The sequence below is a fragment of the Hermetia illucens genome, chromosome 3 (assembly GCF_905115235.1).
Source record: "Hermetia illucens chromosome 3, iHerIll2.2.curated.20191125, whole genome shotgun sequence".
In the NCBI taxonomy this organism is placed as follows: Eukaryota; Metazoa; Arthropoda; class Insecta; order Diptera; family Stratiomyidae; genus Hermetia; species Hermetia illucens.
The window spans coordinates 77,496,781-78,073,496 of NC_051851.1; the positions used below are offsets into that span (position 1 = coordinate 77,496,781).

A 576,716-nucleotide genomic window follows, 5' to 3' on the forward strand; every position below is an offset into this window, starting at 1 on the left:
AAGCGAATGGTAGCGGGTGGGAAGCTGCGAAAACCAGTAAAACCAACGAATTTCCCCGAGTCAAATACACGGTTGTGCAACTGTCGCATAAAACATTATCTGGAATGGTTAAACACCGGCGCCGCCGTTTTAATTAGAAAAGACTACGAATTTGAAGAAGTCGTCATGAATGATCCACCAGCGGCTTTAGTTCAAACCACCGATAATAGCCAGGCACCAGTAATGTTCGTTTACAGTAAATGCAGCTTCTAATTATGCAATCGGGACACGATTTAAAGGTCATGGGTAATCTTCTTAACTTGAATCACATCTCCTGGGGCGATACGGCAGATAATCGAAACGGAGTAACCCTGTTTAAACGGATCCAGCATCCTTTAAACCCGCTTGAGATGGTCTCATCAAATATAAATACAAGACCAGCTAACCAGTCCATCCCCAACTATTTTCTGCTGTCCTATGAAATTAGACATTCTTTGCAGGCGCTGCTATGTGAAATAATGCTAAGTCTGTATGTCTGACCACTTTGTGTTTCGAATAATCTGTCTTTTTCCTTCCAACTGCAAAACAACAATATCCTTTGCTTATACATTGGTTCAAATAAGATTTAACCTAGCGTTGAACCTGAAAAAAATCGTTAACGATACCATCAACACTACTACAGGCAGGATAAAAGTCGATGATGCAATAAACTACCGAACGAAATCATGATTCAGCTGAAAGTCAGGCAGATTTGGCGCAGAAATATCAACCGAATTTTCCATAAATATGAAAATATAGTCAGTGCTGACTATGAAATATTTATCTTCCACAATATGGTTGATAACTCTAATCCGAGAAATGGTTGGGAAATTATTCAAGGAATTCACTCGCCATCTGGGTCCAAATTGTTCCAACGCAAGGAAAATGAAAAGGGCAAAGGGTTTACGGGTAAAAACAAGTCCTGCAACTTATTCTTAGAGGGCCCATACACTGTAAAACAAATTGTGCAACGGAGGCTGTTGCGCAATAATTTGCTAATGTACGGGCGCGTTGCGCAAATGTTTGACGAATTTCAAACATGTTTGAAATCTTTTGCGCAACGCGTCGTGTAGTGTATGGGCATATTGTGCTCTGTTGCACAATATTTGTCAGGTGACGGCTGAAATATAATTTTCGAGAAGGCAGATTTTCAACCTCGTCCCCGGAGGGGGTGGAAAGTTTATGGAGGAGGAAGGGGATTGTGCCTCCTGTTCAAACCCGGTCAAAACTCAATGCGCCCATCGCGCTTATAAGGTTATGGCCATCCAAAGTGGGGTTCCTTTTACATTAGCATGGCCAACTTGAATTTTCAAACCTATCCCAATGAGGAGGACATAATGGGGAGGATAGGTAGAGGAAAGAAAGGTTTTCATCTTCTAACCCCGTTAAAGGGCAGCACAACGCAACGTTACGCATCGCTCCGTTGCGCAATTTGTTTGACAGTGTATGGGTCCTATTATTATCTGCGTTGACGATGGAAAGGCGTAAATTGATGCGAAATTCTTCGAGCCTTACTTCAATATTCCTTTACAACTTTCTATGTTTACCTCATGTCGCCGAAGATGAACACTGGGAAATTCATTGAAGCTCTTGGAACAACAAGAGTCACGCTGTAGTACACTTTGGACGGCGGTGGCGCTGCATTTGGCGTTATTGTAAATCAGTTATGAACTTGGTAATGTCAGTCCACCCTCCCGTTTACCACGGCTGTGTGGTAAACCTTCGGCGTTAATTGTCGACCTGTGAAGTGCCAGAAGTTCTGCCGTTTGGCACAACGTTTAAGCAATCGGGAGCAAGTATACACCACAATGACAAGGTACAGATCAGCTAAAGAGAGGATCCGTAGGAATTCGGTATTAAACCTATCATTCGAAAAATCGAAGTCCTGCCCTTTTCGCTTAATGCCGAACAGAATTGTGCGGAAACTATTCTCTACAAACCTCCCCCGAGGATTTACCACTTTTTAATATGATAGAGCTGGAATGGCAGTCCTTGTTATGAAAAATAATAAGGCGCCAGGATCCGACGGTATCTTGGCAGAAGTATAGAAACTGACATTTCACACCAGAAGGTGACCAGACAGGTCAGTTTAAGAGATGGGAGACCCACAGGGGATGCTACCATGGAGGTTGTTGATGCTGTTCGTCGGGGTGAGACACCAATCGTTGATCTCGGCAAGGAGTGCCCCTCGTAATGGCTGATGTGATGTCAGAAATACCTTTGACTCCATAAGATCGTGGATATGCTAGACATACTCGAAAGTAAATTCTACATGCCGGGTTACGAATATCGAGGAATTACTTGAGGAGTGCTTCCTCCCTAGGAGACGTCGGGGGTAACACAGGGATCTATCTCAGAATAGCGGATCGATGACTTCTTATGGTTTAAGCTTTGCACTAGAAACAACCAAAGCAGTCATCTTGATTAAAAAGAGAATTCCGAAACTGCGTCCCGTATTGATTAGGGATTACAGAGTCAAAATCAACGGTTAGATAAATTGAATCGACGCTTTATTTGAAGATGAGCTTTCTTGAACAAATAAAAGCAGTAGCGGACAAGAAGGTAGCTGAAGTTTCGGTCTTAAGTCGGCTATTGACAAAAGTTAGAGTTCCTTCCTCTAGCGGGAATCGTCTTCTTATGAGTGTAACATTGTCCATTCTAGTCTAATCCGTGGAGATCTGGGCTGATGGCCTTGGCAAGGAGGTGTATCGTATGCGGGTGGCCTTTGCCTGCAGTGCTGTTTCAGAACTGGGAGTGACCCGCAAAACCACGATTCCACCCGCATCGGGCGGCGGAAGGCACGGATCGCACCTTTTTTTCTTGTGGAAGGTGGAATGCGATTCGCCACCAGCCTAGATGCAATGGATGGGGGCTCTCTCCGAGGAACATTGTCAGGGAGGTGTTGAGGAGCACTGACAAATGGAGCCGTATTCCACATTATGTTCGGGTACTTATTCTCGCAAAGAATATTGAGCTCGACCGGTGAAGGGAACAGATAGCAGGGGACTTTTCAAACTAATAATGTTCTTCCTCTTCTCCCCTCCTTTTGGTGGAATGGATTCCTCAAGTTGAAGGCTCGCTAGGGCGAGAGGATGGTAGGGCTCGACCCAGGTAATGTGTTCAGACTAGTTCTTCGATGACAGGGAGATGTTTAGTTTGTAATCCGGCTACTTACCGACATATTCACCTATCCTGCTTAAAAAGGAAAACGAGGATATATGTACATATGGAAAAATTGGGAAATAAAACAGATACCTTGTAAACCAAAAATGATCCTCAGACATTTACCAGACATTGCCATTCGTAATTATTGCATTTTGTTCAATAATTTATTGAACAATTCCTTCTTTTCAGGACAATGGAACAAAGCCCGAGTATTCCCGATTTTAAAGAGAGGGAAGGATTCATCCAGCCCTTAAAGCTTCCGCCCAATCAGTTTGCTGCCTAACATCAGCAAGGTGTTTGTGGTTTTGGTATTGAAAGCCTTGAACGGGCATATCAAGAAGAAGGAATTTTTGCCGAACGCGCAATTCGGATTTCGATCTGGACATTCTGTTATTAACTGAGGTAACTGAGGTGCAAGTTGAACTTCAGAAGATGTTCAATGATATTAAGTTCTTCACGAACAGTTGGCGGATGAAAATCAATGCGCAAAAGTTTGAAACGATTCTGTTTCGAAATTCCTTGGCGTATGCCAGTAGGAACTTGAAAAGGAATTGGAGAGATTTCCACATTGTCGCGAACGATCATGCAGGGCATTCATGTCTCTTCGAAGACTCTTTTATGCTCCACATCTTAGCCGGAAGGTTAAGATTATTTGCTATCTTCCTTTGGTTAGGCCGGTGCTCACCTGCGGGTGTGCTATCTGGTTTAATTTGAGTGCTAGCCAAATGGAGAAAATAAGGATCTTTGAAAGGAAATGTCTGCGTGCTTGCACGGGGCTTAATAGGACTGCTTCGTCAAACTATGAGCACTATGTAACTAATGAAGTGATGTATGCTGCTGCTGCTGTGCCAAGAATCGACACAGTTATCGTCAGATTGATTCGGAATCATATAGTGTGATCTGCTTCGCATGGTGAGAACCTTTGGGTTTCGCAGCCGTTCTACCCAAATGACGGGTATTTTGAGAAAACTCTCACGACAGACTTCATTCCTCCCGAAGCGTTCGTGTATCTTGACAGGAATGGTCTAATTCTTGATTCTGCCGGTGGGGCTTTGTAAATATGTACATATTGAACGGGTGCTCATTTTGCCTCCAGTAGTAACTTATACATACATACGTTATTATTCTTTGTTTCTTTGTAAATATTAAAACTGTTATTATTACCTTTTCTAACTATGGATGTTATTGTAAAAAAATAAAAGAAAAAATATATAATATAAAATATATAATTATGATAGTTTTAAGCACAATAATTTAAGTTAAAAGTATCTTTTGAAGCGATAAAACATTTATTACTATTATTACTTTTATATTTCTTTATTTGCCACTAAGGCCAAGTGAATTCTGTCTGACCATTTCCCGACAACTTATTGTAAAATTAGATTTTTATTTCTTAATGTTTCTCGTCTCTGCCTGTAAATTGTTATTCGAAAACTTTGAGAGCCCACAGTGGCCATTAGAATTAAGTTATTTTTGTTATTTTAAAAGATTGTTTTTTATTGTTCATTTTTCCAATCTATATACTATTGTTACCTATTTCTTAAAAATAAAAATGTAAACAAAAATCGAAATTCTGAGCTCGGAAAATTGATTTGAATTTCAGATCGGCACATCGTAAAACTTTAGGCCCATCTCGGTATTACCTGAATTGGTAGTACATATAGTTGTCACTATTCCTAAAGTTAGATAGTTTTGAGCTAGAATACACCGATGACGTTAATGAAGGCTTGGAGTTTTCAAGTAAAAGTGCCTGCTTTCATATAACAGCCGAAAGAGAGTGCATTTTGTCCGGGAACAATCTCAACTTTATATTTGGGTTGAGATAGGTGCATTTCGACATTTGTGTTGGTTTTTGTCTTTAGTCAAACTCTGCCCACCTACCTCTCCAATTTCAGACCTCTTTGACCAACAGATATCCTTATCGTAGTCGAAGTATTCCAGGAATTTATTTCGGTAATATTGACTTCATATTTTGCCTGCATTAATGAAAAGTCGTTTTGATAAATTTCCTGATTTGCACGAAAGCATCTTGTTGAGAATAGACCATTGCTGATTCTAACCATGTGCATAGAAGTTAAATGGGATTTTGTGCATTATTAAAATAGAGTGGTGACCAGAATGCGAGTTTTGGGTCATCCCTAAAGAAATATGTATATGAAATCTGAGTTATTGGATATGATTTGTGGGCAAAATCATCGGATTCAATTTGAATCTTCAGTTGAGGTTCCAGCTCCAGACTGAATATTTGGTAAGTCGGTTTTAATTTATTATTAACTATACGTGGAAAGATTTCAAAGACTTCGAATTTGTACCTTTGTAAACCTATTTTGTCGATGGATGTAGGTTCGTTAGTGTATCTTAAATCTAAGTTGGTTAGTTAAATACGGGAGTAGGGCAAAGAGCAGGTTTTTTTTAATACATTGCACATTCCGAGTTACTACAAGGCTTAGCCTAGTGAGAAATTAATAAAGACCAGACAGAAACGAGACACTAAGCCATTCCGAAAAACCTTTGAAACCTCCGCATTTGAGTAGTTTGTGCGAAAAATATTTGTTTTGTGTACACAAAATCAAGTTGAGTGAACTGATTGCAAAAAGAAAATATTGCGCGTATGAGAATACCATCTCGAATCAAATAAAAGAAAACATTGCGTGTGTGCTGCGTCTGTGATCCCTCATGTGGGAAAAATTTATGCTTTTAAGATAAAGTTTTTAGTATTATCTAACACTTGGAATATAGATTTGGAGCTGGTGAACACAACTTATACATTAGGATTGATTTCAATTGAGTCATTGCATAATGTTGTTGAGAATGACTTTGCACTCTTGATATACATATAAACCGGAATGAAATTTTTGAATGGATGAGAAAAATAAACCACTCGTCCATGTCAGCGTTTCAGTAGGAAATGCAGAACTATATTGGAAATGTGAACTAGTATGGTCAAATATGTATATATTTCAGATGTTGAAGTCAATACACAGGTCTTGAAGAAATCATATGATTTCCATCTTAGATGCCGTGCCCGTTTAAGGTGAAATTGTAAAAAGAATTGATATCTTCTGTTCATCATTGTTCAGTTGCAAGATGTTAAGAGGGAGGGCATACCGTTGATCATATTAGGATATAAAAGGGAATATTCTGGTACACCTAATGTTTTAGCTACGATCGTACAAATGGAATCGTCAGGCACTGAAATGTCTTTATATAAGGGATGAACCAAATCTTGCATACTTGAAAAGGTAATCTTTCTGCTTTCCGCTTATTTTTATCAAATATGTTCACATAAGTTCAATTCAGGTCTTAGATATGAGTTACCGTCTGCCGCAGTAGCATCTCAAATTGATCCATTTGAAAATGCTTGATTTAATAAGGTTCGGACAATATAATATGCATCGCCGCCGAGGCGCTGCAACCCATTTCGGGTCTAGGCCTTCAGGATGTCTTTTATCCAACCATCTCCATCCATCGATCGCGTCCAATTTCGCAATCCTAGTAGTCATGCGCTCACTTTGTCAACAGAATCGACTTAGCGCTTTCGGGGGTTTGCCAGCGTCCTTCGTTTTTCTGCTCTTCCATCGAATACCCATGTCAGAGGTTCGTCCATACGTTGAACGTGGCCAGCTCTTTGCAACTTCTTTTATTAATTTGGAGACTTGGTCGTCAAACATTAGATACCACCATGGTTGCATTTGATTTGTCATTGATCGTTCCCCTGTCAAGGAAATACGGACCCCTGGAAACCACGGAAAAATATGAAAAAGTCATGAAATTGCCCTTATGAGCCACCTATTATTATTCTGTAAAGGGTAAGTCGTACTGCGTCCTTAAAGAATTATTGTGCTTCTTTTACTGGTAATAGTGCACCTATTAACTATAGTATCACAAGCAAGCCTATAACGGTTAAGAGTTTTAGTATATTCCCTACTTCCAAATTTTTAGACTTTGCATCTGGTGTTAAATGTTCTCCCAGGTGTCTCGACTCTGCACAAGTACGCACACTGTTCCCGAACGTGTATAGAGGTTTGAACACACTCCGCACAGAACCTGCAGGCAGTGTCCGTAGATATCTCTAACTTCTCTAGGTCATAGTTTAGTCGTCAGTGACCAGTGAGAATTCTCGTTGTGATTCGGCGGTTGCTTTTGGTGAGTTTTAAACAGTTCTTTGTACTCTTGGGTTCGAATCCTTCAATAAGCACCCTGGGCTGCTTCATTTCTAGCAGGATCGCCCAGTATAGATCCCTCAGCCTTTCCTCTTTATTTTTTAATGTCATAGGCGTGAACTCGTTTCCGATTTCACAGAAGGGTTCTAGCCTGTGTAGAGCCGTCCCTAGTCCCCTTTTGGCGAGTTCATCCGCTGCCTCATTGCCTTCCAACGTAACATGGCTTGGAACCCAGAGTATTCAGACCTTATTGTACGGATGGATTTTGTGTAACTTTCTGGCTTGTGTGCTGAGATCTGCTTCTTTCTACCCAAATCACCGCACCATAGGTAATAATTGCTTTAACTATTGGAGTGTATATCCAAAGTAGTATCTTCGGGGTGCAAGTCATCAGAGTCCATGAACCTTTCCAACCAGTGTTTCCGGCATTTTTGGTCTATCGTAATTTTCAAATATTTGACCTCTATTTCTCGTTTCACTTCCATATTATCTAACCTTATGGCTCTCATGTGATCAAGCTCACGTTTCCTAGTAAATGGTATTATGGCGGTATTGGCTAGATTGATATGCAGCCCCGCCTTCCTGCACCAGGCGCTAGTAATCTTTAATCCAATTCGGATTCTATCACATAGAGTATTTCCATATTTGCCCCTACAGATTAAAACACGTCAGCGTAAGTCTGGACCTGCATTCCATTATTTGTTAGCTCGTCCAGGAGTTCGTTCGCTACCATACTCCATATAGGCGATAGTACCCCGCCCTGTGGACAACTTCGAGTAGTATTCATGAAAAGAGAATTTGTACCTGTCGGTACTTCTATTTGCCTACTCTCTAACATTTTGACCATCCAGACAACCAGCATGTTGTATCTCTGTGCGCGATGTGCTATCGAATGTTCCTTCCCTGTCCAAAAACGCACACAGTGCTATCTCTTTTGTTTCTATGGCATCAGGTAATACATTCGTTAGCTGATACAGAGCACTTTCGACTGGCCGTCCTGTCCGGAAAGCATGTTGACACTGATGTTGGGGATTACGCTTTAGAACGTTAGTTCTAATATAGTTGTCTAAGACCTTCTCCACCGTTTTGAGTACGAACGATGTTAGGCAAATTGGTCTGAAAGGTTTAAGGTGAAAAGGATCCTTTTTACTTGCTTTCGGAATAAAGACTACGTTTGTGTGCTTCCATGCCTTTGGTATATATCCCAAGGCTTTGCTGCCCCTTATCACCCTTAGAAGAGGCTCGAAGATGATTTCTAGGCTCTCTAGATTAGTGCTGGGAAGATGCCATCTACTCCGGGTGATTTCAGTGGTGTACAAGTTTCCACCGCCCACCTTAGCTTAGCTTACGAGCTTACCTCTTTTGCTAGTTTTCACTTTTCCTTTTCTCCCCTTTTATTCGTTGTTGGGTTATCAGGCGGGATGTTGTCATTTTCCGCCATGGGGTAGAACCCCGGGAAATAAGTTCTGAGAAGCAGGTATACTCTGTCCTCCTCATTGTCGGTAAATGTCCCATCTTCCTTCTTCAGACAGACAGAAAACATTGCCCCGTCTTTGGCTACAACTTTGTAAAGCCTGGTTGTTTTTATGGTTTGTTCGATGCCTTCACAGAGTTTCCTGAAGCTGTTCCGTTTTGCTTCACTGATCGCGTTGCTATTCGTAGTCAGTGCATTTTTGTACCTTGGGCAGTCTCTAGTTTGTTTTGCCCGGTTGAAGAGTTTTCGTACATCTCTTTTCACTGTGGTTAGGTTCCCATTCCACCACCCTGGTGGATCCTTTGATGACTTAGCTGTCTAACCCGGACAGCTGGCCTCATATGCGTCAATGACGACTTTGTTGAGGTTTTACACCACTGTTTCTAGTTCCAGTTCGCTCCTGATGTCACTACCCCTTGAAGGTGAACCAAATTGTTGCTCTGGTGCTTTGCATAGGAATTCCAATCCATTCTTCTGGCATTCTGTATTATACTTTCTATTTAAGAGTCGCCCTCAATATCGAATCTGATTATTCTGTGATCAGACATAAAGGGCTCATCCGACACCTTCCAATTCCTAACCAGCCCATTAATCACAGTACTTCCTAGAGTTATATCTAGTACCTCTTGTCTGGTGCTGGTCACGAATGCTGCAGTGTTCCCTATGTTATATATTTCTAACTTATTGCTAAGAATGAATTCAAGAAAGTATTCACCACTTCGTTTGGTGCCGCTGCTTCCTCAGATTTCGTGATGCGAGTTGGCAGCGCAGTCGAGGAGAAGTGGTAACACCCTCCTCTCACAGTATATTACCAGTTTAACGACTAGCTCTGGTGGGACCTGGATGTCGTACCCTGGGAAGTAGCCGGATGCCATCCGAGTGCTCCCCTCGGCTTCCAGTGAAATTTTGATAGCCACAAGGTTCCTGGTCAGGAACTCTCAAAGACATATATATTTTAAATTACATTTGAGAATGATACAAGCTCTTGGTTTTTCGCAAAAAGAGTCCCAAATCGCCTGAATGCTTCTCCTTGCGAATCTGCCCCGGTACACCCTTGATTTCTAAGCCAGAACTAGTCCAATCTTCTCCATAGAGCTTCGCGTTGTAATTACCGCAGATGAGTTTTTGCATGATGAAAGTTTATCTGGGCTATCTTCGTGTTGCCCATTGGCTCTGTTATTGTTTGAAGCTCTTCTCTACTGTCGGAGTATCACTCTCTTTCTCCGACATGGCGCTTCTTGGGCTTATCCAGATTCCAGATTCTGCTTTTCACTGGACAGCGGGTCTACTTTCTTGACCGCCTCTCTGGGCTCAGAGATTCCTTCAGGGACCTCGGTGAGTTTTCCACCCGGCTTTTCTCTGTGCAAAGGTATGTTCATCATCATCAACGGCGCAACAACCGGTATCCGGTCTAGGCCTGCCTTAATAAGGAACTCCAGACATCCCGGTTTTGCGCCGAGATCCACCAATTCGATATCCCTAAAAGCTGTCTGGCGTCCTGACCTACGCCATCGTTCCATCTTAGGCAGGGTCTGCCTCATCTTCTTTTTCTACCATAGATATTGCCCTTATAGACTTTCCGGGTGAGATCATCCTCATCCATACGGATTAAGTGACCCGCCCACCGTAAGCTATTGAGCCGGATTTTATCCACAACCAGACGGTCATGGTATCGCTCATAGATTTCGTCATTGTGAATCGTCCATCCTCATGTAGGGGGCCAAAAATTCTTCGGGGGATTCTTCTCTCGAACACGGCCAACAGTTCGCAATTCTTCTTGCTAAGAACCCAAGTTTCCGAGGAATACATGAGGACTGGCAAGATCATAATCTTGTACAGTAAGAGCTTTGATGGTGAGACGTTTCGAGCGGGAACAGTCTTTGTAAACTGAAATAGGCTCTGTTGGCTGACAGCAACCGTGCGCGGATTTCATCATCGTAGCTGTTATCGGTTGTGATTTTCGACCCTAGATAAGAGAAATTGTCAACGGTCTCAAAGTTGTAGTCTCCTATCCTTATTCTTCTTCGTGTTTGACCAGTGCGGTTTGATGTTGTTGGTTGATTCGTCTTCGGTGCTGACATTGCCACCATATATTTTATCTTGCCTTCATTGATGTGCAGCCCAAGATCTCGCGCTAATCGCCGCCTGCTCGATCTGGATGAAGGCAGTTTTTACGTCTCGGGTCGTTCTTCCCATGAAGTCGATATCGTCAGCATAGGCCAGTAGTTGGGTGGACTTAAAGAGGATCGTACCTCTTGCATTTACCTCAGCATCACGGATCACTTTCTCGAGGGCCAGGTTAAAGAGGACGCATGATAACGAATCCCCTTGTCGTAGACCGTTGTTGATGTCGAATGCTCTTGAGGGTGATCCTGCTGCTTTTATCTGGCCTTGGTCAGGGTCAGCCTAGTCAGTCTTATTAGTTTCGTCGATATACCGAATTCTCTCATGGCCGTGGCGGCTTGGTGGCTTTAAAGTCGGTGAGCAGATGGTGCAACTGTTGTCCATATTCCAACAGTTTTTCCATCGCTTGCCGCAAAGAGAAAATCTGATCTGTTGCTGATTTGCCTGGAGTGAAGCCTCTTTGGTATGGGCACAGGTATGTTGCCAACATTATAATTGATATGATAACTCCGACGTTTGATTACTTCCAGGGATCGGTCATCCACTCCGATCGTGAGGAGTCTACCCGTGCCTGCCCTTTTGATTCTGAAGACTCTCCATAATTGTGTATGGAGATCCTCATTCTGAGTGATTAGGGGGCCCATGAGATCTTTCGTTTCTATTGTTGCAGCTTTCGGAAGAATCACTGTCATCACGTGTGCTCCTGGTATATCATCCCCAGCACATGTCGACAGTTCTGCTCCGTCCCAGTCTGACATTTTAGGAACTATGACCCTAAGCCATTCCGCAGTGCCCACCGTTGCGCAGCCCACCGGTGTGTGACCTAGTGGAAAGCATATCACAATGAATACAAGTTTCGCAGTCCACCCCTTGCACACTCGGCTGACGACAAGATTTCCGATCTGCCGAGTAAACATTTTTGACAGTGTAGCTAGTCGACTGACCCTGACCGCACTAACACAGCTAACCTACCCGGGTTCTCTCCCCTCTTGGATTCAGGTTTGGGTTTTTCGGGAACATTCACCTCATGGCGGCTAATCTCCGCTGCTCTCCGCTTTCTTGACTTCTCCTGCCTAACATCTGTTATATTGATTTCAGACGTGCTTTTGCGTGTCCCTACTTTTCGAACATTGGTCTCTGTTGTTTGTTGTCCTCGCAGTATACCTTGGATCTGCTACTTGACGTCCCTACTTGTTCCTTCTTCAGTGTAATCACCTGGTTCTCAATACATCAGAGATGTGCCTCCGTCTAGTTGACCAGCGTGTGTGCGGTACGGAGTTCTGTTTGTTTTGTTGCAGTTTTATTTGTTTTTATAATTTTACTCATTTGATTCCTGTGAGTATGGAGGTTAGAAGATCCACCGTGCCTTAGCCCACCTAAGCATGGTAAGGTCAAACTTACTCATTGAGGCAACCAGGTATCAGTGAGGCTACGTTCGAATACAGTCAGTTACCCTCGATTGCAAACTATTTAATGGGAACGGTTCGCATGACACCCTGGAGTGGGGAGATGTTTATCGACTCGGCAGCCTAGATCTGTAGCATTTTGTCAATGGTGGGATCACCTCATACAGGGTGCGGCTATCATGACTCACTAATGATCTTGGTAGACTTGGCTTGGAAAGCCTCAGAGGGAGCCTCAGAGGGGGATAGGTTGGCCCCAGGGAGCTATATTCCGCGTCAGTTCATCAGACTCCTATAGTGAAGTATATTGGAAACAGTGCGTGTAACACGACTAATGTCCTTCGAAAGTTGACACAATCCTGAATACATTGTCGCACGGGATAGACATCTGGAGATGAGTTCTTGAACTTGAAGAGATTGTCCTGGAGCTACATGGTGCAGAACTATAAGGAGAGGAGTTAGACTTCCTAGAAGGTTTCAAAGAGTTTTCCGCATATAGGTATCAGGAATAATGAAATGTAGTGTGGATTAATGATGTACATTTCAGTAATCAATCACATTGTCTTCCTTTTCTTCTCTTAACTGCGTTTGATACAAAGACTCCTGTCTTCGATAGTTGTCATTGACGTTGATGGTGTGCTTCTGCTTGATTTAATTTCGAGTGAAGCTCCAGTATGTAAACTTTTAGATAATTCTGCCATTTGCTAGAATCCATTTAACGTTAGATTAGTCAACTGATTGTGCTACACTTTAGGTCCATAATTAAACCGCGCAGCTAATAGTGCACAAAAGTGATAGACGATAGCAACAGCGAGTATGTGTGATTTGCAACTTTGAAAGTTGATTTTATCGGATCCGTGCGGGTATTTGGTATCACTTCTGATGCGTCCTCAAGTCTCCATGCGGAGTCCAGCGACAGCATTAGGAGCTTATCAATTTCGCCAACAGTGAGAATCTAGTTGGAAGCTTATAAAATGGCGTCGGCATCATTCCCTCACTTCTCCTTTTTCGCTTTAAGAATACTTTGAGTGTAACGTGAAATTTTGCTCCACTTGGTCTTATTCTGCAGCATGGTTTTGCTACCGATCTTCCGGAGAAGAAAAAAGTACGGAAGGCATCATCCTCGCAACAAATGCAGTCGAGCGACCGTGATTTCCCGATTGGGCACATGATTCTGAAAACCACGACTGCACGTCTTGGATGAGATGGGCGGTACATCTGCTCCTCCATTTGCTTTTCCCAAGATTGCTGCCATGCTTTGAGAGTGTGGGCTCCTGCTCGAAATAATTTTTCCAATTTATGGTTCATTTATTGAAAAAAAAAAACATGCTCAAGTAATTTTCTTAGTTGATTGTGCTGTCAATCTCCAATTGGGTGCTTTGAGTACAAGTTTAAGCACTTCGCTGGGAATACCATCCGGTTTTTTAAAGTTTTGTGTAAAATTTATATACAATATGTATTATATTGATTGACAAAAAAATTGATGGGAAGGTAGAAACTGTGAATCCTCACGAATACAGTGAGTTACACCGTTTTACAAAAGGAAAGTGTACATTTTTTTACTGAACATAGTCATATGTGGTATCGAATGAAAAGACTCAATTAATACTTTTCAAGATTTGTCCCAATTTTGACATTTAATTCAGAAGGGGGGAGGACGGGGCAGAAAACTGGTCATTTCTTTCATGGGCCCATTTTCAGAACCTACCTAAACGAAATCCGAAAGAGATCAGGAAACTGCTACTAACTGTTGCCCTGGCTCCGAAATACCCCCCATACCGATATCTGTTCAAATAAAGTTAATAATAGTATATTACTCTAATTCTTAATAATTGACTGCAAAATCCCCCTTGGCTTACTTTTAGAATCATGGATAGGCGATATAGGCTATAATATAGAGCATGATCCTACCAAGTTTGGTGAAAATCGCACGATTACTAACAAAGTTATATTAGGTCAAACTGCAAATTCTAAGCTATTGAATGTCAGTAGCACCCGAAAGTGAATATTCTGACATAATATATGTATATACACTACGTGTTAGGTACTAATGAAAAAAATGTCCACTTAAATGTTTTTATAAAAGAACTACACAAAGCTTTTCATATCTGAAACGTCCAGCTTCTGCTTTCTCGACTTGTTTTGCCTTTCATGGACAAGATCTCAGTTTCTTTACGCCGAAGAGTGAGGATTGCTTAGTATTCTCTTTCTCATGGATAACGACAGGTCGAATGGGATGAACAGGAAAAGGAACCTTTATGAGTTCTTCAATTCGCATTGATTCCATGGAATGGGGTGATCGATGACCGGCAATTTATACACGAGGCCTCATGGTTTGTTTTTAATGTTATTAACTAGCTCCTGCCAACCTGCTGTTGATTTTGTTGCGGAGTTTCCTTTTCATCTCCTTGTATTCTGCGGATCTAAGAAATACTACACCTTGTCCTTTTCTGCGCTTTGCATTCCGTGAAAGTCTGAGGCAGTTCCCTCGCAGACCTAGGATTTAAGCCCTCCACAAGCAAACACATTCCCGCTCCGGAATGTTCTTTTGGGCAGCGAACCATTGCAATCTGCGATGGGAAGGTTCATTGTCGAGTCCAATAACGGGCTAGTCGCAGCTTTTCTATTGGCGTCTTGGTTTTGAGGCTCGTTCAACCCTCTTGAAAAAGTTTCGGCAAATTTACCAACAACCATTTTCCCGACGCTCAACTTGGTAGTTACTCGCCGGACGTCAGAACATTTCAAGCGCCGCGGATTGTGCCCTCGAAGCCAGGGTGCCGAAATGTCGATATGCGATATTTCTAGGTTACTGTCTCTAAATTTTTATATTCCGAGAATCTGGTTGTGGCATGCCCCATTCGAGGGGTTTGGCGTTAAAGCTCTCCCTTCCATGTTTTAAATCTCGTCTTCCAAGTCGTGAGTCCACACTAAAAAGCGGATTTTGATTGGTACAACATGAGGTAAACGCTGCAAAACGTGATTCTCGCGCAACGAACCAAACGAAGCAGAAAATTTACGCTGTCCCCCCAGTGTTTCCTTTAATTAATTGTTTGCTTGTCGTTTCGTGGGCTGAGGGCACCGTGTTTTGTGCAGATAACGGCTGCTGCTAGCAATGCGTTTTCTCTTCAATTCCTTCGGCTATCTTCCACGAGTTTCGCTGGTGTGTAATAAGGTTGGCTAGTTCCTCCACTAGCTACGGAACGGAAGAATACTGCATATCGAGTAATGTTGTCTTTTCAAAGAACGCGGGCACGCGCAGAGACTTATCACGAACTCCGTCGAGCGGAGAAGCGACTTCACAGACGGAAAAAGGAAGCCTGGGAGAACCAACAAGTCTGTGAACTAGAAAAGAACAGGGAGCAACCGCACCAGGCGCAAAAGTTTTACCAACAAGTCAGCAGGAAGAAACCTTACACACCTCGATGTTCATCCTGCCGAGATAAACAGGGAAATTTGATTTCCGACAGAATTATTGGAGCGATGGGTTGAGTACTTTGATGAACTACTGAACAACCAGAACATCGGCGAGTTGGAGGTCCCGTCAACTGAAGACGATGGACAAATACTGCTACCAACAAGTGTAGAGGAAACAGTCCGTGTAATTCATCGGCTTAAAAATCATAAGTCGCCAGGAGCCGATGGAATTACAGCCGAATTGATTAAATATGGAGGCGACCAATTACACCAAGTGGTTCACCAACTGATGCTCAACGTATGGGACAGCGAACCAATGCCTGACGATTAGCAACGAGGCATTATCTGTCTCATACATAAAAAGGGAGATATCACACAGTGCAGCAATTATAGAGGTATCGCGTTGCTGAGTACCATCTATAAAATATTCTCCGCTATCTTGCTAGGCCGGATAGACCCATACGCCCAGAACATCATTGGCCATACCAAAGAGGTTTTCCTCCAGGCAAATCAGGAGCATAGCCAGGGTAATACTGTACACGGCCATGAGAGAGTTCGATATACCGACGAAATTGATAAGACTGACTAGGCTGACCCTGACCAATGTGCAAGGCCAGATAAAAGCAGCAGGATCACTCTCAAGACCATTCGACATCAACAACGGTCTACGACAAGGGGATGCCCTATCATGCGTCCTCTTTAACCTGGCCCTTGAGAAAGTGATCCGTGATGCTGATGTAAATGCGAGAGGCACCATCCTCTTCAAGTCCACCCAACTACTGGCCTACGCTGACGATATCGACATCGTGGGAAGAATAGTCTACTTTCATCCAGATCGAGCAGGCGGCGCGAGATCTCGAGCTGCACACTCATGAAGGCAAGACGAAGTACATGGTGGCAACGTTGGCGCCAAAATCAAAAGAACGAACAACATCGAATCGCACTGGTCAAACGAAAACAATGAAGATAAGAGACTACAACTTTGGGACCGTTGAAAATTTCTGTTATCTAGGATCGAAAATCACAATCGATAACAGCTATGACGATGAAATCCGCGCACGGTTGCTGACTACCAATAGAGCCTATTTCAGCTTACAAAAACTGTTTCGCTCGAAACGTCTCACCATAGGGTCGAAGCTTTTACTGTACAAGACTATGATCTTGCCAGTCCTCATGTATTCCTCGGAAACTTGGGTTCTTAGCAAGAAGAATTGTGAGCTCTTGACCGCGTTCGAGAATTTTTGGCCCCCTACATGAGGATGGACGATTACATAGCCTACATAACGACGAAATCTATGAGCGATACCATGACCGTCCGGTTGTGGATAAAATCCGGCTTAACAGGTTGCGGTGGGCGAGTCACTTAGTCCGTATGGATGAGGATGATCTAGCCCGGAAAGCCTATAAGGGTAGGTAGAAAAAGAAGACAGTGTAGATCATGCCTGAGATGGAGCGATAGCGTAAGTCAGGACGCCAGACAACTTTTAGGGATATCGAATTGGTGGACCTCGACACAGAACCGGGGTGTCTGGAGTTCCTTATTAAGGCAAGCGTAGACGGGACACCGATTGTTGCGCCGCTGATTATTCCATCCATTTTTGACATCCATGGAGATGCTTCGCTGGACGATGGTAGCAGCGTTCACTTTCCATAAGATGACCCCGCACTTTTTGAGTTGTTTTCCTCCTTTACCCTTATCTTTTTGATGAAGTTAATCCTTTCCGGTGTGATGACTAAGGAGTTAAGAAGATAATTTATTTCAACATCCAGTAACTAAGCCCACTGATAAGGCCTGCGAGCATTACCGGGTAGTTTTGGCTCTGGATCTTTTCGGAATAGTGAGCGGAGTTTAGATCTCCGCTTCAGGTGCTCTTCACCGATTTCGAGAAGGCTTTTGACACTATGAACAGGGAGTCCATCTGGAATGCTCTAACGCAGGCGGGGCATTCCCAAGAAACGAATAGTCATAATTAGGACAACATATGATTATGAGAAATGGCATGCTGCATTCAGATAAAATCTCTGAGAAATCTGAGATCCAAAGCGGCGTCCACCTGGGTTGTATCATGTTGTCGGCACTTTTTCTTCTTGGTATCGATTACGGTCTCTTTGCTGGTTTATCGGGAAGATGTGAAGGACTTCAGAGCGCCATGATATCTTCCCTCATCGAGGCATGGATTTTGACCAGAAGGCTCTGGGTTTGGAAAAGCAGTCAAACAGAGTCAAATTGAAGATAAATACCAACAAAACTAAGGGTCTTTGTCTGACTGGCCTTCACATCCCGCTTATCTGTACGTTAATCAATTTTTATATCCGAGAAGGTTATTCCTGCCGATGACGGCACTGAACTAGATGTCATTCGAAGCACGGTAGTGCTAGATCCTTCATCAACATCGAGTTTAGACTGTTCCCTGCTAATATTCTTTCTCTGTTTTCATATCGGAACCATACACGGAAAGTGACAATCATTCTTACTCGTAAGCTCTAAATCTTCGTGGATACTTGTCTTCATCCTGTTATCAGGGTATGATATAATTTTGAACGAAAAACTCCGTCGACGCAGGGGCTATAGTCGTGCTGATGAGAAAACGGAAATATCAGTGGAAAGGGTAAGAATTATATTGCTGGCTACGCCAAGTAATGGTATGTACTATTCCAGGATAGCTGCTATGTGGTGTATAGTACAGAACAGTGTATGAAGGGTACAGACATTTCGGGAAGTGCTGGAGCAAGCTGAAACACATTTCAACAAACCGTCAGCGAAGGCGCATAGTTGGGTTTGAAGCGCTGTAGCTCATGAGGGTATCCCTCAACCATATAAAATGTGGTTGAAAGATGCATGGATGTACTTTACATTAAAGAAAATTAGCTAAAATCAAGGATTTCTATTATAGTAAAAACATTCAGAGTTGACAGCAATAATTCATATCAATGATGCTGTTATTCAGAAGAAGTGTTTCTAAAAGTTCTAAGAACCGTAGTCATTCTTGATGTGCATTGAGAAATTAAAAGTGCTCAAAGTATTCTTGCTATGCACATTCTGCACTTTGTTATTGCATATTTGCGGCGATAATTCTTCAGCGTACAGAAGATAATATTCTGAACAGGCATTCATTTCAAAGAGTCACGCATTCACAGAAGAATCAGATGACGTCTTCCTACAGTTGAGACTTGAGACGGAAGCACATACTTGCTGGAGGTGGATGGGGCGCTGAAGGTGGATGGGGCGCTGAAGGTCATCATTAACGTATTCTACAAGGAGACATTCCAAGATAGGGGATGAAGATGGTAAATGGAAACGGAAGAAGGCTGTGTTCGCCAGTAAATTTTAAATGGTTCATTGTAGATTGCCGAAAATAGATTTTTCCATCTGTGAGCATTCATAATTTAACAAGTTTATCTTCTAGGAAAATTGAAATTGTCAACAAAACTCTTTTCACTGATGTATGATATACAACAATATATTTTTATAATTGTAGATCACATTTAGTCGTTACTCGTGCTCTAACATAGATGCTGGTAGTCACTTCAACATTTGCACAATACATTTGGCTTGACGACATCGTTCTTCTTCTCTCCCTAGGATACAAGAGCTAACATGACGAATAAATTATATTCATATCAGAAAACATTCCAAGTATTCCACAGACCAGGCATCATGGCACTTAAAAGCCGGCATGTGCCTGAAATTGTCCTGCTTACAGACAGATGTAAAGGGAGATATTATATAAAAACCGGAACTTTTATGATCTCTCGCAATCCTTGTTCCAACTCGTGACCTTGCCAGTTGGTCTCTTTGGTGCTAACAGGCCCTGCTGAGCCAGACAAAACTATTTCTCGCTTCTGCTTGCCATTTAGGACTACAACAGTTTAATAGGATTCTAGACTCGACAGTGCGAGACATACTTTCAGTCGCCTGTTTTTCGGGTGCCTTATTTCGGTCACTTCCATTCTTCCTGTTGGGACATACTACACACACTGATAATTTTATGTGGAGGGTATGACTTTTGGCTACTAAATTATTCCCTGAAAAAGGAAACCATATGGTCAAGTTTTGGGAAGTTAAGTACCCTTTTGGTATCGCATGTATCCTTTGCTCCGTCATGAATAGCACATATTCATCAATTTGCGTCACTATCTTTGCGGTATTGCTTTCCAGTCTTTTATATTTAATACGAGCATGTAAATTTGGCAGTAAATTTTTTTACCTCACAAGTTTTCGTTGTACATAATACTGGAACCAGACCAAATGACGTGTGAAATTAATCCCAATGCGAAATGATTATCACTACAAGGTTGTCATTAGGCAGAACCTCTTTACTGATGCATATGAGAGGAATGGTTCGTTGTTTAATCAGACAATTGCTAACTACATCGTTTCCTGACTTTCAAACCAAGAGCATGGGCTTTTCATAAATGAGTATTAATGTATGATCATCATCCTGAAGTAGATGGTCTTTATGGGTTTCATTTCTGTCATTGAGCGCCACATCGTACCCATTTTTGTGTGTAGGATCAAATGAAGGCAAAAGTCGTAAAAAAACTAGAACGACATTTGTTTCAAAGTTTGAAATGGTTCACTTAATATTCCTCCGTATTTAGGGTCGCTGATAAAAAACAAGACGTAGTTGGATCCTTATATTGCCGGGAAAGCATTTTCATAAAATTTTCATTGAGACATTTTGTGATTCGGAGTTTGCATGGTTTCAAATTGTTTTAGATGTTTCGTGGAAAGAGCCGGAAACAGTTCAATTTAAGAATATTTCAGCATTGAATTCAGGAAACCATGAATAAAGAATGATACTGATATCAAACATAGATTAAGTCAGCTCAGAAAATTGGGATAGATTTTAGCTGCACGCACTTGTACAATAATGAGCCTATTGTACTATTCGCTAGTGCATCTGATTTCATGACGTCTGGTAAAACAGAGACTGTACACAATCTGGAGTTGGCTCTACCACGGAATTTCCATCTTAAGTCTGAGGGAGCGCGGCAGTTACATATCAAATGTTTAGCTGCCCGATCTTTAGTCACATTGTGGATTCAGACCTTTAGTGGGCTAAACTGCGAACCTTTCAACATACAATGATGTTTAATTGTTCTGTCATATGCATCAGGATCGAGTTTGTGTGAGAGTGAGCACTCAGACCACTCATCCCGGCGGAAGTTTACAAACTGGTGTTCCGCCAACGGCCAGAATTGCTGATTGCGGCGTTCAAAGCTTGCTTGAAGGAGGGAATTTTTCCTCGTCGCTGGAAAGTACCCAGGCTCGTGCTGGTCAACAAGGGCAAAGAAGACCCGGAGCGCCCTTATGCATACCGACCGCTGTATATGCTTGACACGGCCGGGAAAGTTCTCGAGAAGCTCATCAGGAGTAGACTCGCTGAAGTGATCCGCGTTGCCGAGGACTTATCCCCAAGGCAGTTCGGGTTCAGAACTGGGAGATCCACAGTAGATGCTATTATGGAGGTCGTAGATAGCTTTGCGAGTGGCATTTGCTTATCGGACCGTCTCCGAACCGGCTGTGATGGTGATCGCGGAAGTGATCCCCGTTGCCCTCCTTGCTTAGGAACGCAAAGCTATCTACCGCCATAGGGGCGAGAACTTAAGAAAGGTTGCCCGTGAAGAACGTCAACGCACCGTCACCGAATGATAACTTTCTTGGCGGAATGAGCCAAGGAGCAGATGGACTGCGCGGCTCATCGACAGTTTAGACCCGTGGTTGAACCGAACGTACGGTGAGATTGATTACTTCGTTACCAAACTTCTAAGCGGACATCGGGGTTTCCAGTCTTACCTGCACAGGATTGGGAAGGCGTGATCTCCTGATTGTGTGTTCTGCAACGGAGTGGCGGACGACGCTGAACACACTTTTTCTCTTGCGAGAGGTGGGATGGCTTTCGTCAGCAGCTTTATGCGGACACTGGGGGACGACAGACGACAGGCGACAGACGACATTGTCTCCAGACAACATTGTCAGAGAGATGCTGAAAAGCGCTGGCAGCTGGAATCGTATTGCGCATTATGTTCAGGCTCTTCTTATTGCGAAGAAGATTAAACTCGACCGGCGGAGGGATCGGGCGGTATGGGATTCCCTGAACTGACAACGCCCTCCCTCCCCGCCCCTCCCGTTGGTGAAAAGAATTCCCTGACTTGAAGGCTTCCAAAGCCGGGAAGGCAGGAAGGCTAGCCCGAAGTAATGTGTGAAACGGTTCCAGGCTAGTTCTCTGATGACAGGGAGGTGTTTAGTTGGTAATCCGACAGCATACTGTTACGGTAGTCCAACACTCTGTGCGTAAACGCATTCACCTACCCTACTTCCAAAAAAAACTAAGACCTTAATGGTCCATTGACCCGGTGCGCCTCATCTAACGTAATTTGTTTACATACCGCAGGATTTCCGTTAGTGGATGTGATGCTGTTCGCAAAATATGATGGCTGATGTGTCCGTAGGAGTGTCTAGCGACATTTATTTTCTGCGACTTGTCCATATAGAAAGCCTCCTCCAACTTTTTGACACCAGTATAAGTCAATACACTGATACTCCAAATACTGAGAGCGGCTCCAATATGGAGAGATTGAACCCTCTCTTGCTGAGGTATCTGAGATTTTATTTTCTTTTACGTCAAATGATCAAGTACCCAGAGTTATTCCGCTTCCGCTCTTTTTCAGCATTACATCTCATTGCCTGGCCAGTTTTCGGAGTTGCGTGGATCTTAGAAATCAAGGAATAGAGAGCAGGTTTAGGTCTCGACGCTGGTTTGCGTGTTGGTTTTAGCGCCTTCTGGCTAATGTGGCGTTCAGTCAGACACTTCGGCAAGAATGACGTTAAGTTGATCAGTCTGTGTATAAATATTCATGCTTCCTTTTGCCGAGAGGTTGGCATGCAGGTCTAAAGCAAGGTTTTTATTTCGTAGAAGTCGCTCATGGTACTCTATATCATCCTTTAGTACCTTTGGATAAATGCTATCCGTCTAAGATTCAAAGGATAGTATAGTAACTTTGCGTTTCCACTGCTGCAATTATCTAGTTTCTGTTGCAATATTTTCATATTGAAAGGTTTGTTGAACCGCTTCAGGCTCTCCCTTTCCAATTCTAATGCCCTGTTCTCACGAATGGTGTACTTCCAACAGAGTCCGTATTGACTTTATTCTGGAATTTCTGAAGGTGTCATACGGTTTTCTATGAAAGTCTACCTGGGTCGGCTGATTTTCTTTAAGAACTCTGCACACCCTTGAAGTCTCTCTTTCGCCTTCCAGCTCCTCACAGTATGGTTTTAATCTCAAGTCTATTATAAGTCTCTTATATACTTATGAGAGTTCCTTTAGTTAGTTCATTCGTCTTGCTTTTACAAGCACTCTAAAAAGGTTCGGTTCAGAATTTCAAATTATGCTTCTATCGCTTAGGGAGCTACACTTTACTACGAATGAGTTTATTAAACTTTGTCTAAGAAAATCTTTAGATTCCGTCCTTGTATTGCAGTCTGTGCGCCCATAGCAGTCAAACTAAATTATAAGTTTGACACCAAGACTTCGTTTGACACCTGTCAGTCTAACTTATTCTAACATCTTTGAAGTACAAATTGTTAGCTTAATTACTTCACAATTCCTTGGCGCCGTGGACAGTGTGCACACCCTGCGTTCGGAGTCATGATAGCAATTGAATTGATGAGATCAAATGGCTTCTCTTCGCTAGGATTAGGTTTCTACCTCCTTAATAAATATATCATACTAAGCGCTCGCATCACAACCACCAAATTTATACATTTCGCCAATAGTAAGAATCTAGTTGGATGCCTATAAAATGGCGTAGACTACATCCGATCCCAATACTTCTCATTATGAGTTTGGGCTTAAGAATACATTGAAAGTATGTCCTGGTTTTCGTAAAAAACGACTAACAGGGATAGACATTTTTGAATTATTGTAGTAAGCTGCAAATATCGAAACTTTACTGCTACCGAAACGTCAACAATGCCATGGATAGGGACTAACTTTGGCTATCGAAAGTGGGCTACGATTGGTTTCAGGCCCTAGATAAAGGAAGACTGTGGAGAGCACTCCTCTCCCATTCGCGACAATGTTAAATTGTTACTAATGACTACCGCAGCGCATGTTCTCTCGACCTGGAGCCTGCTCCTGACAGACTTCTAAATGAATGATTTCGATCCAGGTTAAGTTGCATCACAATTGTACAATGTTATGCACCAACGAAGATGGAAAATATCTATGAGCAATTACAAGCAGTTCAAAACAGGCTACTTACTCGTAAAAGTGAAATTGTGGTCGCGCTGAGCTATGACAGTACCTTGCTCGTACATGTGATGCGGAAGCATGAAATTGGCGACCGTTACGACAATGGTGGGAGTTTTATGGATTTGCGCAGGATGCTTCATCGCCTAATTATTGGTGGTACATTTTTCGAATACAGACCTTGACATCGGGTCAGTTGGGTTTTAATTGACCGACACCGTACAACTGTTCAGACTGACTATTTTGCGATCGGCAGTAGATTTAGGAGCTTCCTCCTGGATGTTGGTAACAAGGAAGGCGCTGACATAGGCTTCGAAAGGAATCAACATCTGATGGTCGATGACGTTCGTTTGCGTGTTGCGTCCGCCACCCTCGCAGAGTTGGAGACAACAAAAATTGTTGTTAGAGGGGCATATGATGTCGCAAAATATCGTATGCAGCATTGAGGTAAAATCTCAGAGTATTTGAGGTTCAAAGCGAGTCCGCCGGGTCCTTCTTCTTTGCTTCGCCTAAAATCTTATCTTAACAACAAGATCAGGTTGGGGCTGCTCTGTACAAGTGTTGTTTCTGTGTTCTTACATGAGTAAAGACTTGGTCGGCGCACAGGACAGTTACCCGTAGACTATTTGATGAGACGATGGAAGTAGCTACGCCCAACTCATTCTCCCATGATAAGCTATGAGTGGATCACACCAGGAGTACTCCGCGCAGAACAGTAGAGGAGGAGCGCATGATTCTCCAGAAGTCGTGGAAGAAGTTGAAGCGCAATTTTGACGTAGTTGATACTACTTGATTCTGCATGTGCTACTGCTACATCTTTTAGCTCTTGCGTATGGTCTTCCACCATACGCAAGAGCTAAAAGATGTGTTCACATCACCAGCTTCTATTTCTCCCACTTTAGTAAGGATGGAAGAGTGGGTTGGCAGGCAAAATTTAACCTGATTAATGGCTGAAGTTTCCTTGCTCTCCTGTTTTTTTGGAAGATTTAGCCAATAATGCCACGGACAGATCGCCTGTTGTCGTGTTTCCAGTTTCTTTTATTTTGGAAATTTCCCTACTTCTCTTTACGGCTGCTGCGTCTTACACAAGTATGGAGCATGTCTTTCATAGCTTTGAAATCTATACCATCTTAGCATCTAGGAAGTACAAATTTTTAGCTTCCATATTGATGTTTTAACTCTTTTAGTATATTAGGGAACTACGTTAAGGTGTTATTCGAGAGGTAAGAAATCTGCGCCGTTTTCTTCAGTGCAGCCAGTAGGGCAAGTTTGGCATTTAAGACATCAGGTGAAGCAATAGACGCTGCGAGAATTATCCTCGTCAATCTTCTAGCAATTTAGACGCAATGTCTTTCTTGGAGTGGGAGGGAAAATGTGACTACCGACTTAGCATTGGTAGGACACCTGTATAGACCGCCGCTGGACTGATATATTGATTTTGTGTATTGAGAACTGGGTCTACCGAAAATATATCTGGTGCGACTCTGAATATTTGTTTTGCCACTACGTCCGGGGGTACACAGCGCGTGAAGTTCAATAGTTAGAATTATGATGGGAAGGAGGAGTTTCGGGAATGCAATGACGATATACCATTCCGCGATTTAAGTAATCGTATGGTGAAATTGAAGGGGTTTTGGACTAGTGTGATCGTCACAATCAAGCGGCTCTGTGCGGCTATCGGGGACTGATCAGTCGAAATGAAAGCCCACCCTATGCAATAGTGCTTCACAATGTTTTCACGGAACTAGAGGCAGGCGGAAAATGTCATGGGTACGAACTTCATACCGTACTGGATCCTGGCGCTTACCATTGTATTTTATGGTCTGTCTGCCTTCTATTTCGAAAGTGGAATTCTTCCAAAGGTGCTATCATATATGCTACTCATGTATGGGACTTTCAACACTTAAAATAATGCCCTCCTCCCTACGTAACCAGCGTAAAGTGTTGAGAGAGAGAGAACTTAGCTCTAACTATGTCTCCCTTCGATCAGAAATTGCAATTACATTATCGCCTTTCCCACCTTTTCTAGTGATGGGCTGACCAGTTTAAACATATGTATATGTTATATACGGGTATTGGGTGTGTATCGCGATTCCCCAAGATTTAGAATCATCTTTACCATGTTGGCATTGGGCGCCTTAATGCAAGCATACTGCAAATATTGTGTGAAGGTTATCCTAGCGTTACCATCACTGCATTACTCGTTTTGAAGTAATGATGTGCGGTTGCGATGCAAGCGATCCTTCTTTAAGGCTCTTTGTGATTGGCACCACTTCTGGTTTGTCCTCCGTGAGTAGAAGGCTTCTGACTTCCAGCTACTTTTTTATAGCAATGATTACCTCGGATGAATACAATTTAAAAATATAAGATATTTTACAATTACAAATGTCATCACTATGTCATATGTGACTTTACCATTTTCTACGAAATATTCAATAGCCAATCGTGCACTGTGAGATTTGCCAGCTTTAGGTAATAATATTGACCTTAGGCATTTCCATACCTAGGAAAGATTCCATCTACTAAGCGTGCCCCTAAACATTTCACAAATATCTCTGCTCTCTTAACAGTCTGCTTTGAGGCTTCGTATGGTATACGGTTAAGATTCGGCGCTCTTTTGTTTCCTAGTTCCTCGCCTGCTGTAAATTATTACCACGTTTAAGGGCCTGTGGACACTATCGCCGCGCTTGCCCCCTGAGGAACATGTAATTTGGGGACCTGCTTGAAATTGAATTCCTTCATTGCAACCCTGAGTTATTCCTTTTGCTTCGCTGTATAGCTCGCATCAGGGACATCTTTGTGGAAACACGGCTTCACCTACTGGTACGTTGTTTGAAGATCAGATAGTTCACTGTTCCACTGCAGTTTCGTATTGTACTGGGAAAAGCAAACGTCTTGCATACCGTCGCGGTGCACTCTTTGATATGGAAAGCTCTCTCCGAGGGTGCACCCATGGCTTGGTCTAACTACACCTCCACAAACGTTTCCTCCCCAATTGCTTTCGGAAATTGTTCTTCAAGTCGAAGACGGTTACCAAGTGAAGAGATAACGGAAGTCAGTTTCAAAACCGAACCAAACCCCCTCCCCTTTAAGTACCTAGATTGACCATTGTTAAACCCTTTGCACCATCAAGTTAACTAATTCCTCTCTTCTATTGCTTAGCACCAAAGTAACCGATAATAACTGTCGGTCTCTGTCTTTTCCCTTCCGAAACCAGCCTATCTAATATGTCCTCAAACGAAGCAAATTGCACGCTGCTCACCACATGCCCACGAAGTCATCCTGCATGCTAGATCGGCTATGTATACATTATTGCCAGGATTTCTAGGGGTTCCTTTATTATAAAGTAGCAAAAGTAGATCATGAGCGACCCTAAAGTGAATGCGGTCGATTTAAATCATTTTCACTTTCCCATTGCAGTTAACGCCTTTTTGAATTGAAGACAATTTCCAGCAGCAGGCCTGCTATACAGACTTTCTTTTCCATCGCACAGCATGCATTTGGGTTCATTTCCATATTCTTGGACAATGTGACTCTCTTCCCGTGTGCATCAGTCATATCGACCAATAGGCGCTCGAGAGCGAGAGAAAGAGAGTAAAACAAAATTGCGAAGAATAAAGAAATCGGTACTGCCGACGAGCGGGACGAAGAAGACTTCGCTAAATATTAGGCGGTTTTTAATGAATATAATAATAAAATAAAAAGTGTCTGGATAGCTGAGTGGTTAGAGCGCGAGGCTGTCGTACGGAAGGTCGCGGTTAAAATCTCACTGGTGGCAGTGGAATTTGTATCGTGATTTGACGTCGGATACCAGTCGACTCAGCTGTGAATGAGTACCTGGGTCAAATCAGGGTAATAATCTCGGGCGAGCGCAATGCGGACCACATTGCCTCCTAGTGTACCGTTACGGTCTTGAATGAAGTGCTCTAACACACTTCAAGGCCCCGATCCAACATGGATTGTTGCGCCAACGATTATTATTATTATTATAATAATAAACACTTTAAGAATCGGTAGAGTCTACAGACAGCGAAGTAGCAGCGGCTGCTACTAAAACCTTGAGTGATTTTGCCAGACTTCACTGGCGCTCACGAATGGCAATGCGGCTAGTGGTAAACTGGTGCCGTTGGTGTGGGCTAGCATTGAGCCCAGGCTTTCGGAGCTGGCCATCGATCATCTCCTGGACAGCACCCTTAATGTCAAAGGGAATCGTTCCTTTGCCTCTATTCCCCCCAGGTTGTTGGGCATCAGATCAAAGCTCCCTAAGAATTTCCAATCTCTGCACATTTAAAAAGTGATACAGGGATTGGGTCATACAGGGATTTATAATTCGGTCATCACGACTGGCACGAACCTGTCAGAACCTCAGAAGCATCAGCAGTTCTGAGAAGCAAAGGAATTCCTTAAAATTTTTTTAAAAATCCGGACAGTTCCTTGATGGAATCTCCTGGCGAGCTCAAACGCGTCAGAGCCCCTTTTGAAAATTATACTCTACCCGTCTGGGTCGGTAATCACTGAGCTTTTAAATTTACGGGTTCAAACGCCATAATGCCAGCTATGCTCCAAAAACCGCACAACAGGGTTGTTCCGTGGTGTGTAGAGATTTATCGAAGCGGTATTTCTCTCACAAACACGTTGCATTTCTAGAGACGTGTGTGCGTTTTCATTCCGAAACTGGATAGGCGTATTTGTCATCGCATTTGCCCTTACTATAAATGTCAATGCAGTGGGAGGTTTCATTTTGAATTTATTTCGTCTCGAAAATTCAGACATCCACACAAATTATAATACATAGCCAAGAAAGATAACAATAAAATGTGGCAATGGGAATTGTATAGCAATAAATTGCAGACGATCGTGGGAAGTTCATGCATAAGTGCATAGGCAAATGTAACCCGACCATTCTTACTATAAGCGTTGTTCTCAATTTTCCTGTGTGTCAGTTTTATTTTTCGTCCTGCAATTAAAAACATGTAGGTTTCTTTATTTAAAATTGGTATTCCCTAAAAAAATCTTTCAAATATTGAGAAGTGACACTATATTCGATGTTCTAATTCTATACAATTAAATCCTTTATGATTTGCTATAATGATGCCGATCTATAAAGGCTTTTCTTATTTTCATCTCTATTTCTTCTATTATACTCATAACTGAAACATTTTGTAAATGGAATTAAGTTCTAATCACTTTCGGGCCATACCATGCGTATGGACAATATTGAGGCAGATATGAAAATAATACCATTGTGGTTTTATTTGGATTAACTGAGAGTCCTGCTTAAGGCACCAACTGTTAATCAAATCAACGGGATGTTGTATATTTCTACACCCGCTGTGAGATCCCGATCAACACCAATCATAGCCACGTCATCAGTATAAGCTTGAGCGTGTATTGACAGTTCGCCTAGTAGTGAGTAGATCAGCATGCTACACAGAAGTGGCGATAGCATACATCCTTGGGGGGTAGCCGTTCGTTGGTTCTGCTGTTAGATAGCGATCGACACCCATGCGTTCTGGAGAGTTTCACAAAGTTTTTGGAAAGTTTGACAGTTAAGCGTAATCATCGCGTAATCACCCTTCAGAGTTGCATCCTCTACCTTCGAATCCTAAGGAGGAAGAGCAGACTTACAGGAGTTTCCACGCTGGAAACCATGTTGGTGCTCATTTAGTGAGTGCGGCTTAAACGTCTTCCCAAGAACGTAACACTCAATCAGTCGCTACAAATCTTTCAGGAAAAATGATGTCAAGCGGATTTGCCAGAAGTTCTTTAGATTTGGATAGTCATCCTTTCCAGGGGCTTCGGTATGAAAACTACCTTAACCTTGTGCCAAGAGGTAGGCACGTAGCTCAAAGCAAGACATACTGGAAAAATATTTCTTAGCAATCGCTCTAAGAGCTCTATAGCTTCCTTTAGCATTGCTGCATAGATGCCATCCATCCCAAGTGTTCAAAGAACAGTATGCCAGTTCTCACCTTTTTATTGGCAACAACTGCTTTCTCAGTTCACCTCGCTACACTTATGTGTTGAAAGGTTTGCGGGAATCGCCAACACTCCCCATTCCGCTTCTCTCACCAGTTCTCTCGAATGGTGTACTTCCAGAAGGGTTTGGAGGGTCGCTTCCTTGCATCCGATTTTTCTCTACATTACCATACCTTATGGTGCAGCCACGTCTATGTCCTCATTGCCAAAGTGCTTCCCCTTCTTCCGTAGTGATTTCCTCTGCTGCCAGCTTGGAGCTTTCCCAGGTTCACAGTGTCCGGGCCATTTGGCTCCATTTCCACATACCGGTGTTAAACCAGTAGCGTGTACGTCACCAGATTCCGTTTCTTCTGCTCTTCCTAGTAACGGTGGAGAAGAAAGTTCTGGCAGGATTCAGCCTGTAGTTTCTCCTCCTTAGTGGCTGAAGTTCCCCTCTACCGAGCCTTCCTCATCTATTTACAGGTAGATTTGCGCTGTAGTAACGACGGACGGAGGGGACATTGCCGGATTTCCAGTTGTCCCTAAGCTGAAAGTTGCCATACTTTCCTTTCTGACTGGTTTTACCATAGGCCCTAAATGCAAGAATTCCATTGAATCGGAAGGCATGGATTTTACAGATTTCTCGATAGGAGAACATGAATTTAGTGAGGCCTCTAAAATCCACGTCTCTACCGTGACCTGATTGCTCATGATCGCGGGTGAATTCGAAGTCTGCGATTTATTACCACACACACCGAGTTAAAACCCTTACCTTCCATATTCATGTTTTGGACACCTTTAGTGTAGTAGTAAACTACTACAGGCTGCCCACCACGACAAGGTGGTATCCCAGCAGATGCATGCTAGTGCAGTTAATATTGCAATAAGAGTTTGCGAGGTCTTCAACGAAATGTTCAAACTTAAGGAGATATACTCCCACCGAGAGGTAGTTCAGGGCTACAAATACAAAATGCATATCTTATACTTTCTCCGAGATGCAAGCATTTTTGCGTTTCTTTGCAAAAAAGCAGGTTTTTATTAAAATTCAGGCACGATTGGTGTAAATTAGAAATGTCCGGTACTTTTTAATCACCAACTGCATATCCAAAAATGTTAATAAATTTCCTATAAGACACTACCGTCCTTGGCCTCTCGAAGCTTAGGTATTCATTCTCCTTGGTCGCGTCTCTGCGGCCTTTAATTTCGGAAACTGAGTAGCTTGTCATTTGCTTTTTTCTTCCACCTGTTCTGGGGTTTTCTAGGAGGTCGTTTACTTTACATTCGGTTGTCATTCGTGCCTCTTCACCTTCTTTTATGCGCCAAGTGCTCATGAGGTGACCTACTCCTCGGTCAGACTGCGATGATCCATCAGACTGAGAATCTTGGCTTTATTGGCAATTCTCTTCGGTCTGACTCTACTTACCTTTCGAATTCCAATCCATTGGCCGAGGTCCTTGAAATCTTGAGAGAACAAACAGATGTAATTAGCGTAGTCGAGGTGTTTGAAGAAAATTGTTATCGTCCATTGAACTGCTCCTCATCCTCCAGACAAGGTAGTTTGAAGAATGTCCCCAATAGCAGGAAGAAGTAATATCGGTAACATGATGCAATCCTGGCAGACTCCGTTTTGGACTTCAAATCCTCTCCACGTGAAATTTTGTGTTATCATACGTTCGGATAGCACAAGGTCCCACATTGCTTCCTACAATATACTGTAGTGCACCGTTTCGGTCTTCAATGAAGTGCTCTAACACACTTCAAGGCCCTAATCCAACATGGATTGTTGCGCCAACTATTATTATTATATTTCGCGCTGTATTAATATTATGTTCACCGGAGTACCCCTCCTGCATTGAGCATATCGAATCCAGTCCTTGTTGTCGATGTCGAAACCTTCTGGGGGTCCAATTCATTTTTGAACACTTTGCATTTTCAAAACTGATGATCTGGTGGTCACTGTGTGTACATTCTTCGCAGACGTTCCGCTAACAAATGTGACAGCTATCACAGACCCCATTTCTCTCTTTCGGAAAGTATTGACTCATCTATTGTTTGCCAGATCAAGATTCAGACAAGAAAAAGCTTCGGGTAATACACGCCCTCTTCCATCGCTAGCTTCTCCACCATAGAAACTCCACTCATGTAATAGTTGCTACTAATTAGCAACTGTAGTTGGATATTTCACCTATTGTTGCTCCCGTGAAGCCGGTCTGGGGAATCTCTGTGGTTCCTTCTATATCCTCATGGGCCCATCACGACCTTTCCGCTCCAAACATCACTGCCTAGATTTTTGCTCTGCTTGTCGACAATGTCTACTTGTCTGTCCGTCACAAGTACGTTTCTTTGAAATGGCTGCACCGATTCGGGGGGAAGAAGGAAGTTGTGAAAGTTTACACATGTAGTGAATTACTCTCTACTACATCCTTCTACGTCCTCATACATGCAAAAGGGGGGCGTTTTTCTCATCAAATATGAAATGAAAGGTTTCGATTAGTATTTTACGAAGCTGGCGTGTTGGCGTGTTGGAAAGGCTGGGAGTGCGACGCTATTAAGTGATCATTTCTTTCACGGGCCCATTGTCAGAAATTATCCAATCGAAACTTCACACCGATATCTGGTCAAATAAACTTGATAATAATATATTGTTATGTTTTCGGGAAGTTGGTTAGAAATTCCCCTTAAGTTTATTCCAGCCGTGGAAATATAGACCATGGTGTGAGCCACCTTACACGGAAAATAACTTGTTACGAAGCCATAACAGGAGCCTCGGACTGGACTGATAAACACAACGACGAACCCGGCAACGACAAAGGAATTACGATTTGCGCATTTCCTCATGGACGTGCGCTTCCTGTACAGAGATGGAGCTGCTAAGCAGCTAGCCGATACCCTGTCCCAATGTAGGGCTGATATAACAGCGTTTTAGGAAATGCATTGGGCAGGGACCGGTTTCCTATACCATATTTTATAGCGGCCATCCAGTAAACCATGTGCTCGGAGTAGGTTTCTTAGTCAGACAAAAAATGAAACCAGCTGTTATCGGCTTTGAAAATATAAGCGAATGGCTATGGACTCTGCGTTTAGGGAGCAAATTCAGAAATATAAGCCTGATAAACGTTCACGCCCTATAGAAGGACTGCAGAGTCGGCAAAGGATACCTTCTACGAGGCAGTAGAACAAACCCTTAAAGCCTGTCCCAGGCATTATATCAAAATCATACTTGGAGATTTCAACAGTCAAGTAGGGACGGAGCCCGTATTCAGGCGATACGTCGGCTTCCATTGCTTACATAGGGATACCGGTAATAACGGACTCCGGTTTATTCAGTTAGCAGTATCGAACGAAATGGTTGTTAGAAGTACCTGATTTGGGCGGAAAGTAGTCCAGAAACATACGTAAGCCTCTCCAGACGGGACCACTTTCAACCAAATTCAGACAAAGAGGGAAATCTGAATTCCGGCAGAATGGGCGTATTGGAGCGGTGGGTTGAGTATTTTGATGAACTGCTCAACAACCAAAATATCGGCGAGTTGGACGTTCCGCCAACTGAAAACAACGGACAAATGTTGTCATCACCAAGTATAGAAAAAACAGTCCGATCCATCCATTGTTAGGAGCCGATGGAATTACAGCCGAATTGGTTAAATATGAAGGCGACAAACTACACGAAGTGGTTCATCAACCGATACTCAAGGTATGGGACAGCAAATCAATGCCTGACGACTAACAACGAGGTAGTATCTGTCCCATACATAAAAAGAAAAATATCACGCATTGCAGCAGTTATAGAGGTATCGGGTTGCTGAGTACCATCTATAAGATACTCTTCGCTGTCTTGCTAGGTCGGATAGACCCATACGCCGAGAATATCATTGGCCCATACCAAAGAGGCTTAACTCCAGATAAATCAGTAACAGATCAGACTTTCTCTCTGCGGCAAGCGATGGAGAAACGGTTGTAATATGGACATCGGTTGCATCATCTTTTCATCTACTTTTAAGCCGCCTATGACAGCACAGCCAGGGTAAAACTGTACACCGCCATGAAAGTCGATTTCCCAACGAAATCAATAAGACTTACTAAGTTGACTCTATCCAACGTGCGAGGCCACATAAAAGCAGCATGATCACTTTCGATACCATTCAACATCATCAACGGTCTAAGACAAGGAGATGCTCTTTCATACGTCCTCTTCAACCTGGCCCTGGAGAAAGTAATTCGCGATGCAGAGGTAAATGCGAGAGGCACTATATTCTTCAAGTCCACCCAACTACTGGCCTACGCTGACGATATTGCCATTATGGGAAGAACAACCCGAGATGTAGCGCCTACCTTCATCCAAATCGAGCAGGCGGCGCGAGATCTCGAGCTGGAAATTAATGAAGGCACGACGAGGTACACAGTGGCAACGTCAGCGCCAAAAATCAAAGCACGCACAACATCCAACTGCATTGGTCAAACGAAAATAATAACTTTGAGACCGTTGAAAATTTCTTCTATCTAGGATCGAAAATCACAACCGATAACAGCTATGACGATGAAATCCGCGCACGGTTGTTAGTAGCCATCAGAGATTATTTCAGCTTACAAAAACTGTTCCGGGAGAAACGTCTCACCATAGGGTCAATTTGATCTCGCTACTCCTTATATATTCCTCGGAAGCCTGGGTTCTTAGCAAAAAAAAAATTGCAAACGATTCCGTAGCCTACATAACGACGAAATCTACAAGCGATACCACGACCTGGTTTTAGGTCAAATCCGGTTTAACCTAATCCGTGTGGATGAGGATGATCCAGCCCGGATTGCCTATAAGGGCAATATCTATGGTGGAGAAAAAAGAAGACGAGGCAGACCTTGCCTGAGATGGAGCGATGGCGTAGTTCAAGACGCCAGATAGCTTTTAGGGATATCGAATTGGTGGACCTCTGCGCAAAACCGGGATAGCTGTGTCAAAACGGCTAGTCCACACCAGGGTGTTAGAACACATAAAGGAGGCCGGATCTGCTTAAAATAAAAATAATCCACACATAAAGCCCGCGGTTGGCGGACATATAATAGAGCAGGGAAACCATTTATCATTGGGCAACGCCATTATTTTGAAGGAACTGAACGACGTTAGAAAACTAGATTCCTACGACAGCCTCCACATCTCGAAAATTCCCCCATGTGGCCAGTGCCATTTGTTGTTGTTGTTTGTCTTTTTTGTGCCCACGTTGCCATGGTATACTCCCCCCTCCCCATATTAAAGTGCAACCCAAGATCTCATACCGCCTGCTCCATCTGGATGAAGGCAGTTTGCACATCTCTGGTTGTTCTTCTCATGGTGTCAATATCGTCAGCATAGGCCAGTAGTCGGGTGGACTTAAAGAATGAATGATAAGGAATCCCTTTGTCTTATACCGTTGTTGATGTTGAAAGCTCTTGAGAATGATTTTGTTGCTTTTATCTGGGATTGTAAATTGGTTAGAGTTAGACTAGTCAGTCTTATCAATTTATTTGGGATACTGATTTCTCTGATGGCCTGTTAACATTTTAGTCTGGTTATGCAAATCATAAGCGGCCTTCAAGTTGATAAAAGAATGGTGAAACTGATGGCCATATTCCAACAGTGTTTCCATCGTTTAACGCATAGAGAAACATCTGAAGTATGGTATGGCCCGTTGATGTTGCGGGCTATGGGATTATGCGGCGTAGCAAGATAGCGCAGGATATCTTATAGATGGTATTCAGTACCGTGGTACCTCTATAACTAATATACTGCATGACTTCCCCCTTTTTATATATGGGACAGATAATACCTGTTTGCCAGTCAGGCATTGACTCGATGTTCCACACCTTGAACACAAGCTGATGAAACGACTGGTGTAACTCCTCGCTTCCATGTTAAACTAATTCGGCTGTATTTCCATCGGTTCCTGGCGACTTACGATGTTTCAGTCGATTGATTTAAGAGGTTGTTTCTTCCATGCTTGGTGGTGGGAGCGTTTGTCCGTAGTCGGGTGCACGTCGACAAAAAGCGTCAACTATTTCGACCGCAATGTATTGGTGCCGAGAAGTCTTCCACCATTTGCCTACCGACGGCGTCAGTGATTCCGACGCAAAGGTTACGTCAAGAATGCTTACTTCGCAGCTTGGGGTTGACGATGTGCATCCGGTATGTAAAACTACGAGCCCGATTCTCGCCGCCATTTCCAGGGTTCGTTTCTCTCTAGAGCCTTGGTGAGGCGATTCACATTCAAAGGCATCCTCTAGCAAGATCCGCCCCTCCTTTCCAAAATCGTGTGCTCCACAGTGTCAAACCTGCGTCGAAATTCCGGAATTGTTTCATTTGGTATTAGGTGAACGCTGAAAAAACGTTACCACTAATCACCGAATCCAGATAAAGTCATCTATTCGGCTTTGGGCAAAAATCGGGAATTAGGTGCCGTCCCGAACCCGGATGGCAGCGGTACCAATAAGATGAGATGTCATGAACCTGGGTTCTTCTTCCGGTATTACTCGCTGATTAGCTCTGCATTAACTTTTACTTTAGCAGCCAACTGCGCTAGCAACTCATACGCAGTTGCATTTCAGTGCATGTTATTTTTTTGTAGGATGCAGATTATGCTAGCCGCATCCATAAGCCATTTCCTGATAAACCGTTCCTCTTCGGTTCTAGCAGATCCAATGGTTCTGTCATTCTACTGCGCGTAGGATAGGATAAAAAATACTTTTATTTCGAAGTAATAAAGCCACAACAGAAAAAACACGGAAATTAATTTCTACAACTAATAATTACGCTTATTTATGTATTTCCTGGTCACCTCATTTGCAGACAATGGGTATACTTTGATAAGTTTGTTAGAGATGTAAGAATTATTTTGGATTTGCTTTTTTTGTGATAACTTTAAAAACCAAACCATTTTTCAAATGGTTCAAATATCATTTTCAACCTTCTGTGCATACCATGTCTGGCCATTTTCACGCCGTACTGTATACAATCACTGCACCTGTATTTTTTCCAGGATTACACTTTACGTCAAAATGTCTCGTAAAAGACAGGAAGCGGAGATTGTTTGTATGCACAACTTGAGGATGCTTTTGGTCATGGATTTGCACTTGGAGTGCCTAAAGGCCTACTTTTACGGCTTGACTGGTTGGTCTCCAATATTTACTCAGGTACCACCACTGTAGAGGGGTGGGTCTCGTATACGTAGCTCGGTAACGGCGACACAGTGACAAGAACAAAAGCACGACAACCGACATAAAAACCAACAGGACTCGGATGTTGTTAGATCAATAACGCGTGACCTGTATTTCGCGAATATGGTTGATCCGGGAACTTACTCATCGTGTATGATTTATTTAGGGGATGTGTTAAGAATTTAACAAGTTGTCGATAGGCAGGAATGCGTTAAAAGGAAGGAACTTAGAATGCGAATGTATAGCGAGTTTCGCGGAATTTTAAACATTTCTTCTTCGCTTTTATGGCCGACTGAAGTCTCCGGCATGGTATCTTTGATCAGGTCCTTGTAGTGCAATTATTGCAATTGCACAATTGTGCCGATATCTCTGCCTTTTATTATTTGTGGAATATATATAACAGTACGTATCTGAGGTCGGACAACTTTAAGCATTACATTCTTCGGGGATTTTCGATATAAGCCTCCACTGACATGTAGCCCTACTATAACGTAAAGCATTTAGACCTGTGTCAACATTCAGGCTTCCGTGTTGTAAATCTACGAAAAAACATGAGGAACGTGCAAACACGATACACAAATCCTTTATACTTTTCCTTTGTCGAACATGCTCTCCGGATTTAGGTACACGTTCGAGCTATCTTGGGTTAAAAGCAATGTCGGATTTCCCGGCCAGGCTGGGTGGTTGATTTTTTTCGCTCCAGATTTATTCGGAACGATTTGTTGTTGAGTGGATATGTAGTGGGTACAATGTTTCGAATAAATAACTTGTTGAACGAATTCAGGTTGTCTCGTTTCTAGCTGAATGAACAAATTTGTCTTTTACGACTTCCATTAATTATGATGTTATTCTTCGCCGAATTCCAAGGGCTGGGTGAGATGGAGGTATCACCGCTGGTTGTAGTACATTACCAAAGTCGTTACTTCTAGAACTTTTACTTCTGGAATCTAATTATTTTTATTTATGCGTCATAGGTTTAATGTCTCTCCTTTGGTTTAACTACCCTAGCTAAAGCCTTTTCTACTGCCATACATAGAAACTTTGAAAGTTGTTCGAGTTCTTTAGCACATACTCGTATGCTTACCTATTGTATTCGCCAGGGATATTGAATTTGGGGAATGATCTCCTTCTCCAGCTTGCTGGTGGTTTGGGGTAGATGAAAGGGCATTCACCCTCCACTTTTATTGTCATATCTGCATACTATGATCTGTAGCAGCCAACACCAAGCTGCAGCCATTGGACGACAAATTCCAATTTAGGCTTATGCTTCCCCATTACATACCGTAGAGAGGTAGGTACTGCCGTTATAATCCACTCAAAGTATTCCTTGGTTGTCGTAAAAGGGGAATAAAATGAATAGAGATTTGTGGGCTGCAACTGTCGAGATTTATTTTGTTTCGAAAACGGTTTCTACGTCTCAGAATTGGACTGATATTTCGGCTACGACTTTCTGTCTCCGTCAACGGTTTATGATTGACTGTGGAATGAGTAAAGGCTTCTCGACAATGGCGTTGAAACTCACCAGAATGTTTACTTATGCCAACTTTAGCGATACAGGTTGAACATTTTGGGGTTAAGCGAGGTAAGTATGTGCCTTCCTCTTGTGATACTGTGCTATTGTAAATTGATAAGTCTGCTGTAAGTAAGCGTAAATTCGGTGTCAGCTCACCATTCTTGTTAGCTGTTGTGTGTTGCCCTGGGAACCGGTACTAAATAGAATAGTAACTATCAGATCCTGGTCTAGGATGAGGAAGATTTCAATAGTGCAGTGTTACTCACCAATGGAAACTTCTACCACAGAGGAGAAAGAGGTTTTCCATGAATAACTGAATGCAGCCCCGGAGAGATTTTCTAGAGGTGACATTGTCAAGGTGGTAACACCTTGCTCGTAAGTGCGGTAGAGAAACACTGTTTGAGGATCATAATGACAATGTTGAGAAGTTTGCAGTTTCCACCATTTCGCCCACTGGAAAACATTGATGAGCACTAAGCCTCCATTAAAAGGATTCTTTCTTGAAAGTGAGCGTCATAAGATGGAGGCGGAACTTCAACCGTAGAAAACGGAAGGCTTCTTTTGTCGCTGCGAGTGGTAACGAACGTGATCCGTTTGAGCTCCGGTGTCACAGTACATTTCGGAAAGTGCTGCGGAGCATACCTTGTGACAAAAGGGAATTCGTTATTGCGTTGATCAGTGAGGCAGAAATCGCCATAAATTATTATGATTTCGCTATTGTATACCGCGTCATGGAACATGGTCTAGTCAGCGATATTAACGATCGGCGACGAGCAACCTCAAAGGTTGATATTATTTTTAGTTTTCAATGTACGTATATATTTCGTGAGCAATTTACCCCCTTCATTAGTACAAAGCTTTGTATATACCATATCTACATTGAAAACTAAAAATTGTAGTTTGGAGGAAGCTAATTTTCTATCAATTTTAGGGTAGACTACAAATAAGAGACAAATATCTAATCTCTTAGAAACCGTCAAAGGTGGATGGAACACTACGGCTTTCAACCATATAACATCTGCTGAAGTTCCACCTTTTGTGGAGAAAATAGTAAGTCACAGTAACATACGTATACGGACTACTCTTGCAGCCAAAAATTGTAACGTTCTTCTACTTCTTCAGCATTTGTCCCGTTCACAAGGGGTCGGTTTGTTTTGATGAGTTGCGCATTTTGCTTGGTGATATGCTTAATTTGGGTAGAGTCGAGTTCTTCGCAAATCAAGTCATCGCTGTGGCGAACGAAAGTCCAATCATCCAGCCGAAAAGTTGCTGGGTTTCAAGGTCTTTTCGCGGAACTAATCATCACTGCTCCTGCTGTCTCTGCAGAACTGCTGTATCTACTTCCACAAACAGAGAGTGGAAGAAGAGAATGATCGGTCAGATTCTGAAAATGGGCATTCATCTTGCATGCGATGCCATGCTAGCGCAAAAGATATTGCTAATAATTATCCTTTAAGACATTAGAAAACACTTTAGACACTTCTTTATTAATTGGTTTCACACATGAACCGGGACAACCATTGAATTATTTTATGAGAACAAATTAGAATAAATTGAAGATTATTCCTTGTCAACTCTCTTCTTTCTCCTCGCTTTTAAGTTGAATAAACATGTATCGCGATCTAATTTTAAGGTAAAATAAATTGTTCTATTTTATCCGAATTCCTTTAATTGTAACGAACTAAGGGATATCGTACAATACACACTATTAAAAAGATTTCTTTTTTATTTCTTTACGTCATGCCGTCAAGTTATGGCACTCTGCTCTCCACTCCTGTGGCGAGATCTAAACTGAGTGGAGAGCACCAGTGGGTCATCTGTCCGCTCGCATTCGCAACATTCGAAATAAAATAAATTTCGAATGCCGCGAATCCTGCCGCGCTACAACACCTTGAGAACTTGACTTTTGTTCTGGATGATCTTGCATTGGTCACTTTAACAGCCTTCGGATCAATTTGGGGTCATATTTGGAGCTCGGCTGTCCGCTTAATCAGCTTTTCATCGTTTTCGAGAAAGCTTTCGGCGACGTAAATAGTTAAAAACTAAAAACTGACACGTGCTGCATCGAAAATTTTATAAGAAATTGAGGATCAAAGCGGAATCCGATAAATTTGCATCGTTCGGTCCCGGATGGCAGATTATGCTAATGACATCAGTATGCTTTCTTATGGAGCAATAGACTTTGGCTGAACGAGTCTGGATCTTGAAAAGGAGCCAGACAAAATAGGACTGAAGACAAACACCAGTCAAACTAAAATTTTCATCCTGGGTTAGGTTACCGCATTTCTTTGTGTGTCCTGGCCCACATTGATGTCATCCGCTATACTTGGTTTGAAATTTGGAACATTAACATCAAGTAGAGGTTGTTGGACAATAATGTTCTCTCTCTGCTGTTATATAGGAACAATACATGGAAAGTGACAATCACTGTAGCTGAAAGATTTCAAGATAGACCAGAGTGGCCGACGAGTGCATTTTCCTAGAAACATCCGGCATAGAACTGCAGAGGAGGAGTTTATGCTCCTTTGGAAGACGTGGTGAAAGCTGAAACGCGAACCGAACAACGGTGGCGGGTGTTGCCGCGATATGCTCCATTTGGGGATATTAGTCACTATTTATATTACTTATTATTTCTCACATTAGTTACATATAACCATTGAATTTCTTCCCATACAGAAATTGAATGAGCAGTGTCCCATTAAAGTCCCAGTAGAATGTTTCTTTTTAATAGACAATAAAAATATCTAAAGGCCCCGCGTTTTGTGAACCCATGCAGCTTTACCCTTCAGTGTAGAGAGTAGATCACCTGCCGCCAAATCCTTTCTCTAGTCCCACCATTGTGGAATAAAGCCACTGGTGAGCCAGGCTGCAAATTTTCCCATTTTAAAGAACGTTTCGTTCAATAACTCAATTTTTCACAGCAACTGCTGCCAGCTTGTAACGGGCTTATTATGGTGTTCCTATTTAGCTTGACTGTCGGAATAGTTTTGAAGGGTGTGGGATGTCGAGTTAGTTCTATAATTGGGTTTTCCGGAAAAAACCGCTGAGTTTGATCTCCTTTCCCTGACTGTTTTTTTGGAGAAGGTTATTAACATTGTAATAAAAAAAGAGTCATTTGTTGATCGTTCTTTTTATTTGGTGACTACGATATAGTATGTCTTATCACAGAGGAATATGGAAACGTTATGAATGACACATATCAGAGCTATCGGATGTTTGCCCCGAATAAGGCTCGACTGTACGATTCCCCGCGCCAATGATATCAGACCTATATGCGCCGTTAATCGCTTTTAGTTTCCTCTCTAAATGAAAGGGCATAGATTAAGGCCAACTTTGATTGCCCAGATGCTTCAGTGGTTAGAGCGTTGGGCTCTCGTAGCGGAAGGCCGCGGTTCAAATCTCATCGATGGCGGAGAGATTTAGCTAGGGATGAGTACCTGATTCAAATCAGGGTAATAATCACGGCCAAGCGCAATGTTGACCACATTGCCTCCTAAAGTGTACCGTTATGGTTTTGAATGAAGTGCTTTAATACACTTCAAGGCCCTGATCCAATTGGATTGTCGCGCCAACGATTATCTTAATGAGCACCACAGTCGACGTACTTCTCATGGCCCAGGCAATAAGATACTTATGTAGACAACAGACTCTTTGGATGTGTTCTAGTAGCTTAGTCCTGTTAGCAAAGTTTAGCCTCATAAATAACTCCAGTGAACCCGTTACGGTGAAAGTCTCCAGGTTTGCAGTTCCACACCATCAGACCAATATGCAAGATTTCTGATATTGTTCCTGGATATAAAGCTTCCACGTTAGTTAGGATTTAAAATATATTCGATAAATCATCTGCTGATGCATGCACATAGAGTGCGTCATCTAGAACCCATAACAAGGTGTGCCTTACTATAATAATGGAGAGGCATACTCTTCCCTTTGGGTGATTTCCAAGATATCTCACGTCAATAGACTTTCGTCCGACCACAATATGGATTTTCTCACCAGCATGTGAGGAATCCAATCGTCTACTAGCTGATCGATACCAGCTTACTGGGTCACAACTCGCTGCGAATGAGTTGTAGTTGATCGCTTTCGTTCGATAGCCATGAGTGCGCCTAAGGTTCTCTTTGGATATCACCTTCTCAGTTTTTGTCAAAAGTTCGCGAAACGTTTCTAGATTTGCCTTGTTATGAATGTATTATTGCTGTTAGTCCTTCCGGTAGAACGGCAGCTAAATTGGTCGCTCAGAACCTTTTTGTAGTAGTACAGGCGAGTTTGCCTGATTAACGAATAAGTACCACTTTCAAATCAAATCACATGGTGTTCTTCTCTGTTTTGTACAAATCTGAGTTCCATCCAGATATTTCTCCTCTTCTTTTGTGTATAGAATGTACAGCTTTCTTCGAAAGCTTTTCTCATAATAGCTACGATCATTTAGGTTGTCTTCCTAATTTGATCTCGTTCGCTCAACATTACTTTGTACTTCGTTCAATCTCTCCTCTGGGGACTTCGAATAGAGCCGTCCGAGGTGATGCCATTTCGATTACTTAATCAATGAGCTTGTGGTCTGAGAGCGTGATCTCGTTCAATATCTGCCACTCTCTTGCAGGAGCTGCGATGTCAGGGAATGCCACCGTATTATTGTTGACTTATCGGTCCTTGTCAAATATTCTTATTTTTTATCGTAGATGTAAGAACATCCCTCGCCGGTTATGGTGGGTGTTAACACTATTACCGAATGCGCTTGGTTTTGGTGTACTCAATAGCTCTCATGAAAATTTCACTGTAAGCTTTGTCTTTGTCGTAGGGGAAGTCAGCAATTTATTTAAAAAATATTACATCTCATCTATGGGTCACGCGTCGTCTTTACTGGCCTTAGGACATATATAACGAGGCAGTCTCAAGTCCGTAGTGGACCTGGCAGCTTGTTAGTTGGCGAACCTTGTTAACACCCTTTTCAGGAATGCCGATAGTAATAAAAGGTGATCTTCTCCCAAGGTGTGCCCTGGTGGTGACTTTATTTTAGACAACAAGTTCATCCAGCAGGGAAAGATTTTAAATGACGAGAGCACAGCCATCCTTTTCAGGATTAGTCACGCATTCTCACATTTGGCCTGAGCCAAATGTTCGTCGTTACGGTATACATTTGCCAACTCGAAACAAAGCTCGAGGTCTTGTGAAGATGGCGTCCTTACAACTAGGAGAGGTCTCTTCCTAAGCTATTCGTACCTCTCATTATCGTAACCTGGTGAATTATTGGTTGGTTTCGATAGTCGGAGTTGTTAACGAAGATTTAACCGTTGCTGGTCGAGCCTTCTTTGTTATCACTTGGGGTGACCAGTCAAATCGTCAAAAGGCCGGTGCTGCTTCGATATCTCGTTAGCTGCAGATGCATTGTACGATCTTTTCGAACATTCCAGGGTGCAAGGGAATCTCCCCTATCTCGCGAAGCCTACTTGTTACATAACCATTGCTATGGATAAATTCCGTTTCGGTCACCAACCCTGTTTTACTGTGGGAAATAATTACCTCTTTATTCTCATAAATTCCGTGGAAAGCTAACCTTCACTGTTCGAGTAAAACCCCATAGAGTGCTTGATATAACCTCAAAAAAAAAAAAAAAAAAATTGAAACTAGTTTGATGGTATTCCAGAAGTTTTCATCATCATTCAATGTGACATTATAGCTCTCTAAAGGTATATACGCCATTAGTTTTGAAGATGGCGCAGGAGTGGCTATCGAAACACAAAACTACGAAAAAATCGAGAAATTTGCAAACTAGGTCTCCTAAATTGCCCGATCTTTGTTAGAAAACAATAACAATGGTGTAATAATTTGGCAGCTTTGATCAGCAAGCAGAGAAAGGAACTTTCCGTAAAAGCTAAGTTTTCAAGTGTTATTTTTTATGGTTTCCATGATAATAATAATCATCGGCGCAACAGTCCATATTGGATCAGGGCCTTGTATGTTAGAGCACATCATTCACGACCGTAACGGTACACTACAGTCATCATAGATTTGGAGAGTCCAGTGCATTTCACGCTTCAAGTATGCTTCTAATGTTATCCTTAGGGCTCATTTTTCTCATACGTACAGTAACGCAGGCTTATAGTCGTTTGTTGATGTAATAGTTAGCTTTCTTGCTTTTCTTTCCTGATTTTAATTTCGGGAAGGTCGTAAAACAGACCTCATGTGTTGTCGATTTCAATTCCTCAATTTCGCGCCAGGGTAGATAGATATATCCACGCCAAGAAGATTTTATACAGGAGATTCAATTCCCAACGCATTATTAGATATTTTACGGTGCAGAAAAATCGTTGCGCATCTTCAACTGTCGATGGTAATTGCGGGCAATTCCGAGCATCGTCTGATGTTGAGAGAACTTGCATAGTTGTTCATGGCTTGTGACATGGGATGGGGAGACACACACGAAAAAATTATCTAAGGGCTTTCGACATACCCACACACCAAAAAATTAACTACATGGATCATAGGCCAGTTATTTACCCCTTTCCAGTTGGATTTGCTCCTCTTGTATATAGTTTTTTTGATCCACGCATTCAGTATTAAAGTTTATCATAGGCAGATGGGATCTTTTATTTTTGTTAACCCTCGAAATGGCTTTTTAAGATTTTGTTTAGAAGAACAACTTATTAAAATCGGTTTACTGTCTGTCTATCCATCTGTCTTTTCTTTTTGTTGAGGAAGCGAAAATCTTCAAAAGACTCTGGCCTGTGCACGCCAGAGTTTGGGATTTTTACCCACTAAAACCACCCCTTGGATTACAGCGATCATGGAATTGATCGCATCGCAGTCTTCCTGACAGGCTACCATTTTCCGGACAAAATTTTCCGGTGATAGCACTTTACCTAGGATTTCCTCTAGGTTCCTCCTTTCTTCCACTAACCTAGGACACAGGAAGTTTGAACAATCAGGCAAGGGGTCCAATTTAAACCTGTGCAGGTATTGACGGTATCCTCCATGGCCGGTGAGAAACTGGGTGAGATTATAATTGATCTCGCCATGCTTTCTCTTCAGTCACTCCCAAATGGAAGGGATCAACTTGTAAGTCCAACTGGTCTGACTGGTCCCATCGCTGTTGCCAGTTGGTTACGGATCTCTCCCTTTCGGCTTTTTTCACCTGAGATAAGGGAGAGATGGACCTGGTGTTATAAATGTTCATGATTTCGGTTGCCAGGATGTCAATCGGCATCATTCCCGATATGATGAACGCTGCATCGTCTGAGACGGTCCTGAAAGCAGAACACACCCTTAAGGATATTCTTCTGTAAACCGAACTCAGTTTATGTGTATTGCCTAAAACCTGCAGTGCTTTTCCCCAAACTGGGACTGCATACAGCATGATGGAGCTCACCACCCTCACCCTCCTACGTTCGATATCATCCTTGCCAGAGCCATAGTCGTGGTGGATGCTCTTTTACAAGTATGCTCTATGTACTGCTTAAAATTAAGTCCTCCGTCTATCATCACCCCCAAGTATTTGATGGCCGGCTTGATGAAAGTCCTGGGGGGGTTTAATGTGAGTACCTGCCGTGAGGGCATAATCCCACGGTCCTCTTCGGACATGGATTGAATTTGGGGCCACAATCAGAGCCCCACCATGCAAGCACAGCGGCCCTGGTTTATTCTGAGTGCAGGCTCAACATTCATACCAGTGGATGCGAGCCCTATCTAACACCTCTGCCGCAACTAAGGAGTACGGCACCCGAGTTGTACAGCGGAACTCCACGCTCGAGCTCCGAGGAGCTCTTCCCGCGATGTAGGCATAACCACAACCACCATGAAGCTCCCAATATGTGGCCAACCGCAAGTAACCGGGCCGAGAACACATCCTCCAGGAGTTCTCCTGGAGCATATGTTCTCAGAAGGCCATCCCGGTTCCTATGGTACCAGATCGCCTCCGGTGAGGCTTAGTGGCAGAGCCAGTTCAGATGAGTCCTTTGCAGACTCGGGTCTGATCGCCCTCCTCGAGTACGTGGGGACGGAACTTCCCAACGGGTTAACTGGATGCTTGGAAGTGATGATACGATTCCTGATTCTGATGCGGGCGTAATTTCTTTTGCGGCGCTTAGTGATGAGGACCGCTTCCGTCTTTTCCTCCGCGAGTGCCAGTCCAGCACTCTCGAACCAAGCTTTAACAACACTGATTGCTTCGCTGTAGTATAACTCAGCATCCTCGAGGTGCTTTGCGACCACAACCAGTGCTATATCATAAGCGTAACCCACCACCGTGGCCTTCTCCGGAACCGGAAGGTTGAGTACATCATTATACATGATGTACCACAGTAGTGGCCTCAGCACAGAGCCCTGTGGGACACCTGCGGAGACAACGTACTCTTTGGGTCCATCATCGGTATCATACCAGAGTGTCCGCTCTTTCAAGTAGCTATCGATAATAGCGGCGAGGTAGGTAGCAACACCAATCGTCGCCATCTGTCTGTCTTTTTTTTTTGTGAGGAGGTGGAAATCTTCAAAAGACACTGGTCTGGATACACCAGCGTGTGGGATTTTTACCCACTAAAACCATCATTTTCTCCTTTCCTCTGCCTTTCGCAATTTATCTTGAATAGATGCGATCATGGAGTTGACCGCATCCCAATTCTCTTTAAGTGCTAGTATTTTCGGCACCAGATTTTCTGGTACCAGCACCTCTCCTAGAGTCTCCTCTAGATTTCTCCTTTCTTCCACAAATCTCGGGCAGTGGAAGAATACATGCTCTGGGTCCTCTGGGACTCCATCGCAATTTGGACAGTCGAGTGAGGTCTCCGATTTAAACCTGTGAAGGTATTGGAGATATCCTCCATGTCCCGTGAGAAACTGGGTGAGATTATAATTAATCTCACCGTGTCGTCTCTCCAACCACTCCTTGATGGCAGGAACGAGCCTGTGAGTCCACCGACCCTTTCCCGAGCGTTCCCACCGCTCTTGCCATCTATTTATGGAACTCTCCCTCTCCGCGTTCTTCATCTGAGATAAGGGAGAGATTGGCTTCGCATGATGTATATTCGCCATCTCATCTGCCAAGATGTCAATCGGCATCATTCCAGAGATGACGAATGCTGCATCATCTGAGACAGTCCTGAAGGCAGAGCATACCCTCAAGGCTGTCCTCCTGTATACTGCACTCAGTTTGTTAGTGTTAACTGACATCTGCAATGCCTCCCTCCAAACTGGGGTCGCGTAGAGCATGATTGAGGTCACCCTGGCTATAAGCAACCTGGAGGTATGCCGTAGCCCTCCCACGTTCGGCATCATCCTCGCCAGGGCCATACTAGCAGTGAACGAACTATCGCAAACATACTCCACGTGTTGCTTATAACTGAGCTTCCTGTCTATCACCACCTCCAAGTATTTGATGATTCCCGATTCTTATACAGGCGTATTTTCTCTTCCGGCGCTTCGTGATGAGGACCGCTTCTGTTTTTCGTCCACCAGTGTCAGACCTGAGCTCTTTAGCCAACTTTTAACAGCACTGATTGCTTCGCTTGAGTATAACTCAGCATCTTCAAGATGCTTTGCGACAACAACCAGTGCAATGTCGTCAGCGTAACCCATCACTGAGACTTCCTCCGGAAGGGGAAGATTGAGTACATCGTTGTACATGATGTTCCACAGTAGTGGGTCCAATACGGAGCCCTGCGGGACACCCGCGGAAACGACGTACTCCTGCGGTCCGTCATCAGTGTCGTACCAGAGCATCCATTCAGTTAAATAACCATCGACAATTTCGGCGAGATAGGCGGGAATACCAACCAACCAATCACTTATTTTCGCCCACACAAAGCCACTGGCTGCCTGATTTGCAGTACATTGTATGGCCTGTCGACCACAAGCCCATATCGCCGCTCCACCAGTCGAATCTGTGACCCATACGCTACCGTGACGGTTTCTATACGGTTCACTTATGATTCTTCCATCTTAGATTCGAACGTGGTCTGCTCAAGCAAATCCTGAGCGACCCTGCAATGATTCAGGTTTATTTGAATAAACCTCATTTTCTCATTGCAGGGAGCGCCTTCCTAAATTCCGGACATTTGCCACTTCCGGCAATATGCCGGTTATCCTGTCCCTCTTTTACTTCGCACAATAGGCATTTGGGGACCCTATTGCACTCTCTGGCAATATGGCCTTTCTTCCCACACCTTCTGCATCGATCGGATCGATCAATGCTGCTGGTGCATACCTTGGCGAAGTGCCCAAACATGAGGCATTTAAAGCACCTCTTTAGTGAAGTTTGCTCCCTTAAACGGCAGACAACCCATCCAATCCGAACCCTTCCGGCAGCTAACAACATCTGCGCTGCCTCCGGTGGTACTCGTATGGTGGCGTTTGAGTGCCACCATAGGCTTTCCATAGACCGACAACAGACTCCTCTGTAAGTTCTTTCAACTTGAATTGCTCCTTCAGAGCAGTACAAATTTCTCCTTTCGATGTAACTTCATCGAGATCCTTACATTGTATATAGTTCTCATGTTTTTGGGCACGCACTGCGGCATTCTCCCCAAGTGAGTCTCCTTCACCGGAGTGCGAAAGTCATCAGTTTTGCCACCGCTGGATCTTTTCAGCTCGAACATAAGATCCCCTTTCTGGGTTCTTCGGATTCGGTTTACATTTCCGCTCAGATCTTTTAGGTCGGGATCAGCTTTGACCTTTTTGAGTATCTCCGCGTAGGACAGATTGCCCTTACTGGAGATAACAATCGCATCTGGACGAGTTCGCACTTTTGCTTTTCGTTTCGTTTTTTTGTTGGTAACTTTAGTCCATCCATCGTTTTCGTTCGTCTTGGGCTTCGCAACGCTGGTCGAGTTTCCTAGATTCGCTGTATGCTTTCCTCCTTCTGCGCTGTTGGTGTTGGTTTTCAGGATGTCCTGTCCGCCTTTTTTTCTCTTAGGCGCCTGCTGATTATTTATAGGGTCCCCCTCTTTTTCACGTACTCGCTTATTTCGCTGGGATTCGATGGTAGTACGGCTAGGCGTCACTTGGGTCGCTTGTGATACTGTTGACACAGCGGGGTTCGGCGTGTTCTTATTATGCTTTTCCTCCATCTGTGATCTATTATAGGGGACTCTAATAGCCCGCACCATATTCTTTATGGCTTGGTGCACGTTGTGCTTGTCCTTGATAAACTCGGACAGCTCAACTATTTTTGCCCCAAGCTGGGTGAAGGGTAATTCCTCCGGATCGGGACTCTGCTCCCTATAAGTCCCTGCAGGGTTACTCCTTTTACATGGTCCTTCACTTTTGGCCTGTACTTTATTCTTCATCGTTTTTGGCATTGGTGGAGATGTCAAAGTTGATGAGCTTCTTTTGAATGGAGCACCTCCTGCTGTCGAGCATCTTGAACATATGCGGTGGGTGTTGTCACGGTTTTTGTTGTCTAAAAAGCTGCTTTTCATCTTTGTTTGGTCTTGTTATTGGTGTTCTCGGTAAAGTCGTACTTCGCTTGAATACCTCCTTCTCCAGATCCAAATCACTTGTAGCATTATATGCCAAGGTGGCCAAGTTGTCCACCACCGAGGCACTGCGGTCGAGGGATATCGATGACCGGGACCCCGCTTGCTCACTCCCAAAAGCCGCCAGTACTGGGGTTCCGAGCCCCTGCACCGTAAGTTTACTCCTTCTCTCGTCATCCATGGTGGTTTTATGTTCTGGGTATCCTTCCCATAGCCATTTTGGTCCGCGCACCAGAGATGAGCAAACACTAGCCCAGGCACAGTCAGAAAAGAAAAGTGCATGAACACATATTTACACATCAATAGGTATGCTCCAATCCGCCAGCTGGGGTCGCGCCTGATGGGAGATCTGGCCACTCCTCACAGGGCCATCTGTCTGTCTGCCTGTCTGTTTGTCTGTCTGTCCGTCTGTCTGTCTGTCGGTCACACGCATTTTTCTCGAAGACTGTAGCAGCGATTGACACCAAAATTGGTGGAAAGGTAGGAACTGTGAACGCTCACGCATATAGTGAGTTACGTCCTTTTACGTCGAATTTAAGGAATTTACATGCAAAAAAGGGTTGTACTTTTTTTTCCTTCAAATATGTTATGTGGGGTATCAAATGAAAGGGATCGATTAGTACTTTCGGAAGCCGGTATTAGTTGTGACATTTGCTGGAGTGATGGGGAGTGCGGGTGCCGAAAGTGATCATTTCTTTAACGGACCCATTCTCAGAAATTACCGAACCAAAAAATCTGCAAAAATCATGAGGCTGCCACTATATTTTGCCTAGGCCCGAAATACCTTCTACACCGATATCTGTTCAAATAAAGTTAATAATATTATATTACTATAATTTTTAGTAATTGGCTGCAAAACCCCCTTAACTTCATTCTAGCATCATGAAATGAATGTCAATATCACCCGAAAGTGGATATTCTCATGTAACATATGCATGTATTACGTACTAGGTACAAATGGAATAAATGTACACTCAAATGTCTTCATATAAGAAATACACAAAACCGTTCGTACTTGAAGCATCCAGCTTCCGGTTTCTGGACTTGTTTGTTTATTGCTGACTTTATAGGTGCAGCGTGTCATGTGAAGATGAGTAGTACGCTGGTGGTGAGCACATGAATCCTCTTGCGGATGCGTTTTCGAACGCTAGGTTGACCAGCATCGTGGTGGGGTAACCTCCGTTTTCGGCTGAAGTGTTGGTGAAAGCCGTGGATCTTATCGTGGGACTCGGATAGACAACATAACTACTTTTGCCATTTAGTCCAATTTTGCTGGCGTTCGAATATGAAATATAAAACTGAAATCCTGATGTGAATGGTCGTTCCCACTTGGCACAACTTCAACATTCCTCACCGACTAGTTAAAGTTTTGTGGAAAATAAATACTTCTTGAAATCGTTCATTGTCTGTATGTCCGTTTGTCTGTTCGCAGTGTGAGTCTTTAACCCACTAAAATCACCTGTTTTCACTCGCTACGCTATCTACAAACATTACATATTGTGCGAGTTAACACCCTACCGGCTTACTGCAACAGTGACAAATGTTCCCTTTCTGCCGCTTTTTGATAGACGCTGCAACCTTCGATGTTAGTCCTGAATATAGCTTATGGTTGCACTGACTACATTGCATACATCTTGAGAATGATCGGTTCCACTTTTAAGGGTCTCCTCAAAGGAAATTTATGCTGTTTCCTCTTACTTGCAAATCTTAGGCGCACGAAGATTATGTGCTGCGGGACCTCATGTTTGGTTAGACATTTAGGGCTAAAGAGGAAATCGTTGTCTAAAACGATGTTAATACTGGCGGTATATACTATGTTCGGTACGTAACTTATTCAAGTGGTCATCTCTCTAAGGTCACATATTAGGAATCAGTGTAAGAATTAATCCGACTTTCCTACCTCACCCTGATTTTGTGCATTCTCTTGCCGTCGTCGCTTTTCAGTATTATGGTCACTGGACAACTTTCACCTCCTCTCAGCCAACTCGGGCAACTATGAATGCTGATTCGTCGGACGTTGTGCTGAATACGTTAGCAGCTTTAGTGAGATCAGATGATATGCGGCAGATGTCACCCACATGATAGCAGTCACTTCACAACGTCTTCAAGATATTTGTTTACTGTCACAACTGTAATGTTGGCCGAATAGCCAATAAGGGCAGTTTGTCGCGCGAGTATAATACTAAAGTCGTATACAGCGGTCCGGAGTAATGGGACCATCACCGACTTCTGAGGCACTCCGCCGGTTACTAAATATTCCACTGGGTGTACGTCGATATCATAGAGAAGCTTTCTATCCACGAAATAATCCCTAATGATTAACTGAATATTCGTAGACATTTTTAACTGGCTTAGGGATCTGATAACGTGCTGCCATGAGGAGGAGTTAAAAGTATTGCTCATATTGCAAGTGACGGTAGTACAATATCTTTTGGTATCGTCCTGTCACCATATGCCTACAATTTGGAGCAACTTGTAACATATAATACGCTCCAGCAGCTTTCTCATACTGCCCAGTGAACAAATCGATCCTACGGATTACCTTCCTCTCCGTTTCTTTGTTTGCTCTCACGGATTGACTTCTGCAACCCTCTTTCTGCTCTTCTCTGCGCAATCTTTTGCTCGCTCACTCACGATTTGGCATGCAGATACTTGATTTTGTCATTCCATTAGGGTTTGGGTAATTTGAGGGCATTATTTCTGTGCTTTGGAATAGACGAATCACGTTTTTGACAATTTGCTCAGCTTTTGCTTCCGGCGTACTTGTTGGTGTAGAATTTTCGTTCAATATCTCAGTGAATATTTCTACATCACACAGCTTCGAACTACGGTTTCGTTCGACATACACTATTTACTTGCTCTCCGTTACATCAAGCAGTATAGCTTGTATGTAGTTTTTCTTATCAACACACTGCTTATGAAGGTAATACACTCTCTACTCTATGCGTTGAAATCTTCCGTGATGACAATGGCTGATCGTGCACTTTGCGTAATATTCGCTCATATTTCACGCTTGCCCTGCTTGCCGGAGCGTGGTAATTATAAACATGAACTCTGTTCATTTGATTCTTACAAACTCATTACCTGGGGTTGTGGTTATGTCTTCCAACGGGTATCTTCCTATCGCCTAAATGGCACACCTTCCAGTTTCGTCAGCGGTCTATACCGTGTATTTTTTTCTCTCGACTTCTTGGACTAACTGGCCCAACAGATCGTGTGCACCCCGCAGTGATTGAGGTTTGTGTGAATAAACCTCGTTTGTGCTCCTTTTTTCCAACTTTCAGCAACTTGTTTTCCCCGACAGCAGACAAACCGTTTGTGTATTTCCGTATGCTTTTGGAAAGTTCTTTATTGCGTCGACTCCTCTTTGGAATTTGAAATTGCCGCACCAATTCCTGTAATCTAGTCGATGCCACTGCACTCCACAGTTATCTCGTTGGTAAATTTTTTCATCATGACTACCTTACCTGCATCGTTAGGTGTCAAGTTCTCGTCGTTGAGCGTCCTTCCTTCCTGCTTCTTCAGGATAACTTATCACCTCTGCATTTTTATGATTTTTGTGATACTGTCACTTTGGCCCTTTGGCGTCGATTTTTGCCCAAGAGGAGTCACTTCTGTTCACAACAATCGCATTCGGATGTAGCTTCTTTCGTTTTATCCATTACTTTGGCTCCACAATTGTCCAAGCAATTGCTTAGCCTTCCTGCGCTTTCATTTGTGAACTCGATCTAAAACCCAGATATTATATTCCTCTCTATATAGACCCGTTGCAGCTTCTACACTTTTTTGGGGGGCTTGGAGGCCATTACGCCATTATCCTTTGTCACTTCTCTGTTCCTCTTTATGCCTTTACAGTGTTCAACTTTGGGCTTGTGTGAGTAGCTCGCTCCATCCTTTCGGCAACAATATGTACCAGCCGCGATCGGGTGACCTTAAGAGTTTGTAACAGCACTACATTTGCTGTACATTAGGCCGTCAAATTCCGCTATAGTCCTTAGGCCTTATAGTCTCAGTGGACTACTTCAGATCACTACCTAAATATAGTGGTGGACGTTGTGCTTCGGCCCGACCAATTCAGGGTATTATGAATTGCGTATTCAGGGTAATGTGCATTTCGTTCAGGCAGTTTTCCACCCTGAGAATTCTTTTTTTTCTTCCATACTGTGCCCAGCAGAACCGTTCCCACTATCAATGCCTGGTCGACCACCCATCTCCACGAACCTAAGTGGTGAGCGTAGCATTTTATTTCTTCACTTAAAGGGATCCGAGTTCGTTACATCCTTTTTATCACCTACCTCTGGATTGCAAATGGCGTGTTTAATTCTGAACCCCACAGGGAAGGTTCATTTTAACCGAATAGTCAAAACCCTACCAGGGTCGCCGTATGGACTACCGTGGGAGAAAAATAGGGTTCCCGCTGACTTTGTGCGGGGATGAAGTTCGATTACAGGCATACAGATACTTACGGTATGTCTTGGACCCAATTACTGACAATCATACCAACGACTTTTCGTTTTCCTGTTCTGTGTGCCCTTTCCATAGCCATTTCTGAACACATTTCTGAAACATTGCGTATTTGCTTACATAAAAAATCCAGAAAACGTTTCATACCTGAACCGTTAAATTTCTGGCTTCTGGACTTTTCGTTCTTTATGTCGTTGCGAAAAACATCGCTGATCGAAAGAGAGCTGGCTGATTTACAGTGTGGATCCTCCTGCATTGACCGCATCAGCACCCTATAGATCATTTTGGAATAGTGCGTGGAGTTTAAGTCTTCGCTGCACCTGCTCTTCATCGATTTTAAGAAAGCATTCGATACTGTGAACAGGGAGTGAATTCGGCCTTCTCTACATAGGAGCCGTATTCCGGAGAAACTAATGGCTATTGTCAGAGCGATATATATTGACGCAAAATGTCGCGTGGTACACCGAGGTAAAATCTCGGATGATTTTGAGGTTCAAATCGTGCCCGCCAGGGTTGCATCTTGTCACCGATATTATTTTTTCTTGTTATCGGTGCTGTTCTTCAAGCTGCTTTTTCCGGAGGACGTGGGAGGTTTAATGGACCATAATATCTTTCATGAAATGCCTTGACTATGCTGATGACACCTGTTTGTTTTTTCACCGGGTCATAGATCTTGGCCAAATGGCTCTGGTTTTGGAAAGAGAGGCAAGTAGGGCTGGACTGAATAAAACCAAAATTCTCAATTTGACGGGTCTTCCCACTCTCCCTATCTACATTAAGGGTAGACAATCGAAAGCGCCGATCAATTTTTATATCTAGGAAGAGTGGTTTCTGCCTACGGTGGTACCGAACTGGATGTTGCCTGACGCATTAGTCGCGCTAGATTCACTTTTACTGCTTCGTTTAAAGTCACAACATCAAAGTCAAGTGTACCTGTGTTGCTATATGGGAGTAGCATATAAAAAGGGACCCCCATTGTTACTTAAAAGCTTCAAGGCTTCATCAACACCTATGTGGGACGTTTCGTCGGAGTATGCTGTTACAAACGAGGAACTTCGTCGCCGCACAGACCTGGCACCCGTACGCATTGTGATCGGAAGACGGAATTGGAAGTGGATAGGTCACACATTAAGAAGAGGCGACAATGCATTGTTGGCTATGCCATGAAGTTTAATCCAGTCTCCCAAGATGGTCGACGAATGGGTCGCCCCAAGGGCACTCGGCAATAGACAAAGAGTATAGGCGTTTCAGGAAATCGTAACCGCGAACGTATGGTTGACGCGCTATACCCCATCAAGGGGTAAATGGCAACCATATTATTGTGACTATATTGATAGCATTTTTGTAATTTTGATTTAAACATCAAACAACAAACATTGCGGCTAGAATTTTAGAAGGAACGAGTACGAGCTAAATTGATTTTTGTTAAACGTCATTCGTGTTATCGAAGTGCTAGAGAGAGAACTAGCTATCACAGCGACCTAGATCCAAATGTCAACCAGAACTTCGGTTTCGTTTATTGTTAATTGTGGATGGACTACAAGGGCGATATCTAACAATTTCTGGAAGTGGGCTTTAGTTTTACGCTTGTGGTCGAAAAACTCAATTGGTGATGTACACCTAGATTACATTTTCTTCAGTCGTGTGCCTGCGGACTGCAAGATGCGGGCTCGAAATCTATCACGTCGAAACCATCAAAAAAAAGGTACCCGAACTTCACACCGTGTTGCTAAATGGACGAGATAGCCATTTTGCTCCGGTATTTAGTAACTGGGTGTGACTCCTGATTGTAAGTTAAATTGGGGGCTAAACTAAAGCTTCTACTTCTGCAAGAGAATCTTGGTAAGAAAATGGGGTCTACGGCCTAGGATGATTCTCTCGATGTACAAAGTCGTGGTTCACCTCATCTTTACCTACAGTTTTATTGTGTGGCGACTTGCACTAAGTAGGGAATACCATAAAATCAAGTTTAATAGGATTCAGGGTTGCACTCAGTGGCGATATCCTCCTCTGGGTACCGAGTTATAGAAACGATGAGTGCACTGATGGGCTGATTAGACGGGGCTTTGTTATTGACAGTCCCTCGGTGAACACATCGGTATCCCGCAGACGACTGTGGAGATGGAACCTACTTGCACTACTTGACAGCAGCTGATTTCAAATGGTAAAGGCTCAACACCTGTGCCAAATTGAAGAGCGTTGGCCCTCCTCGATTTAGTTCCAATCGGGAGAACTTTTGAGTAAGAATTGTGCAAATACGTACAGAAATACGGCTATTTATACAGGGCATTCCCTTTCGGGTCGCACACTTGGCACCGTCTATAATATAATCCTTATCGCCGAAGTTGCAGAGAGGAAGGAGAAGTTCTTAGTTCTAGGAGGATCCAAGGTTGCAGCTCGTATCCTTTTTAAACCCTATGTGCTGGCTTTGAAGAGCTAGCCCGGCTGAATTCTACTTCCCTGCATCAAAATGGCCATTGATACTGCTTACCTCAATCGTGTCTGATGGAGACAAATTATTTAAAAACATTGAATGGAGGGGGATTGTTTACTTGTGATAAGGACAATTATGTTCTTTGCAGCCTTTAGAATTTTTTACTTCAAGTATCCTTATGGCTTTTCTGTTTCTGCTTTTAATGTCGGCTAACTTATAGTCTATACAAAAATTGATTCCCGTCAAAATAAGGAACTGGTGGTTCCATTTCGGAAGACAAATAAGTAACTGATTTGGCTGTGACTGGAACTATACAAAGCTCGTAGCATAGTCAATGAGGTGACAGAGTGCGAGTTTCTGATTTTCCAGGTTTTTTTGAAAAGGCGTTGATTATGAGTGGGCTCATGGAAACAGGGAATATCTATTACTTTTAGCCGTAAAAAAATCGAAGGGTAATTTACGTTAACTTGTTGCGCTGTTAGCCCCTTGTAGATCAACCAGCTAATAGATAGTATCAACCTTTCTGCTGAATATTCAACATCAATTCGATTCATTGTGAGTGGATAACTGAGTTGAAAATTTTCTATTTGACGAACAAATGAACTCAATGTATGTACGTTCTCGGTCCCATAACTCTACACCTTACTTCCGGAAAGGTTACGGTCTCTGTGCTGGCCATTTTATGCCGAGCATGTCGGAAGTATGAAGAACAACGAAAGTATAATGGGACAAGTTTCTGAATTGATTTTGCAATAACGCCTGTCTTTACTTCCCTTTGCTCGCTGGTCAAATATAACTACGTGCGAAGTACTTTCTGCAAGGAAAACACTAACTGGATGTCCTTAATACGAGGGCTTCAATGGAACAAGCTCTGAATACATACATATTTGCATTTCACCTGGTTACATTCGCTCTTTTCAAATCCCCAACCGTGTCCACTAGGCCAATGCACAAGACGGGAATCTTCTAATCCGGCCCGGATTCATATCCTCAATATTGGGGACTAGCACGGCTATGCGGTTAATATGGAATCCTTTTCATGAAACACTAGTAGAAACAAAGTAGCATAGGAGGAGGCTCGACATCAACAGTACCACGAGCACCACAGCTCTCGCCAGCAACAACAAAAGCAACAAACAACAATATGCATTGGACCTGCGCATTTCCAGCCGCTATTTTCCTCTGCAGTATTTTGCCTGCTTGAGTCATAAGATCCTCACAGTCTAGCTAAAATCTTCGGATATCCCGGACATAGTATGTGCAAAATTCCTTTACCCTAATTTTTTCCTGTCGTTCACAAAACGAATTTCGCATCTTTCAAATTTCATTTCAAAAGCACACGCGGAAGGATTTCTTTAAAAAAATAATTTCAAATATCAACCGCACTCCTTGGAAGGTTGGCTAGGCGTCCGCGTTTTAATTGAAACACTTAATTTCATTGTTTCTTTGTGCGATGACTTCACTGGGAAGAAAAAGTGTCAGTGCTGCAGTATAGCTGCATTTTAAATGACTCGGTAGCTATAATGATTTCCTGTAATTGCATTCCAACCCCTCCTCGTCCTGGCGTCTCGGTTTGAATGCAATCAGTGCTAATAAATTGTGGCGTGGCTGAACACGTGATGTTTCCCAAGTGCTGAATATCCACACATTTTATTGTTAACTTTGTTCTAGGATGATTTTTATGAGCAACTTTTTATTTGCTGCATGTTTCCAGCCTATGTTTCGTATTATTTCCTTTCCATTCTCGTACTTTTAACTTTTTATTTTGATTTTCAGTGCGTTCTCGATAGTGAAAGATAAATGCATCTCAAAGATGTGAAAAGTAAGTGATTCTGTGCGGAAGATATCTTCACTGTTGGAAAGAAAATTTCGTAAGTTATCGGTGAGTTGTCGAATATTTGTGTGAGTTGCGGAGCATCCTTCTTCGATAGTCTGATGTGAAGGAGTTCAGGATTTGTGTCTCCCGGCCGGAAATTTTGCCGAAGATAGTGGACGTAAGTTGATTCAATTAACTTCACCTAAACCCTAATTATATTTCAACGATGTTTGAAGGTTGCTAAAGCAAAGAAATATTACTGAAAGTTGTCCCTCAGGATATAAAGTTTTTTTTTTTCAATTAGGATGTGTAGGGACCACGGGGCCTTAAGGGATTGAATCCCGTAAAGTTCTACTAACGTGGGTAAGTGATTTAGATGTCCTGAAGAAGTGGCATAGATAATATGCCTCTCTCTTTTCTTTGGGATCTAGCCTAGATCGAGTGCAAAAAGATAGTATTTGCTTTTATATATTATTCCGATAAGTTTCTACCAATTCGAATTCGTCGTGCATCATTTCTCTTAATTCATCAGTTCAGATGAGACAGTCCTGCTGAAAGTAAACATGGAAAGCAACTGGTCCAAAACCAATAAGTTCGATGCTTTTCTCCGATATGCAGTTTTCCACCCATCAAAGTAGCACTGGTAGCCGGCAGGAGCATTGAACATTTAAATACAACAAACTGGGTCGAAGGAAAGATTTTGCATGAATATAATCCGACTTTGAATCGTCGTGAAATCCTTACTAAACTTTCTACATGGTCCATAATCATATAGCAGGCAGTGGTCTATCCATAATGCACCTAATCGGGCGGTGCTTTTTTTCGGAAATAAGATTATTTTTGATGACAAGAATTTCTGCTTATCTCATCAGCGAAATGGTGGACAGCGAGGTTATCGCTCATCAACTTAGCATAGTTTCTAAGTTGTAGCCCGCCACACTTTTTGGAATTCGCAGCTGTCATCCAGATCCTTAATTATTTGCGTTTATCGGTTTACCACTACGTTTCTATACCCAGCCAGACATGACTCAGTGAGTGTTTTATTTGCGCCTGTCCTGTTGGATTTAAATAGTATCTGTTGGGTAGATCAATATCTTTTACGCATTATTTATACATCCATCAAGGTCATGCTAGTCCTTTACACTCTCTGGTGTTTTTAGTCCTTACGTTGTCATTCATATTTCTCAGTTAGATCAACTTCTCATCTTAAGCGGGCTTCTTTGAGGGATCTATACAAAGCGATGATTCCCCCATTGTAGGCTTGCCATTTGTACAATATTAAATGTGATGATATTGAACCTGAAGCTTCTTTAACTGAATGGTATCGTCTTCTATAGATAGGATCTTAAGTCCCCGGTAAATACTGCAGTTCCCAATATACCACAGTGTGGAAGTAATTGTTCTCTGTATCTTAGACTGTACTTTGTTGAGAATTTCGATATTGGACGTGTGAGCAGAGCACAAAAGTTGTGCATTCTAGGTTTCGATTGGCTTTATTACTGCTTTGCACTCGTACATATATCAGTCTTTTGAACGTACCTCCACTACGTTTCTTCCAAGTAAACAGCCTCAATCTATTTTTATTCCTTGGACTGAGAAAAGGGTATGCTCAGTGTCGTCGGAAAAATCGAAAAAATGCGGCAAAAACGTAATAAAGAGTACTTTTATTTGAGCCTATCTAGGTTCAGGCAAAAGGAAAAGATTTTCACTTCTCCTGTTGTTGTATTTTGTGCCATACCTATGTATGCGAATACCAATATTGCCGGTACATTGTTTTAGGAGAAAGGATGTTGAAAATCGTACGTCTAAACATGATACGATGCAAACAAGTGGAATTTCGTTCTTAGCTTCCTAGAGTACTTTCCTGAATTCTTTTGTGGAGGAGATGTACCATGTATGAACCTGCAACTCGAGCAAATGCTACAGATATTGAAACAGGTTAAGGTTTACCGATTGGGGAGGCATATATAGTTGGCGTGGGACATTGTAAAATAACCATTCTCACATCAAGAAGGAAGTGTACTTAGCGATAAATACCACTCTATTGGCTCCGGTTGCTTTGAAGCCACAATTGATACCCGCGACCATGCTTGAGGTTTGTATGTATGTCGAAAGCAGCTCCCCATTGGTTTACCTATAAAATCCTGATTTTACTTTTACCGAACCACAGAAATGAATACCTAAAACTCAGAGGTTTTGATAACACCTTCTTTCACAGAGGCAGGTTGTTTTCGGGGATGAACGACTACCCACAATACTCCGTGTTTGCTTTGGAAGTGAACCAGTTCACCCGTGTTTGTTGTGACGTCTTCCAGTGTTGTGGCAGCTAAACGTAACAATTCAACTTTTCGATCATTTTGTCATTCCCCCAGAACGTGATATTGCCAAATATTAATATCATTTTTTCATGTTTAATTAAAACAGTACTGAAAATTTGAAAAATACTAAGGTACCACTGAATTTCAAGAGGTACTAAATTTAGTACCGTTAGTACTAAAAAGTCAAAATTGGATTAGTTAGCTTAACTGTGAGACATGGTCCATTTTTCAATATGAAGGTGACTCGTCTGCTGTTGAGAGAAAGTTTGTAGTGAGTAACAAACATAGTAGACGGCCGAGGATCCTATCTTGAGGTATCCTCGCTTTCACGTTGCATTGATCAGATGAGATTTGAAGATTTTATGGGTATTCGTAGGTAGCTTTTCTATGAATTTGTGGGTGAGACATTTACACCAGACTTTTTCAAACGCTTTTGCAACATTAAGGAATGCGGTTAAGGAGTTTTAGAGTTTTCATCTTGAAACCTAAGCGATGGACTTGTTGGGCAGTTCTGTGTTGTTGATAGCGCAACAACAGTTGCGCAGTTATTTGTAACAATTTCCAGTGTCTAGAAAATTAGCCAAAACGTAAAATACTATTGAATTAGCGTACCAGTTGTCAAAAGTCTTTTCCACCTCCATGTGGTTCTGCGAGAATCTTAATAACTTCCCAATTTTGAAACAAATCATTTGAAATATATTTTGAAAACTGAAAGTTTCTGTCCTTCCTCTACTAGCTGCGGGTTTGTTTGAAAAATGCTTTTCAAGTATTCAGAAAAGATGGACTTGATTCGGTCTTTTTCGTTAAAATGTGTCCAACAGTTTTGTGTTATTTGGAACGATAAAGAAAAGCGATAATTTCTTCTTCTTCTCTTTAAAGAGCCTGACATGGATGGAGCCGCAAGGCTTTCAAATCACCATCCATCGTTATTTCGACCGACTTTTTGGTCAATCCGCAATGACCTCGATGCTGCTGATATGCTCATTTCGGGACATCTTCGTCTCGAGGTGGCGTTTATATAGTCGGCTAACACTCCGAATCTATTTAGCGAAACAAGGAGAAGGAGAAGGCAGTGGGCAGTTCTGGAAACACCAACCGTTTCGAAAAAACTTGCGAAAAACTTCGTCTAGGTGCCAGATAAAGAGAGGGGATAGTAGCCGTCGAAAATTGTGGTGGGATCTCCCTATTACACTACACATATGGATGAGTTTTGCGTATAGTATATCGCGAAACTGCCAATGATATAGTACCTCATATGATTTCTAAAGAGAATCTAAGACTGTGGATGACTTTTCTATCATTGTGCCTCGCTCCTGTTCTAAAGTTTATCGGTTAGGCGACTCTCTGATACGAGGAAGATGTCGGATCCGATGTGAATTCATGTAAGAAGTGCATGCCGTTATTCGTTGCGTAATACCATTCGAGTTTTGGTGGCAGATTGTAGCAGAGTTCATTTTTTTGAGCAAAGGATTTGGTTTTGCAATAGTTCTTGCACCAACAAAGGGTTTTTTGATTTGATTCACTTCAATGTACATAATATAGTTGATAACGTGATGGTTATATCCAGTCTGCTTTGTCTTTTGGGCATTTAAATATTAGGTAATACTCTTGGAAGTAAATATTATAACTCCGTATACCAAAACACGTGACTGTTAAGGCATCCATTTGTTTCCCAACCTTACTCTCCGATATAGACGGTAAATTGTAAATCTTTACTTCGAATAGAGGCTACGGTATTCAAAGTTGAGGCCCTCTAGTGAGTGCACTTTCGAGATTTCAATGGAGTCATCTTTGGCTTCAATGCGCTTAATTGCTACTATAATTACTATACTATACTAAATAATAATAATCATTGGGGCAACAATCCATATCAGATCAGGGCCTTGAAGTGTTTTGGAGCACTTCATTCAAGACCGTAACGGTATACTACAGGATAGCCTATAGAAGGCATTGCGTTCGCTCGAGATTATTACCCTGATTTGACTCAGGTACCCATTCACAGCCGAGTCGACTGGTATCCGATATCCAGTCACGAAAACAAATCCCTCTGCTACCAGTGAGATTTGAACCGCAACCTTCCGCTACGACAGCTCAGCGCTCTAACCGCTTGACCCATCCGGACCATCTATACCAAAAGGTATTTTAAAAGGCGTACTAATTTTCCCTGCTAAATCAAATTCTGTCCTTAACTTTCCGATAGTTACCTTCATTATATACCTGGACTTTAATTTCGTCAACATTGACCTAAATTTCTGAGACTTTCACGGAAGCTGCAGTGTTCCAGTCAATAAATTATACAGACTGGAGCTAATACTGTTGTATAAGTGCCGCGCAGGCTGAGCCAGTTTAACATCCTAAGCAGAATATCCATTGTCTTTAACCCCTAACATCTTGAACGGGCTTTGCGAGTGCTTGATATTGTTAAAGCAATTTTCGCTACGTTTTCTTCCTTAGTAGGTTTCCATTTGAAGGTGGCTAAAATGAACTTATCTAATCCTGTCTAGATTTTTGATGAAGACTCGATATTATCCTCATTGTCAATCATTTCATGGATAATTAGGTTCTACAAATATTTCTCTTGTACTAACGTGGCTCTGATCAGGAATAAGATGTCGACGCACTTATTCTGCGAGAACCGTAGATGCATGGGTGATATTTATAACGTTATGCTACAAAAATGCATTTTATTATATAGATAGATTTTTTTGAAATGAAAGAAAGCGGACAAACTAGTCGGTATCTATGCCTTCACTGGAAAAGTTGTCAGGAAAGGTCATGGAATATTCCTGGGTTTAAGATGAAGAGTAAGTGCTTCGACCTTAACAAACAGAGTGTTTGTCGGTGCAAGGGTCGCAGTTAAAATAATCCTGAAATGAATGGGAAATCGACTCTCCAGTACACACAGATCACCTTCAAATGTATCAAGCCAGCGTTGTTTTGATGATCATTTTGGTCGATTACATGTTCATTTTTCCACGAGCGGTGCAATCCCAGATTGATCGCGAATATCTTCATTTCGGATGTGATTAAAGCATGTTACGCGACTGGTTCACCGCGACATCTTGATCTCCATTATCGCGAGGCGCGTTCCAGTATCTTTTATAGTCGGTTTACATTCTGAACCGTAGAGAGTGACGGTAAATTCACGATTTTAAACCTCCATTGATGCACCGACCACAAAGAACCCAGTTGCGGACTAGATTAGTTTGTGTGGCACCGAATTTTTCTAATTGGAACGGCCGTGATTTCTTGCCAAACGGTGGTCTACCCTTCTCAATAATCCGATTGAAGAACTTTATTTTTCACTTTCCAGGGCTTAGATGCGATGAGGTCAGATCCTGTTGCTTTTCCCGATTTCATTCGTTTGATGTGTTGCCAGGTGTCTTTTCACCCACACCATGAAAACCGCCCGCAATGACGATTTAGTCATCGGCATGCAGGTTATTTCCGTAGCCTACACAATGACGAAATCTATGAGCGATACCATCACCGTCCGGTTGTGGATAAAATCCGGCTCAATAGGTTATGGTGGGCGGGTTACTTAATCCGTATGGATGAGGATGATCCAGCCCGCAAAGTCTATAAGGGCAATATCTACGGTAGAAAAAGAAGACGAGGCAGACCATGCCTAAGATGGAGCGATGGCGTAGGTCAGGACGCCAGACAGCTTTTAGAGATATCGAATTGGTGGACCTCGGCGCAAAACCGGGATGTCTGGAGTTCCTTATTAAGGCAGGCCTAGACCGGATACCGGTTGTTGTGCCGTTAATGATGATGATGATGATGATGATGCAGGTTATAGGTCCTAGTTTTACTAAGTTGTCAGAATGCATTTTCGTGGCATCAGGTTAACTTTCTATGCGTATACGGGGAAGAAGTGAATAGTGCGATCTACTGGTATAATAGTGAGCTTCATCAGCCGGCCATCAAAATGCTCGATGTCATTAACGGCACCAAAGAAATCCTCAGATATGGCGATGCCAACACCACGTTGAGTGCGTGGGCTTCCAAAATAGAGAAACCTATATCCACTTTAACTGCGTTACGTTCTACGTCGCAGCTTTTGGTACTATGCCATGAAGTTTCTTGTAGGCGCAAATATCAATACACCTCTTCCGAAAAGTTGCTGCGAGCTCCTTCTTCATTCCAGTGAGGATACCAATATTTAGCGTGTAGTCACGTATTTCTTTGCTTCGGTCTAATTTACTTACGTCCTGAATCCTTGCTCGTTTCGATACAGGACTGGAGTTTGTTCTGCCGTGTCGATTGAGGTAAACGCCCTAGCATTTTCCCGGGGCTTTGTAATCAACACAATTATTTTTGTTTTGAATGATATTGAAACCATTTTATTGGGCGGCCTGAATCCGGATTTGTTACCAAGAGAGATCATATAGAATTCAGTGCAGTGAAGTAACTCCAACTATATTTATCTTTTTTCTGATCCTAGCGTTTTATTTTTGATTTACTAAAGGTTGTATAAGGTATGTTGCCTCAAACTGTCCTCCATTATCTAGGCTTGAGAACAGCATACTGTGTAAATAATATCGCGGAGTTATCAAGAAATAGTAATGTTTGCAATATGTCATCGTCATCAATAGCGCGGCAATCCGGTTCGGGTTTGGGCTTGCGAATATACTCTTACTGTTCACTTACTATTTCTTTTGATTGGTCTCAGTATTCGTCACTATATTAGTGGTTTGAATCCGTTTGGAAATTGTTCGCGTTTTACAGCCATATAGTAATAAATGTCATATGATGGTCGTGCAAATATGAGGCTTTTATAATGCTAATATTAATATTCTTCTGTTGTTACCATCCCCGTGATGTACTCCAAAGCCTGGTTAATGATCAGCAAGTTTTTTTGAAATCATTTTATTTTCAAGAAATAGGAAACAATAATATATAGATTGGAAACATGAATAAAAAAAACAATCTTTTAAACTAACAAAACTAACTTAAATCTCACGACCACTGTGGCCTCTCAAAATCAAAAATCTAATTTTACAAAAAGTTGTTGGGAAATGGTCAAAAATCCGACAAATTTCTCTTGGCCTTAGTGGCAAATAAAGACACATGAAAGTAATAATAATAATAAATGTTTAATAGTTTGAAAAGATACTTTTAATTTAAACTATTGTTCTTAAAACTCCCATAATTAAAACTATTTACTTAAAAAATATAAAATCAATAATTTATTCCAAACTAATACAGAAATGTTTTTAAAGTAAACTGAAAAAGACTAATTTAAACTTAAAGGCTAATAAAATTACAGACAATAAAACAATAGACCATTTAAATGAAAAAAACAATTTTTACGTTCGCCTTTCTTTTTGATGCCTTCATATTTTTCGTCGAGTCTGTTTGATTTTGTTTATTGACTTGCCATGGTTCAAACAAGATTTCGATATCCGGGAATTCCACTTTCAATCAATTAAAAGTCCTCAAACACTTTGTTCAGATATGGCAAAAAAAACCGCTAACTCTACTACTGATGGCAATGTCTTGTATTCTTTGGCGGTCAGTCGTAGATATCTATGTATCTCTATCACTGTTTTTGTTACTATCATCAAAATTACTCCTTTTCATCATATGCCCGAGCACAGTATTGTCAGAGTACATCTTGTCATTCATAAGTGTGTTAATCTGGACTGGGATCTCAAAATAAAGATCCTATCTCAAGGTGGTTCCCAGGTAATGTGAGCGAACTTTGCGGTAGTCGTTGTCAACAATCCGACACCGGATTGCCACTTTCAGACTTCAAAAGTACAGTGCCGCAAAAGGACGAGGCCACCTCAGAATGCTTACACTATATCGCCGGAAGTTTCCCTCAACTTAATGAGGCAAAAACATTCTGAAAAACCAGAAAAAATGAAAAGACGCCTATAGGTATTCTACGACAGTTGTTTGATAATTGCGTATGGCTACTAAGGCGGCCTCTGAGCGTTTCTTTTACATCCATATTTCTATATACCGTTCCGAGATCTTGATTAACAACTAGCACAGCGACGTCATTTTCATAACCTTGAGCGTATATTGGTAGATTTCGTAGTTCGCAGTGTAGTGAGTCGATCAACATACTCCACAGACTATGCCTTTCGTCGCTTCCGCTGTTAGGTAGCGATCAGCAGTATAGTACAGACCCACTTAGTTAAAGTTTCATCAACATCATGCTCTCTGGCGGCATCACAGAACTTTTGGAAAGGCGCACAGTCAAACGCTCCTTCAATGTCTGCGAAGAACCCCATCGCGTACTCGCTGTTCAGAGTTGCATCCTCTATCTGTGAAACTAAAGAGTGAAAAGCAGACTCACAGGACTTTCCACGTTGACCCGCATGTTGCTTTTCCTTTAGTGGCCAAATCATCCTTGTTAAGGACTCTGCGCAGCATGGAAATCTCTTTTCCACCTCCTAGTTCCTTACAGTATGCTCTAAAGGAGTCTCGTTTCAAACGTTTCACGAGCCTGTTATATTCACGCTATGAGTTCCCGGAAGTTTAACCTGTCTTCATTCTTATTACTTTCGCAAGCACGATTTAGAAGTCATCTGATTGATTTCCTGAGTCTTTGCAGTTCTTAGTTCCACTATGGAACCGTGCTACTGTTTTGGTTTCGGTAAATAGGACAAGCCTCTTCAAAGCATTTAAAAATGTTTCCAATTGATGTTCTACCGGCAATGGAGTCCTTAGTAGCTCCACTCTGGTGCTTAGGAGTTCATTGAACTTTGTTCAATCCATTTTCCTAGGATTCCGTCATATACTGTTCGCTTACAATAGTCAGATTAAATTCTAAGCAATGGTGATCTGAGAGTGAGGCTTCATATGGCCAGTCTCTAATCAACTATAAAAACTTTGAAGTGCAGATTGTTGGGTCAAGTACTTTACTCCTTCTTGGCCCCATGAATATAGGGGGCGCCTTACGTTTGCCGTCATCAGACCAGATGAAGTGATCAAGTCAAACAGTCTTCTCTTTGCAAAATTCGTACCTCAGCCAAGATCTGATTTCGCAAAGTCGCGGGTGGATTCGAAATTTGTACATTTTTACCACTTTATACCAGTTATAATCCGTTGATTCTATCTTCATGCGTTTTTGGATGCGGTTCACATGACTGGCCCGTTATTCCCCTAGCTATAACCAGCAGGGATGGCTTCTTCTGCAATCAAAATGTTTGCGGGGACCACCTCTCCCATACGGACGAAGAATATCCATTTTAATAATAATACTAATCTAATATTGTAGTTTCAGTAAAATCGTTCCACTGTGTTAAACAGATACTAGATATTATAGAGCTGCCTAAGGCAGTAAAGAGAGAACGTTGATGTTAGTGTTGACCATCAAGTTCAAAATATTTGAATTGATAAAGATCCTTGATATTTTGGTCGTTAATGCAAATAGGAAGAATTCGATACTGAGAACTGGCTTTATTGGAGTTTATATTTTGTCTAACTTTGCTTGCTTCAGTTTCAAATCCGTAGCGATGGTTTATGATTCGATGCGTGAGCAAACAAAAATCATCAGCATAGTTGATGTGCTTGAGGAAAGTCTTTCGCATCTTCCGAGCAAGGTGCGTGAATGTCACCGATTATTAGAAACATTATCGACGAGGGAATGTAATGTGGGGCTCCACTTGAACCTTGAATTTCCCGGAAATTTTCCTCGATGCAGAATGTGACATTTAACTCCATCATATGTCCTCTAATAATTGTTATGTCGAGAGCCGCAGCAGACGCGATACGTATATTCAGAAGATAATTCCTACATATATTGCTGATCGCGATTGGCCAATCTGATGTGGCATCATTGACGAAGGGGTGCAAGTCGCAGAAATCCGCAAACCTCTCACCAATGTGGTTACGGTCCCCCAGGACTGTGTTTCTCCATCACAAATTCGAGCAAGGTGTTATTAGAACTCATCTTGGGGTTCAGATCACCCAGCATAATCGCACTGTCCCTCTAGGAAGCCACTGTTGGATTGCATTGAGTTGCTGATGCTGAGAAGGAGGACGCTTTCTCCTTCTTCTGAGCATCGGAAGTCTCCTTTGATGCGTAACCGTGCACTGTCAAGATGTTCCCCATCCTGAACCAGAATATCACATCCTCTACGACAGGCGGGCCTAGCCGATATCCCGATAACGAATTCACGCTTTCTTCCCGCAGGTTTGTCAGACTACAATAGCAAAGTGCCGCAATAGGAAGGGAATTGTATCGCTGAAATTCTCGCTACAATTAAAGTCAGAGAGCATTCAGTTGAACTTTGACACTGTCGGTAAGAAGCCTTTGCATTTTCCAAATACAACTATAAATCGTTGACAAAGCCAGAAATTCGTTGCCGAAAGATGAGTCCAATTCACAGGCGTGATAGCCTTTTCTGAAACATACGAGATTTCGAGAGTTGCAGATTGCCAGGACGCAAGTCTCTATTCTTTTTAGTCGCCTTTGAAGACAACCAGGGAATACTTTGACTGAACTCTACAACCCCTCCAATTCACAGGGGGAGTCACTAATTGAGCGAGACACCGACTTCCTGCCTTAATGGAAATACCATTAGTCTGGGTGAGGTTGGTCCCGCCAACTCTTTGAGACACCAAACTGTTCATGGCCACTCCCTCCCCTTGCCCTCTTCTCTCAACCTCAATAACTAAAATTACTTACCTGAAAGAAAATCTTAATTTGTAATTACTAGTAGTTAATAATAGACTCCCAGCGTGAGATAATGACAAGGTGGAAAGGAAAACGCGGTGGCGTCATCAAGCGAGTAATTTGAATCTACGTGAAGGCATCCGGTTTAGTGTTTGTTACTTTTCAAGTAGTCAGTTTTTAACAGGAAAGTGGGAAATAGCTGCGTGAATGAATAATCCTTTAAGGCAGTAATGGTAGCAAGCTATATTGCAAATTCTGACATTTTTACCTGAACGACAATAAAACGTCTGTTTCTCAAAGATTCACAGGGTGTCAATAAATCGATTTGCAATGAGCGGCATTCGAAACTTGGGCACATTGAATATTCTGCGGTATATATTCTCTTCTGACTTGATTTGAATTTGAATAATCATAATCAACGGCGCAACAACCGGTATCCCGTCTAGGCCTGCCTTAATAAAAAATTCCTGACATCGCGGTTTTCGGTCGAGATCCACTAATTTGATATCCCTAAAAGCTATCTGGCGTCTTGCCTTATGCCATCGCTCCATCCTAGGCAGGGTCTGCCTCGTCTTCTTTTTCTACCATGCTCATACACTTTCAGGGCTGCATCATCCTCATCCATACGAATTAAATGATCCGCCCACCGTAATCTGCCGGATTTTATCCACAACCCGACGGTCGCAGTATCGCTCATAGATTTCGTCGTTATGTAGGCTACGGAATAGTCCATCCTCATGTATGGGGCCAAAAAATCTTCAGAGGATTCTTCTCTCGAACGCGGCCAAGAGTTCGCAATTTGTCTTGCTAAGAACCCAAGCCTCCGGGGAATACATGAGGACTGGCAAGATCATAGTCTTGTACAGTAAGAGTTTTGACCCTATGGTGAGACGTTTCGAGCGGAACGGTTTTTGTAAGCTGAAACAGGCTCTGTCGGCTGCCAACAACCGTGCGCGGATTTCATCATTGTAGCTGTTATCGGTTGTGATTTTCGACCCTAGATAGGAGAAATTATCAACGGTCTCAAAGTCGTAGTCTCCTATCTTTATTCGTCCCGTTTGACCAGTGCGGTTTGATGTTGCTTGGTTGGTTGGTTTTTGGTTCTAACGTTGCCACCATATACTTTGCCTTGCCTTCATTGATGTGCATCCCAAGATCTCTCGCCGCCTGCTCGATCTTAATGAAGGCAGTTTGCACGTCTCAGGTCGTTCTTCCCATGATGTCGATATTGTCAGCATAGGCCAGTAGTTGAGTGGACTTTAAGAGGATCGCACTTTCTCCAGGGCCAGGTTAAAGAGGACGCATGATAGGGCATCCCCATGTCGAAGACCGTTGTTGATGTCGAATGATCTTGAGAGTGATCCTGCTTTTATCTGGCCTCGCGCATTGATAAGGGTCAGCCTAGTCAATCTTATCAATTTCGTCGGGATACCGAATTCCCTAATGGCCGTGTACAGTTTTACCCTGGCTATGCTATCATAGGCGGCTTTAAAGTCGATGAATAGATGGTGCAACTGATGTCCATATTCCAACAGTTTTTCAGTCGCTTACCGTAGAGAGAAAATCTGATCTATTGCTGATTTGCCTGGAGTGAAGCCTCTTTGGTATGGGCCAATGATATTCTGGGCGTATGGAGCTATCGGGCCAACAAGATAGGGGAGAATACCTTATAGATGGTACTCAACAAGGTGATACTTCTATAATTGATGCACTGTGTGATATCTCCCTTTTTATGTATGAGACAGATAATGCCTCTTTGCCAATCGTCAGGCATTGATTCGCTGTCCCATACCTTGAGCATCGGTTGATGAACCACTTGGGGTAATTGGTTTCCTTTATATTTAACCAGTTCGGCTGTAATTCCATCAGCTCCTGGCGGGTTATGATTTTGAAGCCGATGAACTATTTCCTTTGTTTTGTTCCAAGTTGCTGGTGGCAGTATTTGTCCGTCGTCTTCAATTGGCGGGACCTCCAACTCGCCGATATTTCAGTCGTTGTATCAAAATATTCAATCAATCGCTCCAATATGCCCATTCATATCTTCCTCTTTGTCTCAGCATGGTGAACATCCATATTTATAAGGCTTCATTCTGCTGATTTGTTTGTAAAACTTCTGTCACTGATGCGGTTGCTCCCTGTACTTTTCGAGTTCACAGACCTTTTGGTTTTCCCGGGCTTCCTTTTTGCGTCTGTGAAGTCGCTTTTCCGTTCGACAGAGTTTGTGCTAAATCTCTACGCGTGCCCGTGTCCTTTGAGATTACAACATTACTCGGTATGTGGGTATTCTTGCGTTCCGTTGCTAGCTTACATTCGTCGTCAAGCCAGCCGTTCCGACTTTTTTTTGCGACTGGGGCCAAGTATATTTGTGGCCGTATCAATGATAACGTTCTTTAGGTGATTGTGAAGATCATTTGTAAATGCTTCATCTCCAGGATCTCTGTTGACTGTGGGTATTTTGGCATCCATTTCCATCTTATAGGTGTTCCGGAAGGCTGTGTTTTGAATGGTTTCAGTATTCATTCTCACCTGATTGTCAGAAGGGAGTCTGGGTGGTGTTGTTATTCGAGCTCGGAGCACCATGCCAACGAGATAGTGATCCTAGTCTACACTGGTACCCCTGTTCTGTATGTTCTGACATTCATCAAGGCTGATAGGTGGCGGCGTTCAATCAACACGTGGTCAATTTGGCTGAAAGTGGGCTCGTCTGGAGAGGCCCACGTATGTTTGGTGACCGCTTTCCGCGCAAGCCAGGTGCTTCCAACAGCCGTGTGACACTGTTAATTGAATAATCCGTAGTCCGTTATCATTTGTATTTTGATGTAAGCCAAGGGGGTCAACGTATTGCCTGAATATCCCTACTTGGTTGTTAAAATCCCCAAGTATAATTTTGATATCATATCTGGGACAGACTTCGAGGGTTCGTTCTACTGGTTCATAGAAGATATCCTTCTCCGACTCTGCAGCCTCCTCTGTAAGTGTGTGAACGTTTATGAGGCTTATGTTTCTAAACTTGCCTCGCAATCGCAGAGTGCATAGCCATTCGCTAGCTGCTTGGCAGGTACATCTCTGTACAGGGCACGCACGTGCTATGAGAAAATGCACAAATGGTTATTCCGTTGTCGTTGCCGGGTTCATCGTTGTGTTATCTGTCCCGTCCGAGGCTGCTATTGTGGCTTCGTAACAAGTTGTTTTCCGTTGTTGAATACACAAAGAACACAAAGAATCTAAATAAAGTGAAGTGCAATTGATTTTTCCCTGAAACAGGATGAATTATTTATTAGTATATATGTATTTCGAGCACAATTGTGCCCTTCTTCAGTCCCCGATCAATTAAGATATAATTCTTAATCTATGCTATTTGTTGTTGTCCGGTGTCACCCTTGCCACCTCTCTCAGAAGATTCGATTGCACGTTGCCCGCGTCGTGGTTCACCCTGTTCCCTTCTGGTTCCCTTAGGATCGCCAAGTTCTCTTACGCGTTCAACTTCCTTCCCTCCCCGCATTCCTTGATGACTTCTACGTTGTCCCACGTGATGCTATGTTTCTCTTGAATCATGTGCCGTGCTATCATTGATTTCAGCGTTGTGGTCTCCTGGCCTTTTCCGCTTCTCTCTCGTGCTCTTCCCAGCATACCGAAACCAGTCTTTCAGTTTGTCCTATGTAGCACTTCTCACAATCTGGGCATGTAACTTTGTATACCCCACTGGATTCATCTTTTAATCTGCGGTCTTTGGGGGATCTCAGCCTGTTTTTGAGTTGGTGAATTTTACTCGATGGCACCATGTCGATGATTAGCCTTTTCATCGTTTTTATCAGTTTCGAGGAAGCCGCAGAATGTATGAGCCCTACTCTTCATTTTCCTTCCAAGTTATTAACGAGGGATGTCATTGTCCTTATTTCTTGCCGTTTTGCCTTTTTCTACATGCGTTTCTCAATAATCGACCGTTGGAACCCGTGCAGTAACACAAAATATATTATTAATTAAGATTGGAGTTAAAGTTTAAAAAATGTTAACTCACATTGAAATGATCCTCACAATTGACTGCAAAGAAACTGGATCCCGTCGGACGATGGCGAGCCACTACATCCGAAAATCTCTTTTCGGAACAGCCAAAAAACTTACTGCGGGGTTTTATGAAGTTATTTGTGCTGCAAGGTACGAAAAAATATTTCATCGTTCCCCTAAGCATTTCACACCGGAAATTTATATTGACAGTTTTATATTTTTATGAATAACTGCCAGTTGCCGGGCTGCTGAAGTTTCTTGAATCGAGTTGTGACGTCGCACACGGGCTTTTCAGTCTGTTTGAATTTCGTTGAAATTTAAAGTGCTGATAATTTGAAACAAACAGTTTCTTTTTAAAAACAATCTTTGAAAGTTTTGTTAGATTACCCCATAGTTCCCGTCATTAGTGAAAATCTGGTGGGGAGTCTATTATAAAAATGTCCTAGTTGTAGACAACTAGAGCGTTTTTTCATAAAATTCCTTGCCAACCAATTGAAATGAAATTCTATAAGAGAGGTATTGAAAATATTCTGGATTTCAAATAAGAAACACTCACCAGAAATAAAAAATTCTGTATTTGAAATCAAAAATTTCCATTTGGCTTAATAAATTCTGAAGTTGCTTTGAAAAATTTTGAATTTGGTTGGGTAATTTCTGAATTTGACTTGTAAAATCTATATTTGAAAGGATGTCATTCAACAAATTGAAGGCTTTCATTATCCTCAGCTGGGATATCTAAGTATTCTAAAGCTTCTCCATATTTTTAATCTTGCGGGCGGGCTGGTCCTTCTTAAAGTAATGAGGTTCGGTTTTCAAATTATTTCTTCTGCACCATTCGATCTTAGATATAGATATAGAGATAGAGATAGAGTGTCACTACAGGTTGAGTTTAATATCCTCGCACTTTAACTCTAGTTCAATTGAACTGTGGCCCAATTGATTTGCGTGATTTGCCCCTTTTAAAGGACATATAAATATTTTCTTATATTTATATTGAATACGAAACCCTTACGTGTGTACATGTACGAAATAGTAGCCCACATGCGAATATTGCTCATGAATACCACCTGTGAATTATATGCTTGTTCCCACACTTATTGCCCTCCTTTTATCCTTTGCGACCACAAGCCCATGAGTGCATCCCTACGAAAAAAGGAAATTTATGACTTCCAAGAGCATGAATTATGAGTGAAAATGTGTTATAGAAAACCCATTTTTATATTGGATGAAAATTCCCATGATGACCCCGTCCTATCCATACCTTCCCAAGATAAAACTGGGTTCCAATATCCGGTGCCCATGTGTCAATTGGAACCATAGTGAGTGTTAGCTATCAATGATTACCATTGAAAAGTATAATATGAGGAAAAAAATCCAGGAAGGATTTGAATCGATTTCTATGAAGAGCTTACATTTCCGGTTTTCCATTTATTATCCGGTAATGATTTCGGATCTCTTGTGGATTTTGCTGGCTTTTCAGAAATTTTTTGGCTTGTTAATTATATGCCAATGCCAATGAGAACGTTGTAGTTTTCAGAAAAAGGGACCTTACTTTTTTGTATTAATAATAACCCCACTTAACCTTTTTTATTTCGCTCTCGACCCCAGGGTCGGCTTGGTTTTCTGAAGTAGAACGTGAGGCTACACACACAGCACTGTATTTTTGAATCATGATAGGTATTCTAACCGGAGTCATGATTTTTACTAGCTCTTAATAAGCTCCACCTTTAGGATAGAAAATTACAGCTCTTTATAATATCGAGTGTGATTTGCATACTTACCTTCTCAGAGAAGATATAATTTATGGAATCGTCCTTAAATTGCCCCGTCCAAGAAGAATTTGAATTTAATCTTTGATGACTTTGAATGCGGTCGGTGGAATTAATGTCACCAGTGAGGTGTATTACGCTCACCTTAATTGTAATATCTGATAATTCCTGAAGAGAAGGCTCGGAAGGCTCGGTAGACTCTCTCGAGATTAAGACTACTGGTCGACAATATATGTAAGTCGAGAGTATATTGTTTATAAGACATATTCTTCAATGATAGCATTCTATGCTCCGGTGGGGCGAAAAACATGGGTACATCTTATTAACTAAGGGCCGGGCTGTATGCAAATCTTATGAATAAAATAGATGAACAAAATTTTGCGCGTGAGTAGTACTGTTATAGATCTTAAAGGGGTGACTATTTATTTAAGCTAATTTTTCTTGTATTTATCTGTATTATCTCATTTTTGGTAATGATTTCGAGTGCTTTCCACCCATTTACCTAACATTTACCTAACCATATCTATCTTCAAATATTCTCGAACTAACTGGTTCTCCTTACGCGTAAACGCGATGTTAAGGCTGTAAGAAGGTGCTGAACCTTTTTGTTTCGCTACAAAATAAACAACAAGTTGGGAAACCAGGTATGAAAGGTTTTGTTTGCTTCTTCTGTAAGTATATTTGAACGTAGAACTATCCCATTTGTACGTAGCCCGTTATGTATATGCATTTAGCACGTCTGACTACCCACTTTAGTGTGATATTGATGTTTAGTTGAAGTAAATTTACACGGTAAAGTCAACTTTGAGCTATTGTAACTTTGTTACTAATAGTATGATTTTAATGAAACTTAAGGATAATATGCTTCGTATTATATTTTATACTACTACCAACTTTTATAACTCTGGGATAAACTTAAGGGGGATTGTACTCCCAAAAATATGGTAACTATTATTAACTTAATTTGAACAGGCATCGATATGGAGAGTATTTTGAGGCCTGGATACCACATAGAGGCAGCTTCATGAATTTTTCAGATTTTTCGATTGGGTAGTTTCTGAGAATGGGTCCGTTAAAGAAATTATCACTCTTCAACCCTCCCATTCCCCGCCTTTCTAACAAATCTCAAAACTAATACCAGCTTCGAAAAGTACTAATCGAAACCTTTCGTTTGATACCCCATATGACTATATTCGGTTGAAAAATTTTTTATACCCCCCTTTTACATGTATGCGGACCCCCTCCAAATCTCAACGTAGAAGCTTATCACTCTGCATGTCTGGGCGTCCACAGTTCCCACTTTCTCATCAAATTTCGTGTCAATCGGTATAGCCGTTTCTTAGAAAAGTGCGTGTGACTGACAGCCAGACATTGAATCGATTTTAATAAGGTTTCGTTTTGCAAACAAAACCTTAAAAATGGGTTTAATATAAATTACAAAATAATCCTTGCAGATCTAGCGACTGCCGTCAATGAGATACTAGATTTTAACCTCTTCCATGAATAACTAACTAAACCAAGTACACAATTACATGGTTTCGAAAAAAATGTGGAAAGTCCCCGCCAAAATTTAAAATACTAACCGAAACTTCACTTTTTTCCCAAGAATATGAAGCTGATGAAACACGCTATATCACTACTCCTCTTCTTCTTTGCCCGGCAGGGTAGAGGGATCGGCTTATCCAGAGTGGGTTCTCGGATGTTCCCATTTTGGATCATGTGTGTTATGTTTCTCATCTAACACATGTTCGTCTTCATTACCGCAAAGAAGAGATAATTCCTTTTAGTTCCGGCTTAGCTTTGGAACCATGACGACGGGGTACACGGCACTGTCGTAAATTTTGGATTTTGGAGCGCTCGTTGAAGTACCAACAATAAAGGGCGCCAAATGGCGTTGATGCGTGATGCAATTTCATTCCTTTGACCATCCGTCACCATTGGCTTTAGCTAGAGATACCGGAATCACTCAGTTCTGGGCAGGTCACTGCCTTGACAGTAGTAACGCCTGTTTCATTGTGGTCGGTCGTCAAATTCATTCAGAAGTAGGTGATCATAATGTGATCATTCTACTTTTTAATCGGTTGCTGGAGATTAGCTTTGTTATGAGATGCAAGGAAAGCACCATTTGCATAGAGCACTGTATAGGGCGCTGCACGTTGGATGTCCTATATCACAGTGTCCACAAAAGGAAGGAAGCGAGTGGTTAGAGGTCGCTTGCTTCATCAAGGTAGAGAAACGAAAAGCTTTCAGTATAAACACCATACTTCGAACTTTAATCCGCAGGGGACTCTTTCCGCCTCTTCCGAAAAGCAATTGCAATTCCTCTGTTTTCTAATAGATGTTTAGCGTGCAGACCGGGTTTATATGGCTGGGACTGAAGTACCTTTGGTTATTTCTCGATAGAAACAGAGCCCGCGTTGGCTAAGTATCTTGTTGATTATCTTGTTAACCATAAGGCATGCACTCACTCTACTGTTTTTACTCCCCACTTTAATTTTCAGAGGGAGTATGCTTTAGTTTCATTCGCATCACGTTTAATTCTGCGAGGCAAGCCCAAAGAGGAATACAAACACCATCCAATCTCTGACGCAACGAGACTGAGAGGTTCATACTCATGTCCTTCAACCTTGTCACTATTCATGCGTCAAGAACCCTTATTTTCACCTCGATAGGACGGAGACAAGCCTTAGCGTGTCGACTGAGGTGGACGCTCTAGTATATCTTCGAAGGTTGGTAATTGATATGATCCGTTTTTTTCACGTTGAATATGTTTTCCTTGTCGACCTGTCGAGGCACCTGTCACCAGAAGAGGTCAGGGAGGGTTTGGCATAATGAAGTAAATCCAACAATAGTCACTTCTTTCCGCAATCTCAGCCTTTCGTTTCAATTTTACAGCGAGTAGTATGTAGATTTTCTGCAACCATCCTTTTTTATCTGACTTCGTTCGTTGTAGTTTTACAAGTGCAAATAAGTTTTCAAGAAAGGGATCGTTGAGGCTAGATCCCCGCACGAAAATATTTGAAGTGGATAAAACTAGCCACTCTACGAATAGCTGGCTAAGGTTTACTTTCTTAGTTATTCCTTTGGTAACTAATGGTGTGCAAATGATATTTTCAGGTTTGAATAAAGCTTCCTGCTGATGAGATCATTTGTGAAGTTGAAATCTTTGGAATGCCTAGAATGCATTCATTTCAATCCACTAGAGCAAAATATAGAGTTATGTAGAGGAAAAATGTACTACAGAGCATAAATATTTTAATGTCTCGTAGCCAAAAAAGTTTTTCGCAGGTTGAGGGTTTAATTCGCTAGGTCAGAGGAAAATTCATCAGATGATGCCTCACCTTCATCATCATCATCAACGGCGCAACAACCGGTATCCGGTCTAGGCCAGCCTTAATAAGGTACTCCAGACACCCCGGTTTTGCGTCGAGGTCCACCAATTCGATATCCCTAAAAGCTGTCTGGCGTCCTGGCCTACGCCATCGCTCCATTTTAGGCAGGGTCTGCCTCGTTTTCTTTTTCTACCATAGATATTTCCTTTATAGGCTTTGCGGGCTGGATCATCCTCATCCATACAGATTAAGTGACCCGCCCATCTTAACCTATTGGGCCGGATTTTACCCACAATCGGACAGTTGTAGTATCGCTCATAGATTTCGTCGTTATGTAGGCTACGGAATCGTCCATCCTCATGTAGGGGGCCAAAAATTCTTCGGAGGATTCTACTCTCGAACGCGGCCAAGAGTTCGCAATTCTTCTTGCTAAGAACCCAAGCTTCCGAGGAATACATAAGAACTGGCAAGATCATAGTTTTGTACAGTAAGAGCTTTGACCCTATGGTGAGACGTTTCGAGCGGAACAGATTTTTTAATCTGAAATAGGCTCTGTTGGCTGACAGCAACCGTGCGCGGATTTCATCATCGTAACTATTATTGGTTGTGATTTTCGACCTTAGATTAACTATCATTATCAACGGTTTCAAAGTTGTATTCCCCGATCCTTATTCTTCCTGTTTGACCAGTGCGGTTTGATGTTGTTGGTTGGTTGGTTTTCGATGCTGACGTTGCCACCATATACTTTGTCTTGCCTTCATTGATGTGCAGCCCAAGATCCCGCGCCGCTTGCTCGATCTGAATGAAGGCAGTTTGTACGTCTTGGGTGGTTGTTCCCATGATGTCGATATCGTCAGCATAGGCCAGTAGTTGGGTGGACTTAAAGAGGATTGTACCTCTTGCATTTACCTCAGCATCACGGATCACTTTCTTCAGGGCCAGGTTAAAGAGGACGGATGATAGGGCATCCCCTTGTCGTAGACCGTTGTTGATGTCGAATGATCTTGAGAGTGATCCTGCTGCTTTTATCTGGCCTCGCACATTGGTCAGGATCAGCCTAGTCAGTCTTATTAATTTCGTCGAGATACCGAATTCTCACATGGCCGTGTACAGTTTTACCCTGGCTATGCTATCATAGGCGGCTTTAAAGTTGATGAATAGATGGTGCAACTGGTGTCCATATTCCAACAGTTTTTCCATCGCTTGCCGCAGAGAGAAAATCTGATCTGTTGCTGATTTACCTGGAGTGAAGCCTCTTTGCTATAGGTCAATGATGTTGTGGGCGTATGGGGCTATCCGGGCTAGCAAGATAGCGGAGAATATCTTACAGATGGTACTCAACAACGTGATATCTCGTTAATTGCTGCACTGTGTGATATCTCCCTTTTTATATATGAGACAGATAATGCCTCATTGCCAATCGTCAGGCATTGATTCGCTGTCCCATACCTTGAGCACAAGTTGATGAACCACTTGGTGTAACTGGTCGCCTCCATATTTAACCAATTCGGCTGTAATTCGGTCGGCTCCTGGCGACTTATGATTTTTTAGCCGATGAATTGCATGGACTGTTTCTCCTAAACTTAGTGGTGGCAGTATTTGTCCGTCGTCTTCAGTTGGCGGGACCTCCAACTCGCCGATGTTCTGGTTGTTCAGTAGCTCATCCAAGTACTCAACCCATCGCTCCAATATGCCCACTTTGTCGGAAATCAGATTTCCCTCTTTGTCTCGGCAGGATGAGCATCGAGGTGTATAAGGCTTCATCCTGCTGACTTGTTGGTAAAACTTCCGCCTTCTATGCCTGGTGCGGTTGCTCCCTGTACTTTTCTAGTTCACAGACTTGTTGGTTCTCCAAGGCTTCTTTTTTCCATCTGTGAAGTCGCTTCTCCGCTCGACGGAGTTCGTGATAAGTCTCTGCGCGTGCCCGCGTTCTTTGAGTATGCAACATTGGTATGCAGCATTCTTCCGTTTCGTTGCTAGCTAGCTAGGGTAACAAATTTTTTACTCTTAGGATGATTCTAAGGAGGGTTTTCCCGTAAATTTCTAAAATACCGTAATATGTTATTATCAACTTTATTTGCGCAGGTACCAGAATGGGATATATTTTGAGGCCTAGATTTTCTATAAGTCCACCATTATGAATTTTTTTTCAGATTTTTCGTTGGCGCTACTTCTTCTTTTTCTTCAGCCTTTGTCCTGTTTACAAGCGAGGTCGGCTCATCGTGATCTAGCTCTATGATCTAGCTCTATCAAATGCCTGATCTGGGTGCAATCACGAGGCTTTTAAATTCCCATCCAGCGTATCAAGCCACCGTTGTTTCGACCTGTTTTTTGCTCGTTGACCATCGACTTCGATGTTCAGACCAATCTTGGCAAGTGAATTCTCGTTAGCACGAATTGCGTGACCATACCATCGAAGACGCCTGTCTCGCATTTTTTCCACCATCGGTGCAACCCCATGACGATCGCGGATATCCTCATTTAAAGATTCCAGAATGTGGGCACGATTTTTGATAACGATATTGGGGGCTAACAGAATACTCTTTTTGTCTAAGTTGAGGGAGTATTTCAGCACTACGCGCTCAACATTGTGGGCCTGAGCGAACTGATGTTGTGAAAATCTAGAGAACATTCCCTCATCTTCTGCGGCACTATGCTGTTGTACTTTGAAAAGCCTAGCGTAGTAGCGCAAAACTTAGTTAAAGCTAGCAGCCGCCCCTTTGTGCGTTTGGGTATGTGTCAATCCATAAGCATCCTGGACTCTCTCCTCCATTCCTGATAGGTTCGTCAAATATAGTTCCCTCAGTCGTTCCTCTTCATTTTTTAATGATATAGTCAAGACGTCTTGATCGCCGCTAAGCTGTCGGTCAGAATAGCGATGTTTTGCCTCCTATAGTTCCTTTGAAGGTGGAAGTAGGCACATCTGTTTAGGGCGTGTATTTCCGCTTGGAATATGCTAATGCGCTTCCTTGAACCAATGACCCAGTCGTCCGCTCCCTCTGCTGCGAGGGATCCATCAGTCTACTGGGCAATTAGTTGATCGCTTAAGCCGTATGTTGCAGTTAAGGTCTGCCAGTTTGCCCTGTTACTCGAACGTATTTCAAAATTCTTATCGAAGAGAAACCTTGTTGTTGGTGGTATCAATAATTCGGAGTACAACCTAGAAAGAAAATCAATCTTCCCTCGATTTATGCAGCTTCTCGCCTCGCTGATACTCCCCGCCATCCTGAAGATTGTTCTACTCACCTACATCTATATGTGCAGAAAGAGAGGAGTTAATCCCAGAAGGATCTCTAAGGCATGTCCTCATTACCTCACTGATGCACATGCCAGTCTTTGGAGTTTGTGCAACTCCGTGGCTTGTGTGTTGAGTTCAGTTCTTTCTAACCAGATTTCCGCCCCATAGGTAATCATTGGCCTCACCATTGCAGTGTATATCCAAGGTAGTATCTTCGAGGTGCAACCCGATTTTTCCTGCTATGGACCTGCAAGTCATCAGAGCCTTTGTAGCTTTCCGACAAGTGTTTTCGACATGCGTTTTCTAGAATAATTTTTGGTCTAGTGTAATTCCCAAATATTTCACCTCTGTTTCTCGTTTCACTTCCTCGCCATGTAACCTTATTGTCTTCAGTGACCAAGCTTACGCGTCTTAGTGAAAGACGCTATGGTATTTTTGGCGTGATTGATACGCAGTCCTGTCTTCCTGCACTAGTAACCTTATCAAAACAATGTCGTCAGCGTAACCTTGCACTTGTATTCTGGTATTTGTTAGTTCGTCCAGGAATTCATCCACTACCATACTCCACGTAAGTGATGGTGAAGAAAGCCAGGATGTTTTTCACTCCCTTGAGGATTATCGTGTATCTCTTAGTGGGATGTGTTATCAAATGCTCCTTCGATATCCAAAAACGCAAACAAAACAGTTTCGCTTGATTGTCCTGTAAGCGTGTTGACATTGATATGGGGCATTACGCATTAGAACGTTAATTCTAATATAGTTGTATATTACCTTCCCCGCTGTTTTGAGTACGAACGATGGCTCTGCTGCTCCTTATCACCCTTAGAAGAGACTCTAAGATGATTTATAGGCCTCTCTGGAGTAGTGCTGGGAAAATACCACGGTTCCAAGGTTTCCAATGTTCACCTTACCCTATCTTCAGAGCGCGTTTCTTTTGCTAGTTTTCAGTTTTTCCTTTTTCCCCTTTTATGTGTCGTCGTGGTATCAGGCAGAATCTTGTTGCTCTCCGGCGTGGGGTAGGGCCCCGGGAAATGGGTTCTGAGTAGCAGGTGTGCTTTGTCGTTCTCATTCTCGGTAAATGGGCCATTCTCCTTCTTCAGACAGACAGAAGATATCGCCATGTCTTTGTCTATAGTTTTATATAGTCCTGATGCTTCTGTGGTTTGTTCGATTTTTTCTCAGAATTCCCTGAAGCTCTTTCGTTTTGCTTTGCTTATCGCGTTGCTGTATACCGTCAGTGTATTTTTGTACCTCTTCCAGTCCTTGTTTCGTTCGGTTGAAGAGTTTTCGCACCTTTGTTCTCATTCTGCCTAGGTTTTTGTTCCACCAAGGTACACCATTGAGGACTTAACTGTCTTAGCTGGACAGCTGGTCTCATACGCGTCAATGACGACTTTATTAGAGCCTCCCACCAGTGTTTTCTCCTGATATCACCGCCCCTTGAAAGTGAGCCATGAAAGTGCCAGGTGTGTTGCATAGGAGTATTAATCCGTTGTCCTTGGATTCCTTATTATTCTTTTTACTTCAGAGTTGCCCTCAATGCTGAATCTAATTATTCTGCGATCCAATACAGAATGCTCATTCGACACCCTCCACTTACTGACTAGTCCATTCATCAGAGTATTCCCTAAAGTTAGTTTAGCACCTCTTGTCTGGTGCTGGTCACGAATGTTATAATGTTCTCTATGTTTTATGTTTCTAAATTATATTATAGCTAATAATAAATACAGGAAGCTAACTCTCCTCTTCGATTGGTTTCGCTGCTTTCCCATATTTCGTGATGGATGTTGGCATCGCAGCTGACGAGACGTGGTAGCGTCCTCCTTTTACAGTGCGTGACAGTCAAGCGGCTTGATCATCTGGAGTCCGGATGTCGCCTCATAGGAAGTAGTCCGATACCACGACTGCCTCTTCTGAAGCTTCCCTCCGGCTTCCAGTGAGACTTGGACAGCCACAAGGTCTCCCGTCAGGAACTCTGGAGGACATATGTATTTAAAATTACGTTTAATGATGGTGGAAGCTTTTGGTTTTTTGCAACACCCTAGGGCTCCTGCCCTTGCAATTACTACAGATGCATCTCTTGTGATTCCGGGACCTCGGTAGGTACCAGTGCGATAAATGTAGCTCATGATTGATTGCTGCCTCCAACAACGCTCGGTTGATTTGGCGTCAAGGTTTCTTTTTTATCGTATACTCTCGCCACACACTTCCTACAAAGGTCCTGCGCAGACTAAAAGCGTTGCGGAAAGTAGCGCAGCGTATATTATTCAATAAAAGCGTAACCGCAATGGAGCGTAAAATTGGCAGATTGAGGACGTATAGGACAGTAGTGAAAAAGAATTCAATATGGCAAGCTTACTTGTTTAAAAGTTAAATTAAGACATCGTTAATTTTTGTTATACTTTCTTTAAAAAGAAAGTTTTTTGTCAAAAAGAAGAGAATCAACGTACTTGAGATTAATAAATTACGGAAAAAATGTGGAGAATTTCATCATTTATATCGAAAACTTCGAAGTTACTCAGATAAATTTTATGAATTTGCCAGAATATCTCCCGAAACGTTTGACGGAGATATTACAAAGCAGAGAGCAAACTTTCACGAACCAATTTCACGAGAAGAAAGATTTATTGTAACTTTAAGGCAGGCACATTTAATTTTCTGGCCCCCTACATGAGGATGGACGGTTCCGTAGCCTACATAACGACGAAATCTATGAGCGATACCATGACCGTCCGGTTCTGGATAAAATCCGGCCCAATAGGTTACGGTGGGCGGGTCACTTAATCCATATGGATGAGGATGATCCAGCCCGCAAAGCCTATAAAGGAAATATAATATCTATGGTAAAGAAAGAAGACCAGGCAGACCCTGCCTAAGATGGAGCGATGGCATAGGTTAGGACGCCAGACTGCTTTTAGGGATATCGAATTGGTGGCAGGCCTAGACCGGATATCGGTTGTTGCGCCGTTGATGATGATGATGACATTTAATTTTACATTATATAAATGCACACATAAATTAAAGTGACGATGTCAATATTTATGAAAATTTAAAACCCTGTCTGCAGAAAAAGCAGAATCATCAAAAGAAACTCAAGGAGAGGGTGATGGTGCAGGTGTTGAGATCTGTTCTGAGTGTTTCAGAATGACATTTTAGACCTCATCTCATATACGTTTTGTTCGGTTTACTGTCTGTCTGGTGTCACACACATTTTTTTGGAGACGGTTATAGTGATTGACACCAAATTTGGAAAGGTGGGTACTGTGAACGCTTGCGCATACGGTGAGTTAAATCCCTTTACGTTAAATTTAAGGGGGAGGAGGAGATCGGGTCTCCATACATGCAAAAGGGGGTTGTAATGTTTTTTTACCAGGTATAGTCATGTGGGGTATCACGTGAAAGGTATCAATTCGTACTTTCCGAAGCTTCGACATTTGTTGGCAAGGTGGGGAGTGCGGGGGCCAAAAGTGATCGTCTCTTTCACGGACCCATTCTCAGGAACTACTCAATTAAAAAATCTGAAAAAAATCCAGAGGCTGTCACTGTATAGTGCCTAGGCTCCAAAATACCATACATACCGATATCCTTTCAAATAAAGTTAATAATGGTACATTACTATAATTTTTAGTAAATAACTGTACAACCTCCCTTAAGTTCATCCTCGCACCACAAAATTGCAGTAATGGAGGCTTTCACATAGGGCATGATCCTACCAAGTTTGGTGGAAATCGCACTATTACTAAAAAAGTTATAATAGGTGTAAACACAAAACCTTATTAAAATCGGTTTACCGTCTGTCTGTCCGTCACATGCATTTTTCTCGGAGATGGTTATAGCGATTGACAAAGGTAGGAACTGTGAACGCTCACGCATAGTTAGGTCCTGTTACGTCGAATTTAAGGGGGGTCCCCATACATGCAAAATGGGGGTGTAAATTTTTTTTTTCATCTAATATGGTCATGTGGGGTATCAAATTAAAGGTCTTGATTAGTACTTTTCGAAGCTGGTCTTAGTTTTGACATTTGTTGGAAAGGTGGGGAGTGCGGGTGGTTGAAAGTGATCATTCTCAGAAATTATCCAACCGAAAAATCAGAAAAAAAATCAGGAGGCTGCCACTATATGGTGCCTGGGCCCCGAAACACCTTCCATACCGATATCTGTTCAAATAATATTAATAATAGTATGTTACTATAATTTTTATTAATTGGCTGCAAAACCCTCTTAAGTACATCCTAGCACCACGAGTGATGTAGGCTATAAGGTAGAGCATGATCTTACCAAGTTTGGTGGAAATCGCACTATTACTAACAAAGTTGTGTAATACGTCAAAGTTGTTGCTTCTTTGAAAATTGAAGACTATGATTGTCAATATCACCCGAAAGTGGATACTCTCACATAATATATGGATATATTACGTGCTACGTACTAAGAAATTCACAAAACCTGTCGTACCTGAAGCGTTCAGCTTCCGGTTTCCCGACTTGTTTATCTTCCAAACAGATCATCTCTAGTGCTCGTTAGCTGCCTTCCAACCTTTGGTATTCTTTTCCCAGTATCATTGCTGAAATTGTATTCCAGTTTTAATTTCAGAGTCGACAGGCTGATCGGTGGGTGATGAAAGTTCGCTTTGCGTTTACAAAATAGCTAGATCCTCAGAGTTGTCACCCAAAGGAACTCGCTTAGAGATATTTCCCTCTGTTTTTGAAGGCATTAATTGACTGATTAGTTGACATTAAGTAGCCATACATAAATTTTGCAGCAAGTGATGATGTTGATGTAGCAGAACCAGATTGTCTTTTCGGTTCTGTCTAAAGCATGCCGATATTGGTTCTTAACACTTCACTATCCATCTTCACTTCTAATCAAATCAATCACGACTGTCGGTTTCTATGAGCGTAAAAATTCAAACCAAGCGGTGGTTCAAATTACGCTCATCTGCGGTACGCTATGCTACGTTTGCGATATGCCCAGTTTGAAAGAAACGGTTGATTTCATAAAAACGCCCGCTTACGCTATGTTCTTAGTTTGTGCTCGTCTTTAGGGTAGCGTTTTGACCGCGGGGCGGCGAAGAATCGAGTTTCGTCTGAACGGGATTGTCGTTGGAACCAGTTCTTTTCCCTCCCATGTGCTTGATATCACTGTAGCCAAGGTTCCTCCTACTGAGGCACTGCAGTCGTTGGATGTGGACGGGCGGGAGCCTGCTTGCCGACTTGCAAAAGCGATGGTACTGAATTTCCAAAACCCTGCACCGTAACTTTATTTCCTTCCTGCTCTTCCATGTTTGGATTTATTTCTGAATATCCCTTCCATAGCCCATTTTTCTCCACGGGCGCGCTTTTGTTTCCACCTACCCGGCCTAGGTAAGAGTTCGCATTCACGTACATCCCCGGATGCGTGTTCAATTTTTTGCATCCTCCGAGCATTCCCTTGTCTGCGCCGAGGGACGTGCCTGATGGGAGATTTGGCAACTCCAGACAGGTTATGGAAAGCATATAAGCATAGCTGAAATGGGAAATTGCTGCCTATTGTAAGTGATTAGTGCTCAGATAAGGGTTGATTTTATTTTTCTTGGTGTACTTTCAATTTTTTTTTAAATTTCTCAAATCTATTTATTGAATCTATTTTAATTGTGATCTTCTTTGTGCTTGTTAAATAATATCCAGCTGTGGTCGTGCGTTCCTAGAATATATTCGTCGTTTCAACGGATGTTATAGAATACTAAACAAATCAAGCAGCCGTGCACCCAAAACTTTTTATCTATGCAAACCACAAGAATTTCCGAAAATTAATTGATGGAAGCAATAAAACGATACCTCGGGAACGGCATAATTTTTTCCAGATATCCAGCTGCCTAAATGATCTAATTCCTACCAGGTATCCGTTTCAGGGAGGCTGCACAATGTGCTTCAGATACAATTGTCTATATACACTCGTCCATATATCCTCACTTTGTGTTGAAATGGATATATGACCCCCATCTATGGATGTTCTCCAATTTCAAAAGTGTCAGTCACTTCAGTCGAATTTACCTGGTGGAAAGTTCGACCTAATATTTCACATGAACACATGAGGAATCGTTTTCACACAAACCCACACGTGTAGACCTCCCTATCATGTTGGGGGTGTGATTTCAGCCCGTGTTGGGCTCATGCATTTGATTGAATAGCAACATGTCATGTTATCGCTAAGAAAATTAAAGACTTAGGATCGGTCACGCAAACAGTAAGAGTAATTTGAATTTCAATGATTTGTGTAAGCTTTCGTTTTACAATTTGAATATTTAAAAGTATGTTTGTATGTTGGTATTTTGATGTAGGAATTGGTAGGTAATCAACATTTCCCGATAGCTTTCGGATATTCTGTTGTAAGATTGATAATAATTTCATCGTTTCTTGGTTCTACCGAAAAGCTGACGATTAATCTTTTCCAATCACCCCCTGTTGGACATTTCTTTAATTTACTGAATTCTTATGGATTCTGAATGGGCGCAAATTAGCCATTAGTAACAAAATGTAATCGTTTTTGTTTAAATTACTAGAAACTACGGCCCCTATACATCCATGCGTAGATTATTTATTCATTTGCCAGAGGAAAAATCCTTGTTTTGTACGAAAACTAATTTCTGATTCCTTACTACGTCCCCCAAACTTAATTGTGGGCTTTCGGAGTGATTGCGTGTGTACCCTGAAAAATTATTTGCGTTTGCCAATATTACTCCAACGTCGGCGTCATTTTATTTCAGTTTTTCGACCATAAAAAACAGGACTTGGCCCAGAAGAAATCGCGAAGTGGACAATCATTCCACTTCTTGTGACACTTTAGGCCAAGTGTAGTTTCACCAACTCTTCCCGGGCAAATAAACTTAGCAGGACAAACATTATTTCATACTTGATTTTTGGCTGAGTGCCAGGATCATTGATTGCTTGACTGTTTCAGTTTTTGTTGTACACACGCTAAGTGGAATTTAGGACAGATTTCGGCATGTATCATACAACATATAATATATCGGTGGAGTGTGGGCAGGCATAATGATCCTGGAAAGGAACGAGGACATTTGGGGAAGAGGGTAATTGTAATGGAACTTTGGAGAAGACGAGGCTCTATTTGGAATTGTTAATGAAAGCTTGAGGTGATTTGAATTTATTCAGGTGTGAGTACTCGCGAACATGAACAGTGGTAATGTTTATGTTTCGGGAAATTATGGCTCGGAGAAATATGCACCTTTAATGTTCACTGCCGTGGTAACTTGCGGTACGGAAAGTTTTGCTCCAAACCATTCCTGATAAACATTAACATCACTTCAGACCGTCGACGTTGCTGGGATAACATGCCAGATATCTCCATTATTGAATTCCCATACTCATTACTCTTTCCAGTTTCTGAACGCCAAAGACATATAAAGTACCCACATCAATCGTGTAAGCATCCTTGAAGAATTTTCTCAGAAGGCCATAGTTCATGTTCCAAGTTTTAATGGTGAATGATCTCATCAGAAGAGAATGGCCAAAGCAGCCACTGTGATATGCTCACTGAACTATCTACAAATGCAGCGAATATACATAAGTACAGGACCTTGCAGGGGTTGGAGAAGATAATTCGAAAAGGGTAGCAAGTGAATCTACTCTAGAAAGTTGTTGTTGAAGACATTATATAAAAACTTCACCATAGTTATCGACTTTGTGTCCTCTCGCTTTGATAGTGGTGGGAATGTCCTGAAATGGTTCTTATAGTTTGCCGCTGTGGCAATAATCAGTACGAAAATATTATTAGTTCGGAGCTTCTAGAAATATAAAATTTCATTAGATTGAAAGAAAGAACTTCATATGTTGGAAAGATTTTATTACTCCTTAATGGTGAGATATGGTGAAATGAGTAAGTAATGAATATTAATGTAACGAACCTAATAAATTAAAGATATCTCGGCTGCGGTTGAAAGAGGCTAGTTAAGTTACATTATGTGTTAATTGATGGGTTTGACCCGAATTGATGGAAGTGTGTAAAACAAAACCTTATTAAAATTACTTTAGTGTCTGTCTATCTGTCATACGCACTTTTCCCAGAAACGACTGCACCGATTGACCTGAAATTTTCTCGAAAAGTGGGAACTGTGAACCCCTGCGTATGCGGGGAAATACATTGCTGTACATTGAACTTAAAAGGGGATGTACATTTTTTTCACCGAATAGAGTCATGTGAGCTATCAAATGAAAGGCCTCGATTTCGAAGCAGATATTAGGCTTGACATTAGTTGCAAAGAGGGCAAGTGCACGTGTCCGCAAAAGGACAGCTACTTGAAACCATCGTTCTCAGAAAGAACCCAACCGAAAAATCTGAAAAAAATTGCGGTAGTCCCTTGCGGTATCTATATATATTCGATAAAGTTATTTGATACCATCCGACTCAGCTGTGAATGACTACCTGAGTGAAATCAAGGTAATAATCTCGGGCGAGCGCAATGCTGACCACATTGCCTCCTATAGGCTGCTGTAATCCTGCAGTGTACCGTTACGGTCTTGAATGAAGTGCTCTAACAAACTTCAAGGCCCTGATCCAATTGGATTGTTGCACCAACGATTTTTATTATTTTCGAGTTGTCACAATCTCGGCAGATGCCGGATTTGACTTAATACTAGCACTAAGTGCCAAGCATTTAGTCTCGAATGATTCTATCTACTTAAAAACTAAAGGGGCGCTGGTGGTGGTGGCCAGCGGAAGGTTAGTGGGAGAATTCGTTGAGAACTCCCCACAACATCGAGCACGTATGCAATGATGTACTTCTGCATGGTTTGAACCACAGTATGTGAGTTGAGCCGTGAGGAATTTAGGTACAATACAATACCTGTAGCTGACAATATTATGGGAACTACAACCACTCGCTCGTGACGCCAAATTTCTTTGAATTCCCGAGCCATTGGCACATAGTTTATTTTCTTCTCCATCACGTATTTGCGTTCAATGTTGCTATTGCGGTGGATAGCTACATTAATAATATATGCGGAGCGACCCGGACGTCAGGCTTGTTGTGTGATATGTTGCGACCAGTAAGAACTTGGCGGTCCCAATACATGCTATAAGCAAGTACTGCTTGCGGTTCATATAGGTAAACCGGACATGTTTCCGTAATCGACCCATGCTTGTATATACCTTACATGCACCACTATGGCATTATGCCTGGTGGTGTATTGGACCGGTGTCATAACAGTGCAGCCAGAAACGAACGTCTCTAACGCCGAACCACACATTCTGCACTGGTCGTTCTCCACCCGCTCTTTCATGCTGAGCTTTTTATAAACTCGGGTGGCGACCACGCCATCCTGAATGGCACACATGAATGCTTCCGTCCCAGCACACAGCTATCTGTTAGGAAAATGCAAATCGACGAATGGCTGCAAAGATAATTCACGTGTTTACCGTGCATTGCCTTCGACTTCCATTCATCAATCCGCTCTTGGTCCCAGTTCATCCGACTCAGAGGATTGAAAGATCGATCCTTCAAGTTAAGTGGATGCAGTTCACAGCCTGCCTTATAGACTGCCGCATGCAAGGGATTTGCCTGCTCTTTGATGAAAAAATAAACGCATACGCCACGTCAACCACGTCCCTACTTCCGATGTCACGAGACAGGTTCATCCGCTCCACAGCAGAGTTTGGATGATGCATTCGGAATTTGGACATTGTAGTCCGTATCTGCCGCTGGGGATCTTAGAAATCGGTCTTCGTCCACCGCAATATTCCAATTGCTTAAGCAAGCGAAGGGATAGCGAATGCATTCAATGCGCTTATTTTATTCTTCCCAAGAGATGCGATTTCAACACCAGCTTTACACGTCGCTGGAATTCGGACAGCAGAGCATCCTTCAGATCACTAACTCGAGCATGGGGCTTTGTCCGGCATGCGGCTTGTGATGACCTTTGCGAATGGCTTGGATTCGACACTTGTCTAATCCAAACTCCATCCGAATATCACGACTGAACGTTTCTACTATTCGTAACCCACTTTTAAGATGATCGTCAGTACTGGCATACAACTTGATGTCATCTAAGTACATTAAGTGTGTCAGCTCACACTTAGTACGTAGGCCGTATTTCATTGCGAAATCATGCCTCCTAGCATTATTCAGTAGCCATGAAAGGGGGTTCAGTGCCATACAAAACAAAGGGGACTCAACGAGTCCCCCTGGAAGATGCTTCTCCGTATACGGATAGGCTGTGAGGTATTAACACCGTCAGATGAAGGCACTGACAAGGTGGTATGCCACCCTTGCATGACTGTTGCCAAAAACTTTATTAGTTTCGGATGCGGAATGCGATACAGACGTAGGAAATCGAAAGCCTTGGCATAATCGATATAGCTACTAAAGAGGGTTGTTTGGTCTCTAGTTGCTTGTCCCTCAACTACCGAGTCGATAACGAGTCGCTTTTTGCAACCCCTTGACCCGACTCAGCAGCCCTGCTGCACCTCGAACGGAATGTTGTTAGCCTCGAGGTGCGCATTGATTCTTCCACTAATGGACGATATGAATTTGTTAAGGGTTCGTAAGCGAGTAATCGGTCTTGCATCCGCGGGGTCCTGCATTTTATCTTTTTTTAGGAAGAAGATAGGTAATTCCCGATGTGAGGAAGGGTGGAAATTCCTCCAGTCGATTAATGACCTGATTTATGCTATGTGGCAACCGACTATGTACGCTGGTAGATTTTTTTTTACCAGAAATTCTACACCCGATCCGGACCTGGACCCTTCCAGTTCTTTGAGCTGTTTATGGCTCGTCGAACTTCCTCTTCGGTAACACCAGTCAAATTCATGCAAGACGTATTGGCATGGCGGGTGTCTTCGGCGGTGATCCACTCAGCATGCTGGGCGGGTAACCCGCAAAGTCCACCCCAATATTCTCTCGGTTCCGTCACCAAAAACTGTACTGTCGGGACCCTCTGTCGTGCATTGTGGACACGTCTGGAGTGACTTCTGCCATACCACCGTAGCCGACTGCATATGACACAAAATTTCTGCTTCAGTGTGTCCAGAATTTCAACTACGGGTGTTTCACTGAGGATGGCATAGTTTCTGTAAATCTTCTGCACTATATTTCTCACCCGTCTGCTAGCGTTGCCAGTGCTGATCTGAAGCAGTCTACCAATGTCCTGCCTTAGTGAATCCACGGTGGATTTCGTTGGTCACTCAAACCAATAATGCGAAAGCGAATCTTCTAACGGTGCAATCTGACAGCCGTAAGTGCCCCGCAATACAAAAGTGATTCTAGTTGCAGGAGTGGCATATCGGAACACATCGGAGATGCAATCTCATCTTTGTTTTGAATTTCCCGGAGTTGCTGGAGATGCATAGAGCATGCATTCTTGCTGTGGTTTGACCCCGGGGCTGTATTTGATGCTAGTAGGGTAGGTAGGTATCAGTGGACGCTCCGAGGAGCCTAATTAGAGCACTTGTGTGCCATTTTGATGCCACAAACTCCGTGACTGCTCTTATGAGAGCAAGGGGACAGAGTAAAGTTGACTCAGATTTTCAGAGCCAGCCCGTAGTATTCACGAAGCAAAGCAGCTGTTTCACCCTGTTGCTAGTAATATTTTTAAGGTCCCTAAAGAATGGCTTATTTTGCGTCCGTAGTATGACTCTAGCTAAAGCTGGGCGATCGCAAAGGAAGTGCCTGAAGGTTTCCCCTCTTTTCCGCAACTGCGAATTGTAAGGTATGCCGAATCTGGGGCAGACCACCGTTATTTGTACGCATTTGCACGTGTCTGGCACAAGAACTCTCGCGATCGAGTTTTGTTTTAAGCGGGCCAAATCGTCTGAAATTCGTAGTTGTTAAGTAGTGCGAGTGGATTCCGCCCTTGATAGTCGCCAGCAGGACACAAACTGAACTCGCCGAAGGACTGCCAAGGGTAGAGTCTCGCCTGGCTAATCCGTCAACCCACTTATTCCCCTCTCTTTTCCTATAACCGGAGACCCAGAGGAGGGTGACCTTGAGCGTGCTACTCAGACTCTTCAGCGCGTTTCTGCCCTGGGCCACCAGCCTGCCAGAAGCCGTCACGGAGTACAAGGTCTTAATGACCGCTTGACTGTCGGTCAGAATCGATATGTTACGTTTGAGACACGGATCATGCGTCAGCCAACGGCAGGCATCCAGTATTGCCAGTACTCTCGCTTGGAAAACATTGGCGAAACCTGGAATACCAAACGACTCGGATAAACTGTATGTATTCGAGAAAACCTTCGCGCTGCCCCTACAGACCATCTTTGATCCGTCGCCGTACCTAGTCAGCTTCCTGAGGCAGTTCACGAGACTTTGGAAACGGTACCAAATGATTTTTCCAGAGCCTTCGTCCGTCTGTCGTCCCAATCTTACCAATTTGCGCACCGCAGAGTTTGCTCTTGGTAATTTGACCAAACTTCCTTCAATCGATCCTCCTGTAGTCTCTAAAAGGATTGGAGACCTTTGCGTAGGGATGTAGACTGGAGCGTTTCCAAACTTGATCTGAGAAGGATCACTGAACAGACACTGTCCAGCTCTCCACCGTTAGAATCCCATTGTCGGTGAGTAAGGTAATATCAAGGACCTCCTCTCAACCGTCACAGTTCTCCGAGCTATAAAAATGGAAGGTTGGTGTACTGCTCCTGGTTCACACCGCAATAATAATAAAAAAATTATAGAATGACTCACCGTTTCCGTTGATTTCCGAGCTGCCCAAAGCATATGTCTTCCATGAGCGTCGCAGTCAACCAGCAGGTTGTCTTTCGTTGTCGCGATTGCGGATGGGTCATGAGCCATGTAAGCTGAGGAGATATACTTCGCTCCGGTCTGCTCCAGTTTGATCACGGCTAAGTCGCTGCACCTCAAATCCGGACACAAGATAGTATGCAGGCTCTTCCTAGCGAGGATACATATGCTAAGTCTGTTCTGATCGGCATCTCTTGTGATGTGGAATAACTTATAATATTTGCTGACCACATTGCCTCCTAGTGTACCGTTACGGTCTTGAATGAAGTGCTCTAACACACTTCAAGGCCCTGATCCAATATGGATTGTTGTGCCAACGATTATTATTATTTGCTTTCGAGCCCTTCGATTATTCCGCCTCTTCTGTTTTAGGGCTCTTGTATTAGTGCCACAGTGCTACGCGGATGTTCGCCTGGGGTTTGTTCTCCTTGATAACATGGTGGTCTATGGGAATTTTGAGGTTTTGAAAGGGCTTGGATTGGTAATTAATTGGATTGGGATCTTTGGTAACCAGTTGCGAATGATTGGTCTCCTGGGGATCTCGTGGTGTGGGATGTCTTTGAGGTTTACGCCCTCACAGGCGTCACTGCTCTTAGCGGCGAACGAACCGAGAAAGTAGCTGGAGAATTTGTTCTGGTAGGCCATAAAGTGAAACCCACGGATCATCTGAGAGGAATCGAAGCAAGGGATGAATCCTCTCTGTACCCCTTTGCCGTCCAGGAAATGTTCAGTTACCATCTCTGACAGTCTAGCCATCTACCAGCACGTGAGTGTGTGTGTGTGTGTTTGAGGTGGAGGAGAGGCGAAGCTTCCGAGCACTCAGACTCTAGTCCATGGTACTCAGTTGCCCTGTCTAATATCCCGGATTCATTTACGAATCGCAGGATTTTCGTTATTGAATGTGATGCTACCCGCTGCAGTTGTAACACATCAGCACCAAAAATCTGATGTCTGATGCGTCCATAGGCGGGGCACCCACTTAGAAAATGTTCCGTCTTCATTACAGGATGGACACGTATCATCTTGGAGAATTCCTATTCTGTAAATATGCCCAGCAAGTGAATTATGACCTGCCCACAATATGTTACCTCTGCAATTCTTTCTACTTTCCGACAGGATAAATTTACCCTTATGTTTGTTTAGTTCTGACAGGAAAAGTTTGGTGCGTTTAACAGTTTGGTGCGTTTAAGGCTTAACTACCTGTATTTATGGCAAGCTTGTTCCCAGTATTTGATAGCGGCATTAGCCAATGCTACTGACACTCCAATTGCTGGTTCTGGTTCGAGTACGGGGGAAATTGAAACTTTTTTTACTTCCCTCTACATCACAATGACCGGGTTACCCAGAGATGTTTGTACCTAGAAACAGAGTTCAATCGATTTTACATTCCTGAGCGATTTTTGAAGTGATCAAAGGACTGTTCAGCGCCATCAATGCAGCTTGACTATCACTAGAGATTGCGATGCGTCTGCCCTTCAATCGCTCGTGAATCTTCTAGGTTACTGCCCTTAGGATCGGATAAACTTCAGCTTGAAAGACTGTCGTATACTGTCCCAACGGAAAAAGCCACTTCTCATTTTTATTTAAGAAGTAGATTCCTGCTCCAAAACCCCGTTCTCCTTTTGAGCTATTGGTGTAGAAAATATTACTATATCCTGGCACGCATTCTTCTGGTTCGTCTGAATTTTTACTTCGTTTCAAGATATATTCATGTCTTCTACCAAATAGATGGGGATCCGAGAATTAGAAGGCATTGCGAAAACTGGATCCAATGGTCTGTGCCCCAAGTCCATTGTTCACCCATAGATCTAATCGAATGAACTGCTTTCATTGCAATGCTCTGAATAAACAAATCCCAGGGCTGCAAATTGAGTAATGCATTTAGAGTTATGCCGGATATCATACTAATGGCACCGGTGATACTCAGACTCACACTTCTTTGCAGTGTGGCTAGTTTATAGTCAAAACAGTTTTATATGATCTTAACCTACCACACTGCACACTGATGCATAAATGTACATCGGCCTAGTAATAGCAACATATATCACACTACTTTGTCACAGCCGGGGTACCACAGGGATCGGTACTTGGTCCCCTGTTGTGGAATATCATGTATAATGGAGTGCTTGCTCTTCCCGTCCCAGAAGGGACTACGATTGTCGGCTTTGCTGATGACCTAGCTGTGGTTGTTGCAGCAAAACACCCAGAAGATGTGGAGGTTTACGCAACGGAAACAGTGAGAGCGGTAAAGTCCTGGCTAGAAAAGGCCGGACTGACCTTGGCGGACGCGAAAACGGAAGCGGTCTTGATAACGAAACGCAGGAAAAATAACACTGTAAAAGTGGAGGTCGGTGGACATACGGTCGTATCAAAGCCGGCTATCAAATACCTGGGGGTAATAATTGACACCAAATTGAGTTTTAGGGAACACCTAGAGTATGCTTGCCAAAAGGCAGCCAGTGCCACCACGGCACTTGCAAAAATGTTGCCAAATATTGGTGGACCGAAACATTGCCGGAGGTTGGTGCTAGCTGGAGTGGTGCGCTCCATCCTGCTCTACTCGTCGCCCGTGTGGGCAGAGGCGCTTGCAAACTCTCAGAGACGGAAGCAGGTGAACTCGGTTTACCGGCGGATGGCTTTGAGGATTTGCAGTGCTTTTAGAACCACATCAGATGAGGCAGTATTTGTGGTATTGGAGCTGCGGCGGACGTGTCTTTCTAAGATTTTCCACCTCCGTGTACGCACAAAAAAAAAAAAATATCCACACTACTACCTAAGGTCTAAGTCCCCATGTCGAGCCAAAGGGCCGCCTACACAGCCCATAAGCTGTGAGAGCTCGTTTCATCTTTACCTCTACATCCAAAGAAGCTTCTTATCTAAAATAACTCGCAGATATTTCACTTCTTCCGGGAGTTGAAGGGTTGTACCCTTCATCTCTGGAAGGCAAAGTCGATTCAGTTTTTTCCTTTTTGTAAATAATACCATTATAGCTTTATTTGGATTAACAGAAACTTTATGTGTGAGGTACCAATCAAATCAACGGTATATTGTGTATTTCCATTTACTGTTGCGAGATCTTGACCAACAACTAGCGAAGCCACGTCATCCGCATAAGCTTGAACGTGTATTGGCAAATTTTGCAGTTCGCATTGTGGTGAGTCGATCGACATACTCCACAGAAGTGGCGGTCGCATACCTCCTTGAGAGCAGCTTTTCGTCGCCTTCGTTGTATAGCGATCGATACCCATTGCAGCACACCGCAATCTTTGCATTAGCATAATAATAATAATAATAATCGTTGGCGCAACAATCCATATTGGATCAGGGCCTTGAAGTGTGTTAGAGCACTTCATTCAAGACCGTAACGGTACACTAGGAGGCAATGTGGTCAGCATTGCGCTCGCCCGAGATTATTACCCTGATTTGACTCAGGTACTCATTCACAGCTGAGTCGACTGGTATCCGACGTCAAATCACGATGCAAATTCCACTGCCACTAATGAGATTTGAACCGCGACCTTCCGTATGACAGCCTAGTGCTCTAACCACTGAGCTATCCGGACATTAGCATAGCTTAGCACTTAATTAAAGTTTTATCAACATCATGCTCTTTAGGCGACATCACAGAGCTTTTGGAAGGGTGCACATTTAAACGCTCCTTCAAAGTCTGCGAACACTCCCCGTATATGAATGATTCCTAGGTACGCCGCAAAGGAGTTTCGCAATTCGTGCTTCGTCAACCGGCTGCTCACCTATGGCTGAGGTTGTTTGGCGTCCGAGTCCTTGCACAATCTGCTCCGCCTGTGTTGCTGTTCGACCTGGTTTTGAGATCGATTACGTTTGTAAGCAGTGGGCTTCACCTTTAGCTCTTTTCCTATGCGCTTGTTATATTTTTCGATAATCGCCTAGTATATAGCGAGGTCCTTTTCATCCCAAGATTGCGAAGAATAGGTGAATATGGCCTTCTGGTTGTGATTCTCGAGCAGAACCCCAGTGGTGGTGACTGATATATTTGCGAGCCCTTTTACCGTCCGTTTTTAAAGGATTTGTTTAAAAACAACCTTATAAAAGTCGGTTTACTGTCCGGTTATAAAGATTAACACCAAATTCGGTGAAATGCTGGGAACTGTGAACGCTCTCGCATAAAATGAGTTACATCTTTTTTCATCAAATTTAAGGGGGGTCCTCATACGTACAAAGGAGGGGTAAGTTTTTTTCATTAAATGTAGGGGTAAGTTTTTTTCTTTAAATGTAGTCATGTGGGGTATCAAAAGAAAGACTTAGGTTAGTACTTTCCCAAGCCCGTTCTAATTTTGACATTCGATGGGGAAGTGGGGAGCGCGGGGGGTCGAAAGCGATGATTTCTTTAACGGACCCATTCTCAGAAACTATCCAGCTCAAAAATCTGAAAAAAATTCAGAGGCTGCCATTATATGAGGCCTAGGTTCTGAAATACCCTCCATGCCGGTATCTATTCAAATAATGTTAATAATAGTATATTACTATAATTTGTAGTAATTGGCTGCAAAGCCCCCTTAGACATTTCTAGAAATTTTGCAGAATATCATTTAGAGCATAATCCTACCAAGTTTGGTGGAAATCGCACTATTACAAACAAATTTGTCGTTTTTTTGCAAATTCGCGAAGGTGGATATTCTCTCCTAATATATACATACATTACGTGCTAGGTGCTAATGGGATAAATGCACACTCAAATGTGTTTATAAAAGAAATACACAGAACCTTTCATACCTGAAGCGTACAGCTTCCAGTCTCTCGGCTTGTTTATTTTTGTTTGCTGAGTTCATGTCTTGGTCCCAGGAGTAGTTCAAGAAATGTCCACTCTGGCTAGGCCAGCTACCAGGGCAAGGGTCGTATTTGAAAATAAAGTCGCCTAAGGTCACCTTGGAGCCTATTAGCACCTTTTCCAGTGCGGAGAGGACAATCCCCGGGCTGTTCTTTCAATTGAGAGCCCCGCCGGGTCAGTTTGTTGTTAACACATGAGCAGCAGGTAAGCAGATTCTCGTTAGTTGGATGAGCTTACCTTCAGCCCGGTCCTATATCCCCTTGGCCTGTCTGAAGATGGTTTCTAGCCGTTACTGCGATGGGGTCGTGTGGTGATCTGTCGAATTGTGCAACTTTAACCTGAAGCGTAATCAGGCCAGGCCGCCATATAGTAGCTTAACTCAAGATAGAATTTGTTTAGGTCGAAACATGAACACAGCTAAGTTAAAAGGCGGATTAAGTTTATTTTCTATGAACCGGAAATGCCTAGCCATATATACATTAGTTACCGATGGAGGAGGGAAGGAGTATATCTTCTAGGGTAGGTTAGGTTTCATGGACAATTTAAACTTTGCTCTCGCCAATAACACTTTTTTTTGTTGCGAAGTGGGGTTTGCACTTTGTTCAGTTAGAAAAAAATTACGATTAAGTTTCCTTTTAAGTGAGCTTGAGAAACGCCAAAGGAATATCCATTAACGAAAAAATTAACCTTGTCATACGTTTAGGCGTCTTTCATTTTTACAAAACTATAATAAAAATGTTTAAACGGTTTTTCAGAGAATTTATGGAGTTCAAACCTAGGATCATTCCACATTTTTCATTCTCGCAGAATCGGGGATATTAGGGAAAGAGGATGCTTAACGTTCGCTTTGATATCATTATCGTATCGAAAATCAGGAAAGCGTATATGAACATGCGGTAAAACATGTGGTGTAAGCGTACGGGTTATCCTTTGTTGTTTGATTATGTAAGGCATGAAAAGGCACTTTGCGTTGTGGCTCATCCTTTATACACACCATGTGGGATGTTAAAAGTCACGTTTCATTCAGAAGGATTCTAAAATCAACAGCACCATCATAAAAAGTTCTCTGTACATTGTGTCAAGGTAAGTTAAGTGAGTTTTTAAGGAAATGAAAGCCAAGGAATCGTTTACAGAACCATTAAGCGTCGCTTCATTTTCATTATTCACTTCAACCTCGAAGAGTCTTCATTCACTCATCAAAGAGTGGGAAGCATTTTTCTTCGGTTTCTAAGCCTTCGCTGACTTATTGAGGCTTTAAATGCATTCACCCTAAAAAGCTTATTGAATATTGTTGAAAGACCAAGAGAATATATTGGTACATAAAGGACGTTTGTACAAGGACTCTAGAAAGCAGCTGGGGTTGTATTTCTTCTCTAAAACAAATGATGATTCTTGTTTTCAAACAACCCTCCATTTTCTCTCGAAACAGTTCTCTGTAGGTTTATATGGCGTTTTCCAACGGCTATCTAAAGAGTAGTGGCGAAACCAAACAAGCAGCGTGTATGTGCGTAAAGAACATCCTGTGAAAAGAAACCACCCTGATGGTGTATATTAACAACATTAAAACATCATATAGGCCTTTAAGCTTATATAAACGATCTTTGTAGGTATGCGTAACACATTCAAGAATTCCTGTTGAAAAATAATTCATTGAATGCTAGATGGCAGGTGTATCCTTGGGGTGGTTTCACGTTCGCACGAGCACATATTTAGGCCATATAATTAAATAAAATAGCTAGGAGGGAAGATGGAGGGGCAGAGAGTTATATACTATACCAGTATTACGCTGTTATCGACAGATAATTTCTTTTTCCATATCCTTCCGAAACGAGTGAGCTGTATGGAAAAATAAAAGCAGTGAATATGTTGATGCGTTCATCCTTCGTAAGATAATATATGTGGGATGAATTTGATCAGTGTCATCATTACATACAGCTTTCCCTGTCTTGAGATTATTTAAGTAACCTATATCTAGAGTGATGAAGCCTATAATCAATAAAGGCTTCTGAAGGGCTCATTGGTATACTGAAACAGCGTCAACTCTACAAAGCTTGTGGATTTTGAGAAAAGTTGTTTTTTTGACATATTTTTAGTTTTTTTTTTTTCAAGAGAAATTAAATTAGTCTAGTTATAGTACGGAGGAGTAACATATTTCCACCCCCAAATTTAGTTGGCAATAGTAGGCAATTTCTTAGTAAGTGTTAAGAACCAGTTTCATAATAAGAAAATGCCAAATGTTACGATTAGTCTCAGGTTGGATTGACAACTTTGCGTCCATCCATTATCCTCTCAAATATCTATTCACACGGTCATTTTATTTTGATTTTCAAAATCATTTTTTTTAAAAAGAAATGCACAGTAATAATATAGATCGAAAAAAATGAATGAAAAAACAATCTTATAATCTAACAAAAAAAAATGGAATAAATATTATGGCCACTGTGGGCACTCAAAGTTTTTTTCTAATAAATAACAAACTATAATTGATATGACAAAATACATTACACTGAAAAATAATATGTAAGTTATCGGGAAATGGTCAAAAACCCGACAAAGTTAGCTTTGTCTTGTTGACGAACAAAAAAATTAAAAGAAATTCCCTAACCTACATCTGCACTTTACATCTTAAAAAAACTACTTCCGAAATTAAAATTTATTCTTAAGGCTAGTACAAAAATATATACAATCTATTTATCTTAAAGCTAATAAAATGAATGACATATATATTTAAACATATTCTTATATTTGACAATTTTTTTTTCTTTTTTGATGAACGAAATGAACACAATACAATATAATAAAATATATAATTCATAACGACCGGAGATGAAAGTAACACCCGTGTAATATTTATATTATTTACATAGTCCCACCCAGAAACAAATGGCAGAACTGAGCACGGCCGCCGCTAACCGGCATCCCGCAGCCACCAGTACCATTATTTCTCTTTTTCATTCCGCTTAATATCAATTGCTCTCGATCTCCAGTCGAATCCCGGAGCCCCCACAGTCAAGTTCGGGCGGTATTCTATCCTTTCGTCCGTAGCCCGCCTATGTATATGATACATAACCGGATCACCGGCAGAATCAAGAATTAGACCATTCATGTCAAGATACACGAACGCTTCGATAGGAATGGAGCCTACCGTGAGAGTTTTCTCGAAATATCCATCATTTGGGCAGAACGGCTGCGAAACCCAAGGGTTCTCGCCATGCGAAACAGATCGCACTATATGATTCCGAATAAATCTGATGATAACTGTGTCGATTCTCTGCATACATCACCTCATTAGTTACATAATGCTCATAGTTTGGCGAAGTCCTATTAACCCCCGTGTAAGCACGCAGACATTTCCTTTTAAAGATCCTTATTTTCTCAATTGGCTAGCACTCAAATTAAACCAGATAGGATACCCGTAGGTGAGCACCGGTCTAACCAAAGTAAGATAACAGATAATCTTAACCTTCCGGCAAAGATGTGGAGCATAAAAGAGTTTTCGAAGAGACATGAATGCTTTGCGAGCGCTTTCTAGTGCGACTTTAACGTGTTCGTTAAATTGTAGACGCTCGTCAAGACGCACACCCAGGTATCTGACGCACTTCTTATGAGGAATGCTCTCAGAACTATCCTCGCTCCCGACAATGTGGAAATCTCTACAATTCCTTTTCAAGTTCCTACTGGCGTACCCCAAGGAATTTCGAAACAGAATTCACACTTGATTGATTTTCATCCGCCAACCGTTCGTAAAGAACTTAATATCGCTACATTAACACTAACATTAACATCTTCTGAAGTTCAACTTGCACCTCAATTACCTTCTTGTGTGCCGTGTAGGCTATCAGATTGTCAGCAAAGGCAACCAACGACCTTTTAGGAGATTTATTAAACTCGAAAGACCTGAGTAACTCGACGGCAAATACTGCGAAAAGGGTAGGCACAGTCACTGCCCTTGCTGTAATCTATTCAGAACATGAAATTCTTTGCTAATAGTAAGATGTCCGTCTGTAATGACAAAGCACTTGCCATAAAGCATACTACACATCGTCGCTACGAGGTGGCTGGGAAACTCGTTCTTCAGGAACCTGAAAATCAGTCCATCCAACCAGACGGTATCAAAGGCCTTCTCCATGTCTATAAGGCAAGCGCCTACGCACTCATCATTGTTAATCCGCCAGCAAATATCAGGCGTTACCTTCGTTATTGCATGTATTGTCGAATGTCCAGATCGAAATCTGAATTGCGCATTCGACAATAATTCGTTCCTCTTGATATGCCCGTTCAAGGCTTTCAATACCAAAACCTCAAACACCTTGCTGATGTTAGCTTTCTTCCATTGCCCTAGATAGAAAGAATTGTTCAATAAATTATTGAACAAAATGCAATAATCACGAATGGCAATGTCTGGTAAATGCCTGAGGACCACGTTGGGAATGCCATTCATACTGGATGATCTCTTATTGTTTACCCTTCTAAATATGGAAGTTAGACATGAGACAAAGTAACCAAGCAGATTATCATTCGGTATGAGATCAGCTTGCAACGCAGAGCTAAACTGGAGAACTGTGGTGCCGTTCAGGCTATATTTGAAATTGTGGACATCTCGTTCTACAATTTCCGAAAGTGGCGTAGGCTCTAAGTCCGTTCTGGGCCGATGCACCGATTCAAAGTGCTCCCCATAAGTTCGAGTTTGAAAGCATCATCCATCACGATGTAATTGCCTTGCGCATCAGCAGTTATATTATTCTTGTCTATACCTGAGTCAATAAGGTGTTGTATCTCGCTACCACCAACTTTAATTCTCCGCACAGTTACACGTGACTTCTTCCGGAATAACATATTTACCTTTGTAAACATCTGAATCGCTTGGTGAAATACCCTTTAACTTCTCCCGCCATTGGGAGGTCACTTCATTTACGTAATATTGACGGATAAGATCCTGCGCGATCTTAAGAAGTGATTTGAACTCAACCAATATGGGATGATGATAGTCCCCATATCTCCGATAGATTTTGTTGACGCGAGTGAGCAGAAGGCTTTTCACTTTTTTGAGCCGTTTTCTGGCTGCAGTTTCATATCCTTCCATATTGGTGCGAGGTTTAATCTTAGGGACGACTTGTTCAATTGTATCCAGCGTCAAGTTCTCCAGCTTGAGAAGGTACTGAAGTATTTCCTCATTGCTCAAGTTCCTGTCACCTGGCGCAACTGTACTATTGTTTTCCCCATCAAGAGGTGGGCATTCCTCTCGATATCCCTAAATAAACTTCTCTCGGAATTTCTTCCAATCTGTTTGTTTAAAGTTCAGCCTGTGGACGCCACTGTCCAGCCGCAGAAGCCGAACTCTTCGTCTATCAAACAGAACTTCAATAACTCCTCCATGGCTGCAGAAGTATTTGAAGAAAGCTTCACTTTTTTCCTGGCTACCTTTGGAGACGGCGGGCCTGCCTCCCCAGCTATTAGCTGCTCCGTAAGCTTTCCATTTTTCTTGATTAATAATGACATTTGATTTTTAAGATCTTCGGATGTCTTCGCCAGCTCGCCATTTTTTCTTTCAAGGTTGCCTATCCCTTCTTTGGCTCTTTTGAGGTCTGGATCCTCCTCGTTACGGACTCCACGACCGATCCGAGTTCTCCTAGGTCCTATTGTTAGGTGGCCGGTCTAGTCCGCCATTCGTCGGTGGCTCGCCGCTCTTTCCCGTCAACAACACACAAGCCAAAAAAACGTTTTTCTCAAAATTTTTCGGGGAAAAGTAACTTAGATAACAAATTAAAAGTAAGCTGGTTTAAATTAAGTTTTAAATTATATTTATATATATTTGTGTAGATATCTTTTTATATTATTGATAAAATTTATTTTAATTTAAATTTTAAATTATTTTTAATAATAATATTAATTTGTGGACACGTCCGTTCTCTACAAATGTCAGCTTACTTCTCTATTCACACGGTCGTGCTGGCATCGTTTACAAACTTTTGTTAATCAGAAAACGTCTATCAAAGGAAGGAAGTATACAGATTTCTCTTTGAAAGAAACCTGTCCGAGGTACCTGCATACAAGGGAGATGTGATCCTCAAAGTACCGACAGTTTCATATATGTTGAGGCATACCTCAGAAGGAAAGTATAGAAAATAAGCGTTTTTACTCGATCCTCCCAGTATATCGAATGGAACCTGAACCCAACATTTAAGAAGAGCGAAATGCGTCCAATATTAACCTACGAATCATCGTAGGAAAGCCTCCTAAAAGAACTATCCCGGTGCAGTACTTGAATTGTAAAGAATTTAGTCGCATAAAACCATGCTGCAATCTACACAGTGTTTGTGAAGATCTGCACGCAACAACTAAATGCAATACGGAGGATGCCGCAATCGTGCTGGCCCACATAGCTAACTACATAGTTTGCTAGTCTATGTTGAAATTAAGCAAAAATCGCAACCGAAGCAACGAATTCAACGCGTCGAGGTAAACACCACTCCCATTTGTACATCTGCGATTGAAGGCTCTGAAGATATTGTTCGTCAAGGCTTGAGCTGTGTTAGCGTGTTGAAATCTGCATCTTAAACCCCAGCAAATACAAGCGCCCCATCCCACTGACCTATTCGATGAATCAGTGTATGGTGTCGATGCAAGAAATCATGCGTAATCAGACCCAGATCTAAAAGGTCCTTCTCAGAAACAAATTAAACAGCTATGGGAATGCAAACGGGGCCAGCTAGCCTAAACTGGAAATACGACACTTTCTGTTTGAAAAATAAATCGAAATAATGTTCATATCCGAAACGCATCTTACTCACAGAAGCAATTGTCAAATTGATGGGTATTGCTTCTACGATACTAAGCATTCGGAAAGGAAAGCCCATGGCGGTACCGAAATATTCATTAGATCGTACGTTAGGCTTTATCTTCTAGAAGATTTTTACAAAGACCTGAACTCGGAGATACTTTACTGGCTATCGCTGGGGAGTTTAAAGCTAAGCATACATATTGGGGATCCAGACTGATTACACTTATTGACTAACGAATGCACGAAAAAGCTATTTTCAGACTACTCGTCCGTAATGCAAGCGATACAACTAGTCGACTTTCCGTGAGTATATAAGCCTGCCAGCAACACTCCGTTGAAAACCAAAGGTAGAGTAAATAAATCTCTATTGAAAATCAAAAAAAAAAAAAAAATATTGGCGATGGCTGCACAGCCTTCTACCTTGTGACCATGTATTGCCAATCTTTCAAAAAATAGTACATCGCATTGCATACTACAGCTGGCCCAAGTATTATACAAAACAATTAATCGCAGTCAGTCAGTTGCTCCATGAAGTTCTCAAGGGGAACAGCAGTTGGGCAAGAAGTGATGGCGAATGGCAGTACTTATAAAATACCTAGGAAAGTTATGCCTCCCCTAGTTACAGCAGATATGGTCAAGCTGCTTGAGCCTTTAAGGAACAGGTGGACTCAAAGATAGCCCCCAAGGTAGTGATGTTGGATCGGCACTGTATCTCATCAATATCTCGGACCTACCAACTGATCCTGAACTGATTACTTCAACGTTTGCAGATGATACTGTCATTTGAAGTATCCACGGATCCTCAGATTCCATCAAAAATGTACCAATCCACCTAAAGCAAATTGAAAAGTGGTCTAACATATAAGGTGGAAAATTCGCCTGAGCGAAATCAAGTGTTACGTGACTTTCTTCTGAAAGAAAAAAACTGCGCTAAGGTCTGGAATGATTTCTCGGCAGAATGTTGTAAAGTACTGCGATATGCACCTGGATAGACGATTAACGTGGAGACAGCATATTTAGACGAAGAAAATGCAAATCCAGCTTAGAACAAAAAATATGTAATGGCTTCTAAATAAAAACTCTAAGTTGGGACTGGAGTGTAAACGCCTGCTCTACAAAGCTGCCATAATGCGCATTGTAGTCCCCGCGCTCCCTCCCTTTAAAAATAATTCTAGAACCGGCTTGGGAAAAAACTAGTGGAAATGTGGACACTTAACATCTCAACATTTGGTGAAAAAATCTCCCCTTTTAAAACTGTTGCCTGCAAGATCTCCGAGTACCTAAGCTTGTAGGCTTTTGTTATAATGGACATATCCGGTTCAGCTCTCTTTTGCGTCTTGATTATTGCTTTTGTCTCAAATTCAGTGCGGTTAAGAGTCTTTCCCGGATGAGTAGACAAATTTCCAGTCTGGGGAGATTGCTGCGCAATTTTCGGTAGTCCTTATCACCTTGAAGGCTTCCTTGGCAAAGAGATGTTATTTTTTTCCTCGCATAATCTGCAAACAGTGTCCGTAGATATCCTTAGCTTCCCCCGGTGGCCATTTCCCTTCCCTTTCTCTTCCCTTCCTCTTCATTCCTTAGTGTCAGCTCTATGAACTCTTTCATGATTCTAGAAAAGAGTTGTTGCTACTTTCAGCTCATCCGCTGCCTTATTGCGTTTTAACCCAATATTAGCTGGGAACCCAAAGTATCCAGAATTTAGAGTTTACCTCGTTAGACCTAAGTGCCTTAAAATCGGCCTGGTTCGGTCACAATCGCAATATTCTGCCCCCTATAGTTCCTTTGAAGGTTAAACTGGGGACACTCACATATAGCGTGTATTTTCGCATGATATGTACTGGTATGCTTAGCTATTGGGTGGAGTGTTTTTTTCTTAGACCAATAATCTCGTCTCCTCTATTGTATCCTGCCAGTATACTGGGTAATAAGTTGCTGATTTAAGGTATGTTATCTCCTGTCATCAGCAACTCGGGATATTGCCTGGAAAAAGAATATAAAACTCAGTCAGTTTTTAAAGCTCGCCCTTGTATACCACCTTGACGTGGTGGGGGAGCCTGTGGTAGTTTACTGCTATACTAGGGGGGTCCAAAAACACATGAAGATGGAAACAAAGGATTGTAACTCTCCAAGCGGTAAGAAGTCATACATTTTGAATCCATCTGTGACTTTGAGAAATCAGATCGTGGCCGTGATACCGATTTTGGAAGCCTCACCTGATTCATGTTCCCCCACACGGAAATTTATGGAAGACAGGCTTTCCGCTTCAGTGGAAAACCTACACCCGGTGTATTTAGCACGGTCAGTCAGAAAGGATAGTACAGCTACTCTCTTAATGGGAGCAACTGGAAACCTGTCTGCGGCCGGCATGCCGGTGACACTGTGGTCTAACTCTTCAAAAAAAGTGGGAGGAAGGCTCGGCAGAAGGAAACTTCAGCCACGAAGCAGAAGGGAATACAGATTTGCCCGTCAAAACCTTCACCTCTGCCTCTACCAAGAAAAGCGCAAGAGAGGCAAGCTGATGATGTGGATGCAACTTGTGAAATTCCGGTGTATGGAAACAGATTCATGCAGCCCAGGCACCATGAACCTGGGAGGGCTCCCAGCCGACGACACCGGAAGGCACTGCAAGAGAAATGAGAACATTGGCGTTGCTACACCACCAAGTGTAACGATGTCCAGAGAAGTTGGACGCAAGAAAGCGGAACTTTCGGTGGAAAAACTGAGATAGCGTATGCAGAATTAAGTAGCTTTTAACTCTTAATAGGTTGTGATGCAAACGCTCAGCATATTTCTTGGGGCAGTAGTAAATGCAATCGTAGAGGAGAGAAACTGTTTGATTTTATTACTTCTACTGGTCTGATGACCGCGTGTCTTCTGCGAAAACCGGGTGTTACTTTCACGAACTCCAGAGTTGAATCTATACAGAGTCTCTTGGAAGTACGCCACCCGGGTGAACAGGTCTCTGAAACGAGAGAAAGAGAATTTGCGGTTTCTGCAAACCCTTCAATACGATGGTGTTGCAAGGGGAATTGGGATACTGCGCGAGCGTTTGTTACCAATGAAAAGGCGAGAGCTGCTATGTTATTATTTGAACACTTCAAAGCACCTGGCGTCGATGGCATCTACCCAGCGATGCTAATGGAGGGTATAGAGCACTTAGAGTGACTTCTAAGAAATATTTTTCGTGGATATCTTGCTCTGGACTACGTGCCTTTCTCTTGGCATACTTAAGCCTGGAAAAGATGACTATTCCAATCCAAAGAACTTCAGGTAAATCAGCTTAATCATTTTTGCTGAAATGTCTGGAGAGATTAGTTGGGCGTCACATTCGTCCTAAGCTCGCAAATGGAAACCAACACGCTTACCACCGTGGAAAGTCCTGTGAGTCTATTCTTCACTCTTTGGTTTCGAAGATAGAGGATGCAGCTCTGAAAGACGAGTAAGCGATGGGGTGTTCGTTGACACTGAAAGGGCGTTTGGCTATGTGCCCTTCTAAAAGCTCTGTGATGTCGCCAGAGAGCATGGTGTTGACGAAACTTTGAGAGATTGCTGTGTGCTGAAGTGGGTGCCGATCGCTACCTAATAACGGAAGCGATGAAAACCTGCCTTCAAGGGGGTGTGCTACCGCCACCTCTGTGGAGTATGTTGATCGAGTCAATACTATGCGACTTGCAAAATCTGCCAATACATGCTCAAGCTTGTGCGGATGATGTGGTTGTGCTGGTTGTTGATCGAGATCTCGGAACAGTGTGTAGAAATATACAACATGCCGTTGATTTAATTGGCAGTTGGTACCTCAGGCATGGAGTTTCAGTAAATCCAAATAAAATCACAATGGTATTATTTACAAAATGTGAAAACTGAATAGTTTTTACCTTCGAGATATGAGGGGTGCAACCCTTCAACTCTCCGAAGAAGTGAAATATCTGGGAATTATTCTAGACAAGAGGCTTCTTTGGAACAAACATGTAGAGATAAAGATGAAACGAGTTCTCACAGCTTATAGGCTGTGTAGACGGACCTTTGCCTCGATATGGGGACTTAGACTTCAAGTAGTAATGTGAATATATGTTGCTATTACTAGGCCAACGTTCGTTTATGTATCCGTAGTGTGCTCGGTTAAGGTGAAACAAAAGTGTTTTCGCTGTAAACTAGCCACACTCTAAAGAACTGTGGACTTGGGTACCGGTGCCACTAGCACGACATCCGGCGCAACTCTGAATGTATTAAACATTTTGTAGCCCGTTGGATTTATTTATTCAGAGCACTGCAATGAGAGCAGTTCGTAGACTAATTTGGTTAGACCCATGGACAAACAATGGACATGGGGGCACAGATCATTGGAAGAATTATTGGGGGAATTGAATCCTGTTTTCTCAATGCCTTCTGATTCTTGGTTCCCCATATATCTGTTTGGTAGAAGATATGAAGTCATCTTGAATTGAAGAGAAAACTGGGACGAACCAGAAGAATGCGTGTCGGGATATATTGACATCTTCAACACGGATGGCCCAAAAACAGAGCAGAGTTTTAGAGCAGGAATATACCTCTCGAATAAAAGTGAGAGGCGGGTTTTTCCCTTGGGACAATATACAATGGTCTTTCAGGCTGAAGTTGATGCGACCTTAATGGCGGCAATCTGCATGATTGACAAGTGGTTAAAGGGCAGGCATATCGCAGTCTGTAGCGATGGTCAAGCTACTTTGATGGCGTTGAACAGTCTTCTGATCACTTTAAAAATTGTTTAGGAATGTAGAAATCGATTGAACTCTGTTTCTAGATTCAATATAGTGAAATTACTCTGGACACACGGTCATTGTAGTGTAGGGAGAAATGAAATCTCGAATGCTTTAACAAAAGAGAGTTTAATTTCCCTGGTACCCGGACCAGAACCAGCAATTGGGGTGTCAGTACAATTGGCCAATGCTGCTATCAAAAACTGGGAAGAAGCTTTCCATTAATGACAGGCTGAGCCTTAATGCTGCTAAACACACCAAATTTTTCCTGTCAGAACTAAACAAACATACTGCATTGTTTATCCTATCGAAAAGCAGGAAGACTTGTAGAAGTATTGTGAGCATTCTGACAAACCATAATTCACTAGCTGAGAATGGTCAGAATAGGAATTCTCCAAGATGATACGTGTTCATCCTTTAATGAGGAAGAGGAGTCCACGGAACATTTTCTATGTGAGTGCCCTCTCTGTGGGCACATCAGACATTAGATTTTTGGTGCTGGTGTGCTGTAACTGCAGCGGGTAGCTTCACATCCACTAACGGAAATCCTGTTTCCTGTTTAATGTTTATACCATGAACGCTCTAATGCATCAGGTACGACTTACAAATAGATGTGGTATCGTCAGTGTAATCATGGACCTCTATTCCAGTGTTTGTTGCTTCTCTTAGGAGCGGTTTGATGTGTTCATGACAATAGAATTGGTACTTAACAGTAGTTCTCCTTGAATTCCTTACTATTCTTTCTGTTTTAAATTTGTCTTTATGCCCTAGGTTTACGTTTGATATCTCTTGCGTGGCACCGATCATCAGTGTTGGCGTGTTCCTTATATTATTTGTTTCTAGCCTCTTGCTAAGGATAAATTCGAGAAGGTAGACACCTTCTTCGATTGGTATCGTTGCTTTTGAAAATCTCATTAAGGACGAAAGCATCACAGTCGAGGTGAAATGGTATCCTTGTTGCCTCTCGAATTCTTTCACCAACTTTCGGTGGAACTTTAACAGTAACGAGATCTCGAGTTAGGAAATCTGAAAGACACATATATTTTAAATTGGGCTTGAGAATGATGCTGCTCTTGGGTTTCCCTAAGAGGGGCAGACCATAAATGTGCCCCGGTACATCCAGGGTTCAAACCCAGCTGTCTTATTCTCCGTGCCTGTCCTGGTTTCTTACGTTTATCACTTGCCTACCATTAAATGTGATGAAAATAAACGTTGAAAATGAGATAAGGCACAAACGAACGAGATTTGTAATCGAAAGTAGTCAGATACCATTGCTTCCAAGGAACGTGTTCATGAGAATATATGGACACATGTATTTACGCAAAGGCAAACCTTTTCATATCGCCTCGAAAATTGAAAATATGATGTAAAAGTCTGCCGTAAACCAAGGCAGAAACAAGTCGAGGTGTGTTCGCATGCCGAGCCGATCCTATACTATGTTTTTAGTCAACTTCAAGATTCGTATTGGTGTTAAAGGGCAAGAAAACTATTGGTCAACTCTCCTCCCGAAAACTTGATATGATACTTACTGAAGGCCCTGGATATACCAATATACACTTTTGTTCAAAAATTTCAATTACTTGCATAAGAAAAGCTTTCCTTACAGTCTTTAACTTTGAAAAAGGATTTTTTTCTCCATAAATTATCATTTCCCTCCCAAAGACCAAAAAATCTCTCCCTTTCACAATGCAAAGCTGTAAATACCATGAAATGGCCTTCAGCTATTCAACAACCCCAAAAAAATAATTCTTCTTTGGATGAGAGACTTTGCAGAGGAGAACAATGAATGACGTGGTTTCCGCTTCATTCCTCTTGTAGTTTGTACTCCGACTCGATATTTGTAGAGACGAGGAGAATCATGGGATTCTCATTCGCAATCCCGAAAATCAATACGTTCCTAATCTATTCAGGAAACTTGTAGCAAGGATCGTTTTATGTTTTGCCATTAAAATTCCTCTCGTGTATTCCCACTTAAAATATCCTGAAAGACCTGAATGAAAACTTTGTCATCCAAATCGGTTTTATGATCACAGGGCGTCCCCGATACACATAAGAATAAAGAATAAGCAAAGACAATAAAACCGACAGAAAGTGAGAAATAAATTTCACATGTTTAAGTAATTGAATACGCAAGCGGAAGAGGATTTGTATTCGGCGGAAAACATAGGTTGCTTGGAAGTAATACAGAGGACACGTGTTTTTTTGTATTCAACATTTACTTAAGGATGCTTCCTGCTAAGCCGTGGAGGTTGTTAGCTTATGGAATTTAAATTGAATTTCGTCAAAACAACGGATCTATAGATAAACTTTTTGCAGTTGTAAGTGCTATCGTAATCGAATTATGCGAATTTACATTTCATGAAAAAAAAGATTCCAGTTGCGTAAATATTCATGAAATGGCTCAGAATGGAGGCTTTCCAAACTGAATACACTCGCATGTATCCATAATTTCAGGAATTTTCGGAATAATCCGGAAGGTTTTTGCTTTCAGAGAGGAAGTGAATTATGAATTCCCAAGTTATTCATGTGTAACTTATGTGAAAATGATGACAGCAAGAGTTGAAGGTAATATATCTGGATATAAAGTAGCGCCGGTTCACTCCCTGCTTTATTTATTGCTTAAAGTTCATTATTGATGAGATTTTGTTCCAGCACTTATAAGTTAAGGTACCATTGGTTTATAGACATGGTTTTCGTAACTTTACGATGTTCGATGAGGGTCCTCCTTAGAAGTATTCTCTGCTATTTTAGATAGTTGAACTGTTGATCTACCAGAGCCCTTAGATTTCGTTTTCGGACCAAGACCATAATATGATGAAAGCAAGAAAGTAATGTTCATTGAAGTGTTTTAAGGCGGGTATCAGATCATATTACGCTCATTATCCTGAGGAGTTTTGTCATCCGACTCTTAATTGTGTGATTATGTACTCCCCAGCTGGAAGTTATTGCCTACTCAACTGGAATCAGTTACTATGGGTCATGGTACACGTGTCTTATTTTTGTCGGAAAAAACAAAGGTTGGCTGAAAAGCGACTGATTTTTTGACTCTAAGATTGGTGTAACAATAACTGTCGCATATTTGAACTGCCACGGGTTAATAAAGATTGTGAATGTAGTTTCGCATAGGCCACGATAGTAACTGTCACATACTACCCATAACGCGTTTGACCTTTTTTACTTTCTTTACATTTTTCATTTTCTTTCCGAGATTTGTAAACCCTTTTCCCTTTTTGCCTATGAAAAGAGAAGCTTATAAAAAATAAATAACGTTGCCACCATATATTTTGTCTTGCCTTCATTGATGTGCAGCCCAAGATCTCGCGCCGATTGCCGCCTGCTCGATCTAGATGAAGGCAGTTGACGTACAGTCTCGGGGGGTTCTTCCCATGATCTCGATATCATCAGCATAAGCCAGTAGTTGGGTGGACTTAAAGAGGATCGTACCTCTTGCATTTACATCAGCATCACGGGTCACTTACTCGAGGGCCAGGTTAAAGAGGACGCATGATAGCGCATCCCCTTGTCGTAGAATGGTCTTGAGAGTGATCCTCCTGCTTTTATTTGGGTGCGCACATTGGTCAGGGTCAGCCCAGTCAGTCTTATTAGTTTCGTCGGGATACCGAATTATCTCATGGCCGTTTACAGTTTTACCCTGGCTGTGCTATCATAGGCGTTTAAATTCGATGAATAGATGGTGCAACTGTTGTCCATATTCCAACAGTTTTTCCATCGCTTGCCGCAAAGAGAAAATCTGATCTATTGCTGATTTGGCTGGAGTAAAGCCTATTTGGTATGGGCCAATGATGTTTTGGGCCACCAAAAAAAAAAAACATTAAATTATTAACCTAATTATCTATTAATTACCGCGGTAAGTTTTATTAATTTAGAGGGGCAATTACCGGAATCTGTATTTAATAACCGTGTCGCGTCTTCTCTCAGAATTTCTAGACTTTCCCAAGGGTCCAAGGTTGTCGTTCGGTTTGTATGCCTCAAGAGCTCAAGGTTATCGCGTTGAATGATATGGGCTTCTTCGACTATGTGCGCTGCTGGACGATTTTTGTTTCCGAACACAATTTACTGCTTCCCTAATGTGCTCATCAAATCTCGTCGTTATCAGGCGTTTCGTTTGTCCTATGTATATTTTATTGCAGTCGCTGCACGTTATTCGGTAAATCCCACTTTTTTCGTTCGCTCCCAAAGGATCCTTAACGTTTCCCAGTAAACTCCGCAAGGTGGATGATCGACTCGAGCCTACGATTTCCAGTTGGTACTTTTTTGCCCAATTCCTGATGTTGTTGAAAATACTTATTCGTCTGGTGGTTGCCTCCTTCTGCTGCGAAAATAGCGTTGTATAGGCATACCTATTGTGTTGCCTGACTTTCCTTCCAATCAATTTCTCAATGGTCTGAGAATTATACCCATTCTTAATAGCGGTCTCAATAATGTACTGTCGTTCTTTATTGAAACAGTATTTTGAAAGAGGGTATGTGATCAGTCGGTGAATCATGCAATTATAGGCAGCCATTTTTTGGGAAAATGTATGATGTGAAGTTACCAGTATCGTTCTCTGCGTTGCTGTAGGCTTACGGTATATCTCGAACTTAAGCGTTAGAGTTGACGACATTTAGATCCAGGAAAGGTAGAACCCCATCCCTTTCTACCTCTAGTGTAAACTCGATTTTATTATGAATCTTGTTTATAGAGGAGATGACCATGTCTATGTCGTCTCTTCTAACGATCGCAAATACGTCGTCTACATACCTAAACCAAACTTTAGGCATTATTCGCCTCGATTCAATTTCTTCTTCGATTGATGACATGAACCTTTCAGTGAGTAATGGCGAGAGGGGGTTCCCCATCGCTACTCCAGAAGTAGTTTTGTAGAATCCCGGAATGTAAAATAGTTTTCGTTCATGCAGAGCCTGGCAAGGTTAGCATAGATACGAACTTTTCTTCTCCATTCCGGGTCAGATCCAAACTGTTTCAGCCATCTCTCGAGTTCGAAAATTGACTCTTTTACTGGTGTGTTGGGAAACAATGCCTTTACATCAACCGACACCATCAACTCGTCATCACCCATCCTCTCAATGCGTTGCAGCTTCTCTATTAATTCATGGGAGTTAGCAACTGAGTACTTACTATTCGTCGTCCCCAGGTTCTGGCACTCATTAATCAACCACTTGGCTATGTTGTACGTCGGTGAGTTCGATTCCGCAATAATTTCTCGCATCTTATCTCCTTCCTTGTGGATCTTCGGCTGACATCTGATTCTTGGAACCGCAGGATTAGACATTCGGAGTCGCCCAATATTTGGGAATACCAACAGCCAACAGCAGCCAACTCCTCGTTTGACATCTCACTCACTAAAGATCCCATGCCACTTTTACGTGGCAAAGAGGTGTAGTGCTGTCACACTGGTAAACTTCCTCTGCCGTGGCCGAAGTTCGAAGACTCAAATTTGAAATTTCTAATTTGAATTATCAAACTTGGAATGCAGGCAAGAACAGGTTCCTCCTCTTGTAGATGAAATGGCTAGTCACTGTAACATGTGGATATGGATTGTTCCTCCAAACAGAAGAGAAATTATTTCGGCCATCAATGCACTCAAAGCAAGTAAAGCCGCTGGGCGTGATGGTCTCTCTGCGGAGTTATTTATCACTGAACCTGCAAATATCTTTCTTCAAACACCTCTACTAGGCTGATGACATCTGTTTGCCCTCTCACTGGGTTATGGACCTTGGCCAAATGCATGGTGGGGACATCATTTGTCTGTCCCCTTCATTTGATGACACCTCCAACTCGCCAGTCTTTTGGTTGTAGAACAGTTCATCAAAGTGCTCAATCCGTCGGTTAATATGCCCATTCTGTCGGAAATCATGTATATCTCTTTGTCTCAGCAAATAAGCATGGAGGTGTACAAGGTTTCATCCTGCTGACTTGTTGGTAAAACTTCCGCGCCTGGTGCGGTTGCCCTTAGTACTTTTCGAGTTCACAGACTTTTTGGTTCTTCTAGGCTTCCTTTTTCTTTCAGTGAAGTAGCTTCTCCACTCGACGAAGTTCGTGATATGTTTCTGCACGTACCCGCAGTTTTTGAGAGTGCAGCATTGCCCAGTATGTAGCATTCTTCCGTTCCATTCCTAGCTTACATTTATCGCCGAACCAGTTGTTCCAATTTTTTTTGCGACCAATGATAACATTCTTGAGGTAATTGTGAAGATCATTTTTTGATGCTTCAACTCTAGGTACTCTGTTAGCTGCGGTTTTTGTGACATCCATTGGGGGAGCCTGTTATGGGTGGTTTCAGTATTCACTCTCACTTAATTGTAAGAGAGGATTCGAAGCGGTATTGTTAATCGAGCTCGGTCCCTGTTCAGCGCATCCATTGTAACGTTGTTACATCGGCCATATATTGGGAAAGAGTATCGGCTAGCTATTCCTTTTCGGTAAAGGGAGCGTATGTTTCATGAAAAAATGCATAAATCGTTAATCCGTTTTTGTTGCCGTTGCTGTATTGTAAATCCAGTACGAGGTTCTCTCCGTGGCTCCGTAACTTTGGTGTTCCATGCAGGGTTGTCAGAGCTATCCAACCCCCTAACTGGTGGTACAATTTGTCCCGTTTTTAGGCACGGGAACTTGACTGCATCTTTCTCCGTTAGCAGTTTTACATTAAGAAAGAACTCCCAGTGATCACCGCGTGAAGGTGAAGATAGGGTTTGGTAGTATAGCTGTTGGTGTTGATTCAGTAGGTTTTTCACAGGTTCTACCCTCAATCGTGTGTACCACATCCACCTTTTGCCCTGGACCTATACTACCCTCGACCGCCACTTTTTAAATTGCTAGGTGGAATTGGTCACCTCCATTTCTAACCATTTCGATTGTAATTCCATCAGTTGCTGTTGTTTTATGGTTGTTAGTCGTTTAATTGCATGGACAATTTTCTCCATGATTGGTAGTAGCGGTCGACTTGTTGGTAAAGCTTCTTGTTCTTCTCCTGTTATACGAACTTCTTATTGGAGGTGATGTTATTGTTTTAGTTCAGAGTACCACGTTGACAATGTAGCGAATCGAGTCTATATTGTTCCCTTATATACAGATAAGCTCGATAGTGTTCGATTAATACGTGACGAATTTATTTGTTAATCCCTTTGGAGGCGTATTTAAGGAACATCTCGTGTAATACTGCCAGATGGAAAATCGGCAGTTCGTTACCCTTGTTACCTTTATATAAACCGTGGGTGCCTCCGTAATTTTGATGTCATACTCGAGAAAGACCCCGAGGGATTATTCCAGTGTTTCGTAAAAGCTGATGTTTTGAATTATGCTTTACAAGCGCAGAGTGTGTAGTCGTCCGTTAATGCTTTTAAAGCCGATAGCCGCAGGCTTCACTAAACTAAAACTCATTGAGAAACAACAACTGATCTTCGAAATATTGATATATAAAGAATAAAAAGTTTTATTTTCTAACTAACAAGTTTCAACTTTTGGCTGGCTTAGAAATTTATTCCCAGCAAATACTTTGGTGGTGCTTACCTTTCGGAAGGTTCATATGTCTTGCCAGCCCTGTGAATTGGGGCTTAAGAAAACACTCAAAATGCCCCTTCTTGTCGAAAGAGGCGACTAAAAGGGATGGATATATGTGGCTTAGCAAACCGCAAATTTCGAAACTTTACTGTTACTGAAACGTCAACAATGCCTCGGACAGGGACTGACCGTTGGCTATCGAAAACGGAAAATGATTGTTCCTAGAATGTTTTCACTCTCCTCGTTAACGGTATCGGCGTACCCAAGACACACCAATTTAGGAGAGGCTTCCTAGAGGTGACATTGTAGTAATGGGTGAAATGAATGCTATGGTGGATTGTGACTATAGCTTGTTTGGACATGCGACGCGGAAAGACCACCGTCTTGGTGATCGTAATGGCAATGCAGGCAGGTTTGTGGATTACTGCAACTTCCACCGCCTCGTCATTGCTGCTACATTATTCGTGCCTATAGCTTGGCATAACGTTTGTTGGGTTTCAATTGACCGAAACCCTACCAGCAGTCAGATTGGGCACATTTGCAATCAGCAGCAGATTTAGGAGGAATGGATCACAATCTGATGACTGTTTGCGTGCTGCAGGGTTGTAGATCTGCCACGCCCCAAGTTCAACATCAACCACTTGTATGATCCAGCTGTCACTCTCCCTTGGGAGGATTATTTTGCCGATTGGATGGCAGATACACTGTATAACCCGCCTAAGAATATCGACGAGCATTGGGCCACCATCAAAAATATTCTTTTCACGCATATTATTCCAGTTGTCGGTCACGTTATAAGGTCTGGTTGACTGCGAAATCGTTGAAACGAATTAATGTACGTTCTATTGATCACTGCGAGTGATGCTAGTGTTCCAACTAATACTGAACGAAATTCAGCGAGGTCCAACGTAAAGTGCGCTGTGATAAAAGGGAATTTGTTACTGCGCTGGCCAATGAAGTGAAAAAGGCAATCGAATGCAATGATGAAGTATGTATCGCATCACGAAAGAACATGCACGTGTTCGCAAATCCTTCGGCAGACTCCTCATCTACCATGGTGAGCAAGAGAAGAGATTAAAAAAACACTTCACTAGGGTTCCTAACCGGATCACATCTAGTGAAATTCCTCCTCTTGTACATGAAATGGCTAGTTACCATAGCATTCGGACCCGGGCTGTTCCTACAAACAGAAAAGAAAACATTTCGATCACCAATACATTCAAACGAGTAAAGCTGCTGAGTTTGGCCGCTTTCCCGCGGAATTAACATATTCATCGCAAGAGAGTTCAAGAGAATGGAAGAAAGGGAGGATCATTAAGTTTGCAAAGAAGGGCTTTCGTTTTGAGTGTGAATTGGAGGGCTACGATTGTCACAATGATAATAGTTACAACAATCCTGGAATGCATCAAAGAACATCTCGAAAGCTTGATTGACAGAAAACAGACTGATTTCTGCCTCGGATCCTCCTGCATTAGTTTCTTTCACCTGCCGATCATCAATTTCTGCAGTATCTGGAGTACTCTACGCAGAGGATCATTCCCGCGGAAAGGAATAGGGAACTAACAGATAGCTATTATCAGGATGGCATATAACGGAGCAAAATGCCATGTGCTACCCCGATATAAAATCTCGCAGCATTTCGAGGTCCAAAGCGGACTCCACCAGGGTTGCATCTTGCCACCGATATTATTTCTTCTTGTTATCAGTGACGCTCTTCATACACCTTTGTCTGGAAGACGTGGAGGGGTTCAATAGACTATGATATCTTTCCTGAAGCATCTCAACCATGCTGATGACATGTTTGCTCGTTCAGCGGATCATGGACTATGGCTAAATGACTCTGGATTTGGATAGGGAGGCAAGTAGGGTTGGACTGAGCGGCTAGCGGACCAATAAAACCGAGGTTCTCAGTCTGACGGGACATCGCACTGTCCTTATTTGCATTAATGGGCAAAGCATCGAAGTAGTCGATCTATTTGTGTACCTAGGAATCTTGGTTGGAAATGCAATTATTTCAACACCAAGATCAAGTTGTTATTGTTCTATGTTAGTGTTGTTTCCTGGGTTACTATATAGAAGTACCCCATGGAACGTGACGTCCCCTATCACTGGAAGGCGCCAAGACTTCGTCAACATCTCCTTGCCTCGTATCATCGGAGTACGCTGGCCTGATATTGTTATAAACGTGTTACAAACTATTACAATAACGTTCACAAAAAAGTTTGCATGTGGTGGCAACTCTTTCGGTGGACCAGTGAAGAACGTCAATGGTCGGCTTCTCATCCACGCTGACGAACAGCTGACGGTCCTTAACTGCACCACATGCGGTGAAGTTTCTCCTCTTGTGGATGAAATGCACTGTAGTAAACGGCTACGGGCTGTTGCACCTAGCAGAAGAGAAATAATATCGGTTATCAATGCACTCAAATAGAGTAAAGCCGCTGGGCTTGACGGTTTCCCTACAGAGTTATTTATTATTGCATTTACAGTTACAGCGGATTTGTCATTTCTACTCGTACGGAAATTTTGGGAATCCGGAGCCGTCCCCAGAGCACGCTGGCCTGACGCTATCTCAGACGAAGATCTTGGTTGGCGCACAAGCCTGGCACCCGCGGGCCGTGACCGGAAGGCCGAACTGACATGGATAAGCTACACATTAAGGAGGGATGGTAATTGCATTATGGGTTACGCCATGCAGTGGAATCCACTTCCCTAAGATGGCCGACGAGTTTGTCGCTCTAAAAGCACTTGGCGAAGAACAGTAGAAGAGGAGGGCAGGCGTCTCATGAAGTCCTGGGGTTTCGGGTAACCACGAGCGATGGCGGGTAGGTGTGGTTAACCATATATATGTATATATAAATTGTGATAACCTTTTTGCTGGATGTAATCTACCGTACAATGGCTTTAGGATCTTGTTTTGCCCAAAATAAAATTATATTTAGGCTCTCGTCTCCCGAATTTTCATACATTAACATTAAGTTTATCTAGTTTGATATTTTTATTCTAGTCCTGCCAATTCCGATAAGTTCAATTTAATTTTAGATTGATTAGAACATACAATTAATTATCTCATAAAGCGTGATCGTGAGTGGATGCAAACAAATAGTTTCGAAATTAAGTGAACAACAATTTACGTTGTTTTGTCTCTCGGTTCAGTGTTCATGAACTAAAGTCTAATGAATGTGTGTAATTCATAAATACTTATATAGGAAAATCTAAAACAAATTGTAGATTCTTTTAGCTATTGAGAGGAATGTGCGCATAGTTTGTATGGAAGCGTTGTCTAGATAATGAACAGAGCAGAGATTGCATGGCCAGTTCAGGCTTGTCTATTGGCATTATTTTAATTCCAGTTTTCGAGACTGTTGAACACAAATTGCAAACTCAGATCCCGTATTAGTTTAGATTGTGTTCTAAGTTCTGAAATGATTATTGTTGCTGTATTGAAGTGAAGTCGAATTGTTTTCATATATGTATATACATAACTTCCAATACTAGGCGCTGGCGAGTGGGGAACTCTGGTAAAAACAATTCACTGTCATTCCTCTGGTAAGTTTTTTGGCCTTATCTTTCCGCGAACAGAATCGGTAACACACAAGTTAATCCGAAACGACTAAGTAGCTTGATTTTTGGGCGATGTTAATTTTAGTCAGTTCTTCTGTCAAGATAGTTTAGTTATATTTTTCGTGAAGCTAACTTGAGAAATTACATTTTGGTTTTCTTTTGCGGAACCTATAGTTCCTATATATAATAGTTCCAACATTGCCAGCAAATTTCGTGTTAATAGGTGGAACGGTTCCCGAGAAGTGTATGTAGCAGCCTGACGGACCGACAAACAGGTAGTAAACCAACTTGAATGAGGTTTTGTCTTACCCAAAACTTTAAAAATTGCCAGTAATGATGTAGTCCCGAAGATTTTAGATTCTATTATCGCATGTAAAGGGAAGGCTTTTCAGTTCTTTTTATGACTGGAGTTTCTATCATGTTGTAATAGTTATCAGTGCCAAGACTGCTTAAATTAAGGAGGAAATAAACTACTCATTGCATTTTCTCGGGCATTCCTCCTGAGATCTCTGAACCGACCTTGATGAGTATTCTTTTTAATTATTTGGCTTAAAGTTTCACTCGTAACTATTGCTTTCTGTCTACCAAACTGAACTCATCAGTTTAGTGTCTGGCATCTGCTATTGTCGTACTAAAATCTCGCGGGATAAATACTCCTTTGCGATTTCTATCTTTCATCTAAATAAAAAGTGGACATAGTTGATCAAGTAGGTCCGCCAACACCTAAGGGTAACTCTAGTGAAGTGTTCCCTGGCACGGGTGTGTACGCTTTTGTGGTAGCTAGCCTAGGTAATGTGAGGCGGACTTTTTGTACAGTTCAGTCATCCCCATACCATTAACAAAATTCACACGTGCCTTTAAGCCGAAGCGAAGCGGGGGATCAGAACCTAGCATACAAAACGGGGTACACTGCAACAATTTACCAAAACGAAAGCGATGCTAACCGCGAAAATAAAAGAACAGTGCGCCTGGAATCGGAAAACTCGTGATCTGGAGGCGACTTAGCGCCCCTGCATATGCAAGGCCGATTAGTTGCTAATTAGTCCTCTATATTTATAATGTTCGTTATTAGTGTATGGATCATTATTATGTAGGAGAGACAACTAGAAACCATAAAAATCCCTTTAGTTGCTATATCGGTTATGCTAAAGCTTTTGATAGCGTCCCACACCCCTGGCTACGATGATATTGCATTAATCCGAATTTAATATCATCTTGAAGGGTTAGCGCGTGGAGACCATCAACTCAGAGCCCATCCGCATATGGAGAGGCATTTTGCAAAGAGATTCATTGAGCCCCTTTGGTTTTGTACCGAATTAAACTTCTGTATTCAAATTCCGAATGCATCTAAACTTGGACACTATGGACTTGCCCCGTGACATGACGTTGTGACACAACATCAACCTTCGCCAAGTTGATTTGGTGCACATTTATGGCATTTTTATCGCAAGGGGCAGGCGAGTACCTTGCATGCGGCTATTTGTAAGGCAGAGTGTGTTGACTCTCCTAAGGTTGAAGGATTGATCTTCTGAGTGGGATGAACTCAGACCAAAAGCGGATCGATAAATGAAATTCGAAGGTAAGTTAAACATGTGAATTGTCTCTGACAGCCATTTTTCGATCTCTATTTTTCGGACAGATGGGTGTGTCTGGGTTATTCTTTGCTGATTGTAGCCATTTATGGGCTCCGTTGCTTACTTAGATATATATATAATATATGTGTGTATGTGCCTTCTTCTTGACAACGGTATTCGTGAGATCGTTGAAAGAACCATGAATCAAGCCGGATTTGTCAAAAACTACTAATGGAGAAACACCGTGAGAAGCATCGCAATCTTTACATTGCATTTTTGTAGAAAAAGCGTTTGACCGTGTGTCATACAAACTCATCTGGTATGCTTTACGACAACACTTAATGCCAGAAGAACTAGTATGCTGTGTTCAATTGCTCTACCACAATCCGAAAAGTATGTGGGTGTATCAAAACCGCTTCGTGTCTCTGTTCAAGGTAGCGCCCTCTTACCATTCCTCTTTGTTTTTGTAATGGACATCGTTGCACGGGACCTCTAACGTCCAGCGCCCTATACACTGCTTTATGCAGATGATTTCCTAGCATTTAATAGCAAAAAGGGTCTCGAGTAACTTGTCCAAAAATGGAATGATTATCTCATGCAACACGGTCTCAGATTGAATCTAAATAAAAATAAATTTTTGACGACAGATCTCCATGAAACAGGAACAATCACTGTCAGCGGCAGTGACCTGTCCAGAACTGAGCGATTTAAATACCTCAGATCAACGCTATCAGCCAATGGAGAACTGCGCTGTGAAATGGGCACGAAGATGTTGCGTTGGACTAGTGGCGTGACACGTTTTGATCACATCTGAAATGAGGATATCCGCGACCGATATGGGGTTGCACTGATCGTGGAAAAATTGCGAGAGAGGCGTCTTTGATGGCATGGTCACGTGATTCGCGCTAACGAGAATTCACTTGCCAAGATCGGTCTGAACATCAAAGTCGATGGTAAGACCAAACGGCAGTCCTAAACAACGGGGGCTTGATACGCTTGATGGGGATTTAAAACTCTCGAGATTGCATCCAGATCAGGCATTTGATAGAGCCAAATGGCGAAACCAATCACGACGAGCCGACCCCGCTTGTGAACGGAACAAAGGCTGAAGAAAAAGAAGATGTAGCTTCCTAGCGCAAACCAAAGGCAACGCTTCCTTGAAAATATATCTAGGATGAATGGCAATGGATCTTACTGGAATTAGTGAGTGAATTATGCTTCTAAGTTCTTCTGTAGGAAGCTTAGTGGAAGCAAACACACGCGAGAGCCTCAGAAATTGATCCATGTTTGCTCTCTGTTGAAATAAAGTGGGAGGTTTCCGTACCGCTGAACATGTGCGACTATACTTTTACTCCATTTTGTCTTTGGTTTTTTAAAAATATTTGTTTGATCTGAGTCATTTATTCCAAGACACGACTGTATCCAAATGCTTCAAATCTCACTGGTGGCAGAGGGATTTTTTATCGCGACTGTATGTCCAATACCAGTCGACTTTGCTGCGAATGAGCACCTGAGTCAAATCAGGGTAATAATCTCGGGCGTATGGTCTTGAATGAAGGCCCTCAATCAATATGGGTTGTTCTCTATATATATTCTAACCTTATATTTATTCGTGTTTGATGATTAACTATTGCCTCGGAAGCAGCAGTTACATCTTTCTCCCATGATGTTTATTTTTGAGAGGTTCGGTTCAGTATGAACTGGCGTTTATTTTGCATTTCTGCATTACCGTGGTAGTCCAGTCATCATTTTCTTCAGTTCAGGAGCGAACAATTAGATGCATCCAGGAATTATCTTTTGGTAGGAGAAAGCAGCATGAAAGCTTTTTATTGCTACCGCAGAATGACATGTAATGTTAAAATGAAATGAAGTGTCATGAAAAGGGAATGCATTATTAATCTCTGATGCATCCGGCTGGGTTAAAGTGGGGGATGTTGCACCATCTCATTTTTAGCTGGACTATTATGGCGTCGGCGCAATATACGCGCAGGCATATTGCTGCATCGTTGCATACCGCTTTTCCGATATGAACTACGCCCAATGGTATTACTTACAGCATGTATTGGGACCGACCAGTTGTACTGATCAGCACATTCCACATAATAAGCTTGACTTGCTACTAGTTGACAAGATTGGTCGCTCTACGTAAGCTATTGCTGTTGCTATCCCCATAATAGCAACGCTAAACGGAAACACCCGGAGAAGAAGTGAACTATAACCTCCGAGATTTGCCTAGATATCCTAGAGTTTCCACAGCCTTATTTAAACCATGCAGAAGTACATCGTTCTATAAATGGTGTCTTGGTTGCCGGATCTCCCGGATAACTTATCACCAGTCAACTCTACTAAAGGATTGTGCGAGCCTTACTGCCTGGCATTTACTGATCGTTTAGGTAACATCCGGCATAACCCTAGATTATGATAACTCGAATATGAAATAATGGAGTATTAGCTGATTGCTGAGAAACGAAATAACAAATAAGGCCTTAAAAAGTGCAGTATTAATACATGGATTAAATTTATTAAGTAATTATGCAGGTGTTTCTCATATAATAATGTATCTGCATTCATCAAACAAACTTTGTTAGATTTCTTGCTCATTAAATGATGTAAATGTTGCCGTGAAGTTTTCCGAAGACTAGACTCCTTCTCGATAGCATGATGAAGCCTCCCTTTTGACCTTTCCCTTGCGAGCTTGCGTAATACCGCGCGATTTCAATACTGTGCACATCCCGAACCACGAGGACCTCTGTAACAGATCTGCAGGCATTATTCATCTCATATTCAAAATGTTCAAGCCTATAGCCAACAAGAACTTTATTATGTTCTCTATTTACAAGTGTTTGAAGTTCTCATCTGTTACTAAGCATTTTGCTTTGCACAATCGCTGAACATTCTCCCAGGACAAGTGAGGAAGTTCCGTTATTCTCCTCACTGAATCTACAAAAAGTTTCCGTAGTTATTCCTGGCTTCCCCAGGTAATGGTTTAATTAGCCGGAATGGAACATTCCCTTAGGCATTCCTCTTCGCTTTTCAGCGTAGTCGTCATAAAACCATATGCGACTAAGGGGAATAACTTTGAACCGTGAAGTGGTGTCTTTGCTTTTTTTCTGGCCAGCTGGCCCGCTGCTTCATTACCTTCTAACCCAATGCGACTTGGAGCTGATTAGAATAGACAGTTGGGTGCTGATTAGAATAGCAATTTTCTGTCTAGTATAATTCCTTTCAAGATTGAAGGAGGCACATGCATATATGGCGTATATGTCCGCCTGTAATACACTGTCCCATTGGTAAAAACTACGGTTTCCTTGGCCCAATGACCTCGGCGTTTGCACGCAAGCCGGTCTTTGAAGTTTCTTTAACTCTCTGGCTGTTGTGCTGAGCTGAGGTCTGTCTGCCTAACCTTTATTACTCGTTTCACCTCCCTGCCATATTATCTAATGGCTCACAGGTGGGCGAGCTTGCGCTTCATAATGAATGGATATAGATTGGCCTTGGTTTAGATTGTGTCAAATAGGGTATAGAATAGAACAGTGTGATCAGCGTAAACCTGGACCTGTATTCCAATATTTGTTAGCTTTCTTAATATTTCATCAACTATCACACTCCACATTACGGGGATAATACCCCACTCTTTGGACAACCTTGAATGTTCTCGATAATAGAATTGCCGATACTTCTATTTACCTATTCTCTAACATTTTGCCCATCAAAGAAGGCCAGGGTGTTTTCCACTTCCGTGCGAATTAGACCATCTCCTATCTTTATGTGCGACGTAATGTCGAAAGTTCTTCCAATGTCAATCAGGTGTATTGTGTAGGAACCCCAGTCTGTTCTCCTGAATTCTTAATTATTTTATCTACTTCCGAGTTGCCTTGAATGTCGAACCTGTTTATTCTGTGATTCGAAGTAGATGGCTCATCCGAAACCCTTCAATTCTTAACTAAGCCGGCCATCAGACTGTTTCCTAAAATTATGTCAGATATCTCTTGCCTGTTGAATGTTGGTCTGTTCCCTATGCTATGTATTTCTAACTTATCACTAAGGATACATTTAAGAATGTACTCACTTGTTTGATTGATGGTGCTGCTTCCCCTCATCTTATGGTGAGTGTTGTCATCGCAGTCAAGTAGAAATGGTAGTGTCTTCCTCTCGCAGAATGACTTATTCCGTTGGGGTTCGCATGTCGTTTCAGGGAAGTACCATAATGCCACAACTGTTCGCCCAGTTTTAGCGTCGTCTTCCAGTGAGATTCGAACAGTCATGGTATCTTCAATCATAAAGTCTGAAAGGCATAGATAATTCAGGTTCTTTAGAATGATGCAAGGTCTTGGTTTTTCACTAAAGGAAACTTAAATTACCTGCATACTTGCTCCTGGCAAACACCGAATCTGTTCCTGGTGCACCCAGGGTTTTTGAGTTCGCAGGATTGCAATAATATCCTTGCAACTTGTGCTGAAATTACTGTAGATGCAGTGTTTACATTGTATAAGTTTCCCTGGGCTATTTTAGTGCTGGTCATTGGCTCCTCCTCTGGCATGACACTTCCTTGCGTTTCACTGTACGACTTGAGCCCTAGAAAGTCTGGGTCGTCCAGCTTCTCCTCTTATGTGAGAAGCGTAGATGATTTCCCGTCTCAATCACTGCGGCTATATACATATCATATCATTCTCAGTTCATGTTGCCAGTTCCTTTCCATTCCAGCCTGGCGATTTAAGGCCTATAGTTCTAAGCCAGTCTACCGTGTCTTCTGTGGCGTAGTTTGCCAATATATGGTAAAACCTGGGTGAAAGCGTATGCCGGTGAGCACGAGCTCATAATTCCACCCGTCACACATCTCCATGCTGATGTGTTCCTAAATGACTTTCTGCTTCGAGTGAGTATTTGCTGCCGGAATACATTCGACTGTATGGTCAATGAAATGCTCTTCACCGCATTGGTTAGTTAATGGCCCGTCTCTTGGCTCCTATGTTCACCCCTAACCGACCTGGAATTTCCCCCTCTTGGACTCAGGTTTTGGTTTCTTCAGCCCATTCTTCCCTTTTAGACAAATCGCCGCTGCTCTACACTTTCTTTGCTTTGATGTCCCTTGTGATTCCAGGGCCTTTCTTCAGTTAAGCGTAGATACCGTTGAGCATCTACGCCGCTGTGATCTGATATGCTGACGTCACACGTATTTTTGCGAAACAAAGAGGAGGCGATAGATTGAACATTGTGACGTATCCTACATGACCAGTATTTATCAGTCCATCATGAATCAATCTATAAACAAGTCGGGAAACCGGAAGTTGGACGCTTCAGGTACGAAACGTTTTGTGTATTTCTTAGTATGTAGCACGCAATATATGCATATGTCCACTTTCGGGTGATATTGACATTGATAGTCTTCAATTTTCAAAGAAGCAACAACTTCGACGTATTATAAATTTGTTAGTAATAGTACGATTTCCATCAAACTTGGTATGATCATGCTCTACATTATAGCCTACATCACTTCAGAATTTCGTGCTGCTAGGATGAATTTAAGGGGGGTTTCCAGCCATTTACAAAAAATTATAGTAGTATACTATTATTAACTTTCTTTGAACAGATATCGGTATGAAAGGTATTTTGGAGCCAAGGTACCATATAGTGGCAGCCTCCTGATTTTTTTCAGATTTTTTGGTTTGGTAGTTTCTGAGAATGGCCCCCTTAAAGAAACGATCGCTTTCAACCCCCCGCACTCCCCACGTTTCCAAGAAATGTCAAAACTAAGACCGGCTTCAAAAAGTACTAATCGAGACCTTTAATTTGATACCCCACATGACTATATATGATGAAAAAAAATTGTACACCCTCCTTTTGCATATATGGGGACCCCCCCTTAAATTCAACGTAACAGGATGTAACTCATTGTATGTGTGAGCGTTCACAGTTCCCACCTTTCTACCAAATTTGGTGTCAATCACTATAACCGTCTCCGAGAAAAATGCGTGTGACGGACAGACAGACAGACAGACAGACACACGGTAAATCGATTTTAATAAGGTTTCGTGTTTACACAAAACCTTAAAAACGGACTCATGGAAAGACGTGTTTAGTATAAATAAGACGACAAAGAACAATTTTTGTTGCATACATTTTAACGTCCAACCATTCTGAAATAAAAGTTTCGCTCCAGCCAGATTGACAGATTTGATTTAACAATTTAAATATTCATTAGTCTGGTACATCAGTGTATCAGTCATTGACGCACACGATCAGTTTGCCATAATTTTGTCATTCTGACTGACTTCGAATTGATGAAATATGGATCATCTAGGCTAGGTCTATTAAGCATCCTATTTCACCTGATCACGAAAAAATGGTACGTGGTGCTGGTGTAAATGCGAGAGGCACTGTCCTCTATAAGTAAACCCAAATGATGGCGGAAGATGACGATATTGACATAAAAGGACGAACAACCCAAAATGTACCAACTACCTTGATCCAGATCGAGCAGGTGGCAGTCGGTGCGGTATTTTAGGCTACACATTACACATCAAATAGCAGTAGTTAACAGAGAATAATAAAGATAGGTGAACACACATTTGAAACCGTTGCTAATTTCTCCTATCATAATCGAAAATTACAACCAATAACAATTATGATGACGAAACCTGCACATGGTTGTCGACAGCCAACAGAGCCTATTTTAGTTTGTTAAAATAGTTCCAAACATGTCACCATAGGCTAGACGCTTTTACTGTGCAAAACTTGCCAGGTCTCCTAGTAAGAAAAATTATACACTGTTAACGTCGTCCGAGAAAAGAATCCTTCAAAGAATTTTCAGTCCCTGAGCATCAGTCCGGGAGCATATATATATTTTATAACAACGGAATTTATGTGTGATACAATCGGTTGTGGTATCATCGATAAAATCCGACTCAGTAGGTCAGCTAATCCCAATGGGTTATGATACACTCCAGAAAGTCCATAAGGGTAGTATCTGTGGTAAAAAAAAGACATGGCAGACCCTTCCTCAGATGGATCGATTACGTAGACCAGACAGCTTTTAGGGACACATTCGTGGACTTCGCCGCAAAACCGGGATGTTTGAAAGTCTTTAGTAAAGCAGGTCTTGGGACACCAATTGTTATTTTGTAAAGAGTGGTTTTGGTTTCCATTTGAGTGAGAATTGATAACTAATTTTTTTTTATTTCAGAGATTACTCCCTACTCCCTACCCTGAAATAAAGCTTCTTTAATTTGGCATTCATCACGTTTAACTTATCATTTTAGAAAATTGGAGCTGATTGGCTGCAACCTACGACAGGATAAACTGATGGCTCAATTAGCAGGCTGAGACCATTAAAAGATGCTGCACATTTGCCACTAACTCAAGGGAACCATGGTATTCAGTGAGGTATACCCATAAGACCAATCCAATTAGGCGATTTCGAGGAACTGTTTCGTAACCGAAATTGATATTTAATCACCGAAACTTGATTTCACTTCAATAAACGCCAACAAAACGATGGCAGAATGTTCGATTCACCATTCAAAATCATAACATATCAAAAGCGAAGTAACTCGATGAAAGCCAAAACAGGAATATCGATGCGGATGATTTCACCCACACACATTCACGTGGAGATCAATGAATTTCAAATACTTCAAAGCAATATCCACCCCGGGGATTTCCTCCCTCAATTGAGCAGTGAGGGCGGCTGGGCGTACAAAACGATGAAATATTCAATTTAAGTTTTACGTTTGCCGTGATTTGCATATACGAGCAGTTCTCCCAATAGCTTCCTGGGGGCGAGGTGATATGCCATCACCGTGCATCAAACCCACGGATTTCAACCGTAAAAATTTGAAATTTGAAGTCCTTATCAGATTATGCTTTGCTGCCATGAAAATAGAATGAGCTGTGCCATGTGCAGAAGATGCCTAAATAAAAAAGCTCAATTTCACCTGAGAGCGCAGCTCCTGCCATTACTGCCGGTGAATTTGTTTCACTGAAGTAATTTCGCTTACTTCAATTTTGTAGATAGCAGATATAACTCTCAGGTGGCACGACCGGCGCTATTGTATAGTTTCTTGTCGAAAATGTGCCAAAGATTTGCTTTGTTTTCGCGTACCAGCTCGTCTATCTCCACATTTATTTTGGATGGATGCACGTTGTTATGAGGCGCTCTTTTTCGTTCTGTTATTTCGGTTTTCACATTGCTTGCAGATTTTTTTATAGACTTTCTCCGAAATGTAATCTTGATTTGAAAACATCTGGCCTAGGAATGAATCGCTGCATGAATCCTGGAATGGGTGGATGTATCTCTAGATCCTATGGCTCTGACTAGTTTTATGATAACATTTGAGAAAGCCTATTCGTTGTTCAGACAGGCATTACCATTTTAGTGATTTCGAGATTGTTCCATTGAGATCGGTACCCAGAAAGGATTTTATTGAAAACTGTTTAGCTAATGCCCTGAAGGTGGCATATGTAAAACACACGGTCATCCTTTCGTCGACCTCAGTTTTTCAATTCCGCGTACTATTGGAATATGTTCCAAGATGACAGATAACAGGTAGACAACTTTCTACAAGTTGGGTTTTTAGTAACATTTCAGCGGACTTATGTGACAACAAGGCTTAACATTCATCGCCGCAAGGTTTTTTTAAAGGTTTTGTTAACAACTGGAACTGTGAACCACCATACATATAGTGAATTACATTGTTGCACGTAAAAGAAGGGTTACATTTTCTTTTAACTGAATATAACCTCGATTAGTACATTCCGAACTAGTTATTAATTTTGTCATTGGTTCCAAAGGGAGTCCGAAAATGGTCAATTACTGCAAGGACCCATTCTCAGAAACAGCCCAACCGAAAAATCTGAAAAAACTCGTGGTGGTTTGGGCACATGATATCTACCCTTCAAAATGTCGTCCATTCCATTATCTGCTCAAATTAAGTTACTAACAGTATATTACTACATTTTGAAAAGTTACTGTGAACCCCTTTAAGCTTATCCTAGACCCCTAAAAGTAGTGCAATAGTCTAGGTTTTAACACCAAGCGTCATACTGGAAAGTTTTGCCAGAATGCCCCCTACACGTCGGATTACCACTTCCTAAGAAATAAAATGCCAGTACCATATCGAATGGGATATCAGGTATATTTGGCGTGTATACACTACGAGCTATATCTAAATGGAACCATCCTGTACGCAAATATTCTTTTACAAAAAACGACAAAACCTTTCATACCTAAAGCGCCGAGTTTTCGGTTTCCGAATTATTTCAAAGCTTCAAAGATTATGGATAAAGGCTATATTAGTATATCTCATCCACTTTGACACTTAAGTATAAGTGTTTCGATGAATATGGGCCCCGGTAACGTCAGTTTCAGGGAGAGAGCCCCCTGCAAATCTTGAACACCGGAAAATTTCAGTCTCCGGAGAGGAGGCATGATAGGGCATCTCCTTGTCTTAGACCGTTCTCGATGTTGAATGGTCTCCAGACTAACCCTGCTGCTTTTATATGGCTTCACACATTGGTCAGGGTCAACCTAGCCAGTCTTATCACTTTCGTCGGAATATCGAATTCTCTCTCCTAGCAAGATAGCGGAGAATATCTTACAAATTAACTGCTACACTGTGTAATTTCCCCCTTTTTATGTATGGGGCAGATAATGCCTCGTTGCCAGTCGCCAAGCATTGATTGGCTGTCCCATACCTTGAGCACACATTGAGGAACCGCTTGATGTAATTGGTCGCTTCCATACTTAACCAATTCGCCGGTAATTCCATCGGCTCTTGGCGACTTATGATTTTTAAGCCGATGAATTGCACGTATTGTTTCTTCTATACTTGGTGGTGACAGTATTTGTCCGTCGTCTTCAGTTGGCGGGACCTCCAACTCGCCGATGTTCTGGTTGTTCAGTAGCTCATTAAAGTACTCAATCCATCGCTCCAATATGCCCATTCTGTTGGAAATCAGATTTCCCTCTTTGTCTCGGCAGGATGAGGATCGAGGTATATAAGGCTTCATCCTGCTGACATGTTTGTAAAACTTCTATCATTGGTGCGATTGCTCCTCGTATTTTCCGAGTTCACAGACCTGTTGGTTCTCCCAGGCTTCCTTTTTGCATCTGTGAAGTTGCTTTTCCCCTCGACAGATTTCGTGATAAATCTCTGTCCGTTCCCGCGTCCTTTGAGAATACAACATTACTCGGTATGTGGCATTTTTTCCTTCCGTTGCTAGTATCGAATCAACCGTTCCGAATTTTTTTTGCGACTGGGGCCAAGTATATTTGTAACCGTATTAATGATAACGTTTTCAGGTTATTTTGAAGATCATTTGTAAATGCTTCATCTTCAGGATTTCTATTGACCACGGTTATTATTTCTATTGACCACGGTTATCCATTTCGCCCTTATAGGTGTTGCGGAGGGCTGTGCTGTGGATGGCTTCAGTGTTAACTCTCACCTGATTGTCAGAGGGGATTCTAGTCGCTGTTGTTATTTGAAGCCGGGGCACCATACCAACGAGATAGTGATCCGAGTCTATATTGGTCCCCTTATATGTTCTGAATTTCATCTAGGCTGAGAGGTGGCGACATTCGATCAACACGTGGTCAATTTGGTTGAGAGTGGTCCCGTCTGGAGAGGCCCTCATTTGTTTGTGGACCGCTTTCCTCGCAAACCCGGTAATTCCAACTACCATTTGGTGTGACACTGCTAATTGAATAATCCGCAGTCCCTTATCATTGGTATCTTTATGTAAGGTATGGGAGCCAACGTATCACCTGAAAGCGGGTTCCGTCTCTGCTTTGCTGTGAAAATCTCCGAGTGAGATTTTGATATCATATGTGGGACAGGTTCGTTTTACTGCCTCGTAGAAGATATACTTCTCCGACTCTGCAGTCTCCTCTGTAGGGATGTGAATGTAAATGAGGCTTATATTTCTAAATTTACCCCCCAAGGGCAGAGTTTATAGCCGTTCGCTTATGTTTTCAAAGGCGATAACAGCAGGTTTCATGTTTTGACTGACTAAGAAACCTACTCCGAGCACATGGTTTACTGGATGGCCACTATAATATATGGTGTAGCGGCTCTTCTCCAGGAAAACGCTCCCTGTCCAATGGATCTCTTGTAAAGCAGTTACATCAACCCTATTTTGGGACCGGGTGTCGGCTAGTTGCTTAGCGGCGTACAGGGAGCGCACGTTTCATGAGAAAATGCGTAAATCGTTATTTCGTTTTCGTTGCGGAGAAAGTCGTCATTGTCAATCCCACCCGAAGCTGCTTTTGTGGCTTCGTAACAAGTTATTTCCATCTAGGTTTGTCAGCCCTACCTAACTCCCAACCTGGAGGGTCAGTTGGTAAAATTTCACCAATTTTTAAAGGCAGCAGACTCGCCTTCATCCTTTTCTATCTGCAGCTTTTCTTTAGGAAAGAGCTCCCAGGGGTCACCACTTAGAGCTGCAGATAGTAGAGCTGTTGGTATTGGTTCAACAGGTATTTTCTGAGTTTTTTGCTCCATCGCGGGTACTGAGCTACGTTTCGCTCTGGGGCCTATACTACCCTTTAACCACCAGGTTGCATAAACTTCGACATAATTTGTGTTGTGGTTGTGGGATATTTATTTGCTAGATGTATGAAGAAGAAATCAAAACCTTCCAGCTTGCGGTTTCCCAAGTTGTTTGTGTCTGCGCAGTTGTAAAATAGTTTACAATTCTCACTTTGAAGGAAAATCTAACGCATTTGGATTAATATCGACACAGTAGTTTCTAGAGCAAAACAGTAGTGTAAATTGAGTTCGGTTTTTACTCTATGTGTATGTATGACATCAGTTGCACTATCTTTTCATCCACTTTAAAGCCGGCTATGATAGCATAGCCAGAGTAAAACTGTACACGGCCATGAGAGAATTCGGTATCCGACGAAATTGATCAGACTGACTAGCCTGATCCTGACCAATGTGCGAGTCCAGATAAAATCAGCAGGATCACTCTCAAGACCAATCGACATCAATAACGGTCTACGACAAGAGGGTGCCCTATCATACGTCGTCTGCAACCTGACCCTGGAGAAAGTGATCCGTGATACTGAGCTAAATGAAAGAGGTACGATCCTCTTTAAGTCCACCCAACTACTGGCATATGCTGACGATATCGACATCATGGGAAGAACAACCCGAGACGTACAAATTGCCTTCATCCAGATCGAGCAGGCGGTAATCGGTGCGAGATCTTGGGCTGCACATCAATGAAGGTAAGGCAAAGTATTGGTGGTAACGTCAGCACCAAAAACCAACCAACCAACAACATCGAACCGCATTGGTCAAACGGCAAGAATAAAGATAGGATACTACAAGACCGTTGAAAATTTTTCCTATCTAGGGTCGAAAATCACAACCGATAACAGCTACGATGATGAAATTCGCGCACGGTTGTTGGCAGCCAACAGAGCCTATTTCGGTTTACAAAAACTGTTCTGCTCGAAACGTCTCACCATAGGGTCAAAGCTCTTAGTGTACAAGACAATGATCGTGCCAGTCCTCATGTACTCCTCGAAGACTTGGGTTCTTAGCAAGAAAAATTGTAACCTAGATAACGACGAAATCTATGAGCGAGACCATGGCTCAATAGGTTACGGTGGGCGGGTCACTTAATCCGTATGGATGAGGATGATCTCACCCGGAAAGTCTATAAGGGAAATATCTATGGTAGAAAAAGAAGACGATACAGACCCTGCCTGGGATGGAGTGGTGGCGTAGGTCAGGACGCCAGACAGCTTTTAGGGATATCGAATTGGTGGACCTCGGCGCAAAACCGGGATGTCTGGAGTTCCTTATTAAGGCAGGCTTAGACCGGGTACTGGTTGTTGCGCTGTTGATGATGATGATGATGTATGTACAAGTAGAGCTGCTGCGTAGTTAACGTTTCACACAATAGGAAATTTGCTGTGCTATTAATGTTACCCACTTGATTGGGTTTAGGAAGTTCATCTTATGTTATAGCCCCCGTAACAAAGCCACAGTTACTCACTGAGGCGACCAAGTATCATCGACCGGTATACCGGTGAGATACAGTCATTACCCATGACTGTAAACTATCTAATGTGCACGGGTTTTACAACACCCCGGATTAGAGGTATTTTCCGACTCCCCAGTCTAGTTCCGGCCCGTTGTCTTAAAAGTAGAGGCACTTCGCACAGGAAGTGGCTATCATCTTGCACTAGTAGTCTTTTAAGACGGGACGCTTGGCTCAAGCCTTCGAAGAGCGGCAAGTTTACTCCCCGATCTTGCAGTCCACTGCTTGATGTCCACACTTTAGTCAGTACCGAGGTGATACAAAAGAAAAATTGAAAATCCATTCATCATTTCATTAACTGAATAATTAAAATTAAATAGCTTTCGTCGTGGAAAAAACATTATAAGCCGATGTATTCAATCAAGTGGCGTCAGTTGCTAGTACACAACTGTGGGGATTAATGTCAAGCGACAGGCTTTTGTACATACGACCAAACGCTCCCACCCTTGCTTATCACGAATCTGCCATTCCCCTGCCTTTCCAAAACTAACCGATTAATTCCATTCAATTCGGTATTCAGTGAGCAACTCTCTGACGATTTTGTTGAATGAGTGAATTTCGCATCAATAATTAATTTTCCAGATAAAATTTCAATATTGCTTCGAAGTCAATGACCAGCTGGAATGACACAAATAGCGAAGTCGGCTTAACATCGAACAAAGTTGTTGAGACAATGGCGCCAAGTGCGTTTTTAGTGGCAACCTCCCAAAGGTAAAATGAAGCAAATAATACAGGTCAATTCTCGCTATTGGTAATATTTATATCCTCGATTCTGGGACATGCAATTCTGCTTTTTAATTGTTGCTACCCTTTTCCGAAGGACACCTTTTTTTAATTTTTTTCCGAACAAGTTGAGTCATTTCAAGACGTTTTCCAATCGACATTATTATATAGCGAGTGTTGTGGAAACGTCAACGGCTAATGTATGTAGCTTAGGCGCAGGAAGTGATTTAACCCTTTTTCCAGTTCCTAAATAATCGAATAAAGCTAGTTCCATGACGTTTTACATGTTCAATAGCGTTTGCAAATGTCTTCCGCTCCGGATTTTCCGTTTTATTTCAAACTTCGAACACATAAATGCGCCAAACACCGCTTTCATATCATCCCCTTTTTGTAACCCAAGAACTTTGATTTTACTTGACGGAAAGTTTTTTCGATTGCATTAATGATTTTGGCGGGGGGTTTTCCCGTCTGATGCGTAGATTTTCAATGGCACTTGTACGTTTTAAGGGTACCAGTGTTCAGTCGACTGGGGACTTAATGGAAATGGGAAATGTTATAAAAAGCTATGTCCAATAAATAGTCAAAAAAAAATCTCGAAAATTATCGATTAGTGAAAGGCATAAGTGCCATTCAAGTACGCTGGAAATCTTACATTTCACTCCCCGGAAATGAGCCAGATTTAGGAGAATAGTGCGGCCAAATTTTGCTGCTGAGAGTATAATGACTCTCCTTAAAAGCGTACACCTGACCTCTTTCTACAAACCACTACCCTTGAAGTGTGCAGTGCTCGGCAAATTCTCATTACCCCCATTTTAAGCTTTGCCAGTCATTCGATTCGATCCGTTTGCCTTTTTCGATTACAATCTCAATGTGTCCGTTAGCAAACACAAACCTAAGGAAAGACATTACTAACTGGCTCGTGTATGCAGACATAATTTAGGTAGATTTATTCCTTTACCTTTTTGGTTAAATGATTTATAAGGTGGGAAAATAGAAACAGCCGAAGGATTTGAAGAGGAATTTGATAGACTTTCGAGAATTCCACCAAATCTAGTCAATTTACTGATTGGAAATCGAAGATTTTTTTTGTTTTGAGAGATAAACTTACCTTAATCAAAATTAGGTACGATGGCCGAGATGGTTGAGTGTCAGCCTCTTGACTCCGGGTTCAAATCCTCATTGTATTAAGGATATAGGTATTTGTTCCGTTGTCGTAAGGTTTTTACTTTGAAAATATTAAGAGTGATGAGGATTGGTTAAAAAATAACGTACCAAATAAAAACGTAAGAAAGGAGTCTGCGAAAGTGCCCTATTCGTCAGAAACTATTATATAATTATGCTGATGATGGATTATGATCTCAACTCATGGACTGCTGCCTCTAGATGGACTTTATGAGGTGAAACTTAGGCGCACCTCTGATTTAGCTTCATTTCTTACTGTTTTCTAACCATCACCGGAATTATGTTCAAGATGAGGATGCTTTTATCATCCGCCCAAAACCACATATACCAGCGTTTTTAAGCTTTTGTGTCAAATTTCCAATTGCCCTATTTGTTGATGGCATCATAATGAAATTCATCAGTCTCCAATGAGCAGCCCCAAGTGGTGTAGTCTAAACTATTAACAAAAGTTGTTTTTCATTTTGCGATAGACTTTTTTCTCATCTACTGGCATAACAGATTATTTATTTATTTAATTAAAGAGAATATACAGAAAAGTAAATTCCTAATTACATATTGTCCTCAGAGGAAGGAACAAGTAAATGGCTTAACTTATGCTTAAAGCTATGGACCGGTGCTGTAGGACCGCCATAGTCCCGGGATCGGGGAGTGAAAGTAGATGTCGAGCTCCGTGAACGGTACTTCAGAAATGTCCGCACCACGTATACTATGAGAGGCGATCGGAGTTTGCAGAGCAGTCCATCAGGCAATTACCAAGTTTGAAAAGGGTACACATATCAAGGAAGATGCGACGTTGCTGCAGGAAAGGGAGATTGAGGATGCAGAGCCGTGACGGATAGTCTCCACCCAGGGAAGGTTCTTTTGGAAAAAGAGGATCCGGCTTAATTTACGTTGTACAGCGTCAAGAGGGCGGCAGTCACGGTTGCGGAAGAGGGACCAGGATACACATATTTGTGACAAGGGAGTTAAAAACTGTTAAGGAGGACTGGATTGAGGTAAAGTCGGAGGAGGAACGTAGGATAAAACTAAACATTTGGGAAACTCGGTTGATGATGTCAATGAAGTGTGCACGAAGTTTGTTATCCAAGATTGCACCCAGGTCTTGAAAGGAGGTGAGTAGTGGTGTTTTCCGCCAAAAGAGTAGGAAAAGGATTTAAGGGAGGATTTGAGTGAATAGCACATCCGGTGGCATTTGCTGTATTCAGCGTGTTAACCGAGTACCAATAGACCAAAGTATTAAGGTTGAACTGCGCGAGAGCTCATTCCAGTGGAGACGAAACAGAGGCAAATAATTTACGCTCGTCAGCGTACACCAAAGACGAACAGGTGAGAATGGAGTGGAGGTCATTGATAAAAGTCATGAATAGTAGGGGACCAAGTATGGCGCAGTGAGGAACACTAGAGGAGGAAGAGAAGGAACGGGATGGGTGTCCATGAAAAGAAACTCTGTATAGACGGTATAAGAAGTAGGACGAAAGCCAAGAGATGATTGAGGGGGGAAATTGAGTTGAGAGAGTTTGGAAAGGAGAACATTATGGTCAACGGTATCAAAAGCTTTGGCGAAATTGGCATAAATAAAATATGGCAGAGAAATAAGAACGAAGAAATACGCAGGACTGTTGTGAGGCAGCGGAATTAGCAAAGTTGATGGAAGAAGGAAAAGATGGGGTGAGTAACTGAAATGGTGAGTGTGGGACCAAAACGGTTTCAAGTTACCGCGGGCAAGCGTGGCCTTGACGCTTAGCAGGTATCTCGGGCCAAAAAGTTTTTGGAGGTGTTGAAATTCAGGGCAAAACAACTGTTCATATAAGAAGAGAGTAGAAGGGAAGAGTGGAAGAGGTTGTTGGAAGGAATAGGAACGCTTACTAGGCCAGTTGAGTATGGGGTGGTTAAAATATCCGTAGAGGAAGAAAGAGAGGGAAGGAAATTGGCAGTAACGAGTTCCGACAAGTTGTCAAACAATTCTTCGTACGAGCGGGAACGGCTAGCGTAGGGGACGTAGATATAAGATACAACAAGTCGGAATACCGGAAGCTCGCGCTTCGGGTATAAAGGTTTTGTGTTCATCTTATGTAAGAGACGCACATTTCTCTGTCCGTATATAGCTACAAATCCAACATAATCCTTCATATTTTTCCAAACTACGAGACATACGTACATATTAGAGCCATAGATATCACGCTCACCCTAAACAAACAAACTGCCTATTACCTGCTGTACACATATATGCACGTATCTAAATTTATCGTACCCATATTTCCGATTTACGTCTTATATCTATCTGAATTAGGCACTAGCCGCAAAGTTCATTAGCACGCATATATTATATACCTACATATACACATGTCTGGTTGACAAATAACTAAAAAACTAAAACAAAATAATTGTCTGCGACCCAATTCATAAGAATTCATTTCGTTGTGGAATTGACGAATTGATATGTGATGATGACGTCATGCGGGTTGTAGAGTGCACGAAATTCACAAAAAATTGTAAAGTTTCACCCCCAATAACTTTGTTAATAATAGTTGGATTTTCTTCAAACTTGACCAAACTGTGCATTATATTCTTCGTTACACTCATGCCAAATTTTGTATTTCTGAGATGAACATAAGGGGGGCTGCCGGGTAAATTTCTAAAATGCGGAAATATACTATTATTAACTTTATTTGTGCAGATATCGGAACCGGATATATTTTGAGGCCTAGATTTCGTATAGATGCACCACTGTGATTTTTTCCAGATTTTTCGGTTGGATAGGTTCTGAGAACGAGACCTATTACACTTTTTGTGGGTCATATTTTCAACCCTTACTCCCCTATGTTTCATCTAATATCAAATATTGAACCAGATTCGAAAAGTACTAGTTGAGACCTTTCATTTGATACCCTACTTGGCTACATTCTGTGAAAAAAAAATTTGCACCCTCCATTCACATGTACGGAGAGCCCCCCTTAAACTTAACGTAAGATGGCGCCACTTACTGCATGTAAAGGGATCACCAGATTACATACTCTCACCAATTTTCGTACCAATCGGTCTAGCCGTTTCCGAATAAATCGGGTGTGACAGACAGACAGACAGACAGACAGACAGACAGACAGACAGACAGACAGACGGACAGACGGACAGACAGACACCGTCACCATTCTAATAAGGTTTTGTTTCACACAAAACCTTAAAAAAACCGGTGGGAGTTAGAGGTAGGGACGGCATGTAAGGGCAACACAATCATACGGCGAGTCTGAAGAGGAAAAACGAGTTTGGCCCGAAGTTGACCTTTAATTGCAGTTAGGATACCACCATTGGGGTCGCCGGCACATGATGTGTCAGGGTTTAAAGCACCGGCGGGGAGTGGAGCGGCTGTTGATTGGGTGTCGTGGCGGTAACGATAAAGGATTTGCAATAGTTTTCTTATAATATTTCTGTAAGAACTAGTACTTTTATGTACGGACCGTTTAAATAATTTCTCTTTTGGTCCCTTTCCTTATATGAGCGGTTTAGTAAGAAAAATCTACTCTAAATTTAATATTGCCTCGCTGCTGCAAGATGTAGAAAGAGGTTTTCACACTAAGAAATGTGGATTTATCGATTGACAGCTTGAGGGTTGCCTCGTGTAGTTTCTGTGGGACTTTTTATCGCTCTTGGTATGCTCCTCCAGGGAACTAGAGAAGATGGTTCTGAGTACATCATCTAGATTAAGGAAGTTGATATCCTCCATGGTTGAATTTAACCAGGCGTCTGAGAATTCATCTTTCGAATCTTAACAACCTATAGATGATATTGTACCTAACTACACAAGACTGTCGATTTGTTCAAAGTTGCAATCATTTCGTGTCGCGTTTTATCAGTTTGGCGTCTTTTGAAGGGTTTGTGTAAACCAAAACCTTATTATTATCCGTCTGTCTGTATATCTGTCTTTTCCGTTTTTCTTTTTTGAGGAGCTGGAAATCTTCAGAAGATTTTTACCCACTGAAACCACCCCCAATTCTCCCATGCCCCGTGAAACTATCATAAGGTATCACATTACAGAACGTAGTCACCGTAGTCTATCTTGGTAAACTTTCTTCTTCACGTTGCATACGTAACCTTTCGTTCTTCCTTTTACGGATCTTGGACAACGGCAGAATACGTGTTCTGGGTGCTCTGGGACCCTATCGAAGTTTGAGTACACCACTTTAACTATCAGTTGCAGAGGGATAATGTGGGTGCTTTATCGCAAACATAATTCACGTGTTGCCTATAACACAACTTCGCGAACACTTTAGCCATCCCCTAATAGTACTATTATAATTACTTCACATTAGTAAAACTCAGCATCTTCGAGATGTTTCGCGACCACAACTGTGCTGATCCGTCACCGTGCCTTCCTCCTGGGCCGGAAGATTAAACATATCGTTGTACATGATGGTCCACAGTCACAGTAGTGGGCCAAGTACGGAGCCCTCTAGAGTCCATCCTCGGTGTCATACTTGAGCCTCTGTTCTTGAAAGTAGCTATCGACAATGGCAGCGCGGGAATACCAATTCTTACTATACATTCCCGTATTAAGTTGCAGGTGCTTTTCTCACGTCCAGGGTTAAAACGATGCAACATTTTCTAGTCCTACTTTTTCTATGAATTTTATTTTCGACCAAGCTAGTAACCAATTTGATGGTATCAAGTGCTGATTTGGCTCTATAGAACCTATACTATCAATGCGAAATGCCTTCTTGGCACTCGACAACCGGTAGCAATCAATTGTAGATAACATGATCTAGCCATATGATATGAGTCTGTAGGAGAATGGCTGACTTTCATGCCGAGGGAAGTAGCCCCTCGGACATGCACGTTTCAAATAACTTAGCAAACATTTCCAGTCTATATTTCGCCAATTCGCCATCCAGGCCCGGAGCTTTACTGTCGTATGTACTATTTTGGAAGCTGCTTTCAACCAGAGGTTGGGGCACGGGATCTGTGGCGATGAACGATTCTAAATCATGTCATTACGATTCTATGGGCATTCGCCCAGGAGTTTAGGTCCGCCTCCGAACGGAGATTCTTAAAACGTTCCCTCTTGTTTCGTTGGTGGTCAGCTTAGAGTTTTACGGGCTTCTTTATAGCTGTGATTTTTTCACCTCTAATCGATACTGCCGTCTGAGGGGTTCGCCTGGCATCGTGGTAGTATTCCACCAGTAGTTAGGGTCTTCTACAGGGGAATGAGCATTTCCTGAACATGGACGCGTCACATACTTTGGCGTTGCATATTGTCAGATGGAGATCCTTTTCTGTAGTGTGCTTGTTTTATTAGGTTGATCTAACCAAACTTCTATGAAGATCTGCTCATCCAAAGCTTTTGCAGACAAGCACGATCTCTTTCTCGGTATTGGTCATGATGGTTCTTTGGCCTGTGGCTCCCCCCATAGTTCGAAGAGGATTGGTTGGTGATCTCTGAAATATATCCAACTGCTCAAAAGAGTCTAATACTTAAGGGCCCAAACAAGGGCAATCTTCTCTTCCGTCAGAAACAAAATTGTCAAGTATTTCCTCGAATTCAGACAGTATCAGACTTATGAGACATGTAAACATGTACCCAACCTATTTTCGTCTACATAAAGCCGCTGACTACTTGATTCATAGTACACTGTATGGCTTGTCGACCGCACGCCCCCCCAACAGTCGAATTTACCACCGTGACGGTTTCTATAAAGTTCACTCATAATGACAATTTCGATCTTAGATTCATAAGTGGTCTGCTCAAGTGAATGCTAGGCGACCCTGAAAAGATTGTGGTTTATTTGAATTTCTTATTGTAGTCAGCACCTTCCGGAATTCCGGGCATCTACCACTTCTGGCATTATGCCGGCTTTCCCGTTCTTTCTTTGCTTCAGGGGTAATTTCGGATCCCTGTTGCACCTCCTGACAATATGGCCTTTTTCCCCACACTTCGCGTGTCTTAACATGAGGCGTTTAAAATATCTCATTAGGGAGATCTATTCTCTTACAGGACAGACTACCCATCTAATCCGAATTTTTTCGGCCGCCAGCATCTTCCGCGTTGCCACTACTGCTAATCACACTGTGGCCGTTTGAATACCCAAACTGACAATGGAGTCCCCGGCAAGTTTTTAACTTAAGGGAGATGCCCATATGGCCAAAATAACTGCATTGTACTGAGATCTAGCTTCTTCTGAAAGTTTATGTAAATGTTATCTACCTTTACATAGCTCCATGTTGACACATTGCCTAAAATTTACATTTGCGAACTAGTTCATTGAAAAAACTCCCGCCCATTGATTGAATATATTGGGAACAGTTTTGGGATCAGAAGTGCAGTAAACTCACCTGTCAAAGTCATTCAACCATAATCTCAACTACAGCCAGCCACTTGTAATATTTTCGCAAACACGCGAATTTCTCATCCAGAAAAATCGATTCCGGAGGGGATGTACTAGAGGAAGTGCTTTTACACAGAAGACAACATATCACCCCTGCAATTTTTTTTCCTTTTGTAGCGTAAAATAACTAGTGAAGCAACGTTTTATATTGTATTTATATCTGAAAATAAAATCACGACTATTTGTCACGCCTGATAAGGACGTTTCGGTAGACAGGAAGACTACTGGGTAATATTCAAATATTTTGCCTCTAAATGATCGATATCATTCGCTGTCATGTTCATGCAGTTTTCCCATGACGTGTAAGAAAATTTTTAGGTAATTTGAGGATTTACGACCGAATACCAAAATACTCTATGAATATGAAAATCCCTAATGACGCAATCTTCCCCCACCAGCTTCTGCACAATACTAAACTTAACAATAATAACGCCATCCAAAAGAAATTTGCCAGTCCAATGAGGTTTCCCTGCTAAGTAACACAGGAGCTGTACATTTCAGGTTATCCTCCCGCACGCTTTTATATATTATAACGCTACCCTCATACTGCTATGTATTAAGGGTATCGTGCGACTCTAACTGTCAGTGAGAAGTTTTGAAATTACCATAAATTACATACAGAAATTCCAGTAAATGCTGTTCGGAGCACATGGTATTATTTGCGGAATGGGAACCTCGCGACTGAAAAGAAGATATTATGCACCCTTGGAATAATAAAATGCCGCCCGGCATATATTAGCCTTTATGTATGCCGCAGAGAACAAAGTGGAGACCCGTGGAAGTAATAAAATTATTTGGTTGTTAGCGGTAGAGCCATCCTATGACACTTGTAAGCCACATGTGAGACGGTACAGGGCGCCAGCTCACCAAATACAGGTGTTAATGAAATGGTTAGTCCTGGCGTTGGGTCAATATATGTGTTCATTCTGCATGCAAAAAGGGAGCTAACATTATATATATGTTCGAATGTATATATTCTGGTACCATCGTCCTAGTAAAGTTACTAAGTGCCCCACGGTGGACGCTTTCAACGATTCCACGTAGTATATGTCGTGATTTAGCTTAATTACGGGCCAACGATGGAATTTATGGTAGGTTTGATTGTCATAAACATTAAGGGCAATCACATCTTCGTCCCCGGTGAAGCAAAGTATGATATCGTTACTCCAAGGGAGACGTTAGATCGATTGAGCAGAGTCCTGAGTGCGGATCTAAGTAGCTGGATTATACCCTAATTATAGCAATGGACCACCGGCCCGTTCAATGTCCAAGAGAGATTTGTACATTAGAGTTCATTTGTAAGCATTTGCTGTTTGACCATTATGTGGATGGATACTTGAAATTTTTCACGATATGACGCCCGTAAATATTGCAGTTAAGAAAGCTGATGGCATGAAGGACTAAAGACGGAAAAGTTCTCGTACGTGTTTAATATCGGAAAGTCAACAACTCGCTCATGCACAAGATTAACAAGTCAGTAACTGACCGCTTTGTACATCAGATATTTTAGGGTTTTCAGTTTTTTTTTACCTTTTTAATTTACAAAAAAAAATGTCGGTCTCCAAATCAGTTCTCCTCTTCTATATTTATTTGACTGAGCAAGGTACTAGGATGGTTCTTCAGCAGTTCTTCGGTCATTCTTTAGTCTTCCGTCTCTACTAGTTCGTAAAAAAACTGATGGAGACATTTGCTGAACATAACTAGTTTTACAAAAAAATTGTCTTTAAGGAGTCATCCCGTGCATCGGATTCACGGAATCGATTTTTTTTTGGCTTCAATTATGTCTAGATATAGTGTAGAATTCATGGGCAAAGTGTTTTTTCGATATTCGGAGTCGTTCGGAAATTATAGTGTTAAACATATGATAAGTCACATGCCAGATTTATGTCTATCGCCGTAATAAAGCTCATATTTATCGATCCGAATGACATGACTTCGCTAAAAGGACAAAAATTGAAGCCAAAGCGGTACATGTGTTTCTTCAAGAAACCTAAGGGTTATGGATTAGGTATAGCAGATTAATGGTCAATTAAGGTTTTATGGCTAAAAATCGCATTCTACTTTTTAAATGCGTTTTTCTCGAAACCACATAATGAAAATCGGCTGCCACCATAGCACAAAATCTATCCAACGAAATTCTTGGAAATTTTCAGTACTTATTGAGAACATATTTCTACGCTCTGCAAACTAGGATAATTGCGATTCGCTCAGTAGTTTTTTTTTATTCATTGAAAAAGCGGTGAAAAAACACCAAAATTCACAAAAAAAGTTTAACATCATCATCATCATCATCGGCGCAACAACCGGTATCCGGTCTAGGCCTGCCTTAACAAGGAACTCCAGACATCCCGGTTTTGCGCCGAGGTCCACCAATTCGATAAAAAAGTTTGACAGGCCACCAAAAATTTAGCTTTTGATATTTTTTAATAATCCTAGTTTGCGGACTGCAGTTAAGGAACGTGCAGGATGATTGAACCCAAAACTTTAAAAAAATAAAGCTTAGCTGGCCCTTGACAATCAGGGAGGCAAAACTACATTCCACCATAGATAATTGGCACAAATAATCCCGTCCGCCAGATACTTATACCTAATTATGGATCCCCGTTGACATCGACGAATCTTCCTATTTTTTCGGCTTCCCAACCGGTGTGGAACCATGAAGTCTCCCTTCTTATATCGTTTTGGACATTCTTCTTCAATGGTGTTGATCTAATTTTTATTCGGGACGTCTATCAAACAATAGAGACTTTTGCGAAGGACGAAAATTTAACCTCTTCTCGTGTCATGTCTGAATTTCCCGTTCCTTGATTCCATCGTCAAAATAAAGTTTGATTATTGCGTTTCATATTTTCATAATTCTGCAGGTCAGGCCAGCTTTTTCGAAATTATTTCTGAGTTGCTTTGGGATCCACCCCGTTATCCGACCCATCTTCTGACATATCCCATATTCTTTTACCTTTCCTTTTCTGATTGTTTATATTAACAGCTGTTACGTTCCTGATGCTTCTAATTTCTTTTTCAGAAAATTGTAAACAGTATATTTTTAACAAGACTTTGTTTGAACATATCTTCCAGACAAGTGAAAGGAGGTTCGTATCATCACGGTACACAAAAAGGCGAAGCTTCACTGGCTAAAAATTATAGCCTAATATCATTTCTTTTGTCTGTCTAAATGTTTGGAAAGTACAAGACGGCCTTTCGGTTTGTTTTGGACGTCTCATTGCGAGGGCGCAACGAAGAAGCATGTTTAAAAGAAGGTGGCTGACCATAACTAATTTCTTGGAGTTCACTAATTTGCCGCTAAGCCCCTGAGTAAAAGAAAAGACAATACTCTGCTCGCGAAGAACTTCTCCTCGCAATACTTTCCTCTCTCTAAAAATAAAAAAATCCAAACCATTTCCACTTTTACTAAATGTTTTTATTATCCGCAAATATTCGTATTTTCACGATTACTTGTCGTTTTCATCAGTGTTTGGGTTTGGAAGCACCACCGTTAAAGCACCGAGCACTGGTGATAAGTACGCCGAAATATGGATATTATAGTGTTATACGGTTGGTTGAGAACGCCTTTTTAATTTCGATCTCTTCTTAGAGATTTATCGCTGCCTGTTCCGTGACGTGAGAACGGCTTTCAACTCCGTGCATTAATTTGGACTGGCCCATAGGTACATCTCTTATTCCTCGATTTTCTAGATCGGTGGAAAACGCTAGTAAAATTTCAACTACAGTTGTCCGCGCTTCAATCTGGCTAGAATCTCACAATGATTCGTTTTCTCCACCACAGATATTCGCTAACTTGCCCAAAGGATAAAAAAAATGCACCTGTTATCGTATACACTACACTAGTGTCTCTGCGAATCCGTAGGTCTTCATCCGCACAGTGATATGCCTTACTTTTCATCAACGGAGCAGCCAGCGGTGTTCTGTCTAGGCCTGCTTTAGTCGAGAATGCAAATATCTCTTCCAGCTGCCTAGCATCTTGGCATTCGTCATTGCTTCATCTAAGGTATCGTAGATATCGTTCCTATAGACTAAGGAGAAAGAGCCCGTTACGAGAATTTGTTTCAATCTCCTGTCCTGTCTCTCTCCGTCTCCATCGGTAGGGTCACAGGCGTATATGCGAATAATAACTTGAAATTCGGCTAATAAGTGCGAAATTCGTTCGTTCGCTTGTATTTACCGATAGCAATAGTTTTCATACTTTGGTTGACTATAAAACCTTAAGGAATGTCCCGTCGGAAATGTTGGTTTGAAGGCAGGAGTGGTCGTGGATATATAACGTATCAGGAAAGCCCGACATTTATATCGCGGACCCTGTCATGGAATCGAACTTACAATCCGAGAATGACCGACTAGAGGGTTGCCCTGCAACTACATACAGGAGAACAGTGCCTCTCGCGAAGACCTGGTGTAAGCTAAAAGACATTTGAGAAAACTGGCAGCGATGACATATAAGCATAGTTGCCACGTTATTCCCAGTTTGCATTCATGTATGTATAATCTTGTTCTGCTAGCGAATCATACTACCTTATCTTGGAGGCGACTTAAACACCACACTCACTATTCTGTAATTATTAGCCAGCTTTTGTCCTCTATGATAAATAATTGCCTACTGAACCCGCACTTCCTAACGAACTGGAAATAATCTCAGATAATCCATACTTATAACAGGATGATCATCCTCCCATGATCATCGGAGAGTTTTAGACTCCTTTTGGCAATATCGCCGCCCAATGAATTCCACTATAGTTTAAATGACACTCTTTGCTCTCACACTCTTTCCAATTAATCGTTAATTTTTGAAACAGCCAGAAGTCTCAAGTTAGAAGTCAACAAGAGCTAATCTGTATGAATACCAACTCGGCTGGAACCCCAGAAGGCTTCTTCCTCTTCAAAAAAACCGTGCGGATCACTTTATCCAATTCTTCTTTGAAATGAACCCATTTCAACAAAAGTCAAGATTTGCCAATTTCTATCAATTTCAGCCAATCCTTATTCTCTACAGCAGTGATGACTATCTGCTTGGGAAGGTTTCGGCACAAGTCGAAATTCAGCACGCCCCTTCACCCAAAGAAAATGACAAATGCGATCCTTTTCCACCTTGTCGCTCGCAGTTCTATTCGATCCTTCTCCCAGAAAGCTCATACCGGGGGGATTATGAATATATGATTCAAAGGGAGGATTTTAGTAAAAAGGGTTCATTCAGGTTCTCTCAGGTTTAGAGCGCAAGTAAGATAACAGATTTCTAAGATATAATCTCGTTAGTGGATTAAAACATGTTAATTAGTTGGAATAGTAGTCTCATGTGTCCTAGTATAGCGAATGCTGAATTGCTGCACGTATTTTGGAATAAAATTTGCATGGAAGTCACACAGGTAGACGGTTAGATACACAGGCAGACAAAGATTAGAGAAAAAGGAATATTTCAAAGAAGTAAATTACTCCTAAGAACACTCATTGCAAAGCCGCACTCACGTTGGAGAGTACATCTTGATGACAATACCCCGATCTCTTCCGTTACCAAAGTTGGTGAAACATGGAGGGAAGCGTAGGTCGTAGAAATTCCCTTAACATGTAAGGCTGTACGCGACCATAGTGTCTCAGGGTGCAGGCACATTCTGGAGTCATAGATTACTCATTGAGGAAGCTATTGTCATACTTGGGAGCGTGGTGTCAACCGCAAATTCATGAAATGAGCGGAAGGAGAAATTTAAGGTCTGGTACGCGTAACCAGGCATTCGTTTGCCCTGATGGTTAAATCGGGCATTCGCAATGGACAGCACGGGGTCGAAACCGCCAATCGTGAAGCGATTCAATTTCTAGGCCACACTGCATCTAATGGGTAGCACTCAAACGAAATGGTCCGGACTTGCGAATGTATTGGAGAAACTTATGCGTATACACCATAGGCCCTAAACATCTAGCAGTATCTACCTGTGGTTTAGTGCCTATAATATGTATGGATAAGTTTCACCAATACATTCGCAAGTTCAGACCATTTAATGTGGATACTATTTATTAGATGTACTCTAGTGTAGACGTCATGATGACGAGGAGTATGACTTCGCCACGTTCAGCTGTTTTGCCGCGCTCTGCGGTGACTACCTGTAGCTTAGGCTGCGGATGAAGTGGACAGAGGCAATTAACTGCTCTATCATCCGCTCCTACTTTGAAATATTAACGGGGGGCAGATACAACATCTTATCGCCCCTTGTTGCACCAAAGAGCGTTTCCCGCAATACGAGCTCGTGACTATGCAGCGTGTTGCAGAGTAGGAACGCTTTATTACGCAGTGGTATAATCCTGGTTGCTATAAGGGAGTGAGTTAGGCTTGAGGTTATCGCTGAAACTAGTAACCAAGATCCGATAGGGGCACATCACGCCACACTGTGGGGAACAGATTTTTTATTCGGTAAAACGACGGAATAAGATCTCCGCTAGGTTCGGGAGGAAATCCAAAGAAAGAGTATAGAGTCACGGAAGTGGTTTATGCAAAGACCAGGATTTACCTGGCCTCAAGCATCTCCACAAATTAGTGATGAGATTGCATCCCGTGCTGACATGTCGCTACTGATACTACATTCGCTTGTGCATTGCAGATTTACTTTTATGTTATTGGTGTCAGCGACCGAAGAAATCCACTATAGTATATCGAGGGCAAAGGCAACTCTTCCCGCAGCGTGATCAGAACAGGTTACAGATTTAGTTTCTTTTCTGTAATCACAAATATGGCGTGGGTGCGTCAGTGAACTTATAGTTCAAGCTTAAGTTAGATCAAAGCTGTGCCAAACAAAACCTTTTTGTCTGCCTGTCCATCACACTCGATTTACTCGGAAATGGCTACACTTACTGTCACAAAATTTGGCAAGAACATATATGAGTCCCTATTCATGCAATGCGTGGGGTGATTTCACGTTGGGTTTTAAGGGGGCGGGGTACTCTCCCAATACATGCGAAAGGAGTTTTTTTTGTAATAGAATATGGTCATGTTGGATATCAAATGAAAGGATTCAATTAGAACGCTTGGAACCTTGTCATATTTTTAATACCGGGTGGTATATACGGGAGTATGAGCACAAAATGTCTTTTCTAAAAAATGTAACAGGTTTCGTTCTCAAAAATCTGAAAATATTCGGTAATGTATCTATAGATGAAATCAAGGCTCAAAATACATCCCATTCCGACATTTGCTCAAATAAAGTTAATAATGGCATATTACTATATTTTAGAAATTTACCCGAAAAATACGTGTATAGAAGATTGCTCACATAAGATAAGAATTTTCTGTGTATGCAGCCGATTACGGCGGGACACCGAAAGTCATTTCAGACGTGTTCAGAACACATTATACGCGGAGCACCAGCGAAGATTTTTCAAATCATCCCAACAGAGCAGTCAGATAGTGCAGTTTCTGGTGACGGAAGCAAAAGAATACTGGGATGAACTTTGAGAGTTACCGGCCCAGTATACTGAGCATAATGAGTATGTTACTTCTGAAAGCATATGCCAAACCCCTATCCCGGGTATGAATTCTGCCGATGTTACGGGGAGGGGGCAAGTTTTAGAAGCCATAAACAACTCCCAGAACTGAAGTGACCATAGTCTGAATTGGGTGCAGCATTTCTGGTACTAGAACCTTATCAAGGTCGTTATCTATCTAGGTAGTTACTACCTTTTAAAGGACAAGTAAAAAGGACACCGTGCGACCACGATTACTTGTTCGCCAACCTTCCACAAGTTCATAACGTCCGTGAGTAGTGGCATGGCCAAGGCGCAACTTGGGACTAACAAGATTCTGTCTGAGGTGCAGAAGGACTGCCGATATGGATGATTAATTTCGGTTTGATTTCATATGGTACTGAACCCCTTTTTTGGCTCCTGAATGATGTTTGAGAGCATGGTTGTGCAATTTAATGTGGCCTAAGTGTGAGATGACGCACTTAATGTATTTAGATAAATCAACTTGTACGCTGATACATGATAGTCACCTATGATACTCGGATTGAATTGTGTTATCCGCGCGACAGACTAGAGACTCTGTAAGGAACTCATGTTCGAGTTGTTGATCCAAAAAGGTTCTTTGCTATCCGAATCCATGCAACCTGCAATACTGCTGCTGAAATCGCATCAAGGAGGAGTAAAATAAGTATTGTGTTCGCTATGCCTTCACTAAACGTGACCGAAAACCGATCTGCAAAATGTCCAGCGGCGTATATGTGTGCGGAAATATTTATGTGCGCTAAGCAGGACGGCATAGTCGCTATTCGTGCCTATAAAAAGCTTATGATAATAGAGTGGGGGAGAACGGCCAATGCAGAATGTGTGGCTCGGCTTTAGAGACGTTGACCCATCTGACTTCTGGCTGCACTATTATGGCGCCGATGCAATATATGGACAGGGATAACGCAAGTTGGTTTATCAGAAGCTTGCATACAAGCATGGGTTGATGATGGATTCTGGCTTACCGAAATAAGCCGCAGGTGGTATTCGATAGTTCTACGTACTGCATTTGCAAACAACAAACCTGACTACTGTTAGGTGACGAGTCGGGTCGTTCCGCGTATATTATTGATGTTATTATCCCTCCTAACAACAATGTTGAATGGAAAAACGTGGACAAGATGGGTGAACTATGAGCGACTTGCTCGAAAAATCGAAGAAATGTAGAGTATCAAGAAGGTGGTTGCAGTTCCCATAAGATTATCAGCTGCTGGTATCGTAACCAAATCTCACACGGCTTTCCTGGGTGTCGTGGAACTCTCACACAGTCTGATTCAAACTATGCGGAGGTTTCGGGTTTTCCCATTGACTTACCATCGCGCACATCCACCCAGAACTCCTAGACAGGATCATCCCAGTTTAACTGTTTGCCGCTTAGTGTTAATTAGCACTAGATAAATTCCGGCTACATCCGTAATCGTGACAACTAAGAAGAAATAATTGAATTGTCTTTTAAGAATTTAAGTCTGGTTTAACATTTTTCTTCCGATGCAAATACTTTAATTCTAGACGTTGCTTCTTTACATGTAACGGGCTACTTCTTGAAAGGGTCGACACCTGTTGTATAAGCTGTTGGAGGACTGGTGAAGAAGACAGAGAACTTTGCTGGTTGCGTTCGCTTATACTGCCTCAGAATCGATTGTGACACTGATCACGGGGGTGACCTCGTCGCCATCTTTATAAGTACAAAGTGCAGCACTCAAGAGAGCTAGTAGCGAAATATACTGAATGAATAAAAACTGTCATAGGAAAACAAGTCGCGAGGTGGACTGCATGGTTTATCTGAAACTTAGGTCCGAAGTTGGACTGATAGGACGGTGAGATTGATTATTGACTTATCATGTTTCCGAGCGTGCATAGAGGCTTTCAGTCTTACCCGAACAAGATTGGTAAGGCACGGTCCCTTAACTCTTCTGCGATCACACCTTTTTTCTTGAGGAATGTGAGATGGGAATTACCGGCAGCTCTGTCCGAACTTCTCTCTCTGGCAGCATTTTCAGAGAGAAATTACGAAACGTTGACAGTTGGACCCATATTGTACATGTTCGAGTTCATCCTCTAGCGAAGAAAAGGGGGAATCGGAAGGCAAATAGTTCTTTGAGCTAAAAAATTCCCTTCCTCATCTTTCCTTTTGTTGGCGAAAATAATTAACTGAGTTGAAGGCTCTCTGAGAGAGTAAAGCTTTATGGCTAACCTGAAGTAATATGCATGAAATGATTTGGGGCGTGTTCTTTGATGATGGGAGGTATCAGCCTGGTGATCCAATGACTTACCCTTACGGTACCCCAACTCCCAGTCCGCAAACCATACGTACCGTCAACGTATTAGGTTGTTGCAAATGAAATGACCGTTTTAGTACAAAAATTTGAAACGACTGTAGAGTTTACACAAATTTATTTATTTAATCAAAATAGGTGCCAGTCGATTCAAAACACTTCTCCCAGCGGGATTCAAGAGCATGTATGCCAGTTTCGTAGAAGTCCAACTGCCGGGTGTTGATAAATTCTCGAAGGCAATTTTGACAGCCCCTTCGTTCCTAAATTGTTTTTACGCCAAAAAATGATCCAAATGCTTAAAAAGGTGGTAGTCGGTTGGCGAAAAGTCCGGTGAATATGGTGGATGAGGCAGAGTCTCATACTGCAATTCGTTCAACTTTTGAACCGTTGTTCTGGATTCATGAGGTCGTGCATTGTCGTGAAGGAGTATCGCACCATCTCTGTTGACTAATCTCGGTCGTTGAATACTCAATTTTGAGTGGATTTCCTCGAGTTGGGCAGTGTATTTCTGTGCATTTATCGTTTCTGTAGGTGCCAAAAAAGAATAGTGGATAACTCCAGCTATAGAGCACCAAACAGTCACCATTACCTTCTTCGGATGGAGGCTCGATATCGACATATGCTTCGGTTTCTCATCAGCATCTAGCCATTGTGCTTTCGGTGACGATTGTCGTATAATATCCACTTTTCATCACATGTCACTATTCTGAGCAAAAGGGGATCGCTTCTGTTGCGGGTGAATAAAGAACTGCAAATTTCCATTTGAAGAGCCATGTTTTGCTCCGTAAGGGCATCCAGAACCCATTTGTCGAGCTTTTTCACCTTTCCAAGTTGTGTCAAGTGCCGGGAAACTGTCGAATAGTGTACGCCCCGTTTCTCTGCAATGTCTTTCACAGACTAACGTGTGTCGGATTCGACTAGCAAACGCAGCTCGTCGTTGCTAATCGATGGTCCTGGATGTCCATGTGGCCCAATTTGAAGGTTTACGTCGCCTGACCGGCATTTTTCGAACTACCGGCGTGTGGTTCGTTCGCTAACCGTTTCAGCTCCGAATGCGCTGTTGATGTTCCTGGCCGCCTCCGCTGCTTTAAGACCGAGTTTGAACTCATACAGAAAAAGTATACGTTCTTAGCTCTTTTCCCTCCTTTTTTTCTTTTTATTTACTGTTATCACAACGATGGTCAAAACTGAAATGACTCCTTAATTAAATGTAGGAGTATTTATACTTCATTATCCGACACCAACACCGCCAACTGGTAGTGATTTGATACAGCAAACTCGCCACTAACTTCACTTGATTGCCAAATCGGCCATTTCATGTGCAACAACCTAATACTTACAAATGTATTTTCTGCTTCTCATTTAATATTACAAATAGAGATTTCCCATATTCTATTCACGTAACTTTTCTAAATATACCGCGTGCAAACTACGATGTCTTTTAAATAACTTGTTCTGCCGCTATGCACCGCACGCAAAGGTAATTTAATCTTCAAACACAGTCACTTACACCTTCGAACTATCAACTTCCGCTTATCAGGAACTATCGGTGGATACAGGTCACCGCTACCCACGCTGCATATTGAATTATCAATCATTACATCGTTAGAGCTTCCATCACGCGCCATTCCTGTAAATCGATCACTTATCAGATTTCCTTCGATTTTGACGATGGGGGACATTATTCAAAGGTATCAGAGTGAATACACTTGCATCGTGGGAACTTTTAATAAGTGTCATCCCTCGGCGGAGTGTGTACGCTAAGTACACAGTTCTGAAGTGCTCTCGCTTCCAGATAAAAATAAAAGTGGCTTCACGTCATCTCACAACTCACTTAAAAAATCATAAATCATCTGAAGATAAGGAGGAGAAAATGAAGGTAATAATGGGGCTGGAAAGCCTAGGAAACATTTTGACGTATCATAAAAGGGTGCAAGGAAAGGCATTTATTATATAATTAACTCGTCACGTTCGAATTCCATCAAGCGGCAGTCGATTCGAAATCAGGCACATTCAGGCTCAGGTATTCAAGCGAACCCAATCTTTTCACTTTCTAGCTCCAAAGTTTCGAGTGATGATGAAATGATTTGCGTACACATAATATGGCTCCCTATTTTTTCCAACCCAAACCCTCTAATGCGGCTGGGCTCCGAAGTGTATAGAAGAAGGCCGGAAAGTGTGTAGGCAGTGGGGGATTTAGTAAATCCGCCCTCATGTATTTTAGATTACCTTTAAATTACTTGAAAAGAAACACAAACTCAAACTGTATTTCGAGCAAATGATTGTTGAATAATTTAAAAGTAATTTGGAGTTGATGTTGTTGTTATTTTGAGTGTTTTGGGTAATTCACACAATTTGCTGTTAATGTAGGTTCTGTTGCGCTTTTGGGCGAAAGAAAAGCTGAGGGTGGTTTTCCTTGATAAATTGAAATACATTCACTGAGACGTTTGGAATTCGATTAAGGTTTTGTTATTTAAGGATATTGAAAATTGGAGGACCGTTTCATGAATTCAAAGTCTTGAATTGATTTCGAAATACATTTTAAATTTCAGTTAAGAAGGGTCACCGATTTGCAACAAAACTGCCTTTTTATGGTGACCTCAAAACTGAACTGCTTCGTTTCGGTAAAAGTTGAAATATCAACTCCATCCCTGGAAAGGTGAGGATTTTCAGAAGGGGAGGGGGTATTTCTCTGATCTGCAATGACGATGAAATCTTGTAGTGGCCACCCCCGTAAAAAATAATGCTCCCCAAAGTGGGTTTTTTTAGATATCATCATAGTCAAGTTTGAATTTTCAACCCTGCGGGAGTGAGAATGGAGAGGATGTGAGGGAGAAGGGGAATGTCACCCCTCTCTAACAGCGACAAAGAATTGCAGCGGCCACTCTCTGTTCAAAGGTTGTAGCGCCACAAAATCAGACGTTTTATGTTATAAGGGTGGAATTTAACTCAGCTGCAACCCCGTAAGGGCAAAGAAGGGCAAGAACTTTTTAAGGGGTGCGACCATCACAGTTTTTAAAGGGGTTTTGCGAGAGGGATTTATCAATTTTCCTTTCTTACCCCCAGAGTAATCCCACCCCACTATCATGATTTGAAAGAAGTTCAACTTTGGGCCGCCATGGCCTCTTAATAGGGAAGGGGGTATTGATGGCCACAATTCGAAAAAGTGGATCTCCTCTTCTTTCCAAATATTCTCCGCATCTACTCCCATCACGGGGTATGGTTTAAAATTAAACCTTTGCTTAAATTTCTCTTACTTCGTTTCTAGTTCCTTTCTTAGGGAGAGGGCATAACCGTGGGGGTATTCCCTCCGGCATGCAGTTTTCTCCTGGCCTCAAATAGCGATTTTTTTTAACTTTAATCAAATATATTCTTAGATGGCTTGGGATTATAAGCGAAGAAAAACTATCTATCTACATTTATCTGCACGTGTGGAACTATCACAAATGAATTGTAAACGAAAGGAGTAATCCATAGATCCAAAATGTAAGGATAAAATAGGGAAAAATATCCAGGAGTATATGTAAGAGAAATATGAATATATGTAGTCTGTATTTGAGTATTTTGCCAAAAATTTGAAAAGACAATCAAACGAATGAGTCAATACGACCTGATAAGACTGTAGTTGACCTCAGGAAGGTGAAGAACTCTGGTTCAGTGAAGTATTTAATCGCGTTATTGAGGAGGGTGGAACATTAATTAATTGACAAGAAAACATAACCCTTCATTATGGAAGAAGAGAGGCAATCCGGCAAATTTTTCAAATTCTCCACATTGTTATAATGTACCATAAAGAATCTTGAGGGCATTCTGACAGCCGCATTCGCGACATCCTTCAAATTATCGTGAACCAAGCTGAGTGCCTCTGGAACTTTGAAGCTACTGATATCATTCAAGCTTACCTATGCAGTAGTCAAGGAGAGACACCGTTTACATTGGATTTCTAGATTAATAGAAGGAATTTCGTCGTGTGCCATACAAACCCATTTCGATATGCGTTTTGGTAACACCTGGTACCAAAAAAAATCGTACGCTGGGTTAAATTGCTTTGCCATAATCCCAAGAGTGAAAGTCGAGGTACGGCAGGTTTATCAAAACCCCTCCCTTTCTCTATTGGTGTTCATTGGGGAAAGCGACCTTTATTCACTTTTTTTTCTTATTGTTATGGACACTGCCACACGGGATATCCAACGTCTAGCGTCAAGCACTGGTCCATTCAGATGACGCTTTCCTGGCATCTCTTAACAAAGTTGATCTTAAACGACTCGTCTAAAAATGGAATGATCGCCTCATTCTTAAGTTGAATGTGAACAACTAGAATTTGTGGCGACTAAATCTAATGAAACAGCACTATCACTGCCAGTGGCAGCGACCTACTGAGGACTGAGACAATTGAGTATCTCAGATCTGCAAATTTCGCGTGCCGCTATCCCAGCGGCCAAGGAAAATGAACTCCACGTCCCGTTAATGGAGACAAAGATGTTACGTTCGAAATGAAAACATCTTCGATCGATGTGGGGTTACACTCGAATTGCGAAAGAGACATTTTCGATGGTACGCCCATATAATTCGTGCTGATTAGAAGTCACTAGCTAAGAGTGGTTTGAACGTAAAAATCGATGGACCTAAAGGTACACAGTAATGGCTTGATACGGTCCAAGCCTATAACCAAGAAAAGTGACAGATCCAATGTAAACGAGCTGCCTCTGCCTCTGGCTTACAAAAGGTACAAAGAGAAGAAGAAGAAACTTTTTCTCAGACCACCGTGTCACCAGCAGTTACAGAAATCTAGCAATTTTCAAAATAGCAGGACGTCGGCATAGGTTCGACATTGAACTTGAATTGAAGTTGTAGATCGAGTGGAATTTTAAAAGGCGAATAATAAAAATATGTCGGTTCGAACAGGTGCGTGAAGTCAGGGGATCATAGCTTTATTCGATACTTCTTTTGGCTCGGCTATCGATGAAGCGCGAAAACCCGAATGAAAATGATCCGTTATGTCGTATATGTCTTATCTTAGCTCACGGATTCTTTGTGTGTTCAGGAAATAGAAGGTAGATACACCAAACACAAAAGGAACGTCATAAAAATTCCTACACTGAAGTAACCTCTACAGATTTTGCAAGTCTTATTTAGAATTTTTCAAACCAATTCAGAATTTTTCAAACTAACTTCTGAAATTTCTAAACTGATTTCAGACTTTTCCCAGTCAATTTCAGAATTCTCCATTTCAAATTTAGACATTTCCATTTCAGAATTTTTTCAATATTTTACTATCAAGTTTTATATCAACTTTTTACTACTGGATAAGGAAGAAGAACCCCAACCCATATATTTTCTACATAACATAATCCCTTTAATCCGCTATTTTCTTCGTGACCTCTCGATATAAAATTGTGTATTTGTGACTGTAATTAATTGCGCCGTTTTCTGTAAAACCACATTAATGTCCACTGACAACCGAGAGGACTTCTTAAGTAATAAGAAGTGTAAATTATGGCGTTGTTCTTGGACGGGTCTAAATTGAACCATTTTATTCTCAAACTGCCACTGGGCTCGACGGTCTCCTCACAGAGTTATTTATCTCTGCATCTGTAGTTACTACAGATTTGCTACTTACGGTCGTACGGAAATCTTGGGAATCCGAGACCTTTCCCAGAGAGTTGGATGGTTGTCAATATCCCGAAAAAGGGAACTCGTTTTGACTGTGACAATTGAAGAAGGAGATAATAGCTAAAATAATCCTGGAACGGCTGGTTTCCGCTCGGAATCCTCCTGCATTGACCACATTAACACCCTACGGATCATTTTGAAACAGTGCGCAAAGTTTAGATTTTCGCTGCACCTGGTCTTCATCGATTTCGAGACAGCTTTCGACAGCGTGAACAGGGAGTGTATTTGGAGTGTTCCATCTGACGATTCCTCGCACTCTCCCTATTTTCATTAATGAGCAGAGCATCGAAGGCGTCAATCAATTTCTATATCTAGGAAGTCTGATTTCTGCTGATGGTGGTAACGGATGGGATGTTGCCTGACGCATTAACAGTGCTAGATTCGCTTTCGCAGCCCTGTCTAAAATCTAGAGATGCAGTTATCTCAACACCAAGATCATGCTGAGACTGTTCTATGCTAGTGTTTTTTCTGTGCGGCTATATGGGGGTAGCACATGCAAAGTAAACTTCACTGTTACCCAAACGCTCCAAGCTTTCGCCAATACCTGTATACTGGCCTAACACTACCTCAAATGAACAACTTGGTCGGTGCGCAGGCTTGCCACTGCAACACACTGTAATCGAAAGATGGAAGTGTCAGTGGATAGGTCACAATTTAGGGTGGGGCGATAATTGCATTGCGAGCTATGCTATGCATTGGAATCGATTCTCCCAAAATGGCCGACGAGTGGTTCGCCCCAAGGGCACTTAGCGCAGAACGATAGAGGGGAAGTGCGAGCGTCTCGCGGAGTCGTGGGCGAAGCTGAAACGCATTTCAGTGCTGTACCCCGGCAACGGATGATAGGTAACCATATATAAACTAGATATCAGTTTGTTTCGTTATTTTCTTGCCCCAACCTGCTGAAGACACCCATTTGAATGTACACTTCATTTCTACTACCATGTAATATAATTTCCTTTATTATTCCAATCATCCCATTTTAAAGGATTTTTCTTTGAAACTCTACTCATTCACCTTAAAATCGTACGCAACTCTCTTTCTAGTAGTTTTATAATAATATAATGTGTAAATGACCATTAACCTTTTTTCTGTTGTAATTAACCTTGGCACGCTTCCCTCAGCTTCTTGGGCGTCCTTCTCTTTGTCTGGCTTTAAATTTGGTATCTCGAGTATGTTTGGAGGCAACATCAGGAGAAATGAGAGGGAACTAATTTATTTTAGCTAGCAAATATGTAGAAAAATAGGAAAAGAAAGATAAATAACCAAGGTAAAATGGTAAGGTTGTATTTTCGTCGAAGCAAATCGACTCCTCAATGCGTTTAAAAAGCGTAGCGTAGCGTAGCAGGTATTCATTATCCCCGTTCCAAAAACATTTGTTCCCAAGAGCTTCGGTCTGAAGACGTTTGAGCAGGATGTAATTACTAGTTTCCCGCATCTTTGTTCACAGCCATTTTCTAGGCTTTTCCCTCTTGAGGCTCTGTGATGGGTTGTACAGTTTTACTGAGTTCAGCTATCAGTACGAAGATATTTTGGTCCTAAAACGGAGGCTAACTTGGTAGCAAAAATTACTCAATCAGTTTTTTTCTCGACTATTGCTGGATCCGTAGCCATCACGAGGTGATTATTTGCTTCAAATCTTTTTGACTCCTCCTTACAAGCTTTGCTTATGGTACATTTTACCGCCCACGAGTAATCTTTATTTCTGGTTAGGTTGTGAAAGTGAGAAAGCAAATAATAATAATAATAATCGTTGGCGCAACAATCCATGTTGGATCAGGGCCTTGAAGTGTGTTAGAGCACTTCATTCAAGACCGTAACGGTACACTAGGAGGCAATGTGGTCAGCATTGCGCTCGCCCGAGATTATGACCCTGATTTGACTCAGGTACTCATTCACAGCTGAGTCGACTGGTATCCGACGTCAAATCACGATGCAAATTCCACTGCCACCAGTGAGATTTGAACCGCGACCTTCCGTACGACAGCCTTGCGCTCTAACCACTCAGCTATCCGGACACTAGCAAAGCAAATGTTGTCGGCAATTGGTTGGAGCCACCTATAAACTTCGCTCTGAAATGAGGTTGAGTTTTCTGGCAAGTATAAAAATCACATGAAGAGGAGTGGATTAGGCCCAGGCACTTTCTGAATTGTGCAGCAGTTAGCAAAGAGGGTTTCCTGGATATATAGGTTTTCTTCTTTATTTTGAACTTCGATATAGTAGCATATTTTATGATGGGCGTTATCACAGTTTGTTTGATACGGAGCCTCTTCCTAGGTAGCAGTCCCAAGGTATGTCCTATTCAGAAATTGAAGATTCTAGTCGCTCTTGTGACTTTTTAAACAACCATGACAGTATGATCTTTGAAGGTTGTGACCATCAATTAAGTTTAGGGCGGCCAATTTTTTCTTAAAAGCTATGGTTTGGGACTTTTCCAGATTGAAAGTTAATTTGAGACTTTTGTACTATCCTGCAAACCGGGTAACTTGATGTCTTAAGGATTTGTCTATCACCTTTATTTCATACATATGCTACTCTGATCCAAAAGTGATCAGCATTTTGCATTTTGCTGCTGTGTTAAGATCTGGAATGTAAAGACAGACACAAATCAAAAAGTATGGGATTTAGGACACGATCTTGAATCATTGAATGTGTTGAGAGGTAACACTGTTTCTACCTGGTGCTCTACGCTTTTGTGGGACAGCGTTCAACTCTGAAATTTTGAACGGTTATTATTATTCTGTTAAGGGAAAGTCGCACCGCGTCCTTGAAGAACTATTGTTACTGCACAAAAAGAAAATGACTACTAGTGCATGTAGTTATTTGTTGCTTTCGTAGTCCTAATCTTTACTACTGTTGCCCATCCCCAGAAAGGATCTAAATTTTTTGATTGACGACCAAAACCTTTTGACACCATCCTCATGACATAGGGGATTGTAAATTTCTCTCCATAGTTCACTTTTCGCTTCCTTTACGCTCTTTATCTGTTTCTTACTCGTCAGAGCAAAAGTATTGTTGGCAGTGTTTATTTTTTCTCTAAGGGTCTTATAGGTTGCCTGTTTGGCTCTCAAATTTTTTGTTATTTATCTCTTAAGTATAGTTAGTGATCTTGGTTCGGGTACATCGGGTTCGTTGAGAATTTTGAAAATTGACCTTATTGTTTATGATACTGTGATACAATAACATATGATGAATGGTCTAAGACAGGAGAAGAGGTGATAGAGTGTGCGAGCTTACCAAGAATGGAGCAGCCTAGGCTGCTTATGGGAGGACAAGAACCCAAGCGCAATATTCACTGTCACTGCCGACTAAACTATCGCCTGGCGAAGTTAGGCATAACTATGGACACTGCCTGCAGGTTCTAGGCGGGGTGTGTCCAAACCTACATACACGTTCTAGGACAATGTTCGGCAATAGTGCAAAGTAGGTCGAGGCACCTGGGCGAATACTTGATAACAGATGTCAAGTTGAAATACTTGGAAGTAGAGAGTATATTAAAATTCCTGATGGTTATAGGCTTGCTTGGCATATTTAGATAATAACCAGTAAACAAGTCGGGAAACCGGAAGCTGGGCGCTTTAGGTATGAAATGTTTTGTTTGCTTTTTCTGTGAGTATATTTAAGTGTAGAACTATTAAATTTGTATGTAGCCCGTTATGTATTTGCAATTAGCATGTCCGACTACCCACTTCAATGTGATATTGATATTTAGTTGCAGTAAATTTACAGGGGAGCGTCAACTTTGAGCTACTGTTTCTTTATTACTAATAGTATGATTTTGATCAAACTTGGGGATAATATGCTTCTTATATTTTATAGTACTACCAACTTTCATAACTCTGAGGTAAGCTTAAGAGGGATTTTACTCAATTTCCCTAAAAATATGGAAATATACTATTATTAACTTAGTTTGAACAGATATCGATATGGAGAGTATTTTTAGGCCTGGACACCATATAGAGGCAGCTTCGTGAATTTTTTCAGATTTTTCGGTTGGGTAGTTTCTGAGAATGGGTCCGTTAAAGAAATCATCACTTTAGACGCCTTCCCGTCTCCGACTTTCTAACAAATCTCAAAACTAAGACCGGCTTCGAAAAGTACTAATCGAGACCTTTTATTTGATACCCCAGATGACTACATTCGGTGAAAAAAATTTACATCCCCCTTTTACATGTATGGGGCCCCCCCCTCCTAAATTCCACCTAGAAGGATATCACTCTCTGCATGTCTGGGGGTCTACAGTTCCCACCTTCTCACCAAATTTCGTGTCAATCGGTATAGCCGTTTCTGAGAAAAGTGCTTGTGACAGACAGACAGACAGACAGACATTGAACCGATTTTAATAAGGTTTTGTTTTGCAAACAAAACCTTAAAAAGGCGCAATAGTTCTTTAAGGGAACAGTCAAACTTCCCTTAACAGAATAATAATAAGTACGATCCCAGACAGAAGAGAACAGTTGATGGTCAGCTGTACGATCGGAGGTTGTTGGGAAATAGACGATGGCCAACAGAAATGGAGAATGGATTGGTCAGTATAGACTGTATGGGCATCTTTTCTATCCTTCAAAGACCTCGCGGCAAACGTAGCAAATTCTAGCAAATTAGTGACAGTTGAGCACTTCCACCAAGAAAGCTTTCAATTCTTGCAAAATACTGATATACTGAAATACTGAATTCTTGATAAGAGTTTTAGTGGACGACTTCAAGGTTACAAACTTTGTCTGATCTTCAGCACCAAAAAAATTACCCAATCGCATACGAGACTGGTATTTTGCACACAGGGTATCACGGTTATCAGCGGTAAACCAAATAGGGTATCTCCAAACAGAGGAGCAAGAGCTGAGAACAAAAGAAGGAACAAGTTACCATCTAAACATCTGTATCCAGTATTGTTTCGCCCTTTATGTTAATAGGCTACTTATCCGAAGAAATATTCTCTTTTCTTTTCTATGCTGACTAGTATCAACTTTCCTTTGGAGAGGTGGGCGTTCATTTTTTAAGGTTTTGTGTTATACAAAACCTTATTAAAATCGGTCTACTGTCTGTCCGTCACACGCTTTTTTCTCGGAGCCTGTAGCGATTGACACTAAATTTGATGGAAAGGTGGGAACTGTGAACTCTCACGCATACAGTAAGTTACATCCTTTTACGTTGAATTTAAGAGGAGGGGAGGGGTACATTTTTTTTTCACCAAATATAGTCATCATAGGTATCATAGGTATCAAATGGAAGGTGTCGATTAGCACTTTCCGAAGTTCATTAATAATATGTATAAACTGAGCCTGAGGAGCATGGCACCTAATTCATGATTTTATTTTCAGTCCAAGTCTTTTTGAAGGATTTCGAAACGAAGCATTATTCTATTATCAAGAAAAGAGCAAGCCGACAATTTCTCTGTTTTGCGTTGCACTGTTTTCGGGAATGTCGCAGTCACCTGCTACCATTAGGCCATAGTGGCTGATGATGAATTCTTTTTTGCGAAGGTTTGTATCAAATTCATATCCCTCGGGCTATCGTTTCACTGTAGCATCTTTCGCGGTTAGGTCATAATGGTTTATATTTTCTCAAAGCTTTACAAATCTGCAATTATTGGATTTATGCAGTTTCGAATGACATATTTGTTTGGCTTCTCCCCGGGACATCTAGCTTTTTCCTCGCCCTTCTTCTATTCTGAGGGGTTTTCTTATTGTTATTTACGAATTCTTCACAGTCACCCACAAATGAGTAATTTTGAGATTTTTGCTACTTTTGCTATCTTCTTCGCACGAAACCAGAAAAATCTGGAAAAAATCATGATGAAATAGTTCGAAATTTATTTTTTAGCTAATGTTAAATAAAAGGGACAGACATACCCCACATCAATCCCTAGTCGAATCTCCTTAAGAATAGTATAATACGTTACCATATTTTGGAAATTTATTGGGAAATTTGGTGAAAACGCTGTTATAATTAATAAAGTTATAACGGGTTACAATGGTAATTTTCATGTGAATTTACTGTATACTAGGATATTGCATACATATTGCCAGTATCACTTAAGATAGTTTGACCACCTATGAGCCGGTATAGATATATTACGGGAGTTGTTAGTTGTTTGCTGCATACAAATAGAATAGTCGTTTTCCGATCTTCGTCCTGTTTGCATTTATTTCTGGCATGAAAAGTTAACTAACTAACGTTTCTCGCATGCTAATTGGGAATCTATTTTGAATCCATTTGCTCCTCAACTAATGCGTGTTAAATAGTACTTTTAGTCTATTTATCGAAATCACGCAGTACGCAAGATAAAAATCAATTGATAGGCGAAAGTTTTAATCAAAAGAGTTTTCCCTTAAACAATCTACTACCCATGTATTCCTCATCCCGCATCTTATTATTATTCAATCGTCTTTAGCATTGAAAACTTTTCTTGTCTTAACCGGAAACCCAGGGAAACACCAGGAGCGATTTCCGAGCAAAGTTCAATGTACAACAACGAGAAGTTTGCCGTTCAGGAAGGGTTTTACGATTGTGACTTGTGGAAGACATCATCCTTTATGTGTGACCTAGTTCGGAACTCCTTGTGAGGATATGTCACCCATAAAGACCTTTTAGATGTGCTTGGTTCACTGAATCATTTTTCCTTGGAGAATAATAATTTTTTTGAAGAGTTTTCTTAACATGTGTATGTCGGCGCATGGGGCGGTTTTTAATGAAAATACTTGTCTTTTTTTTCTATGTACCTTTGAAATATTCATGACACGGAAAAATGCGATTCGTGGGGAAATGAGCATCTTCCGTGCAGACGAATCCTGGAGTGTTCCATTTTAAAGCAATCTATTCAACGTTTTTATATTGAAATGCCGAGAGATAGCGAATTTGAAATTGTAGGCAATTTATTCTTTGAATTGAAATGTAAGCTTGGGATCATTGTAATTATCTCTTGGTATTTTTAAATGAGTTAGAGGTAGTACCAGGTAACGGTACCAGGAGGGGACTTTTAGAACAACCTGCAGAGCTACACAAAAATTAAATTGTAAATTGAGTTCCGTTGGCAATGAGAAAGTTTGTTGATCGCTCGGTTGTTTGTCATTCAATATTATTTTTGCTTTTTTCTTGAAGAATATTTATATACTTTCCTATTCCGAACGTTTTATTTTTTCTTTCTACGAATAATTTAGTTATTTAATCCCTTTCTGAAGAGATATCGTATTCCTAGTTCTTTTTATTATTATTTTCAGCATATTTGATTCGCTATACGATAATATGATTCGGTAGTTTTTCTATGAATATTATTTTTAGTTAATTCGTTATTTTTATTTGGCTTCACTTTCTTTTTCTTCATTATTTCGGACATTTCCGCTTATCATATTTTCTCTATTCCCGGTTGTCACAATCTCCGCAATTGCCAGATTTTACCTAATATTAGCAAATGTTAAGGTCGTGTCATCCGACCTACTTAAAAATATATAAGGACCTTGATGGGGGTGGCCGGTGTTGGTTATTGGGAAAATCCGTCGAGAACTGCCAGCAACATCAAGCACGTCCGCCGAACGATGTTTCTGATGGTACGTGAAAGTCTCGCCTAAGATGGAGCGATGGCGTAGGTCAGGACGGCAGACAGCTTTTAGGGATATCGAAGTGGTGGACCTCGGCGCAAAACCAGGATGTCTGGAGTTTCTTATTAAGGCAAGCCTAGACCAGATACCGATTGTTGCCCCGTTGATGCTGATGATGATGTGAAAGTCTCAGGATATCAAGGGAACGCGTAAGGGATTTAGGTACAATAACTGTAGTGGACAATATTATGGTAACCACCCTCTCGAGGTGCCAGATCTCTTTGATTCCCCTAGGCAGTGGCTCATAGTTCAACTGCTTCTCCATGTATTTCCGTTCAATTTTGCTATTATGGGGGGTAATAACATAAATAATATACGCGGAGCGACCCGTCTTATCACCTAACAGGACTTCAGGTTTGTTTCTTGTATATGGCGATAAGTTGTGGTTTGTAATACATGTCGCAAGCAGAACTATCGAGTACAACCTGGGTAAGATACCTGAAGAGACTGATTGAGCGTGGGAAGGCACTTAGGTCGCACCGACTAAATGAAAACCGTTCTTCTTTCTTTGGCTTCAAAGTATCCTCTATGCAACTCTGAAGGGCGGGAACGGGATGGGGGTGTTCGTGGATATTGAAGGTTTGACTATGCGCCCTCGCAAAAACTTCGGCAGGCATGTTATTGATGATACTTTAATTAAGTGGATCTATGCTATGCTAACATAGAGATTGCTGTGTGCTGAAGTGGGTATCGATCGCCACCTAACAGCTGAAGCAACGAAAGGCTGTCCCCAAGGAGGTGTGGTATCGCCACTTCTGCTGAGTATGCTGATCGACTCATTACTGGGCAAACTGCAAAAAAATTTCCAGTATACACTCAAGCTTATGCTGATAACGTGGTTATGTGGTAAAACACTTTAACTTTATTTTTCTTTAGGTATAATTGAAATTTAGTACTTGATTTAATATATTTAAAACTACCAATTTGTTGAGAGGAGCCCTTCTCTCTCGGGCTTGTTCTGCCCCTAATTGACAGCGAAAAACAATTTTCACTGTTTTTCGATGTCATGGCCGTCACGATTCACACTTGCGGGCATCTGAAATGCAAGCTGCACGTTCCACCACAGCTGTGCTTGCTGTTGATCTGTGTGTGTATAGTGTGTAGGAATGTACAACGTCCGATGGCATGGACTTTCAGTTAATCCAAATGAAACCACTCTGGTATTATTCACAAAAAGGAGAAAATTGGATAGACGTTGCCTCCCAGAAATGAGGGGTACAAACCCTTCAATTCTTCAAAGAAGTGAAATATCTGGGAGTCACTCTACATAGAAAGCATTTTTGGAACAAAGATGTAAAGAAGAAGTTGAAACGGGCTCTCACAACTTATGGGCTGTGCAGACGAACCTTTGCCTCAACTCTGGCCCCATGGGGTAATGTGGATATACGTTTCGCTTATGCATCCCAGGGTGTAGTGGACTAAGATGGAATAAAAAAGTCGTCACATTAAACTAGTCACTGCAAAGAACTGTGTGTCCGGGTATTCCCGGTGCCATGAGCACGACATTTGACGCAACTCTAAATGCATTACTGCCCCTGGGTATATGTATTCAAAGCATTGCAATGAACACATCTCATAGACTAGTCGATTAGATCTATGGGGAAACAACGGACTTGGCGGCTCAGAGCATTGGAAAAGTTACTGACAGAACTGAATCCAGATTTTACAATGCCTTGTAATTCTCGGGTCCCCCAACATCTGTTTAGTAGAAGATATGAAGTTTTCTTGAAACGAGGATAAAACTGGTACATGCCAAAATAATACATCTGAGAATATAATGATGCCTTCTACTCCGATCGCTCAAAAACAGAACAGGGTTCTGGAGCCGGAGTCTATCTCTCGAATAAAATTGAGTAATGAACGTCTCCCTTGGGACAATGTGCAACGGTTTTCTAAGGTGAAGGTTATGCGATCCTAAAGGCGGCAACCTGAAAGATTGATGAACAGCATCGTAATCTGTAGCGATAGTCACGTTGCACTGTTGGTTTTGATCACTTCAAAAATCGTTCAGGAATGTAGAAATCGATTGAACTCTGTTCAGTTATTGTCGTGTAGAGGAAAATGAAATCTCGGATGCTTTAGCAAAAAGAAAGGGGTTCAATTTCTCCCGTACCTGGATCAGAACCAGCAATTGGAGTACCAGTAGCATTGGCTAATGCTACTATCAAAAACCGGAAACAAGCTTCCCACAATGGCAGGTGGCAGAGCTTAAATGCTGCTAGATGCACCAAATTTTTCCTGTCAAAACCTAACGTGCATATCGAAAAATTGATCCCGTGGAAAAGCAGGATGACTTACAGAAGTATGGTAGGCGTTCTGAGAGGCCATTATTCACTGCTTGGACCTACGTTCAGAATAGGAATTGTACAAGATAATACACGTCCCTTTTGTAATCAGAAATCACCGCCTATGGACGCATCAGATATCAGATCTTTGTTGCTGATGTGATCCAGTTGCAACGGGTAGCATCACATCCATTACCGGAATTCGTGCAACAAATAAACGAATTAGGGATATTTCGTTAGATGGGGGAGTCAAGTACAATGGGTCACCAGGGTCTGAGTGCCGCCACCACAAACACACACCTGTGGTTCTTATTGGCAAACTGGACATGTTCCCGTGATGAGCACATGCTTGTATGCAAGGTTTCGGTGGATCGCTCTACATAATGCTTTATGCTGGTCCATGTTGCACGCTATTTCCATAACAATGAAGCCAATGAGATCGTCCAACATCTTTAGAGATTAACTACACATTCTCCCCTGGTCATTCTCCACCCGCTCTTCCTTTATGAAGTTTTGTAAGCCCTGATGGCGACCATGACGCTCTGAATGGCACACATAATCTTGCTTGAAAATTCCTCCGGCAAACTAATGACCGTATATTGTTATATTGCTAAATTTTTGTGCCAGCATGTTGTCACCCGATGAACCATGAATTTGTCACCCGATGACCAGGACCATGAACGCTTCAGTTTCTCTAGTTGGGTAGTGGCTCATCGAACCTCCTCATCAGTAACACCCTTAAAATTAATGTCAGGCGTAGTAGCATGGCGGGCGCCTTCAGTGGTAATCCACTCAGCATGCTGAGTGGGTAGCCCCTGTAGTGACTTTCATCATACCATTGCAACCCATTGTATACTACAGAAAGTTTCTGCTTTAGTGTGTCCAGAATTTCCACTGCGGGTGTCTCACTGGGAATAGCATAGTTCCAGTAAACCTTCTGCATTTTGTTCTTCACCCTTCTGCTGGCATTGGCAGCGTGGATTTGAATCATCGCAACAATGGTGGGTCTCTTCGGTCACTCAAACCAATAACGCAGAAGCAAATCTTCGGACAGTGCAATTCGACAGCCTCAACTGTACCACAATACGCAAGTAATTGTAGTTGCAGTAGCGACGGAATTCTCGGAGTTTTTGGGCTTGGGAATATCTGGCCAATGCAAAGGATCCATTACGTACAAATTTTTGAAATTCGACCCGAATCCCAGCAAAGACTTCAGCCGGACGGTGAAGCAAAGTGCTTCAGCTGGTACTTAACGAGCCACGTGGTGTCGTTGATGCCGACCCTCTGCCCCATCGGTTTTTCGTCACTAGCTTCCGCGATGACCTCAAGCCGAGCAGGCTCCCTAATGGCGGCCGGTATTGTATTACTGCGAGTAGTAAGGTACGTTGTTCTACGAATCTTTGGTGCACCAAGGAGCGGTATCTGTCCCGCTATTATTATTTCATGGTAGGAGCGGATGATAGTGAAGTTCATTTCCTTAGTTTACTTGATCCACTGCCTACGTGAATTTGGTGGAAACGTTGCCACAAATTGTGGTGAAACAGCTGCAGTAGACAGAGCTATGCTCTTGGTGATCGTTTGTGCCTAGACGTCAATCTGCATTACGATTAACCGCGACGCGTGCTGTTCGCTATGGGATTCCGACAGTCACCAAGTCAGATGACCCCCGCCGACTATCCATACTTATTTATTAATATTTTCATGATTATAATTTTTCCCTTTGGGTTTATGTTCCGCTTTCCTTTTTGTTGGATTAGAATTTGAAAACTTATTCCACTCGTCCTAACTCGTCCAACATTTTCCCATTGGAGTGTGATGTCAGACATAATTAGACTAAACGCCGAGGTTATTGGATAATATCACACAGATACCAATTTAGAGCAAAAATAGAGTTGCGTAACCTTTAAGGTTGAAAACCACAGTGAACAGTTACATCTCCCCTTATTAGAAATGGTCAGATTAGAAGGGAAAACATTTGCCAGGTTCTTATTGAAAAACGAGGGCCTGTGACGCCCTCGACGTGCAGTGATGCCAGAATAAGGCGAAATTTCGTTTTCAATATAGTTGACAGAAACCTCTATGTAGAAGCCTGTTAACTACGCTGATGAGTCATTGCTGTTGGTTGTTAGTAACGTGCTGCAAACTCTTCTTCCACTGTTCTATAACATACCTCGTAGTTCTAGGGTTATTTACTCATCGGTCATTTTGGAATTCTAGGCTATATTGTTCTGCATAACCCGCGATGCAGTTTTTGCAATTTCTCAATGTGTAACCCATCTACTGCAATTTTCACCTCCCGATCAAGATGTTCACGGATATCTGACCTGTGCGACGACTGAGCTCGTCTTTTGACATTGTTTCAGGCCAATTTATAGAGGATATTGCTGTTGTTTACATGCCAAAATTACCGTTCAAAATATATTGTGTGCCGCTCGCATGGGCTTCCGAAATATTGCGTCATTTGTCTCTCCGTTTTATCTCTGCTTCTTTGTGTTATTTCTATAATTGGAACACCCGGATAACATAGTAGCAGTAACGGCTGGGCAACAAGAACCGACCATTTTCACTCACACTGAGGTCTAGCTGTTTGGTTTGTTCGACACCTTCAGATCAAGGCAGCGGCAAAATTTTGTAAAATTTGAGTAACCGTACATAATTTCATTTCAATTTGAAATGGGCCTGGATGGGTTTCTATAGACGTCGAGAATTTTCATCTGACTGTTCGTATTTACTTTAATAATTGTTGAAATTACGTAAGAGTGTATTAGAGGCAAAGGTCTCGAATTTGTATCTCAATGCAAAAGCTCTTGTAAAGTGCTTTCTAGAAGTATCATCATCAATGGCGCAACAACCGGTATTCGGTCTAGGCTTGCCTTAATAAGGAACTCCAGACACCCCGGTTTTGCGCCGAGGTCCACCAATTCGATATCCCTAAAAGCTATCTGGCGTCCTGATCTACGCCATCGCTTTATCTCAGACAGGGTCTGTCTCGTTTTCTTTCTCTACCATAGATATTGCCCTTATAGACTTTCCGGGCTGGATCGTCCTCATCCCTACGGATTAAGTGACCCGCCTACTGCAACCTGTTGAGCCGGATTTTATCCACTACCAGACGGTCGTGGCATCGCTCATAGATTTCATCGTTATGTGGGCTATGGAATCACCCATCCTCATGTAGGGGGCCCATAATTCTTCGGAGGATTCTTCTCTCGAACGCGGCCAACAGTTCGCAATTTTTTTTTGCTAAGAACCCAAGTCTCCGAAGAATGCATAAGGACTGGCAAGATCATTGTCTTGTATAGTAACAGCTTTGACCCTATGGTGAGATGTTTTGAGCGAAGCAATTTGTGTAAGCTGAAATAGTCTTTGTTGGCTGCCAACAACCGTGCACGGATTTCATCATCATAGCTGTTATCGGTTGTGATTTTCGACCCTAGATAGGAGAAATTGTCAACGGTCTCAAAGTTGTAGTCTCATGTCTTTATTGTTTTCCTTTGACCAGTGCGATTCGATGTTGTTCGTTCTTTTGGTTTTGGCGCTGACTGTACTTCGTCTTGCCTTCATTAATATACAGCCCAAGATCTCGCGCCGCCTAGATGAAGGTAGACTCGGGTCGTTCTCCCCATGATCTCGATATGGTCAGCGCAGGCCAGTAGTAGGGTTAACTTGAAGAGGATGGTGCCACTTGCACATCAGAATCGCGAATCACTTTCTCCAGGGCTAGGTTGAAGAGGACGTATAATAGGGCATCCCCTTGTCGTAAACCGTTATTGATGTTGAATGGTTTCGAGAGTGATTCTCCTGCTTACCCTGGCTATGCTGTCATAGGCGGCTTTAAAGTCGATGAAAAGATGGTACTGCTAATGTCCATATTCCAACAGTTTTTCGATCGCTTGCCGCAGAGAGAAAACCTGATCTTTTGCTGATTTGCCTGCAGTGAAGCCTCTTTGATATGGACCAATGATGTTCTGAGCGTATGGGGCTATTCGGCCTAGCAAGATAGTAGAGAATATTTTATAGATGGTACTCAACAACGTGATACCTCTATAATTGCTGCCCTGTGTGATATCTCCCTTTTTATATAGGAAACAGATAATGCCTCGTTGTCAATCGTCAGGCATTGATTCGCTGTCCCGTACCTTGAACACAAGTTAATGAACCATTTGGTGTAACTGGTCGCTTCCATATTTAACCAATTTGGCTGTAATTCTATTGGCTCCTGGCGACTTATGGTTTTAAGCCTATGAATTGCACGGACTCTTTCTTCTATGCTTGGTGGCGGCAGCATTTGTCCATCATCTTCCGTTGGCGGGACCTCCAACTCGCTGATATTTTGGTTGCTCAGTAGTTAATCAAGATACTCAACCCATCGCTCCAATATGCCCATTTTGTCGGAAATCAAATGTCGACGTGTATAAGGTTTCATCCTGCTGACTTGGTAAAACTTGCTCGCCTGCTGCGGTCGCTCCTTGTACTTTTCTAGTTCACAGACTTGTTGGTTCTCCCAGGCTTCCTTTTTGGGTCTGTGAGGTCGCTTCTCCGCTCGACGGAGTTCGTGATAAGTCTCTGTGCGTGCCTGCGTTCTTTGAGAATGCGACATTACTCGGTATGTGGCATTCTTCCGTTCCGTAGCTAGCTCACATTCATCGCCAAACCACCCGTTCCGACTTTTCTTACAGCTGGTGCCAAGTATCTTTGTAACTGTATCAATGATAACGTTCTCCATGTGATCGTATCGCCTGAATACGGGGTCCGTCCCTAGTTGACTGATGAAATGTCCAAGTATGATTTTGATATTATACTTGAGACAGGCAGGTTCCGCTCAACTGCCTCGTAGAAGGGTATTCTTCTCTGACTCTCCAGTCTCCTCTGTAGGGGCATGAACCTTTATAAGGCTTACACTTCTAAACTGGCCTCGCAAACGCAGAGTACATAGCCTTTCGCTTATATTTTCAAAGCCGATAACAGCAGGTTTCTTTTTTTTCTGACTAAGAAACCTACTCCGAGCACGTGGTTTACTGGATGACCGCTATAACATATGGTGTAGCGGCTCTTCTCCAGAAAACCGGTCCCTGTCCATCGCATCTCTTGCAACGCTGTTACATCAGCCTTATATTAGGACAGAGTATCGGCTAGCTACTCAGCAGCATTCGGTCCGTACAGGGAGCGCATGTTCCATGAGAAAATGCAAAATCGTTGATCCGTTGTCGTTGCCGGGTTCGTCGTTGTAAAGTTCATACATTCCGAGACTCCTGTTGTGGCTTCGTAACTTCGGGTTTCCGTGTAGGGTTGTCAGCCCTACCCAACCCCCAACCTGGAGGACCAGTTGGTTCATTTTGTTCCGTTTTTTTATGCGCGGGAGACCCGCCTTCATCCTTCTCCGTCTGCAATTTTTCATGAAGAAAAAACTCCAAGCGATCACCACGTGGAGGTGGAGATAGGGTTTGGTAGTAGAGCTGTTGGTGTTGGTTCACCAAGCGTTTCCCAGATTTTATGCTTCATCGTGGGTACCAATCCACGACGTTTCGTTCTTGGACCTATACTACCCTTTCTAGAAGTATGCAGAATCTAAAAAGAGATTCTAGCACACTTAACGCCTGGCCTCCTGGTTTCTACTTTCGGCCTTAACCTCCCCGAAATTTCCTGTTCCTTAGTTTCGGATTTGGATCTATTGGGAACATTGCAATATTGATGATCTGTGCCGTTCCTCTATTATTCGATTCCGCTGTTGAAGACTTAGGTTTATCCTGGGCCTTCTCATGCGTCTCTTCTAGTTCCAGGTTTTTCTCCTGACAGTGCAGCTACTACTTAGTGCCTGACCTATTGAACGGTGGTTGCTCTCTGACATCAGCTATATTAACCTCAGACGTACTTTTGGTGATTCCTCCCTTTTAATATAGGACCTTACTTGGTTGTGATTTTCGCACCACCGTACCCCTAGTAAGGCAAAATTAAATTTGCTGATCGGGGCGAGTAGATATCAGCCAAGTTCCTTTCCAATATCAACAGTTATTCACGACTCCAAACTATCGAATGGGCATGGTTCTTATAACATCTCTCTGCATGTCGAGGGACATTTTGATGGAAGTTCATGTAGGTATGAGTAAAGGTAAACCTCCCTAAGCATTTTTCACTTTCCTATATGCGATTAACTTTCATCTTTGTTCTTGTGATCCACAAAATATTAAATTTCACCCCATTGCCGATTTTATAGTATGAAAGAGAAGCATAACTTGGTATGCTGACATTTTTAACATTCTCTTGGATCATTTCAATGGAAATTAACGAAATGTCTTTTGTTTCTTTCAGTACAGAACGATAACTATTACAAAACGGAGGAAGAAACGTCGACCGAAAACGAAAGCGACGAAGAATGGATGAAGATTTGGACAAAAAAATATGAAATTCGCTGGGGCTCAACAGCCCCACAGAGCCGATTCAAGCTTTTGGAATGACTCTTTTGGTGGCCATACTATTATCGACAATTACAGTACCAATAGCAACAACAGTACTTCTAGCAATAGAAACTCAGACACTAGCAGATGCAAAATCAATTGTCCAGCTCAGAACGCAAACATTACTTACACCAAAACTAAACAAGATAAAATCGGGACAGAGCAGGCCGGATTATGTGGAAGAGATGAGAGAAATGAAATTCACGGCAATTTCGAGTGCATCGAAGAAGGATCGGGAATTAAAGTCGGGGGGAATACTGCATTTGACATGATTCGATCCATCCCCGCCGTTGTCCTTGAGAGGATGCGAGTTCAACAATCATTACCATTACAATCATCGAAGTTGCTTTCATTACTGCATGAGCGTCGACAATTCCGTTTACTGTCATGTTACTTTACAATCTTATTGATTTTATTATGCGTGTTTACAAATCGTGCTTTATGCGATGAAATCGAAAATGGATCTAGCCTGGGACCAGAGTTTACAACCCTGGCGTTGGCGGTGCAGCCCACGGTGCCACCGTTTGGTAAGTGAAATGTTTCTTTGTTAACCACTTGACAAAACATTCTACTGGCTTAAAATCACTCATATGCATGTACATATATTCCTTTTCAATCTCTACAAAAACCATCGAAATATGCCCGTGCATATCCAACTCAAACCTGATAGACTCTCTAAAATACGAGTGCTTAAGCATTTATCCTAAAAGACCGTATTCTGTCAAATGCTAAGCACCAATATTGTGAGTAGTTACATATCAAACTTATCCTCACAAGGTCGCTTTGAACAAAAAAGGATACATACAAATCTGGATACAAAACTGTCTGAATCTAAGCATTAAAGCTTTTGGGGGTAATGTTGTCCATATGCAACCTCTTCTTTGGGAAGGAACGCTTGCACACAAATGTACATATGCATATCAATATAAAATCTGTTTTACTTACAACTCTACATACATATGTGTGGATATATTATATAATATTTCTGTGTGTATATATTCTGTAATACTTTTACTTCCCTTTCCACGAAAAGACCCCTGTTTGCTAAACTTCAAGAGGATGTGGGTGTGTGGGCTGAATGGTTACTTTGAATGAATTTTTAATGTTTCATTTCTGCTAGGTAAAGATAAAGTCAACTCATGCAGATTCGAAAATGTCAGCTCCAGCTTCGCCGGGAAACTGGAATTTGTGGACCACATGGCCATCTTGATAAAGCGAAGTAGCCTTGAAGATGTGGGTTCTTTGAAAACATCAAAGCTTAGTGCGTGTGGATATTTTAAAGCAGATGTTCTCATTGGAGTATGCGTTTCCATATTTTTTAATAATATTTAAAATATATCTTCAAATCTCTGAAAAACAGATAATTCTCATTCTCAACAGGAAGTTCTTCTGCTGTCTACTGCCCTCCTCTTGTTGTTTATATGTTTGAGGTTGGTGTGTACTCGATCTTAATTTGTAAACCTCGGAAAAACTGAGTAACCACTTTGCGTAACACAAAATCTTAATGAAATCAATTTACTGCTTGTCTGCCCTTTTTCGTAGATGAATCATTAAGATACAGACCCATAAGCTTACAGCATATGTGATTTTTATTTGCGAAAACCAGAAACTTCGTCATCTTCTACGCGGAATTTGGAAATGTGTTGCGTTGTGGGGCAGACTTATTTTTTGATATCCCTCCGATTCTAGCTATCTCTTGCCTATTCCGGTTCCTCAGGCTATAGTAAGTGCGCCTCACTATGTGGTTTCCAGTTTTCCTGATACAAAACAAATTCAATAAGATGAGAAGATATTTAATCTTCTCATTGTGAGCATTAGGCGTGTATCACGCATACGCGTCACTGTTTCCATCACTAGCGAAGAAATGCGCTCACTCCAGGTATTACAGTGACGCAGTCCTCCTCCTCTTTTCTGCGCCATGTGTTTCTAGCGCAACCCAGCCCTCCGCCGATCTGAAATAGTGAATTCCGTTGCATGTCACAGCCAACAATGAACACTGCCTTTTCTTAAAGTGTGACCTATCTCTTGCCACTTTAGCCCTCTAATTAATAGATTTACCGGTACCTGGCTCGTATTCCATTGAAACGGTGTTAAGGAAAACTTGGAGATGTTGAGTAACAATGGTGATCACTTTCCAATTGTTGCTCCTATGTAATAGTACTTGTTGATGATGTTGGTGTTGAGGTATCTGCATTTGCAATTTCAGGATAAAATAGCGAAGACGGATCTAGCGCTGTTAATACGTCGCGTGACATCAATTTAGGTACCACCGCCGGCAGAAACAACGATACTAACATAGACAAATTGGTGAACTTCATCGACAATCAGCTCGCTAATGCAGTGCGAGTGCGATGACCAGCGAGACTGAGAACTTTGGTTTTGTTGCTGTTTATTTTGTCTGACTTTGCTTGTTTCTCCTTCTAAATTCAAAGCTATTTGACCAAGATCCACCACCCGGTGAAAAAGCAAGCAGTTGTCATTATCACAGTAGAGCTTCAGCAAAGTCGTTATGGTTCATTGAATTCCTCCTCGTCCTCCGAATAAGTCTCTATGTACCTTGTTATATTACCGATAACAAGAAGGAATATGGGAATGCAACCCTCTTGGACTTCGCCTTGGACTTGAAATTCCTCAGAAATTTTATCTCGATGCAACACGCGTCATTTTGCGCCCTCATCTCTCGTCCTAATATTAGCTATTAGTTTCTCCCCTTCTCTCTCCTTCTGCGTAGAACGTTTCAGATGCACTCCAAATTATGACTGTCAAAAGCCTGGTCGAAGTAAATGAAGACCTAGTGAAGATCGAGACACTTGCGATCATCTGTAAGTTATTTCGTGATGCTGATCTGAAATCATTGCTATCTGCGGCATTCTCTGCTTCCCTGACTAGCGGGATATTTGATTCATATGTGTCGCGACGCACACTATCTTTGACTTCTCGAGATTTTCCTCAGTATCGCAGCTTGGGACGTGGCCGGCAATCTCTTTAGCGTCACATAGAAAAGCCCTTTAAATGACGGGCCAATGCTCAACAATATTTTCCGGCAAGACGTTCAGAATGTCTGTCGTCCGGTCGGCAAGATAGTTTCCCTTATTGTTGGATAACAGTCGGGTCCCATAAGGGAGAAAACGCAAACGCGACATGCAAGCGAAGGCAAGCGTCCAATTGCTCGTAGAAAACCTTGTTGTCCTCTGCCCTGGATGTCTCCATTGGGGTGTAACACAGCACTATGTATTGAGATGTTTCTCATTCTGTATCGGAATCTCAAAATTAATATTCCGTCGATGCCGACATAAAGGCGCGTCTAGTGGGTAGCGTGGATAGACTTCTAGAATATAGTAGCACTGCGCCGCGAAAAAGAGTAGTCCCACCATCTTAACTGCCGAATTTTCAGGGTGTATCGCTGAAATTCTCTCTAAAGTTGGAGCAAGCTAGCATTCTGCGAATTTTATCACAAACTGCAGACCAGCACAGAAATTCGTAGTCGAGAGATCAATCCGATTCCGAGTCGTGATAACCATTTCCGAAGCATGATCAATTTTGAGAGTTGCAGTTTGCTAGGCCAAAAGTGATAAGGCCGCCCACTACGCTAGGCAAGGAATACTTTCCTCTGCTTCGACGTTCATTTCAATTATCAGGGCTAGATTTTCGATAAGAGATACGCATTATTTACTCGCCCAGAACTTTTACCGCATCATCCGGAGCGTACCGTATCGTTCGAAGTGGCCCTGTAGATGTAATACTTTGTTTGTGCTGCGCTTCTGTAAACCACACATTTCAAATCCCTTTGGAAATGAGTAACATTATAGAGCGTTACCTGCTGCAACATTTGGTATAATCCATACCACGAACATGCTGGCACTGAATGCCAAAACGCAGACATATTATAAAGGCTTCTTGAAGTTAAGTCTATCATCTCTTATGTGTCACTACTTAATAGTAACGCCTTCATTGCTATGGCGTCGGTAATTATGGTGGGCTTCGTAGAATGAAGAACCGTCACGAAAACCTTATATAATACATAGACTCTTAGTACTGTCGCTTCAATACAAAACCTTGTGGGGTAACTGTGGAAACAATGCACTTTTTTTCTGGCCTTTTAGACGAATACGTTTACCGTCTCTGAGACAATTCCTCAATATCCGCAGGAGATAGGCTGACATGGATAAAGGATTATATAGGTGCCCATCCTACGGAATTGAAAGGTTTTCTGACATCGAGGTCCCCATTCATTATTTATCGCGCTGTGGAGTCTCCTTCCAGACATTCTCTGTTATTCTGGTATACGCCTCCTTTCGGTCGTAAGAGCATGTGCCAAGTGGCGGAGCTTATGACACTTCTTCGGCTAATTAGCAATTTCTACCACCAATAAACAGAGTACTTGTCACGTCTTGGTGGCTCCGGTGCATTCAAAGTCCGCAGGCTGTTGTATAAGTTCACCACCATGTTAGCTTCCGTTGCATTTCCCCAAAGTGTCGTTCAGCGCAGCTTTGCCGCTTCGAAAAGCTTTGATCGATCTCGTGCTCTATTGCTCACTTTTGCGATGTTTTACGCCCAGAAAGGGTGACTGAATGGTGGACGCCGAAGAATAGCATCGGTCTATTCTAATGCGATGTATTAAGCATAAACTCGCCATTGTTTTCCAAGCGGAAATACTAGCGATAGCTGAGGCATGATACAACATAACCATTCTGACCGATAGCGAAAAGGCCACTTAGGCCTTGTACTTAGCGGCGACATCCTCCAGGCTGGTGGGGCAGTGCAGAAACGCACTGAATAGTCTGTGCGGCACACTCAAGGTCATCCTCCTCTGGGTACCCCGTCATAACAACATAGTCTCTCCCACTAATGACAGTCAAGGATGGAATCTTCTCATACTATTTAGCAGCCGCAGACATCAAATGGCGAAGTCTCACCGCCTGTGCCAAATCAAGGAAGATTTGGCGCGCCGATAACAAAACCGGATCGCGAGAGCTTTTGTCCCAGACGCGTGCAAATTATTAATAATAATAATCGTTGGCACAACAATCCATATTGGATCAGGGCCTTGAAGTGTGTTAGAGCACTTCATTCAAGACCCTAACGACGACAGCCTTGTGCTCTAACCACTCAGCTATCCGGACAAATTACTACAGCGAGGTAATTCTCCTTCCTCAAATTTGGGTCGTCAAACTTCCGCCACTGAAGGGAAATTTATCATTGTGCCTGGACTGCGCCGCTTTTTCACGCAACAAGTCATGTCATTTTCAAGTGGGAAGAGGAGGAACAGGAAAGGCAATAGTGAAGACATCAGTACCAGCATGCAGCTTGATTTCATCTGTACACATCAAGTGTGCCTTCTGTATGCGGATGGACTCTGTTGGTGAGTGAGGTGTTAATATCCTCAGATGGATACACTGATGAGGTAGTACGCCACGCTCCAATGACGGTCGCCAAAAAATTTTTAAAGCTGCAGATTAATGCGACGCAGACGTAGAACATCGATTAGCCAGGTGTGCGGGATACTGTCAAAAGACATCAAGGCAATCGATGTAGCAAATAAAGAGGTAGATAATCTTAGTTTTTCACATTCTGAAAGAATTACCTCCCCCGTGGAGGAGATAGTCCAGTACTGTTTGGTCGCTTTTGAAACGATATTTTTTTGTAGTAACACCAAATTGAATTCGGTAGAGGCGGAATTTCTAACTGTGATCTGTGTCCCTTAAGTGGCATTTTAAAGTGGGATTGTTTTAATATAAGAAGGGTAAGGTTTAATTTTGAACTCCGGTCTCGAATGGTACAAGGAAGAGTATGAAAAGAAAAGTTGGAGGTTGGCTTTCCTTATTGTCTTACGCTGATACGGATTCGAAGAAACTATTAACTGAGTTGTAGCCTCCGGTCAAGGGACACCCCACAAACTCACAATGTATTTATAAGTACATTTTCAACCTAGGAATCAATGTTATAATAAATCACATATACAGAAACCTGTGAACTCAGATTAGAAGCGAACGCTCCGCAAACGAAGATTGCAAGCAAACACAGTATTTACGGAACCAAGGCAATAAAAATGCAGAATAAAATATTTGTTATGATTTTTTTGTACACTTAAAATTTCTATGAAGAAAAGGATAATTATTGTGGACACAGTTTTTATACTTTTGTCCATTCACCACCTTTGCTTTGTATATATTATATTTGTATTACATATATATTCCCTATAGAAAGTGTGTAATGTAACAGAACGAAAAAGGGAAAGGAAAATGAATCATGATACCATGAATAGAAATTAGATCGCTCTAGCCCTCCCCTGGAAAGCGTCAGTCCTCTCGTTTATTTAGGGTTCCCCTCATTATGTTTGAAACGACAGGGTGTAAAGATTTAGGTTCTGGTGGGCCGCCGCAGGGGCTCCATAGCATCTGCCCCCATAAAGACGAAAGGAACACTGCGACCACTCGTCGTATAGGTGTCAGAAATAGTTCAGGGCTAGTCCTTCCTTGATCTTCCCGCGCGCGTTAGTTTTTTCGAGATTTTGTCTCCCTTGGCAATTTAGCTCCTTTTGTGAAGAAATTTCCGGTGGTTTCAACCCTTCTCTAGACTACACGTTTATAATAGACTAGTTTACCTCGGGTGGGTTTAGTTTTTTCTTTACCCCGGCATTCATCTCGCCGCCATTTGAGTTAGTTGTGCAGTCGGTATTCACGAGTGGCAAACCGGTTAGTATAGTTTGGTTGGTTGATAGCTTGGTGATCGTGTTGGTGCTAAGGTGATGCAACGCTAGGCTCTAACTGTAAAAAAATGCATATAAGACTACGGCAGTCTGCGCGCGCACTGGCCTGTAGGGCACCTTGCCACCAGACTCGGTATACATTACAAACTTGCATTGCACAAGTTGTGGAGAAAAAACTTTCAGTGACTTCCTTTGCGATTGCCCACTCCTTTGAGGACCTCAGAGAAATCTCTAGCTACAGGCTGGAAGAGCTGCTTTTTTCGCGAGTGCTACGTGCTCGCTCTGAAGATCTAAGCCGGCGGGGCCCTGCCTCCTTACTTTCATTACAGCAGTCTTGGTCTTAGGGGTATGTGGTATCAAAAGGGAGCGGCCACTGATACCTACCTATCTATTTTACGATGCAGGTCATAACGACATCAGCGGAGCAAAAGTCATTTTTAAGTAATGTCAATAAATTAACAGGATTGAAAGGTAAAACCCAACAAAAATTCAGCAACAGCAGAAAGCAAAAGACATGTTTTTCTCATGCTACATTATTAGGTGATCCATAAAATGCCAATTATGTCAAAAGACCCAACACGTGCATGTAACTTCGGAAGGTAAGAGGTAAGAGAGTACTAATCAATTTACTAATATAAGCATATAATGGTTGACGAAAAGAGCGATAACGATGATGATTGGAAGTCAGGAGAGCATAACAAGTGCCTTCTTTACGGCTATTTATTTCAGACGAAATTGTTGTTTCGATAATTATTATCTTAGTATCAATCATTCTCTAATTGCAATTAACGTGAAATCATAATACACATCGTGATCAGGTAAATGTTACAGAGCAGCGTATACTATACAGTGCCACCATTCGGTGCTTTTTCTCTGTCTTAAGCTTAATTGAAAAAGGTATTTCTGTCCAGAAATGTATTTGAATTAAATTTATTTCATTAAAATACTTTTGCTAGAATATTTCCTTTTTGCCATTAAGCTGCTCGAATGCTTTTATTGAACCTGGTCAAAGTTAATTCAATCATCTGAATTTAAGTCGTTACTCCGTTCGCTGTGTGTGTCAGAGATAGCAAAAGATTGTTATGTTGTCACCACATCGTTGAGAAACCGGTATCTGAATGCAGCTCGACTGACTCGACATTTACAAAAATTTCGGGGGGTCAATATCGGTTGGTAAGAAGACATCTAACTGCAGGGGGCTTAGCATCCTCAAATGGCCCAAAATTGACAGGAGCCCTTTGTCAAGCACGCATTCAGTTCGTTTGAAAACATGCGAATTGGATAATGAACCAGTGCGCTGTAGTCTTATTCTCAAAAGAATGCAAGATGTAAAGGGAATGACTGAGTTAAGCACGAATATGCCGAAGATTTTCAGCACGATTTACCCATTCCGCATTTCAGAACAGATATCTTTTGGTGGCACATTCAGTATCTTCTAGGAGGTGTGACATTAAAAGCGAAAACTGATCTTGACTTGATCACAGTGGACTTATTACGCAACACTATCTCAAAGAGATCTTGGAGGCACACATCCTACCTTTTCTGGAATTCATGGATAAAAACTTTGTTTTCACGGAAGATAACGCAAAACCCAATACCGCTGCAGAACTGAATGTACCAATAATACCTCGGTTAGCCCAGACCTTAATCCTATCGAATATACACGGGATAAAATTAAAAGAAAAGAATGCGGGGTAGAAACGCCACTCCAGCGAACAGGAATTGGAAGAGATTACTAAAGGAGAATTTTAGGCGATCCTACAAGAATTTGTCAAAAATTTAGTAGAGTGAATGAGGCTTCAGCAAAGGGAGGGAGTTAATTAAAATAAAGGATTACTTAGAGTACCCATACTTTCGATTTGCCTTCTGTAGCTTTAAATTCAATTTTATCTCCAATAATCACCGTTTTAAGCTGACACGAGTGTAGTACCTTTAGGTCCGTACTGGAATGAATTTTTAGTTTAGATGTAAGGTCATGTAAAACCTTAATACTTCAATAAAAAATAAGAAAACAATCGTTGAAAACCGGCCACTAATTATTACAATTCAAACACTACATAAATATGAAACAACAGTTGGCTCAATAATGAAGTCAACGTAACAAGCATATTTGCCCTGTGAGTTTAGTTATCCCTGCTTGGCGTAAAAGGGAACTAAAATGAATAGAAATCTGTTTGCTAGCAGCGTGCAAATTTCGATACTATAGTATATTGTAACCGAAACAGGGGAGTGAGCTCAGAGCTACGACCTTTGGCAATCGAAAATGGATGGCGATTGGTTTCTAGAATGCTCTGTAAAATAACATTCTGGGCCTACCATGGACTCTGATTGTAACATCTCTGTCCAGATAAGCTTTGACAACACCTTGCTCGGACATGTAACAGGGAAAGTCATTCTTGGCGGTCATAACGATAATGTTGGGAGGTTTGTAAATGTTTGCAGCTTCTACGTACGACCAATCAGATTGGCCACTTTGCGATTATCAGTAGATTTAAGAGTTGTCTCTTAGATGTGCGTAACAAGAGAGACGATAACATCGACCTGGAAAGGGACCCCCACTTGATCGTCGCGTAAATTTGTTTGCGTGTTATATCCACAACTTCTCACAGCGTTGGAGGGGTGCGGCTCCCCAAATTCAACATCGACCGCTTTTATAATTCAGCTGATCGGACAGTAGATGCCCTGAGTAAGCCGCTTGGGAAATTCGTAATGTCGAGGGCTCTGTTAATCGGTGCGTGCGTGACGCACTAGAATTCCGATACCGTGCCCAAACCCGACACGTTCAACGTAGCGTGCGCCGTGGCGAAAGGGAACTTGTTATTATGATGATCAACGAAGCGGAAGATGCCGCAAAACACAACGACTTCAGAAGTTTATATCGTATTATTTCGAGAAAGCCAGCCTGACCGGGGACTGTATCTGGCGTGCTCTATTCAACTAATAGCCATTATCAAAGCGACAAATCTTCTTTTCTTTCTTAAGCCTTTGTTCCTTTCACAAGCAGGGTCGGCTTGTTGAGAACGGTTTTGCCGTTTGGTTCAATCAAATGCCTGCATCGCGAGGCTTTTAAGTCTCCATCCAGCGTATCAAGCAAAAGTTGTTTTGCTCGGCCTTTTGGTCGCTTACCATCGACTTCGATGTTCAGACCAATCTTGGCGAGTGAAATCTCGGTACCGCGAATTATGTGACCATAGCATCGCAGACGCCTCTCACGCAACTTTTCTGCGGTGCAACTTCATATCGATCGCGGATATCTTCATTTCGGATATGATCAAAATGTGTCACGCCACTAGTCGAATGTAACATCTTCGTCTCCATTACCGCAAGATGCCGTTATTATTAGAGCGGAGAGGAGGTGGAAATCTTCAAAAGACACTGGTCTGGACACACCAGCGTGTGGGATTTTTACCCACTAAAACCACCCCCGACTCCCCCCCTACCCCGTGGAACCACCTTTAGGTATTACATCACGGGGCGGAGTTTGCTTACTTTAGCTAGGTCTCCTTCCGTCTTCCCGCGGGGTCCGTAACCGCGCCTTCCTCACTTCTTCTGCTTTTCGCAGTTTCTCCTGGATCACTGCGATCATGAAATTAATCGCATCCCAGTCTTCCTGGCAAGCTACCATTCTCCGGACAAAATTTTCCGGTGATAGCACTTCACCTAGAGTTTCCTCTAGGTTCCTCCTTTCTTCCACGAACCTAGGACATTGGAAGAATACGTGCGCTGGGTCCTCCGGGACCCCGTCGCAGTTTGGACAATTAGGCGAGGTGTCCAATTTAAACCTGTACAGGTATTGACGGTATCCTCCATGGCCGGTGAGAAACTGGGTGAGATTATAATTGATCTCCCCATGCTTTCTCTCCAGCCACTCCCTGATGGAAGGGATCAACCTGTAAGTCCAACGACCTTTTTCTGACTGGTTCCATCGCTGTTGCCACCTGCTTATGGATCTCTCTCTTTCGGCTTTATTCACCTGCGATAAGGGAGAGATGGACCTGGTGTTATAAATGTTCATCATTTCGGTTGCCAGGATGTCAATTGGCATCATTCCCGAGATGATGAACGCTGCATCGTCTGAGACGGTCCTGAAGGCAGAACACACCCTTAAGGCTGTTCTTCTGTAAACCCTACTCAGTTTATATGCATTTCCTAAAACCTGCAGCGCGTTTCCCCAAACTGGGACTGCATACAGCATGATAGAACTCACCACCTTGGCTATGAGCAGCCTGCAAGTATGCCGCGATCCTTTTCCGTCTATCATCACCCCCAAGTATTTGATGGCCGGCTTGGAAGTGATGATACGATCCCCGATTCTGACGCAGGCGTAATTTCTTTTGCGGCGCTTAGTGATGAGGACCGCTTCCGTCTTTTCCTCCGCGAGTGCCAGTCCAGCACTTTCCAGCCAAGCCTTAACAGCACTGATTGCTTCGCTTGAGTACAACTCAGCATCCTCGAGATGCTTTGCGACCACAACCAGTGCTATGTCATCGGCGTAACCCACCACCGTGGCCTCCTCCGGAACCGGAAGGTTAAGCACATCATTGTACATGATGTTCCACAGTAGTGGGCCCAGTACAGAGCCCTGTGGGACACCCGCGGAGACAATGTACTCCTTGGGTCCATCATCGGTATTATACCACAATGTTCGCTCGTGAAAATAGCTATCTATGATAGTGGCAAGGTAGGTGGGAACACCAATCGTCGCCAGAGACTTTCGTATAAGGTTCCAATTGGCCGAGTTAAAAGCATTCCTCACATCCAGGGTGACCACCACACAATATTTGCTGGTAGAACCCCTTCCGTGAATTGCATTTTCGGCCAAGCCAGTAACCATTTTGATGGCATCAATGGTTGATCTGGCTTTGCGGAACCCATACTGCCGATCTGAAAGGCCGCCTTGGCTCTCGACGACTGGGAGCAGTCTATTATAAATAACCCGCTCCAACATTTTCCCCATAGTGTCTAGAAGACATATGGGTCTATAGGAGGACGGTTCCCCTGGCGGTTTGCCAGCCTTAGGTAGCAACACCAGCTTCTGCCGCTTCCACGTCGCTGGAAAGATACCCTCGGACATGCACGCTTCGAACAGCTCCGCGAACATATCCGGTCTACATTTGACGGCAAGTTTGAGCGCCTTATTCGGTATGCCGTCCAGACCCGGGGCTTTGCTGTCGCCTATTCGACTGCAGATCTCCAGCAGCTCGTCCCTGCTGACTGGTGGAATCGGCGTCACATTCAGGGGGCGCTGGAAGGTGTTAGTACCCCGCTCTTGCTGGGGAAATAACCCCTGGATTATTTTCAACAAGAGCATAGGGCACGTGATCTGCGGTGATGATCGGCCTCTGAATCGCCCTGTCACGATTTTATAGGCGCTACCCCACGGATTTATGTCCGCTTCTAAACAGAGCTCCTTGAAACATTCCCTCTTACTCCGCTGGATGGCGAGCTTGAGGTTCTTGCGGGCTTCCCTATAGGCATACTGCTTTTGCCTTTGATCGATCCTACCTATTGCCCTCTGAGCCGTTCGTCTGGCTCTGTGGCAAATCGATCGAAGACTGGCAAGTTCACTATTCCACTAATAATTGGGTCTTCTAGTGTAGAATGAGCATCTCCTAGGCATCGACGCGTCACATGCCTTGGAGACGCTTTGTGTAACATGGAGAGCTCTATCCGTGGACGTGCCGGCTTTGCTAGGCAGGTCTAGCCACACTTCCATGAATGTTGGCTCATCCATCGCTTTTGCAGACCATCCTGGTGTTCCTCTGGATTTCGGCTTCCGGGGTGCGGGTCTCCTGCCTTGTGGCTCGGTCCTTAGTTCAAAGATGATCGCCTGGTGGTCGCTGTACGTGAAGTCCTCGCTAACTTGCCAGGACATGCCACGTGCCAGCGCAGGGCTGACAAAAGTCAGATCTACAATTGAACCAGTTCCCCCTTTCCGATAAGTGTTTACATCGCCTTCGTTGGCAAGAACTACATCTAACTGGGCAAATGCTTCTAATAAGCACCGCCCCCTTGCGTTAGTCTCTTTGCTGCCCCACTCGATAGCCCACGCATTAAAGTCACCGGCTATCACCTTTGGACCTCGTCCCCTTGCGTCATGAACAAGATCATCTAACAATTCTTCAAACTCAGGAAGTGTGAGGCTCGGTGGAGCGTAGCAGCTGTATACGAATATACCGCTTATTTTCGCCCACACAAAGCCACTAGCCGCCTGACGCATACTATATTGTATGGCTTGACGACCGCACGCCCATATCGCCGCTCCACCAGTCGCATCTGTGACCCATACACCACCGTCAAGATTTCTGTACGGTTCACTAATGATAGCAACCTCCATCGCGGATTCGTAAGTGGTCTGCGCAAGCAAATTTTGTGCGACCCTGCAATGATTAAGGTTTATTTGTATTAACCTCATTTTTTCACTGCAGTTAACGCCTTCCTAAATTCTGGGCATTTACCACTTCCGGCAATATGCCGGTTATCCCTTCCCTCCTTTTCTTCGCACAGAATGCATTTGGGGTCTCTATTGCACTCCTTGGCAATATGTCCTTTTTCCCCACACCTTCGACGTCGATCGGACCGATCGATGCCGGTAGTGCATGCCTTCGCGAAGTGTCCAAACATTAGGCATTTGAAGCACCTTTTTAAAGAGATCTGTTCCCTTAGTCGGCAAACAACCCATCCAATCCGAACCTTCCCCACGGCCAACAACTTCTGCGCTGACTCCACTGGCAGTCGCAGTGTGGCCGTTTGAGTACCGCCATAAGCTTTTCTTAGGCTCACGATAGATGCGTCCCCAAATTCCTCCAGCTTGAATTGTTCCTTCAAGGCAGTGCAGATCTCTTCTCTGGATGTTACCTCATCGAGATCCTTGCACTGGATATAGATCTCACGTTTTTGGGAACGAACCGCGACATTTTCCCCAAGTGAGTTTAAAACTTGGTTACGAAAGCCGTCAGTTTTCCCCACGCTGGATTTTTTCAGTTCAAACATGAGATCCCCTTTCTGGGTCCTCCGGATTTTGCTGACATTTCCGCCTAGGTCTTTTAGGTCGGGGTCAGATTTCACCTTCTTCAGTATCTCCGCATACGTTAGATGTCCTTTGCTGGAGATTACAATTGCCTCCGGGCGAATTCGCATCTTTGGTTTCTTGTCTCTTTTCTTGTTCACGACCTTAGTCCAACCACCGCTCTTATTTTCTCTCGGTTTCGCTTCGCTAGCCGACGTTCCTACTTTGGGCACTTTGGGCCCTTCTGAACTTTTAGTTCCGTTTGTTGGACTAGTCGAGACTCCTTTCTTCCTTTTTGGTGCCTGTTGATTCACCAAAGCTTCGCCCTCTTTGTCTCGCACTCGCTTACTTGATCGAAGATCGGTGACCTTCTGCTTTGGTGTCACTTGGGTCGCCTGTGACACTGTTGAGGCTGGAATGTCCGGCTTTTCTTTAGGCTTTGTTACTTCTTCCTGGGACCTACTGTAAAGCACCCTGATGGCTCTCACCATGTTCTTGATGGCTTGGTGCACGTTGTGCTTGTCCTTGATGAATTCGGACAGCTCAACTATTTTAGTCGCAAGCTGCATAAAAGGTAGTTCTTCTGGGTCAGGGCTCTGTTCTCGGTGAGTCCTGGCCAGACTACTCCTTTTACTGGCTCCTTCACATTTTTTAATTGCTGAGCTCCCATGAGCTTTCTCTTTTGCCGGCTTTGATATTGGAGGAGATCGTAAAATTGATGAGCTTCTCCTGAATGGATCTATTTGCTGCTGCTGGAGTACCTCTTGATCAGATCCGATGGGTGTCGAAATCGCCTTTTTTGGCCAGCTATCTCCTTTTAGTCCATCATTCTTTGCCTTTGCAATTGGTGTCCTTGGCAGAGTCGTGCTTCGTTTGAACACCTCCTTCTCCAAATCTAAAACACTTGTAGTATTAGATGCAACGGTGGCCAAGTTGTCCACCACCGAGGCACTGCGGTCGAGGGATATCGACGGCCGGGAGCCCGCTTGCTCACTCCCAAAAGCCGCCGGTACTGGGGTTCCGAGCCCCTGCACCGTAACTTTACTCCTTCTCAATTCGTCCATGTTGGTTTTGTTTTCTGGGTGTCCTTCCCATAGCCATTTTGGTCCACGCACCAGAGATGAGCAAACACTAGCCCATGCACAGTCAGAAAAGAAAAGTGCATGAACACATATTTACACATCAATAGGTATGCCCCTATCCGCCACCTGGGGTCGCGCCTGATGGGAGATCTGGCCACTCCTCACAGGTCTGTCTGTCCGTCTGTCCGTCTGTCTGTCTGGCTGTCTGTCTGTCACACCCGATTTATTCGGAAACGACTTGACCGATTGTCACGAAAATTGGTGAGAGTATGTAATCTGGTGATCCTTTTACATGCAGTAAGTGGCGCCATCTTGTGTTAAGTTTAAAGGGGGGCTCCCCATACATGTGAATTCAGGCTGCAAATTTTTTTTTCACAGAAAGTAGCCATGTAGGGTATCAAATGAAAGGTCTCAATTAGTACTTTTCGAATCTGGTTCAATATTTGATATTGGGTGAAACATAGGGGAGTGAGGGTTCAAAATATGACCCACAAAAAGTGTAACAGGTCTCGTTCTCAGAACTTATCCAACCGAAAAATCTAAAAAAAATCACAGTGATGCATCTCTATGAAATCTAGGCCTCAAAATATATCCGGTTCCGATATCTGCACAAATAAAGTTAATAAAAGTATATTTCCACATTTTAGAAATTTACCCGGCACCCCCCCCCCCTTATGTTCATCCCAGAAGTACAAAATTTGGCATGCGTGTAATGAAGAACATAATGCACAGTTTGGTCAAGTTTGAAGAAAATCCAACAATTATTAACAAAGTTATAGGGATGAAACTTTACAATTTTTTGTAAATTTCGTGCACTCTACAACCTGCATGACGTCATCATCATATATCAATTCGTCAATACCACAACGAAATGAGTTCTTATGAATTGGGTCGCAGAGAATTATTTTGTTTTAGTTTTTCAGTTATTTGTCAGCCAGACATGTGTGTATGTAGGTATATAATATATGCGTGCTAATGAACTTTGCGGGTAGTGCCTAATTCAAATAGATATAAGAAGTAAATCGGAAATATGGGTACGATCAATTTATATACGTGCATATATGTGAACAGCATTCGGAAATAGGCAGTTTGTTTGTTTAGGGTGAGCGTGATATGTCTCGTAGTTTGGAAAAATATGAAGGATTATGTTGGCTTTGTAGCTACATACGGACAGAAAAATGTGCGTTGAAGTTTCTCACATAAGATGAACACAAAACCTTTATACCCGAAGCGCGAGCATCCGGTATTCCGACTTGTTTAAATTTTAAGGCGTACGACGCCTTTTACTCATAAGTGCGAGATTTTCTACTGGTCGCCTTCTTTGAAATCCTATTTGATATTTATTTTTTCACACTCTGATGGTTGGTTTTTTTAGCAAACTTCCTTTAAAACATGATCCTTCCGCGTCTGTTTTTCAACTATTAGAATCTCTCTCCAAAAATTTACTGTCTTTATATCAATGTAAGAACGTCAAAAGAGCCACATAACTATGTTCTACTTTCTTTTCGATCACGGTCAGTGGCTGATTCTCATCTGAAGTTGGCTTCACAATCGCAAATTTCTGATTACTATGATAGTTAACTTCCGTATTTTTACTGTTTAACACCCCGCTCACTACTGAAAATCGCTTCAGAAGCAATTTCTTCCAAATTTTGCCTTAATTTCGATGGCAAGACTTCTAAATACAAACAACTTCACAATAGTGACTATCGAAATATGATAAAAAAGATAACGCTGCAGTATGGAAACAGAGTGCATATCAGCCTTAGCCCTTTTCTAAGGGTTTCCATCAACTTTGAACCCATAGCGGATCTTTCAATCCTCTGCTACCTTCTGTCTGGAAGTTAGTCTTCATCCCGTGATCTCTTTGCTTGGTTGCAAATTTGTTTTCGTTAGTCAAAATCCGCTCATTAATCTTGAACTGATTGAGAGGCACTCGCTGTTAGCTGAAAGGGCTAAAAACGCAACACTCGTTTGTGTAATCCTGTCGTGGTGCGCTGTACCAAAAATATGCCTTACGAACCTTTCCTGCTGGTTGACTATCGGTGCGATGTACTGAAGTCAATTCGTTAATGATTAAATTTCAGTGGTTTTGAGTAGATGCTTTTACATCTCCGCGCTCATATATACACACCTTACCTTGCAACGATAGAATACAGCGAACCATCTGATGATACACGAGGAAGATAATAGTACTTGTCTATTCCTTGCTTCATCCATCTTTATTTTCTATTGTAAATTTTTTTCGGTTCGGCGTGCTTTACAATTCCACATCCATATATACATACATGCTTATTTATTAATATCCATATTAGCCTAAAATACAGCCCCTACAGTTCGCTAGTGAAAAGCTGGAAAAATAACTGAAAAATGCATATTGCAACATTCTTTGGATAGAATGTGCATCATCAAAACGATATGAACTCAGATAAAACATGCAATTTCAAATAATTTGCTACTGAGAAAATATTATTCGGCGCCGAAACGTGTTTGCATCGAAACGACTTGCTTTAGAATGATCGGTACCATTGGAGGTTGAGAACTGACGCTCTTCATCAAATAATGGTTTAATAACCAAACCGAAAGTGTATCGGGAAAGCTAGTTTCAGAGTTATATAAAACGGAGTGGTGTGGAAATGTTAATGTTGTTGTATGATTAGAGTAAGGGCTTGTTACAGAAGTTGTAGCTTCGGTTAGTTGTTAATAATATTAGTTCACTACAGGATGTCGACATATAGATAATAAAAGCTCTGCCTCCTCATTTTTAGATAGTCAACTCCAATAAGGTTTTCGAAGACAAAGTTTATTGCGGATTTCTTTTGGCAAGTTCATGTTCACGGTAGGTAGGTATCAGTGGCCGCTTCGATAACACCTTAATCTTGTATGCATTTGCACGCGTCTGGCACAATAGCTCTTGCGATCGGGTTTTGTTATAAGCGGGCCAAATCCTCCTTGACTTGGCACATGTGCCATTTTAGGTCTGCGGCCGTTAAGTAGTGGAAGTAAATTCTACTCTTGATAATCGCCAGTGGAACACCGACTACACCCGTCCAAGGACCGTCAAGAGCAGGGTTTTGCCTGGCTGACCCGTCAGTCCACTCATTCCCCTCTATATTCCTATGACCTGGAACCAAGAAGAGGGTGACATTAAGCTTAGGCCAACCAGATTGTCCAGTGTGTTTCCTGGAGGACATTGGCGATAACGGCCGCTTTGCTGTTGGTCAGATTGGCTACATTACACTTGGGGCTCGGATTATACCAAAGCCATCGACAGGCTTCCAGTATTGTCAGTAATTCCGCTTGGAATACATTGGCGAAACCTAGGAGACTGTAAGACTCAGTTCCACTGTATGTATTCGAAAAAGCAGTGCCGGAGACTCCACAGACTGTCTACGAAAAGTCGGTGTAGACTACTGTTTCATAGCTTTGCAACATCCACGCGCAATTTTTAACTCTGTCCTGGTTGAAAAGTGCACAGCAAGGCTTCACGTGCAGTTCGCCTTTCGTGTAGCGTAGTCCATAGGGAATGCCCAGAGTTCCCGAGGTAATTCCTCTAGAATATTACTATGGCCGTAGGGATCCGTTGTCCAGTACTCGGACTCAGGTACTTTGACAGCACTACACGCTATAATTCAATGTGGTGATCTAGAGAAAGTGTAGGAGTACGTTGAGTGCATCTTCTGCGGGGGATTGTAAACCCCAGTAGCACCTACACACGCGGTGCTTTGGATCCTATTAAGCTTCGTTCAACAGTACTTTTTGTTCAAAAACTGCATGGGATGCACTGCAGCACTCCATTTGTTTACAAAGGTCCTCTTGTAGGTACACCTTTCCGAATGCTTCTTCAATGATGTCACTCATAATGGAGGGAACTATCCCTTCACCCCTCCTGTCCAATGTCCGTAAAATATCATTCATTACTATTAACTAAAGCACCGGAGAGATAGCAAAACTCTGGGGCTCTGGTCAAGTGGCTTCCTTCTAGATTTGACTAGGTTATCCTATTTCTTATTGGAATTGGAATTGGATATTCTCCTTGTGGAAAACGGTTTCTGTTGATATGCCTTTAAGGTAGGCATGTCGAGACTTGGGGAAAGACGTTCTTACCACAAACGTCGTAAAGTGGATGCTGGGGAGGCGCTCTAGGCTGTTCAACACGAGATTAGTGAGGCTGATTGGTCGATAATCCTTTGCGGACTCATTGCCTCTCCTATCCGCCTACGGTATGAAAACCACGTGCGTGTCGCCAAGACTGTGTTACATATCCCAAAGAGATACAGCTCCGGTTAATCTCGGCAAGTCATGGCACAATCCTTTCTCTTCTCGTCTCCAGCCGGTCTAATCCCCGATAATTACCAATTTGATAATCTCGCACGGCTGGAGCTGCTGCGAACAGGAATCTGACTCACGGTCGTCCTCGCTGGCGGGAAAGTGCGTCTGAACCAGCAGCTTCAGGGTTTCATCATAAAATTCCTTCCAGGAACCTTTCCACTTTTTAAGAAAGGATGAGCTCCTATGTTCCTTGGACAGGATCTTACCGAGACTTGCGGATTCGCTGGTGCTTGCAATGTCCTGGCAATAATCTAATGAATACCGCCTCTTGTCAATCTTGATGGCTCGATGGCTGCCGATATTAGTGCCTGTAAAAGATGTTAAAAATCTCCCTGGTCAGCCTCCTGAGGCTGGACAGATCTTCATTCCACCACGGTGGCAGTGTCTTCTTGCTGTATTTAGCAGGGCACGAGACTTTAAAATCGTTTTCAAATTTTTTTTCCAGACCCGACCTTTAACTCCAGTTTGTCAATCGTGCCAATTTTACCAATTTGCGAATTTGTTCTTGATAACTCGGCCAAACTTCCTCCAGTCGATCCTTCTGATGTCCCTGAAAGGTTTGGTGACCTCTGCAGCGAAATCTATCCAACTTTGATCTGAGAAGGGTCTCTAGTCAGGCACTCTCCAGTTTTCTACTCTAAGAATCCCAGTGTCGGTCAGTAGGATGATATCAAGTACGTAATCCCATCTGTCACAGTTTTTCTTGCTGGGAAAATGGAAGATTGATGTACTGCTCCTGTTACACAGAGAAATATTTGTATTAAGAATATAATTAAAGAATGACTCACCTCTTTCGTTGATTTCCGAGATACCCCAAAGTGTATGTATTGCAATGGCGTCCTATCAATAGGTTCTTGCTATGATGGACGTCAATTGTTCTAGCTTTTCTGGCGGAGCTGATGGGTCGTGAGCTATGTAAGCCGAGGGTATATACATGTTCTCTGTCCCCGCCTACTCCAGTTTGACCATGACTAGGTCACTGGAACTCAAGTCTGGAATCAGAAAACAGTCGGGGCTCTTGCTGGTGAAGATACATGCTCTAGGTCTTCCCCGAATAGCGTTGCTTGTGCTATGGAATAAATTAAAATATTTGCTTTGATGGTTCGGGCGTCTCTTACGTTGATGGCTTTTTCTAGGAGGAACATCAGCAGATTAGCCGAGACACACTTCGAGTGCTGCCGAATTATATGCGTTACCCTTAGCATGATCTACTTGTATACGGGGTTGATCAATCCTTCAACAGTTCAACAGTTCGTTGACGGTGTCGACTGGATCCAGGTCGTCGTCGGGTTTTGCGGAGCGGAACACTTTTACCTTTGCGTTCCTTACTCCAAACAGGTGTCTTTAGGTACTCTCCATTTATACTAAACAGGAAAGGTTGGGTGTTTGCCTTGGTAACTACTCAGTCGTCCATGAGAATTCTGGGGTTTCAACCAGATGTGAGCGTTATTATTTATCTATCACGAAATTTTTAGATATTTGGCTTCGATCCAGTTGTAACTTTTCCTCGTGCGGCCTCTGTGAAGTAAGTTCTGGGCAGATACTACTCTCGTTTAGTAAGTAAAAGTCGAGCGTTTTCCATTACATTGTTTCAAACACATTTTAATACTTTGGATAAATAGGTATACGCTCCTTATATGCTTTACTTTACTCTGTGTTTTGTGACTATTATCTTTATAATCTAGGAACAGTTCCTGACGCTTGGTTGAAAATGCAATTATTTCAGTATCATTAATGATTCCCCTTCAGGAACTTCCCTTCCATAATCGTCTTAAAAGTATGTATTCCTAAAAATCATACATAGCGACTCTTGTAAAATAAGATACAGTTTCTCTATTTTCCATTTCCTAGCACAGAACAATACCAAGCCATTTAAGGAAAATACGAAATTGTAATATATCTTCCGTAGCACGTAAATCCTTGTGAAAGTTTCCTCTGAAAAATCACCAATTTACTGGGTTTATTTTGAAACTGACACGAGGTCGTTATTGTTAGCTCATTGGAAATTTGCCAAGAAAGCAAAAGCACTTACACATATATAAATGGTTTGCGCAATTCTGACATCATAGAGCCTCTTCCGAATGTCCAAGTGAATGTCGTTGTTTTTATTGTGATGCCACTTAGAGTGAATGATACCCCTTGATTGCAGCTCCTCGGGGTGTAGTTAGGATATGTAGATAAAAATAGTACTTTCAGAGAGTGAGAGCAAATGTTCAGATAAAGGACTTAAAATTATGGAGAGATTAATGGGTGTGTTCCGGAGAACTTTTGTTGCAATCATTTGTGCACTACAGATAACGCATAATTTTTATGTAATATTTTAAATTTTGGACACTTGAAATCGATATGCCTAGATTAGCAACAAACCGAATTTTGATTTTGTCCTTGAACTATGGTACGTAGTATGGGATGGCTATCGTTTGATTTTCATTAGTACTGCGAGCATTATTGAAGTTCAGCAATTAAATTTGGCTGATTGGAAATTCACTGAAATTAAAACGATAAAAACCCAGAATCAACTCTCGAGCTGCCCGTTATCATGGATGAGCTACTGGGCGTATCCCTAATCAACTTTGCAGCTATATACAACGTGAAACCAATATATATTTTTTTTTGTAGCAGCATCTGTGCCTTTGATTGACACATTCAATGTGCGCTCGGATCCCCCTCAACTGAACAAGATTTGGATCGTTAAAAGTTCAAATGATGGTTCATTTCTATGCCAATTCCTACGCTTCATTTTCTATTATTGATTACAAGATGATGGATGACTCCTCAAAGTCTCATTCTCTTATCTCAGTTAAGACCAAAATAGGACTCAGGATATTGACATGGAGGAGCATGTCTTTATTTTTGGTTATTTTTGTCAGGAATGGTCGATTTTTAATGATCCGGGAATACTGTGAATTATAAACCTCTTGCCAATGCAGGAGTCAACGATTCAGTAGGGAAGAGTTAAGGAGTAATTAGGGCTAAAAATTTTCCCGCTTATTCTCTGATATATGCTGATGGCTAGGTGCTTCTCGGCTACACAGTTTATAGTGTTTTATTTACTGATTTAAAGAGGAATCTAGGAATCTAGTTAAATATTGATGAAAAAAGAGGAGTAAAAAGCTTAGCCTACGCTCAGAATTATGATAGGAGGAGAAGTTTATCAGATTAAGCTGCAATGCGTTATAATATCGACAAAAGCTAGGAAACTGGGGGTGAAGTTCGAGTTCCGTGATAGGTAGCCGGAAAATTTTTCATTTTTGGGTTCTATACCAAGTCATGCCGTAGGTGATATCAGTAGATCCACAGCAATCTATCAGGCTGGTAGAGAATTTAAGAGGACTGCAGATATCAAAGAAAGCAGCTGACTAAAGTGTACTTCCTCGCTTAAAGAAAAAATATTGAATAAGTTCTGTTGAACTTTTACAGGGGCAGGACAAGCACAATTGCGGGGAAGGATCCAGATCACGGAGTAATACGCAAGGATGTTTCTAACTAGATTGTTGGCTAGTTTGAAGGAGGGTTGGACAGTGTCAATGTCAAGAGAGGTACATAATATGAAACCAAGCATTTTGCAAGCACCACTGGTAACATCAATTCAATGTTTGTTGAAACGGAGTTTTTCATCAAAGATTAAACAGACATTTTAAATGGTGGCAGATCTGGAAAGAAAGTAGGAAAACTCAACTGAACTCAACTGAAAGAGAATGTAAGAGAGTAGCATATCGGGTGGCATTTGGTTACGTTTAGTGACTATTATTATTATATTGAGGAATCCACAGAGGAAAAGAGTTCAAGCTTATTGTGCCTTTGTAAATTGTGTGATTGCCAAAAGTCCATCTAAGTTGACCTAAGTCAACTAAGCAGAGCTATCCCAAAAATCTTAAAAAATGGCGAAATATACGTGAAGACCCGCCCTCAAATAGTACCATTCCACTGTAGTATCCATCATCAAGCGCTGTGCTAGCCAGACTGGGAATGTGAAAAAGGGTGTCTTTTTGATCACTTTAGTCGCTTGCAGTCACGAGCGGCTGAACAAGCATCGCATCTACTTGGCCTTGGGCGTATTCCCCCGCAATCGTAACAGACTCAGCATATGTCGAATCTGCGGACAATTCAGCGGATTTTATCAGACTTTTTAGTTTTCAAAATGCAGGTTTCCTGAGATGCCCTGAATGCATGCCTTTTATCCAGATTCATCAGGATACGACTGGTCAGAATATTTGCTTGAGAAACACATCTCTAAGTTTTTGCTTTGCTCTACTATCTTGGATAACTCGCGACCTTACTACCCAGATCTCAGCTTCTGTCGGATCTAAACCCACGACGTAGCCATTCTACCAACTTGTCTTGTCTTTAGCCAAAGCACATTGGCAGGTAACTGTTGAAATACTAAGATGGGCCTTCAGTGTGGTCTCCCATTAATACAGCGATACTCTAGTCAGCTAATATGTGTTTGAGCTGCTGACGTAGAGCCACTCGATTCGTCTGATATACTGGTGGTACACCCACTACCAATCTGCTAATCCACGTCTGAGTAGGGTGTATGCAATAGTACACAGCAGCCTTAAACGCCTTAAAGGTTGGTGCTTCTTCTCGGAAAAAAAGCTAGTTGATGGGCAAACACACCGGTATGCTATCATAAAACAAATACTGTGACGCTTTGAGAATGTAGATACGATTCACGAAAATGAAATTCAGCCACCATGTTATGTCCTTAAAAATTCTCATCAGGACCGATTCTGTTTGAAAAGGTTATCAAATTTAGACCTGTCATCATGTTCATAAAAGTTATAAGTAGTACGCCTATGATCATATTGATTTGATCCATATACTGCACCAGCTGAAGCAGGCTGTTGTCGTTGCGCCTAATACATGAAGGCCGTGATCAAATTGGTATACTGACGTGCAATTAAGCGGGCTCCAAACAATCCTTGCACAGCAAGCAATGGAGGCGTCCGTTGCCTGAATGCTGTGGGGAAAGGTCAATTTAACGGTCGTGAGGTGCGCCAACAAGCCCCACGACGTACACAAGAGATGACAAGCTCTTGACATATACTATCAAATAGAGGGAAATGAAACTGTACTCATTAAAGCAAAAATAAAATGCTGAGATCAGGCAAAGAGATAATAAAGTATAGTTGGAGTTATTCCACTATACTAACTCCTACCTGATCTCTCTTGGTAAGAGGTACCGCGACAGGCCGACCAGAAAATGCATCCAATGTCGTTAAAAATAAAATGATCGGATTTGGTCACAATCCACGTAGAAATGTTAAGTCGTCCACCTCAGTCGTCGCGACAGAACGGACCCCGATCCTGTTGAGAAATGGGCGAGGTTTCTTGACGCACGGATGGAGTAAAACGAATGCATATCTGCATGGTAAATGTTGGCAACACCGAGGAACTCGCAACAACCCTTAAGAAAAAGTGAATTGATATCTGCGCTATACAAGGAACCTGCTGGCCTGATGCCAAAAGCTGTAACATAGAACGTGAACAGGGTAAAAATTGCTACAAATCCGTAGATCTCAGAGGGTTTCTGTGAAGTCACAAAAGAAGTCGAACGATTTGATGACCGGCTAATGAAGTTTACCATTCAGACTGCAGCGTGCCTGCTGCTGACTATATCATCATGGCAGCCTTGATGGTTATTTGAGTGAAAAGGCAGACGGTAAGAGATGTCATGGGGAAAGGGATTTTGAGAGCGCAATGAGAGTGGCGAGCGTATGGTTGATTTTGCTGACACCCAATGCCTTGTACTTATGAATACATGGTTCATCAAACGATTGTTTCATCTTCCTAGATTTTATAGTGGGCATAGTATAACGCTAATCAATGATTTTCTCATAAGGCGCCGACATTTTACCACCGTCACTGATTGCAAAAACTGTCGCACCTCAACATCGGCCGTTGATTGCCATTTTGCGAGGTAAATCAACAGCGTGAGGAACGCACTGGCCAAGGTTACATGAGCTTTACATTGAATTTGTTTGTCACTTGCTAAGATATCAACTAGCTTTCGACAATAGGAGTGGGATAGCTGTGAATGCTAACCGTTGCTGGTGACTTAATAGTCAGTTAGCGATAACAGAGACCAACCTAGGGTAAATTACCCGTTCTAATCTTTTGCCTATTGTATGGAGGCTTATCAACTCCCTCCGCGCCTTTATGGTGCGCGAAATATCCCTTTTTTCATCCACAATGTGCTTATCTTTGATCAGGTCAAACAGTTCTGAAAACTTTACCTATTGACGCCTTTACAATCACTCAGAATTTGTGAATTTTGGATGGGTCTATCTCCTGGTTTCGTAGCACTTGCAGCAGTAATAGTGGAGCGTGCTTGCTATCCAGTGAATATATTTGTAATAAATATAGTAATATACTATTATTAACGTTATTTGACTAAGTATCGGTATGGAGAGGCTATTGTTAGCTCATTGAGTATCGGTTTTGAGGCTTATATACCATGTGCATGGACCACCGTATCTCTTTTCAGATATTTGGTTTGGGTAGCTTCTGAGAACGGGTCCTTGTCGTTACTGAACCTTTTCGGACCCCCGCGCTACACCCATTTGCACTCAATGTCAAAACTAATATCGGAAAATACTAATGGACAGCTTTCATTTGATACCCCATATAACTATACTCGATCAAACAATATGAACACCTCTTTTCCACATACAGGACCCCCGCCTCCCTTTAACTCAACGTCGAAATATGTCACTCAATGCATGCAGTGGAATTCAGACCAAATTGTCTATCGATAGGGGTACCCGTTTCTGAGTTTAAGGGAGAGACGGACAGTAAACCGATTTTAATAAGATTTTATTTTATACAAAATCCTCAAAATTGAGAATTGTAGTAATTATTAGCCAAGAGTTGAGAGTGAGAGAGTGGGTCTGCTGATATTTTTCATGCCATTGATCGCTTAGCCTCCAGAAGCTGACCGGCGAAGTCTTCAATATTTGCTATAGGCACAAATGCAAGCAGCCATGCAAGGACTACCTGCGAAGGCTATCAAGACTACTAAGAAGTTGTCCTGGCTGAATTATTGTCAGAAAATTGAAAGCACTAGCGAATTTGTCAGGCTCAGTATGATTCTGCGGCAGTGGCAGTCGTATGAGATTATCAAATCGGTAATTACCTAGGATAAATAAGTTGGGCTTCTTCGCATGGAAATTTCTGGGCCCAGATGGCATAATGCTAGTCATGCTTCAAAAAAGCAAGAAATAGTTGTGCTGTGACTTGTTGAGATTTACCTGAGCCGCATTTGTTTGGAATAAATACGGCACTCTTGGAGACGCACATGTGTGGTTTCCCTACCGAAAGTGGCCAGGCGCGGCCATAACTCCGCGGAAGACTTTCGGCCAATCAGCCTCGCCTTTTTTATGTTAAAGATTTATAGTTCAGTTTTATATTTCAGTGGATCTAGTGTTGCTTCTTGTGAGTGCAGTGAAACTAGGTGGTTTCGTTCCATTTTACATGTCTTTCCTCTCATCATGGATTTTATCAAACTTCGGACATAGCCGTTTTTGGCTACTGTATCTACGATATCTATGAAAAAATGGAACCCGCAAGGATACAAATACGGACTGTCGGAAGGACGTCCTAAAGCTTTCTAGCCAGAGAAGTCCAGTTTTTGTTTCGTTGCGTTGGCTAGATCACGCCTTGCATTGTCATTAAGAAGAATCTCGCTTTTACCTTCCCTTTTCATCGAAATGCCAATTTCGTGGCACCCAGCATTTCGCAGTAATACTATGCGTTAATAGTGCGTCAATCGGGGAGAAAGTCGAAATTAATAATACTTTTCCAATAAAAAAAGCAGTTGCCATTATCTTACTGCTGACAATCCTACTTTGGTCTGTTTCCACTTGGGTGTGTAAAGATGCAGCCAAGTTTCGCCACAGGTGAGGATTCTATTCCAAAACGCGTCTCCCGTTTGCTAGAATCGTCCAAACAACGGCGGAAAAACTTCGTGGCGGTGTGGTACTCAACTAGCGAAGACTTTTCGAAATTTCAAGTGCTCTGTCACAATGTGGACATTTCCGTAGTCTATGTTGATGTCGTGATCTCCACTTTCACTGTCCACTTCTTTTTAATACTCAAACTCTTTATTTCCGTTTCTAATGAAATTTTATTATTTATTACACTTAAATTTATTATTCATTACACTTAATTTACATTTTACACTTACATTTACGTTACTTTACATTACCTGACCTTTTCCTACCTTGCGGGTTCGCTTTTAAAAATCGACTAATTCTAACATTTCCGTATGCTTATTCTAGACCTACCTTAACCTACTTTCCTATTCTCATTTGCCGACCCACGATTACCCCAAAACATGTTTAAGACGTCAGTGCTGTTATGCAAACACTCAGCATTCTACAACACAATACTGATCGACAAGTATGTTCCGCATATTGTAATACAAAGCTTGCATTTTCCATCACAATATCGGTTACACACTTCCAGGTCGTGCCCAATGAGTCACCTCATTGACTTCCTCCACGACTTAGAATAGGAATTTTCGTCGATTTTGTTCTATGATCTTGCGGACAGCCTTGATGTTTTGTCCGGTAACACTTGTCCTTAAGTCACAATCGTGGCTCTGATTCTCGACTTCTTTACGCCCTTTAGAGAATTCGCTATGACCCGCGAACATTCGTGTACTTGAAGGGGCATCTTCTTCGAACTGTGGGCTCCAGAATCGCTAGCCTACAACGTAATAATAATTCTTTGCTCCACAGGCATGTGCACTTCTTTCTCTTTCACGGTTTCCTTCGATACTAAAGGGTTCGGGAGATTTACGGTCGGTCCCCTCCCTTTTCACTAAGGGTACCGGCTACCTGCATATTAATTTTTTCCAAGTATAAGATCCCTTCGAAATCTTAAAAAGAAACAACTGACCCCGTTTATAGTTTATACTCTTTCTCTTTGTTGAAGTTTTTTGTTGAGAGGGGTTAGTCAATAATCGGTGAATCGTCGTTTCCTATACCTCTTGGGTAAATTTTACCTTGTGTTGATTGTGGTTAAGCTATCCCTTCAGTTGGCTTTCAAGACAATCGTTAAGATGTTCCTCCTGAATCCCATTACCGTCCCCCTTAGCTAGTTTGCCTTCTATTGTTTTGTTGCTGCTGTTAGCTCCTTCAAGAGGTCGTCAAATGCTATCCTTCACTTTACCGAGTATAGTTGCTAACGCGACGTGTTTTTCTTCTTAGATTGTGTTCATTACAATAAAATCGGTATCTATTGATACTTTATCTACTTATCTAATTTCTAACAATTTACCCACCAAGATGGTCCTGATTCCCTTCCAGATAACGGTACTCTGTATTTCTGCGTGCCGTGTGTAGTCAAAAGCACTTTCAATATCCAAAAGTGTACACAGAGTATTTCTTTGGTATCCATTAGATCACGAAATAAATTCGTCAACTTATACTGAGCAATTTTGGTTGAACGTTGTGCCTGGTAAGCATGTTGGCATGGATGTAAGGGATTACGTTTTAGAACGTTAGTTCTAATATAGCTGCCCAAGGCCTTCTCCATAGTTTTTTAGGCACAAAAGATGACGGGTGGGAGCCTAGAATGGTTACTAGGGCCTTGTAGAGTCGTATTGGGAAGATCCCACCTACACTGGGTGATACCAATGATTTAAAAATTCTCTCTAATTGCAGAACAATGCTGTTGCTATTCTCCAATTTTCCTCTCCCTTCGTCTGATTGTTATTGCTATTGGGATGTCAGATAAAATATTACTATCTTCCAGGGCGGGGTACGATCCCGGGAAATGAGCTATGAGAACTAAGTTTACCTGTCCTCGTAATATTCGGTAAATGTCCCGTCTTGCTTTTTGAGGCAGACTTAGATATTTTTATGATTTGTCTAATAATTTTCCGAGTCGTCACAATCTTGACAGATACCGGACTTTACCTAATACTAGCACTAAGTGCCAAGCATTTAGATTCGGATGATTCTATCTCTTTAAAGTAGGAAGAAGCACTGGTGGTGGCCGTTGGTAAGTTAATGAGACAATCCGTCGAGAATTTCCCGCAACATCGAGCACGTACGCAGAATGGTGTATTTCTGGATAGTTTGAGCCAGACGTTGTGAGAGTCCCAGGATATCAAGGGAAGCCGTGAAGGACTTAGGTACAATAGCTATAGCTTACAATATTAAAGGAACTACAACCACTTTCTCGAGACGCCAAGTTTCTTTGATTGCCCAAGCCAGTGGCTCATAGTTCGCTTCCTTCTCCACGTACTTCCGTTTAGTGTTGCTATTATGAGGGATAGCAACATAAATAATATACGCGTAGCGACCGTTCTTATCAGCTAACAGTACGTCAGGCTTATTGTGTGGTGTATGGCAATCTGATAAAACTGGCTGGTCACAATACATGCTGTAGGCAGAACTATCAAGTACTCCCTGCGGCCCATATTGATAATGCAGATATGTAAGGTTTTGGTGAATCACCTAACATACAGCATTGTGCCTATTCATGCATAACATTTCAGCCAGAAATAAGTTGGTCCAACGTTGAACGCCGAACTACACATTCTGCACTTGTCGTCCTCCACCCGCTCTTTTATTATGAGCTTTTTATAAGCTCGGATGGTGACCAGGCCATCCTAAATGACACACAGAAATTCTCTTCCATCTCAGCAAAGAGCTCCCCAGCACATAGCCATCTGTGTTGCGCCGCAAGGTGAACGACGCCTTTACCTCCGATGTCACGAGGCAGGTTTATCCGCTTCACTGCAGAATTTGAATGATGCATTCAGAATTTTGAGATAGTAGTCCTTGTCCGCCACTGAGGATCTTAGAAATCGGTCTTTATCCACGGCAATATTCCGATTGCATAGCCTCGAGAGATGCGATTTCAGTACCGGCTTAACACGTCACAGGGATTCGAACACCAGAGCATCCTTAGGATCACCAATTCGAGCATGTGTTTCTTGCAGAATTCCTAGGTATTTGTATAAGTCTGTCTCGGCTATTACTTGTGCCATCACTATGTCCAGCATCTGGCTAGTGATGACCTTTGCGGGTGGCTTGGATTCGACACTTGTCTAATTCAAATTCCATCCGATTATCATGGCTGAACATATCTACTATTGGCAACACACTTCTAAGGTGGTCGTCAGTACCAGAATAGAACTCGATGTCATCTAAGTATACCAAGTGGCCATATTTTATTGCAAAACCATGTCCTCTAGCATCATTCAGTAGCCATGAAAGGGAGTTCATTTGCATGGCACTGAAATGAACGCACTGATAAAGTGGTATGCCATTCTTCCATGACTGTCGCCAAAAACTTTACTACCCTCGGATCAATGCGGTACAAATGTCGGGCAATCGATATAGCAACTAAAGAGATTTCTTAGGCCTTTAGTTGCCTGTTCTTCAAAGAATGTTGTGGGTATCAGCATGCTGGGTGGGTGACTCCCAAAGTTCACCCCAGTATTCTTTCGCTTCCGTTACCGAAAATTGTATTGTCTGGATGCTCTGTTCGGATTCATTTAGCGATCTGGAAAACTTCGCTGGTTCCTCAAGTATGTTGCCGTCTCGCACGTTTGGAATGGCTTTCGCAATACTGTCTTAGCCGACTGCATACGACAGAAAGTTTCTGTTCTAATGTGCTCAGAATTTCAACTATTGGTGTCTTATTAGGAGTGGTATAGTTCCGATAGTCCCTCTGCACTTTATTCTTCATCCGTTTCCACTGGTGATTTGCTGGGAGTACCTGGTCTATGCAAAGGATATTTATACGAGAATTATATACATGTTCCTTCGAATTCGTCCCGAACTTCAGGGGAGACTTCAGTCGGACGGTGACGAAGTGTGCTTCGGTGAGTACTGAAACTGTTGTCCGCAGTGCGGCGTGGTGTTGTGTGCTGAAGTGGTCGCCCCAGATTGTGGCGAAACAACCACAGCAGTTGGATCAAGGCTCTTGGGCATCGTGCGGCTAGACGTCGAACGGCCCAACGATTAGCTGTTTCGACGCCGTGCTGTACCCCTCCTCATTTTTGGATTTTTATTCTAACCTTCAGTGATTAATCTGCAAGACTATAGAATTCCTGCACTTTCTTTACCTACCCCTAGAGAAGCTGCCGTGGCGTTTAGCCATTCCGACTATCCATCCCTCCTCCTTTCGCAACCGGGGCTTGGGATCGGCTACGGCGGAGTTAATTATTAATTAATTTGCCTAATTATTATTATTATTTGTTTGTTTTCAGACTTGTGGACTAGCTTATTCCATCTTAGTACGGCCCTTAATAAAGTGACTGTTCTGATGTGCATGGATGATTCTTTTGAGGTCTTTAACCTGCTTCAATTTCTTTTTAATATTGTCAACTCTCTATAAGCCGTATTATTGATCAGGTGTCTTATAATAGAATTTCGATTAGTGTGTGCTCACCTCCTCGATTGTCGTTGTCGCTGCTTTATTGCGTTGGTATCGTAGCCGAGGAAGTTAGTTAGTTTAGTTAAATGGGGGGAGCCGCAGCTCCGAGCACTCAGGCCATTATTAGGCCCATTGTACTATCCCCGTAAGTTGCCTATTCAATGGCTTCCCGCCTATGGCCTTTGCAGGCTTTAGCGAATCTGAGAACATTCTCAAGAGGCGGAGAGTGTGCAGATTCTTCATTGAAGAAAACCTTGCCAAGGTGTCTTCGTCTGAGATCTGAAGATGCCGGGCAGCTGCATAAAAAGTGCAGGGCAGTTTCCTCCTCCTCCTCACATTGGCTGCACACAGCCGAAACCACTACCCCAAACTTTTCCATATGGTAGTTTAAGGGGCAGTGTCCCGTTAAAAGCCCTACTAGGGTTTTCATGTCCCACTTCTTAAGGGACAACAAAAATGCCGCTCTAGTGGCCCTAGGCTCCTTCACAAGGATTTTCGCTTGCCGGCAAGAGTCCAAATTTCTCCACTCGGTTGCGTGAATCCTTGCAATTTCACCTTTCAGAGTAGACTTGACAGTAGATGGTCGGATTCCAAGAGCTGGTTCTGGGCCCACCATTGTGGATCCAGACCCTCGGCGAGCCAGTCTATCAGCCCCCTCATTACCGGCGATGTTAGAGTGCCCCGGCACCCACATCAGGAATGTTTCGTTCAGTCGGCCAAGTTTCAGCAGCACCTGATGACAACTCCACACCAACTGGCTTGATATGTTGTTGCCATCTAGCGCTGATAATGCCGCCCGACTGTCGGAACAGATTCGAATGGTGCGACCCCTCCATTTTTGTCGCAGACATTCTTCTGCTGCCAATGAAATGGCATATATCTCCGCCTGGAATATGGTCGTCATTTTTCCGAGGGGTCGGGCCAGTTCTATAATCGGATTCTCCGAGAACACGCCTGCACCCGATCCATCCTCCGTGACTGACCCGTCGGTGAAGATTATTAGGTCTGTAATCTGAAAAGACTTATGGCCACTTGTCGACCATTCTTCTCTTTCGGTGATTACGACAGTGTATGTCTTTTCAAAGACGAATCTGGAAACCATATGATCGCTCGGCATCAGGGCTACCGGATGTTTTTCAAGGAATTTCCATATAGACGCATGCCCGTTGGATTGGCCGCCTTTCCACGCCCCAATGGTATCGAGCCTATATGCGTCGTTGGCTGCTTTCCGTTTCACCTCCAAGTGGATGGGGGGTAAATTTAGGATGGCTTCAAGTGCCGCAGTCGGCGTAGTACTCATTGCTCCAGTAACACTTAGGCAGCTAAGTCTCTGAATCTGCGTTAGCAGCTTCCTGCTGTTAGCAAAGTTCGGTCTTGGCCACCAGACGATGCATTCATACATCAAAATGGGTTTTATTATGGATGTATACATCCAATATATCCGTTCTGATGAAAGTCCCCAGGTCTTACCTATCGCATTCCTACAGCACCAGAGCAATCTGCAGGATTTCTGGTATTGTTCCTGGATATGATGCTTCCACGTTAACTTAGAGTCGAAATGTACTCCTAAGTACTTGACTGTTTGTGCCAGCTGGATTTCCGCCCCTGTTAAGGTGGGTAGCGTATAGCTGCCCCACCTGACGTTCCTAGAGAACATAACCAGTCCAGTCTTTCTAGCGTTCACCGTGAGTCCATTGCGGAGGCACCAGCTGTGGATTACATGCAGAGTTGCATTCAAGCGGTCAAATACTGTGTCCGCAAACTTGCCGGTAATTATTACGGCTAGGTCGTCGGCAAATGCTTGCGCGAAGACTTTTTTGTCCTCCAGGAGCCACAGCAGGATATCCATCACAAGGAGCCATGACAGTGGAGAGAGAACCCTCCCTGTGGGCAGCCCCTGAGACATCCTGCTTCAATAGACTTCTGGCCGACCGATATGTGGATTTTTCTCCACTCTAGCATGTGAAGGATCCAACTGATTAGCAGCGGTTCGATTCCGTGCTGTCTTGCCGCATCACAAATTGCCGCAAATGAGGCATAATTGAAGGCACCTTCGATGTCCATGAATGCGCCTAAAGCGTATTCTTTATCGGACATCGCCTTTTCAACTTTTGCCGTAAGTTCATGGAGCGCTGTCTCCGTGGATTTGCCTTTCTGGTAGGCGTGTTGCCTATGGTGAAGTGGGCATTTAGGAATGTGTGTATCCCTTATGAACCGATCTACTAATCTTTCTAGTCCTTTTAGCAGAAAGGGCGTTAGGCTGATCGGTCGAAAGCTTTTTGCGTCTGTGTAGGTGGGTTTTCCTGGTTTGGGAATGAACAACACCTTCACATCCCGCCATATGATTGGAATATAAGCGTGTGCCGAGGAAAGTGGCAACGGTTTCTTCTCGTAGTACTTGACCTCTCGAGTTCTCTCACCGGTTTTCAATGTGACATCGATAGTCACAAGATCTCCTCTTAGGAACTAGGTTTTGTCCCGTATTACCTTTACTTTTTCCCTGCAGACCGCGAATCTACCTCCGATACAACCAACTTTCTTGAGGTAGCACTATTCCGTCTCATCCTGCGAAATTACCCTTACAATTACCGCAGGTATACCGGGGGGCGGCTCCTTAGCGCTGGCCATGAACCTCATTAATGCTTCAATATCAGATAGCCGTCTTTCTCCTTCGATATAGAACCTGGACCATATGAATCACTGCCAACTGGACCTTAGGAGATCTGCCTTCTTACTTGATCTTACCCTATCGGCCACCATAATCTCTACGGTTCGTTCATCGATCTTGATAGATTTTTTAGGAGCTTGCCTTTGCTTTCCATTTTATTGCAAAATACTCACCACAGGTGTGTATTGAGTCTCCCTTTTGGGCGATTAAGAAGTTCAGAAACTTCTCTGGCCTCGTTATTATGGCTTCGGGAAAGTAGACGGTCACCGTGTGTACTATCTGTATATCAATCTCAGCACATGTTGACAGTTCTGCCCCCTTCTAACCTGGGAATTAACAAGCTGTGGTCCTTCGCCATTCCGCTGTCTCTTTCGTTGCGCAGTTTATCAGTATAACACTCTAGCTGAGAGTGCATGTTACTGAAGACAAGCTTGGTACTCTGCTTCTTATGAATAAATATTTGCTCCACAGATAAGCTTCCACTTAATCGAGGCTTCATCCTTGGGTTTCTCGGGAGCATTCCGCCTTATGGGCTGATTTCTTCGGCTCCAATTCCGCTAGTTGGGGTCACTTCACATATTTATTTAAATCGATCTGGACCCAATATTCTGTTAGTATCTTATCTAACACTGTTTCCACCTTAGTTTAAATGTTTTTTAGGTAATCCCACTTGAGTAAGCATCGGAAACTCCAAAGCCCTTTGCTTTCTATGTCAACTCAAATGAAACTTACACTTCCTTCTACTCAACCTTCTTGAAGCGATGATTTATAGCATCCTTAATCATTCGGATGCACCTGTGATACCGTCTTGTAACCATCTCAAGTACAATTTACTTTTATAAGTGGCGGCAATGGAGCAAAATCAAGTACTTAATGGAGCATCGTTTCCGGACGATATGCTACTGTTGCAACTTCAAATCCTTTACGTTTTCAAGAAGAAATAGCAAATTCTTCGATTTTTTGCCACTTTCGCTCCATTCTTCTTTGGAAAGAATTTGAAAACTTTCTCCGCCTGATTTCTTCGCAGATAAAAACTACTACTAAGATGGGACAAGTAAAAGTATTTGTGAGCATATGGCTGTGTAGTGTCATTTATATTTTCCAGGTTGGTACAAGCACGTACTTGATGTCTCGCTGTGCCCTAGATGTTTTCAGCCCTTCAGATTTGAATCTCGCCATTACAGTTTGCCTTGCAAGGAAGGCGAAATTAGATTAGGCTGTACCTAAGAGCCAGCAAGGGTGGACTCTTTCGTGAGAAGAGTAGCCGTTGCATCTGGGGTCCGTGAAATATGTGAAATTCAACAGTTGAACGGAGGGAGAAGCTTTAATGGAAAATAATTAAATAATAATATATTAATTTTCTTTTGCAATTTACAATTTTTTCGTCCTGAAAATGGCTGTGCATCCTTTGAAATGCATTCTGTTCTCTACTTCATCGTTCGCCTGAAAAGAAAAACAGAGCAGGCATAATATTGTATTGAATATTTCTAAAAATAAAAACGTCATGCACGTATTCAGCCTAAAGAGACAGAAAAAGGATGGAGTAATTCACCGTCAAGTATATAAAATAGGTGAAGTAGACTTTCCACTTCATTTTTATGCAATGCAAACACCCGTCCTCTGCCTCCGACAAGACTCTTTATTTTCTTCGTAGTTATGGTACTTGTTCTTGCTGCGAGGAGAGGATGCCAAGTGGTGACTGCTCCAATTGTTGATGTCCGTACCTGGGGAGATGAATCGTGAATGCTTTCTTTCGTCGTTTGGATTTTCTTCTTCTCAGAAAACTTTGAGTGAGTAATGGAATGTGGATGCAGAATGCAATTGAAAAGTGAGTAAATTCTTAGAGATTCATTAAGATACAGAACTGGTTTTCAGGATCAAGTTTCTAATTAAGTATTTCAGAAACCTTAAATATTCAAGAGTTTGATTGTCAACAGCAGGATGAAATATTTAAACTCGCCGCAGTCATCCAGAGATTATGATTATCTATAAAACAGAAACAATTTACTCCTGAGGTCCATCATCAGTTTTATACCAAAGCATCCGTTCTGCAGCTGTTCACAATGGCAACGAGATAGGTGCGAGCACCAATCGTCGCTATGACTCCAATTGGCCGAATAGAATGCATTTTGCACGTCCAGGGTTACTATCACGCAACATTTGCTGGTACTACCCTTTCAATGATTTGCATTTTGGCAAACTAGTAACCAACTTGATGGCATCAATTGTTGATATGGCTTTGTGGAACCCAGACTGTGGACCTAAAAACTTCTTTGGCTCTAAAAGACCAGGAGCACTCGGTTGTAGATTATCCGCTCCAGCATTTTCCCCATAGTGTCTAGAAGAGGTGTGGGCCTATAGGAGGATGTCTCACCCGACAATAGTGGCAACTGATGCTGCCTCCATGCTGTGGTGAATATCCCTTTGGATATGCCCGCTTCTTATAACTCTGCAAATATGTCCGGTATAGATTTCACGGAGAGCTTGAGGGCCCCATTCGGTATTCCGTCCAGGCCCAGAGCTTCGTTGGAACCTGTTCTTTTGCACATCTCCAACGACTCGTCTGTGCTTACTGCCAGGATTCCGTTACATTCAGAAATCTCTTGCTGGAGGAATAACCTCTGAATGATTTTCACCAAGAGGATTGGGCACGATCGATCTCTGTTCCGCTCCATCACAACTCTACAGGCACTCCCTGAGTTTACATACGGGTCACAGTAGAGCTGCTTAAAGCATGCCTTTTGCTCCGTTGAATGGCTAGCTTGAGATTTTTGCGGGCTTCCTTGCTTCTTTTTTCCACGTGATAGATCTTACTTACTGCCCTCTGAGCCGTTCGTCTAACTCGGTGGCAGAATAATTAAAGGCCGGCTAGTTCACTATTGCACGGGACCGCCAGTCTTTGGATGTTGGTCATGGGTCGTCCATCGTAGACTCGTGGGTCAAGCTAATGAATGATCGACGCTGCAATGATCGAAGTTTAGTTAAATAAATCCTTCTTTTTTTTCATTCCACTTAACGTCTTCCTGAATTCAAGGAATTTACTACTTCGGGCAATATGCCGATCATATCGTCCTTGTTTTTTGTTCGCACAATAGGCATAAGAGCAGACTTGTAGCCCCGATGAAGGGAAGTAGCTCAAAAAATATCTGTATCTAGATGGTTAAAAATGATTACTAGCGAAAAGAAAAGGCAAATCTTGATTATTTCAAATAATTTAATCGCGAGAAACACCGCGTGATTAAATTTAGAGGCATTTGGTCTCCATTGCATTCCTTGGCAATTGGCCTTTTTCCCCCCACTTACTACATCGATCGGATCGATGGATGCCGTTGGTGTTTACCTTTGTGAAGTGTTCATATATGAGGCCCTGGAAGCACCATTTAAATGAAATCTGCTCTTTTAGACAGCAGCAACCCATTCGATTTTCTTCTCGCATTCAACTGACTATCACCTGCACTACCACCACTGGTAGTCGTATTGTGGCCGTTTGGGTACTATCATAGACTTTTCTCAGACTTACAATGGATTCTTCGACCAGTTCCTTCAACTTAAATTGCTTTTTTAATGCAGTCAAAACTTATCCTCCCCGTGGAGATCCTTGCCCCGTATATAGACCTCATGTTTTTCGGTCCGCACAGTGACATTCTTAACAAGTAAGTTCTTAACTAGGTTACGAAAATCATCAGTTTTGCCACCCTCAATCGTTTAACTCAAACATTAGATGGCCTTTCTGGCTCTTTCCGATTTCGTTTCCCTTTTATTTTTTTTTTGGTCTTCGAAACTACTAGTGACCCGCTTTTCTTAGGCTTCGCACTCTTCCATTTGGTGGCAGGACGAAGACACTACGGTTAGATGTTAGATGGCACTGTTTGGACGGCCGGTTTCAGCTTTTGCTTGGGTGCTCTTTCTTGCTCTTGCGATCTATTACAGGGGATCCTAATGGCTCTTACCATATTTTTGATAGTTTGGTGCACGTTATGCTTATCCTTGATAAACTCGGGCAGCTCAACTACTTTTGCTCCAAGCTACATGAAGGATAGTTCTTCCATGCCGAGGCTCTGTTTTCGATGAGTCTTGACCATCCTTACCATTTTCCGCCTTCATGTTCTTGGGAAATTCCTGCTTTGCTTCAACACCTCTTTCTCCAAATCTACATCGCTTGAAGCATTAGATGCCACGATCGCCGAGCTGCCCACCATCGAGGATGGGGGCTGCCTTTTCACTCATAAAAGCCGCCGGAACTATAGTTCTGAACCGCTGCACTGTTATTTTATATCCTTCTTTCATCTTCCATGTTTTTTTTTGGGAGCAGGGTAGGTGAATGCATTTACGCACAGAGTATTGGACTCCCGCAACAGTACGCGGTGGGACTTCCAACTAACCACCTCTCTGTCATCAGAGGACTAGCCTGGAACCGCTTGATATATTACTTCGGGCTAGCTCTTCTTTGGGAGAATTCAGGTCAGGGAATTCCTTCACCAGCGGGCGGTAAGGGAAAGAAGAGAGAGGGGACTTCTTGTCATCTGGTCCCTTCGTCGGTTGAGCTCAAAATTCTTCGAAACAGTAAAATCGTAATACAGCTCCATCTGCTAAAGTTCTTATTGTCTGGAGTGAGCTCCCCTGTGTCTGGATAAAGCTGTTAATGAAACCCGTCCCACTTTTCACAAGAGGAAAAGGTTCAGGACATACAATGAAGAGATCGTCCCTTCCCAATCTTGTGCAGGTAAGACTGAAAATTTGCTTGCCCACTTAGAAATTGGATTAGGAAATAATCAATCTCACCGTGGGTTCGGTTTAGTCACGAATCTACACTTGTCTCTTGGCTCATTTTGCAAAGAAAGTTGCACTCGGCAAGTGTGCGTTGACGTTCTTCATGTGCAGATACTTCTCTCGTCTTTGCGGCTGCAAATATCTTTACGTTGCTTAGCAAAGAGGCAACGGGGATCACTCTCGCAATTAGCACCACGGCCATTTCTGAGATAGTGCGGAAAGCAGACGCTACTCCCAAAGCTCCCCGCTTCTGTACTTGAGCAAGACGCTTACAATGCACCTTCTTATCAAAGGCATCAGCCAATACTTCCGCCTTATAGACCAGAAGTGACTGCGTTACCCCCATAAGAAGATGTCTCCTAGTAGATACGGGGCTCTAATATTCGCCATTGATGGACTCAAGGCCGAGACTCGAAGAAGAAGCTCATCCTCGAGTCAAGCAATAAACAAGGGTATTTAACAGCTGGTTTTGACTCTATAGTCAACTCGGTGATCGATATGGGACTTTCTGGTCAAAATGACTACTTCGGTTTTTTCTAGCGCAAGGCTGAAATCATCCATCCACTTACCGGCCACGTCAATATGCCACGTCTACTTTGCACCTGTTGCGTCTAGCAACAAGTAACCCAACGTCCTCTGCACAACCGACCAGACTCTTCTGAAATATTGAGTTTTAGCAGACTATATTGAGTTTTATAGACTCTAGCATCCCACAGAGTAGGGAGTGGTCTTTCAGATAATCCCACAATTGCTACAAGGCACGTGGAATGAGTTTTTTAATGCTTCCAGGATCTATCTTACGAAATTGAAGGCTTTTCTGACAGGAAGCATTATGCGGAGCACTATCCGTCGAGATCGTCGACTTTGTGCACCGGCTCGATGAACCGCATCGACGGCCTTGATAACAGCATCCATCGTGGATCTCGTTGATCCCAACCCGAACTCCCTTGGGGATAAGTCTGGGTCTCCTTTCCTTTGCTGATTAGCGCTTCCATTTTGGTTTTTTTTTCTGGATATCCTTTCCACAGACATTTTGGTCTATACACCAGTATTGCATCGCAAGGCTGGATCAACTTTTAACCGAGGCTCATTATGGTTTTCTCCCTTTCTTGTTTTCGTCGTAGTTCTTCCTGCCTAAGCTGTTGATGAATAGCTTTTAGTTCCTTTAGAGCCTGGATCCAATATTTTCGGGTGTTAGACTGGCGCTATCTTCGCCATTACCCGCCACGTCATTCTCGTTCGGTGCACTGTAAACTTGAGGCCATCAAATATGATATGCTCCGCATTCTCGGTCACGTTACTACATATTGCACAGGATGGTTACTCGTCGTTACCAAATCGATGTAAATAAGCACGATAACCTCCATGTCCACTTAAAAATTGCGTTAACTCGCCTTTTAGTGATGACATGACCTGTACAGGCTACCCCATGGATCAGAGTCAGCTTCAGTACACATCTGCTTAAAATGTTCGGATTTGCTCTTCGTGATAGCTAACTGGAATTTTTTTCTCGCATTTTTGTATTCCACGTGTAGCTCCTCGAACTCAGATCTGTTTCTTCCACGCTGAGGTGTCTCCTAGCTTCGAGGCGCTTTTTCCGAAATTCCCCAATTTTTGAATTCTACCAGAAATTAGAATTTCGTCTTCGGAAAGCGCTGCGCAAGGCATGGAGGCTTCGCATGTCCGCTGCAATTTTTCCACGACCTGTGAACATTTTTCTTGTGCGCTTCCCGATAGCAATGTATGTATAGAAGTACCTCCTTGAATATTTCTGCGTCAAATTTCTTGGTTACCCAGCTCATCGTTATTCTTTCTAATGGTTTCAAAATATCCCTTGGCGAGGTTTTGAAGTTAGCCCGATGATCGCGAGTGTACCCGTTACTGCCTCTGACTAGACTACCACTGACGACGGTGAGGTCTACCAACGATTGTGATTCTTTCCTTCAAAATGTGCTGGCTCCTCCAAAGTTGGCAAGTACCACGTTCAGGCGCGAGAATGTTTTCAGCAATATTCGCCCGCTTGCGTTGATTTCTCTGCTACCTACTGCCCATACGTTCAAGTCGCCGACTATTAGTTTGGAATTGTAGCGGCTTGCATAGTTGCAATGCATGTCGGTCTATCTGTCTGTCTGGCACACGCACGTTACTCAAAAACGACTACGCCTATTGATCTCAAATTCTATAGAGACTTTGGAATTATGAACCCCCACACATGCGGTTAAATACATTCTGCAGGTTGAAATTAACAGGGGTTTCCATATACCCAAAGGATGGTGGCAAATGTTGTTTTTTCACCGAATACATCAATGTGGTGTATCAAAGAAAAGGTTTCGATAATTACTTTTCGAATTAGATATTAGTTTTGACATTGGTTGAGAGTAGTGCGGGGATCTGAAAAGGTCTATTACTTTAAGAATTTACCCAAACCAAAATTCTGAAAAAACTGATGGTACTTGAATTGTATGTATGTATGTATGTATGTATGTATTTTTCCTATTCGCTAGTGTTGAATTTTATTTTGCCAATACCGATATGTCAGGAACCACTTGCTCCCTTTCATGATTTGTAACAAGTCTTCCCTAAAGGGAACAAGTGGTTCCCGAAATAGCGGTATTTGTAAAATAAAATTCAACACTAGCGAATAGAAAAAACAAGTTTTATTATTTCAAATAAATAATCGCTAGAAACAGCGCGTAATTACACTCAGGCAAACTTATGGTAGTCAGTGTAAGTTGGATCTAGGTCCCGAAATATATTCCATTACGACATCTTTTCAGATAAAGTTAATTATAGTACATTATTATATTTTGAAAATTTACTATCAAATTCGTCTTGGATCTGCAAAAGTTGTGCGAATATTGGCTTTAATATGAGCTATCACACTGAAAAGTTTGATGGAAATCCTGTCATTATTTACAAATTGAGAGTAGCTCAAAATTGTCTCTTTCAGGGAATATTCAACATATGTACACTACGAGGTAGATATCTCCAAATATTGTTACATAAATCAAAACCTTTCATACCTGAAGCACCAAAATTCCGGTTTCCGACTGATTTTTGTTAAAGGAAAATGAAAAGGTTCAAAACTGGCTCCCTAAAACCACTTCTCCTTCGCTTAAACCGGTGTTATGTAGCGGAGCCGAATTTTTTTCGAATTCTGGCTGGTGTTATTATCACCTTCGACCGATGCTCCTCCTTCTTCAGCATATCCTGGGTCGCCTTCATCAATTTTTCCACCGCCCTAGTTGCTCCAGTGGCTACCATGTGGTCAACGTACATACAATGTTGTACGTTGAACCTAAAGGGGTCTTAGTTCTAACATTGGTTGGAAGAGGGAGGGCGTGTGCGGGCGCTAGAAAAAGATCAATTATTGCAAGGACTTTTTCTCTGAAACTCCCCAGTGGGAAAATCTATTCAAAAATTATGTTATTCCCTGGTATCTACTTTTCTCTATCACGTGGTATCTACTTTTCTATATCATCAGCGTCTGCTACGTCTTCTTTTTCTACCAAAAATATTGACCGTGTAGACTTTCCAGGCTGGATTATCCTCACCCTTACAGATTCAGTGACCCACCTATCACAAGTTACTGAGCTGGAAGTTATAAAGCTCATAAATTCGTTATATAGGCTACGGAATCGTCCATCGCCATGTAAAAACTTTGACCCTGCGGTGGGACGTTTCGAGCGGAAAAGTGTTTGAAATCAGAAGTAGGCTCTGAGATCATGATTTCGTCATCACATTTGTTATCGGTTGCGATTTTCGACCTTGATTGGGGAAATTGCAATTTCAAAGGTGTATTTATTTCTTTCTATTATTTGTTCTCATTTGATCATTGCTATTTAATGTTGTTGTTTCCTGTTGATGTGGTGTCGGCGTTGCCCACGGCATTTCGTCATGCCTTCATTAATGCCCCTGTCCTGCTCCTTCTGCATGGAGGCGGTTTGTCCATTTCGGGTTGTTCTTTCGATATGTCAATATCGTCAGCATAGGCCAACATTTATTGAACTTGAAGAGGATAGTTCCTCTCGTATTTACATAAGAATCATGCATTACTTTTTTTAATGCCATTTTAAGAGGGTTGAATGATTCCCAAATTTTGTGAAAATTATACTACTACTAAAGAAGTTATAGTAATTCGCACTTGTATCTTTTGTACAATTTACTGCAACTCAAAATGCCGAGTATCAATATCGCTCTAAAGTGAGCAGTCTCACATACTAAACGTATATCAAAAAAGTTTCAATATTTCCTTAGTAATGTAGATAAGGAATTACTAGTATGTAATTAGGTCCCTCACTTGAATTATGACTTCACAAATGTAAAACCAGAAACATATTCAACTGGTCAAAATACCTTCAAATAGAGGGACAGTAAAGGGTCACTCAACCCGTTACAAGGGTTATTTTCACTGTCTTATTTCTTTTGAAAAGTGTCTTCACTTATTCAAATGTTTTTCAAGAACTGTTGCCCTGTCAGTCAAACTAAAGGAAAAATCTACTTTCACGAAACACTGCCGAAACACTCACATGAAATCGGATTATATAAACTTCTAACATATGGAGGATTAAGTTGTCATACCCTTTTATAAGTGGATAGCTAACTTCAGTAAACTAATGCACGTCATCTACCCACCCACGATAGACAGAGCCTTAACTAGAATCCATTTTCACTCAGATTATATTCTATTCATCCAACCCTGTGTTACTTGAGGGCTGAAGAGGCAGTCTGCCTTCGTCACTTTACGACATAATCACTTTTAGTTATTCCAGCTTACTCAGAAATTATGTGACAGAATATTTAAAATATTTCGGATTTCTCATAAATAAATACACACAAGCCCCTGTGTAAACCGCCTCCAACTAAAAACCATAATAAAACTGAATTTATATGTAATTCTACCGCAAACCCTTTTCAGACAAAAATTAGGTTGTTTTCTGGGCAGCCCGTCCTAAAATTTATTTGAGAGGAATAAATAAATAGATTACGACTTAAACCAACTACACCGGATTTCATCTGCTCCTGCCATGACCGCATTGCCGACCTATTTTTTCATGTAAAGGGTCATCCTAATGAATAATATCAACTTAAATATGTTTTGACATACCAACCCTTTGGGATACTTCATGAAATGACAGGACAAAACCCAATCCACTGCTACGATTAAAATTTCACTAAAACCTTTTTCGGATGTCCCAAAGGTGGCGAGTATATCCGTATTTAATCTGACGGCCAGTTTTCACGGTTTTTTCCTGGTTTTTAATCGGAAACCCCTTTTTGCCTGTTCACAGATACGAAGAAGACAATACAAACAACCCCCTTGGTAGCTCCACCTGATTTCACATTATATGAAAAGCCTATCAATAACAACCTGAACGTCGTCGTGAACATATATAAATATAACAACATTTAGGACAGAAATGTGATATGTATGTCCTTATGTGGGTGTTATCCTTTTTGAGTTTCTTATTGGAACAGACGCCTTTAGCATGGAGATGTTGTTTTTCCCGAGAACAAGAGCTAACGAAACAATTCAAGAGACTTGATAAAATCAATTTGTAACATATCAGATTCCACTTAGGTTCGAAGAGACAACTTTGTATTGTGTGGGAATGATGTACATACACATGTGATAAATATGTGCCTATTTTTATCACATGGCAGACTGAACGCTCATATTATTATAATATTTTATTGGTAAGAAAAACAAGTGAAAAGTTGCTTCATTACAATAATATATGAAATGATATTACGAAAATATTGTCCAGTTTCTTAGGATTCTGATTGTGGGATACATACATGTGCATATCAAATAATATATCTTTGGAAAATCAACTCTTGAAGGTCTTGAATAAACTTGACCAGCCTTTAGGAGATAACAGAGGCTTACATAAAACTGCATCAATTGTAAAACCGGGTCCGCGTAGATAGACATCTTGGAACCCTATGATTTTAAGGTTTTGTTCTACACAATGAAAGTGGAAATCTTCAAAAGGCAAGTACGATATTTACCCGCTGAAACCACCCCCTCTTCTGTCCCGTGGAACCACGATAAGATATTACATCACTGGGCGGAGTTAACTCACTCCAGTTTAAGCTCCTTTCTTCTATTCGCGATGTTCGTGACCGCGATTTCTTTGTCTGCTCTGCGTTTCACAGTTTACTTTGGAGAGATACCACCATGGAGTTGATCGCATCCCAATCCTCCTGACATGCTAGCATTCTCTGCACTAGATTTTCTGACAGTAGCAGCTGTTAGACGAATACGTGCTATGGGTCCTCTGGGACTGCATCGCAGTCTAGATATTCGGATAAGGTAGCCAGTTCAAGTCTGTTGAGGTCCTGGCGATATCTTCAATGCCACGTGAGAAATTGGGTAAGATTACAATTGATCTTCGCGTGTCGTCTTTCAACCACTTCTTGATGGCATGGATCAAGCTTCATGTCCACCGACCCTTTCTTGAACATCGTAGACTGCGCTCAGATTATTAGTGTTTAATGAGTCTTGCAAGGCCTTTCTCAAACTGGGGTTGCACAGGGCAAGATTAGGCTTACAAACCGAACTATAAGAAATCTAGAAGTATAATGTAACTCTCTCACAATACGTTCGACATCATTCTTCCCAGAGGCATAATTGTAGGGTTGCTTATAATCGCGCTGCACGTATATTATCACTCTAAATTATTTGAATTATAATAATTTGAATACGGGAATAAATTCTACGATGAGAGCTGCTTCAACGTTTTCTTCATCAAGCGTTAGACCAGAACCCTCTAGCCAGCTGTTAACAGCACTGATTGCTTCGCATGAGAATAACTTAGCATCTTCAAAATGCTTTCCGTCTAAAACTAGCGCTATATCGATGGCGTCACCCACCATCGTAGCTTCCCTTGAGACCGGAAGTATATAATTGTCGCTCCAGCATGGAGGCCTATCGGATACCCGCCTAAGTAACGACCACTGGAATTCGTCATTGAGTTCATACAAGAGCCTTCGTTTTTGTTAATAGCTGTCGCTAATAGCAATTTGATAAGCGGGAATACCAATATTCGCCAATTGTATGTGTTTTTCATGTCCAGACTCACCAACCACCGCGCAATTTTTGCTGGGATCACTCTTTCTGTGGATTGCGTAAATCTTCTGCCAAGCCAATAACAAATCTGATGATGTGTATGGGTAATTTAACATTTAGGGACCCATTCTGCCGATCTAAAAAGCCGTCTTGGCTTCCAATCAACGGGAGCACTCAGTTGCAGATTGCCCACTCTAGCCTTATCGCCACAGTGTGCATTGTCGGACGTTTACCAACATAAGACAACAATACCAACTTTTGCTGCTTTCATGGTGCAGGAAATATCCCGTTCATCTGGCACAGACTAGGACATGCAATATGTCGCAAGGCAGACAAAAGTAAGCTCTGCGATTGTGGGTGAACCCGTTTCGTTTCGTTGGCCAGAACTATATCCAACTGCGTAAAAGCTTCTCGTAGATTGGACCCATATGCCTTTTGTTTCTCTACTAACCCACTCGAGTTCTCAAGCGTTGAAGTCACCGGCAATCGCCGTTGGAATTCGTCCCTTTGTGTTGAAAAAAGATTATCTAGAATTTCCCTGAATTCGGAGAATGTCAGATTTGGTTATGTTGAAGTACTGTGCACATATACATAATTTATTTGCGCTCAAGCAAAGCTACTAGCTGTCTAATTCAAGATACATTGTAAGGCTTGCTGACCGCGAGCTCAAATGCCGCTCCACCAGTCCTCAGATTAGTGGATGATCTCCTCAATTGAATCAGGAGCGACCCTGCAATGATTGATGTTTACACATAATTTTTTTTATTTTAATCAACATCTTCCTAAGTAGTGAACATTTCCCACGACCTGCAATATGTCCGCTATCCCGTCTTTTGTTTCCTTCGCACAACGCATGCGAACCTAGGTGCCACCATGAATTCGTCTCCACCGCTGCGTTCAATGGCCCCAGAAACAGCTGGCGATCTGACATGAGACTGCGGCGAAAAAATGACAGTTTTGAGTGAGTAACGAAAAGTGTTTAAAATTCCGCCAACAGTTTTTGCGCTCCAATGAAATGTATCTTAATTTGTGCTTGTGAAACTGAATAAATATATAAAGTATAAAATTGCATAAAGATTAAAAATGCATTCGGAAAACATCTTTAAAAAGTTTGAGCACGTTTTTTCGGCCACTATACATATCATATTGTGCACTTAAGCGTAATATTGACATTTAATGCCCTGGGTTGCAGTTATTTGGTGCGAAACAGACCAAATATGGGTAAGTTCTAAAAAAAATATATAAATGGAAAAACGAAATGAAGCCCGGTTGTGGAAGGAGGAGGGATGTATAGCTTCAGCCTGAATGGCAATACGTCATCGCAGCGTCCCAGGGCGTTGGTGAAGGAGCTTTGGAGTCTTGCAGATTAGTCACTGAGGAAGCTATCCCCACACCTGGCATTTTATCCCTATAAAATGCACCACCAAACATGGGAGGATGAAGAAATTTAAGGTTCGGTATGGATAACTGGCCGGAGTCGTCTGACTGGGTCGGGCTCCTGTAATGGACAGCACGGCGTCGAAACCACTAGTTGTGGGGCGGTTCGACGTCTAGACACCACGGGGACCAGGAGGATTGCTCCGCCTCCTACAGCTGTTTCGTCACAATCTGTCACGACCATTTTAGCAGGTTCGCGTAAGCAGCAGATGAAGTGGACTGAACTCTTCATCGTGAGTTTCCACTACGAAGTGGCTGCGGGGCAGGTACAACATCTTACAGCCTCTTGTTGCACTAGAGATTCGTCGAACGTTTCCCGCAATTCGCGCAAGTGACTGTGCAGCGAGTCGCAGGCCAGTACCGCTTTATTATTCGCAGCGACACAATCCCGGCCACCATCAGGGGACATGTTTGACTTGAGGTCATCGCAGAAACTGGTAACCAAAAGGTGGCGGCACCAACAACACCACCCCGCCCTGAAGGTGACAGTTTTAGTACTTCTTCACCGTCCAGCTGAGGTCTCCGGTGAGGTTCAGGACGAATTCGAAAGAGTGAAAATGTGGAAATGAATCCTTTGCATAGACCAGGTATTCCCAGGCTCTATGCATCTCCAGCAACTTCGAGAATCCTATCTCAAATTAATGATGAGATTACATTTCAGCCGTGCAATTACGGCTGTCAGATTGCATGATCAGAAGATTCGCTTTCACGTTAGTGGTTTGAGTGGCCGAAGAGATCCACTATTCTGGACACATTAAAGCAGAAACTTCCTGTCATATGCAGCCGATTACGAGGGTATGGCGAAAGTTAGTCTAGACGCGTCCAGAATTTAACTAATGCGAAAAACCAGCGGAGTTTTTTCAGATCACTTAAGGAATCCCGACACAGCGTCCAGACAAGTACAGTTTTTGGACGGAAGCGAGGGAATATTGGGGTAGATTTTCGGGGTCACCTGCCCCGCATGCGGTACGGTGTGGGGGAAACCCCGTCATACGCGGACTGCCGCATACGCTTCTAACTGTTTTCCATAAGACAATAGACTAAGTTTATGTCGAAAAAACATAAAGATTGGTCAAATCAACCTGCAGCACGCCAAAGCTCCCTCCTACCTGTTGCGAGAATGACAAAGCTACAGGATTTCCCCTATATCATTTTGGTGCAAGAACCGTGGGTTCGATTTAACAGAATCTGTGGCATTGGATCTGTAAAGGGGGCTAGGATCTTCTACGACGAAAGATGCATAAGACTGAGAGCTTGCGTCCTGATGTCAAGTCGGTTAGAGGCAACTGTGCTGGGACAATATTGTTCCCAAGACTTAGCTACGGTCATCATACAATACCAGATAAATGGCGAGAGGAAAAACATCATAATTGCCTCCGCTTATTTACCCTATGATTCTTTGTATCCTCCACCGACGCAAGAACTTAGGGATCTGGTGGCGTATGCAGAATCAAGTGGTCTCGAACTCTTAATAGGTTGCGATGCGAATGCTCAACATATTTGTTGGGGCAGTAGCAAATGCAATCCAAGAGGATAGAAGCTATTTGATTTCATCATTTCAGCTGGGTGCGCCCCTACGTTCGTGGGACCGAGAAGAAGCGAAGTAATTGACCTAAGAATCTGTACCCCAAAATTGTTAGAGTTGATTACACACTGGCGAGTGCTAGACGAGGTCTCACTGTCAGATCACCGATATCTAGAATTGAATCTGACTATTGCGGGCGAACAGTCTGCAGTACAAAGACGGAACCCTAGGAAAACGGATTGGGCAAAGTTCAACGAACTTCTTGGCAATAAAGTACAGTTCCCTAGGCGACTAAGGACTCCTTTGGTGCTGGAAGATGAATTGAAAACTCTGAACTACACACTTTTAGAGTGCTATGAAGAGGCTTGTCCTATTTCCCGAGGCCAAAGCGGTAAAACGGTTCCTTGGTGGAACCGACAACTGCAAAAACTCAGGAAATCAACCAGGCGACTTCTAAATCGTGCTTGCAAATGTAACAAGAACGAAGATTGGTTGAATTTCAAGAACTCACAACGTGAATATAAGAGGCTCGTGAGGTGTTCGAAACGAGATTCCTTTAGAGCGTACTGTGAGCAACTGGAAGGCGAAAGGGAGACTTCAAGGCTGTGCAAAGTCCTCAAAAGGGATGAGTCGGCCAAGTTGGATTCTCTTAGAAAACCTGACGGTACTTTCACGAAACACTGCGAAAGCGGTTGTTACCCATGAAAAGGTGAGAGCTGCCATACTGTCCTTTGAACATTTCAAAGCACCTGGCATGGATGGCATCTATCCGGCAATGCTAAGGGAGGGTATGGAGCATTTAGAGCGACCTCTAAGAAATATTTTCCGAGGATGTCTTGCTCTGGGCTACGTGCCTTCTTCTTGGCAACAGGTTAAGGTAGTTTTCATACCGAAACCTGGGAAAGATGACTATTCTAAATCAAAGAACTTCAGACAGATCAGCTTGACTTCATTCTTGCTGAAAGGTTTGGAGAGACTGGTGGAGCATCACATTCGTGGAAAAGCACTTAGGTCACACCTCCTTAGTGAAAACCAACATGCTTACCAACGTGGAAAGTCCTGTGAGTCCGCTCTTCATTCTTTGGTCACAAAGATAGAAGATGCAACTTTGAATGGTGATTACGCGATGGGGGTGTTCGTGGACATTGAAGGGGCTTTCGACTGTGCGCCTTTTCAAAAACTTTGTGATGCCACCAGAGCGCAAGGTGTTGATGATGCTTTAATTAAGTGGATCCATGCTATGCTAACGCAAAGATTGCTGTGCACTGAGGTAGGGGTCGATCGCTACCTGACTACGGAGGCAATGAAGGGCTGCCCCCAAGGAGGTGTGCTTTCGCCGCTTCTGTGGAGTATGCTGATCGACTCACTGCCATGCGAACTGCAAAATTTGCCAATACACCCTCAAGCTTATGCTGATGACGTAACTGCACTTGCTGTTGATCGGGATCTTGGAACGGTGTGTAGGAATATACAGCGTGCCGTTGATTTGATAGACAGCTGTGCCTTAGACATGGTTTGTCAGTTAATCCAAATAAAACCACAATGGTTTTATTCACAAAAAGGAGAAAACTGGATGGACTTTGTCTCCCTGAAATGAGGGGTACTACCCTCCAACTCTCCGAAGAAGTGAAATATCTGGGGGTCACTCTAGATAAAAACTTCTTTGGAACAAACATGTAGAGGTAAAGATGAAACGAGCTCTCACAGCTTATGGGCTGTGCAGACGGACCTTTGCCTCGACATGGGGTCTCAGGCCTCATGTGGTAATGTGGATATACGTTGCCATCATTAGGCCGATGTTCGTATATGCATCCGTAGTGTGGTGGGTTAAGGTGAGACAGAAGGTTTTCACCGTAAACTAGCCGCACTGCAAAGAACTGTTTGTCTGGGTATCACTGGTGCCATCAGCACGACATCCGGCGCAGCTCTGAATGCACTACTCAATTTGCAGCCCCTGGATATATTTATTCAAAGCACTGCAATGAGAGCAGCTCATAGGCTAATTCGATTAGATCTATGGGAAAACAACGGATGTGGGGGCGCAGAGCATTGGAAGAGTTACTGGGAGGAATAAATCCAGTTCTTACAATGCCTTCCGATTCTCGTGTCCCCATACATCTGTTTGGTAGAAGATATGTAGTTACCCTGAAGCGTAGAGAGGACTGGGAAGACCCAGAGGAATGCGTGGCGGGATATTCGGAAGTCTTCTACACCGATGGTTCAAAAACAGAAGAGGGTTCTGGAGCCGGAGTCTACCTCTCGAATAAAAACGAGAAGTGGGCTTTTCCTTTGGGACAATATGCAACGGTTTTTCAAGCCGAAGTTTATGCGATCCTAAGGGTGGCAAACTGGGTGATTGACGAGGGGTTGAAGGGCAGGCACATCGCAATCTGCCGTGACAGTCAAGCTGCACTGAGGGCATTGAGCAGTCCTTTGATCACCTCGAGAATTGTTCAGGAATGCAGAAACCGTTTGAACTCTATGTCTAGATTCAATACAGTGGAACTACTCTGGGTACCTGGTCACTGCGGCATAGAGGGAAATGAAATCTCGGACGCTTTAGCGAAAGAGGGGTCAATCTCCCCTATGCCGGGACCGGAGCCAGCAATGGGGGTATCAGTGGCATTGGCTAAATCTGTTTTGAAAAACTGGGAACAAGTTTTCCATAATGACAGGTGACAGAGTCTAAATGCTGCTCGACACATCAAACTTTTCCTGCCAGAACCCAACATACGTACCGCAAAGTTTATCCTGTCGAAAAGCAGGAGGACTTGCAGGTGTATTGTGGGCATTCTGACAGGCCATAATTCACTAACTGGGCATATGTTCAGAATAGGAATTACCGAAGATGATACGTGTCCCTCCTGTAATGAGGAAGCGGATTCCACGGAGCATTTCCTATGTGAATGCCCCGCCTATGGACGCATCAGGCATCAGATCTTTGGTGCCGATGTTCTCCAATTGCGGCGGGTAGCATCACATCCACTAACGGAAATCCTGCGATACGTGAACGAATCCGGAATATTCCGTTAGACGGGGGAGGCGAGTACAATGGGCCAACACGGCCTGAGTGCTCAGAAGGTGTAGCTTCTCCTCACCATACACACACACACACGCCCCGCATGCTAGGTAGATCACCGCCGAAGGCACCCGCCATCCCGATACGCCTGGCATGAATTTTGCGGATGGTACCGAAGATAAAGTTCGACGAGCCATAAACAGTTCCAAGAATTGGAGGGGCCCTGATCTGGATCGGGTACAGAATTTCTGGTATAAAAAATTTACCAGTATACACTGTCAGTTGGCACATAGCACAAACCAGGTGATTAGTCGGCCGGGGATTTGTAGAGTCCTCTTTGGTTTTGCGTGACACTGATTCTCCTTTCATGGCTACTGAATGATATTAGAGAAAATGGTTTTGCATTTAAATATGACCTACGTGCTAAGTGTCCCCTGACATACTTGATGTACTTAGATGACTTGAAGTTGTATTCTGGTACTGACGACCAACTTAGAAGTCTCTTGCGAATAATAGTTATGTTCAGCCACGATATTGGGATGGAGTTTGGATTAGATAAATGTCGAATCCAAGCTATCCGCAACGGTCACCACGAACCGCATGCTGGACCTGCACATTCAAACTATGACCGAGAGAAACTTCTAAAAATACCTAGGAATTTTGTATTCGGAATATTGCTGTGGACGAAAACCGAAACCGATGGCAGATACGGACTACTATGTCGAAATTCCGATTGCATCATCCAAATCTCTGCCGTGGAGCAGATGAACCTGCCTCGTAAAATCTGAGGTAGGGGCGTGGTTAACGTGGCGGCACAACATCATCGCCAAGGCGACTCGCTGCCTGCTTATTTTTACAGCAAAGAGCAGCCGAGTCCCTTGCATGCGGCTGTCTATAAGGCATACTGAGGATTGACTGTTAAGTTGAAAGATTGATCCTTCAATCCTCTGAGTGGGGTGAAGTCGGACCAAGAGCGAATCGACAAATGGACGTCGAAGGCAATGCATGGTAAACACGTGAATTGTCTTTGGCTTCCATTTGTCGAAAAGATGCCTTATGGTGGGGAGTTCTTTGCTGAGACGGAGGGATTTATGTGTGTCATTCAGGATGGCGTGGCCGAGCTTATAAAAAGCCCATCATGAAAGAGTGAGTGGAGGACGACCACTGCAGAATGTGTGGTTCGGCGTTAGAGACGTTGGACCATCTCATTTTTGTTGGCACTGTTATGGCACCGATACAATACACCACCAGGCATAATGCTGTATTCTGCAGGTTTACCGATGTGAGCCAGAAGCTGTACTTGATAGCTTTGCTTACAGCATGAATTGGAACCGGCGAGATCTAAAAGATCACCATATTCCACATAACAAACCTGACGTACTGTTAGTTGACAAGACGGGTCACTCCGTGTATATTATTGATGTTGCTATCTCCCATAATAACAACATGGCACGGAAATACGTGGAGAAGAATTCAACAATGAGCCACTGGCTCGGGAAATCAAAGAAATTTGCCATTTCGAACGGGTTCCCATAACATTGTCAGCTACAGGTATTGTACCTAAATCCCTCACGGCTTCCCTTGATGTCCTGGGACTCTCACACAGTGTTGTTCAAACCATGTTGCGGGTTCTCCCATCAACCTACCACCGGCCACCACCACGAGCGCCCCTTTAGTTTTTAAGTAGGTAGAATCGTCCGAGCTTAAATGCTTGGCATTTATTGCTAGTATTAGGTAAAATCCGGCGTCTGCCGAAATTGTAAGAACTCAGAAATAAAACGAAATACAACAAATGAATGAAGAGAACAAATACTAAATTCCTGAATCAGAACTCTTTGTGATAACATTTTTTTCCAGTAATTTCCCTTCAGAATTCTATATATATGTAATAATAACAAATAGTAGTAGTTGGCTGCGAGTTTTATCCTAAAACTTAGCGGGTTAGCGGGACTAAACTGTTCCTCGCGAGTCCTTCCGTCAGTGTGATCAATGCGCAGATATCTAGTTCGCACTACTTCTGGCTACGAAAAGTAATTACGCACACGTGGATTATTTATGAATAAATTGAAGATACTCTTCCGTCGAGCACGTACCTGTCCTGAAAGGAGCCGACGGCAGATTGCCCTGGGCACTGAATGGCACAGCAACACAAGTAGGGTATAAGCAGACGGAGGCACAACTTTCCCGCTGCATATTCTGGAACGTGGAAAATTAAGTGAATCTGTACTTCTACTTTCCACTACATGCCCTGCTCCGAACTGATTCCATTACCTGAAAAATCTAAAAAAAATCAAAATGGACGAATGAAGTCGCAGCACATGCCATTCCCTTCAATGAACCTCTCGGATCATATCTGATGTTCACAAATCAATGACTATAAAAATAAAACCGAATTGCAAATAAAATTGTTTTTATTTTCCAATACTAAATCAACTAATTTAGCCCTTCTATGTAGTGTTCTTTGACCCAGTTAGTACCAGCATCGGATTATCCGAATACCAAAACATCTGATGAGAAAATTTAACCGAATGATCCGCTACGCACTGAATCAATGATGTCAGTTTCTAAATCAACCAATATGGCACGTAACACGTATTTACCGCCGAATGCTTCATTATAGGAGACATTGAGGCGTTCCATATGTAAATCGTTATCACCATAATAGGCACCAGTTGCATTGTTCAATGGTGATGATTTCCCAGAACTTGGTTCCAATCTGGTTTCTGCATTAACTGCTTCAATATGACCGATTTCACTATTTTTGACTCACGGATTTATTTTCACAAAATTACACACTTTCAAACAATGAACGCTGTTCCTTTCAAATCACAACTGCGCTGTACAAGACTCGCTTAACAATTGACGACCGCCGGTCCAGCTCATCAGCTGCCCCTCTTATCAGCCGGTCCCCGGTTCCACCTATCTCTGCAAAAAACGCACCCTCGTTTGCCTCTACCAGATCAACCGTTAGGCATGCACTCCGAAATATATGAACCGGTTTAAATGCGAGGTTGATATTTCGTTTTGACCGGTCAGGCAATATTCGAACATTGTTATTATATATAAATTGACGATTTGTATATAAATATATAAGTTTTAGAAATTTTAGTCAGGGTAACAGGTGGTAGGTTTTGGTGAGTAATGATGAATAAATAATGAAATTATTGATTTTTAAAATTTTAAATAGTTGATGAAAATGTATGTCGGGGAATTGAAAAGGAAATTGGGGGAAACATATTGCGAAAGAGCAGGGGTATTGAAAATGGAAGAAAATGGAAGAATATTACGTATTAGTAAATGCATTTTCTTTTTGATTGTTTCTGAAGAATGGGAAGGAAAGACGGCGCCTGTCGCACAGACGCGGACACTATGGCAGGAGTAGCTTTATGATTTCTTGTTTTCAAGATTTTCGTTTGGCTAGCTTCAGAAAATTGGTTGCGATTCATGACGGCACTTTGTGGTCCCAAAATCCCAAATTTGCGTCGTAAAAAATAAATCCATATTTTTATTTGATAGCCCCCATAACTATATTCGGTGAAAGGAATCTAGACCCCTCTTTTAAATGTATTGGGACCCCCCTTAAGCTCAGCGTAACATGATCCCATTCACCTCATGATTGTGGCATCACAGTTTCAACATTATCACCAAATTCTGCGTCAATAGGTATAATTGATTCCAACTAAATTGTGGAAATGATTGACAGACTATGCAGCAGATTTATTTACATACTTTATGTACTCGTACATCCGTATATATATACGTACATACACATTTGTATATAATAAGATTGAAAACCTGCGTACTTTTTTTTTTGCAAAATAAAGCAACGTTATTCGTTCCTTACGAGAAAGGAGTATCCAGCGAATTTGAAGTCAAATGATATTCCCGCATTTGAGAGAAAATCTGATCGAACTTCCTAATCATTTTAATTGTTATGAACCGTAGTTTGGCTTTTCCTATTATATAATGAGTGGTTTTAAAATCTCGAATTTATCTGAAACTGGATAAAATCTAATACCCACAGAGTCAAGCGCCGACCTTTTATGTTCTAATCTCCAAACATTCCCGTCCCGCATCTGCAAACAATACTCTAGCAAGGTTTGCAATAAAAAGATATTTCATGATTAACCTTTCGTAAGCACAACATCCCAAAATTATCTTCATAAATGTAGCCGTAAATAAACGGTCCGGGTTCACGCTAGTAAACATCCCTCAAAGTCGCCATTAACAATAACAACACAAAATTTTAGGAGCGCCAGGCGTAGATACTACAATAATTGCCAATCGCTTCATTGATTTCAATTTTGCCGAGCAAACCGGAATGACGACCCTAGGACCTACGAAAATATTTGCTTGCCTTACAATAATTCCGGTGAACATATTTCATATCCGTTCAAATAAAAGGGAAATGGCTGAAAGGCTACGTGATCCATAACAACACACGAGCACATATGCATATTCATATTTTCCGGTGTAGAAATTTAGAAAATCCTGGTTGAGAGGCGTGTTATGGAATTATTATAGGCGGCGTAAATATTCACGGCATGGGGTATTGGAAAATCGCGTGAACTTTCCTTTTGATGCTTTTTCAGTGGTATTACGGAGTTTATATGGTACATAGGAAATGACATCAATAACGACATTTCCAAATGAAAATATTTATGGATATTGAATTTAAGAAAAAAATGTTTTCTCTTACATGTGCCAGTATTTCAAGGATTAATTGCTTTCCTTTTCAGCATTGCCGGACTAAGCTGGGGGCGAAAGGGGCGTCGTGTCTCGGGTCTTTTTTTATGAAATCGACTTTAAAAACACAACAAACTTCTGGGAAAGGGGCTTTATTCAGTTTTCCTTCTCAGGTATCTGACAAATCTAGAAGGCACTGCCTTTTAGAGCTTTTAAAAATTTAGATTAGTAAACATCATAAGACCATGAACAATAAAATACCTGAAGGACAATTCAGGACAATGGTTTAGCGTTCTCTCGCCTGTGGTCTCGGAACTGCGTGACATATTGGGTGATTGTATAAGAACGATATGTAAATCAATTTAGATAAAACAGCAACGGGGAAGATATCAAAATAATTCTTCCTTTTAATTGAAACTGCATTTATGGTATCATCAGACGAAGTTATCGAAGGGTGTCAAGTCGCGGAATGATGAACGCTTGTCTTCCACAACATCGAGCGTTGCGTCGCTTGGGTGGCATGCAGCGCTGTTTTTTGGAACCACAACTCGGATATATTAGTGTTGTCGAGGGCTGGCTTCCAAAAATGCATCGCTATATACCGAAGATTATCGGCAGTAATGGTATTTCCTTTCTGAGGAATTACTTCTTGGTTACTTATGGATTGTGATTGCTTCAATAATGGCCATTTTGTTCACATAGTCGCTAGATGTTTCTTTCGTCAAAATTCGAATTTCAGACCAAAATTTTCAATGCTTAATTAGCAAACTTGTGGCGTTAATTATGGTTGTCCGACCCCGTCTCTTCCGTAAGCGTAACCTGATAAGTACGAAAGTCCAAATATAAATACACAATAACCCAGTTTGACTTTCTGGCAAAGTCCAATTCATTTGATTTGCGCTGAATCAATATTTCTGGGTTCGTTTCGCAGCGACCAATAGCTGTGCGGTTGGGTTTTCTACATTTCACACCCATGCCTATTTTACGATCCAAAAGAATGTATTCATGGTCAAACTTTCCAACGGTGCCTGCACATTGAAGCTGTGGTGAATGAAACTTTAATAGATCCTAAATCATAACACTGGGAAAAACTGTCATTGCTTTCTGGTCACCCCAAAAATGTTATTTATTTTATTTTTAAGATTTTATGTAAAAAAAACCTTATTCAAATCGTTCACGGTCCGTCTGTCTGCCTGTCTCACTTATTACCTCAGAAACGGTTGCTGCTATTGATGTGCAATTTGGTGCCTGCAATGAGTAATGAATGAAGCAAATTTAATGGGGGAGGGGAGTCACACAAATTCTTTTCTCACCGAATACAGTTTTCAAAGCAAAAGTCTCGATTATTAATTTCTGAAGCCGATATTAATTTTGACATTGGTAGGGGGGTACGAGGGTCCGAAAACGGTCACTTACTTCAGTATCCCGTTCCCAGAAACCTCTTAGACTAAATATCTGAAAATAAATATTATGGTCCATGCACAAAGGTATCTAGCCCTCCAAATACTCTCCATATCGATACTTGTTTAAGTAGAGTTAATGATATTATATTACAATATTTATTAGCATATATGTTTTTTAGAGATTGACGGTCGTAGTATCACTCATAGATTTCGTCGTCATGTAGGCTACCGAATTGTCCATCCTCATGTAGGGGGTCAAAAATTCTTCGGAGGATTCTTCTCTCGAACGCGGCGAAGAGTTCGCAATTTTTCTTGCTAAGAACCCAAGTCTCCGAGGAATACATAAGGACTGGCAGGATCATTGTATTCTACAGTAAGAGCTTTAACCCTAAGACCTTTTATCTGGCCTCACACATCGGCCAGGGTCAGCCAGTCAGTCAGTCTTATCAATTTCATTGGGATATCGAATTCTCTCATAGCCATGTCCAGTTTTACCCTGGCTATCCTGTCAGAGGCGACTTTAAAGTCAATGAGAGAAAATCTCATCTGTTGCTGATTTGCCTGAAGTGAAACTTTTGGGTATGGTCCAATGACGTTCTGATCGTTTGGGGCTATCCGTCCTAGCAAGATAGCGGAGAATAACTTATAGATGGTACTCAGCAACGTGATACCTCTATAATTCCTGCACTGTGTGATATCTCCCTTCTTTGGGACAGATAATGCCTCGATGCCAATCGTCAGGCATTGATTCGCTGTCCTACACCTTGAGCATCAGTTGATGAGTTGGTCGCCTCCATATTTAACTAATTCTCAGTCGTCAGTTGGGGACCTCCAACTCGCCGATCACCTCCTCCTTCTGCGTCTCCAAAGTTCTTGAGACGTGCATAAATGATCCGCCTATTTTTGGGGTCCCATCATGAAGTGTGATATCGAATGTCGTCAATTTCTTAGAGCTGATTTTTTGCATTATAACCTGCTAATTTAATTTCTTAACTTCGAGTTTCGATGGATTGATTTTCAGTCACAGGAACTGTGACTTATTCAACATTATCGTTCATGGTTACTATTCGTCTTGGTCTTCTTCAGGATCTCTTTATCGTTTATCACACAATTGCGAACCGTACTTAATGCCAAAGTTTGATAGTTACTTCATCACGTCATAGACGGCAGCAGTAACGCTTATTTAATGATGGGATACTTTTAGACACCGAAAACCTACACAAAATGTATGCTTCGGCTGCGAACAAGCAGTGCTCTCCACTTTACTGTTCCATGTCTGCTAACAATTTCGAGGCTCTTGTGCTTTTAACGACAGTGGATGTAAATAATTCGATGGATTTCATGGTCTACGTCGGTTCGTAGAATTCGTGAATCCAAGGACCACATATCCTGTCCTGCAAAGCTTAAAAAGCAACTATCGCCTTCCATAATATGTGACCTAGACACTGCGACAGTTAAAGGCCATTTTTAAACGAAACGCCACCCAAAACGTGACCACTAGTTTAGAGGAGAATTAGTCCTTTAAAATGGCATATAGGCTAGGAGTTTTAACGTGCTGGGAAAGTGACCTCAAAGTGATGGAGTCTTTTAAAAAACATTAATCGTCCGTACCTCCGTTAATATAGAGAATTTAGAGAAAAGAGCTTAATTTGGACGCCGGGAGAATAGGGTGGACAAGGAAGCACTTCCTAATACTGATCAGGTTATTTTTGCTGGAGGTCTTCATTTAGTCGTGGCATTTGTTGAGCGTAAAATTTCGCATTTAGTTCTGCTCGAGCAGTTTGTAGTTAATTATGTTTCGTCAGTACATTATCATTGCCCTTCGCAGTTGAAGGTCTTACTTCGTTCGCAGTCTCTTGTGTTTTCAGGTTGCACCATTCCTAGCGCTGTTTCATGTTAAGATCATCATCATTATCAACGGCGCAACAACCAGTATCCGGTCTAGGCCTGCCTTAATAAGGAACTCCAGACATCCCTTTGTATCTTTGTAAGCTGAAATAGACTCTGTTGGCTGACAACAACCGTGCGCGGATTTCATCATCGTAGCTGTTATCGACCCTAGATGGGAGAAATTGTCAACGGTCTCAAAGTTGTATTCTCCTATCCTTATTCTTCTTCGTGTTTGACCAGTGCGGTTTGATGTTGTTGGTTGATTCGTCTTCGGTGCTGACGTTGCCACCATATATTTTGTCTTGCCTTCATTGATGTGCATGTGTTAAGATACAGGCAATATATTACATTAGTGATCCCATAAAAAAATCTTTGAAAAAGAAAAACAAGTCGGGAAATCGGAAGCTAAGCGCTTCAGGTATGAAAGGTTTTGTGTATTTCAAAGTTTTAGAATGCAAGAAATATACACAAGGGACAACTTTCACCTATTATAACACTGCTAATAATAATGCGATTTCCACCATACTCTATAGTATAATCTATAATATATTACTGCCAAACTAGACGAATGTGCCGGATTTTATCTAATAATAACAATAAATGCCAAGCATTTACGCTCGGACGAACCTACTTACTTAAAAACTAAAGGGGCGCTCGTGGTGGTGGCTGGTGGTAGGTCGATGGGAGAACGAATGTGGGAGTTCTTGAAGTAACTGACCCTTTTTGGGCCCCCGCACTCCTTCCCTGAGAATATATAACTTCATTAAAAACGGTTTAATTTCGTTCAAACCTTCTAAAATTGCGTACTGAATTATTACTTATAATGAACAAATAATATAATTTCGGCTAAATTTCGAAAATATGGTAAAATGCTATTATTAACTTTATTTCAGCTCATATCAGAATGGAATGAATTTTCAGGCCCAGATTTCGTGTGATTTTTTTTCACATTTTTCGGGTGGAGAGGTTCTGAAAACGAGAATTTCGTGACGATAGCTCCAGCCGTTTCCAAATAAATCTTATGTAACAGACAGGCAGGCACACTTTGAACCGATTTGGATAAGATTTTATCTTACTCATAACCTTAAAATACAATATTTTATGAAACAACTCGCCGACAAGCTTATAGTTGGATTACCAACAGGTGACTAACTGCTCGATTCGGCATTTCTTTGATGATGTTATTCATTTTATCATTATTTTTTGGCTAAAAATGAACATATAACATTGGATTTTATTATGCAGAACCCCGCAGCAGTTGGAGATGATCTCCTCGAAAAAGCACCCAGCTGGATACTGGAGAAGTTCGAATTCACAGAAGCTTGTTTGAAGTGTTTCCGATATGTTTTGCAATTCAAAATAACTAATAAAGGGGTGAACAGGGAAAGCAAGAAACCCATACAGAATACAACTGATGACATTACGCGAATAATATTCGTTGCTAGTCAGAACGGTTTGCTTTGCGAATAGAAGGAAATATGAGGATCCAATTTAGTCACAGTTCTATTAGCTGCTATGCAACGTGTATTTTTAATGAGAAACCGTTGCTGCTGGTCTGCGGCAATGTGCACCAAAAGATCCTTCAATGCGACATCGATTATGAGCTTAGCGCACCGTACCGCCATTGCATTGCCCCCCAAATATGAACTCAATCGAAACTAATGAACATAAAGTCAATAGTGCTCAAGAGGCACTTTACCTAATTTTCATTTCCAATTTGATTAATGGCTGGATTACCATACCAAGTGGGTCTAAGGGAGGATTGATTTTATCTTAATGCATGTCGTTTGTGCTTGGCCACTGCGGCTAGGGTGTGGTATCGTTTTGCGGGCATGTAACTTTACACTTTTGTGCTACGTGAATGTGCATGAATTGATTCCACTTAACGTGTCCTTTGCAGCTTTGCAGAATCTCCAATCTGATTTGTGCATATATGCTGAATTCACTCGATGTGATTCGTTCTCGTTCTTTACATGGTGCTCATCCTTCTAGATCTATAAATAGCCTGAATGCACTCTAATAAAAGATGCATTCACAGTGCTAGCGGAAGTGGAAAGATATAATGCTGCTTAAAATAGAATAATGGCGGAACGCGATGAAGACGTGTATTTTTGTTGAAGCCTTTCCGAGTGTTTGTATCTACAACCTGCTGGTTAGATGGGTGACAGATAGTAGTTAGACATGTGTATACTAGCTTCACCATTCAGTTTTCCTATTGCAATGGGAAAGCTGGCACTGTTCCAAAAGCTTTTACCAATGAATGTTGCTTATAATTAGATTCATTTAAGGAGGAATTTGAAAGGATTCCAGACACTTTGCAGAAAGATTACCCTTGCTGAGCCCACATTGGGCGCGATAATCTAAAACAAACTTCTCCTTCTTGCTAGCATCATATCCTTACTAAAAGACTATTTTTTCGGCTGCTAGTTAATCTCTCAGGGCATCCCTTTTCCATTTTGGGCGCCTCCCTCTTCAATGGGTTCCTACTATGGCCTCAAGTAGTTTTTCTCGAGTGCGTTGTTTTTGTGCATTTGATGCATGTGCATCAGGTGATTTACATGGAGTTAATGTCAAATAAATCTGTTTCTTCCTGTATACGAGAACATTTCACTTAGTTTCATTTAATCTAGGAGTATTACGGAAAGAGTCAATATTCACAAGGTTGATTTATGGTTTACTTTATTAGATCGATCTGTCTTTTCTGAAGTCGAACTGGTAACCTCCAATAATACTTTCTGTTATCGAGTTCTTCGATGGTAAGGCTAGCATGCGCAAATCCACGGTTTTGTAATTATTGAATTCTTGTTTTGCAGTTCTCCTTCCTGTGGGTTATATAAGGCATACTTTCCATCCTTGGGGTCTTTTTCTTTGTCCCATATTTTACGCATTGATCTCTTTAACTATTTTTTGGACCCGTCTCCTGGATAGTTTATATCTGCTGACTTTCACTTTTCCATTTTCATTACAACCTTCCTAATTTTTCCCAGGTTCACCTACCTAAACGACCTACATTTTGGCTTTATTTGATTATATTTTATATTTTCCCCGCAATTGTCCCAGATGTGTCCAGTAATTAATTTCAGCCGACATTACTTCAATCTCTCCGTAATTATATACACTGTACTGGACGAAAGTTAATCTGGCCTAATTATGGTTTTTAGTCAATAAGAGAGTTATTGCTCCCCCTTTACTATGAAAACGAAAATGTAATCAAATTCCAAACAGAAATATATGTGGTGTATTTAAAAAGAAGGTAGTCTTAATTCTTTTCATACCGCGTATCGCGGCTTATCATCGGTGACCTTAAAATGATGCGGAAAAGACTGAAGAAAGGGTGTCCAAGGGGACTTTCCCATATTCTCGAACCGGGCTTGTACAGAGTCGTGCAAGTTGTTCTAATGAAACATTTCAATAAAACATTGCTTCCCTTACTTAATTAAAGGAAATGCAGTGACAGAAAATAACAGAGGAAAGTACTGTAAAAACCATCACATGGTTCAAACAGCGGAGAGACAGAACGAGAGCAGAAAAGTAACAGGAAATGCCCTCACCGCGATACACATTCATTGAGAGGCACCTTAGAACCTCCCTTTATGACGGTCTATTGAAAAATTCATTTTGTTGAATCGTGTGGTGTATTGGGCCAATCAAAATGAACAGCAATTACTTAAGTTTTCATGATTGGATTTGTAGGACATTGAATATTGTATTTTCAAGTGGATGCTTTAAAATTCAAATTGGTGCTGAATAGAACTGAAAGGGGTGTCCGAATTGAATCAATGGAAGATGAAATTAATCATTATTTTGTATGAATGATGATCTTATGGAAATCTTTTGGATCGTTTCTTCGTTGCTAGGACGAAGAATTTGCTGACAAATGCCGGTAATTAATATTAAAACAGAAAGAAGTCTTGTGTTTGTGATTTTTCAACTAAAGCGTATAATGTTGTGGATTCATTCCCTGACTGTGACCCTAAAAACAGATTTTTTTGTGAGCAATGTCTACTATTTTGATCCAAAAGTAAGTATGGCATCAGGACAGGAGGAAGAGGAACAGATTGAATTTCTAGGTGGCACGGAATGACACTGCACTTACGTCGGTTAGATACAAGGTAGCAAAATGGCGCGTATGTCGATGATGCCTAAATGGTTTTCTTGTGTATGTTTTCCTATCTCACGCATCACATACACGGTACTAATATCTTCGTTAATGCGGAAAATTTTTCACACGTAAGTGGTTGAAGATCGTCGAATATGCGCAATACTTTTCTTCCGCGATACAAATTCAAGCAACGCGCCGGAAAATGAATCTCATTGTGGATAGTCTTCTTAATGCCACCCCTCGATATCGACTAGTAGGTTTTTCGCCTTAACCTGTATAAAGCTACCACGCCTGAAAACATGCGGCTCACAAAGTTGCGATTTTGTTGTTCGACCAATATTTCGATCGCCAATTGGGGAGCAATTCTGTGCACGGTAACATCGTACGCCTCATCGCATCGTAGTTTCCAGACATGCACTTATGAACATGAACAATAATTAATAATGTAAAATTTATATACATGCTCGCATGCAAATATTAAAGCAAGCTCATGTCGACGGAACACTTCGGAGAAGCTTATTTACGGACCTTCATGGTCAATTTCGGCAACTTTTTAGGTTTCTGGTATAGCTCTCCACGCCTGGTGGACTCTGACTATACAGCATAGTCTTTTTGTAGTGCACAATCCCATTGAGTCATTACAGTCCAGCATTCAATGGCAAATTGTAGCTGTTAAAGGTCATAATTCGTGGGCATTGTGATGTTTATGAATAAATAACAAGTCAGAATACCGGAAGCTGAAAGATTCGGATATGAAGTTTTCATGTTCCTCTTCGGAAATTTCTTATGCACCTTTTCCCATTCGCACATACCTAAAAGCTCTAAATATTCCTTGATATGTCTCCAAATTCCAATTCCGCCGTTCATATGAGGTCACTTTATATGATGATGGCGTCACACTCATCTTAAAGTGCGATAAATTCACGTGAAGTGCACAACTTTCACCTTCTACAGCTTTGTTATTAATAGTTGGGCTTTTTTCAAACTTTCCGAAATTGTGTATTATATTATTGCCTATAACGAACTTGTAGGATAAACTTAAGGGGGGTTTCCATAGTAAATTTCTAAAATATGGTGGTACAGTTATGTATGTTCTGAGAATGAGACCTGTTACACTTTTTAAGGTACACATTTTGAGCCCTCACTCCCCTAAGAAAAGTACTAACGAAGCCCTTTCCTTTGATACGCCGCTTGACTATATTCTGTGACAAAAAATTGTACTCCCCTTCAACATATATAGGGAGCCCCATTTTGGCTACCGTGTTGGTCGCTTCTTCTGAAGTGGCTCTAAAACCACAAGACACGCTAACGTTGGATACCTTAACAGTGCTTAAAACTCAACAACGCATCTATCATCACTGTTGGTTTCTGAAACTTCTTTGTAGCAGTGATTACTCCGGATGAATGCAATTCAACATCCGCAACAACAATCACGGTTATGTCATCGTCGTAACCCACTATGGCGGCCTCGCTGGCAGCTAGGATGTTGAGGACATCGTTATGCATGATATATCGCAATAGCACTCCCACCACGGAATCCTGTGGAACACCCGCGGAGACATTATATTCTCTGGTCCATTATCTGTGCCGTTCCAGAGGTTTCTACTTGTTAAATATGTTAGCTGTCGACAAACGCAGTTAAGTAACTGGGTACACCAATTGCCGACAAAGACATCCTTATAGGGTTGCAATTGGCAGATATGATTGCATTTCGCATGTCAGGGATAATTACTAGTGCCACCCTTTACATGCATCGCTTTTTCAGCTACGCCAATGCCGAGTTTAGTAGCATCGCCGATTCATCCGGCCGTACGGAAGCCAAATTGTCGATCTGATAAGCCTCTCAGACTCTGTACAACCGGGAACAATTTGTTATGAATTATTCGCCCCAGCCATCGCGATGCACTCTGTGAATTGAAAGGCTCTGTCCGGGGGTGCCTGGTATAGTGTCCTGATCCAACCAGACATCTAAAGATGTTTACTTGTCAATTGATTTCGTAGAATAACTTCATGTTCTCCTCATTCTTTGACGAGTCGGTTTGCAGCCGCTTGCTTTGTTTTTCAAGTCAAAAATGATTGCCTGGTAATCACTATGGGTGTAGTGCTCTAGGCCATATCGTAAGCTAGTGAAGGACTAATAAAAGTTAGATCCACACCCTAACCGGACCACGCTTTCCAGTAAGTATTAACCTGACTATCGTCAGCCAATATGATGTGCAACTGCGCGGGAGCCTGCAAGAAACAATGCCCTCTTACATTCGTTCATGAACTTCGGTGGACGATGTAATGTAACACTTTCTCCCACACCGTCTGCACCGGCCAGACCGATCAACCGCACTAGTGCACGTCCTCGCCAGATGTCCGTACAAGAGATATCCAACATCTAACAGGTTGTGCGTTATATTTGCTAGTATGTTTACGGAACTCCGGCCCTCGATGAGAAGTCTCCTTTGATTTCTTATGCTCAGATGCGGTTGGCGTCACTCGGGCTTTTGACGCCCACGGTTCTCCCTTGGATGCATCCGTTTGCAGGATCGGGAGCGACACCTTGTTTTCTAAGCTGCTTGCAGCATCAGATGCCACGGTAGCCAAGCTGAGCCTGCCTGCTGCCTCCCAAAAGCTGCGGACACTGGGATTTCAAGCCCCCGTACGGTCGTCTATATTGGTTTATTATTCTTGTCCACGGATAGCCGTTCTCCTCCTTCCTACTCTACCTGCGCATAAACATTCCCATGCACGCACACTTCAAAATATGTGCAAATGCACATTCATACGAATCCGCCAAGCATTCCCTTATTCCCACGAAGAGACGCGTCTGATGGGAGATGTGGCAAAATATCTGTCTGCCTGTTACGCGCACTTTTATCTGAAACGGTCACCTCTTTTGGTATGAAATTTGGTGGTGAACTTCCATGGATGGAGTGAGTAGCATGTGGAGTTTCAGTTTATATGGGGATATATGCAAAATGGGGGTGTATAATTTTTTTCGACGAATATAGTCATGTACGATACCAAATGTAATACATTCCATGGCTAGTACTCTATAAAGCAGGCATCACTTCTGACATTTAATGCAAAAGGTGGAGGACCGCGGACTGGAAGGTGACCATTTCTCTTACAGACCCATTCTTAGAAGCTACCTAACCGAATAATTTGCAAATATTCACGAAGTTGCTATTATACGGGATTTTGGTTCCAAAGTACCCTGCACATCAACCGTCGTTCCAAGCTATCGTAAATGTGCTCCCAGTCCGAGAGGTCAATTGCTTTAAACCCACTTGACGAAGGGTGTGATCAAGTAGGATGCAGTATGGTGAAGTTATCCCTACTAAGCGGTCCTTTACTTTTTTTCTCACTTTCCCCAATCACGGGCTTTTTACTCAGAATAATGTTAAGTACGTCACCTCAAGCCCTCCCTCTTTACCTAGGCTTGGGAACAGGATGCTATTTACATAACATGTCGAAATTGTTTAATATATTGGTCTTACTTAATTTACCCTAAATGCCATCTCCTATACTATGAGGTAACCGTTCTTGGTGATTATAATACGCTGACGTATAAATTCTATTCAGGAACCTGGTGTAACCTACAGCGGCAAGCTTCACTTTGATGATCTTAATTGCACTCCATTCGACGTTCCATCAGTCTGCTCAACTTTCAACTCTTCTTTTTCTATTATTTTCATGGGATCCAGAACCCTCCCATAATTGCGACTACCCCATATTTCAGTCGATTTATCAGAGTTCTACTGACTGCTGACCGCATTGCATGAAGTGCTCTAACACATTTCAAGGCCTTGATCCAATATGGACCAACGATTATTATTATTATACTCTCAATCTGCCTCCCGAACAAAACCTTTCATTTACATCACATCTCGCAAGGAGGCCCACGTGTTTTAGGGAAGAAAGATCTTAAATTCTCAGGTGAAGCCTTTCAAATGTACAAGATATTGCAAACATCATATGATAACGTTCACTATTCAACAATTTATTGACAATTAATGTTTCCATTGTTTATTCTACAATTTATAGAGTACTCCCAAGAAGGATATGAAACCGTTATCGCACATGAAAGGGCAGGTTCATATCAACATGACCTGGATCCAGCTTCTGATATGGTTAAGAATGAAATTGTCTAGACAGAATCCATTAAATTCAAATTATTGGCAGAACATTTACAGACGTGTATCGTTTCCAGGAAATTCTCTAGCCGCCACTCTATTAGTGACATGAAAAAGGAATTCACATGAAAGCTTGTAAATGCTATCATTCTGTGCAGCTTTATGTTGGTGTCTCGTACAAAGAGCATGGAGTACGAGTATGTCCTCTTGTTCATGCTTTTCACTGCACCTATCTCGGGTAACACCTCTCTCCAACCAATCTGTAGCTGATTTCTACTTACGGTTTTTACTGGTAAAACTCACCCTGCCTTTTATCTCATATCTGTGGATAATCAAGGGAATTTTCATCAAGCATACAAGGACACTCGTATGTGCTTGCTACAAAAAATGGGAGCATATTAAGCCAAGCAGTGGCAATTATCCTACTGCACGGTCAATTTAACTAATTTGTCTATATGGAAATGAGGAACAAAACAAGTTTGGCATAATTTCGGAATATTAGATTCATGTGTCCATTAAGTGAAATTCGCATCGAATTTAAATGGCTTTGGAAAGTGAATGTGGCTATTGCCATTCCCAAATGCTGTTTGGTGTAGATTTCTCTGTTATGCTGTGATATTGACTTCAAAAAGGAAAGAATTGGTAGTCATAAGCGATAGCGTGGGTGTTGCGTCTATGGGGGCTTGAGTAGTCAATAATGGTAGAACTACCTTGATGCACAATTGACAGACATTGTTAAGAAACATTAACAAATTTTAAAAGCGTAGAACCCCTCCCTTCCTCTGTTATCAAAGCGCCATCGCCCAATCGACGCATTAAGTCGGGCCCCGGTCCTGTCGTGAAATAGGCAAAGGTTCTTGACGCATGGATGGCATCAGCACGTGAGTAAATTATTCCGCGGAAAACAAATACATGTTTGCACGCTTAATATTGGTACCATCACTAGAAAAATGGAGGAACTCACAAGAGTCCTTTGGAGAAGGCGACCTGATATTTGCGCCCTATAAGAAACTCGATAATGTGTTGCCATAAGCTACGACAAAAAACGTGAGTGCAGCTATAAATATGTTTATTTTGGTAACCCACACACTCAAAATTGTTTGATCGCGATCGCTGCTACTCGAGCGTGCCATTACAAAGATCTTTATAACAAACTAGATATTCGGGACGGTGAGGCATGTCTGTCGCCTTGTCGAAAGTCAACACCAACGCACGCATATCGAACAATTCTGTTGCGTTAATGACAAGGGCGGTACGTTGCTACTCTCAAGTAGATTTCATTGAAAATTTTTCTTCATTCTCCACTTCCAAAATCTCCGCCGAAATTTGGAGGAGTTTCACCTGTTACCGCCCCTGGATTTGAGGAAGCAGTGAAGCGATTGATATCGGAGAAGCAACAGAACTTGATCTGAGCTCTGGAAAGCGATACTGCCATTCAGTGAATTCTTGAGTCGTTTTATTGACCACCGCGGTTCCAATATGGAAAAAGAAAGGTAGTCCAGCAGAATGTCTAAATTACCGTGCGATCCGGTTGCCGCTGCAAACCATGAAAAGTAAGTGTTTGACCATGTGCTACAGAACCTCATCTGGTATGCTCTACGTCAACATCCAGTGCCAGAAGAACTCGTGCGTTGGGTTCATTTGTTCTATCACGATCCGAAAATGTTCGAAGTGTTGCGGGTGTTTCAAAACCGCTTCGTGTCCCGGTCATTATTCATCAAGGAACTGCCCTCATCCAACACGATCTCAGATTGAATCTAAGTGAAACACCAGACAGTGACCACCGATCCCCATGATGAAGCAGGCACTATCACTGTCAGTGGCGGTGACCCACCTAGGACTTAGCGATTTAAATTTCTGGGATCGAAGCTGTTGGAGAACTACACAACTACACTGCTTCAAGAATTAGCGCAACCTGGATATAGTGAAGTGCTATATCTGGCGTCCTTTGTGATCAGCTTATCAACGGCCGTCTCACATCTAAAGTGTAGCGCGGTGTCGTTCGCCCTGTCGCCCTCTAAGACTCTGAGCGTTGGCCGACAAGAAAACATAATGAACGACGTCTCGCAGGGATGGAGATGAAAATGTTGCGTTGAACCAGTGACGTACACATCGCGCCATGATAACATTTGAAAAGAGGATAATCGCGATTGATATGGGGTTGCACCGATCATGGAAAAATTCTAAGAGAGGCGTATTCAATAGTATGGTCACGTAATTCGCACTAACTAACATTTACTTACCAGTATTGCCCTCAACACCAAAGTAAATAAGAAATGACCAAAAGGCCGGCTGAAATAACGATGGCTTGATATGCTGGATGATGATTTAAGAGCGCCGCGACTTCATCTAGTCAACTACAGGTGTCGTACTGAGGATGGCATAGCCTGCAGACCCTCTGCACCTTGTTCTTGGCCCATCTCTTGCATTGCCTTTACTAAGTGGAGGCAGCTCAGCAATATCCTGCGTTAATACGTCGCGCTGCCTACGCGAACCTTCTGAAGTGGTCGCGACAGAATGTGACGAAACAGCTCCAGCAGGCGCCATGCTTTTAGTCATCGTGGCTCCCAGACGTCGAATCGCAAAACGATTAACGATTTTGTTGCTGTGCGGTTTCGTTACAAAAGCTCCACTTAGCCACCAAGTCAAACGAGTGGTTATCAGTACCCGACCATAGGTTTCTTTTCTCCCCATGTAATGGATTTGCATTTTATACCTACCATGTGTGGTGGCCGCTTCTTCAGTGGTTACTCTACCTTAGTATATACTACAGTTTCAGTATTTTCGCCACCCCCACTCTGAGACACTGTGGTTACCTGCAGCTATTCACAGTGAATCTATATATCTCTTCGCCAATCACAACCGACTAAATGGGCATATTGGAGCGATGGGTTGAGTGTTTTGATGAATTGCTCAACAACCAAAGTAACGGCGAGTTGGAGGTCTCGCCAACTGAAGACGACGGGCAAATGCTGCCACCACCAAGCATGGAAGAAACAGTCCGTGCAATTCATCGGCTTAAAAGCCGTAAGTCGCCAATATCCGATAGAATTACAGTCAACTTCACCAAGCGGTTCATCACCTGATGTTGAAGGTGTGGGACAGCAAATCAATGCCTGACGATTGGCAATGAGTCATTAACTGTGCCATACGTAAAAAGAGGAATACCACGAGTGCAACAATTATAGACAGCATAGCCAGGGTAAAACTGTACACTACCATAAGAGAATTTGGTATCCCGACGAAATTATAAGACTGACTAAGCTGACTCCGACCAATATGCGAGGCAGCAGGATCACTCTAGAAACCATTCAACAGTAACAACGGCCTACAAGACATTCATGCGTCCTCTTTAACCTGGCCCCCCCTACCCAACTACGCTGACGATATTGACATCATGGGAAGAACAACCCGAGATGTACAATCTACATTTATCCAAATCGAGCAGATGGCGCGAAATCTTGAGCTGCACACTAATGAAGGCAAGACGAATTACATGGTGTCGGCGAGTGGTTGTTGGTTGTGTGCGGTTGTGGATCAAATCTGACTCAACAGGTTAGGGTGGGTGGGTCACCTAATCCGTATGGATGCGGATAATCCAGCCCGGGAAATGAATAAGGGCAACATCTATGGTAGAAAAAGAAGAGGACAGGCAGCAATCGTAGATCTTCCCTCTCGCATGTAGCACAGCCATATCGAGATTTCCAGCCCTGCGTGCACAATCTAATCATACTTTGTGCTCTTACTTTCGGGTGTAGCTTCGTGTATGTTTTCTACTCTCTTCTCCTGCGATGGAAGGCAGCTGGCCTGAAAGCTGTCCGGGTGAGACTGTAAAGTCCCCAAGGGATGTACCCTGGTGCATCAGGAACCTAACTAGAGTGAGAATAGAGGTCCGAAAAGTCTTCAACCTGAACAACTTCACGGAATTCTGTGAAGGGAATTAACCTATGCAATACAAGGAATATCTTTACCGAGAATGTGGAGGACAGACGATATCTGCTTCACAGGATTCATTTCCCAGGGTCCTACTTCACGGCGGAAGGCGATCTTATTCAGCTTAACACCCCAACAATGAACAAAAGCGAAAAATGAATAACTGGAAACTTGGGACAAGAGCTATGCTCGTTACCTTTAAATCACTGAAATCATCCGCAATAGATGGTATTGTCCCAGGCACTACTGCAGAGGGGCCTAGAAATTATCTTAGATTCTCTTTTAAGTGTAGTAAGAATCAGCATAGCCTTGGCATATGTACCAAGGGTATGGTCTTCATTCATTGTTCATTGTCCGTACTCAAAAGAGTAGAGAAGGTCATTGACAACGATGTAAGAACGAACGTTCTAATGTGTAGTCACCTATATCAGCGCCAACACGCTTACCGGAACTGCCCTGTATCGGCTGATCGATATATTACGAAATGACATAGGAACAAAAGAAATAGCACTGTGTTCATTTTCGGGTGTCGAAGAAGCGTTCGATAACGACTTCGCAAATAGGTATGCAAGATGTCCTGATACGCAAAGAAGGGGAATCATCCTAGCTTCCTGAATGGGCAGAATGTTAAAAATTATGGAAATAAAAGTATCGATAGTACAAATTCTATTGTCATGAATACCACTCAAGGTTGCCCCCAGAGTGGGGTACTATCACCGCTGCTAGGGAGTATAGTTGTAGATGAATTCCGAAAAGAGCTTACAAACACTGAAATACAGGTCCAGGGTTGCGCTGAATATATTGTTTTAATCTGTAGGGACAAATATGAGGATTCCCTATGGAATAGAATTCAAACTGGACTAAGAATTATTAATGCTTCGTGAATGAAAGCGAGACTCCATGCTGAGGCGCATCAATCCAGCTCAAACCAACACAACTCCATCACTCAAAGGCTATTAAATTGCATGACATTATGATCAAATAAAAAACACGATGTCAAATATTTTGGAATTATACTAAACGAAAAATTACTCTGGAAGACGCAAGTCGGAAACACACGCCCGGAAAAAAACTAAGGTACTTGCATGACTTAGCAGCTCCTTAAGCAGAGGAAAAATGAGGTTGCACTTCGAAGATATTATTTTAGATATACAGGGAGTCACACGAACTACAAATGTTAGCTTGCGTTTGTATCAATGGGGTAATGAGCACAATGCCTCCCTTCTGGAATTAACTCCTCTCCAGATACAGACGTAGGCAAGGACAACTGATCTTTAGAATGTCCGTACCGTACAGTAGATGGATATTTTCTCTAGGCGGTATCCCGAATTATACTAATACCAAGGGATAACATGACGCCGAGATTTCATTTCGAAACTAGGAGAGCATGGTTGTGACATATGATTGAAACCAGCAAATAATGACCTGATACATTGGCGAATCCCGTATAACAGAGCGAAAAGACGTCTGGGTAGCATATTCAAGGAGGAAATAGATGCCAGTAGGCAGATGAACCTCCTCGAAAGGAACTATAGGGGGCAAAACATAGGGATATTCAAGATTCCATTTTGGATTACAGTTGGCCAAGGAAGCGTGGTTGCTTCTAGACGGACCAGAACCCCTCTTTAGATTCGGGAACGAGTTCATGACTACAACATTGAAAAATGAAGAGGAACGACTGAGGAATCTACCAGGAATGGAGCAGCCCAGGTTGCCTATGTGGGGGTACGAACCCCAGCCTTCAAAGGCTGGGGAAGCTAGGGGTATCTACGTACACTGCTTGACACTGTCCTGTGAGGTGTGTGACGAAACATTGATACACATTTTAAAACTGTGTCCGGCACAAAGTAGTTCGAGACACTTGGAAGAATATCGAAGTACTATACATACCAAGTTGAAATATTTAGAAGAAGGGAATATGACTGGTTATAGGCTTGCTTTGATATACTATAGTTTATCGATATACAATATCTAGTAAAAGGGGCTTTTAGTATAACTCCCTTCACATATCAATAATCATGGTCTCAACACCCTGGTTTAAGGATACGTGAAATTTAAAAAATTACGACTCCAATGGTAAAAAAAACTCGGCCCCCTCGACATACATTCGCCTTGTTAGAACAGAATGGGATGGGATATTTCAATAGAGCTGCATTTCTATGCTGGTGGGCCTACACGGTTAACTTTTCTTTAGGTTTTCGCAATAGTTCTGTCCTCACATTTGGCCATAGGTTAACCGGGGTAATCATTCTGACCCTGCCCGACTTGAAGAGTTATTACAATTCCCCCCCAAATCTGAACAAACCAGACAGCCTGCTTAGCATCGAGCTTCTACTATTGGCACTAGTGGTCAGAATATCGACGAAGGCATCGAGTTTGGTGTTACTCCCTCAACAAAAACATCTAGTTCAAGTTGTTCCGCGCCATTTTTCTCTCCGTTCTGATCAACTGGAATAGTACAAAGCTACAGCTACAAAGTAGCCGCCATAATTACTTGAAAGCCCAAAGATTTCATCAAATTAAATCTGCGTCCTGTTTTTGGAATTCTCTAGAGCGAGATAATATCAAATAAGGCACTTTGTAGGCGTATAGGTCAGATACCTGTGTACGTCTTGAAGCTGGAAATAGCAGTAGATAGGTTACACCTAAGGATTGGTCCACCAGGAGTTATATAGTGCAGAATAATCAAATATAAATGTATTAAATGAGAATAGATTATGAATGTTTTTAAGTGAGGGAAGGCGATTTGGCGGAATTGAAGATACTATGTACATAGTTTATTTTATAGTTAGATGAACAAAGCTAAGCTCAAATTTTTATTATGATATTAATTACATTTTAATATTTTGTTATTCACTTATGTATATATATCTGAAATTTCCTAATGATGGCAAAGTGACTGAGTAAAACTTAACAATTAAAAGGGTGACCACAAAAACGCCCCAAAAACTGAAATCTGCAGTGCTCACTTGCGAGATATAGGTTTATATAGCAATAGACCACACAACTCATTACTCGCCTTTGGTCCACTTTGGGATCAATACATAGCCCAAAATCGTTCGGCGCCATTTCATCTCTTACGCTTTCTTTGAAGTTATGAATGCTACTCATTTTGCGAGTCAGCTTAATTATTTTTCGCACTTTTTTCTTGCTTTTATTGTTTAATTTCTTTCTCCTTTAACAAACACAATTCTCCCATTATTAAAGAAACTGCTTCAATTCAGAAAAATCATGAACCGTATCTCAATTCAGCACCGTAATATCATTAGGGACTTTATCCGAACAATAATGTGAAAAGCTAACAAAAGAAAACAACAACTAATGATATTGTTCAGCCCCACCAAATATATTAACCCCCAAAACGCTTTCAACACCTCCAAATATTGCCCGGTCACGCCTCCCTTTTTGCAATCTATCCTCGCTCCGCCGGGTTGCAAAGAATCCAGCTAGAAAAAATTGGAGTGAATCGCTCACAACACACTCTCACTATCATTAATTTTCCACGTTGGACGGACGTTTTCACACTCAACCATAAGAGATTGTGAACTCCGTCTGGCTGTTTTTCATCACTTTATCGACGCTTCTCTCTATGAAACTTTCTTTTGCAGATAACGCCACCCGAGGCAATAAAAAGTTCGGTGATAGATGTGAGGACACCGTGGAATGTGGATTTCCCGGGTCGATATGCGATCCACGGAAAAAATCATGTCAGTGCATCGAGGATTTGCCGGTCACCAATCACCTGGATAAATGTGGAAAAGGTAAGTTAGATTATTTTTTGAACACAAGCTCAGATGTGTACGTATGTATATAGATGTGTATAGAATTAGGGCTTTATGTTTGAAAAACATCATGTAAGGATATGTGTCTATATAAAGATTATGGAGGTTTATCTTTCTGTATGGAGCTCAGTGGTGCTTCCCTACTACTTTAATCATTGGTTACTTCCGTGTCAGTCAAATATACTTATTCTAATCAGAGAAAGTGGAGTACCTATTCTCGTTGATCAACCAAAAGGCAAAACAAAAAAATGTAGACATAATTACTTACTTCAATATAGATATAATTGCCGTTGTGATCAAATCCCCCCACAAGTGTTAATCGGGTGAGCCATCAAACAAATTGAATCAACAATATTAATTAGAAAGAAAAAAGTCAGGAGGGAAATGACATGAATCCTGGTTGAGGTAGCCAAAAGTGGGTATTTCATTCAATGGTTTTCTGCCTGCGAGGGATGGAAATTGGCTTTAAGCCAGGGATAAGGTGCTAATGTTCTATAATATTTAGCCAGAAAAGCTAGGCCAGGAAGTGTTCAAGGAGCATTGTATTGTGGTATAATTGTTTTGATTAATTGATTGATTTCTTTAAAACAATTGGGCAATTGCGCAGACCAATTCTATAAGACGCACAGCTCGAATATGGTGCAGGCTGTGAAAACACTAGAAATAAGGAGTTTATTTGTTAGGTTGACTAGATTTTGTTTAGGAATTGGGGGAGTTCTATGTTCGCCACCCACTTGATGGCGAACCAGATCGGACCAGTTCGAAAACAACTTATTTCCGCGATTATGGTCCACGGACCTCTCAGTCCTAAGTATCCAGATGCAAAAATTACACTTGCGGTTTCGTCCAGGCAATAGGTAACTCATCAGACGCATCACCCTGGGAACAGCGTAACCGAAGTGGCACCTTGCAGGTGGTATTTCCTTCCTTATATAAATTCAAAAACACGACATGTTTATGACTAATATTCAGCACGAAACCGCCGAACAAAAATTCAGGCCTAAACCCGACCGATGCCGAGGCTGAACTAACTAGGTTGGCTAGGTTGACGAAATATATTGAACCGTTTCTCCTCCCGTCATTCCTCATATATTACGTTCATTATGCTATCCCTATGTCTTACCTTACCCAAGAGGCTTGTTATCAAGAATAACTAGTAGATATCAGCCAAATCGATGGCGCTTTATATATTTCTACACACCATTTTGAAATATCGATCAACATCTGCATAGGCCTGGGTACTCATAGACAGATTTTGCGTTACATAGCTATGAGTTGATCAACATACTCCACAAAAGTGGAAATATCATTCCACCTTGGGGCAGTTTCTCTGTACTTCTGTTGTTGGGTAGGGATCAACAACCACTTCACACCACACTATGCTCTCTCTCTACACGAACATCCCATCGCGTACTTGCCTTTCAGAGTTACGTCCTCAATTTCCGAAGTCTACTAATGAACAACAAAGTCACAGGATTTTCCGCGCTGGTGAGTATGCTGCTTTTCATTCAGTGTGTGTGACCTTAGTTGCTTCTCGCGAAGGTGAAGTTCATTGAGGCTGCCCAGACACTTCGGCGAGAATGATTTCAAGCTAGCCTGTCTGAAGTTTTTGGGGTTTGGAGAGTCATATTTCCCAGACTTCGGTTTGAACACTACCTCATTAGCGGTGTCGGAAACGGAGAAATTATGGTATCAAAAAGTGTGACTAAAAGGGCACTAAATGGTTCTTCTATGTGAGCATATTTAAGTTAAAGCAAGAAGAAGGGATTTCCACCTTCGTTATTGTTGTATTTTGTGTCATATATCGTGTCATGTGATCAATATTGTTCGTACACTGCAAAAAAAGTCCTAAGAGAGACGAGCTTGAAGGTCTCAACAAAAGTATTAGCACAAATGAACGGATTCTAATTAAAAAACCAATGAAATTCGAGCTTCCATTTCCATTTCAATGTTAGATATGCAATCATAGCAGTAAGATAACGATGCATCGAACTAGAAAGGTATTGAGCTACGTTGGAGGAAATGTAATCCCAAGCATTCTTCAATGCCTTCTGGAAATCATTTTTTGGGGAGATGTGTTGTTAATGAACATGGAGTTCGAAAAAATTAAACTAATTTTCAATCAGGTTAAGGTTTACCGATTGGGGAGGCATGGATATGATACAATAACCATTCTCGGTGCGAAGAGGAAGTGCACTTACGGTCGTTGTCTTACTGGAAGACAAATTTTTTTAGTACGGTCGTGTTTTCTAACAAATTGAGGTATCACACATGAAACTACCTTCTATGGTCGCTATGAACCCCCAGTGATTCTGGGCATCATGTTTGACGATTGAGTGTATATACAGGGTGCGTCAGCATAACTTCCTTTTTTAAAATGCGCGCCACTCAGTGAGTTGATGTCATAGCGGAGCGCTAGTGGTCTCGTTCAAGAGGGGATACTGTAAAGTTTTGTCCCGACACGGTTCAGTCGCCATCATGCGTTGGAATAGTGAGGAGCGTGCCTTTGCTGTTGAGGTTTACTTTTCAAGCGGATGTTCGGTTATTGCAACACAGCGTGCATTTCGGAATCGCTTTAATTTAGCCCCGTTGGCTCCCCTCGCAGATCGCAAATCAATTGTTACATGGGTCACTACATTCAGACAAACCACAAGTGCGACAAAAGGAAGAACTGGAGTCCCTCGGCTTGTTAGATCACCTGAGAACATTGAAGCAGTGAGAGCGTCAATGTTGCGATCGCCACGGCGTTCTGCGCGCAAACACGCATCTGCCCTTGGACTATCCGATCGTTTTGTGCGAAGAATTCTTCGTGATGATCTTCATTTTCATCCCTATAAGATGGCGATAGTGCAGGAACTTTCAGAACGTGACTTAAATTCTCGGATGAACGCGTGTGAGCTTCTTCTTGATGTCGTTCCCGAGGGTGCTATTGTTTTTTTAGCGATGAAGCCCATTTTCATTTGTGTGGGTCGGTTAACAAACAAAACATGCACTACTGGACTGACACCAACCCTCGAGAATTGCATCAAAAGCCTTTGCATTCACCCAAAGTCACAGTGTGGTGTGCAATTTCCTCAGCTGGAATTATTGGTCCCTGGTTTTTTGAGGAAAATGAGGTTACAGTGACAGTGAATTCGGACCGGTATGTAAACATGCTACAGAATTTTGTTTTCCCACGGCTAGAAAATTTGGATTTGGGGGACACTTGGTTCCAACACGACGGTGAAACAGCACACACTTCAAGAGCATCGATGGCTGTTTTGAGGGAACACTTTCCAGAGCGCCTTATCTCAATTAGAGGCGATTTGGAATGGCCGGCACACTCTCCCGATCTGTCCCTTTGTGATTTTTTTCTATGGGGCTTTTGAAATCCCGTGTTTATGTGAACAGTCCAAGAAGCCTAGAAGATTTGAAGACCAACATCCAAGAAGAAATTGCCAACATAACACATGCTATGCTAACAAAAGTCATGACAAACGCCAGAAATCGGTTTACGCAATTTATGGAAAATGGGGGACGTCACCTAACAGATTTGATCTTCAAAATAATGTAAATAAAAACTTTAGACATGTACCTACATTATACAAAATAAATAAATATTTTCCGATGCATACAATAGTTTTTATTGAGTTTTGAAAAAACTAAGTTATGCTGCCGCACCCAGTATAACAGTAGTTTTAAAGTCCGGATTGGCTTACCTATAGATATACTGCTTTCTCTTAAATCCAGAGAGATTGTATTTTCTTTTGCCAGTCCACCAGATTATTTGTAGAAATGAATTGTTTTGTTACGGCCGCGTGACTGTGTAACTTCGCTGCCCACAATACTCTGCTCTAAAGTGAAACCGTGTATGTCATGACATCTCCAATGTAGTAGCGCTTTGAATGAAATTGCGAATGAGGTCGCATCCGCATTCCGGATCATTGCACTCATGTCCTACAAAAACACTAGTCTGATTTGCAAACATTTTGGCCTATTTCACGAAGTGTAGACAGGCGACGTTACATTACCACCATGTAATTTACCCCACCATTTTGTAATTTACAAAACGTGTTATCACTAAATATAAACTTCGTTTCAGTTTCCGCTGAAAAGTACCTATTTCATCATCATCATCAACGGCGCAACAACCGGTATCCGGTCTAGGTCTGCTTAATTCAGGAAGTCCAGACATCCCGATTTTGCGCCGAGGGCCGCAAATTCGATATCTCTGAAAGTTACCTGGCGTCCTGATCTACGCCATCGCTACATCTCATGCAGGCTCTGCTCCGTCTACTTTTTCTACCATAGATATTGCCCTGATAAACTTTTCGGGGTGGATCATCCTCATCCATACGGATTAAGTGACCCGCCCACCGTAACCTATTGAGTCCGATTTTATCCAGAACCAGACGGTCATGGTATCGCTCATATGTTTACGTCGTTATGTAGGCCATCCTCATGTAGGGGGCCAAAAATTCTTCGGAGGATTCTTCTCTCGAACTCGGCCAAGAGTTCGTAATTTTTCTTGCTAGGAACCCAAGTCCTCGAGGAATACATAAGGACTGGCAAGATCATTGCCTTGTACAGTAAGAGCTTTGACCCTATGGTGAGACGTTTCGAGCGAAACAGTTGAATCATCGTACTTGTTATTGGTTGTCATTTTCGACCCTATATAGGAGAAATTATCAACGGTCTCAAAGTTGTATTCTCCTATCCTTATTCTTCCCGTTCGACCAGTGCGGGTTGATGTTGGTTGGTTGGTTTTCGGTACTGTCGTTGCCACCATATATTTTGTCTTGCTTTCATTGATGTGCAGCCCAAGATCTCGCGCCGCCTGTTCGATCTGGATGAAAGCAGTTTGTACGTCTCGGGTGGTTCTTCCCATAATGTCGATATCGTTAGCATAGGTCAGTAGTTGGGTGGACTTAAAGAGGATCGTACCTCTTGCATTTACCTCAGCATTACGGTTCACTTTCTCGAGGGCCAGGTTAAAGAGGACGCATGATAAGACTTCCCATTGTCGTAGACCGTCGTTGGTGTCTTGAGAGTGATCCTGCTGTTTTTATCGAGTCTCGCACATTGGACAGAGTCAGCCTTGTCAGTGTTATCAATTTCGTCGGGATACCGAATTCTCTGGTTGTGCTATCATAGCCGCCTTTAAAGTCGATGAAGAGATGGTGCAACTGTTGTCCATATTCCAACAGTTTTTCCATCGCTTGCCGCAGAGCGAAAATCTGATCTGTTGCTGATCTGTATGGAGTGAAGCCTCTTTGGTATGGGCAATGATGTTCTGGGCGTATGGGGCTATAGGGCCTAGCAAGATAGCGGAGAATATCTTATAGATGGTACTCAACAACGTGATACCTCTATAATTGCTGCACTGTGTGATATCTCCCTTTTTATGTATGAGACAGATAATGAATCTTTGCCAATCGTCGGGCATTGATTCGCTGACTAACACCTTGAGCACAAGTTGATGAAACATTGGTGAAATTGGTCGCCTCCATATTTAACTAATTCGGCTGTAATTCCACTGGTTCCTAGCGACTTATGATTTTTAAGCCGATGAATTGCACGGACTGTTTCTTCTATACTTGGTGGTGGTAGTATTTGTCCGTCTTAGTAGTTCATCAAAGTACTCAACCCATCGCTCGAATAGACCCATTCTGTCGGAAATCAGATTTCCCGTTTTGTCTCGGCAGGATGAACATTGAGGTGTGTAAGGCTTCAGCCTGCTGACTTGATGGTAAAATTTGCTCCCTGTACTTTTCTAGTTTACAGATTTGTTGGTTGCCCCAAGCTTCCTTTTCCCGTCTGAGAGGTCGCTTCTCCACTTATCAGAGTTCATGATAAGCCTCTGCGCGTGCTCGCGTGTTTTGAGAATGCAACATTACTCGGAATACAGCATCCTTCCGTTTCGTTGCTAGCTTACATTCATCGTCAAACCAGCCGTTCCGACTCTTTTTGCGACCGGGGGCAAGTATGTTTGTGGTCGTATTTATGATAACGTCCTTCAGGTGATTGTGAAGATCATTTGTTGATGCTTCATCTCCAGGATCTCTGCGGCATACACTTCCTTCTTTTAGGTTGTGGAGGACTGTGTTGTGGATGGGCTCAGTGTTAACTCTCACCTGATTGTCAAAGGGGATTCTAGGTGGTATTGTTATTCGAGCTCGGAGTACCATGCCAACGAGATAGTGATCCGAGTCTATATTGGCCCCCCTATATGTTCTGGCATTCATCAAGGCTGAGAGGTGGCGGCGTTCGATCAACACGTGGTCAATTTGATTGAATGTGGTCCTGTCTGGAAATGCCCATGTATGTTTTTGGACCGCTTTGCACGCAAACCAGGTACTTCCAACAACCATTTCGTGTGACCCTGCTAATTGAATAATCCGCAGTCCGTTATCATTTGTATTTTCATGTATGCTATGAGAGTCAACGTATCGCCCGAAAACGGGCTCCGTCTCTGCTTGGCTGTTAAAATCCCCAAGTATGATTTTGATATCATATCTGGGACAGGCTTCGAGGGTTCGCTCTACTGCCTCGTAGAAGATATCCTTCTCCGACTCTGCAGTCTCCTCTGTAGGGGCTTGAACGTTAATGGGGCTTATATTTCTAAATTTGCCTCGCAAGCGCAGAGTGCATAGTCGTTCGCTTATGTTTTCAAAGCCGATAACAGCAGGTTTCATAGCACATGGTTTACTGGATGGCCGGTATAATACATGATGTAGCGACTCTTCTCCAGGAAACCGGTCCCTGTCCAACGCATCTCCTATAATGCTGTTACATCAGCCGTATATTCGAACAGGGTATCGGCCAGCTGCTTGGCAGCTTCATCTCTGTAAGGAAGCACACGTTCCATGAGAAAATGCGCGAACTTTTACTCCTTTGTCGTTACCGGGTTCGTCGTTGTGTTATCTATGTAGGGTTGTCATTCCTACACAACCCCCAACCTGGAGGACCAGCTGGTATAATTTGTCCCGTTTTTAGGCGTGGGAGACTCTACTTCATCCTTGTCTGTCTGTAGCTTTTCATTAAAAAAGAGCTCTCAGCGGTCACTACGTGGAGGTGAAGATAGGGTTTGGTAGTAGAGCTGTTGGTGTTGGTTCAACAGGTGTTTCCCAGGTTTTATGTTCTATCGTGGGTATCAATCCACGTTTCGCCCTGTGACATATACTACTCTTCGACCACCTATTTGACTAAACAAACACTGAATAATGAGGACCAGTTCTGAGGTACTGATGAACTTAAAAAGGTTTACACGTAGTACTTCTAGTATTAGAAACCAACATTGTATCTCAATCTTCTGCCAGGAGGTAGGTTGGTAGGTCAGAGCAGGACGTGCTGGAAAAAATTTCCTAAAAGTCGCTCGTCGCTACCTTTAGCATCGCTAGATAGATGCTATCCATGTCAGGTTCTGATAGTAATATGACCATATATATTCATATTACTACAGGAGGCCTATGTCCGTGACGTCTACATGATTGTTTCAAAAAAGCTTCTCGTCCAGAATAAATCTCAAATATTTCACTTCCTGAGATGTCTTCCAGTGGTAATCGCCGTTCTTGCATTATCTCAATCCCATTTCAACACTTTTGTGTTGATAGGTTTGTAGAAATCGCCAATTTTCTCCCATTACGAGGTTGGTAGGTAGGTATCAGCGATGGCTCCGAGAGATCCTCAAAGAATAGCCTATCCATAACATGGCTCTGGATGGAACTAGCAAATTGCCAAGGATATGTCTAAGGGTTTTTCTCCCCTCTCCTCAACTTCTGCAAAGCGAATTGTAGGATAGGCCTGGTTTGGCGACATGGTCCCCTATAAGCCAGTGCCCCAAGCAAATCGCCATTATCCTGTCCGCATTTGCATCAAAAACGATCGCGACCGGGTCTCATAGGTGGGTAAAATCCTTCTCAGCTTGGGTCAGGTGATAAACTTTCGCCATTTGAAGGAAAGCTTGGTAAGTAATGCAACTAAATTTCATCATTAACGATTGCCAGTGGGAGCCACAGATTCCTTCCATGCTTCCGCGACAGGAAATCTGGAGGAGTATGATTTTGTGCATACCACCGAGTCAGTTCAGCACGTTTCTGCACTGCCCCACCAGCCTAATGTCGCCACTGAGTACAGAGCCATATGGACTCCCTAACTATCGGCCGGAATGAATGTTACAGTTGGCGCTCAAATCATGTCCCACCTATCGGCAGGTTTCCAGTGTCACCAGTACTTACACCTCAGATAGTCTGGCGAATCCTGGAGCACCGTACAACTCAGCCACACTGAGTACATCCGCGAAAAGCCTCGTATCAACTTCAAAAGTATTTTTGATATCGGTAAAGAATATTGTTTCATAACCCTTGCAACACATCTGGTTGGAAAGGCCACAGCAAAATTTCTTTCGAAGTTCGGCTTTCGTGCCCAGCTGGAACGAACCATGGTAGTGTACATCCACACAATCAAAAGTCTTTTTGCAGGCGTAAGTGTGTATGAACTAGAAGTTCCAGAGTCTCACCATAAGATCCCGTCCAGGAACCTTCCGACTTTTTAAGAAAGAATGGGTTCCTATTTTCCTATTTTTCCTATTTTGGTACTTTCAATGTTCGGATCACACCGTCATCACCAGGGCCGCTTTCTGGCAGTCCTGACGGATGACTTGGACCTTTTCAGGCAGTTGTTGTATGGCTGCCAATATTTGTGCCTGTAGCTGGGTACGAAACTTAAAAGACGGGTTTGAATATCTCTTCCAGTGTCCTTTGACTTCAGTTTGTTTCTCATTGCGAGCACCAGGGAGTTTGCTCTTGTTAACTTTACCAAACTTCCTCCAGTCTATATTCCTGGTGTTTTTGAAAAGGTAGGAATAACTCTACAGCGAGATTTAGACTGAAATGTATTCAACTGTGATCTGAGAGAAATCTCTGGTCAAGTATGTGGAAGTTTTGCGTAATGCCCCTATTATACACCGATAGGTTTGTCTTAATAATAAAATAAAAAAGAAACTTACCTCTTTTGTTGATTTCCGAGCCGGCCAAAAACGTGTCTCGCATTGCGTCGCAGCTTACCAACAGGATGGCGCTCCTCCCTGTGATGATTAATATCGGATGTTGTAGTTGTGCTGATAGAGCTGATCCGTCATAAGCCATGTAAGGTGAGAAGATGTGCACGTTCTCCGCTCCCGTCTGCTCCAGTTTGGCCACAGATAGGTCGCTGGAACTAAGATCCTGACGCAGAAATGGCAGGCGTTTTCTGATGAGGATGCGTGCTCCAGGTGTGTCCTGATCAACATCCTTTGTATCCTGATGGTATGATGATGGTATGGCTTCCTCCGATCCATGACTCTTGCATTAATGCGAGTCGGTGTCTTCCCCTCGGAGCAGATTAGCTGAGTTGCACTTCGAGCGCAGCAGATTTTTCTGCGCAGTCCTCAGCATGATCTGGTTGCATTGGTGGTCTTCAGCCTCCATTGGACCATCGATTTTCATCTCTTCCAACAGTTCGTTAGCCATGTTGATTGGGCTTAGGTCATTATAAGGCTCCGTGGACCGCAGTACTTCCACCTTTGCATTTCTAACTCCGAACCGCACTTTGTAGTCTACCTTTTCTAGCTTCCGAGCACTCTCCATTTATAAAGTTGAAAAAAGTTTATTTTCACATCGCGTCTTCGCGTCAAGCCTACTATTGAAGTGTAAAATATGCCTTCCCCATGTCTCGGCCGCAGCTTGGTTGTTCATAGTCGAGGGTCGATTCGGAGTCTGTGACCTCTCTTCACATGGAGGGTTAAAATTCATAAATTTCACTTTCAAGTTTGGGCACTCTTAGTGTAGCACCGGCTTATTAAAGGCAAGCCCGAAGGGAGTCACTCATGCTTATTATTAAGAATGATGTTCATTCCGCCACTTGTATTCTGTTGAAGTTTTGATAGCTTAACTTGTTAAACTTCCAAAGGGGATCCGCAAGATAGTTGGTACCGGTTTTTGAATCAATATCTTGTCTTGTGGTGTTAGGACTCCGGTATTCGAAACATCCACCATACGAACCCAGATGGCAGCCGCTTTTGCAGTTGATACAAAATATTTCGTCTTTGACCTCTACTCGGCCCTGGTCTTCTCTCTAAGCTCAAGACTGTGTGGCAGTTAACCGCCGAGTGATCATCGTTCTAGCATCTTCGGATTCCCAACCCCGCAGAAGAAATATTTGCATCTTCTTCCTCCACTGGACTGGGTGAAGCGAAAAGCATTCACCCACGCGAAAAATTTGCTCCTTTTTTGTAAAATTATTCGATTATTTTCTTTTATTTTTATGTAAACATTTCGTTAAACTTACATTGCTTTTGAGCTGCTCTGTGTCTTGAGTCAATCGTAAGAGCGTTCAACAGTTCGAGAAACTGAACATATTTTGTTGGTTAACGTTTAATATCCTACTGCCATTTGAATAGTAAAGTTTTCAGCGATAGAGCGAAAATAAATCTTTCACGTAATTAGAATCTTTAAAAAAAGCTTTGAATCACGACTAAATTGCTTCATGTAATCAAAGCAAAATAAAATTCTACCAATTACAAAGCAAAATAGCCCTGGAACTATGATGAATTTCCTTGTGTTTGAATTTCTTAACATCCTTACATTGGTCCTCGCATGCTGTTTCAATTAGAACTATGAGCTTTTCCGAAGTCAGTGCGGGAGTTTCCAAAACAGAGTTTACTATTTGCTTCCAAGTTTTTTAATTACTGCACTAAAAATAATTACTCTATTATGAGCAATCATTCGTCCAATTATCAACCCTTTGGGAAAAGTTTCTACTCCTTGCAATATCAAAATGGAAACTTGTGAAAATTGTGCTAATGGTGCAAAAGCTGAATTTAATAACTTTGTGGAAGGACGTGTTTTCTCGGTTTAGGAGGCCCAGCTGCACATATTTTATATCGAGCGGTTTGATCCTCAGAAGTTGAATCTTCCATAGGCTTAACACATTTGAGGACATGGTGAAGTGTTTATTAAACATTTGCAATTGTTCATCTACCGATAACGTTCATATAATGGCGTAAAATAATTTCTATTTTCGGAATTTCCGCTACTAATTTTTTCAATGCTGCATTGCTAATCTCCTCCTCGCCCCCTAGTTGTACATATGCGCATACCTTTTGACAAATTGACCAGAAAATTGGTTTAGAAAAAGCACTCTTCGGATAACTCAAGGGTCGTTTACACTTTCCCCCCGCCACTCAAAACTTGGAAGTATCCTTTCCATTAAGTACAAAGTGATCTTTCCCTTCACCTTTTCTCAAAGTTTCACAGCAATTTTCTGGATCTTCTTTAGAATATTATAATTAAAACGCCATTCACTTCCTACTTAATTTTCCCTAAGAACCAATTTGCAATGTCCTTTCATGAACTACAACCACGTTACCAATTTAGCTGGTCACTTTCTTTGAAGATGGAAAGTACGAAAGAGGAAGCGGATAATTTACCCCATCATTATCATCACTAATTAAGTGAAAAATGCACTATTCTCACGGAAAACCATAATTTCTCTTGGGGATTACCAACTTAAGGTATTCCGCAAGACTTCCTTTTCAATTAAACGCGCTCAAGCTTAAACCAGAGTCGTGTACTCCCAACAACAAACAATGTTTAGCTGGAACTGGAAGAAAAGTTTTCTTGGAGCTTCTATCTGATGCTATATAAAAAGCTCAATCTTCCATTAAGGATATTGTATAAGAAATAGCAATATTCAGATTCGTCTAGAAATTTTCCGATTATCTGGTCTGGTCTCTAGAGGAAAACAGGATTGTCATGGTTTCCATAAAAACATAGGGTGGATGTGCAATACGGTATTAGCGGGTTCGCTCACAGATTCAATTTTCTAAGGAAGCAGATGTGATGTTTCATATTTTCCGTGAAGGATATTAGCTTCTTAAAAGACAAATAATTTCATTTACTTCCAAAATGGCTGTCAGATATTCAACATAGAACCGAAGATTACAGTAAAATTTAGGAGCAACTTGAACCATTCCTTTCCATTACCACTTAAGCCTGGGCTTCCGTCAAAGAGGATTCAAAGGAGAGACAATCAGTAACATACTGTGCACAGCCAGATGGTCATTGCTTAAGTTTCCACCATGTTACCAATGCCTCAATTGGCGGGTAGCACTTCTTGTTAGGTTATCCCCATCATCGCAGCACTGAGAGGCCATTTGGAATTCAAATCAAAACACTTCGAGTAGACCTGAGGCGACTTTGTGTTATAGATACATATAAATAATGGGAAAATTGGAAGCTCAAAGTCGATGGAAAAGGTTCGTTTGAGGGCATAGTATAAACGTCATTGAATAATCAATGAACTGAAATTTATATCATGTTCCATGGAGCAGGGTTCGATCGGTAATTCCTCGATAATTGAGGAATGGGAAATGAATATTAATGAAATGAGTTTCAGGACAAGGAAGCGAAATTGGAATTTATCTGGTGAATCAAGTAACAACTCTTACATATAAAGTCATGTTGGTGAAGAGCTTAACCTGCCAAACAAAATTTGAATGGTTTCTGTGCTCTTAGCAGGTAGATGCACTACAATGCAGTGAGCGCCTTTTATCTAAGAAATATCATTTGATAACGTAATTTAAGGAGAATCGAAAAGTGCGCATTTAGAAAGATCTTTTAAACAAGTCGGGAAACCGGAAGCTAGACGGTTCAGGTATGAAAGGTTTTGTGTATTTCTTTTATAAAGAGATTTGAGTGTGCATTTGTCCCATTAGCATGTAGCACGTAAAATATGCATATATTATGTTAAAATATCCAGTTTCAAGTGATATTGACATTCATAGTCTCGAATTTGCAGAGGAGCGACAGCTTTGACTTAGTATTACTTTGTAAGTAGCACGTAATATATCCATATATTATGTAAAAATATCCACTTTCAAGTGATATTGACACTCAAAGTCTTGAATTTGCACTGAAGCGACAGCTTTGACCTATTATAACTTTGTTAGTAATGGTTTGATTTTCACAAAATGGTAAAATCATGCTCTATGATGTAACCTACATCATTGCAGAATTTCGCGATTCTAGGGTGAACTTAAGGGGGGTTTCCCTGCCAATTACTAAAAATAATAATAATGTACTATTATTAACTTTATTTGAAAAGGTATCGGTATGGAGGGTATTTCGGAGCCTAGGCACCATATGGTGGCAGCACCTGATTTTTTTCAGATTTTTCGGTTGGGTAATTTCTGAGAATGGGTTCGTAAAAAAAATTGTCATTTTGAACCCCCCGCACTCCCCACCTTTCCAACAAATGTCGAAACTAAGACCGGCTTCGAAAAGTACTAGCCGAGACCTTTAATTTGATACCCCACATGACTATATTTGATGAAAAAAAATGTACAGCCCCCCTTTTGCATGTATGGGACCTCCCCTTAAATACGACGTAAAAGGATGTAACTCACTATATGCGTGAGAAGGGAGATTTAGTTATTATCCCATTTAAGAGGACTATAAACGAAGAAGGAAAAAGTAGAGAGATAAGCTTATTCTCAAAACCATAGTAATGCACCAAGTTGTATACGTTATGGCACCGACGTAGACCTAAAATCGACAAATAAAAATAAAGCTCCAACTCCGCGAAAATGTCGGTGTTACCCGCCATTATACGAAGCCATGCGGTAAATAATGAAAGTGGGAGTGTGTAAGGATTTGTACTAAAATTACATCGAATAGTATTGTGGAGTTCGACTATAAAAATACCCGGCTACTGCTTCAAGTACCCTCTTGTACCGCACAGTCCGCTGCTGCTCGAGATTGCTGCACAAGATTCCATTGTACATGATATTCCACAAGAGTGGATGCAGCACGGATCCCTTCGTCGGTGTGGCATTTTATTTTCCTTTTGATGCCACTATCTTTCTCATTTAGTGCGGAGTATTCATCATGATGACGGACCTTTTGATTGATGTCTAGTTTGTCGGTTTGAATGAATCCTACACGTCCAGTGTGACCACAGTACGGTACTCTTTTGATTCCCAGTCCCATCCCTCGCCTTCTGTAGCGGCAACTACGATGTCTACCACAACTGGTGTACCGGCCGTTCCTAAATCCTAACTGCTTATCAAATAGAGCTCTTTCTTTTTCGATTGCCACCAACAATCTGTTGACGATTATTCCCTTTAAAATTTTTCTTATCGTATCCTGAAGACATTTTGGACGAACTGAAGCGGATTTCCATGTCGTTTATTTGCTTATGGCAACAGCCAAACGTTAGGGAAAATCTCTTTGGCAGGGAGTTTTGGTAGGTTTATACGATGCCATCAAATCCGACCCTGTTCTTGTCATTTATTTTCTTATAGCAATCCAACTTCGATGATACCACCACACCACTGCAATATATTCTCCCCCTTTAATTTCAACATCACCACTCAGCGCCATCTTCCCCGCAGAAATTTCTAAAGCTTCCGCATTTACTTTCTTTGATCGCTTTCTGCAAACTTTTCTCAAAACTGCAGTTTCCCTCTCGATCATTGAACAATTTTTTGCGCGTGAAGGCTGGCTCTTTCGTGGTGAATAGAAAGCAATTCGCGGTGTCTTCCACGCCGTTGACGTAAACCCAAAGGGGATGCGGAATGAATAATACCGATATAATGCGATCTATGTATCTGTTCGGCACTAACTGAACAAGATTTCTGCAGAGTTGCGATTTTTTGGGTGACCACTTTATAACCTAGTTCTCATGAATTTCAGTTCACGTCTTCAATTACACTGACAACAGCAAGTTTTATGTTTATTTATCACGCTACGAAGCCTTAGCTGATCTACACTCTATCATTCTGTTGTATGCCTCCTTCCGGTCCTTTAAATGCTGTGCCAAGGAACGCAGCCTACGGCAATCCTCCCGTAGCTCGGCAATTTCCGCTGTCCCCAGTACATGGCGTGGCATGGCTGGGTTCCCTCCAGAAACTGTGAATGCTGTCACTATCAGGTTGCCTGCATTTATGACAGTGTCATCTTTAGCCCTTTTTCAAGGGTTTCAACGGATTTCCCACTGTTCATCTTCAAAAGGTTCCACGCGCTGCGAGAGTGCCAAGCTGGTGCACGTCGGGGGATAGTGTCAGCCACTTCAAAAATGTTATATTGATTTGCAAGAACTCTGGTGCAAAGACTACCAAAGGAATGCTTCCTTTTGCAGCCTGGGCGCCGGAATGTTACCTACAGTAAGGTTTATGCGTTCGTAGCCCAATTTCCATAATCCGTTCCTGACCGAAGTTTGTGTGGCATGTTCTTTTCGAATTCCTTGATACTGAAGCTATTTTCAGTCAGGATCCGTATTTCCGTGTGTCGTCAGATTCGGTATTAAGTAGACTGAATATTAAGTAGATGCTAAAAAACGTTATCACGAAAAACTCAATCTAGACAAACCCCCTCGACCTGGGCTTCAAACCTGCCGTCCCGAACCCAGTGGCAGCAATACTTGATAAATTGAGAGACATTTCTCTCTGAAGATTGTTCTAGTACTGTCGCTAATTAACATTAAATCAGTTTCACCCGCAGCCAACTGCACCACCAACTCCTGTGCGGTTATACTCCGGTGCATATTTGTTTACAGGATGCGTTTCACGATAGCACGTTCTAACCCTTTTCAGTTGCGCCCTGGAGATCGGACATTACCAACAACCCGTAGTATGTGCGACGCTCTAACTCTCCTTTCCGTTGTAAGTTTTTGCTTTGTGACTTATCTGCCCCCACCCACGGCATATTGCCTCCCTACCACACACCAGCTTAACCACTTGCAACTCTAGGTGAGGGAACCCGTGTTCGTATCCTACATACTACCCAACAAATCCTGCTTTTCCCGCTCTTACCAAGTTTTCTTGTGTATTCTTTGGAAACTTCCTCCACAGTGCTTTTTGCCTCTGGGCATTCGCACTTGGTGGCCTTTTCCATTTCGGTCTTCTCTAATGAAAATATCGTATTTGTAAAGAGCAGAAAGTGCCCTTTGCGGCTTTGCCTGGACCAACCTCAACGAGACCTCGATGAGTACTGCCCATATAGCGACTAGTTTGCTAGTTTTAAGCCGACCATTGACGATGGACAAACTACTGGCCCAGCTACCTTTGATCACAGTTAGATACTAGACAGCTACCTCACTCCCCCTTGCCTCTCAAGGGGGGAAATCAGTGCGAGTACACACGATTTCAAATTGTTTTTCCCTTGAGCATGAGCGAGATGTACCGAAAACCCGATCAGCTGTGTTTGACATACCGCCCGGACTTGTCAATGTATTGGTGAGATTTGCAAGTTTTTGCTTATGTATAAGTGAATACGTGAAACAACTTTTTGCTATATGGGTGAGCACGCCGTAGTACCAGAATAGCAAAAGCTCATCGATCTCTCTCTTACCAATACGATTTGACGAAAATTATGCCTTTTCCTTGTTTAGCGTCTCAGATGTGTACAGATAAGCTTCTGCAAGCACATTTGCAAGTGGGGTCATTTTTGTAAGGGTACTGCCTATAGTAGATCTACTGTGCCTTTGATTGTTAAAGTTGCCTTATATGTGCGAGATTTGAGAATTCTCTTTCTTTGATTGTTAAAGTTGCCTTATATGTGCGAGATTTGAGAATTCTCTTCAAGCAGAATGCAGAGTGGTACTATAAAATTAACGCCTATCCAGCACTCTAATTTATTAGTCGAATACACGACGGATTCAGAAATTGTCACAATCACGAAGCAATGCCTGCGATGCTGACAGCAGCTCGTTTAAAGCGTCTTGTTAAATAAATCCAGGCAAGGCTGAGAAATCGAGCATGTCAAAATTGTAATATATGGATCTGCATTTTCGGATGAATATGAATCGGGCGGAACAGAAAATTATCTACTTTTATTGAAAGTGAATGGGGTAACTGGCTAATGGCTGAAGCTGAACCAAGCAAGCATTGGGAATTTTTCTTAAATGGCAAATGGGTTCGGAATAAATGAAAGTTGACTTTGTTGAACGTCAAGATTTCCTTCGCGCTGCTGGGACATAGACCATAATAAACTCACTTATGGACGATTGTGCTTTCAAAGGGCAAACACGTGTCGAGCGAGAACATCCAGATGGTGCCTTCATTAACATATCTTATGACTCTTAGCTCTAATCCTTGTAAGAAGATCCTGATTGAATTCGCATACTCCTGACACTCGACAAGGCGACATTTCTTCTTGTATTCCAGCTTCGGGAATGTTTTTCCAATATTTCAATAAGTTTCCTTCCAAACATCTTAAAAATAAGCAGGACGAGACCAATTTAAGGAGTCAACTTTTGGTAGATTATTTCTTTCACATCCCAGGAAATCATGTCCAGGCTAATGGCGGAAAAGTCATACATTTTTCAGAGTTTCTGATCTGAAAATCAAAAATTGTTTTGGGCTGGATTCATAAGCAAAGTGAGACTGGCGGCAACTGATTTGCCGTCAGCCTCACACCTAAATCAGATACGCTGGAACAGAAAGACGATAATCCTGCATAGCAATCAATTTCATTGGCGTCACCAATCCTTGGCGTCGCAGAACTACACAATCACATGGCGTTCCACTAGCCAACCGATGGCTCACACAATACTTATAACGTATAAATTGTTAATGTACAGCGAAATATTAACTCTGCGTGCATTTTAGTTTCAACCTACATAATTCGCTTTTTTTACTTTCTCCAATCTTTCGTCCTACTCAGCCCCCAAGGTCCTGGAATTGGAGGCATTACCGCGTTCCGCTTTCTAGTTCAGATTGGCTCGAAATGAGGACATAGGATATCCAGTTACATGGCCTGCGAGTATACACAATCTGCCTCAAACCCACTCGTTTGGGAGGGTTAATTTTTTCGATGGGCGAAATAAATCAACAGCGGGAAGCCGGTGCACAAGCATTTAATTGTGTTGTCGCCAGCTCCTTTTAGGAAAGTGCCAATGAATGTTCGTGGGTTTTTTGGAAAATTTACTCTGAAATTTGATGCTCTTACAGGAGCCAGGTTAAATATGTCAGCCTTGTTTACTTAATTACCGAGAGTTTAAATTGATAGGTTAATTATGCGGTTATATGTGTTTGAAAAGTTTGGATGAATCATTAAAGCAGCTCATAAAATATTGGAGAACATGAAAATTTCTGTTTATTATTTGTTTATAGATAACAGGTCAAGAGCTTTGATTGGAAGTATTGCTGGAACTCAGGGTTAAATAATTTTTAATTTCTGTCTCAAAATTATATTTCGCTAATAATAATATCGTCAAGGGATGCTGCACTGAGTCCTAAAAGAACTATTACAATATTTCTACTTCTACATCTGGTATTGAATATTCTTCCAGTTGCCTGAATCTACTTTACCCAAGTGCCGGACACTGCCCCAGAACATGTGAGGAGATTTCATCATTTTCCTCACACAATCTATAGTCAGTGTCAGTATATATCCCTAGCTTCCTCATGTGATAGTTTAGCCTGCAGTAACCAGTGAACATTTTCACTATGATTCGGAGGTTCTTTTTGGTGATCTTTTTTACGCTTAGGTTCGTGTCCCCCCATGAGCACCCTGGACTGTTCCATTCGCAGAGTAAAGTTCCTTCAGTCGGTCCTCTTGATTTTTCAATGCCGCAGGTATGAATAATTTTCGACTCCACTGAATAGCTCTGATGCGTATAGCGGTTTCGCTGCTACTTTTCTGTCCAGCTCGTCCGCTACTTCATTGTCTTCTTGTCCAATGTGATTTAGAACCCAGAGTATGCAGACCTTATTACCTATTAAGACATTCCTAAACCAGTTTGGAATTTACTGGTAGGACCTAAGTGCCACAACAGCCGCTTGGCTGTTGGTTAGGATAGCCATGTTCTGCCCACTACAGTTCCTTTCGAGGTTTTTTTTTTAAAGTAAAGTAGGTAAATACATGTTGGACTCCCGCAACAGTACGCTGTCGAACGACCAACTAAACCCCTCCGTGTCATCAGAGAATTAGCCTGGAACCGTTTGATACATTACTTCGGGCTTGCCCTCCGGCTCTCCGGGCTTCCTTTCACCAACGTGAGGGGAGGAGAGGAAGGGAGTTGTTAGTTCAGGGAAGCCCTTGCCATCTGGTTCCTCTGCCGGTCGAGTTCAATGTTCTTCGCAATAAGAAGAGCCCGAACATAATGCGCAATACGATTCCAGCTGCAGCGCTCTTCAGCATCTCTCTGACAATGTTACCTGGTGAGAGCGCTCCTGTGTCTGCATAAAGCTGCTGACGAAAGCCGTCCCACCTCTCGCACGAGAAAAAGGTGTGCTCAGCATAGTCCGCCACTCCATTGCAGAACGCGCAATCAGGAGATCGCGTTTATCCAATCCTGTGCAGGTAAGACTGAAAACCACCATGCCAGCTTAGAAAATGAGCAAAGAAGTCTCATTGGCTACATTATCGATGAGCCGCGCAATCCATCTGCTCATTTTACCAAGAGAGTTGTCACTCGGTAAGGGTGCGTTGACGTTCTTCACGGGCAACAACTTCTCTTAAGTTCTCGCCCTTACGGCGGTAGATAGCTTTGAACTCCTTGGCAAAGAGGGCAACGGACATCACTCCCGCGATCATCATCACGCCTGGTTCGGACACAATGCGATAAGCAGACGCCACTCGCAAAACTCCCCGTCTCTGCACTTGAGCAAGGCGCAGAACCGACTGCGTTGCCTCCATAAGGAGATGTCTCCTAGTAGATATAGGGCACTCAACAATCGCCATTAGCCGATACAAGGCCGCGACTCCAGCTGCAGCCCTGCAGCTCATATTCGAGTCGAGCATTAAACCAAGGTATTTAATCGCTGGTTTTGTCAATTCGCCGATCGATATGGGACGCAAGGTCGGGATTCCCCTTCTGGTCAAGGTGACTACTTCGGTCTTTTTCCAGCGCAAGGCTGAAACCGTGAGCAGTCATCCGTCCGCTTACCCGTCGCATATGCTAAGTCTACTTTGCGTCTGTTCAGCAGTGCGTCCGGCAACAAGTGCCGCAGTCGTCTGGATGACCGAGCAGGCGCGACTCTTTGGGCATATCGAGTCCCAGCAGACTATCGTAGGAAGCGCTCAAGAGGTCCGGCCCTAGGATGGATCCCTATGCTCCTCTGGCCCTCCAGCGTCTCATAGAGTAGGGAGCAGTCTTTCAAGAGATAGCTTGCCATGTGGAGTTTTCTAATGTGCCTAGCATATCTGTCCACTTTATGGAATTGAAGACATTTATGACATCAAACGTTATGAGGAGCACTACCTGCCGCGATATTCGATTCTGTGCCTCGGCTGGATTCTGGTCGTTGGCGGAACCTGGTGTTCACTTCAGCCGGAATGCTATCAGGACCTGGCGCCTTCTTGTTTTTCATAGTGAGAACCGCTTCTTCGAGCTCTCTCATTGTGAAAAGCGGGCAATCCTCGAGGTTTATGGAGATACCCAGATTACCGCCTCATAGATAATGATTAGCCTTAATATTGCAGTGTATATCTAGTGCACTTTTTATTTCGCTAATACATTGTACACATAGTATAGCCAAGTTCTGGCAGTCGATTCGTATATCGAGAAATGTTAGGCCGCAAAAACTGGTAACACTGCACCCGGAGAGTACCTAATCATACCCCACTTCCGTCAGACTTTCAGGTTCCGAAGGTCAGTAGCGCGTGAACGACAACACGATGAAGTTTGCCAACTACGAAAAAATAGCGTTTATTGCGTTGCACCAATGTAGGAATACGCCGAAAAAGATTCATACTTTGTTAAAAAAGCTGGCGGTAAACGGACGATTCGTTTTTAGGACATTAGCTCCAAACGCGAAACAGCTGATGTGGTTGGCAGGCCGAGGGAGGGGCGCCCTCGCTCCGTACGTCCCTCGAATGTCGTGCATGCTGTGCGTGAGCGTGTTCGTCGCAATCCTCCCCGGAAGCAAAAACGAATGTCAGCAGTGATGGGCGCTTCTACTCGACGAATGAGTCGTATTTTATGAGAAGATCTCTGTCTCGGCGCGTTCCGGTGGTGCGTTAGCCATATGTTAACGCCAAAACTGAAGGAAATACGGGAAACTCGGTATGCTGCTCTTCTGCTTCCCGGTGAAAAATATCGCAAAATTCTATTTGCTGATGAAAAAATGTTTACCACCGAGGAAAAACTTAACCGGCAATATGATCGAGTATATACCCACAATTGTTATGAAACCAAAGAAAATGCTCCGCGAGTCCAACTTCGTCACCATTCGACATCTTTCATGGTATGGTGGGGCGTCTCATATCACGGAGTAACTTTCTTCGAGGCCGGCGTCAAAACCAATGCGAGCGTGTACGAAAAGATGTTAGAGAATGTAGTCGAGCCATTAAGTGAATCTCCATTCGCTGGAAAGCTATGGTGCTTCCAGGAGGACTCGGTCCCCGCTCGCAAAGCCAAGATAATTCAGGAGTGGTTAGCGGCGCATGTTCCTGACTTCAAAACTGCAGATGAATGGGCCTCAGGCAGCCCAGATTTGAATTTCCTGGACTACAGCCTTTGGGCTAAGTTAGAGGAGACTGCCTGCGATCGAACTTACACCAATTTGGATAGTTTGAAGGCCAACATCGTCTGCACAGCTCTAGAAATGCCGCTTCATACCGTGCGTGAAGCGATCGATGCATGGCCTCACAGACATCGAGCCTGTATAGCGGCGGCCATTTTGAATAATTTTTTTTCGTTAGAAAGCTCTATGTTTCCTTTTTTTATTGGTGTACTTTTCAATATTTTTTTTACTGACAGAAGTTATGGCTATACTATGTATATTGTACGCATATATTTCATTAACAAATTGTTCCCTCGAAGGAAGGATCGTTGGCGAGATTATATTAGTGGCAGAAATAGAATTTCTTATGCGACAATTATGTTAATGGTAAACGTTCGAAATTTTCGACCTAAAAATGGACTGGAAAATTAATATGCATCAATAACACTGACTGGAGATAAATAGAATAGGATGAATCTCTCCATTCCTTAGTAGATTAGAGTGGCTTTATTTGCGTCATGCTGGATTCATGTCTCAGGAACTCCTTATCGACGATGACGAGTAGCTGAACAGGTGCAAGGAACACTTCACCACGGTTCCCACCCGTATCACTTCCGTGAAGTTTCGCCTCTTGTGAATGAAGTGACTAGTTACCGTAACGTTCAGATATGGGCTACTTCCCCAAACAGAAGAAAAATCATTTTGACCACCAACGTACTCAAACGAAGCAAAGCTGCTGGGTTTGACGGTCTCCTCGCAAAGTGATTTATCGTTGCATCTACAGTTTCTGCAGGTCTGTTACTTCTACTCGTACGGAAATCCTGACAATCCTCCACCTTTCCCGAAGAGACGAAGAAGGGATGATCGTTAAGATTCCACAGAAGAGTATTCGTTTTGAGTGCGACAATTAAAGGGGTATCTGCGTCCTCCCTATCGTTAGGAAAATGATACCTAAATTATTCCTGGAACGCATCAAGGAGCACTTCGCAAGTTTAATCTACAAAGAGCAGTCTGGTTTCTGCGCCGGATCCGTCTGACCTGACCACACCAACACCCTACTGATCAATTTAGAATAGTTTAGGTCTTCGCGTCACCTGCTCTCCATTGATTTCGAGAAGGTTTTCGACAGCGTAACAAGGAAATGTATCTAGCCTGTTCTACGCAGGAGGAACATTCCGGAGGAACTAGCAAAAACCGTATTTCGGGAAGTACCTTTCCCTTGTCCGAATGGCTCAAATGGTTATAGCGCTCGGCTGTCGTAACAGTTCAAATCTCACTGGGATCAGGGGGATTTGTTATCATGACTGGATGTCGGATATCAGTCGACTCAGCTGTGAATGAGTTAAATCTGGGTAATAATCACGGGTAAGCGCAATGCCGATCACATTGTTTCCCATTGCGTACTGTAGTGTACCGTTTAGGGTCTTGAATGAAGTGCTCTAACACACTTAAAGGGGCTGATCTGATTGTATTGTTGCGCCAACGATTATTATTATTATAACTGTTCCCTTCGTCAGAGAAAGCACTGTATTTGGAACTGGCTGCTATTTGGTAATACCAAACTTCTTGTATACAAGGAGGAGGCCTGGTCATTTGCATTCTAGGTTGAAGAATATTGGAGTGAGCCCATTTGCTTATTTTAGCTCAGTGCTTCCAACCTAACGCGGAAGCGATTTAGGATGCCATCTTGGCAGCTTCCACTATTATATTCATAACTTTAATAATATTTAATATAATTAGAAACGGTTTTCAAAAGTCACCTTATTACGCTCTTTGCAAGTCTTATGCCTTGAGCCGTTTTTCAATAACTTTTAGAATGCTTTCAGCCTGCGGCAACGTCGGGTTTACTCCAGCTCGCTTCATGACTTCCCAGGGAACTTACACTCCCCTTTCCTATACTTGTAGCTCAACTCAGTTGTTGGCTGTCCTGAAGTAAGAGTTTCTATTACATGGCATAGCCAGCAACAGAACCCCCGTGTATAATCTACCCATTATCGTTTCCGTTTTCTCATCATCACCTCCACGGGTATCCGACCGTACCTTAACGAAGATCTTGGTTCAAATTTAAGACAAACCAGAATACCCCTATGGCATGACACATATAAATGTTGACGAAGGCTGGAAATATATAAGAAAAAGTGGTGATCAGCTACATTTCCATATTCTGGCCAAAACAGGAAGTGCGGATTTAACTCTTTCGATAATTAGCTCAATAATACAAATGAGAAGAGGACAGCCCGACCGTGCCTGTACCCTTCTCCAAATCTAGAACCGTTTGGTCCTGGGCGACAACACGGTAGGACAGCAAGCAGATGAGGAGGAAATATATCATGGTCTCCTCCTGGGCAAGGAAACATGGAAAACAGCATCTACAACCAGAAGAAATAATATCGGTGACAGGACGCAACCGTGGTGGACTCTACCTTGGACTTGAAATTAAATCGAAATTTAACCTCAATACAGCATGTGACATTTTGCGCCATCATATGTCTGCCCCTGATAATAGCTATTAGTTGCTGCGAAGTGAGCCTCCTGTGCAATTGTCCTTGCGACAGAAGAAAGCACGCAAATATCTTTTCAATTGTCGCACTTAAGATGGTGGAAATCTCGAATTTCCAGGATTTGAGTACACGTTGAAGTTGCGGTCCTGCACGTGCAGGAGCAGCGGTGAGCAACTCCGCGAGGAAATTAGCACACCGGGGGGCTTTATTCATCCGATAGCTCCTGCTTACCTGCCCGGTGCAATAATAAATTCCCTTTTGTCTTCGTTGAGCGTCCCGGGATTTAGCGCAGTATTGGACTTCCAGCCCGTTACGCCAACACTCTCAACAATCAGTGGAATCTTCAGTCCCTTACGTGCATCTATCCACCACCGCGATCCCACACTCAACCAACTCTGGTGATGCCCCTTCAGGACGTAGCCGGCGACCTGAGTAGAATCCGATAAAGAGATGCAAGAGTATTTTCAAGAGGCAAAGAAGCTGTCTGAACGGAATCACTATCAAACCACATGAATATTCAACTTATGGTGCGGGACCGCTCCCACTAGTTGGAAGGCGAATATTCTGGGGACCGTTGATATCGTTGCGAAATTATTATTATACAAATTATATACGCATATACCAAAAACGTTATATATAAACAAGTCGGGAAAACGAAAACTGGACGCTTCAGGTATGAAAGGTTTTGTGTATTTCTTTTATAAAACCATTTGAGTGTGCATTTGCACCATTAGTACCTAGTACGTAAAATATACATATAATATGTGAGTATATTCATTTTCGCGTGATATGATCTGGATAGAAGCGATAATTTTGACTTACTATAACTGTGTTAGTAATAGTGCGATTTTCACCAAATTTGGTGGGATCGTGTTTTATGCGGCAACCCACATTGCTGCGAATTCCGTGATTCTAGAATGAACTTGAGGGGGGGTTGTGCAGCCAATTACTAAAAATTATAGTAATATACTATTATTAACTTAATTTGAATAGATATCGGCATGGAAGATATTTCGGAGCCTAGGCATCATATAGTGCCTTTTGATTTTAACTCTGATTTCTCGATTGAGTAGCTTCTGAGAATGATCAATTTCGCCCCCGCACTCCCAACCTTTCCAATAAATGTCGAAGCTAAGAGGGAGGGTGGGGTTCGGAAAGTACTAACCGAGACCATTCATTTGATACCCCACTCCCCCCACCGCTAACTCACTGTATGCATGAGCGTTCACAGATCCCACCTTACCACCAAATTTGGTGTCAATCGCTTAAACCGTTTCCGAGAAAAATGCGAGTAACAAACAGACAGACCGTCTGTCAGACAGACAGATAGACAGTAAATCGATTTTCATATGGCTTCGCTTTACTCAAAATCTTAAAAATATGTATTAAATACAAATGCGCAGTAAATATTGTGTAGAAAACTTTTGTGAGATTTTTATAGTAAAAAGTATGGTTCTTATAGTAATAGTTGGAATGAAATTGTGAAACTCCTTGCGATCGAAAGATGTTCATGAATCGCCTTTTAGGCAGCGGCGATCTGCCTCCTATCACGAACGCCAACCTAATGGACGGAACTCCTGGAGTTACTCGATGCACTAAGGTTTGATTGGCACAAGGATGACGGTGACGGTTGATTGTTGGTTGGTTATGGAACAATTGATGGTATTTGCGCGACACCAATAAAATAACTTTCTGGAGCAAAATATTGAACTTTACTTATTTGCTTTGAATGCGCTAGATCCATAAGTTGTATGCCTTAATAAGAAACTCCAAACACCCTGGTTTTAGGTACCCTGGTCATCAGTGCAATATCCCTACAAGCTGTCTAGCGTCTAGGCCTACACCATCGCTCCATCTGAAGCAGGGTCTGCCTCGTCTTCTTTCTCTACCATAGATATTGCCCTTATAGATTTTCTGGGCTGGATTATCCTTACCCCTACAGATTAGGTGACTCGACCACCGCAACCTGTCGAGCCGGATTTTATCCACATCCAGACGGTCGTGGTATCACTCATAAATTTTGCCGGTATGTAGGCTGCGGAATCGTCTATCCTCATGTAGGGAGCCAAACTTTCTTCGGAAGATTCTTATCTCGAACGCGGCCGAGAGTTCACATTTTTTTGCTAAGAACCCAAGTCTCCGAGTAATACATAAGGATTGGCAAGATAGTGAGACGTGTAGTAGTGTAGTTCTGCACTTGCAAGTTCACCGTATCTCAAATTCAGATTGCAGCAATACTAGATGTATCGGCATATCACGATGGCGAACTTCTATGTTCATACTGCTCGCTGGGGAGCAACAAGTCAGCGCTTTTTCCTGCACTACCTGCCCCATCAGATTGTAAGCAGTTGCATTCCTATGCACGTCCGCTTGCAGGGTGTGATTATTGCAGTTCACTTTTCACTTCTTGTAATCCTTCTTGGCTTGGAACGGGAACCATGTCACAAACCGCGGTCCTTGCAAAGGACACAACACTTCCCCGACACGCAGCTCTTCGAATTGTGCACGGGTTCGTCGCACTTATAACACAAAGTGCTGCCTGTAGGCCCAGCACTTAAAGTATTATAATTACCCCTCGCCGTATACTGTAGCTGATCCACCTGATCTTTATTTTTCCGCACTGGGCTTTAAATGATACAGAATATAACACATTCAATTGGGGCGATATATTTCAAGAATTAGAGTTGAGAAATGAAACCAAAAGATAGAGTATCTTGTCATCTTTTTTTTGAAGTTTGTCACTAAGTCACATTTCGACGTTTAGTGTAAATAAAACATTTTCCCTGCGGATTCATGATGGCTAGCATATCAGCTACTGCTCAGTATCATGCATGCCTATGTTATATTGTGGATGGTTTCCTCTTTACCTACAACTGGAGTTTTAACTGAGAAGTCATCAGGAAAGTCGGAAGGCTTCTGAACGGAATCTTCTAGCGAAACCTTGGAGCTGCTGGTTTAAACGCACTTTCCCGCCAGCGAGGAGGACTGTGAGTCAGAACCTTGCTTGGAGGGTTTGTCGCCACCCCAGCTCTGCGAGACTATCAAATCGGTAATTACCGAGGATAAGATCGCCTGGGCTATAAACAGCTTCTGCGCATACAAATCTCCAGACCCAGATGGCATAATGCCGGTCTTGACTTGCTGAGATTTACCGCAGCTGCATCTCTTTAGGATACGTACCACCGTGCTGGTGGCGCGCACGAGTGGCTTTCATACCGAAAGCGGGCAGGCGCGGTCATGAGTCTGCGAAGGACTTTCGACCAATCAGCTTGACCTCTTTCATGCTGAAGAACTTAGAGCACGTTCTGGACATTCACTTAAGGACGATTATGGAGAGAAGTCCCAGCATGCCTAACTCAAAGGAAAATCTACTGAAACCGCCCTCCACGAGGTAATTGGCATGGTTGAGCGGTCGCTGCAGTACAAGCAGTATACCCTAGCTGCTTTCTTGGATATAGAGGGAGCTTTCAACAACGTTAGTACTAACACCATCAATGAAGCCTTGATCGGTATTGGATTGGAGGGGTATCTCATGCATTGGATTAGAGCCATGTTAAGTACTAGGATAATCCAGTCGGATCTGGGAGGCAACCACTTGACCAGAGCTGTGAACAGAGGCACGCCCCAGGGTGACGCCATCTCACCGGTGCTCTGGTTAATAGTAATGGACAAAATTTTACGTACATTGGACAGCAGGGGGGCGTAGGTATGCCGACGACTTGGTGATATTAGTATCAGGGATGTTTCTGTCCATTATGAGTGACATCATGGAAGGAGCATTGCGAAAGGTATGCCTGTGGGCCACAAGATGCGGACTCAACATAAACCCGACAAAACGCAACTGATGCTATTCACTACCAAGGCAAGGATACCTGAAATTCATCTACCACGGCTGAATGAACAAAGATTGGTTCTTTTCTCTAAGAGAGAGAGAGACTGAATATAGAACTGAGCGTTAAGAAGGCCTGTATAGCTTTCTATGCCTGCTAGAGAACCTTTGCAAAGAAATGGGATCTCCGGCCGAGGATGTTTCTCTGGATGTACACCGCTATAGTTCGTCCGATCCTAACGTACGACTCTATTGTATGGTGCCAGGTTTTGAAGAAAAAATACAATAAGGTGAAGCTTAATAGGATTCAAAGAACTGCGTGTGCAGGTGTTACTGGGTTTTCTGCCCGGCAGATGAGCGGGCTGACGGATTGCCAGTCTTGGCAGTCTTTCGGCGAATACAGTCGGTGTTCCGCTGGCGGCTGTCATGTCGGTCGCCACTACTGACGAGTCCACTCGCACTACTTAGCAGCCGCGGGCCTAAAATGGCGAAGGCTTCCGAGCTGTGCCAAGTCAAGAAGAATTTGGCCCGCTTATAACATAGCCCGATCACAAGACCTCCTGTGCCAGACGCATGCAAATGCATTCAAGATTACGGCGGTCTGCACGGGGCACCGGCCCAAAGGGGACCATGCCACTAGGCTCAGCATACCCTAGAATTCGCATTGCCGAAGCTGCGGAGAAGGAAGAGAAACTTTCAAGCACTTTGTCTGCACTTACTCAGCTCTGGCTAGAGTCAGGCTGCGAACACTGGGTAAACCATTCTTTGGGGATCTCAGAGAGATTTCTAGCTGAAGGGTGGGAGAGCTGCTTTCTTTCGTGAATGCGAGGGGCAGGCTTTGAAGATCCTAGCCGGCTGGACTCTGCCTTCCTGCTCCCACAACAACAGCCACGGTCTAGGAGTTTGTGGCATCAAAACGACGCACCGAAGCGCTAATTGGGCTCCTCGGAGCAGCCACGGATACCTACCTACCCTCCATCAGGAATGTACCGTTTATAGTTTCTTTTGGAACCGAAGCATTTTGAATAGAAACAGTCAGTCGGTCAAAACCTCGTTTACCTATCTACTCGCGTCGTTGATTTTAGTCGGTTAACACTTAATTTGTAAGAAAAGGAAGAATCAGACTGAATTGCTATAAACCTCAATATGTCTAGCCATAAAATGCCTTCTGTCTGAATAAAGAAAACGGTTAAAGGCGTCGATATAATCGACAATCTTTTTGGGGTTATTTTTGATAAGCTTCATTTCTTTAATGAAAACATTACTAGACCCAGTCTTCTGTTAAAAAGTGGGAAACGCAGTTACGCCGAGTATTATATATATTCTATTCACCAGTGGCGTTCTCTCTGCATTATGTTCCGGTAGAATATGACAAATGGTCTGCATAGACACTCGCAAGTACTAGCTATAACAATTTGAAGTGAAAAACTATCTCGCTGTAAAGGTCATAACAAGAGTGAATTGATAGTTGAAATTAAAAGGGATCATAATTACAACCGAATTGGTTAAATATGGAGGCGATCAATTACACCATGATCTGTCTCATACATAAAAAGGCAGATATCACGTAGTGCACCAATTATAGAGGTATCACGTTGTTGATTACCATCTATAAGATATTCTCCTCTATCTTGCTAGGCCAGATAGCGCCATACGCTCAGAACATCATCGGCCCCTACCAAAGAGGCTTCACTCCAGGCAAATCAGCAACAGATCAGATTTTCTCTCTGTGGCAAGCGATGAAAAAACTGTTGAAATATGGACACCAATTTCATCATCTATTCATCGACTTTAAAAGCACCTATGATAGCATAGCTAGGGTAAAACTGTACACGGGCATGAGAGAATTCGGTATCCCCACGAAATTAATAAGACTGACTAGGCTGACCCTGTCCAATGTGCGAAGCCAGATAAAAGCAGCAGGATCACTTTCAAGACCATTGAACATCAACAACGGTCTACGACAAGGGGATGCCCTATCATGCGTCCTCTTTAACCTGGTCGTCCAGCAAGTGATCCGTGATGCAGAGGTAAATTCGAGGGGTACGATCCTCTTTACGACCACCCAACTGCTGGCCTATTCTGACGATATCGACACTATGACTAGAACGACCCGAGACGTGCAAACTGCCTTCATCCAGATCGAGCAGGCGGCAATTGGGGCGAGATCTTGGGCTGCACATCAATGAAGGCGAAACAAAATATATGGTGGCAACGTCAGCACCGAAAACCAACCAACCAGCAGCATCAAGCTACACTGGCCAAACGGGAAGAATAAAGATAGGAGAATACAACTTTGAGACCGTTTCCACTCCTATCTAGGGTCGAAAATCACATCCGATAATAGCTCCGATGATGAAATCCGCGCACGGTTGTTGTCAGCCAACAGAGCCTATTTCAGCTTACTAAAACCATTCCGCTCGAAACGTCTCACCATAGGGTCAAAGCTCTTACTGTACAAGACAATGATCTTGCCAGTCCTCATTTATTCCTCGGAGGCTTGGGTTTTTAGCAAGAAAAATTGCGAACTCTTCGGCGCGTTCGAGACAAGAATCCTCCGAAGAACTTTTGGCCCCCTACATGAGGATGGACGATTCTATAGCCTACATAACGACAAAATCTATGAGCGATACCGTGACCGTCAGGTTGTGGATAAAATCCCGCTCAATAGGTAACTGGGGCCGAGTCACTTAATCCGTATGGATGAAGATGATCCAGCCCGGAATGTCTATAAGAGCAATATCGATGGTAGAAAAAGAAGACGCATAGGACAGGACGCCAGACAGCGTTTAGGGATATCGATTCGGTGGACCTCGGCGCAAAACCGAGATGTTCCTTTTTAAGGCAGGCCTAGACGGGATACCGGTTATTGCGCTGTTGATGATAGTGAGAAGACTATACCATTGAATATACGTTATGACTGAATTCGCGAAATACAGTAACGTTTACCAGATATTCGTATTTCCTTGAATAGAATGGCATAATCTTCCCAAAGAATTGTACCTTTCACTTTAACTGCAATGTTGTGAACCGGTCTCTGCTTTTTAAACCAAATAATGGTACAAAAAGTTGAGTCAAAGATGATTAGAGCTGCTTTCCTTTCCCAAATTTGAATCCCCTTCACAAATCTCACCAACCAGATTAAACTATCACCTCTTTAAATCGAAAGCATTCTTAAATTCCTCAAGATTTTTATCTTCCAAAATAAACAAAACAAACCATCCCCCAAGCTCGCAAATTGTTATTACCTATCTACATTCTTATTGAATACTTTCCCTTTCAATGAATAAAGTATCCTGACAAAGTCAGGACACTAATAAACATTCATTCTGCAGTCAAAGGTTCAATCCTATTTTACGGTCAATTGAGCAAATTGACCTTCTTAATCGTGTTGTCGAGTCACGAGTACACGTACAACTCCAGCCACTTTCTGTCCCGGTCACGCGAATTTTATCGCGCCCCAATAATTTTACTTTACTCCTGACATAGCGAACCGTATCGAGTTTCTCTATTCTTTGTTAAAGAAAAAGGAGGAGTTGTTTGCTGTGAATAGCAACAAAAACGGGTGTTTTATTATTTTTAGAATGAGATTGTAATACCACTTTTGATGGGACGCGAGGCTGGAGTGTATCTTTTTGGGAAGCCTTATAGCAAAGGCCTTACCACCCGTTGTTAGGTAGCTCATTTGTCTTTAGGTATTCAACACTTGAGAGTCCTAATTGATGCCATGAAAAGTGGATTCTAACGAGCTATTATAGCGTAAAATACAACCCTGAAAAAGTTCTCAGAATGCCGTCTTTCTTGATTGGCAACTGCAACTATTATGGTTCTTCGTTCTGGAAAATGTTGTATTTTTTCGCGCTAACCATGAATGAGAATGTACGTATGGATATAGATAAAATTCTGTTGAAAGATGGTAATGCTCCGCTGCGAAATCTTTTTAGCTTAGTTCACTTTTCAAAATCCAAGAGGCAACAGTATGCATGCAAATTCCCTGCAATTTTCCCTTTAAATCATATCCTTGGAAAGCTGCATCGTTCTAAAGGGTAAACGAAGCATACAAAACAGTTTGGCTTCGTGCCATCTCATATTTTGCATGAGAAATTGTATATTTTCTTCAGAGAAAGTTTATCTCCGCTTCAGTTCTGGTGTACGTACCTACTCCTACCAAGCATACAGTATTATCAGAAAGTGTTTTCCTGCATTATTGTTATTCAGAAATCTACTTTGAATGGTGAATGGTAAGCGAACGAAGCGTTTTCAGAAATTTGCTTGACATGACTGTGATAAAAATTCAGGAAACGGCTATAAACCAATGCCAACCAAACTATCAGTTCGGATCTGTCATTTAATGAGTAAAATTTGATATACCAAGACTGACAAAATATAGGAATCTTCTTCTTTTTTTCAGCCTTTCTCTCGTTCATAAGCGGGGTTGGCTCGTCGTGATCGATTTCGCCATTTGTTTCTATCAAATGTCTGATCTGGATGCAATTGCGAGGCTTTTTAATCCCCATCCAGTGTGTCAAGCCACTGTTGTTTCGGCCGGTCTTTTGGTCACTTACCAGCGACCTCGTGAATTCTCGTTGGCGTAAATTACATGACCATACCATCCAAAACGCCTCTCATGCAGTTTTTCCACGATCGGTGCAACCCCATATCGATCGTGGATATCCTCACTTCGGATGTGATCAAAACGTCTCACGCCACTAGTCCAACGCAACATCTTCGTCTCTAATACCGCAAGATGCCATTCATTATCTTTTATAGTCGGCCAACATTCAGTATCATAGAGAGCGACAGGACGGACGACATTGCGGTAAATTTTAGATTTGAGATGTTCGTTGATACGTCGATCACAAAGAACATCAGTTGTACAACGCCTCTTCGTCCAGGTTGATTGATCCGGGATATAAAAAATCGCTCAGTTCTGAGCAGGTCACTAACACTGACCGTGGATCTGAGGTCGTGTTGCATGAGGCGGTCATTCAATTTTCGTACAAGTTGCTCGAGATCGTCTTAGCTATTAGACAAAACGAAAACATCATCTGCATAACACACTGTTTAGGGCGCTGGATGTTGAGTGTTCGTATAACAGTGTCCATAACAAGAACTAAGAGGAGTGATGAGAGGGCGCTTCCTTGATGAACACCAACAGAGACACGAAGCGGTTTTGATACACCCGCCACACTTAAAACTTTACTTTTCGGATTGTGGTAGAGCAGTTGAACCTATCGCACGAGTTCTTCTGGCACTAAATGTTGTCATTGAGCATACCAGATAAGTTCGTGTGGCACACAGTCAAGCGCTCAAATTCAATGAGGCATTTCCGCAGCGACGTCGCCAGGTCCTGTTGCTTTTCCCGATTTCATTCGTTTTATTGCTTCCTCGACTTCAGTTACGCTGACAGGTGGAACTGCTCCAAATGTCGGCAATGCTTGTGGATATCAGCAATGGTGCAGGATGAACAAATTCTTCAGTTGAAATCTGCTCGAAGTATTCTCGCTATCTATTCGTCGCGGCTTGACGGTCGGTAAGCAAAGTACTGTTCTTGTCATTAACGCAACAGAAGTGTTCAATATCCTGTGTGCGTTTATGCCGGCTTTTGACAAGTCGATACAGATCTCTCTCACCATCCCTAGTGTCCAACTTATCGTAAAGATTTTGGTAGTTAACCGCTTGGGTAACAGCGATCACTTTCTTTTCTTCCCACCTTTCCAATTGGCAAGCGTATTATTGTCGAGAAATTTGTGGTAGAGGCGTTTCTTTTCATCATCATCATCATTTTTTCGTCATTCCAAAAACTAGTATCTCGGTTGATGTATATGATGTACAAGAACAACGATGAATTACTCCGTAAGCCGACTGTCTTATTTAGCGACTTTGCTCCATTTGAGTGCATTAATGGGCGAGATGATTTCACTTTTATTTGGAGAAGCAGTCCGCATGTAACGATGACTGGTCATGGAGGTGAAATTTACTAGTTGCGAAACAGTTGAGAATCATGGAGAAATGCCAACTTCTTGTCATCGTAAATTAGGGGCCGATCGTTAATGTCCCTCACAGGACCATCGAAACATTTACGTCCTAGTTAGACACATGATGCAGTGTACGCTTCTGAAATCATTTCGATCTGTGGTGGCTTTTGCTTCTCTGATCAGGGCAACAACAAATTCCCTTTCCGCATACCGCGCTGAACTACCCATCAATTGGTCTCGATCAATCTCTGAATGCCCAATTTGTAACCTTGGAAATCTCGCTGAAACTGACAAAATCGAACTTTCGGGGGCTGTCGATACCATTGCCGCGGACTATACGCACATTCCTAAAATCAACTCTTGTCTTGTTAATCAGAGGTCATTGCCGGTTAGTGCGTTCTTATCCGAGGCACAAAATTACATAACACTAAAAATTGTGTTAAACATCGCAGAAAATACGTTTTAACTCAAAGCGTGTTCCGCAATATTTTGAACGTTATAAGTGGAAGTGACAGAAGTTTCCTAAGTGGAAGTTCTCATACCTGTTCTGCTTCCATAGCAAAGTGTAACTTCTCAGATCTCTATGTGTAACCTCGACCCTTGCCCAATTGGTGCAATGGCTGGGAGCACCGTTGTGTTGAAAATCGCCAAATGTTGGAAGTGCAAACTACAACAAAATATAGAAAGGAATGATTTCTAACGGAAGAAATGGAAATGTTGGGACAGTGTTTAGGATTCACAGCCTTTAAAACCATCCCTACTTCCCGCTTAGCCTCTATTTCTGTACCACTAACATGAAATATTATGTGTGCGTGTATATTTTTGTGGTGGGGGAGAAGCTATAGCCTCTGAGTACTCAGACCGTAGTGGCCCATTGTTCTCGACTTCTCCGTCTAACGGAATATCCCGGATTCATTTATGTACTCCAGGATTTCCGTTACTGGATATGATGTTACACGTTACAACCGGATTATATCAGTACCAAAGATCTGATATCTGATTGGTTCATAAGTGGGGCATTCACAAAGAAAATGTTCCGTGGATTCCGCTTTCGAATAACAGGAGGATCGCGTACCAACTTGAACAATTCCTGGGAAAGGCAAAGTTCAGTGCTTCTAGTAGCATTAAGGCTCTCGTACCTCTCATTATGGTAAGATTATTCCCAGTTTATGAAGATAGCCTTAGTCGATGTTACTGATATTCCAATTGCTGGTTGCAGATCCGGCATGAGGGAGATTGAACCCTCTTTTGCTAAAGCGCCTAAGATTTCATTTCCCTCTACACCACAGTGGCCAGGTACCCAGAGTAGATCCACCCTATTGAATCTAGAGATACAGTTCAAACGGTTTTTGCGTTCCAGAACCATTTTCGAGGCAATCAAAGGACTACTCAACGCTCATAGTGCAACCTGGCTATCGCTGCAGATTGCGATGCGCCTACCCTTCAATCGCTCATCAATCACCCAGCTTGCCGCCCCTAGAATCGCTTATAATTCAGCTTGGAAACCCCTTGCATACTGTCCCAAAGGAAAAGTCCACTTCTCGTTTTTGAGGGCTTGGAAGACCTGTATAGATGGGGATCCGAGAATCAGAAAGCATTTTAAGAACTGGATTCAGTTCTGCCAGTAACTCTTCCAATGCTGTGTGTCCCCACCTCCATTGTTTCCTCGTAGATCTAAGCGAATTCATCTATGAGCTGCTCTTACTGCAGTGCTTTTAATAAATATATATAAATATATATATATATAAATATAAATATACCGAGGGGCCGCAAATTGTGTAATGCATTTACTCCTACGCCGGATGTCGTACGCATGGCACCACTAACACTCAAACACACAGTTCTTTGCAGTGCGGTTAGTTTACGGTGAAAACTTTTTTGTCTCAATCTACCACACTACGAACTCTTAACCCAGGATAGAACGGACGCATAAGCGGATATCGCTCTAATGACAGCAACGTATATAAATATTACTACATGAGGTCTGAGTCCCCATGTCGAAGCAAAGGTCCGTCTGCACAGCCCGTAGGCTATGTGAGCTCGCTTCAACTTTACCTCTACATGTTTGTTCCATAGAAACTTTTTGTCTAGACTACTCCAATATTTCACTTCTTCGGAGGCTTATTATTCTGGTTTTATTTGGACTTACTCAACAGCACGTTCTGTATTTCTCCACATTGTGCCGGAATCCCGATCAACAGTAAGCACAGCTATGTGTATTGGCAAATTTTGCAGTCTGCCTAATAGCGAAAAGTCCTGCTGCTTTGCCAGCCTCGCTTCTAATAGATAGGAGGAGGCTTTTGAGATGCTGCAGGTTAATTTGATCAATCTTTATGTTTCCGAAATAAACTTAGTCTAATGTGTAATGTAAAACAGTAAGAAGCGTATGCGACTGCCGCCGTGTAACTGGGTTTCGCAAATACTGTACCACCAGAGACTCGATCCACTCGTGTTTGATTTCTCTAAGACTAGCCGCAATTGGCGGTACAACAGTTCCCATGCCCTCTTTCATGAAAGATCTCATCTCATCACACAGAGCATTCGTCTCTTTTCCACTTAGCACATTCACTGGTGTGTCCGGATAGCTGAGTGGTTAGAGTGCAAGGCTGTCGTACGGAAGGTCGCGGTTCAAATCTCACTGGTGGCAGTGGAATTTGTATCGTGATTTGACGTCGGATACCAGTCGACTCAGCTGTGAATGAGTACCTAAGTCAAATCAGGGTAATAATCTCGGGCGAGCGAAATGCTGACCACATTGCCTCCTAGTGTACCGTTACGGTCTTGAATGAAGTGCTCTAACACACTTCAAGGCCCTGATCCAACATGGATTGTTGCGCCAACGATTATTATTATTTCATTTCACTGGTTTGCGGTCTCGGGTTTCAATAGATCAGATCATACAAACTGGCATCAAGTCAGTTCCGTTCAGCCCTCTGCCTTCCCTTTCTTCTGCCTGTTCCGTAAATGATGTAGGAGAAATTACTAGCAGGTAGGATTTACTCTGTAGTTTTACGTCGCTGAGAAACCTCTGGATGAGGCTGGTAAAACCGTCTGGCACCCGCCTGGCCTTCCACACCTGAGTTATCTTTTCCAGATTAGTTTGTAGTCTGCCTTAATTTCAACATCTTATTAATCAGATCCCAGATAGTAGGTCCGCACCGTTCTTCGGTGTTGGACGTGTTACACGTAAGTTGACTTCTGCTCTCTTCTCTTGGGAATAATCTGAGTGCTCTTTGGCACTCAATATGACATCGATAATCACCTCTAGGGATTTAATTTAACCATCAATTTTTAAACGATTCGTACGATATGTACTTCCTATGTCTCTTCGCACACCAGATTCACTTTGATGACTTGAAACAAGTTTTTCATGATGTGCTTAGCTCTTACTACTTCCCGAGCCCTCCATTATATACTATTTTCCACATGTTAATACATACATAAAACCATTGGCAACCTCTACGGTCCTTGGTTTTTTTTGTACCACAGGAATTCCATCTAGAGGTAATTCTTTAGCTCCAAGTGACGTAATGTTCAGCGTGAATACAGTGTCTAGTTGTCACTCTGATGAACCACCGGCTTCTTCGATGGAAGAGAGCCGTCAATGGCATACATTCGAACCCATTCCAGACATAACATAAAAGAGAATACGCGCAAGGGCTTTTGGGTTTCGATTAGCGGTAATAGAGTTTCCTAAAAAGATTGTAAATACACTCAAAACTTATTTATTGAGAAAAAAAGACATATATTTGAAATTTTGTCATAATGTTAAGGTTTAAAAAAAAAGGACTTTGGAAATTGTTTAAGCTGGCTTTTGTTTGCTACAATTTTTTAATAAAAAGTCGAAAATTGACGACGTGGGTGATTTCGGGTCACCGAGACGTCCAAAAAACAAAAAATGGGGTTTTAATCAGTATGTAATTCTCCTTGTTATCCTAGACTGCATAAGGACGCCATCTGATGCACTTCCGATTTTCAAATGCCGCTTAGATGAGAATAGCTTACAAATTAATCAGGAACATTATTTCCATTAATTGCCAAACATTTGAGGCTGACTCGATTGAGGAAAATTTAAGCTATTCTGGTCACATGACCGCGGCTCTTGAAATGTGTAAATTTCAACTAAGATATTATACAAAAAAGGTGACTCTATTCTGGCCAGAAAGTACCACCTACTATCACTCCCTTGTTCCACCTCCAAAATCCTTGAGTAATATCTAGAAGACTGCCTTTCCTTTTGTTTCGATCGCCTCATTGTGAAAAATACTCAAACTTCATCAGGAAATCCCTGAATGTAAAAGAAGATACCAAAACAATCTATATCGACTTCTCTTCGATTCTTCTTTATATTCTTTATTCAAAAGATACACTGATTGTGGTTATTTTCAATGGTTGCGTCTCGTCTTCGAATTTTACTTCGTGGAGAATTCTTACTGCTCCAACCTTGAACAGTCTCTATTATTATTCTTCAAACGAACTTTCTTCTTTATTTAATTGTTCTTACTTTTTTATGCAAATGGAAGTCGTCTAGCGCCTAACCTATTGAGTTTTCAATCAAACCTTAATCAAATATCTGTTTCGTGGCGTAGACTAAACTTTTAAGGGAAGGTCTTGGGACAGCCCACCCGTCGTCGATTTTAGGAGAGTGGACTCCACTGCCACCTCGCGTAGGCAACAATGCCATTGCCGCCCCTCCAGTGCGCGAGCTATCCAAGGGCTGTTCGCTGACTCAGTTCTTTTGTTTGAAATAATATGAGACAATGATAGGTCGCGGCCAGGTGTTGACGATGACTTTGAGTGACAGTGGGGGTAATTTTCTATATGCTACTCCCATATAGCAACACAGAAAGAACACTAGCACAGAATAGTCTCAACTTGTTTTTGGTGTTGAGACACCTACGCTTCCAGATTTTAGATGAGCACCGATAGAAGATCAGCACCGTTGATACGTCAGGAAACATCCGATTTGGTGCAGAAACCACGCCTCATAGATATATAAATCGATCAACGATTTCGATGCTGTGTTAATGAATGCAGATAGGGAGAATGCGATGACTCATCGGACTGAAAACCTTCGTTCTGTTGGTACTTACTTTCAGTGTAACCATACCTACCACTCTTCCCAAGTCCAGAATCATTTGACCAAGGTCCAAGACTCGGTGAGGGGGCTAAAAAATGTCATCTGTCGTGATTTAGAATCGATGTAATCATCCATTGAATTTATCTACGACTGGCGGACAAGGCAATATTAGCAATGTCTCCGATACTAAAAATATGTATCGGTAACAAGATGCAACACTGGCAAAATCCCCCTTTTACTTCAAAATCCTAATATCCCCCTGCATAAAGCACTTCCCCATAGGGGGGGGGGATACCTTGCATAAAGCACTCCAGGTATACTGTCTGTTCACGCCATCGAAAGCTTTCTCGAAATCAATGAAGGGCAAGTGAAGCGAAGGTAAAACTATGCGCACTGTTCCAAAATGATCCGTCAACCCTGCAGAAATGGCGAATACAACACGCTTGCGAACGTAAGCGACCATCAGAATTTGACCCCCCGGACTGATGTCAGCGCCTCTCTTGTCACGAACATGCAGAAGATAACTACTAAATCTACTACTAATTGCAAAGTGGTCAGTCTGATTGTACGTACAGTGTCGATCAGTTGAAAGGCAACTGACCTTATGGCACGCTCTGTGCTCGAACAATGTACCATCAATGGCAAGACAGCGGAAGCTGCAAAATCCACAAACATTATAGATTACCCGCTCTAACATTTTCCCCACCGTGTCCAAAAGACATATGAGTAGGAATGAGGACGGGTCACCTAGAGGTTTACCGGGCTTAGGCAGAAGTACCAACTTCGCTTCCATGCCGTTGGAAATATCCACTCGGACTTGCACGCTTCGATCAACTCAGTGAAAATATCCGGTCTAGATTTCACTACAAGCTTAAGGGCCTTATTCGGTACTCCGTCCAGTCCCGGCGCTTTGTCTCCTTTATTGTCTGCTATACTACCGCAGATATCCAACAGCTCGTCTCTGGTGACTGGCGGAATTGCCGTCACTTTCAGAGGTGGTTGGAATGTGTCGGTGCTCTCCTCTTGCTGGGGGAACAACCCCTGGATGATATTCAACAAGAGGGTGGGACACGTGATCTGCTGCGATGAACGGCCTCTGAATCGTCCCATCACGATTCTGTAGGCAACCCAACACCCCCCTCTTTTAGGCATGGACGCGTCACATGCTTTGGCGATGCATTGCCCCACATGCGCCACGTGTAGTGTTCGCTGCGCACCAAGACATACCACGCGCCAGCACACAAAGTTGACAAAGGTCAGGTCTACAACTGAACCCCCCTTTCTGAAAGGTGTTCACAGCACCTTCGTTAGCCAAAACTATGTCCATCTGCGCAAAAGCTTCTAATAAACTGCACCCCCTAGCATTTGATTCTCTACTACCCCACTCAAGGGCCCAAACGTTGAATTCACCAGCAATCACTTTTGGACTTCGTCCCCTCCCCCATATACACTACTTATTTTTGCCCACACACAGCCACTGGCTGCCTGACTTGCAATACATTGTATGGCCTATCGATCGCAAGCCCATATCGCCGCTCCGCCAGTCGAATCTGAGAGCCATATTCCGCCGTGACGGTTTCTGTACGGCTCACTTATTATGGCGATTTCCATCTCAGATTCGAACGTGGTCTGCTCAAGTAAATCCTGAGCGACCCTGCAATGATTCAGGTTTATTTGAATAAACCTCATTTTCTTATTGCAGGGAGCGCCTTCCTAAATTCCGGACATTTACTACTTCCGGCAATATGCCGGGTATCCTGTCCCTCCTTCACCTCGCAGAATAGGCATTTGGGGTCCCTATTGCACTCCCTGGCAATATGGCCCTTCTCCCCACACCTTCTGCATCGATCAGATCGATCAATGCTGCTGGTGCATGCCTTCGAAAAGCGCCCAAACATGAGGCATTTAAAGCACCTCTTTAGTGAAGTCTGTTCTCTTAAACGGCAGGCAACCCATCCAATTCGAACCTTTCTGGCTGCCAACAAATTCTGCGCTGCCTCCGCTGGTATTCATGTTGTGGCCGCTTGAGTACCGCCATAGGCTTTTCGTAAACTCACAACAGACTCCTCGGCAAGTTCTTCCAACTTGAATTGCTCCTTCAGAGCAGTAAAAATTTCTCCTTTCGATGTCATCGAGATCCTTACATTGTATGTAGATCTCATGTTTTTGGGCACGCACTGCGGCATTCTCTCCAAGTGCGTTTTTCACCTGAGTGCGAAAGTCATCAGTTTTGCCCACGCTGGATCTTTTCAGCTCGAACAAGAGATCACCTTTTTGGGTTCTTCAGATTCGGTTCACATTTCCGCTCATATCTTCAAGGTCGGGATCCGCTTTGACCTTTCTGAGTATCTCCGCGTAGGATGGATTGCCCTTACTGAAGATAACAATCGCATCTGTCTGTCAGTCTGTCTGTCTGTCTGTCACACGCACTTTTCTCAGAAACGCCTATATCGATTGACACGAAATTTGGTGAGAAAGTGAGAACTGTGAACGCCCAGGTATGCAGTCAGTGATATCCTTCTACGTTGAGATTTGGGGGGGGGGGCCTAAACATTTAAAAGGAGGGCGCAAAAATGAAAGGTCTCGGTTAGTACTTTTTGAAGCCGGTCTTAGTTTTGAGATTTGTTAGAAAAGCGAGACTACCCAACCGAGAAATCTGAAAAAATTCATGAAGCTGCTTCTATATAGTGCCTAGGCCTCAAAATACTCTCCATATCGATATCCGTTCAAATTAAGTTAGTAATAGTATATTAGCATATTTTTGGGGAAATTGAGTAAAACCCCCTTTAAGTTTATCCCAAAGTTATATGGTAGTAGTATAAAGGGTAATATGGAGCATATTATCCCTAACTTTGATCAAAATCGTATTATTACTAACAAAGTTACAGTATGTAGCTCAAAGTTGACTTCACTGTGTAAATTCACTCCAACTAAATATCAATATCACACTAAAGTGGGTAGTCAGACATGCTAAATGCATAAACATAACGGGCTACGTACAAAAGGGATAGTTCTACAGTCAAATAGACTCACAGAGGAAGCAAACAAAACCTTTCATACCTGAAGCGCCCAGCTTCCACTTTCCCGACTTGTTATAAAATGGAAAAAAAATGATATTACAAGGACATGCAATCACAGTTAGGCATTTAATCAACAATCGCCACTGGACACATTGCACAACTTTCTGCACTTTCACCAAACTAAATAGACTGATAACAAAAAAATTTACTTACATGGTGGAAAAATAGAAAATTGGCGGCGTTACTTCTTGGTAACTTCAATCAGGCTGAGGCAGTAGTGGATACTGTAACACAATGGGTTACTCAACACGAAAAAACGACAACATTGTGGCGTCTCGTGGCAAAATTGAGAAGCTGATTGCTAACTTACCCCTTATGCTAACTAGCCTGGGCCCCCCTAACTAATCGAGACCTTTCGTTTCATTTCATCCCACATGAGTATCATCATCATCATCAACGGCGCAACAACCGGTATCCGGTCTAGGCCTGCCTTAATAAGGAACTCCAGACATCCCGGTTTTGCGCCGAGGTTCACCAATTCGATATCCCTAAAAGCTGTCTGGCGTCCTGACCCACGCCATCGCTCCATCTTAGGCAGGGTCTGTCTCGTCTTCTTTTTCTACCATAGATATTGCCCTTATAGACTTTCCGGGTGGGATCATCCTCATCCATACGGATTAAGTGACCCGCCCACCGTAACCTATTGAGCCGGATTTTATCCACAACCGGACGGTCATGGAATCGCTCATAGATTTCGTCATTGTGTAGGCTACGGAAACGTCCATCCTCATGTAGGGGGCCAAAAATTCTTCGGTGGATTCTTCTCTCGAACGCGGCCAAGAGTTCGCAAATTTTCTTGCTAAGAACCCAAGTTTCCGAGGAATACATGAGGACTGGCCAGATCATAGTCTTGTACAGTAAGAGTTTTGACCCTATGGTGAGACGTTTCGAGCGGAACAGTCTTTGTAAGCTGAAATAGTCTCTGTTGGCTGACAACAACCGTGCGCGGGTTTCATCATCGTAGTTGTTATCGGTTGTGATTTTCGACCCTAGACAGGAGAAATTGTCAACGGTCTCAAAGTTATATTCTCCTATCCTTATTCTTCTTCGTGTTTGTGTTTGACCAGTGCGCTTGCCACCATATATTTTGTCTTGCCTTCATTGATGTGCAGCCCAAGATCTCGCGCCGCCTGTCGATCTGGATGAAGGCAGTTTGTACATCTCGGGTGGTTCCTCCCATGATGTCGATATCGTCAGCATAGGCCAGTAGTTGGGTGGACTAGAGGAGGATCGTACCCTTGCATTTACCTCAGCATCACGGATCACTTTCTCGAGGACCAGGTTAAAGAGGACGCATGATAGGGCATCCCCTTGTCGTAGACCGTTGTTGATGTCGAATGGTCTTGAGAGTGATCCTGCTGCTTTTATTTGGCCTCGCACATTGGTCAGGGTCAGCCTAGTCGGTCTTATTAATTTCGTCGGGATACCGAATTCTCTCTGGCCGTGTACAGTTTTACCCTGGCTATGCTATCATAGGCGGCTTTAAAGTCGATGAACAGATGGTGCAACTGTTGTCCATATTCCAACAGTTTTTCCATCGCTTGCCGCAGAGAGAAAATCTGATCTGTCGCTGATTTACCTGGAGTGAAGCCTCTTTGGTATGGGCCAATGATGTTCTGGGCGTATGGGGCTATCCGACCTAGCAAGATAGTGGAGAATATCTTATAGATGGTACTCAGCAACGTGATACCTCTATAATTGCTGCACTGTGTGATATCTCCCTTTTTATGTATGAGACAGATAATGCCTCGTTGATAATCGGCAGGCATTGATTCGCTGTCCCATACCTTGAGCACAAGTTGATGAACCACTTGGTGTAACTGGTCGCCTCCATATTTAACCAATTCGGCTGTAATTCCATCGGCTCCTGGCGACTTATGATTTTTTAGCCGATGAATTGCACGGACTGTTTCTCCTAAACTTGGCGGTGGCAGTATTTGTCCGTCGTCTTCAGTTGGCGGGACCTCCAACTCGCCGATATTCTGGTTGTTCAGTAGCTCATCAAAGTACTCAACCCATCGCTCTAATATGCCCATTCTGTCGCAAATCAGATTTCCCTCTTTGTCTCGGCAGGATGAGCATCGAGGTATATAAGGCTTCATCCTGCTGACTTGTTGGTAAAACTTGCGCCCCTGGTGCGGTTGCTCTCTGTACTTTTCGAGTTCACAGACCGGTTTGTTCTCCCAAGCTTCCTTTTTCCGTCTGTGAAGTCGCTTCTCCACTCGACGGAGTTCGTGATAAGTCTCTGCGCGTGCCCGCGTTCTTTGAGAATCCAACATTACTCGGTATGCGGCATTCTTCCGTTCTGTTGCTAGCTTACATTCATCGTCAAACCAGCCGTTCCGACTCCTTTTGCAGCTGGGGCCAAGTATGTTTGTGGCCGTATCCATGATAACGTTCTTCAGGTGATTGTGTGGCATTCCATTTATACGAAATATTGTATAGTTTCCGAAAATGGTGTCAAATCTTGGATTAAATGACTGACGGAGTGGGAACCTGCGATTCTTTTGGGAAGGTCAAGCTTTTTGATACTATTTACGAAAAACACTATAACTCTGTAACGGTAAAAGGTAAACTATCCATTTCATGGGCGTGCGGCGGGTGACCTCAGCCATATAGGTGGAGATGATCCATGGAAGATATTCATTTTAGGACCTTGGCGCAAAGGCGAGATGCTTGCAGTTCCGGATACCGATTCGGGTGTCGTTGATGATGATGATTCTTCTAGAGAACTTCATCACGTTATCAATGGCCCTTTGCTTCGAAGCACAAAAATCGAACTGCCCGTTTGAATGCTGCAAAGCTATCTTTCCTCGAGGTGACTTCATATGAGGTTCGGCATTCTACGGGTATTTTCCATCGCTTACGTTACCTCTCTTATCTAGCTTCTCTTACACCTACGCTATCCTCCGGCTTACCTTACTTAATTTCAGCGTCAATTTTTCTTTCTGCATTTATAGACAAAAATTTCTAGGCGGATTTTCTTTTTAGTCTTTTTTATGTTCTTGTTGCCCCTGGTACAGTCTTTTGATCTTCGATTGCTGTATTCGTCTGTTTTGACCAATATTACCGCTGTCGGTATGATGAACGACTCTCACATATATTTTCGCCTATTTAGTTTCCTTCGGTGCAGGATCTTTCCTTCTTGCCGGTTTGTGCACATCTCAAAGGTTAATTTGTCCCAGTTTCTTTACCAGGTTTGCCTCCTATCCTATTTCAAGGGGTGGGGCGGTGGTATCGCTCGCATTTTTTTCCTGGCTTTCCCACTTTTCGATCAATGCTTCTAAATGTTGGCGGGGCGCAATACTGCCTCAGAATACTTCAAGCTAGAGTGATTCTATCTATTGTGGCGGAAGATGAAGAAGAGCACGTGATGCTTTACTGCCCAAGATTCGCAGTGGACAGAAAGAATCTCAAAGAAGCGGTGAGTAGCTGCATGAGCAGGGAGAACATAGTTGCGCAGTTGCTGAGGCCGAAGGCGAACTGGCTTACACTCTCGTTCGCAATTTTAAGAGTACAGAAAGAACTACTGAAGGTAAGAAAAGGAGGAAAGCAAAAAGGAGCAGAAACACGTGTGCTTAAAGGCAAATCAACTCGTCAAAGTAATACTTAAATGGTGGTCCCAGGATTCTAGGCCTGGAGAGACCGGGGGTAGTTTTTAGTGGGTACAAATCTCGCACGCGCCCTCTTTACCTCAGACGCTCGGGCAGTTCCTCAAACTCAATGCAAATCCACAGCATTGACTTTATGCGAGAATATAGTTTCCATATTTCAACCAAATTTTATGCTTTTCCGTCCGGATAGTGGTTGGAGCACAAAGCAATCGTACGGAAAGTCATGGTTCAAATCTCACTGGTGGCAGTGGGATTTGTATCATGATTTGACGTCGGATACCAGTCGACTGTGCTGTGAATGAGTACCTGAGTCAAATCAGGGTAAAAATCTCGGGCGAGCGCAATCCTGACCACATTGCCTCCTAGTGTACGGTTACGGTCTTGAATAAAGTGCTCTAACACACTTCAAGACCCTGATCCAATATGGATTGTTGCGCCAATGATTATTATTATTAATACCGGCTTATCCAAATAAAATGCATTTGACAAACAGATTGCAAAATCGGCTTCTAGGAGCATTTATTCATAAAACTAAAAGAAATATCCAAGTTGAAAAAAGAGAACTAGGTGTTTTTTTTTCCTTATCCTGTAAATATTTTTATTTTTTCCCCACATACGGTCGTTTTGGAGACCACGTGCCTCCTTCCTCAGTGCTAGTACCTAATTCTAGGTACTTAGTTCTCTTTTTTCAACTTAGAAATATCAAATTTCCTCCAGCACATGTAGGTTGTCAGTTAGCGGTTAAGTACTCTGAGCAGGCACCTTTCAAGGGAACATCATAACATACACGTCAAAGACCAAACAACTCAAAGGAATACGTCCTTGGCTAGAGAATAAAAAGCGCTGCTTCGCACTGGATCTTGGTTAGGATACAAAGGCAAAGTTTTCCAAGGAATTCTTCATTGACAAATGTTGCACTATATTGAGTATACATATATATGAGGAATATGGCATTAAGGGCTTGTCTTCTCCCCCAAAATGATAAGTATATACGGCAGTGTGTGGCCGTCTTCAGGCTTCATCTAATTGTCGGATTTTTTCGTTTATTTTCCAATCTCTCAATATACAATTTACCCGGAAACGGGCATTTTATTCTATTTTCGTAATGAAATGATATCTAAAAAGAAGAGATGGCCACTATACAGAAAAACAACGTAGAGTATTAACCTGCCAGTCGCGTCAGTTTAGTCTGGTAAATTAACTGTTGTGTACAGCACAAATGCTCTGCGGGATCTACTTCTGTCTCTTGTAAATTCTACCCAACACGGAGAAGATAACACCAAGGCTATTGGGGGAACCGTAGAGCTCTCTTTATTAATATACATATTTTTTCGCATTTGGTCCATTAATCTAGGATTATTTTTCATAAAGGAGCAGGAGGTCTACTGTGAGGAGGGCTTTGCTCATGATTTTTAAAAATGGTCATCTTTTAAAATATTCCTAAATGAATATTTTGGCAAGGTAATATCATTTAAAATTTGGTAAAATCCATCTCATTTCCATTCGTTTTGCATAGCACTCTGGCCCCAACGTTACCTTCGCTCCCCGGTATCACGAGTACTATTAAAATAAATGAGGCGTTGTGAGCCTTACGACCAGGCTCCGTGTAGCAGGACGTACATTCATTCATTCATTCCTTCATCTTGGGGGAAAAACCTTTAACGCGAAATACGACAGAATGTCACGAAATGTTACGGGACATCAAAATATAAAAACGGAACGTTTGTTCTAATCCCGTGCGAGGAAGGAAACTCCTCTGCATTAATAGTGTAGTATTATTGTTTAATGAACAACTCGTTTTCCCCGGCAGGTATGATTATCGTAGAAATGGGTGGTTCGTTCACTGTCGAGTGGGGGTTAGCGGCTCGATGGCGTAGTAGAAGTTTCGTGGAATGTGGTCGAATGCAGCTCCCGATTGTGTCATGCATGAGCAACGAATTAAGTTATTCACTTTTCGACATGACATAAATTCGGTTAGAAAGTAGTGGTTTTCATGCTAACCAAATGCGCAGCTCGCTATCTCGAGTGTACTATAACCAGGACTTGACGGCATCTCATTTGAATATTAGTGACATTTCATGGCATTGCATTCATTGCATCATTTCAACCGCTTCACATTGCTAAGCCTTTGAGAATTTATTTGCACGAAATTTAAACACGTAGTTCCTCTCGACATTCAAAGTGCATTTTAGTCATGTTGCGAGTCACTTTAATTCGTTTGCTGATGTCATGACATCAAGTCCTAATCGTCACTCCATTCAAGTCAATCCTACAAGAATTTTTCTGCGGTGAAACACTAAACTGTTATTTAGGAATGTAGTACGATGTTTGCGATTTTTGAAAAATCATTTTTCCATAATAGGGCTAACGTTGGGTTAGAACAAAGGAAAAGGTTCCTTTATGAAGATCTTCTATTGTCATTATCTGTTCAAAATTGCCTATTACTATACTTCCTTCTTAATAATAATGAACATGCTTTTAACGGGAAGTTGCACTGTGAACTAAAAGTGCGCCGATCAAGCCTTAACCGATCGAATTTTCACAATGTTTCCTACTTTCAGGTAGTTCAGCCTGATACCTGGTGTTCCTGCCTGGGTTCTCTGCCCGCAGAATCTACAGACAGTGCTTGCATATATCTCTAGCTTCCCTAGTTGATAATTTAATTGATAGTGATCTGTGCGTATTCCCACTATGACCCTGAGGTTTTCTTGGGGAGGTTTAATTAATCCTGCGAGCGCTTGTATTCCTATCCCCCATTAGCACCTTGTACTCTTCTATTCCTGATAGGTTTTGCGCAGAAGGTATAATTTCCCAATCATTCCTCTTCATTCTTTATTCTCCTTGCCAATGCCACAAATGATTCCTGGTCAATACAGCGATACTTTTGCTCCTCCTCTGGCCAACTCATCCATACCTCGTTACGTTCAAACCCAATTATTATCCATTTACTAAAGCAGTTCCATCATCATCATCATCATCAACTGCACAGCAACCGGTATCCGGTCTAGGCCTGCATTAACAAGGAATTCCAGACATCTCGGTTTTGCGCCGAGGTCCACCATCTTAGGCAGGGTCTGTCTCGTCTTCTTTTTCTACCATAGATATTGTCCTTATAGACTTTCCGGCCTGGATCTTCCTCATCCATACGGTTTAAGTGACCCGCCCACCGTAACTTATTGAGCCGGATTTTATCCACAACCGGACGGTCATGGTATCACTCATAGATTTCGTCGTTATGTAGGCTACGGAATCGTCCATCCTCATGTAGTGGTCCAAAAATTCCTCGGAGGGTTCTTCTCTCGAACGCGGCCAAGAGTTCGCAATTCTTCTTGCTAAGAACCCAAGTCTCCGAGGAATACATGAGGACTCGCAAGTCTTGTACAGTAAGAGAGCTTTGACCCTGTGGTGAGACGTATGGAGCGAAACAATTTTTGTAAGCTGAAAGAGGATCTGTTGGCGGCCAACAACTGTGCGCGGATTTCATCGTCGTAGCTGTTATCGATTGTGATTTTCGACCCTAGATAGGAGAAATTATCAACGGTCTCAAAGTTGTAGTCTCCTATCTTTATTCCTCCCGTTTGAGTAGAGCGGTTTGATGTTGTTGCTTAGTTGGTTTTTTTTCCTGACGTTGCCACCATATACTTTTTCTTGCCTTCATTGATGTGCAGCCCAAGATCTCGCGCCGATTGCCGCCTGCTGGATGAAGGCAGTTTGTCCGTCTCGAGTCGTTCTTCCCATGATGTCGATATCGTCAGCATAGGCCAGTAGTTGGGTGGACTTAAAGAGAATCGTATCCCTTGCAGCATCACGGATCACTTTCTCCAGGGCCAGGTTAAAGAGGACGCATGATAGAGTAATGCCTCTTTGCCGGTCGTTAAGCATTGATTCGCTGTCCCATACTTTGAGCAAAAGTTGATGAACCACTTGGTGTGATTGGTCGCTTCCATATTTAACTAATTCAGCTGTAATTCTAACTATGATTTTTAAGCCGATGAATTGCACGGACTGTTTCTCCTATATTTGGTGATGGCAGTATTTGTCCGTCGTCTTCAGTTGGCGGGACCTCCAACTCGCCGATGTTCTTGTTGTTCAATAGCTCATCAAAGTACTCAACCCATCGCCCTAATATGCCCATTCTGTCGGAAATCAGATTTCCCTTTTTGTCCTGGCAGGATGAGCATTGGCAAAACTTCCGCGCTTTTTGCACGCAAGCATTTCCATACCAATTTAAAATGCAGATCGAAGTGCATTGATAGCCTGGCTGTCGGTTACAATCGTAATATTCCTCTCCCTGCAGTTTCTTTCAAGGTTAAAGTAGGCACATCTATTTATGGCGTATATTTCCGTCTGAAATATGCTGGTGTGTTTACCCATTGGTTCAAAGCACGTTTTAATTGGACCAATGACCTTCTTCTGTGAGGAACTTACCAATGTAACAAGTGATGACCAGGTAATGGTCTCTACTAGCCATGGCATGGTTTTCCCAGTTTGCTCTGGTGATCTATCCTATTTCAAATTTCTAATTAAAATGGAACTTCATTGTGATAACATTATTTGATGCGAGTGAAATAGTGTCAATTTTCTTTTGATTTAAGCTTTGATTCTCCCTGTCCAGATTACCACCACATTTGTTATCATTGGCCATACTGTTGATGTATGTATTTATCTAGCGTGGTATTTTCGGAATTCATCCCCATTTCTTCCCTGCTATGGACTGCAATCCATCATATCTCGTCCATGCCATGCAGCCTATTCGCTCGTTTGTTTTTTAGTGGACAGTACTATGTGGCAGCACATCGGAGGCGTGAAGCTAAACGCCATTATGAATTCACCTCTACCACTGTATTCAACGGTCATTGAAACAGCTGACGGCTGTTTGAACTGGGGTGGCAAATGTCAACAATGGTTTTTCAATATTCGTTGAGTCTCCTGTATCAAGCATTAGAACGTTATCAGGTCTGGAAGTTTTATGGTGAAAAGGAGTTGCTTACCTGATTTCGGAATGAAGACTACTTTTCCCCGCATTCATGCCCTTGGTATGTTTCCTAAGTCTATGCCAAACCCTCCCTCCCCTCTAGGTAGGATCCTAAAACGGTCTCTAGGACCCCCTGAACCTGTGTTGGGTAGATACCATACAGATACTACTTAAGCTTCCGAGTACACCTCTTTCGTTATTCCCAACATTTTCCCCCTTTTATCTGTAATTGAGATGTCAAGTATAATATTTTTCCCTTCCGTCGTGGAATTGGACCCCGGGATATGAGTTTTTAGGAGTAGATGCCCACGATCACACTAAGTAAATGCCCCATCTTCCTTTTTCAAACAGACAGAGGATACTACTGTATTATTGGATGTAGCCTGGCTGCTTCTGTGGTATTTTCAATCCCTTCATAGAAGTTTACATTTCTTTCGCCGATCATCTCTAAAAAGCCGTCAGTGCACTTTTGTATCTCGGCCCAACCTCTGTTTGTTTCGCAAAGCTCAGCAGCTTTCAGAACTCTATTTTAATTATGACTAAGTTCCTGTTCAATTAGTTAGTTTCCTTAATCAAATGATTGTCTTAGCCAGACAGCTGACCATGCGTCAATAACTAATCTGTTGAGATCTTCCACCACTTTCTCCAGTTCCAGCCCACTTGCAGATGAGCCATGTTATTGTTCAGGTACTATATGTAGGGATCCCAGTCTGTCCTCCTGAAATTTCTTTCTATTCTCTCTACTACCGAATTAATGTAGAGTCTTATTATTCTGTGATCCATCATAGAAGAAGCTTACGACACTTTCCAATTCCCAACTAGTCCATTCCTTAGGGTTATGTATAGTACCTCTTGTATTGTATCGGTCACAGTTGCCATATTTCCTGTATCATACCCTATAGTTAATAATAAACAGAAGAATGTATCTACCTTTTTGATTAGAGTCCTCAGATCTCGTTATCCTCGTTATGCCTCCTCAGATCTAGTTATGTGCTTTGGCATCGCAGGTCTAGAATTCTGGAAAACACATGTATTTTATTTTGGATTTCAGAATGATATAAACTCTTGGTTTTTCACAAGTAAAGTACGTAACGAAAATTGCCGCCCCTTGTCTTCTAGTAACTGTCCTCAATTGTTTGTGAAGATCTTCATTCTGGGCGATTACAAGGTTCACAGGCAGCACCGTCTCTGTCACCACGGCTTTGGAAAATGAGACTTCCACCACGTGTCAGCAGCTCTGTTTCTTGCGAGCCTGACAATGGTGATCTACCCTCCTAAGCCGTCCGTTATGCAGTTTAACAGCCGAAAGCGTATACAGGAACACATGCTGGGCACCCCATTCCTCATACATCTACACATCTGCGTGGTGATAAGGTCTTCAATGATTTCCTGTTCCTTACGAGTGAAAATAATCTCCGGAAATAATTTAGGTAATATGGTCAATCGGATGACTTTCACCACACTAGCATAGCTAACGTCAGGTCGAGTGAATTCTACTTTCGCTCCTGACCTATGCGAGATTTCGTCCTTCTGGGGTTTATATTTAGGTTTCTTGGGAGCGCTTCCCTTTTGTGGGCTGATCGCTACTGTTTTCGCTACTCTTCGATTTCCCTGTCAAAGGCTTAAGTCTGTCCTGAGCCTTCTTAAAGACTTCTGCCGGTTATGGCCTTTCCCCCAGATACCGTACATTTAGCATCTGCATTACTAAGGCCAGTTGTCTTTCTGACGTGAGATATGCTAACCTCACACGTATTATACTTTGTTATATTCACTATCAGTCTCTCCTGCAATTCGCCTCTTTTATATTTTTCCTTAAGGGAGGACGTATCTGCAACCGGTTCAGGATTTTTTTTCCATCTGAATAGTATGGTAATCTTCAGTATAATTAATCTTAAAAATTTCACATCGAAATTGGAAATAATTTTGAAGTTATAGCCTTCGAAGTGATCGTGCCTCTACCAGAGAGAGAATGCGGAACTTTTAATAATCTCTGACATTCTGATTCGTTTTTGGACGAATATCTGTTATATACACTGATCTGTACATGCATTAGTGTACAGATATATACCTAATTTTACAAAGAAGCTGAAGGATTACAGTACAGACGGAATAGCTGAATGGTTGTAAGCCTTTACAAATATCGCTTTTTCATTTAAGGGTGAATTCAGATGCAGGGGAAAAGGAAGCTTAAATTTAAGAGTCGTATTTTGAATGTGTGAAACGAGCGACGTCGATTTCGAGCCACATCGTCACTTGATTTCTGCTTGCCTTTACTTTCGTATTATGTACCTACCTTTCCACAGGGGTGGCAAGTCCTGATGATGGAGATTACAGCTAAGTATTGGGCTGCCATTAAAAAAGTTCTTTCTGTGGCACAACTCCACTTATTAACCACATCCTGAAGAGGTGCCATAAGATCTGGCTGGCTGACAAGGCTTCGAAGCCGATCGATGAATGTAAGAAATCAATAATAGTATGATTCTCTTATAATATGGAGCATCTCGTCCCAGAAAGGACGTTAAAGGTCGAATCCACATCCAGTAAGACGAGCAGCATATAAGACGGAGGGAATATTCCAATGCGATTCTCAAGCGTGTAATATTAAGTGAACTTCCACTACTTGCTGTTTAAATGGCTGGTCACCGTAATATACGAATGTGGGCTGTTCTTTCAAACAGTGGAGAAATCATCGCGGGGATCAATGCACTCAAGAGGGATAAAGCCCCTGAGCTTGTAGACCTTCCCACCGAACTGTTCGTTACAGCTCCGGCAATCTGTCATCATCATCATCAACGGCGTAACAACCGGTATCCGGTCTAGGCCTGCCTTAATTAGGAATTCCAGATATCCCGGTTTTGCGCCGAGGGCCACCAATTGGATATCCCTAAAAACTGTCTGGCGTCCTGACCTACGCCATCGCTCCATCTTAGGCAGGGTCTGCCTCGTCTTCTTTTTCTACCATAGATACTGCCCTTATAGACTTTCCGGGTAGGATCATTCTCATCCATACGGATTAAGTGACCCGCCCACCGTAACCTATTGAGCCGGATTTTATCCACAACCGGACGGTCATGGTATCGCTTATAGATTTCGTCATTGTGTAGGCTACGGAATCGTCCATCCTCATATAGGGGGCCAAAAATTCTTCGGAGGATTCTTCTCACGAACGCGGTCAAGAGTTCGCAATTCTTCTTGCTAAGAACCCAAGTTTTCGAGGAATACATGAGGACTGACAAGAAGAGTAAGAGCTTTGAACCTATGGTGAGACGTTTCGAGCGGAACAGTTTTTCTAAGCTGAAATAGTCTCTGTTGGCTGACAACAACCGTGCGCGGATTTCATCATCGTAACTGTTATCGGTTGTGATTTTCAACCCTAGATAGGACAAATGATCAACGGTCTCAAAGTTGTATTCTCCTATCCTTATTCTTCCTGTTTAACCAGTGTTGTTTGATGTTGTTGGTTGGTTCGTCTTCGATGCTGACGTTGCCGCCATATATTTTGTCTTGCCTTCATTGATGTGCAGCCCAAAATCTCGCGCCGCCTGCTCGATCTGGATGAAGTCAGTTCGTACGTTTGTACGTTTGTACGTTCAATCTGTTCAGAGCTTTAATAAAAGCTCCGAAAATTTTTTCGGGTGGAAAAAGGGAATGATCTCCATAGACACGTTGTATCGAGAATGTCAGATATTATTCTCTTTTGCTCACGCGAAGGGCGCGGAAATCTTCAAGAGAGGGGAGGGGGAGGTAAGTGGAGTAGGGCTGTAAATAAACACAAACAAAGTCAAGGTTCCCACGCCAACGAATCATCACAATCTTCCAATCTGCAGTATAGGCCACAAAGACGAGAGTGCTGAACAATTTGCCTGTCGTTGTAGCGCTGTTTTTACTGACAACGACACCGGACTGGATGTCACCCGACAAATTTACAGCGTTAAATCCGTCTTCGCTCAACCGGAAATGCAGATGCCTGAACACTAATATTAAGTGAAGGGTTTTCACAACAATGTTCTCTCTGTACTGTCATATGAACGGAGCACATCGATAGTGACCTTCTCCGTTGTTAGAATGCGCTAAACCGTCGTTAACACCTGACTCCGTCACGTCACCGGTGTAATCTGTTCCGACACAGTCCCGAACTCGGCGTATGGAAAAGGTAGCGCGGTCCATGTCTTGATGAGAAGGCGGGAGTTGCAGTGGATAAGACACACTTTTAAAAAAGGCGACAATTCCATTCCATCTACGGTAGTCTCTATGTCTGCTTCAGATCGTCCGCCAAAGGATCGTTGTCCCGAATTTTTAATTGCTCCTTTTAGCAGCACTTCGTCCAATTATGAAGCACGCTTCTTCCTTATGTGCTAGATGTCTCCTCTTCACAGTTGCAAAACCTACAACTGGATTCTACAATTGAGGAGTTACCGTTTATAATTTGTTGTCGAAAGTGAAGTATCCTGAATTGAAGTGAGAAATACGTCAGTCTCTTTTTCAGTAGCGGGTGTTCCGTAACAGATTATAGCTGACAGGCGGGGTCGGCTCGTATGGTCGGTTGTACCATTTTATTCTATCAATATAAATGTAAAATGTAAATCTTAACTTGCCTTAATCACAACCCATCAGGAGGAACTACTGGACTGCATCTCCTTCTACAGGCGAGCGTGAACAGCAGTGAAAGACGCGCGGAAAGCAGAAACAGCCGCACTTTCTGCTGAGAACACTGCAAACAGCGGACGGATCGCAGATAGCCCACTGCAAAGTGGACTGGCGAAAAAGCAGAAAGTGGAAAACGCGCCTGAAGTCGACTTTATCCTGCTCCACGTCAGTTCAATAAAAAGGAGACTTGAAAACAAGAGCCAGTAAGAGAAAAGTCGAAAAGGGACTAGACCGTCAGCTCTGCTTATTAAGCTGACGGAAGGAAAAACATTTGCGGAAGATAGTGGAACATAAGTGTCTTCCATACGGAAATCGAAGGGTGGCGAAGTTCTCGTCGAACCCGAAGATGAAACAGTACGTTCTGTGAAGCGGTCAAGGCACTACTAGAGGAGAAGATTCTCGTTTGTAGTCTAGAGCCTATGTACTCTCTAGAAATCCGAAGTCTAGATTACCTTACAGAAAAGGTCGAACTGGAGGAGGCCATAAAGCGTAAATGTTCAAAGGTAACCAATAGGATAGGTATAACTTCTGTGAATGCTCGAAGCCAAAAACTCACTGTGGTGGAATTCCCCTAGTAATATGCAAGGAAGCTCCTTAGCAGCGGGAAAATCAAAATTCGATGGGTAGTATAAACGATACGAATCCGCATAAAACCCCACCAAGTACTACAGGTGTCTGGAATGTGGACACACGTCAGCCGCTTCCAAGAGACAGGAGGGCAGCTTGTCATAGTTGCGGTCAGGCAGGTCACCAAGCGAAGACCTGCAATGAAAGCGGGTAAGCGTTCATAGTCTCAGTCTTCCGCTGGAAAAATTGGACTCTGAGCAGAAAGAGAATCGCTGCTCTGCGTCCAATATCGTCCCGTCTCACGAGTTGCTAATTCACTTCGCTGCGAAGGTAAAAGTTCCAGTGCTAATCAGCGAGCAATGCCGGAACAGGGACCTGGCTTCATATCATTTCGACTTATCGGTTACCGCTGCCATCTGGGTTCGAAACGGCGTCGGTTCGTGTTATTGCGCAAAGCCAAAGGAAGGGGAAGGGCGAATGCTGGTAGGTGGTGACTTTAATGCTAGCGCCCTTGAATGGGGCATGTCTCAGCCAGACTTCAATGGGAAACGGATCCTGGAAATTACTCTGAGAACCGGGCTAGTAGTTTCCAACACCAGATCCACGCCAACGTTGCGGCACCCAGGCTGCGAAGGAGGATCCCTAATATAACTTTTGGGTCGGAATCTCTGCCGCCGTCGTTGGACGGGTGGCGAGTCCTAGAAGATTTCTTGAGAAGTGATCACCAGTACATCGCTCTCGAAGTAGTTGTTGTCACCAACTCAGCGCTCCTCCTGCGTGTAGAACTGTTGGAACAGGCGGAGTCGCCCTGGAGTGCGCTTCGGGGGCGGTAACGTGGCAGCTGAGACTGTCGTATACTCGGTGATGAATCTGATAACGACAGCGTGTGAGGCTTTCATACCCCAGAGGGCCCCAGCAGTGACAAGCCTTCTATGTACTGTTGGATAAGGGAAATTCCTGATTTACGTCATAAGCTCCGTTGTTTGGCACAACTTTTACACGCCCGCGAAGAGACACGCGCCGTAGAAGAAGAGTATAGATCAGGAAAAAGCAGACTCCGCAAGACGATAAATAAAAGCAAAACTCGCAGCTGGCAGAACCTTATCAACAAGGTGAAGAAGACCTTTTGGACTTGGCTATAAGCTTGTCACCCGGAAAATCGAGGCTTTGCGGAAACCCTGCATACTAAGTACCCTTCAGATGGACCGAATTGTACTGGCGTCAATCCGCAGACATTCGGTACTGGCTGATATCGATACCGCGGGAAGTTTCAAGGATTGCCCCCTTTTCTCAATAAGAGAGCTCGAAGAGGCATTTCTCACCATGAAAAACAAGAAGACGCTAGGTCCGGATAGTATCCTGACGGAAGTTTACAAACTGGTGCTCCGCCAATGGCCAAACTTTCTGCTTAGAGCGTTCAACGCTTACCTAAAAAGGGCATTTTTCCTTGTCGCTGGAAGGAACTCACGCTGATCAGTAAAGGAAAGGAACACCCTGAAGCTGCCGCCTGCATACCGCTTGGTATGCTTGACACGGCCGGGAAAGTGCTCGAAAAGCTCATCAGGAGTAGACTCGCTGAAGCCATCCACGCTGCTTGCGAAATTATTCCCACGACAGTTCAGTTCAGAGCAGGAAAATCCACGGTGAATACTGTTGTGGAAGTCGTAGATGCGGTTCATAGTAGTCATCATAGCGCTTGTGTCAGAAACGCCTTCAATTCTTATCTCAACTTACCGAGTGCTAACTATCTTGGCAAAATGAGCCGACGACAATTTGGACCCATGGCTCAACCGATCGCATGGTGATTATTTCCTTACACAACTTCTGAGTGGGCAGGTTTTTTTCTTACCTGCACAAGATTAGAAAGGCGAGATGTATGTTCTACAACCGAGCGGCGAATGACGCCGAATACCTTTTTCTTTTGTGAAAGATGGGATGGTTTTCGCCAACAGCTCTATGCAGACACAAAGGAGCTCTCTCCATACAACATTGTCATTCAAATTAAATTCGAAACTAAAAATATACCTGCGGATTAGGGGAAGGGAAAGGAAGAGAAAAGCAGTACCTTTAGTGACATTTATCTATTCGGATTAGTTTGCTTTCTTACGTGCTGATCTACTTCCTTTTCCGCTCAAGTCAATTTAGACGCCTTTACTAACTGCTTGCTCTGATACGGTACTGAAAATCACACTCTCTTTCGTCAGCAAGTTCTTTTTGTTGATGTACAAATGGAAATTTTTGGTAGAATTTTATTTTCAGATTTTTACATAAGCCATTGGTTAATGTCAGCAATGATCAAAATAAACATTTTGTAAATCCTCGGACGCGACGAAGCCCGTTTAACACACAGATCCCATTGCTGCCGGTACTTTACGTCTCCCCGGTATATTTCGAGAAGCTGGCTGCATCCCTTAACTATCCCATGAGAATGGAACCTCAGAGGATAGTATGTACTCGTATACCTCCAGAAATAAAGAGTTCTCCAAAATAAACAAATGTGTTTTGTCCTCCAATAAAGTCTAGTAGCACATGTATGTCTCATATACTGGTTGGTACATTCATAAATATTTTCTCCCGACAAATGGTACACAAATTCCATGAACCTCCCTAGAGAAGGATCCTGAAATGCTGCTCATTCTTGTTTAAATGCTACAAAGTTAGGCCTCGAGATGAAAGTTGCATGCAGAGCTAACCATTCAATTTTCTTGTTATTGCAGAGGCCGCAATCAACGAGAGCTGCTTCTTCAACGAACAATGCGAGGCGTTTCACTTCCAAACAGAATGCCGGGATAACCGTTGCGTTTGCCGTTTCGAAATGTCGCCTGTCGTCAACAAGGATGGGAATGTCGAATGTAAAGGTCAGTCCAGCTATATCCTCGTTGAATCCCCTTTAAATATTTACGAACTGAAAGTGAGAACTACAATACCTTTCTGACAGTTTACTTAAAAAAGGGAATAAGGAGAAAAAACTAAAAAGTCAACGTCGTTCTAATTAGGCACGTTTGTTTGTTTTTTTCGTCTTTGGCACAGGTAAACAGATGAAGCACGACGAGGTGGAACGATATGTCGACCCGGCCATGATTGGTGTCCTCGTAGGAATGGCTCTCATGTTCATAATCATTTGTGTTGTCCTTCGTCTATTCAGTCGGTAAGTAAACATTCTATCATTTTAACACCGTTGAATAAGATTCTAGGGACACTCATGTGTGCTTGGAATCGCCGATTCGTTTGACACTCATTTCAACATCAAAATAGTGATATGATGGAGGACTTAGCAACCTTGCCAAGCTAATTGGACAGTAAATGGTTGCGATATGTACTGTGCACCCAAAGCAAAGCATTTAAGTATGCCCAGTACGATTTTATCGTTGATTTAGTTAAAAAGCACAAGGGGTTGAACATTGATATTGGAGGCTCACGTGCCAAATAATTTAACCAAGGAATATTGATTGAAACCGACGTATAGATATCCTGCATACGCGTGTATGTATGCTGAAAACTTGGGCAATTATGCCCCAGTGAAAATTTGTCTAATCATTGGGTATCTTTCCTTAAATAGTTGAAACAATTATGTATGTAACTAGTTCTGTCTAGAAATTATAATGAATGGAACAAAATAAACGAACTCAGAGTTTGTTTTGATTAGAAATGTCCCTAGGATGCAACATCGATGTTTCTCTTTGTGTGTACGCACATGCATCAGAGCAGCTTAAATATTTAGCAAATACCCTCCCTGTACAATGAAGCGATTCATGCCTCGACTCGTCAGTGTTAAAGAAAGGATTCTCGTAGGTGTTCACTGACCGTGTACTTCCTAATGAGCTTTCTCGGGATCAGATTTATGGCAGAAATGCTGTGTTTTAAAGGATGTACACAAGGTGCCCTCACATAAGGGATGAATAAACAATATCTTCCTAGAGCCTTCGTTGATGTTTATGTTAAACATTTTCCTTAAACTGCCTTTACCTTCTTCCTTTTTATCTTATGTGTGAGTGCCAATTTACAGTCCTTGAATTTTGGATAAGTAAAGATGGCAGAAGAAACAACCCATTTTTAATATTCATTACTTCAGTGTAAACTTGTTCAGCACAAGCTTGTTTAGCGGACTTGGAAATGAAGTTTACAGTATGCTTTCCAGAAGAGATTATGGAAATATAGGACGGATGTAATGGCGCAAATGTGTCAAGAATATTAACGAGTTCATCTCATATGAAACATTGTTCTGTTTTTATTAAAAATGATACATAAAATCATACAAATTTCTTAACAGATATGTATAAAAAATCATCCTCAATTTTGTAAACAGTACAAAATGGCAACTTTTTGTAAGAAATACAATATCAATAATAATAGTTTTAAATTAATAAATGCCTTATCTAATTAAGTAAACAAGAACTACGTGAATGCACACTTCCTACTCCTCAGAGCGCTAGCCTACTGCTTCTCTCTGTGCCGCTTGTGACTACTTTTGGCGTGATCTGCCAAAAGGGCAGCTGTTGCAGGTCCTGTTTGATCCACTAATTTTCTCAAAAAGCCTCCTGGTCTTTGCAGAAGCTCATAGGCATGTGCATATTCTACAATTCGACCAGCATCCATGACGAGGACACGATCACTATCCATAACCGTATGAAGACGATGTGCTATTGTAAGTACTGTGCAGTCTGCAAATTGGGTACGAATTGTGGTTTGGATGAGTTTGTCGGTTCTGTAATAAAAAAAAAGTCATATTATTGTCAAAATTTTAATTATCATTTGAATACTCAAAAATATGTAACAAGTTCTATTAACGACAATGCTAGTTTAATCAGGAATTAGGTGCGGTTTTTCATTTATTTTTAAACAAGTTGGAAACCGGAAGCACGATGTTTCAGGTACGAAAGGTTTTGTTTATTTTTTTTAAGAGAATATTTGACCACACGATAGTTCGGTTTAAATATACTTCGAGCTATATTTAAGATATCTTAACGGAGAGTATTTTGAGGCCTAGATCCCATGCACATGGACCACCGGAATTTTGTTCAGATTTTTTGGTTGAGCAGTTTCTGAGAACGGGTCCTTAAGGTAATTGATCTCCACTCAGACCCCTGCACTCCTCTCCATGGTAACCAATGGCAAAATTTTTCTTTGGGACGTACTAATTGGAACCTTTCTTTCGATACCCCACATGGCTATATTCGGTGAAAAAAAAATTTGCACCTCTCTTTTATCTAGATGAGGACCGCCTTGAATTTCAATGTAAAACAATGCAATTTGCCGTATGTATGGATGCTTATAGTTCCCATCTTTGCAGCAAATTTCATGTCAATCGGTATAGCCGTATATTAGAAAAGCGCCAGACAGACAGATAGTGAATCGATTGTAATAAGGTTTTGTTGAAAATGATTGTGAATAAACTGCTCAAGGAATTGTCCAAAGCTAGCTGTTACTTTTTCCAATTTTCCAGGTAGCATGCAGATGTCACATTCGAAAAAATGTTGGTCTTTTTGACATTTTTCGTTTATTCATATGGATAGATACGGTTGAAGCAGGTGGAAGTTCAGAGCAGGGATGTCTGGTAAATACAGCGAATGGGGTAGGACTTCCCATTTCAGTGTTTCCAAGTATATTTTAACTAGTCTCGCAACGTAACGGGCGTTTTCATATCTAATGATAACTTTATTGCGTTCGTAGCGACCAGACTACATCGCTTTTCAATGAAGACTTGTTTCAGTCTTATCAATTGCAGTCGATCTTCGCTTTTCGTTTCAGTAACTATTAGTAGACCACACCCAGCTGGCCCTACCAAATGCAGAGCATGAGCTTGGAACAGTAGATATCTGGCTTATCCAAATTTTTATTTCGGATTATTATAATGTTTCCAATTTTTCCCACCAGTAATAACACAATGTAAATTCCCATATCACTTAGCTTCAATTCATAGGCTACCTAATTTCCATGTTTCCGGATAATACCTAATGAATGCTGGCGCTTAGAAATGGACAGATGAGTAACAAGAGTTTGGCTCGAGTCCCGCAAGTGACGCCTCTAAATCTTCATCTTCAAACTTTTCGGCGGTTTCTTTCACGTCAAAATCATCACTACTGACAGTAGGAACTATACTTGATACGTACTACCCAATGCAAAGTACTCCGTCCACCATAAGCTTATGGAAGAAATCTACAAGCGCTTCTGACAAGTAAAGTTTGGTGTGTCTAGCAGCACTTAGATTTTGTCACCTGCCATTATGAGAAGTTTGTTCCCAGGTTTTGATAGCAGCATTAGCTAATGCTACAGACACTCGAATTGCTAGCTCCGGACCGGGCAAAATGAAGGGGGAAATGGGGGAAAATGAAGCCTCTTTTGCTAAGGCATCCGAAATTTCACTTGCCCCTACATCGCAATGACCAGGTACCGAGAAGCGATCGACCGTATTGAATGTAGAAATAGAATTGAATCGGTTTCTTCATTCCTGAACGATTTTTGAAGTGAACAAAGGACTCTTCAATGGTTTAAATGCAGCTTGACTATCGGTGTAGATTGCGATGCGCCTGCCCTTTAACAGCTCGTCAATCGTCCAGGTTACTACCTTTGGGATCGCATACACTTCAGCCTGAAAGACCGTTTTATCTTCTGCTCGAGAACTCTGCTTCCCGATTTTATTTCAGAACAACTTCATATTTTGTACGAAACAGATGCATGGTGATGCGAGAATCACGAGGCGTTATAAGAACCGGATTCTGCCAATAATTCTCTGCCTCTCCTCTCCGTTGCTTCCTCATAGATATAACCGAATTAGCCTATGAGTTGCTCTCCTTGCAATGCTTTGCATACATATATCCAAGGGCTGTAAATTGAATAATGTATTTGGAGCTGCGCCGGATGTTGTGCTCATGGCACCGGTCATACCCGGACACACAGAAGGCCTAGTTTAGTTTAGTTTAGCGAAAACCTTTTTGTCTCAGAGTAATCAACCTACGGATTCATATGCGAACATCGGCTTAATAATTGCAACGTATCTCCAGATTACTATCTACGTCCATGTCGAGGTAAAGGTCCGCCTGTACAGCCCATAAACTATGAAAGCTCGTCTCATCGGGCAGAGGTGAAACGGGATGTGGACCTCCCCATTATACCTGTTGCTCCAAGTATTTCGCTATGCATTCTTTTTCCGGGCTTAAGGAGGACCCATCCTCTTAGTTGGCCAAATTTTAGATATTTCTCATATCTATACATTTTAAGACAAGCCAATTACCTATTTTATGGTTTTCATTGTGAAACCACTTCCCAGAAATCTAAAGAGCTTGCAAACCATCTATGCCAAACCCAATGGATCTTGTGCCGATTATCCTCATTAATCTGCTAAGATATGCCCCTGCGAAGTGCTAATAAAAGTTATTCACACAACATTACAATGTACTGAGCTTGCCTGAATTCTCATCCATCTCATCAAGAGTCACGGGCATAGAAGAATCTAGGGGTATCTATGCCGTATGATGGAAAAATTCCTCATTTATTATTGTTTAAGGCCAAATACCCTGATGGCATGACGAAAAGACGAATCAATGAAAGTTTGGAAAATCAATTGTGGTCGGTTGTGAGTTTGATGGTTTTTTTCCATGCACTTCTTCTATATAAGAGCGTAAAAAGGGCATTGCCGTAGAACAACCTCAACTTGAAGTTGGTGTTGAGATAACTGCGTTAAGATGTCTTCACAAAACCTTCAAAATGAATTTAGCGTTCTTAATACGTCGAGCGACATAAAGCTCAGTGACATTGTCGACAGAAACATCGCTACCAAGATATGCAAATTGTTTCCAGAACTCGATGTCGAACAAGTGCTCAAAATGATCTGAAGGATATTAACGTGGTTGGTACAGGAGGATCCTGACCGGACGCCACCCCACTCTCTATGACTTTAGCTAATATCTTCGTGACGGCATGAAGCACACAAATTCCTTTCTGATTATCGTATTCGAGACGGGTACTGTCCAATGAAGCAGCCCATATCCGTGTGCTATGATGAAAACCCATATCATTTGCAAAATCGTGGTGAAGCGCTCCTTCACTTTTTCTACTGTTCACCATTGTGATTGAGAAGCCGTGACGGTATGCTTCTGATCATTGAAAGGTTTACGATCACCTACAAAGTGTTTCGTGATGTGGAAACCAGTGAAGCGTTGGGATTCGCGGGTTGGGATTTGCGACAGCTCGGCTCCCTTCACCAACGCAATGGTGGGATTTCTTTTGCCACAGCGTATGGAAGGTTGCACTTCTCGAACTATTTGATGCCAATACAGCTCCAGAGTATCACGCTCAGCCTCGCCAGCAGCTATCAATAGAGCCCTAAGTTCCCTATATTAATGGACTCGCTTCCATGTTTTCGCAGTCAGTCAGATGTTGTAACTTCGTTTTGAGATGTAGCCGACGGCTTCCTCCATGTCGGAAATAAAGGCAGTTTTCAAGGTGGCTTACTGCAGGTGGATTGTTTACAGTTTGTTTGCGCAAAAAAGTTTTCTTGCTGATAGAAGACAAGTCAAGTCGTGGCAGCAGCCCATATTGAATTTTGGGCCGGATGCTCTGTCCCTCTATGAGCGGACAAAATAGAGGCATTCAAGAGAACATTTTTATTACGATTACCAAGAACATCCCCGAGCAAGATATTGTTATACAAATCATCCATCACCGTCATAATGTCATCATTAGGAAGCCTCCCTTTGACTTCATGTAGTTGGTTATAGAAACCATCCCTTCTAATGCTCGTTATCCTAGACTGGAATCTATTGGTATTCTATCAGAAACCGATAGCTACAGCTGAAGTAGAAATTCACTGAAAGCGCCCTCGTCCTCTCACTTTTCTAGATAGAACTAACAGGAAAAAGCAATAGTATTTGTACTCAATTTTAGTCACCTTGGGGAGCAAGAGTCGAATCGACTGATTCGATTTTGTCGCTCATCAACAGCGAGCTGAGCATCTTGTTCAGTGAATTTTACGGAAGAATTCTTTTCTCTCAAAGTTATCTTGGCTTGATCTCTCAAGTGGTATGCGATTTGCCAAATATTAGGGTAATTTCAGAGTCTTTTCGTGGCAGTTTACTTTAGGATATTCAGGCAACTTAAGCTTGTGGCTTGCCCTTCCAAATTGGTTATTAAATTAATAAAAGCGTGATGGCTGCGGACATCCGGACAGCTCAGTGTTTAGAGCGCTTAGCTGTCGTAGTGGAATGTCGCGGTTCAAATTCCGCTGGTAGCAGAGGAGATATCGGGATGTCCGATACCAGACGACTCAGCCGTGTCTGAATATCTGAGCCAAGTCAGGGTAATAATCACGAGCCATTGCAATGCCTTTTACAATGTACTGTAGTCCTGTAGCGTACGATTACGGTCTTGAATGAAGTGCCTTAACAAGCTTCAAGGCTCTGATCCAAATGGATTGATTTCGCCCTATATTCCTGATGGATAACTCACACCTCTTTCTATATAAAAATGACTTGGTAATCCGCGATTTTCAATACTTACTCTGGGTCAACATTAGCTGTAGCTTCGTCCAAAACTAAAATTTTGTTATTTCTCAGAATGGCACGTGCGAGACATACCAATTGTCTCTGACCCATGCTGAAATTCGAACCACTGTCAGACATTTTGAATTCCAAAGCGCCTGGTAAAGCACGGCAAACAGATTTCAGTTCAACCTGTGAATGAAGGGAATGAAAAGGTTTAGTTATGCTTCTACTCACATGTGAATCTTACTAGAAGTAACTTACTTGCTCCAATGCTTTCCAAATCTCTTCATCTGATTTTTGTCCGAATGGATCTAAATTATACCGCAAAGTTCCCGAAAATATAATCGGATCCTGAGGAATTATAGAAATTCTGCTACGAAGGTCATGCAATCCCAACGTTCCGATATCAATTCCATCAATCTCGATTGTCCCATCATTCAGTGCCAATCGGAATAACGCTTGAATGATGGATGATTTACCTGCACCAGTTCTTCCAACGATACCAATTTTCTCTTTGGGCTTCACAATGAAGCTCAAATCCTTGAGTATTGGATCCTTTGAATTTGCTGAATATCTCAGTGAGAGATTATTGAACCTGATTCCACCATGCTGTGGCCAGTCTTTAGGTGGTCTGTATTTGTTTTCTGATTCCATTGGAGGTTCGGACTTCAAGCTTGAATATTCAACTACGCGCTCTACTGAGGTCATCTGGTTTACCAATTCAGCCGTTTGCCGCATTCCCCACTGGCAAATGAAGATCAAGTTGAAACATTGAGTGATGGCCAGACCGACGTTTCCCCCACGGCTTTCAGTGGCAAATAGGAGGAAGCTGAATATTACACTTGCCGAATAGATGACGCATGTGACTTCTAGCCATAAGGCGAACGCTCGTGCTGTTGCCAAGAAAAGATACCACGCTGAAGTGTTTAGGTCTTGATGGGCGTCGAACTCATTTACGAGAATCTCTTCAGCACGAAAAGCACGAATTGTTGAGAGTCCTTGCAGAGTAGCGTTTGAATGTGAGTACACTGGACTGCGGGCTGTGAAGAGAACACACCATACATAAAGCATTATCAAAAACATTGTTTGAAAAAAATAGACATAATTTAGGCGACTTATAGTTACTGGTTAAAATCACTCAAGAATGTTTCTAGAAGAGAGGTCTTGCTGTTAACATAATGGTTTTTAGCATAACTGGGCCTAAACCAATGTTCATTTCCCATTCTGATGTCAATAGAATTCACTTCTGAATGTTATCGAGATTACCTCTAAGACAACTATCTTAAAATGTTTCCTCCAAAACCCAAAACTAATTAATACGTTTGATTGGAATTGACAAACTGTTAAAGTCTCTGTATATCTACTTACTCAAAGCTTCTAATCTCTTGACACTCCTCGCCGTGTTCACATAGACATATCGTAATCCGTAGAATATCAAGGACATAACGAACGTTGGTATCAGGAGCCAATAATTTACAATAGTCACAAGCGTCACGATGGCGGTTAATTCGACAGTAAACTGCAAATACACAAAAACGGATTCAATTCAACAAACCAACTGCAGTCTATCGATTTGTATAAATTTTCGCTCTGACGGGTCTCCAAATGAACCACGCAAATGTAACGAGTGTATCCTGGCAATGAAAGGAAACATGTGCTATTATTCTCACTTACCACTATGCAATCCATGAGAGCTGTAGGCAGAGCTGTGTCTACGGCGCCGATATCCTTTGAGAATCGATTAAGAATCCTTCCAGAAGGATTTGTACTGAAGAAATGCATGGTGGCACGTGTAATACCACGGAATAGTTTGTCATGCAAATTTATCGAGGCACGAAGACACATTTGGAAGAAACAAAAGGTTCTCTGCAGCACCAAAAATAGCACAAGGAGTATTGCAATGCTGTACGTTTGAATGTAGAAATTCCGCTTTTCGGTGACTTCTTGTGCTTCGAATGGCGCCGTCGACATGTTGGCAAAACGTGCAATCATAGCGTCTTCGGGCTGCTCGAAGGACGTGTTTAATGGGAGCGCAAATTTCGTATTATTCGAAGCTTCTAACGTTTTATTTACTGATGCCAGCGAAACCGTCTCCTCCCAATTGACCCATTTTGCAACAAAGTAATCAACGCTACTGATTGCAGTTTGTGCTCCAATGAACAAGAACGCCACGAAAAATATGAAGAGCCAACTTCGCACTGCCTTGAAGTATTGTTTGTAGGTGTCGAACCCGACATTTCCCGTGATTTGAGTTTCTTTCTCATCAGCTTGTCTACCTTTCCGCAGTTGCATTGGTTCTTTGTTCTCCTCCGGTTCGACTTTTTGTTCCTCTTCCAGAGCTGATTCCAAAGCACTGAATGTGTCTGATTTCTTAATCTCTTTGTAAGATCCTTGGGCGGCTATTTCACCAGCTTCGAAGACGACAACTTGCTTGCACTTTTTGAGATATTGTAGCTGGTGAGTAGCAAGAACAACAACTTTATCACAAAGGAATTGCTGGATACATTTTTCGAAAATGTGCTTGCCAACGTGTGCATCGACGGCAGATAGAGGGTCATCTAGTAGATAGATATCAGCTTCTTTATATATTGCTCTCGCTAGATTTATTCTAGCGCGCTGGCCACCACTCAAACTAACTCCACGCTCGCCTACAATTGTTGCATCGCCATATGGGAACAAGTCGAAGTCTCGCTCCAAAGCACAAACTTTTACAACTTCACGATAGCGTTTTTCGTCGAACTTCTCAATGAATGTTATATTTTTTCGAACGCTTCCTTCGAAGAGCCATGGCTCTTGTGATGCATAGCTTATTCGTCCGTTAACAATCAAACTGCCTGAATCGACTTCTAGTTCACCAAGAATAACTTGGAACAAGGTAGACTTTCCGGAACCCACTTGTCCTGTGATGGCACATAGTTGGGCTGGTTGGATGTCTAGGTCTATGTTTCGAATACCTGAAATAAATAAATAGTTTTTAGGAAATGATAGATCTTGAATTTTCTCAAAGCTTAACTAATGCGGAGTGAAATTATGCGGTGTTTCCAACGATTAATTAACAACTTGTTTGCACTGATGAAGGGAACAAGTGGTTCCCAAAATATCGGTGTTTGCAAGAATAAATACCCACACCAACGAAAAAGAAACAACAAGTTTTTATTACTTCAATTAACTAATGCAACTATTTTTTTGAAAGCTATAAATGGAATGCTTCGGAAATTGGGAGTATAGCGGTTGCAGCCCATCTCAATTAAAATTCAGTCTAGGCCACTCTCGAATTAAACAAAAGAGTAAGTGTCATTTTTCTCTGAATGTGCGACAGATATTTAGGTGTCTTAGAGAAAAAAAGCAAACCGTTGAGCATATTAAAGGGCCAACTTTATTTTGTATCAAAAATATGTAGAGTCCTTGACCCTCAGTAGGCAAAAAGTATACTGCATATAAACTTGTGATACTCAGGGACTAATTCATTCATATAGTTTCTCCTTGTCGAATTTTGGCATACTGTACGTTCATTTTTCTGTAGTGAAAAAACTGTTGTTTGTTTAAGATTGAGGGATTCACAAGTCTAAACCCAATTGATGACGAAGCAAGTACCTCCCAATGTTTTTGACCGCGGACCCCTTGTTTTGACAAAAACGCCCAATTTCTCAAAAATGAGTGTAGACGATGTTGCCTAAGGCAGAGGCAGGAGCAAGGTAACCGAAAATTGTTGTCAGGGGTTGTTTGCTCGCTTATACCATTTGATCAAATTTGGCCAGGAATGAACATTTTTTTATGCTTTGATAAAAATCTTTATTATAGCCTCCAGAATACCATGCCTTTTCCATTGGTGGAAATTGGTTTACCCAATTTTCTATACACTTCTCATATATAGGCTTTCAGTTCCTTTCGACATGTTGGACACTTTCAACGTTATAATCATAAACCTACGACTCGCCACCAGTAGTAATGCGTTTAATGAATGTAGGGTCATTAGCTGCGTTGCCAACCATCTCTCTTGCGACGTCTTCTTCAGTTTTGCTTTGCGAAAAATTCAGGACTTTTGGTACGAGCCTGGCGGCGATGCGCTTCATAACCGCAACATCAACCGGAATGTGTCGAGTTGATCCAAAGGGATTTGAGGGTCCTTGCTATCTCTTTAATGGCAATACGACAATTTTCAAGCACAATTTTTTCTCACTTTTCACACATAATTTCTAGGTAAACAGATTTTTCTCTTGCATAGTAAAAATCGCCGGGTCAGTTTCTCGGGCCATAGACAAATGGCTGCAAAACTCACACCATTCGATTTATACCGCTCAAACTTCACACGATAGTGTCCGGATAGCTGAGTGGTTAGAGCGCAAGGCTGTCGTACGGAAGGTCGCGGTTCAAATCTCACTGGTGGCAGTGGAATTTGTATCATGATTTGACGTCGGATACCAGTCGACTCAGCTGTGAATGAGTACCTGAGTTAAATCAGGATAATAATCTCGGGCGAGCGCAATGCTGCCTCCTATAGTGTACTGTAGTGTACCGTTACGGTCTTGAATAAAGTGCTCTAACACACTTCAAGACCCTGATCCAACATGGATTGTTGCGCCAACGATTATTATTTCCGAGTTATCACAATCTCGGCAGATGCCGGATTTTACCTAATACTAGCACTAAGTGCCAAAAAAACTAAAGGGGCACTGGTGGTGGTGGCCGGTGGTAGGTCAGTGGGAGAATCCGTCGAGTACCCCCCGCAACATCGAGCACGTATGCAGAATAGTGTACTTCTGCATGGTTTGAACCAGACTGTGCGAAAGTCCCAGGACATCAAGGGAAGCCGTCAGGGATTTAGGTACAGTACCTGTAGCTGACAATATTATGGGAACTACAACCACCCGGTCGAGACGCCAAATTTCTTTGATTTCCCGAGCCAATGGCTCATAGTTCACCTTCTTCTCCACGTATTTCCGTTCAATGTTGCTATTATGGGGGATAGCAACATCAATAATATACGCGGAGCGACCCGTCTTGTCAACTAGCAGTACGTCCGGCTTGTTGTGTGCGGTATGGCGATCAGTCAGAACTTGCCGGTCCCAATACATGCTGTAAGCAGAACTATCAAGTACTGCTTGCGGCTCATATCGGTAAACCGGACATGTTCCCGTGATCAGCCCATGCTTATATGCAAGGTTTTGATGGATAACCTTACATACAGCATTATGCCTGGTGATGTATTGCACCGGTGCCATAACAGTACAGCCAGAAATGAGATGGTCCAACGTCTCTAACGCCGAACCACACATTCTGCACTGGTCGTTCTCCACCCGTTCTTTCATGATGAGCTTTTTATAAGCTCGGGTGGCGACCACGCCATCCTGAATGGCACACATGAACCCCTCCGTCTCAGCAAAGAGCTCCCCAGCACACAGCCACCTGTTCGACAGATGCAAATCGACAAATGGCTGCCAAAGACAATTCACGTGTTTACCGTGCATTGCCTTCGACTTCCATTCCTCGATCCGCTCCTGGTCCGACTTCACCCCACTCAGAGGATTGAAAGATCGATCCTTCAAGTTAAGTGGAGTCAGTCCACAGTCTGCCTTACAGACAGCCGCATGCAAGGGGCTCGCCTGCTCTTTACTGTAAAAATAAGCGCGCAGCGAGTCGACTTGGCGATGATGTTGTGCCGCCACGTCAACCACGCCCCTACCTCCGATGTCACGAGGCAGGTTCATCCGCTCCACGGCAGACTTTGGGTGATGCATTCGGAATTTGGACATAGTTGTCCGTATCCGCCGCTGGACGTTTTCCAGGTCAGTCTTCGTCCACGGCAATATTCCGAATGCATAAGCCAGTGAAGGGATAGCGAATACATTCAACGCGCTTATTTTATTCTTCCCCGAGAGATGCGATTTCAGCACCAGCTTTACACGTCGCAGGAATTCGGACAGCAGAGCTTCCTTCAGATCACCAACTCGAGCATGGGTTCCTTGCAGAATTCCTAGGTACTTGTAGAAGTCTGTCTCGGTCATAGCTTCGATGACCTTTGCGAATGGCTTGGATTCGACATTTGTCTAATCCAAACTCCATCCGAATATCACGGCTGAACATGTCTATTATTCGCAACAGACTTCTAAGATGGTTGTCAGTACCAGCATACAGCTTGATGTCATCTAGGTACATCAAGTGTGTCAGTTCGCACTTAGCACGTAGGCCATACTTTATTGCAAAACCATGCCCTCTAGCATCATTCAGTAGGCATGAAAGGGGGTTCAGTGCCATACAAAACCAAAGAGGACTCAATGAATCCCCCTGGAAGATGCCCCTCCGAATACGGATGGGCTCTGAGGTATTAGCACCCTCAGATGTACGGACTGACAAGGTGGTATGCCACCCTTCCATGACTGTCGCCAAAAACTTTATTAGTTTCGGATCAATGCGATACAGATGTAGGATGTCGATTAGCCAGGTATGCGGAACGCTATCAAAAGCCTTGGCATAATCGATATAGCAACTGAAGAGGTTTCTTTGGCCTCTAGTTGCTTGTCCTACAACTACCGAGTCGATAATGAGTTGCTCTTTGCAACCCCTTGACCCAACTCGGCAGCCCTTCTGCTCCTCGGACAGAATGTTGTTGGTCTCGAGGTGCGCATTGATCCTTCCACTAATAATGGACGTGATGAATTTGTAGAGGGTTGGTAAGGGTGTGTCTGCGGGGTCCTGCACCGTGTCCTTCTTAGGGATAAGGTAGGTAATTCCCGCAGTGAGGAAAGGTGGAAATTCCTCCGGCCGACTCATGACCTCATTTATACTGCGTGCCAACCGACTGTGTACGCTCTTAAATTTCTTATACCAGAAATTCTGCACCCGATCCAGACCTGGGCCCCTCCAGTTCTTCGAGATGTTTATGGCTCGTCGAACTTCCTCTTCGGTAACATCCGCGAAATTCATGCCAGGTGTATTGGCATGGCGGGTGCCTTCGGCGGTGATCCACTCAGCATGCTCAGCATGCTGGGCAGGTAACCCCCAAATCCCACCCCAATACTCTTTCGCTTCCGTCACCGAGAACTGTATTGTCTGGGCGCTCTGTTGGGATTCGTTGAGAGATCTGAAAAAGCTCCGCTGGTTCCTCGCGTATGTTGCATTCTGGACACGTCTGGAATAACTTTCGCCATACCGTCGTAACCGACTGCATATGACAGAAAGTTTCTGTTTTAGTGTGTCCAGAATTTCAACTACGGGTGTCTCACAGGGGATGGCATAGTTCCGGTAAACCCTCTGCACTTTATTTCTCACCCGTCGGCTGGCATTGCCAGTGCTGATCTGAATCAGTCTAGCAATGTCCTGCCTTAGTGAGTCCCGCCGACGTTCCAGACGAATTTTCCATGGTGGATCTCTTTTGTCACTCAAACCAATAACGCGAAAGCGAATCCTCTGACCGTGCAATCTGATAGCCGCAACTGCACCACAATACACAAGTGATTGTAGTTGCAGCAGCGACATATCAGCACACAGTCGAGATGCAATCTCATCATTGATTTGAGATAGAATTCCCGGAGTTGCTGGAGATGCATAGAGCCTGGGAATACCTGGTCTATGCAAAGGGTCCATATCCGAGAATTCTATACACGCTCTTTGGAATTCGTCCCGAACTCCAGCGGAAACCTCAGCTGGACGGTGGAGAAGAGTGCTTCGGCGAGTACTGAACCTGTTGCCTGCAGTGCGGCGTGGTGTTGTTGATGCCGCCGCCTCTGCCCCCATCGACTCTCGGTCACCAGTTTCCCCGATGACTTCAAGTCGAACACGTTCCCTGATGGTGGCCGGGATTGTGTCACTGCGAGTGATGAAGCGGTACTGGTCTGCGACTCGCTGCACAGTCACGTGCGCGAATTGCAGGAAACGCTCGACGAATCTCTGGTGCAACAAGGGGCGGTAAGATGTTATACCCGCCCCCGCCGTTATTTCGTAGTAGGAGCGGATGATGAAGAGGTTCATTTCTTCAGTCCATTTCATCCGCTTCCTACGCGAACCTGCTGAAGTGGTCGCCACAGATTGTGGCGAAACAGCTGCAGCAGGCGGAGCTGCGCTCCTGGTCGTCGTGGCGCCTAGACGTCGAACCGCCCCACGACTAGCGGTTTCGACGCCGTGCTGTCCATTACGAGAGCCCGACCCAGTCACCAAGTCAGACGACTCCCGCCGGTTATCCGTACCGGACCTTAAATTTCTCCTTCTTCTCATTTTTTGGTGGTGCATTTTATCCCTAGCTGCCAGGTGTGTAGATAGCTTCCTTAGTGAGTAATCTGCAAGACTGCAAAGTTCCTGCACTTTCCTCACCTACCCCCTGAGACGCTGCGGTGGCGTACAGCCATTCAGACTGAAGCTATCCATCCCTCCTCCTTTCACAACCGGGCTTGGGACCGGCTTCGGCGGAGTTATTATTATTATTATTATTAAACTTCACACGAACTTCGACAACCATAGAGCTCCGGTTTACGAGCGTGGTTTAAATTACCCAGGCGTGATCAAATTTGATTATGTGGTAAATATTCACAAAGACAACACAGGTGTGAATTATACTTAGAATGCAAATCGCCTGGTTCCGCCTTAAGCAGGATTGACAAAGTCTAGAGTCTGCATCCACTTATTCAGGGACCGGACCAATTTGAAAGAAACTGTCTCCACTTTTGTGGCCTAAGAAATTAGTTAGTAGAAGTTTAGCTTCAACCGAATTGAGCCAAGCGGCTTTCGCCCTGAATATAAATCACACTCATGCCGTGTTTCTAAATAAGAGAGGGAACGACACTTGGCAATCACTCGCACTCACGTTACTACAAGGGCAGAAGTGAGGCAATGTGTGATGGGTTCCCCTCCTTGGATAAAACCCTCAGCCTTCATTTTTAAAAAGCTTTCTTATGTGGATATCGGCTCAAATTCGCATTTTCTTATAAAGTCGAATTTTGTCTCATATTGGTTGCTGATCGTACGATTTCAACGGACAGCGAGTCTATATCAATCAGATATACAGTACTTCACCAGTGCATAGAAACCGACGAGTGCAGCCGATAAAATGCCGACAGGATGTTATGCCTTGCAATCAGGGAAGTTCGCGTCAACTCTACCGAGCGCATGGAAATAAGAGCATAATAGTTAAGCGAAATAGGTACCTGCGTCTTCAATTGCTGCAATCAATATGGATACTCTATCCGTGATAGAAGAGAATAGCTTCAATCAAGAGGCATCGGAGGAGCGATTCAAACCTCTTGTCAAAGAATATTATTCAATGGCTCAGACTGGCGAATAGGTCACCGAACACTTTATTAATCAATCAAACTCATCTACTCCACCAAGATAAGATACATATACCCACATACAACAGGAACAGGTGAATCAGGAGATTTCTGGGAAGCATTGGGCACTGCTCCTAACTATGGGATTAGGAAGCTAGTATATCCATGAGAAAGCGTGCAAGTACTTCGACAAAGCCGTGAAAATACTGCGATGCGGCAACAGCCTCGAATTTAGTTCCTCGGTAAGTTTTTCAAACACAACAACGGGGCAAGCTCTACTAGATTCGTCCCACATCGAAGGAGTTGATACGAGGACTGAACAGAGGCCATTCATACTCTTAAACGACGGAACAGAAACGTTTTGTTCACAAAAAGAATAGTACGGGCTTCACCTTCACCAACGACACGCAAGACGATATAGCCATAATTCGCTTTCGGTTTCCATCCATTGAAGTAAAGCTAACCTTCCAAACGGACTGCTTATTCCAGAAGGTAAATTTGTTAAGTTGGAAAATCATGAGGAATCAGACTAAGGTATATCTGCGTCTTAGCAAAATTTGGGGCGTATTGTATTTTTTTGATTTGGAAAGCTTCCCGATCGGTTTTCAATTAGCCCCCACATTATAGTGGGGTAGTATTCAATCGACACCTTAGATTTTATTTTTACCTTGGCAATTAACGAGAGTGCCACCTTATTTAAATTATATTTTGGGTGCACTGCGCCCATACTTGCTATTGAACACCAGTTTGACCCCTTACTGAAATGAGGCGTTCTTTCTCTAAAGCTATGAGCCAAGAAAGAAGGGGATATTTCGAGGAGATTCCTCTTTCAAGGCTGGAAAATATTCAATCAGTTTGTGCCCTTCACTGGAGTAAAATGCTTGCAAACTTTGAAGTTTTTTCTGTTATTTGTGATAAAAGTGGTAGTTACTGTAATTTCCTTCTTAGGTCAAAAACGTCTACTTGCCATTTTATGGCTTTAGTGCGGGTGTGGAGTCCTTAAGTAGAACTTCATTGAAAACCCTTTCCATGCCCAGCATAAAATTAACAAGGAAAAATCACAATACTTTGCTATCTATTTTAGGAATTTCAGGAAGTAGAGGCAATTGTCTACGCGATTGTGCCGTCTGTCGGTTTTTTTTTTATTTCATTCTGGAGTATTTTTTATCCAAAGTTATCTTGTCGTAAGCTAGGTAATTCCCGAAATACCCGATAACGAAAGCTAGGACTTAGATAAAGTAGTTCTATCCTACTCGTAGACAACGCAACTTAACAGGTTCAGAGAGAGATTGTAGGCCTTTCCTCGAATCGGAAAACAATCGGCGCAAATTAAAGAGAAAACTACACCGGGAACATCCACCAGGAAGTCAACACACGACTAATACTGAGTTCATTTTAAAATGGAATATGGAATTGGATTCGGCAGTATAATGTACCTGCCAGTCAAAACTAACTGAATATCAACCGTGCTAAAAATACTCTTACCATCCATTGGAGTGCTAGAAAAAGGCTTCCCAGATGGGAGGTGAGAAAGCCTGCCCTTCTAAAGCAATGCTTGCTTCGCCGAAGATACCAATCTTACGGGAATCGTTATTAGCTTCAGTAACTCTGACAACTTATAGACATTGGTCAAGTAGAAAATATTTTCAACGGAGGTGAAAGCTACAAAAGTTTCGACCTGAATGAAATGGTTCCTCGAGGACCAACCAGAAAATTGACAAGTGAAGAAAAGCAAAGCTGATTGGGAGCCCCTATTCTCATAAGCAAAGCAATATAATTTTGTCAGAGAAATTAGGTTTGGTCCATTTATTATATATATATATCATATTATAGAATTAAGACCGTTTATCACAATCTACAATACAGAATTGCGTCAATGGCACCTAGAGGAAAGGAAAGCCCAAAAGTGCCAAAAGTAGGAAAGAAAATGCTCCCATTAACGCTTTTCAATGGTGGATTGGAAGCATCAGGGCAAACGTATACATTTGAGATATCAACCACTCAAAAAAGGAGCCACGACAAATAACGTGAAGCCGAAACAGGAGCCACGCTCAATAGTAACATGAAAAGTGGAACGAAAGTGATGTTCTGACATATCCAAATCATGGATATTCATTCATTCATTCATTCATTCGATTCTGTGTGGGAGTGGTATGTGAACTACCAAAATTCCCTTGGATAGTCAGGAATCCTAAAGCATCATACTTATTAGTTTTTCCGGAATGTAAAGATTTCAGATTTCGAAGATTTACGAAGGAACGGAGCTAGTGTTAATGGCAACGATAATTATGCTTCCGTTTAAAGGGACAGTTCGTATCTGCTGGTCCACAAGAGGTGAAACTTCACTGGATGTTATAAGATTCAGAATCATGATGCTGTACTTCTCGTACTTGATAGAGTAATAGAGCAAGTCGGCAAACCGGGAGTTAAGTGCTTCAGGGTATGAAAACTTGCACCTAGTTCGTAATGTTTGTGTATTTAGTTTGTCAAACCATTCACTTTAGTATGACGCTGACACTCAAAATCTGAGAATGCAAGAAATTTGGACCAAAGTGACAAATTTGACCTATTATAACTGTTAATAATAGAACGATTTCCGCCGGCATGGTAGTATCATGCTCTATGGTACAGTCTATATTACTGCAAACGTTTATGATTCTAAGATAAAGTTAAAGGGGGTTCCCAGTCACTTTCGGATTCACAACTCCCACCTTTTCACCAAATTCCGTATCAATAGGAATAACCACTTATGAGATAAATGGTGTGACAAACAGACAGACCAACGGACAGACAGACGAAACCTTAAAAAGGTCTTAGTCTCTTGAGTTCATCGATCCCTCTTCATGTATGCAAAGCCAGTCAAGTGTTGTTACATCCTTTTTTGACAAAGACTAAAACTCAATATTCGCCTCTTCTTTCGAGGCCGATGTCAGTCTCCTTTTATTATGCACATTCGGGAGACTATTTCTAAATCTGCTACTGATCGCTGCTTTGGCCGAAGCAGTGAAAATTGTAGAAAATTACAGACATTTCGTCGTTATTGTTAGGTCACCGGGCATGTAAGAAAAAAAGTGGGCTTAATCCCCCCGCCCCTCTACCAAGCGATTCCACACCATACACCTCGACATCGTAGGCCGTTTGCGAGACTAGCACGGTTTGAGGCAATATCTCTGAAGGATATTACGGCGCAATCTTAAGCCGAAGCCCTCTGTCGAGAGTAGATCCCCCGCTTTGGTGTCCCTGCAGTGATCACCACTGACCAGGGAATGCAATTTGTGTCCACCCTTTTCTCGGAGTTAGGCAAAATTCTGGGATTCAAAAGTCAGCGGACTACTGCATACCACCCGCAATCCAATGGAATTGGATGGGAGCGCTGGCACCGGACGCTGAAATCCACCATTATGGCCCACGACGATCCGTCCTGGAGTTAGGTCTTGCCTCTCGTCCTACTTGGCCTCCGAACAACCCGCCGAGAGGAATTTGCTGCCAACCCCGCGGAGCTGGTATACGGGGAGAACCCAAGACTCCCAAGTGATCCGGTCTTTGACAAGAGATCGGGTCTCACAGATTGCTGCGCCTGCTGAGAGACAATCTCCACCGCCTTAAAACTACACCTCCCACCCGACACACATCCGTACCTGGCTGCGCTCCCAAGGAGCTGGACACGTGCACGCACGTCTTGGTCAGGACGGATGCTATCCGGAAGCCGCTGCTCCATACGAAGGCCCGTACAGTGTTCTCGAGGGGGGAGAGCATTTCTACCAGCTTGAGATCGGGGGACAGAAATAGGCTGTCTCCTTATCCAGGCTGAAGCCCGTTTGCGCCAAAAAGCAATGTCGTAACTTAGTGACCTATCATTTTTGAAAGTGCGTGTCGACACATTTGTGAAACACTTGGAAAATATGTATTTCATTTTTATTGGAGAAATTGAGTTTCGTATTTTCACATACCTTTCACTGCACGAGGAAACAAACTTCGTTTGAGAAAATGGTTTGGAGTTGCGATTGTGGCGCGGCAGGATTCGCGGCATTCGAAATTTATTTCGAATGTTGCGAATGCGAACGAATAGATGGCGCGGATCTGTCCACTTTGCGGAACACGCCACGGGAGTGGGGGACCGGCGAGAAAAGTGTGCCATGAGTTGGGGGCAGAAAAGAAACAGATGAAGCGAGACTTCTTTTCTGCCTCTAACGTTTTGAGGATTAAGTTGCCAACCGCTGACTAAGTCGGTCACATTCATTTTACGTTTCATTTTCATTTGTACAGTTGACTTGTAACCAAACATATCATCTTAAAGTAAAATTTGTATTTCAAATATATATTATAAAGAGTAAGCTCGAAGGTAAATTTAATTACAATCGCCCGAAATACAGAGAAACCTTTGCCTTGTTTGAGTGTGTTTTGATTTCAACGCGCGTATCTGCATTGCACAATTACTGGCACCAAGAGTCAGCTAAACGATCACGTTCACTAATCCGCGCCCGCGTTTTCTTCTCAGTTCTTGCTCTCAAAGTATTCCGCCGTATTTTCAGCGCAACGCAACACGGAAGAAGAAATAGTCTCGAATCAGAATTGGATACAGGAGTTAGCGGCACGCGCAATGGAGGAGCTGGCCCATAATAGATGCAGAAATTGCAAACGACCACCAAGACCATGCTTTCCCATTACGTGCACCAGCATTGCGTGTAGTTCCTTTTCGAAAACATTTAACTTCTCTAATCGCAAATCTCCATTGATGCATAACGCTACACAATAGTGATGCTTCCTGACCTGGGCCAGAAACTGGCAACAAAAATTCTACCAGAAACTGACTTCGAGGTTATGAGAATAGTGTTTATGACTTGTGTCGACTTCTCACGGTCAGACCTTTTTGGAGCAACCTGGCAATCGTTATTTTTAAGTTATGATAGAAAGCATTTTTTTATGATCTCTGAAAATTAATAAAACAGTTTCACGTGGTCTAAAACCAAAAAAATTTTACCCAGTGAGGGAGGGGTGTGGTAACTACGTCGGAATTTTAAATGACCAGAAAAGGAAGCTAGTTTCATGAAGACTATTCACAGGATATATGCTATAATAATAGTTGCTCTTGCCGTTTTTAGTGGCCTTATTCCATCTCTCGCGTTTGAATCTTGTTGGCAATATCAGTAGATCAAGCCAACAGTGTGCCTACGTGCGGATGTAGAAGCAAAAAGTACATATAGTCGTAACAACCAGATGTTCGGACACATACGGGAAGGATTAAAATTACTGTATTTGCGCACTTACCAGCTTGCCTTGATTTGCCATCAATTATCCAATCAGCTGTTGTATTCTTGAAAAGAATCGAAGCGTGTGTTACATGTCTGTTAGCGATTCTCCTTGACAGCGCTTTGTCTTCCTTATTATTTACACCATTTGTTTGCAAACCATTTGCCGGCTTATGTGCTTCGCCATTTTTAAGTAGTTTCTCAGTCTCATGTCCAACATCTCCATCCTCTGGCAACATTGGTTTATGTTCAGGAAGCAATAGGAATTCCTGTATCCTCTGCATAGACACGTACAATTCAGCCAAATACGTTATAGCCAGTGGCCAGAAATGGAACAGGGACGTGTAAAGAGACGTGAAATAGGAAGTCACTATGAACACTTTTCTGGCCGTGAAAATGTTTCCGAAGTAGACATATGAAACTAAACTGAGGAAAATGGCCAACCGTGATACCATGTTGAAGGATATCAGCGTACCGCGTATGAACAAGCTGCCACGAATGGCTCGGATCTCCTTCCTGTAAAGATAAAAGACAAAAAAGTTTGATTATTCGTTGTGCGGCTGTTCGGACTAGCGGGGCGGAATTGCAACGGCCGATCTGGGTATACATTACCTGCGAACTTTATCAATTACACTAGCAAATGATTTCTCCCACGCGTACATTTTTATCACTTGAATGCCCTGAATGATTTCGTTCATGAAACGTACACGAATGTCGGTACGTTTTGCAGTGCTCAGGCGGAAGTTGGCAGCCTTTTTGCCCATATAAGCTAGAAGAGATATAATTGGAAAGGATAGAGTTTGCATGCTGCGTCGGATGCTGGGAACGGTTAGTTTAATTGGAAAGCTATGGGATGGTGTCATTGATCGTTTTCGACCAATTGTGCATTTGAATACTGTAGCAGTGTTAATGCAAAAAGTCCTACACAATCTCTAATTTGACAGTAGATCCGTTGATAATATTATGCATTCCGGCACACTTACTTTGTAGCGGCATGAAGGATATCAAACAGCCAATTCCAATCAAACCATACGCCCCAATCTCGCGGTAGATGAAATATCCGAAAATGAACATTTCTAATGGTCCTTTGAACAAATCATTCACATAACCCGTGGAGAAATCGAATCTTGACACATCATTCGACATTAAATTGATGACTTGTCCTGCAATTCCATCCACCGAAACTGATTTTGTTAATTTTAATGCCTGCAAAATGGAAACGAATCTAGGTCAATACATTATAAATAGATTTATGTGTACGGGTATGTAGATATACAAGGATAATATATGCACGCATATATTTTCACTGGTAGAAACATTGACAACGAAGGGCAACTCCTAATTCTATAGGAAATTCGAACTTGGCTGGGTATTTTCGTAATTTTCCAGATGACTTGAAAGGTGAAATAAGGGATTTTAAGAAAACAAAACGAGATTTTCCTTACGCTTATTGTCTGCAAGTACAATAGTAAATATATAATATTTGTGTTTCACGGGCTCATACTGAGATATCGATAATTGATAAGGTGGCACTACTTCGCACTATTCTGGAACCAGAATATCTTCCAGAAGATCAGAACATATCATCGGCACGGTCGAGCCAATCAGCAAGAGTTAAAATGGAATCCAACGACCGAATGGATTTCCTGTTACACATGTCTAACTTCTGCCGGAATCAAATTACATTCTTCGTAAAATCCTGTCTCAGTTTTCAACTTCAAAGGAGAGAATTCATTATTTTCCGTGAATCTGTGTAATCTGTTGTAATCGACTAGAGAAACCCTTTAGAAAAGAGCAATGTCTTCACATAGAATACATCCATTCCTGTCTCGTGGGATGCGGTAGTTTTTCTCATCGTTCCACAGCTAAAATGGCTTTTTTGTCGTTAACAAATTCCTGCTTCAAATTCTGTTGATGTTTGCTGTTGTAGTTTGTTTTGCTTGCAGGGATTTATATATGTCGTCTAAATCCAGAATCTGATGGAAAATATAATAAACCTAGTTTGATTGAACTTTCACCAAAAGTGAAAAGTCGGAAGCGAATGTAAAGAGATGATAAAAGAGGCGCAAGATATTTCGAGTTGAACAGTTTTTTTAGCGCCACCAGTAAATCGTCGATTAGAAAGGGGCCCTGTAACACGTAATATTTACCGTTTTGCACCATTATATGTCGTTTTGATAACAGCTATCACTTCATCCAGAATGTACCTCCTATGCAGACCACTCCAAATATACTCTCTTGTTGGTACGGTTGAAATCGACGAGTGAAGTCACGCAGGACAATTGAGGAATAGTGTAAGCTTATCGAAGAACCGTAAGGGGCGCTGAGGCGCATTGCCTGGCGCGGACAGCGATGGCTCGTAGGTTTTGTTGGCCCACTATGCTCACAAAGATTGATAGCAACAATATACCCTATAGCTGGAGACCTTCGCGAGAGCGACATGTTTGCCGTTTCTTGCTATGAAAGACCTAGATCGGACACTGATGATACCTGATGTATTGCAGTAATACAACTTCATTAAAAGAGAACGTGAAGGTCCTGGGGGTTTAACGTGAGTACCTGCTGTGTAGGCATAATCCCACGTTCCTCTTCGGAGACGGGTTGATTTGACAACAAATGTAACCCCGCCACGACTGGCACAGCAGTACCAGCGGTGCCAGTGCTAATACCTCTGTCGGAACTAAGGGGTACGGCGACCAAATCGTGCAACGTATGGGCACATCCACAGTGGAACTCCCATACGGGGGATAACTGTAAAAAACTGCGCCGAGAACATATACTCTCAGAGGGTCATCCCGGTAACCATGAACCAGATAATCTTCATTGAAGCTTTGTGGGCAGTGGAACCAGTTCAAATGAGTACTTTGCAGACTCTGGTCTGGTCCCCTCTTCAAGTATATAAGGGCGTACTCCCCAACGGGTTGACTAAAATTAGAATGAAAGAACATACTGGCAAAATACCCCACAAGAATTTTACTGCGAATGATGATGATGATAAGTGCAATTAAAAGCTGTGTCAACTGATCGAGATGCCTCAATAGTTGAATATGCTCAGAGGCGAACGGATGGCTTTTCGTTGTGGCCTAGATGTGCTTTAACTCTTTCAGTCCTTTGAGTTGGTGATAAGGCGATGACCGAACTGATTGAGCGTTACTCTTGATATCGTTGCTTCCGTCGCATCCCACTTGGTCATGGGTAGCGGTAAACAATGAAACTGAAGCGAAGTTTCATTAAAATTTCCATTGTGGAAAGAATTGATACCAAAGAAAGACTGTGCCAATGTGCTGTACTCCATGAAGGAATGAGCAAGAGATTTACAATTTTTTTTGGGTCAGAGCGTTTTCCATTTCGAAAGTTTGTTGGCGCACCAAATCCACAGGAGAAGATTCTCTATTTTCCCAGTTTTTTCTGGTGCCTAAGTCTTCGTTAATGACAATTTCAAGATTTTATACAGGCGATGATTTCCTATAAGTTGCTTTAGAATCAAATTTAAAACAAGTCGGGAAACCGGAAGCTGGACGCTTCAGGTACGAAAGGTTTTGTGTATTTCTTAATACGTAGCACGTAATATATGCATATATTATGTGAGAATATCCACTTTCGGATGATATTGACATTCATAGTCTTGAATTTGCAAAGAAGCGACAACTTTGACGAATTATAACTTTGTTAGTAATAGTGCGATTTCCACCAAACTTGGTAAGATTATGCTCTATGTTATATCCTATATTCTTGCGAAATTTCGTAGTCCTAGCATGAACTTAAGTGGGGTCTTGCAGCGAATTACTAAAAATTACAGTAATATACTATTATTAACTTTATTTGTGCAGATATCAGTGTGGAAGGTATTTCGGAGCCCAGGCACCATATAGTGGCAGCCTCCTGATTTTTTTCAGATTTTTCGGTTGGGTAGTTTCTGAGAATGGCCCCCGTAAATGAATGGTCACTTTCAACCCTCCGCCCTCCCTACCTTTTCAACAAATGTCAAAACTAAGACCATCTTCGAAAAGTACTAACCGAGACCTTTAATTTGATACCCCACATGGCTATATTTGATGAAAAAAAAATTTACACCCCCCTTTTGCATGTATGGGGACCCCCCCTTAAATTCATCATTAAAGGATGTAACTCACTGTATGCGTGAGCGTTCACAGTTCCCAGCTTTCCACCAAATTTGGTGTCAATCATTGCGACCGTCTCCGAGAAAAATGCGTGTGACGGACAGACAGACAGACAGACAGACAGACGGACAGACAGACAGACAGACAGACAGACAGTAAACCGATTTTAATAAGGTTTTGTGTTTACACAAAACCTTAAAAATAGCTCCATGAGGAGATATTGTGAGTAGGTTGTACGCCATGAATCTCACTAACTTAGAAAGCAGTTTCTGAACTGTGAGAATGCGAGCCATGTGTTCATTAGCAGGTATTGTTGCCCTAACACCTCTTTTCTGAACTTTAGTTTGATTTTTTTTGGGTCCGGTTTGAAATCGATTCACGAAGGAGAGATAACAGCCTATCTTGGAATCAAGTTCCGAGAACCTCTTTAAACTTCTCCTAGTTTTCTGCACTTGTGTTGTCAATGTCAGTCGATTGCAAAGTTACTGGTACAATTCCTCATAGACCACTAAGGCTGCATGATACAGTTTTCATTTTTATCCTGCAAATGTGTTTGTGGAATGACCAGAAGGAAATGCCTTTTCAATTGATTGTAGATTCAATCTGCACGGTCCTTTTTCTTATAGCTCATAACCACTTCGCGACATTCGTGCCGACTGAAAGTCATAGTCTGCTCGAAGTAGTAACCATGCACTTTTTCCGAGGCGACGTTCAAGTCAAAAAGCAATTTCTTTATAAACACTATGATTATATGAAGGCGGAAAAGAGTCAAGCATTTTATTCATCTTCTTCTAATTAACACTTCAGCCCGCTTTCAGCAATGGTTCCTGGGTTATTTCGCTCGAACCCCGAATAAGAAGCTCTGCAAATGGCAGGGGAATATGGGATCAATAAATCCATTTAGGATAGGTGACCATGGCTGATTCGATTTATTCAAAACAGCGTGAGTATTTTCTTATTTCCTATTATGAAAGGTTTGGGCCACGTGTTCAACTATAAGTAGAATAGTGAGAAACTTCGAGCTGGTTGCAACTGAAAGGCAAAATAAGTATTTAAGATGCGCATGCACCAATTCCATAACGCTCAAAACACAAAGCCAATCTTAAATAACCGACTCTTAAGGCCGCCCTCTACAATCAGTTCGGCCTGTCAGTTACGCCGGAAGAGCCCGCAATGCAACTGGCCGTCAGTTGAACTGAAAGCACCATCCACATACCGGCAAGTCACGTCACATCATTAGTTCAACTCTCAAATTTAAGTTATTTCTGTGTGTGAGAATTTATAAAAAATGTTTACCAGCGATAAAGATGCCCATAAAATGTTCGCTAACAGCCTAAATCAACATGAAACTCTCGCTCACTGCCGCAACTGCCGCTGACAGGGCGCATCAAAGTTCACACGTACCGGTTTTCCTTATATCCTTTTCTCCTACCACCCCCGTTCTGCCCGCCGGTCACCTGCGGACTATTCAGGGGTAACTGACAGGCCGAACTAATCGTGGGTGGTGATCTTTAGCAGGTAAAAGTTCATTAACTATAGTTAGCGATCTCCTAAATATGAGGTCCCTAAGCCAATAAGTAGGACAGTTTCAATGCCTGCAGAAAGGTGAAACTACCAATGCAAATAATCTCATGCTACATTGATTTGCATGTGACATAAAAAGAAGGGAAAATAAAACCCTCTGGTATTAATGGTGGGGTAGTCCAGCAGAATTGTGCCCCCAGAATACATACGGCACATTTTAAACTAAGTGTTCCGAATACTAGAGCTGTACAAAATCCACGCACGGTTGTTGCCACCCAACAGGTTTTCCTCAAAGCGTTTCACCCTGATATATTTCTCCTCTTGATTTTTATCAAGCAAAATTGCGAACTCGCAGCATGGGAAAACTTTAGAAAAATGTTTAAAGAAGACGTGTCTCAGATGGAGCGATGGCGGGGGCATGACAGGTGCCTGCTAAGGGAACTAAACTACACAACCTGTGTGTTGAGTTCCTTATAAGATCTTATAAGTATAAGATCGAATGGAGCTTTACCCATCCAAATTGGGTGGCGAGAATGATGGCTTTGTGACGTCTGAAGACAGAAATACGATGGATGAAGAAATGGTTTCAGGTTGAAAAATTTGACCGCGTTCAAAATTTAGTAAAAAATCCCTGAGACCAGAACCAGAAATTGGAAAACCTTCTACTGACAATCTTCCGAAGGATTAAGAACTACCATCATCCAACATTGGTATCATCCCATTCGTAGCTTAAGAATGAGTGGAAATTCAATCGCCAGCAATATGACAAAAGGCTGATCGCCAATGGAGAGAGACAAGCTCGAGGTGATTCAGTGATTGTTATGTACTGTATCGATTTTGAAATAAAGTCTTTCTGATGCAGATTGGACAATCATCTTTCTGTTTGAATTTTTGTCGAGTGGAGACATGTGGAACAGTGAAGTCTTTCCTGCACGTACTCCAGAGACGAACGGCTTTGGCGACCTAAACGTAAATCAGGCTAAATCTTACTAAGCAAAATTCCACCAATTATAGTTGAAAATAGGGTCAGCGTCCTCAACTACTAGGCTGTTCCTGACGGTAAAATATTTAAATTGCGCCTCTGATGTCTTCTCTCCAGCTCAAGTGATATTCTTTCAATAATTTTTTGTGTAATTAGCGTACCAGTTTGGTTATTTTCCACGATTGTTAGGTATTAAATGACAGGTTTTACCTTTGACCATAATTCTGGTCCGAGAAATAGCTAGTTAAAAGTGATTCCTATAATTTTAATTTAATAAAGTTGAAACTAGGTGCTGATTACGTCAGTCGAGTAGTTAGAAAGTACAGGGTACCACCAGAAGCATCACAAACGTAATACTAGCAGTCCGAAGAAGAAATGCCAAGACAGATTAGGAAAACTGAACTGATACTATAAGACGTCTAAAAGGGAAACGTACTGGCCTATAGGGAGTGCCGTGAAACTTCTCCCGCTCAAAATGAGACTAATTCGAAATCAGGATGTTTGAAACTCTTCAGTCGTGATCATCTTTTGTGAAAGATTCGATCTGGTTCCGCCATATTGTTGTGAACAGAAAAAGTGCAGTTGAGATTTTTGATAAGGTTAGGCACTGAATACCAAAAGTGAGTCCTAAAAACTGGCATTACACCTTTTCATCCTCACCCGAAAAATTCCGAACCACCATTTCAGCCAAAGAAAATTTTGCATCCGTGTTGGCATAATTTTGATTGAATTGATTGAATTTATTATTTATTTATTTATTAGGTTGCCTTGGGTAATGCCAAAAAGCCATTTCGCATTTAACTTTTGGGGCGAAACCTTGTGGAATAGGTTGCTGCAAAGATTCATGTAACTTCATAATTGAAACAGTTTTTCATTTGAGTAATACAGCATTGGTAAAAGGGAATTAATTGCTCTATAAAAGTATGTCTTAAAATGGAATTGACAATATTGCTGTCAGTATCCTAATCTATTCAATGGGTACTTACCTTATTGTAAATTAATGAGCATGAAACCAGACGTAATTTCATTCCAACCTGGAATCCGAAGAATATGAACGGATGGAATGCAAGAATTGGAATTAATGAACACATAATAATTCCAAGGCCGTACAGGTATGCTTCAGTCTTTGTGATTTCAGTTTGTCCCTCAGAGAAGAAGGATAATAGGCCGCCAAGAAATTGCGGTTGAAATATCCTAAAATTAAATAGAAAATAATCATTAGATATGTTAGCAATATAAATAAAACAATTATCTGCGAGTTAGATAACACCAATTAATGACATCTATAATTGGATCATACATAGAGAAAACTGTAGGAAGCTTGGAAAACCTTATCATTTTGTTAGTGTTCTCTGACTATGGTAATTGGTCCAAACAAAGGACCTACGGCTACTAATATAAATATATTGAATGGGATTCTGTAATATTTTCGAAAAAACTCGAATGGGGTGATTTTTATAATAATCATTGTTCTAATTTACCTCATTAAACTCCTCACATTGCCATGATTGATAACAATAAAATGGAAAATAGCTACTGTTCAGGGAACAGGAAGTTAATAATAATAATCGTTGGCGCAACAATCCATATTGGATCAGGGCCCTGAAGTGTGTTAGAGCACTTCATTCAAGACCGTATCGGTACACCACTGTAGACTGTAGGAGGCAATGTGGTCAGCATTACGCTCGCCCGAGATTAATACCCTGATCTGACTCGGGTACTCATTCACAGCTGAGTCGACTGGTATGCGACGTCAAATCACGATACAAATCCCACTGCCACCAGTGAGATTTGAACCCCGACCTTTCGTATGGAAGCCTTGTGCTCTAACCACTCAGCTATCCGGACACTGTTTTGAACAAAACCTGATTAAAATCGATTTACTGTTTGTTTTTTTTTTTGAGGAGGTGGAAATTTTCAAAAAGCACTGGCACTGACACGTCAGCATGTGGGATTTTTACCCACTAAAACCATCCCCGTCTCCCCGCCTGTCCAATGGAATCATCACAAGGTATTACATAACTGGGTAACTCCACCCAGCTCGCTCTAGCTTCGTCACCTCTCTTTTCCACGTAGCGTATGTAGCCGCGCTTTTCTCCTCTCCTCTGCCTTTCTCAGTTTATTCTGGATAGATGTGATCATGGAGTTGATCGCATCCTAATCCTCGTGACATACTACCATTTTCGGCACCAGATTTCCTGGTTCCGGCATCTCTCCTAGAGTCTCCTCTAGGTTCGTCCTTTCTTCCACAAATCTTGGCCAGTGAAAAAATACATGCTCTTGGCCCTCTGGCATTCCATCGCAGCTTGGAAAATCGAGTGAGGTATCCTGTTGAAACCTGTATAGATACTGGCGATTCCTCCATGCCCCGTTAGAAACTGGATAAGATTATACTTAATGTCACCGTGCCGTCTTTCCAATTTCTCCTTGATGACAGAGATGAATCTTTGTGGCCTTGCTAACTATTTAGAGAACTCTTCCTTTCAATGGGCATCATCTGAGATGACGAACACTGCATCTTGCGAGACAGTCCTGAAGGCACAGTAGCCTTTAGGGCTGTTCTTCTGTAGACTGCAATCAGTTTGTTAACGTTAAATGTGACCTGCAATGCCTTTTCCCAAGCTGGAGCTGCATAGAGCAGGACCGATCCCACTACACTAGCTATACGCAAATTGGAAACATACCGTGGTCCTCCCACCTTCGGCATCATTCTTTCGAAGGCCATACTTGCGATGGATGCTTTGTCATAAATATACTGCACGTGTTGCTTATAACTAAGTTTCGCGTCTATCATGATTCCCAAGTATTTGATAGCAGCCTCAGAAGTAATGATAAGATTCCCAATTGGAATACGCGCATCATTTATTTTATGGCGCTTGATTATGGGAACGAGCTGGATCATTGTCACCCATATAGATTAAGTGACCTGCCCACCACAACCTATTGAATCGGATTACACAACCAAACGGTCATGTATCGCTCCCAGATTTCATCGTCCATCCTTTTGTAGGGACTTTTCGTTTTTCGAAGGATTCTTCTCCCGAACGGGGCTAATAGTTCACAGTTTTTCTTGCAAAGAACCGAAGTCTCCGAGGAATACATGAGGACTGCCTGCATCATTGTCTTGCACGGTGGGAGCTTTGACCCTATGGTGAGACATTTCGAGCGGAATAGTTTTTGTAAATTGAAATAAGCTCTGTTGGCTACTAGTAATCGTGCCCGGATTTCATCGCCGTAACTGTTATCGGTTGTGATTTTCGAGCCTTGATAGGAGAAAATATCAGTTGTAGTCTCCTATCTAATTTCTTGTTATCATTTGACCAGCGCGATTTGAGGCTGTTGGTTCTTTGGGTTTTGATGCTGACGTTGTCACTATGTACTTCATTGTATAACACAAGACCTCACCTAGATTCCCACCTGCTCGATCTGGCTGAAGTCAGTTTTTACATCTCGGGTTGTTGCTCCCATGATCGATACCATCAGCACAGCAGGCCTTCAAGATGATAGTGCCTCCCGGATTTATCTTAGCATCACGGAGAGCCAGCTTAAAATCATGCACAATCGTGAACGGTCTCGAGATTAATACTCCTACTTTTATCTGGCCTCGACGTGGTGAGGGTCAGCCTAGTCAGTCCTATTAATTTCATCAGGATACCGAATTCTTTCATGGTCATTTACAGTTTTACCCTGGCTATGCTATCATAGCAGCTTTGAAATCTATGAAAAATTGGGCGGCTCATCGCTTGCCACATAGGGAAAGTCTGATTTGTTGCTGATTTGCATGAATAGAAGCCTCTTTGGTAAGGCCGATGATGTGTTATGCATGTGGGGCTATCCGGGTTAACAATATAGCGGAGAATATCTTATAGGTGTTACTGAGCAATATGATATCTCTTCACATATAATTGCTGGACTGCGTGGATGTCCGTTTTTATGTACGGGAGAAATAATGCTTCTTTGAAAGTCGTCAGGCATTGATTTGCCCCACACCTTGTGCATAAGTTGATGCGCCACTTGGCGTAGTCGGTTGCATCTATATTTAATCATTTCGGCTGTAATTCCATCGGCTCCTGCGAGTTATCATGTTTAAGACCGCATGGATTCTTCTTTTCTTTGGTGGTGCCAGCAATTGCCCGTTGCTTTCAGTTGGCGGGACCCCTATTTCTAGAATATGAGCTGGCTTATTTTCCAGCTTTTGATTGTCTAACTTGTGTAGAGAACTGGTAATCTCCGCATATCCCTTTGGCGTGCGTCACAATTTACTTTTCAAAATGCGCGGATATCAAACATAATCCGCCTCTTTTGATTGAGAACTAAAAGGTACTGCCATATGGTGATACCTAAGCTCTTTTAAGGATACTTCCATGCTGCGATCAAGTCTTCGTACTTCTGACTATGTTTCTATCACTTGCAGAGTTGGGCGCTATCACTGCTTTTGTCGAGACGTATATTGTAGAAAATTTCGCTTTCATGCAGATTGCACACATTTGTTTGCTTATCGGCTTCAAGTCGAAATCCTGCCTTTTGGTTTCATGGACTACTGGCACGTTTAATTTATATACATATACTGACCTCTATTATACTAGTTCTGTAACAGAGCCAGGTTTCTTGAGCGACTTAACATTCCAGATTTCGAATGCATAGCTCTTAACCTGATTGCAGGATAATTTCTGTTGTTCCATTTTAATCAAAGTCTCTCTAGTAAGTTTTGTTTTGATCTCAATTCTTCAATAACAAACTCTTACCAAATTTACTTGAGATGAAGTGCGGAAAATGAATTAGCGGTAGTCTGTATTCTGGCAACAGAAAACTCCGCAATATAGATAAGATAAAATATGGGACCAAGAGCACTCTCCTGAAGAATTCCTGCTCTGATTTTAATTGATCACCGAAAATATCCTCATGTTTCACTTCCATCTGTACTTCATTAAGTACGATGTTAATAATTGACTAAAGAAATCAGGGAGCGATTCTTTCTTGTTGGCCTGCTGGTCTTCTTAGCTGCTCTCCACAACAAATAGTCAATAGATTCTGAAGTAGGCGACCGACTTGCGGGATAATAGAAAACATAGGAAAAAGAGGAACTTGAGAAGAGTTGACCATTAGAACAAGGTGTCAGCAGGATTCGGTAATAGAGCTGCTGAAAGGGCATTTCTTGGTTTTAAGTGCTTTACTGGGAAACTAGTAAAGCCAATTTAGCGCCATTTGTTTCTTGAAATTCGCCAAATATCCATTTCAATTTCTTGGAAAGATGCGAAATGCGGAGCGTCAAAAGTAATCATTTTTTCACCGATCCATTCTCAAAAGCTACTCAATCGCAAAATCCGGAAAAAAACAACAGGCTGCCTATATATGGTGTCTAGGCTTCGAAATACCTTCCATACCGATATTTGTTCAAATTAAGTTAATAATAGTATATTACTATAGTATATAGTAATTGACTGCAAAACCCACCTTACGTTCATCCTAGAATCATGAAATTTTAAAGAGCTGATTCCACTAAGTTTGGTGGAACTCGCACTATTACTAACAAAGTTATAATAGGTCAAAGATGTCTCTCTGTGCAAATTTAACGGTTTGAATGTCAATATCATTATATTATATTGAATGCCATGCAAGCGATCCTACCTGCCTACAAAAATCCAACCCGCTAACCGCACCGTCAGCGAGGTATGGAATAAAATATCTCAATTATTACTTTTCAATCTACTTTCGATTGAGTGAATCATGGGAGTGTGAGCCGTAGAATTTCATAGAACGTGAAAAGTAACACGTATCGTTCTCAGACTCTATCCAGTCAAAAAATGTGTCTAGACTTTAAAATAGAATCTATTCCTTAGTAAAAAAATACACAAAATCAGGTCTGGTAACATACATATTTACCTTATCACCCGCATCTTAACCAATATCAAAAGTAAAATTAATTTCAAAAAGTGCTAATTGAAGTCGATTATTTGATACCCACATCTCAAATATCCACTTCAGGAAAGGCACATTTTGCTTGCTCGATTTGCATGTGTATCGGATTTCTAACTTTTTATCTAAATTTTTGGCACGTATTCAGCGTGAAAATAATTATATCATGGAAAACGGAAAGAAAATTCTGTGGTGACAGCCTGACTTCCTCGAAAATGTTAGATGACAAGTTACGATTTTTGTGATATTTTGCGTATTAAGAAAACAGTTTTTAATTGACTTACGAAAACTTTTTCGATTTTAACTTCTTTACAGATTACACATTGAAATATGTTTGCTGCCTAAATCCTAAACGGATGATGCTCTAATAACCATAACTTAATACTCCACATGAAAATATTACCCAAGCAAGTTATTTCTACGAAGCCTTGTTCGTACACATGATTAAGTCCTAAACTTATTAAAACTTTCTGAAACTTAAGTTTAATACCAAAATACATATTTATATTTAAGTTTGTTTCGAACTTACTTTGCGCACGTATCAGTGACGTTGTAGAGAATACCGTACACGACGAGCTTCACCCCAAAGGCTTTTATAAAACACTTGAGCAGGCTCGGGCTCGGTTTTTTCAGTTCATCCTTCCAATAACGGTTGAACATTTTTCGCAATGGCTTACTTCTGTGGTCCACAGCTGTTTCGTAGAGATCCTCCTGTTCGATTGGCTTCTTAAGACCAAGTTTGAAAAGATCTTTCAACCACCTGAAAGTAGATAACAATGCAAAAACGAAGATGTTAGTGGAGTTTTGGGCGGAAAGGGTAGTTTAAAATATGTGACTGGAAAAAACTTTAGAGGGATTTCCATGAACTTGACTCCAACTATTCAGAAGTTATGTATGTCCTGCAAAGAGAAATTTCATTTTGGAAGGAAAGTTAAACCGCAATTGGAAAGGGGAAAATAGTTTATAATCTCTGCTGACCAGCAACACGACATATGCATATGCAATACCATATGCATAGCCGTATATAGAAAAAGATGCTCCGCATGCAAACATCTAGAGTTAGACATGAAGGCGCATCAATCCAATGTATATATATATACATACAGTATGCAAAATTCGTATTCGTACACCAATACATTTTACCTATTTTTTGTTATTTTTAAGTCAAATATAACATTAAGAGATAAATAAATTGTATATTATTATAGCAAATGAAGAGGTTAATTCATGTATATAATAACAAGTATAAAATATATTTTAAACTTAATAATAAAAACAGTAATTCATATAAAACTCAAAACAAAATTCGTATTCGTACACCTACAGACTTAAAAAAATGTGCTAGAAATATAGTTTTAGTACTTCGTGGGAAATCCTTTTTGTTTTATTATTGCTCTAAGCCTATTTGGCATTGATTGAACTAATTTTTGGGTTAAGTTCGGTGAAATATTTTGCCATTCGGTCTGCAAGGCAGTTTTCAGGTCTTCTTTATTCCTAATACTGTAATTTTTTAGATTCTTCTTGAAAATAGACCATAAATTTTCTATTGGGTTAACGTCAGGACTCTGTGGAGGCGTGTTTAAACACTTTCGACAATTGTAGAGTAGCCAAAGCCGCGTGTGAAGTGCCGTATGCTTCGGATCATTGTCCTGTTGAAATATATACTTCCTACGAATTCCTAAATTTTGTGCACTCTGATGTAAATTAGTTTTAAGAATTTGCACATATTGCTTCGCGTTCATTATTCCATCAATAAAATGCAAGTTTCCAACACCAGAAGCTGCAAAACATCCCCAAATCATCAACGAACCACCTCCATGCTTAAATGTAGGAAGCATGTTTTTTGGATATAGCCTCGTATTTTTTTCTCGCCATATACGAACCCGTCCGTCCGACAACTTTAGATTAATTTTGCACTCGTCTGAAAAAATTACTCGTTTCCAATAACGAAAATCCTTGTTTAGATATCTTTTTGCAAAGTTTAACCGTTTTCTTCTATTGACATTATTGATAAATGGCTTAGAAGCGGGAGTCTGGCTCTGTATACCGAATCTACGCAAATAATTCCGAACACTTTGGGGTGTAATTTTAATTTGGAACTGGTTTTTCAAAAGTCCCGCTAATTTCACTGCACTTATCGTGTTATCCTGTCGAACAACACGCCGAACAAAGTATTGGTGTCTCCTTGACAAAATTAATCTGTTTCCATTTCTTTTTTTCTTCTCGATTCTACCAGACGAATTGTAAATCTTTACTACAGATTGAATTGTCGAGTGACTCCTATGCATAATTTTTGCAATTTATCTCAAGGATTTACCATCCTTGTATAGTTGTATCACTATCTTACGATCACTGTTCGAAAATTCACTACCTTTTCGACTCATTTGGAAAATTTGTTAAAGAATTAACTCTTTATTTGTAATTCCCAAAACACTTTAGCTCGAACTGTCAACCACACTTTTTCAAGAATTTACCGTTAGAATTTTACAGTGCAAAATGATTAATATCGTACAGGGATTGAGTTCAAGCCGCTAGTCGGGGTGTACGAATACGAATTTTGCTTCGATTGAATTTGGAAATTGTTCTCTTGAACAAACGGATGTAAATAAAATTTAAGATTAATGTTCTATAACAACTACATACATATTTATGTAAAAAATTGTTATATAAGATTGAACGAATTTTCTATCATTTCTCAGAAATAACCCAAAAACCCGCAAAATATGTACGAATACGAATTTTGCATACTGTATGTATGTTCAACCTCAGGAGCAAGAAAGAGCGTAGAGTGAATAATAGACATTCCATATTCTCCTTCTTTCACTGCAGTTTTCCAAAGAAGCTTAAAATACTTCCATCTGCAGGGGAATGGGATGAAAATGTTTTCGACCTTGCACCAAAAAGTTAAGAAACTGGCTTGCCATATCAATTTTTAAGATGACAATCAGAAGGAAAAATACACAAAAAAATACGCAGTAATGAAGCACTTTCGTGAAAGCTTTCCTGGCGAAATTTGCGTTGAAAATAGGAAGAATAAGCAGCGAAACCAGCAAAAGAGGGATAGCGAGATTTGCTTACTGTTTCGACGGAATAAACTCTAAACTGATTACGAGTTATATCAGGAAAAACATGAAACGTGGAGGTTCATGCATGGATGGAGCCTTTCAATTACTTGCTTTTCTAGGCTAGACAATTATGGTAGACAGCGAGGATGATATCGACCACCGCCTAAAAATTTCCATAGAGCTTCTCGTTGGCTCTCAGTTTATTTACTTTCCTTTTTAAGGTTTTGTGTAAACACAAAACCTTATTAAAATCGGTTTACTGTCTGTCTGTCTGTCTCACTCTAGCTTAATCCCATTTCTTCTATACGCGGCGCACGTGACCGCGTTTTTCTTCTTTCCTCTGCCTTTCGCAATTTATCTTGAATTGATGCGATCATGGAGTTGACCGCATCCCAATTCTCTTGATGTGCTAGCATTTTCGGCACCAGATTTTCTGGTACCAGCACCTCTCCTAGAGTCTCCTCTAGGTTCCTCCTTTCTTCCACAAATCTCGGACAGTGGAAGAATACATGCTCTGGGTCCTCTGGGACTCCATCGCAATTTGGACAGTCGGGTGAGGTCTCCAATTTAAACCTGTGAAGGTATTGGAGATATCCTCCATGTCCCGTGAGAAACTGGGTGAGATTATAATTAACCTCACCGTGTCGTCTCTCCAACCACTCCTTGATGGCAGGAATGAGCCTGTGAGTCCACCGACCCTTTCCCGAGCGTTCCCACCGCTCTTGCCATCTATTTATGGATCTCTCCCTCTCAGCCTTCTTCGTCTGCAATAAGGGAGAGGTTGGTTTCGCATGGTATATATTCGCCATCTCATCTGCCAAGATGTCAATGGGCATCATTCCAGAGATGACGAATGCTGCATCATCTGAGACAGTCCTGAAGGCAGAGCATACCCTCAGAGCTGTCCTCCTGTAGACTGCATTCAGTTTGCTAGTGTTAACTGACATCCGCAATGCCTCGCTCCAAACTGGGGTCGCATAGAGCATGATTGAGGTCACGACCCTGGCTATAAGCAACCTAGAGGTATGCCGTGGCCCTCCCACGTTCGGCATCATCCTGGCCAGGGCCATACTGGCAGTGGATGATTTATCACAAACATACTGTACGTGTTGCTTATAGCTGAGCTTCCTGTCTATCACCACCCCCAAGTATTTGATGGCCGGCTTGGAAGTGATGATATGATTCCCGACTCTAACACAGGCGTAATTTCTCTTCCGGCGCTTCGTGATGAGGACCGCTTCCGTTTTTTCCTCCGCAAGCGTCAGACCAGAGCTCTCCAACCAGCATTTGACAGCACTGATTGCCTCGCTTGAGTATAACTCAGCATCTTCGAGATGCTTTGCGACAACAACCAGTGCAATGTCGTCAGCGTAACCCACCACTGTGGCTTCCTCCGGAAGGGGAAGATTAAGTACATCGTTGTACATGATGTTCCACAGTAGTGGGCCCAATACGGAGCCCTGCGGGACACCCGCGGAAACGACGTACTCCTGCGGTCCGTCATCAGTGTCGTACCAGAGCCTCCTTTCAGTTAAATAACTATCGACAATTGCAGCGAGGTAGGCGGGAATACCAACCTTCGCTAGGGATTTCCGGATTAGATTCCAATTGGCCGAATTGAATGCATTTTTCACGTCCAGGGTTACTACCACGCAATATTTGCTGGTACTACCCTTTCCGTGGATTGCATCTTCGGCCAAGCCAGTAACCAATTTGATGGCATCAATGGTTGATCTGGCTTTACGGAATCCATACTGCCGATCTGAAAGGCCGCCTTGGCTCTCAACTACTGGGAGTAATCTATTATAGATTACCCGCTCTAGCATTTTCCCCACCGTGTCCAAAAGACATATGGGTCGGTATGAGGATGGTTCACCTGGTGGTTTACCAGGCTTAGGCAGAAGCACCAACTTCTGCCGCTTCCATACCGCTGGAAATATTCCCTCGGACATGCACGCTTCGAACAACTCAGCAAACATGTCCGGCCTGGATTTCACGGCAAGCTTAAGGGCCTTATTCGGTACTCCGTCCAGACCTGGTGCTTTATTGTCTCCTATTCTTCCGCAGATCTCCAGGAGCTCGTCTCTGGTGACTGGCGGGATTGCCGTCACATTCAGAGGTGGTTGGAATGTGTCGGTGTTCTCCTCTTGCTGGGGGAATAACCCCCGGATGATTTTCAACAAGAGGGCGGGGCACGTGATCTGCGGAGACGAACGGCCTCTAAATCGTCCCATCACGATTCCATAAGCTCTCCCCCACGGATTTACGTCCGCTTCTGAGCAGAGCTCCCTAAAGCATTTCCTCTTGCTTCGCTGGATGGCGAGCTTGAGGGTTTTGCGGGCTACCTTGTAGGCGCACTCTTTCTGCCCTTGATCGACTCTACCTACCGCCCTCTGAGCCGCTCTTCTCGCTCGGTGGCAGGCTGATCGAAGGCCGGTCAGTTCATCACTCCACCAGTAGTTTGGTCTTCTACGGGGGAATGCGCACCTCCTAGGCATGGACGCGTCACATGCTTTGGCGATGCATTGAGCCAGATGGACAGCTCTTTCCGTAGAGGCGCCTGCTATATCAGGTTGATCCAACCACACCTCTAAGAAGCTCTGCTCATCCAAAGATTTTGCAGACCAGCCTGAAATCTTTTTCGGTTTCGGGCATGATAGCTCATTGCCCTCAGGTTCGACACATGTCTCAAAGAAAATTGCCTGGTGATCGCTGTGGGTGTAGCGTTGGCTGACGCACCAGGACATACCACGCGCCAGCGAATCTGTCTGTCTGTCTGTCCGTCTGTCTGTCTGTCTGTCCGTCACACGCATTTTTCTCGGAGACGGTTATAGTGATTGACACCAAATTTGGTAGAAAGTTGGGAACTGTGAACGCTCACGCATACAGTAAATTACATCCTTTTACGTCGAATTTAAGGGGGGGTCCCCATACATGCAAAAGGGAGGTGTAAAATTTTTTTTCATCAAATATAGTCATGTGGGGTATCAAATTAAAGTCTCGAATAGTACTTTTCAAAGCCGATCTTAGTTTTGACATTCGTTGGAAGGGTAGGGAGCGCGGGGGGTTGAAAGTGATCACTTCTTTAAGGGGGCCATTCTCAGAAACTACCAAACCGAAAAATCTGAAAAAAATCAGGAGGCTGCCACTATATAGTGCCTGGGCTTCGAAATACCTTCCATGCCGATATCTGTTTAAATAAAGTTAATAATAGTATATTACTACAATTTTTTGTAATTGGTTAGAAACCCCCCTTAAGTTCATCCTAGTACCGTGAAATTTTGCAGTGATATAGGCTATAATATAGAGCATGATCTTACCAAGTTTGGTGGAAATAGGACTATTACTAACAAAATTATAATACCTCAAATTTGTTGCTTCTTTGAGAATTGAAGACTATGAATGTCAATATTACCCAAAAGTGGATACTCTCACATAATATATGGATATATTACGTGCTACGTACTAAGAAATACACAAAACCTTTCGTACCTGAAGCGTCCAGCTTCTGGTTTCCCGACTTTTTTTAATTTTTACCCCTTTGTTTTGAACAAATAATAATAATCGTTGGCACAACAATCCATATTGGATCAGGGCCTTGAAGTGTGTTAGAGCACTTTATTCAAGACCGTAACGGTACACTACAGTACACTATAGGAGGCAATGTGGTCAGCATTACGCTCGCCCGAGATTATTACTCCGAATTTACTCAGGTACTCATTCACAGCTGAGTCGACTGGTATCCGACGTCAAATCACGATGCAAATTCCACTGCCATCAGTGAGATTTGAACCCCGACCTTCCGTACGACAGCCTTGTGTTCTAACCACTCAGCTATTCGGACACTGTTTTGAACAAAACCTGATTAAAATCGATTTACTGTTTGTTTTTTTTTTTTTGAGGAGGTGGAAATTTTCAAAAAGCACTGGCACTGACACGCCAGCATGTGGGATTTTTACCCACTAAAACCATCCCCGTCTCCCCGCCTGTCCAATGGAATCATCACAAGGTATTACATAACTGGGTGGAGTTAGCTCACTCTAGCTTCGTCACCTTTCTTCTCCACGCAGCGTGTGTAGCCGCGCTTTTCTCCTCTCCTCTGCCTTTCTCAGTTTGTTCTGGATAGATGTGATCATGGAGTTGATCGCATCCTAATCCTCTTGACATACTACCATTCTCGTCACCAGATTTCCTAGTACCAGCTCCTCTCCTAGAGTCTCCTCTAGGTTCCTCATTTCTTCCACAAATCTTGGCCAGTGAAAAAAAGCATGCTCTTGGCCCTCTGGCATTCCATCGCAGCTTGGAAAATCGAGTGAGGTATCCTGTACAGATACTTGCGATTCCTCCATGTCCCGTGCGAAACTGAGTAAGATTATACTTAATGGCACCGTGCCGTCTCTCCAATTTCTCGTTGATGACAGGGATGGGCCTTTGTGGCCATGCCAACTATTTAGAGAACTCTTCCTTTCAACGGGCATCATTCCTGAAATGACGCATCTTGCGAGACAGTCCTGAAGGCAGAGTAGCTCTTAGGGCTGTTCTTCTGTAGACTGCAATCAGTTTGTTAACGTTAAATGTGCCCTGGAATGCCTTTTCCCAAGCTGGAGCTGCATAGAGCAGGACCGATCCCACTACACTAGCTATACGCAAATTGGAAACATACCGTGGTCCTCCCACCTTCGGCATCATTCTTTCGAAGGCCATACTTGCGATGGATGCTTTGTCACAAGCATACTGCACGTGTTGCTTCTAACTAAGTTTCGCGTCTATCATGATTCCCAAGTATTTGATGGCATCCTTAGAAGTGATGATAAAATTCCCAATTGGAATACGGGCTTGATAATGGGAACCACTTGCGTTTTTTCCTCTGTAAGCGTCAAACCAGAACTCTCTAGTCAACCCTTAAGAACACTGATCGCTTCGCTTGATTATAACTCAGCATCTTACAGATGCTTTGCGACCGCAACCACGGTCAAATCGCTGGCGTAACCCACTACTATGACTTCCTCTGGAACCGAAAAATTAAGAATATCGCAATATTTGTGCCCTCTCCGTGAATTAGATCTTCGGTCAAGCTAGTAACCATTTTGACGGCGTCAATGGTTAATCTGGCTTTACGGAACCCATATTGACTGTCTGTCCGTCTGACGGTTTGCAACACTCATTTGCTCATAAATGGTAGGAAGGTGGCGACTGTGGTGGGAATCCCTTTGCAAATAGTGAATAACATCGTTCTACGTTGAGTTTAAAGGGAGTCACTATACATGCAAAAGGGAGACGTAATATTTCTTTCCACCGAATATTGCTATGTGGGATTTCAAATGAAACTTGTCGATTAGTAATTATCAAAGCAGATATGAGGGGTCCAAAAGGGGTCAATTATTTCAAGGATCCGTTCTCAGAAACCTAAAAATCTAAAAAAATTGTGGTCCATGCACATGGCATATATGCGTCTGTTGCAATATCTGCTCAAATAAAGTTAATAATAATATATTCTTATATTTCGAAAATCTACTGAGAGCCCCCTTTCAATTCATCCTAGGTCCACACAATTTTGCAGTAAGAAAAATTTTAATAGAAACCGTCACACTGGAAAGTATGGCGGAAACCCTACAATTATTAAGGAGGTTGTATCAGGCAGTTTCCCCTTTCGCGTCAAATTACTACTCCTCACGAGATTAAATGTCAGTGCCACATCGAAGTGAATATTGGATATATTCAACGTGTATTCTCTACGGACTACATAAGTGGAACCATCGCGTAGCCAAATATTCTTACATAAAAACTCAATAAAACCGTTTATACCGGGAGCGCCCAGCTTCCGATATTCTGACTTGTTTTATATTATTGGGCTAACTCTTTTTTCAAACACTCTTTTTCTGTTCTACACAATGTTTTCTAAGGCCAATCTGCTCCTCAGGTACTTTCCAGTGCTGGAATTCACTTACGCCTGAGAAAAGAACATTTCTGATGGTAATGCAATGGTCATTGATATTTTCCGACCAGCTCTAAGCGCCCCGTAGACCAAGGGAAGAAGGAGAAATTCTTAGCTGAAAGCTGGACCATACAGGGGTGAAGGCTGGCTCCACGAATTATCAAAAAAAAATTAACTTTATTGAATTTCCCATTCTAAGCAGACGAGAAAATTACATCTCCCATCTTGGCCTCCTTCTCAATCAAAATTAAATGCGGCGGCAAATAATGAAAGTTAGCTCAGATATAAGGATGTGTTCCTTACAAAAAGCGTACCATTCACTCGCCACCATTTCACCATTCTCACTTCGAATAGAAATCAACTAATCATATCTGTCATATATTAAAACATCTTTGTATGCGTAATATTTAGCAACTGTACTTCCCAAAAGAAACGAGACGAGAAAAATGAGAGGCGATGTGTACAATGACCGATAAGAAATTAGCAAGGTAAACTAAGAAGTCAGATCTTATCGCAACCTTATGATTACGGAGGTAGGTTAGGTTAGATGGAGGTAGATACAACAATGAGAGGAGGCGATTCCAAGTAGAGTAGTAAGCTCATGTTAGACCTATAGTATTCTCTGGTTTTTCAAGCAGTTTCCTGCCTATATAGCAAATAATCTTGCTAATCTGTGGATTTTTCCGAGTAACCCACGTGTTAAATTCTTGAAATCCAGCCAGCTCCAGGGTAGTTACTATTCTTCCTCATATCGGAATACTACGTCGTACAACAAATTCATTTCACAATGGTAACTTTGATTTGCTATGTTACTAATAGCACGAATTCAATCAAACTTTCTGCATTACATATATATATATATAGTTGCCACTCACCCCTTGATAGGGTATTGCACATGAACCATACCTACGTGCCATCGTTCGTGGTTACCTGAAATGGGCTTTAGTTCCTCGACTCCTTCTCCACTATTTTGTGCCAAGTCCTCAGGCCCAGTCGCTTCAGCAATACAATTGTCATTTTCGTCACTTCAGCTTTCCAATCACAACGCTTACGAGTAGCAGGCCTGTGCACCGACCGAGTTGTTCGTTTGTAATAGGATCGAGCAAATGTGATCCGATGATACGATGCAGGCAGGAGTTGACGAAGGCTTATAGCCTTCGAGTGACAGTAGTGGTTTGCCATGTGCTGTTCTAATATAGAAACAGAAAGAACACTGGCGGATCGAGCGCTGTCGGGCAACATTCAGTTCGGTGCTATCATCGACAGGAACCAAATATTGATCGATATCTTCGATTATCTGCTCATTAATGCAGATATGGAAAGTGTGATGACCCGGTGTTTATTTTCAGTCCAACTCTACTTGTCTTTTTTCCAAATCCTCGGCCTCAAATTCTTTTAAGAGTTTAGTTCAATGCAGCATATGACATTTAGCGTCTTCAATGTCCATTTGATAATAGCTACTTGTTTCTTGGGAATGTTCCTAGTGCGTGGAGCATGCCTGGTACACTGGCGCTCTCTAAAGTTTTCTCGAAATCGATGAAGAGCAGGTGCTGCGAAATTCAAAACTCCGCGTACTGTTTCAAAACGATACGTACACTGTTGATGTGATGAATGCAGGAGGATCCAGAGGGGAAATCAAACTGCTCTCTGTCGACTAACATTTCGAAATGTTCTTTGGTGCGTTATAGGATTATTTTAGCTATTATTTTTCGCCGGCAGGGAGCACGTAAATACCTCTTCAATTGACATTCTCAAAATGGGTACCTTGTTTTGAAATCTTCAGTGTAGCGATAAATAAATCTGAGCGGGGACCGTTAAGCCTAGCGACTTTAGTCCGTTTGATGATGTCTCTTCTGACTGGATCTGAACGTTACGGTGACTAACCATTTCACCTTCAAGAGGAGGAGAATCACCGGATGTAATAAGGTTAAGAACCGTGGTGAACTGTTCCTTCTAAATTTTAGATGCTCGTCATCGTGGATGAAAATTCGACCGTTAACATCCTTCAAAAGACCATCGAAATATTTCCGACCACAAGAATATTCTTTCGTGATACGGTATACACTTCTGAAATGTGTCCTGCAGCATTTTCCGCTTCCCTGCCCAATGCTATGGCGAATTCTCTTCTGTCACGGTACACCCTACGCTAAAAACTTCCCGCACGATATCACAGTTTACGCGTCACGCACGCCTTCACTCGTAGCAGTCAAAAGAGTCCCCGATACTTTCGGTTCATCGATCTGCTTCCATGATTCCGCAGTCTCTGACTGATTTTATAACGCCTCTACGGGACGTGGCTGCGTAACACTCGAGAAAAAAGCATTTTCTATGACAGCCCAATGCTCATCGATATTCTGAGGCAGGTTACTCAATATATCCGAGCAGGAAGATAGTTGTTCTCCCAATGTCAGGCGGCAGCTGGTTCATGCAAGCGGTCGATATTAAACTTGGAAGGTCGCAACCCTGCAAAAAGTGGCGGATATCAGCGAAAGTAAGCGATCATCCGATGGTGATGCCTTTCAAGTCCGATGTCAGTGCCTCTTTGGTTACGCACATTCAGGAGGCCACTCTTAAATCTACTGCAGTGTCGATCAACTGAAATCTAGCTGTCGATCAACTGAAATCCAACTGACCTTATCGCAGGCTCTGTGCTCAAAGAATGTGCCGTCAGTGATGATGTCTTGGCTTTCATGTCACCCACCAAGATCACACAGACACCTTTAAGGAGCCTTTCCTGAACTGTATGTAATTGCTCGCAGGAAGCGTCTTTCTCCACTTTGCCGGAAGTCCCCAATGGTATAGTGGCACTTCACAATTTGTGATACTCCTTAATCTGGACCGGAATCTTTCAGTCACTTGGCTTTCCAGAGTAGAAAAGCACATTGTCGTTAATCTGTCAACAAGAAGAAAAGTATTCTCTAGAATGAAACCATCTTAATTCATTTAGACTTAGAATGCGGGCTTATATCGTTGAAATTTTCACTCGAGTTCGAAATAGCAGCATTCTGGGGACCTTCACCGAAGGCAGTTTATAGTTGCTCCCATGTGTTTTCATGCACGGTAACTTAATTATCGCAGGTCGCTGTAGAAGAATTCTAGAAAACATTTTTCAAATTTTCTTTTTTGACACTGAGGCGTACTTCATTGGTCTGGCCCGAATTCCTCATTGCGAGTTAAATAATTTTATAGCTGCAAGCGCGAAATTATACGTAAAGCTAAGCTGCAATCCCAATGCATCTGTTCAAACATATGTCACAAGTCCAAATTACTAAACGAACGAAATTCATTCTTTCCATGATAAGTAATCATCCGGCGTGCGGAGTAGATACAAAGAAAATAAGAAAAACTTAAGCGTTAATGTTAATCATGATTTTATTGCAACCTATGGTTTTTAGGATGAAGTCTCTTATTCACAGCGCAGAAAAAAACTATTTTGAAGTTATTGTATCGTTTGTAATTTATTTCGGAACTCAACGAATAGTGTCAGTGGCGCTGTCCATCATCAAAATCTTATTGGGCTGATACGACCAACTGAAACCCTTGCATTGCGGGCTCGAACATAGGTTAGAAATAAGAAGTCATTAGACACGGGCAAAATATTCACGAGTACTTTGACTATTGTCAACCACAAGGAGAGAAACCACCTTCTTTGTTTAACAAACCGAAAAAGTAACCATTAAGGTCCACCAGCACTTAAGTGCATTGCCAACGAACGGCTCGTCAATATAGACTTATTTTCTATTTATAAGGCAGATCTTTTCTCGGCTAGAATCTCGGGGATTAACTGAAGTTTATTCTAAATTAAATAAAATATAAAAAATACGCTTTTCCTTTATTTGAGCTCCAGAAAAAACTACTCTGTCATTTGATTTTTGTAGTCTAAACTTTTAAGTGATTGAGAAGGATTTACGTCTCCTATTACCTTCGTTGCATCTGCTTCTCTTCAGCTTCGCATTGAACATAAGCAACAACGAAACTAATTTAAGCTGACTGGTTGTATTAGACCACTTTCTATAATTTGATTAAACTTATTTTCAAGAATGCTCATAATTCAACGTGTCTATCTAAGAACATTTTGCTCTCAGATATCCAGACGAAGAAAGACGAACCGACCTCAACACATGACTGTATCCTGCACGAGAAGGAAACGGTGCTCACAGGAGACGGCATAACTTCAACTTGTGCTTGTCTCATGAAACATGCATTATCGCACATATGTATAGCATGGATTATACTCCTGCAAACCAGCAGCAAGCAGTCATTCCTGCATGAGAAACTTCATTATAAATTACGTTTGGGGGTTGTGTGAAATAATTTTCAAATCTTCAATTCTGCCAGAAAATCTCATTATGTATGTCAAAATTAAATTGTCCAGACAGACGTTGATGCGATTTCTTAACATAGCAATGAACTCAGCTTTCAGTATAGCTGTCAGGAGGGAGTTCTTTCTCAAAGGTTATGATCTGAGGATGAATTTTTCCCAGCGGAAATCCTTTGCTCTGTGGGGTTTACTATCGACACTTCACCCAAATCAAAATTTTAAGATTATTCACTTATTTTGACTCAGCTAAGGTAAACGTGACGAAAGTTTTTAAAAATCCGTTGAACCATGCAAAATGCAACCTCTTTCCCTAAACTGCAAGTCATTCTGTACCGAAACTACGTAATCTTTTTCTAATTGTTTTCCCTTAGGAAACAGAATTGTCTGCGAAGCAACTCGTTTCCATAAATTCATATTAAACAAATTTTCCACGTAACTTTCACTACATATTTGCTGCAAATAAAGATTCTTGAGCTACACGTGTAAACCCTGCTCAGATAAGGCATAAAACTATGCACTCCATATGCTCTTCAAACGCAATATGTAACGTGTGTATTATCTCATATGTGTCCATTCGCTGAAAGCGTGCCTATAAATGCGTAAATATTAAGAATATGAATCAAAACGCAGATTGTTGTTTAGTTGATATCAAAATGCAATAGACAACTTGGCGTCTGGGAGGAAAACATATGTATGTATGTGAAAATAGATTACGAAGTCGAAATTTTCTAGAAAGATTTTGAATTCATTGATAATAAGCTTGTTGTTGCCACCCGAGAAGTGGGTGTGATTCATTCAGCTGAGTCTGGGATAAACGCCAATATAGAATGGCCTGATTTCGGATTACGTTGGATGCTGGAAATCTTAGAAATGCTGTAGTGCTTTTTTTTTACTCCCCGAAGAAAGAAATGATCTATATTTCGCTTTCTTTCCTACGAAAATCTATTTTCTTTTCTCATCAAGTTCTATGCTTTCAAGGTTGTGGGTAAAGCAACTACGTTGAGTTTAAGGAACGCGGGTTTCTATACATACAAAAGAGCGAAAGATATGGATTATTGCTTCCCGAGGTTAGCCTGAATGCTGAAATTTCTTTTGAAAGGCGAGAGTGCAGGAGCTAAAAAGTGATCATTAGTCTCCGGACCCATTCTCAGGAGCTATCCAAACCAAAAATCTTTAAAAAAATCATTAAGCTGCAGTATACAGTGTCTAGGCCTCAAAATACCTTCCATACCGGCATCCTCTCATATAAGGTTAATAATAGCATATTCCTAAACTATTTTTGCAATTTTGGAAACTCCCTTAAGTTGACCCGCCAATCATCAAATACGTAGTATCGTGGTAGATACTACCACGTTTGCTGGAAATCCTACAATTAGTATTTATGTGCATCATTTATTATTATTATTATTCTGTTAAGGGAAAGTCGCACACTGTCCCAGGACGTGCATAGAGGTTTCGTCCTCCTCCTCACAGAACCTGCAGGCAGTGTATGTGTATCATTTACGATTCGCTGAAATGTGCTTCAGCTCCCCCAGGGCTTCCCGAGACGCCTGCACACCTCCTCTACTGTTCTGCGCCAAACGCTCTTGCGACAACCCACTCTTCGGCCATCATGGGTGAGTGGGTTCCACAACATGACGTAACCTGCAATGGAATTGTCGCCCCTCCTTGATGTGTGACCATTTTCACCTTACGATCACATCGCCCACGAGTGACAAGCCTGTGCATCAATCAATTTTTTCATTTGAAATAATGTGATGGTAGCAAACTCCGATGGCATGTGGCAGACAGGTGTTCATGAAGGTTTGGAGCTTTAACTGAGAGGGATCAATTTCCATGTGTTTTTCCCATATATTATAGTAACACAGAAAGACTACCAGCACAGCACACCCCGAACTTGATCTTGGTGTTGGGATACCTGCATTTCCAGATTTTAGACAAGACAGTGAAAGAGGATCGAGGATTGTTAATGCGTCGGGCAACATCCACTCCGTTGCCAGTGTTGATAGTAATCATGCTTTCTAACGAATATCCAAATTGATCAACGCCATCGATACTCTGCACATTACTGCAGATAGCAAGAGTGCGATGACACATCAGAGTGAGAATCTTGGTTTCGTTACTTTTTATCTTCAGTCCAACTCTCTTTGCCTCTCTTTTCAAATACAGGGTCGTTTGGCCAAAGTCCATGATCAGCGTTTACTTTTACCAAAAGTACTAAATTTACTACCTGCTAAAGCTCATCAGAAACTCAGTACTTTTTGTCATTTTTCAGTACTTTTCAATTAAATAGTACTTTTAACAGAAATCCAAACGAGGTCAAAATTTGGCAATATCATATTACACTCAATGACAAGATGACCTAAATTTTGAACTGGTTACGCTACATTGCTTGTCGTTACTTCGTAAAATAGCTCTAAATTTTCGTAAAATCGTGAAAAAAATGTAACGTTTCGGTAAATGCAAAGTAGAAGGACCCACTGAAGCAATGAAAACAATGCGATGTAATTCATATAAAACCTCGTTAAAAAGTGCTACGCTATTGCGATGTAGCGAGGAGCTCCGCGGAGAGTTCCAAAATGAATCGTAGGGTGCTGGTGGTCGTCAACACTGGAGGATCTAGAGCGGAATATTTCGAGATGTTCGTTGATGCGTTCCAGAATTATTTTAGCTATTTTATAACAATTTTTTTAATTATTTTATAACAGTCAAAACGGGTGCCCTGGTTTGGAATCTTAACGATCATCTCCCAACGCCCCAGCTGCCAACTCCGTTTGACCTTCAGGCAAGCTCCATGCTCGAACAATGTGTCATCAATTATTAGGCAGCGGAAGCTGCAGAAATCTACAAATCTCCCACCATTATCGTTGCAGCGGCCATGTTTGCCAATCATATGTACACCAGAACTTACGATAGCATTCAAATCACCCATCACAATGCCACCTTTAGGAAGCTTCCCCTGAACTACATCCAGTTCTTCATGGAAAGTATCCTTCTCCACTATTTCGGAAGCCTCCGTTGGTTCATAGCACTGTACAATTGTGATGCTCATTAACTTGGGCTGAAATCTTGCATTTGGAATCCAGTCTGAAAACGACTCCCAGTTCATAAGAGCGCACGTCATGGTAGCCGTCAGAAATAATCCGACACCAGATTCTGCTATCATTTGGATTTCCAGAGTACTAAAGCGCACTGCTGCATGAGGGAGGGGTGTACTCTCCGAAGTTCCGCCGTATTATTTCACCTAGGCTCAGGGTGGCCAGTTTATATCTTTGGAATTCTCGCTCGAGTTGGACAAAGCGAGTATTCTGGGCACCCTCGATAGCGTTTTCAAGGAGCGTGCGCACATTCTGGAAACCGATCATAGCCCGCTTTCGATAGCCAAAAAGACTTCAGCGTGAGGTCAGGCCGTATTGAATTTCGGGAACAATAATGTAGCATTTCAGGTTGCTAATCTACAAATTGCTAAGCTTATGCCGAGATATCACAGCTTACAGACATTACCTTTACCGAACGAACTATTCTATACTGGAGCGGTGAAAGCAATCTCTACAGGGCTGTGAGGGTTTTCACACTATTGAAGTTAGCCGGTATGCGGGGGCATATCTTTGTTCATGGATGAAAATATGTTATTTGATGTTGGACAAAAGGTGTGGTTTTCAAACAGGTTACTTCTGCTTGTTAACAACTTTTTTATCCATTACTCCTGGAAATACATATGTTCATCATTCCAAGATCTAAACTAAACTTTTGTGTCGTTGAAGCTATATTAACTACCTACCTATGAGGAAGCTATCATCATCAACAGGACAACAACCAGTATCCGGTCTAGGCCTGCCCCCATAAAGGAACTCCAGACATCCCAGTCCACTAATTGGATATCCCTACAAGCTCTCTGGCGTCCTGACCTATGCCATCGCTTCATCTCAGGCAAGGTCTGTCTCGTCTTCTCTTTCTACCATAGATATTGCCCTTATAGAAAAAAGAGATGACTCATTTACAGTGAAGAAAAAATTCCATTTCGTCTTTACACTTTTGAGCATGTGGCCCATTAATTCCGTCATGGCAAGAATTAGGGGTGCAAATTGCTTTGGAAGAATTGCCAAACAGGTGTATCTATTACGGCGAAAATAATGCAGCTCCACTTCACAGAAGGACGTTGAATATGTTTGTACTTCTCATTTTAGGAAAAATTGTTATGTGCTAAAAAGCAAGTGATACATTATTCATCGGACTCTGCTTGCTTCATGAATTTTATGAATGTATAAACACGCACAATTTAACGATTACAAGGTCTAACCATGACTGAAAGATCATTGAAAACGTTTTTCCTATGAAGTGAGTTTGGTGTGTGTGTGCGTTGTGTGATGTCATGTAAATCATCGTATCCTAGTCCTCTCAGTGTGCCAGCAATTGCCTGTTTCATTTGATTGCGGGGTCGGCTCGTCTCCTCTGCCATAAACTTAGCCCAAAGAAGGCTTAAATCACAAATGGTGTTCTATTTTCCTTAATAACTTAATTCAAGAATTTACTGATACGAAGTGTATCAAGAGGACTGCAAACTTTCTTTTCGAATCGTCTGCTACAGATGACATCGGTTTCTTCACTCCGTCCTCTCTTGAGTAATATTATTGATTTCGTGCCTTCATAACTCAATTATTTCTTTCCCTCATTTTCCAACTACTGTTAAGATCGACTTTCCTACGCTAGTTTATCCTTAAAATTCATTCTGGGACTTGGTATCGCCGTTTCTAAAGCGGGATTTTTCCCGTCCCAGTCGATGTAAACATCTTTCATTTCCATTCATATATCAAATTTCAAATCAAATTTTCATCAAACCAACGATACCTTTCTTGTGATTACTCAGTGTCCTTCCGGATCCACAGGAAGCATTGACCATTTTAACCCTACAGTTTTGGCATTGAAACCCAAAATTATTGGAGACTGCCTCAATGACCCAATTCAGGTCGCGAAAAGAAGAGTGGAAAATAATAAACTGGTTTGATATTGCACTTCGGACGGAATTTTTTAAGTGTCTGCATAACGTGATCGAGAAAAATAGGTTAACCTCATATGACCTAGAAATGTCGGGAAAGGAGTACATCCCAAATCCGAGCCTCATGAAATCTGACGCTGAGGATATATTAAGTTAAAAATATTAAGCAGAATTTTTTTCTCTATATAGTCGTGCTGGTACGAATTAAATAAATTCTTCCGGCATTGAATTGACTCCTACACGAGGCTACATGTGTAACCGTAGTGCTAAGGAAATGTACATTCCTCTGAACTAACTAGCTACGGCAGACCTATATGATCTCTAATAATCGTTTCTTTTAGGTAACTCGGGTTTCTCGATTTTCTGGCTGACGATTTCCTAGGATGCATTGCCTCCTCTACAGGTCAATATAGGAGGCATTCCTATGCTTCCATCAATGCCGCCAGTCGGAAAATTGACAAATAGAGGCAGGAATTCCACTATCATTCTTTTCACTAACGAATGCACTAAGTAGATAGACCTCACTTTCCAGCTCTACGATTTACCAGCCGTCTATAGTATGAAGAGTCCCACGAAAGGAAGATCGTTCCATTAGTCCGACAGACTAGTGGCTTTCGTTCTCTTGATATCTGAAAGGATTGTAAATACTTTGATTTTTGTTAAAATGATGCTGCAGAGCAGAAAAGTCAAGCACCCTTGTTACCCTTCTGAATTACCTAACATAATCGCATGTAAACACTTGTCGGAGGATAATTTGGAGGAACTTATTTTACTAGATTCGCCCTAAAGTCGATTATTACTTGCCCGTTTAACAAATGTTAAATTGCCTTTTTTCGAATACCGCTTCCGCTGATCGAATTGAATTTACAGCTTTGCCAGCAACCAACGTATAATAAACTATTGTCATATTAACCATCCTACAGAAAACTTGTTGCTGATCTGAAAGCATTTTAATATCCTCAACATGTAGCCGAACAATAAAGGAGGAGTGTAGATTTCTACTCAACTCCTAAAAGGAGTTAACACAGGTTGCTACAAATTGACAACGATACCGGTGGTTGTGGATGACGCGCTACGCCCACGTAAAGGTCAAGAGCAATCATATATTATAGAACTAACTTTTATACGAACAATGGTTCATTCGTTCCCTTTTTCTGGTAACTATGGACAATTTTTTTAAGAGCGAAAAGCAATTGCAGCACATTATACTACCCTGGGCGTTACCCTGGGTTTTCTCACTATTTCTGCCAGCACCATCGGTACGACTAAGAATCTCTGAATTTAACCAAGGATCGTTGAACACATTTCAAGAGAAAAATTTACTATTCTACCATTTCTAAAAACAATGTTGGCACGCGTCAGCGCTGCAGAAGTTGAAGAAGAATCAAATGAATGGAATTGAGAAAAGTATAAGATTTCACGACAAGTCAGTTGAAATTTGAAAAGCGAAAACCTGGGACTCAACATTATGGCTCATTGAGTTCTTCAATTGCTCTAAAGAGGAGGGTGGAACACCATCTGATTGGCAAGAAAGCACTGCAGTTCGAATATAGAACAAGTCGGGATACCGGAAGCTGGACGCTTCAGGTACGAAAGGTTTTGTGTATTTCTTAGTACGTAGCACGTAATATATGCATATGTCCACTTTCGGGTGATATTGACATTGATAGTCTTCAATTTTCAAAGAAGCAACAACTTCGACGTATTATAAATTTGTTAGTAATAGTGCGATTTCCATGAAACTTGGTACGATCATGCTCTACATTATAGCCTACATCACTGCAGAATTTCGTGCCGCTAGGATGAATTTAAGGGGGTTTCCAGCCAACTACAAAAAATTATAGTAATATACTATTATTAACTTTCTTTGAACAGATATCGGTATGAAAGGTATTTCGGAGCCAAGGCACCATATAGTGGCAGCCTCCTGATTTTTTTCAGATTTTTCGGTTTGGTAGTTTCTGAGAATGGCCCCCTTAAAGAAATGATCACTTTCAACCCCCCGCACTCCCCACGTTTCCAAGAAATGTCAAAACTAAGACCGGGTTCGAAAAGTACTAATCGAGACCTTTAATTTGATACCCCACATGACTATATTTGATGAAAAAAAATTTTACACCCCCCTTTTGCATGTATGGGGACCCCCCCCTTAAATTCAACGTAAAAGGATGTAACTCATTGTATGTGTGAGCGTTCACAGTTCCCATCTTTCTACCAAATTTGGTGTCAATCGCTATAACCGTCTCCGAGAAAAATGCGTGTGACGGACAGACAGACAGACAGACAGACAGACGGGCAGACAGACAGACAGACGGTAAACCGGTTTTAATAAGGTTTTGTGTTTACACAAAACCTTAAAAAGGAAGGCAGTCCAGAGCAGGATTGTTGATGAAGGTTTTTAACTGCTTTCTTGACCACCCTATTCTTGGCATTTTTCAATTTACCATGAATTAATTGTCAGAAACTCTTGACGCATTACATGCTACGCGGTTACCCATGGAGAAACACCGTGAAAAGCATCAACTGTTTACATTGTATTCGTGGATCTGGAGAAAACCTTTAAGCTGGTGGGACATAAATTCAGTTGTTTTGTATTGCCAAGTGCCAGAGGGGCTCGTACGCCTGCGGTAGAGCATTCTAATTACTCTACCGCGATCCGAAGAATAAAGTTTTAAGTATGAGAATTCTATCAAAACCTCTTCCTGCCCCTGTCGATGTTCATCAAGGAGGTGCGCTATCGGACACTTACACCTAGCGTCTCACAACAAAGGTGGTCTCGAGCACCTTGCCAAAGAGTAGAGTGATCACCTCCTGAATCTGAATAAAGCAGAGCATTTCACGATCGACCCTAATGAAACCGACAATACCAATGGTTAATGGCTGCCCACAACTGTTCCATTTAAATATCTTGGAAAAATGTGTGAATGAAATTGTTTCACGTAACAGCGAAACTTGGAAGAGGCGACATTCGACAACTTTCTTGTTGTGTTTCTTTGTGATCAACCCACCCAATCCGAACAGTACAGTGTCGTCCAGCCTCTTGCCGTCTACGGTCTTGGGTTCTGACCGATTACTAAGGACAATGAATGGCACCTCGTGATAATGGGGGCAAACACCTATCGTTAAAACAGTGGCTTAACGTCTAAAATGACTATATCCGCGATCAATATAAAGTTGCACCCGAGGTGAGGAAATTATAAGGGACATCTTTGATGCTCTCAACATCTGATCCGCGCTAATGACAATTCGCTAGCTGAGATGAGCCTTTATATCGAAGTCTGTACGAAATGATTCAAGGGCCGATCAAAACAGGGATGATTTGATGTGATAGATGGAAATTTGAGAACCTTTTGACCTCACTCGAACCAATCTTATAACCAGGAAAATTTGCGAATCTAGTTTATGCGAAGGAAAAGAAGAAAATTTCCATGAAAATATGTAGCATACTCACAACAGAAAACCAGACCTTTGAAGAAATATGCAGTAGTGAAACTTTCACCTGATGTATGACCGTTAGGTTAGTGAAAGTAGATAATGAATGTACCTACATTCATGAAAATTTATTGAAATTTTTCTCATTTACTGTTTTAACGTGCGAAGCAAGTTTTGAACCCGGCATTGACTCTCCTTTCCTTTCCAAAGCATGCAGTTGGGATCCCTATGTTCTATGGCAGCATATGTTTTACATTAAAATGGAAAGCCACTTAAACGAAATCATTTTTTTCAATACAAATGGCTTTGCTTGCGACTTCTTGCGACAAATAAAACCCTATTAAAATCGGTTTACTGTCTGTCCGTCCGGGGCCATTCTTAGAAACTGCCTAATCGAAAAATCTGAAAAAAATCGAGAGGCTGCCACCATATAGTGCCTGGGCTCCGAAATACCTCCCATGTCGATATCTGTTCCAATAAAGTTAATAACAGTATATTACTATAATTTTTAGTAATTGGCTGCAGAACCCCTCTTAAGCGCTACGAAACTTTGCACTAATGTAGGCTATAACATAGAGCTTGATTCTATTATACTTAGCTTGGTGGACCAATACTGACAAAGTTATAATAGATCAAGGTTTCACTTCTTTAGAAATTCAAGACTTTAAATGTCATTATTACCCGATATTCTCGCATAATATATGCGTATATTATGTGTTACGTACTAATGGGGATTTACACTCAAATGTCTTTATAAAAGAAATACACAAAACCTGCCATGCCTGAAGCGTCCAGCTTCCGGTTTCCCGGCTTGTTTGTAAACAATTTTTGGACGATTTTGTGAAACTTTCGAAATTCAGCTCAGCTCAGCATTTCAGGTATCAAGGTTTTGCGTTGATATTTGTGAGTAACACTATATGCATGTTTTTCCATTCGTACATACCTAAAAATGCAAAATATTCCGTCATATATTGCTAAACAAAATATAGGTAAGTACATACAAATTAGAGACATATATATTGTGCACAAAATTGACCTAACGTATATTCACCCATTCCCACTTTACTCTGTGCTCAAAGGCATACAACATACACGTACATCTTATTGAACACTGTCCGCAAATTTCATAAGCATATACGTACACACACACATGCCAAACTCCAGTAATTGATACTGATATGCAAATAAATAAAAAAGCCTAAAAAAGAAAAGCCAAGCGTCTCCATGGACCCCGGCTTTCATATAAGTTGACTTTATCATATGATGATGATATCATACACGTGGATTGCGTTCAAACTTTCCAGATTTATGTCTTATATTGTCGCCTAAACGTAAGGAGGAGTGTTTCGGGTAAATTTCCAAAATATGGTAATATATTATTATTTACTTTATTTGTGGAGATATTGAAACGGGAGGTGCGATTTTTTTAGATTTTTCGGTTGGGTAGATTCTGAGAACGACACCTGTTTTACCTTTTTGGACACCCATTTTGATTCCTCATTCCCCAAAGTTTTACCTAATGTCAGAAATAAGATCAGTTTCGAAAAGTACTAATCGAGCTCTTTTATTTGATACCACATGACCATATTCTGTAAAAAAAAAATGTACACTCCCTTTTCACATGTAAGGAGTCCCCCTTGAAACTCAACGAAAAATGGCGCCACTCGCTGCAGGTAAAAGGACACACAGACCATATGTTTCGGAGTAAATCGGGTGTGGGAGACAGACAGACAAACATTGAATAGATTTTAATAAGGCTTTGTTTCACACAAAACTTTAAAAACAGCTTTTTGTGAAACCGTTTTGCGTATTTGAACAGTTATACATATTGTATAATCGAAGAAAAGATAATTTGTCCACCGCTGCAAATGCAGTTGGTCCGGCTTCATAAGAAAAGTTTCGAAGAAAAAAACTACGAAGTCGTCATTTTCTTTTATATTATAATATTTTTTGATTTATTTAATTGTACCGCTGGAAAAAAAATAGCAAAATATTCTTATTTGTTTCCCAGGGAACAGTAGTCTCACACCTTCAGATACATTCTGGCGGAACTAGGCACTCTAGTTTAACAAGTGAACTCAATTCTGATTTGAGTAGTCTGGAGCCAATTTATCTGCATTATTTAGAAAGAGTGATTAAATTGCGACTAGAGTGATTCATTATGTGAATGAAAGGATAGCAGGCATATTGCTTTTTTTTCGCTCAAGATTTCCCTCAACATATTTAATAATTTTTCTGCAATGGATGTTTACATATTTGTCATAATTTATCTTGTTGTATCTAATTTGCATAATGTTTGCTTATCAAATATTTTATGCAGAACTGAAAAGGGGATCTGCATTATGATTCTCTATTGCTGATAAAAATAATTGCAATAAACCCAGGGCCATATTATTTTCTATTCATAGTAAGTGAGGAAAGGCATAAGGGTATGTTGGTGTTGATTTCACCATAAAATAATTTGCTTCTGCTAAGGTTAGTAATTAAATTATAAGCATATATTACAGAACCTTTTTGGGCCCTTTGGAACCAGAACCGGTAGATTTCACACCCTCAACTTTATAACATATGCGTGTGTATGTTGAGCTCCAACAGTTTGGGAGGGCAACGATTTGCTCCCATTTCAAGAAACAATCGCCTGTCCAGGAGTTTTGACATTTTTAAAATTACTTCATCATTCTTTGAAGTGTAAATATTGAGAAGTGGTGGAAAACTCCCATTCCCCCCTATCCCATTCTAATTTACAATTTAAACTATCAGGAAATCGAATTACTTCCATTGCATGTATCCAAGCTGTAATTATACGAGGCCGATAGAAAAGCGTAGGCAATGAAAATTCAAAGTTAAAAGCAATTTCCAATCGTAATTGCTTGTGACTTTTATGATATTAGTTGGTACCAGCTGAGTTTTCATAGTGCTTGGTAAAATGCATGCTGTGAGCACAATTAGTTTAAAATTACATGTAATCGCATGTTTCACTAATCAACTAGCCAAGGGTTACACTAGACAATGTCCATGACATTTGTTGAGTTGATTTAAGTTATTAGGGACACTTTTTAGGGAGGCATTACTGTTTATAAATATACAAATAAAAATTGAACTCAATTCAGTCCAAATTCGTTTATTCAAAAAATATTCATTCATTTATGAAACTGGTTCTGTTGAATTAATTGAGGAAAATTCCGTTTTTAGCTGAAGTCGCAATTACTGCATTCTGGCTTAGAATGTATTTCGGGAACCAGTTGTACGAGACAACAATTAAATTTCCAAATGCAAAAACATTATATGCAGAAAAAAATCGATTTAAGAGTTTGCATTTGATCAAAGGGAATAGAATTATGTGCCGTCACACTTGGCACAGCGGTTGTCAATAAAAGGTAGCCTATTTCGTTCTTTCATTCTTAAAGCATCTTGGGTTGACAAACTTTCTGATCATGACCCACGCAATTTTTAAGAGCCGTCCTTGTTGAACGCAACCAAAAGGGTTAGGCGTTCCTTACTGCGCCCCACCACCATGACGCCGTTCTCCTATAAATCCCAAAGTTGGATGTCGGGTTTACATTTCTAGAATCACCCAGTTTCTTCCACATTAAAAATGTCTTTGGGATCCATGCCCCCCTTTAAATCCGACAATATCATTTTCCTGGCGAGCATTTCTTGTTGGTCAACCTCGAAATCACTAACCCGTAAAACCTTCAAACTAACCCGTATTAGTTTTGGAATCACTTTTACCCAATTTCGAAGCAAGAGTCCACTAAGCCGACTGTTGAAACCATTTTAGCATACATTCATGAACGTCAGGATTTGTGGGATCTCTAACTTTTTAAGGTTTTGTGTAAACACAAAACCTAATTAAAATCGGTTTACTGTGTGTCTGTCTGTCCCTTACACGCACTTTTCTCGGAGACGGTTCTAGCGATTGACACCAAAGTTGGTAGAAAGGTGGCTCACGCATATAGTGAGTTACATTCTTTTACGTCGAATTTCAAGGAGGGGTGGGGTCTGTCTCCGTACATGCAAAAGGGGGGTGTACATTTTTTTCTCATCAAATATAGCCATGTCGAGTATCAAATTAAAGGTCTCGGTTAGTACGAAGCCGGTCTTAGTTTTGACATTTGTTGGAAAGGTGGGGAGTGCGGGGGGTTGAAAGTGATCATTTCTTTAACGAACCCATTCTCAGAAACTACCCAATCGAAAAATCTGAAATCTGAATCAAGAGGCTGTCACTACATGGTGTCCATGCTCCGAAATACCCTCCATACCGATACCTGTTCAAATAAAGTTAATAATAGTACATTACTATAATTTTTAGTAATTGACAGGAAAACCTCCTTAAGTTCACCCTAGAATCACGAAATTTTGCAACAATGTACAGCATAGAGCATGCTTCTGCAAAATTTGGTGAAAACCGCACTATAGTGCATAACTAACAAAGTTATACTAGGTCAAAACTGTCGCTTTTGTGCAAACTTTAAATGTCAATATCACTTGAGAGTGGATGTTTTCACATAATATATTCATATATTACGTACTACCTACGAATGGGGCAAATGCACACTCAAATCTCTTTATAAAATAAATATTATACACAAAACCTTTCATACCTGGAGTGTCTAGGTTCCAGTTTCCCGACTTGTTTGGCCTTTGTCTCCAGATTCTTTCCATATTAAATTTGAACTAATTAATCAAGTTCTAAGTTGAAATATTTTTTCAAATACTTCGAATTACAAATAGACAAAGGAGTACTTTATCCCAAAAACAATTTTTTTGTTTCGACGTATATATATATATATATGTATATATATATATTTCAGGAGCAACCTACCCCCCTCTTCAGTACGAAAGCTACTAAAAATAAAAAGGATGACAAGATTCCTATATAATATATACTTGTACACTATTTATCCTATCACTTTTAAACTAATTTCCTGCTAATTACAACGGCGAGTTCTAATAGTGTCAAGGGGCAGCTACCTGAATCCGTGTTTAATAATACCACCACGTCTTCTCCCAAAATTTCTGAACTTTCCCAAGCGTACAAAGTTGTCATTCGCTTTGTATGACGTAAGAGCTCTAGATTTGACCTTGAACCTTTGAATATGTGGGCTGCAACCGATGATCTTATGCGTCACATTTGTTTCTGGACACTACTTAACGCTTCCTTGATGTCTTCATTAAATCTAGTCGTTATCAGCCGTTTCGTATGTCCTATATATATCTCATTACAATCACTGCACGTTATTCGGTAGATACCGCTTTTTCCTCTGCTGCTAACGGCCGCTCCCGATATATATATATACGTCGAAATATAATAGTTTGGGTAAAGTTACTTCTTTGTATATTCATTATAGACTGGACTACAAGCATCAAACAAAAATCTAATATCTTCGAATTATCCAAAAAAGTTATCCCCGATTTTGTAACATCATTAATATAAGAAATTCAGGAGACCAGAAAAAAAGTTCGAATTAGCCAAGGTGGAATTATCAAGACTAGACTGTATAATAATATACTATTGCTAACTTTATGTGAGCAGATATACGTATGAACGCTCAGATACTAAAAGCATGGTTATTTCTGAAAAGGGATCCTTGAAATAATTGACACTTTTGGACCCTTGCACTCCTCCCCTTTGAAACCAATGTCAAAACTAATACCACTACGAAAGAACTCATCGTGGCCTTTCATTTGACAGCCTACATGGCCATATTTGGTAAGAAGAAGAAACCCCCTTCTGGTTCCGGTTCTGAGGAAAGTATGAATGACAGAGAGACATACAGTGTACCGATATTAATAAGGTTTCGCTTTCAATAAAACTTTAAAAAGAAAACAAAGTTCCGTCTATTTCCTAACTGGTCAACAGGAAATTTCTACAAGATAGACAGCCCAGAATAACGGAATCATTATATAATTTCCACAAAGGTCAATTTCAAGAAGACTACCCCGATTCCAACGCTACTATGTTAAATGTTCTCTTAGATGCCTATTGAATCCTGTGTGGTTTGTTACCTGAATCAGGTCAAAACTGTAAAGCCAGAATTCCAAATAGCTGCGTGAAAACGGGAACATATTAGACTAATGAAGCTGCATAACCGTCAACTGACCCCTGGACGAGGACAAGGATGTAATGTAATTGATAAGGCACCAAAATCGATTTAGTCTAAACCCGATTTATCCTCGGGTGATTACCAAATAGGAAAAGGTTTTGGATTGTTCATGAAAAACGTCCTAAAACATATTCCATTATTTTTTGAGAAATCTTTTCGCCTTCTACCGACCTATCTATGGGGAGGTGCACAGAATTGCATAAAAGTAGCAATCAATGAAAAATTGAGGACAAATTTACATTATCTAAGTTTAGGCTCTCAATGTGAAGTATGTAAAGTAATAGAAAAATAGCCAATGAAATGAAAAATCGATTAAAAGGTTAAATTGGGACTAATGGTTTCGTCGAGGACAGAGACAACTCATCAGACGCTGCCTCACCTCTGCCCCGGGAGCAGCGCGAACGTGACCCTCACCATCCTATACAATAATGTTAAATTGTATTGCCATCTTGAAGGAGCAGTCAATTCAAAATATTGATTCAACAGTCCTTGAGGCAATTAATGGCTTTCATTCAAGCAAATACCGGCTCAAAGACCTCTACCATACTTTAGTCAAAGTAAAATGAGACGAGATAGATTAGTTTTTGGACCAAGAGAGGCTCATCCCTTTCGATTTCATTGTACAAGAGAATGCAGCAAACTGTCTTTTGCAAGCTGCTGAAACTTCATTCCATAACGTCGATGGTTATCACATCATACAACACACCAAACCAATTACCAACTTGGAGTTAGGTTGCATGAGATGAGTTAGGTGTGTGTATAGGGTAAGGGACGTTTGAGCACTGAGCGACATTAAATATCAGCCACACCTGTCAAGCAGCTCCTTCTCTCTAGGAATTCCTTTCCTACATAGTAACCCATTAAGAGTTCAAAAGCATTTCTGCATACAGTACCATATCCGCTGGTTTTTACATGGGCAGAGGATACGAATAATCATGGGTTCGGTAGATCAGTTCTAACATTTGAACCTAGTATTATACAATGACCGTAGTTAAGTCCTGTACACAGATTATAGTATAGTCGCTGCTAACAAGTTTGATATCAGGAGACAAGCTCTCGGTCTTTTATGGTAGAAATCCTAGCCCACTTTACTTATTCAAAACCTCAAATATACCAGACACATATAAATATATAGTTGCCGTTGTCCCCTAAGGCGATCCTGCAACTTAACTCAACCTTGCTGCCAGGTTATTTACCTAACCTTTGTGTTTTTTACATAAATATATTCTTATATGTATAAAATGACGCGGTTGTGTTAAGTATGGTTCTCATCAAGATTATCCGCATGCTTTCATTTTTCACCGAAGATTGTTCTTCTTTGCGCTCGATTTCTCTGGATATTTCCACACCTAGTGGTGCAATAGCGCCCATGCTCCCTTCCCAAAAAGCTTCATCATCTTTTACAGTGTCTTCTCCACGATCGGCTGGGAGCCTTCCCAAGTTCGCGGTGTTTCATCTGTTTTTAGGTATTAATGTCAGACCACTTGCGTTCACATCCCTACTTACAGTCCTCTCGTTTTCACGAAGATTTATGTAATAAAACCGCGAACGAGCCGGTTTTCATTATGGGGATAGATGCACTCTCTTTTCCCACTGACGGCGCCGTGATCATTAATTACAATATTTTTGTTAAAGTGGAGAGCATACATTCGACAAGTTTCTCTGTGAGAAAACATCAATTTGGTGAGGCTTCCAAAATTCGTGTCTCAGCCGCGAATTGGTTTTCAAGTGTATGACTTTTCGACCCTCAGAGAGCCCTCAGCTTTGATGTCTAAGTATTAGACACTCTTAGTGCAGTAACGAACTACTTTAAGCTCCCCACTATGTTATGTGTCCGAGGGGTAGAAATGAAGCATCTGCGTTATTCTGAAGACTTAACAGTAACCAATTTACAGCAGAGATCACTGCAGCATCATTTAAAAAAAAAACTTTGATTGAACTCTTTGAATTGAAGAAAGACGCTTTTTGGAGCAAACTTTGATTCATATTTTTAAATACTTTTTGATAATAATAGTTTGTATTTAAGATGATTTTTGTTTTACTGGCAAAATTATTACTAAAGTACTATAAAAATCTCTGCATGTGATTGGAAATTGAAGAGAAAGGGAACGATTGCCATTGTTTTGCTCAAAGAGGGTATGTAACGGAAAAGACCTCCCAAATGGCAGTGAATGCAACATGAAATCTCCGTCGCTTCCAGCGAGGAAAATGGTTGTGTCTGTCTGAACAGAGAGAGAGGAGAGATCTTTTCTTCGAGGTAAACCTCCTCTGCTAGTATTTCACTACCAGAGTCCTCCCTAAAATATTTTTCTATGGATTATGTAAGGAATAAAAATGCGCTATTTTCCAAAGATGTCAGTATAATTGACAAAAACTTATCTTATCTTAACTTTTGATAGACATCGTTCGGTAACTTCCTTTCCAGTGTCCCACCTAACGTTACATCTGTATACCAAATAGTGCTCCCTTTTTGCTTTGAAAACTGAAGAAAATATAGATTTCAGCAGCGAATTCATCACCACAGCCAGTAGAGAACCGAAAGCTTATTTTCGGGGTACAGAGGAATACAAATATTTCAATCATAATGAAAAGTATCGAGTATCGTAATTATTCATTCGGAATGTCTAGAACGGGTAATTTCGGCAATTGGTCTTCGTCAAAAAACATTTAAAATCGTTTCATCCATGAATAGTAAAAAAGTGGATATAGAAATAAAAAACTGAATAGAATAAGTCCTTTTTGTAATAATATGGGCCGACAAAAATCAATCAATAAATTTAAACTTACCAAAATGACGCCTTTGAAACAAGCGAAGCATTATCGTAAGGATTCGCCTTATTCGAACAATCCTCTATACTTTTATTCATTTTGTTATATTTTCACAATATCCTACACTATCACTGAGAAAATTTAAAAATATATCACAAGAAAAAAATCGATTAATAGGTTCACTGAACACTAGATTTTATGACACGGTTCACTAGCTTTTGAAAGTATCTACAAATTTATTTGAAATTTCACTGAAATCTTTATGAAGAAACATTTGTCCCTGCAACTTATATCGCCCGGCTGTTGTCCTTGGTTGAGAGAATTGGTCCGCTCTGAAAAGAAAGAAAAGAAATTAGCATTATTTAGGTGATGAGGAAGATAAATCATATAAGTGAAGAATGCTTGTCTTATCTCTCTTTTTCTGTACAGATGATTTGTCTTTACAATTTGGTAAAGAGTATATTAAACTGACTAGTTCTGACTCCTCACAGGACATCGAGGTTGTTATAAAGAGTTCCTGTATGAATTACATAAGGCCAAAAGTTTCGTCCAGGACAGAAGTAACTCATCAGATACTACCTTACCTCGTAAAGCGAAAATTGTTTGGTCTTCGCTGATCGAAGCAGAGGTAATTCTATTTTTGGGATTTGAGGGAGTCGGTCCGTCATCTAGTTGAAGCCGACACAGGAGTTTATCAATTCTCAAGAATAAAATCAGAATCCGTATTGGTTGAATCGTATGATTCTTTGTCTTTTTAAGTTTTTTTATACTTATGTACTACAAACAAAAAAAGGAAATACTAGGTGTTAATTGCATCCGACTGATGACTCGCACTGGAGTTATAAAATTTACAGAATAGGATATGAGTGTGAGAGGAGTTACAGACGAAACCGGCAGCCTTTAATGTCTTTTTCGCCATTTTTTTCATTTATAAAGTATTACTTTTTACTAGTGTCTATCAGTTCTGGAGTATGGTAGAAGTTTTGTTTAATCAAAATGGCCCATTCGGGAGTTGACTACTTATGTTTCCCAATCGATTTCTGATAATTTCAAATTTATAACGTAACCAGGTGGATCATATCGTACCACTTATATCACAATCCTTTATGGTAAGATATTAGTGTGTTCAAAGGTTAAGATGAACACAACAGATCCTTATTTCGTTTTCAAAATAGATTTTATAATTCCCTTCAAAATGATCTTCTTCCGTTCAATGCTAAAAAAATACTTGGTTTAATACACCGTTCGAAGCGCATAACTATACACATTATACCTCTTCCAGTGCTCTAAAAAGTAACGGCCGTTTGAATTTTCACAGCCTGAAAAAACATGCCAAATCTAATAAATATGGTTCCAAATAACAGCCGAAGCTGTTACAAAGGGGGTCGCGTAACTATTGATGTGTAGACTTTTCACTGTCATGATGCAAAAGTCAAAAATTGTTTGTAAATAATTCTGGCCTCTTGGAACTTACTTCGCGACAGTGGGTTGTTAGTGAACAGGTCGCGAAACTCGAAGATGGACGCTTCCCCCCCCCCCCCCCCCGCATACGGTAATACGTATATACAGGGTGCGGCAGCATAACTTCCTTTTTTAAAATGCGCGCCACTCAGTTAGTTGATGTCATAGCGGAGCGCTAGTGGTCTCGTTCAAGAGGGGATACTGTAAAGTTTTGTCCCGACACGGTTCAGTCGCCATCACGCGTTGGAATAGTGAGGAGCGTGCCTGTGCCGTTGAGGTTTACTTTTCAAGCGGATGTTCGGTTATTGCAACACAGCGTGCATTTCGGAATCGCTTTAATTTAGCCCCGTTGGCTCCCCTCCCAGACCGCAAATCAATTCTTACATGGGTCACTACATTCAAACAAACTGCAAGTGCGACAAAAGGAAGAACTGGAGTCCCTCAGCCCGTTAGATCACCTGAGAACATTGAAGCAGTGAGAGCGTCAATGTTGCGATCGCCACGGCGTTCTGCGCGCAAACACGCATCTGCCCTTGGACTATCCGATCGTTCTGTGAGAAGAATTCTTCGTGATGATCTTCATTTTCATCCCTATAAGATGGCGATAGTGCAGGAACTTTCAGAACGTGACTTCAATTCTCGGATGAACGCGTGTGAGCTTCTTCTTGATGTCGTTCCCGAGGGTGCTATTGTTTTTTTTAGCGATGAAGCCCATTTTCATTTGTGTGGGTCGGTTAACAAACAAAACATGCGTTACTGGGCTGACACCAACCCTCGAGAATTGCATCAAAAGCCTTTGCATTCACCCAAAGTCACAGTGTGGTGTGCAATTTCCTCAGCTGGAATTATTGGTTCCTGGTTTTTTGAGGAAAATGAGGTTACAGTGACAGTGAATTCGGACCGGTATGTAAACATGCTTCAGAATTTTTTTGCCACGGCTAGAAAATTTGGATTTGGGGGACACTTGGTTCTAACAAGATGGTGCAACAGCACACGCTTCAAGAGCATCGATGGCTGTTTTGAGGGAACACTTTCCAGAGCGCCTTATCTCAATTAGAGGCGATTCGGAATGGCCGGCACGCTCTCCCGATCTGTCCCCTTGTGATTTTTTTCTATGGGGTTTTTTGAAATTCCGTGTTTATGTGAACCATCCAAGAAGCCTACAAGATTTGAAGACCAACATCCAAGAAGAAATTGCCAACATAACACCTGCTATGCTAACAAGAGTCATGACAAACGCCAGAAATCGGTTTACGCAATGTATGGAGAATGGGGGACGTCACCTAACAGATTTGATCTTCAAAACAATGGAAATAAAAACTTTAGACATGTACCTACATTATAAAAAATAAATAAATATTCTCCGATGCATACAATAATTTTTATTGAGTTTTGAAAAAGGAAGTTATGCTGCCGCACCCTGTATATTCTGTGAGAAGTCTTGAATTTGCCAAGAATCAACAACTTTGACTTTATAACTTTGTTAGTAATGGTGCGATTTCTACCTACATGATGCTAGGATGCACTTAAGGGGGGTTTTGCAGCCAATTACTAAAAATTATAGTAATACTGTATTATTTATTTGAAAGGATCTCGGTATGGAAGGTATTTGGAAGCCTAGGCGCCATTTGGTGACAGCCTCTTGATTTTTTTCAGACTTTTAGGTTCGGTAGTTTCTGAGAATGGATCCGTCAGTGAGGTGATCAATTTCGACCCTTCGCACTCTCCACCTTTCCAACAAATGTCAAAGCTGAAACGGGCTTCGGAAAGTACTAATCGAGGCCTTTCGTTTGATACCAAACATGACTACATTCGTTGAAGAAAAATTACATCCCATTCTTCACGTGTTGGGACCCCCCCTTAAATTCGACGTAAAAGAATGTAACTCACTGTATGCGTGAGCGTTCACAGTTTCCAGTTTTCGAACAAATTTAATGTCATTCTCTATAACCGTCTCCGAGAAAAATACATCTGACAGACAGACAATAAACCGATTTTAAAAAGGTCTTGTTTTAGACAAAACCTTAAAAATTGTACCATAATCGCAGCTTGATTAAGTGGTTTTTAAGGGTTTGTGTGTGTTTGCTGATTATATACCATACCAATATATATTCAAGTACGTTGAAATCCGCGCACGGCTGTTGTCTACCAAAAGAGCCTATATATAGGGTCAAACTCTACAAGACTATGATCTTGCCAGTCCTTACGTATTCCTCGGAGACTTTGGTTCTTAACAAAAAAAAAGGCGAACTCTTGGCCGCGAGCGAGAGAAGAATTCTCCGAAGAATTTTTCGCCCCCTACATAAGGATGGACGATTCCGTAGCCTACATAGCGATGAAACCTATGGGCGATACCACGACTCTCCGGTTGTGGATAAAAGTCGGATCAACTGTCTATAAGAGCAATATCTATGGTAGAAAAAAAGACAAGGCAGACCCTGACTGAGGTGGAGCGATGGCGACGCTTTTAGGGATATCGGGTTTGAAATTACAAGTACCATGTTGTTTTAGAAAAATAATGTTCCGTGTAAACTTTTTCTGCAAGACGAAGCAATATACTTTGCTAATCTCTAATCATCCAACCATCATCCACCCTAGTGTGTTATCATTTACAACACCTAGATAGACACAAGCCTTTGGCTCTTTTACACCTTTATAACAATGCTTTCTTTAAGGCAACATCGGGCAGAATTTTAGGAGTACTTGTTATCATCAAATTAGCTTGTGAGTTAGGAGTAGGGGTAAATTCTTGACAGGTTTAAAAGCTAAAAACCAATTGGAATGCTAAACTTAGCTATATTGCTGGAGGTCTTTACATCACAATGCAGTCATGTAGAACAGAGCATTAATACACAAAATTTCGCCCAGAATAAATATTAGCCAACCTGACTTTATCTCTGGTTAAAATCTAATCGCCAAGAGTTGCTAGAAACTATGTACATAATCGGACAAATTATCCTCACGCTCAGATTTACCTGTCTTAGCCAGTCCCCCCACACATTAAATACCCCATCCTGCAGTGGATCTCTAAATCTCACGACAGAGACTCTGGCCATAAGAATCGTGGTGGTCATTAACATAAAGCGTCCCTTCAAGGCCAAAAAGCTTGACTACAGGAAGTTCAAGACGTGTGTAAACTCCGACAATTATCTGGCGGTCGTCAAAAGAAGGAACGGCTGATTACAAGCCATAAGAAGTCAGAAGAGCGTCCTGGAATACAATGTGTGACATATGTGACACTCGCTCAGACACTCAGTAGGCACCCCAAGAGATTTATTCGTGGATCCGAAGGCATCTTGATACCTATGTTCAGAGCCTTACTGTCTCCCCGAGCCAGAAATTTGATTTACGAAATACATGTTTACACCAATGAGCCAGGAAAATTGACCATCAATGAACCAAACCAATAAACTCTTCATTTTAGATGGACTTAATTTATCTGCCTAGTAAATTAAATCCTCAAATCATGCCACAGATCTGATTAATCACGTTGTGTCTCGATGCGTACATTCCACAAAAATACCCTAATTAATCCTTTTCGATAAACTGCACGTCTCATCCATAAATCTTTCAAATATTGAAATATTATATAATCCACTTCCATCTTCCAAAGAAAATTTAAACCAGCTTGTTTACAAACGAATTAATTAAGCAATTTTCGTCACAATCATCATTTCAACGCATATTCGTTGGCATCAACTACAATTCAATTGTATTTTGAATATATCTCAGCAAACCTATCAGATACAACTCTTCCACGAATTTAATGAAATCCAATTGTCGCTCAATTGCTGGAACGGTATGAATAACATTTGTGTATGATGTCATGACTAACAAATATCTGATGTATCTATGTGTATCTGAACTAGATAGTCACATCTTCATGAACCAAAAGATAGCAAGCGGGTTGGCGTCATCTTGGAAATTTAGATACTTTCAAAATAGTCAAGTTAATTTAATTTATGGCAAAGTGCATTTCGCTATATTCTTTTTATAGTTATATCTTTTTGTATCTGTCAGATAGGATATTCAAAATAATGGGGGATACACCCATGAAAAATGTAAAGCAAATGAGAAGAGTAGTGAAAGAGCAGACATCCTTGATTGATTTAAATTTGAAAGAGCAGCAGGTTTAAATTTGATAGTGAAAGCTCGATTAGTGAAGGGAAATTACTACAAGCGTAATACAACCAATCCCATTTCGCTTCCAGTAATTTGAATTCTAGGATTATAACATACTCCCAAAATATCCACCCTATACTTCTGTTACGTTCCTTGTTAAAGTTTTTGTGAGAAGTTTCTTCTTTATTCTTCCGAACAATAACCCCTAAAGCATACAGGAAAATAACAGGAGTAAAAGATCTTAGTTTTTCACACCCATAATCTTCTGCCGAGACATAACTTCATACTGAATCATCGAAGTGTGTCAAATTTAATATTCTGTCGGTGTTGGGAAATTTTCTCATGGCTGACTGCAAATTGTACTCGTAAATAATAGTTCGATCGAATCACTATAAAATACTGAAAATTAATAGTGCAGATACATGCATTATTGCAGGATAATAATAGCGTAGATGGCGTTTCAGTCTTCTACAGCGGTTTTTATTTATCCTTACAGTAGTCAGTACATTAAATATTTTATGACGAAATTATAAGTGCTAATGTATATAGGTAGCATACTAATAGTAACATTTGTAGCCCATTACAGCACAATTTAATTTTCACCCGGAGTAAAGTTCGGGCGTAACTTTTCAGAAAAAGTAAACCAAATTTGATTACACCAAAAAAATTTTATTGAAGGAAATGCGTTGTACGGATGAATAAAACAAATTGTATAAAAGCAACATGCAACACTTGTTCAATTGGTATAAACTTATAATAGAACAAAAATTTCTGCTTCAACAACGTGAAGCGATGAAACCGCTTTTCGCATTCTTAATTCCAAATAAGTCGAAACGCGCAGCTTCGGTTATGTAAGAATATTTGTGTGCAGAACTGTTCCACTTGCCCATAGTAGTGTATATGCGTTTAGCATGTCAGAATATTCACTTTAGTCTAATATTGATAATTAAAATTTTGGGTTGCAGTAAGTTTATACCAAAGAGGCAATTATACCATAACTTTGTTAGTAATAGTGGGATTTTCACCAAATTTGGTCGTGTCATGCTTTATATCACAGCAATGCATTGTAATGTGGTACGAGTTTAGCACAATTATAAGAGGGGTTTCCACTCAATTTCCAAACAATATAGTAATCTACTGTTATTATGTAGCATAGAAGCCATACAAATGCTTATTTTCAGGTTTCGGGTTGGGATATCTGATCATTTTCCAGCCCCGTACTCTTTTTTTTAAGGCCTCTTTTTTAAGGTTTTAAGTCCAGAAGAAATCACGCGCTGGGTTAAATTGCTCCACCACGGGTATATCAAAACCAGTTCGTGTCTTCGTCGGTGCTCATCAAAGAAACTCCTCTCACCACTCCTCTTGGTTCTTGTTATGGACACCGTTACACGGGACATCCAAAGTCCAGCGCCCTATACTCTGCATTATGCAGATGTTGTTTTCTTAGCGTCTCATAGCGAAGATAATCTCGAACAACTTGTCCACAAATGGAATAATCGCCTCATGCAACACGTTCTCAAATTTAATCTGAATAGAACAGGACAGTGGCAGTGACCTGCTTAGAACTGGGCAATCTAAATATTTCGGGTCAATGCTATCAGCCAATGGAGAACTGCGTTATGAAATTGCATCACGCACTAGGACACCCTGGCTGAAGTGGCGTTAAACAACTAACGTTCTTTGTGATCGACGTATCAACGAACGTCTCAAATCTAAAACTTACCACAGTGTCGTCCGCTCTGTCACCGTCTATGGTTCTGAGTATTGAATGAACGGCGCGGCGTCCCAACGTGAATGGAGATGAGGATGTTGCGTTAGACCAGTGGCATAACACATAGGATTGCACCTAGACTTTGAGGGCAGTTTTTGCTTCATTTAATTAGCTTTGTTGGTTTTTAGGGGTTTGTCACAGTCTGCAGTCGTCTTCAATTTACTTTCTACTTTCTTTGGTCCTCTTTTCACACTGAAAAGTGTTTTTTATAATGCGGAATAAAAATGTAGGTCACTTAATTGTGGACAAATAGGAAAACTAACAGGTGAATCTTTTGATACATAACAACCAGATGCAAATAAAATCAGGCCAATAGATTTTGTAAGATCAATATTGATGAAGTACCTCCTTAGATATTAAATAAATTGCCGAAAACCAAAGATGAAAGTATCTTACCTTCAATTAGTATTGGTGTGGTTTTCCTAATTGTCAAACAGAAAGCAACCCTGAAGTTTAACTTTGCAAATCTTTCAGAATATTTTGTAATTCATAGCTTCCTACATTATTTACGTAGGGCTTACACAAGGGTGTACCCTTCTACCTTCGATTAGAAGGTTAAGCTCTAGAGTTTATTACGTATTCGCTTAAGCAGCGTTTATTCAAATTCCATACAAACTTTAATTTGTGTAAATATTTCACTTTAACATGAAAATTCTAACCAAATTGTACTCCAATTTCAAAGAAAGTTCATGGTAGTAACTGGTACAGCCCGCACAACGCATTTTTGTATTTCAAGCAGAAGCAGTCATTGCAATTGCAGTTTTACATATATCTTCGAAATGTATGACATGGAACTAATCGTCAGGATAACTCAACAAAAAAACACCGCAATTCGCCTAGAACTTTCTCACTGCATTATATTCATTTGAACTTGGTATGAACTTTACAGATGATAACAATTATACATTATTACCCGATGCAAGCGAGTTGCTGGGTGCACTACTGAAAAACCAATAAAAAGGGGAGATCAAGCAATTCTGAAAGGTTTTCGTTATTACTAACGTGACATGCAGCATGTGACTATTTTCCTCCACAATTTACTTAATTCTTATCAAACTAAATTTAAATCGTTGTATATTTTTATAAAGAAAATAGACATGGTATGCTAACAAGTGTTTATGTTTGTCACTAAGTAAATACTGTGTACTTTGTTTAGAAACGTTGCGGTGTTGAGAAGTCGTGGCAATATTTTTAATGAAATCAGGGGACATTTTCTTTTTTACGATGAAATAGGACTATATGATAGATATAGGAATATATCTTAAACATTTTCCAATATCCAAGGGGCTACAGACGTTTTTTAAAATTCCGTACGCTGATAGCAGAACTTTCTTTCTTAATCATCCGCGTTAGATATTGATTGCGTTAAGTGATTCTATTTGCTCCAAGAGCTTTTTCGAATCCATATTTTTATTAGAGCTCAGAATAATACGTTCGTCGAACGACAAAACAACCGAGAGCTAAGTAACTACAAATACATTTATCAAAGAACAAAATGGTTTAGATGTTTTGAAATTTTCCGCATAGTAACAAATGCAATCAGATACACTTATTGGGAAAATCCGCATTACTGCCACCCAATGCAACAATAACCGATAGTAGAATTTCAAACTTGAGGTTGAGCAGACATTGTTTAGGAATTCCCAGGCTACTCATGGTACTGAAACAGATCAATTATTTGCTCGGCTTCCATAGTAAGAGTAACCATTTTACAACAAACAACGATAGAAAGTAAGAAGTTGTTGCATCAGCACTAACCCGGCTTGATGTGGATCACGTGACGACACAAATATTGACTTTGCACAGCATTGCAGTCGCTACCAGCATCTAAAATCAGCGACGGTAATTCATACTACGGAACGGGGTTACAAATCATATGCGAATATATGAAAATAGGTAAAAAAAATATATAGGAATTATATGTAGTTACTCAGGGATAATATTTATCCTACTATTGTAAAATGAAGAATTTCGAAAGGAATTTCGCTGATCGAGGAAAGGGACCTTAATCCAAATACGGTTTTTTTCAAGGTAATAAGAAATTTTAGGCTAAATGACAACTTCTTTCATTTCAGTTCAGTTCTGTGTGGACAAATGTATCTATAGACATGGACCTTAATGAGCATATTGCACCAATAAACGCATCAATGCAGAAAATATCATCACTATGTGTAATTTAAAAAGTGGGCATTCATAAATAAATGGAGGGAGTGACAATAGAGTTTGAAAGGTACCTACCCATAAAGAGAGAAAAACGCCATGTGGTGGCGAGCTTCGGCAACATATATAGAAGCAAGATATTTTCCTTTGGAAAATACAAATATAAACCAATTTTCATGGCGATCGGTTGAACGGGCCATCGTCCATCCATTTTTAAGGTTTTGTGTAAAGCCTTATTAAAATCGGTTTACTGTCTGTCTGTCCGCCGATCTGTTCGTCTGTCTGTCACACGCTTTTTTCTCGAAAACGATTATAGCGATTAACATCAAATTTGGTGGAAAGGTGGGAACGCATACAGTGAGTTAGTCTTTTGCGCCGAGTTTAAGGAGGGGGGTGTAAATTTTAGGGTATTAAATGAAAGGTCCCGATTAGTGCTTTTATAGCTCTCTCTTTTAACATTTGTTGAAAAGGTGAGGACCCATTCTCAGAAACTACCAAACCGAAAATCTGAAAATAATTAGGAGACTGCCACCATATGGTGCCTCGGCTCCGAAATACCCTTCATACTAATACCTGTTTAAATAAAGTTAATAATAGTATTTTACTATAATTTTTAGTAATTGGATACAGAACCCCCTTACGTTCATCCTAGAACCAGGAAACAATGTAGGCTGTAACAAAGAGCATGACCAGACCAAGTTCGGTGGAAATCATACTACTCCTAACAAAGTTATAATAGGTCAAAGTTTGCAAATTCATGACTTTGCATGTCAATATCACCCTAAAAGTGGATATGCTCACATAATATATGCATATATTACGTGCTACGCCCTAATAGGACAAATGCATACTCAAATGTCTTTATAAAAGAAATATACAAAACCTTTCATACCTAAAGCGTCCAGCTTCCGGTTCCCCGATGTATTAAGGTTTTGTTGAAAAGCCATTTTAGGAAAAAACTTGAGCGATCGCAGGATCGGCTAAAATCAGTCTTCCAGCCACACCGTATTTGGTTTCGAGTGTTGTCCAATGTCGACTTGATAATCGTTATGAAACAGCAAAAGACGCCGATCACCATTTGACCTGGTCATTATGCTGGCCTAAAGTCAACATTTGTCATAAGCTTTATCTCTCTTTCAAGCCTACCTTACATTCAAGTTTTATTGAAAACAAAAACAATCGGCTTACTGTCTCGCTCTTCTCAGAAACGATTACCTGTAAATTTGGTTGAAAGGTTGGAACTGTGAACATTGCTGCATGTTGAACTTAATGCATATAAATTTACGGCGCCGATTGGTACTTTTCGAAACAGATTTTAGTTTCGACATTGGTTGCAACAAGGAGGAGTTCACAGGCCCGACAAGGAGCAATTTCTCCAGTCTCAGAAACTACCCTATCGAAAAAATCGAAAAAAATTATAATATTAATTATAACATGGTCTAAATATCCTTCGTTACAATCTCTACTCAAATAAAGTCAATAATAGTATATTATTATTTTTCGAAAATTTTGTGCAAACGCCCCTTAAGTTTATCTTAGATTTGTAAAATGTAAGTGCGGTAGTATAATATATGTTCTAACAGCATCATACTGGGAAGCTTGGTGGAAATCCTACTATTATTGACAAGGTTATGGTAGGTCAAAGTAGTCCCTTTCGCGTATAATTACATCATATCGAATTCGTATTCAACGTATATATACTATGCTCAATGTACAAATGAAACAATTTTGTACCCAAATATTCTTACTTAAAAATCAAAATCAATCATACCTGAAACGCTGAGTCTCCAGTTTCCGAGTTCTTTCTGTGTAAATTGTCTAGCCTGTTGACAAAGCCTCAGTTGACGCAACGCAGAAGGTTTTCACTGTTGGCAGCCGAACTTTTGCCGTGGGACACGAATGTTTTAAACAAAAGGCTTTAGCAAAGTTTCTGTCGTGGTTTAACCAGCTTTGAGCAATTGGCTCCTTATTTCGGTGCCCACCGAAAGAATGAAACACGTCGATTATTGGGTAACGCTTCAATAACCTTTGAGTCATATATTTGACGTTTTATAACTTCTGAGTTGACGATTATGCAGAATAAAGATAAATTCAGTTTTGCTGAGAAACATGATGAAATCATGGCGGTATCAAATTGAACTTCAATAAAACAGAATTTTTATCGACCGATCCCGATCACTGTCAGTGGCAGTCATCTGCCAAGAACTGAGCGATTTAAATATTTGGGGTCAATGCTATCATTCAATGGAGAAATGCGATATGAAATTGGTTCAGCCATTAGCGCAACCTGGGTAAAGTGGTGTTCCACAACTGGTGTACTTTGTGATCGATGTATGAGCGAACCCCTCAAATCTAAAATTTACCGCAGTATCGTCCACCGTGTAACCTTCTATGGTTCTGAGTGTTGGCCGATTATAAAAGACAATGAATGGTGTCTCGCAGTAATGGAAACAAAGATGCTAGACTAGCGGCGTAACACACCTTGACCACATCGGATATGAATATATTCGTGATCGATATGGGGTTGCACCTATCGCGAAAAAATTGCCTTCAATGGTGTCGTCATGTAATTAGCGCGAACGAGAATTCACTTGCCAAGATTGGTCAGCCAAAAGAACTATGGCCTGATACGCTGGATGGTGACTTGAAAGCCTCGCGACTGCATTCAGATCAGGCAACTGACAGAGCGAAAAGGCGCAGCCGACCCTGCCCGGGATGGTCAGGTGGGATTCATCCGCTAGACACAAGAAAATCCTTCAGATTTCAAACCGGAGCATAAGCTCCTTACTGAATTGCTAGATATTTATAGAAGTCTTCCTCGAGCACAGCTTGTATATGGAGGTAAGAATCAGGTATAAGAGACCCTGACGGGCTTGACGTAATCGAGGTAGCAACTAGAGAATTTTGTTGGCCTCTAGTGAGCTCTCCTACAACTACCGAGTCGGCAATAAATAGTTCTTCGCAGCTCCTTGCTCCAAATTTTCAGCATTTCTGCTCCTTGGACGGAGAGTTATTCGTCTCATGGTTCGCGTGATCTTTCCGCTAATAAGTTCTTATGAATTTGTAGAGGATTAATAACCAAGTAATTTGTCTTTCGTCCAGTAAGTCCTCTACCTTGCCCTTTTTAGAGACAAGGTAGGTAATCCTTCAGTGAAGAAGGGTTGAAATTTTTCCGGCCGATTAATAACGCCGTTTATGCTATTTAATGTATTCTATGTACTCCACAAAAGGACTGAGCAGGGGAAATACACGCTCTGTAACCCCTGTAACCCCTAAAGTACATCCCAATAGTGCTTAGCGTGCATTGCCGAGAACTGCGCTGTTTCCTCGGTTGAGATTTGTTGAATGATCTGAAGTATCTCCATTGATCCCTTACGTACGTTGCATTCTGAACATGTCTTGAGTAACTTTTTCCATACTGTCGCAAACGACCGCATACGACGGGAAGTTTCCGTTTGAATGTGTCCAGAAGACCAACTACTAGTGTTCTGGCAAATTGAAATTTATTGCCAGTACTGATTTGAGTCAGCCTAGCATGGTCCAGCCTGAATCAATCGGGCCTATACTCCACATTAATTTTCCAAACTGAAAAAATTACTTAAATGAATAACACCAAGACAAATCTTTAGGTCAACGGATAGGTAGCGACTTACCACCACACAACCGATACGCAATCTCATAATTCGTTTGAGATAGAATGGACAAGCTTAGAGCCTGGGAATACCTGGTTTATGCAAAAGATTCACTTCCAAGAATTCTATACACGCTTTTTGGAATTCATCCCAAACATCAGCGGAGATTGCTTTCGGACGGTGAAGAAAAGCACTTCGGCGAGTAGTGAAAATGTTGCCAGCAGTTCAGCGTGATGCTGTTAATACCACTCCCTCTGCCGACTGTTGGTTATTAGCTTCCACGCTGAACTGAGGCCAGGATTCCCTACATAGCCACGTACGCATATTGCGGTCTGATGATTCTCCATAGAATACCAAATTAGATAATCTCAAATTAGTTTCTACCCTTTGGATGTAAATAAGCGGGCTCACGAGTCACCTGATATTAACCAATTGTGTTTTTTTCAAACCTTCACCTTGAAAATTTAAGAGATTCGAAATCGAAATTGATTGCCTATTTCATTATAACGTATTTATATTGCCAGGATTATCAATCAGGATGAGATACACTGAGTTCATTTCGCAGCAAATGCAATTATTCGATTTGTACACGGGCATAAAATTACGCTCGTTCAGATTAAGTACTAATTAAACCACATCAATCAAAAACCAGCAAACGTGTTCGTCTGGATATTATTGTTTATCAGGTGATTTAATTGCTATTATCCAAATAAGTAAATACCGGCGTGATGTGCACACAATAGCAATTTATGACCGATGGGCAATAAAGTTGTTTAATATCTGATAAAAAATTGGAAAAGATATCTACGTCTCTTTGTTGAAATTTCGATTATTGAATAATGTTTACGTATTTTTTGTTGGTTTTTAATATTTTGTTTATTTGTCTTTATAATCATGCGTCGTTGACCATGATGAATTAAAAGAAGAATTAAATTTGAGGAACATTCCTCAAAATTATTATCTGAAAATTATACACAGTGCAATAAATATAAAGTCCATATACAAGAATAGGATATAAAATCACAAATAATATTTTATACCTTTTGAGATGACTGGGAAAAAGGGGCTAAAAATTTGTAGGCCATACGTTTCTTAATTTCGAAATAATGTACTGGATTTGATACATTAATTCAGTTATTATTATATTTGTAATTGTTGTTATGAAAATATCAAGGATCTCCCGAACGTTTTTTTCTCTGGAATGTAAATTTCCATGCGGGAAAGATATATGTATAGGATAGAATAGGATTTCGAAAAATAACTAATTTTAGTAAATCAACCGAAAGAGTAACGACCCAACGAGAAGCCTCAGTCTGTATAGCCCTTAATAGTTACCTGGCGTCCTGGCGTACGCCACTGCTCCATCTAAGGTAGGGTCTCCCCACTTTTCGTACCATAGATAGAGACTTTTCGACATCCTCCTGGTTATTGATGTTGCTCATTCTAGCGGATTTAACAACTGAATTATATCAAGAGAAATAGTATCATTTCGGACTTTAACTCGTCTAAGCCCCTGAGGGTCAGGGAGATAGTCCTGTCCTGGTATCACCGATATTTGATACAGTTTGAAGTGGAATCCACTCTCCCAAGGTGCCCGACGAGTGGGTGGTCCCAAGGACATTTGACAGACAATGGTAGAGGAGGAGTGCGAGTACCTTTGAAAGTCGTGGAGGGCATTTCAGGTAACCACGAGTGATAGTGCGTAGGTGTGATTGACGCGCTATACCCCACCAAGGGGTGAATGACCACCATATATATATATAAAAGGTTATGGGAATTAAGAGAAGCAGATACTAAGTCATTCACAATATTCATCAGACTTTGAATTTTTTGCAAAAAACAATTTAATTCAACGGAGTCTTTGAAAACAGCCTTTCATCAGTTTATTGGCTCTAGGCTACCAGTAAGAGTACAGAAGTATATCGCTAGTATGAACGATTATTTAAAGAAGTTTAAATTGTTTAATGTTTAAATTTGTAGTGCTTATTTATAATTTCGTGGGTAACGACCTTAGAGTACACTACTCACTACGAAAACAACAAATTTTGATAAGCATTTTATTACCTATAAAGCGGCGTGTCTCACTCATCTGAATATCATGAAACTTGAAAGACGAGGAACGTATGATGATTTACAAGCAACTAAGAGCCATATAAGGTGTACTTGAAACTCCGATAGAAACAAAGGCCTGAAAGTGAATTAAGCAAGGACACGATTGCTGCTAATTTTTGCTCGATTGCTTACGGCGTGCGCGTTTGTGTTTATTTTTGTGTAGTTGTTTTTTGAGGTTTTAATTCGGCATCAGCTGCAGAATAGAGAGTGGGAGTTCGAAAGTGGTCACTTATTTCAAAGAGCCGTTCTCAGAAGTTACCGAACCGAAACATGTAAAAAAATCATAATGGTTCCTACATATGGCATCTAGGCCTCAAAATACCCTCCACATCGATAACAGATCAAACAAATTTAAATATAGGGATCGAATGAAAACATCCCTTAAGTTCATCCTGCAACCATGAAATTTTGAAATACCATCGGTAATGAAAACGATCTTGGAAATTTTGGTAGAAAACTATTATTAATAACAAACTTATATAATAATAAATCAAAGTTGCCTGCTTGTTTCTTTGATAGTACTACCATAAGCGATTTTCATCTATTGCCACTTTCGGTCACGCTGCCCCCAGGGCAGAGGTGAGGCAGCGTCTGATGAGTTGCCTCTGTCCTGAACGAAACCATTAGTCGTCTCTCTTTATTTTTTCTGTCAATTATACAGGGCATCCCGTTCACGATGGTAGAAGTTTTAATGGTGGATAGCACCACTCGTTTAAAGAAAAATGTACCATGGAGTGGCCACTCTATCTTTTTACGTTAGAGAGCTATAACATTTTTCCTAAATTGTATCAAAAACTCTGCCCAATAATATCAACATTTCGACCACCTCAATTATTTAATTTTAGATTTGATACCATTTTTGGAAACCACATAAAGTTTCATTTCATTAAATTCACAAGCCTGCAACAAAAGTTTGCCCATTATGTTAGCTTTCGAAAGACATGTAAAAATGATTGACTTAATTATGGAAACTTTACGAATCCTGCGCATTAAATATAAGAAAACGTGGTCTTGATGAGAAGTAAATTGACTTAGGCATGGTAGTTCTAATTATTATGGTAGTTGTAATCAATAAAGACGTTCGATTTGTTCCACTTCAAGACCATTTCTCCCATTTAATGCGAATTATTCCTAACTTGTTTAAAGTTTGAACATCAATATCGAGCTTCACGTTCAGTTCGCCTGTCGGTTACGCCGGAAAAGCCTGCAATGTACCCGCCCACCGGTTGAACTGAATGCACGATCCACGTACCGGCAAGCCGTAACGTGATTAACTCAACTTTAGAAACGGAAAGCGTTGAGACAAGAATTTGAGATATTTTTATTTGTGAGCATTTGTTTACAAGTCGGAAAACCAGAAGCTGGACGCTTCGGGTATAAACGGTTTTGTGTATTTCTTTTATAAAAACATTTGAGTGGACATTTGTCCCATCAGAACCTAGCACGTAATATATGCATATATGCGTGAGAATATCCACCTTCGCGTGATACTGGGATTCGAGGTCATGAGTTTGCATAGAAACGACAACTTTGACCTGTTATAACTTTGTTAGTAATAATGCGATTTGCACCAAAATTGGTAGAATCATGCTCTATGTTATACCATAATTTGCTGCCGTTTCATTATTCTAGGGCATACCTAAGGGGGGTTTTGCAGCCAATTACTAAAAATTGTAGTAAAATACTATTACTAACTTTATTTTAACAGATATCGGTATGGATGGTATTTCGAAGCCTAGACACCATATAGTATAAGTTTTCTGATTTTCAGATTTTTCGGTTGGGTAGTTTCTGTGAATTGGTCCGCGAAAGAACTCTCTATCTTTCCATCAAATCTCAGAACTTCGCAAAGTACTTATCGAAATCTTTCATTTGATAACCTACACGACTATATTTGGTAGGAAAAAATTTACACTCCCTTTCTGCATGTATAGGAACCACCCTCAAATCCGACGTAGAATTATGTGACTCACTGAATGCGTGGGCGTTCATAGTTCCCACCTTTCCACCAAATTTGGTGTCAATCGCTATAACCGTTTCCGATAAAAATTCGTGTGACAGACAGACAGTAAACCGATTTTAATAAGGTTTTGTTTTATATAAAAACTTAAAAATGTTCACTAACGATAAAGATGCCCATAAAACTCCCGCTGACTTGCCTAAAAAATGAAATCTTGACACACAGTTAAAAAAAAAACATATCTGGCCACTTAGCCGAATCATTTTTCATTCGATCACCGGCCGCCAGAACAGTCAAAAATGACAGACAATTGCATCCCATCCACGTTACGGCCGCGGGCAAACGCGGATTCTTCAGATAAAAACTGTACGTGGATGCCTGGCTTAAGAACAATAAATTCGTCGAAAATGGTACTAAGGCTTGTGGTCTAGGAGCTGCGAAAACAATTGAAGACTGTGAAAGAAAACGAATGGACGTTGTGCAAATAGCTGGAAAAAGAATTTATTGCAAAATGTTTATCGCTAGCATTAAAAATGTCAGATTAGTTAAAGGAGAAGCTTTAGACAAAACCTTAAAACGGGCTGGGAAGAAGAAGATAGATGTAATTTTAAGATTTCACTCAAATGTCAACTATCCTCTTTAATTATGACGTGAGCATCTTATTTGGCTTTAGATGCAGCAAATTCACGCGAAATTGATACGTTTAAACTGCTCTTACTTTGATACCGGCTTTCTATGAAACTTCTTCTTCTTCTTCTTCTCGCTTCTGCATTTAGTATTCCTGAAGTAAACTCAAGGAGGTTTTCAGTTAATTTCTAAAAGCTGGTAAAAAACTATTAGTAAATTTATTTGGGCAGGTATCACTATGGGACATATTTCAAGTCCTAGATTTCATATAAACGAATCACCCTGATTTTTATCATATTATTGGCTTGGATAGTTACCTAAAATGAGCCCTGTCTCACTTTAAGACGGCACATTTTGACTCGGTACTCACGCATTTTGCAATCTGCAAACCTCAAAACACATTTCTTTTAATCCAAAATCAAAAAAAACAAAGAAAGCCATGAGTGGTAAAATAGCAAAAGTAGAAAAAGAAAACTCTACTGTTTGGCGTGCAATCATTGAATTTATGAAAACAAATCAAATGTACATAAACCTTAACTGAACAAGAAATTGAGAGATTGACCCTATCCATCGATTACCAAAACGAAGTTTTGAGCTGGAATACACATGTTCCACTTCTGCGAAACTTACTCTTTTGGAGCCCCACGTTGGGCGCTATATGTAAAATCTCCATTTTTAGAGCTTTATTCTGTCTGTCTATCTGTTTATCTGCCTGTCTATCACACGCACTTTTCTCAGAAATGGTTATACCTATTGATACGAAATTCGGCAGAAAAATTGGAACTGTGAACCCCAACGCATGCGATGAATTACATTGTTCTAGATTGAATCCAAACCCACAGTAGGGGGGGAATATTTTTTCCCATCGAATATATCCATGTGGGGAATCAAAGGAAAAGACTCTATTAGTACTTTCAGAAGCATGGTATTATCATAGTTTTGACATTAGTTGCGAATGGGATTAGTGCAAAGAAGTCAATTACTTCAAGGACTCATTCTCAGAAACTACCTAACCGAAAAATCTGAAAAAAAAAGAATGTGGTGGTCCGTGTACATGGCATCCAGCCCCCAAAATACTCCCCGTTCCGATATTTGCTTACAAAGTCAATAATAGTATATTAGTATATTTTGAGAATTTTCCCTTAAGTTCATCCTTGCAGTAGTACAGGCTTTGACATGAAGCAACACACTGTTAAGTTTGGTGGGAATATTAATATTAGTAACAAAATTAGTCAAAGTTGTCTCTATTACGTTAAAATCCCACTGCCCAGCCGATAACATGTTAGTACCACGTCGAATTCAATATCGGGTATATGCAACGAATATACGCTACGAGACATTGTGTTCCCAAATATTCTTACATGAAAAATAAACGAAACCTTTCATGCCTGAAGCGCCGAGCTTCTGAGTTCCGATTTGTTCTAAAATGAAATGTATTCAAACTGCTAGAATAATAGTTTTACGCAAACTGAAAGGGTATAGGTGTAGAAGAAGATTAGATACATCGAAATATTCTGTCGATCGCTCTTGATAGACGCAAAATGAATCCTTCCTGCTTTCTGCGATATTGTTGCCAAATTTTACTTTCTCCAGAGTGGAGAAGATATTATGTTTCTAACCGTCTGGCTAGCAAATGGTCATATTAATTATCGCTTCAGGGTTCCCACTTATAATTTCTATTCGCTACCTATCTATATATATTTATAAACATAGTTCAATTTTAGAATATTAAGTAAACTGTAGAAGAGAAGAGCATAAACTTCTTGGGAGACACCAAAAGCTACAATTCGGGAAAATATAACATCCGCTGCTGTCACTGAACGTGTATGGCGCCAGTTTCGCGTAACAATAGAGGCGTTATTGAACGACGTGTGGATTTGCATATAAATTGACTCTATGCGGATGGACATGTACCTAGCTTGGCTATATGCAAGCATACGTGTAGATCAGCTGTATGGAGATCTACATTCATAGCGGCTATGTGCACCCGTTTTGTGGGTGGCCGACAGTATTTTACCTGTGGAACGTGAAGAAGCTGGAGCGTGAAATAAGCTGGAAACGGGAAGCTCGAAGCTATAGAATATTTGTTTTCTGGATGGTTCCATTTTTACAAAGCTCTTAATGTAATATGTATTACGCAAGACAGGCACGTCATTATAAAATGGTACCAATATTCTACGTTCATATGATATCTTAGCGTACAATAAATTTGCGAGAAACACAATTTTTTGCTCACTACAACTTTCTTAACAGCAGCAGGATTTCCACCGAACTTTCTAATATGAGGTTCTATTTTATAACATATATGATTGCGGTTGCAATTCCATTTTGCGTATGCCTGTTACTCTAGGTCGACTTTAAGAGGGGGGTCTTCAATAAATTAGTTTAATATAATAATAATGTGCTGTTATAATTTCTATTTGAGTAAATGCCGGCATGACAGGTCGATTCAATTTCGATGTTTTTGTCAGCACGATATAACCCTATATTGATGGCGAGCTTCTCCTTTACGTATTTCTCGACTGATGCAAGACAAAACCTTTGTTATACTTTGTTATGAGATGCCAAGAAAACATCTGCATAGACCAGTGTGTAGTGTGCTGGATACTAGATGCCCTCGATGACAGTTTCCATGATAAAAACAAGAAAAAATAACGAGAACGTGTTTGACGGTGAACACCGGCAGAGACATGAGACAACTTTAATATAACTATCACATTCAGCGCGTTGCTTTTCGGATCTCGGTAGCTACTACTAACACTAACTTGGTTTGGAAAAGGGCATATGAGGGATCGAAGTGCAGAGGGCCCTACCCACTTGTTTTAACTGGTTAGTGAAGTAACAAACAAAGACATCCCGGCAGATAATATAGCTTCTTCTGCAAAAGAATGGTGCTCTGTGGGCCAGGTTGGCAATAACTGACTCGAGTTGATCGTTTATTCATCACTCGCTTGGGGCACATATGAAGTACACATACTTTAATCTGCACCATTTGAAAGACAAGGAAAAGTTCAGAGGGCGACAAGAATCCTTTTCAAATGTCAGACACTAGCTACTTACTTTAGCGCTGAATCATCTGGATTTATGTATGGTATGGTAGGTGTGACACGATTTCCTGGTGCCTCTTTCACTATTCAATGGAAAATACCAGACACTTTAGGTATGCTACAGCATCTGCTTACTGTCTCACGAAGTCAAAAGTAAGTAATGCTATTTATTTAGTGAGTGGCCTAAAGCTGAACGCCACTCGTGAATACTGAATATAAAGCTGACGCTGTTCCATTCTAGTATTACATATAAGTTGGTATACAGAACTAGCACTGTGAATTCGTTGTTTATCTAAAGCCTTAAATCTGAGTAATTTGCTCCGATGCATTTTAATATATTGAAAATTAATTGGACTGAATCATTCAAGGCAAATCCGCAGGTTCTCTTAATGGTAGTACTAGGAAGTGCGTTATCAATGGGGTGGCAAAACAAACTCTTCAGGATGGTAAAAGCAGACCGAAAATTCAATTTGCGCCACGGAGGGATAGTTAAGTCTATAGACCAGAACAACGGTAATTATATTGTTCAGCTAGAAGTACATTTCCTATATTAAGTAATAATTACTACGTCGAAAAGGGCGGGAGCCGATGCGCGGACCATGTTATTTTCCTTGAAAAATGATGTCAACAAATATCACTGATAGTTTGTATACATACTCATAGGAAAGATTCTCTAGGCGCCGTACTTTGTGAACTTTGATTTCATCGCATCATGCAAAGCCAGCAACTGTCTATTTTAAACATAATGCAATTGTTCGAAATCAACGTCACTTTTCGGGCTATAAAATTCCAATTTCGTAATCCAGATATGCCGCACCACGTTAATTCACTTATCTGTAGCGATAATTCTCAAACGTTTGTCGGTGCTATATTCCCCCAGCATCGGACCTATTTTTGAATTAAACAAAAGTTTATATGTTATCAAAAATATATAGTGTATGGTGACAAGTCCTCGTTTGTATCAAATGAGCAAGAATTCCATCTGGTTGCGTCATTTAGCTATGCTAATCTGTTATTTTCATTGCTTTATTGCATAGTTTTCGGTAATAGACAGTTTTGTGTGCCAATCCCACCGTGTGGTTTATCTCCAGTAGTTGTTTTTTGTAACAATCTTTTGAATCCATATTCTAAAATAAAAGTAAAATATTGGATTCAAAGTCTTTCCTAGAATTAGAATTAATTTCAAGATGTATTCAAAAATATTCTCTTGACATCTGAAAATAACGTTGAAAAATCCGGACAAATGTTAGCACCCTGTCATGTCCTTGTAAGAAGATATGTTTTGGAAGTCAAATTCAGAATTTTTCGAACTATTTTCAGAAACTCGCAAACTAATTTTAGACTTTTTCAAGTGGATTTCAAAATTTTCCATTTCAAATTTAGACTTTTCCATTTCCAGTTCAGCATTTTTTCAATATTCTATTATAAAGCTTTATACCATATTTTTACCTCTGGATAAGGATAGAGCTGGGATTCTTTCTTTCTTCTTTGTTTGCTTTAATGAACCGGTTTGCGAATATAATGGACCAATGGCGCCCTCTAGAATGGAAAAGTGTCTGAAAGTAATAGCAACACCACAATTTAAAGTTCTTAATACTTGAGAAGTCGGTTATCAGTGGAAATTAATGAGGTTCTACATGAAACCGTTGAATTAATTGCAGTCACAAGTAGACGATTTTATATCTAGAAGTGATGAACACAATAGCAGCTTAAGGAGGATTATATTTTTTCCCAGACCGAATACCATGGTCCTTTAAAGGGGTGTTCACATGTGACACCTGAAGAGCCATCAGTTGGCCGACAGCTGTAAATTAGATGGGTTAGCCTGTTAGTTTTGTTTGTTGTTTTTTGTTCAGGCGGCCGGTGATCGAAAGAAAAGTTATTCGGCCAAGCGGCCGGAAATTTAGACTATGAGCGAGAATTTCATGTTTGTTTAGGTTGTGAGTGAGAATCTTATGAGCATCTTCATCGCTGGTAAACATTTTTTATAAATGCTCCCGCACAAAAATATCTGAAATTTGCATCGCGATGCCTCCCACGTCCAGAATTAAACTAATAATGTCGCTTAGCTTGCGGAACTGAATATCGCTGGCGGGCTTGCTCTGAACCAGACTTGCAAAATTTATATATCGAGTTAAAAGGCTCAAGTGAGTACAGTACAAGACCTTACTTGAGGAGATATGTTCATAATTTCACCTTCGTCATTGAAATCATCCTTGTTGGACAGAGCCACCATAGGAGACGAGAAGTGGATCTTTTAATACATACATACAGTAGTGGCATGTAGAAAGAAATCTTAAGTGCGTGTAAAACACATGCATAGAAAGGGAGGGGGCTCTAAATTCCTGCCGAATGAATATGTATCTGAAATAATTAAGGCTTTATTATTATTTCAAATAATTTAATCACTAGAAATTCGGCTTAGATAAAAAAATATTCTGCAAAAAGTAAGCCTGAAGCAAAATGGTTGAAAAAAATGTAAATCTTTTTCACTTATTTATACATCCACTTTTAGGCGTGCGAAAGCGCATCAAGTTTTCGCGGTCTGTTTTTGTTTTTTAGCCATAACTAGCGTATTCTGAAACGTGAGAAAAACAACTCATTATTGAAAAACTTTAAGTAATCATTAACGCTACATAATTCGGCGCCAATTCCTAGCAATTGTTATTAATTCAGCGACTGTTGCTAAAGGTCACCAAGGAATGCAAGAGCCATAATCCCGTAAAAAGAACATCACAAAGTTGTTGTTCGCGACTTCTAGCTACGTTGCTGCTAAAAATCAAGGAATAGTTCGCGGGATCCGAAAAGATTTAGGGGAAATTGCAATGATGGTGTTGCCCCTTATTACCATCCAGGATGAAAAGCTTCAGATCGCAGAAGACTCTTGAAATACCTATCGATCTGGTTTCGGAAAATAGCACACATCAAGCTCCCATGACTACTTCTGGATCAAAAAATTTCCTCACTTTCAAAGGTATCCAATCAATTAATTTTTCATTCTTCTACTGATGACGATTTTGGACGGTTGGTGAAAGTGAACTCGCTATGGCTTAAACTGTTCACCGCAAATTCCTTACAAAAGTGAAACAGCGCCTCAGCTAGTCTCCGTCCTGACAACGAAACTAAAACTATCAACAATTTTTACATGATAGATTCCATAAGGCTTCTTTCCAACATGACAAAGGCTCTCAAATTTAAGATTTCAAAAATTTTAATTTATAGGTGGAATCAAGTCCAGGGGTGGCATGACTGTTTGATTTAAATCCAATTGAGTCTGCGAGAAGGGATGGAGATAAGGTTATAGGATAGGAATGAAAAAAATGACAACAGACGGATTGTCCACATCAGTGGTTTTAATGTCGTTACGATGCTTAATAGTGAAAGCATCGGAAGATTACCCGACTAAGAATTAGATTCATGTTTTAATTTATTACAAAACAGCAAATTCGAAACTGAAAAGTTAAGTGAAACTTTGTTTTTGTATGGTCAAAGTTGGGGATATTTTTTACAAATAAGTTAAAAATAATTGTAATTCATTTTTTAAACTTTCTGCTCAACATACACGTTCTTCACAGAACACATTTTCGTATTTGTCACAAATGTTGAGTCCTTAGACAGAATTTCCATCTTTAGCGGTGAAGTTGGTCCGCCGGTTGGAATAGCAAATTGATTATGAAGTAGGAATTGTTGATAGACCTGACTTTAGTGAGGTTAGGTGCGTGCATCTCACAAGATCGTTGGTGACTATGTAGCCGTAGAAAAGGCAAAAATTCACTACAAATTCCGCGTTCAAAGAAGGGCCCTTATCAAAACTCAGCGATGCAAATGAGAATTTTTTATTCCTAAATAACCTTGACCTCTTAAACATGCTACATATGCAGGCATATTCAAATGCGAAATTATTGACCTTTTTCGTAGAAGACCTTTCCCTTCCCCTTCTTTCCTTTTCCTTTCCCCTTCTTTATGGCTTTAAGGTAAAAAAAGCATTGTAAATTGTAATTTCGTGTTAAGTTTAAGGGGGCCTCCTCATACTTTGAAAAGGGCCGGGGGCAATTTTTTTTCACAGAATATGCCCATGTGGTATCAAATGAAAGGGGAGTGACTGGCTGCTCAAAATGCGTGCAATGCATCCAAATTGAAAAAAATCACAATGAATGAAATCTAGGGCTCAAAATGCATGCCATTTCAATATCTGCGCAAAAAAAGTTAACAATAGCATATTGCTCTATTTTTAAAATTTACCCCCTTGCAAGATTTAACATCGGTATAAGCGATAATAATATAAGGCATAACTGTGAATGAAATTGAACTATAATTAACAAAGTTATGGCAGGTGAAAGTTTATTGCACTTCACGTAAGTGTATGGCACTGCATCATATAAAGTGAACTTATATGAACGACGGGGTCCATGGGGAAATGGAGTTTTTTTTAGTTATTTGGTTATCAGTATGAATTATTCGAGGCAGACATGTGTAAATGTATCCGCTAATTAAGTTTTCAGATAGTGTCCAAGAGGCTAAACATCTGTAGTACTAACGTCACATATTGTATTTACTTTAAGTACATACATGTATGTTATATATGCTTTTGTGCACAGAGTGAAGCGGAAATGCGTGAAGATGTGTTACTTGTCACTTGTTGCGATACTCAGAAAAAAGAGCTTATATATATAAATATTTGCAAAATGTAATATAATTAACGTAGAAGTAAGAGATTGGATCAGGTCCTTGAAGTGTATTAGAACACTTCATTGAAGACTGTAACTGTACACTACATGACACTATAGAAGGCTATGTGGTCAGCGTTGCGCTTCCTCGAGATTATTACCATGATTTGACTCAGTTATCCATTCACGAAAACAAATTCCGCTGCCACCAATGAGATTTGACCCGCTATCTTCCGCTATCACAGTCCGGATACTGACAACTGTATATAAACATGTCGGGAAACCGGCAACTTGACGCTTCAGGTATAAAAGGTTTTGTGTTTCCCTATGTGAGGAGCATAACATAGTTCTCCATTGGCTTATAGCATCGACCCGAGATATTTAAATCGCTCCGGTTTGGGCAGTTCTGCCATTGCCAGAACTGAGCGATTTAAATATCTGGAGGGGCAGGTCACTGCCATTGCAAGAACTCAACGATTTAAATATCTCGAGTGGATGGAGAACTGCGTAATGGAATTGCTTCACGCATTAACGCAATCTGGATGAAGTGGCATTCCACAACTGGTGTTCTTTGTGATCGACGTATCAGTGCACGTCCCAAATCTAAAATTTGCTGCAATGTCGTCCGTCTGCCGCTCTATATAGTTCTGAGTGTTGCCGACTATAAAAGACAATGAACGGAGTCTTGCGGTAATGGGGACGAAGATGTTGCTTTGCACGGGGGGCGTAACATGTTGCGATTACATCTGAAATGAGAATATCCACGATCGATATGGGTTTGCACCGATTGTGGAAAAACTGCAAGAGAGGCGTTTTCGGTGGTGTGGTCACGTAATTCACGCTAACGAGAGTTCACTTACCAATATTGGCCTGAACATCGGAGTCAATGGTAAGCAACCAAAAAGCCGGCCGATACAACGGTGACTTGATACGCTGCATGGGGATTTAAAGGCCTCGCGAGCATTTAATAAAATAAAATTACGAAACTGATCACGGCAAGCCGACCCTGCTTGTGAACGGGACAAAGTCTGAAGAAAAAGAAGCGTGAGGAGCGACAAGTGTACGACAGCTTTGTGTCACATAGCTAAAAATTCCATTGCCCTATATTTTTAAAAAAGCGATTTAAATAAATCATTTGATGGAAAGCCCTGTATTGATAATAGTCAACCTCATACGCTTCACACACTCAGTTTAATATTATTAGCAAATGCCAAGAATGTAAACTACATCAAATATAAAAAAGGCTGGGGAGAATTAGATTCTTTTTGAATCGAATTTTCATGTCATTCGAATGTCAATTATTCTCGTTAATTATGACGTCAGCATCTTATTTGTATGGCTTAGGATGCTGTTAATTCGCACCAAATTGATAAGTTTGAACTGCTTCCCACTAATAATTGGATTTTCATGAAACTGCACATGTGTATGCACGAGGCCGTCCTCTATGTCGGTGCAAAATACACCATACACCTAGGATGAACTTAAGGAGTTTTTTTAGTCAATTTCTAATAGTTGACAATATACTATTAGTAAATTTATTTGAGCAGATACCGGAATGGGACATCTCTCGAAGATTAGATTTCACATAAGTGTTTTGCGCAAAACCTTAAAAAGGGCTGCAGGTAAGTAGGTGGTTCATAAATGTGACTAATATTTCACGTGAATTAATCAATTATTCCCGTTAATTATGACGTCAGCACTTTATTTGCATGGCTTTGGAAGCAGTTAATTCGCGCAATTGCTAAGTTTGAACTGCTATAACTTTGGCGTGAAAAGCCACATTTCCATGAAATTTAGCACGTATATACGAAATATTGTTCTCTATGCTGGTACGAAATTCGGAAGTCCTAGGATGAATTTTTTTTTCAGGAAATTTCTACAAGTTAGTAACATATTATTAGTAAGTTTATTTGAGCAGATATCGGAATGGGACGTATTTTGAGGCCTAGATTTCGTCTAAGCGCACCACCCTAATGGATTTTTCGGATTTTTAGGTTGGGTAGTTTCCGAGAATTAGTCGTGTCTCACTTTAAGTCCGTATATTTTGACTCGTTGCTCACGCATTTTGCAATTCACGCCAAAACTAATGTCAGTTTCGAAAACTACAAATCGATACCGAATGCAGCGTCTATCCGACAAATTCACTTTATTATAAACATAAATATTCACATACGCTTTTAGCTGCATTTCCTAGGAAAAGTGCTGTTAATGGTACATTCGCACAAAGATCTACACACTCATACTATAGTTTTGCAATGACAACTATGGAGGAAGAGGTTTAATAATCACTTTGTTTCCAACTACATACAATTATATAATTATTATAAAATAGGATTAGGGTTACGGGAGATTTCATGGTTGATGGGCTTTGGTGAAAATTTCAAAGAAAAATTTATTTGATCATTTGAAGGATGTTAGTCTTTTAGTATTATGAAGTGCAGAAAAATTGAAAAGAAACAACTACGATTCCCATTTCGGAAACTATCAGATTATACAGTTGTAAATAACTAATTCAATTAACTTTGTCATCTTTCTATTCGCGAGTACGTTAACTCTAACTTCTTGCAGAAGTTAAATTGGATAACCCATCTTTAAAGGAAGCAATTCCTACTTTAGTAAGGAGATTGTCCGTTTCCCGGCGTAAAACTGGGTCTCTAAAAGATACGTGGTCTCCCCATAATTAAATTGTATTGCTTTCAACATCTATGTTAAAGCATCAGCGTACTCTTCTCTACTTGGGCACAATAATAATCCTCACGAGCCAAGCATCTGGCGTCACTATACTATACAGGCATTTAAGAACTGTACGATAATTTATTCTACACTGTATTTTTCTCCTTATTGTAACGGCCATGGCATCATAGAAGGATGCAAAATTTTCTTTCTTATCCCATAACATACCGATCCATATAAAAGACAACAGGAACTTGTTTGTAATAAAGTTTGAATCAAAAACGTCTGAACCAATAAAATTCTTCCTGTATAGGATGCTGTTCCATGCTATGTATTGCCATGGTCGGAAGTACTAGCCTGATGACAGTTCCTTGTTTATAATCTTACGGATATCTAAGATCATATACATGATAGATCATACTGTAGTTTCCCATAATGGTTTTCTTATGTACATATATATTTCAGCCAATGTTGCACCGTGGACCCCTGGACCCTGTTTGGCTTGATTTCCTTTCGATAATCTGCCCCTTTGTCGTACATACACCATAATAAAATAATTTTTATTTTAACTCAAAAAAGTTTCCTCCGTCCTTCGTAGAGTATCCATTTTCCAAGTTCAAAATATTCCAAAATGACGAAGTTGGTCTTGCCTTAGCTATGTAGTAAGTTTCCAATTGTGTTCCCTTAAGTTGTTGCAAAACATTATAAGAGGGGATTATTCTAATATTCTTGAATCAAGCGCCTAAAGATACTATATTTCATTTTTTACAGTAAAAGCAATTATCAAGTCAGACAATTTTGGGGATCTTCTTTTCAAGGGCAGAACCACCATAGTAATTATACAAATTCCGAAATTTGATAATTATAATATCTAAATGGGTCTTTCTGCTAAAAGTGCCTGGTAAATACTAGATACCATGGAATTTGTAGTGGACATAAGTAGTTAGCACTACATTTTCGTCTTAATATTGAACGACTTCAATTTCTGACTGGAGTTTACGAGCTGACATTGGTGCACAATGGTTTACCATAGAATGTTAATGCAGTTGAATGAAATGAAAAATACATACTTTGTAGACTGGTTTTCCAGAAACACATCAAGCCAGTACACTCATGAACTTGGTGACGCAATTCTCCAAAAAACTTTCCACAATAAACTCAAAATCACAGATATTTATGCACAGAATATCAAATATAATTTGTAAGTACTACCGAACAATACACCATTCAATTGCTGCTTCAGGGCCCTCCCAATAGGTACCGCGATTTCCACTAAACTACTGACACTCCCGGTTCCGGCAGTAACGCTAAACACACTGAATCTGTATAAAAAGCTCGTCACTCTAAAAAAACAATAAAAAGCCACCCCATTAATATGTTGTTTACGAAAATGGATAAAGCTAGCGAATGAGTTCAAGATCAATTCTGCGAAACTTTTTCATTGTGTAATATGTTTTTAGTGGGCCACAACGAAATCGAGTTAGATACGTACGCTAAACGCCGTCGCGCCTGAAAAAAAATCGAAGACTAACCCAATCACTTAACTCAATAATGTGATGCGAGATGCGAGGTTTGAATTATAATTTAATTTGATGGAAATCTCTTCTCAAGCCGACTCAAACTAGCAGCCGTTGACGAATACCGGTTTCCCGAGTCGGTGTCGCGATCCGGAACGCCATCAGAAACAAACTAATCATATGTAAACTGGGAATGAAAAGCCGACATATATAGGTAGTATAGTAACAACAGCCAGAAGCCTTATCACGATAACAACCAGCTATCAAACATATAAACACCTACAGAGTCACTGGCGCGAGCGGTGACGTTCCATCTGGAAAAAGTTAGCGCATTGAGGCTCTCCGCCAGCAACTGCGGAAACTATCTGTATAACATAGATTTTTCCACCTACAACTGGGATATGATTACCTCTTCATCATCTGGGACTAACTGCCTCAAATTTTGTGAAGAAAATGGATTCGTTCTTGCAGCATTCCTTAAGAAAAGCGCAGATTCTATGGAAGAAGGCATAAGATACTTTCAGTTGAATATAGAAGTGCGATACCTACGGGTTACGAGGCTCTGTTCGCCACCTAGCTACCTTGTAAATCTACAATTGTGGTAGGTATTTCATAATCGACACTTATTCAGTGCCCCGCACCTGCAACACGTGTGAAACTGACCAAAATTTTTGAATTCCATTTGACGAGAGTGCTTAAGTACAATGGACACACTCATACGCGTATCTACCATACTGCAAAAGATTGCGTGAAGTATCTTATCTCACGCTTTGCACGTCACGCATGGGGGATGTAGACTTTGATCAGATGCTGATTGATATATGACACCAAGAAGATTCCGATATGAAAGTAGAGCATGAAACGAGTTGCTAAGAGAAAAGTCATCTAACTGTACAGGACGTAATCGACGAGTTACGTACTACAGTAGCTTCTCGAGCCGGCGCGACATTGCATTAAAGCAATAAATATCGTATCTAAATATGTCACGATTATAATAGTGGAGAGCGATCCGTACTGGTGGAGCAGTCGGGGTGTGCCTACTTTCAAGCTTTATCATGCATGAGTCGTGCTTGGGGAAAATAATTTCAAGTTCAATGAAATGTACAAGGTCAAATCTAATTTTCATCTATATTTTTATCTAGCTGCGAAAAGTACGCTTACCAACGAAACGATAACCTGTTTCAGTGAATATTAATTAGGTTTCACTTTCCAAGAAACATATAAAACTACAAAATTCGTTTTTTTTCCTAAGTTTGTCTATATTTAGTGATGCGGCAACGAAGTACTTGCAAGGAATTCGACGCAAAGGATGCCTATTTTCATGAGCTATTCTATAGAAGGTTTTTATCACCTAAAGTGGAAATGTTGAAAGAGGAAAAAGAATTCCCTAAAAGTAAACATAAAGCTGATGGCCAGGCAAAATGGTACTATGGACAGTACAACAATATCTCACCATCAAAATAGAGAGGTATTAAACGCATGAAAGTAATGGAGACAAATATAGCCTCGTGTTTAGGATTGAGAATACATACAATACAAGGTCATTAAAAGGTGTAGAAAGATGAAGGCTAGCGACTCACAAATTCCGAAATTTTCCTACTGTCGAAACGTCAACCACCCCTCGGATAGCAACTAACCCCACCGCAGCGACTTTTGGCTGTTGACAACGGATTATGGTTAGTTTCTGGACGTTCCTGGACAACGTTATCGAGGGTCTCCAGAATGCTCGCTTTCTGCAACTCGAACGAGAATTCCAACGATATAAGCTTGACTTTCTGGGCCTAAGTGAAGTAAGATGGTGGGGTATACTTCTCTTCTATTGTGATACTGCGCTTTTGAACTTTGGAAACCCCAATGGAAGTAACGTGAATCCAGAATCGGCAATCGGTGGGTGCGATCGTCGTGAGTGCGCGATCTCCTTACCTCGAGTTTGAATCTCGGCCGCTTTGGATGTTTGTGTTCGTATTTATCCTGCAGCTGTAGGCTTATCACCTGCACAGCATCAAGTGTGATGATAATAAAACTGAATCACAGTCTCATTGAACCTGTGTCTATGTGCCCTATACTCCTGACCAGAATGAAATGAGCTCTCTTGATTTGGGAGTGTGCTTCTGATAGGATTGGAATTGGGATAGGCAGAATTCTACAAGACCTTCAGACCTTTCCACAATGTGGGAATATACTTCTCAAAATTGAAAGACCAGAAGGCGATCCTTGACCAATTCAATGTGGGTTACAACACATCATGCAAATGAAAAACCAAAGAGGAATGTGAGGCTATTTGTATTCGTAGGAACAACAAAACGATTCCTGAAGAATAGGATCGCTGGCCACACAATTCCTTAATAAAAACTATATACCTCTTTTCCATGAGGTCAAGATACAAGCCAAGGAGCGCTACTCTAAAAAGGTATCAATAATGTAATGGTTCATTCTAGAGAAAATTACACGAAGGAGGGCACACTAAGATTCCATTACTGAATTACAAATTCGATATGTCATCTAGGTAGAGTCACTACCTGTAAATATCAAATAAATAAATAAACAAGTCGGAATACCGGAAGCTGGCGCTTCGGGTGTAAAGATTTTGCGTTCATCTTATGTCAGAAACTTTCTACACACAGTTTTCAATTTGTACATGACTAAAAACCCAAAAATTCCTTCATATTTTTTTAAACTACAAGAAATACGTACATATTACGGACGAAGATATTATGCTCACGCTAAACAAACAAACATTGCTTATTACCAAATACTGTATTCTATATGCATGTATCGTTGATTATTCACGACTTTTTGCTTTACTTCGTGCATAAAACATATAAAGAATGTATATTGAATAACGCTGGTTCAATGAAGAAATATATCTCTCTGAATTAGGCATCACCCCAAAGCTTCATTTACATATACATATAAATACATGCATATGGCTGGCTGGAGTATTTGATATCGATATATAAATCATTAAAAATTAAAACGTTCACGTGAGCTCAATTTGTTGTGACATTGACGAATGTTATGATGACGTCACACACGCTTTAGATTGCACGAAATTCACACAAAATGTAAAAATTTCACTCTCTATAACTTTGTTAATAATAGTTGGATTTCCTTCAAACTTGTTTTTTTTTAATCACTCAAATACTTTTTTTCGTGGACGACCTATCCACTTCGTCCCTTTAAATTTGTTTGGGTCAACCTCAAGAAGAAATAGTGGTCATGTTGTTTGAAATCGATCGACTACACAAAATCTTCCTGTCGTGGCTCGGCCAGTGTCCACCTCTACTATAGTGAAACCAGAATATGACTGTCAAGATAATTTAGAAGTTCGAAGGCGTAAACATCCACGCATTCAAATGGGACATTTTCAACTCCTGTCTGGGAGACGAAAATCTTTGTTTAAACTCTGAATTAATCTTTCTTTTTGCCCTTCAATTTAATCTGCTTATTATTGCCTCCGTCCAGTTTTAAGGTTTCGTGGAAAACGAGATCTTATTGAAATTGGTTTATTGTCTGTCTGTCCGCCCGTCTGCTGCACCGGTTTCTTCGGAAACTGCAAAGTGGTATTAGGGTCACTTTCCAGGGTTGATGAGGATCCCTGAATGAGATTATTTAAAAATTGCGTTGCACTTCCAGATACGAATGTATAGGCTCCGATCCGGAGGCAGACTCAACGTTCTTTCTACGGCCTTATACTAAGTTGCCCAAAGATGTGCAGAAAATGCTTAGGAAATTCTGGAAAAACGACGGTCCGCTCCAAAGTTTGTGCATGTTTATTCTGACCATCTTCATAGATAGAATGGTTTAATTAAGTGCACACAGTCCATCTTGACTGTGTCTCTCTTACAGTCTTATGGGTTTCTTAATCGCTCACCCAGTTAACTAGAGATTCTCTCTCTCAAGTAAAGTTGGGAACAATTTTTAATTGAAAATTTATGATTTAGAATAAAACCTAAACTACTATGTTACTATGATAAATTTCGTTCCCTATAAAGTTGTTTCACATTTGCCTTCGAAAGGAACCATATAATACCGCTGCTATAAATCCCAGGACAGAAAGTCACACAATGAAAAATATATCATGTCCTTTGTTAGAATAGGAATAGTAGAATAAATGTCTACGTTTCCAAACACTGAGCGACTGCATAAGGCAATAAAAGTTGCCTGGCGTTAATGGTGATGAGTAAGGTTTGTTGGATTTGAGGCATACCACGCTTTGATCATATCCAAAATTAGGACCTCCGCGATCAAGGGACGTCTTTAATGGTACGATCATGTAATTCGCATTGATGATAACTTGTTAGCTGAGGTTGTTTTGAATATCCATACCGACCAAAACATAGATGGCTTGAAACGTTAGATAATGATTTGAGAATTCTTGGAATATATCACTGCCAAGCTCCAGGCTGGGGCAAATGGAACTGAGACTGATAGTTTCTATGTCAATCGGAAAAGGATGTTTTCAGGTTATTATGGTTAATTCTTCTCAAAGTGGCGCCGCTAGCCAACAGCAATCACATCTGTAGGAACTCGCAACTCATCCACAAAAAAAATGCATGTTTGCTTGAGAGATGTGGATCATGGTGCTTGACTTTTCACTTTCTGCCTTCTTTGGAGACCTGACAACGCACCCGCGAGCATGACCCATATCTTCTTTCTGCAGACCACGGTCTTTGCAAAGGACAGAGCACTTTGGCGATTGATATAAGCTTGACATTTTGAGACTAAGCGAAGTAAGATGGTAGGACTCTAGGGAGTACTCCTCCCCCTCTTGCGGCCCCTTTATGATCTCCTCATTCCCCCCGTTTCGCAAACGGCTTCAAAGCTAGAACTCGTCTTATTAATCGAGACCCTTCATTCGATACAACAGATATCTATGTTTATTCGATGAAAAAAATGTGGTCAGTGCAATAGCCAAATCCGTAGAAAGTTTCAACAACGGATTTTTTTTTAAATTTAAAAAAGTCTTGAACTTAGTCTTAATCTGTAGTTATATCACATGTACTATTTTTTAATTTTCTAGCAAAGGAACTAAACACTATCTGAATCTTCAATGCGTTGGTTGCCTTTGAAACCGAAATCTGTTTTTGGATACGAAAACTTGTTACACCTACGAAATCTAAACATTTCGAACATATGTTGCGATGTTCATTCACCGAAATTTGGATGAATATCTACGGCGCATATGCACATCCTGTAGCATACATTATTCACATATATACTATGACAAGATGTTTATACAAAGTATATATTGCATAAAATAGATGTTCAAGTTCATCCTCCTAAAAGTATAATAGAGTTCAGAGGGACTTAAACGTTGTAGAATCAAAACGAATTTAGATGTCGATATGAAATTTTGAAAGGGCATTATTGAGCTGCTATTCCATTAAAATATTGAAGGGGATTTCAACCTTTTTAAAATTTGTTTTTGGCAGTAAAAATAAGTGTAATCTTTTCATATGTTATTATTGAGTTCTTGAATTATGATACAACATTTTTAGTTGACGAATTTGATGATCATTTGTATTTTTACGGTCAAAGTGGGTTCCTCTAAAAAAAATGGGTTCCTGCTGGGATCTCCTCCCACGTCTCCATTCTTTGAAAATTGAAACCAAAAATTCAAACGTTTTCTTATTGTGCGTAGTTGCGGAATTGCAAGGCAAAACCTCCAAAAATCACCACAAGTTCTCATACAAAATCCAGAATAAAATTAAAAATATATTAACCAAAATGACATAATCGTGGTTCGGACCAGAAATACTGATCTATAGAATAATGTGTGAAAATTTCGGCACGATCGGTTGAACAGAATTTTAGTTGTGCTTTCTACCAGTTAAAAAAATGTTCCTTTGTGAAAAATACGTTTAAGGTTTTCGTTTTATATACACGTCAACATGACTTGTGCTCTTTTATTTCTGTAATATGGACGGAAATCTCTGGAGTATATTCCCAATATATTTTGCTTTCAAAATATATAGAAAAGAAAAAATCAATTTCAGGAAACTGTCACATAGGAAATCCACTTAAGATATAAAATGGAAAAAATGTTCTCCAACGCTACTTCTACATTGAGCCTACACTAACCTTTTAAATTTCGTTATAGATGGGCTCAATTCTTAGCCTGATTTTTAAGGTTTTGTGTAAAACGCACTTTTCTCCAAACGGCTAAACCGATCCGAATGAAATTTGGTGGATAGCTGGGAGCTATGAAATCCCACGCATACAGTGAGTGACATAAATTAAGGTGGAGTTTAAAGGGGGGCTCCCCATACATGCAAAGGTATCAACTGAAAGGTCCCGATTTGTACTTCCTGAAACTGACATTAGTTTTGGCAAAGTGCGCGAGTAAGGAGTCAAAATGTACACACTTAAAGTGGGACAGGTTTCATTTTCGGAAACTAACCAACCCAACAATCTGAGAAAAATCAGGATGGTGCGCTTAGATGAAATATATGCCTCAAAACATGTCCCATACCGATATCTGTTCAAATAAACTTATTAATAGTATATTACCAACTTTTAGAAATTTACTGAAAAAACAACTTTTGGAAATCCGACTATTAGTGCCAACGTTATAGCAGTTCAAACTTATCAATTTCCTGCGAATTTACCGCATCCTAAGCCATACAAATAAGATGCTGACGTCATAATTAATGAGAATAATTGGCATTCCAATGAAATATTAAAATTCCATTCATGAACAATCTGCTTCTTCCTAGCCCTTTTTAAGGTGTTGTGTGAAACAAAACCTTATTAAAATCAAGTCGGTGTCTGTCTGTCCGTCTGTCCGTCTGTCTATCACACCCGATGTATTCGGAAACGGCTAGACCGATTGCCATGAAAATTGGTAAGAGTATGTAATCTGGTGTTCCCTTTACACGCAGTAAGTGGCTCCATTTTGTGTTAAGTTTAAGGGGGGCTCCCCATATATGTGAATGGAGGGTGCAGATCTTTTTTTCACACACAAATGAAAGGTCTCAATTAGTACATTTCGAAACTGGTTCAAGATTTGATATTGGGTGAAACGTAGGGGAGTGAGGGCTCAAAATTTGACCATTAAAAAGTGTAACAGGTCTCGTTCTCAGAACTTATCCAATCGAAAAATCTGAAAAAAATCACAATGATCTCTACGACATCTAGGCCTCAAAATATATCCGGTTGCGATATCTGCAAAACTAAAGTTAATAATAGTATATTTCCACATATTAGAAATTTACCAGGCACCCCCCTTATGTTCATCATAGAAGTGGGAAATTTGGCATGCGTATAATGAAGAACATTATGCACAATTTGGTCAAGTTTGAAGAAAATCCAATTATTATTAACAAAGTTATAGGGGGTAAAACTTTACAATTTTTTTGTAAATTTCTTGCACTTTACAACCTGCATCACGTCATCATCACGTATCAATTCGTCAATACCACAACAAAATGAGTTCTTATAGATAGGGTTGCGAAGAATTATTTTGTTTTAGTTTCTTAGTCATTTGTATATGAATATCAATTACTCCAACCAGACATGTGTGTATCGAGGTATATAGTATATGCGTGCTAATGAACTTTGCGGGTAGTGCCTAATTCAGATAGATATAAGAAGTAAATCGGAAATATGGGTAAGATCAGTTTATATATGTGCATATATGTGTACAGTATTCAGAAATAGGCAGTTTGTTTGTTTAGGGTGAGTGTAATATCTATCGGTGTAATATGTACGTATGTCTCGTAGTTTGGAAAAATATGAAGGAATATGTTGGATTTGTAGCTATATACAGATAGAAAAATGTGCGCTGAAATTTCTTACATAAGATGAACACAAAACCTTTATACTCAAAGCGCGAGTTTCCGGTATTCCGACTTGTTTGTATCTGTTGCAGGTTAAATTCTTCGCATTAGCTAATAATATTAAACTCAGAGTCTGAAGCGTATGAGGTTGACTAATTGCAATACTGGGCTTTCTATCAAACGATTTATTTTTAACTATGTGACACGGAGCTGTCATGCACTCGACGCTCCTCGCATCTTCTTCTTTTTCTTCAGCATTTGTCCCGTTCACAAGCGGGGTCCGTTCGTCGTGATCGGTTTCGCCATTTTATTTTATCAAACGCCTAATCTGGATGTAATCGCGAGGCGTAAATCCCCATCCAGCGTATCAAGCCACCGTTGTTTCGGCTAGCATTTTGGTCGTTTAACGTTGATTTCGATGTTCACATCAATATTGCCAAGTGAATTCTCGTTAACGCTAATTACTTGGCCATACCAGTGGAAACGCCTCACTCGCAGTTTTCCCATGATTGGTGCAACCCCATATCGATCGCAGATATCCTCATTTCTGATGTGATCCAAACGGGTCACGCCACCAGTTCAGTGCAACATTTTCGTCTCCATTACCGCAAAACGCCATTCAATGTCTTTTATACTCGGCCAACACTCGAAACTGTAGAGAGCGGCAGACGGACGACATTGCGGTAAAACTTTAAATTTGAGACGTTCGCTGGTACGTCGAACACAATGAACACCAGTTGTGGAATGCCGCTTCATTCAGGTTGCGTGAAGCCATTTCATATGCAATACTCCATTGGCTGATAGCATTGACGCGGGATATTTAATTCGCTCAGTGCTGGGCAGGTCACTGTAGCTGACAGCACTGAGCAATTTAAATATCTCCAGTTAATGCTATCAGCTAATGGAGAACTGCGGATTTGTTATTTATGATCTTAGTTAATATAACGAACAAAATCGAAGATCTCATATGTGGTATATGCTTATCTGATCTACTTCATTATTATTATTTTTTTTTTAGAAAAAGAGGCCTATGTCATTATGAAAGAAACTCTATTGCACAGCTCTCGACATTTTTCATATATTACTAAATAATATCGTTCACAGTATCCGAGATCGCAAAAATCTTCAAAGTTTTGGTGGATATCAGTTTCAACTAATGGCACCGGATTTCGTCTGTTTTCTTAATTTTAAGATGCACTTAGGATATATATTATAGATATACCGACGCACAGCAAAGATAAGAACCGCCAACGTACATACGTATATCGGTCATAAAATGTAGATTATGTCTGTATAAGAGTGTATTTCAAGATGACCAAAATCAAGGCACTATATTTATCGATTTAAGTCCAGGAGAATGCCAAGACCAACCGAAGTCAGTTTCTACCGGCTAAGTTTATTTATAAATTGGTAAAATTTATCCAATTTTTATTTTATCCAGTCAATCCCCTGTGAAACCGCGAACTTTGTCACTGCATTGCGAGTGGGTCAAAATTATTACAAAAGAGGCAACAGCGTTTATCAGGCAGCGCATATAGTTCTGTACTTACCAAAAATTGGAGAACCAAGAGACCAAAATGTTGTTTGTTCGCAGCATCTACACCAATCTATTCATTCGCTTGCTTTAATCCAGGACAAATAAATTACGGACGTATTTTTTTAGAGAAAACAAACCGATATTAAATAAAAGAAACTTGGCAGATAATTAAACTTTCTTCACGAAAACTTGAATTGCTGTATTTGCATCACACTTTGCAGTGGGAAACTGTTCTTAATTAAGATTCCCATATGATACTACACAACAGATATGTAAGTTTCTATCTTTTATCTTATCTTGAGAGTTCGTTCTTGAGCAAACAAAGCGTTAATTCTATTTCAGAGATGTTTTATATGCATTTTCATGAAAAAGTTTAAAACTTTTCTAGCTTAGTACTGAATGGAAACTCACATTTTCACCTACTCTTCTGGATAATCTTCCAGTTAAATATACTTTCTTATAGCAAATTGCATTTTCATCACATCGACATAAACATAAATCCGGAAACAGACAGTGAACACCACAGCATCACGTGTAACATTCAAATACGACCAAAACGTCGGATAAGTACGTATCTTTCTGTATGGAACACCGACGGACCGGCACGTATACAGTTCATGGGAGATAAATCGAATCCGATGATATCACAACGCGTTAATTCTAATTACTAAAATTGAATATGAATGCGATCTTGCTTTTCTATCTGAAGACGATCGCAGCAGAAGCTATTTTTACTATTTGTTAGGGTTGGTTGATGCTTGTGAGGTATCGATTGTTAGATTTCTGTGAGCGTAGTATTACTGCATGGGAAAATGCAAATTTCACATCCCTCATTTCTCCTCAAAATTGAAAGAAGAAACTAAAGAAAATAAAAGTATTATCGACTCGAAAGTAAAATTGCCTACGTACCATAGTGTAATCCAGCTAAATTGGTGCAAATTTCTTCATTTAAAACAATCTGTGAAATTTTCTAAACAATTTGGAGATCCGTTCCACCGGTGACTGAACATAATGAATAGTGGCTCCATATGTCATGACCATAGCAGATCTTTCGGGTACTGTAGGTTTGTTAAGCAAGTAAAAATATTGTTAAGAACTCGGGGGGTCGCAGTATCAACAAGTGGAGGTACCGAATTGGCTATAATTGACTTCGTTGGAGGGGTTACAATATAAGAATAATTCGAATTTTGGGAAATCAAGTCTTCCCTTATTGAGGAGGATAGAAGACCATCTAACTGGCAAGAAAGTACTACAGCTCCAATATGTAAAGAAAAAGGTAGTCCAAGAGAGAATTACCGGCCGATCCGGTTACTGCCCCATAACATCAAGATATTTGAAGACATTCTTGACAACCGTATTCGTTACTTCGTTCAAATAAATAAGCCAGGTTTGTCAGGAAATATCGAACTAATGACGCAATACACGCTGCGCGGTTACTCATGGAAAAACACCATGAGGAACACCGCCCTCTTTACATTGCATTGTGTCACGCGAACTCAGCTGGTATACTCTACGACAACACCTAGTACCAAAAGAACTTGTGCACTGGGTTAAATTTTTCCATTACGATCCGAAAAGTATAATTCGAAGTGTAGTGGATGTATCGAAACAGCTTTTTGTCTCCGTCAGTGTTCATCAAAGAAACAGCCTCTCACCACTTGTCTTTGTTCTTATTATGTTACGTTATATACGTTATACGTTACATTCAACGTCCAGCACCCTATACATTGCCATAAGCAAATGATGTTTTTCTAGCGTCTCAAAGGATCTCGAGCAACTCGTTCTTAATATACTTACGTACTGACGCCAATCCGGCAACCAGCTGTACCATTTCGTGTTGTGTCTATGGGGTGGTTCCCCATATTTGCGAGGGGGAAGGGGAGCTGATCAAATTTGTTTTCACAGTATAAGGTCAGGTGCGGTATTTAACTATTTAACCAATTTGCTTAAAATATGTTACAATAATTAGTTAAATTACAATTATATACATTAATACAAGTCAATTAATTTATGAGAATGCCAACCGAGAAGCAAAGAAAGCGATCGCTGTCACTCGGGCGGACCATTACAAAAATCTTTACGATATACTGGACAGTCGGGATGGCGAAAGAAATCTGTATCGACTTCCAAAAGCCGAAACGAACGCACAGAGGATATCGAACACTTCTGTTGCGTTAATCACAGGAACGGCATTTTGCTTACTAACCGTCGAGCCGCAACGGATAGATGGTGAAAATACTTCGAGCAGATTTAATCTGAAGAATTTGCTCATCCTCTACTTCCACAATCATTGCCGACATTTGGAGCAGTTCCACCTGTCAGCGAAGTTGAGGAAGCAATAAAACGAATGAAATCGGGGAAAGCCACAGGATCTCACGACACGCATCTGAGCTCTAGAAAGCAAAGAGCTGGGATCCAACACTGTGGCTCAGTGAATTCTTTAATCAGGTTATTCAGAAAGGTAGAACACCATCTGACTGATTTTGATAGAGCCAAATGCCGAAAGCGATCACGACCAACCGACCCCGATGGTGAACGGGACAAAAGCCGAAGAAAAAGAAGAAGAAGAATTAATTTTGTAAGTGAATTCAATTACCAATTGCTCTGTCTATCCAACAGCTGGCTGCAGACTGTCATCCAGATACCGACAAGTAGGCGAGCTGCTCAGGCTGATGTATTTTGAGTTACTCAGTGATGGTGAGTTGTGCTGCGCTTGCTTTTGTGTCGAGCTAGGGTGAATCTCCATTATATCACTCACACAGCACCTTCACAGTATTACATGAAAGGGCTCAATTAGTACTTTTGCAATTTGGAATTTTCGATATTGGGTGAAACAGCTGAAAGATGAAACAGGTCTCGTTTTCAGAATCAGTTCAACCGACACATCTGCAAAAAAAACTCAATAGTGCATCTATACAAAACATCATACATCCCATTACGATATTTGAATATTTTCAAAGCATTCCAACTATTATTAACAAAGTTAAATAAAGTCAAAGGTTTGTATCTTCCGAGAATTTATGGCACTCTAAGACGTGTAAGACATCATCATCGTATAAAGGGAGCTCATATGGACGGCGGAGCTGGAGTTTGGAGACAAATCAAGGAATTTAAAAAATGTTCTCACACAAGATGAACATAAATCCTTTAGGTTCCGGTAATCCGACTTGTTTGTATCTGTTTTAGATAAATTTCTTCGCAATTGGTAATATTTTTTTTTAAAGAGTTGGAAATCTTTAAAAGACCAACATTAGGGTTCATGGTTTCTGAGAATGTGGGATTTTTACCCAATAAAACCACCTCCCGCCTGTGGTCCACCCAAACACTTTGACTGGCTTCGGTTAGGAGCTGGCTGTTCCTCAGTGGGTTATATCTTTAGACATCTTTAAATTAGCAAAGCGCTTGGCTTTACTCTTTTCCGTCGTCTCAATATATTAGCAATATTAATCAAATTTCGGGCTTGGTTATTTTCATGTGCTCGCTGTCGGTGGCTGTACTTTTAGGCCCCTATGCGCATGCTCATAACGAATGAACCAGGAAACGTGTACTATGGTTCTAAGCACTTTAGTGTGGAACCTTTGAATGATTTTCCGGTGCAATTTTTATGGCACATCTCTAGAACTGGATGCCGCACGCTCACATGGGTCTTAGAATCTGCTTATTATTTGTCAGCTTGTTGTCCATGCTCAGCTGGGAATTCCTTCCCAATAGTCAGTACATCTGTCTGTATCTGGCATTTTGTTCATCCTTCTTTCTTAGAATGTGTGATTCCTGAGCTTAGCATAGATTGTAATACCGTTTATGATGACTTTATCCTGATTCTCTTTTTTATTTGAGCAGCTAATGTACATTGATTTGCTCTCGTCTAATTTTATTTTTCATTTCCGTGTCCGTGTCCGGATAGCTGAGTGGTTAGAGCACAAGGCTGTCGTACGGAAGGTCATGGTTCAAATCTCGCTGGCGGCAGTGGGATTTGTATCGTGATTTCACGTTGGATACCAGTCGACTCAGCTGTGAATGAGTACCTGAGTCAAATCAAGGTAATAATCTCGGGCGAGCGTAATCCTGACAACATTCCTCCTACAGTGTACTGTAGTGTACCGTTACGGTCTTGAATGAAGTGCTCTAACCATTGCCTCCTTATCTGGTTTGCGGACCATTATAACTTCGGCCGTTTTTCATTGGCACGAGACGTATTTTAATCTGAAAGCATTAATTATTTTTAGTAATTATTTTTAATAATTTTATTCTTAACAACCCGCGCACGGTACCAATAGAGCCTATTTCAGCTTACAAAAACTGTTTCACTCGAAACGCCCCTCCATAAATCTTACCAGTTCTGTATTCCTCGGAGACCTGCGTTCTTAGCGAAAAAAATTGCGATCTCTTTGCCGCGAAGAATATTTGTCCCCCTACATCAGGTTAGACAATTCCGTGGCACACATAACGACGAAATCTATGAGGGATACCATGATCGTAAGATTGTGGATAAAATCCGGCTCAATAGGTTACGGTGGCGTATGGATGAGGATAATCCAGCCCGAATAGTCTATAAGGGCAATATCTATGGTAGAAAAAGAAGACGAGGGAGACCATACCTGAGATGGAGCGCTGGTGTAGGTCAGAACGTCAGACAGCATTTAGGGGTATCGAATTGGTGGACCCCGCCTCAAAAGCGGGGTATCTGGAGTTCCTTATTAAGGCAGGCGTAGACTGGATACCGGTTGTTGCGCCGTTGATGATGAATAATTTGATTATACCCTTTTCCAGTAATTCTTTTAGTATTCTCCTTGTAATAAATTCATAGCCAGAAGCTTCATTAGGAGGTTCATTTGTTTTAATTTCTGTCTTCACCTAATTTAGTTTTACACGTTGTATTAGGTATCGGTTCACTTTTCTAGCTGGGGTTAAGCATGTAAACGCTTATGAATCTACAGGCTGGAAAGTATTTCGTAGATGCTTCGCGAAAAAATCTACCTTGTGCTGTGCAGAATGAACCCATTGCCCGTTTTCCTATTTAATACATGGGTGGAATTTGTTGTCTGAGTCTTCTTAGATCTTTCGCGACCTCCAACAAAGAGTAGCCTGCATCTTTTTGTGCTGTAAGATTTGAGATATATCTGTTGAATGACTCGTCTCTATATTTGTTACTTAAGGCCTATAGCTTATTTGCCAGAAAATTTAGGGTTTTTTCCCTTTCCATTGTGCAGTTTCTTTGCATAGTTTGCGAGCTCTACGTTTCTCTGCAGTTAGTTCCTTAACCTCTGCAGAACAGTCAGTAAATTTTTTAGGAGTATTTTTCCAGGTCGCCCCTTCATTGTTAGCAGTTGATAAGCAGTGTTGATTTGATCATTTAAGCAAACGTTCTCCTGGATGTGTTTTTTGAAAACTGGCCACTTTGTTCGTCTATTAATCCGTCTGGGATAGTCTTTTCTCCTCCCTTTCTCGCTGACCAGGCGAGTGATCAGACATTACGTTTTCATTATTCAAAACATAGGTGTATTCGTCTGAGATTCTCTTAGTTACGAAGAAATCAAAGACATCGGATGCTTTTGTTACGTCAGTCGCCCATGTAGGCTTGCCGCTGGAATGGAAATTGCACTTTTGTGCTCTTGCTGCTTCAAAATAATGTTCTGCCTATTGTTAACCTAGATCCCCAAAATCCATTTTTAAGGTTTTGTGTAAACACAAAACCTTATCAAAATCGGTTTACTGTCTGTCTGTCTGTCTGTCTGTCTGTCTGTCCGTCACACGCATTTTTCTCGGAGACGGTTATAGCGATTGAGACCAAATTTGGCAGAAAGGTGGGAACTGTGAACGCTCACGCATACAGTGAATTACATCCTCTTATGTCGAATTTAAGGGGAGGTGCTCATACATGCAAAAGGGGGGTGTAATATTTTTTTTCATATAGTCATGTGGGGTATCAAATTAAAGGTCTCGATTAGTACTTTTCAAAGCCGATCTTAGTTTTGACATTCGTTGGAAGGGTGTGGAGCGCGGGGTGTTGAAAGTGACTACTTCTTTAAGGGGGCCATTCTCAGAAACTACCAAACCAAAAAATCTGAAAAAAATCAGGAGGCTGCCACTATATAGTGCCTGGGCTCCGAAATACCCTTCAAACCGAGATCTGTTCAAATGAAGTTAATAATTGTATATTACTACCGTTTTTAGCAATTTGCTGATTCATCCTGGAATCATCCTAGAATCACCTAGAATCAAGTTAATAATAGTATATTACTATAATTTTCTGTAATTGGTTAGAAACCCCCCTTAAGTTCATCCTTGTACCATGAAATTTTGCAGTGATATAGGCTATAATATAGAGCATGATCTTACCAAGTTTGGTGGAAAATCGCGCTTATACTAACAAAGTTATAATACCTCAAATTTGTTGCTTCTTTGAAAATTGAAGACTATGAATGTCAATATCACCCGAAAGTGGATACTCTCACATAATATATGGATGCTAAGTGCTACGTACTAAGAAATACACAAAACCTTTCGTACCTGAAGCGTCCAGCTTCCGGTTTCCCGACTTGTTTACGTTAAAGTCCCCTCCTAAAATGAAGGAATTTCCGATTCTTTCTTAACACCGAAACAGGGCGGATAGTATATTGCCGAGATCTTTACAACTTTCTTAAATAATTGTACACCAACAGTCACAAGCTACATTTTTTCATATTCAATTTTCTGTTCTTGGTAGTGATTGATATCCTCTTTAACGAAGATTGTAGTTCGTTCTCTGGCTTGCGGACTGTGATGTGTTGCATGATACCAGCAAACGACGCGGATTTTAGCGCTTGTAGGTCGCGTGAGGTGGCTTTCTGAGATGAAGCATATGCCGATCTTCTCAGTATAAAGAAAGACTTTGAACTCTTGTAGGTGCTGGTGCAGTCCATTTGCATTCGATCTAATTATTTTCAGGACATTTGCCATTTGCTTTTCTTGTTATATTTTTATCTCCTTACGTTATACTGCTCAAGCTTCTCAAAAATTTGTTTGTTTACTAGTTATTGTTCGTCAAGTCTTCTATTTAAAATGCTAGGTCGAACTTAAGGAGGGTCTCCGTATATGTAAAAGGTGGTGCAATTTTGTTTTCACCAAATATAGTTATGCTGGGTATCAAATGAGGGGCGCGATTAGTACTTTTCGACGCCGATCTTAGCTTTGACATCTGTTGAAAAGATGGGGAGTGCGAGGGACCAAAAGTGATCATTTTTTCACGGACCCATTCTCAGAAACTACCCAACTGAAAAATCTGAAAAAATCAGGCTGCCACTATATGATGCCTAGGCTCCGAAATACCCTTCAACCCAGATCTGTTCAAATGAAGTTAATAATAGTATATTACTACCGTTTTTAGTAATTGGCTGAGTTCATCCTAGAATCACCATTGCAACAATGTACGTTATAAGATAGAACACAATCCTATTAAGTTTGGTGGAAATCCCACCACTACTAAAAAAAGTAATAATTGATCAAAGTTGTCGCTTATGTGCAAATTCAAGCTTTTGAATGTCAGCATGACGCGAAAGTGGGTAGCCTCACATAACATATGCATATATTACGTGCTAAGTTCCAACGGGACAAATGTCGACTAAAATTTTTTTATATAAGAAATAGACAAAACCTTCCATACCTGAAGCTTCCGGTTCCCCGGCTTGCTGTAATATATTCACAGCGTTTAGGATCTTTAAACCATTTTCCTTTTCGTCTTCTAAAATATCGTCGTTTTAGCACGTTGGGTGGAGTCCCCTAGCCATAGCCTTGAGAGACCTGTTGTTTTTGTTTTCATACGTGTACTATTGTATTTTTTCCATGTTATGCTTTTTCGAGAGGGCTCTGGAGCCATCTGGCATGGTTACAGCATATACTTTCCAAAGATTGTTGTTTATAGCAATTATTAAGTACTCCTTTATCATGGTTGCCGATAGTAGGCTTTTGACTTTCTGGTACTTATCGATTCCGCTAATATTAATCAGCGGAGGAAGTTTCACTTTCAATTTCATGATATTTTTTGCTTAATCGCTTTTCGCGAGACTTTGTCTAATGATTTCCGGTAACGAGTCTACCTTTCTTTTTTAAGACGCCCTGCTTGATTGCAAGATGCATTCAGTTTCTCGGACCAATTCATCTTCATCAGTGTGGTATCCTTTTGGTTAATTTACACTAAGGCTGCGGCACTTCGCTGGGAGTGAACTAGTCTGAGTTGTTTTCTTGACGATTTCTTCTTCCTGCCGTAGTTCTTTAATTTGCGAACTAAGCTGTTATTCAAATTTTCTAGCTGTTGAGCTTTTCGTGCAGTTCCTCAACTTTTATTTCCTGAGGTATTTGCGCTACATTACTAGTTGGATTTCTAGTTTTAGGTTTAGCTTCCTTTAGTGTTAGTGGTATCTTTTTATTATTTGAAAGAGTCGACCAAATGCAGATCCGCAAAACCTGAGAGGCTGGATTTTCCACTAAAACTATTCTGCCACCTGCCTTGAACTCCTACTCACGAACTTGGCTGTTATCAATACAATACTTTCCAGATTAAATTATTTGCGTAAATAGCCCTTGGAACAATAGTGTGCAATTAAATTTTCCCCTATGTACACCGGCCAAAAAATGACTTTCTTGTAATCGTTAGTTAGTTTCTTGATTTGTGTGGTATTCTAGGGTTGTTCGTTTGAAAAGATGAAAATGCAATGTAACGACATTACAGTATCAAAGGAGGAAATGTGCTTCGGAGAATTCTGGTTCCAGCAAGACTACGCTACAATTGACTGGGCCTGGGGCGTGCACTTGTGTTTGGGCTTTTTTTAAGGATGATGTCAATTCATGACTACTGCATATTGACGGCATGCAGTTGCCGTTTTCAACAGCTAGTGGTGGCACCCGCTATTGTTTATATACGGAAGTGAATTCATAACATTAACATGTTTCAGTTTGGATATAAACCGATCATTACAACGATACCAACACTTACTGACGTTATTTTCTTTATTTAAGCTGAATGTGTACTTGTTTTCTCCTTTTTCATAAATTACATTTTCAAACTTCTCAATTGAACGTTTGATGGGTGACTGAGATGAGGAGATTCTAGAAGCTGATTTGCATTAATGAGCGAGCCATATTTACTACTCCTGGGCTGGTTTCGTGCACGAACCGGTTGATGGGAAAGTACGCTTACTGCATAAAACATGGAACGCTACTGGCGCCTTTCTGACCTACTTCATATTTTACTTCCTCGTAGCAAGGTCAATGATATATCGACACTTGCCAGTGGGCCGTATGCACCCAATTCGTATGGCCCACGGTGCCTCCAAGTGTATTTAGAGGTTTCAATAAACAACTCAAGCAAATGGAAGCGACTCCTATTCCTGGAACGATGGTTTATCCAACAACGCAGTGTATGTATACATGGAGCACTCGAAAACGTGTAGTTGTATTAACAGAAGATAAGATGCATTTATCTAAAATGTGGCGATCACACCATATGTGTTAGGAGATGATTAGAACATGAGAGGCGATACTTTTGAAACCAATCGGACCAACATTGTTTATAAATCATTTTGTATACGGAATTGCGATTAGGTTCCGAGAAATCATATGCGACTTTCTGAAAAGCGGTTTTAAGCAGTTTTTGCTGGTCCTGGATATATATTGCCTGAGTGGAGGGGGGAGGGGGAACACCAAAGCACACGTTTAATTTAATTAATTGTACGGACTAATGATAAATTATTGGCCGCACTGATGCAAGTCCACAAAGAATGATTACTGTATGGCGTCAACGAAGCCAACTGGCATTCAAAGACGAGCTGATAAAAGTTCCATTCTTATCGCAAATTGGCGAATCTGTTGTTTCGAAAGAAGCGGGAATGTAAGATTCTATGATTGTTATGCAATCTATGAGGTGAATGAAATTATCTTAGAAAATAAAAATTCTAAATAAACGCTTGCACAACAAACAATCTTTGAAAGTTCGCAACAGAACATATGTTTACACATGAATCCGCAATTGGTTTTACCATAGTTTTTACATTTCTAAAGATGGTAAAAAGCTGTAGCAGGTGAGCCAGATAGACAACTCCATAATTTAGGAGTTCTCACTGAAATAAATGGCATTGATAAATAACCAAAAGTTCTTTCAAGTTCAGGGAATGTTAGAGAACAAAACACTAAAATCAGAAAACTTGTGGGGCCCGTATATATATAAGAAACTTTTATCTTACAGATGAAACAGATGTAGTTGTAGAAGAAAGCTACAAACGTACGGGTAGGATGTCGGGGCTTACGGGTACTTTTTCCAAAATTAAGTGCATTTATGTGAACATAAGGGAAATGGTTTCTTATGACCTTGGATTAATTTCGTACTTTAGTTCACCTATTTCGCTATTGTTCCATGCTGTATGCTTTTCACATATAGGCTTCATCCTTTTACAATCAGTCAGTCGAAGATATTACTTTCTATCAACTTCTTCCACACACGGAAAAAAATGTGATATAACCGCATTACTTCCGGAGTTTAAAGTGTTTTGCCTTTTTTGCAAAATTATCATTTTAAGATAGATTATGTCAAACGTGAACCGCATTCAAAGTGAATACAACAACAAAATTATATTCAAATCGACTGTAAGATAAAACTTTATTTAAAAAACATCAGGCATGGCAATGTATAGAATTTTTGGCCCGAAAAACACTCACGATCTTCCCTACTGCAAGGGATGAAGATATGTAGCTCATTCTAGCTGAGTTTCTTTTCTTCACTCGTCACGTAGCACTCGTAAGCGCGCTCCCCTATTCCCCTTAGCTTATCCAAATTTAAGTTCGTAGAATCCGATTATGGATGATGATCATATGCACCTGATTTTCCAGTACCAGCATTTAATTTGTAATTTTCGATAAGTTTTATCTCTCGCCCAAGAGTCTCTGAATGCGGGCGAATACGTGGACCTTGACACTGGCACTCCATCGCCTTTGGTGAAGATTCCAATTTAAAGTTGTAAAGATACCATGTCTACGATACGATGTCTTCCCATTGTTGTTGCCATCCTTGAATCAAACTCTCCCCTTCACCGTCCTTCGTTTGCGATAAAGAAGAGATAAACTTCAATTTAATATTTTTTTTTGAGAATGATGGGGTCCTAAGTCCGCATCAACTTAATGCTGGACGGGATCAAATGGGGAGCAACTTACTCCCTCTTTCCTGGCCCACGGACCCCTCGCTTGGGGCTTGCACCCAAACTTTACAAAAATGTCAAGCAATGACGGCTTTACGGTTTCTTACCAGGGCAGAGGCAAATCGTCACGCTGCTCCCAGGGCAGAGGTGAGGCAGCGTTTGACGATTTGCCTCTGCCCTGGTAAGAAACCGTAAAGCCGTCATCGCTTGATATTTTTGTTCAATTTAATGTTCGTCATCTCATCTGCCAAGATGTCACTTGGTATCATTCCCGAAATTATGATTACTCCCAGATGATCCTGAAGACAAAACATGCCTTTAGAGCTGTTCTAAAGACGGTACTTAGTTTATATTCATTATATTCGTACTGTTACGCGATTCCCTAAAGTAGCACTGCATACAGTAAAATTGAACTCACCATCTTCCCCGGAAGCAGTATACCGGGGCGCTTTTTCGTTTGGCATCATACTTGCCAAACCCATACCCGCTGTATCTACTTTAACGCAAGCATACGGCATGTTCTGTTCACAGCTAAGCTACGCCTATAACGTCACAACCAAGTATTTGATGGCCGGTCAAGAGGACCGCTTTCGTGGTTTAGACAAGTGTCATCCAGCACCCTCTAACTAAGCCTTAATAGCACTAATTGCTTCGCATAAGTATAACTCATGATTTTCTAGATGCCTTGAAATGATAACGAATGCTATGTTGACAACATAATTTACTATCATAGCTTTAGGACCAGAGGATTAAGTACACCATTGTGTATGATGCGCCACAGTGTTTTTTCTAATATGGAGCCTTGTGAAACTCCCATGGAGATACTCCACATGACCGACATTGGTATCATGTCAAAACCAGGATGCTTCTCGTAAGTCCACTGGCGGTGGAGTCCTAATTGCTATAAAAGATTCACTCCCCGCTGAACTCGTCTTCTCCTCCTCTGGCTTTCCTTTTGATTGTGTTGCTCTTCGTGTCTCCCCGCCCAATTTCCTCCCGTTCATTGTTTCTTGTGTTTATGTCCCCTGTGCTAGCCCTTCTCACCTGTATGAAGAATTGTTTGACAGTTTGTCTGAACTCCTTACCGTCAGATTCCCTTCCCTCCCTTTCTTCCTTTGTGGAGATTTCAACCTCCCCATGCTCAACTGGCCTAATCATCCTAGTCTTCCAATTCCTTCCAACAACCTCTCCCATTCTTCCCTCCCACTTTCTTCCTTTATGTATACTTGCTCTGCCCTGAATTTCAACACCACCAAAAACTCCTTGGGCCGCACTCTCGATCTCTTCCTTTCCAACCTCCCCGAGCGCCACCTCTCCTTATTTCCTGGCACATCCCCGTATGTAAAAACCGACGCTCACCATCCCGCGGTTGAATTTGAAGCGGAGCTCCCTCGTTCAAAACCCAAAACCAAGCGTAAACCCACTAAGTTCAACTTCCGCAAAGCCAATTTTGACGGTCTGAACTCAGCTTTAGCGTCTTTCAACTGGGTTCATTTATTAAGTAATTCGTCGTGTGATCAAGCTCTTAACACCTTCTACAATATCCTCTCTGATATCCTCTCCTGTTATGTCCCTTCTTCCCCTCCCTGCCTACGTTTTTTCCCCAACTTGGTTCACAACGGAACTTCATATTAATATGCGCTTGAAACATACACTGAGGAAGAAGTTTCGGGCTTCAAAAAATGACGCCGACCTTGCTCACTTTAAAGCGATACGATCCACTGTGAAATCAATGGTCAGAAAGGCGCGTAAAAGGTACCTATTCAGCGTCGAAGCCGCCCTTGCCCGCGGTAACTTAAAACTCTTTTGGTCTCACGCTCGCAACTCTCGTTATCCAACTCATTCTGTCCCTCCTTCTATCAGCTTCGCTGACTCCACTGCCAACTCCCCACAACAATCCTGCGACCTTCTCTGCACCTACTTTCTTCAGTGTTTTCTCCCTCGAGCCCTTCACCTTCTACACCTTTCATAACCACAGACTCCTCCGAATCACTAGCCATTCTTCTCCTTACGCCTTCCTTGGTTGAGTTCCTCATTGGTAACCTTGACCCCAATGTCGGACCTGGCCCCGATGGGCTTCCTAATCTCTTCCTCCTTAACTGTAGAAAACACATTTCCCTCCCCCTGTCTTTAATCTTCAACAAAAGTCTAGACGAATGCTACTTTCCCCGTCTCTGGAAAGAGGCCCTTATCATTCCTATCCTCAAGAGCGGAGACCCTTCCCTTGCTGTGAACTACCGCCCCATTTCCCTTCTCTTCTCCGCTCCAAAATCCTAGAAAGATACGTCAACGACTGGTTGACCGCGCACTTCGGTCACCTCATTGTCAAAGAGCAGCATGGTTTCGTGAAACATAGATCAACGGCTTCAAATCTTCTGGTCTTTACCAACTTTGTTGCTAAACGCTTGAATTCACGACAGGAGGTACATGCTGTTTATACTGATTTCTCCAAAGCCTTTGACACCGTTGACCATAACATTCTCCTCTCTAAACTTTCTTCGCTAGAGTTCCCTCCCTCAGTCATCTCCTGGCTTTCCTGCTATCTCTCATACCGTTCATGCAAAGTTTCTTTTCATGGTCACTCATCTCGTTCCTTCTCTCCTTCCTCTGGTGTTCCCCAAGGCTCTATACTTGGCCCGCTACTCTTCCTGTTTTTTATCAATGACCTCGCCTCCATCCTCACCTGTCCGTATTTGCTTTACGCAGACGACCTTAAATTGTTTGCCTCTGTTTCCTCTCCATTGGACTGTGCTCTCTTACAATCCAACCTTGATAATTTAGCCCGTTGGTGTTCGGTCAACAAGCTAACACTGAATGTCAACAAATGCCACTGGATGCGCTATTCCCTGAAACCCTCTCCATCATCCTTTTCCTATTCTCTCGGTGGTCAACCCCTTTCACTACTGACCTCCTTCAAAGACCTGGGTGTAATTTTCGACGATAAACTTCGTTTCAATTCCCACTTCGTTGACATCATCAATAGAGCTTCCAAAATGTCTGGTTTTATCCTACGTTCCTCGTCCGACTTTACCTCAATCCAGCCCTCCTTAACACTCTTCAATTCCCTTGTCAAAAACATCCTTGAATACTGCTCTGTAGTCTGGTCCCCCTACCGCATCCGTGACGGCCGCGCTCTTGAAGCTGTACAACGCAAATTCACCCGGACCCTCTTTTACAAAAAGAACCTTCCACGGGTTGATTATCCGTCACGACTCCGCACCTTCAATCTCCCCTCCCTACAGCAACGCCGTATTTTCCTTGATATGTGTACTCTTTTCAAACTCTGCAATGGTCTGATGGACTGCTCCGCCAACTCGGATATTACTCTCCGTATCGCCTCGTCTCATGACACACGTAATGCGGACATTTTTGATGTGCCCTTCGCCGAGCTCGAGATTTACTTTCACTCTCCGATCCCGAGGTTTTGCCGGTCGTACAATGCCCTACAGCTTGGTTCATTTGACTCTATGTCCCTCTCTAGCTTTAAGCGCAAAATATGTCATTTACTTGCTCCTCCCTCTGAGGACAATATGTAATAAGAAATTTGCTTTCTGTGTATTGTCCTCATTAAATAAATAAATAAATAAAAAACGAAAATAAGTTCCTATTGGCCCAATCAAACGCATTCATAGTCACCGCGCAAAGTACTTCTTTTCTAAATTGCATTCTCAGCAGGATTTTGATGATAATAACGGTTGATCTGGCTTTACGGAATCGATACAGCTGGTATAAAAGGCCTCCTTGGCTGCCCTTGTTTTGTTTTCGACGCTTTGCTCGTCGCTATCATCGCTGCTTAACTCGCCATTCCACTATGTTTTCAGCCTTCGGTTCTAACAACGAATTTTACCGAATTTTACGCGCTATGATACAGGAAACATGCACTCGAACATATATGCTTCGAACCATTCAGCGAGAAAGTTGGACCTAGTTTTTATTGCGACCTTATTTGGTATAGGGTCCAGGCTTGGTTTCCGGCAGCGCACCTCTGCTTATTGCAGTCATTTATGTCACATCCATAGATATCCGCACACCGTCTGTTCATAGATGTGCCCACCTTTGTAGATTGGCCTTGTCACATCTTTCCGAAGGTTCGCTCATCCAAGATTCTTATACACTAGCCTAGATTTCCTCTCAGCTTCGGGCATGATTGTTTCCTACCCGTTTCCCTCTGCCTGTCTGTGCACTTCAACCGAAAACATTGTAACGAAATTTGGAAGACATATGAAAACTATGAAATTCCACGCCTACATTGAATAGCGTGATTTTCTGTGGAATTTCTTCTTAGGAGGAGCCCACATACAGGCAAAGTTTTTTTTTCAAATTTATTCGTGAGCGCTACCGAATGATAGACCTTTATCAGTTTGAGAAAACTTAAGAAGTTAACCCCATTTGTTGTGCAAAAATTAGGTCGTTTTCACGAATTATTTTTATGAATATTTTTAATTTTTTTTTTGCGGTGACCAAAATTGTGTCGAATTAGATCATTTAGTCCAAAAACTGTCTATGGATTTATTTTAACGATGGTAAAAACTAATGTTTTATCGAAGGATTTTAAAAAAAATACGCATTTTTCATAGAATGGCGGATAAAATTAATGGTTCGAATTTTCACTAAAACAAGTTGAAATTCCACAAACTTGCGCTCTTATCTGCAACCCAAATTTCATTGTGTAGGTGTTTGTACTCTTCGTAGACAATAGCAACGTCAATTTTTTTTCGATTATCGCTTGGGAAAGCAGGTCCTGAACTGGTTGGCAATGGTTCAGATTTAGTTATAAAAATCTCATTTGCGCACAGTTTTTATCGTTTTTTTTAAACACCGGGTATGTGCTGCTGCCTGTAATGGGGGCGCTATTGATGACATTCATTTGGCTGCAGAACAGACAATTGGGCCTTTCATCACAATTCTTAGCAATGTGATTTTTTTTCTCACATTTACGGCACAATTCAGACCTGGCGTGTACACTTGTTCGCCCTTCTGTATTCGCCTTAACGGTTCACACTTTTACGTAAACCTGTCAACGAGGTGTCGGTCCTGACCTTGCGCACAATGTCGGTGTGTTAAGGTTTTGTGTAAAACAAAACCTTATTAAAATCGGTTTACTATCTGCCCGTCTGTCTGTCTGTCCGTCACGCGCATTTTTCTCGGAGACTGTAGCAGGGATTGACACCAAATTTAGTGGAAAGAAACTGTGAACGCTCACGCACAGCACAGCACACGACAGTGAGTTACATATTTTTACGTCGAATTTAAGGGGAGGTGCCCATATATGCAAAAGGGGGGTGTACATTTTTCTTTCACCAAATATAGTCATGTGGGGTATCAAATTAAAGGTCTCGGTCAGTACTTTCCGAAGCTGGTCTTAATTTTGACATACTGTAAAAATGGGCAGATATCAATCCTTAAATTGATATCTAGTCAACAATCCTTAAATTGTTGATGGCTGCCGGGGTAGGTGCAATAATCCTCAAATTATTGTACGCTGGAGGAAGCAAGAAGAAACTGCTGGTTTCACTTTTCCTTGGCTAGTCGCCTGGTTTATTACTATCATTTCGTTTTTATAAAAGAAATTTTATAACTAAGCAATTTACAATTTACCCATTTTTGTTTACATGACCATTTAGCAATTTACAATTTACACATTTTTGTTTACATGACCTATTGATTCGTTTCTGGCACAAGCGCATGTTCAGCATTTTTCTTTGAACTGCTATTATGTTGACGTTAATTACTAATGACTTGTGCGAAAGTAGACCAATGTGTCGATGCACTTATAAATTTTAGCTGAACTGCTATTATATTATTTTGTATGATTCGAACACATACGTTGGAAAGGCGGGGGGTGCGGAGGGTCGAAAGTGATCATTTATTTAAGAGGGCCATTCTCAGAAACTGCCGAACCGAAAAATCTGAAGAAAATCAAGAAGCTGACACTATATGGTGGCTAGGCTCCGAAATACCTTCCATACCGATATCGCTTCAAATAAAGTTAATAATACTATATTACTATAATTTTCAGTAATTGGCGGCGAAATAATATAGAGCTTAATCCTACCTAGTTTGGTGGAAATCACACTATTACTAATAAAGTTATAATAGGTCAAAGTTGTCAATACTTTGGAAATTCAAGATTTTGAATGTCAATATCACCTGAAAGTGAATATTCTGACATAATATATGCGTATATTATTCGTAACGTACAAATGGGATAAATTCATATTCAAATGTCATTATAAAATGCCTGAAGTGCCGAGCTTCCGGTTTCCCGACTTGTTTTCGTTATGAGAGGCGCATTGAGTCGGCTTCTGTTCTGCAGCTCCCTCCTGTGTTCGATTTTAGTCCAAATGGAACCTTCAATGCTCTTGCAATCTTTTGCTGTGGGAGTTAGTAGTCTTCCGTTGGACAATTTTCTTGCTTTACCTGGAGGAGTTTTTTCCATTTTTTGCTTTCGGCTTCGTGGAGGAGATTCTACTTCCCCATTTCTTTCTGCCTGATGTAATTTGCATTGCTGCATCTACAAGAGTGCCGGAGTTTCTCCTAGATAAGAGTGCTGTTGGCGTTAGTTGCACGACTGCAGTATCTGCTGGTTTTCGTCGTTCTTTACATATCTTCAGTCTATCCCGCACTTCTTGGAATGCAGACCTAAAGGCATCTTTAATCGCAGGGTGCACATTATGTCGGGCATTGACATAACCAAGCTATTGGAGATCGCGCACTTAGTGCTTTTTCTAAATGGGCTAATTGCAGGGTTTACCGCCAGCAACTTCTCACCAGCATCCTTATCAGAGGAAAGTTCGCCGGAGGTCACGGTACCTTCCGACGCTGGGACAAGTGTCACAACTCCAATGTTACCTTGCATGTGGTGTGGTCTGTGAATCCCTTTACATATAGTCAGTGGCGCCATTTTTTGTTAAGTTTGAGGGGGGCATACATGTGAAAGGGGAGTGTAAAGACGAATGAAAGGGCTCGATTAGTTCTTTTTAAAAATGTATGTTTCTGATATTGGATGAAACATATAGGAGTTGAGGGCTCAAAATGAAGCAGTTCTCATTCTCTCGAAAAATCTGAAAAAAAAAATCATCTGCATCTCTAGCAAATCTGGGCCTGAAAATAATAATGTATTTCCATATTTTGGGAATTTACCCGGCTTATGGCATGGGTGTATAACATATTGCGCAACTTGGTTAAGTGGAAGAAAATCCAACTATTATTTACAAAGTTATAGGGTATCAAACTCTGCCATTTTTGTGAATTTCGTGCATTCTGCAGCGTGTATGACGTCATCATCCTATACCAATTAGTCAATACCACAACGACATGAGTTCATAAGAATGAGGTGAGGGGTCGAAAAGAAATATTTTTAGTTTTTTAGTCATTTGTATATCAATATCAATTACTCCAGCCAGACATATGTATGTATGTATATAGGTATTTATACACGCTAGTGCCTAATTCAGATACATATATTTGTACATTTAACCATGGAAAACTTCCCCATGCGCGAACCGAGTTTTCCTTTTTAAAGTGTATCAAGCCGTTGTACCTAGATGATATGTTGGAAACAAGTGTTGATGAAGACTTGGACCTTTTGAGTAATATTTGTGTTGACTTCCCCCGTGTACTTTAGACAAGGCAGCGAAGGTGGCTTTAATGGCTGCATGGAGCGACATCACATTCGATTTCATCGTCTGGAAAAGCGACACTTCCTAGATATACAAATTGATCAGCGCCTTAGATGTTCTCCCCATTAATTCAAACAGGCAGAATAATATACAATTATTATCAATTGTTGCGACTAATATGGTAGATACTAATAGAAGTGAGCTATTATCCAGACCACAGTTTCTAGTATAAATTAGTTGTGTAAAAGAGTGCCTAAAAATAACGCGGAATTGGATTTTATCTAGTATGTCGTCCAGTCAATGTCCTTCACATAAAAAACCCTGTATCTCTCATCGTGGTATTCTTGCCTAAAGGACTGACTAAAGAAGAATTTGGTCGACCCACCGGTTAGACAAACCTGAGCATATGAATGAGAATGCGGTAGTGGCAATGGTAGGCCACACGTTAAGAAAGATCGAAAGCTTCATTATGAGTTATGGAATGCAATCGAAACCATTATCCAGATCATCCAATCTGTAACGAACAAATTTTAACTAAAGCCTTGAATTCCGTCCCCAGCCAAACTAAATTTCTGGCTATAATAAATTTCAGATGCAAATCGTAGATTCTGTATTATGTAATATACAGACTTGATGTATGCACATATGTATCTGGAGTCAACTAATATTTTATAATATATTGAAAGAAACAACCTGTGACAATCAGTTTCCTGAACTTTGGATCAAATAAAGAGTAAGAACTTTCACAGCCTTATACAGTGTTATCAGGAATAGAACTCAATCAATAATCGATAATCATTACGATAGTGACAATATTTTTTTTCTCTCACCTCACATGTCCACATGCATATATGGATGTGTACTCTTCACTCACGCATTCAGATACCTACATATTTGCATTTTTCAATTCAAGTGCATTACTTGCAGTAGTCGGATCTCGATTAACGTGCATCAATGCTCGCTCGCGAGGATATCAATACTGCATGTGTCAACAGGTTATTAATACTTCATGCCTTTTACGATACGCATCTGACCTATATAGACCAACCGGATAAAGTTTCGCATTGCGTTGGATATAAAGAATGCACTTTGTGCCTATTCCGAGAAACGGTATTTATGCTTTAACAGATGTGCACATGGTAACGACTTATGCAAACAAATGTACATACACATGCAGATAAATGGACATGTATAGAAACATGTTTATTAGGACGTGAATGCACTTTAATATGAGAGGTTCAGTAGGGTTAATTTTTGTTGATAAACGATGGTCATACAGGTAAATAATTGTTCCACATCAACTACCTTACTGAAACTAATCACGCAGTTCATTGTAAATAAGCAGCTTCTTATAACATGGTTGTGATGTGTAACATACTTCTAAATTACCTGGTGGGGTTATCGCATCATTGATTCGAATTTTCATTCTAGCTATCCGTTAATGTCCCAGAAATTACTCAATTCGCCTCCAAAAAAAAACACATTAACACTCTTCGGATTATTCAGTCAATCTGGAGTTTAGACCACCGTTCCACCTACGTTTCGTAGATTTCAAGAAGGCTTCCGACAGCTTAAACAAGTAGCGTATCTGGAATGAAACACTAATAACTATTATCAGCCTCATATGACGCAAAATGATACGTGCTGCATCGAGATAACATCTGAAAGTTTTGTTGGTCATATAACTCTTTTTATTTGCATTAATAGTCGGAATATGGAGGAACTGGAACAGTTTGTATATCTAAGAAATGTTGTTTTTGTCGACAGCGGCACCAAACTAGATGCTATTCAATGAACTAACAGTGTTAAATACTCCTTTCAAGTTTTATTCGAAAAAGGAAGTGTCAACAAATATTACTTGATAAGTTGGACATAATCTAAGGAATACTTTTATTCAGCGAATTAGAGTCTAATTTGAAGGTCCCTAGCAAGAATCGGAATTCCTGATTACCTTATTTCTATTGCCAACCGATGTCTAGCACAAAAAAGGGTAGCATGGCAGTACGCTGTCTCGGACAATGATCCACAAGGATCTGGACTCAGCCCACTTTTGGTCCCAAGGTAAACTAAAGTACTTGGTTGCGCTGACGGTATATAGTAGCGATAGTAACGTATCTAGAGATGGCACTCATGTGAAACAATCGACGCAATAAAAACATAGTACTGCGCTGAAACTTATGGAGTGCAAAATCCGAAAACTCCTGATTTTAAAGCACTCTAGGAAAAATTACGCTCATGTTAGAAAGGGAAATCATACCTTCAAACTGTCACCTGTAAACTTGTTATCGAATGCTGGGAAAGTAAGATAATTGTAGGTCACCTACTCCAACTGCGCATAAGCATTCCCATTGATGCACATCTTTGGATGCGTAAATGTAATACACGCTCATAGCATATTTAAGTGGTCCCTAATCTGAATTATTTTTATTTGAACATATGCATAAAGGCATTTAGTATAATATAAGTTAATAAATTTAAACACCGTTTGTGTTTTTAAAAAAAGAATAAATTCAGGGCTGAGCCTGATGTTTATTAAATTGAGTCTCTATAAGAACTGAACTTATTTCTATCATAATAACAATATTCCTTAACACCTATGTTGAAAGCTGATGCCGCAGCAATTTTCGTTGGAAATTGGCGCAGCCATGGCGTCAGCAAATATTGTGTGCGCGTGCAGGTATTGAATGCAGGTATTGAATGCGCGTGCAGGTGCTAACTCGCCCACCTTTAAATGCGGTAGTCCTCGATCGCTAAAAAAATTGGATGTCGTTGAACCTGACATTTTTTACTTCTGGTCGTCGATCTGGTATTGAGGACCTTTCCTTTGCTGCCGGAGGTGGTAGTGCTAATTCCGGTGCTTTTTTCCTTTCAGTTGTTGTAGGGATAGACGCCGGAGGTGGTGGTGAAGATTCCGATGTTTGCTTCATCTCAATTGTTGTAACGGTGGGCTTGGTCTTGAATTTGGGAAACACCCTGCAAATGATAGAGACTGTAAGGCAACATCCGATTATGGTGAGTATTCCGTAGGTCGCCATTTGATGCGTGGTTGTTTCGGTTCTCATCAACTGAATCTCGCTGGTATTATTTATATGGAGATCTTTCATCATCTCCAGCGAGAGTATTTCCTGATACGCCTTGACTTTCGGAGATGGTTGTAGTATGGCGGGTAGTACATTTATCATTGTAGATTCGCGGTTGATAAAGGTCCTCCCATTAACCGTCAGACTGGTATTATGAATCTTTATTAGGTAGGTACCGTTCAGTTTGTGGACTACTCCATCTGCTTCAATAGTTCCGGCGAATTGGTTCAATAGTATGGTACCGGGTGCGATTTCTTCAATGGTTGGTATGTGCGTGTTACTGGTTATATTGCATATGGCTGCGAAACTCCTCATCAAGTTCGGTATACAGGATGTACTTGAGATGTCCGTGATTTCGTCGGATTTACAAATGGTTAAATAATTTATGTTTTTACAATTACCAATTACGCCAAATATTTTTTCATTATTTTTCAAAATTCTACTAAATTTAATATCGTTGATTACATGGTTTTTCTTAACTGCTTTAATTAGCAAGGATTCATAAGTGAGGCTGGTAGTCAATGGAATATTAACAATGTACAGTATGGATGACATGTTTGTTATTATTTTTATTTCTGAAAAGTCTAAAGCCTCTTCAATTGTGGAATATGGGAGCAGATCTTTATCCATTATGTCGGTGGCCAATTTGATTTCTGTTTTTGACAAGATTATTGAATTTATGACACCTAATTTTGCCCAATGTATTGCGAGGTTGATATTTTTTAATTCTTCCTTTACCAGTGATAGTCTAAATTGTACATCTAATATCATATCGTAATTTATTTTATTGTTTTCTTTAATCATTTTTTGAATTTCGTTAGTGATTCTTGTGATATTATTAATTCTATCGTTGTATATTTGATTTATTATTACTTGTTTATTGCTATTTTCCAAAACATTGTTAATTTTAGCTTTAATAGTGAGGAAGTCTTCGTGATCTGGATTACCTGCAATCCATTTCCATGCAGAGCCAATAAAATCGAGTGGTCGCTTAATTTTCCGGGGTCTTAGATTTCGAATGAGATCGCGAGTTTGCTGGAGTTCATAAGACAGGTGGGATGAGAAGGAGAATTGCCTAACTTCCGAAAGATTGAGAATAGGTTCTATGTCCGTTAGGAAACGTTCGTATTGGTCGATGTCAATAGTGTGAATCAGCTTAAAGTTTCCATCTTGTATTTTCGCTCTCCCCGTATGGAAAGACACAATTTGGGAGCTCGTAAAGTCCAATATTTCAACGTTTGCGTTGATTACGTAGGGTAGAAGTCTGAAAACAAAAACTTTAGTTACGTATGTGGCTCTTGTGAATAACCTTTCCGGATTCGGTTAAAATTGTGGAATTATTATTTTCTTTAACAATTTCTTGCTTATATCCTGGTGTCAATTTTGATCCTACTCTTTTGTTTTGTCTTACGTAAACTGTTTCACCTATTTCGTATTGTTTAGTCGGTTGTCTCGTCTTATTGTGAGTTTTTATGTCCGTTTGTTGTTTCCGCTTTAGTCTTTCGATATTTGACGATCGAATTTTCTCTAATTCTTCCGGATCTATTCCTGGTGTACGGCCAAAATGTAACTCAACTGGTTTTTTTCCAGTTGTTGAGTGTATGGTGAAATTATATTCATTCACTGCACGTTGCAGAAGATTTTCAAAGGGTCTGGATGGTCCATCTTTTTTTAAGCACCTCATTATTTCGATGAGCGTACTATGCCAACGTTCGACCTGCCCATTAACTTCACTTTTGTATGGAGGTGTTTTATATACTTTAATTTTGAGTTCATCTTCCATCAATGAAGCTATGGAAACTGATCTGAGTGGACTTTCATTGTCAATGACGACAATTTCTGGGACACAGAAAAAGAAAAGTAAGTCAATAAGAGGCTGCTTGATGTCTGCGATAGATTTCGAAGCAATTATTTTGGCTTGTCCAAATTTTGAAAATTTGTCCACAGCAGTTAGGACTCGGTGTTTTTCTGTACTAAATAGGTCGATGTGAATGGTGTGGCCGGCGTAGGTGGGGATTGGTGTAGAATTCAAAAAGGGTTTGTTGGGGTGTCGATCATATTTGTTTTCTTTGCAAACTGAGCAGCGTTTTACTAAGTTCTTTATTTTTGCTGCCATTTTCGGAAAATAGAAGGTTTCAAGGAGTTGCAACCGATTTTCCTCGGCATTACGATGAGCCCTTCTGTGTGTTTGCAAAATTTTTTCTTCTTGTTCCACTTCACTGGGGATATCCTCTACGATTCTCCGTGTGAATCGTATCCGGTAACTGCTGAAATGATTGGGGTAAATTTCTTGAATTTTGCCCATGATCACTTCGCTAGTTATTATAGAAGGCCATTTATTGTGTTGGGATTAAGGTACCTTTTGAAAATGTTTATGATATCTTGCTCTGCATACTGCGGCTTGATAATGGTGTGCCTTGTATAATTTTGAAAAGGGTTTCCGAGTTGATAACTATCTTCCTCGCCGGTTTTCAAAAGGATTTGGTTTCTGAAAACGGTAATAGGCGATTTGACAGTGGGAATGAGGTTGTGTGATGAGCTTTCATCGCTATGCTCTGTAGGTGTTAGGGAGTTAATTAATGTTGGTTTTGGAGGTCGCGAAAGGGAATCAGCTACCACGTTAGCTTTACCTGGCTTGTATTCTAACTCATGGTTGTATTCCTCTAAGATGGACTTCCATCTCTTCATTTTGCTATTCGTATTTTTGTTACTGAGAGCATACGTAAGCGGTTTATGGTCAGTGTATATTTTGACCTTTCGGGAACCGTATAGGTAACTGCGTAAGGAATTGAGAGCCCAAATGATAGCGAGCATCTCCTTCTCGTTGGTGGCGTAATCTTCTTCGGTTTTCGTTAAGGTTCTGGAGAGGAAGACAATAGGTTTGTTTTCCTGAGAAAGAACTGCGCCAATGGCGTAGTCAGAGGCGTCAGTTGTTAGTTGGAATTCTTTTTCGAAATTAGGATGTTTTAGTACTACTTCCTCAGAAATGAGACAATTTTTTAAAGTATTAAAGGCATGTATGGCTTTTGGATCTAAGTGAATGATTTTATTTTTTGATAGATTTTTGGACACTCGTTCATCCTCCCCTCTTAAAAGAGAAGTCAAGGGTTTCGCAATTTTGGCGTAATCCTGAATGAAATGTCTATAATACCCTGACATTCCTAAAAATGACCGCAGGTCTCTGAGTGTTCTGGGCGTGGGCATGTTCGCGATTGCCTGCACTTTTTTTGGATTCGTTTTGATCCCGTCGCCACTAACTATGAAACCTAAAAATTCTACTTCGTTTTTAAGAAACTCACATTTGTCTAACTGGATTTTCATATTAGACGTTTCCAATGTTTTCAGCACCAACTCCAAGTTCTTGAAATGTTCTATTTCATCTTTCCCGAAGATGATAATATCGTCGATGTAGACATAACAGCGAACGCCTATGTGTTCACGAAGTATGTCGTCGAGAGTCCTCTGAAATATTGAAGGAGCATTTTTTAGGCCAAATGGAAGGCGGGTGAATTCAAATTTGCCATTATTAACGGAAAAACCAGTTTTGGGTATATCCCGTTCTCTAAGTGGAATTTGATGAAATCCGCTTTTGAGATCGACTAGTGAGAAAAAGTTATTTTTCCCCAAATTGGCCAATATTTTCCCTATTTCGGGTATTGGATATTTATCCGCAATAGTGATTGAATTCAGTTTGCGGTAGTCGATCACCATTCGATACTTTTTTTCGCCAGATGCGTCCAGTTTCTTGGGAACGATCCAAACTGGTGAATTATACGGGGATTTGGACGGTCTAATTATCCCGTCTTCTAGCAGTTTTTTTATTTCCTTTTCGACTTCCCCTTTCAAAGCCATAGGATAGGGGTACGACCTGGAGTATACGGGGTCGTCACTTCTAGTACGTATTTCTCCTTTGACTGTACTAGTGTAAGTTAACTTTGCGTCGGGGTCTGCGAGTAACTTGGAACGGCGTTTCAAAAGACTTTTCAATTTATTTGATTGTTCTTCATTCAAATGTGAGGCTCTAATATTGATGTTGTTGACCGTTTCTGAGATATGCTGTTTTAGGGGAATGTGTAAATTTGGGTGGATTTCCATATAGTTTTCGCTCGTATGGATGATGGCTTTGAGCTGTTTTAGGGTATCGTTTCCAATGATGCCATCAAATGAAATCAGGCTTGGGAGAATAAAAAATTGAATTTTGTTTGGGCCGAATAGATTTACATAGGTATAGTGGGTGATTTTGATACTGCCTGTTACGGAGTTAACAATAAAAACTTTATTATTTGGTAAAGGGTTTCTGATATGTCTGGGTTATATGTAATTTTTATTGGACCCAGTGTCCACTAAGAATTTCAGTAGCTCTCCACTTCTAGTGACATATTCAAAATATGAAGTGAAGAGCGCCTCAATCTAAAAAATAGATGTCATCAAGTTGCTCCGTCTGGTCGATATTGGGTTCCTCATTTGAGTCTATGTAGTCGGTTAGGGTTTGGTCATAATCTTCATCCCCTTCGTTCATGTCCTTTTCGTATTGTTCTTGTGTGACGTCTGTACTTTCGTCGGGTTCTGTATAGTAGACCCTTTGTACTTTAGATGGTTGGTGGTGTCGTTGAGAGGGTTGTTGAGGGCGTTTTTGAAGCCATCTTTGATTCTGTGGTCTATTGCTATAATTCACAGCGTGAGACCTTATAGACTGATCGACGTCCATGGCCACTGGGCCTCGTGGTGGACGAGGGGGTGGTCCACTGAAGTTGTTTTCACGCTGGGGTTGATGGTTAACTGGAAAGGAGGGACGTGGATATTGAGGAGCTTGAGTGTTGTGAAGGAGTTCGGGATGAAATTCGCGTCTAGGCGCCGGAATGGGGGCTGGTCTGGAAGGGTTTCCTATTAATTTTCGCGATGGAATCGGAGGTGGAGCGTTATGGTGTAATTTAAAGCACAAGTGTAGGGCCTGTGGTAGATCCACCGGTTCGCGAATACTTAATAGTCTTGGTAAGCCGCCTCTTAGTCCCCTAACAAAGGTATCTAGCGCTTTGTTGCGATAACACTGTGTCATAATGTTCATCGCATCCTGACTCATATCAATGGAACCCAATTTATTCAGGATGAGTGAGAGATGGTTGTAGACCTGCTGATAGAATTGGGAAATGGTGTTTCCACCTTGCATCAACGTGGTCATTTGGTACTCCAAAGTGCCGAGATCCCTCTTATCCGCGTAGTGGAGAGTTAGGCACTTGGAAATTTTAGTCCAATTTAGAGGAGTATTGTAGGACTCTAGTGCAATATCCGCGTGACCGATAATTTTATTTCGTATAACTGATAGGATCCCATAATATTTTGGCGTGCCCTTTAAATGATCGTAAATGTGGAGAATCCGATCAACACTTCGCCTGGTTCCCCAGAAAACGTTCTTAAACTCTTAACAACGTCGGGGATTTTGTCCATGGCTGATAAATTCCCGTTATCATCGACGTTAATCGGTACATCGACATCATTATTGATATCGGATGCTGGGTTCATGATAGAACCGAAGATTTGTCTCCCTTGAGTCTTAAGGGTCTCTGTGACTATTTGTGTAATGAGCCGCACAGTTTCATTATCGGGTGCGTTATCGGATACATTGCCACTTGTATCTGAAGTTTCTAAATTACATAGCGCCTCAGCTAAACTATCCATGTTTAATCGCGCTGGATGGATTAAATTGTGAGTCTTATGATCTCTGACAATGTACAGAAAACGAGTTTTCCCAGAGTCGGTAGACGGCTGGACTCATTCTCAACATTAGGGTATAACTTGAGCGAAAATGCGGAGAAACCAACTTCTACATAAATCATAGGACATGGTGGTATTGGACTAAATGATCCGCAGAATTGTCCTGTAGACAATTGCACCCGAGAATCCAGAGCATGTGATGTCTCACTGCGCGTGATTCGCGATGGGGAGGAGAAACCTGAATGAAGGGCTGAGATGGATCGTGAGCCCGGAGAGTATAGTGATGGAAGTGATCGAAAGAAAACTGGCTTCTCTGAGATTCCCCCATATACTTTAAGGACTAGGTCATCCTCTCCTCGGATTAGGTGACATTCTAACCGAAATCTTCTAAGCTGGATTTTATTCACAATCGTGATATGATGTATGAATTTCTTCATTATGCAGGCTTCGGAATCGTCTACTCTCCTGCTACGCGATTCAGAGATGGGTTATACAACCTGATAGCACTGATAGCAGAGGGATTTGTTATCGTGACTGCATTTCGGCTACCACTCGACTTAGCTGTGAATCAGTACCTGAGTCGAACCAGGGTAATGTTGGGTGAGCACAAGGCTGACCACATTGCTTCCAACAGTGTACTGTAGCGTACCGTTACGGCCTTGAGTCAAAGCCCTCCGGTCTTTTTAACTCTCTTTTCTACAGCGCGAGATTCATGGATATGGAGAGGAGCCCGAAGAATTCTCTACCTGGATTTGTATTACGTGCTAGGAAATAATACGAGGGTCTCGCGAATGGGAACGAGAATAACTGAAATAAGCTGGAATTACATTAATGATTTCGTGGTGATTGATACGAATCCTACAAATTGCCATTTGAACATCAGTGTTGTTTCAAATATTTCAACTCCTATTAAAAGAAACAAGTCGGAAACCGGAAGCTTGATGCTTCAGATATCAGGGTATAAAGATATAAAATTTGTGGTATATTTCATATTTTTCACCATCCGTTCTTTCATAATCCGAATTGTAGTGTATGTCAGTACCACATGAAAATACTCGTAAAATTGTAAGCGTTTGCTCACGTTTGGTCCAAAAACTATCGCAAACAGATTTTACTAAAGGTGGACCAGATCTTCTTTCACTTAAGCCATTGGAAGTCAGCTGTTATCAATTAGAGTAGATTATAAGCCACCTGGTCAGTCTATACTGCTATATCCAAGAACCCAAAGGGGGGGGCTCGAATTATGACTTAGCCATCGGCAGGTCTCCTGCATCGGCAGTACCTCCGCTGGAAATACACTAGCGTAACCTCCCGGTCCGACTTCGCAAATCATTATTTTTGATCTGTTGGAATAGATACAAGAATACTCTGGTTGAAAGTTTTCTTCAAACATGGCTTGCATCTAGCGTAATCTCAACGTTTCTAAGATATTACTGTGGCCGTAGGGCTCCGCAGTCCAATGTACAGACTTACCTAATAACACTGAACAATATTACGAATTTAATATAAAAGTTTAGGAGGACGACGTATTGGAGCACATACGGGTATGGACCAATACATATGGGTCTTTGAATTCGAAATTTAGGCTTATTTCCTCAGCACCGAATACCATCTTGCAAAGCAAGGCAAAGTTTCAAATGCGTAAAAATGACAAAGATCAGCTTCGGATCAAGTATATACTAACATAAAGAGAGAAGAGAAAAAAAAGGCAATGAAAAGGGATCGCAATCCCTCAACTCTTCCAGCAGGACTAAACTTGACTATTTTCCATGTATACATACAAGATATTCAAAGCAAAGTTGGTCACAGTTCCACCCAGCCTCAAAGGAATCTTCAGGTATGAAAGGTTTTATGTATTTTTATCTAAAAACATTTGAGTGGACATTTGTCAGAATATTCACTTTCGTGTGCTACTGACAGAATTTGCACTGAAGTGACAAGTTTGACCTACCATAACTTTGTTAATAATAGTGCGATTACAACGAAGGTTGATAGAATAGTACTTCTTATTACAACCTGTATTACTGCAAAAGTTCATTCTAGGGCGAACTTAAGGGGGGTTTTGCAGTCAATTACTACAAATTATATCAATATGTTATTATTAACTTTATTTGGATAGATATCGGTATGAAGGGTATTTCGGAGTCTAGGCTCCATACAGTGTCAGCTTCGTGATTTTTTTTAGATTTTTTAGTTAATTCGGCTCTGGGAACAAGTCCGTGAAAAAAAGACCACTTTTCAGGCCCCGCTCTCCCCCATTGTACATTAAATGTGTGAACTGAGAGCTTTGAAAAGTACTAATCGATATGCTTCATTTGATACTCCAAATGATTATGTTTAAAAATTTAAATTTTATACCCCCGTTTTGGATGTATCGAGACCCTCATTAATTGTATGCGTGGGCTGGGCTGGGCTGTAAGAAGTCATTTAATTTTAAAGTGAAAAGCCAATAGCAATAGTCAGACTAAGAAGAGTGCAATGCTTACAAAAAGCAAGACTAAAACGACAATTTCAGTAAACTTGCCACCCGGCATAAGGAAGATAAGCTAAATTAAGTGTTCCAGAAATCAAAGCATTTAGAAACGTTACCTGGCAAAAATCTACACCCCAATTGTAACCTGTGCGCTTTCATGTAAAAGTCCCATTAGTCATATGCAAAAGTACATAAAATAGTAAGCTCGTTTCGCATACTTGACGGTGACTCCGTGGAAATCGTGTTCAAGTTGAAATCCGAAATATTTCATGTCACAACATTCATCAGATTTTAATTGATATTTTACGTTGATTTTACATTTGCAGGGCCCGATGGCGTGAGAACCGAACCATTTTCAATACACCAAATCCACGTCTAATGAACGTTTCGTTGTTGCGTGACAATAAGTTGATGCATGGTCAGGAGCGACGCGGTTCCAGGATGTCGGTAAGAGCACCGTCACGTCAACCTAGCATGGCCTCATTGCGACCGCACTCCCCTAATCCGTCGTTAGGTAAGACAGGTTTGTATGCACAGCTTTTTCACCCTTTTTATGAAGCACAGAAAAAATGCACGTACCCTTAATGGCTACGTGGGTATAGGGTTTCATTTTCTCGGTGATTATTTTCCAGTGATTCAAATCCCCTGCACTTACACCAACCACACAATTTTCATTATGTTTTGTTTCAGTTTAGATTTTCAGAGTTATCTTGCGCCTAGTAGACTTTTCAACTGAAACTTTTCATTTGTTTTCGGTTTTTCATTTCACTGAATTTTCCCTCTTCCGACCATTTTCATTTATGCCTTTCTATGGATTTTTTTATCATCATGCAGCAGGAAAGTGCTTTTCAGCTGAATGCATTTCCAGAATGACGGCTTGATTTGGTTGAATTCAAAAGAAAATTTATATACGGACCTTATATGATAGACGGCCGCACACATACACCCAACGAACTCTATTAGAGCTCTCAACTGGAATTCGGTCAAATATGAGCTTTACCTTATCTATAGCTTTCTTCTGACTGGGGCAGTTTACATTAGTCCTAATTTTACTCGGAGTTAAATTATCGATAGACCATAATGACGTTGTTTGGAAATGATGATTTGATTAACATACATAAATGTTTTTTTAATCAACAGCTCGGGAAAATTTTGTGGGAAAATTTATTCATAAATTTTGAAAGGGGTTACTCACTGGGTTAACGGCTGCTTTTATATGTCAATTCGGAGTTGTTTGAACAATTACTGAATTCGGGACATGTAAATTTTGATTTGATTTTGATTTGAATTGATACTGCTGTGTCAAAAAAATATGAGAAAAATATAGTTTCGAATTTCAAGGAATAAAACATTGAGGAAAAGTTGGTATTCCCAAACTTTCAGTAAGAGCAGTATATCTAAAATCCAAACAGAATTTGAATAAACTTAACACAAGCGAAGGGTTTACTAGCAATGTACACCTAAAGTGCTTTATATAATATAATATATTGGTAACCATAAATTCCCTATGTGGGATAAAGCAGGTCAACCACTTCTACACGCCGACGATGACGAATCGTTGAAATGCGATTCAGCCTTCCTGAGTAACTTGCAGTGAAGTTGTACCCCATTCTTAAACTGATAAAAACACTATTGTCGACAGCATGTAGCCCTGACAGACTCCGCTTTGAACTTCAAATTCCTCCGAAATTTTACCTCGATCCAGCATGTGTCATATGTCGCCCTGATGTATCATCTTCAAATCTCAAGCTATCATGAACTGTGTCATGTCCCTCCGGACAGGCAGTAGTTAGAAGGACCCTGCTTTGGACTTCGAATTCCTGTGAGATTTTACCTAAGATGCAAGCGTTGACACTTTGTGCCATCATACGTCAGTCTGATAATAGCTATTAGTACCTCCGAAATACAGCTTTCCGTTGGCGCTTTCGCGGATGAATAACCAGAAGAGAACCCATTTCACCTCTCCACAATAATCCAGACAATGTTTATTTCGTAAATCGTCAGGCTTCTTTACTTGATTTGAGTCAATCGGCACTTTTGTTTGGAGTACCGCTCTCGAATCCAGATGTTGCCATGGCTTGTCAAATCATCCAGCTCTTTCGTGATAGCGATATAACGTGGTGAAACATGTTGGTATTTACGGCAGCTTCTGCTCTCCTCATCAATGTAATTGTGGATTCTTTTTCTGCCGCGGTACAGACTACACTGCACTGCTTTTCCATGCAGAGGCAACCTGTGTTGAATTTTTGGAGTCGAAGGTAGGCGACCAGCACATGATGGTCCCTTTTAAAACCAGTGTCACTACCTCTTTTGTTACGTACATTCAGGAGAATATTAGATCTACTACAGATAGCGATATTATTGATCTGATCCGATATTTGTGGTCAGTCAGTCGTAACCAAATTTAATTTAAAGTAGGTCCTGTACTCGAACAATATACCCCCATTGACGAGGCGATAGAAGTTTCAGTAGTCTACAAATTAAGGCCTACACTCCCATTATATATCCGACCGACGTGTTATTAGAATACACCTTGGCATTCAAATAACTAATCATCAAAACAGTGTTAATTTTAGGAGACTTCTCCAGAACTAGGTCTAATTAGTTATCTGGAATATCCTTCTCTTCTTTGTGGAAAATCTGCATTGGTGCGTGCCGCTGTACAATTGTGATACTTCTTAAGCGGATTTTGGCAGTGAAAATCCTGTCAAAAATTGGCCCCCAGAGCATAGGAGTGTGCGTTACGATATCCGTCCCAGAGTCTCACCAGTTTACGCTCTTGAAGAAAGCGGTAATTACGGGTGCCCTTGTTATCGCCGTGAAGGAGGATGTGCTTACTTCAGAAACCTTTCATTAACTGCTAACAATTGGTTTGCAAAAGGTCATTGCCATAAGGTCAAGCCCTGTCCGGGTTGATGTTGAGCTTTTGGTAGCAATTGAGTTTCGAAATTTGCAGGCTGCATTTGCCCCCAAATTTCTATCCCTTTTAGTCGCCTTTTCGACAATCAGGGACTATATTGAGCGTATTCTTAAGCCCGAACTACCTGATAACCGTAATAATAAATTAAGTTTTTTAAGGAAGAGTGCTGTGCTGCACTTCCCGACATTTGCCGGGTACTAGAGCTCAGAGCATCACGTTTACTCCCACTCGTAATCTTCAGTTCCGGACCATCATCGGTCTGTGTAGTCAGCCATATCGTATGGTGCCCATTCGAAACGTGGACAGCAAATTCACTTTCGCCAGTGAAAATAGTACTTTTGGTGGTGCCCTAGTGTTCATCAATATTCTTCGGTCAGTTTTTCAAGATTTCTGTCTTCGGGTCAGGTAAGTTGAATTGTCAACTCCATTCTCTGGGGAAACGAGGTAAAACGGGGAAAAGGAAGGTTCAAATCTCTCACTCCGTGGAAGAATTTCGGGGCTTCTTTCCTTGAAAAAAATGTGGTGCTCTAAATTAGGTTATATTGAAATCGTAAGGGCTTACTTTTTTACTGTATTCAACATGTTTCTATATCCACTGCGAAGCTGTTTTTCTTGTATCCTTATTAATCTTAACCTGACATATCGAAGTTGACCATAATTTACACTGAAGTGTCCCGCCGACACGCGCTTGCACCTCTGTGCTAGCCAGGCTCGGCAATGTTGAGGAGGAAAGTCTTCAAATTAAATAGAACTGTTCCGTGAATTTCACTTCCGCATTTTCGGATGCACATGTATCATCATCTTATTCTGAACATATGCCCACTTGGTGAATTGTGGTTAGTCAGAATGCTCGCAATAGTTTTGCATGTCTTCTTGCTTTTCGACAGGATGAGCTCCGCAATATATATAATTGGTTCTGAATGGAAAATTTAGGCCTTGTTGTCCGTATTATAAGCTTGTTTCCAGTTTTTGATTAGAGCATTAGCATTAGTAGCATTAGACTTCAGTCCTTTCAACGAGTAATATAAAGACTCAACGATTTTTGAGGTGATGAAAGTATTGCACAACGCCCTTAAGACTTCTTGGGTGTTGCTGCAAATTATATCTTGCCTGTTTTTTAATCGCTCATGAATCTCCTAGATTTCTGTTCTTTGAATCGTATATATTTCAACCGGAAGGATCGTCGTAAATTTTCCCAAAAGGAAAATTCGGTTTCTCGTTTTTATCCGAAATCTTACGGGATGTCCGAACCATTATTGTGGAAGGCCATCGTAAATATCTCGCTGTATTCTTCGGGCCTATCCTAATTTTCTCTGCGGCTGAAACTGACTAACTAAGAAAGCACTTGTGGTTCAGTCTTCGTTCCTTCTATTAGTTTAAGTTAAGTAATAATCCACACCTATTTGATAATCTTACAATCTCTGGGTTAGAATAGCATAAATTCACTTAACTAAGGTATAATCGGCAGCACGTTCTCTGGGAGAATAGTAGAATTAGAAAGGCGCACAGTCAAAGCCTCCCCCATCAATATCTAAGAACACTTCCATCAGGTAATCGTCATTCAGAGTTGCGTACTTTGTTTTTGAAACCAACGAATGAAGAACTCTGGTGGTAGTGGGTCAGTCAATGCTAACCACAGTGTACCTTAGTCCGTACCGTTACGACATTGAATGAGCTGCTTTAGCATGCTTCAAGAACAAGTGGAGTTGGGTTATTGCACCAAGAATTATTATTATTATAATGGAGAGCAAACTCACAGCAATATCTACGCCTTGACTTTCATCTAGCTGTCCCTATCTTAATGCCTTTTCGCGAATGTAACACTTAACCAGTCTCTCCAGACATTCAATTAAAAATATTGTTCAGCTGACTTATCTGCTGTTTGCCTTTTTTGAGTTTGAATAGTCACCTTTCCTAAGTTTGGGTGTCAAAACTACCTTAACCTTCTGCCAAAAGGTGGACACGTAATCCACATCAAGCCATGCTAGAAAAATTTTTCGTGGCAGTCGCTCTAAGTGCTGTATATCTTCCTTTAGCGTTGATGGATGGATCCCATCCGTGCCAGGTGGTTTGAAGCACCCAAGCGACTGTACAGTAGCTCCCACTTTTTCACTTGTAGTCACCGCGGGACGTTGGTGTTGAAGGATTTGTAGAAACTGTCACTGTTTCCAAGAGAGCGTGCACTGACTCGACTCAAGAGATTGTAAAAATACCATCTGGTTTGATAAAAAAGCCCAACTTGGCCGAGTTACCCCTTTTAAGAACTCTGCACAGCCCTAAGGTTGCCTTCCAGTTCCTCACAGTATGTTCTATGCGATTATGACTCTGAATTCCAGAGTTATTAGTGCTCTTGCTTCCACTAGACAAAAACGTTTCATTACGTATGAGTCAGGAGCAGTCTCTTGAAAGCGCCCTAAAAGTGTGTGATCCACAATTTTCTGTTGAACTTCAATCGCCAACGGAGTCTTGATTTGCCTTGTGTTCATTATACTGTGTCAAATCCGTTTTTTAGAATTCTGTCTTCGTATTATAGTTTGGTCCCCTGTTGACATCCTTGAAGTGCAGATTGTTAGCTCAATAAGTTCAATTGTTCAAGTTCTGACCGCAGTTACAAGACCAGTCGAAGTAATAAAATTAAATACCATCTCTCCTTACTCTAATATTGGACACAGCACAATAACTATGTCGAGTGATCCTTAATTCGTCGACGGAAGACACATAGTATCATACGATAAGTAGACTGAGGCAGCCATTGCTTTTCTCTTCTTGACATTAATCTATTTCTGTAAGATGATTGCAACGAAGTGCTGTCTGAAAATGATTGCTTCTTACAATTTTGATATTGTGGATATTGTGGTTCTTCCATCGAGAACAATACTAACTCTTTAAATGACCTAATACTACTGATATGTATCATCATCATCATCAGCGGCGCAACAACCGGTATCAGGTCTAGGCCTGCCTTAATAAGGAACTGCAGACATCCCGGTTTTGCGCCGAGGACCACCACTTCGATATCCCTAAAAGCTGTCTGTTGTCCTGAGTTACGCCATCGCTCCATCTTAGGCAGGGTCTGCCTCGTCTTCTTTTTCTACCATAGATATTGCCCTTATAGACTTTCCGGGTGGGATCATCCTCATCCACACGGATTAAGTGACCCGCCCACAGTTATATTGGAGCATCATATGTTCTTCGATCAGAAAGTTATAAGGAAGTCCTACAACTTTGCCATCCTTGTTGCTCCTAGACAGAAGGAGGTCTTGGCCTGATACAAATGGACCATCCTTTATATTTTTTTATATAAGCATAGTGATATATGTAATAGAAAGCAGTAAGCCATGATCATTCTTTCACCAGGTTTCCGCAACACCCTACAATCGAACACTTGGTCCTTTCGCAATCGATTTCTCTGAAAATTGTCCCCAGTGGAAGCTGCACAGAGGAGTTCTGTCCCTGTATGCACAACCCTCGTGTGTGGATTCATGTTAGAGAAGCGAACCGAAAATGTTACAAATTGTTCTGGTTTATATGAATCGAAGACCATTATTGTTCTTGACTATCTGAATTCAAGATGACACTCTACAGTTTTCGATTCCGATCTTTTCAACAAATAGTGGAACATTATATGGGGAATATTCGTGAGCACCCTTTGAATCTTTTGGTTTCGCTCCATCATCAAATTGAAATGCAGGACATTAACCTGCAGCGCATTTGCCGACATCAATATTGGCTTCATTTTATTTAACATACGAATGATGTTCACTACCCTATTTCGAGAGTTTAGCAATGCACCCTAAATAGAGGAGTTCATGATAAACGGTCCCTCTGACATTTTGCCATCTTTAAACAAGATTTTCATCGTAATTATGAAATGAGGCTACTGTTTGAACATACGTTCTCGTCTTTTCCGCCTGTTCCTATGAGAGGAGCTGCTTCATTGAGATTTCGCACGCTGATTTGATCCCTTGAAGGGACACTGATGCTTGTTTACCCAGAAAACATGAAAGTAGGCCCTACTTGGTCTTATGCTTCTGTTTGCTCATATTATCGCTGACCGGACAGTCTGCTGCATCCAGTGTACCTTACCTTGCCCTGCTTGCACCGAGTTGCGAGTTCAATTTCTCTGGACATTACCATTGGTCGACTTTGAGCCTTCCCAGGCTCGCAGTGTCTAATTCGCATAGATCAGTTTTCACAAACCGGCAGTAGTCAAAGTTTAGCGCAGGTAATCGAAACTGTACGCTCTATGAGAAAATAGGCATATTGTTGTGCTTTTTACGCTGCCGGGTTTGTCCTCATGAAGTAAATCCGGTAAATTCCGCGGGAGGCCCCTAGTGCTAAGCCAACGATACGGTTAGTTTTGACGCAAAATATTCCCGTATTTACCTTTTTTACTAGGCTCTACAAGTACATTACCTGAGTGCCATGATGAGAAGGTGTTCTAACACAAATCTGCAATATTCCATAGTAGGTGGCATTTCAAACGTTTTACTATAAACGTCTAGTTCTTTCGCCTGTAATATAATAGCTCCGAGAAATGGAATTTGTCAATTACTGGTCAAACATTTCCAGAAATCTGTTGTTGGGTTGCTTCCTGGAAACTGACTTGATTACCATAGTTTTAAAAATGCTACCGGGTGTAATTTGCATCAAGCATTCGTCATGGGTAACTTTATGAAAAATAACCCTTCATTTTCTGGTGTCAGTCATATGAACCATGTCTTATGTGGATAATCGAGCCTCCCACAATGCATGGCATTAGTTGCAATTAAGGATATCTTCCAGAAAACGAAAATGTTTGTCCTGTTTGGTTTTTATGAAGGTTTCCTTATAGGAGGGGTATCTATATCTTATTTTGAATGAATACAGAGTTTTAACAATTGCTTTTCGTTCCTGGTCCGACATCAAGTGGATTCGGGCTTAAGAGCCCTCAACATTTAAACAAAATATTTTCAACTCTGGCAGAACTTTGACCCAAAGTATTGACGTAGTCATGTCATGCTCCGCGAATTATATAATGGAGCATTTTACATTCGCCGACCGTTTCAGTCACCCTGTTCCCAAGGCAGAGGTGAGCCAGCATCTGATGAGTTGCCTCTGCAGAGGCAACTATAAAGAATCAGATTACTACAAGTGGAAATGTGCTCCACTTTATTTCAATGTAAAAAAGCAAAACAAATTAATTTTTAATTTTCCGAATTATCACAATCCCAATGGGTGCCGGATTTTATTTAATACTAGCGCTAATTGGCGAGCATTTAGACCTGGACGATCCTACCTATTTAAAAAATAAAAGGGCGCTGGTGGTGGTGCCCGGTGTTAGGGTATTGGGAAAAGCCGTCGAGAATTCCCCGCAAAATCGAACACATATGCAAAATCCCAGATTACTGCATGGTTTAAACCAAATTGTGTGAGACTCCCAGAACATCAAGGGAAGCCGTAAGGAATTTAGGTGGAAAACCTGTAACTGACAATATTACGGGAACTATCACCACTTTCTCGGGACTTTGATTTCCTGAGCCAGTGGCTTATAGCTTCTCCACTACTACGCCAATAATATACGCGCAGCAACTGACAACACGTCAGGTTTGTTGTGTGCTGTATGGCAATCAGTTATAACTTGCCGCTCCCGATACATGCTGGAAGCAGAACTATCAAGTACTAACTGCGGCTCCTATCGGTAAACTGGAAATATTTTCCCATTTTCAGCCCATGCTTGCATGCAAGGTTTTGATGGATCATCTTACATCGGTGTCATAAGAGTGCAGCCCGAAACGAGATGATCTCTAACGCCGAACCTCAAAGTCTGTACTGGTCGTTCTTCACCCGTTCCTTCACTATGAGCTTTCTATAAGCTCGAGTGGCGACCACTTCGTTCTGAACAGCACACATAAATCCCTCCGTCTCAACAAAAAACTCTTCCACACACAACCACCTGTTCGACAAATGCAAATCGACAAATGTGTGTCAAAAACAATTCACGTGTTTACCGTGCATTGCCTTCGACTTCCATTCATCGACCCACTCTTGGTCTGACTTCACCTTAATCAGAGGATTGAAAGATCGATTCTTCAAGCTAAGTAGAATCAGTCCACAGTCTGCGTTACAAACAGTCGCATACAAGGCACTTTGCTGTAAAAATAAACGCATAGCGAGTCGACATGACGGTGATGTTGCGCCGCCACGACAACCACGCCCCTGCCTCCGATGTCACGAGGCAGGACATAGTAGACCGTACCCACCGCTAGACGTTTTTCAGATCGGTTTTCATTCACGGCGATATTCCGAATGCATAAGCCAGTGAAGGAATAGCGATTAGTGGGTAATCGGTCTTGTGTCTGCGGGTTCCTGCACCGTGTTTTTCTCAGAGGTAAGGTAGATAATCCCCGCAGTGAGGAATAGTGGGGATTCCTCCGGTCGACTCACGACCTAATTTATGCTATTTGCCAACCGAATATGTATACTGGTAAATTTTTTATAGAAGAAATTCTGCACCCAATCCAAACCTGAACCCCTTCAGTTCTTCGGGTTGTTTATGGCTCGTTGAACCTCCTCTTCGGTAACATCCGCGAAATTCATGCCAGACGTAGTAGTATGGCGGAGTTCTGTTTCTGCTTTAGTGTGTCTAGGATTTCACCCGCGGGTGTTTCACTGGGAATAGCATAGTTCCTGTAAACGCTCTGTACTTTATTTCTCACCCGTCTGGTAGCACCGCCAGTACTGATTTGTATCAGCCTAGCAGCGTCCTTCCTTAGAGAGTCTCGCCTACCTTCCAGACGAATTTTCCATGGTGGATCTCTTCGATCACTCCAACCAATAACCAAGCACCACAATTAGCAAATGATTGTAGTTGCAGCAACATATCAGCACACAGCCAAGATGCGATCTTATCGTTAATTTGAGATAGAATTGTCGGAGTTGCTAGAGATACATAGAGCCTGGCAATACCTGATATTTGCAAGAAGAGTGCTTCCCCGAGTACTGAAACTGTTGCCCGCAGTGCAGTGTGATGTTGTTGATGCCGACGCCTCTGCTCCCATTGACTCTTGATCACTAGTTTTCGCGACGACCTTAAGTCAAATACGCTCCCTGATGATGACCGGGATTTACATTAAATTATTGAATTTTGTATTATAATTAAAGACTCCGATAATAACATATAAAAAGATCGAAGATATTATATTTATTTTTTTTTGCCAAAAAAATCTGAAAAAGGTTCAAATATCGAGCGTCACATAGGTAAGTCCCGTTCAAATTGCAATGGCATTTCTTGGAAAGGGTATGAGATGAGATCATCTTTAAGGGTAGTGAACTCAGTGGTTCAACGATTTCTAATAAAATCTAGTGCATGCACATACTGAGATGCAGATTTTGCAACTTTTTGAGAATGTAAATATTAATAGTTATCGGCGGGCGGGATGACTATTCTGAATACGCGTGCAAATCAGGAAATCAAACCAAAAGTGTGAGGAATCTGGAATTAGTTAAATGCTAAACCAACAAGAAGCCGACATTTCTGAAATATCCTCATTATGTTTCGTCTAAACGCAAATCTTATTTTGTAGAGTAGAAACCATTTTGTTTGTCTGATCAAAATCTAAACTACTTAATTTTTTTATAGATGAAGTGATGTACTTGATCTAGAACTTCCATCTGAATCTGAGTTTTCTGACCTAAAAGCCAACTAGTGGGGAATTCCGTAAAATATTCATAGAAAATGAATATGTAAGCTTCCGAATAAGTTTGTAGCATGTTTACAGAAAAAGTAACGATTTTTTATGGTACCAACGAAGTCCACAAGAAATTTTGTCCTAGAATAGAAGAAACTTTACTGCTGCAAAATAAATGTTTGTTTTCACTCATCGTATGTATGAAATGCATAGTTTTGATTTGTCACTTTCTCCAGAACTATCCTCAAGTGCTTTTCCATTATTCCATCCTTTGATTTGAATCATGCTTATCTTTATTGTATTATTTTTTAATTTTCAATTTGCTTTCTTTGAAGCTTGCATTGGTACGCTTGTCGGGCTATCCATGCATACTGTAAAGGATGACAAGGTTCAACTGGAAGATATCGAAGTTGTATTTAAAAATTATTCAATGAATGGAAGTAATCCGAAGTCTGAGGAATTCACTCACTTCCAGAAGGATCTAGTCATCTGAATCTCAAAACATATTCTCTGTCGTATTGAGTGGTGTTGGGAACATCAAATATTGAACATTGTCTTCCTCTAAAAAACTGTTTGAAAAGAACATTAAAATAATTTTAGGTGATCGAAGAGTACCGCGATCCAAAGGTACTATCAAATCAAATGATTCCCGATTTAGCGAATATTCCGGCAATCATGTAAAAACTAGTGACAATACTGCAAATAATATTCCTCACTCCTCGGTGGCCACATCATCAAACGTAACGCATCAAAATAGTATTAAAACGAATAAATTCTAGTTGTTTCAGGTGTGAAATTGTTTATTGAGCAACAGATGAATCCTCGCATTTCCATGAAATGACTGGTATCCTGTTTAGTTTTTTGTTGTAAATTAATAAATTGAATGCGAAAGCAATGATTTTTGAAAACTTACTGCATTGGCAAGTGATGTAAATTGGTTATGAATAGATTGAAATGATTGGAATGCTAGATTTAAAATGTAAATATATGTGAACAGGATATAGGACTATTTGGAAAATCAAGTACACAATCCTGAAATAAGGTTGGCTTTGGCCGTAAAATTGTTGGTACTCGTACGATTATGACAGTAGCCACTTAGTGGGAAAGTAGTCAAGTCTAGCTAATCCTTCAAACTATCCTCAATTGTTGGTTGTAGTTTTATGTTTCTTTATTTCCGGACGCAAATTCAGATAAATTCAACTTCCTTCATGGGCTATTGTTACCGAACTACTTCTTGAAAGTCTACTCTAATCTTAGCGCGAATATTCCGCGATTGCATAATTGCACTACTATCATGTCTACACCTTCGTGTATCTGTCTTCCTGAGATGCTCTTATTGGCATATCCGGATAGCTAACACTTCATATCACAGCTTTTCTTAGAGAACAATGTACCATTAAAATATAATGCACACATCGAAGGATTTGTAAACAAAAATATCTTAGTCTATAATATATTAGGTTGGGGAAAAAGTAATGTCGTATTTTGTCAATAGATGGCGGTACTTAAACATATCTTGTGTTGTACTTATCGCATTGGGTCATACTATACGGCGATTTGAAGACGACAATCTGGGCTACAGGTGTCTCTTTGACAGTTCTATGATCGTACGTTTCAGTCTCAAGTTATATCGCGTCAAAGGTGGAGTCCACCAAGGAAGGAATTCGTCATATTTTACATTTTTACTACCTGAGAGGTAAAAATGCAACGAAGGCGGCCAAAAAAATTTGTGAAGTTTATGGGTCCAATACTGTAACGATTCGCATAGCAGAGCGTTGCTTCGATCCATTTCGTTCTGTTGTAGTGGTTGTTGAAGATACACCCCGTACTGGTAGGCCAATCGTCGTGGAAACTGTCGAAATCATCCTAGTGGACCGGCATGTGAGCATTCGCTCGATTGGCCAGGAACTGGGTAAGGACCATAAAACCGTTTGGAACCATTTGCAGAAGATTGGATTTCAAAAAAAGCTGGATGTTTGGGTGCCACACGAGTTGACGCAAAAAAATCTCTTGGGCCGAATCAACGCCTCCGATGCACTGCTGAAACGGAACGAATTCGGCACATTTTTGAAGCCGATGGTGACTGGTGATGAAAAGTGGATCACGTACGAAAATTTCTAGCGAAAAAGATCGGCCCAAACCATTGCCAAGTCATTTTAATCATCACGGCCTCACACGTCCTTGATGACCCGGCAGAAGCTACGAGAGCTCGGATGGGATGGCCTATCGCACGCAGCGTATAGTCCGGACCTGGCACCAAGTGATTACCATCTCTTCCGGTCCATGCAAAACGCTCTTCCTGCTACTAAGTTCGCCTCAAAAGAGCCTTGCGAAAACTGACGGTCTGAGTTTTTTGCAAATAAGGAGTGGGGGAAGGGGGGTTATAAGAGGGGGTTAATGGAGTTACTTTCTAAATGGCAACAAGTTGGCGAACAAAACAGCGCATATTTGACTTAAATCGGATAATTCTAAGTATGTTAAATAAAGCGTTAAAATTCGATCACAAATACGACATTACCTTTTCCCCAACACAATATAATAATATTGTTCCTCTGTTGATTTTTCTTCGATAGAAAAAGCTTTGTCCTCCATTCAATCGATACTTTTCAGCTTTCAATTTCTATACCCAATCTATTTTTTCGGCCCACAATTTGGATGACAAAAACAACGGCCAAGCCGTGATATGAAAATAATATAGCATATTAAATATTACTCATTACAACACGGACGCGTATCATTTTTAAATGTTAAATATGGTCAGCCAGAATGTCCACAATATTCTGCAAATCTTCCTGTTTTTCGACAGGATAAATTGTGCATTATGCTGCTTAGTTCTGGTAGGAAAAATATGGTGTCTTCTACTTCCTTTTCTTCAGCCTTTGTCCCGTTCACAAGCGGAGTCGGCTCGTCGTGAATGAATGATCTGGGTGCAATATCGAGGCTTTTAAATCCCCATCCAGCGTATCAAGCCACCGTCGTTTCGGCCTAATGCATTTAGATTATACCACTTGTTCTTATGCGAATCTTGTTACCAGTTTTTGGAAGCAACACTTACCTAATATCGGTGTAATTATAGCAACAGGTGTCGCTTCAGCCAGTCTACTCCCAAGCGAACAGAGTCATCAGTATGCAGACGGCAGCTCAGAGACTTATTTCTTTCGCTAGTTGGGACAAACCTCTCCACTTTTCAGTAGGAAAGAGGCAAGCGTTGAATGCCCCGAGCAGTTCGTCTAGTCGATGGTGGACACTAGTTTGTATAGCTCTGGCGAGATCCCATCAGGTCCTGGCGCCTTTCAACTCTTTTAAGAAAATTAGGCAATCCTGGGCGCTTTTCACGTTGTTAACGCCCATAGGATTCAGTCCATCTGTTCGGTATTGAGGGAACATGGTTTTCGCAGGGCTCCGACTTTTCGGGCTATCCGTTTAACACCTAATCCCCACGAGCTGGACGGGGGCGTCCTGCAAGCAGCGAAACTTACATTTGTTTATCTTTCATTGTACTGCATACCGCCTCCAGGTTGTTTTATCGTTGTGTGAAACGATAAAACTTAAAATACCACTTTCTGAGCTCGTAATTTTCATCATCCATCACCAGCACGTCCAGGTGACTTCCTGAGCATAGGAACCCTAAAGGCTATCGCTGTCCGGTTACAGGTAACTGGTGCGACAGTGGCATATTTCCTGCAAAGTCTTTCTTTTTCGGTTTTTGCAAGGACAGTGCACTGCGTTCCCACTCAGCATATATCCAAAGCAATCAGCTAAGTTTCAGCAATTCCCTTTGTGGCTGCACCCGCGATTAGCTGCACTGCAGGGTAGTGAAGTTCCCGCTCCTCCCCTGGCTACAGAATGTTTTTGGGAGACTCTGTTTTTATTTGGCTGCACGTCGACACGTTCAGACCTTGCTGCCTCCATCGCTCGTCAGTGCGGCAAGGTAGCAATTTTCGTGCTGCGCCTAAACACAGCCAACTTTTTCTCCATAGCTACCATTTCCTCAGCCTTACAATTTTTTTCTTTCGTGGAAATTCTTCCAGCGCATCGTGTTCCTAGGAGGCTCTTTACCCAGAATAACTTCCAAGTATTTCACTTTTTCAGAAAATTTAAGGTTTATCACCTCTAGAAGGACCATTTAGTTTCCTTTTTTTGCAAATAATACTAATTCAAATAGTAGTGAGTCGATCAACTTGCTCCACAGACGTGGCGATAGTATACCCCCTGGAGAGCACCGCCTTCCGTTGCTTCGGTTGTTAGATAACGGTCAAAATTTATTTCTGCGCTAGGAGAACGTATTCAGTACAGATATAGGTTAGCCTAACTCGACAACTTGAATTGACTGTATATTTATGATAGCTCTAGTTCAGCAGTTTAAACTATTTTTTTAGTCGATCGGTAATTTTTTCAAAAATGTGAAATTTTTATCAAATTCACTTTTCTTTAAAACTTTATACCTCGTTTCAATTGCAGTTTTGAGATCAAAGGCATTACATTTAATTGCTGCTACCTCTCTCATCTAGCGCACATACGAGTAGATACTCCTGGAGCGCAGGTATGTGCACTCCTGATTCCCAAACTGTGTCACCACTCTCAACATCGGTGTCTGAAGCATGGGAACTCTAAGCTTGTTCAGTCCCAGCATCGTCGGTGTTGTTCGAACTTGTTATTGTCGAACTAGCATTGGCATTTTCTCGATATAACTCTTCAAGAGCTGCAATGCTTCGAACTCGCGGGAAAACACATTTACTAAGAAATAAATAAGGGAATTCACATGTAATAGCTTATTTTAACGTTCAACTGTATATACCAGTATACTCCAAGGCAAAAATGCTTGAAAACGATTAGAACGAGATTCCGAAATGACGTCATTCTCTATCCTTCTTCTATCTTCGAAACCAAGGAGTAAAAAGCGATGTCACAGGACTTTCCACGCGAGTAAAGGCGGTGGGTGTCTTCAGACATTGCAGCGAGAATGGTAATCTTTCTAAGCTAGCCCTGAACAACTATATTGGGATGGGCTAGCAGAGAATGTCGCATCTCGTATTTACATCTTTTTAAAAAGGATTCATGATAGGGCTTTAGACTGTTATTGATGGTGAAAGGTTTTGCCAATGATCCTGTAGCTTTTATCTGGCTTCGAACATTAGCTAGGAACAGAATAGTCAGTCGCCAAATTCTCTCAAGTCGATTTACAGTTTTACCCTGGGAATGCTATCAAAGCAGTCTTGAAGTTGATGAAGGAATAAAGCAACTGATGCCCATATTCCAAAATTGTTTTCAACGCTTACCGTGCGGCGAAAATTTGCTCTGTAGCTAATTTGCAGGAAGTGGAGCCTCATAGGTATGGGCGGATGATTTTGTGAGTGTATGGGGCTTTCGGCCTAGCAAGATAGGTGAGAATATCTTACAGATAGTACTCAGGAACGTTACAAATCTGCATAATGTTGCCTTTTTAATGTATGGAACAATTAAAACTTCATTGGAAGCCGGTTCGCTGTTACAAGCCACTTGGTGTAGTTGGTTGTCTCCATAATTCGGTTCTAATTACGTCGGTGTCCGGTGCCTTATTATTCTTAGGCACATGAATTTCCATGACTATTTCTTGCATATTCAGTGGTGGCGACGGCATTTATCTTGGTCTCGGTTGGATGATCAACTAGATTTATATGATTTCATATTAACGTCTTGATAAAACTTCTGTGCCTGATGCGTTTGCCCCCGTACTTCTCGTGTTCACTGACCTGGTGCGTCTGCCAGGCTTTCTTTTCCCGTGTGTGAAGTTGATCCTTCGCTTGATGGTGTACGCGCAATAAAAATGAAGACTAGCAAAATTTAAGGAACTTGCGGTATGAATATAAGAGGCTAGCAGAGAGTTCGTTTCGAGACTCCTTTAGAACACGTTGTGAGGACTTGGAGGACGGAGGGGAGACTTCAAAGCTTCGCAGAATCCCTAAGAGGAATCTAGCGATCAAGTTAGACTCTCTGGATGGATGGAACTTCCACGACAGACTCTGTGAGGAGTACGCCAGCGAGGAGAATAGGTGGCAGAAGTGTCAAGAGAGAGTTTTTGATTTCTGTAAACCTTTCAACATGAAATTAAAAAGGCGAGAACACTTAAAGCACCTGATATGGATGATATCTATCCAGCACAGAGGAACTAGAGCGACTTCTATGAATTATTTTTCTAGCACGTCTAACACCCGACATGTATTAACTGCCTTTGTCCGGATCGAGCAGGTGACAGACGACGTAAAATCTTGGAACATTAATGAAGGCAGGAACATTACATTACATTAATGTAGGCAGGGTGAACCGCGCGATGGCAATGTGTGAACCAAAATCGAATCAATTCAACTGAGAACTGTAAGGATTGGGGAAGCCGTTCATAATTTCTTCTACCTAAGTAGAGTCTATTTCATCTTACAAAAGCTGCTTTGCCTGCAACGTCTCAGTATAGTGTCAAAGCTTTTCCCCCACAAAACAATAAAAAATCCTGCCAGTCCTCATGTAGAAGACTCTTCCGAAAAATGTTGGGCCTTATGGTTGTAGATCAAATCCGGCTCAGCAAGCTGTGGATTGCGGGTCGCCAAATCCTTATGAATGCGAATAACCCCGGAAAGTCTATAAAGGCAATATCTAAGATAGAAAAAGAATATGTCGCTGACTCTGCCTTAGATAGACCGATGGCATAAGCCACGAGGCCAGATAGCTTTTGAGAAATATCCAATTGGTACACCTCCTCAAAATCGGAAATGACCAGTCCCTCGCTAAGTTAGGCCGGATATTGGTTGTTGCGTCGTAGATGGATGATGATAAGGGCGATGATTGGTTCAAACAATGTTTCGCCAGGATATATGCTTTGAGTCTCTCATGGTGAAAGATTTAAATGCAGCCTTGCTGCCAGTAGAATAGGAGAGGCTTTGGCATGCCGCAGGTTGACCTGGCCGAATTTTACGTTTTTGATATAAGCGTGGTCTTATATGTAATGAAAGTGTTTAGGAATGTATGCCGGTTTTGCTGTGTTATCAGGTTTCCCTCACACTGTACCGTCAAAGACTCGACCCATTAAAACCTATTTGTGGTGCAGCGATGTTCATCATCCATCGCGTTACGCAAGCATTCTTCTACTTTAAGTAGCGCCTTCTTTTTTTCGCAAATTCTGCCAAAATTGCCATCAAACCAGTTCTCTGGCTTTTTTTGTTCCGTTTGTTTCGATAAATGTGTCGATGAAGGTACTAAAAGGTAGGATCTGCCCTGCTGTCTCTTAGCAAGTGCAAGTTCCGCCATTATATGCTCTATTCCGGCCCAGATTCATTGTGAAGAAACGCACTGTTCTATTTTGTATAAGACGTTGTTCTTCACTCTCGAAATAAAAATGATGTTCTAAAATTTCCTGAAACTATCTTATTTCAGCTTTTGAAGCGTCATATGGTAACTGAGCTTAAGGGGGGAAAACCACATTAGAAGGCCTTTTTTCATGTACCTTTTTGTGATTTTTTAGTGGGAAAAATTATTCGGAATTGTACTAAATTTGGACAGTGTATTACTGATATTACGAACAACTTCTGAGAATTATTTTTGAAAAGTTTAAGCTAAATATTCGCACCAATGTTTTGCTGAAGATCGTAACTGGAGTTCTCCAACTGCCGGATGTTTTATCTAGAACCAAAAACTTTTAATTTTACATCAATAGCCAATTTTTTAAGAACCTCAATGCAACTGGAAATAATCAAAATCTAAAATTTTGTAGGTGGTAGAAAAGTATTTCGATTTTCACCATTTTTTTCACTAAATATGCGAAAAAGGACTGGGAATATGATTTCATCCCAAATGTTGGTTCGTATTCTTGATAATTTTTGTAAAGGATCATATTTCCAAATTTCATAATAAAATATAAAATAATAAAACACCTTCGAAAAAAAATCCCTTCGGATATGAAGACATTTATTACTTTTAAATACAAACATAATAGAGTTACAACAAATACAATTGCACTCGTACAAGGGACGCTACCAGATTCCTGGGCGGTAGACCCTGAGCCTGAGCCTCGATAATCGCTCGCTTCTACCCCTATAAAATCCAAAAGATCACGAATTTCGCTTTAAAATTTCTGCAACGTATTCTGGGATAGCTAGGCTAACGATCTATGCAATAAAGAAACTCGATTCTGAAAACCTCCAGTTCACACCAAGCTGAAACCCTCCACCTTTGTAGATTCATCCCTCCTGACATCCATAAGCTTTGCCCTCCAATTTCCGAGATCATTGCCCGGATTCTGTTCACCTTGCCTGCCGAATGATGACCACCGCCTTTGTTCGTGGGCCGGGTTTCAATATTCGATATGATCTGTCCTGCTCAGGTCGGTATTAACAATGATGAATTGAAAGCTTTGTCTTCAAATTACAAATAACCATTTTGGATCATCTATGTGCATACCGCGAGGGGTTGTTCTGCAATTCGAACACATATATGTACATATCTACAAGCGTGTCGGTTGCAAGCCGAAATTGCGAGCTGAGATACGCATAGCGTAAGCTGCACTACTCTCCATTTAGAAATTTAAATATTATATTTATACATGCGTATTTCACAAGTCGCCAAATGGCGAAGCCGATCACGACGAGCCGACCCCGCTTGTGAACGGGACAAAGGCTGAAGAAAAAGAAGAAGATGCGTATTTCACAAGTCGCAATTATTTATATGCACGTACTGTATGGGACTATTGTTCAACCACCTGTTTGCTTTAGACAAAGATATCTGTCTGCTTGTTGTCTGATGCAGACTGTCTAATGTCTCAGGCATTTGTCTGAGGCAGCTCCAGACATTTATCTGATACAGAAGTAGACGTCGCCTGGAACAGACATTTATCTAAAACAGGCATTGCATATGCACATGATATTATGATATTATATTTTGCCACCTTTAAAGCAAACTCCCACGGGAATAGTCAGAAATGAATCTGCTGCTTACAAATTACTCTTCTTGCTTGCCGGTTTAGTGTTAATATTTCTATGGGGAAAACTAGCTTCCTTAAGATCGCTCTCATCACTTCCCGAAACAGTGGTTCCAACTTCCGCGAAAGAGATGGAAATAGGCCCTAGTATGGAGCACAATAAAGCATTGCCCACCACAGAGCGCTCTTTACCGTTTATCGGTAACTAGCTTGTCCCCGCTTTCCACCGAAGATTTCGTTCCCCTTCAAACAATTTCTTTGGAGAATTCCACACCTGTCGCAGTACCTGCCTGTCCCGTCAGCTGAAAGTCTTCGCGGTATCCGGTCCGGTTATGTCCATTTTAACATTATTATTATTATTCTGTTAAGGGAAAGTCGCACCGCGTCCTTAAAGAACTATTGTGACCCTTTTTGGTGAGGTTTAAGCAATCCTTTGTGCGCATGGGTTGGTATCCCCCAATAAGCACTCTGGACTGCTCTATCTCTGGTAGGCCCGCCCAGTATAGAGTCCGATTCCACAGAAGGGTGAAGTCGTCCCTGCTCCCTTCTTGGCTAGTTCGTCCGCTGCCTCGTTACCTTCCAACCCAGCATGACCTGGAACCCAAAGTATCCAAGCCTTGTTGGATGAGCCGAGTGTATTCAGTCTCTCAAGGCATTCCCACACCAGTTTAGAGTTCACCTGGTTGGACCTAAGTGCCTTGATGGCTGCTTGGCTATCAGTGAGAATAGCTATGTTCTGCCCCCTGTAGTTCCTTTGGAGATTAAAGGAGGCACATTTGCCTACGGCATATATTTCTGCCTGGAATATGCTAGTGTACCTGACCATTGGCTCAAAGTACATTTTCCTTGGACCAATGACACCGGCACCCGCTCCCTCTGATATGAGGGATCCGTCAGTATACCAAGTAGTCAGTTGCTGGTTTAAGCCATATGTCGCAGCCACGCTATCCCAGTTTGCCTTATTACTCCCACGTGTTTCAAACTTCTTATCGAAGTGAAACCTCGTTGTCATGTCATCCCTTGGTATCAGTAATTCGGGATACTGCCTAGAAAGAATATCAATCATCCTTCAGTTAACCTCCTTGCCTGTGTCTGTATGTGCAGCTGGAGAGGGGTTAATCCCAGAAGGACCTCCAGGGATGCCGTTGGGCATGTCCTCATTGCCCCACTGATACGCACGCAAGCCAGTCTTTGGAGCTTATGTGATTTCCTGGCTTGTGTGCTAAGTTGAGTTCTTTCTGCCCAGATTACTGCTCCATAGGTAATCATTGGCCTTACTATTGCAGTACATATCTAAATTAGTATCTTTGGGCTACAACCCCATTTTTTTCCTGCTATGGATCTACAAGTCATCAGAGCCCTCGTGGCTTTCCGACAAGTGTTTCCGACATGTGTCTTCCAGAGTAATTTTTGGTCTAGCGTAACTCCCAAATATTTGACCTCTGTTTCTCGTTTCACTTCCATATCATATAATCTCATGGCTCTCAGGCAATCAAGCTTGCGCCTCCTAGTGAATGATACTATGGTGGTTTTGGCTGGGTTGATCTGCAGTCCCACCTTCCTGCACCAGGCACTAGTAACCCTTAATCCAGTCTGGATTCTATCACATAGGGTATTTCCATATTTGCTCCTACAGGTTAATGTCGTCTGCGTAACCCTGGACTTGTATTCCAGTATTTGTTAGCACGTCCAGGATTCGATCACTACCATACTCCACATCAGCGGCGATAGTACCCCGCCCTGTGGACAGCCTGGAGTAGTGTTCATGACAGTTGAATTTGTACCTGCCGGTACTTCTATTTGCATTCTATTGCATTTTGTCTATCCAGAATGCCAGGGTGTTTCCCACTCCCTTGCGGCTCAGGGCATCTTGTATGTCTGTGTGCGATGTATTGTCGAATGCTCCTTCGATATCCAAAAATACGCACAGTACTATTTCTTTTGCTTCTATGGCATCCCGTAGTACCTCTGTCAGCTGATACAAAGCAGTTTGAGTTGATTGTCCTGCCCGGTAAACGTGTTGACAGTGATTCAGGCGATTACGCTCTAGAAAGTTAGTTCTAACATAGTTCTTTATGACCTTCTCCACTGTTTTGAATACGAACGATGTTTGGCAAACTGGTCTGAAAGAATTAGGGAAAAAAGAATCCTTTTTACCTGCTTTCGGAATTAAGACCACTTTTGCCCGTCTCCATGCCCTTGGGATATATCCCAGTGCTATGCTGCCCCTTACCACCCTCAGAAGAGACTCTAAGATAATTCCTAGGCCTCTCTGGATTAGTGCTGGGAAAATGCCATCTACTCCGGGAGATTTCAGTCGTTTAAAAGTTCCCACTGGCCGCCTTAGCCTAGCGTCAGAGCACACCTGTTTTGCTAGTTTCCAGTTCTCCTTTCCTCTCCTTTTATTCGTTGCTGGGGTATCAGGCAGAATGTTGTCGCCTGCCTCCATGGGGTAGGACCCCGGGAAATGAGTTCTGAGAAGCGGGTGTACCCTGTCCTCCTCATTCTCAGTAAATGTCCCATCTTCCTTCTTCAAACAGACAGAGGATATTCCTCCGTCTTTGGCTATAGCCTTGTAAAGCCTGGTTGCTTCTGTCCGATCCCTTCACAGAATTCCCTGAAACTGTTCCGTTTTGCTTCCCTGATCGCGTTGCTATACGCAGTCAGTGCATTTTTGTTTTGAAGAGTTTTCGTGCCTCTGTTCTCATTCTGGCCAGTTTCCTGTTCCACCATGGTACATCCTTGATGACTTAATTGTCTTAGTCGGACAACTGACCTCATATGCATTTTAACATACTAGCATTTGAACAGCTTCTATCCGACAATCTAAGAACGCAGTTTTTAAGGTAGTAGGCTACTTGTCAGAATCGCATCGGTGGCAATTTTGTCGTTTTCAGCCTCTCGTTGGGTGCTATTTCTTCTGAACGTGGGAGCGTTGACATAGTTAAATCTACGCCTCTGAAAGGTCCGAACTACGGCAACTTCATATTATCGCAATGGCCTTGCCACTTAACTAATCAGTTCCCTAAAGGTCATACACGGTGGGGTTAAGTCCTTTTCATAATGAATCATACCAGTATTATCAAAATGTGTCTACTGTAGGAGAGTTACAAAAGCTGACAATAAATAAATAATTCAATTTTTATTAATAATTAAATAGAGTTAGTGATAAGTGTGTGTCTTCTGCAAGCAGCCTAGTTATTTCAAGCCTGTTTTTCGTTATTTTTTGGAGCCAAGGTATATTTCGAAATATGTGAAAGTGTTAATGTTTAGTTTAGATGCCGTGATAAGGTAAAGATATAGCAAATTTTGCATATTTGTGAGCTAGTTAGTGATAACCTTGCTACGGGCAAGGACCAACCTGTCTAACCTCGCAAACAATAATTTATTCGTTGTAATACAATTGTTTTAAGTGTTTTGTTAGCCTTTAGTGAATGTATAGCGAGCAATATTATTCATCTGTTGTGTGTGTGTCTGCATAGCTTTCTCTATCTTCTATTATGTTTTAAGTAGTTTTAGTTGTGTTGTCAAGTATTATACGTATTTCCTAGACTATTTGTTTTGTTTCTTCCCGTTTTTTTTAGAATTTCATGTAGCGAAATAGATTGAACGATTTCCTTTGTCAGAGCGATTAGAAAACATATCTGAAATCATATTACTTTCCATTGCGAACAGGATCAAGACCAGGATCCCGGGGTAGCAGCAACGCATCAGCAATATCAGCTCGTTCCACACTAGCTGCAGCAACCAATGCCGATGCAAAACCAACAGCCAACAATAATTGCGCAGATTCCAATCAAACGTTAATTATAACAAATATTATAGAGAATCCAGCCGCTGAGAGTGTCACTATTGAGATTCTTCAGCCAAAATCTGAGCAAAAGTAGGAAACAGTCAGTAGCAATCAATTTTCGCAGAATTTTTCAAGTTAACTCAAGAGAGATTCCAAATGTAGAAAAATGCAAATACCAATGGACAACTTGGCCTTGGGTTTAGTGAAGTTAATCCTTTCTTCGTAGAAAAAAAAAGATTGAATTCGTCTTTTAGTTTGATAAAATAATAGACATTTTTAAAAAAATCGCTTCCTCTATTTTAACGAGTAACTCCAATAGTAGAAGTACGGAGTAACTTGCTTGACTTTTTTAGCAAATAGTGTTAGTGACGTTTAAATGGAAATGCCGCAAATTTCATTTGTCCTACTCCTTTTAGTTCCAAACACGCAATAACGAAGATTATGTTCGACTACTTTTCGCGAGAATCTATAAATATGATATTTCCTTGCTACAAGGATTCACCATTCGCACTCAACGCGTGCCCAAATATTTGTAGGTTGTATATTTATGAAATAAAAGGCAAAGATGAAATTAATATTGCGTAGTACCCGCGGTAATTTTTCACTCTTCAGTGTAGGGAAAATTTGCAGCCTAAAATTTAGCGAAATTAATATACAAAAACATGCTAACTGACGATTGCAATTATAAATGTAATTTCATGCAAACTTCTAGGGACCATATTTTTTACACCAAAAAATATGTGTTTCAAAAATCTGTTTTCTTAACTTTAGAAGAAAGTGAATATCTCTCAAATAGTACGTAAGGGAATTATAAAAGAAAAAATTTAAAAAAAAATACTTTGAATAGTCAACGACTCAGTTAACTCTTACTTGACCTGTTTTACGAAGAATTATCACTTTTGCAGCTATTGTGATAAAGTTAGAAATTACACAGACATTCGCCACTTAGCAGGAAGAATTCTCTCAAATAGAACAAAAGTTTCAGTAAATCATGACTAAATTTAGTAATATACAAAAGTATTGTAATTTATCGTTTGGATGTCAAAAGCAACCGTGATATTTTACAAAATATTGAAAAACAACAAAGTTAATATAATGCCGCATGAAGCCTCTAGAGCCACTTGTATAGACATGTGTGCGTGCATGTCGTAAATTAATTAACTAGTGTAAAACCAACCAACATACGCTATCGTGATACTGGAAAAATTTGCAATGAAAAAATGCGATACAACTTTGAAGGTAATTAGAATTAATTAATGTTTAGAAAGATTGCATCCCTTTGTTATTTCGCCATTCAATCCGAATATCGATCAGTGATCTTTGAGATAATCATCCTCACCATAATAAAGAACTACAGCACCCTTAGTCTTTGTTGTGCAGTTTTCATAAAGTGATCCCTAGTTTAAACAGTTTGTCCGAATCTGCTTATGTTCCTTATTTCACCCTTCAGACTCTTAGAAGTCGAAGATCTTTACATAGTTCGACAACTTACAGGCATAACATAAGAAGTCTTTAACGTAGAGCTTAAATTAATATTGTAGACTTTTTCCAAATTTGACTATATTTATGCCAATTAATCATAGAGAATTGAACTTTCAATTACCCCTGATAGAGCTTAGAAAGCATATTTTTCTATTCCTAATGCGATAGTAAACGATATTCTGATTTCAACATCGATTGAAAACTAATTTAAGAAGAATTAAAATTAAGAAACCATTGTTTATGGAAAATTGCTGTAAAAGTATATTAGGCGTAGGTAAAAATCATTTTAAATGTTGTTCTTATATTTTTCTATATTTTTCTTAAAATAGGGGAAGATTTTCGGAATAATATTTAAAAATAGAAGAATAAATATTTAAAATGACAAATCCCAGCAACTGGTTTATTCTTGCTTTAACAATTTAGAGACTACCCAAATATTGTGTACGTATAAGTTGGAAATATGTAACTTCAAAGAAATATGTATTTGAATTTATTGAATTTCATTCGAGAATGTATTCGTTAATATTGCTTTGTTTGTGCTCAATCAATAAAGCTAAACTGTGAACTAAAAATTACTGCATATACATATATAATATACGAATAGAAATGAACAACCACATTAAATCCACAGAAATCTGTTAAGCACAAAAACGAACATTATATAATATATTATGTAATACGAATACCAAGCATAATTAAATAACCGTATAATCAAAGATATAGTAATACTGAATAAACAAATTATATACAAACTTAAATATTACGAAGCATCAACGATTTTAGCGCCATTTGATTATGGTAGATTTCTAGCCTTTAATGAAACTAAATTTAAATTCCCGTAAATGAAAACGAACTAAATTTGAAATTTGGGGAAGAATTTCAAATCTACTGCGTTTCAAGAATCTTGCACCCTTATTGATATATACGTACTTATAAAGCTATTACAAAATGTCTTCAATCAAATTATAATCGAATCCTTTCTACACACACAAAGACAACATTTTATAATTAAAATTACTACAAACTAAGTAAACTAAGAGCAACGCAACATGTAACACAGAAAATTTTAGACACTTTTCAATAAAGCGCATGAATTCATTCAAAGTACGTGAAAGTGTAATTGAACTTTCACCAGAGAAAATCTATCAAAAAATACGTCCGTGTAAAATAAATCGCGTGGAGCAACGGCATAAAATAAAATTATAAAAAACCTGAAAAAAGTCTTATACATATAACATCAAACAACTTGAAGCAAGAAAGCAAAATATATGTATGTAATTAATATATACAGAATACTCTTTAATTATAACACTATTTTATAAAGCGCTGCAAATACTTCGAATCAATAAAAGAATTTTCTTGTCTTGATTTTCTAAAGTATCTTATCTTGAATTTTACCTAGCTTTAGACGAGATGGAAACTTATTAGAAACTTATTATTGTAGAATGTAATGAGAAATCGCTTAGTGAAAATATGGGAAAAAATTAAGAAAAAAAGAACAATTTATTTGACAATTATTTACATAGTAAGGGAATAAGGTCTATACTAGTCGAACTCATCACTTTACAAAGATATGAAAGTACTAAAATTAATAAATAATTATTATACTATATATTTGACAAAATTTTACTAAATATACATCATCATCAACTTTAACGTTTGGTTTGTTGTTATCATTTACTGAATTGTCCAAAAACTGAACAATAAGGCCCAGCAGACAGTGGCGATTAACAGTGAGTCCTTGAGGCTTTAACGTGAGCACCTGTCTGGACGACTTAATGCCACGGTCTTCTTAAGACACGGATTGATTTTGTGACCACAATCAAAGCCCCGCTGAGACAAGCAACAACGGTACCAGTCTATACCAAGTGCATGGCTTAGCATTCATACTGGTGAATGCAAGACCTACCTAAATCTCTACCGTACTAAGTAGTACGGCACCCGTGTTGATACGCAACACCACGTCGAGGCCCGAAGGTCTCTTCTCGCTTGAGCACAACCACAACCACCATGAAACTCCCACTAGGGGGGCCAACCGCAAATAACCGAGCTGTCCTCACATACAACAGGAGTTCACCCGAAGTATGTGAGTCCAGGAGCTTTCCCGGCTCCCATGGTACCCTGGTAAGGTTTCGTGACCAATTTGCCACTTCAGATGAGTCCCCGTGCAGACTCGGGTCTGATCGCCCTGATTAGGCCTTTGGAGCATTCGCCTACTGCATCACGGCCGGCAAACCAAAGTGAGTACAGCGTCTCCCGGTGCCACCACAATCGAGGTTCTCCTCGGCCACTTGGTTTTGGTTTGGTCGATAGGGTTGCCGCCCCATCTTCCTCACCGCTACCTCTGAGTACCTACTGGTGATTAACAAGAGGAAGCCCTACGTGGAACTGGAGAAATTACAAAAATTTATAGGTGTATCAGCACCAAACTATATATAGCTCTGTAAAAATCTGCCAACTAAAATGGAGTTCTTTTTGAAGTTTCGTGTAAAAATATACCCTATCAAAACCGGTTCACTTTCTATCTGACTTTTTGTCTATCACACGCATTTTTTTCGAAAAGCGCTACATCTAATACGATGAAATTTGATGGGCATACGCGAAAATTCCTCGCATATGGTGAAAGACATGATACAAGTTTTTTTACCCGAATTTAGTCATATAGGGTAATAAACGAAAGCTCCCAATTGGTTTTTTACGATACAGTTCTCGGCAAGTTGTGGGTTCCCGTTCCAGGACAAGGAGGTGTAAGGCATTTGTCGGAGGAACTACTGAACCCAAGTAACATCAGCACATGCGGTTTCTTATATCCTATAAAGCTGGGTTATTATTCTTCTTGCATTTCTTGCTAAGTGACGGCCACCACACAAAAGGACCGTAAGTTATGCAGGAAAAGACCAAGGCTGTGTAAATTCAATGAACGATACTTAGCCATAGACCCGACTTCAGGTGTCATATTTGACGTCGGTTCCAAAGTAGAGGAGTATGAGGTTAAAAAGGACAAATTTGTTCTTAGAAACTACTCGTCTGGAAAATGCGGAAAAAATTGGAGTGATATATCTGCTGCTGGATTAGACAAGTGTCGAATCCAAGCCATTCGCAAAGGTCATCACGAGCCGCATGCCAGACATAACATTGGTGACTTCCACATCGAAGCTATGACCGAGACAGACTTCTACAAGTGCCTAGGAATTATGTAAGGAACCCATGCTCAAGTTGGTGATCTGAAGGATGTTCTGCTGTTCGAATTCCTGCGAGGTCTAAAGCTGGTGCTGAAATCACATCTCTCGGGGAAGAATAAAATAAGCACGTTGAATGTATTCGCTATCCCTTCACTTGCTTATGTATTCAGAATATTTTCGTGGACGAATACCGATTTGGAAAACGCCCAGCGGTGGATACGGACAACTAAATCCAAATCCCGAATGCATCATCCAAAGTCTGCTGTGGACCGGATGGAACCGCCTCGTGGCATCAGAGGTAGGGGCATGGTTGACGTGGCGGCACAACACACGCTTATTTTTACAGCAGAGAGGAGCCGTGTCCCTTGCATGTGGCTGTCTCTAAGGCAGACTGTACACTGACTACACTTAACTTGAAGGATCGATCTTTCAATCCTCTGAGTGAGGTAAAGTCGAACCAAGAGCGGATCGATGAATGAAAGTCGAAGGCAATCCACGGTAAACACGTGAATTGCCTTTGACAGACATTTGTCGATTTACATTTGTCGAACAGATGGCTATGTGCTGGGGAGCTCTTTGCTGAGACGAAGGGATTCATGTGTGCCATTCAGGATAACGTGATCGCCACTTGAACTCATAATGAAAGAACGGGTGGAGAACGATCAGTTCAGAATGTGTGGTTCGGCGTTAGAAACGTTGGACCATCTCATTTCTGGGTGTACTGTTATGGCACCGGTGCAATACATCACCAGGCATAATGCTGTATGTAAGGTTATCCATCAAAACCATGCATACAAGTATGGGCTGGTCACGGGAACATGTCCGCCGCAAGCAGTATTTGATAGTTCTGCTTACAGCATGTATTGGGACCGGCAATCTGGCTGATCGCCATACTGCAACAATCCGATTGGATCAGGGCCTTGAATTGGATTAGAGCACTTCATTCAATACTAAAAAACTACTATCATAAGTGCCTCAAATTCATCTTTGGGCTACAAAATTTCGAGAATTTAATGCAAAATAATAAAGTATGTTATTGGAGTTATTGGAAAGTTTGAAAGGAATGTACTATTGCAAAAGGAGTACCACGTCAAATCTGAATGTGAATCATCAAGCATCAAGTTAAAGTGAATAGTCTGACATATTAAATTCATATATACTGTCATCTACTAGCTACATTCCTGAAAACATTTATACGTATAATGGGTTTTCGACCTTGCTTAAAGTACTTTCGACCCACTACCGCCTACGATCTACATATCCATTGGTATTCGATCCGGACGCCCACAAAAATCTTCCATGGAAATTATGTCGGACCACACCGATAGCGAGACCGCGACAATGTTAGTAATGTTGTGGTATTTACAATTTTGAGCAAATCAACCAAGGTGAATTCATCAATGGTGAAGCGTTGGACAACCAATAGCAAACAGACTGCCTTCAACAACCACAGCCTGATTCTCCAACCGCAGGAGCAACAGCGTCACACCCAAAGACCACTCTATTAAACAACAAACCTGATTTCTTGCAAAGTTCACTCCATTCAGCGTTATCCACTAGTTGATTTTTTCAAACTCAATAACGTTACCTTCATTCCTATCGAAATCGTCTCGCCCTCAGTTTATATTGCCGTCATCTACTGCCTAATCTTCGATTCCATCTATCCCATCAATATTTTCTTTTCTGCTCTTCCACACTGCGTTATATGATCAAATCTTGGGTTCTCATCATTAGCTGAAGCCTGAGTGCTAAACTCCCTTATTGGTTCGTCCATAACCCTAATCAAAATGGCTGCCAGCCTCACCACTAACCCACCTCTTCTTCTATCTTACATTTCATTGCTGCTATCTTATTTCTTATTTCCGAATTATCATTCCTGTTTAAACCATTTCCTAATTTCAACTAATTTTTCAACCAACCAACATAAAATACCTTTCGCTTTCCTAAGAGCATCGGTGGAATCAGCAACTACGAAGACTTCATCCTTACAAACTCGTCCTATTTCAGACTTTGATAAGGCCACATGAACCGGCATCTTAAATGCCAGCCAAAAAATATCCACCATCCCTCCCCAATGAAATGACCAATGAATCGTTGGACCAGCTAGCCAATACCATCAATACTATTTGTGGTGAATTATTCGCTGATCACATCCAAGACTAAAAACTAACCCAAATTCTTTGGCTGACGACGTCTGCAAAGAGAACTCATCGGTGCGGACTAATCAGGAAAGGATTCTTGCCTCATTTTCACATTTTTAAAAAGAAAATGTTTAACATTGATCTTTCTCGTAGAAAAAGAATCCGCCCCTAGTACTCTGGGCACACCAACCATCGATTAGTTAACATTGAGCTAAATGAAAACACTTTATGAGAATTAAGGCACACTTGCCCCACATACCTCCTCCAAAACCTTGATCCTGCTTCAAAATATTTCGAGGCAGAGAAAATCTAAAGCACTTTTCGATCACTTCCTGCGAACATACCTAAACGCTGCAGTAAAAAACACTTTTTTCACAGCAGAAGTTACCGGGACAATCTAGACTATTCTTTTTGGAAAACTTGTAGGAATCTGAAAAGACAGGATCAACATTCACTACTTTGGCGCCTAGGAAATGATGACTGCGCCTGGAGTGATATTGCAAAGGGTGCTGCACTGGCGTCTCACTTGGAAAATGTTTTCAACCCAACCCAGTAAAAAACAGGTATGCTCACCTTCATCTGCCTTTACATCGTTCGCTTCATAGTTAAGAGAATTGCTCGCATTATTAGAGAACTCGATCTTAAGAAATTATGTTACCACGACAAAATTACAAGCAAAATGGCCAAACCGCTCGCTTTCCGCGCTAACAAATAATAAAAATTTCCAACAAGTACTAATGTAAACCCCGACTATCAATTGGGCTTTCGAGTAACGGATCTACACTCGCGGAAGACAGGAAGATCCTTAGCTTTCATAAGGACCTCGAAAACGCCCGCACATTCTTGCAAACTTATCTGAAAATACTTGAGCGGTGCCTAATTACATGTAGAATATCTCCGAACGATAGCAAAAGTTGTTACGTTACGTTTACTCGTGCCCGCCCATTTTATGGAATATTGGAAGCAATATCACGCAAAGTTTATTTCGAATGTCGCGAATACCAGCGGACAGATGACGTCACCGGCGCTACACTCAGTTCAGACCTCGCTACAAGAGTGAAGAACAGAGTAGGTGACGAGAAACGTCAGATAAAAAAAATAATAATAAGTGAAAAAAATGCGTGTGACAGACAGACAGACAGACAGACAGACGGACAAACAGACAGACATACAGACATTGAATCGATTTTAATAAGGTTTTGTTTTACACAAAACCTTAAAAAGACAGTTGGCAGTCATTGTGAAAACAACGAGTTTTGTGCAGAAAGAAAATAGTTACGGACGGAAATCAGTATAATTTCTAATATTCCGGATTTATAATAGGAGTACTTTTTTTAAATTGTGTATTGAACTTTGTTAGATACGAGAACTTTTGAAGGGCTAAACATCGGTTCAACTTGGAAAAGAATACAAGCTCCTAAAAATAAGGCAGTTTTGTACAAACAAATTAGTTAAACCAATCTGGACCTATGGAGTTCAGTTATGTGGTGTACTAATTTCCAACATGCAACACGGTCTCAGATCGAATTTAAACAAAACTGAATTTTTGACGACCGATCCCTACGAAACAGGCACAAGCACTGTCAGCGGCAGTGATCTGCCCAGAACTGAGCGATTTAAATACCTCGGGTTAACGCTCAGCCAATGGAGAACTGCGTTATGAAATTGCATCACGTGTTAACGCATCCTGGAAGTTTCACAAGTGGTATTCTTTGTGATGGACGTATCAACGAACGTCTCAAATCAAAAATTTACCGCAATGTTGCCCGTCCAGTCGTTCTCTATGGTTCTGAGTGTTGGCCGACTATAAAAGACAATGAACGGCGTATTGGACTAGTGGCGTCACACGTTTAGATCACATCCGAAATGAGGATATCCGCGATCGTTATAGGGTTGCACCGATCGTGGAAAAGTTGCGAGAGAGGCGTCTTCGATGGTATGGTCACGCAATTCGTGCCAACGAGAATCCACTTGCCAGGACTGGTCTAAATATCGAAGTCGATGGTAAACGACCAAAAGGCCGGCCGAAACATCGGTGGCTTGATGCCCTTGATGATGATGGCATCCAAATCAGGCATTTGATAAAATAAAATGGCGAAACCGATCACGACGAGCCGACCCCGCTTGTGAACAACTTACCTATCGTTGGCGCAACAATCAAATTGGATCAGGGGGCCTTCAAGTGTGCACTTCATTCAGGACCGTAACGGTACACTAAAGTAGTACACTGTAGGAGGCAATGCGGTCAGCAGATTATCACTCTGATTTAACTCAGGTACTCATTCACAAAAAATCCACTGTCACCGTGAAATTTGAACCGCGACCTTTCGTACGACAACCTTGTGCTTTAACCCCTCAGCTATCCGGACACCCGTACATTAGAATATTCCTTAAAATTTTAACATTTTGAGCGCGTTTTTGTTTTCGAAATAATGTTTCCGATTTGGAACCTTGCATCTCTAATTTTCAACCAATCAAATGCAAATTTTAGCGTCGGTTTTTCGATTGACCGAAATTTATCAATTTTATGGCTGAATCATTTTTTTCCTAAAAAACCAAATGGACGTCATTTTTCTTTCAAAAAATATCAGCGTATTTCATAGACTCTTATGTCACTTTAGGAAGTTTTTGGGTTTTCGGACTAGACTGCAACTAACAGATTTTGATGGTGATAAATTCAAAAAGGAGAATGTAATGACTAAATATCGATGTTGTAACGCCCATTCTGAATGGTCCGAGTTGACCTAAAGGTGAAAACTATTCCAAAAACTTGAAAAATAGGTGAAGGTCCTGCAAATTTTGTACTAAATACTAAGCGTTCCGTCGACACACGTTTGCTAGCCAGGAAGTCCAGTCTTCGCAGATTCATAAGTTTAAATTTAGCAAAATAATCACAATTGCATTCTCCTTCATGCCAATATGGTGATCTGCTTCAAGGCCGATGTGAGCACTTCTCCTGTTTCGTACATCCAGGAGACAACTCCTAAATTAACTGTTCATCACCGAGTGATCGATCTGGTTGCTGATCTGATGACAGGCTCTGTGCTCGAACAAAGTGTCATCAATGACGAGGCGGGGGAAGTTGCGGAGATCCACGAACCTTCCACCGTCAGAAGCAATTCCGCACCGGATTCGCGTCTGCCACCACTTGCCTTCCAAAGTGCAAAAGCATACTGCCGCAAGAGGGGGAAGAGTACTCTTTAGAGTCCCACCATCTGCTCTTCCTAAGACCCACAATGTCTAGCTTGTATCACTGGAATTTCAGCTCAAGTTGGAGATAGCGAGCATTTTGAAGACCCTCGCTGCCGTTATAGAGGAACGCGTGCATATTCCAGAAACCAATATAGTCCGTTTTAGATAGCCAACGGTCTGCAGCGTGAGATCAGTCTCTATCCGAGGGGTTGTTGACGTTTCGGTAGCAATAAACGTTGAAAATTTAGAGGTTGCTAGCTTACAAATTTCTATCCCTTTTCTATCCCTTTTACGACAAGCACAGAAGACGTTGAGTGTATTCTTAAACCCCAACTCACAGAGCGGGGAATAAGCGATTATCAGATTGTGATCCCTTTCAAGGCCGATGTCAATGCCTTTCTTGTTTAGCACTTCCAGAAGACAATTGATGGCAAAGTGGTCAATCTGATTGCTCATTCAGTGTCGATAGTAACACAAGTGACCATATGGCACGCTTCAGCTCGAACAGCTTGCCACTAATGAGGAGGGGGAAGTTGCAAAAATGCACCACCATTATCGTTACGGTCGTCAAGAACTCGTCACAGGACAAGAAGACCGAAATGATCCAAATGCTGCGATGCAGAGGGTACTACGAGGAGTTTCTTTTCATCAGCTATTATGCCGCTATTTTATTTTAATATAATTTATGCCGGCTCCACATGCTTGGCACTTGCTGTCAGCTTCAAATCTGCACAAACGATAACTAGCATCGTCATCCACATGTTTGTAAATGCATTAGTTTTTTCTGAACAGGTAAGTAAATTCCCCTTGATTTATGCCAAAAAAAACTAATCTCGGGCGAATTGGCTGTAAGCGCTTGCATATCTATATCCAACAAACCAAATAATCTGTCCATACGTTTGAATTTGCGACGCGTTTTTGAGGTTTGGCATTATATAATATCAGTATATAGAAGAAACTGAACTTGAAAATATTAATTAATTTTTCTTCCAAAGTAGTGTTACCCCTTACGTTGTTCCTGATGATCCTTTGCATTGGGTAGCAGGCAGGCAAGTTATGTTGGAACGCTAAGGTCAAGATATCACTGTATGTTATTCAACGTTGTATCCGATAAACTATAAATAAAAATTTACGGAGGAGTTACGGGGGAGCTATATATGCATTCTCTGTAACAGTCACACCACCTTAAATATTTTTGCACTACCTCACACAAGAATTTATGGCAAGGAAAATCTGAAGACCACGAAACACAAAGATATTAGCAACCGTGAAATGGTGGATGCGCTTGCGAGGAAGCGATTCCAATAGTTATTTGTAGGACCAGAACCTGCTCTACGTATTAGCAAATCTGCAACTGTGAAAATCATAAGGGACTGGAGAGAGTTCGTCGATAAAAAACAGCGGTGGACTATACGAGCATTTATGCGTAAGGATGGACGACAGATTAACTGAACTATCCTCTACAGAAACATTTGCACGCATAGATACTTGTAGTAGGTATCCAGCATGTGGACTTTGAAATGAGGAAGTCAAGACGTAACTAAACTGCCCAACACCTGCGCGGTGAAGATATACTACCAGAACCCTGAAAAGGCGCTTGACATAGTGTACCAAGTGAAATATAATCTGACGCTAACGAAAAGCACAGGACTGTTCACATAAAAGAACTTAGGCAATAGGGACTACAGTATAGAAGCACAATTCCCGATCTAAAAAGACTAAACACAAGAGAAGCATCGGCAAACGGGCCCGGAATCTCATTGTGCGCCTTTCAGGGGCGAGGTAGGTGAGTGGTATTGCTGTGTCGGTGTCGCCTAAGATGTTTTCCTGTGTGTGTTTCGTCATCTTTTTCCAGCAGGAAACGGATGGATCCGAAAAATTGATCTTGGACGGATTTACTTATTGCCTCTTCACTTCCTAGGAGAGCAACTATGGACAATGGGATTCTTAGGGTGGAGGACTGGAGAGTGTCTGACCAGAGATCCTTCTCTGACCACAGTTGGATGCTCTTCAGTCTAGATCTCGCCGCAGAGGTCTCAAAGCCCTTTAGACACCCCAGGAGGATCGACTGGAGAAAGTTTGGTTAGGTAATTAAGAACAAACTCTCCGGTGGGATTGGCACGACAGACGAACTGGAGTCAAAGGTCGGGGCTCTGGAGAAGGCATTTAAGATTCTGTCCAAGGAACATAAGAGTCCATCCTTTCTTAAAAAGTCGGAAGGCCCCTGTACGGAATCTTCTAGCGAAACCTGGGAGCTGCTGGTGCAAACGCACTTTCCCTCCAGCGAGGAGGACTGTGAGTCAGAACCTTGCTTGGAGGGTTTGCGGCAACCCCAGCTGTGCGAGACTATCAAATCGGTAATTGCCGAGGATAGGATCGGCTGGGCTATAAACACACAGCATGCCTACCTCAAAGGAAAATCCACAGAAACCGCCCTCCACGAGGTAATTGGCACGGTTGAGCGGTCGCTGCAGTACAAGCAGTATACCCTTACTACCTTCTTGGATATAGAGGGAGCTTTCAACAATGTCAGTACCAACGTCATCAAAGAAGCCTTGACCGGTATTGGATTGGAGGGGTATCTAACGCATTGGATTATATCCATGCTCAGTGCCAGGATAATCCAGTCGGATCTGGGAGGCAACCACTTGACCAGAGCTGTGAACAGAGGCACGCCTCAGGGTGGTGCCATTTCACCGGTGCTCTGGTTAATAGTAATGGACAAAATTTTACGTACATTGGACAGCAGTGTGATGAAGGTGGTGGCGTATGCCGACGACTTGGTGATATTAGTATCAGGGATGTTTCTGTTCATTATGAGTGAGATCATGGAAGGAGCGTTGCGAAAGGTGTGCCTGTGGGCCGCAAGATGCGGACTAAGCATAAACCCAACCAAAACGCAACTGATGCTATTCACCAGCAAGACAAGGATACCTGAATTCCATCTACCACGGCTGAATGAACAAAGATTGGTTCTTTCCTCTAGTATAAAGTATCTGGGTGTAATTCTGGATCGACTACCTAGATCAGACTACGTGAGTCCGGATGCTGGACAGCGAAGTCCTACGGCCACAGCAACATCCTAGATGAAATATCTCGAGAAATCTGGGCATCCCCCACGGAATATGTCACACGCAAGCTAAACTTCACGAGAAACTTTGCTGTAGACCTTCCAACCAGGGTAAAGTGGAAGACCGGCGTGTTGCAAGACTATGACACGGTATTCTTTACGGACGCGCGCGGGGGTTTTCTCGAATACACACGGTGTATCCAAGTCGTATGGTCTCCCAGGTTTCGCCAGTGTATTCCAGGCGGAAGTATGCGATATTGGAAGTCTGTCGATGGCTGGAGCGTGATTCAAGCCCCAAGCGTAACATATCCATTCTGACCGACAGCCAAGCGGCCATCAAGGCTTGTACTCAACGACGGCATCTTCCCGGCTGGTGGGGCAGTGCATAGACGCACTCAACCATTTGGGCGGCACGCTCAAGGTCACTTTCCTCTGGGTTCCCGGGCATAGGAACCTAGAGGGGAATGAGCGGGCTGGCGGATTGGCCAGGCACAACTCTGCTCTTGGCGAATACAGTCGGTGTTCCGCTGGCGGCTGTCGGAGGACGAGTCTACTCGCACTACCTAGCAGCCGCGGGCGTAAGATGGCGAAGGCTTGCGAGCTGCGCCAAGTCAAGAAGAATTTGACCCGCTTATAACATAGCCCGATCACGAGAGCTCCTGTGCCAGACGCATGGAAATGCATTCAAGATTACAGCGGTCTGCACGGGGCTCTGAAGATCAGATCCTGCTGGACTTTGCCTCCCTGCTCCCATAACAACAGCCACGGTCTAGGAGTTTGTGGCATCAAAACGGCGCACCAAAGCGCTAATTGGGCTCCTCGGAGCGGCCACTGATACCTACCTACCTACTCATGGATCTATTACCGACAATATTACACGTGTTTGCTTCCACCAAGCTTCCCATAGAGGAATTTTGCAGCATCATTCGCTCACTGATTCCATTAAGATCCATTACAATTAATCCGAAATGAATCTGTAAGGAAGTCCAGTCTTCCGTTCCACGTGCTCGCAGCAACTTGCAGCCATGTACTCGCAACGACGTGGGTGCACACCAACGCACTGCATCACATTCACGGCACAACCACCAGCCCTTACATGCGGAATTTGGCTAGCGCGACTCCCGTCACGGTCGCCCCTGCGCAAGACTTTTGCATCTCCATAAAATTTAAAAGAATGTGCTGCGAGTTGAGTCTCCTGTGTATAGTCTTCTCGACCCGATCCTATACAAGCTTTTCGTAGCTTCCAGTCATCCAATCTACATCAGGGTTTTCAAATTGTGCGGCAGTCATTAACATGCCAGTCAACAATGTAGAATAAGAACCGAACGGAGAGATAGGGTCTGTTGTAATTCTTTCTATTGCAAAATATGACTATGAACTTGACTATATATAAACCTATATATACCTATAAACCTTTAATACCTAATGGACATAAAAAGGAGTGTTTTAACTTGCAACTATAATACTTTCAAAATTAAAGTTAACTTTTGAATGTTTGGGGGAGGCTTAAATTGTACTTGTGCTGGCGGCAGCGCTAAAATTATATTCACCAATCTTAAATTTGTATTAAATTCATCGTTTATTTCTCATAAAAGATTCGTTTTCGACGTCTATTTACAACATTTCCGATAAATAAAAGTTTATAAATATTATAAAACGAGCTATCCCCTAAGGATACTACCTACTTATCTGTACATAATTATCTATCTACGCGTGTAAAAAGAGTCTGAACATCACTTGATCAAATCAATATCAACTTTTCGTCATTTTATCACACTTATTTCGGTTTTAAAATAACTTTGTAAAACTTCTACTACTTAAACTTTAAGCTTTGGATATAAACTTTCTATTAACACAGATCCATCGTTAATCAACATTTCTTAAATTATTGGCTTTTGTAGTGAGTTCTGAAAGTAAATCCGCAACATTTGTTCCAGTTTTCTCTACAAGGTTCCTAAAATAGCCGTTATTCTGCAGGAGTAGATCGGTCGGATGTCCTATTTCCACTATCCGTCCGGCATCCATGGCTATAATTTTATCGCTGTCCATTACAGTGTGCAATCGGTGAGCGATAGTTAGGACGGTGCAATCGGTGAAGTTCTTTCGAATTGTGTTTTGTATAAGTTGGTCAGTTCTGAAATGTATGGAGAGAGTTTTTTAGAAAAGAATTTTACAATGAGAAATCTTAGGAAATGGTAAGTACTATTACTTACTCTGGATCAACATTCGCAGTGGCTTCATCCAAAATTAGAATTTTGTTATTTCGCAAGATCGCTCGAGCCAGGCAAACCAGTTGCCTTTGCCCCATACTAAAGTTGGCTCCACCATCAGACATTTTGCTATCTAAACCGCCAGCTAAGGACATAGCATGATTTTTTAGTTCGACTGCTTCCAGAGCTTGCCAGACCTCAAAATCAGTCTTTTCCTCGAAGGGATCTAAATTGTAGCGGAGGGTTCCTGAGAACAGAATAGGGTCTTGAGGGATTATTGAGATCTTGCTACGGAGATCATGCAAGCCCAAAGTACTCGTATCAATCTCATCAATTTCAATTGTTCCCTCTATGACAGCTAATCTGAATATAGACTGGATGATTGATGATTTCCCAGCGCCGGTTCGTCCAACAATTCCAACTTTCTCTTTGGGCTCAATCGTGAAATTCAGGTTTTTCAAAACCCAGGCTCCCTTATCTGAATATTTTAGTCCAACGTCAGTAAATTTAATTCGGCCATATTGCGGCCAATTCTCGGGTGGTTTGTACTTGTCCAGGGATTCCAAAGCAGGTTCAGATGGCAGTTCTGAATATTCCACAACCCGTTCAACGCTAGTCATTTGATTTTCCAACTCAGCGGTTTGACGAATACCGAACTGGCATAGACCAGTCAACCGTAAACATTGCATAATGACTAGACCAACATTTCCACTGTCAAAATCATCGCCGAACATGAAAAAACTGAAGGTCACAATCAGGATGTATAAAACACAAATAAAATCCAGCCAGAGTCCAAAAGCTCTTGTTGCGTTAATGAAAAGATACCACGCAGACGAATTGAAATTCTGGAAATTGTGATATTCCTTTTCGATGATCGCTTCCGCGTTGAATGCCCGGATCGTAGTCAGTCCTTGGAACGTTTGGTTTGTATGAGAATAAACTGGGCTTCGAGCTGAAATTGAAGACATAATTCAAGAATCATGCTGGATAGGGACCCAGATACCCCTTTGAACATTAAAATGAATACTCACCCATTGATTCAATTCGTTTTAAACTGCGGCTGGAGTTCACATACAAATGGCGGAGTAGGTAAAAAAGAATTCCGATTACGAACGCCGGGAACAAAAGTATATAGTTGTTCATTGCTACGATTGTTAGGACGGAGGCGATGTCCAATACGAACTAAAATTATATAGAAAATTGTTTTAAAGATTCAGCCTAGCAACTATTTAAAATTGTATTGAAGTCATGAAAACAAGCCAAGGCTCACCATTCCACAAATGAACAAAGAATTCGGCAGTGTCGTGTCAATTATGTGAATATCTCGCGAAAATCTATTTAAAATTCTTCCAGATGGATTAGTATTGAAAAACCACATTGTAGCTCTCGTTACACCTCTGAACAAATAATTGTGCAAATTGGATGATATGCGCAGGCAAGATGTAAAGAATGTAAATGTCCTTGTCAAAAAGAAAACGAAAGTGCACCCCAAAAGGATTGCGTATGTCAGAATGTAGACTTCACGTTGGTGGTCAATTGTAATTTGATATTCTCTTAATATTCCCGTGCCATTCCGGGTCCACGTTTGGATAAGCAGTGTCACATTCTCTTCCCATGTAGCCCTAAAATGATGTTATTAGATACATCACAATAAAAATATACAAGAACTTACCATCCTGACAAAAATATATCCAGTGACGATAACAGACAGCGAACAAGAACGAACAGCACAAGGTTCACAATCAAAATCCACAACCCCTCCAGTGCCTTAAAGTAGCCTTTGTAAACCCGCCAATCTACCGATCCTGTTGCCAATTGTTCTTTCCGGTCCTCTGAGTCTGTTTCTGAATTTCTCTTTAATGTCTTTCGTTTCTTGATGACTTCCGTTTCACGTCCTTCATCAACAGAGTCACTGCTCATTTCACGTAAGTACTCCAAACCTGGCAAACATTGAAGATTTTGGTAGCTTCCTTGGGCCTCCATTCGTCCCGAGTTGATTAAGATCACGTGCTCCATATCTTTCAACAATTGAATTTGATGCGTAACAAGTAAGCATATCTTGTCATGCAAATATTCTCTAACGCATTTATCGAAAATATGTCGACAAACAGCAGCATCGACCGCTGAAAGAGGGTCGTCTAATAAATAAATGTCGGCCTTTTTGTAGATGGCGCGTGCTAAATTTATTCTAGCCTTCTGCCCGCCACTGAGGCTGATACCTCTTTCGCCAACTATTGTGAGATCGCCTTGAGGAAGCAACTCCAGATCTCTCTCCAGTGCGCAAACGTGAATAACTTCTCGATATCTGACGGGATCAAAATCTTCAACAAACACAATGTTATCACGGACTGATCCTTCGAATAACCAAACCTCTTGGCTGGCGTAGCTAATTCGTCCGTTGATAATAACATAACCATCATCTAGTTCTAACTCTCCAATTAAAACATTTAGAAGAGATGACTTTCCCGATCCTACAGGACCTATTATAGCGACAGTCTCCTCAGCTGTAATAGTCATATCGAATCCTTTGAGAATGTAATTATCATCATTTTTCATTGAAGCTGAAGCATTTTGAAGGACTATGCCCCTCTTCATTGAATCAGGGTTATATAATCGACGAACTTTGCTGAGTTGAACAATAGACAAGTTGCTTTGTATTGATTTTCGACTTTCCATCATGCTGCTCGCTATATTTTTCATAATCATGCTCTCATCCTCCTCAGCAGCTTCGCTATCCAAAAGAAACGCCTCCACTCGATTAGCCGAAACCAACGCTTCAGCTGTGCAAATTAATCCCCTAGACCACAGTCTCACCATTGACTCGTTCAAGGAGTTAAAATATGAAGTCACTACGAAGACTTTACTGGCAGTTAAGATTTCTCCAAAATAAACATACGAAACCAAAGCCATAAAAAGGGCCATCTTCGAAACCATCGATATCGACTGTAAACAGGCTTGAACATAATTTGTGCCCCGGACTGCATTGATTTCACGGCGTCTAGCGTCGGCAATCACAGCTGCAAATGACTTTTCCCATGCGTACATTTTAATCACTTGGATTCCCTGGATCACCTCATTCATCAGCTTCACTCTATAATCCGTTCGTTTGGCAGTTTGTTGTCGATAGTGTGATGCCTTCTTTCCAGCCCAGGACTGCAAGGGAAGGAAGCTTAGCAGAAACAGGACACCAATCACAGCTGAAATTCCAATTTCGCGGTACATGAGGTAACCAAATACAACAGCTTCGATGGGTCCCTTGTATAAATCATGAAAAAACTGCAGGGCTGAATCGAACTTCTCCACGTCGTTGGATAAGATGTTGATAGCCCGCCCACTCATTCCTTCATTTGCTTCGGCTGTTGACATTTTCAAAATCTTCCGATACACTAACCCTGATGCTGAGAGACGCACTTTCGTTCCAGCCATATATCCGTACAGGACAAATGAGTGAAACATGACTGCTATCAAAAAGGAGGAAACGATTATGCCGCATGCATAAATCCAAGCTTCCGTTCGACTCGTGGTTGTTTGTCCTTTTACGAAATATGATACAAGTCCGCCTAAGCACATTGGTTGGATAACTCTGCAAATAAATACAATATTTGTTGATATATTGTAGGATCAATTCACGTAAAATGTTATTATTTTGGAGGGATTCTTTTGAAACTAAAATTGGTGAAAAGTTTTCTCGAGTAGGACTCGAATAGGTCCTCCTAATTTATACTTTGGAGGGGAAGATTTCGCTCTCAAAAAGGTTAAGTTTCTCATAGCCGAGGATGAAATAGATGCCTAATGGAAAAACCAATATAGTCAGACACTTACAGTTCCATTCGATTAAAAAGAAAAACACCTTGATTGTGCTGAAAGAAATCCAGTGCCATTCTGACCGGATGAATACCCTACTTAAAACGGATGCCCAAATTTTCAAACTTCTTTCATTTCTCTCTCTAAACTATGGTTTCCATGAGAACTTAAAGGTATCTAGGTAGTTCCTTAAAAAATAATCAGACATATAACCGTTAACACATGAACGTTAAGCATCCCCATGCAATGAAATCAGAGGTCGCAGTAAACGCTGCCTCAAAAAAAACCATTATTGCTCTTGATGTATAGCGTGGACCATCATTCTGAAGTCAAATTTCGTAGGGGTTAGTGTGTTCTTTTTAACTCTAGCGGGAAATAAGTAGGTCAGTGATGTCACTGTTCCTCCATGAATATATCCAACGATTTGTTGGCTTACTGTCGCCGATAAATGGAAATGGCCCTTTCGGCTCGTGATGGAAACGAGATCGTCTGCCAGCAATTTCTGCGAAATAAAATCTTCTAATGAAATAGCTTCACTGTATCCCCACTGTTCGCACGAAGAAAGAGCCCGTTTCAATAAATTTGTGATAAACAAAGGCACGATGTGGTATGGACCACGGCTCCATTGCTATTTACCGAAACGGCGACTTTCAAGGAGTCGAACTAACCATTTCAAAACTATTTGGTCGATTCCACCACTCGAGATAATCTGTTGACAAGCGTCAGACTCCCCTATCAAACCCTGTAAAGTTCGAATAGCACGGGGTTGTTGATAATATATTTTATTCGTTTATTTATTTGTTACATGTTATCCTCAGAGAGAGGGAAAAGTGAGAAAGGTAATCTAAGGAACTAAGTTATAATGCATTGACTCAAAATGCCAATAGGATAGGGTGCACCCTGCAGTCCATCAGATCGTCCCTTTTCCCCCGAAGAAGGTCCTGAACAAACGGGAAACAGCAATAGATGAAAATTGCAGCTTTAACGCTTAATGTAACGGATCTAGGTACAATGAGAGCGAGGGAAGATCAATGTCGTTATGACCCAGCAGGGGATAATAGTGTTTAAACGGGACATAGGCATTGGTCAGCGGAATAATGGCAATTGGATGAGTTACCGGACGTGGTAACGCCTGAGTTAAGACTGTTACCAGACTTGGGGCGCTGTCTGCATGTCACAGTGATCTTGACGATCGACCCAAAGGACTTTATTTGGAATCCAGGAATAGCCATACAACTCCTGGACCTGTTCATCAATCCCGGGAAGGATAAGTTCTTGTTTAAGGAAAATATGATCGAAATTCCGCTACAAAGCTACGATATTTAGTTAATCAAGGCCTAACCTGAGGTTCAGTCCGTGGGCAAGAAATAGTGAAAAACGAACAGCTTCATGAGAGAAATGGAAGAAAACGGAAATCGGAGGACTACGTAGATTAGGATTAAAACTAATTTGGGGTTTGTGTTCAAGCGGCAGGCGGCAAACGTTCCCATAGTTAGAATCGCACAGAGGTCGGAATTGCCAAAATTTTAGGATAAAATTAGAAAGGGACGTCATAGATTTTGTCCAAAATACTCAGTTAGGCTAAGATATCAAATCAGCATAGTAATTTATTTTGTACTGTAAACTCAACTTTTTTTCAATATCTGCTCCATAACGTGAATATCGCATTATAAAATATTGTGTTAATATTATTGAAACCATAAATGTAAAATTCGTTAAATTAACCCAGCTTGATGTTTATATGTACATGCTATGCATCTGTTGTTATTATGAAGATAACCTAAAGACCCCATCTTCTTTAGAGAAAAAATTAGTAAGCTACTTATGCGATATTATGCGATGTAATTAATACTTTTTGCTCAATTTTGCTTGACTTAATTTAAAGCTAAGGAGGGAGGCAGAAGCAAAGAACCCAAGCTGTGGGCAATTGGCGGACTGTCATAGTCTCAGGAAAGTGAAAGTAGCTGTCAGTCTCTCCGAAGGGGACTGTAACCACTGCGGGCGGTCCATCAGGCAATTATAGAATTTGAAAAGGGTATACATATCAAAGAAGCTTTGGCGTTGCTGCAGGATGTTCGAAATAAGGCTGGATTGAGGTAAAGTCGGAAGAGGACTCGTTTCACTTCGTTTTCATAAAGCAAGCACGGACAGGTGGTAGGAGGGTTACTCATAAAAAAAGGATTATTAGTAAGTCAAGTATAGGACGTCGGAGAAGAAATGACAGGAGGAACAGGAATAGTAACCATGGAAAAATACTCTCGAGCAGCAGTTTAATAGATACAAAACGATGTGACTCTTTCATAATATGGTGACCGAAGTGTGTGGTCAACCAGTTGTTGACATATCTCTCGACGATTTTGGAGCAATAGGAGAAGAGAAAAATAGAACAGCAGAGATGAAGAAAGCAGCGTTCTTTGAGAGTTTTATTGTAGATTATACACATAGGGAGGGAAATACGCTGTTTACAGTTAACAACGAAGAGGTTAAGGAGCCCACCAGGACAAGGTCCGACAGTGTTCAAATCAATGCGAGCAAGGGCGACCTCGACGCTTATCAAGTATCGCTTATCCGCTTTTTTAATCATAGACTTCACCAGTTTAGCGCATAGCCCTGAAATGAGTAAGGTCTGCGTCATTCTCAGGCAGACGTTCGTATGGATATAAACGGTGAACTAAGTTTCCGAAGGGTGCAAACACGTTGAAAAAGAAGAGACGTAACAGAGGTGGAGGTCGGAAACCGTGATTACACACTCAGTTAGATAATACGTGATTCCAGTTGATTGAAGCTAAAGGCGAGTTGACACCCTCAAAGTCGTCTTTGTGAAAATTGAACTTAGCTGATCCTATGGTTTTAGAGTTGGAACGAAAGAGCTGGATCTCAAATTCAAGTGGGGGATGGTGAGCGGTAATTTTGACATACAGGAATCTGCAAAAAAATATTAATAGGGGTGGCGGTCGGGCAGGTTGGTAAGGAAAAGGAGGTTTTGGTGGTGCTGAATCGCAGGGCAGAACAAGCATTTATAAGAGAAGAGATTGAAAGGGAAGAGTAGAAGGAATTGTTAAGAGCATATGGAAAGCTAGGATGATTAAGTCAGTTGAGCATCCCAAACATGTAGATGAACGACCGCAATGTGATTAATTTTTCGTTGCGTTTGGAGGCCTATAGGTCGCCGTTTAAATCTTACTGGTGCAGTAGGATTTGTATCGTGACAGGTTGTTGAATACGAGTGAAATGCTGGCCATATAGCCTCCTATAGGGTACTGAAATCCATATTCAGTTCCGGTCATGAATAGTGGCTCTAACACACTTCAGGCCCTCATTCAAAATTGGATTGTCGCGCCAAAGAATATTATTATTATTGGAGGTTCATTCGGTTTGGATACTGCGTGGCTGAAGGCATGCTCATAATTGATAACTGCACACTTTAGTTCAAAGTAGCCTAATTACACTCAGGCCCCAATATGCAGTCTGCTTTACTGACAAAAATATTATTCACAAACGAATCGGAAACCACAGACTCAGCGCTTCAGGTTTCGCGGATCTTCGCTGTAAGAGCATTTGAGTATTCGACGGTTCCATTTATGAAAAGCTCTTAGTGTATATCTTTGCCAGGCGATTCCTCGCACAATTGCAATAGAAAAAATTGTCAAAATATCTTTCCGATTTTCTAGTTCCTTAGCTGTCACTCGTATTTTAATTCCAAAAAAATATCTCTAAAATACTTTAGTTGTAACTCCGATATTAATACAGCTGAGACATTGAAACAAATCTTATTATAATTCGAAGCAATTCACTTTAAAATTTAAAAGATTTAACCTGCAACTTTAAAAATGAAGAACATAGTCGAAGAACAATAACTCAAGGCAAAAATGTTAATAAAATTAAACGATTATTTGCTTTATTGTTTAAAAATTTGATGAAAAAGCAAACCCAAGATTTTAGGAACCACCTGTCCCCTTGTTAGTGTTTGCTCCTCAGCCAGCTCTCCAATTATAGTAAAATGCAGACTTAACAAAATCCACAGCAAATCCATAACGAGTGAGAATGCTCCCTCCCCGTCTCGAAACTGACACTAATTAAGGCCTAAGTACTAATTGAGACCTTTCATTATATTATATATTCATTTATTTGGTGAAAAGCATTTTGCACCCGATATTGCTTGCGACCCCCCGCTTAAACTCAATATAGAATGAAGTTACTTGCTGCATACGTGACCGCATAATCGTTTCTGAAAAGAGGGCGTGTCGCAGACAGACAGACGGTAGCAGGAGAATTGTGATGGGACAACTCAGAAGCCAGTCATCCCCGAATATCACATATATTATATTACCATCTAGTGGGAAATCTATTCTGTCAACAAGAGAGATCTCTGAATGTCATACCGATTCCTGCAGTAACCAGGGACGAGCTCTCTTGGAGATCTGCAGTAGAATGGGCAACAACAAAGCTCCACCTTGGTCATGAGCATGCAATGGAGCTTAATACCGAAGCTGGTGTTCGTACCTATCCCGCTTCTATTGTTGATAGTTATTTAGTAAACTTTTAGTGTGACACAGATGACGGATCGCAGGAGAGCTTTGTACATAATCAAGAAAGGCATGCGCCTAAGTGTCAGACGCCATGGCTCTGGCAACAATGGTGTCTACCAAAGACGAAGTATTGTAAATAGATGACATGAGCGTTCAGAAAAAGGCCGGGGGCATACACGTTGATATCTACCATTAATGAGTGGCTGAGGAGATAATATATTAATAATCTCACCCAGTTTCTCATGGGTCACGGAGGATACCGCCAATACCTCTATACGTTTAAATTGGCCAGTTCACCCCGCGTCAGAATTCATAAGGGCCTGCCATTAGAAGTCAAGGAAAGATAAGGGAAGCAGTTATGAAGAGGAATATACCAAAGATAATATGGTAATGGGCTGTGGCGCTAATGGCACTAGTAATACAGAGATATAAAGTTCTTTAAAGTGAGGTTAGCTTATAATGAAAACGCTTCCGTTTCATCTTAACCCAACACACCTTTTATGTATAGAGGAACACCAGTCTAATGATGAAGTATCCACATTACTGCTTGATGCCTGAGTACGCAAAGCAAAGATACGCGGGCTAGGTGAGAACTCGTTTCATCTTTCCCTCTACATATTTCCTCCGAAGAATTTTCTTATCTAAAATAACTGTCATCGTGTTTTTTTTAATTGACTTAATACAAATGCCTGAGACAACACTTGTCAATCAAATAGGCGACTTGTTATATATTTCTACACCCCATTCTGACGTTTCTTTCAATAGCCGGTATCACTACGTTATGCGCATTATTGGGGACGCTCCCTTCATAGGAATGGGAATTCCACACCTCCTAGTAGCAAAGCCCACACAGAGCAGTAATATTTGCGTTAGCATAGCATCGATTATAACTAAAACATCATCGACATCATATTGTTTTCGGAAGGACCATCTCTTCCTCCTTCTGCGGGACTGTCTTATTGTACGCCTGGCGAGAATAAGTGTGAATCCGGTGCTGGATTAGCGGCACACTGTTGAAGCATAGACTCTGCCATAAAGCTAATTGTGGTTTAAATGATAGGTGGGGGACATCCCGCACAGCTCGCCATGGAATATTTTGATCATTGAGCCGCCATGAAAAGTAGTCCAAGTGAAGTGGTTGACCACGTACCAAAGTTGAGCCAGGGGTTCTGGGTAGTTGCTGAAATTTGGAAGTGGATAGACAATCATGAAGGAGTAAAGGGTCTTATTGCTGCTGTGATTGGGGGCAAACATGATGTGCTTTTGTTACGGTACCACAAAATTCAAGAATGCAAAAGTAACGGCAGAGTATAATGATATTTCTATTTTCTACATGCGTGGTCGCATGCGATGGAATGTCATCGATTAATGAAAGCATCATAAGAGGTGGAGCGAACAAATCACAACAGTTCTCAGTCGTACAATGTCCGATGAGATTCCACCTCTTAGAGATGAGCACACATACGGACTGCTCCTCCAAACAGAATTGAAGTCATCTCAGCCATTAACGTACTCAAATAGGGCAACAAGGCTGGGCTTAACGGGTTCTGCTGGTCTGATTGGTCCGTTCTACATCCTCCTGGATTGAGCAGATGAACACCCTTGGAATCTTTTTGGAACAGTGTGATAAGTTCAGATCTCCGATTTCAAAGGAGGTTTCGACAGTGACCAAGGCATGTAATTGGAATGGTATAGGTAGGAGATGTATTGTTGAGAAACCGAAAATCAGAACCTTGCATTCTTTTGCCAATATTATTCTTTCTTGTTATACATTAGCAAGCGGAATATCGAGGGCCTAAATCAATATATCAGACTTTGCGCCCGTCTGTGAATGTAGCTACCTCAAAGACAAAATCAAATTTAGAATGTTCCATGCCAATGTCTGCTATATGAAAGTGCACAAGGATAATGGCCTCCAGTTGTACGGGCCGAGCATCTCTGGAATTAAAAGGGATAGGCCCCAGTTAAAATATAGGTTGATGACGACATTGCTGACTTTACCATGCAATGGAATCCCGTATTCCAGAGTGGCCACCAAGACATAACATAGAACAGTGGAAGGGAAGAGTAAGCTTCTCGTGAAGCTCTAGAAAGAGCTGCAGCACATTTGCACAAATTGGCAACGACGACGGCGTGGTAACCCTCTATTCCCCATTTTTTTTTTTTTGGGGTAGGGTAGGTGAATGGATTTACGCACACAGTGTTGAACTCCTGGTTCGGTACGTCGTCGGACTAAACACCTCCCCATCGTCAGAGAGGTAGCCTGGAACCGTTTGTCACATTACTTCGGGCTAGTCCCCGAACTCTCCCGCCTTGCGGAGCCTTCAAATCAGGGAATTCCTTTCACCAACCCTCCATTTTCGTGAAATTATTATGTTTTCTATTTAAATTAGCCTAATTCCATGATAAAATTGATTATGAAAACTGTTGATCTGCTATACACTCCAGTCATAAATATGTTCTTATGATAGCATAAAAGAATATTTAATACAGTATTTCTGGTACTAAATCCTAGGGACTGCCCGTAAATATTTAGTGCCAGATGTTTAGCCTCAGCTGTGACAATGGATTCTTAGAACGTTAAGGAGTTTTCAAAATAAGTCAGTGGGAGAAGTCCACTTACAATTCTTTTATTAAAAGAGTTTATGTTCATTATGTTTCCTCAGGCTGACCTTAGACAGAAGTATAAAGCAAAATTAGTCAAACCAACTGTTTTACTAATAAAAAACAGTCATTGAAACAGAAATGGCCAGTTGGGAACCGTTAGTACAAAAATAGCTGCCATGCAAAATTTGCTGAATCTTAAACGAATGTGGTGCATGATATAATTATTTACTTACCTTAAACTAACAACGGCCATTGTGTAAAATACACCTATTATGAATGATGTTATTACGTAAGCCCGACAAACAGTACGGATGAAACTGGGACGTTCTCTTGTTTTCTCTTCTTCCCAATACACTTCCAATTTATTAGTTAACATTTCACTATCTAATCCTGCCACATTTTGGTATAAATCCTCACTAGTAATTGGTCGTTTAAGCCCCGTTTTAAAAATATCTTTTAACCACCTGCAAAAATAAAAACAGAAAACGTCATAATCGAAGCCAGGCATACGCCATGGAATAATAATACTAAGAATAACATATGTAGTATGATTTCACTATCAAAATTATCGCAAATTTATATTTTGTACATAGAAACAGTATTGCAAATTCAATTTAATTTGGTTTTTGGGGAAGCTACATAAAATTTGTAATGAGCCTGGATACGGTAGGCGACCTAGACGGCAGAGGATCCTTAAATGAATGGAATTTTGCTAAACATGAGAGGGAGCTCTGCCTTTGTGGTTGACAAAAGTCAACTCTAACACTCCATTCTCCATAATAAAGATATTTATATAATGCGACTATTGAGTCGAAATTAGAACTTGGTTTAATTTAGTAACGCAAGCCCTGAACTAATCCTTTTTATTCCAATTTTGCAATTAAAATTTTCCGATTAGTTCAGTCTAGTCAAATGAATATACTCTCAAACTGCTTTAACTTACGAACGGTTGGAATTGATCCTGGAATTAATCCGAGTTGGGCTTTATCATCGAAAATGTTTGCTTAGTCAAGCCTCATAGGAATGTCCAATGGTACATATTTGTATGCCACTGTGCTAGCTTATTTTTGAATATGATCAGTGCCTTTCATGCTTCTGTACCTGAGCAGTAATGCGTCGAGATGGATATAGCAAACTCCAAATCGAAATAAACGGCCGCGAATAGACCAGCAAAAAAGATTTAAATGTTTTAAACTCTGACTCGAGTTTCCTATAAGCTGCAATTTGCTGAACTCTCATAAGACTCGGGACTGGCTTCTGCACACCGACCGCTGTGTATGCCTGATACGGTGGGAAAGTGTTCGAGAAGCTAATGATGAGTGATGAGTGATACCAGGGAGTTATCTCCAAGGCAGTCCGGGTTCTGAGGAGGAAGATTCACGGTGGATGCTGTTATGCTGTCGTGGATGCAGTTTATCGAGCCGAGGCACACAGCGCCCGATCTCGACGGATAGTGCTCCTCAGATATTAGAAATGCTTTCAATTCAGTAGGATGGACCGATATGCTAGGAACATTGGGAAACCCATTCCTCGTGTTGAGCTATCTCCCTCGTATATTGAGGAACTGTTGAGAAAATTCCCTGCTCTATGAGATACTAGAGGGCCACAGGGAGATGGAGATCACATTGGAACTAGCAGAGCTTTGGAACGCTTCCGATGATAGTCTCCTAACACTCAACATGACAGAAGAGTCACGCCTGGTGCGTTATGCAGACAACGATAGAGCACTTGTTGACCGACACACTGCTACACAGTTGCAAAGCAGACCTGGTATATTGATGCAACGGGCAAGTGGATGGATGCCCGCTCATAATTTCAGCCTTCCGTTGGAAAAACTGAAGTAGTCGTCTTGACGGGGAAGAGAATGCCAAACCTTCGTCCCAGGTTGGGGATCAGCGCTAGATATCTTATGAACTGAATGTGTTCTATACAAGAACAGCCCCAAGGGTCTATTATGCCTTACAGACCGTCTCAGGTGATCCGACCAATTGACATCTTGCCAAACTAGATGACGAATATGATGTTATATACGTCCGTTTCTCCTGTATCGGAAGTGAAAAAAGCCGAAAGGGAGAGTTCAATAATAAGATAGCAACAGCGATGGCACCACTCAAACAAGGGTCGTTGAACACATTGGTTGATCCCTAACATCATGGAAAGGCTGCAGGGGAAACTTGTGGTGATCGTGGATCCAGCGCGTGTATTTTTCCAATGCGCGAGGTTCTTAGTAGAAGAAGAATATAAAGTAACCTGCGAAGAGGAGAAAAGAAGAAAAAGTTGCGGTCACGATTGCCGGGGGTAAATGGAGACCTTGTTAAAAGAAGCTAATTTCGCCCCGTGATATAATACCTAAAGGTGGTTCCACGGAGTAGGGGGGGTGTCGGGGTTTTAATGGGTAAAAATCCCACGGACAGTGCCTTTTGAAGATTTCCACCTCCACAAAAAGCAGATAGATGGACAGACAGTGAATCGATTTTAATAAGTTTTTGATGAATACGAGACAAATGGATCCCGTTACTATGCATTCCCTTGAAGAGAAGAGATTCAGAGCTTACGCTTAAAATATGCTATGTGAATATGAAGTCGGCTTTAGAGTCATCAAAAGACAGAAATGAAAGACAGAAATGAAATTTGCGAATTAAAAACATATAATCAACTGGAAAAAAGACAACCAATTACTGCAAGTCAGTTTATTAAGTACAAAGGTAACAGATTCAGAGCTTGCCTTCTTTTGGCTGATTTTAACCTGCAGATGGAGAGCACCTTTCGCAAGGTCCTTAATGGGAGGTAAATAGCGACCTGTAAAAAGTACATGGTAGGCCAGAATTCGCAACCATCAATCGGCTGCAAAGACTTCTTCTGAGGGTTGATTCATCACAACACGAGAATACTCACGTATTGAAGGGGCCAAACATGGGAAAAGGCAATCGAAGTTGACAAGGGAATAGATACTACTAGATGAATAGAATTGGAGTCACAGTTGGAACAACTGTCGGAGGAAACCAGGACTCAAAAAGAGCTGTGTTGCCGCAAAAAGTAAAAATGGATTTTATATAATTTATTTAACCTTGGAAGGAATCGGATGATTTTGAACATAGCCCATATTCATAATTCATTGATAACTTCCTTGAATACTAACCGGAATATACTCTGTTTGCAATAGAAAGATGAACTGATATCAATTACTTGACTACCCTATATACCCGAAATGTGACAGACAATAGAAGCTTTCGCTCGAATAACTTCCTGCTAATTGCGTTTTACAGTATAAATTCAAACTTATAATGAAAAGCCTCTCCCCTTTTGCCACTTATTAATTTGTCAATTTAAACGATAAATTTGAGCTCTGATGTCTGCATCGATAGTGAGCGACACCATCTAGACAGGGTTACTCCTAAAAATTCCAGAGGATGATTTCTAGATTGGATAACTTATCTTATTATATCATAGATTAGGAGCCCGATCACCCCATTCGATATTCAACAGCCCCTTGCAGATGTAAAGTGCAGACGTTCATATAATAGTTCCCATGCTTCCAGATAATTTCTACATAAATGTGGAAGTAGGCGTGTGTACATACGTGTGTATGTATATCAAATAGCTCTAGTTTCATTTAAAAACAAAACTGAAAAAATATTTAACTAAAGAGAAAATCTTCCCCCAATGATGCATAAATATAATTGGGTCCGCTGCAGATGTTTTTACCAAGATCAACCATCCCAACACATATTTTTCGGTTAATAAAGGGTAAAACAACATATTCACGTTAATTTCGTTAATTTTCCCAAGATAAAGATAATTCCAAAGAAAAAGTTACTGCATTGGCTGGCTTCAGACAAATTTGTCTTAAAATTTTCCATAGAATGAAAACGGCCAATTTCGCACCCCACGTTCAACCACGATAAATATTTGAACAGCTTAATCTACTACATTATGAAACGTTACAGTAATTTGTTGCAGACATAGATATAGGTAGGAAGCAATATAAGCAATTCAGATTACAAGAAAACCTTATTAAAATTTCTTATCATTAAGCCACGCTCCAAATACTGCAGTTGAATCATGGGGGCGTGCGCTCTTATTTATCCTTCTTAACAATTTATATTGTTGTTTGCGTGGAGAAAACTCATAATTTTTGGTGTTTTTAAAAAGTGTGGACATTTGTGAAAATAAATGCTACAGGGTCGGAAATACCGAGAGGATTACATAGCATGAAATTCAGTTTCGAAAACATAAACAACTGCAATATGGTCCTCGTGATGACCAAGCTAAATCGCTGTTAGCAATTTTCTTTGATTTTCGTTTTGAGCATTTGGGGTTTTTTTTTGACTGGAAATTCAACGTAGATAGCGGTTTGATTGGTAAGTAGCGATCCATTGTCGATAATAAATTTTTTCAATTTGTAACGCACTGGAAGATGTAGGGGATGGCCGCACTGGCCATTCAAATTGGCCGTGGAAGACCACCGGGGCACTACTATCTCCTACCTCTTTTAACCAACCGAATCTGTGGAAAGTAATCTCAACTTTATCCTGGCTAAGTCGCATGTATAATTGACTTCACTTCTTTGATCTTAAGTTACACGCATTTGCTCTTGTAGCTAGTGTTCCTAATCCTCGTTCTTCTGCCAGCTTGTAGAGTAGAATTTTGCGAACTCTTGGCCGCGTTCGAGAGAAGAATCCTCTTAAGAATTTCTGGCTCTCTCCATGAGGATGGACGATTCCGTAGCCTACATAACGACGAAATCTATGAGCGATACAATGACCGTCAGGTTGTGGATAAAATCCGTCTCAATAGGTTACGGTGGGGGGGTCACTTAATCCAGCCCGAAAAGTTTATAAGGGCAATATCTATGGTAGAAAATGAAGACGAGGCAGACTCTGCCTAAGATGGAACGATGGCGTAGGTCAGGACGCCAGACAGCTTTTAGGGATATCGAATTCGTCGACCTCGGCGCAAAACCGGGATGTCTGGAGTTCCTTATTAAGGCAGGCCTAGACCGGATACCGGTTGTTGCGCCGTTGATGATGTTGATAGAGTAGAATTTTATCTACCATTCCCTCGGTAACATACGCCAAGAGCTCGTCATTTTTACGTGCATCTTGGAGTTATCATCTCGTAATCGACTGCTTTCTGAAGTCTTGGGATTTACGGGCCTTTGCGGCAGTAAGATAGAAGCTACGGCCGTTCAAGCTTCTGGAGAGAGTCCTACCTGCGTGTTAATAGCAATCTCTTCTCCGTCGAGATAAGACGGTAATATGGGACTTTTATGAAAGCCGGAGGCTTAAGGGGAAGCCATTTTGTTTGACACTTAGTTGATCTTATACTCCGTGACAGAGAGCACCTCGCCAGATGTTTCCAATTTAATAATGCACTATACCTGCGGAAATTTTTCTATGCCCAAGTGTCTGACTTGTAAAATTATTTAAGGAAGAATTCTTAGTAAATATCATCTCATTTCTATTGCCTTGTCTAATTCTGTTATGGGGTTTACAACAATCATCTAATAATGAATTAGTAACTTAGTCTGATAGTCATCATTAGTAAGTTAGTCTAGTAGTCATCTGGTTTTCTTTTCTTCTGCAACGATTAAAAATTTGAGTGATTTTTCGTCGACGACGTTGGACCACTCTATTATTTCTTAGTCCTTCTTAATGTCGTTAAGGTAGCTATTAGCAAACGAGGCCTTACTTTAGCAGTTTAAATGAACAGAACTTAGGGGAGAAAACTTTCCGCCTTCCGACCTTTGTTGTGACATTCGAATTCTTCATTCCTTTCGACCTGGTTGACAGTTATTGGGACCTGATTGCTAAATGTGCTTTCGTTGCAAATCACCTTTAGTTTTGACATCCGGTTTTCCGCTCCTCCCGTTCCAAAGCGGGAAATCTTTTACAACATGGAGCATTCCAAAGCGGGAGATCTTTACAATATGGAGAAATAAGTAAGGGATTCAAGGATAGTCCAGAAAGAAGGGCAGAAGCAGTGGCCTTTGCTCCCTTTATACCAGCATATCCATTTAGAGGCGAAGCAGTTGTAGGGGAGATACCTACTCTGCCACATTAGGTGCAGTTGGAGGCTCGCTTTATGTCTCGGTTCAGCATTTTGGCGACAAACGCTGCCTAGGAGCAGAAGAGCTGTTCTACTTTACGAAGAAAGCTCGCATCGGCTCAAAGGATAGTCAAGCTCTTTTTCACTTCTGCAGCTCAGCTGGGACACTTCACGCTATTGGCTGATAGAGTGCCCCAATTTTAAAACTTTAAAAATTGAAAATTCAGTCTAACTTAGCGAGTCCAAAAAGACCGCGCTTTCCTGGATATGGCTAGTATAAAAAAGTCCAAGCGTATGTCGATGAAGCAACTCAATAGAGCTGCTTTTATGTGCAGGGGGACATTCAGGGTCAACTACGCCACCTTTGCTTTAGGTTTTGAGATAGCTCAGCACCATTCCTAATATCTTCCAGCCGTTACAAATTTTAACCACGCTGTATAATATTGAACCCTCACATACTTTCCATGATTAAGGTCAGGATGATAGGTTACGAATTCAAAAGATAGCTGCTTAAATTTAACTGCTGTGTGTACCAGGTGTGCCAGTTTGAATGAAAATTAAGAGAAATAAAAATCCTAAACATATATGTATGTATTTTGGTGATTCTGAACACCTTCTTCTGTATGGCTGACTAGATAGTAGTCAATTCCTGAAGGAATCACATTTCGGAGTCGCTTGACAACTGATGAAATGCAAGGAATTAGTTGTTTTTATAAAAACTCAACAACGAAACTCTAGGAAGCCTCTGCTTTCATTCAATACTTTGTTGCCTCTAAAATATCATGCAAAGCCCTCCAATGATATTTAAATGGCTCAGCGGAATGATCTGGACTACGTAACTATTATATCTATTTCCCTTTAAGAGGCATAAACACGCTTGTTCTTACAGCCAGGCTTTAAGCTATGAGAAGAAGTTTATATGTACAATGTCCTGAAAGCTGACAGAGTTGTAGGTCTATGGCATAATGTTCCCGGTAAAGTGTACGCAAAAAGGCAATCTCATCCATGACGAAAGTAAGTAAGAATATTTCGATAGAGAAATCGAAACATTTCCAGATGAAGCAGCGGAAGTGAAAATGAGGGAAGACTCGGTGGTGATTAACTGCAAGGACTTGAATGACGTCCCGACAAAAGCGAATACTTGTATTTCCTTATAATTGTTATGCCATAAAATTAAGAATAAATGTTAAACCATCAGAAGGCGATATCAGATCTCTGAAAATGAATTTCTCATAGCTGAACTTGAATCATTGCCAGACAACTAAGGACCTATTTTTCCAAAGTATGCTCAAAAATAAAATTGACAGTCATCATTTGCGAGCAATATAGGGACTCCAGCGATAGAAGGTGTCAAATTACAATATATTCGGAAGGCTGATTACCAATGCAAATCGCTACAACATCGTAAGAATAGCAGGCGATTTTAAGGCATAGGCCGAAAATTGGAAAAGCTATAAGAAAAGTGCAAGAGGTATCATATTATTCGAAGATTTTGCACTCCTGAAAATATAGTTCTAGCAAAAACGGGCAGAATCAATACTTTTCGGAAACGCAATATGGGCTTAATAATGGATCTCATGTTTGTTTAGCGACACATTTTCCAAGGAACATGACTATCGGGTTATTATCTCCCAGGTGCAGCGTCGATCGAGAGCAAAATATACTGAGAAAACTGCAATAGCGAGTTGGACCACTCCAGTAAACTCTATAAAAAATGTTCGATGAAGTATTATTGCAAGAGATAGTGGCGATGGAATGCGCAAAAAGCAAGGTTCCCTTTTTTCAAAAAAAAGAAAGTATGTAACGCTTCTATACCACGCCCCAGTGAATTCAAGAATATGGATAATCAACTTCTGGTGGAACTCATAAACTGAAGAATGTTTCAAAGTCTACCTTAAAGTCGGGAGACGCATTCAATGCAGCAGTAACAGGCTTGATTTGGGGCTGCACAGCCAATATAGAAAGGGGAGGAAAGTTGTACAAGCAACCAATTCGAGAAGTCGAACTGGGCAATTCAAGAGGCTATGCAAGGACGCAAACTCCGTGCGTACAAGGCAATCCTGTCATCGAACAAGGTACTCTTGCTTCGAGACTGCTAGTATAAGCACTGCTTAGGAAGATTCCTATGATCCCGAAATTGTTATACACTTAATCCGTATGGATGTGGATGATCCCACCCGGAAAGTATATAAGGGCAATATGGAGCGATGGCGCAGGTCAGGACGCCAGACAGCTTTTATTGATATCGAATTGGTGGACCTCGGCGCAAAACCGGGATGTCTGGAGTTCTTTATTAAGGCAGGCCTAGACCGGATACCGGTTGTTGCGCCGTTGATGATGTTGTACTAATGCCCGCCACGATAGTTCCAAATTGGTTCGCTCAAACATTTACGACTTGTTTGAAAGAAAGGGATTTTCGGCAAAGTGGAAACAACAGAAGCTAATTTTAACTTAGAAGCCAAATAACCTTCTAGACGATCCTTTGTTTTATAAGCCTAAATGCCGCAAACGGCATTAAAGAACTTTTCAAACAGATCATCTATATGTACAATAGACTTGTGCCCTGTTTCCGAAAAACGAGTTATATTTTCAATGCGATTAGTACGGGAGCAAAAGCTGTGGAGGCAGCAATGAAGTCCAATGAATCTTAGACAGTAGTTACTCTCGATGTAATATTCGAATGTCTTGCATGCATGCTCGAGCAAAATATTTGACAATTTAGCTGAATTAGGGACCCGCAGATATCTGGTGCTTCCCATCATAGAATTTCTCCTGGAGAAGCTGCTGTGCATTCGGACAATGAACCAATCAAACCAATCATTCGGACGATGGACCAATCGAACATCCCGTGAGGCTCCACAAGGGTCGGTTCTCGGTTCACATTTGTGGATGATAATGTACGACGCAATATTATGTTACAGGAGCGTCCGTTACTGGCTTCGAAAATAATATCAAATTCACTATCGCGGCGCAAGATATTAAGAAATCCAGATCCTCACAAACTAGGTAATTCAGGAAATCAAACCCTGGCTTGAAGACGCTGATTTCGCACGCAAAAAACATAAAACCGAGACAGTGCTGATCAATAGGAAGCTAACATCGATAAAGATAAGTAATCACTAACTAACCAACTCGCAACTAGCACTCAAATACCTAGGTGTCATCACTGCCCAAAAATTAAACATCAAGCCTTGGAAGTTTAGCAACAAAGACATTCGGAGTTACTACATTGCTGACGAATATAGATAGTTTAAAGCGAAGCCGTCTGCTCGTTTTCTCGAGAGCCTCGCCATTGGATTAAAAAGCGAGGATATTAGAAAGCAATTGCTGTCACATCCCGATTAAGTGCATTGCGAAGATCGCGTGTCTACCGTAAAAATAAACGAATCAATATGTGTGGCAGGCCGATCCCTATCGATATCTTGGCGAACGAAGGTCGACGTTGCTATGGCGTCCTATACCTACCGTCGGTAATTAGCACGAACTGAAACGGTACTGGAATGGCAGAAGAGTTAGGATGGTTCACTTCAGGACGCTGGAGAATCGTCCGAGATGTCTTAAAATGGATTAAACTACAGCAGAAATTAGCTACGACCTAACCCAATTCGTAAGCGGGCTCGGAGGACGTTGCGCATATCTTTATCACTTCCCCATATTGCCGGCGCGCAAGATGATTAGGAAGAAGGACGACAGCAAAAATAGTAGTGGCGATCGATAATATACTGGGGTAGGTGGAGTTTCGGAGCAAGATGGCGAACAACAGCACGAGCTACAATTTGCAACTGAGCCTGCCTCGCGATGTACATTGAATCGATTTTAATTCGATTTCCTTTTATTTTACACAAAACCTTAAAAAGGTCGATCAGGATAGCTAGACTAGAGATAATTCTTTTCTAAGTTTATAAAAACTTCCTTTGAACGGGTTCAATTCAATGCCAAAGATATTCACATCAAAGAAATCACATTTACAAAGCATATAATTTTTAAGAATACTTCGAACGAATGAATCAGTAAAGATACTTATGAAATGAATATCTGTGAATTTCAAGGAATAACCCAAAAGGAAATTCTACATCTGTCTACGTTCGCCTAGACCCTGCAACAGAGACTGGTAGAATCTAACCTTTAAACCTTGATGAATTAGCTAGCATATATATGCACAATTAACAGTGCACCTGACTACCGACGAAACATTGACGGTAGAGTTTATAAACGTACGTAACCCCCTTGAAAGGAATAATCTATTATATTTTAGTGCTTCATTCACTGGCAACTAAATGACTTTTATTTCAATTCCGGAGCCATTTATAAATCCACAGTCATTGGCCACCAAGTACGTCCAGAAGGCAGAAAATTTCTACGAAGTTCAATTCTCATCGCTGGAAATATTTTATTAGAGATTTATATACTATCGATGTAGTGAAACTCTGACGAAATGCTAAACTTCCCAATTTTTTTCTGATTCAGTTAATTTGAATAAGATGCATGCACTCCATAAACACCAGGAGGTTCAGGCCACTGTCCAAATGGAGAACTGGTTCCTCATTCATTCATTTCCCTTTGGCCCATGTTGCAGGTACTTATACAATATTTTTCTGTTTATTTTGCTAAGGCACACCTTTCAATTGCATACTGAATTTCATGTACACGACGAAACCCTCAGTCTTCCCTACTGAACAATAAAAAAAACTGAATAGCCCACCATTGATTCCATTTAATTATTAAGAGAACCATCTGCTGAATTCTAAAATCAGATGTCGACCCCTCCACAGTTCACTGGGTCACTGAACACTCTTGAATCAACCCAAATATATGTACATGCAATAAAAACCGAGTGAAAGCGTATCTTTCTGGATAGCCAAGAAAGTTATGAAAGTAAACTCTAAGAATCCAGAATCCAACAACTATAATCCGACAGTAGTTGAGTATTTCCCCAAAGCTGCAAAAAGCAATGTTTTCATTACTTCAAACGAGCATCACATGCTTCGCAGGAATATTTTATGTCAACAAATCATTACTCACAAATCTAAAACAATATCGCTAAGTCCGCTTAATTACAAATGATCATTTCTGCGGAATACCTGACCCACAAAAAGTTATACAAACAGGAATAAAAAGAGATAGGAATTTGCTCTGCACGGTTATTGCTATTGACTTTCTTTTTTCACTTTCTTTTTGAAACTGCGGTTCAAGAACTTTAGTATTTGCTGGAGAAGTTCCCAGTCTACGGATGAGATTGTCTGGGAAGACTTTTTTTGACCAAGCATTGTTTTGACGCATTGTGTCGTTTTGAATCTGCACGTTATCTACGCGGGAGGAAAGCTTGCTTCTGATGAAATACTTTCAGATATGAATGTGATATTAATGAATCTCATTTCGGTTACCGCAATTGCATTAACTCAATTGACGTAGTACAAAAAGAATGTATTCTTATTTGTTACGTTCTGGAGGCCTGTGTTGAACATCGGATTTCCTCTTTTAAAGCGAGGACTTTTTTACCTGGAATGAGTGCATGTTCCCATTCGACTAGGAGGCTACCTCGTTCAAAAAAGCCTTATCTGCACTCTATTTTTAGTGGAACAGCAATACCACTTGTTGCAGTCACATGTGCGGCAGTAGGCCATTGCATAAAGTCATGCTAACTTATTTCTGTGACAGCGTTAATATATATGTACATATACAATACTCGTAGATACTGACATAATGAGAAATTAGAAAATACTGAGGAAGAAATTTAAGCGTCTGCCAATATCAATCAACACCCTCGATTCATTATCCGTCAACACCAACGGCATATTTTTACCCATATAGATACGGGAACGTACTATACTAATACTATCTGACTCAGCGTTTAGGGAATATAAAAATTGCTGACAAACTGGAATTATCATAGTTTCCACTTGAGATGGTGAGACTTGCAATCCTCGCTTTTGTTCAAGGCAATTATAAGATAAATTTTACAAAACTACGTTAAACTTAGCCTTTTCGAAACAAACTGCAACTGGGAATTACAGATAAATTAACAAATTTCTCTCTATCTATTCTCATTATGATTTTATCTGAGACCGCATAGTGAGCGTGTTAATTAAGCAAAAAACATGCACCTAAATTTGGACGTAAATTTTAAATTTTAGCAACTTGGCAACCTTTTCAACATGGCGTATTCGTGTTTTTTTATTGAAAACAGGGTCTCCAAATTCTCAAAGTTTTATATCTTTTCTGGTTGCAGTCGTTATTTGTATCACAAGTTTGTAAAAACAAAATTGCATTGAATAGATTCATTCGAATTTTTTCTCTGTGCTACTTCGCACACCAGAAAGAAGTTGTTTCTGATTTTACCGGTACTGTTTAACAGAGATGCCTGTAACCCGTTCAAAAAACTCTTCCACCACTTGAAGTGGCTGTGATCCAGCAAGGGATTGTCCCACCACCTACACTAGAAGAAGTCAAAGATGAGTTACAAGTTCTTAATAATAATCTAATATGGCCGTAGCCGGTCCCAAGCCCGGTTGTTAAAGGACCCGCAGCTTCTCAGAGGGTAGGTGAGGAAAGTGCAGGAACTTTACAGTCTTGCAGATTACTCACTCTAGAAGCTATCAGCACACCTGGCAGCTAGGGATAAAATGCACCACCAAAAATGACAAGAAGAAGAAATTTGGGGTTCGGTATAGATAACTGGCTGGAGTCGTCTGACTTTGTGACTGGGTCGGGCTCTCGTAATGGACAGTACGGCGTCGAAACCGTTAGTCGTGGGGCGGTTCGACATCTAGGCGCCACCACGACCAGAAGCATTGCTCCAATTGCTGAAGCTGTTTCGCCACAATCTGTGGCGACTACTTCAGCAGGTTCGCGTAGGCAGCGGATAAAGTGGACTGAAGAAATGAACCTCTTCATCATCCGCTCCTACTACGAAATAACGGCGGGTGCGAGTACAACATCTTACCACCTCTTGTTGCATCAGAGATTCATAGACCATTTTCCCGCAATTCGCGTACGTGACTGCGCAGTAAGTCGCAGACCAGTACCGCGTTATTACTCGCAGCGACACAATCCCGGCCACCATCAGGGAGCTTGTTCGACTTGAGGCCATCGGGGACACTGGTGACCGAGAGTCGATGGGGTAGAGGCGGCGGCATCAACAGTACCACACCCCACTGCAGGCAACAGTTTCAGTACTCGCCGAAGCACTCTTCTCCACCGTCCAGCTGAGGTTTCTGCTAAGGTTCGGGACGAATTCCAAAGAGCATATATAGAATTCTCGGAAAGGGATCCTTTGCATAGATCAGGTATTCTCAGGCTCTATGCATCTCCATCAATTCCGGCAATTCTCTCTCAAGTCAATAATGAGATTGCATCTCGACTGTGTGCTGATATGTCCCTGCTGCAGCTACAATCATTCATGTATTGTGGTACAATTACGGCTGTCAGATTGCAAGCTGAAACTTTCTGTCGTATGCAGTCGGTTACGACGGTATGGCGAAAGTCAATCCAGACGTGTCGAAAACGCAACATACGCGAGGAACCTTTTCAAATTTCTCAACGAATCCCAACAAAGCGTCCAGACAGTACAATTTCTAGTGACAGTAGCGAAAGAGTATTAGGGTGGACTTTGGGGGTTACCCGTGAAGCATACTGAGCATGCTGACAGGATCACCGCCGAAGGCACCCACCATGCCAATACGACTGGCATGAATTTTACGGATGTTACCGAAGAGGAAGTTCGACGAGCCATAAAAAGCTCGAAGAACTGGAGGGGCCCAGATCTGGATCGGGTGCTGAATTTTTAGTATAAGAAATTTACCAGCGCACACAGTTGGTTGGCACACAGCATAAACCAGGTCATGAGTCGGCCGGAGGAATTTCCACCCTTCCTCACTGCGGCAATTAATTACCTTATCCCTAAGAAGGACACGGTGCAGGACCCCGCAGACACAAAACCGATTACTTGCTTACCGACCCTCTACAAATTTATAACGTCCATTATTAGTAGAAGGGTTAATGTGCACCTCGAGAGCAACAACATTCTGTCCGAGGAACAGAAGGGCTGCCCAGTTGGTTCAAGGGGTTGCAAAGAGCAACTCATTATCGACTCGGTAGTTGTAGGACAAACAACTAGAAGCCAAAGAAATCTCCTTACTTCCTATATCGATTATGCCAAGGCTTTCGATAACGTCTCGCATACCTGGCTAATCGACGTTTTTGGCAACAGTCATGGCAGGGTGGCATACCACCTTATCAGTGCGTACATCTGAGGGTGCTAATACCTCATAGCCTATTTATATACGGAGAGGCATTTTCCAGGAGGATTCTTTGAGTCCTCTTTAGTTTTGCATGGCACTGAACCCCCTTTCATGGCTACTGAATGATGCTAGAGGGCATGGTTTTGCAATCAAATATGGCCTACGTACTAAGAGCGAACTGTACTAAGATAGCATCAAACTATATGCTGGTACTGACGACCACCTTAGAGGTCCTTTGCAAGTAGTAGATATGCTCAGCCGTGATATTCGAATGGATTCTGGGTTAAACAAGAGTCGAGTCCGAGCCACCGATTTGGAAAACGTCCAGCGGCGGATACGGACAACCATGTCCAAATTCTGAATGCATCATCCAAACTTTGCCGTGGAGCGGATGAACCTGCCTCGTTCCATTGGAGGTAGTGGCGCGGTTGACGTGGCGGCACAACATCATCGCTTATTTTTTTGTCGTAAATAGCAGACAAGTCCCTTGCACACAAAGAGCGGGTGGAGAACAACCAGTGCAGAATGTGTGGTTCGGCATTAGAGACGTTGGACCATTTCATTTCTGGCTAGACTGTTATGACACCGGTGCAATACATGAACAGGCACAATGCTGTATGTAAGGTAATTCACCAAAATCTTTAATACAAGGGATGGAGATGGGCTGATCACGGGAACATGTCCGGTCCGGGAAATCAAAAAAATTCGACATCTCGAGCGGGTGGTTTTAGTTCTCATAACATTGTCAGCTATAGGTATTGTACCTAAATCCCCCACGGCTTCTCTTGATATCCTAGAACTTTCGCACAGTCTGATTCAGACCATGCAGAAGTACACCATTCCGCATACGTGCTGGATGTTGCGGGGAGTTTTCGACGGATTCTCCCATTGACCTACCACCAGCGCCCCTTTACCTTTTAAGTAGGTAGGATCGCCCGAGCCTAAATGCTTGACACTTAGTGCTGGTATTAGGTAAAATCCAGCATGATTTGATTCAGGTACTCATTCACAGCTGAGTCGACTACAAATTCCATTGCCATCAGTGAGACTTGAACTACGACCTTCCGTACGACAACCTTGTGCTCTAACCACTCAGCTATCCAGACACAAGTTCTTAGAAAATAGAAAACATTAGGAATTAACGAAATCCTAGCGGAACTAATAAAGCAGGAATATTGGTGCTAGAAGCAGCAATCTATGAACTTCTGAAATTTATACCATATGCATATAAAAGAGGTGTCAACGTCTGCAATGATAATTCCTTCTAGACAAATCCACGATCGACCAGATATTCTAAGTGAAGCAAGTCAGGGAAAAATAATGAGGATATAACGTTGATTTCTTTTAAATCTTCGAAAACTTGAAACTAGCATACGACAGTTCAGATTAGGTACAACACGTTTCAGCTGCTGCTGGATCGTATAAATACTCTCATAGTAAATGTATGAAGCAATTCTTTTGTGTCGGACATATTCGATGCTGGATACGCTAGAGGGGTATTTCTAGTTATTAAATTATTTTAAATAGACGGTTTTTGCTTTTTCGCTAGAATTATTTATTTTTTTCACCTATACCGATACTGCAGGAATCACTTGTTCTCTTCATCAGTGCTACACGTCCCCAATGAAAGAAACAAGTAGTTCCAGAAATATCGAGGTGAGGTGAATCCACTCGTGACTTTCAGAAATCATTTGGATGCCTCATCAGATTCATGTTCTCCCACGGTAAAATCTGCTCTCAGTGGGAAGTCTGCACCTAGTGTCTTCGGCGCGGTCAGTCAGAAAGGATAGTACAACAACTCTCTACAGTCGGACTGTCGGTGGCGCTGTTGCCTCATTCTTCCAGAAAATGGCATGGAAAGGCTCAGCTGATTCCCTAAAAAGGATGAGTTGGCTGACTAGGACTCACTTAAAAAACCCGACGGTACTTTCACAAGCTCCAGAGCTGAGTATTTCCAGATTCTTTTGGAAGTATGCCATCAGGGAGAACAGGGGATAGAAGTGAGAAGTAGAGAATTGGCGGTTTCCACAAACTTTTCAGCACGAAAGTATTGCAAGGAAGATTGGAACACTGCGACTGCCATACTATCATTTGAACACTTCAAATAACTTGGTGTGGAGGGCATCCAGCGATGCTAAAAAAGGGCATTGATCACTTAGGGCAGCTTCTAAAAAATATTTTTCGTGGATGGCTTATTCTGGGTTACGTGCCTACCTCTTGGCAGAAAGCTAAGGTAGTCTTCATACCAAATCCAAAGAACTTCAGATAAATCAGCTTAATGTCATTTTCGCTGAGATCTTACCTACTAAATAAAACCAACACGCTTACCAGCATGGGAGTTTGGTTTTCACTCTTTGGTTTCAAAGATAGAGGACGCAACTCTGGCGAGTACCCGGTGAGGGTGTTCGTGGACATTGAAGGAGCTATTGCCGTTTCTGAGGACTACGTTGATTGAATCACTACTTTGTGAACTGCAAAATCACTCAAGTTTATGTGGATGACGTGCCTTCCAGAGATGAGGGGGACAATCCTTCAACTCTCCGTACAATTGAAATATCTGGGAGTCATTCTAGAAAACAAGCTTCTTTGGAGTAAACTTGTAAAGGAAAATATAAAAAGAGCTCTTACAGCTTATGTTCTGTGTAGGTGGACCTTTGCCTCGACATGGAGACTTAGGCCTCAGGTAGTAATGTGGACATGTGTTGCTATCATTAGGCCGATGTTCGCTTATGTATCCGCAATGTAAACAAAAGAGTTTTCCCTGTAAACTAGCCACACTGCAAAAAACTGTGTGACCGGGTATTACCGGTGCTATGAATACGACATCCGGCGGAGCTCTAAATGCATTATTTAATTTGCAGCCCTTGGAATTTATTTATTCATTCGATTAGATCTTCTTCTTTTTCTTCAGCCTTTGTCCCGTTCACAAGCGGGGTCGGCTCGTCGTGATCGGCTTCACCATTTGGCTCTATCGAATGCCTGATCTGGGTGCAATCTCGAGGCTTTCAAATCTATGGGGAAACAATGGACATAGGGAGCACAAAGCATTAGAAGAATTACTGGGAGAACTAAATCCCTTTTCGCAATGCCATTTGCCATATATCTGTTTGATAGAGGATATGAACTTATCTTGAAACGAAGAGAAAACTGGGGCGAACCACGTTTGTCAAGATATAGTAACTTCCTCTATACCGATGGCTCAAGAACAGAATAGAAGTTTGGAGCAGGAGTCTACCTATCGAATAACAAGTCGGAATACCGGAAGCTCGTGCTTCGGGTATAAAGGTTTTGTGTTCACCTAATGTAAGAAATTTCAACGCACATTTTTTTATCCGTATATAGCTACAAATGCTACAAATCCAACATAATCCTTCATATTTTTCCAAACTACGAGACATACGTACATATTACAGCCATAGATATTACGCTCACCCTAAACAAACAAACTGCCTATTTTCGAACGCTGTACACATATATGCACGTATATAAATTGATCCTACCCATATTTCCAATTTACTTCTTATATCTATCTGAATTAAGCACTACCCGCAAAGTTCATTAGCACGCATATACTATATACCTATATACACACATGTCTGGTTGGAGTAATTGATATTCATATACAAATGACTAAAAGACTAAAACAAAATAATTCTTTCCAACCCCATTCATAAGAACTCATTTCGTTGTGGTATTGACGAATTGATATGTGATGATGACGTCATGCAGGTTGTAGAGTGCACAAAATTCACAAAAAAATGTGAAGTTTCACCCTCTATAACTTTGTTAATAATAGTTGGATTTTTTTCAAACTTGACCAACTTGTGCCTTATGTTCTTCCTTATACGCATGCCAAATTTTGTAATTCTAGGATAAATATAAGGGGGGTACCGGTTGAATTTCTAAAATGTGGAAATATACTATTATTAACTTTATTTGTGCAGATATCGGGACGGGATATATTTTGAGGCCTAGATTTCGTAGAGATGCACCACTGTGATTTTTTTCAGATTTTTCGGTTGGATAGCTTCTGAGAACGAGACCTGTTACACTTTTTGGGGGTCATATTTTGAGCCCTCACTCCCCTATGTTTCACCCAATATCAAATATTGAACCAGTTTCGAAAAGTACTAATTAAGACCTTTCATTTGATACCCCACATGGCTACATTCTGTGAAAAAAAAATTTGCACCTTCCATTCACATGTATGGGGAGCCCCCCCTTAAACTTAACGCAAGATGGCGCCACTTACTGCATGTAAAGGGAACACCAGATTACATACTTCCACCGATTTTCGTGAGAAACGGTCCAGCCGTTTCCGAATAAATCGGCTGTGACAGACAGACAGACAGACAGACAGACAGACGGACAGACGGACAGACAGACACCGTCTCGATTCTAATAAGGTTTTGTTTCACACAAAACCTTAAAAATGGGAAGTGAACTTTTCCCTTGGGATAGTACACAACGGTTTTTCAGTTTGAAGTGTATGCGATCCTTAAGGGCTGAAGGGCAGGTGCATCCCAATCTATGGCCAGAGTCAAGCTGGATTGAGCGCGTTGGACAGTCCTTTAATTACCCCAAAAATCTCTCAGGAATGTAGAAATCTTTCGAATTGTATTTCTAGATTCAATACGTTGGAACTACTCTGGGTACCCGGTTGTTGTGATGTAGAGGGAGTTGAAATCTCGGATGGCTTAGAAATTGAATTCTCCCATGCCCAGACCGGAATCAGCATTGGCTAACGCTGCTATCAAAAACTGGGAATAAGCTTGTCATAATGGTAGGTGGAGGAGCATTAATGCTGCTAACCACACCAAACTTTTGCTAATAGAACCAAGCAAGCATACTTCAAAGTTAATCCAGTCGAAAAGCAGGAAGACACGTAAGGGTATTGTAGGCATTCTGACTGGCCATGAGTGCCCCGCATGTGGACCCATCAGACATCAGGTCTCAGGTGTTGATGTGCTCCAACTGTACTGGACATCCTGCGATGTATAAACGAATCCGAGATATTCTGTTAGACGACGTCGTCAAGGATGCAGTTCTGTTTAAGTTAAATTCAATGATTAGCACTGGTGACCTACTGATGGTTATCATTATGTGCACATTGCGAAATATCACACTCAGAAACGACTTCTGCACTAACCTACACTAATTACACAATTTCTTCATATTTTATGGAAAGATCAGTTCAAATGTTCCAGTATCATACTCTTAATAGTGCAGAGTCAAGTAGGTCTATATCTCCACTTATACACATATGTGCATACATATATTGTAGGAACGTTGAATCCCAAAGGAAGAAAATATTTTTGTGAAAGTATGTTGGTTTGAAAGATAACAAAATAACTTTTGATAGCGTGGAGTGACTTTACAGGATTAGTTATAAGACGCTAGGCAAACTAACCCCAGTTAATTCCTTCGAGCACTTGCATATCTATCGAATGCTCGCTGGTTGTTGACCTCCCTAAGTCAGTAAATAAAAACACTGAAAGTGTGAGAAATTGCATGTCAGAGCAGAAAGTAAATAAAATAAGTGAGTTTTGTCGCTACTGTTTTCATATTTGCATTTCACTTAATTAAATATTTCATGTGAGGAGTAACGACTTTGTTTTTAGAGTAGTTGACCTTGTTGTTAAATATCTTGCCATGCCTGCACCAAAAAAAACTATTAGATAACTGTTACACAATCACTAACACATATACACGAAGAACTCATCCACAAAGTGATTATATAATTATAGAAATCTTCCACAGAACAATATCCTTAATAAAGCCACTTATTTTAAATTTCTGCCATCATTTTACGCTAGAAACTGCTTCAAGGTGCTTCATCTTTTGTTTGAATTAAATTTAAGACATTATGCAAGATTGCTGTCGAAAAGAAGATTGCAGCGAAAAATGACTTCCTAATTATATCTATTTTTGAAAGCATGGTTGATGTAAGAGAGTGGTAGCAAGTGGAGTAGCAAACTGTCGCAATTAGGAGTCACTTCTACCGGGCAAAAAAGTAATCTTTGACATATACATATGTATGACAAAAGCAAGATATTATACGAAATTTAGCTAGATAGTAACGGTTGGTTACTCCAATAGTTTAACTATAATTTAATAGTCTTAGAATGCAGCTGGAAGAAGCGAGTGTACGTCGCTGGCTTAAGTCAGAAAATCAGGAGTAAATTGCAATTTTTTCAACAAAAATGTTGGATCCAATGCTGTAATTTTTACCAAAGGGTCATTACAAATCAAGTCTCTAGTATTAAACTGCATGTATGCGCTACATGCGTTGAAACTTGACATTGATTCTCATTAACATCTAAAGTTCGAGATGATTAAAAAGTTGTAAGGATTTAGTTTCGGAAAAGAATATATAGACATACACAGTTATCGAAATATAGTAATTCCAACCATCCGCGAGTCCAGGCAAGAATTTTCCTCTGTTGATATGCCCATATCGGAGCTCAACACTCATATGGCAAAAAGGATCTTAAGGAACTTAATGAATATATACTTTTTATTAGCTGAGATCCTATCTCTGTGGTATTGTAAGGTGCGAGTATAAGGGAAGTGACTTAATTATACAAAATGCTTGAGACAAATATTGGTTTACTAAATGTAGAATTTTTTCATGCAACATAAGAAAAAAGTACCGGCAGAAGAAAGCAGGAAGGACTAGGTGAATTTTGCCCCGGCATAATATAAAACTAATAAATCAACTTAATTCCCCCCAATCACTGCTTAAAATTAAAACAAATACCACATTACCATAAACATCGCATTAGGGGTTGATATATTTTTTTAGCAATTCTTTTTATTGGCTCAAATTCTTCCTTAAGGGGTAATACTACCTTCTGTGCAAAGAATCAAGAGTCATTTCCAACGATTTCTAAATATTTTTAAATATTTCTAGTTTACTTTAAAACAAAATGGCGACGCAATTACGCAATGAAGCCCCTGTTTTTTGAGTGACCTTCATGGGCGTCTTCATGTCGTAAATTTTTTCTAGAGCAAAAAACCGAAAAAGTTTCCTAAAGTGTGCTACTATACTATAATTTTTAGTAATAAGCTGCAAAACCTCCTTTAAGTTTTTTTAAGGTTTAGTGTAAAACCGGTTCTATCTATCACACGCATTGTTCTCGGGAACGGTTGTACCAATTGACAGCAAACTTGGGGAAACGGTGGGAACTGTGAATGCTCACGTATACAGTGAGTTACATCATTCTACGTCGAATTTAAGGGGGAGAGGTCCCCATACATGCAAAAAAAATGTTCACCAAATATAGCCATATGGAGTATCAGATGAAAGGTCCCGGTTAGAACTTTCCGAAGCCGTTTTGAAATTTGTTGGAAGAGTGGAAAGTGCGGGGGGTCATAAGTGATAATTTCTTTCACAGATCTATTCTCAGACTACCCAACCGAAAAACCTGAAAAAAATTCATAAAGCTGCAACTATATGGTAATTCACTCCAAAACCCCCAAAGTTTATCCTAGAATCATGAATCATGCAGCAGTATAGGCAATAACATAGAGCATGATCCTATCAAGTTTGGTGGAAATCGCACTATTACTAACAAAGTTATAATAGGTCAAAGTTGTCGCTTCTATACTTCCAATGTCAGTATCATGCGAAAGTGGATAGTCTCACATAATATATGCATATAGATTACGCGGTAGTTACTAATGAGACAAATGTCCACTCAAATGTTTTTATTAAAAAATTACACAAAATCTTTCATACCTGAAGCGTCTAGCTTCCGTTTTTCCAATTCGTTTATGGCTATTTTGGAACACTTTGACCCTAGATAAAAAAATTTTGGCTGTGAGTTCTAGAATTTCGCCCATATATTTTTTCAAATAGATGTGTTTTTTTAGCAACTTTACAGTTTGATCCTAGCCTTAGGGCCGGAAAGAGCCACATCTCTGTTGTATATCAGTGACTGCCTTTCATCTTCTGGTGTGATTACAATCTTCCTTCGTGTCTCCTATTCAACCTGAATATATTACATCCTTGCACGTATGGCTATTTATACAATTCGGCACTCATCGCAATTAAAATAATTATATCCTATAACAATCCTGAAGGTCACCTTGCAGTGACACGTCTTATCTCTAATCTTAGAGTTGATTTTTACATAGATTGATTTTATCCACAGCCAATGATTAGCCCCCTACATGAGGATGGACGATTCCGTAGCCTACATAACGACGAAATCAATGAGCGATACCATGACCATCCGGTTGTGGATAAAATCCGGCTCAATAGGTTACGGTGGGTGGGTCACTTAATCCGTATGGATGAGGATAAGGGCAATATCTATGGGAGAAAAAGAAGACGAGGCAGACCCTGCCTAAGATGGAGCGATGGCGTAGGTTAGGACGCCAGACAGCTTTTAGAGATATCGAATTGGTGGACCTCGGCCCAAAACCGGGATGTCTGGAGTTCCTTATTAAGGCAGGCCTAGACCGGATACCGGTTGTTGCGCCTTTGATGATGATGATGAATGATTCCCTATTGGCAACTACAAATTGAAAATTTATGTGCAGGGCTCACTATACTAATTTCGTGAGATGAGCATCTACTGCACCGATTAAGTGTTCATTAATTGAGACTACGGCATTCAGTTTAGCTATTTAACCGTCAACAACCGCCGAGGTTACACTTGTCACACCTACCCGTGCACGTACACAAAAATGACAACTTCGACAACTGGTATCTTTAAATGTAGGCTGATGTAATTCTAAGAGTCTTATCCGCCGAGTTAGGATACTGAAACACACGAACTAAATTTCCATCGTGCTGATTTCGTGGCCCTGAATAAATATTTTCCATCTGTACACTGCAGAATATATCACCTTAACAGGTTATATTGGCATTCTACGATGCCCTGGATTGTATATATACGTTTTCGTCCCTTGCTGAACATACCAATTTAAAATTGTCTGTCTAATGTACTTTAAATATTTGTAATGATTTTCAGGCCAAACATACATCTAGACTGTGTGCTCTGGCAGTAGCAAAACTCTACATGCAGTTCCTCACCGGGCAAGGAACTACTGGATAAATCCTACCTATTAAAACCTTTTTCAAAAGCTTCAACGGAACAAGCGGGAGAAAGGAGAGTAATAATATGAAGGGTATCAGTTCGATGCCAGCTCGAAAGATCAGATCTGTGCTGACCAGATATCAGAAAGATAGGCAAACGTGTTATGGGTATTTTCACCAACTGCAACTCACTAGCTGTACTTTGGTATGTTCAGATTAGCAGTGGTAGAAGATAATGCAATATGTGTCCGATTTCCAACGAGAAAGCGGAATCTGCCAAACACTTTCTATATGGGTACTTCTGTATGAGTGAGTCTATGGACGACAGACTTCTGGTGATGATATACGACAATGATGGTGAGTAGTATCACGTCCGCTAATGGCATCCTCACTACTTTAAGGTAGTCTTTCCCAAAAATCTTGTGTTTTCCTATTGCACGTGGTCTAGGGTGATCCACTGGTCGGCCACTTAGAGATTGTGGATTCCATTACTTGGCGTAGACAGCAATGCAGTTGCCGCCCTTTCGTAAAGTACGACCTATCCACTATCGCGTCTACCTTCTAATCAACGTGTCTACCGAAGCCTGTCCCGTACGCGAACAAGTCTGAAATTGTATCGACTAATGCACATAAGTACTTTTCAATATAAACCAAAGCGACGTTAATATTTGGTAATACCACATTGTCCGAAAATAATCCATTAAGTTGAGCGTGCACGGTCACATATATTCATTCTTGGAACATTTGCAGAGTATCGTGAGTATCGAAGTTTCATCAAAACAGCTTGCCTTTGTAAAAGAGTGTGCTATAAAAATCTAAAACGTTTAGTATTTAATTTTACGATCTGGCAAAAGTAAATATAACCTGTTTATATCTGTTAGAAAGCAGTGTCATGACATAGATAATAGGGATAATAGGTCACTTGGGGCCTCAAAGCGGGGCCCGGCAAAAGCGGCGTGGACAATAACCGCAAGCACAATCCTTCTCGGCATAATATCGGATATTAATAAGATGATTAAAGTAAATAGTAAAATGAATTTAAACTTGGACAAAATGCATTATGCAACCAAAAATATCGGCAGGAAATTTGGAGCAGTGATTAAAACGACCAGACAACGGAACTCGAAAAATTTCGGGTAGGCAACATAACCCTTCAATATAAACCATTTGGAAACCAAGACCATCTATCGTCGACGATGAGCAATAAGTACTGGAAAAATCTGACACGCATGCATTTGTGAAAGACATTGCAAATTGTTTTTCGGTATTTGAAATGGCTCGGAAAGGTGAAGAAGCTTTGAAAGTATGTTTCGCATGAACTTACTGACCAAAACACGGAATTTGCACTTCTCTGCTTTCCCAGAACATAAAGGAAGAAATTATCGCAGATCAGCACAATGGCTAGATGCGATGCGAGCCTTCAAAGATGGTAATGGTGACTTTTTGGCGGTACATAGCTGGAATTGCCCTCCATTTCTTTGTACAATGCGATGAAAGCACTGCGCTCATTCATTCAGGGGAAATTGCGTAGCCATCAATTGATCAACAGGATGCCATAACAACAACATAACACAACAACAACATAACACAACAACAACATAACACAACAACAACACACATATTTTCAGAACAACTGCCCAAAAATTTGCAGTATAAAATTTTCCCTGATCCAGCTTATTAACCCGACCTCTCGTCAACCGACTGCCACTTTTTTGAGACATTTCGATTACTTTTTGGCGGAAAAATAAATTAGCAATGAAGCGACTGTCGAATTTGTCATCGAATTCAGACTAGAAAGTAGAACTTTCACGAAACTATCATAAGCGCTGTTGTGCCTCGTCACCAAAAGTATATCAAAACTGTTAACGCCTTTTTGACTAACAAATTTAATTTAAATTTAGGCTACAGTTGTTAGAAATTTTCCTGTTTCCTCTTTTTGTATAAAACAAAATCTTATGAGAATCGGTTTCCTCTTTGTCTGATCATTTGTGTGTCGATCTTTTTCCAGAAATAATACCATTAAAAACCGCAGTGCGTGATTTTAACCTGCCAAAACCATCCCTTCCCACATTGAGACACTGACCCCAATAGTACTCCAGCGTCTATGCTGTAGCTCGCAGTGTCGTAATCAAATCACCTTGAATACCTACAGATGTTTTAGAAGGCCGACTACATTCTAGCTGATTGGGAGTGATCTATTGTAAATAACCTTCTTCGATAACTTGTGCATGATAGCGCACTCGGTGTTTGTCTGCCTTAGAAATAAGCACAAGCAGCTGACCTTTCCACTATTTCGTAAATGTTCCTTTCTTAAACGATGGGGAAAATAAACCTAGTTTCATTTCGCCGCCATGTTGTTAATTCCATCTAAACCTAGCGCTTTCTTATTGCTGATTAGTCGGTTTTCCCAACAGGATTCCTCTTCAGTTATCGGCGGAGCCTCCCCTACTTCAGGTCATCTTCGCTCAGGGCCAAATTTTCTGGTCGTGGAAAAGACAGCGTACTCACTATTTTCTGCACCAATACCGCATAGCTACTTTGTGGTGATCCTTTTCTCTTTACTAAAGTCATACCTACCCTTTAGCCGGGTTGGTTCTTGGACTCTGGTACCAATTCCTACAGCATTAACTCATACTACCTACTAGAATCATTTGAGGAACCACCAAACCTGAAAATGATTGCCTTTGTAGGCTCCACCTTATTAGAGTCTCCTGGCATATTTAAGACTCGCTCGGCGTTAGCCCATCTCAGAGCCTGCAGGCCCTTTACAACTTTTAATGTGTCAAATTGTAACATTTTATTGGCATTTTACCCAGCAAGCTGATTTAGCCTATTTGCGTTCCGCCACACATCGCACCTTCTATAGCAGAGTCTTTTAGTTCTGGTATTTCAAATGACTTAGTAGCTCTCTAAAAAAGTCGCCCCCTGTCACTTTTGCTAGTGGCGTCGGCCAGATTTTTACGCTGGAGTATTATTTCGTATTTATAAGATTTGACAGTTACTTTTATTATATTTATTAACGAACTTGACTAGGCCATCAAAAAACTTGTAATGACCTGCAGGATCGTTCGTAGTGCGTAAGCTCACATTAAATAGAACCAGATATCTAAGTAATCGAATACAGTGGAGTTTTGATAGTAATTCCAAAGCAAACCGTGAGAAACTGTGAAAATTTTACCCCTAATTAAACAACCAGTTCTCAGTTTAATTTTTTATGAAGTCCCTATAGTCATTAAACTAAGCCTATTAGGAACCTTCGACAAAGATATAACAATGCAACCCGAAAAAGTAAATCGACTTCATACTCTTTATGAAGGTTGCTGAAAAATTATAATCAAATTCTGTGGCAGTAACACAATGGGACCTGAATAATTTATTGTTGAGCGGTAGAGACAATGGAGATAGGAAACAAGTCGGGAATTAATAAAAACATTTTAGTGGACATTTGTCCCATTTGTACCTAGCACGTAATATATGCATATATTATGTGAGAATATCTAATTTCGTGTGATATTGACATTCAAAGTCTTGAATTTGCACAGAAACGACAACTTTAACTTATTATAACTTTGTTAATAATAGTGCACATAACTTGGTATTATCGCTTATATTGCTATATTATAGCCTACATTGCTACAAAATTTCATGATTCTGGGTTAAATTTGAGGGGGATTTTACAGTCAATTACTAAAAATTATAGGCCACATGACATATAGTGGCACCCTCCTGATTTTTTTTCAGATTTTTCGGATAGGTAGTTTCTAAGAAATGATCACTTTCGACGCCCAGCGCTCCCCACCATTCGTATGAATGTCTAACTAACTAAGACTAAGCTTTGGAAAGTACTAACCGAGACCTTTCATTTGATACTCCACATGACTATATTAGATCAAAAAAAATTTTAGTTAATGGCTATAACCCTTTCCTAGGAAAATGCGTGTGATAGACGATAGATAGATAGATTTTTACGCAAAACCTTAAAGACGATCTACTGTCTCAGAATGTAAGCTAAGCATGGGATGCTATAATGTCGCGACGGCGTTTAAACCAAAGCAGAAAACCAAACTCCCACGAACCAGAAATTCTCGTCGTGAAGGTCGACTCGCCTCCGGAGAGGTGACTCTGGCGGGGAGCTGGGAAAAGACCGGAACAGCGGAAGCTGAAGAATACCGTAATTTTTTAGCCTCAAGAAGGCATACGTAGAAGCAGACGGGATTATTAGCACATGGGCCGCTACGTACAAATTGTAAAGGCAAAATCCACTTCAAAGTACGTGCCTGCAACTCTTTTTGTAAATAATTATGAATCTTTTTCAATAAAAGGGATCCCTTGTAGTACCTAGGAGAACTGCAATGAACTTATGGATGTATCGGATATAACAAGGCCCCGGGATTGGTTAGAATTGGAAACAGAGCTACTACCGAGTGTGAATAGTGCATGGGAAAAATAGCATTTTCCGCAAGTGGAAAAGACGGAAGTTGATGTTTCTACGAGAAACCCAAAAACTACCTGGCGTATCCTTTGCACATCACTTTAGACGCTATTGATATAGAGGAGGATCTACTAGAGCAGCATTTAAGGCTTTTGCGAGCGCATTCTACCGATATTCGCTATAGCCATGGTCGTGGATCCTGCTTGGGAAATGATAACTGTTGCTAAATGCTTAGTAAATTTTACGCAGTGGCATCCAAGATATCATAAACGCTTTTAATTCAGCCAAATGTGGTAACATTCAATGTATTTCGGCTAATGAGGATGTCTCTGGCCGTACTTCCAAAGCAACGCGGCGATGTGGAACTACATGAACCACTCGTATTGGCAAATCATTATAACGAGTGAATAAACTGGCACACGAAAGGACGGAACTAGCCATTTATTGCGATTAATGGGGGGTTGGGGAACACGAGATCACCTCAAAATCGGTCGTTTTAGACCTGAAGGTGAGGATCAACACCAATATGAGTGACTGATGTTGTGTCTTTAGCAAAAATTATACGACGCGGCAAAGTGTAGAAGCACGGTGCTTCTTGTAGGCGTGATGAAACACATGCTGGTGCATACGGTTTCTGATTAGACAAGAACAGGCAGTGCGTAACATCGAGGGATGAGTCCTATGAATCTTCTAGTGAAAGAAAAACACACTCATTCAAAGTAACTACGGGCTTCCAAAGAGACGCTAGGAAGGAGCTGCGCAGGAAATTGCAGTAACTATTCCGAAAGGGAACCTGGCCTCATTCACAAATACCATGTATTGTTGGGTCAACCAGAGATACTCGTGAACTGTGTCAGATATGCTGGTACACCATTATCCGTAGAAAAAAATTAGGTTCCTAGACTGAAAATTTAGACATAGAAAGTGGTGTTCCCTTCAAAATTTTGGGAACGTATTCGAATGCTATCGGAATTAGTAGGTTTTAGTTGAGGTGCGCCTATATAAGAACTGCCTACAATAAACCACAAATTGGAATAGTCACTTCTTATGGTTAACTATAATGTAGTTTCACAGCTCAAAAATAAGTATACCATTATTTTCACTGGAGAAAGGATTTCGAGGTGAGTCTCGTCAGTGTCCCAAATAGACAATGGTACATGGAGACAATGTGGCAGTAACACGACCGTACACAACGAAACCCTATGCTAAAATTTAGTGGCAGTGAACTTTCGGAAAATTTTGAAGGCTCGCAGTACGAACAATGCTGGTAACGATCTTGCACTTTATATGTATAATATTTATTCACATCAAACTCAGTTGAAATAAAATAAAACTTGTGCAAACACTTCCACAAAAAGTTCGAATTTCCTACCGCGTTCAATTATTGGTGACTACTGAAACTAAATGATTGGTTCGGTGGGCTTGATATAATCACCACACATTAAGAGTAATTACGGAATAAAACGTTTCGTGCTGATATAAAATTCTAGAAAAACATCTTACCAAAATGTCCATTTCGACAAGAAGCTGGCATCGACCGTGGGGTTGATTTTTCTCTTGCAGTCTTCCTTGCTCCGATTCATTCTCGAATTCTTTCAACTATTATATTCACTTCAATTTATATTCAGCAAGGACCTTTACTATTACTGCGAACATTTGACAAACGATTAACACTCCGAAAGGCTTTCTCCTCTTCTTCGATGTATCCGTTTTATCCTAATTCTGAGCTATGGAAAATCTGAACCTGTGTCGATGCAATTCGATTTTTCCTCTTCGTGGTAACTTTCACACACAAAAATTTCAAAGGACCTCTGGATGTGGATATCACTAGCAACGTCTTCACTTGGGCTGTGACACGACTGCGACGAATTGATCCCACGGACTGAAATTTTTTTACTTAAACGTAGCACTTTATTTCACATATTTAATTCCGGCTTAGTATCAGTACCGCATTAACGAATGATTTATCTTGATTCATCACTCTTTTTATTATTCTTTGTCGTTTTGCCCTCCTCCTTTTGTTTTTCTACAAGAAGCGCGTAACCAGACGATTAGATTGAACCATAAAAACGATAATATGTACCGAAATCACATCAAAAAACAAATATTTGACGCTTCTATTTAATTTTTAGCTCCACGGCAAGAACAACCCCCGAATTTGTCACTACTCACAGCAGCATCCCGGCTGCAAAATGATTTATTTTTTCCGAAATGTATGCACATTCGTGATAGCAGACAGCATCTTGGCTGGAGCTATCGAGCCTAATAATCTTCAACAATGCAAATGTGCAAAAAGATACTCGTACTATTTTTTGGCCCGAAAACTGCCATCCGTCACAGAAGAAGATAAAATTTTTGAAGATTTCCGTCTAAAATAGATACGTATGAGAATAGTCAACCCAATGTGTGCCTAGCGTTTGAATAAAGCGCGAACAGAAGCTCAGTCTGTAATTATTGTTATTAAACTTTTATGGCGGACTTGCTGTTCGATGCAGATAAGGTGCTTGAATGGAAGGTAATAGAGTTTATCACTGCGGGGCTGACAAGAGTATGGTAACTATCTCAGTCATGGAATGTACCCTTCACAATATGACGACACTCCAATAAATCAAAGCACCAGATGCATAGCGTTTTATAGTATAAATGGCTGTTTTGTTTAAACCAGCCGCAGTAAAGCAGTAAACAAAATTTGCGGATGTAATTTTGATTCCACACAACATAAAAACTCACGTGAGAAGAACTCTCTTTGAAATTATCGATAGATGCGTCCTTTCTCGCACGCCTGCAATAAATATAATAGCAATCTGGACATTTTGCTAGAAAGCCTTTGTTTTTGTTTCTACGTACCTCCAGTTAATTGGGAAACGTTAAAAACGAATTAATTCTACCACAGAATAGATAATCTATGGGGTAGTGGATACCAGGTACGTGGCGACACGTGAAGCAATAACTATGCTAAAAAATTTAGCTATTCTCACCGATAGCCAAGCAGCGATCAAGGCACTTAGGTCCAACCAGGTGAACTCTAAACTGGTATGGGAAAGCCTTGAGAGACTGAATACACTCGGCTCGTCCAACAAGGTCTGGATACTTTGGGTTCCAGGCCATGCTGGGCTGGAAGGCAATGAGGCAGCGGATGAATTAGCCAAGAAGGGAGCAGGGATGCCTTTATACGGGCCAGAACCCTTCTGTGGAATCGGATACGGTTTCATGGCTATGAATCTAAGAAACGAAGAAAAACGGTTGAGGGAACTATATTGGGCGGGCCTACCAGGGATGGAGCAGTCCAGGGTGCTTATTGGGGGATACGAACCCATGCGCACAAAGGATTGCTTAAACCTCACCAAAAAGAACCTCCGAATCATAGTGGGAATTCTCACTGGTCATTGTCGGCTGAACTACCACCTAGGAAAGCTAGAGATATCTACGGACACTGCCTGCAGGTTCTGTGAGGAGGAGGACGAAACCTCTATGCACGTCCTGGGACAGTGTCCAGCACTTGTGCAAAGTAGGTCGATACATCTGGGAGAACACTTAATACCAGATGCAAAGCTGAAACTTCTGAAAGTGGGGAACATACTAAAGTTCCTAACGGTTACTGGCCTGCTTGAGATACTATGATCAACAGGAACACTATAACCAGTAAAGGGGGCACAATAGTTCTTCAAGGACGCGGTGCGACTTTCCCTTAACAGAATAATAATAATGCTAAAAAATTGAGAAGCACTCCAACAGATAATTCAAATGGCTAACATCGATCCTAAACCAATAGAGTTTGTTCCGGGTAAACTTCCCAAAATCACACAATAGAGCAAAACATCAAATATGTATCACCAATTGCAATTGGGTCAAAGGGTAGTATAGGTCCCAGGACGAAACGTGGATTGACACCCACGATGGAGCATAAAACCTAGGAAATGCCTGCTGAACCAACACCAACAGTTTTACTACCAAACCCTATCTCCACCTCCACGTGGTGACCGCTGGGAGCTCTTTCATAACCAAAAGCTGCAGACGGAGAAGGATGAAGGCGAGTCTCCCGGGTCTAAAAACGGGACAAATTCTACCAACTGTTCCTCCAGGTTGAGGGTTGGGTAGGACTGGCAACCCTACACGGAAAACCGATGTTACGCAGCCTCGAAAGGAGCCTCGGACAAGATGGATCTTACAACGGCGAACCCGGCAACGACAACGGATTAACGATTTGCGCATTTTCTCAAGAAACGTGCGCTCCCTGTACAGAGATAAACCTGATGTCCAGCTAGCCGATACCCTGTCCCAATATAGGCTTGATATAACAGCGTTACAAGAGATGCGATGGACAGGGACCGGTTTCCTGGAGAAGAGCCGCTACACCATATATTATAGCGGTCATCCAGTAAACCATGTGCTCGGAGTGCGTTTCTTAGTCAGCCAAAAAATGAAACCTGCTGTTATCGGCTTTGAAAACATAAGCGAACGGCTATGAACTCTGCGCTTGCGTGGTAATTTTAGAAATATAAGCCTCATTAACGTTCACGCCCCTGTCCCAGATATGATATTAAAATCATACTTGGGAATTTTAACAGTAGGGAAGTAGGGAAGGAGCCCGTACGATACGTTGGCTTCCATAGCTTACACGAAAACACAAATGATAACGGACTGCGGATTATTGAATTAGTAGGGTCACACGAAATGGTTGTTGGAAGTACCTGGTTTGCGCGGAAAGCGGTCCACAAACATACGTGGGCCTCTCCAGACAGGATCGCTTTCCACCAAATTGACCATGTGTTGATCGTACGCCGCCACCTCTCAACCTTGATGAATGTCAGAACATATAGGGGGGCCAATATAGACTCGGATCACTATCTCATTGGCATGGTGCTCCGAGCTTGAATAACGATACCACCTAAGATCTCCTCTGAAAATCAGGTGAGAGTGAACACTGAAGCCATCCACAACACAGTCCTCCGCGACACCTATAAGGGGGAAATGGATGCCGCAACAACCGCGGTCAACAGAGGACTTGGAGATGAAGCAAGAACGTTATTATTGATACGGCCACAAAGATACTTGGCCCCAGCCGCAAAATGAGTCGGAACGACTGGTTTGACGATGAACAAGCTGGCGGGCACGCACTGAGATTTATCACGAACTCCGTCGAGCGGAGAAGCGACATCACAGACGGAAAAAGGATACCTGGGAGAACCAACAAGTCTCTAACTATCGTCTCAAAAATCATAAGTCACCAGGAGTCGATGGAATTACAGCCGAATTAGCTAAATGTGGACGCGACCAGTTACATCAAGTGGTTCATCAACTTGTGCGTAAGGGATGGGACAGCGAATCAATGTGTGACGATTGGCAACGCGGCATTATCTGTCTCATACATAAAAAGGGATATACCACACAGTGCAGCAATTGTAGAGGTATTACTTTGCTAAGTACCATCTATAAGATATTCTCCGCTATCCTGCTAGGCGGAATAGCCCCATACGCCCAGAACATCATTGGCCCATACCAAAGAGGCTTCACTCCAGGCAAATCAGCAACATATCACATTTTCTCTCAGCGGCAAGCGATGGAAAAACTGTTGGAATATGGACACCAGTTGCACCATCTATTCACCGACTTTAAAGCCGCCTATGATCGCATAGGCAGGGTAAAACTGTACACGGCCATGAGAGAATTCGGTATCCCGACGAAATTAATAAGACTGACTAGGCTGACCCTAACCAATGTGCGAGGCCAGATAAAAGCAGCAGAATCACTCTCAAGACCATTCGACATCAACAACGGTCTACGACAAGGGGATACCCTATCAGGCGTCCTCTTTAACCTGGCCCTGGAGAAAGTGATCCGTGATGCTGAGGTAAATGCAAGAGGTACGACCCTCTTTAAGTCGGATACCGGTTGTTGCGCCGTTGATGATGATGAATTGCAATTGGTCCGGTCCCAAGACTATTTTTCTAACTTTTTCACGTTTCCAAAGTAAGGTACGTCCTCCGTATCAGTGCTTTGAAGAATTCGAACGACTAAGCTCAAAATTCACCAGCCGCGAAGACGATCGGTGATCGGAGGACCGGTAAGAGCGGATCTGAAGTTGGCATATCAGACGTCACGAGAGGCAACTGAAGGTACCTACGCTGTTTGAAGGAAGGCCTGCAATCGGAACAGGTGACACAAGAGATCAGCCCACAAGAGCAAAATCCTCCTAAAGCACCTAACCTAGACATAAGAAGGAGAAGACCTCACGTAAGTTCGGCGCGGTCAAGGCTATCTGATTGTTCATTCTTTCCAAATCAGTTCTGGAACAAGCTTGTAGTGGGTGGGATATGTTTACATCCAGGTCGAATACTGGTAAACTGATACAACAGAATCCCGATAATTCGTATGGTTAAGGTACTGATGATTTGGTACAAAATATTAGGACCACGAATTATCGGGAGTGCAAATAGAAAAAATTAACCCTGGAGACCGCCAAATTTGTTGGAATTAGCGGGAAATACAAATAATCGATGAACAAATTATAATTCTTGTGGAAAAGAAAACGAAAACCTTTCATTATTCTTGAATCCGAACTAAAACGCTACCTCCCAAAAAGCGGCAACTGGATCCTAATGGAACAAGCCATTAGCCGTAAGGTAGGTACTGAAAGAGAAAGGCGCTATCACTTCTTCTTGGCTATGATGACAAGGCGCACAACACAGTTTGGGGTAGCAAAGAGATGAGTTCCTTACTGACTCTATCCTTGATTATGAATTGTGTTGAGTTGGTTGATTTTAAACCTCTCCATCGGTTTGGTATGAATGTTTGTGTTTACATTTGTTTGGTCCTACTGTTGCAGGCTTATTACCTGCACATTATTGAGTGTGATGGTAATAAAACGGGAGCACCTCATGGACGCCCTGTACTTCACACATTAGTGAAGCAGAGTCATTGATTTGGTTAAAAATACACAATCTAAGATATATATCTATATTAGTGAACAGCACCAATCAAGGGATCCCAGATATAAGGAATATTCTTATAAATGGGTTGGTTAGGGACTGAAGAGTTTCGAGTTAAACCTTAGAACATTGTGGGCAACACTCAAATATTTAAAATAGGTAGGAATGGAGACAACCAATTCATCGGAGAACAGCCCACCTCGAAATAAGGACTGAAGAATGTGAACAGAGGTCCGAAAACTTTTCAGCCAAATAAAACAAACCGAAGACTGGTCAAGGTGCAAACATGATCTGACCGCTTACAGCAACACCGCCAGAAAAGCGTGAAATAAGTTCAGGAAATTCTGTGATAGGTTTGAGCAAACCACAGAAGCCTCTAGGCTATACACGATTTTAACCACGAGTAGAGCAGTATCCCCGTCTCTCTGAAAAAAGAAGAGAGGATATTTAATTAGCGTGAAATAGGAAAACAGGGTACACCTAATTCTAAAAATTCATTCTCCGGGTTCCAATCCCACGGATAAGAACTGTAATATTCAGTTCGACGTTGCCATACTAGACACAACGGACACACAGAGAGAACCGTGCACCTGAGCACTTAAGAGCTAAAATTGATAGACCAGTAGCTTACTTCAAACTACAATTTTATTTTATTATGTATATATATTTCGGGAGCAACTTACTCCCTTTATCAGTTCGCTCCGAGCTCTCGAAGCGAACGGTCATTAAGAGCAAAGCTGAACAAGAATCCAGAAGGAAGTATACGTTCTGGACAGTGGTGCCATTCACGTCCGAAAAAGGGTAACTATTATAAGAACATTAAATTAAAAAAATATTGTTACATTCCAGAGCTGCGCACAAAACAGCAAATACGGGCTTGGGGACAGGATGTCCGCCAAGAGGTGTAAGATGATACACCCCGGGGAGATGTCTTCAGAAGAAGAAGGCAGCTCCCCCGAGCTGCAAGCAATGAACGCGACCCTCCTCGAAAAAATCGAGGGGCTAAAGCAAGAAAAGGCTGCGATGGTCCAGCAGCTGGACTGTCAGCAAAAAATTATAAAGCGGCTGGAGGATCGCTTGGCATCCCTCGAAGGGAGGATGCCAATCGCAACGTCGGAGCAGCAGCAACGACAACATCTGCAAAATGGAGAACGCGAATAACATCATCATGAACAACGGCAACATCAACATGAACAACAACAATAGGAGCAACAACTGAAGGAGCAACAACAGAAGGATCAACAACATCATCAAGATGGAGAGATGTGCGTCGTCATCCAAGAAGAGAAAGGCGACGAGTTCAACTTCGTCCAGCGGAGGAAAAAGAGAAACAAAGAAAAGGTGAGTGTAAGTAGAGTTAATGCCCCTCCGGCAAACCCTCAGGCACCCTCCCCCCAGGCTACCCGCCAAAAAAGGCAAAAATTCCGTCCATCACTGGGTATAAAATCAATGTTGCTCAATTCTTGAGGATATTAAAAGAGAAAGGGTTAAAAGCAACCCTAAAAAATACGAGGGCCGATAGGACCCTCATCTTTGCTCAAAGCCTTGAGGATCATGCAGCGATCTTCAATCTTATTAAGGAAAAGGGACTGCATGCCACGACCAGTACCCCCCCGGCTTTAAGGACTCAGTCCTTGGTCATCCGTGGTCTTCATAGAGAGACTGACCCGGCTGATATAATGCGCGAACTCAACGAAGAGTACCCGCAGCTAAAGTTGAAAAGCGTTTCAAATCTAGTCACGCGAGCCGACAAACTTGCCCACAGCCTGAACCCGGCGCCTCGGTTGAAGTCGCAATCGGGGCTGTTCATGGCTACTTTCGAGCCAGAACAAGATCTAAATGAAGCATTTAAGATGAAATATATCCTTCACCAGAAAATTTCGCTTGAGAAAGTCAAGCCGATTCAAGAAGTGCAGTGCTAAACTGCCAAAACTTCGAGCATATCGCCATCAATTGCTCCATCGTGCACGAAAACCCATGTGCGAGGGGAATGCTCAAATCCCACCGCAGACAAACCAACTTGCTGCAATTGCGGCCAGTCCGGACACCCCGCCAACTACCGCGGATGCCCGGCATACAAGGACATGGTTGCCAGAAGGGAAGCTGGCAGGGCGAAAAAACAAGCCGAGACCATGAAAGCCAAACAGGCGGTGTCTCAGATGTCACAAATCTTGGCCAAACCGGGCGTTTCTTATGTTCAAGCAGCTAGGAATACTCTCCCTAGATGGATAAATTCAAGGCAGAATTAGCACCACAGCTAAACCTGGAAAAAATCACTGTCTCGCAAAACCTAACGGACAAAGAAATCGATGAGGCCATCATCTTGGCTACTGATGCATCAACTCTGCAAGACGCAGAAACACAGGGCTCCTCAAAATCGATGAGATTCAGTTCAATAAACTGCCGCACGAGATAATGAAACACCTGAAAGTCAGACAAATCTGGCGCAGAAATCTCAAACGAAACTTCCACAAAAATGGCAACAGAACTAACACGGAATATAAAGCGTTAATTTCGCGGATTAACTGCCTTAGTACATTAATCCGTCAAATGGTGGAACAATTCCGTAGCAAGGAACTCACCCGCAAGCTAGACGTGAAATCCGGATCTAATATGTTTGTACATATAAATGACATAACCGCAACACCTTCATGCAGTCTTGCAGTCTTGCTATCGAAATAAATTTCGAATGCTGCGAATCCTGCCGCGCCACATCACTCCGCCCCCAGATGAAACCTAGGGGTTTCGGCGACTGATCCCGGAACTTCGTTCACCGTCAATCCACAAAGCGGACACGACGCTGCTGCGGGGCGGACACGGGTTTCAGCCTGGACAGAGAGATCGCCTTTTTGTGTCCACCGATCTCGAGCTGGAAGAAATGTTCTCCCCGCTCGAGAACGCGGTACGGGCCCTCATATGGAGGCTGCAGCGGCGTCCGGACGGCATCCGTCCTGACCAGAACGTGCGTGCACGTGTCCAGTTCCTTGGGCGAACAGGCAGGTGTGGACGAGTGTCGGGTGGGTGGTGACGCACCAACCCCGACTCTATGAGACCCGATCTTTTGTCGAAGACCGGATCGCTTGGGAGTTTCGGGTTCTCCCCGTATACTAGCTCCGCGGGGCTGGCAGCAAATTCCTCTCGGCGGGTTGTACGTAGGCCGAGTAGGACGAGAGGCAAGACTTGGGACCAGGACGGATCGTCGCGTGCTTCAGCGTCCGGTGCCACAGAGGGCTTCGGCACATGATTGCGCCGTAATATCTTTCAGAGGTATTGCCTCAGGCCACCGCGTAAACCTGTCGATGATTGTGAGACAATACCTACAACCGTGCGAGTCTCGCAAAGGCCCTACTATGTCGAGGTGTATTGTGTGGAACTGCTTGGTAGTGCGGGGGAATGAGCCCACTTCTTTCCTTACATGCCTGGAGACTTTACACTTCTGGCATGCGATGCACTCTCTGGCCCAGGAATTGACATCCTTATTCATAGAGGGCCAGAAGTATTTCTCGGTGACTAGCCAATTTGTTGTCCTGATGCCTGGATGCGCTAAGTCGTGAACTGTGTGGAACACTTCCTTGCGAAAGGTGACCGGAATGTATGGCCGAGGTCCCTTTTCCGAGTCTTCGCAGCAGAGAGAGAGGTTTGAGCCGAAGATGGGCAACTCCCGAAATTTGTATTTGGGGTTGGATTTAAGGCTCTGAAGTCCTCCTGCGCCTTGGCAATAGCCGAGAAATCGAGTGCAGCGGGGATGTTAACCTCGGAGACACGAGACAAAGCGTCAGCAACTATGTTGTCCTTGCCGGACACGTACTGGATGTCTGACGTAAACTGGCTTATAAAGCTCAGATGTCGAAGCTGACGAGGGGACGCTTTGTCGGGCTTCTGTTTCAAAGCATACGTGAGAGGCTTATGGTCCGTGAACACTGTGGACGGTCTGCCTTCTAGGGAGAAACGGAAGTATTTGATGCTCAAGTACGCGGCGAGCAGTTAGTAGTTCCGTTGAGCGGAATTCAACTGCTTCGAGAAGAAGCTCAACGGCTGCCAAACTTGATCCACCTTTTGGTGAAGGGCAGTACCTACTGCGATGTCAGAGGCATCAACAAAAACGGCTAGAGGTGCATCTTGCAGAGGGAATGCCAAGAGTGTAGCGTCGGCCAGTTGTTGACGGGATTTGTCAAACGCGCGGATAGCCTCTTCAGACCAGACGATCTCTCGTGTGTCCTTAGTTTTGGGGCCAGACAAGTACGCGTTCAAAATGGACTGGTAATGGGCGGCCTTGGGCAGGAAACGACGGTAGAAGTTTAGCATGCTCAAGAACCTCCTCAACTCCCTCACTGTCTTTGGACGCGGGAAGCTTGTTATCGCTTGTACCCTGTCTGGGTCGGGCTGTATTCCTTCAGTGGAAATGAAATGGCCAAGGAATCTCACCTGTTTTTGGAGAAATTTGCATTTCTCAACGTTTAAGACTAAACCGGCCTCAAGAAGACGTTGAAAAATGCACTCGAGATGGGCTAAGTGCTCAGACTCAGTGGAAGAAGCGACCAAAACATCATCCAAATATACGAAACAGAAGTCGAGGTTTCGCAGGACTGAGTGAATGAACCTTTGAAAGGTTTGCACCGCATTGCACAATCCGAAAGTCATCCGGGTGAACTCGAAGAGTCCAAAGGGTGTACATATTGCCGTCTTTGGAATGTCTTCAGGAGCTACTGGGATTTGGTGATAAGCCTTGGTTAAGTCCAAGGTCGAAATAATAATAATAATCGTTGGCGCAACAATCCATGTTGGATCAGGGCCTTGAAGTGTGTTAGAGCACTTCATTCAAGACCGTAACGGTACACTAGGAGGCAATGTGGCCAGCATTGCGCTCGCCCGAGATTATTACCCTGATTTGACTCAGGTACTCATTCACAGCTGAGTCGACTGGTGTCCGACGTCAAATCACGATACAAATTCCACTGCCACCAGTGAGATTTGAACCGCGACCCGCCGTACGACAGCCTTGCGCTCTAACCACTCAGCTATCCGGAGCACAAGGTCGAAAAGATGCGGCAATTCGCGAGGCGATGCGCAAAGTCGTGGATGAGTGGAATGGGATATCGTTCAGGAACAGTCTGTGCATTTAGCTTTCTGTAATCCCCACATGGGCCGTTTGGCTTAGGGACCATATGCAGTGGGGAAGACCAACAGCTGTTTGACGGCCTTCAGATACCCTGTTGAACGAGTTATTCAAACTCTTTCCGTGCAATAGCCAGTTTCTGGGATGGTAGAGGACGCACCTTCGAGAAGATCGGGGAACCAGTAGTGATAATATGGTGCTGCACATTGTGCTTCACTGGTTTGGAGAGACTACACTCGGTAGTAATCTTTCTGAGCTTTTGGAGAAGTGCCCGAACACGAGAGTCGGTAATGTCTTCTAAAAGAACGGAAAGATTATTGCCTGGATGAGATATCATTTGTCCCGACGAATTAAGGTTGGTCGTGGGGTCTATAAGGGACTTATTTTGCAAGACCACCAGCAATCCATAGGACACAAGAAGTCTGCGCCTAATATGGGGAAGCGGACATCCGCCAGGATGAAACGCCACGAAAATGTCCTACGCAAGCCAAGACTCACGTCCACTTGCCTATACCCGTATGTGTTTATGTGGGAGGAATTTGCTGCCGCAAGTTTGAGCGGTTGTGGAAAAAGTCGATGTTGCCGAGGTACGGGAAGAACCGAAACCTCCGCACCAGTATCGATGAGGTAGTTGCGCCTGCCGGGAGGGTCGTAAATTGTTGGGCGACGTGGCGCTGCGCTCTGGGTGGCCGTCGCCAGGACCCCTCGCGGACCTAGTTTTTTACGGCAGGCGTGAATTTGCAAGGGATAGTACACTTGGTGGCTTTATCGCCGAATCTGCGGTAGTACCAGCAAATCCCTCGGTCCGTGGACTGTCTCGACGACCTGCTACCCGAACGCCCTTTTCGAGTGGCAGACCGTGAGCGAGCTCGCGATCTGGCGCCCGAACGCTGAGTGTCCAACGTCGGCCGCATCTCGGCCACACTGGCTGTTAAAGCGGCTATCTCGCGCCTCAAGTCGCTCGCCTCATCCGACGGTGGTTGAACGGCCGCTATGGTTGGGCGTACGTACACCTCCTGCACCTGGTCGGCCGTCGCTGTCAGTTCCTCCAAGGAACCGGAGACGCAAGCGAGGATCGCCTGGGTGCACTCCGGGAGCCATCGCAGCCAGAGCGACTTGATCAGGTCATCGCCGATCTTGCTCCCACCCAATTGCCTCATTTCGCGAAGCAATTGGCTGGGAGTTCGATCACCCAACGTTAAACCCGCCAGCAATTGGTCTAATTTTGCCGACTCGCTTGCCGACAAGCGCCTGATCAACTCGCTCTTGAGCTGCGTGTATGATGTCGACTTCACTACATCGGACACCAGAAGAATCGACTCTTCATCCAGGCCGACCACCGCATAATTGAAGCGGGTCGCGTCCGATGTGATACCGGACATTTGGAACTGCGCTTCCAAATGTATGAATCACAGCTCCGGGTTCCGCCGCCAAAATGGAGGAACACGCACGGCGAGGGCGGTCACTTGTGGGTCCGATGGGCCTGCCGCGTCTTTGTTGTCGATCGACATCTTGACTAGTAAAAAGGAAGCTTCTTTTCGACGCGAGTGTTAAAACGAAAACGCAGTGAAACTGTTCTAACTACACGGCAGGCCGAACCCACAAATTCACGCATGTACAAAGAAATCACCACCGAAGCGGACGCTTTTCAGCGCAGACCGAAACCACTTCCCAGAACTTCGCCCAGAGAGCGGACAACCAACGATGATCCGCACCTAAAACGCCTGAACGCTGTCTCTTGCAGCGGGCATAATATTTATTAATTTTTTTTTTTTTTTAATAAATAAATTCAACTAAAACAAATTAAAATTCAAACAACAAAATTCAACAAATTACAACAATGATTCGCTGCTGCGGCGGTGAAGGTGACGACGGCTGCAGCGGCGCTGGCGGCAACGGCTGCGGTGTTGATGGTGAAGGCGGCGGCGGTGTCGATGCTGGAGACGGCGAGCGTGACTGCGGCTGCATCTCTGGTGACTGCTGCGGTGTCTTCGGCTTCTGCCTGATAGCGGTGGCTGTTGAGATGAAGTCAATTGTGGCCTTATTTGAGTTTAAGACCGCGGTTGCCAAATAATCGTTCGTTTTCTAGGTTGCTGCTGCCAATGTTGAAAGGTGGTCGCGCTAGTTGAACTTCTGATGCGTCGGCTCTCCGAGTGGTTCTGGATACGTGGCAAATGATGGGTTCGCTGCTGCGAGTCAGAATTGCAACAACGGTGGCGGAGTCTTCTGACAGTGTGAATAGCCGACACTTTCAATTTTCGCATTCGCCACTTGTTGAGCGGCCTCAGTCGCTGCAAACGAATTGCTCTCAGTTACACAAGTAATGGGATATGAGAATTTTGTTTTTCTTCATGGACAAATTCTTACATAGGAACTAATGTGAATTTCTTTTCCTGGATCAATCCAGAGAATGTCAACATGATCCAACTAGGAGTCACAAAACAGTCAAACAACATCGAATTCTCGGCAATGGATTTTTTTAATTTTTAGATCCGTTACTCAAACTTTTTGTTTCGGAGTCACCAATTTAATTAAAATAGTCCATTTCTTTGCAAAACACAATTTTTAGGTACACCGGAACATAGACTAGGTTTTTACAATCAATACTCGATAGATGTAATAATTATATTTTATTTATTTTAATGAATCAGTAAGAGCAAACGACTATTTACACGTTAGAGGCAGAAGAGAATCATCTCGCTTCATGTGTTTCTTTCTGCCCCTAAGTCATGGCACACTTTCCTCGCTAGTCCTCCACTCCCGTGGCGGGCTCTACAAAGTAGATAGTTCCGCGCCATCTATTTGTTCGCATTCGCAACATTCGAAATAAATTTCGAATGCTGCGAATCCTGCCGCGCCTCACTACTATGAGAATTATTATTATTAAAATTCGATACAATACTATGACACCGAAACACATCGTTCCTGGCACGAAATGAAGAGGGTTTCGTAAAATATTGTCGGCTTCAGAACACGCCTAAATTAGTCCAAAATAAGGTAACCAAAAAAGACAGCAAGATTGCCTCTGGATAATCACGGTCATTGACATCTCTGAAAGTTTCCAATCCTGGCAAACGTTTCATTAACGGCGACCCTTGAAAGAAGCGTCTCCATCATAAGTTCCTACTCCCACACGGGAAAACATTTCTAATAATGACTAGCCTAAACAAAAAGGAAGGGATCCCAATCATCACTTCTAGGAACAAAATCTCTACTTGAATTAGCAAATCCGCAGCTGTGGAGAGCATGAGGGGAAGGAAGAGGGGGGGCGAAACCAAAGAACTTGTCCATCAGTAATAAACAGCGGTGACATAGCAAGTTCTTGCTATGGAATGGAGAACGAATCATGTTTTGCGACATCCTAAACTAAATAAGGACAAGGAGAGGAGAATGTAATGCTAAAACTAAACACTGTCCCCTATGGAGGTACCATATTTTGGTCTATACTGCCGGTCCAAAAAACCCGTAATCATCCGACAACCATTCTTTACTTTTGGTGATTATGAAAGAAGATGTATGGTTAAATGTAAATCATGCTATTTGATCTCAAAGCGTTAAGACATAACATTTGATCAGTGATTTTTTCCAAGCGCAAATAGTATCCGGTGTATGTACCACGTCAGTTGCTTTCTGTTATCCCTCCAAGTTTTGACGCCGCCCCCAGGTATTGCGGCTGGTTACATCCAGTAAACGCTTGTGGTGAAAACTAGAACCCATCTATCCGGCATGTGAAGAATATTTTTTCCGAATATTACCTCAATTCTTGCTATCAGCTCAAGCATTAGTGTTCGCCATGAAGTGGTCCCATTTTAAAAGGAACCAGCGATAGGGTGGTTTCGTGCCAATCCTGTGATCCAAAATTTTGATATCTTTTCATATCTGCAGCTCTTCGGCACAACCAACAATACCAGGAAATTGATCGTGACGTTGATAAGTTCCGGTTGGCCACACTAACTATTCCTACTTAATACTATAATTAATATATAATTAAGTTATTTAGATCTTTGCATGTTAATATTAGATATTTTCAATAAATGTCGTTCACGTAAACATCACATTAAGCAATTATCACAGTGCCTTTACTCTTGGCATGTTGGATAGCTCAAATCGCATTTTCAGCCTGTTGTATCTTTAAAGTTAGTTTGACTGAGTACCGCCTTCACTTACTAAGATAACCTAGAGATTCCGATAACATACAATACATCAGCATACCAGTAGTTTAGACCGAATGAGAAACCATTGATCTTGAATAGACTATCTGACTAGTTTGCAGCAATTGATCTGACGACTGATCATGGCAGTGGTTGCTTTCCAATTCTGCAAACTTATTTGCGAAGAGTTACATTTCATCTTCCCCTTATAAAAAGTTGCCGTGAATTGCACGTCTCCTTCCGTCGCTGTTAGAGTCGACACTTGTCAGTCCTAAGTTTATAGAAGAGTAGATTGACCGTTTGTTTCCCAGCCTTCTTAACATTTGCTCAGTATTCGTTTTTATCAATCGCCTAAAAACATCATCAGCAGTGCCGAAATTGTTCCTCACACCAAGTTAATCATTCCTTATCTGGGAACACTTATTGATCGAATGCGATTCAGTAGCCCTTTTCAGGATTGGCCTCCTCCATATATACTGCGGTAGAAAGAGTAGCGTCTAAAACACTCATTCGTGCTGTTGTCAACAAACTTTAAACATGGTATTTTTGGGTATACTGTTATTGACTTGAAGCAAAACTTGACACCTTACACTAACGCGGGCCTCAAAGTTAAGAGAGCTTTTTTGCTGGCATCACTAATTACCATTGTCTGAAAAATTGGTATAATTTTAGTCCCTCATCTCCCTCGGTCACCAGACTGCTGAAACAATTTCTAAGTAAAGCTTTTGTGATCCCGAGGTTCCGTCTCTTGACCGTTTCCCTGCGAAACTTTGCCGTGCAACTCCTGCAGTCGTAAATCCTAGGAATCTGAGATCTCTCAGAAATGGTCGTTATGATTTCGAAGAGGGTTACCCGTCTTGAGTGACACAACTTCCAGTTGCCATGGAGCTAGCTAAAATCGTATTGGATCGTATCGAGAAACAGACTTTAAGCACAAATGAGCAAGGATTACATCTCGAATGCTTTACCCAAGATGAACATTCTGGAGAAACTATTAGTAATTTTCAGATTGAGATGCGCATGGCACAAAATCGCACGTGCTGTATTAAAGTAAAATTTCAGAGGTATCTGAAATCCAAAGCGGAGTACTCCAGAGCTGTATCTAGTCACCGATAATTCTCCATCGCATTATCACTAGCATTTTTGTTGCTGTCTTGACTGGAGAGGTTGTTGGATTATGCCATCTTTACACAAACATCACACTCTTTTTGAAAGCATGCAATGCATCAACATCATAAAATTTTAAAAGTTAAGCCCGTCCCCGAGCAGCGTTCCCTCTTCGCTTCTATGTGGAAGTCGGACACGGATGGTGATCGCCACTGGTTCCGCAGCACCAAGCTTTCATAAATTTATGTCTGCATTGTGTCATCTAGGTATTGTGGCCTAAAACAATAACTAATGAAGGACGTGGTGAGTGTATAGGCCAGATAAGTTGATGAAAAAGCAGACGCGGTAATAGATAGGGCAAACGCTAAGGGGGTTATATAGAGTTGTGATGGTTGAAAAATCGAAAAGAAGAGAGTAGTCTATAATTGAAGTGTCTCAAGAAGATTCTCACTAAATGTCATAACGATTGTTGCTATTTATAACGCGCTGCATTCGACCCTCCATCGCAAAATATACTGCTTGTAGCTGCATCCAGAAAGTGAAATGATTTGTAGGTAGTCTCAAGTTGACATTTTGAATAAGCAGACGGAATACTGTATGGCCCTGGAATGAACAACTCGATATATGTTCAAATTTTTAATATAAGAAAACCCAATTTCAAACTTTTAGTGCCATTATCTCCCAATTATAATGTTTTTAATGTGCCTTCGCCGTGGACACGATTACTAAAACATCACTAATCCAATCAACACGGAATTTATACTACTTATTTGATATGATAATAGCTAGTCGGTAAACAAAGGACTTAGTTAGTTTAGTTTACTAGGGGGAATCGCGGCTCTGAGCACTCATGCATTTGTTAGGCCCATTGTACTATCCCCATAAATCGCCTTTTCAATGACTTTCTGCCTATGGCGTTCGCAGACTTTTGCGAGTTTAAGAATATTTTTCGGAGGAAGAAAGTGTGCAAATTCTTTATTGAAGAAAACCTTACCAAAGTGTCTTCGTCTGAGATCTGAGGAGGCCGGGCAGCTATATACTGCAGGGCTGTCTTTTTCTCCTCCTTACATTGGTTGCATATAGCTGAAACCACCACCCCAATCTTTTTCATATGGTAGTTTAAGGAGCAGCCTTAAACATATGATTTCATCCTAAATGGTGATCCATATCCTTGGAAATTTTATAAAGAATCACACCTCAAAATTTCAAACTGATTGATTTATTAGTTTTTTTAGCTGGAATTCATGCAAATGTGAAAAACGTCGTTTCAAGAAAAACATGTTTGGAAAAAATTGCCGAAAAATCCTCTTTCTGATATGAAGACACTTATGACTCTTAATTACGAACAAAATAGAGTTGCAACAAATACAAATGCACTTGTACAAGGGACTGATACCAAATATTTATAAATATACTGTCTACATAATGCTACCAGATTTCGTAAGGACATAAAGCGATTACCTCCTGGACGGGGGACTGTGGGCCTACATCCGATAATCGTTCGCTCCTAACCTTATAAAATCTAAAGGGCTACCCATTTCGCTTTAAAATTTCTGCAGTGTATGGGATAGCTATTGATCTTAGCAATAAAAAAAGTCAATTCCGAAAACTTCCTAATGTGGTTTCCCTCCTTAAGGACAACAAAAATGTCGCTCTAGCATTCCCATGATCTTTCAAGAAGATGACCGGACGCTAAAAGCTGATTCTGGCCGACCATGGTGGATCCAGACCCTTGGCGACCCAGTGTGTCAGCCTCCTCATTACCAACGATGTTTGAGTGCCCTGGCACCACATAAGGAGTGTTTCGTTCAGTCTACCAAGTTCCAGCAGCACCTAATGACAAATCCATGCCAACTAGCTTGATATGCCGTTACTGTTTAGTGCTAATAATACTGAGTGATTCGAATGTTGCGACCCAAACATTTTCATTGCAGACATTCTTCTGCAGTCAATGAAATGTCATATATCTCCGCCTGGAATATGGTCGTCGTTTTCGCCAGTTCTATAATCGCATTTCCCAAGACCAACCATCATCTACCTTCCATGACTGACCCTCTGAATCTGCGTTAGCAGCTTTCTACTGTTAAGAAAGTTCACTCTCGGCGACCAGACGATGTATGCATTCATTAAAATGGCTTTTATTATAGATGTATACATTCAATAAATCTGTTAGGCGAAAGTCCCCAGCTCTTACCTATCGCAGTCCTAGAGCACAAGCGCTATCTCCAGGATTTCTAATATTGTTCCTGGATATGGTGCTTTCACGTTAGCTTGGAGTCGAAATGTACTCCAAAATACATGATTGCTTATACCCGCTAGTTTTACGTCCCTGCTAAGATGAGTAGTGTATAACCGCTCCACCTGCAATTCCTAGTGGATATATCTAGTCCAGTCTTCCTAGGGTACACTGTGAGTCCATTTCGGAGGCACCTACTGCAGCATAGTTGCATTCAAGCGGTCGCGAATGCGCGAATGAGGCATAATTAAAGGCAGCTTATTATTTTATATTTTATATAATAAATATCACCTGCACATCACGCCAGTTAATAGGAATATAAGCGTGTGCTAGGCATAATAATAATAATAATAATCGTTGGCGCAACAATCCATATTGGATCAGGGCCTTGAAGTGTGTTAGAGCACTTCATTCAAGACCGTAACGGTACACTACAGAGTGGCCTGTAGGAGGCAATGTGGTCAGCATTGCGCTCGCCCGAGATTATTACCCTGATTTGACTCAGGTACTCATTCACAGCTGAGTCGACTGGTATCCGACATCAAATCACGATGCAAATTCTAATGCCACCAGTGAGATTTGAACCGCGACCTTCCGTATGACAGCCTAGTGCTCTAACCACTGAGCTATCCGGACGCTAAGCATGCACGGTATATATTCCGAATCTGTAAGCCTAGGACGTCCATCCCCTCTATTACTGGTGGAGGAATGATGCCATCCAGGGCTGTAGACTTGAATCTAGGGAACGAGTTAAATGCCCATTTGATCCGCTCCAGTAATACTACTTTGCATGCCAAATTCCTGTCTCTCGGTTAAGGGCTGTATACACCTGTCGGTCCCGAGATGGGTGCTGCCTGGGAATGGCACTATAAGCAACAGCACTTAACGAGTCAGACCGCACTGAATGATTTGGTCCGCGACCTTTATTTGCAAAAAATCGAAAGCAAGAGTCCTACATCTCGACTGCAGCAACATGGGTATTTGTCTTCTGAGACAAAAGTCACGTACTATCGGGGGCGAAGTAAAAAACTGTCAAAGTTTTTTTTTGTGGTACCAAATTACTGCTAGGATATCCCTGCTCTTTTTGTTGCACTCTGGCAACAATATACTTCAGTTGTACGGCCCCTTTTTATTGATGGAGGCAAAAATAGTTTGAATGATGAACATTAAGCCTTCTATTCCAGTTGGCTAAGCAAGGAATATGAAGGAAAATTACGAATCATGTCGAATCATGCTGAAGTACGTCAATTACGGCCAATACCATTGGAAAATTTACGGAGATCTCAAAATAGTGTCCATACTATTAAAGCTACTATGTTTGCGGGATAGTCGCAATTGTGAGCAACACTACAATCGATGCATTTGGCCGGTATGACACGTTTCCTGGGTTCAATATCATCAATCGACAAAATTATTCTTCCGCCTTTGCACATTAAGCTCGGCTTTTGGAAGAAAATTGCCAGCTGATGGACCAGCGATGGTATATCTGAAGTAGAAATTCAAGAGTTCGTCTACCAAGGTTGAATCTGACATTTTCGATGGACCTCAAATCAGGCCGCTGGGCAGTGCATCGAATGTATAGAAAAAGTGGTCAAAAATCGAAACGAATAAGTTTGTGGTTTATTTCAATTGTTTTTGCCATCAACGTTTCGCGTGATGCAAATAAATTTAAAATGTTTTTAATTAGCACGGGTGGACAGGCTTGTAGCCTTTCTTTACAGAAGATGTAATTCATTGGATTGCTTTCAGAAGGTAGACTGATGTTTATAAATTTGTATAGTTGAAAAGAAATTTATTTCAGATTAAAAATTTAACAGAAAATATAATATACATAGTCGCTGTTTTTCTCAAAATAGAGGACGAAATATATTTTTTCTACCGAAATATTTATCCTTGAACTCGCCACTTTCTTGTAGGCAGTTGATGGCTCATTTATAGAATATATTCAAAAAACCTACTCCAAACAATACAGGGCGGGTAAACAGAAACGAAATTGCTTCTCAGCATATACAACAGCTAATCGCATTTGTGTCAGACAAAACGTTAACAGCATTACCATCCAACAAGATGAACAAAATGAACTTCACCCTCTTTGTTTGACGGCTTTGTAACCTAATTTCGCTTGTCTGAAGTCCAAAAATGTTTCATCTTTTGGTCAACTCCCCCGAGATTTGCATTTTCTGTTTGTAAAGCAAATCTTATAGGCCGCCAGTAAATGGTAGACGATGGACGCGGATTGACCCACACTATCTTTGCTGTTCTCTTATCCACCAATTGCAGTGGCACCATAGTTAAGAAAATATTCATCGGTGCTTAAGGTGTCATTGGTGGTCGCTGTCATTGTTATCGAATCGAGATTTGCATGTTAGTTTTAACTCTTCCCCTTCATCTAAACTTAAACGCCCACTATACTTTGCGCTGTCAGTTGAAAAAGTTGCCAAAGAATTTGCGTAAGCGGAAATTTCATCTGCAACATATTGATGTGGTAAGAAAGCATTTATGGCTTTTCTGACAAATCTAAGTCAACATATAAAGCTGGTGCCTGGAGAGGATTTAAGGAGAACTGCTGATCACTACCTAAGGATTTTGCAATTATATTTCCGACAAAGCACCTTCAATTGCGTTTTCATTTAGCAAAACTGAATGAAGTCGGAAGTCTTCCACAAAGTCCTCCTAGCCAGGGCTACGATGCATTGCTTATAGGGTCTACTGGCAACTGCACATATTGTAGGAGCCAAAAAGCGTAGCGCAGATGAGATTTCCTGCGATTTTTACCGACTTCGTCAATTTTTAAGGTTTTGTGTAAAACAAAACCTTATTAAAATCGATTCACTATCTGTCTGTCCGTCTGTCTGTCACACGCACTTTCCTCTAAAACGGCTTAATCGATCCGAAGGTGAACATATCGGAACTATCAAATCCCACGCATACTGTAAGTGACATAAATTTACGTGCAGTTTGAAGGGGGCTCCTCATCTATGTAATGGGGGATGCAAAAATTTTTTCTATCGAATATAGTGATGTGGGGTATCGAATGAAAGGTCTCAATTAGTACTTTCTGAATCTGATATTAGTTTTGACGTGCACTGCAAAGTGCTCGAGTAAGGAGTCAAAATGTACACACTTAAGGTGAGACAGGACTCATTTTCGGAAACTTCTCAACCCAAAAGTCCGAAAAAAATCCGGGCGGTGCGCATAGATGAAATTTAGGCCTCAAAATATGCCCCATTCCGATATATGCTTAAATAAACTTACCAATAGTATGTTACCAACTTTTAGAAATTGACTAAAAACCCCCGTTAAATTCATTCTAAGACTTCCGGCAGCATAGAGAACAATATTTCATATGCACGCGCCAAAGTTCACGGAAATCTGACCATTAACGCCAAAGTTATAGCGGTTCAAACTGAGCAATTTCGCTAATTCACTGCTTTCAAAGCCCTGCAAATAAGATGCTGACGTCATAATTAACGAGAATAATTAATATTCAAATGAAATATTAAAATTCCATTCACGAAGAAAATTATTCTCCTCAGCCCTTTTTAAGGTTTTGTGTAAAACATAAATCACCATCCAGCGTATCAAGTCACCGTTGTTTCGACCAGCCTTTTGGTCGCTTACCATTGACTTCGATGTTCAGACCAATATTGGTAAGTGAATTCTCATTAGCGCGAATTACGTGACCACACCATTCAAAACGCCTCACTCGCAATTTTTCCACGATCGGTGTAACCACATATCGATCGTGGATATCCTCATTTCTGATGTGATCAAAACGTGTGACGCCACTAGTCCAATGAAACATCTTAGTCCCCATTACCGCAAGACGCCGTTCATTGTCTTTTATAGTTGGTCAACACTCAGAACTATAGAGAACGGCAGACGGATGACATTGGAGTAAATTTTAGATTTGAAACGTTCGCTGATATGTCGATGACAAAGATGGTTCTCCATTGACTGATAGCATTGACTCGAGATATTCAAATCGCTCAGTTCTGAGCAGGTTGCTGCCATGGACGGAACTGAGCGATTTAAATATCTCGAGTCAACACAAAATGGTGCTATTTGCTTAATGTAAAGAGATTTATAGACCACAGTTTTCACCAAATTTTGTGGCAATCGATTCAGCTGTTTCCGGATAAATCGGTCGTGACCGACAAATAGACATTGAATAGATAAGATTTTGTTTCGCACAAAAACCTTAAAAACATGAAACTACGACCCCTTGACGGACGATATGAAACAGAAATATATACAACAGAAGATCCACTTAGTCCCCGTTGTGATATCAGCAGCGAAGTTAGTCCAACCGGGTTACCGAAAGAGCTATAAACGCTTGCTGCAGGGGCCGGACTATACATTGCCATACAAAAAGCTGCCATCCTTGCGGCTTATATTATAGTCTAGAGAGTCCCCTCCTAAAGTAACAATCGAGAGGGTAGTAATACATATACGCACACATGGCCGCACTCGCTTTAAATAAAACCGCAACATTTCTGTGATGCAGGCCTTTGGAACCATCTTCAGCCTTTCATTAAGGTTGACGTCCCTTAGTTCAGTGGCGTTGCAAGAAATAATGAGGTTTTTCGTCACATATATCTATATGCAGATCTGTACACCACACGTTATTATTATTAACCGACTTGTCACAATCACACACGAAGTGCAAGTATTAAGTAAAGGCTCGGCCCACCTTATCTACTTAAATTTCAAAGTGGCGCTGATGGTGGTGGCTGACGGTAGGTTAATGGGAGAATCCAACCAGACTGTGTGAGAGTCCTCCTAAGTATAATACCTGTAGCTGACAATATTATGAGAACTATAACCACCCGCTCGAGACGCCAAATTCCTTTGATTTCCCGTGCCAGTGGCTCATAGTTTACCTTCTTCTCCACGTATTTCTGTTCAATGTTGCTATTATGGATGTTGTCAATTAACACTACGTTAGGCTTGCTGTGTGAAATATGGCGATCGGTTACAACTTGCTGTAAGCAGAACTATCAAGTACTGCTTTCGGTAAACCGAACATGTTCCCGTGATCACTCCATGCTTGTATGCAAGGTTTTGATGGATCACCTTACAACAGCATTATGCCTGGTGGTGTATTGTGTCGGTGCCTTAACAGTGCAGCCAGAAATGAGATAGTCCAACATCTCTAACGCCGAATCACACATTCTGCACTGGTTGTTCTCCACCCGCTCTTTGAATGCAAGGAACTCGTCTGCTCTTTACGGTAAAAATAACCGTGCAGCGCCACATCAACCGCGCCGCTACCTCCAATGTCACGAGGCAGGTTCATCCGCGGCAAAGTTTGGATAATGCATTCGGAATTTGAACATAGTTGTCCGTATCCGCCGCTGGACGTTTTCCAAATCAGTGGCTCGAACTCGACACTTGTCTAATCCAGAATCCATCCGAATATCATGGCTGAACATATCTACTATTCGCAACATACCTCTAAGGTGGTCGTCAGTACCAGCATATAGCTGTCATCTAAGTACAGCTCGCTCTTAGTACGTAGGTCATATTTGGTTCCAAAACCATGCCCTCTAGCATCATTCAGTAGCCATGAAAGAGGATTCAATGCCATACAAAACCAAAGAGAGCTCAAAGAATCCCCCTGGAGAATGCCTCTCCGTATATACTATAGGCTCTGAGGTATTAACACCCTCAGATGGACGCACTGATAAGGTAGTATGCCACCCTTCCGTGACTGTCGCCAAACACGGATCAATACGATATAGATGTTGGATGTCGATTAGCCAGGTATGCGAGACTCAATCAATCAATATAACAACTAAGGAGGTTTCTTTGGACTTTAGTTCCTTGTCCAACAGCTACCGAGCCGATAATGAGTTGCTCTTTGCAACCCCTTCACCCAACTCGGAAGACCTTCTGCTCCCCGAGGTTGCGCACTGACCTTTCTACTAATAATGGACGTTATGAATTTATAGAGGGTTGATAAGCAAGTAATTGGTCTTGTGTCCGCGGGGTCTTGCGCCCTGTACTTTTTAGGGACAAGGTAGTTAATTCCCGCAGTGCGGAAGGATAGAAATTCCTCCGGCCTAATGACCTGATACTATGCTATGTCCCAACACAAATTTCTTATACCAGAAATTCTGCACCCGATTCAGACCTGGGCTCCTCTAGTTCTTTGAGCTGTTTATGGCTCGTCGAACTTTCCATTCGATAACATCCGCAAAGTTCATGCCAGGCGTATTGGCATGGCGAATACCTTCGGCGGTGATCCACTCAGCATGCTCAGCATGTTGGTCGGATAACCCCCAAATTACACCCCAGTATCCTTTCGCTTCCATCGCCGAAAACTGTATTATCTAGACGCTCTGTTGGGATTCATTGAGAGATCTGAAAAAGCTTCGCTGGTTCCTCGCGTAAGTTGCATTCTGGTGACCACTGAAGTGACTTTCGCCATACCGTCTTAACCGACTGCATACGACAGAAAGTTTCTGCTTTAGTGTTTCCAGAATTTCAACTACGGGTGTTTCATTGGGGATGGCATAGTTCCAGTAAACCCTCTGCACTTTATTTCACATCTGCTGGCATTGCCAGTGCTGATCTGAATCAGTCTAGCAATGTCCTGTCTTAGTGAGTCTCGCCGACGTTCCAGACGAATTTGCCATGGTGAATTCCTTCGGTCACTCAAACCAACAACGCGAAAGCGAAACTTCTAACCGTGCAATCTGATAGCCGTAACTGCACCACAATACACAAGTGATTGTAGCTGCCGCAGCGACATATCAGCACACCGTCGAGATGCGATTTCATCATTGATTTGAGATAGAATTCCCGGAGTTTCTGGAGATGCATAGAGCCTGAGAATACCTGGTCTTTGCAAGGGATCCATTTCCGAGAATTCTATACTCGCTCTTTGGAATTCATCCCGAACCTCAGAGGAAACCTCAGCTGGACGGTGGAGAAGAGTTCTTCGGCGAGTACTGAAACTGTTAACCGCAGTGCGGCGTGGTGTTGTTGCCGCCTTTGCCCCTATCGACTGTCAGTCACCAGTCTTCGCGATGACCTCAAGTCGCTCCCTGATGATGACCGGGATTGTGTCGCTGCGAGTAATAAAGCGGTACTGGTCTGCGACTCGCTGCACAGTCACGTGCGCGAATTGCGGGAAACGCTCGACGAATCTCTGGTGCAACAAGGCGCCGTAGAATGTTGTACTCGCCCCGCCGTTATTTCGTAGTAGGAGCGGATGATGGAGAGGTTCATTTCTTTAGTCCACTTCATCCGTTGCCTATGCCAACCTGCTGAAGTGTTCACCACAGATTGTGGCGAAACAGCTACAGCAGGCGAAGCAATGCTCCTGGTCGTCGTGGCGCCTAGACGTCAAACCGTCTAGGGCTTTCGGTCACCAAGTCAGACGACTTCCGCTGGTTATCCGTACCGGACCGCAAGTTTCTCCTTCTTCTCATTAAGTGGATTTGCATTTTATACCTAACTGCCAGGTGTGGGGATAGCTTCCGCGGTGAGTAATCTGCAAGACTGCAAAGTTCCTGCACTTTCCTCACCTACCCTCTGAGGCGCTGTGGTGGCGTACAGCCATTCAGACTGAAGCTATCCATCCCTCCTCCTTTCGCAACCGGGCTTGGGGCCCGCTACGGCGATTATTATTCAAATCAGTCTATCCGCGCAGTCATAATTTGATCTCCAAAACTTTGCCGACTGAGAAGGAAGCGCTGCATACGAGTGCTCGAACAGAATGTTTTCTCTCGAAATCACTAGAAATTGTCGAGTTTTTTATTTTTGGATGTTTATTTTCTTTGTGGTGGAAATTTTATTTACTTCCGTTTTATTTTATTTTGATATATTCCATTAAGTGTCAACCGCACTCGTTGTGGCAATATGTACAACAAACATAGCTTTTGTAAGATTAGATTACGGATTATATCTCTCTGTCCGTGAAAGTGAAGGAGATTACGACATTAAGTGCATCAACCAGTGAATAAGCCATAAAGCCAGATATCTCGGTTTTGCATTATTTGTGTATTCAAATTTCAATCCTCGGTACTAAAAGTCACGCGATTTATTTTTATAGATAGAGACTTTGTTATTCATTTTCCACAACACAAACATTATTGAATAATAGACACCGTTAGTTGACATAATTGGTAGCAGGGATTATCTAATTAATGCGTTTATTTACATTTCATTTTGGTGTTATGTAATATGAAATATAATTATAATAGACAATATAATCATATTATAATTTTCACAGTTCAGGAAGTCGTCGATTTATTTAAATATGACTATGATGCCCTCGTCCTGGATGTACAAATAATGGATGGAATAATTCTCTTATCGTGAATAACAGCGCCACATTTGAGGACCACCAACATGCAATCCTTCACATTCGTTCTGTCGTAACTGCAATTCCCATGAAAACAGAGTGTATTTAGCGATACGACCAACTGCACGGTTCGTCAAAACGCTTTCGAGAGAACCATGTCACTTCTCTCCTTCGTACTTTTCTCGGGAGACTCGATCTCAATGCCTCAGCCCAGTAAAGTATCAACCTTCTACTTATATACGATCCACCTTCTTAGCCGCCTGTCCAATATCGAGGCAAACCCAAATAAAAAAAAACCCATACATGCGACACAGGAGCGTACATTTTTTTCCAGAGTATGGTCCTATAGGATGGAAAAAAAAATGTACGCTCCTGTGTCGCATGGGTATGGGTTTTTTTATTTGGGTTTGCCTCGATATTGGACAGGCGGCTAAGAAGGTGGATCGTATATAAGTAGAAGGTTGATACTTTACTTTTTTTTCCAGGGTATGGTCCTATAGGATGCTTTCGAAGTGGTGGACACAAACTCTCGGTGTGCGCCACCCCAGCGATCTTTCTGTGTATGGAACGTCGCGAAAGTGAACACCGGGAAGTTTGTCGAAACTCTGGAAACAGGTGGGGCCACGCTGAATGGTACTCCTGGGGGCGGTGGCGCCGCTGCTGACACTGTCGTAAATTCAGTTATGAACCTGATAACGACGGTCTGCGGAGCCTCCATGCCCAGGAAGACATCGAGGCGCGGCAAACCTTCCATGTATTGGTGGACAGTGGAAATCGCAGAGCTCCGGAAGGAATGTCACAGGCTCCGCCGCTTAACACAACGTCTAGGCGGCCGGGAGGAGGCATGTACCATAATGATGGAGTACAAATCAGCCAAAAGGAGACTCCGCAGCGCAATAAACAAGAGAAAAGCTCGCTGCTGGCAAGATCTGATCGACGAGGTGAATGGGGATCCGTGGGGACTCGGTTACAAACTTGTAACCCGAAAAATCGGGGCTCTGCGGAAACCCTGTTAACTTAAGGCCGAGCAGATGGACCGCATTGTGAGGGCACTCTTCCCTGTACACCCCGTATGGGATGGTGACGTCGGCGCGGAGAACGCAAAGGACTGTCCACTTTTCTCTGTAAAAGAGTTGGAACAGGCAGTCCTCTCTATGAAAAACAAGAAGGCGCCAGGACCCGATGGTATTCCAGCAGAGGTGTACAAACTGGTATTCCAACACCGGCCAGACCTACTGCTCGGCGCATTCAACGCTTGCCTGAAAGAGGGTATTTTCCCTGCTCGTTGGAAAGTTGCGAGGCTTGCGCTGATCCCTAAAGGGAAAGGCGATCCCGAACTGCCGTCTTCATACCGCCCACTATGTATGCTTGATACTGCTGGGAAATTGCTCGAAAAGCTCATCAGAAGTAGACTCGCTGAAGCGATATGCGCTGCCGGAGATTTATCTCCCCGGCAGTTTGGTTTTAGGGCAGGGAGATCGACAATTGATGCTGTCATGCAGGTCGTGGACGCCGTTCGACGAGCAGAGGCACATAGCCGCCGAACTCGACGGGTGGTGCTCCTCGTAACGCTTGACGTCAGAAACGCCTACAATTCCGTAAGATGGAAAGACATTCTAGGCACACTAGACAATACCTTCAACGTGCCGAACTATCTCTTACGGATTTTGAGGGACTATCTGAGGAACCGCTCCCTGCTCTATGAAACACTAGAGGGTCAAAGGTGGATGGAGGTCACGTCGGGGGTAGCACAGGGATCCATCCTCGGGCCGGACCTCTGGAACGCTACCTATGACAGTCTGCTTAAACTCGACATGCCAGAAGAGTCGCGCCTGGTCGGCTACGCAGATGATGTCGCAGCGCTTATTGCTGGACGCACTGTCGAACAGGCGCAAAGCAGACTCGGCATATTGATGCGACGGGTAAGCGGATGGATGACTACTCATGGTTTCAACCTTGCACTGGAAAAAACCGAAGTAGTCATCCTGACTAAGAACAGAATTCCGACCCTGCGTCCCATATTGTTCGGCGAGTCGATAATCGAGTCAAAATCGGCGGTGAAGTACCTCGGGTTGACTCTTGACTCAAAGATGAGCTTTTCTGAGCAAATCCAAGCAGCAGCGAACAAGGCTGCGGCTGGAGTTTCGGCGTTAAGTAGGCTAATAGCAAACATTGGGGGTCCTACGTCTAGTAGGGTACGTCTGCTGATGAGCTCAACGCAGTCTGCTCTGCTCTACGGCACAGAGGTATGGGCTAGCGCTCTTAACAAGGAGGTATATCGTAGACGCCTCGCGCAAGTACAGAGACGGGGAGCTTTACGGGTGGCGTCTGTGTACCACACAGTTTCTGAACCGGCCGTGATGGTGATCGCGGGACTTATCCCCGTTGCCCTTCTTGCTAGGGAGCGTCAGGCCATATACAAGCGCAAGGGAGGTGGTTGCTCGCGAAGAACGGCAACACACTCTAGACGAGTGGCAGCTCTCTTGGCAAAATGAAACTAGAGGCAGATGGACTGCGCGGCTCATCGGCAACTTAGGTGCGTGGCTGAATAGGAAGCATGGTGAGACTGACTATTTCCCTACCCAATTTTTAAGTGGGCATGGAAGTTTTCAGTCTTACCTGCACAAGATTGGAAAGGCGCGTTCTCCGGATTGTGTGTTTTGCAATGGAGTTGTGGACGATGCCCACCACACTTTTTTTTTCTTGTGGAAGGTGGGATGGGGTTCGTCAGCAGCTCTATTTAAACACAGGGGATCTCTCTCCAGACAACATTGTGGAAGAGATGCTGAGGACTGCTGATAGCTGGAACCGTGTTGCCCATTACGTTCGGGCCCTTCTCGTTGCTAAGAAGATAGAACTCGACCGGTGGAGGAGCCGGATGGCAGGGGGTTCCTTGAAGTGACAGTTCCCTTCCTCCTCTCCCCTCCCGTTGGTGAAAGGAATTCCCTGATTTGAAGGCTCGGCAAGGCGGGAGAGTTCGGGGGCTGGCCCGAGGTAATGTGACAAACGGTTCCAGGCTAGCTCTCTGACGATGGGGAGGTGTTTAGTTGGTAGTCCGACGACGTACCGAATCGGGAGTCCAATACTGTGTGCGTAAATGCATTCACCTACCCTACCCCAAAAAAAAAAAAAAATGGTCCTATAGGATATCACACGAAAGGATAATGATTATTTTAAGAAACTGATCTTATTTATGATATTTCACCAAATGTATAGGAAAAGGACTCAAAATGGGTGTCCCAAAAAGTGCAAAAAAAGTTTCGAAACATATCCAACCAAAAAATCTGAAGAACAAAATGGGGCGTCTATTAAAAATCTATACCTTAAAATAAATCTCTTTCCATTATCTATTAAAATGAAGTTTTAAATGGCAATTACAATTAGTTCTGTGGTGTGCCGTTTTGATGTCATAAACTCCTAAGACTATTTCTGCAGCTATAAAAACAAGGAGGCAGAATAAAGCCGGCTCAATTTTCAGAGGCAGCCCGTAGCATTCACGGGGGAAACCAGCTCTCCCACCCTGCAGCTAGAGATCTATCTAAGGTCCTTAAATCGTGATTTACCTAGTGTCCATACCTTGCCCCTAGCTAGAGCTGGACAAAAGAAGCGCATGAGGGTTTCTACCTCTTCTCCGCAGCTCAACAATGCCAATTGTAGGGTATACCGAGTCTGCTAGCAAACGATTTGTAGGATGTCGTTCTTGCAATGTGTGCTGTAATGGAATGACCCTGTCCGGTAACAGCCTTGCGTAGTGGGCTCTACTCTAGATTCGCACTGCCTTCGATTTACGACCTACTTGTCTCTACAGTTAAAAACCACCGCGTCACTACCTGAACTGCAATACATTTCGGATGGTCGCACAGACTTTACGTTGAAAAGCCTCATCGCTGTGATGCGGACCTTTGAATGTTGTTTTTAGCACACCTTTGAGTTGGTCGCCCCTCGGTCCGCTTAGACGGGTTATCTATACATATAGGAAGATATGTATATATGTATAGATTTATGTTTTTAAAAGCAGCAATATTCAATTTGGGTACATATATACGCTTTTTTCGTTCATACACGGAAGCGTTCAGCTTCAAGTTTCACATCCGCTCCAGCACTACAAACCACCCCCGGTTTCTCCGGCTATGCGGGACTACCATTTAGGTATTAATTCACTGAGTGGGTTTGCTTTTAGGCACTCATGCACACATGCTTCTGCTCGTTTCCGTTTTACTCCGTCTTTCATCCTGAAGTAAGTTTTGCTGTATTTTTACAATTGTGAAGGCAATTGTAAGCCAGTTCTCCTTCAAATTCAGGATCTCTACAACTATTCTCTCCGAGTTCACGCTCCTGCCCGAGACTTGGTTCAGATTCCTCGACTCCATTGCAAACCTTGGGCAGTGAAAATCACATACTCTGGATCCTTCCGCATACCACCCATCTAGAACAATTCAGTGAATCGCCCAACCCAAAGCTATGCAGATACTGACTATAGCAACCACCGTGTTCCGTGAGGAACTGGATAATGTGGTAGTTGGTCTCCTCATGTTTCCGTTCAAGTCACTCTCTAATGTTGGGAATGAGCCTATACGTCCAGTGAATTTTCGTAGACTCTACCAATCTGTGTTGTCAGGTGATTGACTCGGATCTGTGTTCCCCTTCATGCGCCTTCCATCATACAACACTCTCACTTCTTTCGCCAGAATAATGACTAGGTACTACCAGTATTACCTCACCTGCTGTGCAAACCCTCAAAGCCAGTAAACCTAATTCTCCTGTTTCCGTCTCTGACAGTTTTGCAATTGCCTCTGCCCACACAGATGACGAGTCAGGCAGAATGGATCGCACCACTCCGGGGTGCTTTGATGTAACAACTGCGGCTAGGTCATCCGCAATGCCTGCAACCGTAGCCCCTTTTGGAAGGCACCCCATTATACAGCACCGGGCCGTGCGATACCCCCGTTGTGACGATGTACTATTTGGAGCCCCATCCGTCCTGTACCCAAGGGTCCTCTCTGAGAAGTAGTTTGTAACCAGGTTCGGCAAATATCTGGCAACACCTATGTCAGCGAACGCCCCATTAATTCGGTTCCAGTTGGAGGAGTTAAATGCATTTTGGACACTCAATGCCAACACTGCACAGCAGTCGTTGCAACTAGTGTATCTTCTGCCAAATCCACCACCGATTTGATAAGCCATTATTACATTCAACAATAGGTAACAGTCTATTGTAAATGACTCTTTCCATCATCTACCCCATTGTATCCAACAGGCAAATCGGACGACGGGTTTGGCAAGCATTACGACCTTTTGGTTTTTGCACTGAGAATGGAATATTCCTTCTGTTAGGCACATTTCGAATGGGTTAGCAAAAAGCCCGGGCCTAACCATACAAACCTATTATCGCCTGTTATCCTATCACATATTTCCCACAACTCTAGGGATGTATTATGCACTCGTTGAGCTATACCACCGTTTGCCCTCCGCTCTTTCCGTGGTGAGAAACCGGAGTGGCGACAATCTCTTTCAGGAGACCTGAGGCAATCTTAGCTCTTTTTAGAGCTTAATTTAGCCTACACAATGACGAAATCTATGAGCGATACCATGACCGTCCGGTTGTGGATAAAATCCGGCTCAATAGGTTACGGTGGGCGGGTCACTTAATCCGTATGGATGAAGATGATCCCACCCGGAAAGTCTATAAGGGCAATATCTATGGTAGGAAAAGAAGACGAGGCAGACCCTGCCTAAGATGGAGCGATGGCGTGGGCCAGGACGCCAGACAGCTTTTAGGGATATCGAATTGGTGGACCTCGGCGCAAAACCGGGATGTCTGGAGTTCCTTATTAAGGCAGACCTAGACCGGATACCGGTTGTTGCGCCGTTGATGAATGATGATGAATTTATCCTTGATTTTCATGCAGATCGCCTGCTGGTCATTGTAAGTATAGTATTCACTGACTCTACTAGTTAAAGCCACGCTCACGTATGTAAGGTGCACTACAAGTTCCAGCTTCCTTCCTCTAAAAATCTATAAGGCCTCGACATTCCCGAGTACCACGCCTAGCATCGAATAGAACACATCCTGTCAAATTCGTTGTTCGGCTATCCCCTTTAAGAACCTTAACTTTAAAATCCCCGCTATGATTTTCGGCCAACATCGTTTTGCGTCCAGAACCAAAACGCTTAGCATCTAAAAGCTTTAGGTATAAAGGTACTGTGTTTCCCTATGTAAGAAACGATGAGCGCATGACAGTTCCGTGCGCACATAATTAAAAATTCAATTGTCCTCTATTTTTTAAAAAGCAATTTACGCAAATAGTTTGATCCTCCAATTTCATATACAAACTAGGAGAGTCACCCTTATTAGCAAATGTACACAAAAGCATACATATATGTGCGTAAAATAAAAACGGCTAGTACCAACCTATACATATGTTTGTCATATTGGTTACAGCCCACAGCCGTTGTTAGCAGACACATATACTACCCGCGTCTGCCTCGAATAATTGACACTGATATACTAATAACTAAAAAAGCCAAAAAAGGAAAACTAAAATGTCCCATGGACCCCTTCATAAAAGTTCACTTTAATCGATGATGAGGTCACACACGTCTTAGAGTACAATAAACTTACCTGAAATGCAGAATTTTTACCTTCTATAACTTTGTTAACAATAGTTGGATTGGGTTCGAAGAATGGGTTTCAGAATTATGTCCTATATTATCGCCTATACTGGTGCCAAATTTTGTAGTTCTGAGATGAACTTAAGAGGGATTTTTGGGTAAACTTCTAAAACATGGTAATATGCTATTGTTAGCTTTATTTGGGCAGATTTCGGAGCGGGATCTACTTTGAGGCCTAGATTTTGTGTAGATGCAACACTGATTTTTTCAGATTTTTCAATTGGATAGGTTCTGAGAACGAGACATGTTTAACATGTTGATACACACATTTTGGCCTCACCCAATATCAGAAATAAAATCATTTTCAAAAAGTACTAATCGGACCCTTTCATTTGACACTCCACATGACCAAGTTCTGTGAAAAACATTTCTACACCCCCGTTTTGTATGTATGGGGTGCACCCTTCAAACTCAAGACAAAACTGCACCACAAGCTCTATATGGAGAGATTCACGGGCGACACCTTCTCACCAAATTTCGCGACAATCCGTTCAGCCGTTTTCGAGTGAATCCGGTGTGACAGACAGACAGACAGACATTAAATCGATTTTATTAAGATTTTGTTTCACACGAAACTTGCTAGCATTATGCGCAATACTGTCCTATGTGCTGCTGTAGTACTCCTAGGATGAATTTAAATTGGGTTTTCACCCTATTCCTTAATTTCACCGAATTTCATTTGAATCGGTGTAGCCGGTTTAGAGAAAAGTACGTGTGACAGGCAAACAGTGAATCGATTTTAATTACGTTTTGTCTTACAGAGAACCTTAAAAAGATTGAAATATCAAATAGGAAACCCTTCTTAAGTTTTAGGCAGTGTTTCTACTTACTTTATTCCTTTCCTTCATTATTTGGTTTTTTATATGCACTTTTTTCTTGTGGTGGCTAATAGATTACAGTGTCATTGAATTCAACAACGTCTTTGAGTTGAGAATTACCTACCTATTTATATTTCAGGTTCCGGTGCTGCCCCCTGTAGCGACTTTGTAATACATCCAATTTTTGATTAGTGGCACGTGGGTGACTGAAGTCATAAGAACCAGTGAAGTGAAAGGATGTAAAAGTAAGCTAAGTCAGCCAGCTCAAGTGACACGCCCATTCAAAATACGGCAAATTAGCAAAAGATGCAAGAGCCAAACTCCCTCCACAAGGAGGGAATGAAATATTGCGGAAAAGGGCACCTATGAAAAGGAGAATTAGGAAAGGAATCCTCATGTTGGAGCCTAAAAAATCTAAAGCTGTAACCAAACTGAAAATTCCTTAAGAAAGATGGCATATATAAGGATTAGTAGATCTCCTGCCTACCTCATTGTAAAGTTCAAACATATACGGTATCACCACGAAGAAAGACGTTCAGAAGAGTTGAAATAGAAAATTGACAACATTGGACCTTAGGAATCAGCGACAAAAGTGTTACGATAAAGTAGTATATTTCCCCGCTATCAAAATAAACACAAAAAACAAACTCATACACGTGCAAAGTTCTCGACATACTCCCTCTGCTTACAATTAATGTGAAACATTGATGTGATTAGGTCCATAGGACTTAATGGTTATCTTAAATAAAAAGTTTTTCATATTATACGTCAATAAACCGTCATTATATATTAACCACATACTGGACAATTTCGCTAAGAGTTAATTTTCTACATGAGGCAAAGTTTTTCTAATTTAATTAAAATACAAAATATTCAAACCAACTGCGTTAATCAAATAATATTTACCTTATTCCTATTGGAAAAATATTTAATTTGCCACGAAAATATTCCAAATTGCGCCCACCGTTTAAACATAAATAGAAACTAAACAAGTCGGGAAACCGGAAGCTCGGCGCTTCAGGTGTGAAAGGTTTTGTTTCTTTTGTGAGTATATTTGAATGCAGAACTATCCCAATTGTACATAGCCCGTTATGTGTATGCATTTAACATGTCGAATATTCACTTCAATGGATAGTGACATTCATAGTGTGGGATTTGTAAAGAAATGACAATTTCGACCTATTATAACTTTGTTAGTTATAGTGCGTTTTCCACCAAACCTGGTAGGATCATGTTATGTTATAGCCTATATTACTGCAAAATATCGTGGTACTAGGAAGGGGAATTTTGCAACCAATTGCTAAAAATTATATATACTATTATTAAAGGATCTCGGTATGGAAGGTATTTCGGAACCTAGGCACGGTAGATTTTTAGGTTGAATAGTTTCTGAGAATGGGCTCGTTAATTAAATGATCAGTTTCGACCTCAAGCACTACCCACCTCTCGAACAAATGTCGAAACTAAGAGCGGCTTCGAAAAGAATTAACCGAGACCTTTCATTTGATACTCCACATGGCTATATTTAGCGGAAAAAAAATTTGCACACCTCTTTTACGCCCTTAAATTCGACGTAAAAGGATGTAACTGTATGCGTAAGCATTTACAGTTTCTACCTTTCCACCAAAGTTGATGACAATCGCTATAACCGTCTCCGAGAAAAATGCGTCTGAGAGACAGACAGACAGTAGACCGATTTTAATAAGGTTTTGTTTTACACAAAACCTTAAAAATGCAGAGGCAGCTTTTTCCCCAAATAATACCGATCTCTGGGCATCAGTTGGCGAAAATTTACATATACACACTGAACATCATTAATTTGATCTATTTTTTTCATAAATTATAACCTTAAAATTGGTTCAATGCCTGGTAGTTTCTGTTTTTTTTTTCAAAAATGGAAATCCTGCGGAAAACAGTGCCATATACTCAACGACAAAACGCTTTCGGAAAATTTTCCAAATTTCATTTTCTCATTGTCGGTGATTCCCAAGAGATTGACCAGTTCACAAATATTTTAGGGATTCCACAGGTTGTCTTCTTGTACTTGTGTGTTTGAAAGCTCAGTTGATGTAAATGTGTTGTGGAGAAACTGTTTTACAAAAGATTGCTAAGATAATGCCTAAAAAGGCGCAGTTTTATTTAAAAAGGCAGAAAGTCGCAATCATTTCATTGACTGACCGTAATGTATCTATTCGTCAAATAGCATGTAAAGTGAAGTTGAATGAAAGCTCAGTATGTCGTTTTTTTGGAAAAATGAAGTGAAACAGGTCAAGCAGAAAGAAAACAGGATTTGGAAGAAAAAAGTGCAGGCCTTCAAAGGAAGATCGAATTAATTTAAGAGAAAGTGTTAATAATGCGTTTCAGTAGAAATACAACAATCACACCGAATGAATATTTCAACAAAAACTGGGTATGATCGCGGGAATGCCTGCAAAAACCGCTTCTGACAAAGAAAATGAAAATTTAGCGTTTAAATTGGACTAAGAGCAAAAAAGATTGGACTGAATCGAACTGGTTGTATGTTATTTTTTCGGCTTAATCAAAAATTCAGTTTTATAGGACCCGATGGCTTTCGCAGTGTTCAACGCAAAGAGGGATCGAGCCCGTACTATAAGTAACAGCAAACGTTACTTTATGAGCTGAATAAACTATTTTTTCACATTAGATCAAAGAGTTTAGATTTATGGATTATCTTTTTGGATTATTGGCTAGGCAACAACCCAGATTTCAATCCAATTGAAAAAGTGTGGGGCCAAAAACTAAAAAACGAATACGGAAGCCCGCAGTCATGGCTGAGCTTAAGGAAACAATCGGAAAAGTTTGGTGTGAGGAAATTACGGCTGAATATTTAAATGGTTTCTATGCCCAAAAAGGTGAAGAGTGTCGTTAAATCAAAGGTGGCACAACAAAGTAATAACCAATATTTTAAAGCAAATATTAACATGTTACTTTTACAAAAATGAAAACTTTTGATCTAAAGAATGGTCTACCCTTTCTTCTAGTTTGTTAAAAAAAATGGTAAGGTTTTAATTGTCTCTGTATTTTCCATGCTTTGTTTGTCAAAAGTTCTAATGACTATAAACGGTGAATTATTATTTTTTTTAAATTATTCCTTCTGAAATTCGTATTTCATGTTAAAAATCTTTTATAGTCTCGTTTTAAATAAATCAATGTACGAACTGCATCAATGCAATTGTCACCCCTCTTTAATGTCTGACCAATCTACCGCCACTTCCACCCTTCGATCACATCGCCCATAGGTGGAAAGCCTAAAGACGACAAAGTTCTTTATTGAAATAGTATCAGGCCAGCGTACTCCGATATACGCCGCAGATAAGTGTTCACGGACGTTTGGAGCCTTTGAGTGACATACAGCAACGCAGAAAGAACAATAGCACTAAATAGTTTCAGTTTGATCTTGATGTCGGCAGAAACTACGCTTCCTAGATATAAAATTGTATAAATATATATATAGGGGCAACATCCAAAAGCCCGTATCACAGCGACGATGCGTTTTAACGCAAAGTGTGTGCGACCATGCGAAAATGTATTGCTACATCCCAATTGTCGCGAACACTTCAACGAATGATGCGGTGGTTCTACACCTTCTAGACATGGATCTTGAATCGAAGACAGTGCGGATCAAGACTGAAACCCATTAGGTCAGATTTTTACCGGACTCTTCGGACTATAGCACAGGTTGCAAGGATAACTGCTTTTTGCATCTTCATGTATAGTCCAGCCCTAAGATCGAGCGTTTTCAGCGCTTTATGTAAGTTCTGCGGGACTAATCCCGTCGCTGAAATTACCACTGGGACTACTTCGATGTTTTGTAGTCTCCAAGTGTGCTTCATATCGTCTGCCAAGGGGCTGTAGTTCCGGATTTTTTCGTGCTGTTTTTCAACAATGTTCCGGTCCAACGGTACGGCTACATCGATTATGAAGCACGCTCGTTCCTTGAGAAGCAGAACTAAATCGGGTCTATTGTGATTAACACTGTGGTCAGTGGCAATAGTGTGATACCACAGTAGTTTGACCCGATCATTTTCCAAGATTCTCTGCGGAGTATACTTATCATTAGGATGGTAAGTGGCCACTAAGTTATACTTCAACGATTGGTGTACTCGGTACTGCTCAACATCCTGCACGCAGATGTTATGTGCTGGATGGTCTCTTCTTCACAGTTGCATATCCTACAACTGGAGTTGATGATATAACAACGCAAACTAATCTTGTAAATAAGTAGCTGCGGACAAGCAGAACGTTTCCATTTGCGTTCGTCCTAACCCTAACCCCTAACCTATTCTTCCCTTTTTGGGGGGGTGGGTAAACTTCCTTAACAAACCCGTAAAGGGGGGGGGGGGAAGGAATCGACGCACCTACCGGATGAATTGCAGTGAAGTTACACTGTATTTCAGCAGCTCCCCTCCAAATACCTTCCCTGCCTTTGGACGTAAGAATGGGACATTGCAACATTGAGGCGGGCTCAGTTGCAGGGCTGACTGGTTCCCCATTACTCGTGGGAATAAAAGTGGAGAATTTTGTCCGGATAGCTGAGTGGTTAGAGCACAAGGCTGTCGTACGGAATATCTCGGTTCAAATCTCACTGGTGGCAGTGGGATTTGTATCGTGATTTGACGTCGGATACCAGTCGACTCAGCTGTGAATAAGTACCTGAGTCAAATCAGGGTAATAATCTCGGGCGAGCGCAATGTTGACCACATTGCCTCCTACAGTGTACTACTGTAGTGTACCGTTACGGTCTTGAATGAAGTGCTTTAACACACTTCAAGGCCCTGATTCAATATGGATTGTTGCGCCAACGATTATTATTATTATCAATTTTTTTTAAATTCTTTAAATGGAACCCCAGGGACACGAAAACAGTACCCAACACGGTTAGGGGTCGCTCAACAACACCAGAGCGGCACTTCGCCCTTGGATGTTTCGGTGGTTATGCCGCCAACCGCCAACCGCGTCGTATGGTTTGAAGGAACCAACTCAACGAATTTATCGTTCGCGCCTATTACCGTGTCACGGATTTGGAACGGAGTCCATCAAGGTACAAATACCGACTGAATGACGCTTTCATAACCCGTTTCCTGGAAGTAAGTCATGTTCCGGAGCAGAACGTTGTCAACCAATACCGGGTGATAGTGAAAAATAATCGAGTTGCCCTACCATCCAGGCAAGAAATTTTCCACGAAGTTTCACTTAAGCTCGCTCTGGAGTCACCAACTTACCGAACTGAACAAAGGAGCAACACGCTAGGCTTCTGCAACTAATAACATTATTGCTGCCGTTGACAGAATTTTGGCTCATTGTTTGGCTAGCGAGTTTACTGCTACAGAGGTTCACAGCCTGATCTACGTTGCAGCTGCTATGGTTATTCGTCCCCATAATCAACATCTTAGAGAGAATAACAGAGGTATGCGCAGGAGGACTTTACCGTTCTAGGAATTTCAACTCAACAAAAGAGTCGAAAAGTCGAGAAAGGAGTTTGGTCGTGTCAAGCACTTCTTGGAAATCCATCACCAAGAGTGCACAGATGCGTTGCGAACATCATTGGAAACTGCCATCTGTCCAATGATATGCCAATCGAACAAATCCTCAAGATGCTGAAGCAGAAACTTCCGGTATGCTCCATTCGCATCCGTACGTATCAAAAAAGCTTTCAGCGAAGGACAGACAACACCTTGTTCTTCCAAAACCAACAGGGATTCTACAGAAATCTAACCAACTCAGATAGGGAAAGTAACCTCGATCTGGATCAGGCAAAAGACTTCTGGAGAAGTGATTGGAGCGAATCCAGCCATTACAATTTAGAAGCGGCGTGGCTCCCATACCTTATGCGTTCATGCGAGGCCCTCCCCGAAATGACAATGCTTGACATAACTGAAGCTGACGTAGAAGCAGCCCTTGAAAAGGCAGGTAATTGGAAGGCGCCAGGAGTTGACAAGATTCACAACTTCTGGCTGAAGCGGTTCAAGAGTACTCACAGGGTATTGGCAAATGATTTTAATCAGATGATCGCCGATCCTAAATTAGTTCCAGAATTTTTCACCAAGGGAATCACTTTTCTAATCCCCAAGGCACAAGGTGCCTCTTGCCCTTCAATTACTTGTCTTCCTACCATCTACAAGGTCTTCACTTCAGTTCTGTGCGCAAACATCTCAAAACATCTTGATGTTCATGAATTGATAGCTGAGGAGCAAAAAGGATGCGCAAAAGGCTCCGGAGGCTGCAGAGAACAGCTTATAATTGATACGGTCACTGTAAAGCAGGCTGTCCACCAAAAACGAAATATCTCGACAGCCAACATCGATTATAAATCAGCCTTTGACTCAATATCGCATTCGTGGTCACTAGAAGTATTACGCTTGTACAAAATCAACCCGAATGTCGTTCTTCTTCTGAGAACAGTAGTGAAGAATTGGAGCACGAAGCTATTGGTATCCTCACAAACATCAGGAGAGATACCAATCAGGCATGGCATTTTCCAAGGCGACTCTCTAAGCCTACTGCGGTTTTATTTGGCTTTGCATCCACTATCCCATCTTTTGCATGAAAGCAAATACGTGTTCCAAGTCAAGTATGGCATATTGTCGAAATGTACATTAAGCCATTTAATGTACATTGACGACATCAAATTGTATGCCAAAGACGAGAACCAACTTCGCTCCTTGCTGGACATCACCATCCAGTTCAGCAGGGATATCGGCATGCAGTTGGGTTTGGAGAAATGTCGCATAAAAACAATTGTTCGGGGAAAACACACCGACAATGAAGGATACAGCCAAAATAACATCCGAATTGAGGGTATGGATTCGGACGACGTCTACAAATACATCGGCATATTGCAAGCAACAACACCCGCAGTGGCAATAATCAAATCTAAGTTGCTGGAGGAATTTGAACGGCGTCTGGATCTTGCCCTCAAAACTGAGCTGTACGGGAAAAATAAAATCATGGCAATCAACACCTTCGCAATTCCCGTCCTTCTACATACTTTCGGTGTGATACAGTGGAGTAATACGGATTTAGAATCTGTCGATAGACGGGTATACGTAGTTCTTGCAAACAACAACATAGAGCTGCCGAAAAATTGAGGATCACTATCCCACGTCATCAGGGAGAAAGGGGGGTACTTGATTTAAAAATGTTGCACTACAATCAAGTGCACTTTCTTCGAGAGTTTTTCTTTGAGAAACAATCCTCTAACCAAATATACCAGGCTACCGTCATGGCAGATAATAAATTATCTCCTTTGAATTTGAGAAGCAGAGAATGGGATCTCATTTCGAATGTTACTTCAGTCCAACAGAAGATCGACATGCAGAAAGAGAAACCCATTCATGGAGGCCATATAAAAAGTTTGTTGTTGCGAGGCATTGACATCGAAGCCTCCAAAAAACGGTTGACTAATGGTATACTTTTCTATGAGACCGAAGCATTCCTAACTTCAATTCAGGATGCTATGCAAGTAGCACGCAGATACTCCTCCAATTATCTTACATAAAATAGGTGCTCTTTTTTGGAACTTTAACGATCATCTCCGTCTTCCACTCTCTTGGAAAGAGTTCGGATTCCCAGGATTTCCGTACAAGCAGAAGTATATGTAGAAACTGCAAACTCTGCAGAGAGAGCGTCAAAGCAAGGGAATTTACTCTCTTTGAGTACATTGATAGCCGAAACTATTTCTCTTTTGGTTAGAGAAACAGTCCGTATCCACATGTTACGGTGACTAGCCATTCCATCGACAAGAGGATAAACTTCACTGGATGTGATACGATTGAGAACCGTGGTGAAGTGTTCTTCCCTTCCTCTTCAACGTCCCTCAGAGGACCATCGAAAGATTTGCAACACATGCAACTTCTTCGTGATACGGTGTTCACTTCTGAAATTAGTGCCTTCTGCGTTTTCCATTCACCTGACCAAAGAAATGACTGATTCTCTTTTGTCACAGCGCAGATTACGTTAAACTTCTCGGGATTTCGTTCGGTATAGGAGTTCGAGCGCTTCACGCCCACCATCACTGGCATCGGTCAATAGAGTCTTCAATCCCTTCGAATCATTGATCCGATTCCACGACTCCGCAGTCAGGCAGATCTAATTTTATGACGTGGTCGGCGACCTGCGCAGCACTAAAAAAAACTGCATATTTGAAAGCGGTTCAGCACACATCGTTATTTTCAGGCGGGCTACTCAGTGCAACTGCTACCCGATCAGCAAGATGGCTCTCCCACTGTCGTGTGACAGTTGAATCATAAGTGGTCGATGCTAAACTTAGAGGCTCGCAGCTCCCCCACTCTGCGAGATATAGTATACGGAACACGCAAGCGAACGTAAGCGACCATCAAATGGTCATCGCCTCTCTTATTATGCACATCCAGGAGACATCGCGAAGTGGTCAATCTGATTGCTCGTACGGTGTCGGTCAGATGAGACCCTGACCTTATGGCAAGCTTTGTACTTGCACAATGCGCCACCAATGTGGGTATCAAGCAACCCTCTCCTCTGTCTGGAAAATCTCTGTTGGTACATAGCAGTGAACAATTGTGATTCTTCTTAATCTAGAACTGAATCATACAGTCAAAATTCTGTCAAAAACCGGCTGCCAAGTCAACAGGGCGTGCCTGGAAGTAGTCGTCAGAATTCACGGACTCACGTCTGCTAGCACTTTGCAGTATAGTATATAGAGTATAAAGGCATATTACCATTTGTCTGAAGTGAAACGAACTTATTTCCCTTAGGCTCAGAATGAAAGTTTATATCGTTGAAAATCTTGCTCGAGTTGTAGAAAACCAGTAATCTGAGGACCTTCGATAACGCTGTCGCGGAGCATACGCACATAACTCTTTTCGATAGCGAAACGCCTACGACATGAGCTCAGTTCCTATTTGAGGCGCTGCAGATGTTTTGGTAGCAGTCAAGTTTTGAAAGCAGGGAAGATGGTGAGTGTATTCTTAAGCCCCAAGTAACAGGGTAGTAAATACAATAGATAGCTTTTTGTTGCAGAAAATGACAAACAATTCGGACTTCATAAGATGAAATCGACTTTTGACGCAATCAATACGTCTTGTTCAGTCTGCAAGCGTCTGCGTAGCGATAGCCCTAGATATAAAGATATAAAGTTATAAAAATATAAAGATATAAAGATATAAAGATGTGAAGATGTAAAGATGTAAAGATGTAAAGATGTAAAGATATAAAGATTTAAAGATGTAAAGATATAAAGATATAGAGATATAAAGATGTAAAGATGTAAAGATATAAAGATATTAAGATATAAAAATATAAAAGTATAAAGATATGAAGATATAAAGATAAAAAAAGCCCTAGATATAAAGAGTTTTGTGAAATGGAAGAAAACCATCCAAAAAATCCTACCTACCACTTGCTAGATCTGATCAGGGAGGGAGAAACCATCGTTTAATGACAGTAATGATCGACACAAGGCTTAACCTCAACAAAAACATTGAGTGTGCAGCAACTAAAGCATGTTCTATCGCTGTAACGAACTCGACAATATGGTAGGCTAAGATAAAGCCAATGTCTCCTTATTTCAAGGCTAGTTGTGGGCTATTCTACAGCTCCATTTGGGTCAATTATATCGGGGATCAAGGCTAACAAAGCTTTTCCCGGTAAAACGTAGGTAATCAGAGAGTCTATCGAATTCTGACGACAACTGGATGAGTCATAAACTGATCGTTGGACATGATGATACGCTAACATAGCTGAGAATGTACAGGATCAGAGTTAAGCAAAATCATACTCATAATTACGTGATTTTGATTACGAATTTCATGATTACAAGATTGTAATCATAATCTAGCTCTCGTAATTATGATAGTAATCATGTAATCATAATCCTACATTTCCAGTTGCAATAGCCTTTTCCCATTATTTAATAAGGGGTGTATTTGTATGACTTCGAGCTGAGATGAGTTTGAAGAAATTCTATTATATAATAATAGTAGTATGGAGTAAACTATATTTCTCATCAGTCATAATGGATCGTTAGAAGGAATATAATTACATAAGAAGTGTTAAATTTTTGGATAGGTACTGATCACGTTTTGATATTTTAACAGGGCGGAGAGGCAGTGTCCGATGTCCATAAAATCCTCGCTCACTGCCTAAACAGCCTGTGTGCGACGATTTTCGACAGGGCGCATCAACGCACACTCGTACTGGTTTTCCTTACTCAAGCGTAACTGACATTCGGAACTGCTTGTGGACGCTGACCTCTAAGTAGCGCACCTGATGGTTTGCACACGGCACGGCAGATTTTTTAATTAATTTTCATTTTAAAATATTCCTTGGGGAATTTGAAAGACATACATTCATAGTGGTAACTGATGTTGTGTGGCAATTAAATAATTTGATAGTTACCTCATTATTTGACTAATATGGTAATTGATTCAGTTGTAAATAGCAATAAGCGACGGCCAATTAAAAGCAGCGGAAAACTTAGGCTGTAAATATTTTTACAGCTAATCAGTGGCACGATTTCGGATTAGCTGATGCAGGGAGTTCTGTGCCCGCTTTCCCTTTGCTTTGCAGATATTTTAGGCAGTGTCGTCACATTTGTTTTATGAAAATTTGTGGACAGGATGTCCATCTTTGAAAATTTCTGAGCATAAAACCTGGGAAACGCCTGCTGAACCAATACCAACAGCTCTACTACCATAGCCTATCTCCACCTCCACGTGGTAACCACTGGGAGCTCTTTTTTAACGAAAAGCTGCAGACGGAGAAAATGAAGGCACTCGTCTCCCGCGCCTAAAAACTGCACAAATTGTACTAACTGGTCCTCCAGCTTGGCGGTTGGGTAGGGTTGACAACTCTGCACGGAAAACAACTTGTTACGAAGCCAAAACACGAGCCTCGGAATGGATTTATGTTACAACGACGAACCCGGCAAGGAAAACGGAATAACGATTTGAGCATTTTCTCATGAACCCTGTCCCAATATAAGGCTGATGTAACAGAGTTGCAGAATATGCGTTAGACAGGGACCGGTTTCCTGAAGAAGAGTCACTACATAATATAATATAGTGGCCATCCAGTAAACCATGTGCTCGGAGTAAGTTTCTTTGTGAACCAAAAAATGAAACTTTCTGTTATCGACTTTGAAAACATAAGCGAACGGCTATACACTCTGCGCTTGCGAGGCAAATTTTGAAATACAAGCCTCATTGACGTTGGAAAGCGGTCCACAGACAAAAATGGGCGCTCTCCAGACGGGACCACTTTCAACCAAATTGACCACGTGTTGATTGAACACCGCCGCCTCTCAGTCTTGACGAATGTCAAAGCATATAGGGGAGGCAATATCGACTCGGATCACTATCTCGTTGGCATGGTGCTCCGAGCTCGTATAACAACACCACCCAGAATTCTCTCTGACAATCAGGTGAGAGTTAACACTGAAGCCATCCACAACACAGAACTCCGCAACACCTATAAGAGGGAAATGGATGCCGCAATAATCGCAGTCAACAGATGTCCTGGAGATGAAGTATCAACAAATGATCTTTACAATCACCTGAAGAACGTTATCATAAATACGGCCACAAACGTACTTGGCCCCAGCCACAAAAAAAGTCGGAACGGCTGGTTGGATGATGAACGTAAACTAGTAACGGAATGGAAGAATGCTGCGTACCGAGTATTGGCACACGCAGAGACTTATCACGAACTCCGGCGAGTGGAGAAGCGACTTCACAGACGGAAAAAGGAAGCCTGGGAGAACCAACATTTCTGTGAACTCGAAAAGTACAGGGGGCAACCGCACCAGGCGCGCAAGGTTTACCAACAAGTCAGCAGAATGAAACATTACACACCTTGATGCTCATCCAGCCAAGACAAAGGGGAAATCTGATTTTCGACAAAATGGGCATATTGAAGCCAGAACATCGGCGAGGTTTCGCCAACTGAAGACGACGGACAAATACTACCACCACCAAATATAGAAGCAACAGTCCATGCAATTCATCGGCTTAAAAATCATAAGTGGCCAGGAGCCGATGGAATTACAGCCGAATTGGTTAAATATGGAGGTGACCAATTACACCAAGTGGTTCATCAACTTGTGTTCAAGATATGGGACAGCGAATCAATGCCTGACGATTGGCAACGAGGCATTATCTGTCTCATACATAAAAAGGGAGATATCACACAGTGCAATTATAGAGGTATCACGTTGCTGAGTACCATCTAGATGATATTCTCCGCTATCTTGCTAGGCCAGGATAGCCCCGCACGCCCAGAACATCATTGACCCTTACCTAAGAGGCTTCACTCCAGGCAAATCAGCAATAGATCAGATGTTCTCTCTGCGGCAAGCGATGGAAAAACTGTTGGAATATGAACATTAGTTGGACCATCTTTTCATCGACTTTAAAGCGCCAATGATAGCATAGCCAGGATAAAATTGTACACGGCCATGAGGGAATTCGGTATCCCGACGAAATTAACAAAACTGACTAGGCTGACCCTGACCAATGTGCGAGGCCAGATAAAAGCAGCAGGATCACTCTCAAGACTATTCGACATCAACAACGGTCTACGACAAAGGGATGCCCTATCATGTGTCCTCTTTAACCTGGCCCTCGAGAAAGTGATCCGTGATGCTGATGTAAATGCAAGAGGTATGATCCTCTTTAAGTCCACCCAACTACTGGCCTATGCTGACGATATCGACATCATGGGAAGAACCACCCGTGACGTACAAACTGCCTTCATCCAGATCGAGCAGGCGGCAATCGGCGCGAGACCTTGGGCTGCACATCAATGAAAGCAAGACAAAATATATGGTGGCAACATCAGCACCGAAGACGAATCAATCAACAACATCAAACCGAACTGGTCAAACGAGAAGAAGAAAGATAGGATACTTCAACTTCTCCTATCTAAGGTCGAAAATCACAACCGATAACAGCTACGATGATCAAATCCGCGCACGGTTGTTGTCAGCCAACAGAACCTACTTCAGCTTACAAAACCTGTTCCGCTCGAAACGTCTCACCATAGGGTCAAAGCGATTTTGTTCTCAACGGGAATACTATTCTGAAAGAATCGGAAACGATATCCTGCTGTTAGTTTTGGGGTTTGTGATTTTTTAAATCGACTTTGTTAAAACGTACCGTACTATGAGCTGACTATTGTAGGCGGCACTTGGATCCGTAGGCATACATTGAGTATGAGCGCATACGCAAATGTGTCTTTGCACAGATGATACTGAACGTACTCAGTTTTCTATTTAAACTAACAAGCCATACTCCCACTAAAAATTTCATAAAAATTTTCCCTAGATTTGATTGAAATGTTTATTGCTACCTCCAAATTATCTCATTCCACTCCCATTACATTTATCTTCTAGCTAAAGATAGTTATAGCAGTATAGTTACAATTTTTTGGAAAACAAACATATTCACACACATGCAAATATCTCTCTACACATTTCTACACTAAAAGAAAAGTAAAACATTTGTTTCCTACAATACTAGGTAAAACTCCGCTAAACAACAATTTGGGCAGCTAGTCAAACAATTGTGGTGCGTTTCCATTATATTTAGCCAACCATTTACGACTATTTATGTCATTAAAATAGTAAATATACACAGATACAATTAGCTCAGTTTGCGTAAATCAAATATTTTTCAGTAAAAATAGAAATATTCACTCCTTGGATCAAGACATGTAGTTTCTGACAGTGTAGCAATGTTTGTGGCTAAATCTGCGATGAACATGGTTACGACCTTACGTTAACCTGGTTGAGGTAATGCTACGAAACAGCAAACAAATAAATTAACTGGCTTTCTGTAACAAATTGTTTATCCATTACCCATTGTCTGTATATCTCACGTCAATTTACCTCTGTCAACATAGCGGAATTTTAAAATAAACAATCATATTCAAAGTAAAAAGAATCTGGGTTTTCTCTGGGGTCACCACACGTCAACCGGAATTCCTATCCCATATTTTCTATAATCCATGGCAACGCACTTCCAGCTACTTGAAGGTATCAGTACCTATCCAACTAAGCACGAATTTCAATCTTTGAATATTGTCAAAAAGGAGAAGTAGTAATGAAAAAAGTGAGGCTGCAGATAGTGGATGGCCATCTTCGCAAATGCAGAACAATAGCATCTAATTTGTCCAGAGCTTTCAAATCTTAACTCAGTTTATCAGTAGATTTCCGTCTTCAGCAATAGCTGAAGACTCGGAATAACGGCACATTGTTCCTCCTGAGCGGTTTATTTTACTCTAGATATGTTTGATTAATGAGATACATTGTTATTTCTCTACTTCCTGAGAAATTACTTTCCAACATGATCAATAACAAAAATTATCCCTGTCATCTCGATATTCCTAGAATTGGTTTTGTCTCACACACGTGTATGTCCCTATAATCATTGATTCCGTGAAGTTTTGATTAGAATGAAAATAATTTTTCATATTTAAAACGATTTCAAACCCAACTGATAATATTTTAGCTGATAATGCGGAATCTTTGTTGAATCCATATTGCCAGCTACTGGGGTATTCCCCGAATTTTCAACTCTACCGGATTTTTACTGAATCTTGCAAACACTGAGTTACATATATAGTTAAAAAAAACCCACGGACCCTCTTCCCGCCCAACCAGACCGAGGGGCGACCAACCTAAGGATGGGACGAAGGCAACATCCAAAGGCCCACATCACAACGATGATGTGTTTTAACGCAAAGTGTGTGCGACCATGCGAAAATGTATTGCTACACCTCGATTGTCGCAAACACTTCAACCAATGACGCGGTGGTTCTACACTACAGAGACATGGATTTTAAATCGAAGACAGTGCGGATTAAGACTAAAACCCATTAGGTCAGATTGTTACCGGACAGGACTCTTCGGACTATAGCACAGGTTGCAAGGATAACCGCTTTTTGCATCTCCATGTATAGTCCAGCCCTAAGATCGAGCGTTTTCAGCGCTTTATGTAAGTTCTGCGGGACTAACCCCGTCGTTGAAATTACTACTGGGACTACTTCGATCTTTTGTAGTCTCCAAGTCTGCTTCATATCGTCTGCCAAGGGGCCGTAGTTCCGGATTTTTTCGTGCTGTTTTTCAACAATGTTCCGGTCCAACGGTACGGCTACATCGATTATAAAGCACGCTCGTTCTTCCGTCAGAAGCTGAACTAGATCGGGTCTGTTATGATTAACACTGTGGTCATAGTGTGATCCCACAGTAGTTTGACCCGATCATTTTCCAAGATTCTCTGGAGAATATTTATAGTAAAGATGGTAGGTTGCCACCAAGTTATACTTCAACGCAAGGTTTTGATGGAGAATCTTGCAGACGGAGTTATGACGCTTGGTGTACTCGGTACTGCTCAACATCCTGCACGCAGATATTATGTGTTGGATGGTCTCCTCTTCACAGTTGCATAACCTACAACTGGAGTTGGTGGTTGAGGAGTCGTGAAGAATGTACCGTTTATATTTTTTTGTTGGGAGCGAAGCATCCTGAATTGAAGTTAGGAATGCTTCGGTCTCATAGAAAAGTACACCATTAGTCAACCATTTGTTGTAGGCTCCGATGTCAAATTTTTGATGTGACCTCCGTGAATGGGTTTCTCTTTCCACATGTCGATCTTCTGTTGGACTGAAGTAACATTCGACATGGGATCCCAGTCTCTGCTTCTCAAGTTCAAAGTAGATAATTTATTATCTGCCATGACGGTAGCCTGGTATATTTGGTTAGAGGATTGTTTCTCAAAGAAAAACTCTCGAAGAAAATGCACTTGATTGTAGTGCAACATTTTTAAATCAAGTACCCCCCTTTCTCCCTGATGACGTGGGATAGTGATCCTCAATTTTTCGGCAGCTCTATGTTGTTGTTTGCAAGAACTACGTATACCCGTCTATCGACAGATTCTAAATCCGTATTACTCCACTGTATCACACCGAAAGTATGTAGAAGGACGGGAATTGCGAAGGTGTTGATTGCCATGATTTTATTTTTCCCGTACAGCTCAGTTTTGAGGGCAAGATCCAGACGCCGTTCAAATTCCTCCAGCAACTTAGATTTGATTATTGTCACTGCGGGTGTTGTTGCTTGCAATATGCCGATGTATTTGTAGACGTCGTCCGAATCCATACCCTCAATTCGGATGTTATTTTGGCTGTATCCTTCGTTGTCGGTGTGTTTTCCCCGAACAATTGTTTTTATGCGACATTTCTCCAAACCCAACTGCATGCCGATATCCCTGCTGAACTGGATGGTGATGTCCAGCAAGGAGCGAAGTTGGTTCTCGTCTTTGGCATACAATTTGATGTCGTCAATGTACATTAAATGGCTTAATGTACATTTCGACAATATGCCATACTTGACTTGGAACACGTATTTGCTTTCATGCAAAAGATGGGATAGTGGATGCAAAGCCAAATAAAACCGCAGTGGGCTTAGAGAGTCGCCTTGGAAAATGCCATGCCTGATTGGTATCTCTCCTGATGTTTGTGAGGATACCAATAGCTTCGTGCTCCAATTCTTCACTACTGTTCTCAGAAGAAGAACGACATTCGGGTTGATTTTGTACAAGCGTAATACTTCTAGTGACCACGAATGTGATATGGAGTCAAAGGCTGATTTATAATCGATGTTGGCTGTCGAGATATTTCGGTTCTGATGGACAGCCTGCTTTACAGCTACCGTATCGATTATAAGCTGTTCTTTGCAGCCTCCGGAGCCTTTTGCGCATCCTTTTTGCTCCTCAGCTATCAATTTATAAACATCAAGATGTTTTGAGATGTTCGCGCACAGAACTGAAGTGAAGACCTTGTAGATGGTAGGAAGACAAGTAATTGGTCGACATTTTGAAGAGCAAGAAGCACCCTGTTCCTTCGTGAAAAATTGTGGAACTAAATCAATATCGGCAATCATCTGATTAAATTGATTTGCCAATATCCTGTGAGTACTCTTGAACCGCTTCAGCCAGAAGTTGTGAATCTTGTCAACTCCTGGCGCCTTCCAGTTACCTGCCTTGTCAAGGGCTGCTTCAACGTCGACTTCAGTTACGTCAGGCATGGTCATTTCGGGGAGGGCCTCGCATGAACCCATAAGGTGTGGGAGCCACGCCGCTTCTAAATTGCAACGGCTGCATTCGCTCTAAACACTTCTCCAGAAGTCTTCTGCCTGATCCAGATCGAGGTTACTTTCCCTATCTGAGTTGGTGAGATTTTTGTGGAATCCCCGTTGGTTTTGGAAGAACAAGGTGTTGTCTGTCCTTTGCTGAAAACTTTTTTTATACCTACGGATGCGATTGGAGCATACCGCTTCTGCTTCAGCACCTCGAGGATTTCTTCCATTGCCATATCATTGGACAGACGTTAGTTTCCAATGATGTTCGCAACGCATCTGTGCACTCTTGGTGATGGATTTCCAAGGAGTGCTTGCGTCACACTACCAATCTCCTTTCTCAACTTTTCGACTCTTTTGTTGAGTCGAAACACCCAGAACGGTAAAGTCTTTCTGCGCATACCTCTGTTATTCGCTCTAAGATGTTGATTATGGAGGCGAATATCCGTGGCAGCTGCAACGCAGATCAGGCTGTGAACCTCTGTAGCAGTAATCTCGCTAGCCAAACGATCAGCCAAAATTCTGTCAACGGCAGCAATGATTTCACTAGTTGCCGAAGTAAACTTCAGTTTTGGGATCATTGGTCTAGCGTCTGGGAGAATCTGAGCATACTCTGTGAATGCGACCTGGAATGCGGTCAAAGCCTCATTATAAATTCACAGGATAGGGAAGGCACGATCTCCTGATTGTGTGTTCTGCAATGGAGTGGCGGATGACGCTGAACACACATTTTTCTCTTGCGAGGGGTGGGACAGCCTCCGCCAGTAGCTTTATGCAGACAAAGGGGAGCTCTCTCCAGACAACATTGTCAGAGAGATGCTGTTGAGCGCTGGCAGCTGGAATCGTATTGCGCATTATATTCGGGCTCTTCTTATTACGAAGAAGATTGAACTCGACCGGCGGAGGGATCGGACGATAAGGGGTTCCCTGAACTAGCAACAACTCCCTTCCTCCCCTCCCCTCCCCTCCCGTTGGTGAAAGGAATTCCCTGACTTGAAGGCTCCCAAAGCCGGGAGAGCGGGAGGGCTAGCCCGAAGTAATGTGTCAAACGGTTCCAGGTTATTTCTCTGATGACAGGAAGGTGTTTAGTTGGTAGTCCGCCAGCATTGTTGCGCTGTTGCGGGAGTCCAACACTCTGTGCGTCAACGCATTCATCTACCCTACTCCCAAAAAAAAAAGCCATGGAGGGAGCTTCGAATTGGATATAACGACTAAGCCGGCATAGAAAAAGGGTAGGTAATTTACGTATTTTCTGATGAAACAGGCGCTTCTTGTACAGCTGATTTCTCAACTTTCCTGCAGAAGAGATGATGATCGGTCCCAGCTTTAAAAACGCAAGCGAATAACTATGCAATCGACGTGTTCAGGCCCCTACTAAAGCAATACAGAGTCGAAGAATTATATCTTCTACCTTATCGAGGCCTACGCCAGATAGGACATCAAAATTAAACTTGGAGGTTTCATTTGCTAAATTCCAGGCTGCCTACCAGTCTTGAATACCAACACCGCCTCAAATGTGTGGGGGTGTGGGATATTTTGAAGCACAGGTATTTTTACAAAATGGCCCTCCAATTGGAGTGATTTTTTCTAACGATTAATTTCATGTGCGATACCACAACCGCTTCCGGGCGTGTAACGTAATATGGATGAGAACGATTCAGTCGGGAAAGTCTATACGGGCAATATCTAGAATCTGCTTCAGATGGAGGGTACACCAAAAAAACAGGAAGCTGTTAAGGACATCGAATTGCTGAACCTCAGCAGAAAACTGGGATATTGGGAGTTTCATTTGGGGTCAAAAGTACGAGTCCTTAACTATTTCGGAGTAATTCTCTTGTGGCTGAAAGTTTCTCCCTGAAAGATTTGGACTAATAACTTACCAGACAGATAGACAATGAATAGACTTTATTGGAGAGCGTCACACTCCAATATTGAAAATTATATGTGAAAATTTCTAAAGCTTTTACTTTATCTAAAATTACCGTCAATACTTAATTT

General features: G+C 41.6%; 4 protein-coding genes and 1 long non-coding RNA gene across 32 annotated transcripts; 2 read left to right on the forward strand and 3 right to left on the reverse strand.

Annotated features, from left to right (window-relative positions):
- Positions 1-58,145: 58,145 nt before the first annotated feature.
- LOC119651124 lies at positions 58,146-471,399 on the forward strand. Of its 20 annotated transcripts, none has more exons than XR_005249419.1 (9): positions 58,252-58,549; positions 58,812-59,029; positions 176,835-177,507; positions 252,749-252,901; positions 311,377-311,517; positions 311,690-311,807; positions 445,261-445,381; positions 456,125-456,264; positions 468,144-468,282. XR_005249419.1 is itself a non-coding variant. In XM_038054512.1 (9 exons), the coding sequence occupies exons 3-9, from the start codon at positions 176,925-176,927 to the stop codon at positions 468,204-468,206; spliced, it is 1,395 nt and encodes a 464-aa protein (XP_037910440.1). In that variant the 5' UTR covers positions 58,252-58,549; positions 58,812-59,029; positions 176,835-176,924; the 3' UTR covers positions 468,207-468,352. The 20 variants fall into 20 exon arrangements, 15 of the variants coding, with proteins under 15 accessions (XP_037910435.1, XP_037910440.1, XP_037910442.1 ...); XR_005249420.1 differs by having other exon boundaries at positions 456,125-456,312; positions 468,144-468,278; XM_038054512.1 differs by having other exon boundaries at positions 445,261-445,457; positions 468,144-468,352.
- On the reverse strand, positions 101,403-145,379 carry LOC119651126. Of its 3 annotated transcripts, none has more exons than XM_038054521.1 (3): positions 145,144-145,379; positions 127,931-128,146; positions 101,403-101,521 (listed from the first exon to the last, which is right to left on the reverse strand). In XM_038054521.1, exons 1-3 carry the CDS (start codon positions 145,154-145,156, stop codon positions 101,475-101,477), a joined length of 276 nt encoding a protein of 91 aa, XP_037910449.1. In that variant the 5' UTR covers positions 145,157-145,379; the 3' UTR covers positions 101,403-101,474. The 3 variants fall into 3 exon arrangements, with proteins under 3 accessions (XP_037910449.1, XP_037910447.1, XP_037910448.1); XM_038054519.1 differs by lacking the exon at positions 101,403-101,521 and adding an exon at positions 126,369-126,610; XM_038054520.1 differs by lacking the exon at positions 101,403-101,521 and adding an exon at positions 126,369-126,621.
- LOC119651127 lies at positions 212,706-240,121 on the forward strand. Its single transcript, XR_005249421.1, has 3 exons — positions 212,706-213,007; positions 237,875-238,125; positions 238,227-240,121. It is a non-coding gene; the product is annotated as an uncharacterized LOC119651127 (long non-coding RNA).
- On the reverse strand, positions 312,856-415,223 carry LOC119651122 (probable multidrug resistance-associated protein lethal(2)03659). Of its 6 annotated transcripts, none has more exons than XM_038054501.1 (13): positions 406,114-406,206; positions 405,974-406,059; positions 375,834-376,147; positions 345,720-345,950; positions 340,261-340,468; positions 333,631-333,853; positions 333,260-333,416; positions 332,667-333,163; positions 319,813-321,092; positions 319,507-319,657; positions 318,400-319,178; positions 318,155-318,327; positions 312,856-313,364 (listed from the first exon to the last, which is right to left on the reverse strand). In XM_038054501.1, exons 3-13 carry the CDS (start codon positions 375,911-375,913, stop codon positions 313,094-313,096), a joined length of 4,050 nt encoding a protein of 1,349 aa, XP_037910429.1. In that variant the 5' UTR covers positions 375,914-376,147; positions 405,974-406,059; positions 406,114-406,206; the 3' UTR covers positions 312,856-313,093. The 6 variants fall into 6 exon arrangements, with proteins under 6 accessions (XP_037910429.1, XP_037910427.1, XP_037910426.1 ...); XM_038054499.1 differs by lacking the exons at positions 405,974-406,059; positions 406,114-406,206 and adding exons at positions 405,118-405,390; positions 405,580-405,731; XM_038054498.1 differs by lacking the exons at positions 405,974-406,059; positions 406,114-406,206 and adding exons at positions 405,118-405,390; positions 405,540-405,731.
- An 11,511-nt stretch (positions 471,400-482,910) lies between the features above and the next one.
- LOC119652736 (probable multidrug resistance-associated protein lethal(2)03659) lies at positions 482,911-524,381 on the reverse strand. 2 transcript variants are annotated; one of them, XM_038057033.1, is made up of 7 exons: positions 523,748-524,381; positions 494,712-494,942; positions 485,211-487,121; positions 484,809-485,160; positions 484,570-484,720; positions 483,542-484,490; positions 482,911-483,462 (listed from the first exon to the last, which is right to left on the reverse strand). In XM_038057033.1, exons 1-7 carry the CDS (start codon positions 523,825-523,827, stop codon positions 483,195-483,197), a joined length of 3,942 nt encoding a protein of 1,313 aa, XP_037912961.1. In that variant the 5' UTR covers positions 523,828-524,381; the 3' UTR covers positions 482,911-483,194. The 2 variants fall into 2 exon arrangements, with proteins under 2 accessions (XP_037912961.1, XP_037912962.1); XM_038057034.1 differs by lacking the exon at positions 494,712-494,942 and having other exon boundaries at positions 523,748-523,823.
- Positions 524,382-576,716: the final 52,335 nt, after the last annotated feature.

Excerpts from the sequence above, each read along its gene's own strand:
- LOC119651122 (XM_038054502.1), bottom strand. The coding sequence starts at position 375,913 with ATGAATAAAAGTATAGAGGATTGTTCGAATAAGGCGAATCCTTACGAT. Across the intron at positions 333,417-333,630 it reads ATCCTTCATGCCGCTACAAA|CTTATATGGGCAAAAAGGCT; the intron begins GTAAGTGTGCCG and ends TATCTCTTCTAG. Across the intron at positions 313,365-318,154 it reads ACAGCTAATGTTGACCCAGA|AACCGACAAACTCATCCAAA; the intron begins GTAAGTATTGAA and ends TTTTTATTACAG.
- LOC119652736 (XM_038057033.1), bottom strand. The coding sequence starts at position 523,827 with ATGAATCGGAGCAAGGAAGACTGCAAGAGAAAAATCAACCCCACGGTC. Across the intron at positions 494,943-523,747 it reads TTGTCGAAATGGACATTTTG|GTGGTTAAAAGATATTTTTA; the intron begins GTAAGATGTTTT and ends TTATTTTTGCAG. Across the intron at positions 487,122-494,711 it reads ATGGCCGTTGTTAGTTTAAG|AGTTATCCAACCAATGTGCT; the intron begins GTAAGTAAATAA and ends ATTTATTTGCAG.
- LOC119651126 (XM_038054519.1), bottom strand. Across the intron at positions 126,611-127,930 it reads CAGCACCATCAATCAAACAA|AGGTCCTCGTGGTTCGGGAT; the intron begins GTGAGTACATTC and ends GATCTGTTACAG.
- LOC119651124 (XM_038054507.1), top strand. The coding sequence starts at position 176,925 with ATGAAATTCGCTGGGGCTCAACAGCCCCACAGAGCCGATTCAAGCTTT. Across the intron at positions 177,508-252,748 it reads GCCCACGGTGCCACCGTTTG|ATAACGCCACCCGAGGCAAT; the intron begins GTAAGTGAAATG and ends TTTCTTTTGCAG. Across the intron at positions 445,458-468,143 it reads TCCGTCGTTAGGTAAGACAG|GATCAAGACCAGGATCCCGG; the intron begins GTTTGTATGCAC and ends CATTGCGAACAG.